Raw genomic sequence first — 576,716 nt, forward strand, 5'->3', positions numbered from 1 at the left:
AATGTTTTAAAAAAATGTTTTCACGTGCAACTGGGAAATAATACAGGAAATGGGGTACAGAGATCTATCCTACCGTACAGGAAAGCAGAAGGGGAAAGGGATAAAGAGAAGGGGGAAGAGATAGAAGGGTGGGCAGACTAGGAGAAGCAATATTCAGAATGCATACCATCTTGGGATGGGGGGAGGGGCGAGACGAAAATTTGCAACTCAAAATCTTATGGAAGTAAATGTTGAACACTAAAAATAAATACATAAATAAATAAAAAGATAATACCATAAGAGATTCTATTTGGGGAACTAATAATTTATCTCCTAGAGAAAAACTGCAGATTCCTAGAAGAGGCTTGACTTTACTTACTTGTCCCAAAAAACAGAACCAAAAATAACGAAAATGGAAAGAGGGAAATGTGAATGCTCTGTTTATCTGTGCTCATAAACAGATTTGGGTGGATTGGACATTTACTCCATTTGCTTTGTTTTATAATCTTTTAAGGTTCATTTCCTTAATTGACTTAACCCAGGTCACACAAGAAACGTTAAAGATTTGTACCCAGGTCTCCTGATTCCTGGAGTTAAACCTCCTAATAATTACAGCAAGTCAAAATCACAGTGGACTACATCAAGCTGATAGGATCCTCCCTCATAAAAGGTTTTCAAAACAAAATCTGGAGAGATGTTTAAAGATTTTCATTAAGTTATGGGTTGGACTTAACAAGCCAGGTCTCTCCTGAGATTCTGCTAATTCAACAGCTAATAGCCATCTTTCTTCCATTTAACATTTCATGTAGATTGCTAGGCCAATTGCTTTTTAATAATCATGGCCCTCTCTTGTTGAGGGCTTGAATTCAGCACAAAATCCTCCAAGAAAACTATGTTGGAGCATCACTACATAGAGGCTCCTTCCACGTAGACCCTATGTGGAGCATTCTCCATGACTGACACCTGTGGAAAAGACCCATTTTTGTGGTTCCCATGTCATCTCACAGCTCACTGCTTGAAGTGTCCCTCTTACTGTGCTTACGGGGGTATTCTGCATTATTTTAGCACATGCAGAAACACCCTGCTACAGGAAAGGTAAGGCCTTACTTCATTTTGCTCAATCAAATTCACTTCACTTCTCTGGGCTTCAGTTTCCTCATCTATAAAATGAGGAGTTGGACTACATGACTTTCAGAGTCCTTTCTACCTCTCAACCTAAACTCCTTATGTAAAACTTCACCATTTTCTTTGAAGGAGCCTTTATTTCTCTCATCTGTGAATAGGTTTTAATGTAGCCCTTGAGAATGAAGTTTTGTTCCTTCACCTGAAATGTAACATAAAACTTATAATTCTATAATAGGTTGTTCCATTCAAACATTTTTTATCAATGACCAACTTTGACTCACACATACACACACATCTCTAAATAAAAATGGTCATCTCTTCTCAAAAATTTGAAAAACACATAACCACTACTTTTATCCTGGTTAAATAGAAATGTCTTTTAAATGCACTGAAGAGAAATGGATAACAACTTCATTCTGTATTTCTGAAATGCACGTTTTCCCCCTCACAATAACCAAAACACAAGACCGTTGTAGAGGCATTTTATTTAGACAACTGAAAACAATTAGATGTCCAGAAGCAGTGTACAATGAAAGAGAAATCAAACCGAATACTTTATCATGTACTCCCTTCTTTACAACTAAAACAAAGGTCTTTCTGCCTTCAGAAAAAAAAAGTAAAATAGGCCATTACATTTTTTTTCCCTCCATAATAAAGTAAAATGGCTACAAGAAATCTAACTGAAATAGGAGAAAGTGGACGTTGGCTTGCATATGTTCATTCAAAAAGGCAGTAGGATAGTGGACTAAATGAGCACAATTCTATCCGCCATTTTTTGATGTTCTCATAGTTTTCACTTAGAGACAACACCAAGCTAGTTCCAACAATGGAGCTATTACATTCCCCATCATTTACTGCCCATGTCTGCCTTATGTAGAGGGTAACTCTGTAAGGCTTCTGCTAATTGCTGCTTGTTTTAGTCCACACGTGGCATAACATCGGTGGCACATGCCAGGTGTTCAGGCCTTCACTTCAGGAGTTGAACTATAGATGGAATCTGAGTTTTCTGAGCCAAGATCTTCTGCAAAAAGAAATAACAACTCATGTACAAAAGTTCTTAATATTATGTACACAATAAAAGTCATTTTAAGGATTTAAATTCACTTAGGATCTTAAGAATTTTAGAATTGAAGAGAGGCCTTAAAACGCATCCAGTCCAACATACTTGGTACACAAATCAAAACAAGGTACTTCAGGTTTGTTGCTATTAAATTTCATCTTATTAAGATTCAGCTCATTATTCCAGTTTGTCAAGATCTTTGTGAATCCCAACTCAGTCATGCAACATTTTAATTATCCCACCAAGCTTAGTATCATTTGCAAATTTGATAAGCATGTTCTCTATGCCTTCATCCAAGTTAATAACAAAGATGTTGAACAGGACTGATGACACAGCACATTTAGATATCTCAATAAATATTTCTGTCCAGCATGACACCTATCCTAACTCTAAGTCAATTATAAATCCACTTAGCTAATCATCCAGTTGACAATGGTCATACACTCATTTTATGCAACAAAAACTAACAGCAATTATGTACAAGCAAAGAATGATGCTCTAAGACATTTAAGTTTTAGGTTTAATGTAAATTTAAATGTTCAATCCTCAGGATTCTACACTAATTATGAACTTCAATCACATAGCTTCAGTGATGTTCAATATCTTACTGACACTAATAAAACATCTGATTCAATTAAAATAAATTAAAATGATACCTAGCTCCTCTTCTGTTGTCTCTGGAAAACTGATCTTCGGTTTTGCTAGCTCTCCACCCTCTTCTTCTACGGAAACAAAGTTTTCAGTATTAAACAATCCTAAAATTGATTACTGATCACCAGAATTTTCTATTATCTCTTGAAAAAACATTAGACAAACATTGTGCCCTAGAAAGCTTTGTGATAAAATGTTACAAACATGACAGATGAGCAGTTCTTGTTACTGAAGAATTAAAAAGAATACATGATGCCTTCCCCTCCAGATAACTATTTTTGTTGTACAGTTGTTTATCAGTTGTGTCCAACTCTTTGTGACCCCATTTGGGGTTTTCTTGGCAAAGGTATTAGAGTGGTTTGCCATTCCTTCTCCAGCTCATTTTACAGATAAGGAAACTGAGGCAAACAGGGTTAAGTGACTTGCCCTGGGTCACATAGCTAGTCAACATCTGAAGCCAGATTTGAACTCAGGAAGATGAGTCTTCCTGACTCCAGGTCTGGTGCTTTATCCACTATACTACCTAGCTGTCCACAGACATCTACGTGGAGATCAATAATTAAGCATCTTGACACCGTCAGTTTTTCTCAGTCCAAAAGAATCTTAAGTATTCCCAATATTCAATCAAAATAGCTCTGAATAGTATCATACTAAAATAGCACTGGTAAATTTTACACAGAGATGTTTATATATATGCATAACTAAATATGTTTATATGATCCTAGAGTAAAACAATTTAAAAAATCTCGTTAAGTGACCAATTTTTAATTCTCTATCCTACTTTACACCATTATGCAGTTAATTTATAGAAAAGTACACAAAAATAGGTTAGAACAAGTGGGAGATTGCTTATCCCCATTTACTTTTTAAAAATAATTAAGCTGTATTAGTTCTATTCTAATAACCTATTTTACTGCAAAAAGCTGGGACATTTAATGTCAAAAATTTCAAATAAAATTCTTACCAGGAAGCACACATTTCCAAAGGCCATATGTTTTCCCTACCACAGTTTGCCATAATCTCAACGTCCCATCCTCAGAACCACTAGCATATAGTTCTCCGTCAGCACTAAACCTCACACAGTGAATAGGACCGAAGTGCCCTTTGTAGGATTCTGAAGAGGAAACATTTGGTGAGATAACGTAATCGTTAAATCAATAGGCAGTAACTGATGATCTAGGGAGAGAAGCCTATGTAAGTATACAACAAGGGAGAGGAACACTACACCAATTTCAAAATCTACAAATACTATTATACTTTGCAAACAAAACTGCTGACAGCTGCACATCGTTTCTTTCTAAAGTTCCCCTTTTTGAATACTTATAAATCTTTCGGACTAGAGACAGCTTGGACATCTTGCTTCTGACTAACCCTAACAAAAAGGAAACATGTCGTTCCACCTCCCTTAGGAAGTGGGTAACAATACTTGATAGGTATAAATGTCGATCTAAGTGTTAACAGTTCCAGTTCTAGGACCTCTTCATTCCTGATCTTTCAGATCACTGTCTAGGCACAAAGAAACAAATTCTAACTATGACCCAAAAAGGAAAGCCTTGAATCTTCTCATTTCAAGACTACCAATTCTGGGTGTCTTTTAACAAATATCAGGATTGGTCCTCTATTTTAATCTCCAAGTCTAGTGAGGGGCTAACAGGAAATAAAGCCAGCATATAATCTAGTAATGTTGCCAGTTTCAGTCATTACTTAAGCACAAAGAAGTTCTATTTACTTCCTACTATAGGCCCTTTCCTAACTTTTCATGTTTACAATGATGTTCCTGTCCTTGGTTTGCTCAATTTCAAAGACTTAAGAACCCTCTTCTACCCCTACTGATCTCACCAACCCAACAGTAAGTACACGACCCATACCAGTTTATATATTATTTTAGGACTGAGAGTCCTTTTAAATTTTAATCTGGCAAAGTACTTTGTACACAACAGGCACTCAAATGATTGCTGAATGAATTTCTATATTCACGAAATGCTGCCCCAGCCACATAAATACTCAGAACCAAATGGGTTCCCTGAAATCTTTAATTATAATACAGCAGTAAATAGCAAAGTCAGTGGGAACACTGGAAATACAGGCTCAGAGCTGAGATCTACTTGGACAAGTCAAAACCTTTCAGTGACTTCATTTCTTAACCTATACCCTGAGATAACATGAAAAATAAGTAAAAACCATTATGTAAATTCAAGAAAATAAAAATTAATGGTAAAACAACGAATGCTATATGAACTTTTCCCATAGCAATCATAATATAATACAGGAAAGGAAAAATGGGAGTCAAGTTATAACTCTTTTAATCTGTATTTTTCCCTGTTCTATGTCCACCCTTAAAATGTTAGTACAAAAGTGTCAAAGGCAGACATGCAAGATAATAAGCAAATGATACAAAATCAGTCCATACTGAATGAAATTCCTAAGTGAAGAAAAACACAAAAAAAGTTAACAGTTATGACTTCTTAGCCTCATTACTTCAATTCTCTGGGAACTATGTGGGATTCAAAACTGGATAAATCTGCCTTAACTAAATTTTTAAAAATACATGAAATATTTAAACTCAATCTGAGATAGAAACTTTCAATAGTGAAGTCACATCCAATTTGATTTGAAATTTGAGAAAATTTCTACATTTGGGAAACCCTACTACCTCCACTTTTAATTAATGTGCTGTCCAGAAAATAAAAGTAACATCAGCATCCAAAACACATATTTTAAAGGTTCCTAAATCACAAACTGACACTAACTAAAAACCTCTGTGATAACATGTTAATACTTTATGGCCATAAAGGTCTCTATCTGAATACCCTGAACTATCTGAAATTAAGAAGCACAATGATTCTGAGCAACCAAAAAGGTTGCTAATATCCACTCACTAAAACTCCTAAACCATATTCATAGAAAAGTTCTTAGAATCAATTTACTCTTATTTAATATGCAATTGTAACAAGTTTGGCAAGGTGAATGGAGTACTAGAAAAAGATGTGCTAAAAGCAGCAAGAAGCTATAGCTCAACAGAAAAAAAGAAAAAAAAAGCACCAAAATTTAAATAGCTGAAAAAAGCCTTATGATTTAGAGTCCTCTAGTACTGGTATAAACCTACTGCCTGTCCCTGTGCCCTGTCCTCAAAGGCCATCCCCACCCACATGGTGGAATAGATCATAAAGGCACAGCACTGCATAACACCGTACAATGTTCATAATGATGGTCACAGGATAGAACTGGGACCTTATAGGTCACAAGCACAACCTGATTCTGCCCCCATTTTAAATGTGAGAGAACTGGGCTCAGCCAGGTTAAAGGACTTATACAAGGTCACATAGCTATTATTAGAGGGATTCAATCTACTAAATTCTGACTCCAAGTCTACAGCTCTCCCCACTATAATATGCTGCCTCATTAAATGAGTTTAAAAAAAAAGTGAAATTATGTTTGGCATATTCTATTTAAGAAAGCAGCACTATTAACATGACAAAATGTCATCTATTTCATAAAGTTTTCAAAATAGCAAAAAATAAAAATGCACTTGCATTTTAAAAAGTAAGTTTCAGTTACCTGGCAATATCATCTCTGTGTGTGTTTTCAACTAATTACAACTCTGGATAAATTAGACAGTTGTATATGTGTGTGTGTATGTATGTCCATATACACAGCTTTGCTGTTTTTCAGTCATTTCAGCTGTGTCCAACTTCTTATGAACCTATTTGGGGTTTTCTTGGCAAAGATACTGGAGTGGTTTGCCACTTCCTTCTCCAGCTCATTTTACAGATGAGGAAACCAAGGCAAACAGGATTAAGTGACTTGCCCAGGGTCACAAAATTAAGTGTCTAAAGACTTAGTTCTTCCTGACTCCAGGTCTGGCACTTTATCTACATATATATTTTTAAAAAAACAAGACAACCCCAACATCTAAAAAAAGATTACTCACCTAGCTCTTCTCCACTATTATAATCATATTTATAAAGCTTAAAATCTTCACCACCTGCAACAAGAAATTCTTTCTCAGGATGAAGAGATGCAGAATTGATGGGAGCAGGAGCTTCAAAGGATTTAATTGGCTCCAGACTAAAAGTGAGAGAAAAATGTTCAAATCAACATATAGAAAGAAAAAACTATATGTGCTGAACAAAATTTTTTGTAGCTAATCAGATTTTTTTCCTTAAATGCAAGTTGTCAATGTAATTGTTCTTGATTTAACAAAAACAAAAACAAACAAAAAACGCTAAAAGTATTACCCACATCAAAGTGTAAGGCCAAGAAAAGATTATACTGACATATGAGAACCAAAACTGTAAAACAGAAACTTGAGTTCTGTGGTCTAAAAAGCAAAACCAAATGGAAATCTCCATAAAGTGTGACTATATAGTTTTGACATGGATTTTCCTGGGTGAACTGTGGAAGCAGCAGAGGAATAATCACAGTATGAATATTGAAACAACTTTGCTGTATCAAAACTTTCAAACTTGGCTAGTCCAGCCTTGGCTTGGCAGTTGTGGTAAGTACATGCATATTGTTTCATTGTTAATAGAAAAATATGGAATATCCAAATAAATTTGCTAGTGAGATACTTGGCATGTTAAAAGAAGTTTATGTAAATGAAATAAAACAAAAACTAAGCCTTTTAAAATCACAAAAGATTTAAAGTAGAACATGTTCATAATGAAGTAATCTTTCATTACTCAAAGAGTAACTATCCAATGGTAACTAAGTAACATAGTATCTATCAAACAGTAACTAAGAATGACAGCTAAAAATTGAAGTTAAATAAAAAAAAAATCATTAAAAAAAAGAGGAACATGAGCCATGTTTCTATAAGAAATGTGCCCCAAAGATTGTATGTGGAGCCAAAAAAGGTGCAAAATGAAACCAACTTGCTCACTTTGAAAATATATTATTTAATTTTATATAAAAATTACAATTCCAAATCATCCAAATTCTTTAAAGGAAAATACAAAATACAAAAAAGCATTACTAATGTGACATACCTTGCTGCACTATGGAAAGCAATAGATCTCCCATAGGTTATTACCAGAATCTCTCCTTCAGGAATATATTCCATACTGCTAACTGACATACTAAAATTTAGAGACTTTACTTCTGTCATTGTTGCTCTGTCCCAGAGGCTATAAAGAGGGAGTAAAAGGGGAGAGAGGTAAGAGAAAACTTAAGTAAGGTTACAGAACCAGACCAAAGTTATTAGTAAGGTACAATCAAAACCCCTAGTTTAACAACTATATGTTTAAGATCGAAACTTTTATTTTAACATTCTAGGTTCCTTACAATACCAAATCAGCATTATCATGTCATATAATTTATTACTCTTTTGGTAACCTTTTCAAATGACTAACCAAGAAACTAAAAAGCTAAGCTTTTACTATTATTCAGTTACTCAAAAGGTACATAAAAGCAACATTGTTTTCAAATCTGATGAGATACTTCTCCAACCAATTACTCAAACATAATGAGTAAAAAATTCTAAACAGATAGATTTCCTCATACATTTCTTTTCTTTATAGTCTACAAATCAGAGGTGGGGAACCTATAGCCTCCAGGCTACATTGGCCCTCTAGTGCAGCCCTTTGACTGAACCCAAACTTCACAGAATAAATCCCTTTAATAAAAAGAGTTGCTCTGTAAAATTTGGACTCAGTCAAAAGGCCTCACGCAAGGACCTAGAAGGCCACATGTATCGTAGAGGCTGCAGATTTCCTACCCGTGGCTCTACATAGTACAGCTAAAGACATAAAAGTCACGCAAAAGTATTCAAAAGAATATGATGTCTGTATGAATTTAAACACAAAAGAAATCAAACCATGAAAAACACGTAATTCTTTACAGGAAGGGTTTCTTAACTTTTTTTATGTCATGGACTCACAGATCCCTCTGACACTCTGGTGAAGGTATAGACTTCATTGTTAGAATGTTTTTAAATGCACAAAATAGAACAAAAGATTACAAAGTAAACCAACTATTTTGAAGTAGTTACATATATTTTTTTTACTGATGGACTCTGCCTTTCAACAGATTACTTACCGGACAGTTTTGTCATCAGCTGAAAGAATCTGTGTATCATCCCTACACCATAAAGCCTTTTTAATACCAGAGGTGTGACCACTGATTTCCTTAGGTTCTTAAAATAAGAAAAGAAATATTAAGCAGGAGGAGTTGATATTTCTGTGAATACACATTTACACAGCACTTACTATTTATAAAATACTTCTCAAAAAAAACCCTACGAGGTAGCTAGCATAAGTATCATACCTTCAGGCTTACAGAAAAGTTAAGCAACTTCTCTAGAGTTACAATGCTAGTATTCACATTGATTATACAGCCTATGCTTGTTCTACTTCTAAAGTAGAACAACAGCTAATAACTCATATGTATTTGTCTTTACTATACTACATAAAGCCTGTTTAATACTAGACATATGATGACTATTTGAGGAAGAGTGCTATAATAAAGAGAGTATTGGTCTTGGAGTCAGGAAAAACCACTGGATTCAAGTCTCACCTGAGGCAATTAATAACCATGACTGTGGGGGAACTCACTTCGTCTAGGCGTGTTTCCCTATCTGTAAAATGAGGGGGTTGTATTTGATGACTTCCAAGGTCCCTTCTGCCTTTAAATCTACAATCCTTTAATTTCACTAGTTCTCAAAAACAGTAAATTTTAAAAAGCACGCATACACACACAACAGCAAACAGCTAGTCTCAATGGATGAGTCCTGCCACTAATGCATAATGGTTAAGACTCTAAATCACAGAACAGATGTCTTCAACACCAATGAAATCTCAGGTGCATACATATTCGTGCATGTATGCATGTCCAGAGAGACAAACTACATAGAGTTTTGTGGGCTATGTTTTATTCATTCTTTTGACAAGTTCTGGCTACTACTAAGGAGATCACAGAATTACAAAGTTAGAAGGGAAAATAGAGGTTGATTAGTTACTTAATTGAAGCATGATTTCCACTTACAACAATTTTGCCAACCAGTAAATTAAGCCTTGGCCTAAAGAATTTTAGTGCCACCACACCTGCACATTCTATCATCAGAAAACTTTTCCCTTATCTTAACAGGGACTTAATTCCAAGTAGAGTCAAAATATATTTTCCTTTAACTCATATCACTGGTTCTAGTTCTATGAGCTGAAGTCAAGCAGAAGAGGGATTTTTTAAAAACAGCCATTCAAGTATCTGAAGACCACAGACCATCCCATCCCCCATCATCTCTGGTTGATTCAATAAACATTTATTAAGTGCTTATTATTTAACAATGTTAATTGCTGGGAATGGATTAGGTTCCTCAGCTAGAAGAACATAAAAATTTCCAATTTAAAGAGATCCATTGTTCCTGAATGAATAATGCACACAATTAGACCAAATTCTTCCTGGTTTCAGTTGCTATGAAGTTCACATCAAAAGTAGACTTACCTGCTTCAGATTTGTTCAAATCATATATGCGTAAGAGTTTATCCTGTCCACCTGTCAACAGATAGTTGCTATCCTGGAAAAAAAATACAAGTAAAATATTAATAGATTTTTAAAAGATTCACCATGTAAATAACACTAAGCTTCTCAAAATAAAAAGTCACAAAAGTCACAGGTAGTTGCAACTTATGCCCAGGTCAAGAGGAATAACATCAACAGTGCTGCTCTTTTAACTTTCTCCTATGTATTCCAGTTATGTTCCCTTTCCGAAAGTACCATATGAAGCCTTTATTGCTTGCAATCCCCTTTTGCTCTGGCCCCAAATCTCTGTCACTTTAACTTTGAAAAACACTCACGCCAGTTCCTCTAAGCATTATGGTCTTGTAGAGATTTGATGTTCAAGGGCACCTCAAGAAAATCACCAGGGTTTCTAATTGGCCAGGTTTGGGGGAATGGAGATGTGGGAAAGAAAAGGGAGTTACAGGGGAAGAATTGATGACGTGTGATAGTGATAAAACACAAAAAATAAAAGAGCAAAGAAAAAAACTAAACAGTGAAGAAAACAAAATTATGACAACAATAGGTACATAAGGCAGTTTTGGTATATCATGTTAAATTTAATATACCCCCTTCCTTTTTTTAAAGTTTCAGATTAAAAGCATATTATTTAACCATTTATGCAGAAAAACAGGGCAGCTAGGTAGTTCAATGTACAGAGTATCAGATCTGGAGGCAGGAGGACCCCAATTCAAATCTGACCTCAGATACTTAACTAATTGTGGGGCCCTAAGCTAGTCACTTAAGCCCAATTGCCTCCAAAAAACCCCCAACTCATTAGTTTTATTCATTTTTTATTTTATTCATTTTTAAAATGTCTTATATTAAAGACAAATCAATGATCTACTCTCTAATAGTGGTTATCTAAGTCCTTATAATAAAACTAAATTAACATACCTGAGTGAAATCCACACTCTTGACAATGTGTTTATGAGCCAAGGTCATCAGTTCATCTCCTGAAACAGCATCCCACACTTTGCTTTAAAAATAAATAGATAAATTATATGATAGAATAAATTTGATGACTAACTATAAACTGAAATGAAGACATTGAGCTAATATATGATATAAATGTTCAACACAACCATAATAACACTTCATTAGCGCTATGGATTTTTACTGGCCTCCCAAAGAAACCACAGACTCTCTTAATCTCAGATATGGATTGGAGTAAGATGAAAAACATTTATTTTAATTTCTCTGTGAACTTTATCACTTTTTCTATAGGTTCTCATAGCCAGTGGAGGCTTCAATGAAGCATGCTAAACCTTAAAACTAGTGACTTGCTATATGTAAGCACTTAAATGGTGAATTGAGTAGACTGCTTAACTTACCTTTTCAACTGTGAGATATAGAGGCCTAAAATTAAGATTATTGTACATAAAAGCCTCAAAGTCCATTAAGAAAAAGATGTATTCATCTAAAAAAGTATTATGCAATGAATACTTGCTATGATCTGTGCCAGACATTGGGAGAAATACAAAGATAAATAAGGTATAGGCTCTATCCTTAAGAAACTTAGAATCCATTGGCTTAAGGAAGGAATAACATACACACTCAATTGGGTATGGAAATCTATCTTACCCTACAGGAAAATGGGGGGGAGGGGAGTGAGAATGATAGAAAGGAGGGCAGATTGAAGGAGAGAGTAATCAGAAGCAAACACTTTTGAGGAGGGACTGGATCAAAGGCGAGAACAGAATAAACAGGGGGGCTGGACAGGATTGATGGAATATAGTTAAAGTCTTTCACAACATGACTATTATGGAAGTGCTTTGCATGACTACACATGAATAACCTATATAGAACTGCTTGCCTTCTCAGTGAAGGTGGACAGGAAGGGAAGAAGGGAGACAATTTGCAACTCAAAGTTTTAAAAACAAATGTTAAAAATTGTTTGCATACGCAATTGGGAAATAAGATATACAAGCAATGAGGTATAGAAATCTAACCTTCCCTACAGGAAAATAGAAGGGGAAGGAGATAAAAGAAGGGAAGGCAGACTGGGGGAAGGGGCATTCAAAATGCCCACTGTCTTGGGGGGGGGAGATGGGGAGAAAATCTGGAACTCAAAATCTTCTGGAAGTGAATATGGAAAACTAAAAATAAATTAATTAATTTTAAAAAATTTAAAATTTAGTAGGATAACATGAGAAGGATCATAGGATTGTTGATTTAGAAAAGAAGGGAGAGACCTAACAGGTCATCTAGTCCAATCTCTCAATTTTACAGAGGACAGAAATGAGGCCCAGAGATGTGCTTTTCTGAAAGTCATACAAGCTGTAAATGGCAGAGGAGGAATAAAAACTCATCACACCCTAAATTCAGCACTTTTACTATTGGGATTGCAAATGATTTTGTTCAAACCAACAATTTCATTAAAAAAAAAACTTAACGGATCATGCATTACAACTTGTTATAAGAAAGTAGTTCTTATAAGAAAGAATGTTCTCTCTTCTAACAAATTAACTTCAGTTGGGAAGTCTAAGGAAATGTGTTCCCTTAGTTTTTCACTCACTGAAAACTACTCCACAACTTCATCACTCCATTTTAACAATCCTAGTGCAAAAGTTACAAATTAAACAAGTGGTATACATTGTAGTTATTCTGTATGTTCAAGGAGAATACCACTAGCCTTTGATATCTATCATCTTCTAATTAATACTCTCTCCTCTCTAGATTTTTCATGACTACTCTCTTCTGATTCTCCTTCCACCTGACTGACTACTCCCTCAATCTGCTTTGCTGAAGCTTTGTCCAGGTCATGCCTGGATCAGTATAGGTCTTTCCATGCCTAGAAAGAGATCAGTATAGATCTCTTTATTATTTTACTTAGTGATCTCACCAGCTCCCATGGATTCAATTATCACATATGTGCTAATGATTCTTAGATACATTTATCTAGTCCTACCAGATTAGCATCTCCGATGATCTACTGAATATCTTGAACTGGATGTTCTATAGACATCTTAAATTCACTATGTCCAACACTAAATTCATCATCTTTCTCCCTAAATCTTCCCCTCTTCCTAATTTCCTTATTACTCTTGAGGGTAGACAACACTCCCAGTTGCCCAGGCTTACAACCTAAGTGTCATCCTCAATTCATAACTCTCCTATCCATCCCCCATTTCCAATCTGTTGCCAAGTCTTGCCAATTTTACCTTTATATATCTCTCCTATATGGCATTGCTTCTTCTCTGCTATGGCACTACCACCCTTCTCATCACTTCACACCTGAACTAGTGCAATAACCTAGGAGTTGGTGGCCCAGGCTCAAGACTCTCCCCATTCCAGTCCATCCTCCAGTCAGCCGTCAGATTGATCTTCCTTACTAAAGCACAAGTCTGACCATGTCTTACATACACACATATAAATTACACACACAGAGAAACCCACACCCATTCAATACTCTGAGAGTAGAGACTGTCTTTTACTTTTCATTTTAACCCCAGCACTTAGCAAAGCGCTTAGCACACAGTAAGTGCTCAGAAAATGCCTAGTGACTAAATGACAACCAGACTTAGTTGCAATTTGGCACAACTCAAGGTTACATTTTAACTTTGTCCTGAAAAACTGATTTGCCAAATAAACTTTCTCAACAACAACAAAAGCCAGAAATTATTCTTTAAAATACTCAACCATTAATTGCTTTTTGTGATGAATATGGTGAAAATGGCAGACCTTGGCTAGTTTCCTTGAAAAGTTGCCACACCAGCAGAGCCAAGATGGCTGAGTGAAAACAGTGACTTGCTTGCGCTCTCCCCCCAAACCCCTCCAAATACCTACAAAAATGGCTTTAAACAAATTCTAAAGCAGCAGAACCCACAAAAAGACAGTGAAGCAAATTTCCAGCCCAAGACAACCTGGATGGTCGATCAGAAAGGTGTATCTCGCCAGGCTGGGAGAGGAGCATGGGAGAGGCATGGGCACACAGACCACAACGAAACCTGGAACAGGCCTCAGAGGACTGAATCGTGGGCAGCTGTGGTGGTTTCCAGACCTCTCAACCTACAAATGCCAAAGACAACTTAGAAGGTCAGTGGAAAAAGTCTACTTTTGCGGTGAGAGAGAAGCTAGATCTCAGAGCCACTTCCAGAGCGCATAGCACTCAGAGCAGGCCCCTGGGCAGTGGTTGCATCCTGAGCTTCCGGCCCACAGAGAATCAAGTGGCTGATCAGAGAGGGGGACTGCAGGGATTTCTTTGCCAGTGCTGAGGCAGGAATATCTTGCTTTGCCTGTGCTTGGATCTGGGTCACAGTTATGAGGGGTGGTTCTGGGGCGAGGAGGAGCAATGGCGTGGTGGAGCTTGTAGTGGCTGTGGAGAAGAAACCGTCCTCAGTTCCAGGACAGAAAGGAGTGCTTGTGGTCACTTATAGACTAGAGCACAGGCCAGGAAAGGAGTAAACACCTCATCCCTTATCATATCACCTTGCAAGAACTGAAAATTTACAGGTCCCTACAAGAATCTCTTAAAACAGCTGTACAAACCCCTGAAGCTTGGGATAGTACATTCTCCACATTGGAAGCAGACTCATACCTTAACAAAGAGTTTAAAACTCAAGTAATTGACCAGGATCATGAGCAAGCAGTACAAGAAGAGTCAGACTATATTATCTTACTTTGGTAGCAAAGAAGATCAAAACATACAACCAGAAGAAGACAACAAAGTCAAAGCTCCTACATCTAAAGCCTCCAAGAAAAATATGAATCCATTCCAGGCCTTGGAAGAGTTCAAAAGGCATTTTGAGAAGCAAGTAAGAGAAGTAGAGGAAAAACTGGGAAGAGAAATGAAAGTGATGCAAGAAAATCATGAAAAACAAGTCAAGAGCTGGCTAAAGGATACCCAAAAAAATAGTGAAGAAAATAGCACCTTAAAAAATAGCCTAACCCAAATGGCAAAAGAGGTCCAAAAAGCCAATGAGGAGAAGAATGCCCTAAAAAGCAAAATTGGCCAAATGGAAAAGGAAGTCCAAAAGCTTACTGAAGAAAATACTTCCTTAAAAATTAGAATAGAGCAATTGGAAGCTAGTGACTTTATGAGAAATCAAGACACAGTAGAACAAATCCAAAAGAATGAAAAATTAGAAAACAATGTGAAATATCTCATTGGAAAAACAACTGACCTGGAAATAGATCCAGGAGAGAGAATTTAAAAATTATTGGACTATCTGAAAGCCATGATCAAAAAAAGAGCCTAGACATCATCTTTCAAGAAATTATCAAGGAAAACTGCCCTGATATTTTAGAACCAGAGGCAAAATAGAAAAAGAATCACCAATCTCCTCCTGAAAGAGATCCCAAAGGAAAACTCCTAGGAATATTGTAGCCAAATTCCAGAGTTCCCAGGTCAAGGAGAAAATATTACAAGCAGCCAGAAAGAAACAATTCAAGTATTGTGGAAACACAATCAGGATAACACAAGATTTAGCAGCTTCCACATTAAGGGACCAGAGGGCTTGGAATATCATATTCTGGAGGGCAAAGGAGATAGGATTACAACCAAGAATCACCTACCCAGCAAAACTGAGAGTAATCCTTCAGAGGCAAAAATAGAAATTCAATGAAATAGAAGACTTTCAAGCATTCTTGATGAAAAGACCAGAGCTGAATAGAAAATTTGACTTTCAAATACAAGACTCAAGAACATGAAGAGGTAACAGGAAAGAGAAATCATAAGAGACTTATTAAGGTTGAACTGTCTACATTCCTGCATGGAAAGATGATATTTATAATTCATGAGACCTTTGTCAGTATTAGGGTAGTTGGGGGGAGAAATTATATGTTTGTAGATAGATAGATAGATAGATAGATAGATAGATAGATAGATAGATAGATAGACAGGGGAACAGGGTGAGTTGAAGATTACGGGGTCATATCTGGAGAATAAAATTAAGGGATGAGAAAGGATTATACTAGGAGAAGAAGAAAGGGAGAGGTAGAATGGGGCAAATTATCTCACAAAAAAAAACAGAAAAGAAAAGGCTCTTATGGGGGGAGAAGATGAGAGGGAATGAGCGAATCTTATTCTCACAGGATTTGGCTTAAGGAGGGAATAACATACACATTCAATTGGGTATGGAAATCTGTCTTACCCTACAGGAAAATAGGGGAGAAGGGGACAAGAGAGCAGGGGGATGATAGAGAGGAGGGCAGATTGGGAAAGGGGGTAATCAGAAGCAAATACTTCTGAGGAGGGACAAGGTCAAAAGAAAGAATAGATTAAATTGAGCGGCAGGATAGGATTAAGGGTAATAGAGTTAGTTTTTCACAACATGTCTACTATGGAAGTGTTTTGTATAACTGCACATGTATAACCTATTTCGAGTTACTGCCTTTTCAATGAGGGTGGGTGGAGAGGGAGGAAGGGAGAAAATTTGGAACCCAAAGTTTTAAAAACACATTTTTAAAAAAAATGTTTTCACATGCAACTGGGAAATAAGAAATACAGGAAATGGGGATACAGAAGTCTATCCCGCCCTACAGGAAAATAGAAGGGGAAAGGGATAAGAGAAGGGGGAAGAGGTAGAAGGGAGGGCAGACTAGGGGAAGGGATATTCAGAATGCATGCCATCTTGGGGTGGGGGGAGGGGCAAGATGAAAATTTGAAACTCAAAATCTTATGGAAGTAAATCCTGAAAACTAAAAATAAATAAATTTATTAAAAAAAAAGTTGCCATACCAACATCAACAGGCAAAGCAATCTGATTCCTCAAGAGTTAAGTGAGCTTGAATTTATTCCCTGCCCCCAATATCCACACCCAACTGTTGACCCTAGAAAAATTAGTCTAACTTTGAAAATCAGATAAATTTAGAGACACAACAGACTATATTGGACCACTCTCCTAGACCAGTTTCACATAGATTTCCTGAAATATACACATCTAGCTTCTAAATTTGGCTCAAGTGTCTCACAGATCCTAAAACTGTAGGGGCAGTCAGGGCAAAACTCAAAAAGAGAACACAGATGACAACAATAAGTAACTCAATAAATGTGCACCAAATGCTACAAGAATAAATACAACAGTTTTTTACTACCCAAATCCAGCTGAATTTCTGTTGTCAAACTGATATCTTGGGATTTAAAGGCTAGATTTTTTTGTTAAGGACCAAGCCTTAAATCCAAATCATTCAGGATCTCACAGACTGGCCAACTATAGGTCCCAGGACTAACCCCACTTGGGTCATTGTTCCAGCCCTGACTGACCTCAAGTGTATGTAAATAGGAATTGTTTCTGTTTGGCCAGAAACCCAGAGGGTCTTTTCCTCCCAGTCTGATTTTTTTTTTTAGACTAGGTTAAAGAGGCCATTCTTGAGTACCTCATTTCTTTACCTAGCCTTTTAATCACAGAATGGGTTTTGCCTCAGTCGAACTGAGACCTGCTAAAAGATCTTAGCTTTAGAAGACCAAGGTTTTCCACTGCATCTGGAGCCACCTCCAGTTGGCCTGATGTGTATCTGGCCACTGGACCCACATGGCTCTGGTGGAGACAGTAAGGCTGGTGACTTTGCACAGCCCTCCCTCACTTAAATCCAATTCACTTGCATGTCATGGTTATATTACCTCCCTCATGCCAGATCTCCTTGAAGAACGAAGGACAAACAAGTTTCAAAACATACATATTTGTTCTCTCATTTTAGATGAAACAGAAAAACTACATAATAATAATTTAACCAAAAAAGGATACGTGAGTCAACACTGACTGGCATTTGTAATGCTTTTTATTAGGATATGCCCCATATTCTTCTTTTACACCTCCACTTCAAATTAATCCCATACTGACACTACCATCTCTTACAGTACACCTCTCAAGAGCTGATAACAAAATCAAATTTATACACCTAAATCCTCCTATGGATTTAACAGCTGAAATAGGCTTCCTTCACGACCAGAATAAAATTTGGATCTCTACATCATCTGAATTTGACTTGCAGCAGGCAAGGACATCACAATGTGTAGAGATAGATTAATATAATCTAGCCAAAAAGGAGGTATACACAGCTCCAGACAAGTTGTTCTCAAACTTTTGTCTAGCTATCCTCGCCAGACAGCAACAAATGAATGCCTATAATATGCCAGTGTCTCTACTTCTGTTTCAGGCATTAACAAACGTACTGATAACTTGTTAAAAAGACAATACCTTATTGATCATACATATTTAGGTTGCTGAAAAACAATTCTTTACCAAATGAGCTCTTCTACCAAAACTAGATGTAAAATGAACTGTTGTCCTCATTCCTTTATAAAACCAAAGCATCACTGCCAATGAGAAAGGGGAAACAATAAGGATCAAGGAGAGAAATATATACAGTAAAAGAATCAGGAGAGTACAGTAATAGTGAACCCTACAGAGGAGAAAATATTAAAGCTCAAGAGACATTAACAGTATCAAATGATAAAAACAGAGTCAATGTAAGTAATGTGGGGGTCAATAAGACTTAGGTTCAGATACTATCTCTGACATTTATGCTTAGCTACACAAGCCTCAGCCTCCTCTCTTAAATGAGAATAATGATACTTCAACAGAGTTGCTGTGAAATTCAAATGAGTATGTAAAGCACTATGTCAATTAATACTATGAAATTAAGGATTTCAAATTACATAAATTTAATCAGCTCCCTATTTCAATGAGTATATATATCACCTCCACTACACTAGAGGCAGTGTGTCATAGTGGATATCCTGGAGGACTTGAATTCAAATTCTGTCCCTGACAACAGCTATATGACCATGGGACAAGTTACTTAACCTCAGTCTCAAGTAACGACATCTACTAAGTCAGAGATAAATTGTATTCTCCAACAGCAAAACTAGATTCTAGACATAAGGGTATGCGTGCTCTTGTGTATATATACATACCTAAAATCCCTAGTAAAAAGACTATGAATTTCATGAGTTAAAAATTCTTTATGTTGAATTAAACAGTACCAACATATCTCATGTCTTCTTCAAAACAAAGGGCAGCAATATCTCACACGTGTGTTTGGTACTCACATTCTCTCTAGCCTCAGTTTCTCACTGCCTCATTATCTCACCTGGATTACTGAGACAGCCTCTTAATTGGTCTCTCTGCCTCCAGTCTCTGCCCTTTCCAATCTATTTTTCTCACAGCCCGTCAAGTTGATTCAGTGACCTGATCAAATCCCTGCCCTACTCAAAAATCTTCTATGGCTCCCTGCTGTCTTTATAAACTCCCCAGGCTGGAATTTAAAGGGCTACAGAATCTGGCTCCTTCTACCTTTCCAGATTCATTTCCTATTACTGTCCTTCTAACACCCTCCATTCTGATCATACTAGCTCATTAGCCAATACCCATACATGCTATTCCATCTCCCCCTTCTGAAGCTTTGCACATACGCTTTCCTCTGATGTCTGAACTACACTCCTTCACTTACAAAATCTCTTTCTGCTAAACACAGCTCAGGTTCTACCTCCTCCTTAAGTCCTTTTCTGATACCTGGCCCCTCCCACCTCCAGATCCAAGTTATAAACACTTTTTACTTCTGCAAATTACTTCCAGCTTATTTATGTACATGTTTTAACATTCCAATAGAACAGAAGCTCCGTGAAGGCAGGGACTTTGATTCTGTCCCTCCATATAGTAGGCACTTAATAAATGTTTCTTGCATTGAGTTATACTTATCTTCATATATATTTAACTTATTCAGTAAAATTTAAGCTAATTGTAGTCAAGGGCCTTTCCATTTTTGTCTTTAACATTTTAAACACATTGATATTTCATTGACACTATAATAAGCAGTCTTGCTACTCTAAAAGAGTAAAAGCCAGAGCCAATCACTTTCCTTACAAATAATTGTTTTAAACCAATGAATTCTACGTTAAACATAAGAAGTTTCAATAATTATTTACTGAATGATTAAAAAGTATGGCTTGTTAATGTTCCAGGATATTTCAAAATATAATTCACAAGTATACAGATAAAAGAGAGAAAACATGCCTTTACTTACGCTGTAAAATCTGCAGCTGCTGTAGCTGCTTTTGTAGCATCTTTATTCAAAGTGGCACCCCATACAGCACCCTTATGACCCAAAAATGTTCCAATCCAGTCTCCTGTATCTCCTTGGCGTAGCATAGGTTTACCATCTAAACAAATTTTTAAAAAGGTGATTAATAAGTGTTTCAGTAATCAGTGTCAAACTCCTAAAAATTCTGAAGTTAAAAGTTCTCAAACACCCTTCATTCTTCTGAAGTAAAGCCGTAAATACTTTTTTTTTTCTGTGTGAACATATTATTTCATTGGCCTAATGAACTCCCAGAGAAGAAAAAATCGTTCTGTAACTTAATTTTAGAGCTGTGTGAGGAACTGGGGAGTTAAATGACTTGGGGCAAGTCACTTCAATCTCAACAACTTTCTAAGGCAAAGAAGCTACCAAATCTGCCCTGGTAAACAAGTTCTTCACCTGGGAACCTTCTATTCTGGAAAAATAGGTCTCATAAGGAAAAAAAATGTAACTGTGGAAATAATTTACCAATCTCACAATTAAACATAAGCTAGCTAAGGTCATATGGGAAGCCCAACAAATCTTCAAAAGGTGTTCTCAAAGTAAAAGCTTGGAAAAAGGAAATCACAAGATTTTTTATCATCAGGTAGGTGTAAATGTTATGATAAACCTAACTATTAATTTGTTATACCTAATTAAAATGTAAAATTTAAGCCAATAAATTAAAATTACAACATAGCAAACAACCAAAAGTCACAAGGTATTTGCATTTATATATGGAAGTAGAGTATTTTAAAACAAAAAATGATTATAAAAAGAATTACCACTATAAAGAAAACCTGAAAACTGGATATTTTAAGTTGAAAAACATTCAAGAGAAAATTGATAATGATACTCCAAACATAATTAAAAACAGAATTTCCAGAAGCTTCATGCTACATATTTTAAATTGAGGCGACTTTTTATATGCCCTCCTCCCCTAATGCCTCATACTGATGTGGAGATAACCTTTCATGCTCTAAGACTATGACAACAGAGAAAGAATGGATCCATCTACACTAGACCTAACTCGGCCTTTAATACGCCATTAAAGAGACCAGGTTGGCCAGACCAGGTGGTGAATTTCTTGGAGCGAAAACTCATGAGGCTATAGAGAGAGGCTCACTATTGCCAGTTGTGATGAAGCATTCCCCCATGATAAAACTATGGCTCTTCTTTAGTACTAAATATATGATCCTAAGTTTCAATATACATCTTAGAAGGAAAATTCATTAAGTGGACTCCGTGGTTCTGTGTCTTGGAGTTCATGAATTGTGTATGTGATAGCATTTCCTTAGCAGTCTGCGAATGCACTAACATAGGGAAAAAAGGGGGTGGGCTTTGAGTTTTGAGAAGAGTATCGTAAAGTTCGGCCAAGAGACACTTTGTAATCTTTAAGTGAGGGCAAAATCATAAAAGACAAAATAAAAATCCAAACTGTGAAGTTATTCCAAGTAAAAGCGAGAAAGTGGAGGTAGTTTGCCTTGCCGGTTCTTAGCCATGTGCCCAGATCAAACGGGGCTCTCTCCAAACCCCCCTCCAGGCTTCTTCCGTTCCCCACCGGGGGACACAGACCCTACTCCCTCGGGCCTTCCTGGAATGGTCCCTCACGACCTCCCCTCCCCCTAACCTCGGGATCTATTTCCAGCCTTTCCAAGCCGGAGCATCCGGACCAGCGGGCAGCTGGGCCCGCCTCCCAAGATGGGGCCACGGCTGAGCCCGGGGTCCCCCGGAAGCGGACAACGGCACGGGGAGGCCCAGGGCCTCCGGAGCCGAAGCCCGGCGAGCACGGCCCGTCTCCTTCCTTTCCGGCTCCCGATCCAAGGAGCGCCAACCCCGGGCCCGGAACCTGCCTCACCTTTGCAGGCGCTGATCAGGAAATAGCCGTAGGGGGTGATGCCGCTGAAGGCCAGATCCACCACAGGCCGCGTGTGCCCGGAGCAGGTAAGCGGGGTCTGCCTCATCGCCATGGCGGTGGCGGCGAGGGCGGGGGTGGCGGCTCCTCCTCAGCGAGCTGCTGCACCGAGGCGCCGTGGGGTCGCTGATGTCCTCCGGGGGCTGCTCTCGCAGGGCGGGGGAGGCTCCGCTCTAGTTGGGCCCTGGTGCCGACACCGGGGGCTGGGCGGAGGGGAAGGGCAGGAAGCTGGCCCTGCGGGCAGAGATTGGGAGCGGTGGGTGGGTGGGGAGGGTCAGCGCGGGGTGGGCTCTAGAGGCTGAGGGAGGGAGGGGAGGAGGAGGAGGAAGGGAGGGAGAAAAGGAGAGGGGAGCGCCGAGCTCGGCGCCGCCGGCACCGTCCACTCCAGCGCTGGCAGGAAGTGACGACGGCGGATGACGTGAAGGGGTCTCGGGAAATGACGACATAGGGAGGGCGTGGCCTTGGCTCCGCCGAAGGAGCCCCTCACTCTAGGCCCCGCCTCTGGCCGCACTTCCTGGCCCTCCGTTTCTCTACCTTCCCGAGACTAGCCAGTTGGGCCGTTTGTCTCGAGCCTTTGAGCCTTAGGAGAAGGAGTCTCCTGCCGTGCGGTTTGGTTCAAGGCTAGGCTGGGGCCATGTTGTCTTCAAACACTGGATCTCGACCTGACCTGTCATAGGGACACACGTGTATCCAAGAATAGAAAACGCACCTGCTCCCTGTTCCCTCCCAGTCCTAACTTTGGACTAAGTCCCTTTTATTTTCTTATATTTTCAATATATACAGTAGAGCAAAAGTTGCTATAAAGTGGGTGGGATCATATTGTTAAGATTCTTCATCTTCATAAAGTTCTAGATTTAGAATGGAAAAGGACTTGAAATTCACAGTATCCTAGATTTGGAGAGGAAACAGGTCTAAAGAAGGGGAAGGGATATGCCCAAGGCCACACAGGTAGAAAGCAGCAGAAATGGGCTTCCAAGTCATCCCCTCTCGGGCCAAATCCAGCACTTTGCTGCTGCCCTACCCACTCATGGGCAAATCAACAACCATTTTAAGTTTTTAAATTTATTAAGTTTTTCTTCTGTGCCAGGCATTGTGTTGAGAACCTGAAGACAAAAATAAGACAGCCCCAGTCTTCAAGGAACTTACTTTGCTGGGTCCTCTTGTCCTACTCTCTCATTTTAAAGATGAGGAAACAGAGAAGCAGAGATTAAGTGATGTGTTCAGTCACGTCCAACTCTTCGTGACCCCATTTGGGATTTTCTTGGCAAAGATACTGAAGTGGTTTAGCCATTTCCTTCTCCAGCTCATTTTGTAGCTGAGGAGCTGAGGCAAATAGGATTAAGTGACTTGCTCACACAGGTAGTAAATATCTGAGGCCAGATTTGAACTAAAGAAGATTCCAGGCCCAGCACTCTATCAGCTTGGCTACCTAGCTGCCCTATTAAATGATTTGCCTAAGGTGCAATTAGTAGTTGCAGAAACAGAATAAATCCTATGCTCCATATGCAGCACTCTCCACTGCATTTCACTACCTTCAACCTTTTATCAAATTACTCACCTCTCCAAGAATGCAATGGACATGGGATTTCATCTCTGTAGTTACTTCCTCAATGATACAGATTACAACTCAGCCAAACCTGTCCAACCTCTATGACTCTGTTTGACTTTAAATCTTCCATAACTGGTCTACTGCCCAACCTGCCAGAGATAAATCTCATGGACTGTATGCATACCAGTGTAGCATTCCAGTTGTTCATTGGTTATCCCTTGCCCTTATTTCATGAATGGCCCATCTTTTTCAGCCATAAGTTTCTCTGATAAATGGATGAATCAAAAAACATTTATTAAGCAATTGCTATGTGATAAACACTCAGCAAAGTGCTGGGGATATGAATAGAACAAACACCATCCCTATCTAGGCTCAGGACAGCTAGGTTCTAATAGTGGAAACAACATACATAAAGGTAGTGGCCAAAGAAGGCAGTTATAGTCTAGGAAGTCACAGAACATATGTCTATTATAGGAACCCCATTTTATCATCACATTTCCTGAGTTTTCTATCTTCTATTCCACCCTGGAACAGCTTCTATCATGGAGTGCTGAAGTGGACTTTTAAAAAAAAATTTTTTCAGTTTCAAATTTTTTCCCTCTCCACCCCTCCCTCATCCATTGAGAAGGCAAGAAATATAATACCCATTATACATATAAAGTCATGCAAAACATATTTCCACATTAGCCATGTTAAAATAAAAAGGAAAAAAATATGTTTCAAATCAGAATTCATCAGTTCTCTCTCTGGAGGTGGATAGCATTTTTCATCAGGAGTCCTTTGGACTTGTCTAGGATCATTCTGTTGATCATAGTAGCTAAGTCTTTCACAGTTGATTACTGTTATAATGTTGCTGTTACTGTGTACAATGTTGTCCTAGTTCTACTCACTTCACTTAGCATCAATTCATATGTTTTCCCAGGTTTTTCTGAACTTATTCCGCTTATCATTTCTCAAAGCACAATAGTATTCCATCACAACCACATACCATAGCTTTTTCAGCCATTCCCCAGTTGATGGGCATCCCCTCCGTTTCCCTTTTGGTTTTTTTTTTTTTGCCACCACAAAAAGAGCTGCTATAAGTATTTTTGTACATATGGGTGCTTGAAATGGAGTTTTAATACAGCAGTTTCATCACCGCATTCCCTGATTATCAGGGTTGTTTATCCTTTCTTCCAGAGGCTGTGTCTCTGATAAATCAGCAGAATCCCAAGAGGAAAGAGGGATCTCTAGTCCAACAGTTTCTTGGATCTAGGCTTCAGGTGAACTTACCTGATCAGGCCAGACTACTTTTTCACATAGTACCAGTTGACCCTCTCCAGTCCATTCTTATTCCATCTTCTGTGTGGGTCAGCTGGGCCTTAAGGTTTGTGACACCTCAGAAGATTCTCTACAACTTGAAGAAATGGTTCAGGTCTCCCTTAATTGACAGATTTCCTTTCCCCTGAGATGTTTTGGAACACCCCCTCCTAGAAAAGATTTAGGGAATCAAATGGTAGAACTGTTGAGAAGGGTTTTTTTCTTTTTCTTTTTCTTAAATTTGGAGGAAAAACTCTCTTCATAATCACAGTAAGCTTAGAGGTGTTCCCAGACTCTAGACCTATTTCCACTACCCATATAGATGTGAATGCATCTAATATAAAACAATTATTCCACATGTGGTATAGATAGATATCTGATATGAGATCTAGAAAGCCCCATCCCATGTCTCCAAATGGAGACTATGATTTCACCTTTAAGTTGGAGGAAGTCTGTGGCTACACTGCCAAAAGCCTTTTGAAGGTGATGCAGGAAGAATCTAGCCAAGGTATGGCAAGGCAATCACCCTTTGGCTTTCCTATCCCCAAGAGGGATTTGAAGCTACAATTATATCTGTTGTTGTTTTTCAGTCACTCTTCATGACCTCATTTAGGGTTTTCGTGGCAAAGAGTGGTTTGCCATTTCCTTTTCCAGTTCATTTTACAGAGGAGGAAACTGAGGCAAGCAAGGTTAAGTGACTTGCCCAGGGTCACATAGCTAGTAAGTGTCTGAGGCTGGATTTGATATCAGGAAGATAAGTCTTCCTGACTCTAGGCTGAACACTCTTATCCATCATGCCACCTAGGTGTCCACAAGTAAATCTAATACACCTCAAATATTTGTAGTCTGAGTCAGTGCTCTCTCTTTTAAACATTCAAAATAAAAGGCAATTTTCCCCTTGTCTCTCTTAAGGGGAGAATAATACTTAGCTCACTCTCACCAGCTAAGCACCCTCTCACCAAATATTGGTTATAAAAAATACAAATACAGATAGCTATTAGACCTCTTTATCAAAGTAATCAGTAAACAGAAATCAGAGAACTCATTTAGATTAGAGTAGTATAGTAGAATAAAGGAGCTCTTTCTCAACTGAGACATGATCTCAGTTCAACCAAGGGAAGAGAAAGATGGGGAGTGACGATTAGGAGGGGTGACTCCACTCTTAGCAGTCTCTAGGGCTACAGGTGCTAGAAGTCAAGGGGCATGTTGAAAGCTGGCTTTCCCACCAGTCTGTATCTTTAGGGAGATCTCCTGTCTACCATTCAAAAATTTATGTTCTTTCTGGAACTCTCCATTTCTCTCAGCAATTTCTTTTAAAAAAAGAAAATCCCTTCTCCATTTTGTGCTCAGCCCAATGAGTCATGACTTCCTGCTGCTGCCCCTACACACACACACACACACACACACACACACACACACACACACACACACACACATACCCCCATACTTGTCTCACAAGACTGCCCCATAGAAAACTACCCAAGATTTGGAGCAAAAGTGGGGTTACAGAGGAAGAGGGACTCTTTGGCTCCCTTGGTGGTGATTTTAAGTCCCTGGATGACAGTCATCATAAAGGAAGGGGGCATCCTGTTATTAAAGGCACCATCTAATACCGTGTATATACATGTAATATTGTCTGTTCTGGACTGGATCTGATTCAGGCCAAGTCCCTGGACATTTATTTTCATAATGAAAGAAAATGAAAAACTAGATCAATCAGCAATTAACAGAAGGAGATTTGCTTAGCCATAGTAGAAGGATATACAATAAGGACTACATTGAGAACCCCTTGAGTTGATTCAGCTGAGCAAAGCTCCCTTGCCTGAATCATCCATTAAAAGCTTCCCCACAGGTCAAGCATTGCAGAGCATCTGAAGCTAGCTTTTCACAGCTGTTTTATATTTAGGCAGCCAAGAAGTGATGTCAACAACCTCATCCTTTAGTCTTCTGAGCCAACCAAGTTTCAAGGATAGTCTCGATACCTTTTAGAAAAAACCAGCCTAACTTTCATGAGGGCAGGGTTAGTTAGGACATTCCTTTTACCCTATCATCATCCTAATGGGGCTCCTAGGGAGGAGAAGTTTTGGCTGGTAGACCTGGAAACACTGAATGGGTGGGTAGCAGGCAAGTATCAACTTGGGCCTCAGTACAGGTTGCATGCAAGTGACCTATAACCTCTTAGCTATTTTAATTCAGATAATCCAGACCTATGATGGGGTATTTTGGCTTCAGAGGTTTCTCATCTGTTTGGTGGACCTGGATGTTCTGGTGCTGCTACTGGCCAACACAACTGTTTTGTCCCAGAAAAACTTCTATGAATTTCACCTGATTTCACTTCCTCACTGTTTTAAAGACTTTTTACATTATTTTATGTTTTTTTAAATAATATTTTATATATTGTGCTTCTCTTCCACTGCTGTTTATATTAAGGTTGTTTTAATATTATTTTTGTGGTAGAAGGTTCCATTGAAAATTTTAGGGGCCTTGGTTCTAAGGGGTAGGAGGTGGTAAGAGTAACACCTTGGGCTGGTCTGTAAGGGCAGAAAGGTCATTTTGTTTACTTGCTGCCTAACTATGTAAATGGGCCAGCACAAGAGAGTTAGTGTTAGAAATTTCAGCTTGCCTCCTGCTGCTTTCTGGAGAATGTTTTCCTACCAGTGCCAGTTCTTCAGGAGGATCTCAGTATTGTTTTTAACATATCCTTTAAAACTATTTAGTAAAGTGGTATTTAATTATAGTTTTTGTGTTCCTTATTGCATCTTTAAACCTTGAATATGATTTAGGGTTGGCCTATGTTAAGCGTTGGAAGAGAAGTTACTAATGGTTGGGGGATTAGGAAAGACTTCACATAGAAAGTGGTACTTGAGCTGTGTCTTGAAGGAAGAAAGGGATTGCGTGAGGGCAGGGTCATACTGAATCATATAATCTCAAAGTTGGAAGGGAGGAACCTCACAGGTCACAGAATCATAGATTTTGGTCTGTCAAGGGGCCTTAGAGGTCATCTAAGTACAACTCCATTTTGCAGATGAGATCAGCAAGGTTAAATGACTTGCTTAAGGCCACATAGATAGACAGTAGGAAAGACAAGATTTGAACCCAGGTCCTCTAACTCCAAATGCAGAACTTTTTCCACTGTACTACTCACACTCATGAACACTTTACCATCATGGCTTAAGGTCAATTGCTCCAATCTGTAAATGAATAGGAAATATATCTATAATGTCCCTAATAACCTTGATTATACAAGCTTGGCTTAAAACCTCTAGTATCGCATAATTCACTCTAAGTCAGCCTGTTCTACATTGGAGTGGCTTTCACTGATGGAAAATACAAACTTAAATCCAGCCAAAACCTGTTCTCTGCAACTTCCACATATTGCTCCAATAGCTGCCTTTTATGGTAAAAAGCCTATACCTTCTTCCATAAAACAGTCCTTCTTATGGAAGACATGTAAAAACAGCTAGCATGTTTCCCTTAAATCTTGTCTTCTCCAAATTGTATATTTTCTATTTATCCCATCACAGTTAATTTTTAAAGATTCTACTCACTAGTCTTGCCTGTCAAAATCTTTTTAGAACATAATTCTATCCTCTAATGTGCTAACTATTCTTTCTAGCTTTGTGTCATCTGCAGTCAATAAACATACCACCTGAGTCCTTGATAAACAAATGTTTATCATTTTGTTGTATAACAAACTTGGGAAGGTAATCAAAATTATTTTATTGTTACACTTTTTAATACAATGAGTTTATCACCAGAAATCACATTCCTGACCATAGGTAAAATAGAAGTGATATTCATTGTATTAACCTGATGACCATCCTATTGGTGCTACAGTAACAAAATGCCAGAAATGACTATTTATGAACCACCAAGCTAGAGTTATTTATTGAAAGATACACAGGATTTATTAGAAATTTCCAGCCCTGTGATCCAGTTCTTGCTCACCTTTAAGTGGCAGCCCCTTTCAGCAATAGTCATCCCTGGGCTTTAGCTTTTTCCACTCTCAGAGGAATACTCTGTGGTCCACTAATCCTGAATGGGCATAGCAACATGGAGGTACTGCTCTAGGCCAAGTCTACCCACTTTCCTTTGCTGTACCCCCTATAGGCTTTCTGAGGGAAGAAGTGTTCATCAGGACAATATTAGATAGTTCTCATCCCTTGCCGTATTGTTGATTGGTTGGTCTCCAAGAAGGCCCTATTATGTGATGGGTGCCCCAGTGGTAACTCTCCATGAAACCTATGCCTGGCACATTCAGTTCTACTCTGTTCTGGGCAGCCAGACAGGCACATAAATCAACATATTCTTCTGTTATCAATTAATAGGATGGAAATTCTATCTAATAAATAGAAGGAATATGTATCATATCATACACCATCCCAAATAGGCTCATCAACTACTTCCAAGACAGGAATGGGTTCCAATCAATCTGTCCTCTGCTTCATTAAGTGATTTGTTCCTCCTGAGACTTGTAAAGCATCTATAAGGGAAAGCAACAAGATAATAGCTGGGGAAAGGAGTACCTGGCTGCCTAATCTTACAAGCAGCTGCGGTTAGGAACTAAGAGAGACTGTATTCTTAAAAAATACAAGCATACACTCAAGAGCTAAACTTAAGACCTACAGTGTCTACTACATTACTGGGTCAGTACCCATTTGGGACCTTTTAAGCCAAGTCAAAAGCCCAAAATATAACTAATGTCTTTTTTTACGCAATCACAGAATTTTAGAGTTGGAAGGAATGTTCGAGGCCATGTAGTCCGACCCATATGACCCATACACAAAAGGATTCTCCAATATAATATTATTGAGAAGTGGCCATCCAGTCTCTGTTTAAACACTTCTAAGAAGGGGAAACCCATTCCCTCTTGAGACAATAATTCTACTTTTGGATAGCTGTAATTGTTAGGATGTCTTTCTTGACAGCAAGCCTATATTTACCTGTTTGCAACTTTTACTCATTTATTGCCCCTTCTTCTGACTTCTAGAGCTAAAGAGAGCAAGTCTAATCTCTCTTTCACATAACAGCCCTTCAAATACTTATAGATGGCTATTGTATGAGCCCGAGTCTTCTCTTCTCCAGCTAAACATCCCCTGTTCTTTGAGCAGATTCTTATGTGATGGATTTATGAAGCTTCTCTGATGTCAGGTTAAAATATAAAAGAAATATTTACATGCAAGGAAAAAAGAGGAAGGTAACATTTATACCACCACTATTCCCCTTCCAAATCATTCTCCCCCATGAGCTTCTGGACCTTTTTTGTGTTGCATTGTTTGATTTTGGTGGGTGGTTGGGGAAATTGAATTTCTCAGGATGTTTGAGGTAGGTAGCTATGACGTGCTCATGAATGAAATGATAAAAGACATTTGCTGCATGATAGCTGAATGAGAGATTTGTATTTTTTTTTCCTCATTGAGTTTATGTAAGCAAATGAAAAAATATTTATCCTGAAATATATATTATTATACACAAATACAGTGATAAATCACATAATACGGTATTTTTCTTTTGTTGACCTGAGAGGAAAAGACTTTAGAGGGAAATGATAGATGTCTATAAACATTACCTTAAGCTGTTGGTAGTCTAACTAAGAGAATCTTTTCCAATATGTATAGGAATTGTATAATATTGTTTAACAACTAGCTCTTTGGGGAAAACATGAATATTCATGTGATAGACTTTTGCATTTAATCTTCATTATTATTTTCTCTCACTTTCTTAATTCTGGAAATCAACAAAACAATAAACTAACCCTTGATTTTTAGCAGTTCCAAGGTGCAAATATTCACACTGAAAATTTAACAATAGCTTCTCCCAAGCTGGTGTAGGCTGGCTCCCGCACACCTCTGAGTGATATAATACTGGAGAAGTTGAATCACGTCAATTTTGACATTGTTAATATAATTGTAAGAGGACTTGACTTGCATGTGCCCAGATCTCCTAACATGGAGACACTCCTCATCCTGCCTTTCCTTCAATTATTTGTGATAGAGAAGCTATCTTTGGCCACATTGATTAACAGCCTGAATTCTAGAGCTATCAGAGGGCTGCCAGCTCTTGAGGTAGTCAAGTACACCCTTGAGTGTATGATTCCATATGTAGCAAGCAGGAATATAATTGGATTATCTCTGGATTAACTTCTCTTCTTTGACAAGTTGGCAGTTTCCTAAAGGTTAAAGCATGATACTCCTCATTCCCTAGGGATGTATTTAGATTCAGCTTCACTTTTATCAGTCTCCTGGCCCAGGCCATTTGCATATTGATTGCTTTCTAGAGAAGGGGTTCTGTAAGGACTAACCTATTGCTATGTCCTAGCTGACATGTGTGACAACTGATTGGCTTTCCTATATAGCAGAAAGTTCCTATGGACCCAACAAATGCCTCGATCATCTACATTTAAGGCTAGGAAAACAAGGTTAGCAAACTATCTGCTCAGCAAATTTCATCTAATATATGTATGTGAGGTTAGCAAACTTTTTTAATCATAGTGCCCCTGTAGCAAATGAAGAGGGGGAATGAGAGGAGGCATTCACAATCCAGATCACCCCAATGATTGACTGCCCTTAAGGTCTCCCTCCAACTTAATTCCTACGAATCTTCATAATGATAATCAGATATGAGGGCAGAGACCCAGAAGATCTGGCCTTTGGATAAATGTATACATCCTCATGTATACCTGAGCCTCTGTCCTGTGCCTGTGGGCAAAGGAGGCAAATCTATATAGGGATGTGAACAGTTTAACGTTATTGAATAACTCATATTTTTTTTGTTTCCTGTTTACCTTTTTATGCTTCTCTTGAGTCTTGTATTTGAGAATGAAATTTTCTGTTTAGCTCTGGTCTTTTCATCAGGAATGTTTGAAAGTCCCCTATTTCGTTGAAAATCCATTTTTTTTTCTCCTGAAAGATTATGCTCAGTTTTACTAGGTAATTGATTCTTGGTTGTAATCCAAGTTCCTTTGCCTTCTGGAATATCATATTCCAAGCCCTCTCATCCTTTAATGAGAAGCTGCTATAACCTGTCTAATCCTGCCTATGACTCCTTAATATTTGAATTATTTTTTTCTGGCTGCTTGCAGTATTTTCTCCTTGACCTGAGAGTTCTGGAATTTTGCTGTAATATTCCTTGGAGTTTTCATTTTGGGATCTCTTTCAGGAGGTGATTGGTGGATTCTCTCAATTACTATTTTACCCTGTGGTTCTAAGATACCAGGGTGGTTTTCCTTGATGATTTCTTAAAAGATACTGTCCAAGCTCTTTTTTTTTTTTATCATGGCTTTCAGGTACTCCAATAAATTTTTTTATTCTTTTTTTTTTTGGTGAGATAATTGGGCTTCAGTAGCTTTTGTACCTCCCTTTCCATTTGGCCAATTCTACTTTTTAAGGAGTTGTTTTCTTCAGTGAACTTTTATACATCTATTTCTGTTTTTGTGGTTCTTTTATCAAGCTATTAATTCTTTTTTTCTTGATTCTCTTGCATAGCTCTCATTTCTTTTCCCAATTTTCCTTCTACCTCTTTTATTTGATTTTTAAAATCCTTTTTTTAGCTCTTCCAGGGGGACTTTTTGGGCCTGAGACCAATTTATATTTCTTTTTAAGGCTTTGCATATAGCCATTTTGATACTGTTATCCTTTTCTGAATTTGTGTTTTGATCTTCCCTGTCATCATGGTAGCTTTCTATGGTCAGGGCTTTTTTGTTTGTTTGTTTTTTGCTCATTTTCCAGCCTATTTCATGATTTTTAAAGTTGAGCTCTGCTCCTAGAGTGTAGGGGTCACTGTCCCAAGCTTCTTATGCAGAGTGGTTGGGAGCCAGGGGCCTGGTCACCGGCTTGCTGCTCTGGGGCCTCTGGTGCTGGCAGTTCACATGTTATGCTGGGGGTTGGCAACTTGCCCGCTGTGGCTGGAGTTGTCTGGCTTAGTTGTGCCTTCTACACTGGAGCCTCCAGGCCTGCCAGGCTTGGCCACTAACCTGCTGCACCAGGGCTGGAGGCCTCACAGCTGGTCTGCTATGCCACTAACCTGATGAGCCAAGGCCTCAGGGGCTCAGGGCCTAGGTTGCTGATCTATTCTGAGACCAGGGGCCTCTGGAAAATTGTTTCACCCCATCATTTTGTGGGTTCTGTCACTTCAGAATTCATTTTGAGTTATGAATTAAAGTTGTTTTGAGGGAAATTGCGGAAATCTCAGGAAACTTCCTGCCTTTTTTGTATCTGCAACCTTGACTCAGCCAAATCTACAGTTTCAATACAACTGCAAAATGAAAAACAATGATCCAACACTTGAAACAGAGGACTTGTGGAACTGGAGAACACAGAACCACAGCATGCTGCTCCTGAGTGTTTTATAAAAGAAATAAGAATGATGTAAACAGAATCTATGGCCTGTACAGCAAAAATAAGGGGCCGAATAAAAACACGCCATGGTAATTCTTATCAAAGGAACAAAAGAGAGCACAACAGATAAGGGGTGTAAATACACAGAAGCGAAGCACAATCTAGAAGAGGAGAACCAAAAAACAATTACATCAAAGGAATATATGCTCACTATGCAAGCAAAACATATGGATCTTGAAGACAGGATGCTTACAGGCAACCCAAGGATTGTACATAGGTCCACCAGAAGAATATGACAAGACAAAACATCTGAATGCCATATTTTGATAAATAATACAAGAAAATTACCTGGAACTTCTGAACACAGAAAATGAAACACCAATTGAAAGAATTCATAGATCACCTTCAGAAAAAAGCCAAGGATACAATCCAAGACAGGTAAAGGTTAAATTTAACAATTCAGTTCAGAAGCGGCAAATGCTGCAAGTCATTAGGGGAAAGAGCTTCAAATACAAAATGAAAGAAATCTGAATAACTTAAAACTATTTTGCATCCACCAGAAAATTCAGGAGGGAATGGAATAGTGTGTCCCAAAGAGTAATAGAACTGAGGATGCAGCCCAGAGTGATCTACACTGCAAATTTGAGCTTAATCATAAATGAAAAAAAGATGAACATTCAATAATAAAGAGGTGTTTGAAACACTCATAGAAAGAATAGATTTGTTTTTCAAACACCCCAGACAACAGAAATGTAGGAAGGGATGAATGACTATTGCCGCCAAGAACAGTAACAGCAACAGAGTGACAGAAGAGAGACTGGTGGCAGACTTCTTTCTAAATGTACAGCAGGAGACAAGAGTGAAGAGAGAAGGCAGTTGAAGGTTAACAGTAAAGAGTACGGGTCTGCAGCGTTATGCACAGAACCTGGAGACACTCCACCTACAAATTGAATCAACTTTAGGGGAGGCAGGGGGGCTACATTATAAAATAGGAGGGTGCATTAAAAGGGAGAAAGGAGTAGGGAGATAGACAGGAGTGTGTGGTGAGCTTGATTAAATTGAAATCTAGCAATAAGGGTTAGGTAGCATCTGTGGGCTTTCAAGAAGGGAACAGCCTACAGAGGAATGGCTGTGGAGGAAAGGGGAAGAATTAGAAGAAGGAAATGGAAAGGAGGGAGGCCTTACTTTGGCAGTGGTGCCATTGAAGAAGGCTCCTATGGGTGAAGAGAGATGTTCTGTGAAGGGAAATGGAGACCTTTTGCTACATGTGGTCTGGAAGATTTGGTGCTTGAAAAGACTATTCATCCTACCTTAGGCAGGGGAGTTAGAACTCCTGGAAGCAACTGGCACCTGGGGGAGTAGGAAGACGTTGAACCAGGGAAAGATTTTGAGGCAGAAAAGAAAATAAGAGAAAATAAAATAACCAGGGGGAAGGGCAGAGATTAGCGGTGGGTCACATAATCTAGAATGTTGTGTAAAGGTCCTACAATGGGACTGTGTCCTCTCTGTTAACTGCAGGAATTTGCATTCTTTTATTAATGAGGCACAAAGGAAAAGGGGCATCTATGAGGCAAGCTCAACGAGGTAGTGGCAGAAACTGCCTAAAGAGAGAGTCTAGAATGGATACCTCAGAAGTTTTGATTCCATGAGGAATATAGAGAATAGAAAGAGACTTGATAATTATAGGAGAATCATGAATTAGAGAATTAGGGTCTAAAGTAGATAGAAAGAGGATGAAATTTAAAAAATTAATGCATAAGACTAGTTGAAGGAGAGGAAAAGAAGGAGAAATCTACTTAACTGAAATGAAAAAATTGGGAGGGAGGGAATTAAATAACCAGATAAAAGCAGGGGAAAAAAAGAAAATGATAAGCAAAATCTCAAAGGGAAAATGGATAATAAACAGGAGGAAGTCTAGAGGATGAGAGGAAAAGATCAGTGGGAATAGCACTACCTTAAAACAGATTATGCTAAAGTAATTGAAGGAGCATAATACTGTGTTTGCAGCAGGAGAGGAAAAAAATTATAACTTAAAAAAGTATAAGAAACAAATGGAGGAAAACATAAAACTAAATTTCATGTCTTTAAATATGAATGGATTAAACAATTAAATTAAAAAGAGTGACAGATTAGATAAGAAAACAAAACCTCTATAATCTGTTGCTTATGAGAAACACATTTAAAAACAAAGACATGTGCAAAATAAAGCTGAGGGGATGGGGAAAAAATTGTACTATATATCAAGTTAACCCAAAAAAGCTGGAGTTGCAATCAGGCTATTTGACAAAGCAAAAACAAAATTTCAGAAAAATAAAGTGATAAACAAGGAATCTACATTTTGCTGAAAGGAGTCCTAGAAAACAAATGAATATCAATAACAAACTTATATGCTCTAAATACCTTAGCATTCAAATTCTTAAAGGAAATGTTAGCTGTACTCTAAGAAGACATAGACAATAATACAATAGTGACAGAAGACTTCAATATTCCTCTCTCAATTTTGGATAAATCTAACAGAGACAGAAACAAGAGAACATATGGAACTGAACAAATTGCAAGAGAAACTAGAGTGAAAAGACTTATGGCAACTTTTAAATGGCATTGCAAAAGAATATATATATTTCTCAGCACAACATGGAGCTTTAATAAAAATTGACCATGTACTGTAACAAAAAGATATTGCAGACAAATGTGAAAAGGAAGAAATACTTAATACATCCTTTACAGACCATAACACACAAAAAATAATCATGGACCAAGCAAAAGATCAGACCCAAATGGAGACTTAACAATGAAAGCCCAAATAAGGAATGAATCAAAGAACAAATCCTAGAAATAATAATTATGTGAAAGAAACAAGAATGATAAAAAATAACCTACCAGAATTTCTGGGAGGCAGCTAAAGTAGCCCTCAAGGGAAAATCATGTTCCTAGAAATATGCACTAACAAAAGATAAAAAGAGAAGATTAATGAACTGAATGTGCATTTTTAAAAATCAGGAAGCCAGGGGCAGCTAGTTGGCAGCAATGGATAGAGCACTGGCCCTGAAGGCAGGAGGACCTGAGTTCAAATCCAGTCTCAGACTAAACATTTGACACTTACTAGCTGTGTGACCCTGGGCAAGTCACTTAACTCCAGTTGCCTAAAAAAAAAATTAGGAAGCCAAACAAATAAATCTCAAATAAGCACAAAAGAGGATATGTTAAAAATTAGAAGAGAAATTAAAAATTGGAAATAAAAGCCCAATGAAATGATAAAACTAAAAGTGGATTCTTTGAAAAGACTAATAAAATTTATACATTTTTAGCTAGTCTGATTAGTAAGAAGAGGCCAGAAAATCAAATCAATAAATTAGCAAATAAGCAAGATGAAATCACAACCAAACCAGAAAAAAATAAAAAGAATAATCAAAACATAGTTATATACTAATAAATCTGAGAATACACAAGAAAATAGAGGGATAGCTTTTAAAAAATAAAATACTTAAAATATCAAAACATATAGAGATCTTAAATAACCTAATCACAGAGGAAGGAATTTTTATTGTTGTTCAGTTGTGTCTGATTCTTTGTGACCTCGTTTGAGATTTTCTTGACAAAGATACTGGAGTAATTTGCCATTTCCCTCTCTGGCTCATTTTTCAGATGAGGAACTGAGTCAAACAAGATTAAGTGACTTGCCCAGGGTCACATGGCTAGTGAGTGTCCGAAGCCAAATCTGAGTCTTTCTGACTTCACGTCCAGCGCTCTATCCATTAGATGGCAACCTAGCTGCCTAGGTAGTTCTACCTAAAAAGAAATTACCAATGAAAAAACTCATAGTCCTAATGGATTCACATGAGAATTCTCTTAAACCTTTAAAGAACAACTTTTTTCCATATTTCACAAATCATCAACAAAAATTAAAAAAGAAAACACATTGCCAGAACCATTTTAAGAGAAAAATAAAGTCCTAATAACCATATAAGGAAAAGATAGAACAGAAAGAAAACTATAGACTGTTATTGATAAATATTAACTCAAAAATGTTAAACAAAATCCTGTCAAGCAGGTTATAATAACTTATCCAAGAATTTATTTATTATGAACAAGTGGGTTTTGTACCAGGGATGCAAAGATGGCTCAACATGAGGGAAATAATCAACATAATAGTATTAAAAACCAAAATAAGAGAAATGTGCATCAAAATAACCCTAATATTTCAATTCATCACCCTGGCAGAGATGAGGGAAAAAATTGACAAAGATGATTTTAAAATGGCAATAGTCAGTGTTAGAAAGTTGAGAATGATAGGTGTACTAATTTGGTGGAACTGTGAAGTGGTACAATCATTTTGGAAAGCAACTTGGAATTATGCAAATAAAGTGACTAAAATGCCCATATCCTTTGAACCAGAGATTCCATTACCAGGCTTTTACTTCAGAAGCCATCAATAAACAAGAAATGTAAATGTGTAAGTGTAAATAAATTACATACACCAAAATATTTCTAGCAGTACTTTTTGTGATAACAAAGAATTAGAAACAAAGTAGATGCCCATCAATTGGAGAATGATTACAAAAATTAAAGTACATGAATGTAATGGGATATTACTGTGCTTTAAGAAACCATATATTTGATTAATAAAGAGAAGCATGAAAAGATGTATACAGAGTGATGTAAGAGAAGACCAAAAAATAATATACACAATAAATAAACAATGTAAATGGAAAGAACAATCACTCACCAAATTTTTTTTTCAAAATTGAATGTAACAAAATTATAAACATAAATTAATGAAGAGGTATAAAATACCCCCAGTCTACCCTTTGTAGAGATTGGAGGTCCACAGGTATTGCACATTGCATGTGTTTTCTGAGTTTTTCAATGTACAGGATCGATCAGTTGTACTGATTTTTTTTCTTTTAAAAAATACTGTATGTTATATGGGATGACTCTCTAGGAGGGGGGAGGAGAGGGATACTGGAGACAGCTATGATAATGTAAAAAAAAAAAGAGAAATAAAAACTTTTTATCCATTAATGAGGGCCTGGCTTAAGCTGTTCTCTTCTAAATTTCAGCAGTAGAATGAAATGAGACACTCTTAGGTTATTCGACAATTCAGAAAAGGAGATTTACTTACCCATAGCAAAGAAAGGATATTCAACAAAGATACTCCAAAACTTAGATTTGAGTAGGATAACTACCCTACAGAAGAGAGAAGAAGCATTACAGTCTAATTCTTCCCCTCCACCTCTTCAACATAGATCTAGAGAATGCACCACACTGAATTCTGATCAGAGAAGCCAAGAAGTCTGAATGACTCATTTTTCCATCCAAAGGCAGCTTAGGGAGAACAGTAGAAAGGGCAGTAGACTCTGGGGAGAAGTCCAGCCAGGAGCAGCTGTGAGTGCAATGTCAGTGGGGTCCAAAACAGGAGGTCCCAGGAATGGGTGGCATTTTGCAGTTCTGTCTCTCATGGCCTTATGTCAGGTCATGGATGCAGGGTGGAGAGGAGTGGTTGTGAACTTTGGTGCTAGCTGTAACTGAACATGCACCAAGTTCTGGGAAGGACATGATTACTGTAGTTTTTGTCCCAAGAACAGAGCACAGCATCTCAAACAGTTCAGATGCTCTGAACCTGCAGAGCCTCCCAGTGGCCAATAGTGGTTGAGTCCAGGAGCAGTTTAGTGAAACTTCTAACCAAAAACTAGCCATACATCAAAACATGAGTCAGGAGCTTGTGGAACTCAAGAGTAGGAGGACAGTGAACAGACCTCCTCCAATTTGCACCTCTTTGAAAAGAGCACTGAAAGCTTGCAGTCCCCCAACAAGAGATTTGAAAGGAGTAAAAGATGTAATAGGACAGAAGCTCAGGGCAGATATCCCCTCTTTAGAAGTGTGCAGAGTATATTGTTTAAAAAAAATCTTAGTTACTGCTTTGCCCTAATAAATTAGACAAGCTCATGAAAATGAGGCCAAGAAAGGGGGGAGTTTATTATAACAGGACATACGTGGTGTATGGGCTAGACCCTAAGAAATTAAATAATCTAATAATAAAGAATGAGTGGGTCAAAGAACAAATCATAGAAACAATCAATAATTTCACCAAAGAAAATATCAACAATGAGACAATATACCAAAATTTATTGGATGTGGCCAAAGTCGTACTTAGGGGAAAATTTTTATCTCTAAATGCTTACATCAATAAAATAGAAAAGTAATAGATCAATGAATTGGGTGTGCAATTAAAAAAAGCTAGAAAAAGAATAAATTAAAAATCCTCAATTAACTACCAAGTTGGAAATCCCTGAAAATCATGAGAGAGATTAATAAAATTGAATGTAAGAAAACCATTGAACTAATAAATAAAACTGAGCTGGTTTTAAGAAAAAACCAATAACATGGATAAACTGTTGGTTAATTTGATTTTTTTTAAAAAGAAAGAAAATGAAATTAACAGTATCAGGAAGGAAAAGCATGAATTCACCACCAATGAAGAGGAAATTAAAGAAATTATTAGGAGCTATTTTGTCCAATTATATGCCAATATATCTGACAATCTAAGTGAAATAAATGAGTATTTACTGAATATAAACTGCTCAGATTAACAAAAGAAGAAATAGAATACTTAAATAACTCCATCTTAGGGGAAAAAATTAACAAGCCATTAATGAACTCACTAAGAAAAAATCCTCAAGACCAGATGGATTCACAAGTGAATTCTACCAAACATTCAAAGAACATTAATTCCAATCCTATATGAAATTATTTGGAGAAAAAGTAGGCAAAGAAAGAGTCCTAGCATATTTCTCTTATGACACAAACATGGTGCTGATACCTAAACCAGCAAGAACCAAAACAGAGGAACAAAATTATTGATCAATTTCCCTAATGAATATTGATGCAAAAATTTAAATAAAATATAGCAAGGAGATTTCAGCGATATGTCACCAGGATCATATAATAAGACCAGGTAGGATTTATACCAGGCATGCAGGTTGGTTCAGTATTGGGAAAGCTATCAGCATAGTTGACCATATCAGTAACAAAGCCAACATAAAACATATGATTATCTCAATAGATGTAGAAAAAAAACTTTTGACAAAATACCACACCTATTCCTATTAAATAACACCAGAGAGCATAGTGATAAATGGAACTTTCCTTAAAATGGTAAGTAGTATCTATTAAAAACCATCAGCAAGCATTATCTGTAATGGGGATAAGCTAGATGCCTTCCCAGTAAGATCAGGGGTGAAATAAGGATGCCTGTTATCATCACTGTTACTCAATATTGTACTAGAACTTCTAGCTATAGAAATAAGCAAAGAAAAATAAAGGAATTAAAATAGGCAATAAGGAAATTAAACTATCACTCTTTGCAGATGATATGATGATATACTTAAAGAATCCTAGAGAATCAATTAAAAAACTACTTGAAATAATTAACAACTTCAGCAAAGTTGCAGGATATAAAATAAACCCACATAAATCATCAGCATTTCTATATACCACCAACAAAGTCCAGCAGCAAGAGATGGAAAGATAAATTCCATTTAAAATAATAGAAAATATAAAATATTTGGTAGTCAAGACAAACCCAAGAACTATGTGAACACAATTACAAAACACTTTTCACACAAGTAAAGTCAGATCTGAACAATTGGGAAAATATTAATTGCTCATGGGTAGGCCAAGCCAGTGTAATAAAAATTACAATTCTATATAAATTAATTTACTTACTCAGTGGCATACCAATCAAACTACTAAAAACTTATTTTATAGAACTAGAAAAAATAATAAAATTTATCTGGAAGAACAAATGATCAAGAATATAAAGGGAATTAATGAAAAAAAGATGCAAAAGGAGGTTCCCTAGTCATATCAGATATCAAACTGTATTATAAAGTGGTAATTATCAAAACTATCTGGTACTGGCTAAGAAATAGAGTGGTGGATCAGTGTAATTGATTAGGCGCACAAGACAGTAGTAAATGACCATGGTAAACTAGTGTTTGATAAACCCAGAGATCCAAGCTTTTGGGACAAAAACTCACTTTTTGACAAAAACTGCTAGGAAAACTAGAAAACGGTTTGGCAGAAGCTAGGTACAAGCCAAGATTTCACACTGTATTCCAAGATAAGGTCAAAATGGGTACATGATTTAGATATGAAGGATGATACCGTGGTCAAATTAGGGGAGCAAAGAATAGTTTACCTGTCAGATCTATGGAGAAGGGAACAATTTACAACCGAACAAGAGATAGCATTATGAGTTATGTATGATTTTGATTGTATTAAATTAAAAAGTTTTTACACAGACAAAACCAATACAACCAAGATTAGAAGGAAAGCAGAAAGCTGGGGGGGAAATTTACAGTAAGTGTCTCTGATAAAGGCTTTATTTCTTAAATTTATAGAGAACTAAGTCAAATTTATAAGAACACAAGTCATTCCCCAACTGATAAATAGTCAAAGGATATGAACAGGCAGTTTTTAGATGAAGAAATCAAAGCTGTCTATACTTATGTGAAAAAAATGCTCTAAATCACTATTGATTAGAGAAATGTAATTTTAAACAACTCTGAGGTACCACCTCACACCTATTAGATTGATGAATATGACAGAAAAGGAAAATGACAAGTATTGGAGGAGATATGGAAAAATTGGGACACTAATGCAGTGTCAGGAGAGTTGTGAACTGACTCAACCATTCTGGAGAGCAATTTGGAACTATGCCCAAAGGACTATAAAATTGTACATACCCTTTGACCCAGCAATACCACTACTGGGTCTATATCCCAAAGAGATTTTTTTAAAAGGAGAATGTGGAGGACATATTTGCACAAAAATATTTATAGCAGTTCTTTTTGCAGTAGCAAAGAATTGGAAATTGAGGGGATGCCCCTCAATTGCGGAATGCCTGAACAGGTTGTAGTAATATGATTGTAATGGAACATTATTTTGCTATAAGAAATGAAGAAGAGGATGATTTCCAAAAAAAGACTTGCAAAGCTTACGTGAACCAATGCAGAGTTAAGTGAGTAGAATCAGGAGAATATTGTACGCATTAACAGCAATATTGTATTATCAACTGTGAATAACTTAGCTATTCTCAGCAATACAATTATCCAAGACAGTTCTAAAGGACTCATGATGAAAATGTTATCCATCTCCAGAGAAAGAACTGGTGGAGTCTGAATGCAGATCAAAGCATACTATTTTTCACTTTTTTATTTTTTGTGGGGTTTATTTTGGTCTATGTTTTCTTTCAAACCTGTTGGAAATAAGTTTTGCATGCTTGCACATGCATAACCTATATCCAATCTCTTGCCATCTGAAGGAGGAGGGATGAAGAAAATTTAGAACTCAAAATTTTTAAAAACAAATGTTTAAAATTGTTTTTACATGCAATTGGGAAAAATAAAATATTATTATTTAAAAAGAAAGAAAAAATATTCTTTAGGGAAATTGATCTATCATTTTCCTTTTCTGTTTTAACTCTCCCTGGGATCAAGGTGTCGAGACCATATCTGTATCATAGAAGGAATTTGGTAGGATTCTTTCTTTACTTATGCTTTCAAACAGTTTATATAGTATTGGAATAAACTGTTCTTTAAGTGTTTGCTAAAACCCACTTGTAAATCCCTCTGGTCCTGAGGTGTTTTTTTTTAGTGTATTGACCACACTCCTGAGTTGCAATATGACCAACTGGCATTTTGATTTTTTTCCTCAATGCCAATGAGCACATTAGTATGTGAATCACCCAAGAAAATAATTTTTGCTTCAATTTCCTTATCTGCAAAATGGGAATAATAGAGGCACTTACCTCCCAGGACTGTTGTGAGTGTTAAAAAAAGGTAACATATAGGTACTTGGCAAACATTCCAGGACTATCTAAATGCTATTTATCATTCCACAGGTTTACAAAGTTCTCATCCAGCTGCTTTGACAATATTTATAATGTAAAGCTTAGAAATATTTTTTCCTGCTATAGCCTAGGATTTGGGTTGGGGTCATAACAGTCAAGAATGAACCTCAGTTTTGTCAGAACCACATAGGACTAATTATTGCCCAAAGAAGTTAAGTCAAGTTAATTTCTTAGAGATGGAAAATTTTATCAATAAAATTTTTATCAATCCCCAGGTAATCAAGGTTTGTGGAACCTCTTACAAGTTTTCTGAGAAAGAGGGTGTTATATAAAGGCATTGAGCAGGAGGAGACTTCCCCTATGTTGAAGAAAATTTTAGTGGTGGTGTTATTACCTATAACATCCAAACCTAGATTGCCCAGTCTTTGCAGACATAAATGTCATCATCATCGTTACTATTATTATCATTATTATCTCATCTCTAGCTGTATTGAATATTGGAACTATATATATATCACAGATATGTTAAACTCAACAGGTCCAAAACAAAACTCCTTTTCTTTTCCCCAAAACCTTTTCCTCTTCATAGCTTCTTTATTACTGTGAAGGGTACCACCATCCATCTCGCCAGTCACCGAGGCATGCAATCCCATGTGTCACCTTCAGTTCTTCACTCTCTTATCCCCCACTGCCAATCTGTTGCCAAGTCATGTCATTTTTACCTTTACAACATCTGTCTGTCTTCTCTGACACTGCCATCCCCCGGGTGCAGGCCTTTTTCACCTCATGGCCAAATTATTGCAATGACCTTAAACTTGGTCTTCTTGTCTCAAGTCTCCCCACTCCAGTCCTTCCTCCATTCTGCTATCAAACTGACCTTCCTAAAATGCAAGTCTGATCATATCACCTCTCTCCAATAAAATCCAATGACTCTCTATTACCCTCAGGATCAAATACAAAGTTATTTGTTTAGCTTTTAAAGCCCTTTCTTAACATGGTTCTTTCTTACCTTTCCAATCTTTTTATACTTTACTACCTGCCATAGATCCTGCAGTGCAGTGACACTGGCCTCCATGCTATTCCTCAAACAAGACATTCTATCTCTTGATTCCAGGCGTTTTCATTTGTTGACCCCATGCTTGGAATGCTCTGCCTCATCTCTGCCTCCTGACTTCCTTGGCTTCCTTCGTGTTTTAGCTAAAACCCCACTTTCTACATAGCTCTTCCTGGTCCCCCTTAATGTCAATGCCTTCTCTCCAATTTATCTTGTATATAGTTTGTACGTAGTTGTTTGCATGTTTTCTCCCCCATTAGACTGTTAGTCCTTGAGAGAAAGGACAATTTTTGCCTTTCTTTGTATCCCTGATGCACTGCCTGGTGCATAGTAAAAGCTTAGTAAATGCTTGTAACTTGACTTGATTTTATTATTAGGCTACTTAATTTTTTTAAAAAAAAACTCAAAATCTATTTTAAAAGGGAATACAGTTAAGAAAGACTGAAGTTGTATACCTTCCAGTTGTATAATACTCTCTTCAATCGACTTTGGAAGAATCATGCCATTACAGCACTTGATAACAAACGTGTCTCGGAGACATGGTGGCACCACCTAATGGGAGCAAGGCACCCCTTCACAGTCCTAACAGATCACAAGCATTTTGATTACTTCAAGGTGGCCCAGATTTTATCACTTTGCAATTCCTGAAGAACATTGTTTTCATGTTTGTTTGTTTTTTTACGTGACTCATATTCCTGTAATGAAAACTAGCCTCACTGTACCTTGTCATGAAGTTTAGAACCTGAAAAAGAAGCCAGATGTTATTCAAGCCTGGGATTATGCACAGTGACAGTAAGGCTATGGGAATGACCCTGTCTTTGATTCTTTCCGAGATTAAATCATAGTGCCACTGCACTACAGAGATGACATCTTGTAGGCTTATAATGGCATTCTTTAAGTAGACCCTCCAGGGAAGTAAGAATTTAATCCTTCAGCACAATCACTCACCTGACTAGACATAGGATGATCATCACTTTGTACAGGACTATGACTGGTCCAAGGCCACCATAAGACTTTAGCAGAAGCCATAGAGGTTTAAACATTTATTAATAGTGGCCATGCTATTGGGTGTGGCATGAATTTAAGTTTTACTCCTTTGCAGATAATCACTATCATCCTTGTAGCTATCACACCATTTTAAAAGAATGTGCTGTCAGATCTCATACTCAAAACTGCTGTCCAGATTACATAGTATTTTAAAAAGGAAATCATCTCCTGGCATGGGCTTTCCATGCATATTATTTACAGTAGTTCTCTACAGGTCAGCAACAAGGTGTGACAAAGGCAGCAAAGTGAGGGGCTTCCAGAATGAGACCTCAAAGGCCACCAAGGCCAACCCAGACCTTAACAAGAAGGCTCTCTACAACTTGTACAATGAGTTGTCATCCAGGCTTTGATTGAAAACCTAATCTAGGGAACTCCACCACCTCCTGAAAGAGCCTATTCCACTTTTGAACAGCTCTCATTATTAGGAGCATTTCCCATACATCCAACTAATATTATCTCTTTATTCATCAACCCATTATTTCTCCTTCTGCCTTCTGGGGCGATGGAAAGGTCTAATCTTTTTCCTATATGAAAGGCCTTCAAATACTTAAAGATAACATGGTTCTTGAGTCATATCCTTTCCAGACTAAATAACCCCAGCTCTTTGAACTGATTCTCATGGGAGGATCTTGAGGCTTTTCATCATCCTACTTGCTTCCTGTGGATGTAATCCTGCCTGCCCATCCCTTCCAAGATTTATTTCAGATAGTCAATTGTAATTCCCCTTTCCAAGAACTGTTGTTTTCTTTCCATTTTTTTCTAGGATGCTGTAGCATCTATTCATTGGAGGCAACAAGGTGCAGTATTAGGTGTTCTGTAACTCTGCTCCAGAAAGTCTGGTTCTAGTTTCATCGATGACCTTCCTTCATCTTTGACCCTTTTTAATGTCAAACCACTCTCCATTTGAACCTATAAACTCCTTTTCTAATTTCTCAGAGCCATGACTTCTCTGATATCCTTACTGGGATTTAGTGCCTAATAATCCCGTACTAGGAGTTAATATTAAGATAAATGGCCCCATTTTGTAAATGTTGATTCCAATTGAGGCAGCTGGTGGGCTGTGAATAGGGTACCCAGCCTGGAGTCACAAAACCTGACACTTACTTATGTGTGTGTGACCTGGGGCAGGTCACTTAACTTCTGTTTACCTCAGTTTCCTCAACTATAAAAATGGGCATAATAATATCACCTTCCCTGCAGGGTTATTGTGAGGATCAAATGAGAAAATATTTGTAAGAAAATACTTAGCACAGTGCCTGACACATACTAGGCACTATATAAATAATTATTCCCTTCCTTCTTCATCTCTCTCTTTCTGCTAACTATGCCCAACTTTCATTACTTGTTCTATGTAATCTGTTTTCTAATGTTTACTATTTCACTGTAGTGAAGCCGGGAGAGAAATTTAGTATCTTCAGTTCAGCAGGCATGCCTGCCATCCCTATGTATGCACAGAGCTTCTCTAAGACTCACTGGTTTCTTGGGTTTGATTTTTTTGTTTTGCTATTTCCCATCCGCTTCCCTTCTGGAGGTATGGTTTCCTTTCTAATCCAGCCATGCATGGGTATTATCTTGGTACCTAACTTGAGGCAGCAGGGTTTTTTTGGGGAAACTAAACAGATCTTTTTCTTATCACAAATTTATCCCTGAAACAAAGGATCATCTTTTTCCTCAGCTAGGTGGTGCAGTGGATAGTGTGCTGGGCCTGGAGTCAGAAAGAGCTGAGTTCAAATTTGACCTCAGACACGAGCTGTGTGACCTTGGGCAAGTCACTTAACTTTTGTCTGCTTCAGTTTCCTCAACTGTAAAATGGGGATAATAAAAACAACTTCATTTAATACCATCATCTAACCCATTCCCCTTCCTCCAACCCCCATGCTGAATCCAAGCACTGGTATTCACAGCTTAAAAATTAACCACAGGGGCAGCTAGGTCGCTCAGAGGATAGTGCTCTGGTCTTGGAATCAAGAGGACCTGAGTTCAAATCCAACCTCAGACATTTGATACTTACTAGCTGTGTGACCGTGGGCAAGTCATATAACCCCGACTGCTTCAACAAAAGGCAAAAAAAAAAATTAATCATAGTTTTAATAGCATAGGAATTAGGATAAAACTTATACATAAAGCTTTCAAATACCTATAACTTAGTCAGCCATTACAGAAACAGTGGGATTTCTCATTATTCCAGGAGCTACAGAGCCAGGCAGTTGTTGAACAAATAAGCAAATGGGTATGATCTTTGGATTGTCTGGGTTTTGAGGTTGAAAGTAAAAATTAAAAGGAGGGGTATATGTAACTTTCAAAACTGTCCTGCTCTTCTCAGATTCTTTCTAACCGTCTTTTTTCTTCTCATAAAAAAATCCTATCCCTTCATCCCTGTATCCCTACATTACCCTCTCCCCGTTGAAAAGAAAAGAAAAACAATTTTTTTGTAGCAAAGCAAAACAAATTTCCTCATTGGCCATGTATAAAAAAGTATGTGACCATTACACATCTTGAGGTGATCTCCTCTATCAGGAGTTGGACATCATGTTTCAGCATTATATTCATCAATACTCTGAAATCTGGAATGGTCACTACTTTTATTAGAATTCTTAAATCTTTCAGAGTTGGTCCTGTTGTTACATAAATTGTTCTTGTTCTGTGGCTCATTGCATTTAAAAATTTTTGTTTCCCACTACTATTTATTTTTCCTTTACCACTAGATGGCAACCTATTCACATACATTGCTCTACTTCAAATAGGTTTGTGGAATTCAGAATGGTATAATTAAGTGCATTGCCTTTATTCAATGGATTGGAGCAAATTCATTTTAATTAAGATTTAAATTTCCATCAAGCAAATTGCCCTTTATAATTATGTAAAATCTGTTATCTTGACTGTCTTTTGAATGGTATCTCAATTATTCCATTTTTGAACAGGAAGGTAGGAATGCTTCTGCCAGTAATTATGTTTCTGCACTTCCTTACTGCCTGAGTCTCATAAACTCTAGCATAAGTGTGCCTAATAGATTGGGGAAGGGCTCACAAGGTATTATCAAGGGCATGGTTGTTGGCCTTGCGACAGTGTCATTACTGCCTAAGACTTTTAGTGTGTGTTTTACCTTAAGAATTTAAGCATCTTGGAGAACATTCCAGTTCATGAGGCACTGCCCAAGGATACATACAAGATAAGGGACCACAGACACAAAGGAAAACCTCCCCCAGGTAACCAGTCTTCCCAGAGTTACACAGAAATGTCATACATAGTGCCCCTCCTTCCCAATAATATGGTCAGTTCCATAGTAAAAAGGCTGATATAGAACCACTAGCCCAGAAACCTGAGCTAGTTGCTTTATTTAGACTTGCTAAAGGCAGCCACAGAGGGGAAGAAAAACTAATGTCAAGGCAATAGCTGTCTTTATGCCCCACAGATCAGTTATCCTTTGGTGATTGTGATGCAATAATTACTCCACTCCCAGGAGGGAAGCAGGGATCCCTGCATCCACTGTGAAAGTAACTGCATTTTTACTGAGTTAACCCAGGCTTTTATACCAAGCCTTTTTCTTTATTCCCTTATTCCTTATGTCTATTTTCATTTCCCCTTTTCTTCCTTCTCCTCCTTAACCTTATTACAATTTAACTTATTAGATTAAATCAGTCAATAAGAATTTATTAATCACATCTTATGTGCCAGGCACCGTGCTAACTGCTGAGAATACAAAAAAGGCAAAAAACCAGTCCCTGATGTCAAGGAGCTCACAATTTAATGACCAAAACAACATGCAAACAACTACAAATGAGATATATACAAAATAAATTGGGGATAACCTCAGAGGAGAAGTATAATGACAGAGAAAGATTTCTTACAGAGGGTAGAGCTTTATCTGAGAACTGAAGGAAACCAGCGAAGCCAGAAAGCAGAAATGGGGAGGGAGAGAGTTTTAGTCATGGGAGACAGCCACCCAGTGAAAATGTTCTGATTCAGGAGATAGAATGTCATATATAAGGAACAGCCAGTGTCACTGGATCAGAGAGTACATGGAGAAGAGTAAGGTATAAGACTGAAAAGATATGAAGGGACCAGGTTATGAACTACTTAAAAGTCAAACATAAGTTTATATTTGATCATGGAGGTAATAGGAAGCCACAGGAGGTTATTGAGGAGGGGTAGGGAAATGGGAATGGTGTGTGACATAGACCTGTGTTTTAGGAAGATCACTTTGATAGCTGAGTGGAGGGTGAGTCAGACTGGAGAGAGACTTGAGGCAAGGAGGCCAACCAGTAGACTGTTGCATTAGTCTGAGTATAAAGTGATAACGGCCTGCACCAGGGTGGTGGCAGTGTCAGAGGAAAGAAGAGGGTGTGTAAGAAAAATGTCATAAAGGTAGAAATAACAGGAAATTGGATATTGGGGGTAAGAGAGAAAGAGAAGTTGAAGATGACACCTAGGGTATAAGTTTAAGTGACTGGTAAGATGGTGGCACCTTCAAATGGTAATAGTGAAATTGGGAAGAGAGGGAGTTTGGGGAAAAGATAATAAATTTGGTTTTGTTCATTTGAATTTTAAAATGTTTATAGTACATCCAGTTCAAAATGTCATTTAGACAATTAGAAATGAGAGACTAGATGTCAAAAAACAGGTTGTGGCCTGACAAACAGATCTGGGAATTATCAGCATAGATATCAAAATTGAATTCATGGGAACAGATGTGATCACCAAGTGAAATAGTACAGAGGTAGAAGAGAAAAGGACCCAGGACAGGGTCCATGGCAAGTGGGCAGAGCATGCATGAAGATGCAGCAGAGGAGACTGAGAAGGAAAGGTCTGACAAGCAGGAAGAGAACCAGGAGAAAGCAATGTCAAGAAAACTTGGAGAGAAGAGAGCATTGAGGAAAAGAGAGTATTGAGGAGAAGAGAGTGATCAACAGTACCAGAGACTGCAGAAAGATCTACAAGAATGAGGAATAAGAAAAATCCATTAGATTTGGCAATGAAGAAATCTTTGGTAACTTAAATAGAACACATGTTCTATTCTGTCAAGACCTCTGTATCCTCACTATCTTATCCACTGCATTAATGATCTTTCAAAGTTTTGTATCATCAGAAAAATGTGATACGCATGATATAAAATGCCTTTATTCAAATCATAGGTAAAAATGTTAAATAACATAAGACCAAGCACAGATCCCTGGGAAACTTCTTTTCAAATTCTCATCAAACTATTAATGACTAGGAGAAATTGGTGAAAGCTACAAAGACACAAATTTAGGCTTGATATAAAACTAAATTTTCTAATAATTTTTTTTTGTTCAATTGTTGCATGTCTGATTCTTTGTGACCCCATTTGGGGTTTTCTTGGCAAAGATACCGGAGTGGTTTGCCATTTCCTTCTCCAGATCATTTTACAGATGAGGAAACTGAGGCAAAGAAGGTTAAGTGACTTGCCTAGGGTTACACATCTAGTAAGTGTCCAAGGCCAGATTTGAACTCAGGAAGATGACACAACTAAAAGACTGAATAACAACAAACAGAATCCAAAAATGGAATGGGCTATCTTTAGGAGGTCTTCAAAGAAACTCTTTCGTGTGGTACTCCACTCTCCATTTGTATTTGCCTCAGTTGCCTCTGTCCAGACTTCTCTGCACCAGCTACCATTTTGCCATACCTAGAAACCAAGCCCTGTTGATTTAGCCCTCTCGTGCCTGGAACTGTGCTCTGGATACTTGTTCTCTTGACTGGTGTTTGCCAATAATCTATTAAACCTAGTCTCAGGATCACTTCCCCACTCCACCCACCCCCAGATTTCTTCTCATCAGCCACCATGCACCTCTGCATACCCCTGGTAATCCCATCTCACTCAAGTTCTGGAACCATAATCAAATCAACTCTGTCATTGCCCCTGGAAAGGATATATCAATCTATTCCTTTCTGGCTCCACTCACCATCTCTATAACTTTTCAAACTTATCTCTTCCTATTAGAATATAAACTCCTAGGGGTCAGGGATTGTCTCTGCTTTTGTATCTGTATCCTCGGCCTTTAGTATAGTGCTTTGCAAATAGAAAAGACTTTTTTATTCATTCATTAGTGAGTGGGTATACTATAGGTTGTCATTCAGCTATGGGCTAGATTAGATATTTTGTGACATCTTTTCTACCTATTTGGTTCTTTCATTCTCTAACTCCAATTTGGTTCTGCCATATAACATCTTAGAACACACCAAATTCTTCTATTATATTATCCAAGTCTGTCAGTTTTATCCACAAGAATGATTTGAGCTACTTCATCAAACACTTTCCTAAAATCTAGTTAAATTATATCTACAGCATTCCTCTATGCTATCAATTTTCTTCCCCTGTCACAAAGTAAATTGTGGATGGCCTGGAATATAACCTATTCTCATTAAAGTTGTGTTATAGACATTTACTACCATGCTGGTGAATATCCCTAATATAATATTCTTTTAATACTATGTTCTAGAATTTTACAAGGGATTAGTTCACACTCATTGGCCTACAGTCTGTGACTCCATTCTCTTCCTTTTTTAAAAACTGAGACAAATTCACACTTCTCTAGTCCTGCTCTCGTAAGTACGTCTCTTGATAGTGGCCAGCACTCATACGTGCTATTGCTTTCAGTTCTCTAAAATAAAATGTGTAATAATAAATAAAGTAGTTTTATAAACTTTAAAGCACTATATAAATATGATCTATTTTTATTGTAGAGTATGTTGCCCATGTACTTTATGTACATCTGTATGAGTTGTCTTGGTGTGGGCTCTCAGGGAGCTCTTTATGGGTATCTTTGGAATCTTGCCCACCTCTCTTGAAGAGAGAAATTATCATCTATCTGGAGGGGCATAAGGGAAGAGACTGTGAGGTTGACTGCTTTGTTCTCATGAGAGATAGGGGCATAGGATTAAAATTCTGTATCTCTCTCCTCCTAAATATTGATCATCTATAAGCTTGGCTCTTTTAGATTCAAAAGCTATGAAACTTCTAGTTTCTCTGGTCACTATTCTTTAGAGGGGAAAGGTACCCAAACTTATGCCTGAAGGCGTGATTGCTTCCTATCAAATGTTAAATACACAAAAGGCCATTACAGATTGTAAATAGCAAGCAAGCAAATAGTGAACAGAAATTCAAGAAATTCTACAGATAAAAATATCCCAGAATATATGTGAGAGTGAAAGAGCTTGTCACCTGGGAACTAAGGGTCTCAGTTCAACCAAAAGAGAAGCCTCATCTTATTCATGGAGAAATTTCCTGGAGTCCCCAGGGAGGCAAGCTGGTAATGACAGCATTTTGAGAACTGGCTTTCCCTACATGTCTGCTGATTCCCAGAGTTTTTTCTCTCTCTCCACAGTTCTTTCCCTGATGGAGTCTATTTTGAAGAAATAGAAATGAAGAATCTCTTTCCTCTTCAAACTTTCGTGCCAATTCCACACTTCACACACAGTGTTAAATTATTATTCTCTCTATCAATGACGACAAACTTATACAAATGTTCCAGGCTTGAAACTGAGGTTTAATTATTACTGTGACTGACTCTGAGATATGATTCATCTGGGCCTGGTGACCTGAACTCATCAAGTATTATTTAGTGACCTTTTACTATCTCTATTTACCTAACCTATCACTGCCTCATTATTGTTCTGTCCTTTCTATTTCAAAAATCGTTCTCCTTGGCAGAGGGTACAGAAGTAAATTCAGAGTGAGGACCACTGCCAACTCTGTTATGTTTTCATTGTGTCCTACCCACCCACAGCACTGGTATTATCCTTTTTCAATCTTCCTCTTTTCCCCAACATTGTTAAAAACAGAACCTCCCCCTCTTTTTGTTATCTTTAGGTTCCTTTGGTAGCTGTGGGTAATTCTAATGTTTAGGATCAAATGAAATAAATGAAATATAAATGCTAGCTATCATTATCATTATTATAGCATCCTTGACACTATTTTTTTAAAAAAACAGTGCTACACTTTTGCAGCCTTCTTTCATTATTTGCTCTTTATTCTGTCTTCCGATGTCTTTTAGAAGTCTAAATTGGTTGTTGAGCTCCCTGTGCATCTGCATAGGTTTCTTTAGACAAAGCCCCCTCCTTTATCTTCGTTGTAATAAATTATTTTTGTTTTTTCAAAAATATTCTTGAGTTTCCTAAACCTTTTGGATTAACTTCACCAGTAGAATTTTAGCCCATGTAATACTATCTATTTTTCTCTCTGAACCGTTCAAAATCTTCCCTTAAAAATCTAGGGTTGATGTCACAAAGTGTCTACTTTTCTTTTCTCAATTGCAAATTTTGAGATGGACTGGTCACTTTGTCCCTAAGATTCCTATCATGCAGTCCATTTCAAGAAAATATGACTTCTTTTCTTTCTTCCTTCCTATCCCTTCCTTTCCCTTCCTTCTTCATCTTTCTCTTCTTTTTTCCTTCCTTTCTTTCCTTCTTGGTGGTGTGTGGAATAGTGTGAGCACAATATTGTTTCTTTTCTGCCTTTGTTGATCTTTATTTAGCTAATTCTTCCCCACTCCTCACTGATACCTAGAATTCCTCACGTGAATATATATTCTTAAGATATAATGCTACCTGTCCCACCTTTCTCCTAGCCCATTTTATTTTATTTTATTATATTATTTTTTTGGCTGGGAAATGGGGTTAAGTGACTTGCCCAGGATCACACAGCTAGTAAGTGTTATGTGTCTGAGGCTGGATTTGAACTCAGGTCCTCCTGACTCCAGGGCCGGTGCTCTATCCACTGTGCCACCTAGCTGCCCCTCTCCTAGCCTATTTTTTAAAAAACTTCTTCTAGAGCCATCTTCTAGTGAGAGACCTTTTAAAGTGAGCTACCTCTTCTCCCCTACTCTACATGTCAAAAATCCTTTATATTATTTCTCATTCTTTCCTCCTTTTCATAAATTTTTGACAAAGAAATGACCCTTCTCACCATGGTCAGTTCTGTTTTTTGTACTCCTAATCCCATTTTCTTTAGTACATGACTCCCCAAATCCTTCCCCCTCTCTTTATAATCTTCAAACTCTCCCTACCTAGTATCATTTTGTACTACTTATAAATACACCAAGGTCTTCCCCACTCTAAACAAACAACAACAACAACAACAACAACAAAACCCCAAAATAAAAAAGGTCCTCCCACCTCTCTTGACCCTTCCCTTTCTTCAAGCTATTATCCCATCTCTTTCCTCCTCTACTCAGCTAAGTTCCTTGAAAAAGGCATCCACATTTGCAATCTAGTTTGTAACATCATCATTCAACCAGAACTGCCCTCTCCAACATTATTAATGATCTCTTTTTTTGTTTTTAATATGTTTTTATTTATTTTTTAAAATCTTTCACAATTATATATAAAAATGTTTTAACATTCATTTTTTAAAACCTTGAGTTCCAATTCTCTTACTCCCTTCCCCCTCCTTGAGAAGTCAAGCAATTTGACAACAATTATACATGTGAAGTCATGCAAAATATATTTCCGTATCAGCCATGTTGCAAAAGAAAACACAAAGGAAAAAAACAAGAGAAATAAGGAAAGTTTAAAAAAATATGCTCCAATCTGCAGTCAGAGTTCATCAGTTCTCTCTCTCACTGGAAGTGTATAGCATTTTTAATGTGGGTCTTTTGTAATTGTCTAGGATCATTGTCTTAATCAGAGTAGCTAAGACTTTCACAGTTTGTCATCCTTACGTTATTGCTGTTACTGCACACAATGTTCTCCTGGTTCTGCCCACTTTATTTTTTGTGAACTCATATATGTCTTCCCAGGTTTTTTTCTGTAATCTTAAATCACACTCATATACCACAACTTGTTCATCCATTCCATAATTGATAGGCATCCCCTTGATTTCTAATTCTTTGCCACCAAAAAAAGCGCTTTTATATATATATATATATATATATATACACACACACACACACACATATATATATACACACACACATTTATACATATATACGCACATATATGCATGCATGTATGTTATATATGTATATATATATATGTATATATATATAATGTAAATAGATCCTTTTCCCTTTTCTTTGATCTCTTTGGGATACAGATTTAGCAGTGGGACTGCTGGGTCAAAGAGTAGGCACAGTTTTATAGCCTTTTGGGCCTTATTCCAAATTGTTCTCCAGAATGGTTGGACCAGTTCACAACTCTACCAAGTACATTACCATCCCAATTTTTCCACATCCCTTCCAGAATTTGTCATTTTCCTTTTCTGTCCTGTTAACCAATCTGACAGAGTTCTTTTAATTTGCATTTCTCCAATCAATAGTGATTTAGAGTACTTTTTCATATGACTATTGATAGATTTCATTTCTCCTGAAAACTGCTTGTTCATATCCTTTGACCATTTATCAACTGGGGAAGGGGCTCTTATTTTTATAAATTTTAGCTTAGTTCCCTATGTATTTGAGAAATGAGGACTTTATTAGAAAAACTTACTACAAATTTTTCCCTAGTTCCCTGTTTTCCTTCTAATTATGGCTATATTAGTTTTGTTTGTGCAAAAGCTTTTTAGTTGCATAAAATCAGAATTATCCATTTTATTTTTTGTGATAATTTCTATCTCTTCTTTGGTCATAAACTCATCATTTATCCATAGAGCTGACACTTACATTTTTTCATGTTTCCTTAATTTACTTTTGGTATCACCCTTTATTTATAAATCATTTATCCATTTTAAAAAACTTTACCTTAGTATATGGTGTGAATGTTTGTCTATTAATAGTTCTTTCTAAACTATTTTCTAGTTTTCCCAGAAATTTTTGTCAAATGGTGAATTTTTATCCCCAAAACTTAGATTCTTTGAGCTTTCAAACACTAGATTACTATGGTCATTTATATATTGTGTACGTAATCTATTCCAATGATCCACCACTCTATTACTTAAGCAGTACTAGATTGTTTTGATGATTACCACTTTGCAATATAGTTCAAAATTTGGTACTGCTAGGCTGCCTTCTTTCATATTTTTTCCAGTGATTTTCTTGATATTCTTGATTTTTTGTTCTTCTAGATGAATTCTGTTATTTTTTTCTATGCCTATAAAATAATTCTTTGGTAGTTTCATTGGCATGGCACTGAATAAGTAAAGTAACTTACATAGAATTTTCATTTTTATTATATTGGCTTGGTCTACACATGAGCAATTAATATTTCTCCAATTATTTAGATGTCTTTATTCATGTGAAAGTTGTTCAACGATCTCTTAATTGCCAAATCTAATACTCTTTACTCAGTTCTGATCCTTCTTACCTCTCTACAGAATTTGATGATGTTGCTCAACTTTTCCAGCCTATACTTTTTTCTCTGGGTTTTCATGACACTACAATCTCTCTCTCTCTCTCTCTCTCTCTGTCTCTTTCTCTCTCTCTCTGTCTCTGTCTCTGTCTCTGTCTCTGTCTCTGTATCTCTGTCTATCTTTCTCTCTGTCTGTCTCCCTCCCCTTCCCCCTTTTCCTCTTCCTCCTCCTCCCCTCCTACCATCTGACACCTCTTTTACCTTCTTTGTTGGATTTCTATCCATAACATGCCCACTAACTGTGGGTGTCACCCAAGCCTATGTCCTGGGCCTGCTTCTCTCTTTGAATTTTTTTTCTCTTAATAAATCCATTAGGTCTCATGGTTTTAATTATTATTTTCCTGCAGATGATTTACAGATCCATACATCCATTGCTAGTTTCTCTCACCAGATTTCCATTCCTGAATCAACAACTGCCTATTGAGGATTTCAAAATAGGTATCCCATAGGCATCTCAAAATTCAATACATCCAAAATGGAATTCATCGTATTCCCCCCAACCCACTCTTCTCCCGCACTTCCATATTTCTCATGAGGACACTATTATCCTTCCAGTCACTCAAGTCCAGAACTTTGAAGTCAAATTCAACTTGTCACCTAATCAGCTCCTAAAAGGGTTGCTTCCATGTTCACCTCACCTCTTGAAATTTAGAAAGTGTTTTATATATTATTACATATTTTATCAAAGAGTGCTAAAAGAAATGGTTGGTGTGAATCCTGAATCCCTATTAAGAAAATGGAAGAGGTAATGCAGGACTATAGAAGGGCAAATTGGCCTAATTTTCAGGAAGAGAATGGAGTCTACAGAACTATACCAATGAGCTTTACTTAATTCTTTGCAGAATTCTGGAACATATTATTAAAGGAATATCTTACATTGAGTATCTTTTTACTACCTAATTTCTGGGAAAAACTTAGTCATGAAGTCATAACCTATAAGTAAAATTATCCCTGGGGCACTAGGGGTTGGGTTTTAAAAGTTTCTTCTGAGAACAGCGTGAGAGAGCATGAGAACAGGAAGCCTTAACCCCCTCTGATTAGATGCCAAGATTTTCAGGGCTGAACTTGGTTCAAACCATATACCTGGGTAAAGAACAGAGAGCAGGTAGCACTCTGGGCTCTGTGGTCCCAGCTGAGTGCTATCCTTTATACTGCTTTTTTAAAAAAAATTTCTTATTAGTGTGTTACATCGTGCTCATACTCACCACTCATTCCACAAATGTCCTTTGGAAAGGCCTTGATTTCTTCAGAGACTACATGATTTTGTGACTTGTAGCCATATAGCATCACTAGAAGAATATTGTTCTTTTAAAAGATAGGCTTTTGTTTCAGAGAATGGCTGGAATAATTTAAAAGAACTATCCGATTTTCTAAAGACAATCCCAGCTGCTCTCTACTTCCCACTCAGTTCTGGGCCCAACTCATTGTCCATTCTTACTGTCCATTCAAGTATATGTGTATTGGGTGTGGTACTACACAGCTGGCTATGCACACACCCAGAATTGTCCTGGACAAATGAGCTTTTTTTTTTTCAAGATGTGGAGGAGAAACACTGGCAATAGAGTGAGCACACAGCAGTTTATTCCCCTTTATGCTGGTAGCAGACAACACAGACTTTCCTGTGGAGTCACCCATTAGATTGTTTTGGGTTTGAAGGAACACAGAAACAAAGCAAAGGATTTGTGATCTCCAATAGGGCTGGGGAACCTTGAAGGGTTCTGTAGCCCATTGAATCAGTCCATCCATCAGTCAGTCAGTCAAAAAACACTTACTAAGTGTCTACTATGAACCAAGTACTGGGATAAGCATTGGAGATAAATCGGACAAGATAGTCCTTGCTCTCAAGAAGATCACAGTCTGGTACAGAAGACAACAATGAAACAGCTAGATACAAACAAGGTATGCAGAGAATAAATTGGAAATAATCGACAGAGGGAAGGCTTTAGAATGAAAGGAGAGATTGGCAAAGGCTTCTTGTAAAAGGCAAGATTTTAGCTAGGACTTGGAGGAAACCAGGGAAGCCGGGAGACAGAGAAGAAGAGGGAGAGCATTTCAGGCATGGGGTACAGCCAGTGAGAATGCCTGGAATGATTTATAGCATTTGCTGATTTCCAAAGCATACATGCTTACAATGAAAATTTAACAAATGGCCCTATTAAGTTGGTTCAAGCTGGCTCCAATACATCCCTGGTTTACAGTATAAGAAGATTGGAAAGGTAATGGGGTAGGAGGAGTGGCAGATTATGAATGGTTTTAAAAGCCAAACAGAGGAGTTTCTATTTGATCCTAGTCACTAGAGTTTATTGGGAGGGGGAGGGGAAGTGACATAGTTAGACCTGCACTGCCATGGAGAGACCCTTGTGGTAGAGAGACCAGCCAGCAGTCTACTGAAATAGTTGAGATGTGAGATGATGAGGACCTCTACAAGAGAGGTGGTGGCAGTGTTAGAAGAGAGAAAGGGGCATATGTGAGAGAGGTTACAAAGGTAAAATTAACAGGACTTGAGAACAAATTGGATGGAGGATGGTGGGAGAGAATGGATGACCCACAGGTTTCAAGCTCAGGTGATTGGGAGGATAGTGGTACCCCTGACACTAGTAAGGAAGTTAAGAAGAGGAGAGGGTTTTGGCAGAAAGATGAGTTTAAGACAGGACATCTATTTTGAGATATCTGATATGCAGTTAGTTATGTAAGATTGGAGGTCAATAGATAAGTCAGGGTCAAATAAGTAAATTTCAGAATCATTGACATAAAGATTATAATTGAGTCCATTGGAACTGGTGAGATCACCAAGTGAAACAGTGTAGAGGGAAAAGAGAAGAGGGTCTAGCACAGAAACCTGTGGGACCTTGGACAGGTAGCAAATCCTTTGCCCCATTGTCCTATCATGGCTCATCCCTTTCTAAACTCTAACCTTGGATTGCTCCCACAATCTACCTTCTCTACTCCTGTTCCCATGCTACAGAAAAATGCTAGAGGAAGTTACATAACATCATCCAGTCAATGACAATATGGTATCAGCATATCAATACTTTTACTCTTTTCAGATTTATTCTCTATAGATGCCCATGTATTTGTAACAATGATTCTACAGGGCAAGTTCACTGTTCTAATTTGGCATGCCAGGGACATGTCTTCTTCTACCATAGTTCACAATAACCAGAAAGACCAAGACCCCACCTGTCCTCAATTTCCAAACTTCTAGACAGTGGGAATAAAGGCATCTAGCTCCAAATCATTGATTAAGTTCCTATGGCCTAGGTTAGGGACCTTACTGACAGGGTAGGTGGTAGGGAAGGGGTGAGGGCAAGAAAGAACACTTCTGGGATTTAGAGAATAAGGAACTATGAAAGGTTACATTCATCATCCTCTACTCCCTACTTTTGCTCCAGTCTCAGAGAATGGGAGGCTTTCTCTTTGCCAAGGCCAACCCCATGACCTGTATTCTTCATCCCGTTCCCTGTACTCTCTTTGAGAAGCCTGCTCTTTTGGTAATCTCAGTTTTTATAATTGCCAGTCTCGATACCCACAGCTTCCATCCCTATTGCCTATAAACATGTCCAGATCTCCCCCATCTTTAAAAAGCAAACGAAAATGCCTTCACTTGGACCTACCATTGCCCAAAGCTATCATCCTGTATCTATCCTCCATCATAGTAAAATTCCTAGAAAAAAAACTGCCTCTATTTGTTGCTTCTATTTTCTTCTCTCCCACTTCTTAACCCCTCAAGTTCTTCTGTTACCCCCACTTGAATGAACCTGCTTTTACCAAGATCATTAATTCTTTCTTTACTGTTTGTTTTCTTGTCCTTCTTAGCCTCTCTGAGGCATTTGACACTCCTTCTCCTAGGACGTTCTCTTCTCATTGGCCTTTCATGATATGTTCTCTCTTGGTTTTTCTCCTGCCTGATTAATTATTCTCAATCTCCTTTGTTAGATTATCATCCACACCCCATTGTCTCTGGGTGAGCACACTTCAGGGCTCTCTACATTAACTTCTTCTCTTCCCTCTCAATACTTTATTGGTGATCATATTAGCTACCATAGGTTCAATTATCATCCCTATGTAGACAACTCCCAAATCTACATATCTAATCTCCATTTCATGCCATATCTTCAACTACCTGATGACCCTAGATGTCCCAAATGCATATCAAACCCAACACATCTAAATGTGAATCCATATTCTTTCACCCAAAACCCAACCATCCTCTTAACTTGCCAATTTCTATCAAATGAACCACCATTCTTCTAGTTATCCAGGTTCACAAATTAGGAATCATCCTCCAACCTCCTCTCATCATTTCCCCCATCATATCTAATCAGTTACTAAGTTTTTTTAAATGAATATTTTATTCATTTTAAACTTAACTACAAAACAAGGGGGGGGGGAAGAACACTTCCATGTACACAGAAGAACATAAGACAGGGTTCAATATAAAACAATGAATTTCCATTTCAAGAAAACCTATGTAATACATACTACACATTGTTTCAAAGATACCCAAGCTTTTCTTTGCTTCTTTGTAGGTTTTCTTTTGTTCTCTGCTGGGCACTTTTTACTTTATTTTTTCTCCACCCTAAAGAAGGCTAAAATTAAATGTTTACACATACACACACACATAGATGTCTATAAATATACACATATATATTCATACACATATATGTAAGACCATACTATGCATATTTCCACTTGCCATCTCTTTCTCTAGAGGTAGACATCATGTTTCTTCATAGATCCAAATCTTTCCATGTTTTTCTAAATTAACCAGCTCATCATTTCCTACACCAAAGCAGTATTCCAACACAATTACATCCTGTCTAAGAGATCCTTTATGAAATTTCCCTCCCAATTTTTTTGCATTCTTTCTGTTCTTGGCTATATTGGTTTTACTTATACAATAAATTTTTAACTTAAAAATCAAAATTATCCATTTTACACTTCAACAATGCTCTTACCTTGTAATATAGTTTAAGGTCTGATAATGCTGAATCTCCTTCCTCTACATCTTTTTCCCCCTAGTTTCTTTGAAATTCCTGACTCTTTGTTCTTCTAAATAAACTGTTATTATTTTTCTAACTCAGCAAAATAATTTTTAGTAACTTAATTGGAATGACAATGAATAAATAGATTAGTTAGGTAAGATTGTCATTTTTTATGATATTGGCTTCTATCCATGAATAATAAATATCACTCTGATTATTTAAATCTGACTTTATTTGTATAAAAAGTGTTTTATCAGTTATTATGTCTTAATGACTCTATCTCCTCAACATCTTTTGCATCCATTGCTTTCTATCCCTCACACCACAACCACCCTAATTCAGTCACTTCTCACCTAGATTTGAAATAGCCTCCTAATTGGGCTCTCTGTATTTAGCTTCTCGTATCTCCAATCTATCCTACAGATAGCTGACAAACTGATATTCTTTTGTTTCTTCTTCTAAGGTAGAGTGGCCATTCACAGGTTGGATCCTACTGCTATTAATATGCTCTGTTTCTAATGTGGGCCATTTTATTCTTCCTTAGACACCCAGTGTCCTCCCCACACCCCATCCCCAGTCCTGAGGTTCAGTACGGGTGCCACCTTAACAGCGTTAGCTCTATTACAGCTCAGAACTCCTGAGCTAAAGCAATCTACCAGTCTCAGTCTTCCCCAGTAGCAGTTATTACAAAATGTGTGCACACCATGCCCAGCTCCAAATTGATATTTCTAAAGCACAGGTATGTTCTTCCTCTATTTCATGTGATTCTTTTATTTAAGAAGCTTCAGTGGATACCTATAGCTAGTATGAAAAAATTGAAACTTCTTGTATGGCATTTTGAGCCCTTTAAAATCTGACTCCACCTTATTTTTCGAGACTGATTTCAGATTACTTTTTTATACTTGGCAGTTTCTAGTGTATAGCTTTCTGTCTCCCATCTCCACACCTTAGCATAGGCTATCCCACAGAACCCAGAATGTTCTCCCTCTGCACCTCCAACTCTGGGAATTGATTCCCTTCAAGTCTCAGCTCAACTATCATCTCTTTAGAGAGTCTTTGCCTGATTCCTTCTTACTCTTCCAATCACTTGATATTGATTTTGTGTGTGTCTTATGTTTACTTTGCTGTGTGTTTATTATTTCCACCCTATAGAATGCAAGCCTCTTGAAGGCAAGGTTTTTTTTTGTTTTTTTGGCTTTTAGGCAATTGGGGTTAAGTGACTTGCCCAAGGTCACACAGCTAGTAAGTGTCAAGTGTTGGGTCTGAGGCCGGATTTGAACTCAGGTCCTCCTGACTTCAGGGCCGGTGCTCTATCCACTGCGCCACCTAGCTGCCCCAGGCAGGGTTTTCTTACCTTTGTATTTGTATCCTAACATCTAGCCAAGATCCTAGCACACAGATAGATACAGCACTGGATTTGGAGTCAGAAGACCTGAGTTCAGATCTGGCCCCATACTTACTGTGTAACTTTGGGCAAATCACTTAATCCCCGTTTGCCTCAATTTCCTCATCGGTAAAATGGAAATAACAGCACCTGCCCCAGGGTTATTATGAGGATCAAATGGAATAATATTTGTAAAGACCTTATGTCTGGCAAATAGCAGGCACTATATGAATGCTAGTTGTTTGTTGTTGTTATAATGGGGCTTTACTAAATGCTTATTGATTAATTGATTGAAAGAAGGTTCAGTTAAATGGAAAAATCCCTAATAGATTCTCCTTTGAGAGAATGATAAAGGAATTGGCCAATTCTACTTGGTTAAACCCATGAAGGATACAAGAACAGTCATTCCATTCATTTAAGAAGCACTCACTAAGCATCTACTATGTGTCAGACACCCTGCTGGGCACTGGGGCTACAAAGACAAAACGAAACAAACAAACAAACAAAAAACCATAGTCTCTGCCTGCAAAGACAAAGATTCTATTGGTGAGAAACACGTACAAGGAGTGATAGGAGCCAGATCCTAATCCTTCCTCCCCCCACATAAGTTCAGCTCTTTCTGTCTTAAAAGATATTAAGACCTTCCTTCAGACTTAGTTGGCTCTGGAAAATAAGGAGAATAATGGCTAAGATCCTTAACAGTCTGACCTCCCAGATGCTTGGCTGATGGATCGAAATGGGAATTTTGCTTAGCTGAATCAACTCAAGTGGTTCTTAATGCCTTGTCCTTGTCGTACATCTTTCTCTTGCTATGGCTAAGTAATTTCTTTTTGTTAATTGTTGAATAACCTAGGAGTGTCTCATTTTATACCAATATTGAACCTTAAAAAAAAAGCCCTAAAACTCCTCTATGTGGTGGATGGGCCTTACAGAGGAAGGTGAGCCTGGATTGGACTTCCTGCTTCTGGTGGAGCTTTCCGTGATGCCATTAGAGTAGTAGTTGTTTAATTTGAAGCTCCCTCAGCTCCAGGGAGATTAGAAAGTAAACTGCCTATGGACATTCAGTAAGAGAATGGAATGAGTACCTTAAAGATAAATGCCACTGAATTGTTCTAGTCCCTACAGCTTTGATGGAACTTCAAGCAAGGAAATTAAGCCTTCTTTCAGTTTTACTGGGGAATCTCTTCCGACCTCACTTATCTTTTAAGCAGCCTAGAGGGGATGGAACTTTTTCAGATGCAGAAAGAGATTTCCTTCATTAGAAAAGGAAAAATTCAGAATTTAGGCTCTGCCTCATTAGGCCTGGATTCTTTTGTATTGCTAATGTTCATCAACATCATTTGACTGCCTGAGGTAGGAGGAAGGACTCCAAAAAAGGCCCTCCTAGCTTTAAGGGAGTCATATTTGGGTAAACGGGTTTTGAATGACTTTTTAGAAATGACTAGGCAGCTGAACCAACAGTCCTCAGTTTTATAATTGTATGTGGACATAGCCAGTCACTGAGGTGGAAGCTAGAGGGCCCCCAACTGTAGGAGAATGCAAATCAAGTGAACAATAGAGAATTGAATTCCTTTCCATTTAGGTATTTTGTAAAGAGAATCTTGCATACTATTACTGATGCTAGGATTGCATCTTGCTAAACTATAGAACTTCTAGTTTCCTTGATATCTTTATGTCTAAGTGTTCAAAGTTCTTTTATGTTGTCTACCCAAATTAAGGTTATATATGGGTTGAAGGTGAGTATGTTTCACATTGTGTGTGTGTGTGTGTGTGTGTGTGTGTGTGTGAGAGAGAGAGAGAGAGAGAGAGAGAGAGAGAGAGAGAGAGAGAGAGAGAGAGAGAGAGAGAGAGAGATTTCTCTGGAAACTGGTATTTGACAGAGCTATGAATAGTTATTTTAGTGTAATTAGCATGTGTTGCTGAGGAGGGCTTCCCCCCACCTACCGAAAAGAGGTAGAGTTGATCCCTTCCAGATCACTACAGTCTCTAAAAGTAGCCAAATTCAGACTACAAAGAGCTTCTGGTTTTTAGCCTAAGGAGAACTGACCTGAATCCACATAGGTTCCTTTCCCTGCTATTTGGGGAACTTTTTAATACAAATGTAACTGGGCTTTGTTAGGCCCTCTGCCCCAAATCTGTTTCAATTGTCCTTTTCGGTTCTAAGTGCAGGCAACAGGAAAGCCCTAAGTATCTGGAGTGCTGGACAGGAGACAAGCCCATGGGGTAGATTTAGAATGTACCTTGGGTACTTATGCTTTGTAAAATGGATTATTCCTTTGTAAACACTAAGTGGATTGCTAAGTGATCAAATGGAACTCTGGTTCTGAAAACACCTAAAATTGGGAGAACGCATCCCAGTTGGGTGGATGTTTGAGCCAATGGCAGAGATTAAACAACCCCTGGGGTAAGGGGTGCTGGGGAACCCCATCATGAAATGTAACATCTCTTAGGGAAACAACAGAAACATAGCCATAATTGGCTGTGTATACATTTATATGTTACTATTACTCAGCAACAACAACAACAATTACATGGCTTTCAGGCAGTGGGAGCCAAAGTTGCACAGCTTATTAATAAAATCATCACAGCTTGTCAAGGCCTAAGGAAAAGTCCTTCACATTCAGCCACAGGTTCTCCAAACTGTTTAATGAGGAGTATTCAAGTTAGCTGCTGCCCTCTCCCCATTAGCACTCTCTGTACTCAATTAAAGAATACATAGCTAAAAACAAAAAAGATGGATCTTATCTTCATCTAGAAAAAGTTAGCTTTAAAGCATAGCAAAAGTAAGGGGGGAAAAAAGCAAAAGAATGGCTTAAAAGGAACAGAAAATGCCTAGTCTTTCAGATGGAAAGGGAGCAGAGAGAAAGAGAAAAGAACTTTAATAGCCTGGAATTCTTGATGGAGAACCAACTCTCCCACACTAATCACAGCTACAAAGATGTTGGTCACATTGGTGAAACCCAGGCACTCTCACTTAACACCATTCATTCTCCTCTGCCTCTTCCATCTTCTTATCTATACATCTGTGTCTGTCTTTCTATCACCTCTCCAAAGCAGTTCAAAAGTGTTCTTCAGTGGAAATTTTGTCCTCCAGCCCAGAGACCATAAACTGTGAAGACTACAATTATCAGAACTCCAAGAAACTATTCTGAAATCTTTCCTTGTATTAGGAATTGATCCCAATACAGGGCTATAGCAGGATGGGAATCAACTGAGAGAGGAATTGGACATACAAACAACAAACTGAAGCAGAAATGTGATTTAGATTAAAAAATGATCTGGAAATGGACAGTCATGATAGCCAACTGTATCTGTTTCAGTGCAAAATAACTATTGCCTAAAAGGAAAGACTAAGCCTAAGTATGTTGTTTTCAATTTCATGAGATATTTGGTTACCTCATATTGCAGTAACCATGATGAAGTTTTTGCAAAAAGATCATCATGAAAATAATTGTACCATCTCTTACAGAGAATGCAGGTATTGAAATTAAAGAGTTCTCTAAGACCTTACAAATCAGATTAACATCTATTTTGATATTCTGTGACTTCAGAGAGTAGGTGGCAATGTTGTCTCAGTTTCTTCATCTGTAGAACTAGGGAGTTGAATTAAGGTGTCTTCTAACTCTAAATCTATAATCCTGTGTATAGATGTTGGAAAATATGGACCAGGAATAAGGAATGAGAAAGGCCAAACACTTGTAGACTACACTTAATCCTCATGCCTATACACCATGAATATTTTCTTTGAGAAAATATCTAGGAATACCAATTACTGTAATGTCTAAGAATGACTTCAGAGAACTGGTGGTGAATATGTCTCCTGTAGCTTGGCTAATGAATAGAGGACTTGCTGGAGAACAAGGTATATATTTTTAGACATAGTTAATGTGTCAATTTGTTTTGCTTGACTGTTCTAATTTATTGCATTGGAAGGTCCCATGGGGAGGGAGAATTATTGAGAAGTGAATAGGGTTGTAAGAAAATAAAGCACATCAATAAAACCTTTCATATCCCCAAAACAATAGACACTAGACAAAGTAAGCACTGAATTACTTCACAAAAATGAAATTGGTTCTATGTTATCAGACTAGAAACAACACATTACTATTGTGAGTATTATTCTGGAATCAGCTGTAAATATATAGTCTGCCCACTGACCTCTTAGAACAAAAGTCAATGTTAATACAAAGCTAGAATAAAGAACAAGAATGAGAAAAAGAATGTGACGTACAAGCAAAACTCTATCCTGACTGATTTGAGAAAGTTATGATGGTTTAAAAAAATGGAATGCAGATGGAAGACACAAACTACAATAATTTTATACAGAAGTTTGATCAATGTAAATCAAGAACTGTACCAAAGAGATAAAAGGAGCCTAAAAAGTGCTTTAGTCCTTTTATGATTTACTTGCCAAATGGACAGAAAGAGAGAATAGCCAAGGGAAACACCAAGTTTAAAATATAAACTCACGTGTAAAATCTTACAGAGAAGGATGGTAGAAGATTATCAGCAGTATTGCCTCACAAGGTAATGTAGTAGATAGAGTACAAGAGACAAGAAAGCCTGAGTCAAAAATCCTATCTCACTTCCTAGCTGTGTGACTCTAGGCAAACAACTTACATTCACTGCCTTATTTTTCTCATCTGTAGAATGGGCATAACAATAAAACTTACCTCACAGGGTTGTTGTTAGGAACAATTCAAACAACATATGCTCAATATGAATCAACAATGTGATATGACAACTAGGAAAGTTAATGCTGTCTTAGGATGGATTAAGAGAATCATAGCTTCCATCTTACTGAGTCATGTCCCCATCAGACTGTATCTGGGGTGTAGTGGTCAGTTCTAGACATTACATTTTAGGAGGAACGGATCCAAAGGAAAGCAACAGGGATGGTAGAGAGATCCAAATTTATGTCATATAGAGAAGAGAAGATTTATGCAGGCGATGTGTTAACAGTCTTCAAGTATTTGAAGTGCCAATACTTGGAAGTGGTTAGATTTTTTTGCTCTTGAGAGTAACTAGCTGATTCATGGACTTTGCAAATGTAAAAGGCCATTTGGAGTTAAAGAAAACATGTCCTAAAAGTTAGAAATATACAAAATTGGAATGGGCTGCCTTTGGGAGGAGTTGGGGTAGGGTGCCTTTCATTGGAAGCTTCCAAACAGAGGCTGGAGTACATTGTAGAAGGAATCCTTTCTAGATATTTGTTAGATAAGATGGTCACTAAGGTAAACTTTTTTTTTTAGCAGTCTAAAAGAAGACTGGCAAACAGGTCACCAGTGTTATAAGTTTCCAATTCTATTAAAAATAGAGGCAGCTAGGTGGCACAGTGGATAGAGCACCGGCCCTGAAGTCAGGAGGACCTGAGTTCGAATGCGGCCTCAGACCAAATATTTGACACTTACTAGCTGTGTGACCCTGGCCAAGTCTCTTAACCCCAATTGCCAAAAAAAAAAAAAAGTAGCTCCAGGCTAGCTGCCTGGAATGGAGGCAGTAGCTGATTAAGAATAGTTCCAGTCGTGCTTCCTTCATGCCTGCTCTTACTCCACCATGTGCATTTGTCTTCAAATTCTCTTTATAGAATCTTTCACTTACTTAGGGGTACATTTTAATCTGTTTTCATTGTGTTTTTGACTTGCACAAGGAATTGCTGTCAGTCCTCCTCTATGCCACCAATATGCTGAGCAGAGATGGTTTCTCCCTCTGCAGAGATCTACACCATTCTCCAAATATTATTGTCATTGTTCAGTCATTTCAGTGATGTCCGACTCTTCATGACCCCATTTCGGGTTTTCTTGGCAAAGATATTGGAGTGCTTTGCTATTTCCTTCTCCAAATAAGTGTCTGAGGCTGGATTTGAACTCAAGAAGATGAGTCTTCCTGACTCCAGGCCCAGCATCCTATCCACTGCACCACTTAGATGCCCAAATCTCTTCTTGTATTCATATTAATCATACAGTCTAGGGCAGGGGGTGGGGAACTTGCAGTTTTGAGGCTACATGTGGCCTTCTAGGTCCTTGAGTGTGGCCTTTTGACTGATTCCAAGTTTTACAGAACAAATCCTTTATTAAGAGGACTTGTTCTGTGAAGTTTGGATTCGGTCAAAGGGTAGCACCTGAGGTCCTAGGGGGCCACATATGGCCTCAAGGCCACAGGTAGCCCAACCCTAGAGGGGCTGCCAGATGTCTTTCATAAGCAGCTAGGTGGTACACTAGCCTTGGAATCAGAATGACCTGAACTCAAATTTGACCTCCAATGCTTGCTAGCAGTGTGACCTTGAGCAAGTCACTTAACCTCCATCTGTTTCAGTTTCCTAAACTGTAAAATAGGGATAATAATCACACTTCCTTCCAGGGTTTTTTGTGAGGATCAAATGGGATATTTTTAAAAGTAGCGCCTGACACACAGTAGGTGCTTAATTACTTCTTGCTTCCTTCCTTTTATGTAAATGGAAGAATAAAACAATAGCAATAAAAGGACAGTGATTGAGCCACAGTGGTGGGGAGACAGTTTAATAAAAAAAAGTCTATGGCTTTCATTGTTGTACATAGCAGTAGAATTACCTTTTCCTCCTGAACTCAGATATCTCCCATGGAGAGAAGAAATCATCTACAAGCTTAATCTAGATACAAACTTTGGCCCAGTCCCTCTTTAATAGACAAATAAGGTAAATTCACAGTTCCCTCTGGCCACTTTATGTTCTCACAAATGCACACTCACCAGTTCTAGGCAGGGGTAGGGTAATAGCAACCATCAGGGAAACAGCAACCCTTGCTTCTTGGCATCAGATCCCCATTGTATGCTTCTTGGGCCTTAGAAGAAAGAGGCTTGAAAACTGGCACTCAGAGTTTGGACACTCTATTTGACTGTCTGCCTTCTTATCTGTGAATGGCTAACAGGAAGAATGACTTCATGTTCTGGCTTCTCTCTACCAGAAACCTTCAAAAATTATAGGCTCAGGGAGACTAGCCAAGATGGCGGAGTAGGAGGAAGCGGTGTAGCCAAGCTCCTCTCCTCATCTACTCCACAATGATCTAGAAAATGCACCAGACTGATTCCTGATCAGTAAATCTAAGTTAAAATCACAATCATTTTCCCCCAGCCCAACTGTTGTTTGACCTTCAGTTCTTGAAGAGGACCATGATATCTGGAAGGTGATGCCATGATTTGCAAGTGAATTGGATTTAAGTGAGGGAGGGCTGTGCAAAGTCACCGCCTCACTTTCTCTTCTAGAGCCATCTGGGTCCAGTGGCAAGATATAAATCAGGCCACTGGGTCCTGCCCAGCTAGACATAGGAAGAGAGAGTTGTGCAGACACAGGATAAATCTAGCCAAGAGTGAACTAACCGGCTGGATCCTTCCAGCACAGAGACTTGAGGCTTGAGGATAGCCACTAAGACAAGAAAAGTTCCCAGATGCATAGTTAGGGGCAAAAATACATTTCACTCAATAGGGAAATGAGTAAAGGTGAAAAGCGAAAGAGAAAATAAAAGAGGTAGAAGATTCAAGGAAAGACAGGGAAAACAAAATAACTATTGGAGGGTGGTAAGAAGAAAGAAAGGGTAAGAATGTGTGATTGGGCTCTGGGTAAAGGAAAGAGAAGAGGGGCAGAGGAGTAGAAAGAGATTAAAACCAACCAAGAATGTTGGTGTTGAGCACACTCTTTGCTCACCACCATCATTTTGTAAATAAGGAACAGGAAACAAAAAAAGGAAAAACTGTAAGAGAATAGGATAAAGGGAAACACTTAATTAACTATCACAACTGTGAATATGATTGGGATGAATTCATAACATGGAAAAGAATAACAGACTGGATTAGAAAGCAGAATCCAGCAATATGTTGTTTACGAAAAACCATGCTTGTAACAAAAATTCACATGGTGGAACAAAATCTATTATGCTTTAGCTGAAGTAAAAAGGCAGGAATAATAATCATGGTCTCAAAGCAATAGCAAAAACAAACTTGATTAATAGATTAAACAAGAAATCTATATTTTGCTTAAAGATACTCTAGACAATAAATTAATATCAATACTGACTATGTATACACTAAATGGCGTAGCACCTAAATAATTAAAAGAAAAGTTAAATGAGTTATAGGGAGAAATAGTCAACTATAATACTGGGGAATCTCAATCTATTCATTTCAAATATAGACAAACCTAGCCCCCCCCCAAAGAAATAAAATAAAAAAGAAGTTTAAGTACCTGAATAGAAATTTAGAATAGTTAGATATAATAGGCCTTTGACAGTTATTGAATGACAATAGAAAGGAGTATGCATATTTCATGCAGCTGTGCCTGGAACCTTTACAAAAATTGACCATAGATTAGGGCATTAAAAATCTCAGAAACAAATGCAGAAAAGCAGAAATGTTAAACACATTTTAATGGATCACAGTATAATAAAAATTATGTTCAATAAAGGGTTGATGAAGAGATAATTAAAATTAATTGGAGAGTAAATAACTTAATCTTAAATAATAAGTGAGTTAAATAGCAAATCATAGAGCTAACAAAACAGAAACCAGTGATTTCATTAAAGATCACAAGAACAATGAGATGACATCCCAACATATTGGTGATGTAGACAAAGCAGTCTTTGGAGGGAAAGCTCATACATCTAACCTCTTTCATCAACAAAAGAGAAAGAACAGATCAACAGATTGGGTATGCAAGTAAAAAAAAAAACAAACTAGAAAACTAAAAAATTACCCCCTACCCCATTTAAATACCAAAATAGAGAGTATGAAAACCAAATAAGAGATTAATAAAATTATGTGTGTGCGTGCGTGTGTGTGTGTGTGTGTGTGTGTCTGTGTGTCTGTGTGTTTGGGGAGGAAGGAGAGAAATAAGAGAGAGAGAGGGAGAGAGACAGATAGAGAGACCGAGACAGTCAGACAGCAGGAGAGACAGAGAGAAATCAACAAAAACCATTCCCTAATAGACAAGTAGTCAATAGATATCAAAAAACAGTTCTCAAAAGATGAATTACAAGCTATTACTAACCACATGAATGTTTTATACAATTGAAAATAAGAGAAATTCAAAACAACTCTGAAATTTTACCTCACACCTAGCAAATGGACAAAAATAACAAAAGATGAGAATGGTTAGTGTTGTAGGATTGTAGTGAATGTTGTAGAAAGAAGGGAATAGTAATCTACTACTTGTGGAGCTGTGCATTGGTCCACACATTCTGGAAACTCATTTGGAATTATGCTAAAAAGATGACAAATATGTCCATGCCCTTTAACCCAGAGGCTAATACCCCAAGCAGGCCAATTATAAAAAATCCAGGCCCTGTATATTCCCCCATTCCTTTAATTTGCTAAATACTGTTTCTAAATGCCAGGAGTGATCTCATAATCTTTAAGTTTAGCTCAGGACTGGGCTTAGTTCCTAGGATTTAGCTCAAGTCAAAAAATCTCTAAATTTACTGGCTGCTTTGAAAAAAAAAACAAGGTTTTTCCATTTAAAAGAATTTGTTAGCCCCTTGAGTTCCAAAAGCTAGTCAACCCATGGAAATATGAACACACGATAGCTTTCTAAATATTTCTACCTAATGCAAAAAACAAAAGCAAACAATTCTAAAGAACATGGAGAACCACTTGGTCTTTAAAAGCAGGCTTATTCATATGTAAAGGAGAAGTCCTGAATCAATCTGTTGGAATTCCCAAATCAACTTGATGAGATTATAGGGTGTGGGCCTTTGTTTGGAAGCATCTTAGGGGCACCTCCCCATGTAGTATAGGCATGCCTAATAATATTTTGCTGATAGGAAACAAGGAACTATTTATGATTTTCTCACTGAAAGTAAGAATGCAGACTCTTGTTGGAACAGCTGCTCCTCTATGAAATCGATCTAACATAGCAGCTTTCTCCACTCTGTGCCTGTTTCTGTCTGTCTCTCCATGTCTCTCTGTCTCTGTCTTTCTCTCATTGACGCCCCCTGATTGTCAAGTAACAGATGGATAATCTTTGCAAGGTATGTTGTATAGGGGATTCATTTTTATTTATTTACTTTTGGTTAGGCAATGAGGTTAAGTGACTTGCCCAGGGTCACACAGCTAGGAAGTGTTATGTGTCTGAGGCCACATTTGAACTCAGGTCCTCCTGAAACCAGAGCCAGTGCTCTATCCACTGCGCCACCTAGCTTCCCTGAGATTCATTTTTAAACATGGGTTGGACTAGATCTTCTCTGAAGTTCCTTCTGATCTGAAAGTCTGTGATTCTGTCAACAGATAAAGAAGTCCTCCCAAGTCCCATTGAACCCCATATTGAGTATTCCCTACTGTCATGTATGGTATTATTATGTTACCTTATGGGTTTCCCACTGTTTCTAAGGACATGCCATCTTACTTTCTCTGTTAAGCTCTCCAATAAGCTCTACTGGGTTATGCACTCATTGTAACAAAGTCAAATCAAGGGAACAAGCATTTATTAAGTGCTCACTGGAGACAACATGCAAACAATTGTGTACCTACCAGATGTATACAGTATAAATTGGAGGTAATTTCAGAGGGAAAAAACTAGCAATGGGGATAGGTGGAGAAGCAAGAAGTGCCTCCGGCACAAGGAAGAATTTGAGGCCTCTCCTTCCTAGTATCTGCTTTCAATTTTTCTCTGTTGTCAGATATTGCTATACTATCCTCCATACCATCTCTCTTGGTCCTGTGTTTCAGGCTACAGCACAGGGTCCAATTCACACAGCAATGTCAGCCATGATTTTCGCTGTCTTAGAAATTTCTCTCCTCTCTCTTTAATTCATAAATCTCTCTCTCTCTCTCTCTCTCTCTCTCTCTCTCTCTCTCTCTCTCTCTCTCTCTTTCTCTCCCTTTCTCTCTATCAGCTCCCTGCACATGCTCACTAAGGAGCATTTAAACTCTTAATCTGGTCCTGCCTGCTTTTCCAAACATTGTTTGCTTTTAAATCAGATGTTTGCTCATGCAACTCAGATCCGTTTGCCTCAGGTCCTTAATCTATCTTTCCAGGACTGGTCTCCTAATTGTGCTTTTGTAAACTTTTGCTTTGTTCACCCCATTTCCCTAAACAGGTATGAGAAAACTTTATTATGGTAGAAGACAGACAGCTTACAACTTTAATGGAAAGAGCTCTGGACTAGATAGGTATCTAGTAGACCTGGTTCTGCCACTCATTTGCTTTGTGACGTATGTTAATATTTCCCATATTTACATGTTGGAAAAGGATGAAATTAGAGCATATGATGTACATATGAGGTCCTTCTCAATCGTCATTTTATTAGTACTATGGATATACATCTGCTTCTAGCACAAATCTCCTGACTTAATCTCTCCTTTTGTGCCTTTCCTCACACAAATTAAACAAATTTCTGTGCTCAGTTTCCCTTCTTTTTCTCCCTCCTACCTTCCTCCTAGTTACAACCAATTCCCCTTTCTTTTTCATATTATCTCCACCCAGCTTTCTTCCTTCTTAGGAAGACACCGCAAGTGTGGGGCCTGTTTGCTCTTCATGATGACTAACATTCTACACTTTCAGACAATCATCTCATCAGCTCTAGGGTCATATGACAATGGCATCTGAAATTCCCAAAACTAGGATTTAACTCTGGTTAAAAAGCCATTACTCCATTCTGAAGAACAACAGCAATTATGACTTGGAATAAACTCTGTCAGAGCGCACACATAATGATATTTAATAAAACAATTTTGAATAATTAGCTAATATTTTACATTTTAAAATGTTTTATGTGCATAAGGTTAAATTTATTATCCTTTAACAGAGTTAGGAGGGACCTCACAAGTCTTCTGGCCCAACTCATACCTGAGCCTTTATAACCGCCTTCAACAAATGGCCATTCAGCCACTGCTTGAAGGCCTCCAGAGCTTGAATCCCTTCATAGTTTGTGATACCATTCTGTCCATCAAAGTTGCTCATTTAGTCAACCAATAGCTCTCTATGTGTACAACATCTGTTAAAGAGACCTTCTGGGGACCCGAGAAGCTATTCTAAGCTATGGCATCTTGATAAATTGTTCTTCTGCAGAGCACTCAGGTGCAGGGCATAGTCAAAGAAACAGAGAAGGATCTTCAGTCATTCCACTTGGCCTATACATGAGAAGACAGAGTAATATCTCTGTTTTTGATTCATTGTCAGCATACAGTGTCCATTTGGACATTCCAACACCCATAAAGGGCAACTTTGTATTTTATGTAGCAAACTTTAAATAAAGCCATCCTGTATGTATAATCTCAACTTTTTGTTTTATTAGAACCTTACTTACAACTTCTCAAGTACAGTACTTAGTAAGATTTTTAGCTCCCAGGAGACACCATCCTCCTCACGAAAAAATCTAACCCAACCTTGTTATCTTACAGAACGAACATTTCATTATTCCCAAGGGCAGAACTAGATATCTGGGTATCAAACAAAGTTGGCGTCTGAAAGACAGAAGGATAGAGAACATCCTTGTTAAGCTAAGTACTTAAAAACCTTCTCTATATAAACAGTAGATACAGCATGCCTACTAGAAATGAAACCTCTCTAATATGAAAAGCTTATAACTAGATGAAAACATCTCAGTGCTCTAAACAGATAGTTTTCTTTTTTGCTCCAGTACTTGCAGCAAAACATATCATAATTTTGGTAATATAGATACTCCTTCCAGGGACACAGATAACTTGTGCTTTGCTGGCATAGTCCCTGAGAATCCAGGGTCACCTCTTCCCCCCACTCCAACAATAAGACCTTTGAGTAGGACTGTAGAGGAAAGTAGCTTTATGATATGCTGGCAAATTTACCATGAAAGTTGGAATATCAACAGTGGTACAAGTTTAAATTCTGGAACCCCAAGGGGAAAAAATGCAAAAAGCTCCCTGAACCCTTTGCTAATTGTGTAACAAATAAGAAGATTCCTCAGCTTTAATGGCTCCCCATGTAACTCAAAGACTTTTGGAATAGCACTTATATCTGTGGTTAATCATATTTTATTTTTTAAAAAATTGTTATATGTTGAGTATCTGAGTACAAATCTGGCCTCAGAACACTTACTAGCTATTTTACTCTGGGCAAGTCATTTAATCTTTCTCAGACTTAGTTTGTCCATTTGTAAAACCAGGGTGAAAATAGCACCTACCTTCCAGGATTGTTGTGAAGATATAAGAAGACAGTATTTATAAAGCACTTTGCAAACCTCAAAGTGTTATATAAATGCTAGCTATTATTATTAGTAGTAGTAGTTATAAGCTTTCATTGATAATGAGAGAAACCTATTTTTCAAAGCCCAATTAAGTATGACCTGTTCCAAGAGGTCTTGAGCATAACATTTTATAAAGGATAAGCTGAGAAAAAAAAAAACCCAGAGAAGAGCAACCAGAATAATGAAGGATCTGAGTTTATTCCATAAAAGGATCAGTTGAATGGCCTGGAGCTGTTTAGCCTAGAAAAACTTTAGGCTTAAAGTAGACATGATTAGCATCTTCAAATGCTCCAAAAACTATCCTCTAGAAGAGGGATTAGACTTCTGTATGGTCCCAGAGGGCAGAACTAGAAACTACAGATAGAAATTGCAAAGCGGCAGAGTTAGTGCTTAATGAAAAGAGAAATTTTCTCGTAATTAGTACAATTGCAAAATGGAATGGGCTGCCTTGGGAGGTTGTTAAGCAAAGGTTGGATAACTTAGTTGAGGGTCAGGGCACAAGCAGAGCCGTGCAGTATCAGTTAACTTGGGCTCCAAGCAGGCAATCTCAGACCCAAATGTGGGCCCCTTGGGGAAAAAGAGCATATGAAAACAGCTTTAGGACTAGGAGAGAAACTTTGGAAACCTCAGAATCTCCTTGCTGACTGCTTTTATCTCCTTGGAGGCTGTTTGCTTTTCTTTTTGTGGACTTCTATTACTGGATTGCGAAATGCTTTTTACTGAGGAGTTATTGAAAAGGTTTTCTTAAAGAAATTGCATATCTAAGGCTGTGAGTGGTCCATTATGCCACACATGGAATTTAATGTAATGACTTCTTTTTGAAAAAACTGGAGAGACTGAGGGAGAATTGGTGCTCTGATCCTCTATTAGCAGCTTGCTCAGTGATGAAGGCAGGATGTTATTGCCAACATCACTATCTCACTGCTGAGAGCTCACTGTCAGTGCTACGAGACCCCTAAAGGTGAGAGTACCACTGCTTTCCCCATAACCTTAATGCTGCCAAATGTCATTGCCTGACAGCAAGTAACATAGCAGAAATGATGGTGGCACCTGATTTGCAGGACCCGGCCCTACCAGCTGTGTGGGTGGGCTAGAAGCAGTGTGAGCTGGCCGTAGCTAGCTGGGCATAGCAGTGTGGGCAGCCTCATGCTAACACTTTGTTGATATTTGTGCTTTGCTGCAAAGATGAAAAAATTGAAGCCCTTGTGCTGTGCTGTGCTGTGAGCATTTGTGAGGGTAGAGTGTGGAGCCCTTGGGGCAAAGACTATAAAGGCATCTCTAGCACTCTGGAGGGGAGAAATCCTTTAGGCAACAGACACCTGGGCTGCTTTAAATTCCTCTTAGGCTTCTTTTATCTTTTATCTTTTCATGGACTGCTTTTATCACCTTATGACACTCTTTTACCTTGGGTTATTGAATATTTTTATTAAGGAAACTGCAAATCTTAACCTTCTGGTTCTGAGTAGCCCCTTGCATCAGAGGTAGACCTATGAACGGTGGAGATCTTTAGATAGGTGTTGTGGGGATTTGGGCGGGGGAGGGGAGGCAGTAGAGGGTAGGAGTGGAGAAGAGTTAGACTAGATAGCCACTGAGACCTCTTCCAACTCTGAAATTCTGTGTCTCAGTAAACTAAACCTCTAAACCTCCTCAATTTTCCTTAGGGGAATTTGTTTTGATCTCTTGTTTTCCGCTATCACATTCTATCTTGTGTTACACTTATTTGTATACATGTCAGATCAAGGGGTCATAAGCTCCTTGAAGCTTCACATCTTTGTATTTGTAGCATTTTAATAAAGATTTGTTGGATCTTTCTTCAGCGTGGTTTAGATCCTGAAATATACAAGAAGAGCTCACTTACTAATTTTAAAATGAAGAGTCATTTACAATTGATTTGTAGTAATGTATGTATGAATCATTAAATCATAACTACTGCTGGGGTCATTCCAATTGAGCTTTAATAGAAGTAATTAGATGCATAATTGCTTTAGGGTAGAGAGTGGGGAAAATGATATATCTCTTTAATACTACAGGAGATTGTCTAAATTTAAAATAACATTCCATTACTCATTCTGGAATATATCCCAAACACTTGTAGTTGATCAAATTATCTCTAATACAAGGGCCAGAATTTAAGCATCTGAAATCTCATTTTAAATATATGACAAATTCACAGCTGCCAAGTTTTATGATACAGATATGAAGCAATTCTATTGAAAAACTCTCCCATGATCTCAGTGTCATGAGAGCTTAGTAATTGCAAAAGCTTGAAACCTGGAAGAATAACATCTTTATTTCATAGTTTTGATTATGTATAGCATCTAAAACACCCTCCACCCCCATACACATATACATCTATACACACACATATGGGGCCCCCAGAATAGATATATTTTGTCCAAGGCCCTCTATGGGTCCATGTCTGCCAAAACCATAGTTCATGAGCCCCTACTGATGTATTTACTTTTTTATCTACACAGTCAGAGGACACACTAGTTCAAAGCAAAGGTATTTAATGGAATAACATAGTGAGACAAGTTGCAATAGAATACTTCCTCCATAAACCTAGAGCAGACTCAGCCATAAATGTATATACCATCATGGGGCAGCTAGGTGGCCCAGTGGATAGAGCACTTGCCCTGAAGTCAGGAGGACCTGAGTTCAAATCTGGCCTCAGACCAACCACTTGACACTTACTAGCTGTGTGACCCTGGCAAGTCACTTAATCCCAATTGCCTTAAAAATTTTTTTTAAAAAAAACATATGTACCATCAGCAAGGAGGGTAAGAATGAACGAGTGTCACATATGAAGGAATAGACCAGGGCACTCATGCAAAGTAACAAGTGGTGAAGTCATCATGCTGCCTGCACTGGGCTGCTTCCCAGGGTGTGCCATCTTCTCTAGGTACATTGCTCCACTGCATCCTGCAAGTGATGATTGTCATTGTTTGGCTAAATGGGTAACCACCTCTTTCATTTCTTCTACAGTAACATAGACACTGGCCTAATGGACCAGGATATTCTACTGAGAATTCTTCAGCTTGTAGATATGGCCAAGGGTGCCTGTCAGTATCCTTAGACATACTGATCTGCAGCCTCAGTCCTAAACGTGTGGTCGGCTTATGCTGGCTAGAGAGTCATAGGATCATAAAACTAAAGCTGGAAGTCTAACACTTCCCATTTAATAGATGAGGCAAGGAAGACCCAGGGAGATTAAATGATTTTCCCCACACAGTTATTGAGTGACAGAGGTTGGATTTAAACCCAAGTCCTCCATCTCCAGTACCAATGTTCTTTCTTAGAGGCAACTGGTGATACAGTGGACAGAGCACTGGGCCTGGAGTCAGGAAGATCTGAATTCAAATCAAGCCTTAGACACTTACTAGCTGTGTGACCTTTAGCAAGCCACTTAACTTGTATTTGCCTCGGTTTCATCAGCTGTAAAATGGTAAATGACGATAGCATTCCCTTGTAATGTTATTTTGAGGCTCAAATGAGATAATATTTGTAAAAGGTACTTAGCACAGATCCGGTACATAGTGGGTACCATATAAATGCATATTCTCTCTCTTACCCCTCCCTTTTTGCTATACCATGATGCTCACTCTTGCCAGGCTCTCTGGGTACCCTCTGTTACCTAGGTATCTCTGTAACTTGAGTATTAGATGAGAAAGGGGCTGACTGCAGATCTTTTCCATCTGAACACTGTTTCTGCCCTTTCTACTATCTTGCCAGGGCCTACACCAGACCCTGGTAGCAGGGTGCCACTACCTTTTCTACTAGTACTGTGCTGCCTGCAGGCTGAATGTCTTTGCCAACATCATTATCTGTTCCGTTGGAATTGCTTTCCCTTTAACCCAACTGCTACAGCAACTAAACAATTATGTGCAAGTTAAATGTTAAATGTCATTACCTCATCTTGGCTGCCAGCCAAGAACCAGGGCACCATTGCTCCCTTAGCCTCTAGTTCTTTCTTTCTTTCTTTCTTTCTTTCTTTCTTTCTTTCTTTCTTTCTTTCTTTCTTTCTTTCTTTCTTTCTTTCTTTCTTTCTTTCTTTCTTTCTTTCTTTCTTTCTTTCTTTCTTTCCTTCCTTCCTTCCTTCCTTCCTTCCTTCCTTCCTTCCTTCCTTCCTTCTTTCTTTCTTTCTTTCTTTCTTAGAGGGTGTGTCTTTGCATCAGATCCCTCCCTTGTAGCCACTTGTCCAAATCAGGATTCCACATCTGGTACAATGGATCATTCAGAAGCTGGGGTTAAGATATGCAATTTCTTTCAGAACATATTCAAAAACTATTTCACATGGCAATAAAAACAGTCCACAAAAAGAGGAAAGCAGATAAGCAGCCTGAAAAGGAGATAAAAGGAGTTGATTTTCCTGATTTTCTAGGAGGCACCACACCCAGATTCTTCCTCATCTGAGTGAACATAGTTTGAACTTTGATCCAGCTCTGACAGTCTTTGCAATGGTTGAGATGTTCTAAGAATCCGCTTTTATGATTCTCCATCAGTTCTTTTCTTCTGTCCATCCAGGACTTTTTTTTGTTTTGTTTTGTTTCTGGTTTGGCAATCTGGGTTAAGTGACTTGACCAGGGTCACATAGCTAGTAAGTGTCACATGTCTGAGGCTGAATTTGAACTCAGGTCCTCCTGACCCGAAGGCCAGAGCTCTATTCACTATCCACTATTTATCTACCTAGCTGTGCCTTTTTCTTTTTCTTTTTCTTTTTTCTATAAGGGCTCTGACTAATGGGGTGGATTACTCTTGTAAGGCCATGACTGCTCTCTGGGGCTATCTTGTACACAGACAAGTGGCCTAATCTTTTATCCACTTGTTATGGACTTCCATTGGTCTGTTAGCTTGTGCGCTCCCAGCACACTGAGATCTCTTAGCAGAAGGCTTATCTACTTCTTTACAACAAACTGATCCTCATATTGACACTTGTTTCCATCAGAGATTTTCTGAGGCAAGCTACAACTAGTCAGTAGCCTCTTTTCAGTACATCTCTCAGCTAAGAGATATACTACTTGTGTCTCCATCTCCTGAAAATTCAAAGAACAAGTCAACAGGTGAATGTAACTTTCCCAAATATCAGCACATATGGAGTAAAGTCTATATGGTTACATTTAGTGCTTGCACTAAAATGCCATGTGCTAACTCCACAGAGCCTTCAACTTCGGCACTAAGGTCCCTGGTACGTTTAACAGTGTGGAATACAAACCCTCTGAGCTGTGAGTCTCCCCGATGGTGGATAAGGTACAGTTCTGGATTTCTTTGTTCCTGACAAAGCTAATTTGCTTTCAAAGTCTCTACCTTGGTGAGAGTGAATTCTGCAAGGGGCCGTACTGCAAGGAAGTTGAATACAAACAAAAATTTGCCCCACAGCACTCTCTGGTACTTGGTTGGATATGCTTGTGCATAGCAAGTGAAATGACCAGGCACTGCTAGGATATTGCTTATATCTTTCCTATCTACTTTCAGAATAAAAAATCTATACAAGCCTGTACAAGTCTAAACAAGTCTGTCTATATAAGCTACAACAGCTCTCTGGGATGCAATATGACTTAGCAATAACACATCAGGTTTTCAACACATATTCACTTATTATGGCCATCTGCTGCTATTTGGGGCCAGTAAAATCTATTTCTTACTAGCATTAAAGCCTTTTCCTGACCCGCGTCCAAAATCATCACGTAGTGCTATCATGTTCACAAGTAAGAACTTCTTCCTAGCACCTTAGGTGGGCTCAGTTATATATTGATAACAATGCTCCATTGTATAACTTCCACTTCTGTCATTATCTCAGCTGCAAGATACTGTCTGTAGAATGAAGCTTGAATCCCAAAAAATTCACCTACTCACTTTGTGGCTTATATCAGTTGCTCCTGCCACCAGCCATCCAAACAACTGAATTGACTCAGTGCGACAGAGTTCATATACATTGTTCACACCCTCTGATATGAAATTGCACTTTCATTTGACTTTGGCCCAGGGTAATCTCTAGGTAATACATATAGCTTTCATCTCTTCTGGGATATCACCCTACCTTTGGATTCACCTGGCCTGCAGGATTGGGCATCCACATTCACATTATTCTTCTTCAATACAGTAAGATATACTGAACTCATAGTTGGCACTGGTGAAAAGATAGGTCTGTGGATTCCTATCCATCCATACCTCAACTTTAGCTTCATATTCAAAATAAAAGCAGGAACATAGGCTAAATGGGTGGAGAACAACCTCTATTAAAGATAACTGTCTAAGTTAAGGTTAGACATTCCCAAGATCCCCTCTAGCTTCTCATGAAAATGGAAATGATCCAGAAGAAAATGTAACCAAAGAGGAGGTCATTGTTCTGACCACTTGGCTTGTATTCCAGACTTTATTGTGGATACTCATCCATAAGGGGGAAAAAAAACTTTGTGACCAGTAAAAAAAAAATGTTTTTTCTCTCCTTTCATATGAAGTACCCTTTAAAAAGCAATATAGTAGCTTGTACTCTTTCTATACTAACTTTGAGGAAAAAAATAAAGTTCATTGATCTTTTTTCTACTTTGTCTAGATTCCTTGATAATGAAGAGATGCAAAAGATAGTTGGTTTTGTGAGGGTTGCCTGTGTAATGTTTCATATGGTTGTAACACTGTATTCTTCACTTCTTGTTCCGAACAGGTGTGCAGTTATTCTGCATGCCTTTATAAAGCCTCTTTACAGCTCTGCAGGAGGCTGTACTCAAAGGCTAGGTAAAGTGATTCAAATCAATTTCTCATTCTTTTTTTACATCCCTTCCCAGTGAGAAAACTCTATACTTAGACCAGCTGTAGAGGAAGATCAGAACCCGACTAACCACTGCAAAAGAAGTTTTCAATTCTTTGGAGTTCATTGTACTAAGACATTTGCCTAAGGGGTTATGGGAGAACTAACAATGTATGAAATTCCTCATTGAGTCAGACCAGTTATCCATTCCATCCAATATTCTGTCTCTTATGTATGCAGTGAATATTTTGTTTGAAAGTATGGTTATTGCCTACCAAGAAATCAACTTTAAAAGGTTAAAAGATATGTAATGAATATCCTTAACTTTTTCTTTAAGGCAGCTAACTGGCATAATGGTCAGAGTGCCAGGCCTGGAGTCAGGAAGACATCTTTCTGAGTTCAAATTTGGCTTCTGATGCTGCCTAACTGTGTGACCCTGGGCAAGTCACCTAATCCCATTTGTCTCAGTTTCCTTATCTGTAAAATGAGCTGGAGAAGGAAATGGCAAACCACTCCAGTAGCTCTGCCAAGAAAACCCCAAATGGGGTAAGAAAGAGCCAGATATAACTAAAAACAACTGAATAACAACAACAGCAGCAACAACGTTTCACTTGGCAATCTTATGAATCTGTCATCTATGAATTAATTGACTAAATTGAACAAATCTATAATAAAATCTATTCCACTCAAGATAAAGTACCAGTGGGATATATGGTCCCTGACTTAATGGAACTTACAGTCAAGCAAGCAGTATGAGACATATATAAGTTTATCTGTGATAACGTGGAAAGAAAATAATAGAGACACATAGTGCTATGGATTAGAGCAAGAAGGCGCTGGAAGAAGGGAAATGTTTGAAGGAAAGTGCCATACAATACCTACTAGGCCACAAATGTCTTGATCTCTCTAGGCTTTCACCTGGGTGTAGGACTTCTGGGAGTCTTTCAAAGTTGCTCTCAGGAATCTCCTGGGGATTGTATGCCAAGGTAGGCTGGGACTGCCTGAAGACAGAAAGCTCAATAGCAGGGAAAAAATCTGAATTATTGAAGTATTCAGAAGCAGAAAAACTGTTTGACAAATAGCAAGTGAAATCAATTATCATCTCTCAGATACAGAGACCTGGAAGAGCCAGGCTCAGAGACATGCCAATAATGAGCCATAGTCACCACTAACTTTCCTAATGAAGGTGGTGTATGGGAGAGGAGAGGATGCTATGACCAATATCTCTAGGGAGCCCCTGGTCTATCTGGAAGCTGAATAAAGCATTGTGATGAAAGCAATTGAATTCAGCAAGCTTCCCCCACCTCTTTTATCTGGTCTGTCTATCTTCCTGTTATTGAACCATGACTGTGTCTAAATCCAAATTTAGCATAAGCTCTTCTCAACTATTGTGTTGCTACCCTTGTAAATGTCTTCTCAGCTGGCCTAATGGATACATCTATCACTTTCTCCTAAGGACAATGATTTATCCCTGGAAGCTCTTGACCCTCAGTTCCATATATTGACACGTACCTGAGCCTTTACAGTCAGGAAAGGATATGAGATTCAACTCACAACCACAGTGACACATCAGCGTAGAGCAGGAGCTGGGAAATCTCCATAAGAGGTGTCAGTTTGGGGGACTCAGTTGCAACATATCAATTATCACTTCCCCAGACTCATAGCCTCCTTCCCAGTTTGAAATCCTCACTTTTCCACCAAACTACCCTGCCTACTCCATCTGAGTACTTTGGATTCTAGCTCTCTATTTGAAAACATAAATAAAAACAAGTTTTTATCCTAGCATATTGTCTTGGTTATATCCTAATTTTGACTCTACCTCTCTTTTCCCAGAAAAGAATTATTACTAATTGTTACTAAGAATTCTCCAAAGTGATCTCTGCACCCACCACATCTGAGGTGAGGGTAGGTGAAGCCATACCAGAGAAGAGGTGTGTCAAGGTCATGGAATTTGGGGGATTAGGGTCATCAAGGGAAAGGGAGAGGTGGTCACACAAGCCAGTGGAGGACCATAAGTGAATGGTGCTGGTCCTTTAACCGCTGATACATAGGATCATAGATTTGTAGTGCTGAAAGGGATCTCGGTGGTGATCTAAACATTTTATATGTAACTATCTTCTTCACTCTAAAGGAAGGGGAAAGAAAGGGAAGTATAAGAATGTATTTATTGTTCAGTCATTTTTCAGTTGTGTCCAACTTTCATGACTCCATTTGGGGTTTTCCTGGCAAAGATACTGGAGTGGCTTACATTTCCTTTTCCAGCTCATTTTACAGATGGGGAACTGAGGCAAAAAGGGTTAAGTGACATGCCCAAGGTTACATAGCTGGTAAGTATCTGAGGCCAGATTTGAACTCAGGTCTTCCTGACTCCAGGCCCTGTTCTCTATTCACTGTGTCCCCTACCTTAGAAGAAGCAATAATGGAGGGGTAAAGACAATTAACAATCAAAGCTATAAATGTGAGTGGGATGAACTTACCTGTAAAATGGAGGAAGATAGCAAAATGGATTAGTAAGCAGAATCCAACAATATTTTCTTTAGAAGAGGCACCTTGGAAACATAAAAGATTCATGTGGAGATAAAAGGATTCATCTACATTAGCCTGCTCAGGGTTTCGTGAATGACATTCTATTTCCCATCTTCATGCCTTTTTACTAGCTGTACCCAAGGCCTAGAATACTCTGCCCTCTCATTTCTATCACTTACTTTCTCAAACCTACTTCAAGGCCTTGCTGAAACCTGACCTTCTTCAGCAGTCCTTTCTGGGTCACCTCAGCCTTCTCCTTTCAGATTATTATTATCTACTCTGTATCTACCATCTACCTCCCTAGTTATTTCCATGTTGTCTCTTCACTAGAATTTAATCTCCTTGAGGACAGGGACTATATTTTACCATTCTTTGTATCCCTAGCACTGATGGAGCACAGTGCCTTAAGTAATAAATGCTTTTTGCTTAAATTAAAATGAAAAGGAAAGAACAGAATTTGTTAAGCCTGAAGAAAGTTTTAAAGAGCAGAAGTGGCAATCTTGATGCCAGAAAAGATAGTAGAAATATGCTATGCTTAAAGGCACCAGAGATAATGAATTAATGTCTGTACTTATTATATATGCATCAAAAGGCATAGCATCTATTACTTAAAGGTAAAGCTGATTACGACAGTAAAACTATAATAGTTGAGGATGTCATTGTATCTTTTTCAGAACTAAAGAAATATAATAAAAACAAAAAACAAAAAAGAAGTTAAGAACCTGAATGGAACTTTAGAAAATTTAGATATGGAAGATTTCTAGCAATTACTGAATTTCTAGCAATTTCTAGCAGGATATTCATTGTCATCACTATTATTCGATATAGCATTAGAAATGTTAGCTACAACAAAAACATAAAAAAGACATTAAGGAATAAGCACAGGCAAAGAAGAAACAAAAATGATAGTTTACTTTGAGAATCCTAGATATTCAACTAAAAATTAATTTTTAAAAACTGACAACTTCCATAAAGTTGAAGGATATAAAATAAACCCACAAAATCATCAACTTTTCCATATATTACCAACAAAATCCAGCATAGACATAAAAAGAAATTCCATTCATAATAACTATAAAATGCATAAAATACATGGAAAACTACCTGCTGAGACACTTATAGGAATTATATTTATACAACTACAGAACTGCTAGTTGCAGAAATAAAGGACAACAAATAATTAGAGAAGAATTAATTGTTCATGGTTCAACTATGGCAATATAATAAAAATCACAATGGCAGCTAAAACAATTTTCTTATTCAGTGCCATACCAACCACATTGGGATTACTTGGTACAACTAGACAAGATAATAACAAAATTCATTTGGAGGAATAAAAGGTCAAGATTCTTATAAGAAATAACGAAAAGAAAAAAAAGCAACAAAGAAAGGAGCCTAACAGTATCAGATTTCAAACTATATTAAAGATCATTAATCACCAAAATAATTTGGCCTTGAATAAAAGATTGAAAAGTTGATGAATGGAACACATTAGGAACCCAGGATTCAGAAGTAAGTGAATACAATAGAACAGTGTTCAACAAATCCAAGGACATAAACTACTGGGATAGTGAGTCACTATTTGAAAATAAACTGCTGGGAAAATCAGAAAGCAGCCTAGGAGAAATGAGTCATAAACCAACATTTCATACCTTGTACCACAATAAATTCCAAATAGTTATTTGATCTAGATGATGTTCTCCAATAGATAAATGATTGAAGAATTTGAACAGGCAGTTCTCAAAGGAAGAAAGAAAAGTTATAAACAACCATATTTTTTAAAAAGGCTATACATCACGTAATAAGAGAAATGAAAACTAAAACCATTCTGAGGGTTCACTTCACATCAAACAGATTGGCAAAGATGCCAAAAGACAGAAAAATCACAATTGTTGGAAAGGCTATTGGAGGACAGGTACACTGGTGCCCTATTGTTTGATCTATGGAATGGTTCAACTATGCTGGAAAGAATTTTGGAATTATATCCCCAAAGTCACTAAATTTTACATACCATTTAACCCAGTGATGCCACTACTAGACATATATCCCAAAGAGGTCAAACAGAAGGAAAGGATCAGGGGTATTCTGGAGCCAGCTTGAACTAGCATAGGAGAGCCAAGTGTTTGTTTTTTTCAGTGTGAGCAGTTACACCTTGGAAATTAGCAAACACTGCAAATCAGGGCTTGGTTTATTGTTTTGTTGATTGTCCAGACTTAAGAAAGTGATGGAGAAAACATGATAATTAAGATTAAACTTTTTTTCCCATATTAAACTTAAAAGTGTATTGTGTATACTTTTTTTTTCTTTCAGAGAGCCATTTGTTAAACATTTGCCAGCACACTGACGCACAATGGAAAGGACTCATATATATATAATGTGAGCTGTACAGAGTATGTGCATATAATCTCTGCCTGGTTCCTGTTGACCGAGTAGGAGCTTTGGGGACCTGCTTCTAGCCGTGAATGACTCAGAGGCTTGCAATGGGAGATAACTCTGTGGAGATACAAAAGAAGCTGTTGGCATCTGTGCCCCTCTCACTTCTGTTCAAACGTGATAGTATTTGTAAAGCACTTAGCACAGTGCCTAACAAATAGTAGATGTTCAATAAATACTTGTTCCCTTCACCCCACTTCCACCCCTCCTGTTCTGTGCTCATGCTATGATATATGTGGAGTATTTCCAGTTGTGTCCCAAGAATTGAATGGAGGAAGGTGACTGCCCTGTGTAATAGGCCAGTGCTGGCTCAGGTGAGGCTGTTAACCCAAATATATTATTGGAGTGAAAGGAAGTACTTGTAAAAGTTTTAAAAAGGAGATTTATTTAGCCATAGCAGGGAAAAGTTATTCCTTGAACACATATTCTTGATTCAACAGCTTCCTGGTATTAGTCAGGCTACTGGTCTGAAATCTGAAGCCTTTGGAATGAGTTCCTAATTCATCATGCACTAACTTTTCTACTTATGTGAACAAGAAGCTTTATCACCCTTGCAAGCCTTAGCTCCATGAAGGCAACAAAATCTTGAGGACATTTTCAATGACTTTTCAGGAAAAATTAGCCTAAGCTTCATGGAGTAGGCCTTAGGAAAAGTTAGCCTAGGCCACCGTGACAGGGAACTCTGGTACACATGCTCCAACCATACCGTGTCTCCAACTTAGTCTCTATGTAGCCATGACTGCCTGACTACCTAGGTCTCTTTTGTATTGTTCTTTCCTATCTTAGTGGAGAAAATATTCCATGGAGGATGTGTCCAATACTGTCAGTGACCCAGTTCTGAAAGGTCTAAAGGTCCTAGGAGATTGGAGATGGCTACCATGGGAAAGAAGATTAGCTGAAGCTTGGCACATTTTACCCATAAATAGGTATCTGCAGCAGTTGGATAGCTTAGTGCCAAAGTGAAATACAAACTGACTAACAGTCATGCAAAATTATTTATGTACTAATAAGTCTCAAATATTACCTTTCCTGATAATTCTGTTCTTTTAATGCACATCTTTATATTTATGTTTTATATTTCTTTTTGTATAGGAATAAATTACTTGTCCCATACCAGATTCATTTTACATACTATGAGCTTTTTTCGTTTTTTTATCTAATCACCTTATTTAATCACTATACTTATAGCCATAACTTTAACTCCAATTAACATAGTCTCTAGGGCTTTGGGATTGAAGTTTATCTGTTATTGGTTTTTTTTTCTTTTTTTTTTTATGAACCAGTAGTTAAGATGGAAATGGAAATGGAAAGCTTAATTCCTGCAATGAGAGGTTAAGCTTAAGCTTCCTTTCCTAGTATACAAACCACAATGGCTAGATAGGATATAGGAAGGGACAAGCACCCTCAGCTCCCATGTGCTCTCTCAATTTCATAAGACTACATGTCCAAAAATATTTGTAACAACACTTTTTATAGTAGTAAAAGTGGCCACAAAGTAGGTTTTTGGTGACTGGAGAATTATGGCATAAGTTTGAAATAGAATATTATTGTCCTATAAGAAATGATGAAAGGAGTGGACTCAGAGAAACCTGGGAAAACTTGTTTCAACTGATGCAGAGTGAAGCAAGCAGAACCAAAGGAATTGTTTATACAATTCATACAACATCGTTAAGGGAAATGACTTTGAAAGACTTAAGAACTCTGACCAATATGGGGACCAATCATGCCTCCACAAGACATCTGGTTCTTGGTTGAGAGATGATGCTACCAATACAATACAAATTTATTTTGCTTGACTCTACTCATCTGTTATAAGAAAAAAGCTTTAATTTTGGGAGAGGTGAGGAGAGGGAATGATAGGGAGTAGTAATATTTATACAAAAGAAAAGAAAGAAAATAGCACCAATGAAACACTGACATAGCAATTAAAATTAAGTTTCCAAGGTCCCTGCCCCTCGTTTCTTATTAGACAATTTAGAAAATACCCTGATTTTGGGGGTCCATATTACCCTGCTGCCTCCCCTTATAGACAACAAGGGAGTTTCTAATACTACCTGCTCGTTATCTAAAACTCTACAAGCTTGAGCCCTGAGGGGTTTCATTGCATTTCTGATCTATTAGGCTGCCTGTGGAGCTGTAAGACGTGTGTGTCTGTGTATGTGTGTGTGCATATGTGTGTGTGTGTGTGTGTGTGTGTGTGTGTCTGTGTGTATGTATGTGAGAGCCCCCATGGGTATTTATCACCTTCCATAGCTGCCAGCCCTGTGTGGCAGCATTACTCTATGAAAACAGTTCCCTTTCCTTTGGCTCTATAACTACATTTTTGGGTACTAAAAGAGCTGCCAAGTGTGATTAGTGAGCTATTATAATTAATATGTGAAAGATTGCTGAAAGCAGGAGAGGTATCACAAGACTGAAGAAGAAAGTGAATAGAGTACTCTGCTAACTATAGAGCAGTGAGCTTGACTTCAATTCCTGGGAAAATTCCAAAATGGATCATTAAAGAAATAGTTACTGAACATCTAGAATGGGAAGCAGTAAGTAAAAAATAGCTAGCATGCCTTCACCGAAAATGGGATCATGCCAATTTAATCTTATTTCCTTATTTGACAGGATTATTAAATTGGCAGAATAAATTTTAGCAAAACTTTTGATAAGGTATCTCATGGTATTTTTGAGGAGATGTAGAGATGTAGACTCAGAACTGGATAGATGACTGAACTCAAAGCATAATTGCTAAAGATTCAATGTCAGCATGAAAGGTCTTCAGAGGAATGCCCTAGAAGTCTCTGCTTAGTTTCATGCTCTCTACCATTTTAGTCACTGACATAGATAAAGGCACCAATGGTATGCTCATTAAAACTGCAGATGACCCTAAGCTAGAAAGGCTAGCTAATGCACTGGATAACAGCTAGGATCGAGAAAAAAGAGAAGCTAAACATTGGGACAAATCTAGTGAGATGACAAACCATAGGGACAAATACGTTCTTATACTTAGATACAAAAATTTAATTTCACAAGCACAAGATGAGGGGACACACAGTTAAACAGTACTTTGAAGAAGATAGAGGTAGCCTATGGACGGCAAGTTCCACATGAATCAGCAGTGATTGTCCTCCTGTACTTTGCACTCATCAGACAGCATCTGGAGCACTGTGTTCAGTTTTGGGTACCAAAGCTTTAGAAGGACATTGCTAAGGTGGCGAGTGTTCCAAAAGAGGGCAACCAGGATGGTGAAGGGTTTTGAGTCAGTGTCATATGAGGATCTGTTCAAAAGATTAAGGGTGATTCTCCTAAAGAAGAGAAGACTGAGGAGTGGCAGTGATGGTAGGGATAGGGGAGAACACAGGATAGCTCTGTTAATTCATCTGAAGGGCTGTCCTGTGGAGTAGAGATTAGACATGTTTGATCCCAGAGGGCAAAAAGAGGAGCAAGGAGTGGAAGAAACGAAGAGGTAAATTTAGGCTTGATGTCAGGAAAGAAGCTTACTGTCCATTAGAGCTATCCCAAAGTAGAATGGATTGCATTGAAAGATGATGGGTTCTCCCTTCTTGGAGGTCATCAAGCAGAGTCTGCATGACCAGTCATCAGCTATGTTGTAGTGAGGATCCTTTTCTGTTAGGAGTTGGAAGAGATGGCCACTGAGGTTTCTTCTAGCTTTCAAATTCTGTGATTCTATGATTGAAAACTGGGTGTCTCATCAGGCATCTCACACTCAATTATATCCAAAGGAGAATTTGTGACCTTTTCCCTCAAGCCCACTTTCTGCTGAAATTTCCTTTTTTAAAAAAGGATGCTACTTAATCTGCATTGCCTCCAAACATTTTTTTAAATTAAAAGAGATACTACTGTCCTTTTAGTCACCCAAGTTTGCAGCCTCCCATTCACCTTTGACCCTTTACTCTGCTATCTCACATATCCTATCAGTTGCCAGTTCTGTCAATTTTACTTCAACAGCGTTTCATATTTCCTTGCTTTATGCCTCATTGGCTTTGGATAATCAGAGAATCATCAAACAGTTATACCTCTTTAAACTCTTCTCCTAAGGGAGGAGGTGGACCCTCCATACCTTTCTCCAAAGGAGGCTTTCATTCCTGCCAGGAGAGAAAGTAGGAGGTTGATGCCTGAGGTCACCACTCTGATCTCCTCAGAGAGGGGGAGATCAGGCCAGGAGTATATCTACCTGCTCTTTTAAATATTATTTGCCTAGGACAGGGGTGGGGAACCTGCAGCCTTGAGGCCACAAGTGGCTTTGTAGGTCCTCAAGTGCATTCCTTTGACTGAATCCAAATTTCACTGAACAAACCCCCTTAACAAAGGGATTTGTTTTGTAAACTTGGACTCAGTCAAAAGGCCGTACCCAACGACCTAGAAGGCCACATGTGGCCTCAAGGATCCATGTTCTCCACCCCTGGTCTAGGAGATATGATTGGATCAGATCTAACTTTTGATCACTTTCTCATTTCTGGGGGAAGGAGGACCCTAAGCTCTCTGTCCAAGGCTTTACCCATTTTCCACCTAATACCAGTTCCATAGTGAATGCACATAGCAAGCTGGGGAGAGGGACATGAAGATTCCCTGCTCCTCTCATGTCTTCCCAGAATCTTTTCCTTCAGTAACCTGAAATAGGGGGCTCTTCCAACTTCTTTCTCAAAGCTAGAAGCTGACTTAACACTATACTCAAAGAAGACTCTTGCTTAAAGGGTTCCAAAGGGGGTCTCCTGGATGAAGAGTCCCCAGAAGCAGGACTGGCTGAGAACTAAAGTTTTTGCTTCTTGCCCTTGCCTTCATCTCCACTAATAAGGAGGAATATCCATGCCAATGGCCTTGGGACAGGGTTACATATGATTTTGACATATAGAAAGGAAATGCCTTGTTGGAAGATAGTTTTTAAGATGACATTTTGCTCAACCAAGTAAAATGGTTTTTTTGTGTGTATACATATACATATGTGTGTACATGTATATGTGTATATGCCACATGTAGATTTATATGTGCATATAATCCACAAAGAATAAGTGAAGTAATATCTTGTATTTTCTAATGGTAAAAATATACTCTGCTGCTTATTATCACTTGTGAAGTTTGCCTAGTTCCTTTTAAAACCTTCATTAAGGATGCTCTCAATGCAAGCACAGGTTATTATAATAAAATTTTTATGTAGATGGGGAAGCTGAAATATGGGTCAATACATATTGATTTTTCCCTTATTTGAGGTGGTAATAATGTACAAGATTTTTTCCACACCTTTTGTATCTTCCCCTCCATCAGATACATTGGGAAGCAATCCTTCATCCTCACAAATGTGTCTCCTACTCAAAATACTTCCTTTATTCTAGTAAATGTATGCATCCTTCTGATACCTGTGGTACATAAACTAAGATACAGACTGACACCTGTGGTATATAAACTAACATACAGCTAGGCTTCTTTCTTTCTTTTAATTTTTTTATTCTGAACTTAAATACTGAAGAAGTGTTTCCATATATAGAACACAGAAAGAGGATTGCATTTGAAACTGTGAATCTCTATTTCATACTACTTGGGCTTTTTGAAAAAGGTATATATTAAACTCTATACATTTCTTTCAAAACTCTCCTGCTTGTTTTGTTTCTTTTTGAACTTCTTTCTGTTCTCTTCTGTGCATTTGAAAAAAATGCTTCAATGGCTTCTTTTTTGGGGCATCACTATTACAACAATACTTCTCAGTTATTCCAGCTTCTATCCCAAGTCCTTTTTTCATTCTACACTGGAGAAAGAACTGTGTTTATTAACTTCTCCCTGAACATCTAAAGACAAGTTTAACTACTTTTAATATGTAATCTCCCTCACTAGGAACATGCCTTTTTATTCCTTGTGCTTGACTTTGACACTATCTCAATGGGTTGGATCCTCCCTTTTCATCTTAAGAAGCTGCAAGGAAAGTCTCCCCTCCTAACACCAGGGAAGGAAGGCTTCTCTTGGCTTCCCTCTTACATTTCTGGTACTTTGGTAGATCTGTAATTTCATTACTGAGAGTATTACCATCACCAAATCAGATGTCAAAACCGTTCAGATGTCAGAATAATTTCACAGTCATTTCCCCTTTCCAGTAATTGTTATCTTAGGAACTTATACCTCTGACACCTTACTCCTCCATTGTTGGAGTTGCATGTACTGGTGCCAGAAGAAGCCTAACACAGTTATTGTTTCTTTCCAGCCTCCCATCCTCCATTGGATCCTATAAATTCCTTCCTTTTTCCATCCTTGAAAGTAAAACTTGTATAAAATGGGTATGATCTCTGTGCCACACTGGTAGGCTAGTAGAAAATGAGAAAAAGTAGATGTTTTCAGAAAACCTCTGGGTTCAGAAGTGGAGGGAAAAATGAGGTTGTGAAAATAAAAAAAATATCTTAGGAAAACTGCCCTTAGAGTAGACTGACTAATTGGCAGGCCCTCAACACCAAATATTTTCCCACACACTGGGCTGAAAATCTTTAGGTAATTTGATTAATCTGTTGAAATTACTTATTTGTTTTAGTTAACTGGATCTGCTTTGAAAGTACAAATATTTGGGGTGAGAGGGAACAAGGAATGATCATCAGCCTTTAATTGATAAGATAATTTCTATAATGCTTTAAGCAAAATATATTGCTCAAAAAGCTAGTGAGGTAGGTGATACAAACACCATCTCTGTTTTGCAAAAGGAAACTGAGTCTCAGAGACAGGAAGTAAATAGCCTAGTCACAGAACTCATAAGTGTTGAAGCTTGGACTTGAATTCAAGTCTTCTTATTCCAAGAACTGCTGTTTCTGTCACACTGAACTGTCTTTTTCCTTCCTTCTGATGCTCATTTTAAGACATATGGACTGGGAGAGTGGGAGTTTGAATCTAAGCTTAGGGGTGCTAGGAAATATAGGTAATTTTGAAATATGAAAGGAATGCTTTCATGGGAAGGGCAGATCTGGGTGGGGTGCCTTAGGGTAGAGTTTAGTACAACATGGAACACTCGGGTCTGGAGAAAGTTACAGAAAGTTACAGAAAAAGAAAGTGGGAAAATGCCAAAGAAAACTTTATCTGTCAGCATTTTGTCAGACCCTAGGCATAAACCAGAAACTCCCTCTCTCCCCCTCAGACTGTTTCCCTTTTGCTCTTCCTCCCTCCTCCATAGCTTCCTGACCTCAGGACCCAAAATTGAGGTCCTATTGGATACATTCGTTGTGGCCTATATATGACTGAATCAAGAACCCAAATACCATGTATAAGATTATTTCTATGGGAAAATATATTCTGAGCTTTGAACAACACATTTCCAAAACTGTTAATGAATGGATATCATGATTCTACAACAGTCAATAAGCATTTCTTAATTGTGATGATGATTACTTCTCCTCCCTAGCATCTCTTCGAAGTATTCATTAAGCTCTGCTAAGTGGGTACTTAATAAATATTATTGACAGACACTCAATTTTCCTTTTGGCAAAATAGGAAAAATATTCTTTATTTACCTTCGCAGAGGCTGACCCCATGTCTAGAACATGCTCCCTCCTCATTTCCATCTCTAGCTTCTTTTAGGCCTCAGCTCAGGAGCCATCTTGTAATTGATCAGGTCTTTCCTGATTTCCTCAGTTGTTAATGTTCCTCCTTTCCTGAAATTACTATGTATTTACTTACCTGTTCATATGTTGCACCTTTCCAGTTGAGTGTAAGCCCTTTGAGGTCAGGGTTCATTTTCCTTCTACCTTCCTATTCCTGGAGCTAGCAAAGTACCACATTGTGGTAGTAAGTTTTTGTCAAATTAAATTTTAACTTTTATTGTGTGTACTTTCTCCACTGGTACAGGTCACAACCAGAATCACAGAATTTGAGAACTGGAATGGACCTCAGCAGCCATCTGGTCTAATCCTTACACAAGAGGAATACCCATTATTATGTACCTCACAAGTGGTCATCAAACCTTTACTTGATGCTACTATGCCAAAAAAAAAATCACAGGTCCCTATAAAAGTCATTATCTTGTTAGCATAATACATAACGCAGATATATAATACTATTCTTCACAACAACCCTGTGAGATAGGTACTATGTATGAGTATTATTATCCCAGTTTACTGATAAGGAAATGAGTTTATAGAACTGAAATGTTTCCCAGAGTCACACTGATGGGAAACGTTGGGTCTTAGATTTGAATAAAAGACCTTCCTTGAGATAAAACCTAATTTTTTCCTCTAATTCATAGATCCTTTCATAAGTTATATAATGGTATTTGTTTATTTTTTTAGGATTCTCACCCAAACCCAAAGAGTAATATTATTTTGGGGAGGTGATTGAAAAATTGCTATGCTTATATATATATATATGTGTGTGTGTGTGTGTGTGTGTGTGTGTGTGTGTGTGTGTGTGTATATATGTACGTATATCTATCACATATATATATATAGAGAGAGAAAATTGTATTTTCTTTGTAGTTCCTCTCTTAATAGACTATCATCATTCTTTGTTATATTGGAACTAAGAGAAATTTATTCCCCTTTATTCTTCTGATTTGCTTTATCATTGCCTGATGAAATTGTATTATTTACACTTAAATTTTATTTATTTGCTGTATGTGATTTCATAATGGGTTTTGTCTCCAGATAAAGATAAGCTGGTTTTCATTGCGTCTGACTAAGTGAGTGGACCAACTATGGGGGAGGCCAAAGGAAACCTCTGGAGAAATAGCTGTAGTCTTAACATGAACCTAATTAGAAACTCTCTCTCTCTCACTCTCTCTCTCTCTCTCTCTCTCTCTCTCTCTCTCTCTCTCTCTCTGCCTCTGTCTCTGTCTCTCTCCGTCCTTTTTGTCTGGAGACCCAGATAAAGGCTTCAGGGTCATTGAAGCATTTGAAAGAATATATTCAAAAGTAAACAGAAGGAAGTCCAGAAGGAGGCACAGACAGTTTTAAAAGAAACACATTGAATTTATTAAATACTTGTTTTTTTAAAAAGCAAACTGTTCATAGAGATTCCTGCTTTCATACACAGTAATTTTTTCGACTTTACTTGTACATGCAATATACATACATACATACATACACATATATATATACATATATATATATATATATATATATATATATATATATATATATATATATATATACACATATATACACACACACATATGTGTTTGTCTTTTTTGGTAAGGCAATTGGGGTTAAGTGCCTTGCCCAGGGTCACACAGCTACTAAGTGTCAAGTATCTGAGACCCGACTTGAACTCAGGTCCTTCTGACTCCAAGGCTGGAGTCTATCTGCTGCACCACCTAGCTGCCCGCAAAAACATATTTTTGGGAGATGTTAGTTAAGTGCAGAATTTTAAAAAATTGAAAACTGTATGTGTAAAAGGAAATTAAACATGTAACTATAGTGTTAAAAAAAGGTCAATGGTGCCTTAACTTCTTTATCATTGACAGAACATATAACTGATTCTTTGTCTTCTCAAATATTTTGCAAATTTTTGCATGTGAGCTCAATGCATCTTTCAAATTCTTAGCAATTTGTGGGAGAGGCACACTACTTTCTGGGAGAAAAGATGCTGAATTTGCATAATCTGAACAGGAGAGAGTCATTTCCATTCAAATAATGTGGAATTGCAAAGTATCAGCACCAAGAGCAGCGTCAGAACAAAAAGGAGTATTGAAGTTTGATAACAATCTCAAGGTGTTGTCACTTTTCCAAATGTCTCTGGTATAAAAGCTGATGAAAAAGCCCTAAAATATTTTGAAAAAATTATAGGAACCTATTAAGAGACAACTACAAGAAACTGAAAGTAATTTGAAAACGGTAGGAGTCAGACTGTAATTCTTGCTACTGAGGTTGTGAATTCTGAGCTGCCTTAAGGTTAAAGTCCATCAGGAGTCCACACTAAGTCTTGCACCAATATGGTGGAGGGGAGGGGGAAAGTGAGGGAAGAAGAGTCAGCTGGACCAATTCACAACTCCCTCAACAATGCATTAGTATGAATGCTTTCCTACAGCCCTTGCCAAAATTGTCACTGCCTTTTCATGGGTCATTTTTTAGTGAATTGGGATATGTTTTCATTAGGCCTTTGATACATTGAATTACTTCCTTTGAGAACCAAGATAGATAGGTGATGTAGTACTTAGAGTGCTGTGCTTGGAGTCAGGAAGACCTGTGTTCAAACCAGCCCCAGGCACTTGCTAGCTGTGTGATCCTGGGCAAGTCACTCAACCTCTGCCTGCCTCAGTTTCCTCAGTTGTAAAATAAAGATAATAATGGCACCTACCTCCCAAGACTGTTGTGAGGATCAAAAGAGATAATATTTGTAAATTCATGCCTGTCATACAATAAATACTCGTTCCCGTCCTCCCTTATTCATCTCTTTGGTCATTTGTTGGGGGGTGGCTCTTTTTTCTATGTATTTGTGTCAGTTCCTTAAATATTTTGGATGTCAGACTTTTGTTCAGAGAAACTTGCTGTAGAGATTTTTTACCCATTTAACTATTTTCTTTCAATATAATTGGTTATATTGGTTTTGATTGTACAAGCCTCATCTGTAAAAGAGAGCAATAATAATAACTATAGTATGTAGTTTACAGGTTATTGTGAGAATTGAATGACATAATGTATGTTAAGTGTTTTTAAACCTTAAAAAGATGATTCTCCAATATATTCATCCCTAATCCCTTTCCTGAATTCTAGTCATGCTTCATCAACTGCTTTTAGGACATCTCAAACTGGATGTCCTGTATTTCAGAGTCAACACGTCTAAAAAAGAACTCTCTCCCCCCAAATACTCCTTTCTTCCAAATTTCCCAATTATTGTTGAAGTCACTACTATCTTAACAATCACACAAGTTCATAACCTTATTATCATCCTTCACTTCTCTCTGGCACACTCCCTATTCAATCACATTAGTCATAGATCTCCTTCTCTCAACTCCTACAACCACCACCCTGGTTCAGGTCTTCATCACCTCACCACCTTATTGTAATAACCTCCTGGTTGATCTCCCTCCCACTCCAATCCATTGTCTATTCTGCTAAAGTGCATTAAATTCAAAATCCTCTCTTTGGAATTTAAAGACCTTTATAACTTTGCCCCTTTCTTTTCTTTCTAATATGTTTACACTTTATTCTCCACCCTTCCATCTCCTTCCTCTGTTCCATGTTCTCTATCATCTAGTCACACCCACCTTCTTGCTGTTTCTGGCACATTAGTCTTTTCTCCCTACTAGTCTGGTGCCTTTTCACTAGTTGTGCACACCTGAAATGCTCTCCCTTTTCGCTTCTACCTATTGGCTTCCCTGGTTTTCTTCAAGGTAGTCAAATCCAACCTTCTCCAAGAGGCTTTTCCTAGTTTTCCAGGAATACCTTCCCTCTAAGATTACCTTTCATCAACTCTGTATGTAATTTAGGAGTACATAATTGTTTTCTTGTTATATTCCCATTAGAACATGAACTTCCTGGGGGCAGAATTTTTGCTTTTGCCTTTCCTTGTATCCTCAGTACTTAATGTGGTCCCTGGCACATATTAAGCAATAAATGCATATTGAGTTGCTGATTGACTGAGGAAGAGCAAAAGGCCATTTTGGATCATAGTATGCATGAAGGGAAGTAATTTTATTGTACAATAGAAACAGAACCCTTATTAATTCACTACCTAATAGCTCTTTTTTCATTACAGATTGTTGTACAAATCCAGCTCAAAGTGGCATAAGTGGCATTATTAAGAATAAATATGACTAGTAAAAAAATGGGATGGTCATGTAGTGATCCTAGGATGGGCAATGTAAGTGGTATATTGGCACCCCTGTGATATAAAAAGATGAATGAGCAAGATGTCACGTGTAAGCCCATCTCCCGCTCACAACCTAAAAATGGCTAGAAATGTGATAAACTACCAAAACCTGCCAATAAAAGCGTGAAAAGTAATAATTTTTTTTCTAATTTTATTTATTCACTTTTTTATTAATTTATTTTGATTTATCAACAATCACTTCTATATGCTTTTGAGTTTAAAATTTTTCTCCCTCTTCCTCCCCACCACCCTCCCAAAGATGGTGTACAATCTGATATAGGCTATACATATACATTCCTATTAAACATATTTTCACATTAGTGATGTTGTAAGTAAGAATTAGAACCAATAGGAGGAACCCCCAGAAACAGGAAACAAAACTCAACAGAAGAAAAAAAAATAGCAAATAGTATGCTTCGATCTTCATTCATACTCCATAGTTATTTCTCTAGATGTGGATAGCATTTTCCATCATGAGTCTTTAGGAACTGTCTTAAGTTCTTACATTGCTGAAAAAAGCTAAGTGTATCATTACATAATGTTGCTGTTACTGTGCACAGTGTTCTCTTGGTTCTGCTCACTTCACTCAGCATCAGCTCATGTAAGTCTTTCCAGGTTTTTCTGAAATCTGCCCATTCATCATTTCTTATAGCACAATAGTATTCCATTATGTTCATATACCACAACTTGTTCAGCCATTCCCCAATTGATGGGTATCCTCTCAATTTCCAATTCTTTGCCACCACAAAAAGAACTGCTATAAATATTTTTGTACACATGGGTCCTTTTCCCATTTGTATGATATCTTTTGGATATAGCTCTAGAAGTGCTATTGCTGGGTCAAAGGGTATGTACATTTTTGTAGCCCTTTAGGCATGGTTCCAAATTGCTCTCCAAAATGGTTGTATCATTTCACAATTCCACCAACAATGCATTAGTGTTCCAGTTTTCCCACATCTTCTTCAACATTTATCATTTTCTTGTTTTGTCATCTTGGTCAATCTGGTAGGTGTAATGTGGTACCTCAGAGTTGTTTTGATTTGCATTTCTCCAATCAATAGTGATTTCAAGAGCATTTTTTTCATATGAAAATAGATGGCTTTAATTTCTTTATCTGAGAACTGCCTGTTCATATCCTCTGACCATTTATCAATTGGGGAATGACTTGTATTCTTATAAATTTGATTTAATTCTCTATTTATTTTAGAAATGAGGCCCTTATCAGAGAGACTGGTTGTAAAAATTCTTTCCCAGTTTTCTACCTTCCTTCTAATCTTAGTTGCATTGGCTTTGTGCAAAAATTTTTCAATTTAATGTAATCAAAGCTATCCATTTTGCTTTTTGTAATGTTCTCTATCTCCTGTTTTGTCATGAATTCTTCTATTCTCCATAAATCTGATAGGTAAACTATTCCTTGCTCTCCCAGTTTGCTTACAGTATCAGCCTTTATATCTAAATCATGAACCTTATTTTAGTATATGGTGTGAGATTTTGATCAATGCCTAGTTTCTGCTGTACTCTTTAAAAGGAAATAATTCTGCATGAGGGGAAAAGTAGCAGAAACTAAGGAAATCAACAACAAAGACAACTTATAATCTTAGGATGAAACTTTTATGGTAGGAATGCAATTGCATCAATTTGGTAACGCTAAAGAATTGCTCTAAAATAACCCAAATGAAATAGAGTTAGACTGCTCTAAACTTGTATGTTTTCTGCATTATCCAGATATTAGGGACCAAAGATATAGTGTGAAGGGGAAGGCTACAGAAATATTAAGATAAATGGCAATTGCCAGTGGGCATGTGGGAAGGGCCAGACATGGTTCTCTGCACTATTCATTGTTAATTGGTGGTTATGTGTACTGGCTGTTCTTTAGGAATAAATGAGGAAGGAGTTGTGCTCCTATATCTTCTCAAAGGGCTTTCCTGAGGCTAACCTATTGAACTATTGCACAGCCAGATTCACCTGACTCTTGGACAAGAACCATAAACAACTTTTTGCTCAAGCAGCAAGACAGTGTGAATCAATTGAGGTGACTTAAAGTATCACTCCCCTTTGATCTTTGAGACAAAAAAAAAGAAATCACTTTTCTTGATCTCACCCTTCTACAAACTGACTTTTGGTGCATCTGTTCCCATGATGAAAATAAGGGATGGGATGTAGAAGATGAGGTGAATGGAATTATAAATGCAACTCTATTGGGAGTGGTTGTGCTCAGTCAATTTTAAATTTACTGTTTCTTTTCACTATAGTAAGTGCATTGAGATCAATCAGTTACAAATTCACAGAACTTCTGAGTTGGAAGGCACCTGAGAAGCCATTTAGCCAAACTCATACCTAAAAACAGATCTTCACTCTACATATCTGACAAATGGTGATGCAACCTCCACTAGAGCACTTTCTGTGAGGGGGAAAAAAACTCTCTAAATCCTGAAGTAGCTCATTTCAATTTTAAACAGCTACATTCATTAGCATGTTTTCAATGTTATCAAGCCTAAATTTGACTATGTCAAATTTCCATTCACTACTTCTGGTTCTTCCCTCTGCAACCAAATGTTGGAAAGTTTTCATCACTCTTCCATAGGTCAGTCCTTCAAATATTTGAAGATAACTATCATGTCACCCTGGGTCTTGTCTTTTTTAGGATACACATCCCTAGTTATTTCAACTTATTCTCATACGACACTGTCCTCATTGCCTCCAAATAAACAGTGCCTATCTTAAACTATGGAACCCAGGATTAAATACAATACTCCTTTTCTCCCTTCACCCTCCCTCCCCCCAAAAAAACAGGGCCTCATTCTCTTCTTCTCATTTCATATCCCTCTAACATTAATCCCACCTATCTCCTCCTTCACTCAGGTTCTGATGAAGTGGCCTAAGTCATTGCCAAGGCCAACCCTGTACAAATACCATTGATTTCATCCCCTCTTGCATCCTCTAGCAAATTGCTCAGCTATCACCCCACTCTAATCTAAATCTATTCATATCTTCAGGTTCATTATCTGTTACCTACAAATATGCCCATGTCTCCCCCAACCTTAAGATAATTTCACTAGATTCTCCTATCCCTTCTAGCTTTGTGTCTCCTTCTGTTCTCATCCAAAATCTTTGAAAATCTCTCTACACTTAGTGCTTCCACTTCCTTCTCTCTCTTTATTCAAAACCCTTTGCAATTTGTTTTCTAATCTCATTCAACTGAAATTGCTCTTTATAAAGTTACCATTAATCTCTTAATTGCCAAATTTAATGACCTTTTTCCTCAATCCTCATTCTTCTTGAACTTTCTGCAACATCTGACACTGTTGACCACCTTCTTTCTGGGTGTTAATGACACTGCTTCCTCTTGGTTCTCCTCCCACCCATATGACTATTATCTTTTAGTCTCCCTTGCTGGATCTTTATCCATATCATACCCACTAATTGTGGGTATCCTCCAAGTCCTGTCCAGGTCCTTTTCTCTTTTCTCACTATACTTTTTAACTTTGTGATCTCCTCTACTCTCATAGGTACAAATATCATCCCTATGCAGATGACTTCCACATCTATATATCCATTTTCAGTCTCTCTCCAGAGCTCAAATTCCAAATCACCCACTGCCTGTGACATTTTGAAATGAATATTCCATAGCTATCTCAAACTCAATATGTCCAAAACAAAACTATCTTCCCCATCCCTAACCCTTTCATTTTTTTAGAACTTCCTTGTTCCTTTAGAGGGTACTACCATCCTGCCAGTCATCCAGGCTGGCAACTTTCCTCCTCATTTTCATTCATTTGATTTGTCCAATCAGTTGACAAATCTTGTCATTTCTGTCTCTACAACATCTCTCATTGCTTGCAAAGCCACCACCTTAGTTAAGACATTCTTAACATTTCACCTGGACAATTGTAATAGCCTCCTAATTCATCTTTCTGCCTGATCTCTCCACTCCAGTCTATTTTATACAATCCTGACAAAATATTTTTCCTAAAGCTTAGGTTTGACTAGGTTAACCCCAACACCCTCCCCACACACCACATGCACAAACATATTAAATTAGCAAATTCCAGTGGCTTCTTATTACCTCTAGGACCAAATATAAACTCCCTGTTTGGCCTTTAAACTTCTCTACCATCTCCTCTATTTCTATCTTTCCAGTCTCCTTTCACACGAATCCCCTCTATGTACTTTACAGTCCAGCCATGCTAACCGATCTACTGTTCCTCACACATAGCAATTTAGTTAAAAAGAGAAAAAGAAAAAAAGAAAAAAAGAAAAAAGAAAAAAGAAAAAAAAACAAACAAGGACTCATAACAAATAAGGTTAATCTTGTATTATGGGTTCTGGGGAATTTATGTTGACTTTTTGTAATTAACATTTCCTGTTCTAAATGTTCACTAACAATATTTTTTTAATGATCCATTCTACAATTTTGTCAGTGATCAAAGTCACTGGTTTCTAGCTAGCAAAGCATTCTCTTCTCTCTCTCTCTCTCTCTCTCTCTCTCTCTCTCTCTCTCTCTCTCTCTCTCTCTCTCTCTCTTTTAAAAAAATGGGAAGAACATTCCCTTTTCCCCAGTATTTTAGACTCCATGATCTTCCAGTTGTCACTGATAATGCTTCAGCAATCACACCCACCAACCAGTTCTTTCAGTACTTGATGACCTTGCAGTTTATCTCAGCCAGGTAACTTCAATTAACAAAAGCAGCTAAGTGCTCTATCATCTTTTCCACATATTTCTAAGATATTGACTTCCCCCCTTAGCCGTTTTTGTTCTGCCATTTTCAGGCTATAAGTCATTCATTCTTCATGGAAAAGAAAGCAGAAGTAAAATAATTAAATAGCATTGTTGCCTCTCTGGTGTTAGTTATCATAATCCCTTCCACTCCAAGCTATGTGGTCCTATTACTTTATTTATTTATTTTTAAATTATTATTATTATTATTATTATTATTATTATTATTATTATTTTTGGTGAGGACAATTGGGGTTAAATGACTTGCCCAGAGTCACACAGCTAGTGAATGTTATGCGTCTGAGGTTGGATTTGAACTCTGGTCCTCCTGAACCTAGGGCCAGTGTTCTATCCACTCTTTCACCTCGCTGCCCCTGGTCCTATTATTTTTTTAAAAAAAATCTTTTCCCTCATATAGAAAAAAAGAAAGAGAAAATGAAAGGAAAAAAGGAGAGGACAAAAAAGAAAGAAAAACAAAACCCCCCAAACCTTGATGTCCTTAGCTTTCTTCACTGACCTCAGTTCATTATGGCCTTTAGCATTCCTGACAATCAATCAAGAAGCATTTAGTTAAGTGTGAGGCAGTGAGGATACAAGACAAAAATGAGACTCCTTGCTATCAAGGAGTTTACACTGTTATTAGACAGAAACTTCAGGGCTATGGCTAAATAAATACAAACTACCTACAAAGTAAATCGAGGGATTTATATCCACAGTTGTGGATACAAAGAAATGCCTCAGATGAGAGATGGTTGATTGAAGTTTACTTTGAAGGGGAGGAGGAGGTGCATTCTAGGCATGGGGACAGCCTATGTCAAAGTAGTGGAATGTCATATGTGAGGAACGGCAAGTAGATTAATTTTGCAGAACTATAATGCACAATAAATGTGAAAAGGTGGGCTAAAGACAGATTATAGAGGCTTTAAATGCCAAACAGAGTGATATATGTATATTTCGTGAGTATCACATTGGCAGGTGAGTGAACATTGTTTTGGAGAGGAGAAAGGGTTAAGGAAAGGAGGCCAATTAGGAGGCTATTGTTGTTTGTCCTTCATTTTCGAAATTGATCAATGTCATCACTGAGTGACATCTTGATCATGACTTGCTCGTGAATTGGATTTAAGTAAGGCAGTTACACAGAGTCATCAGGCTCACTCTCTCTACCTGAGTTATCAAACTCCAGTGGCAGGAAAAAGTCAAGAAGACTGGTGATGACCTAGGATGCAGTGGATGATGTTGGCATCTTCGATGTCTGACCAAGCTCTAAGCTCCATAACACCTGCTTTAGCCACCTTCATGGCCATTGGAAACATTTGTTCTCATCTGCCTATTCTGCTAGAGGAAATCTTTAGATGATTGGGGCAGACATCCCCCTTACTCACTGAGGGGTCTGAGGCCTGTTGATTAGCCTCAGCCTGGTTTAGCCCATCTGCTGAGACAGTTTTATAGGGTGTGACCTCTACTCATGCTATAGCTTCTTGGAGCCACAGGTGAGATTTGGGTGAATCAGGTGGACACTAAATGATGAACAGCCCTGAAAGGTGCTTCACAAGCCCTCACACCAGAGGTGCTAGTCCTCTTCAACACCCCACATACTCCAGCAAAATGTTACTGCCTTGTTTTCCCTCCTATCCTCAACTCTGTTATCTAATGATGAAGCTGGGAGGTATTAAGTGGCCAGGCTGGAGACCATCAGTGTAGAGGCATAGAAAAAAACAGATTCAGAGTCAGAGGATCTGACTCCTCTGTCACAGCTTTGTACTTACTACCTATGTGATTTGGGAAAAAATCATTTAGCAGGAGGCTATAGCAATAGTCCAAGCAAGACAAGTCCAAATAGTGAGAATCTGAATCAGGGGGTGGCTGTGTGAATGGAGAAAAGAGATAAAATGTAAGAGATATAGAGATAGAAACACAAGATATGGCAACTGACTGGATAGGTCAGGTGATATAGAGTTGGATTCCAGGATAACTCAGGAGTTTCAGAAAAGGATAGTGGTGGCATCGATGATAATAGGGAAGTTCAGAAAAAGAGTTGGGATTTGGAGGAAATGACAATGAGTTCTATTTTGAATGCTGAATTTGAGATGGCTATGGGACATCCAGTTTAAAATATCATATAGGCAGTTGGTGGCTTGGAACTCAAGCTCAGGAGGGAAACTAGGACTGGATATGTAAATCTGGGAATCATCTGGATATACTGTACCCCTGGGAGCTGAGAAAAGAGAACAGGGCCCAGAACAAGGACTTGAGTTAATGGGCACATATGGATTTCATTTAAAATATTTGAGTTAATATTCATTAATGATATTGGTCTATAACTCTCTTACTTTAGTCAATAGGACAAGATTTATCTCATAAAAGGAATGTGATGGAGTGCTTGTTTTCACATTTAATGAATAGTTTTCTAGTACAGTTATTAATTGCCCTTTAAAAGATTAGAGGCAGTGTAGTACAGAAGAAATTGTGTTTGATTTAGAGTCTGAGGACTAGGGCTCAAATCAGAGCTCTGCCATTCTACCACTCAAATAACCTTTTGGTTAGTGTTTTTTAAAACCTTGCAAAATTTTGTCAATATTTGTCAATTCTTTATATGGTCTTTCTGGTTACAGTGTCCTTAGTTCTCATAGGAATCATCAGAATTAGGCAATGGTGACCTGTTCTGGTGGGCTTTAGGAGATTTTCTGGCCCATTTTAAATATACGTGCTGAAAAGAGAGCAGAATTCTCTTTTTCATCCAATTGACAAATAGCTACCTCTCTACCCTTAATAAGGAATCACCTACCATCTTATTTTATTCCTCTGATACTTAATGAATGACCTCCTACCTAACAGTACCTATGGATCTACACGATTCCTTGGGAAAAAGCAGCTGCTTCCTTCTCAAAGGATCCAGATCTCTTCTCTTTGGGAAGAGTCTCAAATTTGTTACTGAGCTCCAGGGTTCAGAAGTCCTAATTCAGTTCACATCCTTCTCCTATTTGTTCTCCTCAGATGATTCACTTTCTTTTGCTGTTCTTTCTCTCCTTTTATGCTAAATCCTCCTCATTTTTTAAATCTCTAGCCTTTCTCTTATTATAATATTTCAGCTCATTTTCTCTAGCTTCAACTTTTCCTTAAATTGCTCTGATTTCTATGTTTCAAATTCAATTTCTGTTCTTCTTTTGTGTAACCCCTGTCCCAAAACCCATTGGTATAATACTCTTTTCTTATTCATGGAGATGAATACCCTGTCCTGCATGAGGGTCAGGGCACAATAGGTGAGAGGGGAGATGAGTGCTCCTGGCTTCTAGCTTTCTGAGAGAAGATGAAAGAGGCCGACCCTACTTCAGATTGCTGAAGGAAAAGATTATGGGAGGACTTAAGAAGAATGCATAATCTCATTTATGTCCTTATTCCCAGCTTGCTACTTTAGAAATTTTGGGAAGTTTCCCCTTGGGTGAAGCTCAGCACCCTCTTTCTTGTTTGAGCTGAGTTACCTCACTCCTAATGGGAGACTTCTTTCACTCGGTATGATCTGGTATATATTTTCATACGTATACCTTCTCTGATGTCTGCTTTGCTATGATTTGGATAAATGGGCTTCTTTGCTATTATGGAACTGGTATTAGGTAGGAAAGGGGTCAAACCTTGGAGAGAGAACTTAGGGCTCTCCTTCCTCCCAGAAATGACAAAAGTGGTGGAACCCAATCATATCCCTTATGAACAGTATTCAAGGCAGCAAATAAATATACTTTTAGCCTGGAACCGTCTCTCCCTCTGAGGAGAGTAAGGTGGTGGCCTCTGATCCCAGCCTCCTGCTTCCTCTCCTTTCAGTTATAGAAGTCTCCCTTGGAAAAAGGTTGGGGGGAAAGATGCTAACAAGCCCTCTTCTGCCTTCCTTGAAGCCACACAACAACATAAACACAGATAGGCCTCCCTACACATGTGGAACTCATTCTTTTTCTTTTTTTAAAAATTTATTTATTTATTTTTAGTTTTCAACATTTACTTCCACAAGATTTTGAGTTCCAAATTTTCTCCCCATTTGTCCCTCCCCCCACCCCAAAATGGCATGTATACTGAATACCCCTAATCTGCCCTCCCTTCTATCTCTCCCCCACCTTCTTTTATCCCCTTCCCCTTCAATATTCCTGTAGGGCAGGATAGATTTCTATACCCCATTTCCTGTATATCTTATTTCCCAGTTGCATGTGAAAACAATTTTTTTTATCTTTCATTTTTAAAATTTTGGGTTCCAAATTTTCTCCCTTCCTCCCTCCCCACCCACCCTCATTGAGAAGGCAAGCAACTCAATATAGGTTATACATGCGTAGTCATGTAAAACACTTCCCTAGTAGTCAGGTTGTGAAAAACTAAATATATTTCCCTTCATCCTATTCCATCTCCCATTTATTCTATTCTCTCTTTTGACCCTGTCCCTCTCTAGAAGTGTTTGCTTCTGATTATCCCCTCCCCCAACCTGCCCTCCCCTCTATCATCCTCCTGCTCTCTTGTCCCCTTCCCCCCCTCAATTTTATGTAGGGTAAGATAGATTTCCATACCCAATTGAGTGTGTGTTATTCTTTCCTTCAGCCAAATCCGATGAAAATAAGATTCACTCTTTCCCTCTCACCTTGCCCCCATTTCCCCTCCACTGTAAAAGCCTTTTCTTGTCTGTTTTATGTGAGATAATTTACCCCATTCTACCTCTTCCTTTCTCTTTCTCCCAGTATAATCCTTTCACCCCTTAACTTTATTCTCCAGATATCACCCCTTCATCTTCAACTCACCCTGTTTATCTATCTATCTATCTATCTATCTATCTATCTATCTATCTATCTACAAACATATAATTTTCCCCCTCCAACTACACTAATACTGATAAAGGACTCATGAGTTACAAATATCATCTTTTCATGTAGAATGTAAATAGTTCAACTTTAATAAGTCTGTTATGATTTCTCTTTCCTGCTTACCTCGTCATGTTTTTCTTGAGTCTTGTATCTGAAAGTCAAATTTTCTGTTCAGCTCTGGTCTTTTCATCAAGAATGCTTGAAAGTCTTCTATTTCATTGAATCTCTATTTTTGCCTGAAGGATTACTCTCAGTTTTGCTGGGTAGGTGATTCTTGGTTGTAATCCTATCTCCTTTGCCCTCCAGAATATGATATTCCAAGCCCTCTGGTCCCTTAATGGGGAAGCTGCTAAATCTTGTGTTATCCTGATTGTGTTTCCACAATACTTGAATTGTTTCTTTCTGGCTGCTTGTAATATTTTCTCCTTGACCTGGGGACTCTGGAATTTGGCTACAATATTCCTAAGAGTTTTCCTTCGGGTATCTCCTTCAGGAGGTGATTGGTGAATTCTTTCGATTTCTATCTTGCCTTCTGGTTCTAAAATATCAGGGCAATTTTCCTTGATAATTTCTTGAAAGATGATGTCTAGGCTCTTTTTTTGATCATGGCTTTCAGATAGTCCAATAATTTTTAAATTCTCTCTCCTGGATCTTATGTCCAGGTCAGTTGTTTTTCCAATGAGATATTTCACACTGTTTTCTATTTTTTCATTCTTTTGAATTTGTTTTATAGTGTCTTGATTTCTCATAAAGTCACTATCTTCCAGTTGCTCTATTCTAATTTTTAAGGAAGTATTTTCTTCAGTAAGTTTTTTGACTTCCCTTTCCATTTGGCCAATTTTGCTTTTTAAAGAATTCTTCTCCCCTTTGGCTTTTTGGATCTCTTTTGCCATTTGAGTTAGGCTATTTTTTAAGGTGTTGTTTTCTTCAGTATTTTTTTGAGTCTCCTTTAGCAAGCTGTTGACTTGTTTTTCATGATATTCTTGCATCACTCACTCACAGTTTTTCCTCTACTTCTCTTACTTGCTTCTCAAAATCCTTTTTGAGCTCTTCCATGGCCTGGGACCAATTCATATTTTTCTTGGAGGCTTTGGATGTAGGAGGTTTGACTTGTTGTCTTCTTATGTTTTGCTCTTCTTTGTTACCAAAGAAAGATTCTATGATCTGATTCTTTTTGCACTGCTTGCTCATGATCCCAGCCAATTACTTGAGTTATAAACTCTTTGTTAAGGCAGGAGTCTGCTTACGATGTGGAGAATGTACTGTCCCAAGCTTCAGGGGTTTGTACACCTGTTTTCAGAGATACTTCTAGGGACCTGAAAATTTCCAGTTCTTCCAATGTGCTATGATCAAGGGCAAGGTGTTTACTCCTTTCCTGGCCTGTGCTCTGGTCTATAAGTGACCACGAGCACTCTTTTCTGTCTTGGAACTGTGAGGAGGATTCCTCCTCACTGCTACTACAAGCTTTACCATGCCAACACTCCTTCTTGCCCCAGGACCACCACCTAGAACCGTGACCCAGATCCAAGCACTGCAAAGAAGAGAATCCTGCACCAGCAGAGAGATCCCTGCAATCCCCCTCTAATCAGCCACTGGATTCCCTCTCAGTTTGTGGGCCGGAAGCTCTTCAGGCAGCCGCTGCCCCAGGGCCACACTTGGGGAATAGGGCTGGGACCCCACTCTTCTCTCTCACCGCAGACACAGACTTTTCCTACTGACCTTCTAATTTATCTTTAGCGTTCATGAGTTGAGAAATCTGGAAACCACCACAACTGCCCGTGATTCAGTCCTCTGAGGCCTGCTCCAGGTTTGCTGTGGCCTGCGCACCCATGCCAAACTGAGTTCCTCTCCCAGCCTGGCACAATATACCTTTCTGATCAACTATCCAGGTTGTCTTGGGCTGGAAATTTGTTTCACTCTGTATTTTTGTGGGTTCTGCTGCTTTAGAATTTGTTTAGAGCCATTTTATACAGGTATTTGGAGGGGTTTGAGGGAGAGCTCAAGCAAGTCACTGCTTTTACTCCTCCATCTTGGCTCTACCCCCCCACCCCATCCATTTTCAATCCTTGCATTTGGAGTTCTAAGGCTTCCAAATCACCTTCACAGTTACTTATGATATCAAGTCCTATCCTCCCACCCTTTCTCCCATGTAACCTTTGCCTTCAGAAGTTAGAAAAAGAATAATAAGTAATAATGTCAAGCAAATTTCATTGTCCTGTCGAACTAATATAGCAAGAATAACATTATTATCTAAATTACTTAACATGTTGCCAAAATTCATATTTCCAAAAGGATACTTTATGCAGATTGTCCCAAAAGTCTTAGTGCAGTTTTAAGCAAAGTTTAAAGCTGGTAAATCTTAAGACAGAATGATAAGTGAATGAATGAATGAGTTTGATATATTTTTAAAATTTTGAAATTGAACAATTAATAAATAAAATTGTATAATCATAACAATGGCACAGTGTAGTATGAAGTAGGCAGGCTGATAATTTACTCCCTATTCCCCCCACCCCACTCCCACTTTTTCAGGAAAAGGGAGAGGGTCCAAATCTTCACAAACTACCCCCCATTTCCTCCTAATGCACAGGCTTAGAGGTGAAACATTATCCTCTAATCCTTCTTCCATTCCCTTCTTCTTTCTTCCCCTGGGTCCAGGTATGTAGTAAATATTGTCCACAAGAGAATGGCATTCAGCAAAGTTGAATGCATATGTACACAGAAAAATATAACAAATGACATATAAAGTAATAGCATATCAACTAAACCAACCCAATCAATCAGCAAACATTTATTTGTGTGTGGAGGTGGGGTGGAGGGTGTCATATATCCTTTTGGCAGCCTGATGAAGCCAATGGATCTCTTCTTCAAATAATGTTTCTAAATCCATAAAATAAGATATATAGGATTATAAAGGAGACTAATTATATTGAAATAGTTATCAAACTGTTACAAAACAAGTTCACTGACCCCAGGTTAAGAAGGCTTGTATTAAGTGCTTACTATGTTCCAGGCTCTATGATAAGTGTTGGGTATACAAATGCCAAGTGAAAGAGTCCTTGACCTCTGTGAGCATATATTTTAATTGAGAGACATGTACCTATAGATATTGGGGACAGCTGAAGCCATGTGAGACATGCTGACATCAGGCTATTGTGAGAGTTGGAAAGAGGTGGAAGGAAGCCAATCATCTGAAGCCACTGAGGAAAGCAGTACTAGCAACAAGAATGTCAGTTCTGAGCTTTAGGAACTGGGCTGTGCATGTAAATCATTGGAATGGATACTGTGTCTTTGAAGACCCCCTTGATTACTGACTTGAGACAGTGATTTCTACCCCTTACTCCCTGTGTGGATTAAGCAACTCCTTCCTGGCACTCCCTCAGCCTCTCCTTTCTAGAATAGTGGTCTTCCCTTCAAACTGGGAAGTTAGAGACAATGGAAAAGAATGTGGTGAAGATTCCACCTTCAATGCCACTTAGTCAAAGACCAACTGTTTCTCTGCTCTAGGGAGCTGTAAATAATGAATCAGTAATTTTCTTTTCTTTAAGTCCCCTCCCCTGGCAAAATACCACGGTTGTAAATCTATTTCCCTCTTCCCTAGGGAGCTTCCTTATGGTTTCTCTTTGCTACATTTAAGCAGACACACATGTTAGCAATACAACAGTTAACCATGTTTATCATAACTATTGACTTTAAAAACAAAATAAAAATGGAAAGGCAATCAAAGTTTTTAACAAATAAAAGCTTCAGGAAATGGGCAGTGGGTGCTTGACTTGAAACAGATAAATGGTCTCTTGGGAGAGAGTGAGGGGTAGAAATCACTGTTTCAAGTCAGCAATCATAGGCACAGTATCCATTCCCATGATTTACATGCACAGCCCAGTTCTAAAGCCCAGCACTGACATTCTTGTTGCTAGTACTGCTTTCCTTTGTGGCTTCTGATGATGGGCTTCCTTCTACCTCTCTCCAACTCTTACAGTAGTCTGATGCCAGCACGTCTCACATGGCTTCAGCTGAGCCCAATATCTAAATATGAGAAGATTAGTTTTTCAGTCAGCATTTAATCTACCAGTCACAGGGTCAAGACAAACTCCCTGGGATGGAGGAGGAGGGTCACTGGAGTGTTCTGCTGAAGCATGAGGAATCTATCTCCAGCGTCCCAATAACCTTGGCAACAGTAAGATAATACAACATATACAAAATAAATACAAAGCGGTTTTGGGAGGCAGTGCATGAGCAACTCAAGTTGCCAGGAAAAGCTTCATGTAGAATGTGATGTTTGAGCTTCCGCTCAACGAACCTGGGGATTCCAAGTGATGGAGCGAATGTGGGAGTTCATTCCTGACGATAGGGCTCAGCCAATGCAAAGGCAAAGAGATGAGAGACAGAACAACAATTAGGTCAGTATGGCCACATTACTGTGTGGGTAGGGAGCTCGTATGTAAATAGATTGTAAAATCAGGAAAGGGCCAGGTTATGGAGAGATTTAAATACCACACAGAAGAGTTTATATTTGATCCTAGAGGTACTAGGGAACCACTAGAGTTTATTAAGTAGGTTGGTGACATAATTATATCTTTGTTTTAGGGAAATCACTTTGGTGGCTGTGTGCCAGATATATTAGAATGGGAAGTTGAGGTAAAGAGAGATCGGAGAGGTGGCAAATATATAACAAAATGGAAGAGACTTCTTATAACCCTGAACATTTATGTTCTAGCATTTTACAAAGAATAAAAGTCAAGCTTACTGGTCTATAGCTTACAGTTTCTTCTCTTTTTTATTTTATTTTATTTTTTGGCTGGGCAATGAGGTTAAGTGACTTGCCCAAGGTCACACAGCTAGTAAGTGTTAAGGGTCTGAGGCCATATTTGAACTCAGGTCCTCCTGACTCCAAGGCCAGTGCTCTATCCACTGCACCACCTAGCTGCCCCTCTTCTCTTTTTTTAAAAAAATAAAGTCACTACACATTTGTCCTCCTCTAATACTACTGCATGTCTCCTATTTTCCTATATGATCTTTCAAAAGCCATTGACAGTGGCTGATCATTCAATCAATCTTTCAGTACAATGAGAGGTAATTTTACTTTGACTGGAGACTATTATTATCAGATATTGGATATCTTAGAAATCATTCATCAACAAATATCAAAATGTGTCCATTACAGATCTCTTATAAGTATACTGCCCTTCCCATCTTAGTTTTTTTAAATATCATTTCTGCTTCCACCTAGAGAACATTGGGGATCATACTGTAATTCCACTATTGTCAATAAAGAAAAGAATTTATTATAGAGATATTGAAAGATCTTTTCCATTTTTTCTCTGTTTTTCTCCTTTTGGCTTTATTCATTCTTGGGATGGTTGGCTTAACTGTGCTTTATGTTGATATGAGTTAATGTCAACCTATATGAAGGACTCTAGTGTTGTATTTGAAGGTTTTATACTTCATCTTGTCCCATTCACCATTAATACCAGTGCATAGCAGCTTTTCTTAAACATAGGTATGTATTAAATATTTTTTGAATTAAAATCAATTGGATGAACACTTAGATATTGCCTTACCAAATATGTAAATAACCCAAAGCTATGAGAAATAGCTAATATGTTTGAAGGCAGAATAAAAAAAATTCAAAAAGTTGGAACAGTGTGCCAAAACAAGATAAATTTAATAAAAAATGTGTGTTTGTATATACATACATGCATACATATATACTGTATATACATAATTTTTCAGTTATAATTCATTCATTCATATATATATTGTATATATAAAGTTTTTCATTTAAGTCAAGAAAGTCAACTGCACAAATACAATATGGAGTATTTGTCACTTTATAATAGTTTATGTGAAAAAGACATGAGACAAATATGTGACATGGCTACAAGAAAAAAATAATTCATTCACAGACCTATATTATCTAGATATACCAGAGACGCAAAGTTATAGAGTGACATAATGGCTAGAGAGTCAGGCTCAAAGTATGGAAGATCCAGGTTTCAAGTCCTGTCTCTGACATATACTAGCTATGTGACCCTGGGCAAGTCACTTGACATCTCAGTGTCCTAGACAACTCTCTAAAACTCAAAACTGCAGAGTACATACTGATCTGCATTGATAAAGAGAATTTTCTGTACTAATGAAATCACAATTCCAGATTAAGGATTATAATTGTCCCATTCCACTCCATATAAGTCAAGACTACATCTAAACATTGGTGTTCTTAACCTGGGGTCTCTAAACATGTTTTTAAAAAATAGTTTGGTAACAATTCCAATATAATTGATTTCCTCTATAAACTATGTATTTTATTTTAGTATTTAAGATATTATTCTGAGAAGTCCATTAGTTCAACAGATATTCCTAAAAGGTATGTGAAATACCAAAAAGGTTTAGAACTCCTGTTCAAGAGTATGGTGATTAGCTCTATCATTACATTTTTTTTCTGCAAAGAATACCTTTATACTATAAAGCCATAGATTACTTTGTAGATTTTCTTATTAGCCACACATTAAAAAAAAAGATGCTGACAATTCGTGGGGGTATTTGAATCAAGGTTACACAAAGGTTGTATCATATATATGTATTTATTATATAATCATAATCATATATAATCACACACATATCTAGAGAAAGCATAGAATTGTAAATTTCACTTAAACTTTCATTTTTTTTCTCACAAAGATTGGGGCAGGTTATACCTTTGAACATTTACTCTCTTCCTACAAACAGTGTTTCTTGACAAAAGAGGTTAACAAATCCCACTGGCTCTGTAATTTCTATTGACTGGGTAGTGGGTCCTTTCTGTTCCTCATGACTCCTATGTTTGCATTTCAGGGTTTTTATTCTTTTGTTCTCTTCATTAAGAATGCTTGAAAATCCTCTATTCTATTAAGAGCACATTTTTTCCCTGTGGGATTATTCTTAGTTTTGCAGTTAGTTATTTTTTATTGTAAGCCTTTATCTTTTCCTTTTCACAATATTGTATTCCAGTATTTCCTCTTCTGCATTATGTTATCTTCCAAGTTTTGTATAATCATGACTTTGCTCCTTGAAATCTTTCTATTTGGCTATGTACAATATTTTCTTTGACCTGGAAACTCTGGATTTTGATGATGACAGTCCAGGGAGTTTTCATTTTGCAGTTTCTTTCAGGAAGTAAATATTTTTTTTTCTATTTTTGCTTTACTCTTACAGTATCCATAGATTTTTTTTTTATTTCAAGGAATCTGATGATTCCTAAATTATCTTTTTCTTGTTTTCCAGGTTAGTTATTTTTGAGAGTTGATAACTTACATTTTCTTCTATTTTTCAGTCTTCTGATTTTAAGCTAATATTTCTTATCTCATGGAGCGATTAATTTTTGTTTGGTCCACTTTAATTTTCAAGGGCTATCTTTCCTGGGTAAGGTTTTCCATTCTCTGTTCTAGGTCATTTACTCTCTTTCCAATTCTTTACTGCAGAGCTCTTTTTTCACTTTAATTTCACTATTAATATCTTGCTTCATTTCTTCAGCTACTCAAATAGTCATAGTCAAGCCACTACGTGTTTATATGTGTGATTCTCCTTATAGTTGTTGAGATACTCTCTGTAGCTTTTGGTGCCATCTCCTGTACACTCATAACTTCAGCCTCAATATCTGATTTGGGACTATATGCCAGGGCCAGTCCCTGTCCCTTCCTCCATTCTATTTGGACTCTATTTGGTTCTGAACTTCACATCCTGGATTTTTGTTGTTAATTTCTGCTTCCTCTGGTGTGCTTGTGCTCAGCGCTAGTAGGTTTCAGGTCTCCCCAGATCACTGGCTTCATAGTACTGTGGCCTTCAGGGTCCTCTGGAAGGGCTCAGGTCAGAATTCTGTGAAATTCTAGTGCCCCTGAGGCCTCCTGGTGCTACCAAGTTCACAAGTGGATTGGCCAGAGCACTTCAAACTTCCTTCCACCCTTGAGGTATTTCATTTGAGTGCTTTGGTTCTCTTGCCTTAGAATATGAGCAATGAGGATTACAAGTGCTTCTGGAGTGTCTTTGGTCCGCACTGACATGCCTCTGGATTGTTAACCTTCACTCAGGCTGGCTTTTCTCATACCCCCTTTCTAATCCCTACAGGTTTCTGGCTGTCTTTTTGTACAGATATGGGCTGGACAAAGGATAAAAATGCTATAGTTTCTCTTCAGATTTTTGGTCATTATTCAGTCTGGTGGTCTTTTTGGATTTTTACCATAGTACATGAGTGATTTTTTGGTTCCTCTGAGACCAGCCATCTTAAATCTCTAGCATCACATTTTAAGAGGGATTTTTAACAGACTGGAGTACATTCAGAAAAGCATGACTAGCATGGTAAATAAATGAAGCATCTATTAAGCTTTTACTGTGGGCAAAGTGATATGTGAAGTGCTGGGGATATAAATACAAAAGTAAGACAATCCCCACTCTCAAGGAGTTAACATTATAATAAGGGAAGGCATGGCAAATGAAAGATTTCAGCTGCAAATCAGAATGAAGGGTCTCATGGAGCTTAGGGTGAAGTGGCAAAATGGATGGTAATACTTCTTTTTTAATGTCATTTCCACTGATAAAATCATGTCATTTATTGATTTAAAACCATTTGATAGTGCCAAGGATTTTGGTGGTAAAAACATTCTTTTCTGAGTCTTCAGTAGCTATGCCTGGAGCACCTGCAGGAGCAGTTGCCAGGTTTCATCTCCACAGGAACTGTTTCCTAGGATGATGGCTATGGACACTGTGCTCTTCTCAAGGCCCTTGGTTCGGGGTCCTGAGCTGATTTCCTCAGAGTCTGAGGGGAGATGGTGCTCAAGGTGGTGATGGTTCTGCTTGCCTAAAAAGTGATATTTCCTGTCTTTCCCTCAGAAATGCCTTGCTACTTCATCTAGGCTGGTGTTCCTGTCCTTTGTGTGTGGTTGTTGATTGGCGTTGGTGGTGATGACTAACCCTTTCTACACAGGAGTTGCTTCCCTGGAAGATGGTTTTCAGGGCTGGAGTAGAAACAGGACTGCTGGTCTAGGGATTGGTGCCATTCCCAGTGGAACAGCTGAAGGAAATAGGGATGTTTAGGATAGAGAAGACTTAGGGACATGAAAGTTAGCTTCAAATATATGAAGGCCAGTCTTGTAGTGGAGGGGTCAGATTTAATGTGTGTACTTTCATAAGGCAGAACTTGAATCAATAGGTGCAAGTTATAAGAAGATCAATTTTAAATCAGGAGGGCAATTATAAAAGTAAAAAAAAACCTGAATATGCTACTTCACAAAGCAGGGGTGAGGTGGGGAGTACTGTGGAGTGTTTAAGCAGGTCCTTGGATGACCATCTGGTAGGTATGTATTTGGAAAGATTCCTGCATAGATTGGAAGGCTGGATTCGATTAGTTCCAAGGTCTCTTCCTGACTCTATAAATTCTTTCTTCCCCTGACTCTCACTCATCCTAATTCCAAATGTCTTATTTTTTTTCCTGTGGATTTCCAGGACACACCTGCCCTAAACTAACAATTTTCAAGCACAATCACTCCCTGCCAGTGCTTATCATAGTGACTGGCACGTAGTAGGCACTTAATGAATAATTAGTGAATTGACTTCCAAAAACTCAAGAAACTGGGGCTTTCCTTCTTGCCTCTGTTTTCACTCTCATCTTTCTCAACTTCTCAAGCAGAATCAAACAAATAAATAATTAGCAAATTTTCTATAGGAAGCTTGTCTTCATTGTTCTGGCCTTCTATTGATTTTCAACAGGTTATAAATAGATCTAGACAAAAATCCAATATGGACAGACACATAAGTACTAGGGTATTGGCTTAGAAAAGAGAAAATAAAATGTGTATGAGACAATGAAAATACCTTTTAATGACTTCTTGATGGAAGCAGCGGTGGTGGTGGTGTACTGGCCACTGGAATAAAAAGTTTATGAAAAGTAGTAATGGAAAAATCACAGTTTCAGAACTGCAAATTTTTTTTGGAGTTGGAAAGGACTTTTTTTGTCATCTAGTTAGTCAATAAGCATTTATGCAACACTTACTGTTGTGTCAAGCACTGTGCTAAGTCCTAGGGATGCAAAGAAAGGCAAAAGACATTTCCTGCTCTGGAGGTTCTCAGTCTCATGGGCAAGACAACATGAAAACTAGGTCAAAGCAAACCATGTATGGGACAATCTGGAGATAATCAACAAAAAGGAAGACATTAAAATTAAGAGGAATCAGGAAAGACTTCTTGTAGAAGGTGGGATTTTACTTAGGACTTGAAGGGAACCAGTGAATCGAGGAGGCTTATATGATGAGACAGAGCATCCCAGGAATGGGGGACGTTAAGTGAAAATGTCCAGTACTGGGGGATGGAGTGTCTGGTTTGAGGAATAACAAGGAAGCCAGTGTCATCACGGGTATTAGAAGAATGGAAAGGTAAGGAGAGAGGAGGTTCAAAGTCAAAGAAGGACTCAACACCCAAAAGAGAAATTTTTATTTGATCCTGGAGGTGATAGGGACCCATTGGAGTTTATTGAGTGTGGGGAGTAGATAAGGTCAGACTTGTACTGCAGGAAGATCATATTGGTGTGTGAGTGGAGAATAGCCTACAGTGGGGAGTGACACATGGCAAAGAGATGAGACAGCAGTCTATTTCGATAGTCCAAGTATGAGGTGATGAGGGCTTGCAGTAGGGTGGTGGCAGGGTCACAAGATGGAAGATGGCTTATAGAACAGATGTTTTTAAAAAGGGTAAAACTGATAATCTATCCATGCTGAGGATTCATTTCCTTCTTCTAAATAGAACAGGCTCCAGTCAAGGTCTGTCTGTTTTGGTTTGCTAATTTGAGCTAAAGTTTCCACTTCAGGGCACCTGACTGTTTAGGGACATTGTGAATAGAATTTATTTTCAGGGAATCTCATGCTGAGGGGATCATAAATTCATAGGATCATAGATCTAGAGGTGATCTAGTCCCATCCTCTCATATTACAAATGAGAAAACCAAGGTCCAGGGATACTTAGTGATTTGCCTAAGGTCACATAGATAAATAATCATCAGAGGTGGCCTTTGAACCCAGATCCTCGGACTCCAGGGCTAGCTAGCCATTGAACCTTGTTACCTCAGTCCCTCCCTCATTCAATTAGTTTTTCCGACCACCCTTTGTAGCTTTCACAGGTGTAGAGCTAAGAGGGATCTTAGAAGCCATCTCTTCCAACTCCATCATGTACAGATGAGGAAACTGAGGACCCCAAAGGGTTAGTGATTTGCTCAAAGTCATGCAATAAGCGTCAGAGGTTGGATTTGAATCCAGGTTCTCCCACTCAACTCCAAATCCAGGGCTTTTTAGCGAGTGTCCTCAGCAGAAATAACCCAGGGAAGTAGAAACACACCGGGAAGAAATAAAACAGGAGAGGAGGAGAGAAAAGGAAAGGGGAAAGAAGAAAAGATAAAGGGAAAAAAAGAAAGGAGAACCAAGGAGATGGAAAAGCATGCAATCTATCAATTACCTTTCACTGGCCTCGTCAATGCCAGAGAATGAGTATTCCTGTATGAAAGATTTTCCCCCCAAACAGTTGTAAGGTTTACGGGGCGCACGTCACTATTTCCTCCTCCTCCCCTCCTCTCTGGGATGTATTTGTTTCCCCAACAGAGCTTTGTCACGGGCGTCCGGGGTTGGACCCCTTCCTCCCAACCCAAGCCCTGCCAATATTTGCCCTTTTGGCATTTCTGCGTTATCTGCCTAGCAGCACTAATGATCTCGAAAAGGGACATGGATCCGTTAGGAAGCAGTGGTTTCAAACTCCGATCAATACCATGATAACTTTCGCGTTCCTCCCCTTTTTCTCCCCAGCCTTTTTTCACGTTCAATGCTGGTGTCAGCCAGATGGTTCACCATTACCCAAGCTCGAGCCGCCTTCTTCTCTGAGCTGCAGGCAAAACCCGGACAAGTGGAATATGAAGCTTGCTGCAAGCCCTTAGGGTGGCGTTCGCGGCCGAACTGGGCATGCTCAGCACGAAGGGCTAGTCTAAGTAGCGAGTAAGAAGCTTTGGGATTACTCTGGCAGCGGAGAGAGCGCGCAGCGGGTCTGGCTGGGGAGAGTTAGGCTCGCTGGGAAGGTCCTTTTCTCGTCCCGCCTCTCTCAAGCATCGGTGCGGGAGGCAGCTGGCTTTCCCGGCCGGGGACACTCGGGAGGCGCTGCCTCGGGTCGGGGAGTGGCGGGGCTTCTGCTAGTTCACCTCAAACCCAAGTCCATTTCTTCGGTCCTTGACCAAGGAGGAGAGCTTGCTGAGCTCCAAGAAAAGCTTTTGTGCACCGCTCGCTGCTGGCTCTGAGCAAGGAAAAAACAGCCTACCAAGGTAAGAGAGCCACTTGACCAAAACATTTCCAACAAAGGGGTCATGTAGGTTTCCCAAATGCTTGACTATTTAACTCTTTCTCTTGATTAAAAAAAAATCTCTTTGGCTTTTTCTGTTGTTTAACTGGACTGAAGGCAGTAATCGGCTTTTCACTTTTGCGTCTTTCAACTGGTGTTTGGAGTAAGGTGCAGGCAGCCAACTCCTGCCCTCTGGGTATATTTAAGGTTGGTTTGTGTCTTCTACCTTCAGGGGCTTGGATTTATTCTGCTTTCTGACGTTCGTATCTGCAAACAGAGCACTGCCAGCTTTATAGCTACAATTTTGCGAGAATTTCACCTTTTTTTTTTCGCCCTGGGAAGATGGGGAGAGAGAAACACAAAATGTCCATATAGTGTTTCCTTGTAACTTGAGCTTTTAGCTACTACACCGGGTCTTATCTTGTCAGCTGGGCTTTCATAGACCTAGTATTCGTCTCACATCTTACGGTCGTAGACTTCAGGTTTTCATAGCCTTCCTCTTTACCTCCCCCCCCAAAAAAAAGTATGGTTGGTGCTAACGATTCCTTTGAAAGTGTCTTTTTTTGGGGGGGGAAGAGAGGGATAAGATGCCATTTATAGTTCTCTCTCCAAATTAAAGCAGAACTCTGTTGAATTAAAAAAAATCCCCCGAGTTATTATGGTTTTCTTTTCTTACGTTGTGTTACTACCTTTTATTGATTTTTTTTTTTTGCAAATGATTCGTTACTTTGGAGAAGACTGCCTTTCTTTCTCGCAATGTTCACTACATTTGGGTTTGATGTATTTCATATTCCCCTAAGCTTTCTCTTTTCCTTTTGTTCTATAGCCTCCCAGTACCGTTTACACTTGTATTCTTAATGCTTTTGCAATTTTTTGAAATCTTTGGGTTTGGAGTCCAAGAGCCTTGATTCAAAATCCCAGCTCTGCTACTAACTACCTGTATCACCTTGGGTAAGTCACTTCATCTCTCTAAGCCTCAAATTTAGGAGATACCCTTTCCGGCTCTAAATCTACAACCCTAATGCTTCTGCCTTTAGAACCATTGTAATTGATGCAAGTTGATTGAACTAGTCTCTTTTTGCCCTAAAACCGGAGTGACATGCAATGACTAATGAAAATCAGTGAATGCAACCCCTGACTCCAAAAAATTTCTGCCAGCCACTGTGCTTAGCCCAAACTACTACTTACCATAAGATTGGGGCATTTATAAAAGGACCTGATTCTTCCCCAGTATAAGAACCGTAGAGGTCCTGATATTAAGCCATACAGAACCAGTTGGCGGTCTGGACTGAGCTGTTTACCTACCTAGGCATATGACTGCTTTCCTGAACCAAACCAAAACAGGGGCTTGTAGGGTTGGCAGTGAGGTGGAGAACATACGTGTCATTCATTTTGCTTGTATTTGTATTCTCAGTGCCTGGCACATAGTAAGAGCTTAATATATGCTTGCTGGCCAACTGACTTATGGATCTTTTTTATGTGAGTGTTATATTGGTAGTATGTGTTATCCAATAAACCTTGCATTGAACTTAAGGTGACTATGGTTGTGTCTCTGTTACTTGAATTTTGAAACATTAACTAATGTACACAAGAATGGTAATGATAGCAGGTGTTTATTTGTGGCTTTAACGTTTGTACAACATTTTACAAATGTAAACTCTTTTGAGATTCACAGTAATCTTGTGAGGTAGGTAGTAGAGTTATTATCTCCATAATACAGATGAGGGAAATGAGGCTCAGAGACTTGAGATATCAAGGTGGATAGAGTTCTGGGTCTAGAGGCAGGAAGAGTTCATATTTAGCTGCAGACATTAGCTGTGTGACCCTGGACAAGTCACTATTTGCCTCAGTTTCCTTAACTGTAAAATAAGGACACCACCTCCCAGGATTGTTGTTAGGATCAAATGAGATATTTTTAAAGCATTAACACAGTGCCTAGTTCTATGCTAGTAAGTGCTATTTAAATGTTCCCTATTGTTTTTGGTGTGTTGCGGTGAGTTTAAAACCTTCTCTTCTTAACTTGAATTCCAGCACTCCATGTACCGTGACATTATTTCATAGAGGCAGAGGATGCTCACCTCATAAGTACTATTAAGGATATGTGTTCTAAATTGTTGTCTCAAACAAAAGCTAGGTAAAATTAACTACTGTTAACTATGGAAATAAAAATCTTAGAGAAGTTGAGCATTTGGAGTTGTATATGGAAATTCTATTTTTACCAATCATTTAAATGAGTGTATTGTTGGCTTTCTGGGCAAAGTTAAATGCTTGCACTAAAGTATCATCAGTTAAAAATGTGAAATAGCTAATGTCTTGGTCATATAGTTTTTGAAACCTAGATTCAGACGTGCTTTAATGTTTGAGATATCATTTGATTTTAGTTTTGTTGCAACTTGGAGATAGGAGATTTAGGATTTGGGGAAGACTTCTTTGAAATGAAATCACAGGGATTATACTTATTCTGCTGTTAACTTAGTTTTTCTGTTGGAAAAACACAATCCTTCTATACCTTCCTGGCTTGTGGAAGTAGTATATGCCAGTTATTCAGATTTAGTGATATCTATCTGAGATTACTTGAGGTTAGATTTTGTTATGTATTGCATTGCTCTGGACAGTTAGCTACAGATTTTGGAAACTTATAGGCTGCACTGACATGTTTGTCTCTTTTGCATGATAGTTTTAAAGTTTTCTTTTTTTTTTTTAAGAAGTTAGAATCGAAAGTGTGGGATCTTTGTCAAGTTGTTAAATAATTAGACAATGGATTTGCTGGAAGATCATGCTCTTTTAAAATCATTTATTTGTAGCAAACAATACTTTAAAACAAAATGAGATGCAGAAGTTGGTGTGTGTGTTGGCTGGTCCCCTTTTCTTCTGGCCAGGAGACAGTCCTATCCTAGTTTGTTAATTACATTTCATGACTCTTTTGGGTTTTCTATCTAAGTGTCTCCTCTTGATTTTGTTCATTGTTTATTTTGATGACCTTTAGGTCTTTGCTCTTTTCCTCTCTAAACTCTAACTTCATTTTCCTCTTTCTCCGTATTTTCCACTTGTGAATTATTAAACCTTAAAAAAAGAACAGGATAAATGCTAGAGGAAAGTGGTAGCCAAAGTGTCAAGTTAACCTGTTTCATGACAAGTTTAATGCAAAGTTAGCATTTTATCATTTATTCAAATGGTGTAAATTTTAGGTTAATTTAATTAATTAGGTTAGTTTAATTAGGTTAATCAACATACACTATGAAACTTGTTAATATCTATAGTGATGTATAAGAAAAAAAGTTTTTTATATTGCTTTTAGAAGGTGGTTAATGCAGGAAACTATTTGTAGTTGGTGATGGTTATTAATTCTTCCTTATGAGAAGTTCCGTAATAACATAGCTGAAACACTTGTTTTTTTTTTCAAGTTGAAAGGACAAAATAGCAACTTCAGGTTTTTGATTTCAATTCACTAGGTGATTATCTCAGTCTTTTCAAGACATCTGTAATTGTGACTTTAGGTTAGATTAGCATTTCAAAATAGCATTCAAGCACAGTTTATTCATTTGTGATGTATTTTGCAAAAATCACTAGCAAGCCATTTGTCTGGAGAGGTTTGTTGACTAAGGTGTCATGTCTGCCTTCTATCAAGAATTTGGTTCCTAGAGATTAGGTGAGACGTTAATGGTTCCCTTCCACATCTGTAAATGTCAACAAAGATATTTTCAGCTGGACAGTGTTAATAATTCTATTTTTCACAAAGAAAATCTGAGATATGGGAAGGTGGTGGTGAACCTCAAATGGCATATATGCCCATTATCTAAGAGTCAGAGTCCTGATAAATGGCTGTAAAACAGGCATAGCCACTCTACCTATCAACCAAACCTGCTCTTATAAAGTGTCTATTTTTTGAAACTATTTTAACATTTCTTGGTAGGTGTTTTGTATTAATGTTATTGATATTAGTTGATAATGTCTTCATTGTTGCATAGGTAGCTAGGTGGCGCAACAGATGATGTTAGGCTTGTAGTTAAGAAGACTTGAATTCACCTCAGACACTAAATAGCTGTGTGTCCTTGGACAAACCATTCCACATCTATAAAATGGGCTAATAATAGCACCTATCTCACAAGGCTATGGGAGATCAAATGAGATAACATATAAAGTACTTTTCAGAGTTTGAAGTTTCATATACATGCTTGCTAGTATTATTCATAGCTTATGAAAACAGCTAATAATATAATACTTTAAGGTTTGCAAAAAGTTTTACAAATATCCTTTTATCCTCACAGCATCTGTGGTAGATACTATTGTTATCTCTAGTTTACAGATGAAGAAACTGAGGCATGCAGCAGTTAAGTGATGACCAGGCTCATATAGCTAGTCTTCCTGACTCCAGGTCCCACTGTTTATCCACTGTACCACCCAGTTGCCAATAACATAGCAGTTAAAAGTTACAAAATGTACATTTTTACATATGCTATTTCCTACCAAGAACCCTATAAAGGAGGTAGTACAAATATTATTGTCCTGTAAGGAGATAGTACGGATATTATTACCCCCATTTTACATATATGAAAATCAAGGGCCAGAAAGGTAATGTGATGGTGGGCTGAAGTGTTCAAAACTGTAAAAATGAAAAGAAAATAGATATACAGCTAGCTTTGAAGTCAGGAATACCTGAGTTTAAAATCCTATCTTTGATACAAAATTGCGACATAACCTTGACTAAAGTATCTCTTAATGACTCAGGCATCTCTCTAAAACTGAGCCACAAGAAAGTTGTGCTCCTGTATTGATGTGGAGAGTTTCCACACAGAAAGTTTCCTGCATTTCTAAAGTGACAGACCAGACTCCCCCTCAAACAAACAAACGTAGCAAACAAATTGTTTTGAGTTATACTTGATTGTTTGGTCTCGTAGACACTTTGAAGCAAGTTGCATTGTGCTCTTTGCTGGTCATAGCACATGTGGAGTATTGTGTTGAGTTCTGGTCAATACATTTTAGGAAAAGACATAAACAAATTGGAGTGTGTTTAGAGGAAGATGACCAACGTAGGAAGAGGACTGTTCCAAAATATCATTGGAAGGAATGAGGATGTTTAACTGGGAGAAGAGATGATTTGGAGATGAAACTGTGAAAGATAGCCACATGGAAGAAATTAGTCTTATTATGGTAGAAGCAGTGGGTGGTAGCTGTAGAAAGGCAGATTTAAGCTCCATGTCAGGATAACTTGCATTACGTTTAGAGCTGTCCAAAAGTGAATTGGACTGCCTCCCAGGGTTTTGGGTTACCTCCACTGAAGTGGAGGCTGTAATGACCACCCTTTAGGGATGTAGCAGAAGAGATTCCATTTCAGGTACCAGTTGGAGTAGATGGCCTCTTGAGAGCCTGTGATTGTGTGACTAGGTGACCGCCAAAGTCCATTTCAACTCTACAGTTCTATGACATTTTGCCTTGACTAAGGTCATTGAGTTGGTAAGTGGTCAAATCAGGATTTGAATCCATGTTTTCTTAGGTGAGTTCTTTGTATTACCAAGTCACCTCTCAAAGTGATTGGGTAATATAGTTTAAGTGCATAGGTGGGTAAAATGATCAGCTGAAAATAGCTGTGTCCCAATGAATGAAGCAGTCAAGAGTGTCAGGATGGCAGTCTGTTCTTTTTTTGTAACCTCATATTCATACCAATTAAATGGCAACCTGGCTAAATGACCATGGCTCAAAAGAACTAAAATTAACTAAAGTACAGCTGTTTTCTTGCATGCTGGGATATAATGTCTTACTTTTACTTTTTTTTTACCTCTCTAGTCATTAGGGGGTATACTCATAAAGAGGGAGGTTTTTTCAAAGAAGAAGAGACCAGAATAGGATGGAACAAATAACAACAACCACCACAAGTATTACTACATGTCAGACACTGTGTGAGGTGCTTTACAATTCTTATGTCATTTAATCTTCACAACAACTCTGGGAGGTAGGTGCTACTATTACCCCATTTTACGGATGAGGAAACTGAAGCAAACTGGGGTTAAGTGACTTGTCTGGAGTCATACACGGCAATATTGTAACATGTTATTCTATTGAGCCCCGAGAGAAGCAAGGAGTTTTCTTACAGGGTAAATAAAGGTCATCTACCTTTTCACTTACTTTAAAGCTAGAATTCCATAAATGGAATATAATATTCCATGCTCAGTATAATTTCTGTACATTTTCTCCTTTTCTTGTCTACTTTTTCCTCTTCCTCCTCCCCCTCCTCTTCCCTTTCCCCTTCTTCCTCCTTTCTCACCTTTCTTTTCCTCCCCAAATCTTAATTTACATGTTGAATGATTGGCTGAGCATCTTGGACATTTTGAAACTTACTTAAAGAAAGGTGAAAGGGGGGCAGCTAGGTGCTGCAGTGGATAGAGCACTGGCCCTGAAGTCAGGAGGACCTGAGTTCAAATCGGGCCTCAGACCAAACACCTGACACTTACTAGCTGTGTGATCCTGGGCAAGTCACTTAACCCCAATTGCCTAAAAATAAAAATATTTAAAAAAAGAAAGGTGAAAGAATAAAGATGGGAAATAAGAAAAAGAAACCAGGATTCATACTCCTTATCTCCTAAGGAGTTATTATACTGCCTATAGCCTTTGACATTCCTTTCACATTGTAAGCATAATTGGCATCCCTTAGTGTGAAAAATAGTACATGTTAAGGTAATTAAAAGGAATTGGCCCATTATTTTTCATCTTCACAAAAGGAGCACAAGGGGAAATTTAAATTAGTGCTTAGGAAGAAGTACTTATTTAGAAGTAGCAAGTACTAGACTATGTAAATCATTAAAACTCGAGGTTGTAGAATGTGCTAGGACTAGTACTGTTGGTCCCTACCTTATTGGGAGTGGTTCTTTAAGTAGTCCTGTATGGAATTACAATATTTTGTTGTTTGTTGTTGTTCAGTCGTTTCAATTACGTCGACTCTTCATGACTCCATTTGGAATTTTCTTGGCAAAGATATTGGAGTGGTTTGCCATTTCTTTCTCCATCTCATTTTATAGTTGGGGAAACTGAGGCAAACAGGGTCATGTGACTTGCTCAGGGTCACACAGCTAGAATGCCTCAGGCCCAATCCTCTAATAGCTGGGGCAGCTGGGTGGCATAGTGGATACAGTGCCAGGCCTGGATTCAGGAAGACTCATTTTCCTGAGTTTAAATCTGGCCTCAGATGTGTCCTAGCTGTATGACCTTGGACAAGTCACTTAACCCTGTTTGTCTCAGTTTCCCCATCTGTAAAATGAACTAGAGAAGGCCATGGCAAACCACTTTAGTATCTTTGCCAAGAAAACCCCAAATGGAGTCATGAAGAACCCGACAGGACTGAACAACAACAAAGATATTTGTAGTAGCTTAACCTGTTGAACCTAACTTTTTCTAGCCCATTGATTCTCAAGAAGTGTGGGGGAGGGAAGAAGAGAAGAGGAAAGAGTTGTATGTTTCATTTGGGTGAAGTGGGCAGTTCGTTCTCATTTTGCTCAAAGCAATTTTGTATTTAGTTGCGTGGCAACATAAATATCCCATAGGAAGCTATGTTTAATCCTGCTCTTGCTTTTGCAGATATTATGCTTTCAATTTTAGGGTAAAGAAAAAATACATGAAGGACTTCAGAGATGGCTCTTAATGGAAGAAATATAAGTATATAGACAGGGCCCACACTGTTCCAAATTGGTCTATTACTGGAGGCAGCATGACATAGTGGACAGAGAGTTGGTTTCGCAGTCTGAAAGATTTGGATTCAAGTCCTGTCTCTGACACAACCTTTGTGACCAAGTCACTTAATCTCTCAGTGCCTCTGACAACTCCCTAAGACAATGAATTGTCACATTGGTGGAGAGTTTTTCCCCACATTGAAGAAATTATAGGTGCAAATTTACCTCCCCTAATGGAAGATTACTAATTTGAAGTGACTTGTGTTTTTTTCCTTTTTAAACACTGAACTAGTTTATAGGACTCACTGAAATATTCTAGTCCTTCCTCATTTGGGAAATGAAAGTACAACATTGGTAAGTGTTTCTTCCACTGTAGGTGTAGCTAAATTGTCTCAATAGATTCCCTCTTTCCCCCCGTCAGTGTCTTAAATATATATGTGAAATATATGATCGTGGACATCAGCTGTCTAAATGGATTTTTCTAGGAGATTCTCTTATTATACCAATTCTTGTTAATTTGTTATATTTTCCATTAGAACAACATAAAAATAGGTAATGAAGGCAGTTAGTTCTTTTTAAAAAGACACTGGATACTGACTCAGCATGCTTTATGTTGATTTTCTCAGAGATACTTGTGGCTAATGGTTGCTTCAGACATAAAGGTGGTCAATAGAATGATTTTATTAAAGCATCCTGTGGCTTTATATAAAACCTTAAGGGAAAAAAAAGGAGAAATGAAAATGGATAAAATGCACACTTAAACTTTCCTATCTGGCTAATAAAAGCATGGCACATTTAAAATCTTGCTGGGTTTTACCCTGTTCTGTGGAAATTCAAGTTTGTGAATTATTTACTTTGTTTAATGAGTGATCTGTCTTCTGCCAGACATTTTGCTCAATAATTTCTTTTTTTTCCATGTATGGAAGGAGGTAACATTATTGCAGTTCTTGAGGAATATTTTTTCACAGATGATTGTTGTGTTTTTGTCAGGGTGTTTTTGTTTGTTTGGGAGGGGATGAGGCCAGTCCCTCTGATTTCCCCATTCCATCAATTTTTAGCCTATGTCTTGTTATGGTGAACCTAAACACATTTAAGGAATTTTTAAAAATCCTATTTACCTAGGAATGCTTTCTCTAGGACACTAATCCTTAAGCTGATATGACTTTACAACCGTAGGCTTTGTGTTTGGAGTATATGAAATTACATTTTCAAGATTTGTATGCAGTTTACTCCTGGTATCGTGTGTAAAGAAGGAAGCTGTGTTTTTCCATGCCTCAGAATCCTTTAAAAAAAACCCATATATATATGTATATATATATATATATATATATATATATATATATATATATATATATACACACACACACATAATTATATATATACACACACACATATATACACATATATAAAGGACAATACAGATTTTCTTGGTGGGGCTTTTATTTATTTCTTCAATTCTTCAGTTGGATTATTAATAATTTAAAAGCAACATAATTTTTTCTGTGATAAAAATCTAGTCACTGGGTCAAATCTTGTAGCATTATGCACACGATACTCATGCATGTAAAGGAGTAGAATCAGAATATATGACAGTAAATGAGTATTAAGTGAGAGTATTAAGCAAACAACATTTATAGGATCAGAAGATTTAGAGCTTAGAAGGGACATTGTAAGAAATCTAGTCTTTTACTTATGAGGAAATTGAGACTGACAGAAGTTAAATAACTTCTCCAAGGTCATGTAGGTAACAAATAGTAGAGCCAAGGGTCAAACCATGTTATCTGACTTTACATCTAGTGTTCTTTTTAGTATACCAAACTGTTTCCTCTCAATGTCTGGTAATAACTATATTTGTTAAAATTACGTGTGTGTGTGTGTGTGTATGTGTGTTTTGTATATATGCATATATGTTAATAGCTTGAAACTGCACTAAGACTTTTTGGGACACCATGTATAAAGCTAATATATGTTGGTGGGGGTGTGTGTAGGACCTGGATTTGTGATTTCATTAGTGTCAGTCAGCCATCACACCAGGCACAGAGCTAAACTAGGAATACAAAGAAAGGTAAGGGATAGTCCTTCCATTCAAGAAACTCACAGTATACAGATGAAGAAGCATGTGAACAATTATGTATAATGTCATCTTGAGTGTAGAAACTCCCTCAGTTGATACTAATTAGCAATTTATCTGCAATTTAGAATTTGAAAAGTATCCAGGGGCTTTGTGAGGTTATGGCTTGCTCAGGGTCACAGATGTATGTATAGGAGGTGAGCCTTGAATTTAGGTGATCCTGATTGAAGCCTGCCCTCTATCCACTTTGCCATCCTGTCTCTGCGTTTGAGAATATTTTTATTGCATATGAATAAGTGTGTAAATGTTACGATCTCTGTGTAATACACACATGCATATAAATAAGTAAATGTATAAGTTCTTTGAATAATCAAGATGAAACAATAGGTGTTTTAGAGGGAATAAAAATTTAGCATAGATTGTAATTGAAACATTTTGAATGTTAAGCACTGTGCTTTTCTTTGATGTGGAAAATATTAGCTGTCCTCATTGACTTAAAAGAATGGTAAGTATTAGAAGCACATCTTTTTTTTTCTATACATTTAGTTCAATTTAGTTTTCCATTCGGTTATTAGTATAATCTGTATCCCAGCTGTCAAAAGAAAACTTTCACTACTGATTGCCATGATATCTGTGTTCTAGAACTTGGCAGGATTTCATGGTTTTAAGTTTTATCTTAAGAATTGTTATTTTCCATAGTCTCTTATAGGAAACAGTCCAATAAAAATAGTGAAGCAGATATACTTATCCTGCTTCTGGCTGTTGTTTTTGTTTTGTTTTGTTTTTTCTTTTCTGATTGCTTTTGATAGTTTCCTTCAAATAACCTTAGTTACTAAGTGTATTTTTTTGTAACCTTGATTTCCTCCCAGTTGCTATTCTATCTCTTTGTCATCAATTGGTGAAGTCGAAATCAGAGACAAAGTAGACAGAATAAAGAAGACATTCATGGTCCTTGTGACAGTGAAGGTTAAGTTTAGGTTGTTAAATTGTTGGAAATAAAAGAGGTTATCAAAGTCATCTCTTTCAAGTGGAAAGGTGGCATGGACTAGTGGATAGAGTGCCAGACCTGGAGTCAGGAAACCCTGAGTTCAAACTCCACCTCTGACACAAGGTGTATGAATGTGGGTAAGTTGCTTCACCTCTCTGAGTGTTTCCTTCTCAGTGAAAGGGTATACTATTTGTAGCCCTTGAACCACAGAATTCTCATGGGCCTTGGATGAAATGGTGTTTGATAAATGCATTGTAAGCTGTAAACCATTATATAAATGTCATTATTATTATTAATTTGTCTAGTTAAGTCATACATTATTTTGTAAATAATTAGACCACAATAGGAAGATGATTAAACCTCTACAGAGTAAAATACTGGCAGGTAAAGTATGCAATATGAATTGCAAAAAAAAAAAAAGATCCAATTGTGATATCTTTGTGAAATTAGACAAAGAGAGCTCAGATGTTTTTATTTTGTTCAGCCTTACTGTAATAGAGTTTGTATGTACAGGCATAACCACTATCAAATCATCTCACCTAAAGAATAACTATATACAGGAAGTCTGATATAAAACTATAAAACTAATTTGACCTGCCTTCCAGCATCAGCATTTTAAAGAGGCTCCAGAGAGCAGTAAAGATTGTTCTCCATCCTTGCCTCCAAATGTAATCCCCTCATGTATTCCACCCCCCAACCCACACATACATACATTCTAAGAAAAAAAAAGAAACATGTAGCCTTGGGGAAGAATCAATCTCCCTTAGGTGGTGACCTGCATAGAGTAGTTTTGTGTGGGATGCAGATGTTCTCCTGGGAGCATATTAAGGAGTCAACATGATTAAGGACATGTGGAAAAAGCAAATCTGAGCGTAGGACTTTTTTCTTTCTATTTGAGAAGGAGGCATTCTCTCATGGTGTGAACGTGCAGGAATCAGTTGTCTGTAGGCTGAGTGAGACTCATGTATATCTCTAAGGCTGTAGATAATTCATATATGTTATTTTGAAACAAGGCTCATTAAATATTAGATCTTCATTTTCATTAATGTATTCATTGAGGTATTATTTGACTTAAATATTCTAAAAGCACCTTGCTTAATAAAGTCATAAAAAAAGATTGATTAGAAGTTCAAATTAGATTTTTATCAAACTGAAACTCCCACATTTCTCTTTGAATTATAGATTTTTCTTACTGATTTGTATTATTTGCTAAAGTTTTCAGAAGCTATTATAATTATCTCTTAATGGAAGATGGTAGTAGTTGAATTATGGACCTTTGATTACTATCTGAGCTATATAGCATAGGAAGTCATGAAAAAGTAGAATAATTTAGGGTGGTGGTTGCCAGTTCCCTCTACGTGTAAAAATTTCTGTAATTCAGTTAACATTGTTAAATGGAACGAGCATGTATTTTTCTTTTTTAAACATTCAAGGATAGAGTGGTAAGGTGTTGGGAGAAGGCAGTGGTGATGTTAGCTTTTGGTTATGTTCACAGACAAGAAAGTGTGATGAAAATACTCACTTTCTTTTTTTTGAAAGTCTAAAAGCCTTCCTGATCATGTTCGCTAACACTCATGCTGCTTATGAGCTACGAGAAGAAAACTCTTAAGTTGTAAAGCAGTTAACAAAATTTATTAGTATGAATGTCTTAGGAAATTTGTTAATGGTACAGATTTAGTCAAGGTACAATATAGGAATTGTCCTAATCAATATCTCACTCAGTGATGACTATTTGCATGCTGTATCATGAATTGTCAAAGTGGGAAGTCTGCAGTTCTTAGTCTCTTGCACAAGGTTTAACCTAGTTAAGCAGAGAGCCCATCCCAAAGGCTGGCCACTGCTTGATGAATTTCTTGGCAGTTAAGTATTTCATGGCAACCATCTATTGAGGTCTGGTGTGGTTGCAGCGTGTGTTGGTAGGAGGAGTACTCACATGAAAGAAATTATAAATCTTTTAAAGGATAAAGTAAGCTTGGCCAAGAGTTGAGTATAGGCTTTTATTCATTCACATAGTGGCACTTTTGTTTTTAAGCAAGCAAGTGAAACCAAGAAAATAAGCACCATAGGATTTATGACAGCTTGAGTTTATGGACAAGGTAAGCAAGAACCTCCTTTGTGTTTGTGATAGTGATTGGCACCTATATTATTGAATACCATCCAGGGTATAACCACTAGAAAGAAACTGCCATTGGTGTAAGTTATTTTAGCAACTCCATCCTAATAATCCGTATTTTAGTATTGCTTATTATTTAGGCATCTCAAAATGATAGTGCAAACCACTTTGGACCTTACCTAGACATACTTAATGTCAAGACAAATTAACTAATGGATAGTTTGGTTTTTTTGTTCCAGAGCTGTGAATTATGAGTGGAGGAGACTCTTCCATGATGAAATTCTCCTTACTAATGCACACCAGTGACCATTTTGCAACATAGAGTTTTAAAGTTGGGTTTCTTAACCTTTTGGGGAGTCATAAACCCCTTTGGTGAAGACTAGGGTCCTCTTCTTTAAATTAACATTTTAAATGTATTAAGTAAAATGCATAGGATTACAAAGGAAACAAATTATATTTGAAATAATTTTCAAAATATTAAAAAAACACAAGTTCATAGGTTTCTTAACCTTTGTTTTGAAGAGTTGCTTGGGGCATTGAGAAGTTAAATGACTTGCTGAGGTTATATAGTTGGTATATGTCGAAGATGGAACTTGAATCCAGGTCATCTTGACCATGAAGTATATTTCACTATGCTATTCTGTCTTACAGTATTAGTTTGCTAATAAGATTAGGGATAAGAATTAGGTAAGCCCTTTTGACCAGGAGGTCTGAACTAACCCGGCCAGCTAGTGTTCTTCCCAATCTAAAGAACTCCAGGAAGCTGTTTCCAGGTCATTCTGGAAATTTAGGTATGTTTTAGGGTTTGGTTAGAAGTATCATGTTAGATCCCACCCTAGGTGATGGGAATCATTCGTTCATCAGCAAACATTTAGGTGCTTTCTCTGTTCAGGACATTATGTTAGAGTGACGGTAGGAAAGATAACGAAGTTTCAATGAGCCTTAAATCTTGTTGTTACAGAGCTTATATGACTAATGGGGACAAGTACAAATATATATAGTTTTCATACAAAATAATGCTTGATAAGCAGTGAAGCCAGCAATATGTTGTATGAGTTCTGAAAGGAAAAGGTTTATCTCTTTAGAGAAGGCATCATGGGAAAGATTGCCTTTAGATTGGGCTTTAAATGATTCAACAACAAAATGCTATAAGCATTTTGTTAAGTGTTTATTATGTGCTAGGCACTGTGCTAAATGCTGGGGATATAAATACAAGCAAAAATAAAGAGAATCCCTGTCCTCAAGAAGACACATGAAAGACAGCCAAATAGCAGAGGTAAAGGAGGTACTTATATTGAAAAGGGGGGAGGGTCACATCAAGGTGAATAAAAGTTGGCAGGGCTGGGCCCCCTCCTCAAAATAGAGAATCCAGGAGGAACTAACCAATGAGAAAAGGAGGCTGGCATAGTAGAAGGATGGGAAAGCCACAAAGGTGGTTGGGTGTTTCAGGGTGAGGAGACTCCAAGTGCTGAGGGAAGTTCTGGGGTGAGGTGGCAATTGAGGCTTGTTGGAAGAGTTTGTAAAAGGCAGAAACAGAGGTAAGAGGGCAATGAAGAGTACGGGAGAAGACATTTCAGGCATAGGGAATTATATGAGCAAAGTATGAGAGTGGAAAAGCAATGTCATGTTTGGGGTGACAGAATTTAGTTGGATTATAGAGAAATGAAGAAGATTAATAGAAGTCTGACTAGGCAGGGCAGTTCCAGGCAGTAATGCCAGGTCAAGGAATGACATGACTAGATCAGACCATAAGTGAGATGAATCTAATAGCAATATGAGAGAAGAGATGGTAGAAAAGGCTATTATATCAGGGGATGAGGCTGGAGATAAAAGCCTGTATTGTGGTGATTGCAGTATTAGTGGAGAAAAGTTACAAAAGTGAAATCCATAGGATCATAGATCTAGTTCTGGAAGGGACCTCAGTCTTACCGTCTTCATTTTACAGGAGAAACTGAAGCTCTTAGGCGTTAAGTAGTTTGTCTGAGGTCACACAGTAGCATAGGTGATCTCTCTTAGTCTTCCACAAAATGATGATAGCAGACTATATGGTCTTTCAGATCCCTTCTATGTCTAGATCTGTTTCTGTGAATCAGGATGACTTGAAACCATGCTTGTACAACTCACTCAAGCAAGTATTTATTCAGCTTTCACTGTGTTCCAGGTTCTGTGCTAGACACTGTGCATACAATTTACAATGAATGAAACAACACCCATCCACAAGGAGTTTACAGTCTAATGGGAGAGATAAAGTATATACTGAATAAATAGAAAGATAATAAGTATAAAGTAGTTAAATACAAGGTAATTAGAGAGGGAACAACTGACCTAGAAGTCAGAAGGATGAGGAAAGGCTTCAGGCAGAAGATGGTGCTTGGGCTGCATCGGAAGGAAGAGAGGGATTCTCTGAGGTAGAGGCAGTGTATGTGTGCATTAGATACATTCTTTGAGTCTGATTCACCCTATATCATTAAAGAGAGAAGAATGATTCCAAAATGTATATTTGTGTGTGTATTTTGTCTTTGTGTTATGGAATTTGAACAAATGTCAGCGAATAACTGATTATCACAAATATTATTTTAGTGATACATGTTTAAAGTCGTCTTGCTGGAATCAGCTGTAGAGATTGGGACATAAGAAAAGGAACTCAAATATTCTTCTCAGTCCTAAAGTTTTTTTTTCTGAAGATATAGAATTTAGGATGTCATTGAAGTCCTGTTTTAATGCCTTTTTGTGGCATGGACATGGCCCTAGATCCTTAAGGATTGTGCCAATAGAGGACAAGCTCTGATAAGTTCTGCCAAATTGGACCAGCTTTTAATAATGGCATGTGAACAGATATCCATGTCAAGACAACCTAGCAAACATGGAGAGACTCATTTATCTGTTGAACACCCAAGAAACACACGTATACACACAGAGGATCAGGATATCAACTTCTGTGTGACAACTATATACATACATATGTTTTATTACTAATTACCAATATATGTATATGCGCACACATACAAGTACACATATATGCATACACATGTGTATATGTATGTGTGCCTACCCACAAACATATAGATATCTTGAGCACACTTGTACAATACATGTATATTGTATAGTTGTCATACAGAAATTGAAATTGTGTGTGTGTGTGTGTGTGTGCGCGGCGTGCACACGTGCATTTCCAGAGCAATTCATTAAGTTGCCTTTTGAGGTATGCAGTTTGCATCAGTGGAAGGAGTACTTATACTGATGAAGTTATAGATCTTTTGAAGTATTGAAGAAAATAAGAAACAGAAAGGAAGGCCATTTCCCCTTACTCTGTAAATATTTTTTAAATGTACAAGACATAGGACTTGCTTAATAGGCAATTTTCTTCACTGAGTCTTGTTCATTGTTTCACTCATATATTCATATATATTTGTATATATATGATTGCCATACATTTAATTTTGAAATGATGTAGGTAGAATTTGCCTCAGCTTGGATAGACCTTGTGCACTTTCAGGAATTCAAACAGATACTTTTGGGGCTGCTGCTGCTTTTTCCTCAGGCCTGTGAAGCCAAATTGTGGTTGTGGTTGTGGCAGTGGTAGGGGGCAGGGGTTGCCAGGTTTGGCAATCATGGACAGGCAGAAGTCAGTCTGTGTGAACTGAAAGTTCTGCTTATATACTTCTGTTTCAAATGGTTGTTTAACTATAAACCAAAGTCTCAAGCTTGTTATGGCATACAGTGAATTTTTTTCCCCATCGAGTGTGTGTGTGTGTGTGTGTGTGTGTGTGTGTGTGTGTGTGTGTGTGTATTTTCCTCTGTGCTTTGGTACAAACCTTCACTATTAGGGCAACTGCATCTAAGACAAATCTTCCAGAGTCAACATTTTATACTCCTACGTGCCAAGTAGCTACTACTCATTCATGATGTTCAAAACTTGAACATATTGAAACCAGGAACTTACATTGTGAATTTTTAGAATCTCCAGCGAGTAGTAACTTTTTGTAATTGAGAAAGCACAGAATGAAAGGATCCTCATACAAAAGATGACATCATGTGCCTAGTGGATGCCAGCCATTTTGCCACCCTATTATTTTTTTGTGCATAGATATGAGTCCTCCCAGTCAGTGTGAGAAAGGCACTAAGAGAGTATAACTATGAAGCTGGGCTTCATGGTTTATGGAGAACACATTGTTTCACCATGCCCTTTTGTGGGTGGTCTGCTGGGAATAGATAAGTGGAAGCAAATTGTGTATTTGTGATATTTGAAATTTCAAATCAACAATGCCCATTAAGTACATCACACCAGAGTTGCTAGTTGACCCTGAACATCCCCTAACCCTGAGGGCTTGCCGAGCCCTTTTCAGGGCTACTTACTCACCTTTGGTGTCTACCTTAACTCAATTCTTACCTCTGACTCCAAGAAACTATAGCATGAACAGCAGCCACATCCTGGTAAAACAATTTCCAGTGGTCATGAAGGTGGCTGGAGCAGGCTTCATGGAGCTCTTAGGGCTTGGTCAGACATTGAAGATGCTGAGGTCATCCACAGCATCCTGGGCCATCACCAGTCTTCTTGACTTTTGTCCTGCCACTGGACTTCAATGATTCTGGAAGAGAGAGTGAAGCTGAGGACTTTGTGCAACTCTGCCTCACTTAAATCCAATTCATGTGCAAGTCAAGACATCCTGTGAAGTCATTAGTCCTCTTTGAAAATGAAGGATGAACAACAACAATATCATGTCGTTTTAACATAATAATTTTGTGAAATGTACAATATCCCCATTTTGTAGCTGAAGAGGAGATTAAAACAGTTGAATGTTCACATAGAATGTATCGGAGGCAGGATTTGAACCCATGTTCCTGACTGACTATCCAACATGCTATCCGTTATGCCCCACTGGCTCTCAGCTAGCAGAAGTGAAACTACAGCCTACATCTTTTGTCTTCTAGTCTACCTATTTGTACTACCTCTTATTATCTCTCACTCTAACCTATCACCTCTTATTGAGTTTTATTTCTAGCTGTAGGGATTGATATATTAGGTCATAAATCTAGAACTAGATTAGATGAGATTATTATTGGTAGAGAACTCAGTACAATGCTTAATAAATGCTTGTTCCATTTCCTACCTCCCATCCCCCAGAAGGGTCTTTAGAGGCCATTATATTATGGTCTAACCCCCTTATTTTACAGATGACAAAACTAAAGCCCATTAAAATTAAGTGACCTTCCTTTACACAGGTAATAAAATGTCAGAGTCATGATTTGAACTCATATTCTCTGATTTCAGAGCCAGTACTTATCCCACTATATATGCTGCTTCCCTACACTAATCTATTCATAGTTTCTTGCTTCTTCCCTAATCTGGAACCCATTTGTGAGACATCTGGATAATACTGGAGTTCAGGAAAGAAGCATTGATACCCATACATACATTATTTTAAACCCATAAACAACATTATATAACACCATCATGTAAACAGTGAGCTAATCTCCCAATGGATATATGTAATATCTTTAATTGAAAATAATTTTACTTGAGTTAAATAAAATAATGTCAACAAATATATATTAAACTTGTGTTTAAGTGATTAAATAAACCAACAGCAAGCTAGCCTAGTAAAACTGCAAAAAAAAATCTTTTTCTTGCTTTTATTTTTTTAAAAAATTTCTTCTTGTTGGTTTCTAAGCAAACTACCTAATCCATGAAGTTTTCTGTATTATATTTTTCTACATTATTTTTTCCTCATGTGCTGATGCTTCAATATTTTAGTGCTCAGTAAATGCTTTATTCACTGATGTGACTTTCCCCTTCAGTGGTATAGATTACAGCCTATGTGTACCTTCTCATCTTGTGTAGCTCCTGCTCATGTTCTCTCTCAAATTACCAAGAAGGTGTTCTGCTCCCCTCTGTGTCTCTTGACATTACATGAAAATCAAAGCAACATTTGAGCTAACTCTCTTCTTATTCTGGCATACATCTTTTTGATATCTTTAAAGCTGCTTTTTACATATTATTGTAACCTGTTTACCTCTACCTTGACTTTCTGCATTGCTCTTTGAATCACTCACAATTATGATTTCTTGAAGATGGTAATTTTTCATGTTTCCTAGTCATAGAACATCACCCAAAGAATACTGGTACTAAAAAGATTTTTTTTGTTTATTTTATTCATTGAGAAACTTGAGGTTAAAGGAGACACTGTACAACTTCCCAAGTTCAGTCTAACTTATTCATTTCTTTCTTATCAGTTCTTGGTCTGGTTCATTGTTCATGTATTGTATCTGTCCAAGATATGTATGATGATAGATGAGTTGTATAAATTGTTCAATTGTATATCATAGTCTGGACCAGTGGTGGGGAACTTGTGGCCTGGAGGCCGTATGTGGCCCTTTGAATCCAAACTTCACAGAACAAATCCCCTTAATAAAAGGATTTGTTGTGTAAAATTTGGACTCAGTCAAAAGGCCGCACCTCAGGCCCTCAAAGCTACAGGTTCCCTACCCCTGGTCTAGAACATAGGCATTCTTCATCTACTTGTTTATTACTATGTGGATAACTAGGTTGAATTTTTTTTGAATGATTTTAGCTCTCATTTAGGAGGAACTTTAGCATTCTGGGGCTTAATGCAACCAGCAAAGTGTGATCTGCAAGCCAGAACATGTGGAGGACCCCATTAACATATGGATTAGGTTTCAGAAATCTTCTATGACAGTGGCAAATACCTCTCTGTTTTATGTTTAGCATAATTATTATTTGTGTTAATAAATAACCAAAGGGTTGTTGAACAAAGTTTGCCAGTATTAATAACAATGAACATTTATGTAATGCTTTAAAGTTTGCAAAATATTTTTAATACACCATCTCATTTGATTCCTACCATCATCCTCTGAGTTTGGTGCTATTATTCCCATTTTATAAAGAAGTAACTAAGACTTAGAGAAATCAAGTGATTTACCCAGGATCACACAGCTAATAAATGTCTGAGGCTAAGTTTAAAATCATGTTTTCCTGACTTGAAGTCTAACCCTCTGTCCATTGTGCCACCTTTGTGATACATTTCAAAGATCTATAATTTTGACAGATGTATGGGTTACACCTAGTTGGAAGAGAGCCTTTAAGGTTTAAAAAGTCAGTAAACACAATTGAATCAGTCAGTTGTGTGACTATAAAGAATTGGCCTGCCATTGAATATGCCCATATGTCAAAGACCTCTGATTACAACAGGTCAAGGACCTACTATAGAATGTCTTTTGTAAAAGCCCTGAGTACTAATCAGATAGTTAGGAGGAGAAGAATGAGAGTGGGAGGGAGAAAGAAATTTAGAACCACTCATAGGTGGTAAAAAAAAAACCCAAAACAACAAAAACAAAACTTGTGTTTATCTTATCACTATGTTAGAATGTGATTTCTTCTACAGGTGATAGGAGGTGAGTGGCATTTCCATTCCTAAGAAGCAGAGAAGTTGCAAGAGAAGTTTACACAGGGAAGTTGGGGAAGTCTTACAGTTTACAGAGGCAATTAAATCAAGCAAACTTTCCGGTTGGAGTTTGTCCTTTGTCCTTTTTTCAGATGGTTGAGATAGAAATCTCAACAGTAAGCATTCTTCTTTTACTTGTTTTTTCTTACCTGAATAGGCAGGCCAAACTTTGTTGAGTGTTTATTTAGGACTCTCTTCAGTGTTCCACTGGGTGCAATCAAGTTGTCATCTACAGAGGAGAGTTTTTAAAGTCCTCATCATCTTTAGAGAATCCCTCTTTCATGAGGAATGTGCTGGGTCTCATCCACCATAGGGGCAAACACTTTTGGTGAGCATAGGTCACATTTTATACCCTTGTTGATATTAATAATCAAAGAATTATTAGAAAAAAGTTCACTCTGTTGCTCTGTCTTTGATGGTATGATGTATTTTTGACATATGCGTCCAGGATATCTTTTTGGAGAGCTTTTAAAGCTGTATTTTGTTCTACCAAATCAAGCACTTTCTTACAGTCACCATATAAGCACAGTGGGTTTTTTATATTGGTTTGCCGACACTTTTCAAATTATTGTGTGATCATCAAGATTGGTAATACTGTTGAATATCATTTGCAAAAGACTCCAGGTTTCCTTCTTATCCATTGATGAAGATGCTTTCAGTACAAGTCTAGATTATTTATTCGTATACACACACACACACACACACACACACACACACACACACATATATACATTTAATGGATGGGAAAAAGTAGGCAGCAGCCAACCAATGAGCATTTATTAAGTACCTATACATTAGTCACTGCTAAGAGCTAGTGATATATTTGTATCAGGAGTCATTGATTTTCTCTCTCATCTTTTGGGGGTAATTATTATTAGGGGTATTTTTTAATATTTTGGTATTCTTTCACTTATTCAGACATCTTGAATATCAGTTGCTCAATGCCCCACAATTGTCACCTGCTGCACAGACCATCTCAGTATTTTTCTATCCTATTTGTGCTTCCTCACTAACATTGTTTTCTTCAGAGCCAATTCTACTTCCTCATGTAGCACACCTGGGATTTGGATGTTAGAGTACAAATGGGGTGGTTCCCTGTCCTTGATGGGGTAACTTTTGTTTAAAAAAATCATTAATTTCTTTGGCCTCCTTCTTGTCTGTTTATTGTCCTGCTTTCAGTTTTATTCTTCAGTTTTCTCAGGACGGTGCTTACTTAATTGGATCTTTTTCCTAGTCTGTCTTACTCTCCTAGTGCTTTTCATCTGAGACTATCTCCAATTTATCCTGTCCATATCTTGTTTGTACATAGTCTTCCTTCTTTCTTTCCTCCCTTCCTCCCTCCCTTCCTCCTTCCCTTCCTCCTTCCTTTCCTCTTTCCCTTCCTCCTTCCTTCCTTCCTTCCTTCTTTCCTCCCTTCCTAAACAAGTTAATTTCAACCAGAACAAAGCTTAGGAGGCCAACACATTGTCTTCTCCCTTGGCAGGACCGACATTCCTGTCTTTATTATGTATATCTGCGAGTGGTATATAAAGCCTTGGCTTTATATTGCATTTTGGCCAGTAGAAAAACTTGCTGTCTCCCTACATTCTAATTTTATTCTATTCTTCTTTGGTATTGATTTTGATCTTTGCTTTACTAAACTGGTGGTCTGACTATATACGTATTTGAAAATAACTCCCACATCAGTAATTAATTTTATGGTACTTTTCATTTGAAAAAAAAAGTTAAGCAGAAAAACCAAACACAGCATTTGTGACTGAAAATACATTTAAATGTAATGTGTTGTAGTGTTACTTCCCCTCATTTTTTTTCTTAGAACAAGGAAAAATGTGTGCTTTTGTTTTAGTAATTTGAAATCAACATGGTATTTGACCTAAATTGTGCCTTTTAAGTGTTTTAATTGCAGTATTATTTTCACTGTGTTTATTATTCTTTTGGTTCTTCATCAGTGTATATAAGATTTCTTATGTTTCTCTTAATTCTTTACATTTGGTGTTCTTCATGTACAATAATTTTTTTATTATTCATATGCTACAATTTGTTCAGCCATTCTCCAGTTGCTGGGCACATAATTTGTTATCAGCTTTAAGTTGCTATAAGAACTTTATGTAGGGCAGCCTTTTTGCTACAGTGGAAAGAATTATGACTATTCACAGGACCCAGGTTAAAATTCTCTGATACCATATCTGTGTGATCCTGGGCAACCTCTGTGGGCCTCGGTTTCCTCATCTGTACAATGAAGTTGAACTAAATGGCTACTAGCTCTGTTATCCTATTATACGTGGCCTTTCTTTGTGTCATTGGTTATTGTGAGCCATAAACCCAGTAGTCAGTCAAGCAATAGACATTTATTAAATGCTTACTATGTTCGAGGCACATTGCTAAGTGCTGAGGAGACACAGAAACAGCTCCTGCCTTCAGTGAGCTCCATTCTAATGGGGGAGATTGACATTCAGACAACTGCACATGTACAAGATAAATTGGAGGTAGTCTCACAGGGAAGGGATTGAAGGGTGAATGGAGGAAGGGGGAAACCAGGCAAGGCCTGTTGAAGAAAATGAGGTTTCAGCTGAGGCTTGAAGAATACCAGGAAAGTCAGGTGACAGAGATGAGGAGAGGGAACATCCATGCAAGAGAGACAGCCAGTGAAAAGATTTGTATTCGGGAGGGGGATGGAGTACACAGTGTGTGAGAAACAGCAAGGAGGCCAGTGTTGCTGTTAGATTACAGAGTGTGTGGAGGTGAGAGATCACTAGGCCAAAGCATATAAATAAATAATATATTTTCTTTTATAACTCCAAATTCTTTTTGAGAATGACTGGACCAATTCATAGTGCCATCAACAGTGAACTAATGTGCCAATTTTTCTTATAGTTATTTGAATATATTATATACATACACATGTATATATACACCCCCCATATATACATGTACACATACATATATATGTATGTGTGTATTTTCCCATCATTTATTCTCTCTGTCAGTTTGATGAGTGTGATATAGTTGAGAGTTTTGTCATTTATAAACATTACAAAATTATTTTCTTGGAAATTTTAAAATATTTAAAAAAAACCAACAGTGAAATCAGACAAAAATTTCAGACTTTATAAAATGCTATACTAGTGAGAAAAAAATATCAATTAGATCACAATGCCAGTTCTGTAGAAGTATGTAGAACATACCTTGTTCATTTCACATAGTGACAATTAAAAAAAAGTTAGCTCAGACATTCTTACCCTGGGATCTGTGGACCCTCAAGGGATCTATGGATAGATTTTAGGGAGTCTGTGAATTTGAATGGGAAAAATATACTTCTTGGTTTTCACTAACCTCTAAGTGAAACTTAGCATTCCCTTCAATTATTTAAAAAGAATGATTCTGAGCAGGGGTCCCTAGGCTTCACCAGACTGCCAAAGGGAACCATGACAAAAAAAAAAGGTTAAGAACCCCTTGGTTAACTTGTCCTTGTGATTAGTGAAACCAGGCACTTTCAAAAGTGCCTCTCAGATTACACACTCTTGGAGTTATCCTTAGAGCATGTCTGGCTCATGTGTGTCTAGTTAGCTGCTATGAATGAAAGATTCATAACTATCTATTTCAGAACCATCTGCTTTGGCTATATGTTGCAAGGAAGTTAGCCCTTTTGGTAGCTATGATTCCAGACATTTTGTTATAATAAATTAAATAATTGGGTTGAGATCAGCACTTAATTTTTTCTTTACACATTTTATGGACATAGCTGGCATTCAGCACTTATTGATTGAATATTATTTTGTTGGTTGTAGCAGAAAGAGATTGTAGCAGGAATAGCATCCAGCTTGTGCCCAAGGTGACTTCTCCATTTTTAGGCCATTGCTGTACCACATTTTCCCAGACTGGGGCATAATTCTGTAGTGATACCAGCTAATGCTATCATGTTAAAAAAATTTGTTTTATTATGAACCTAATAACCATCAATGAACATGGAAATTTTAATGTATGAAGAAGAAAAAAGAATATTTCATATGAAATTGTGAATGTGTTACGTAGTTTTAAAAACTTTTAAATATTCAGTAATAAAACTGCCCTTCTTATCTGCAGGGGCTTATCTGAACTTCCTACTGCTCACTTCTGTGTGTTCAATTGTTAAAGTTTCATTAATGTTCTTTTCCTTGTTTTATTTCCTTCTTTTTTGTATTCCTGTCATTATCCACATACTTCTCTCCCCACCCCCTAAAAAAAGACCCTCTCGTAACAAATAAGTATAGACAAGCAAACAAATCGGCATATTAGTTATGTTTGAAAATATGTCTCATTCTGAATGTCTGGTCCAGCACCTCTCTGCAAAGAAATGGGAAGCATGCTTGGTAGGATACCTAAAGTTATGGTTGGTTACCACATTGATGAAATTTTATTATTTTTTTCCTTTGAACAAAGTATAACAATATTATGGGAAGAAAAAGCAATACATTTGTAAAATGGTCAGATGTTGAGGTTGTGGGGTGGAGGGAGTCAGATAACTTCAAAATACTCTTTCAGCTCTAAATTTTATCATTGCTACTGTGATTTTCAAGGTATGTGATGAGTATGCTTAGAGGGAGAAAATTTTCCCAATATTTTTAGGATGCTCTTGTGGATGTCTAGATCTCAGGTTATAAGATACCCTGTGGAAAAGAAGTGAGTTTGGAAGCATGGGTAGCAAGCCGCTGGAGGCAGAGGAATGGGGTGAGTTTGGGGCAATAATGGATAAAATATAGGTGTGGTTGTGTTGGAAACAAGTCCTACAATGGTCTGCTGACATGTAGGGTGGGATGTGACCCTCTTTCTACCTTCCCATTGGTTGGGTCATTGTACCCATGTTGAATACCACTCACTGTCTTAGACCATTCTTGAATTCCTGCTGTACTATGCTTTATTGCCCCCAGCACAACACAAGCTCCTTTTCATATATTTCTCTCATCTAGCCCTTCCAGAAGGGCTAGAAGTGACATCTCAAACTCAGCATGTACAACATAGAATTCATTATATTTTCTTCCAAATCCATTTCTCTTGCATTACAGTTTTCCAGTCTCCCAGATTTGTATTCTTAATGTTATTTTCAACTTTCCCATCCAATTAGTTGCCAAATCTTACCATTTCTACTTCCACAACATCTCTTGCTTCTGACCCCTTATCTTTACTCACACAGCTACCACCTTAGTTTATATCTTCATCTCCTCTTGCCTGGATTATTGAAATATCCTCTTAATTAATTTACCTGCTCAACTCTCATTCCACTCCAGTCTAATATCTACACTGTAGCCAGAATGCTTTTTCCTTAAGTGCAGATCTAGCTATTTCACTCCCCTACTCAGTAAACTAGTCATTCTCTATTGACTCTAGGATAAAATAGGAACTTCTTGAGTTACCTTTGAAAGCCCTTTCACAACCTGGCCCCAGCCAATCTTTCCAGCCTCATTGTACATTACTACCCCTTAACACTCCTAAACACTCTGCCTTCTCTCTGTTCCTCATGCAACAATCCATTTCCCATCTCTGTGTCTTTGTATTGGTTTTTCCCTCATGCCTGGAATGTACTTCCTCCTCACTTTTACATCATAGAATCCCTTTCTTCAAGGCATAGCTCAAGCCTTTCTTGATCCTTTCCTGATCTACCCAACTTCTAGTGCCCCCCCACTACCTTTTATTTATATGTATTTCTTTTCTTCTATTTTTCTTTTGCATTTGTAGCCTTTTGGTTTAGAATGTAAACTCCTTGAGCATGAGAATTCTTTCATTCTTTGTGTTTGTTTCCCCAATGAAAGCATAATGTCTGACACATAGTAGATGCTTTATAAATTATTCAATTGATTGATTCTGTATCTAAAATGTATTAGGCATGTTCCTTTAGTCTACAGTTTACAGTCTATATATCCTCCTTAAGCTACAACATGTGTTCTGACACACCTTCAACAAAGGAGGGTTGAAACAGGAAGACAACATAATTAACTTCTAATAGTGAAAGTGATTTCAGCTAAATCAAAACAAGATACATATTGGATTTTATTTTAGTGATATTCAACTGGAACTTGGATAACACATACCTGTTCTGCAAAATGTTTTATGAAGTTAATAGCATAGTAGGACCAGAGGGAGGAAGAACTGACATATTTTCAAAATGTGTGTGTGTGTGTGTGTATGTGTGTGTGTGTGTGTGTGTGTGTGTGTGTGTGTGTGTGTGTGAGAAAGAGAGAGAGAGAGAGAGAGAGAGAGAGAGAGAGAGAGAGAGAGAGGGAGGGAGAGAGGGAGAGGAAAAGAATAAATAAATGAATGAATGTATGTATGTTTGGATATGGCCCTCTTTAAGGTTCTGTCCAGATGTAAAATTCTCCATTACTCTGACTTGTCAATAGTCAACCTTCTGTAGAATAGGAATAATGAAAGGACTAAGGGCTAATTTCCTGTGCTCAGAAGTATGCCAGGCATTATGAAGAATGGAAAACTATGCATAATCCTGTTCCTTTCCTTAAGGAGTATGCAGTAGAGCTGGGGTGATGAAAAAATGAAGTAATCCAATTATCCAAACATATGTGGAAATTAAGAGCTATAAAAGTGTGGCATGCATTGCATAAATAATGTATACAGAATCACAAAATCTCAGAGTTAGAAAGGACCTTAGCAGCCATGTAGTCCAACTTATCTGGAAATCACCAATGCACTGACACATGATCCTCCAACCTTTTCTTGAAGACCTCCATTGACGGGGAACACACAACTTCCCAAGGTAACCTGATCCACTTTGGGAGACCAATGTGAGTATACAAGGAATTTGTTAATCAACTTCAGTTTAAAAAACACGTACAACAGTAAGAGCAACACTGTGTGATGACTAACTATGATAGACTGACAATTCCAAAATTCTCATGATGAAAAATGCTATCCACATCCAGAAAAAGAACTATGAAGTCTGAATGCAAATCATAGCATACTATTTGCTCTCTCTCTCTCTCTCTCTCTCTCTCTCTCTCTCTCGGTTCCTCCCATTGGTTCTAATTCTTCTTTACATGACTAATATGAAAATATGTTTAATATAAATGTAAAAAAATACAAAAGAGATGTGAAAGAATGAATACAAAATACAAAAAGTGGCAAGACTACTAAGAATAAATGAAAGCTGGTAATGAATGAGAGCAACAAAAGGTTTTTTTCTTTTCTTTTCTTTTCTTTTTTAGGTTATATTGGGATGGGGGTGGGGTGGAGGAAGAAGATCCACAATAGGACTGCAGCTTTAGCTGAATGGGATGCTAAAGGTTAAAGGAGGAAAAGTTTTAAAAGTTTTAAAAAAAATAATCTTATTTTTCATCTGATTTCTCTGCCAGGGAGAGTGATTCTTAGACTGGGAAGGACAGAATAAAAAGAATGGAAGCTTCTTTCCTTCAAGTCACTAGCCCTGGACATAGGGTCCTGAAAGAACTGGTAGATGTGATTACTGAACCACTTCATCATCTTTGAAAAATGAGAGGAGATGGGAAAAGTACAGAAGGACTAACTAGAGAAGGGCAAATGCACCAGTTTTTAAAAAGCTGTGCACCATAGGTTAGAGAGATTGAGCTATTGAATAGATAGATGGGGACAGATAGGAGAAACATTGTGGAGGTAAACTGACAAGACTGCATGACTGATTGGATACAGAGGGATGCTGAAAGAATGAAAAGTTGAGTGTGATTGAAATTGTAAACTTGAGTGACTGAGAGGATAGTGGTGCCAAGAACAAAAACAGAGAAATCTGGAGTAGGGGCAAATATCACGCGTTCTGTTTTGGATATGTTGAGTTCGACGTTTCTATGATGTGTATTTCCAGTTGGAAATGTAGGCTAGACGTGGATTGTGAATCATCTGTCAGAAGATGATCAGTGAAGCTGATACCAAGAAAGAAGATAAGAGTGTAGAAAGAATTGAGGGATCAGGATAGAGCCTTGGAGGACACCTTGGTTTAATGTGTGTGCAATTTTTAAAAAGATATATTTGGATATATTTAAGATGATTCAATAAAAAGATAATGGGGTTTTAGTAGAGAGCTGGCTTAGGATTTGGAAGATCTGGATTGATGTGCCTCCTCCAAGGGAGGCTTTTGTGTGACCCAAGACAAATCACTTAATCTCTGTGTTCCAGGCAACTCTCTAAGATTTACCAGACCTTTGGCAATCTGCATTTATAAAGAGTTCTTTTCCACCAAGAATTCCCTGTGCTGATAAAATCCTGAGTCCTATAACAAAAGAAATGTCTTTTTTTAAAATTAGTCTTTAGTTTTGTTTCTCTTTTTTGTCTTTATCAGCTTTGTAGATCAAATTGATATTTTTCTTGTGTCAAGTATTAGCTAACTCACAGCTTCTTTCTCTTTTTCCAAATCAGTTCATTTAGTTTAAAGATAATTTGTTCTTTTAATATTTGATATTTATTTGTGAATTGATCTGATCCTTTTCATTTTGCAACTCAGATGCCCTGTTTAATTTCCCCTCCTGAGATTGATGTATTTGTCACATATTTTCGGTTTTATAATGTGTCCCTCTAGTATTTTTATAAACATTCACTTAAAAGTATTCTTAGTTCTCTCAGGCATATAACTGAGAATTTTCCTCATTTCTTTTGCATTCGTTATGTCAGTCCTCATTTTGATTTTGGTCATTTTGATTTCCCTCTTCTTTCTGATTAATTTTGCTAATTGTTTATCAGTGTTATTGGTCTTTTAAGCAAATCAGCTCTTTGTTTTAATTCACTTTGGAGAATCATAGATCTTGAGCGAGAAGGAACTGCAGGGCCACCTAGTTCAATGCTCTCATTTTACAGATTTGGTTCTTGTATCCTCTGTTTTTATCAACATAGCCCCAGTGCCAGAAGTCCCCTCCATGTTTTTGGCACCTCTAGCTTGGCTCAGTGCTTTTGCTCATGTGGAAGCTAGGAACTTAGGTATTTGCTACACCTCTTGATTTTCCTTACCAGTACTCAGCTTTTAAAAACATAGATCAATTTTATTTACACAAGAAAGGAAACAGAGAAGGGATCACCTTTTAATAGGCAACCCTCATAGCAACTAACAGTGATTTAGTTACTTAGCACTAACCTGGTTGGGTCTCTTTGAGGGGCTAGGCTGGCTCCTACACATTAAGACCTTCTACCTCTTTACATCGTGGCTTTTCCTGGCAATTCTCTTCCCACTGGGGCCCTCTTTCTCTGTTGCTGCTGCTTTGGGTTCCTGGCTGTCTTATGGGACCTCACTACTGTTTTTCTCACTGCCTCACAAACCTTTTGAGTTTTCTTTACTGATATCATTATCCTCAGCTTGGCTTCATTGTGTCCTGCTCTGACACCTCAAACATATTCATACTTCCTCTCCAGGTACTAGCTTTTGAGCAGCTGGACCAAAGAAGTCTTACCCTGGAGTCTCAGCTGACAGCAATTCTGCCATGTTTAAGCTTCTGCTTTTTATCCCCCTCTGCTTTATGTGTCCTTTTCGCTTTCTGTAGGGAATGGTTCTTGGACCATTGAAATGATTCTGTTTTACGTTCTGAGTTAGGATGTCAAGTCCATAGCCATTTACCTATTCTCTCTCTTATTTATTGGAAAGAATGCCTCCTCCTTTAAGCAGCATCTCCCATTGAATCTTTTGAAATTAAGATGCTTTCTAGCTTTTTCCATTTTTCTATTCTTCTTCTACCCAGGACAGTTAACTTGGATTAAAGAAAAAGTTAATCTATTGAATCCATTTTGAATTGAATTAGTCTCTATGAGCCTTAGTTCCTTATTGGTTAAATGAAGGGATTATTGGACTAGATGGCTACAGTTTAGTTCCTTCCAGCTGTAGAGCTATGATCCTATGAAATGTCCCTCAGTATTTGCCAGAAATCTCTTAAAAGGCCTGTAGGGCCTTTGATTGAGAGGGTGACACACCAACCCATTACTATATAGATGTATTCTTTTATTTTCAGTTTCCATTTTTGTATTTGCTTTCTCTACTTTCTGTTTTTGAATCATATATTTTCCTGGTTTTATTTTTTTGTAACAATAGCTGGTTGATGTTATAGTAGCTCTGTCACAACTGATTAGCCTTTCCTATGTCTTCATGTTGAATTTGACCCTTGCTCTAATTAGTTATGTTCTCATTGAACCCTAGCAGATAATTTTCATTGGATTCGCACACCAGTCATTTTTCTGATGATTAAGATATAATCCATTTCAAATTTTATGATATCATTTGATTCTAACCACATCCTGCATCTTCTGGGGGGAAAGCATTAGTGTTATATAGGAATGGGGCTTCTAATTAGACCACAGAACCACATTTTTGTCAATCCCCCTCCCCCCCCTTTTTTTTTTGGTAGTTACCAACTATCATGGCATATGTTGGCTTGTTTTGGAGAATCTTACTCACTTCTCTGTAGAATTTCTATAATATTCTATAGCATAGGTTAGTGCATGAGCTTCAGTTATCTTCATGGTAATCTTTTTGATCATAAACACTGCACAAAGAAAATGACCATATTTTAAGCAGTATTCATGAAGATATGCTTAAGCATATTTGTTAATACAATTTTTGAGCCAAATACAAAGAACTAACCAGAATTGCTTCCTTGCATTTTGTCATGCAAACACAAAATGTGTGTCATTAGCATTTATAGAACTGTTTAGGATTATTTTTGAAGAAATCAAGTAGAGTTTTAAATTGAGAATCTTGATATGTAGCTCTGAGATTCAAGCTACAGATCATTGTGTAGATCCAGAATTTAAGGCTAATTCTATTGATTCAATGTGTTATGATGACTGATTTTTTTGTAGTTTTATGAAATTTCACAAATTGAGGACATATGGGACATACTAGTATTGCCTTAGAATATTTGTCTAAATTTGTGCAGGAAATTATTTTATGATCATTTATCTTTTGGCTGGTTGAACAGAAGTTGGGTTTGGTTGTCATCATTCTGTTCCTTGGACTTATTTCATTAACATTAGATGAATATTTGCATACCAAACCATTTAAAAAAACTTTTAGGTAAAATAAAGGCTTTTTAAAGAGCAAGACTTGCTATTTCCTTAGTTTTCTTGGAAAATAACATTTCCTTAGTCACATTAATTGCTCATTTAAATTTTCTTGAATATCCTCAAGAAATAAGTTTCAGTTTTTGGTAGCTTTCCTTGTTTTGCTTTTTGAAATTCACTATCAGTATCTCAGGATTTTTGTTTTAAAACAGTCTTATCCTGTCACCTGCAAGAGGGCACACTTCTAGTCCTTTCTTGCCCACAATAAAGATAGAAGTTTCTTCATTTGGATCTTCTACCTAAAGTTGTGTGAAATCTTGCTCGATGTAAGAGCTATTTAAATTGCATTTAAAGAACCTCAGTTTACAAAGGATGCATAAAAGTTGTAGAGCCAGGAGAATGTTACTTTATAGTAAATATTTACACTCACTACTTCTAATTTTTCTAGTTTGTGGCTCATTGTAGCCTATACTATCACTTTTAAAAGTAAAACAACTTGTTACTGGGTACTAATTTTATTTTATTTATTTATTTGTTTGTTTGTTTATTTTTAGGCAATTGGGGTTAAGTGACTTTCCGAGGGTCACACAGCTAGTGAGTGTCAAGTGTTTGGTTTGAGGCCAGATTTGAACTCAGGTCCTCCTGACTTCAGGGCCGGTACTCTATCCACTGAGCTTCCTAGCTGCCCCTGGGTACTAATTTTAAATAAAAAAACCCTAAAAATATGCAGTTGTTTTACATAGTGAATCTTTCTGATAAAAGGCAGGATAAGTTTTTGTTAAAACTTAACTGAAGTTTTATTTACAAGTTTAAAAACTTTTAAAAGCCTGTAAGTCTAAGAAACAGGGCAAAGTGGTGAAATATGGAATTCTTGACATTTGGCTACCCAATCTGCATCTAAGAGGTGAAACAGAATGCAGTAGTGGATTGAGGGCTATCCTTGACCTAACTTCAAGCCTTGCTCTAGTCACATGCCATGAGTAACTCTCTAAGATTTTGTTGCTTAACTTGGCAGTACATTGGTAGGTCAAATTTTTTCACTGGGAGTTTCTACACCAGTGACATCATAGGCCAATCCTTTCTCCCTCTCAAATATACGTAGTACAATGTTAAGTGCTCTGTGATTAAAAAAAAGAATTATAGGGTACAATCTGTACTCAGAAGGAACTGAGAGTCTAGCTCAGGAGATTGTGCATATACACGTTAAATACTTTGGAAACATGGTGTAAGGATGAGCTCAAAGCCTTTTTGGGTTGTTGCTGGCCACATCTCTACAGTAAAAGCAAGGAATCTGGCTAGGTGGGTCCAAGAAACAATGACCTGGCCCCCCTGAGTGTAGCTCTGTGCCATTTCCCCTCCCATTTGTCTACGTTGGAAAATGAAGAGAATTAGAAATGAAAAAAAATAGAGGACCCCAAGCATTGTTTGATAGTTGCTTATCTCTTATTAGACTTTAGAGATTAAAATCAAGAAAACCTTACCATGAACTATACATACATACATACATATATATTTTATATATAATATATATACAGAGAGAGAGAGAGAAAAAGAGAGAGAGAGAGAGAGAGAGAGAGAGAGAGAGAGAGAGAGATTGATCTTCTATGCCCAGTGAGCAGAAAGTTTAGTCAAAAGGAAAACAAAACAAAACAAAAAACAGGCTAGCCTGAGAGGACTAGCTACTGAGCTGGAGAGGGAGAGGGCTTACTCTGCTCTAAATTACTTGGGTCCTTGGAACTTGAGATGACAAGCCTTATAGGCAAGAGTCTGAAGGGAAGACAACAGATCATTCCATAAAGGACAAAAAGGCAAGAGTCTCTAGGGTGACTGTTTTTCTAACAACTATTAAAAAAAACACTCGGTTTTTGAGCAAAAAAAGAATGCTTTCTTCTTGCCATGCTATTTATCTCCTAACATGGAAGTGATGGAACCAAGATGCAGAGTGAGACATATGTTTTTGGAAATAGCCAATGTGGGTTTTGCTTAGCTATGCATACTTGTTGCAAGGATTTCTCTCAGGGGAAGAAAATGGGAGAGAGAAAAAAATAATTTTTTTAAAATGAAAAAAATAACATTAAATTTAAAAATAAAAGGAAAGAGCACAGACTCTGGAGGATCTGAGTTCAGATCCCATTTCTGAAGCTGTGTGCCTTTGGACAAGTAACAATTTCTGTAGGCCTTAGTGTCCTCATCTGTAAAATTAGAGTATTGGATTAGATGACTTCTGAAGTCTCTTTCAGCTCCACATCTATGATCCTATGAGAAGCTTTGTACGTATATCAGGGTTGTACCTGGCACCACTATCCTGTATGCATGTGGCAGAGCAGTTTCCAACAGAGCCATATTTATCCAGTAAGGTATTGTCTAGCAGTGAGGAGCAGGACGGGTGAGTGTGTGATGATATCACCTGCAGGTGTCATTAGCTCTTCAGCAGTGGAAGTGTGAATTGCCTCTTTTCATCTAGGTCTTGACTGTGTATTCTCTGCATGTGTACATCGGACAGAAATGTTCCCTGTGTTAGCTCCTTAGCTTAAAACTACACTAAGATTTTTTGGGACACCCTGGTTGTAATTTCCCACTCATTCATTATATGTACCCACCCTTTCTACTGGTGGCATATACTTTTGGGGCACACCCCAAGTTTTTGAGGGAAATGTTGGAATTGCATTTTCTTATAATGCCATTTCATTAAATGACTTTGCTTTGAACTAATCTCTATTCTTTGGTTAATGCTTAAAAGTAAACACGTCAGTAGAGGCTAGTGGTCTATGATTTTTAGCGTCTATGAATCCATAGGGTACCTTGAACCTAGAAAAGGTCATCTCTGTGTAGACCTGACCCTACCAATTAGACGGTGTGCCCTCAGGTGCTATATGATATTATATGATAAAGTTCTAAGTTGTATAGAACCAAAAAAACTATGGAGTTAGGAAAAAATTAATTTTTTGGAGAGGTTTGATATAGATTCATGCTTCTTTGAATTAGCATTCTATTTTATGCTATTGCTTAGATTTTATTGCACACCTAATGCAAAAATTAGAAGGGACCTTACAGATTGTCTGACCAACATCATCATTTTGAACATGGGGAAATTGAAGCCCAATAAGATTAAAATAGGTATACATATAAATAGGTATGCAAGTTACTTTTGCTAATAGCTATTGTTTCCCCTGATAGTAAAATGTGGAACATTATGTAAATGGTAGAACCTTTGCTGCTGGCTTCCTATAAATTCTCTTTTATAGGGTGGTCCAAAAGTCTTAGGGAATTTCAAGGTACCAAAGCATGGAACTGCCCTAAGAATTTTGGGACACCCTGTACACAGTGAAGAAAAGGGAATTTGTAAGAGCTTTAAAATCATACATAAATTATGATTTTTGTTGTCTTGTGAACAACAAATAGCCTTCTAGTGGATATAGTCGGGAATACATCAATTGAAACATTCTGACAACTCAGGCTTTATGACCATGGACTTAATCTCTCCTCACTTCAATTTCCTCTTTTTTTTTTAGGCAATTGGGGTTAAGTGACTTGCCCAGGGTCACACAGCTAGTAAATGTATCAAGTGTTTGGTCTGAGGCCGGATTTGAACTCAGGTACTCCTGACTTCAGGGCCAGTGCTCTATCTACTGCGCCACCTAGTTGCCCCTAATTTCCTCATTTGTAAAATGAATGTAGTTATGCTTGGATCCGCCTCATAAGATGGTTGAGGATAAATGAAATGATGAATATAAAAATACCTTGCAAGTCTTAAAGCTCTCTATAAATTAATATTATTATTTATCATTAGTGTAACTAACTTAAAAATTTAAGTCATAAACAGCTGTCACATGCCAGCCATTACAGAATTTTAAAAAGTAAAAAAAGATTATGGACTACTATCTTAAATCATGAAAGAGTCATTACCATTTAAAGCTGTTAGAGTATTGTGTTGGTCTGAAAAAAATTTCTGATTTGGGGGCCTTTCCTTTTTTTTGTGACAAACTACCTCTGCTCTAAATGATGCTTTCTTCTTCTACCTGTTTTTCTACCCTGAATTTTTTTAAAAAAATTCTCCATATCTGCCATCTTTTCTCTGGGAAATTCCTAGCTTTTTAAGCCAATTAACACTTACTTTCCTATGACATCAGAGGTAGACTATCAGTCAGTTGGAGCAAGAACCATCTCTCTTTATAAAATAACTAGTCCCACCACATGTGATTGAACAACCAATTTGTGAGGGAACAAATTGGGAACAGGAGTGAAAGCTCGGCACAACCTTGATACTCTCTAGGTCACATGATCACCCCCCTCCAGACAACTCTTCATGATCATCTTGCTCAAGGTCCACATTACACTCCTGGCTACATGGGAGATGTTTCTTGGCCTTGTAGAGATTCATTTGTATATACTTGTAAAATTTGAGGGTCTTTTTTCAATCCTTACTTTTCTTGATTTATCTGAAACATTTGATAGTGTTCACCATCCTCTCCTTCTAGATATTCTATCCTTTCTAGGTTTAAATGACACTACTGTCTTCTATTTCTCCTTCTACCTGGCTGACTGCTTGGTCTTCATCCATTTTGCTGGCTTATCCTCTATATCTTGCCCCCTAACTGTGGATGCTCCTGGCACTTGGCCTCCTCTCCTGTTCTCCCCTCTTTTCCCCTTCCCTCCCCTCCCCCTATACTCTCAATAATACCATCAGATCCCATGGATTTGGCTATTGACTCTAAGCAAATGACATCTATATCTATAATTCTATATATATATCGATATCAGTTATCTTGAAGATGCAGCTCAAACACCATCTTCTACATGAAGCCTCCCCTGATCCTCCCAGTTGCTTCTGCCCTTCCCTCCAAACTACTTTTTATTTAACTGCTTCACATATATTTATATTTATTAATTTTATATTTATGCTATTGTTGTTATATGTACTTATTTTCTTCCTCATTAGAATACAAGCTCTTTGGTAGTAGAGTATTTTGGTAGTAGTGTATCTGCTCCCTAATACTTAGGAACATAGTTGAATTGTTTAGTTATTCAGTCATGTCCAATTCTTTGTGACCCAGTAGAGCATACTTGTCAAGGGGTTTTCTAGGCAAAGATACTGGAATGGTTTGCCATTTCCTTCTCCAGAGGTTTAAGGCAAACAGAGGTTAAGTGACTTGTCCAGGATCACACAAGTAGTAAGTGTCTGAGACCATCTTTGAACTTGGGTCTTCCTGATTTTAGGCACAGCACTCTATCCACTGAGCCATTCAGATGCCTGAACATATTAAGGCTTAGGGCAGACTAGTTAATTGATTATATGCTGGTCTTTTAGCTGACTGTAATCCTGACCTATCCTTGCTACATCTTCCCTTCTTCATGCTCAGGTTAAGCCTCTAGGGCTCCTTTTGTGTGAGTTTAAAATGTGCCATCAAAAGACCAATTGTTTTTTACTATCAGTAGTTAAGTTTGCTTCTTCTGTGGAAATTTCTAAGCTCCCCACTCCCCAGCAGCTGCAATTGACTGGGGTAAGTATTAAGTTGACAATCAAGCTATTGTAGAGTGCTGATTCATAAAAGCAGTGTTAAAACACCTGAAAACAATGACTTTTTCTCAGACTATAGGTTTTGGTAATCCAAAGGTCATGTTGCAGTACCTACATTTTAGATAAATAATTTATGGAGACATTGTGTTATAGGGAAAAGCCCACTGGAGTGGGAGTCAAGAGATCTGGTGTCTAACTCTGCTAAGTAATTGTATGACCTTGGGGAAGTTAGTTCCTCTCTCATTTTCCTCTCTGTGAGTCTGAGGTTGGACTAGATAGTGGCTAAAGTCTTTGTTACTGTAACATTCTGTGAAATGATTACTATTATACTGAGTAACAAAATTCGCATTGTGAATCCATTATATACAGCTAGTTAGTTTATTCTCTTTCCACTAGATTTTCTTTTGGCATTTGCTGCTGCATACCTACTTTCCCACTCCCCCCCCACCCCAAATAATCCTACCCAAGTTTGACCTGAATGACATTCTCTGTATGTTGGTTGGGTCAAAATGCTGCTGAAGGTCATGGATGTGTTCTTTTTTTTTTTTTGTGGGGCTATCAGTTTCATTCTGTTCTACATTTATAGATTGAATCTTGGATGTCAGTCAGATTCCTGAAATACCTACCTTAGTTCACAGGTAAACTGTGCAAACCCATCATCACAACTGCAAAGAAACAGAAACAAAACAAACCAAACCCCAACTTAGAGCACGATTCTAATGATATTGGATAGTGTTCATCTTCATATACTATCGGATAGCTATAGCATAACCATATCTCCTCAGAATAATATTTGGTTTTGAGAGCATCTCTATTCTACAGGGGACTGGGAAAGGCTTCCTGTATAAGGTGAGATTTTAGCTGGGGCTTGAAAGAAGCCGAGGAGGCCGGGAGGTAGAGATAAGGAGGGAGAGCATTGTAAGAGAAAGCTGTTAGGAAGAAACTAGATAATGCATGTTATCAAGTAAACTGAATCAAGGCTATGACAGACAGTCTTTTGGGAGGGCTTGACAGCTGCTGAGTAAGTGAGAAAGCATTATTGTTCAAGGTTGCCTGAGGAGTGAGAAGCTTCTAGATGGAGGTGCGACATGGGTCTGAATGCAATTTGGAACTGGAGCTGAGTGGTGGACCTTGGGGGTCTGCCAAGGTCAGTCTAGGAAGTCCAGGGAGCAGAGTTAAAGGTATAGATTTACTTTGTTGGCAGTGGAATCTGGAGCAGCAGCTTGCTAAGAATCTGAATGAGTACATGACTTCCATCCCTTTTAAGTAATAAGATTCTGTGTTTAGGTAATTTGCATTATCTGTATATTAGAAAGTTGAGGATAAAATGGACCCTAGATATTATCTAGTCGGTCTCTCTCATTTTGCAAGTGATGAAGTCTTGAGATCTTTATATCTTGTAGTAGTTTTGTACTTTGTTTGGCTAGCTATTTGTGTCCTGTACTGAACAGGTCCTATGGGAAAATTATACTTTAGAAGCTAAGGGGAAGGGAAATGGTTCCAAAGGTTCTGTCTTTGAGAGAGATGCACCTCCTCTCCCTTAGTTGCCTCAGGATGGCAGAAGTGGAGAGTTAACAGGGAGCTTTCTGTTTGTCTTGTTTCATCACAATACTATGTTACATATTTTTTAGGCAGACTGAATCCTCATTTTGTAAATGTATAATTCCAGAAAGGCTTAAATGTTAAGGTACTTTTCAATTAATTCTTATGTTTCAAATTCTACTACAGGTGTGAAAGAAGAGTTTTTGATTTAAATGGATACTAAACCCCAGAGAAAATTTGGTTGGGGGCCAAGAAGCTGGATTCTTAAGAATGGAAGTTCTGTTCAGGAAGCTTTGGGGGTTCTTTTAGTACTTAAGCAAAAGTTATTATTTAATTTTTCAATGATCTATGACTATTACTCTAACTTATTCCTGGTTGCTGGCAAACCATACTGACTTTACACCATTATTAGTTCACTTAATGACAAAACAATGGACACACTATTTACCCACCTCCACCCATTTTTCTCATGACATCTTTACAGTGTCCTGGTACGAAAAGATAGAATCTTGTCCTTAACTCTCTCCTTTTATACACTTTCCTCCAATTTGGATTTTGGTTTCTGGCTCATTGGGACATTAATGAATGGTAGTCATCGTTAGCATTTCCTACCATCTGGGAATTGAGATTCAGGCCAACACCACCTGTCACAGGACCTTCACCCCACATTCTTGGCACAAAGAAAGCACTCGTAGAGTGGAGGAATGGTGTGAGACTGTTTGACAAAACTGTAATCCATTGAAGTGTAGCTGATGCTCAATTGGATAGACACAACACAGTGACCACCCTACTGAGCTATGTTGACTTGTCTGATCAGAAGCCAGATGGCAAGCTTGGTAGGGGGAATGGCACACTGATTCTCTGACACCTTGGGGCTGGGATAAAGTGTCCAACTGTCCCTTCTCTTGTTAGCAACCTTGCTAACCAGATAATTTTTTAAATTACTATTTAATGTTTACATGATTATACTTAATGTCTTAGTTGTAGTTATTTGATTTTATCAGTGCTGAAAAAACTTCCATTAGCTTAGGATTGGTCAAGTCCTGAATCTATTTAAACAGAACTATAAAGGTACTAAAAGTTATTTAACACATTGTAAGCATGTAATGTAATGAAAGAAATATTGAATTAGGATATGGCCTCAGATCTAAGCTTGGCTACTGTCTGCAATCGACAAGTTGCCTGAATTTTCTGAGCCTCAATTTTTTCATTTCTAAAATGAGGGCATTGGATGGGATGATCTCTGAGGTCTCTTCTACCACTAAATCATGTTGACATCAGTGCATATCAGAAGAATAAGAATGATATTTTGAATTAGGTTAAACCTGTATGTATCATATACTGATATAGATTTTTAAATTACTGTAAAGTTTCATTTTTTAATTTTCACACATAGTTTAATTTTAGCCTTATTTGAAATTTTCTTCCTTGCCCAAGTGCCAGCTTAACACTTAAATGAACAGGAGTCAGAGGTTTCCCCTGAGAGGAAATGTAGATTTCTTTCTGTTGAGTGAGTGGTCATGCAATTGTTGTTGTTTGTCCTTTGATTTTGTTTTTTGTTCCCCCATCTCCAACCTGAAGAGGACCAATGATTGATGTCTTGACTGGAGTATGAATTGGATTGAAGTGAGGCAGAGATGCACAAAGTCATTAGCCTCATCTTCTCTTCTGGAGTCATCAAAGTCCAGTGACAAGACAAAAGTCAAGATGATGATACCTGGGATGCAGTGGATGACCACCTTGGCAACTTCAATGTCTGATCAACCCATAAGCATTCCACAGAGCCTGCTTCAGCCTCCTTCCTGGCCTTTGGAACAAATTGTTCTCATCCACCCATTCTATTGGGGGAAGTTTTCGAATGCTTTGGGTAGATATTCCCCTAACTCAGTGAGAGGTTTGAGGCCTGTCAGTTACCTTCAACCTGGTTTAACCCATCTGTCCAGATGGTTTTGCTGGGGTGTGGCCATTGTGCATACTGCCATTTCTTGGAGCCACGGGTAAGAGTTACGTGACAAATGGACACTAAAGGTGGTTCAGCAGCTCTGAAAAGGGCTTGGCAAACCCTCACACCAGAGGTACTAGTCCTCCTGAACACCTCATACACTCTGGTCATGAAATTATTATACTTTAATATCAGTCTTGACTTGTTTGGTAATGCAATAATATTTAAAGGTGGTGTGATTCTCCATCTGTCTCTCCTCTATGCAGTGTGAAATGTAATATGGTATAGTGGGAAGAATATTAGTTTTGAAGTCAAGAGAAATGAGTTTGAATCCTGGCTTTGAACAATTTAATTACCCTCTTTGACCCTCAGTTTCTTCATATGTGTAATGGGGATGATATTATTGGTACTATCTACTCACAGTTATATGGAGAAAGTACTTTACAAATCTTAAAGTACTATATAAATGATACTTGTGATTTATAATTTTTTTTTACATTTGAAAAACTTAAGGGGGGAATTTTGAAAAGAAAACAAAGTGCTGACAGTTGCCCTGAGAAACTCCTGTGTAGCATTCACTTCATAAGAGCTGAAGGTTATTTGCTTCCTTGTATAGGAAGATGTATTATGGGCAGCAATCTATGATGTATGAGATTGTTAGTACTATCAAACTAGTTGTAGTTGCTTATGGAGCCCTTTGGAGATATCAGTTTTATAATTTTAAATCATTAATATTTTAGAATGATAAAAGTGGAAAGGAAGAGAATTTAGGGGTCATCTGGCCAAGTTGCCATTTAGACTTCATTTGCATACCTTTAGTCAAATAGTCTTGGTTATGTAAAGCAGTCAAATTACTTATTTTATTGGATAGCTCTGATTGTTATGAAGTTCTTCCCTTTACCCAGAGCCCAAAATATCCTTGTCGTCTGAGCCTTCAGTGAATCATAATCTTTTTGCTGGTGGTGGGTCTTGCCTCAATGTTGATGGCTGCTGACTGATCAGGATGGTGGTTGCTGAAGGTTGAGGTGGCTTGTGGCAATTTCTTAAAAATAAGACAGCAATTTGTTAAAAAAAAATGCAATATTTGCAAAGCACAATAAAGCAAAATGTGATAAAAATTAGGTATGCCTGCATATTTACATATCTGTATGTATGGATGTATATATTTGAAAATCACTGAGCATCACCCCAAGAGCCTCATATTTAAGACTTATATCTGCGAGATATGAATGTTCCTTTAAGGACCTAAAATTGTTTCAGCTGTATTGAAGAGTGATTTCTGATACTTAAACAGAAAAAGCAAGATATAATAAATGAATTTACTTTTTAGTCTTTGAATACATATATCATTTTCTTAGATGAATAAAATATACATCAAAGCCAGAAGATAGTATTTATATGCTTTTTTTGTTTTACTTTGCAAAACTAGGCTAGGAGGAAGCTAGAAGTGAGATTGGCGTGTTAAAAAGGAGAACAGAGTTATCTGGTATTCCTGTCACAATATTGCTTTTATGGCTTGTTTTCTTTGGTTCAGCAGAAATCGGGGAGAAAGTCCTAGTCATTTGTAGGTTTCACATAAAAAATATAACATTGTGTATGCTTGTGTGTGTGTGTGAATGCACACATGCATATGTGTATGGTTGACATGTAAAGAGAAGAGAATTTTATCTCATATTTTAGAGTAACTCTATCCTGTGCCACTGTGGTTATGGGAATGGGGAATGGGAAAAAAGTCTCTGCTTATAGTCCTGAAAGGGAAGATATGTCATTGGTGCACCAAGTTCCCAGACTGGAACTTGGATTGCATTCATTATCTCCAGAAACAATGTTATAAATGGTGGCTCCGTTCCCAGGCCAGTCACAAAAGCCTATTTAATCCATAATCTTGCTGAAATAGCAGTTTATATTGTAACAGTTGACAGTATCATTGGTGAAACAAGACATGGACACATGAAACACAGAACTAATGGTACTATTTTAGCCATAGGACTTTGGCTAGTAAGTTAACCTTCCCTCTCCCTGCTTCCAAATTCACCAGAAAGTGGAAAGGAGGGTAAAGTGTATTTGTAAAACTTGGAGCCCATTTTCTCAAGGGAAACAATATTAAATGTGAGCTAGCCTAGGAATGTAACTAAAGCCTATTTCATTAACACCATAGCAGAATCATAGATAGGATTTAGACAGAGACAAATATAGAAGGTGGGATATTTCAACTGAGGAGGTGTTTGGGAATGGCGTGGGTAAAGCCCAGCGTGTATTTGGACAAAGATGAAAGTTACTTTGGTTGGAGCAGGGGATACATGCAGAGAGGCAGTGGGACATATGTAGAATGCAAAGGCAAATCACTTTATGCAGTGTAGTACCTTGAATGCCAGGCTAAGAAATTACAAGGGTTTTTTTGGTTTGTTTTCGTTTTTCTGTTGGTAGTAGCGGAGAAAGGTAGATTAGGAGGGATTTAGTCTTCCATAATGCTCTAATAGTACTTTCAGTGTTTATTCTAATGGGGTTTCAGTTTTGTATGAATTGTACTTGAGTTGAAGGTTTCTTGCAGGAGACTTGGGACTGGGAAAGAGATGGGAGGTTTTCATCAAGGTCACTCTGTTCTGACATCGGAACAATGTGTTCTTCAGTGTTTCTAGGTGCTGCTTTGTGTACGTACTGCCACCACAAGCAACAACTAAGGCAAAAATAAATAGCAACAAACTTATAACAAACATGATTCACTGCAACAATTTCTAAACACAGCTTTTAAATAATAGCTGTGGTTTTAAGGGATCGAGATAAATTCCACGAATTGTCCTTATTCCTTTTATATCTCTCTTTATTACCTCTAATAATTTTTAACAGTCATTCAGTCTGCAACAGTGTGACAAAAATTCATCATTTTCAGGTATCTGAATTTCCTTAGAGTCTAATCTCAGACCTAATCCATCCAACCACAAGCATGCATACCTCCTCCTTCCATGAGGAAGGAATTGTATTGCTAGATAACGATGGGAAAGTTTGGGGACCTAGAGGAGAAGTGAATCTGTCTGGGAAACAAACCAGCCAGCCATATTAAAGGAAAAGGGGCAATACCGTCACGTGTAATGCAAGTGATTTCCCCTTTTGGATATTGTCTGCCAAGGGCTGCTTATGTAACATCAAAGATTAAGTCAGTCCTGACTGTGATAACAATGGTTTTGTGATTAATATGACAGGGCATTAAACCAATTCTGTTAATTGAGGTAGGGCTCCTGCAGCCTCTGAGCTAACAGCAGGGTAGATATTAGGTCTGAACTCTGGCAAAGCTGCACGGAGCATAGCCAAGTGTTACAGGAAGGGCAGGTGTACTCTACAGGGTAGGTAAACATTCTCACCCTGAGTCCTGGCTTTCTTCTGTCCAGCCTCTAGCACCACCAAGCTCAGAGAGACTTTTAAGATAACCTTCCTCAACAGGACAGGAATCAGAGAGAAAGGTTAGAATCTATAATCCCAGAGATAGGGGTCCAAAGGGTGGAGGCAAACCATTCCCTTCCCCCTAAGCTTCTGAATGGAGGTGACAGTTCCATTTCTCTTATGGTGAGGTGACAAGTTTATGATTTGGATCCATGAACACTTCTCTGGTCAACTAGTTTTTATTTGTTTAAAAAATTCCAAACCTAGTCCTTTTTGTGGTATTGGATAACAACCATTTTCATGTTGTTGAGTTCTGTTAGAAACCTACAAAAAATACAAACCTGCATTATCTTATGGTTATTTTTTTTTCAAGAACTCTCTAACATGTCTGTGGTTTTTTTTAACCTTCTTGTAGAATCTGCTTTATTTTATGCATTTTTTTATTTTTATAAGGATGGTTTATCATCAATGGTATCCATTTTTAAGTATTTATACTTATGTAACATATTACTATAGGCTCAGTGGATGAGATAAATACATGATATTCGTTCTCAGGCAGTTTATAACCTCATTCAACAAATAGAATGTACTATTAAGAAAAAATAATAATACAAGATTGATTCAATTCAGCCCATGTTATTAAGCAACCTTTGTGTACTACATGCTAGGGATACAAAGCTTAAAAGAAAGAATGGATGGATGGATGAAAATGAAAAGGTGTCTAGTAAGCACTTTTGGGGGCAGCTAGGTGGTACAGTGGATAGAATGCTTGCACTGGAGTCAGGAGGACCTGAATTCAAATCCAGCTTTTGACCCTTACTAGCTGTGTGACTTTGGGCAAGTCACTTAACCTTGTTTGCCTCAGTTCCTTATGCATAAAATGAGCTAGAGAAGGAAATGGTAAACCACTCCAGTATCTTTGCCAAGAAAACCCCTAATGGGGTCGTGAAGAGTCTGACATGACTAATCGACTAAACAACAACAAAAAGTTCTTTTTTATGTCAAGTTAAGAAGTATTTACTAAGCACCTACTTTTTCTGTGACACTGTTCTAAGTACTGAGACTACAAAAAAAAAAAGACAAAAAATAGGCCCTTACCCTCCAGAAGCTTTCATTCAAGTGGAAGCAACAACCTACAACATGCAAACAACTATGTAAATATGAACTAGATACTGGATAAATGGGAGCTAATACTAGAGGGAAGACAGATGGATGGGTTAGGGATATGAGGCAGACGGGGATAAAGGAAGACCTTTTGCAGAAGGTGAGATTTGAGCTGACTCTTAAATGAAGCCAGCAGGTGGAGGTGATGAGGAAGAGCATTCCATGCAAGGGAGACAGCCAATGAAAAGATATGGACTCCAGAAATCAAGTGTCACATGTGTAGAATAGCAAGAAAACTAGCGTTGCTAGTCTGCTGCCTATGTAGAGAGGAATAAATTATGAGACTGGAAAACTAGGATGGGGTCAAGTTGTCAAGGGCTTTAAAAGCCAAACGAGATTTCACATTTGATTGGAAAGGTAATAGGGAGCCACTAACGTTTATTGAGTGTCAGTTCTGTGATAAGAGCTGAATAAAAGCTTACATTCTTTTTTTTTAAAAGGCATTTGGGGTTAAGTGACTTGCCCAGGGTCACACAGCTAGTGAGTGTCTGAAGTCACATTTGAACTCAGGTCCTTCTGACTCCAGGGCTGGTACTCTGTCCATTGAGCCATCTAGCTGCCCCCTAAGCTTACATTCTAATAAGGCAAGATTATATATGGAGGAGGGAGCCCAAAAAGGCTGTTTGGGACTGAAAAGTCACTGTTCCCAAAATTAGAGGCAGAAACTAGGGGAGAGGGGAACGGACATGAAATGGGCATGGAATGGCAATGGAGACAGGAGTAAGCAAGGCACCAAGGTAAGAGGTAGAGAAGTGTCTTGGAGGCCAGAAGTCCCTGCCTTCTAGGAGTATATGTCTAAGTCATCCTATGATATGTTGAAAAGTAAGTAAATAAAAGATCATTTGAGCACATAGGGAACACTAACAAGGGGAAGGGGAGGATCATTAAATCCATTGTATTCATGGAAGACTTGGCACTTGAGCTGAGCCTTGAAGGAAGATAAGGATTCTGACAGGTAAAAACAAGAGTGGATTTTAGGCATGTCTGAGCAAATATCAGGAGAAAGAAGATAGAATGTCAAGTTTGGGGAGTAACTAGATAATAACTTTTTAGATAGAATGTGATACAATGAAGAAAACTAATGTGAAATGAGGTGGAGGTAGGAAACATAAAATCTCGGTTTTAAGGAACACTCAGAGGCTACCTAGAATTCAACTTGGACCTGAACAAGAGTCCCTTCTAATATATACTTGCCAAGTATTTTTTTTAAAGCCTTCTCTTGAAGACTTGTAGTGAAGAGGATCCCATCATTCCACTTCTGGATTGCTCAAATTGATAGGAAGCTTTTTGTTGCATCAAGCTTCAATCTGCTTCTCTGAATGCAATTTCTTGCCCTCAATTAGTTCAGGTTGTTTCCATCTAGTCCTTGACATATCCAGAGCAAACATGACTCCCACATCCTTGTTCACATGATTTTTTGGTACTCCACGAATGAGTGCTGAAACAGGGTGCAGCCAGACTGTGGAGGGCTCTAAATGATCAGTTGAAGAGTCCAGTTCTCTGTTGCCTCTGAGATAAAATAACCTGAAGATTTTTGAATAGGAGAGTGACATGGTCAGCTTCAGAAGATGTTTTAACACCTTTGTTGAGGATTAATCAATGCTCTGCATTGGGAAAAAAGGAAGAAGGCCAATTCAGAGATGGTTACAGTTTAGGCTAAAGGTGATTAGGGCTTGAACTCATTTTGTAGTAGAAGGATCAGTTTCATAGAATTGAGGACTTAATAAATTAAGAGACTTATGCAAGAGTATACAGGTAAGTAAATACTAGTGATGGGATTCAAACTAGCACTTTTTGCATTGCACCACACTAGGTTGTGGAAATAGAATTGATAGGACTTGGCTGCAGATGAAATGTGGAAGGTAAGGGAAAAGCAAGAGTATACCTTCACCCCAACATAGTGATATCATTTTGATCCTCTTCGAGTATGAAGAACAGGGGCAGCTGGGTGGTGCAGTGGCTAAAGCTCCGGCCTTGGAGTCAGGAGGACATGAGTTCAAATCCAGCCCCAGACACTTGACACTTACTAGCTGTGTGACCCTGGGCAAGTCACTTAACCCCAATTGCCTGACCAAAATAAAACAAAACAAAACAAAACAAGAATGAAGGACAACAATCAGAAGTCAACACCATCTTCCCCATCCCTCAGGCTTACAATCCAGGAGTTTCCCTTGAGTCATCTTTCTTTCACCTTCCCCTTCCCCTCATCCAATCTGTTGCTAAGGCCTATAGATTTCACCTCTGCAACATCTCCTATGCACCCCATTTTCTTCTCTGATACTGCCAGGCCCTCATCATCTCACACTTGGACTATTGCAATAGGCTATTGCTCAGTCTGCCTATTTCAAGTCTGTACCCACTCCAGCACTTCCTCCATTCAGCCACTTACACATCTGGATTAGTAGCCGCCTCTGCCAGCTTTTTGTAATTACCATCAGCCACCCCATTTGCTCCTCTGATCAACTGAGTACCCTGATTAACTGGCATTTCTCTAGTCCTGTAGCAAGCAAACTCTCACCTCCTATTCCATCACCCAGCGACCTCCCTTTAGTAGTTAGAAAGTACTTGTGGAAGAGGCCACTAACTTAAGCATGTAGGTGGCTGGGGATCTATATCACTTTTTGGCTTTATCCATCACAGCCTTCCAAGGGGGTGGTACTGGTGCTTTGTCAATTCGTGATGACATAGGCTTGAGGAATAGTTTATTTATATTATTGTAATTCATAATGAGACAGGGATGATAGAACATTATTTCTCCTTGTTCCTCTGGAACGACTTTCCTCACTTACCTGGGCCCTTGGTACAGACATAGGGCTGAACCATTCTTTTCTCAAATAGCAATAGGGAACAGCACACAGTAATAGAAAGTTAGCTATTAGCATGGAGGCATCTGAGTCAGTGGACCTCCTCCTTTAGACCATATCTATGGCCTTGATAAGTGCCAAAAAATTGTTCAAATAAAAATTCATATTCAGAGGCAGGCATTATGGTTCTCATACTGACAGGTTTTATTGTTAGCCTTGAGCTTGAATGAAAGGTGGTCTTTTTCAGAGATTAAGGAAAGAACATTTCAGATGAAGTGAACAGTATAGATTTTGCTTTGTTCTTTCATTTGGACCAGTGATTTTATTGTTGTGCCTTGTGGAAACTCCTTCCAGGGATAAAGATCTGAAATTCCTCTGCACTTTATAGTCTTTATAGAGTTTTATGGAGAACTTCAAAGTGAAATGAGTTGTCCAAGGGTCTCATAGCCAGATTGTGTCACAAGGCAGGATTGGAATCCAAGACTTCCTGACTGAAAATGCTGGTCTTATATGTACTGTGACATACTGCTTCTTCAGCATGCAAAGTAGAAATGAACATGGCTCCTTAAAGAAACAGTAGTTGCCATTTTGATTGGTAAGTGAAGGTTGCTGGCGTTGTCTAATAGTTAATCAGTAAGCATTTATTAAGCACTCACTTTGTGCCAGACATTATGCTACTTGCTGGAGATACAAAGAAAGGTATAAGACAGCTTTCACCTTTGTGAAGCTTATAATCTAATGGAGGAGACAATATGTAAACAAATATATACAAACAAGCTATATACAGGATAAATAGGCAATAATCAACAGGGGGAAGGCAGTAGAATTAAGAGAGATTGGAGACAAATGTTGGAGGGGATGCGGAAAAATTGGGACACTAATTCCTTATTGGTGGAATTGTGAAATGATCCAATCATTTTAAAAAGCAATCTGGAATTATACCCAAAGAGCGTTATTAAACTACTTATACCCTTTGACCCAGCAATATCACTATTTGGTCTATTTCCATGGATAATTAGAGAAAAAGGAAAAGAACCCGTATGTTCTAAAATGTTTATAGCAACTCTCTTTGTGGTGACAAAGAACTGGAAATTGCAGGGATGCCCATCATTTGGGGAATGGCTGAGTAGTTGTGGTATATGATTGTGATGGGATACTAATGTGCTATAAGAAATGATGAGCTCAGTGATTGTAGAAAAACATGGAAAGACTTGCATGAAATAATAAAGAACAAAATGAGCAGAACCAAGAGAACATTGTGTCTAGTAACAGCAATATTGTTTTAAGAACTATATGGGATTATAAAGATCATATGATGAAAGATGCTATTTGCATCCAGAGAAAGAACTGATAAATAAAAGCATATATAGAATAATTTTACATACATACATACATACATAAATATGTATGTATATATGTATTTGGGTCTAATGGTAGCCATCTCTGGAGTGGGGAGGAGGGAGGAAAAAAAAAAGAAATTTTCATGATGATTTTGTTGTATATTTGAAAGGAATAGCAATCAGTACATAGTAGATTTGCAGTTTCATGTGCAATCATCTTTTTTATTGTAATATGTTATAGAAATGCTTGTTTATTCCAAAATTTGAAAATACATTTTTTTTAAAAAGAGAAGTTGGAAAAGCCTTTCTGTAGAAGGTAGGATTTTAGCTGGGACTTGAAGGAAGCCAGGGAATCCAGGAGGTAGAGATACAGAGAGATCATTCTAGTCATGGGGGACAGCCAGAGAAGATTCCCAGAGTGTTTTAATTGAGGAATATAGGAAGTCAGTGTTACTGGATTGTAGAGTATGTTGGGGGAAGCAGAATATAATGTGTAAGAAGAAAGTTAGGGGTGGGATTAGGTTATAAAAGGCTTTGAATGCCAGAGGATTTTGTATTTGATCATGAAGGTCACAGGGAACCACTGGAGTTTATTGGGGAGCAGAGAGGGGTGGTGGGGTGACATAGACCTAAGCTTTAGAAAAATCACTTTGGCCACTGAATGGAGAATGGACTTCAAAGGGGAGAGACTTGAGGCAGGCAGATCTACTAGCAGGCTATTATAATAAACTAAGTGTGAGGTAATGGTAGCATATACCAGGGTGATGGCAATGTTAGACGAGAAAAGGGGGCTTATATGAGAGATGGTCCATAGGCAAAATTGACAGGCCTTGGCAACAGATTGGATTGGGGGTGGAAGAGGATATGGAGTCAGGATGACACCTAGATCGTAAGCCTGAATGACTGGAGGATAGTGGCATTCATGACAACAATAGGGAAGTTTGGAAGGGGGAATGGTTTGGGGGAGGATAAAATAATGAGATCAGTTTTGGACATGTTGAGTTTAAAATGTCTATAGGACATGCAATTTGAAATGTTCAATAGGTGGTTGAAGAAGTGAGACTAGAAATCAGCAGAGAGGTTATAACTGGATAAGCAGATTTGAGAATAATCAGCAAAGGTGATAATTAATTCCATGGAGCTGACAAGTGAAATAGTATAGAGGGGGAAGATAAGAGGGCCCAGGGACAGAGCCCTGTGGAACACCAGTGGTTAGCAAGTGTGGCCTGAATGAAGACCCAGCAACAGAGTCTGAGAACACTCAAATAGAAGAAAAAATGGGATCCCAAAAAACCTTGAGAGGAGAGTATTGAGTGGAAGAGGGTGATTGACAGTGTCAAAGGCTTCAGAGAGGTCAGGGAGGATTGCCCTGTACCACCACCCACTTATTGTTCCTGGACAACTAGCCAGGATTTTGCCCTCACTGGGAGCCCCATGAGATTAGAATAGAATATAAAATCTTTGTCCTATGAGACACTTCTGTGGGACTACCCGCCCTTCTTTGGTGAGGGGCTATTCACCCCCTTTCGCCTCCTTCCCTTATTAACATAAAGCAAGCTCCTTCCCAGCAATGACACCTCCTGATCCTCCTATAGAATCAAGAGAGAAGAGAAGGGGGCCCAGAACAAAGCCCTGTTGGACACGTAGGGTTAGGGGGCGTAACCTACTTATACTAGCCCTGTTAAATGGATTGGAGCAAAAGAATCTAGAGGCTATTACAGTATCCTAGTTACATTACAAAAGTCTATACTAAAGTGGTAATGGTGAAACTTGAGAGGAAGGGTGAATCTGAGTCCTACTGTGTTGTGAGTTTTACTTGATATTCACCCACATTCCTTCCCCGACCTCTAGTCTTCTCCATTACCCAGTCCCCTCTCCCAACTGAGGTCTGCTGCTTCCCAGCGTGGTGTCTGGAAGGTCACAGCAGCAATTACATCTAAGGAGGCTCAAAGCCGCTCACCTACTTTGAGTCTTGAAGAAGTAAAGAAGGATGATAATAAGAGGGTAGAGAGGGTGAGGAGAGACAGAGGAATCTCAAGGTGTAGATAATGGGCCTGGAATCCCAAATGCAGAAAATACTTATTGCTAACTTCAACATGTCCCAATTCCTAATGGTAAAGAATACTGTGCTGTGAGGCAAACAAAAAAGTTTAAGAAACACTATGATATCATTAGATCATTATTTTTAGAGATGGAAGGAAAATTAGAAGTCATCTAGTCCAACTCTTTCATTTTATAGTTGTAGAAACTGACTCCCCAGAAAAAAATCTTACCTAAGATCGTAGGTGGTGTTGATTGTTCAGTCATTTTAGTCATGGCCAATTCTTCTTGACCTCATTTGAGGTTTTCTTGGCAGACACTAGAGTGGCTTGCTATTTCCTTCTCCAGCACATTTTACAGATGAAGAAACTGAGGCAAACAGGGTTAAATGACTTGCCCAGGGTCTCATAGCTAGTAAGTGTCTGAGATCATATTTGAACTCAGGAAGATTGGTCTTCCTTACTTCAGGTTGGCCACTCTATCCATCACACCACCTAGCTGCTGTCAAAAAAGGTGGAAAATGGCATAATTGGTATTTGAACCAAGAGCCTCAGACCTAAGCCAACATTCTTTCCATGGCTCCATACTGTGCTCTTAGTTGAGAGCAAGCTGGATCCATCTTCTCATTCACTGAGTCATACCTGATTATAACCCGTCCATACCTTTTCATTCTGTGTATGTTCTCCCACAGATCCTCCATAGAGGATGAATTCACCATGCTTTCATTTGACCATTCCACTTTCTTTTTTGTATTGCATTTCCTTGATGATATCCCTTATGCCACTTCATATTTGCAGGTTGTTGTTGGAAATATACTTCAGCCTATTTGAGCGCACCATAAATTTCTCTAAGCACAATTCAGGAACCATGACACCACAATTTTCAACCACAACCAAATAAAATTTAAATCTGTACTTTTTTTTTGCAAGATTTTGCTTTTTAATGCAGTAAGGAAACTAAAGTACAGGGAAAAAACCCTCAGCCTATGTTTTGATATAAGAAGATATAATGTAATGAAAAGCCATCTCTAAACCCCAAATAGGATTTGGGTTCTGTACCTTTATAATTACCAGAAGAATTTTCCTAAATGCAAGAAACATTATATAGGGAGGACTTGATTATTGGCTAGCGGTGGGGAAGAGAGAGGAAGGAGGTAAGCATGAGCTTACCTCAATTTAGGAGCCTGGGTGTTTTGGAGAATGATGACAATGTAGGGAAATCTTCATCATTCTAACAGGGATCTGTTAACTGAAAGAGACAAATGGTTACATGATTCTTTTGGGGGTAGAAATCTCTCGAGCTATCATGAGATCACAAATATCACAAGATCTATTTTGGTCATAATTTAGACCTTATACACTGACTTTATTTAAATATAGGGCCTTTAATATCAAGCTCTATTAAAATACATGTATTAGATATGTATTTTTGAACAGGTAGTAAAAATGAGATTACTCTATGATGTTAAATACTATTGTAAAATGCTAAAAGAAAGTTATAGGAGTTTCTTCCTAGAGATTATTTTTAAACAACGTGTGTAGATACTGGAGAATATTTACTTGTTTAGAGGTATATAGGTGTGCTGTACCTTAAGAAAAACTAGTATATAAAAACCAAACTTGGAAAATGTATATTTAGAAGTGATTCATTTTATAGACTTATACACTGCTAGCCAGGGTTCCTTTAATGAATTACTCTAGTGTGGATATTACCCAGTTTGTGAACCTCTGACTTATAAATGTCATATATATACAAGTATTTAGATCTGTGCTAGTGCTGAGAGTGAGATCCTCTTAGCAAATCAGGAAAGCAAAAATTGGTTCTGGAAACAAAATGGGTATTCATCAGCTGGGGAATGGCTAAACTTGTGGTATGTGAATGTAATGGAATATTATTCCACCATAAGAAATGATGAAAGGGAAGGATTCAGAGAAACGTGGTAGAACTTGTATGAACAGGTACAGAGTAATATGAGCAAAACCAGGAGGACGGTTTTATATGAAAAGGACAATAATGTAAAGAAAAACTATGGAAGGCTTGAAAACTCCAGTTAATATCCAATCATGACTCCAAAAGACTGATGATGAATCATGCTTCCCACCTTTTGTCAGAGGTGTTTATTATCTTTCTTCTATAATCACTCTCTTCACAGCTTCCCTATCTATTGTGGACATCTTATCTTTCCCAGGTTTGTATTATTGTCATACTTGACTCTTCTGAATGATTTCAGCGACTAAATCCCATGATTTTTCTTTTCAGTCTTCATCCTTCTTGATTTTTTTTTTCAGCATTTGATATAATTGACTATCCCGCCCTTCTACACCAGGAGTTTCTTAACCTTTTTGGAATCATAAATCTCTTTGGCAGTCTGGTAAAGCCTCTGGACTCCTCAGAATAATGTTTTTAAATAGTTAACAAAAGAAACCAATTCTAAGGAAATGGTTATTACAATATTTTAAAAAGTTGATGGCTCTCAGGCTAAAAACTCTACCCTAGATACTTTCTCCTTCCTGTGTTTTCATGACCCTTTCATAGTTCTTGTCTTATTTCTCCTCATTTTTTGTTGCTGAATTATCAACTATGTTCTAGTTACTATGCCTAAATTTACCCTAGGACTCTATAGTGGCCTTTTTTTTCTCTTCTCCCTGAACACTTTCCATATATATATATATATCTATATGTAGATATAGATATATAGATAGATATAGATATAGATATATAGATATATATAGATATATGTATGTATATATGTATATATATGTATATATGTGTATATATGTATATATATATAATATATATGTATGTATGTATATATATGTTTCTTAATTCTCTCTCCTGAATTCCAGTTCCTCATCATCAATTGTCATTAGACATTTCCACCTGCTTTTCCTATAGGTATCTCAAATTCATTATGTCCAAAATGGAAATCATTATCTCCCTCCCCATTCCCATACGTCCTCCCATCTTCTTTGCCAAACTTATTTATTTTGAAAGCATTGTCTTCTTTGAAGTTACCCGAATTCACTGTCTCATAGACATCCTTGATTTTTACCTGTCTGCTCATCCCTGGAACGACAACAAAAACAACAACAGCTAGCATTTACATAGTACTTTATGGTTTCCAAATTGCTTTACAAATATTTTCTCACTTGATCCTCATAACAACCCTGACATGTAGGTGCTATTATTATCTCCATTTATAGACAAGGAAACTGAGACAGATAGCGTTTAAGTGATTTGCCTAGGGTCGTACAACTAGTGTTTGAGGAGAAGGTATCCAGTCAGTTGCCAGTTTTATTTCATATGTCCCATTTTCTCTACTCTCATAGCCACCATCCTGATTTAGATCTGACATCTCATGTTGAATATTACAATATCGTAATAATTACCTAAGTGATTCCTAATTAATATTCTTCCTTTACCTCAGTCTTTCCCTTTTCTTATCTTTTGTCCACCTAACTGCCGAATCAATATTCCCAAAGCAGATGTCTCTACATGTCACTTGCCAACTCAAAAAACTTCAGTAACTCCTTGTTGGCTGTAGGATAAAATGCAAATGGCTATGGGTGGCTTTTAAAACCCTACCTTTTCCTGCTTATTACACAGCACTCTCTTTTTTACTTACCCCACATCACAGCCAAATGAGCCTACTTACTGTCCTTCATACAGAACATTCCACCTTAAGTTACTCTGTCTTTACACAGGTTATCCTTTATGCCTAATGCACTGTCCCTCTTCACTTCTTCCTCTTAGAATCACTAGTTTTAATCAAGGCTTGACTTAAATTCCACCTCCTAAAGAAGGCCTTCCCTGATCCCCCTGAATTATATTGTGTTTACTTATCTGTAAACATCTTTCACTCCTTTAGAACAGAAGCTCCTTGAAGGTGGGCACTGTTATTGTTTTTATTGTCATATCCTTAGTTCAGTGCTGGAAACATAGTAGGTGCTAAATAAATACTTTCTAAATGAGAGCACCAACTTTGGGATGATAATGATATGTATCAGTCACTGTGAGGAGTATAGCTAAATTGGAAAAAGGGATTTCTATTAGGAATTAAAGTGATATAAAATTATATGGGACCAAATGATAGAGGGCTTTGATTGCTAGAGGGAGAGGTTTAATGACTAGACACTGAGCAAGATAATAGGATGAGGACTGAAAAAAGACATGACGTTGAGCATGGTAACAAAGAGATCTTTGTTAACCAATTGAGTAATGAGATTAGGAGTCAGGGCATAAGGGGCTAATTTTTCTTTCCTCTCTTTTTTTTGGCAGGGGAAACAAATTATCTGATTATTAATGTTTTTTAAAGTCATCTCTTCATGTAGTTAATTAGTTCTGCAATTATTTTATTTCTAGCCTTATTTCTCTAATTTTCAAGATTTCTTTTTTCAGTTTGGAGGGGTGGCTAAAGTTTTGATTTTCTATTTAAATCATATTCTTAATTCTTTTCTGTGTATTTGGGAGTTTGGAAGTGTGTGGAATGCTGTACTCTATGATATGTTTAGTATTTTGTTCATGCTTTTACTAATCTAATTAAACTGATTAACTGTGGCTCCCAAAGAATGTAAACAGCCTGGATATACTAGAGGGACTTACCAGTAGGTGGGAGTGGGTAGTCAGTGGTTGAGTAACTGAGAATTTAGAGCCTGGGATGTAACAGTACAATCTGTGAAGTGCTTTGAGCTACAAATAGTCTTCTGGAGCCCCACATGTCAACAGTTGTGCTGTTTTATTACCTGTAGATTAGCCCTATTATAGGTGAGAGCAAGAATATATTTTAACATTCTGCTCAGTTCCAGTATGATTTTTTTTTTACAGGAGGGGAGGGTATGCATATTTGATTATTGGGAGAGAGTGAGGATCTTTCTTTTTGACTGATTTTATTTTTTTTTCCCCTTACAAGCTATAGTATAATTGACAGTTCTGAATCTTCTTTCCCACTGGCATCTTCGCCTAAGCAGATGAAATTTTACTTCATTGTTTCTTTCATGTTGATAAAGTGTTAATTTGATGTGCATTGTGTTAATGGAGGGGTTTTTTTATTTTGTGGAAATGTTAACAGAATCGCATAACAGTGCAACATTTACTTATAATTGTGATGAATATTTGCATGCATTGCAGTGTCCATTATGATTGTGATTGGGATCGAAATTACACCATGGATTTTCAGTTGGAAGTTGGAATGTTTGTAGAAAGCAGTGGGATTGTGGAAAATGGGACATCTAGTCTTCATTGACTGTAGGGGGAAAATATAACAAAAATACCTTATGTGACATTATGGATTATTTGGGAGACATTTGATATTTTAAAAAATTATATAGAAGACAGGAAAAGCACTGTGTGATATGTTATCTATACCAGCAATACATTAAAGTTGTACCTGAGAAGATAAAAGTCAAAGTGAGTGTTGGGACACTAGTTATTAGACTTGGCCCTGAGAAGTAGGAATTAGTGAGAAGGCTTAACGTGGCCAAGGTGGAAAAAAGTCTGGACCATGGAAAGGCTGAGGTATCTGACATTAGGAAAGACAACATAAGGCTTAATAACATTGCAGATGGACATCAGACTCTGAGTTTCTTGAAACAAATTCAAGCAACCCTCTATGCAAAAATGATTTTGAGGGGAAGGCATCTTTCTCAATCTGGGGAGGAGCCATTCAGGTGGTAGGTAGTATATGCCAATGACATACTGTAACAGTGGGAGAAGACAAATATGCAGAAATATTTTTCCAGAGCAGGCTAATGGAAATCTCCAGGGTTGCATTTGATGTCGTTTTTGCTGTTCTTCAGTCATTTCAGTTGTGTATGACTCTTCATGACCCTATTTGAGGTTTTCTTGGCAAAGATACTAGAGTGGTTTGCTATTTCCTTCTCCAGTTCATTTTACAGATGAAGAAACTGAGGCAAACGGGGTTAAGTGACTTGCACAGGGTCACACAGCTAGTAAGTGTCTGAGGCCAGATTTGAACTCAGAAAAATGAGTCTTTCTGACTCTAGGTCCAGCACTTTCTCTACTGGTCCACCTAGCTGCCCGCATTTGAATTCGTATTTACCTTGAAAATGCAGGGCTTGATATCATAGTGTTAGAATGCTTGCAAAATTCAGGCAGTTTGGGGAAGCAGAGTTCTTGCAGCCAATCTAAGTTCAATTTTTCAATATCTTCTAGTAGTGGAAGAAAAGTTTTTTAAATTTTTATTGTACATGAAGTAGCTTCTCCAGTGGCTAGACTTCAAAAGTTCAGTGAAGGTAGAAGACATGAAAGCATTAAACTGTTTAAATGTGCCTATGGATTGCTATATAGAACAAGCCAGATAGTAGGTTGCTATAAGAATGAAGGTTTTTAAGCATAGGTCCAAGTTTGCACAGATAAAGAAGTCTTTGATGAGGAAAGATGGTTTTGACTGCCTTTAAGATATTCCATAGAGGTGAAACAAAAGGCCTAGTTGTTCAACTTTATGGGCAATAGCTCATGGAAATCTGCTGAGAAATAGAACGGTGCATTATGGTTTTGTTTGTGCTAGTGATCAGTATATCCTATTTATTTATTTTTACTCTTTCTGAAGTTTTTATTTCATTTTTCTCTATTACATATAAACAAAAATTTTAACATTTAAATAAAGTTGAGCTCCATATTTTCTCCCCTCCTTGAGAAAGCAAACAATTTGATATAAATTATACATGTGCAGTTATGCAAAATATTTTCATATTAGGCATATTGCAAAAGAAAATGTAGACCAAAAAAAAAAAAACCACCCAAGGGTAATAAAAAAAAAGTTTAAAAAAATTATGCTTCAATCTGCATTCAGACTCTCATTGGTTCTTTCCCTGGAGGTGGATAGCATTTTTCATCAGGATTGTCTTGGATGACTGTATTGCTGAGAACAGTTAAATCATTCACAGTTGATTATAACACAATATTGCTGTTGCTGTGTACCATGTTCTCCTGGTTCTGCTCACTTCACTTTACATCAGTTCATGTAAGTCTTCCCAGATTTTTCTGAAATCATCTTGCTCATCATTTCTTATAGCACAGGTGTATTCAATTACAATCATATACAACTTATTCAGTCAGTCCCCAATTGATGGGCATTCCCCCAATTTCCAATGCTTTGCCACCACAAAAAGAGCGGCTGTAAATATTTTTGTACGCGTAGGTCCTTTTATTTTATTTTTATCTCTTTGATAGGATACAGACCTAGTCATGGTATTGCTAGGTCAAAGGGTATGCACAGTTTTATAGCCCTTTGGGCGTAGTTCCAAATTGATCTCCAGAATAGTTGGATCAGCACAACTGGTGGCATCCGACTTAAAGTGGATGACGTACTAGTTACTGGCAAGTAAAATACATAGTCAGGATAGTTACATGTGACTATTCTATCTGCCAATTTATTATGCTTGTGGTGGATGTTTACAGATAGTATGGTATACTACATACAATTTTCAGGGACTACAAATTTTTGCTTGGGAGAAGAGGTGGTGATGGAAGGTGGAGGAAATGTATCTGTGAGAGTACTAATCCCAGCATCTCAAAGACAGTGATTCCTTAGGGATTGACAACGCAATATCTTCTGGTTGACTTCAAATCCAGCACAACATGAACTGATTTGACTTGATCTGACAAAAGATTTGTGGAGGTTGAAGGAGAAAAAGGAAAAAGAAATAATGGCTAAACCTCTTGGCTCCTTCTTTTCAACCTAAAAGATTCTTCCCTGTGCAATGTTAGCCTTTAGGGTTTATAAGAGTTTCAGGAAAATATAGATGATGTTGAAACAATATGTGTGTGTGTGTATGTATACATATACATATGTATGTATTTTTTAAAGCTTTCTCCAAAGAGTTTAGTAAATTAATTTCTAATTAACAGGATGTGGAAATATGTTTTTTAATTCAATGCAGAAATGATTGAGTCATTAACAACTTGGATTACATATTCAATATCATAAAGAATAAAGACAGAAATACTATTACTATGTCTCTTAAATCCCCTTAGGAACTCTTTCCATCTGAGTGCATTAGGAGCAGGAAAGCATCAGTAAGTATCTTAGGAGCCAATATTTATGGCCTTTCAATTCTGTTTCTTCAAAACATTCAACTGTTCCTATGTAGATTTAACTTCTGTAATGAAACAATGAACTCGATTGTACAGCAGTAATTCGATCCTGGTGAGTTAAGGAGCTGTGAGGAAGGACTGGCCTCCCACTTACCTTCTTTCTCCTCCTCCAGTTCTGGCTTATGAAGACTCTGGTCTTGGCCAAGAAGGGAGAATCAAGATGGAGGAGAGTGTGGCTACTGGTCATCTGCCAGTTAGTTGCCAGCTGTTTTCATTGCTAAGGTTGTCAGGCATTTTAAAAACACAAGCCAGATCAAAAATGAGTTATGTAGTTTTCAGTGCCCTGGATCCTCTGGACCCTGGAGATTGTGATCCTACTATCCTATTTATATATGGGCAATGTTTTCCATCTCTGGGTGGCATCTTGTTAGGAATTAAATTACTTGTGTTCTGCTCCCTCTGAACTGGCACATGGGAAGTTTATGATAAGATACTTAACTTGTAGGTTGCTTTCTCCCATACCTTGGGTGGCAAAAGAGAAAGGAAATGGTTTTGCTTTAGGAGTTGGAGCAGAGAAGTAAGTGGGATACTGCACTCTAATATATGTCTAATATATTTGTCACACTTCATTAATTGAATTAAATTGATTATCAGTGAACTTGAGGTCTGAGTGAATATTAACAGCTTGAATCTGCCAGATTCAGTGGGAGAAGGGAGACAAAACAAACCAGTGATAGGTAAACTGCCTTTGATTTATAGCCTGGAATATAGCAGTTTTAAATGTAAAGCCTGGGAAATAGTAGTATACCTTATAGATCTTTGAGACAGGGATGTTCTTCAGTGGCCCCATGTATGCAGGGGAGCACAGGCCAATTAGCTGTGGCATTCTCATGCGTGAGGGATGGGAGGACACTTGTAACATTTATATGTTTTGAGAAACATTTTATATCTATCTATCTATCTATCTATCTGGCTTTGTGGATAAAGTCTTTGGTTCAGTCAGGAAGATCTGGGTTCAAATCATACATCAATCTGGGGCAGCTAGGTAGTGCAGTGGATAGAGCACTGGCCCTGGGGTCAGGAGGACCTGAGTTTGAATCTAGCCTCAGACACATAACACTAGCTGTGTGACCCTGGGCAAGTCACTTAACCCCATTGCCTAGCCAAAAAAAAATTCATTCATCAATCACTTACTAGCTATATGATCTTGGGCAATTTACTTAACCTCTAGGTGTCTCACATGATGGCATCATGCTAAACTACAAAGTCCTATATGAATCATGATCTTCCTTGGTGGTGGGAGTTCTTATACCTAGAGTTTTGTCCACATGGAATCACAGATCTGTTGCACACTTGCATAATTTTTCCTTTCAAGTTTGCCTGAGCTATATCCTCAAATTTATGGTATGTTGTTCATTGTTATCATTGTCTCTAACATGCTTGTTTATTACTTCTGTAATTTCTTTTTAGAATTACCAAATCATTAATCAAGATGTCATCTTTTTAATTTCTAATGACAAAACAATATTCCATTATATTTGCATTCTACATTTGATCAGCTATTCCCCAGTTGATGGACTTCCTGTAATAATCCAACTCTTTCCCTTTCCTTTTTTTTTTTTCCTTTGAATCTCCCATTCAATATCAGTCCCCAGGGGCTTAACTGTTGAACTTCCCATTTATGAGGGGAAACTGGGGTTGAATTATTCATGAGGGCAGTCTCTAATAATGTTGGTTGGTGAGGGCCCTTAGAACTTGTCTACCCCATTCTGAAGTTAGTTTCAAACTGTCTACCTAATTCTGTACTCATTAATCTGAACATCCCACAACTTAGATCTTATGTTGGTGCTAAGTATCAGGGTGGCTATAACTTTTAAGGACTGCTGGGTGGCTGATAAGGCCCTTCATGATTGCCAACCTCACCAGCAGTTAGCTTTAAACTTTTGTGATTTAGTTAGTAGTTGAGGTAGCCGTCCCACTGTTAAGAACCAATTGTGTGGTTGCGTTGGCGGTAGCAGTATAAAGAGCATGAAGCAAATAGTACAGTTTTTAAAATTTGCTGGTATATGTTGTGACAATTTCTTTTATTTTCACTTTTTTGAATATTCTTTTACTCTCTTTGATGAATCAGTTCATCAAAGTATGCTTTGTTAAAAGAAAAATTTTCTCTATCACTTGTTAAGGGGTCTATTCCTATTCCATGCTCTTAAATTCACCACTTACCTCTTCTACATTTAGACCTATGTTCCTCCATCTGTCTGCTGACCATGCTGGACACCTCAGAGGGCCCAGATAACTCATTCCCTGTGTTGGGAAGCAGTCCTAGGAAGCATGACCCCTGCTTAGAGAAGGTCTCTTGAAATGCCCATTGTCCTCTGAGTGAACCCATTGCAAATCCCCTTTTTCAGCCCTGGGATTTCAGAGCATTACTTCTCCCAAGATGGAACCAAATTCTTACTTTCTCTCTACCCTATTTATTTCCTCATCCATCATGATTTTCTCCTCCTTCCTCACCCCCAGTTCCCTAGGCTGGGTATTATGATGAAAAACTGACAGACTCATGTCCTCTTAATCTCAGGATCTCCTTCTGTCTCTCTGTACAAGCAGCTTCTCTCCCATGATAAGAAGGAAACTTCCTCCAAACCTTGATTTACTTACAAGTATTATTCTAAGAAATATGAATTTTAACTCTTTCTTGTTCCTTCATTTTGACTCTTTTAGCCTTACTACATCTTTGGTCCCTTAAATTCCTTTGTTCCTACATGTTCTCTTGTTCCTTCATTGGTGCTAGACAATTCTTTTTAAAAGTTCTTTTAAAAAGTTTTATTAAATAGTAGCCTTGTGTAGCTCCAGAAAAATGAAAGTATTAATTTCTTTCGTTAGGTTTTGTTGTTATTGTTGCTATCTGTCTTGTGTTTCTTTTGTTTGAAATGTTTAAGTACCCTGCTCACCTCTATTTTTTTCATTGAAGGAATGTCTTAAATATTCCCCCTCTTACTGAAAGCCCATTTTTAAAAAATGGATTCATCTCCATTTCTGTAGGTTATGTTATATGACACAATGATCTCCTTTGGTTTTTGGAAGATTATGTTCCAATTTCTTCTTTTGTTTCTTGTAAATGGTTTTAAATGGTTTGTTTTTTCCCCATTGGTAGGTAAATGACTTTCTCCTGTCTGCAGTATTTTTGTTTGATGATGAAGGTCTGAAGTTTGATGACTATGTTTCTTGATGAGTTAAACTTCAGATTTTTCTCTGGATTTTGCTAAGCTGTACTTTTCCATTTTCTATACTTCTGGGTGAAGTGGGTGCAGTGGAAAGAATGCTGGGCCTAGAGTCAGGAAGACCTAAGCTCAGATCCATCTTGAGACATTTACTAGCTGTAGGACCCTGGGCAAGTCACTTAACCTGTTTGCCTCAGTTTTGTCAACTGTAAGATGGAGATAATAATATATCTACCTCCCAGAGTTGTTGTGAGGATCAAATGAGATAATATTAAAAAGTGCTTAGCACAGTTCCTGGCATTTAGTAGGCATTTAACAAATGTTTCCTTCCTCCCTCCCTTCCTTCCTCTCTTCCTTCCTCCTTTAATTCCTTCCTTCCTTTCTTCTTCCCTCCCTTCCTTCTTCTCTCCTTTACTTCCTTTCTTCCTGCCTTCCTTCTACCACTTCATTTTAATATATATTCTGGGAGATCTATCCTTTGATTATCTCTCTACATTTTTTCTTCAAGGTAATTTTTTTAATCTGCCCTTTCAATTCTAACTCTCCCTCCTCTACTTTTTAGGAATTCTTCATAAGTTCTCAATTGTCTTCTCTCTTGTTTGCCTTTTTAATTTCTTCTTAGAGATCTTTAATTTCCTAATTTGCATTCTTCCCTCTCATTTTAATATATCTCTCAATTGTTTTATTTCTTTTCTAAAAATGAGTCAGGGGTTTCTTGCTCTTGTTCCATGATCATTTCTGGAGGTCCCATAGAATTTATTCCTTTGCTTCCCTTTCATTGAGTGTTTTTCAAGTTGCTATTCTTGATTTTATACTTTTTATAAATTATTTCCCCCCCCTTCTTCCTTTCTGGGTACCACTGCTTTTTTATCTGAGTAGGGGATTAGACTTGTACCCAACATTACTGCAGATTTGTATCAACACCCCAGTGATGTCTGGACCCCTTTCTCATCCCATCTGTCTACTTTTTCCTATCTAGGTTCTAGGTAATTTCAGTGATTTCCTCCATTTTAAAGTTAGGAGCAGAGGTCTGATGGATCACTGCTGAAGTGAAACTTTTAGGGGAGACAACTAACATACACTAATTCAGCCCATGCTTCTTGTTTTGTTGTTATTTTTTAAATAAGTTTTTATTTATGTCTTTGTTATATTATCATAGCTTTTTTCACTGTGCCTCAACCACTCTCTCCCAGAGAGCCGTCTCATATAACAAATTCTATTTTTTAGAGGCAGTAAAAATGGAGGACGGTGGAAAGAGGAAAAAAAAATCAGTGTCAATGGGCTTTTTTAATGGATAGCTTTCCCATTTCTGTATGAGATGGTACCATGATAGTCTATATTACTGGGCAACTCTCCCATCCACAGCTCCTCGCCTGTGACAGCCCTTGTTTCTACTTGTAATTTGCTGTATCTAATCGAATACTGTGTGTAAAAGCGTATCACCAACATGGTGTGGCTTTTGTATAAATGAAGTACTGAATGAGGATCTAAAGGGCTCCACTACAATTAAAGTGCCTGAAATTTAGTGCATGGATTTTGTAATGTCCGTTTTTGCAGCTCGTGGATTGTTTTTGTGTGTTTTCTAGTTCTTCAGCTATAGTTCGGATACTTGAGGTTGTTGAATAAATGAACTCTACGCATATAACTTGTTCTTGTATTAGGCTTTGAACCAAGAGTCAATGCACAGGTGTTGACATTTCCAAAGTTTACCTTGAGCATAACCAGTACCATATACAAGAAATTATTCCAGAGACCGAGATTATCTGAGACCTTTACATTACTGTATCATGAAGGGAATTGACTTAGGAAAAAGTTGATATTGTTAATTCTTTAAACAGACTTGTGGAGAAAATTTGGGTTATTTGGAGCATCATATATCATCCTTACTTTCCATGGATAATTCCATACCTGTTTTTCCCCATCTTTATATATACTCCACTCTGCCTTTAAAACAAGTTGATATTTATTGAAAATGTTATTTTTCAATGTATGTCATACCAACATATAAAATTATTTTGATGAATACATAATGAAGCTCATTGATTACTGGCTATTGAAACAGTATGTAAAGTAGGTCTCATTTAGTGACATATGACTTAAAAGGAAGTAACATCATAAAATACTCTAGGCCCTGTATTTGTTACTGATATACAACTGAATATAGGGAGCCAAAATGCTATCTACTTTTAAATTTTAAAGTATTCTTTAAAGGTAATTTCATTTTTTTAAAAGTAATTTCTTTAAAGCAGTTTCTTGTACTTTAAAATGAAGCAAAAGCAAATGATTTAGTCGAAGTTATTTTGTGGTCTGTATGACTTTTCAAATGTATAGTATGTTAGAGAGTTTGCTGTCCAAGGCAGAGTCAACCTACTTTTCAGACTATAATAAAAGAATAAAAATGTTTAAAAGGATAATCGATCTGTACTTTTTAGTCCTGAAATTTAGGAATTTTCGCATTTTTTTTTTCTGCAGGCCATCTATTAAGGGTAACATCGTTGAACTTAAGGGGTGAATTTTGTGGACTAAAAATAGAAGCCATATTTTCATTTTTAAGGTAAGTATTTTTATGGATGAGATGTGAAAATCTTCAGTATAAGATCATAGAAAACTGAGTTAGGAGACCATTTACCAAGTAATTTTAGGAAAGTCACTCAAACTCTACCCAGGTTTCCCTATCTCTAAAATGGAGATAATAATACCTGTTTATCCTGTTTTACAAGATTATTGTGAGGTTGAAATTATATAATGGATATGAAAATGCTTTGAAAAGTATAGAGAAGAATCCAAATATAAGCTATTATCATTTACTTTTTTGGAGTTTAGGATTGATAAAAGCATTTTAAAGTTTCCCTATTACTAAGCCCAGCTTGTTTATCTATCTGTAGGCTCTATCACAAAGATTAACTAATCTTAATATTCATTAACTTAATGGACTTGGCTGTCCAGCGTTAGGTCCCCCTTTTTACACTCACTTAGCCATTGTCCCAATTCATTCACTTAAACTGCCTTAGTGGCCTCCTAATTGATCTTCTTGCTTTTAGTTTCTTCTATCTCTAATCTACCCTCCCCATGGCTGCTAAAATAATCTTACCAAGGAGCAAGTGTGACCATGTTATTCCCCTCCTCAGAAACCATCAATGGCTCTCATTGCCTATGGGATAAACTAAAACCCTTTAGACTGGCATTTCAGACTTTTCCTTTTTGTCTTCCTTCAGCTCAGGTGCTGCTACTTCCATGAAGCCTTCTATAATTTCTTCCCTCCATGACCCATCTCCTATTAATGTTCACTCTTACTCCAGTTTTCCTTGTAATACACTTATTTGTGTATCTGCTGTATCACACGCTAAAATACAAATTTCTTAATGGCTGCAACAGTTTCTTTTTTCTTTTCATTTTTCTCGTCTCTCTTTTCCTTTTCTTTCCTTCCTTCCTTCCTTCCTTCCTTCCTTCCTTCCTTCCTTCCTTCCTTCCTTCCTTCCTTCCTTCCTTCCTTCCTTCCTCCCTCTCTCTCTCTCTCTCTCTCTCTCTCCTCTCTCTCTCTCTCTCTCCTCTCTCTCTCTCTCTCTATCATCTGTCATAATGCCTTGTACCCAGCAGGCCAAATACTTGTTTTTTCAAAACTAATTGAATATTATGTTATGGAAAATAGACATTGTTTTTACGCTTTTTGTTTTTCTTGTATGTCAATCTTTTCTTTTTTGAATAATCATAGATCTCATTGAGATGGCTCTTTAATATTCTGAAGCTAGATGCAGTTTAGCACAGATTCACACCAAGCTGTGCCCCAGAACCAATACCATCTTTTCAACAAAAAGTGTTCTTTGTGACCCTCTTGGTTGTGAATCTTAGAACATTTCAGTTTCTGAGGAGTCAAAGTTGTGGGTGACTCAAAGAACATTGGACAGATAATTGGCATGATTGGCACAATTGAACAGAAGCATTATTTACAATGGTCTTGTGACTTATACTCAAGAAGTGGTGTAAGGCCTTTTATTAAAGAGATGTATTGTCAGAGAAAGGGGTAGACCAGTCATAGGATGAGAGTGAACAATAACAGAGCCTGAGTGTTCCAGTGTATCTCATGAAATGGAAAAAGACCTAGAAGATCTCCAGTCATTGAGTAGAACTTCTTTCCATGGATAAGACCTACATGGGATAAGAAGGGATGGTTGCGTGGCCTTCACTGGTGCACTGATGGAGTGAATACCCCAATTGATGCACTCACAGATTCATTGATGTGTTGAAGTATTATGCAGCAATAAAAGGGTAGTGAGGAATTATATGCAACATCCTTTCAAGAATGACATTTTGAAAGTCTTCAACTCTGAGAACTCAGCAGAATATTAGCAGAAGGTAATATGTAGATATTTGTTTAAGAATGAAATGGCAATTTGAAGGGGGGAAAAAAGAACAGCAAAATATCTGGGGAAGCCCTAAGGTCAAATCCAGCCTCACACACTTACTAACTGTTTGACTCTGTTCTGAGTTCACATCTCACAAATCACTTAACATCTGTTCGGCCTGCCTCTGTTAACTCAGTTGTAAAATGGGGATAATAATAGCACCTACCTCCCAGGGTTGTTGTGAAGATAAAATTAGATAATATTTCTAAAGCATTTTGCACATCTTTAAACACTATATAAATACCAACTACTATTATCATTATTATTATTTTTTCTTACTTAGAAAAAGATCTCAAGAATTGGTTTAGTTTAGAACCTTATTTGTGCAAATAAATATAGTAATCTTCACTTCTGTTAATTTTTAGTTTTTTCTTCATTGTTAAAAAATCATGTAATATTTTTTACTCTTATTTCTTCTAGTGTTTTAGCTCTTCATCTCATTCTTCTAGATAATTGACAAATGGCTATTTTTAGTAAAACTTTAATGTGTTTTTTTTTGGTTCGTCTTTGACTGAATTATGTTAGTTTTTTTTACTCCTGTTGAATTTTTTTCTTCTCTTATGCTGTTCTTCCTGTGTATATCCTTTTGTTGTATTTCCTACCAACATTTTTCCATGTGACCTTTCATTCTTGTTCCCACCCCAAATGCCCACTGATATAGCTGTTACTTCCAGTGGGCAAATAGCAATGCTAAGTTGGAAAGAAAGCAATCCCAGCCAGATGGCACTGGCAGACTTTTCTTCCTACAACCTGTACCCTGAGAATAGTCAGTCCTGAGTGGTCATTACTGTTTGTATAGAAATGTTGGTTGATTGTCTTTCGTATGCTAAGGTTGCTACTGACAGTTTCTTTTCCCCTGACTACCTTATGTGAAAAAGCTGGATATATGACCTTCAATGTCTACTGAATTACCCATGTATTTAGTTTCTTGTTCAATGACTAGCAGGCCTGTTTGCAAAAGCCTTTTTCCTGTTAGTGAATTGACCTTTAAACTTCATAGAAATGACTAGAACTTCAATTCACATTGACATGCTCCCATTTAAATTATTGTATGGCTAAGTGGTCAACTTTCCATTTATCAATAGCCTTATTATACTTCCTCAAATTATGTGTCATTATGCCCTTAAAGAAATTTGATGTCCTCATGTAGTGTAACGTTGCTTGCTTCTATTGAATATGTGAGTCAGATTCTTTGTTACCTTAGTGACAAGTAAATGGGTAGATGACTAAACTAAAGGAAGCTGAGGTGTGATGAGCATTGCTTATGAATGGACCATATTCTAGGCCTTTGTGATTAAATAGTTTTGCCCCACAGTCAGATATAAATATAAATAATATAAAGTCTAAGTATAAAGCCTATAGAGATGATTGGCAAGGGTTATCTACAACTTGAATGTGACATTGATATATTTTTCTCTTTATTTCAGTAAGCCACCTTGAAAATTTCTGTGTTGTAATGTCAAGGATGAAAAGAATGTGGGCAATTATTAAGCTTCAGCATGATATAAGAGAGAGATCAGTATACTTCTTTATTTACACAACAGATTGATGGAAATTAGTTAATTGGTCACGGAGGCATTAAATTTCTACAAATGATTAGGTACCTCAGTTTTGCAAAGCATAAAACTTGTGTTTTTCTGCCTAAACTCTCAGTGTTGGACTGTTGTTTAGATTTAAAAGAAAGGCAGAAAAATAACTTATATAATTAGTTCTGGAAGGAAAAATTGCTTGGATTTTTCTGTTAATCCTAGGAAATTCTAAATTAGTGTGTGTATGTATGTACGTGAGATGAATAAATTACCATGTGAAGCCTAGTTTCAAAGACCAGATTATTCTACAATTATTAGAAATTTAATGAATTTTCTAAACTCTCCTTCTGTTACTGCTGTCTGTTACCCACCATTTTGTAAACTATAGCGTGCAAAAGATAAGCTGCACTGGTTAGATAACAGAAGCATTCACTGCCTGCTTCCTGACAACTTGAACATAACTAAAATTGCTGTCTGTAAATGTGAAACCAAACTTGTTAAAGCCTTTTATTAGAAAGATACTAGAAAAATATTTTCTGCTCCATTTATTCCTAGCTCTTTGAATTTTTGGTGTGCCTTTTTTTGTTTTTAAAATGTTTTACTGATGTTCTTTGAAAAGGAAATCTTTGTTACTTTCCATTGACTCTCCCCTCCCCGCCACCCAATCCTCACCAAGAGAACCCTCCTCTTTAACAACAACAACAAAAAAACCCCAAAGAAAACAAATAAACTTTTCATGCCTAAAAATGTCATTGCACTTTAGAGTTCCTTATCTCTCTGAGTCTACCTCAGTCCTCTGAAATCATGATTGAATATTGCATTGATCAGAGTTCTGAAGTCTATCAGTTGTTTTCCTTTCCACTGTAGCACTATAAAATTTTTCTCTGGTTCTGTTTATTGCTGTTTGCATCAGTTCATACAAGTCTTCCCAAGTTTCTCAGAATTCTGCATATTTGTTATTTTTATAGTGTAAACCAAATTTGTAAAGAAATTCCCCAATCCATGGTGCCCACTTTCTTTCTAGTTCTTTGCTACTACAAAAAGCACTGGTATATATCTTTTGGTTCTTTTTTTTTTTCTTTTTAGGCAGTTGGGGTTAAGTGACTTGCCCAGGGTCACACAGCTAGTAAGTGTCTTCTGAGGCCAGATTTGAACTCAGGTCTTCCTGACTTGAGGCCCAGTATTCTGTCCACTGAGCCACCTAGCTACCTCCACCTGGCACATGGCAGGTGCTTAATAAATGTTTATTGATTGAGTAGATTGATATGGTATTTTCTTTTTTAATCTGTTTTTTACCTTCTTGGGAAATATGCCTAGCAGTGGGATCACTGACTCAAAGGGAATTCATCATAAATTTTAAATAAATAAGCAAAGGCCTTGAGTGAGTAAAATACTTAGAGATTTGAAAAATACAAACCTTTGTACACTCTGTGTGGGTAAGACATATTCTTGGTGTAGCCCTACCAATGAAAAGGATCCTTCGTTGCAAATAAGGTAGGCTTTCCCCCCACTAAGATAGGAAGGTACCATTTAGGGGGTTTTAGTCCATGTTTGCCCAGAAAAGTTTATTATTTAAAAAAAAATCATCAGTTGATTTTAAAGTACAGGTATGCTTTATTTTTTATATTTTGTTTTCTTGATATGTTTAGTTTTCACATAGCAAGCATGTTATATGCATTATAATCCCTCACCCCATGATATTCTCTGAAAAGTTAATCAGAATTATGTAGTAGAATGAATATGACTGATGGTACATATCACTTTCCACATTTGTTGTTTATTATTTTTTAACAGAATGGAAGGATGCCCTTCAACATGAATAATTTTGTACCAACATTGTTCCTTGAATTTAAAGTGAATTATGTTATCTTTTTGTGTTACCTTAATTTATATGGTTTTAATCATCATGTATATTATTCTTTTGATTCTCCTTGTTTCATTTAGTATTACTATATACATTTCCCTATGTTTTTCTGATATCTTTTTATTCATCATTTGTTACAGTATAATGATATTTCATTATGTCCATACACCACAATTTGTTTCCCAGTGGTTGAGCGCATACTTTCGTTTCCAGTTTTCGCTATTGCAAATAGTATTGCTGTGAGTATTTTTGTACGTGCAGAAGATTTGTTTCTTATTGCCTGGGGAATAAGCTCAGTGGTGGATTTCTGAGTCAAAGGTTATGAAGAATTTAATAACTTTTCATGCATAATTCTGGATTATTTTCCAGATAGAATCAATGCACAGCCCCACCAGTAATGAAACAGTACACATTACTCTCTTTCCTATTAAGTTTTTCCAAATTTTACTGTCTTCAGTAACTGGTTGGATTTGAGCTGTTTCATATGCATTTTAATATTCATTTTTTCTGATTATAAGTGATTTTGAAGTTTTTCATTTCTCTATTGAGATGTTCTGTTTCTTCTTATGAAAACTATTCATATGTTTGGACTTTTTTGTCTATGGAGAAATGACTCTGTCTTGAAGATGAGTACATGAAATACAGTGGCAAAAAAGCATTGGCCCTCGATTCAAAAGTCCTAAGTTCAAATTTTACCTATAATACAACCCCTGTGACTCTGGGCAACTCCCCAAACTTCCCTCAGCCTCAATTTCTTTCATCTACAAAAAGATGAGTTTGGACTAGATTAGGGATTCTGAACCTTTTTTTGTGTCATAGGCCCTTTTGGCAGCCTGAAACCTATGGATCCCTTTTCAGAATCATGTTTTTAAATGGATAAAATAAGATATAGAAGATTATGAAAGAAACCAGTTATATTGGACTATACATAATCTTTTTGCCTGTTCAAGTTCACAGACCTCCTAAAATTTAACGTCAGGGGGTCCTTAGGCTCCAGTTAAGTATCCTTGAAGTAGATGGTCTCTGAAGTCCATTCTCTTTGTACGATATAAATCCTATGATCCTTATGAAGTTTGGATTTAAGACTTTCTTTGTTCTCCTCTTTTCAAGTTACTGATCCTCTATTGGCTTTTCATTTTTTTGAAAGTCTTTTCTGCATCTAAAGATGCAATCATGCATTTTTGGGTTGCTTTCATAATAAGGATTCTAGTTCTATTCTAGTTCTTTGGATTCTGATTTCACTAATATGTGTACACACATGCACATATTATATACACACATATATGCATGTCTACATACATACACACACATGCACACATAGGATGTGTAACTTAAATTCTTAGAAAGTTGCCTAAGGCACTGAAGATTTGAGTGACTCTCTCAGAGTCACATTCTCTATTGGTCAGATACAAGACTTGAACTTAATTGTTCCTAGCTGATTCCAAGGGGAATTGGTACTATATTTGAGATCACAGGATTTTTTTTTCTTTAGATGGTACAGGGAACCAATCAATCTTCCTGTTATACATTAATTGCTACAATGCCTTTCCAAACAAGTAAATTTGTGGTATATCAGCATCCTCCCTAGGACAGGAAAGAGAATCTTTGTACAAAACTTGTATATTCAGATAAGCTTTATTGAAGAGTATTTTTCAGCTAATTTCCTAAGTGTAGATTATAATGTGATTGTATAATCTTTAAGCAGACTGTGCATCTGTTGTAACCATTTTGTCAAAGGACATTGTGCTTAAATTATGCACGTGTATATGTGCGTCCCAGATCACACTCAGCCTGAAAAATGGGATCTGTGAGTTGGCTTTCGTATTTGTTTTTTGATGTTACTATGGTGATGAATAGTGTGCTTAATTCCGTCGTTGGAATAATTCTTACATGTAAGGTCACATGTGTTTCTCACTCTAACAGTTGCTCACATTTGGTGCAACAATTATAACACTGTCACTAACAAGCCATTAGTTAGAATATAGAACAAGCAATTTAGGAGAATTTGTGACATAAATAAATTTAATCTGTTGAATTGCCTTTCCTTGCTAGCTAGTGGAGCCTGTTTCATTCAAGCAAGCTTTCAGCCTTTCCATTGCCTTCAGAACTGTACTACCCTTGTATGCTTTAAGTTAGTAGTTGAGGAAGTGAGGGGGAGGGTACAGAAAACTGAGAAAATCTTTCTGCTGAGGAAGACTAGAGTTACTCATCATTTTAAGTTTTAGAGAGTCATTTCAAAGCTTTATTGTATTCACAGAATTTTGAGTGAGGTTGTTTTTTTTAAGTTCATCTCCCATTAAAAATTAAAAACAATTTTGAAATAGTATAAAATATTATGAGTGACACAAAACCAAAATAATTTCTGAATTTTTTTTATCAGTGCTGCCTTGTCACGTCTGCCAAATTGAAGTTTGAGAGTTTCCCATGTAGAGTCAGTGTCCCTAAAAACAATCCCAGATGTCCAAAACCATAGAAAGCTAAATAGGATCTTAAATTAGCCAGGAAAATAAGAACTTGACCCAGGCACAGTAGGTCCTCATGGGAAATTTAAATAATGAAACTTTGTTAACTTGAAATTTAGAACAGGGGCTATACATATTGCTTCTGTAAAGAAGAAGGGGCTTAATATGATAACTTTATTATATATTTAGAAAGAAGAGCAAATTGTTTGTAATAGATTTGCAGTTTCAAATGCAATCATCTTTCTTATTATACTGTTATGGAAATGTTTGTTTTATTCCATAAATTAAAAAAATAAAATTAAAATAAAAGAAGCGATTTGCTAAGCAAAATGATACAAATGAGATCGGGTGAAATATTTAGATCAGTGATTTTAGAGCAGCTTTAATTGCTCTGTTCATTTAGGCAAAATAGATTAATATGCTAAAAGGCAAAATATATTTACCTAGTAATGAAGATAAATTCCTTAAGGATTCCTACAAGGCAAGATTTTGGTCACCTTCCCTAAAGCTAACCCTTCCTCTTATATTTTTCCTCCAGTGAGAGATGATAAGGAAACATGGTTTGGGATTTAGAGCACTTGGGTTCGAATTCTTCATCTGATGTTTACTGCTTTATGACTTCAATCTGAAAAATGATCTGGTTGGCTAGTCAGGAGCCAGTGGTAGAGGAATGATGACAAGCAGTGAATGGAAGCATGAGCATTGGACTCCAGAAGCCCATGATTGTGGTACAGATGCATGTGCCAGAATGACCAGGAGCTGCTTCTCAGTTTACCGGAGGACCAACCCTCATTGTTGTTGTATATTGATTCTTTTTCTTAACTGAGTGAAGACTTTATCTCAGAGCAGGGATACCACTGGAGGAGCATTGATGTTGACTTTACCATTCTGGATGTAGCTGTTGATGATAAAAGGAAGGACACCTTCTTCTAGGGGATATGGGTCTAGGCATCCTGATCCTTCAGGTCAGGGTCATTCAATAGTTGTATTAGCATTATTATGTATTGGCAATGTATTAGCTTTTTTGCTGGGCGGTATGCTGACAAGGAGAACACTATCCTGCCAAACACCTCTATTGCATTTTCTTCCCTTTGTTCTAATTTGGCCCAAGGAGCTCTTCCAGTCCTTGTGGTTACATCCTGAGAATGCTGAACAGTTGGAACTGATTGTACCTCAAGCAAGGAAGTTTTACTGGAAGTATGGTGGTAGACTATTCCAATAGAGGTAGTGCTGAGAAGTTCTTTGTTCCTTTTGAAGTTTTACAGGCTCATTGCCCAAGAATCCTGGGCAATGATTATCAGGATGGACAAGAGGTGAAGGTGTCCAGGTTGTCAAAAGAAATTGTTTTTTTGACAGCAAAGGGAAAATTGGTGAAAAAGAGCAAAGACTAGGTACTAAGAAGGAAGACACAGAGGAGGCAGAAGGACAAAAAGGGCAAGGAGATTTGAACTGATAAATATTACATTGGATATAACTGGAGGCCTCACTTTTGAGCAAGAATATGCATCATTTGGATTTAGCCCAAAGTTCATTCATTCCCTTTGCTAGTAGTATCATCAACAGCTACATTCAGAATGGTAAAGTCAACATCAATGTTCCTCCAGTGGTATCCCTGCTCTGAGATGAAGTCTTCACTCAGTTCAGAAAAAGAATCAGTTAATCCAGTGCTTAGCACACAGCAGACATTCATTAAAGGCTTTTTGACTGACTGCTGGTTATTCATTTCTCTATAGAGCAGGTCAGAACCTTTGATGAGCCATAAAGGATAAGTGCAAAGACTTGGAGATGGAATATGAAGTATGGTGTGAGGCACAGCAAGTAGTTCAGTGTAGCTGGATTGTAGAGGGCCTTGAAGAGAAATGTGTAAGAGGAGTGTATAACGTAGGAAAGGAACGCACCGTGAAGAGCTTTAAAAGCCAAATAAGAGTTTCTGTTTTATCCTACAAGTAATAAGGAGCCCGTAGGGGTATAGAGGAGTTAGTCAGACCCATATTTTAGGAAAATCATTTTGGCAGCTGAATGAAGATGAGATATGAGTGGGAAGAAGCAAGGCAGGGAGACCAATTAGGAGGTTACTGCAGTAATTCAGGTGAAAAGTGATGAGGTCTGAATGAGGGTAGTGGCTATGTGAATGGAGAGACAGGGAAACACTTGTGTGATGTCATAGCAATAGAAATGACAATATTTGGCAACTGATTGAATATCTGAGATAAGTGAGAATGAGAAGTCCAGGAGGACACCGAGGTTGTGATGCAGGGTGATTGAAAGGATAGTGGTGCCCTCAACAGTAATAGGGAAGTTGGGAAGGGGAGTGGGTTTGGGGAAAGGGTAATGAGTTCTCATTTAGACATATTGAATTTGAGATGTCTATGGAACATCCAGTTCTAGATGTCCAATAGTCAGTTGAGGAATAGAGGATTGTAACTCAGTAGAGAGACTAGGGTTAGATATATAGATCTTATAGACATATGCCTAAAAATCATAATTGTACCAGTGAGAGCTGATGAGATCACCAAATAGAGAAAAGAGTGGAGGATGTAAGGCAGTACCTTGGGCTGTACTCAGTGGAAGCTCCAGCAGCATAGCCTAAGAAGGAATTGTCACCTAGTAGGAGGAGAAAAAAGGCAGAGCAGTGTTGTGAAAAACCTGAGAAGAGAATGTATCAAGGTGGTCAGTCAGCTGTATGATCCTTGGCAAGCCACTGAACCTCTTTGAGTTTTAGTTTCCTTATCTATACCATGAGGATAAGAATACCTCTGCCTTTTAGATCCCAGGCTTCCTTCAAGACAGTTCAGATACCACATTCTATAGGAGACTTTTCCCAGTTTTCCCCGGGTGCTAGACTCTTACCCTTTATAACTATCTTCTATGTGTTTTGAAAATATTTTCTTATTCCAATTTATTCACATGTTCTCTCTCCCATTAGAATGTAAGCTCCTTGAGGGCAAGGAATGTGTTTGCCTTTCCTTATACCCCCAGTGTTTAGCTTAGTGCTTGGCATATAGTAAGTACTTAATAAGTGTTTGTTAATTGGCTGATAAGAAAATGTTTAATACCTTCATCATAACTTTGTTGGGATGTTTAAATTAGATAATATATGTAAAATACTTTCTAACCTTTAAAATGCTACATAAAAATGTTATTATTTTATAAAAGTCTTCATATTCATCATTCCATGCAATACAATAATATTCCATTGCAACATAATTTATTCTGATTTTTTCCAATCAGTGGGCACATAATTTGTTTCTTTTTTCATTTACAAATGATTTTCCTGTGAATATTTTTATACAGATGGGCTTTTCTTGATTCAGTAAGTTCCTGAGGGTATAAACTCAGTAGTGTTATCACTGGGTCCAAGATATGTATAATTTTGTAACTCTTTTTTTTCACACAATTCCAGATTGATATCAAAAACAGTTGGACAAATTCACAGCTCCACAAGCCGTGATGAACATTTCTATTTTCCCATAGTTCTTGCGGTATTGAAAATATTCAACTTTTACCATCTTTTCCAATTTGATGGGAATAAAGTGATAATTCAGAGTTGTTTAAATTTGCATTTTTCTGTTAATTAGCACTTTTAAAGTTTTCACATGGCTGTTGAAAATTTGCATTTACTTCTTGCAGACTTTTTTTTTTAAGGACCACTTATCTGTTGAGGAATGCTTGGATCGTAGCATTGTAAATGTAGAGTTGGACAGGACCTTACAACCATCTAATGCAAACCCCTCATTTTACAGACGAGTAACCAAGACATAGAGAGGTTAAGTGACTGCCCTCAGATCATAGAGACAAGAAGTAGTATAGCCAGTATGCAAATCCAAGATCCTCTGACTTGAAATCTAGCACTGTATCTAATGTATTACATTGACACTGAATCATATAAATTTGTATCATTTCCTTGTAGATTTTGGATGTCAGGCTTTTAGGTGATTAATGCAAAAATTTTCCTTCTGTCCATATCTTTTCTTATTCTAACTGCATGGACTTTATTTGTGCATAATTTTGATATAATCAAAGTAGTCTATTATGCCTTTTATAATTGTAACTGGGGACTCACTATCCTAAGGGTGGTTATAAATTCTTCTCCTCCCCTAAGCAGTGAAAGAGAAATAGATTTTTAGTAATGTCTTTAATTTTGACATCACCTACATTTTCTGCTGTATGTCTTCCCTTTCCTCCTTCCCAGAGACTCACCCTTTATAACAAAGAATTTTAAAAAAGATGAACAAGAGAAAAAAATTCAGCAAAACCAATACATAAGGGGAAAAAATCTGGAATTTTGTGCAGTGTTCCATACTTTTTTATCCCAATTCCTGCAAAGGAGCCAGAGGGAAAAGTACTGTTTCATATCTATTTTGGGACCAAATTTGGCCTTTATAATTTTTGCAGTGTTCAACTTCACATGTTTTTTGGTAGTGTTCTTTCCATTTATACTAGTATAGTCATTGTGTATATAATTTTCCTGATTCTACTTAATTCCCTTTGCATCAGTTCATGTAAGTCTTTCTATGCTTCTATATTTTTATCTTATCTTTTTATATTCTATATATTATCTTTCTATATTCATCATGTTCATTATTTCTTACAGTACAGTAACATTCCATTACAATTCATGTGCCACAGTTTGTTTAGCCATTATGTAACTGAAGGGTATCTACTTTTTAAGTTCTTTGCTAAAAGTACTTAAAATGCAGCTATAAACATATATACCAAGTATACCAAGCACTTCTTATGGGCTTTTATTTAGATTGTTTGTCCCTTTGGCATTTATTATATAGACCTAATTTTTATTTAGTTTTTTTTTCCCAGAGTTCATATTGAATAGTTCTTTCACCAGTAGTTGTTCTATTGGGTTTCTCCAAGACTAAACAGAATCAGCATTTGTTCCTAAGTTTTAATTGTCTATTCTATTATGCGGATTTGTTTTGGAATATTTTCATCCAGTACCAGTTAGTACTGATAATCACTACTTTACAATATGATTTGAGTTTTGATAACACTAAGCCCCTTCTTTATTAATTTTTTTGTTTCCCTCTTTTTTATTCCATATGAATTTTGTTCTTTTATTTAATTCAGTGAATAAGTATTTGTTATTCCTTTAGTAATTTGATATAATATTAAATCCATAGATTAATTTGGTTAATGTCATTTTTTTTATTATATTGCCTTAGCCTAGTCATGAAAATTGAATGTTCTCTTGTTATTTTAGGCTTCTTTTAGTTCTTTACCTAAGGAAATTTGATCATAATAATGCTTAAATGTCTTTGGTGAATTTAAGCATCATGTGATTTCTCTGCTTATGTCTTTTGACATTGTGATTTTTTTTATTGTTGCTTTGTCTAAATCATGCTTGACAATTATTTTTAATAACCACTTGAAGCAGAGTTAATTTTGTTCTAGGCTTTCATTTTCTCTCTGTTCATGCCTTTATTTAAACATTTTTTAAATGTATTTATCAGCAGCAGGTTATTGGGTTTGGTTTAATTTCCCATTCTTAGCTCCATTATCTAACCTGTAGGAGTTTTATCATTTACATTTAAGGCTGTAATTGTTAGGTCTGTGTTTTCCTCCATCTAATTCCTTCATATTGATTTTTCCCTTCCTCTTTGGTCCATCTGGTTGTACTAATTTTAATACTTGTACTAATTTTATCCCAGTCTTCTCCCACATGCTCTGCTGTGCCTCCTTCCTTGGTCATTTTATTTGGTTTACTAATTATTATCTTACTTTTTAAATTGTTTACTTTTTCTCTTTTTTTTCTCTCTCTCTCTGTCTCCTAACCCAGATAAGCATAAGGTACAAGATCTTCCTTGTCCTACTCTTCCCTTCACTCCCTGACAATTTACCCTTAAATTGAATATCATTCATTTATGGTCTTTTCTTCTGAGAATTATTTACTTTGACCTCCTCGTTTTTTGGTTTTCTAGTTAGTTTTGAAATCTAGTATCCCTTTCATGGGAAATGTGTTCTTTTAATTATTCTCTCTCTGTTACTCATAGAACTCATGGATTCTGGAAGAAAAAAGCTTTGTTCTCTCATTTGTCCATTCAACAATGAATTTAGCTACCTGTTTCTTTGTGTATGTTTTATATTTTGAGATTTCTGATGAGCCTTACTCTCAGAAATATTAATTCATGAAGAATAGTAGAAGTCATTCTCTATCCCAGGTGTCCTCCTATTCCATGCCTGTTCATTTATGTATGGTAAGGCCTATATATACTGCCTCTGGACCTATGTTGTCCTTGCTACTCTCACTACTAGGCACACCTGTTAGCCACTACCTCTCCTTTACTAGGGTGGGATGTGGTACTGGGAAGTATGCCTCTTGTTTGTGGGATACTTTCTTGTAGGGGAAGGACAAAGACAAGAATCATAGATAATGAAAAGTTGTAGAAGGGTTTGTGATCCATATTGGTGGAAAGCATACTTGGCCAAACTAGTAAAATTGCATCATCGTCAAAGTAATTCAGTTAAATTCAGAAATTATTTATTAAAGTATATTCTGTGTGTAAAACACTATACTAAACACTAAGGACATAAAGGAAAAAAATGAAACAGATTCTGTCCTCAAAGAACTGTCCTCATGGGGGATGCAACCTATATATAAATAAATATATAAATATTTAAAGAAATTATACACACACACACACACACACACTGTTTGAAGGAGAGGGAATACTAAAAATTATGGTGATCAAGAAAGGCTTTTCTTAGGAACTTAGTTAAACTTTGATGGAAGCTGGGGTTTCTAAGAGGCCTCCAGAGATAAGGAGGTTGCTAAGCAGAGACATAGAATTAGAAGACAGAAAATTGAGTTCAGAGACTGGTTAGAGACTGTAACATAGAATATGTTCATAAAAAATGTGAAATAATTTTGGAAAGGCAGATGAGAGCCAGGTTGGAGAGTTCTTGGGACGTAAAGCTGAGGATTAAAAAAAATCTTTCCTAGAGGTAAGAGTACACCACTTTTCTGTATTGTAAAGAAGGTAGGACTATTAGGTAATGAGGCTGATCACAACAGCCACACACAAAATCCTCCTCATTGCTTTTGAGCCATATCTCATAGATTCTTTCTCTTTGCATGACTACAAACCCCCGGAAGACAACAGTTGTCTCATATATCTTTGTATCTTCAACATAATATCAACATACTATTCAACATTTTAGGTATAATGTTGGAAATAAATATGGAAGATCCTGTGCTTTCCTTGTTCTCCTTCCAGTCTTGGTTTTATTCTGAAAGTAGGAAGCTCTGACTCATTGTGAATTTTCTGCCAAGTAGATAATCAACTCAGGATACTAAGAAATACCTCCCTATGTCTTAAAATTGAGGATGTTGTGTTGCCAAACATTTACACATTCACACCAAACATGTGCCGAACAAACACAATAATAACAGCAGCCAATGTTTATATAGCCCTTTATGATTTGCAAAGCACTTTGCATAAGATACCTTATTTATTTCTCAAAATAACCCCGTGAAGTTGGCAGGACAGAAGTTATTGTCAAATGAGAGATTGGACTAAATGCTCCATATGGTTCAATCCAGCTCTAAGTCTTATTATGCTGTTATTCCCAGTGGACAAAGAGGTGGCCTTGGGGCCAGGAAGGCCTTGCTTGGTTCAAGTCATGCTTCTGGAACATACTCTCTATGTGACCCTGGGAAAATCACTTTTTTTCCTTTTTAATTTTTAAATTAACTAATCTATTTTTAGTTTTCAATATTCACTTCCATAAGCTTTTGAGTTTTAAATTTTTTCTTCCTCCCTCTCCTTTCCCCTCCCCAAGATGTTATGCAGTCTGATGTAGGCTCTACATATACTTTCTTATTAGACATATTTTCACATTAGTCATGTTGTAAAGAAGAATTAGAATGAATGGGAAGAGCCACGAGTAAGAAGAAACAAAACAAAACAAAAAAAATAGAGAGAGCAAAGAGTATGCTTCAATCTGCATTTAAACTCCATAGTTCTTTCTCTGGGTGTGGATAGCATTTTCCATCATGAGTTTTTTGGAGTTGTCTTAGATCTTGTATTGCGGAGAAGAGCTAAGTCTATCAAAGTTAGTCATCATACAATGTTCTCCTGGTTCTGCTCACTTCACTCAGCATCCATTCATATAAGTCCTTCCAGGTTTTTCTGAAGTCTGCCTGCTCACCATTTCTTGTATCACAGTAGTATTCCATTACATTTATATACCACAACTTGTTTAGCCATTCCCCAATTGATGGGCATCCCCTCAATTTCCAGTTCTTTGCCACCACAGAAAGAGTTACCATAAATATTTTTGTATATGTGGGTCTTTTCCCCTATTTTTATGACCTCTTTGGAATATAGCTTTAGAAGTGATATTGCTGGGTAAAAGGGTATACACATTTTTATAGACATTTGGGCATTGTTCAAATGTCATTTTTCTTATCCAGTATTTCCCTATATCAGTAAACTCACAGATTCAGTCCCCATCTATCCCTATCTCCATCCCCATGCCTGTCATCTTGCCCATGAACTTCCCTATTTCCAAGATCACACAATGGCAGGGCCAGGATTTCAATCCAAATCTTCTCTGAATCCAGGAATATATATCCAATAATATAATCCAGTACTATAACAAAGATGCAGTTACTCCACTACAAACAATGACATTATTTCCATATTTTCCATTTATTAAGGGCCTGCTGGGTAGAAAGCACTCTATGAATCGCTTGAAAACAAAAAAAAATAGATGAAACAAAGTCTCTGCACTTATGTGACTTGTAGTATGGTGGGGTAAGGGATAAGATGCAAAGATACTATAAAATATTTTGAGATTAGTGCATCAGATTGTTGCAAAATAGTTCCTTATGAGGTTTGAGAGGAAAAAACATATTATGCCTAAAACTGAACTCATTATCTTTCCCTTCAGACCCTCCCCCTCTTCCTGACTTCTCTATTACTTTTTTTAATATAAATTTATTTATTTTTAGTTTTCAACATTCACTTCCATAAGTTTTTGAGTTCCAAATTTTCACCCCATCTCACCCTTCCCCCCACCCCAAGATGGCATGCATTCTGAACATCCCTTCCCCTAGTCTGTCCTCTCTTCTATCTCTTCCCCCACCTTCTCTTATCCCCTTCCCCTTCTATTTTCCTGTAGGGCAGGATAGACTTCTGTGCCCCATTTCCTGTATTTCTTACTTCCCAGTAGCATGTGAAAACATTTTTTTAAACATGTTTTTAAAACTTTAAGTTTCAGATTTTCTTTTTTCCTCCCCTCCCCACCCACCTTCATTGAAAAGGACTTCTGAAAGAGCTTTTATTTATATGGCATAGCTATCAGTATTTATGATATTAGGAATTAAAACATTTTAGTATTTTTATGAAGCTAGTTTTGTCCTTGTGGACCCCCTCAAAGAGTCTTTGGGGCCCCTTAAGTTTCCCTGAACCACAGTTTGACAAACAGTAATCAGTGCATCAGCAAGCAATTATTCAGTGCTTACTATGTGCCAGGAATTGTTCTAAGGGCTGAGAAGACAAAGAAAAAGCAAACACAAGGCAATGCCTACAAGGAGCTCACATTCTAATGGGGAAAACAGCATGCAGATAATATGTGCGTACAATGTGAATGGAAGCAGATCTCCGAGGGAAGACTCTACATGTTTGAGTAAGGGAGGGGATGGACCAGGAAAGTTTTCTTGCCAAAGGTAGGATTTGAACTGCGACTTGAGGAATCTAGGGAGGCCAGGAGGTGGAGGTGAGAAAGGAAAGCATTCTAGGTATGGGATAGCCAGCAAAAAGGCACAGATCTGGGAGAAGGGGGATCTTTTGTGAGAAATAGGAAAAAGGTCGGTGCAGCTGGATCACAGAGCACATGAAGGGGAATAAAATGTACTAAGCCTGGAAAGGTAGGAAGGGGCCAGTTTATGAAGCATTTTAAAAGCCAACAGGATTTTATATTTGTTCCTAGAAATTGAAAGGAACCGTTGGAGTTTATTGCATAGGGGGGTAACATGGTCAGACCTGTACTTTTGGAAGACCACTTTGAGACCTGAGTGGAGGATGGATTGGATTAGGGAGACATTTGAGGCATGTAGTCCAACAGCTACACTATTGCAATAATTCCCTCGTGAAGCGAGGTCAAGTTTTGACAAGTGTTTTCATCATAATAATCTTGTGAGATAGGGCCATACTGGGCAAAAGAGTATGACCTATATCCTTGGGAGGCAATAATGATGATTGCTCATATTTTTCTAGAATTATGAGGCTTAATGAGCACTTTCCTTATATTCATTAGCAACTGCTGAAGATTGTTGTGCAGGAGTGACATCACTAAATCTGTGTATAAGAGGATAATTTTGGCAGTGATCTAGAGGGTTAGGTTGGAGCATCATCATTCCCTCAACCTACTAGACTGAAGGTCATAAATATAAAGATCTTATTTTTCTCCTGAATATGCTTTTACATAGACTTGCCTGAGTTTTAGAGGCCCTGGTCTTGGGAATGCCTTTGAAACCTTTTTTATCCAGGTCAGAATTGGAACATTGTGAAATGGAAATGAAAGAATGAATGCTGTGTGTGTACTGAATTTTTCGTGTATCCAGGCTCTGTCTAGTTAATACCAACCAACTTTATACATACATGGCTTTAATCTTCTAAATTCTTTGTGTTTTCTCATTTTGCCAAAGAATACTATAGGGAATGATTAGAAGCAGTGATATTGTTTACTTACAGAGCAAGAAGAGGAAGTCTTGGTTAACGCCTTAGAAAAAACAAGGGAGAAACTTTGTACAATGCTGAAATTGACACATAGGGTCCCACCCTTTCTTTTGATATGCAAAGGTCACTTGGCATCCAGAAATAAGCTGCAAAGAATGCTGTCCAATACAACTTAGTGGAGTATAACTAAATGTTATCCATGAGGCAGTTTGAATTTGCTTTGGGGATGGAGCTATAAGAGGCAGAATTCATTACAACAGCAGTACCTTGAGACTGCCTAAAGCACTTACATCTATAAACAATAAGTTATAGTGTTAAATTTACAAGATAAATAAATACAGATGATTCCAAATATCCAGGTAGGAATTTGGATTGAGAAGAAACAAGTTGTTGTATATTTGTTACAAAACCTGGTCATAAGAAGGCCTCATATAATGCCTATCTTTTCCAAAGAACTGAAATCAGAGTTATTTTCATGTGAATTCAACAAACATTTATCAAGGGCTTACTGTATTCAAGACACCATGGTAGGTTCAGGTGATACAAAGACAAAGCAAAAACTAATCCCTGACTTTCAACTTGGGATGTGATACAATGGTTGAAACAAATGTTTGCAACAAATAAATGTAAAGAAATTTCAGAAGACCAAACAACTGGGTTGGTGAAAGAATGGTGGTAGTGGTAGAGAAGACCAAGAAAAGCTTTGTCTAAGAGGTGGCCCCTGATATTAGTCTTCAAAAAAGGTTGGAGTTTTAGGAGGAAGAAGTAAGGAAGGAATTTGTTATGAGGATGTGAAAAGGCTTGCAGATGGAAGTTGCATGTTGAATTTGGACAATAGTTTGTAGTCCAGTTTGGCCAAAATGTGTAGTATTTGAAGGGGAGTAATATAAAATCTCTGAAAAGGTAATAAGAAGCCAGATTGTGGAGGATTTTAAATGCATTTAAATTAGAGGCAGTAGGAGGGCCTATGTATGTATGCATATATGTATGTACATATGCATTACTAGTGCCAGGAATTGTTCTAAGGGCTGGGCTCTCTGTCTCTGTCTCTGTCTCTCTCTGTCTCTCTCTCTCTCTCTCTCTCTCTCTCTCTCTCTCTCTCTCTCTCTCTCTCTCTCTGTCTCTCTCTCTCTCTCTCTGTCTCTCTCTCTCTCTCTGTCTGTCTCTCTTATAGGACAGTGACATGGTCAGGCTTGTGCTTTATAGTGAGATGCTTTTGGCTCCTGTGTACTGGATGACCTGGAGAGAAAGAGACCAATTTATTGCAAAGTAGAAGTGATGAGGACCAGAATTCTAGGGCAATGGATTGGTTAATGGAGAAAAAGGGATGGATATGAGAGATTGTTGAGGTAGAATCAAAAAAGACTTGAAACTGATTGGATATGAGGGAGAGAGTAGACACAGTGTTGGTTATGATGTTGTCAGCCTGGGCAGTTGGAAAGATATATAGCAGTTTGGAGCAGGGCAGCACTGGGATGGAGATGATGAGTTTTGTTTTGGACACAGTGAATTTGAAATGTGCCTGTTGGACATTCAAAGGGAAATGCCTCACTGGCGATTGATATGGAACTGCAGCTCAAGAGCAAGAATAGAGCTGAATATATAGATTCAGGGATCACATTTATATGTGCATAATGAATAATAGCTAATATTTATATAAGGCTTCAAGGTTTGAAAAACACTTTACATATAATATTTCATTTGATGTTCGTTTTAACCCTGTGTGGTAGGTGTTATCATTATTTCCATTTTACAGATGAGCAAAATGAGGTTGACTGAGTGACTTCTTGAGGGTCACACAGCTAATCAGTGCCTGAGGAAGAATTCAAACTCAGACTTTCTGATTCTAAATCCAGAATTCTATTGTGCCACTTAGCTGCCTCTAGAAATGATAATTAAATCCATGGGAACTGATGATATGCCTGATATGATATCACAGAGAGAGTAGAGACTGCACTTTATGCTGTTTTATAACATCAAACTGGCAGATCTAGTCAGTCCTTTTTTGCTCTTTTTGTCTTTTCCTTTCTATTTTCTTCTGGAATGTGCAGGAAACTTTAATTGCTACCCCAGAGCACTTGATAGCTTCATACTTGTTCACCGGGCCTAGAAGAGAGTTCTTGGACTTCTTTTGATTTTTATTTCTCTTTATGAGTATGATCAGAGATCAAAGAACAAAGGGTAGATTTTCTCTGACCAAAAGAGCATCTGGGAGAGGGGTGGAGTACCCTTGAGAAGTACATAGTAGTTACATGTGACCCAAGAGGACTGACTATTCATGCCCTTCCTGAACCCCTGACTCCTGGTCAGAGAAATTGTGGTGGGTAGTAGGGAGAGGATTTCCTAGGTAATCTATGATTCTGGCCATCATTCTGGAGAAGAGAGCTTGAGGGAAATTCAGTAATGTAGAGAAGAAAAGGATTGCTGAGCAACAGTGAGGATTCAATTGAGATTATGCTGTATAGTATACTACACACTGGACCCAATCAGCATTGTATCACAACTTAATCGCAGTAGTGTTTAGTATGATGTAAGCAAGAGCAGAGAAGGTAGATGGTAGAAGTGACTCAAGGATAGAGTTTGGTAAGATGTGACTGGCAATAGGACAAGGAGGATGATAGCATGTAGTTGAACTTTGATCAGTTATGTAGTCAGAACTATAAAGGAACAAAAATGAGAACAGAGTGACAGGAAGGAATGGAGGTTATGGTAAGGATAAAGAAAAGATTTAGAAGAACTAGGCAGAGGGAGAAATATAAGGATACAAAATTATGTTCCCAGATTTCTATATCATAGAGTGGAGAGCAGATAGATCAATCAGCCAATCAATCAATAAACATTTATTAAGCACCTGTTGTGTGTCAGGCACTGTGCTAAGATAGCTACATCAAGAGTATGATCACCCCTCAGTGTAGTCCAAAGAATCTTAATTTTTTTGTATCATTGACCCTTTGGCAGTCTGATGAAGCCTGTGGACCCCTTCTCAGAATAATGTTTTTAAGTGTATAAGATAAAATACAGTGGATTGCAAAGGAAATGAATTATATTGAAATATATTTTTAAAAAGTAAGCTCACAGACCCTAGGTTAAGAACTGCTGGGTAGACTGAAATTGAGTAAATATATAAGTCTTAAGGCAGTTGTTGAACTAAGAGGACAGAGTATTTCAAAGGACACAACCATGTAGGTTGAAGTTCATGAATATGAAGGCTACGGTTGGAGTAGAGAGGAAGAATGTGGGATAGGTGTTCATTTCCTTAAGAAAGGAAGAGGACTGTGGCAGGAAAGTGGTAGATGACTACACTGAAAATCTGGATTAGGTAATAAAGAAGATCAACAGTGAACCTCAAGAGAGGCGAAATAGCTGAAGAGACATAGTGAGTTTCAAGGAGTATTACTATTCCTTCTTATGGCTCAGTGTGTTGGAGGCATGAGACAAGGAGTACCCAGTAGTGGAGAGCATGACCAGAAAAGTATCTTCTAAAGGAGAAGGTTCAGTTTGATGGTGATGATGATGATGATGATAACTAGCATTTATATAATGCTTTAAAGTTTGGAAAGTGTTTATATTATTTTGCTTGATCCTCATAACAACCCATTGAGGTAGGTTCTTCTATTACCCCCATTTTACAGATGAGGACATTGAGGCAAACAGCAGTTTAAATGACTTGCCCAGCCAGGGTCACATAGCTAAGTAAGTGTCTGAGGTAGAATTTAAACTCAAGACTTCCTGACTTTAAGTACAGCACTTAATCCATTATGCCACATATCTGCCTATGATGGAAAAAGCATCAAGAGAAGACATCTAGGAAGAAGGAGAATTTGTTAGCAACAGAGTGGGGCTTCTAAAAGTTACAATGAAATGGGAGTCGATGAAAAGGGAGGGTATGAACTATGGAAAGATAGGGCTAGAATGGATAAGTATGAATAGGTGAAGAGAGAAGGGAAGGATCTTTTCCCTCTGCAGACATTAATTCTGAATCTTTCATTCAAAGAATGAAGAAAGTACCGGTTCACTGGGGCTCTAGGTGCTCAGATTTCTATGACGACTGAGCACCATTCAATGGAGCTGGGAGTGTAGTTATTGGTAGGAGACAGCAGGGCGTTCTATCCAAGCCCCTGGGTCAATAAAAAACTGGTATTCCTACATCCAGAAGAGGACCTTGTGCTGGAAGGCACACTGTGTTCCCATGCCAAGATAGTGGCACCTGTACACCTTGTTCAAGAGACATCTTGTATATTCCCTTCCTAGTCTTTGAGTCCACTCTACACTCTGTCTTTCATTCCTTTGCCTTTACAGGGGCCATACTTAGTGCCTTCCTTTTCCTTTGCCTCTTTTGAGATGCAGCTCAAGCATAATCTTTGTGAGCCTTTCTTAGGCCCTTTGAACAACTAGCAAAAGGGTACAAGCTACCTTTATTTAACTACTTCTTCAGGTTTTTTTTTGTTTTGTTTTGTTTTTTTGGTGAGGCAATCAGGGTTAAGTGACTTGCCCAGGGTCACACAGCTAGGAAGTGTCAAGTGTCTGAGGTTGGATTTGAACTGAGGTGCTCCTGACTCCAGAGCTGGTACTCTATACAGTGTGCCACCTAGCTGCCCTATATTTAACTACTTTGTATATATGTTATTTATTTTGTGCTGTGCGTGTGTGCATGTCTCCCAGTAGAATGTGAGTTCTTGGAGAGGAGAGATTGTTTCATTCTTTGTACTTGTATTCCCCCACCCCCATCCCGCTCCAGTGCCTGTCACAGTGTCTGGCACACAGTAGGTGCTTAATAGATGGTTGTCAAATTCAGTCATTTTGAAAATGTGCAGGGTAGGTTTTCTACTACCTTCTGTGCCCTGAGGCTAAGATCTGTTATGACTTTAAATACCTGCTTTTAGGAACAAGTCATCTACTGCCTCTGACTCTGAGAGACTGAAGATCTATGAAAGCTTTGAGTCAACTTTGGAGAAGACCTTACAGGACTTCTGGCCCCTTAAGGGTATTGATTTCTTATTTATTGTAGGGTAGTGATAATATAAAAAGAGGCTATTAGAGAGCTGTTTATAGCATTAATGGAGAGCTGTTTGTAGCATTCTGAAACCACTTGTATAATACGCAAACTTATTTTAAAACCGCACCTTGAAATTATTCTGATACATATAATATGATTACCCTTTAAATATTAGACGCTTTGGGTTATTTGTGCAATGTCAGTCACATTATGAATGCCTGCTTATTAACCAAGTACAGTTTGTTTCTGGTTAGTCTTGGCCTTGTGTCCACAGGTTTTAACCTGCCAAATTCCCTGTGTAAACATTTTAGTTTGTTTTGGTCCTCAAAAGTAAATGAATATGTTCTATCTTTTATACTGTTTATTTATAGCTGTCAATTGAGCATGCATGTTTTTTAAAAAGTCAGCCTATACACAGATTAAAGCAACCCATCACCTCCCGAGGCTGCATACTCCCCTTTTGGATGGCTTGATTAAAGCAGGTAATCTTCCTCTCTGAACCTTCTACCCACTGCCTACTTCGGTGGCCAAGCAAAACAAATCTAATTCCTCTTCCACTTACATGGCAGCCTTTCATATGCTTCATATGCTTGAGCACATCAATCTTTATCTACCCTTAAGTCTTATGTTCTCTAGGTTAATCAAGCCTTTTGTTTCAACTATTCCTCACTTAGCATGATCTTGAGACCCTTCACCATTTTGATTTTTCTCCCTTAGACGTGCTCTAATTCGTTAGTGCCCTTCCTAAAATACACTATAGGTGTCATTTGACCAAGGCAGAGTGAAATGGGATTATCACCATCCTTGTTCCACTCATCATGCTTTTATTAATGGGGCCTCAGATAATACTACCTTTTTTTTAAAAATTGCTCTATTACCATGGTGATTCATATAGATCTTGGAATTCTCTAAAATTTCCAGATCTTTTTTTACATTAAGTATTGCCTCACCATCCTTTCCCCTCTTTCTCTTTCTCTCCCTCCCCAACCTGTGATTGTTTTATTGACTAGAAATGTAGGAATTAACAATTGTTCAATTTGATGAACTTTTATAAAGTACCTGGAATTTGCAGGAGACCATGGTAGATATTAGGGATACAAAAACAGAAACTAAGTAGTCACTCAAGGGTCATATATTAATGATATTCATCCCTCTCAAATGACATTTGATTTAATTTGTCTCTAACCTGTTGAAATACTTTTTGGATTCTGAATCTTTCATCCCTCCAGTTGTGGCTCTCAGCTTTATGCACCTGTAGGTTTGATAATCATAATGACTGTGCCTTCAACCATGTCTTTTATAAAAATGTGGAAGAGTATAAGGCCTGCCTCAAGTTGACATTGACTCCGAAATGACTATTGTTTGGGTCATTCATCCAGTTAATCAATTTAAGTATCAACTCCCCCCTAGTCCATACCTCTAGCGTGTCCACAAAGTTATTATTGTATTATGTCTCCTCTTCCTCAGAAATAAACTACAAAAGTTGTGGTTCAGTAGAGGGTGTGATGGATCATTCAGAGTTGAGGTTTCCGATAAATAACCAATCCTTTAATAAAAAACATATGCAAATACCTACCAGGTAAAAGCAGTTCCTAACGTAGTTACAAAAGCAGTTCATGGAAGCGTGAGCCAGCAAAAGCTACATGGGCATGGAAGTTAAAAGCAGTCAGCCAGCAGGTTCCATGGAATCTCAGGAGTTCCCTGCCAAAAAAACACTTCTGTTTTCTTCTTGCCAACATCAGGGTCCCAGATCAATCCACCTGGGGTCAAAACTAACTTAGACTTCCCCATTTCTGCACAATAGCTTCTTTGCTTACAACAGTTTCAGCTGGAGTGAGGAAGGGAGGAAGTGAGTACAGTTAACTCATGCTCCCCCAGTTCCACCAGTGGTATCCTGGCCCACAGCAAGCCCAGATCAGTCCTTACATCTTGACATGAAAACTTCCCTTCCTACTCTATCTCACAATGAGTTATTCTCATCTCTCAGTTGACATAGTCTAGCATATAGACTATAGAGCCTATATCATGCAACCCAACATTTGGTAATAGACTGATTATTTTCTAATTATTTTCATGCATACGTATTGCCCCTCCTCTCCCAACTAGAGTGCATGGCCTTCCAAGGCAAAGATTATCTTGAGCTACCTGCAGCAGGTAGTACAAAGGCGAGCACACAGCTGCTACTAACAAATGAGAAATAACTCTGCTTTCAGGTTATTCTAACAACATTTGCATGAGAAAGGTGTAAACATTTCTTCGAAGCAAGCACTTAGTGCTATAGAATCAAAGGACCTGGGTTCATATCCTACCTCTGAAACTTACTAGCTGTGTTACTTTGTGCTTGTTTTGGGCTTGAGTTTTTCCTTATCACTATAATGAGGGCTTTGGACTCAGTGGCCTTTGAGGCACTTGCCACCTCTACAGCTATGATTCTATGGCTGAAGTACTGTTTATTAGTCCTTTTGCAATGAATATCAACTAATGACAATAGCGCATATTTATTAAATTTTACAGTCTGCAAAGAATTTTTCCTCACCAGGAACCTTACTCCAATCCATCTCCATTAAGCTTTAAAGTGATTTTCCTAAATCATATGTCCCATGATGTCAACTCTCCACCCTCTGGCCAATCCTTCCTCCCCCCTCTTGTTCCCACTAAACTCCAGTGGATTCCTATTGTTCCTAGGATCAAACATAAAATTGCCTGTTTAGCATTCAAAGCCCATCATAATCTCCCCCCAACCCCTTCCAGTCTTCTTACTTCCTGCTTCTGGCCTCTTTACTGTTCCACAAACAAGACATTGTATCTTTGGACTCTGAGCATTTTCTCTGACTGTCCTCCATGCCTGGAATGCTTGCCTGCCTCTTCTCTACCTATTAACTTCTCTGGCTTCCTTTAAGTCCCAACTGGGAATCAATGTGGCATATTGCATAGATTGCCAGTCTTATGTTCAGAAACACCTAAGTTCAAGTCTCACCTGTTACACATATAAGCTTTGGGACCCTGGGCAAGTCACTTAACTCAAGAGAAATACTATAAGTTGCAGAGCAGGTGTTGATCTCTGTTAAAATAGAGAGTTTCCTCACTGGGAGTGCCGTATGTTAATGAAACCATAGGTCTAATGTGTTTGTTTTACTTAAAACAAAGGGAGAACTAAAAATGTGCTTTAAAATATTTAGAAAAATAAGAACACTAAATAAGGGCAGAAATCACTCTTGACACCAAGCATTGATAATTGTACATATATTTAAACCAAGAATTATTACCTGTATTAGTTCACCTTGACCTCCTGTGATTCATTTCCTTTCAGTACAGTTTATTCCTGATGAAAGAAGGTATACCAGTTTGAACCACAAAAAAGCAGTGCCAATTTATACAGTGTAGATGCAGTATTTAGAACATTTCCAAACAAATGTAACATTAGATACCCTGAATTAAAAAGTAGGTGTAAGTGTTTATGGGTTGGTTTGTTCACACCCTGCAATAAAATATTGTCAACGAACAGGTCAAATTCCAAGGTAAACTATAATCATATTGGAACTAAATTTAACACATGCTTTCAGTATGGTATGTAAAATATTTAGTACTTTGGCCCACCAGTTCTCATCTATTGATAGTCAGGGAAGGTCTCCTGTAGCTGAGATTTGAAGACAGAGGTTTCTTTCTTCACTCAGTTAAACTTGGAAAGGGCCTCTTCAGTATCGTGTAAGTAAATGGCATAGGAGAGGAAATGACTGTGGTGAGGATAAGCTGTTTAGTCTCATTTTCTGTGTAAAGAGTTCTGAAGTAAATTGTGAAGAGAAGCTTGTTCTCCCTCCTTTTTAGTGGCATTGCGTGTCATTGCTAATCCACCAAGGTAAGTGTAAAATGTAAATCCTGGAGCTGTCTTAGATTTTAAAGGGCTGAAAAGACCTAGGCATTTGGATTTTAAATTAAAATGATTGAAATGTTTGAAGTTCCAGGGTAAAGACTATATAAAAATATGCTACTTTATAATTTGAAATTATTTATTTTATGGTATGTTGATATTTGTCTGAGACATTTAAGGATATTATTAAAAGGTCCATTTTATTCCAGAATCAGTTTATTTTCCCATTATGGTTTGGTATTAGAAACACTACATATTTTTTATTCTGAGATAATACACTAGATTGTCGGATGCAGTTGTATCGTCTTGATAATAGTATGCAAAACCCACAGAAAATGTATGTCTTTTGACTTCAGTTGCTGCTGAATTAGAAGACAATAGTGTTTTACGGATTTCTGTGCAGATGTTATTTTTCTAAATATTTTAAGTGAATTTTGGTTTTAGGAGCTCAGATACCTTTCAAAATAAGTTTGATTTGGACTGAATTAGTATAAGTAAGAAAGTACATATATTAAAAATGTAATCAACTGCAAACCAAATAACTTCTCTATCACATTCTCCTTATCACTAATGCATTTTCTTGTAACATCTCAAAGGATAGCATTGATAGCAAATATAGTCATTTCCCTTATAGATGAATATTTATGTTGTCTTTAAGATTTGCAAAATGTTTTATATACATTATCTAATTGATCTCAGGAACTCCAGTGAGTATTATTATCATATTCCTCAATGAGGAATCCAAATTGCAGAAAGATTAAGCAGCCTGTGCATGGTAGTGCTATTAGCGTCAGAGGTAGGTTTCAAACCTATATCTTTTCTGACTCTTAAATCCAGCATTTTTCCAGCACTTTGTAGCCTCTCACTTAATTTTGTGTGTGTATGTGTGTATATCTATCTATTTATTTATCTAAAATATACTTTATTTTCCATGAACCCACATGCTGTGCTCATCGTAGGCATTTAATAAATGTATGTTGAGTTTAATATTTGTCTCTATAACACTGGGTGCCACACTATGATACATTTTCTTGTACTGTATGCTGTCAAGTTGCATTCTACTTCTGTGGTCCACAGTATCTTGGGTACAGAAGTGACAAAAAATATGAAGATATTACTCTATACACCAAACAAGGAAAATATAAACACTATTGGAAAAAAGTCCACTTGTTTAATACGTTGAATTACTCAAAAAAAAGATATTTCACATAATATTACAGTTATGGAGGGGAGGGAACCCATACAACCATGTAAACTGGTAGACATTTATCATGCTTAAACCTGTAAACAAAAAAATAAATAAAATTTATGTTTTCAGATTCATTATGAAGAGTAAATCTAACAATTTTATGGAGACTGATTTTGTGGGGTTTTTTACATCAGTTTTTAATGAATATATAAATATAGGAAACCTTGGATTTTCTCTATTGAAAATCACTGATAAAAGTAAAATTGGTAAAGTTTGGGCTTTTTGTGCCCCTAGACCCTGAACATTAAAGAAAGTCTTATTGATACTTTCTATTTTTATACTGCTGTCACTTCCCAATACTTACCTGCTTTCCTTTCTCCCTCCACCCATAGAACCCTCTCTTACAACAAAGAAAAAAATTTAAGCAAATAAAGAGACATAGGAATTGAGTCTGACGTTTGTAATAACCCACACCCTAAATCAGTACTTTTCTACAAGAAGGACGAAAGTGTGCTACACTATCATTTCTCTATATCCCATAATACATCTTGTATAATCTGAATTCTGTCATCTTTTAGTGTAATTTTCATTTACATAATTTCTAATATGGTTCTTTTGGTTCTGCATTAATTCATACAAGTCTTCTCACATTTATCTAAATCCTTTAGTACTTTCCCAGGCCATATTATTTCACTGCACATAATATGTGTATTACCTTTTTACCTAGCACATAATAAACTCTTTAATAGATGCTTGTTGACTTGACTAAAACAATCTTCTTCAAAGTTACCAATGAACTCTTAATCGCCAGATCTGATGGCCTTTTCTCATTTGATCTTCTTGAATTTACACTGTTTACCACCTTTCTTCTATCCCAATACTTTCTTCTCTCTGTTTTTGTGATTGCTTTCTTCGTTCTTATCCTACCTGACAGCCCCTTCCCAGCCTCTTTCTCTGGATCATCATCAATGATCCTAACCATGGGTAGACCTCAAGGCTCTGTACTGGACCCTCTTCTCTCTCTGTGTTCTCACATTTGGTGACTTTATCCCTTCCATGGGTTTAATGATCATATTATGCAGATGATTGACACATTTATATATCTATTCCTAGTCTCACTCCTCAGTTATGATCCAATATCACCAACAGCCTATTTGATATTCAGAACTGATTGTCTCATAATAATCTCAAACTCATATCATCTAGAACTGAATTAATAATCTTTCCCCAAACCCACCCAAATGGAAAAAAAATTATATCTTTCTTTTCACTTACCTCTAACTGAAATTTTGTATTTCCTTCTATTACCTAAAAACATTATTCTGAGAAAGGGTCCATAGGCTTCATCAAAGTTCTTGAGGAGGTTATGGCACAAAAAAGGTTAAGTACCCCAGTATTATGCCATGCTGAATCAGGGAAAGCTTCATAGAAGAGGTAGAATTTTCACTGGTCTTTAAAAGATTGGTAGGATTTCAACAGAAGGGGGGCGGGAGAAGATGGATAGCATTCCAAACATAGCAAACATCATGAGTAAAGGGAAGGAGGTGGAAAATCACAGGATGGGAAATGGGAAATAGTTCAGTGTAACCATAACATAGGGGACTGAGTTAGGCTAGAAAAGTAAAGTGGTGTCAAATTAGAGAGGCTCTTGATCGAGAAGCCAAAGAGTTTGACCTTTTGTTAGACAGTGGCTCTGAGTAGGATTGAAATGGGAAAGTTCTTAGAATTTTTTTAGCTCTCATATGTCTTTTTTTACATGCATATTTTAAATCTTAATGCAGATGATCACATATGCAGAAAACCCAATGAAAGTGAACCAAGATAAAAATTCAGTGCACATCCCAGGGTAGCATGTCTTCAGGGTAGGCAGAAGCAAAGCATTCAAGGAAATGGCGTGATGCTGGGCAGGCGAGTGATGCCAGGTTGAGGAGTATCTTGAACATTAGGTTAGATTTTTAACTTTATTTAATAGGCAGTAAGGAGCATCAAAGAGTTTTGAGCAGAGGAGTGACATGACCATGTAGGCAGTGTTGTAGATAAGAGTGTTGCATTTGGAGTCAGGAGATATGTATTTGAATCCCACCTTACAGATTTACTACTGTATAATCATGATCATGGCTTTTAACCTTTCAAAGCGTGTTTCCTCTTATGTACAATGAGGACAATAATACTTGTGTTACCAGCCTCAGAAGATTGTTATGAGGAAACAAATTATAAAATCTGAAAGTTCTATACAAATGTGAGTTGGAGGTGGAGAAAGTAAAGAAGCAGGAAGATCTTTTAGGGCATTATTACTGTAGCCCAGGAAGGTTGTATTGAGAACTTTTATTAAGATGATAACAATGGGAATAGAGAGGAGGGGATAAATAAGATTTTAATTTTTTCTTTTTTATTGTAATCATCAGAAAATAATTATAAGCAAATGAAAAGTACACTATACAAAAAAGATTATATAAGAAACTGTAAACTTGTTAGATTTATGTATTCATTTAAAATATATTTTAAAGTTAACTAGTAATACAATTGCTTCTTTTTTTAGAGGGGGACATTTCCTTTGGCATATGTTGTTTTTTTGCTTTTGTTTTTACAAATTAAAGCAATTCTGAGGCTTTAACTCACAGCCATCAGACTGTCAGATTGTATCTTTGGGTATAAAGGGGTGAATATAGAATATATGAGACCTGCTCTAACCCTAACCCTCTGCCTCAGAGACCAAGTGAATGGTGGTACTTCCTTCAGTCTTCTGGTTTGTATGGTTCCAGATCTAAAGGTATAATTAAGCAGTATAAGAGTTGAGCCCTCCCCTTTTCTGTCTTTCTTTTGCAAAGCCAGGCAGTCTGGGAATCAGACTAACATTTTGTTCAGCATAAAGAGCTCTTTGTAGCAAATAAAAAAAATTTTTAAAATTCGCATGTAGTTATTACCCTCGGCAATTAGTAGCTTATTCATAGTATGCAAGAATAATTGGAACAAAATATTTCTTAGTTATATGAAGGACAAGAATATATGTTTTGGTAATTAACTAGATTCATGTATAACTAGTAGACTATGAAAATATTTCATTCTAACAGTCGTTTGCTGAAGACCATTTTGTTGTTTCAACAAATATGTTTTAGCAGATTCAAACAAACAAGCAAGTGTTGGGAGTTTCACTGCTAAGTATTCTGCAACCTTCATTGTATATGGTGTCATAGAAAGAGCTTTCAACTTGTCATTGGGAGAGTCCTGAGTTTGAAACATTGTTCTGACATTTGTTGACTGTGTGACCTTTGATAATTCTCTAAACCTTAGTTTTCTTATTTGTAAAATGAGGACAGTGTATTATGTTAGGTGATAATACATTTCCTACTTATGGATTAAACTTAGGGGATAAGATTGTTTTGAGGAAAGCATTTGGTAAAAACACTATGTAAATAAAAGTTGTTGTTGTTGAAATATTTGCTTATGGTATTGGATTGCTATTAGCAAAAGCTTGTGTTAATTCATGATTATTCAACTTGAAGATTATATGCAGACACCTTGGAGCTGCTGCCTATTTTCAGTGTGGAGCTATGTATTTAGTGGTTATGTTTCTGTCAGTCTGGCTGCTGTAGCAACCAGTAGAACTACTGAGTGGGGTGAGGTCAAAGTCTGAAATCAGAAGTGACATCATTATAGAGACATTGCATTTTATATTAACTATGTAAATATATAGGAATAATCTGGGACATGAGTCAGTCAGTCAACTAGAGAAATGTAATTGGAAGGGAGAATGGTGGCCAGGGAAGGAGGAAATAAAACCATTTTCCAGGAATCTTTTTGACTCAACAAATATTTGACTGCTTACTATGTGGAAGGCAGTGTGCTAAGGCACTACTCAGGTATATAAACATTTACATGGGAATAGTGTCTAGCACAGTGGTTGTTGAATGGAATCAAACATCAAAAGGCATTTGCCATGACTTTAGGGAATATTTTATGAGGATTGCTCCATGCTCTTGTGTGAGCATGTGACAAAGTCATAGAATCAAGAAGACCTGTAAAGCCTTTTGTAAAATAGTTGGAATGTACTCCTCTAAGTGACTTTTAAGACATCAGTTCAGTTGTTTTTCAGTTGTGTCTGACTCTTCGTGATCCCTTTTGGGGGTTTTCTTGGCAAAAATATTGGACTGGTTTGCCATTTCCTTCTCCAGCTCATTTGACAAATGAGGAACTGAGGCAAACAGGGTTAAGGGACAGGGTCACACAGTTACTAAATGTCTAAGGCCAGTTTTGAACTCAGGAAGATGAGTCTTCTTCACTCCAGGGCCAACACTCTATCCACTGCACCACACAGCTGCCCCTAACTTTAAGACTTAGACTTATCTTATATTCTTGTACAGTTCTGTCATCATAATCTACATTAGATAGAAGGCCTCTAGGGTCTTAGACAAGAGCCAATCCATCAGGATTGAAGGGGAGTCCACTGGGATGCAGCCCTGCTAGTTTAGACATGTACAAAGAATTGAGTCAGTTAGATACATAGACAACTATAGCATGGCAAGCTAGAATGGAGTATAGTTATCCCTTCGCAGGGGTGAGGGGCATGGCTCCCCTGCAATCTGGAAAATCTGAATAAATTTTTTTGACCCTCCCTTCATACCTGAGAAGAAGTCTGAATATTTTCTTTTATGGGGTATTTACAGTGTTACAATAAATGTTTACTTACTGGGTGAAGTATTTGGCCATAATAGTTTATACATTTCTACTTTTCTAAACTTTTTCTGTGTCATCTGCTGGCCTTCACATGTCATCTACAGCTTCCGCAAAACTTCCCCAAAAATCCCATTTAATTTCTTGTGCCCACCTGTGATATGTCAAAATTGTGAGGGGAAAAGTCATGATGCCAAAGGGATAACTGTAGAGATAAGTAGTGAGGGCAGAAGAGCTGGCAATAGGTCAAAGAACAGTTTCAGGCAGTATTTGTCACATAGTTGTAGACTCACAGAAAGACAACTGTGAAAATCAGGGGTTAGCAAAAGGGCAGCTCTTTTTGATCACCATCTTTCAGTGGACAGTGCTTTACAGAGCAACAGACTTTAAGAATAGCAAGTGAGGTTTTATGAATGAATTAATGGATGGATGAATGAAGAAAAGGCATTTACTAAGCACTATATGCAAAGTGCTGTGCCAAGACAGCATTGGAGATACAAGTAGAAAAGGAAGATAACCCCTGCTCTCAAGGAGTTTATATACTAATAGGGGGAGACAACACATATAGGAAATTTTAGCTTCGGGTCTTATGGAAAGGCCCTTTGCTCCTTAGGGTACTGTGGCAAAGCGGTAATACATTGATGAAACCATATCAGCTTCTGGTGTGGAACCATTTGACAGTGCCAAGAATTTTGGTGAAGTTCTTTCTTTCTTTCTTTCTTTCTTTCTTTCTTTCTTTCTTTCTTTCTTTCTTTCTTTCTTTCTTTCTTTCTTTCTTTCTTTGTTAGGCAATGGGGTTAAGTGACTTGCCCAGGGTCACACAGCTAGTAAGTGTTATGTGTCTGAGGCTGGATTTGAACTCAGGTCCTCCTGAATCCAGGGCCAGTGCTCTATCCACTGTGCCATCTAGCTGCCCTGAAGTACTTTCTTTACTAATTCTTCTGTAGCTGTGGCTGCTGAGGCAGTACTTGCAGAGAAAGTTGCTTGATTTGTCCCATGAGAATTGACTTCCTTGGACTATGGATGCAGAGCCCAAACTAGAAGCAAGGACATTGGCCTGGGACAAGTGCAAAGTGCTGACAGTAGTTGTGTTTTCAGGGTCTTTTAGCTTGTATCTGGCAGTCAGTCAGTCATTGGTATTGTCTGGAGTAAGGATGGTGGAGACCCCTTCTCCGCAAGGATTGTTTCTCTCAGTGACCACTGCGAGGTCCCAACCTGTAGCAGTGTGTTCACAGTTTGGGAGGAACAAGGGAATAAGTAGTACTCATTCCATAGTGGGGGGGGGGGAGACAGTGAACACAAACTTTCATGTATGGTGGCTCAAAGAATAATTGTACAGTACAGTGAGGTGATCCAGTGGATACAGTACCAGGCTTGAAGTCAGGAAGCCCTGAGTTCAGATGCAGCCTTCCACACTTATTATCTGTATGTTTCTGGGCAAATCGCTTAACCTCTGTCAGCCTCAGTTTCTATATGGGGGGGGCATGGGAAAATATGTTACATTTATATAAAATTTTATAATTTTCGCCTTCACTAAAGCACAATTACTATGCCATATTGTGAAGTGAAAGTGGCCCAGGAATCTCAAAGCTTAAGCCAAGCTTTGTCAGTTTCTCTCTCTTCTACCTCCCTTCCGCCCCCAACCATCAGAGTTGTGATTTCAATGATATAGGGAAACTTCCTTGACCTAATATGCATCAGCATCTCCTCAGCAACTTATATACTGTAGAACTATCCAGATTCCTGAGAGTAAGTGATTTGTCCAGGGTCATACTTCAGAGATGGAACTTGGACCTAAATCTTCTAGACTCCAAGGCAGACTCTAATTATTAGGCTCATGCTGACCTTTCCCACTCAGTAGAAGAGACTTCAGATAGAGACTCAGTGATGGACAATATTGCTGTCATCCAGGGATCATATAGCTAAATCATGAAGGCTTATCATCAGGTTGGATGTTGGGTGGTGGATTTTTTGGCTCTACAAATTCTCCAAGCCCACCTGCCAAGTATAGAAGAGTTCTTTTCAATTTCTTCCATCTCCTTCTATGTACTGACTCCATTACCACAGTTTACAAATGGGCTCATATCTCACCTATCTTTAAAAAAATATCTTTCACTTGACCCTGACATTTCTTTCAATCTGTTGCCATATATCTCCTTTTTACAGCTACAATCTCCTAGAAAGAGATGTATAAAATTTCCACACCCATTTCCTCACATTAATTAATTAAAAAAAACCACTTTTGTAATCCACCTTCTGTCTTCAACCTACTGAAGCACTTTTCAACACTACAACTTATCCCTTAAACTACTGATGACTTTTTCTCTTAGCTCTTCCTACCTAAATCCTCACTCCACAGTATTTGCCACCACTGATCTATTTCCTTTCTTGGATGTCTTGTTCTCTCTTCACCTTGGTGATATTGCTTCATTTTTGTTCTTCTCTTGCCTAAGTGTTCTTCCTTGGTTTACTTTGCTTGATCATACCTAGGAGGCATGAATGTCTCTCTGGCTGCCTCTTGCTTCTTCTATCTTGCTAATCTCAGCAGATCCTCTGGATTCACGTATCATGTTTATGTAGATGACCACTCTAATATCTCTCCTGTACTCCAGTCCTGCTTCTCCAATTGTTTTCTTGCTCTCTCTACTTGGATGGCTTATGAACATCTCAAACTTTAAATAAAACTCCAAGTGCCATATAATAGGAATACAATAGATTGAATTCTCCTTAAACTCATGTCTCTTTCAATTCCTCCTATTTCTGATGAGAATATCACCATCTTTTGAGTCACCCAGATTAATAATATATCTATGACTCTGGGGGTGGGGCAGGTAGAAATAGCCTGGGTCTTCTTTTTTCACCAGTGTTGGAAGTGCAGCAGCTCCTCATCAGCCTGATAACCCCATTAATCAACATGGAAACTTTGCACGGTTCTGTTTCTAACTGGGTGTAATTTTTTCTCCTTATGCAGCCTAGAAACCACCCACTTTTGGTGGCTCACCATTTTGGTGCCAAAATTAGTGTGGATACCTGACTGACTGACTTAGCACACTGCAATTCAGAACTCCTGAATTCAAGCAATCCATCTGTCCTAACCTCTAACGTAACTGAGTATAGGTATTTATGACTTACCACATTTTACAAACCTCCTTTTTCACTCTCTGACTCCAAAATATCCAGTTATTTGTAGTAGTTGTTGGTCAGTCATTTCAGACATGTCTAATTCTTTGTGACACCTCCTCCCTCCCAATTTGGAGTTTTCTTGGCAAAGATACTAGAGTGGTTTGCCATTTCCTTGTCTTTCTTCATCTCTGCCTCTGTCTCCCTGCCTCTCTGTATCTCTCTCTCTCTCTCTCTTTCTCTCTCCGTTATGTTGTTGTTGTTATTAGTCATTTTTCAGTCATCTTCAACTCCTTATGACCTCCCCCCCCCCAATTTGGGGTTTTTCTTGACAAAGATACTGGAATGGTTTGCCATTTCCTTCTCCAGTTCATTTTACAGATGAGGAAACTGAGGCAAACAAGGTTAAGTGACTTGCCCAGGGTTACACAGCTAGTTAGTGTCTGAGGCCAGATTTGAAATCAAGAAGATGAATCTTCTTGACTCCAGGCCCAGCACTCTATCCACTGTGCCACCTAGCTGCCCTATATGTACGTACGTATGTATATATAATAAACATATCAAATGTGTTTATGCACATATTTGTGTTTGTGTGTGTAGCCTCTGTGCATCAGTGATCATTCCCTGAAAACAGTTCCTGAGTACATTAGAGGTCTATGATTTTCCAGTTAAAAACTGACTAGTTAAAATTTTCTTGTTAAAAATTGACTTGCCATGTAATTGCAAGTTAATGACAACTTTCCCCTTAAAGAAGTTAAGAGATTTTGTCTTAAGACATTTTTAATGTAAATCTTGTCTTAAAATTCTTTGCTATTAATATTTCAATCTTTAGAGACATTTTGTTTTCTTTTATATTTAATTATTGGAAAGCTTTTAGAAGTTTTCTTTGATGCATTTTGAATTTGAATAATGGCTTTAAGGAAAAACATTTTTTACAAGTATAAGGTATGACCTTTGAAACCACTTTAGCAGATCACATAATTGCATTTTTTTCTTCTGGGTATTTTACAATGTCAGTACTGATATGTTGCTTTGTGCAATAATTTCTTTTAAGATGGTAAACATTTTGAATTTTTATTTCGATCTATATTTTATATTACTTATTTCGTTTTTTTATGGAACACTCATTTTCAACTATGTCACTTTTTTCCTTCTCTTTCTCCTTCAGTGATCTTTGTAACAAAGACTAAAAAGAAAAAAAATGCAGTTTAGTGAAACAAACTAACAAATTAGCCACAGCTGGTAGTATATGGAATATTTGAAACCTATAGTCCTTCACTGTTGCAGTAAAGGGAACCACTTTAGACCATGACTCGTTTCTATTCTACCAGTCCAAATTAGAATTCACATTAATTCAAAGCAAAAGATATTTTCTTGAACAGCAGCAGTATAAATAACAAGAAACTCTCCCAATCACATGACACTTTTTCTGACAGATTTCTGTTTCATGAGCAGAAGTGCCATGTTTTGCAGTACACATTTCCTGGTCCCTACAGCTTCTACTGGCTTCCCCTCTAAGATTGTCTTTAGTCTACTCTCTATTATTTGATATACACAGATTTATGTATAGGTTATGTATCAGTGTCTCCTTGAGGGCAGGAGGGACTATTTTTACTTTTACTTTGTCTACCCAGCCCTTAACACAATGGTCGAAAGATACTTATTGATGATTGATTGATTGATTAGTAGCAACTTAAATGGGAGCATATACAGGGAACATGTAAGTACTCACAGATCACTAAGTAATGTTATACAATGCTTTTTTTTTATATTTATTTACTTATTTTTAGTTTTCAGCATTCATTTCCTTAGGATTTTGAGTTAAAAATTTTCTCCTCTTCTCTCCCCTCTCCCAAGATGGTATACAATCTGATATAGACTATACATATGCATTCATATTAAACATATCTTCACATTGCTCATATTGTAAAGAACAATTAGAACCAATGGGAGAAACCCAAGAAAGAACAGAGAGAAAGAGAGAGAGAGAGAGAGAGAGAGAGAGAGAGAGAGAGAGAGAGAGAGAGATGAGAGAGAATAGTATGCTTTGATCTGTATTCAGACTCCATAGTTCTTTTTCTGGATGTGGATAGCATTTTCCATCATGAGTCTTTTGGAGTTGTCTTAGATCCTTGCAATGCTGAGAAGAGCTAAGTCCATTAAAGTTAGTCATCGCATATACAATGCTTTTAAAATAAGAAAAGGACACAGTGAATCTACTATTTGTATGACAAATTAAAACAGTACCTTTAGCAATCTGTAAATGAATGTGCAAATATAAATTTATTATTATGAAAGATTGGAAATCCAGCAGCAAAACCAGTTATAATAGCTGGCATTTATAGCAAACAAATTATAATACCTAGCATTTATGATGCTTTAAAGTTTTCAAAGTATTTTACAAATATCTTATTTTATTCTTTGAAGAACTCTGGGGAGCAGGTACAATGAGTGTCTTTTTTTTTTAACAGATAAGGAAATTGATGCAGATGGGTTAAGTGACTTGACCAGCATTACAAAACTAGTTAAGTGTCTGAGGCAGGATTAGAACACAGGTATCTGTATCCCTACTCCAGGTATGATGCTGTATTCACTGAGCCACCATTATTGTTTAAGTGGATATTATTTTTTTTAAAGCTTCCTCGATTTAGGAGGACTAAGCTTGTAACCAAATCCACTAAGAATAACTTTAAGGTGTCTTCCTTGTTACATCCAGACCTTTAAGACATTCTCAGCTATAGCAATCTATCATTTGAGGCATGTTTGTGCAAAACCATTCTTGGTAGCTGACTTTGATAGTTTTCCTATCAACAAGTTTGTATGACAATACAAGAAACATATAGGGAATACAAACAGTTGGGCAAACCCTTGTGAGAGAGGGAACACGTGTAGCCAGAATAACTCATGGATATGACTCTGTGCTGCCTGAAATCTTTTTCTGCTTCCAAAACTGCCACTGAAGTATACTATGTAGTGAATAGAATAAGTCCTTAATTGGGGGTTGGGAAGACCAAGGTTTGAATCCTGTCTCAGAAATTTACTATTTGTGTGACTTGGGGCAAGTCATTTAGTCTTTCTGAGCTTCTCTTTCCTCTTCTCTAAACTAAGGCTAATAATACCACTTACTTCAAAGGGCTGTTGGGGAGATCAGATGAGATAATGACTTTATAAGCCTTGAAGCACTCACTATTAACATGTTAGGTATTATTATTATTATTATTATTATTATTATTATTATTATATCATCTGCTGGTCTCATGGTGTCATTTTGTGGACTGCTTTCTTCTGGAGACTACGAGGTAGGAGCTATTTTATGGTCTCATAACTTTTTTTTCTTCACTGTCTAGCTACTGGTTCTCAATTGTTGATTCTCTGCTTCTACTGGCATCTCTTGGTTGTCCACTGAGTTTTAGCTCATGTGAAGTCTCTTCTCTGCAGTGGTAGAGGCATAGTTGTTTGTGTGTACTTTGTACAACTAGCCTGTAACCTCAGGGTTATTCCTTTTCTTCTGTGAGTCATATCCTTAGTCTCACCCATTCAGCTAGGAAAAAACCCTTAGGTCAAATCTGTTTTCCAAACTGCTTAGCTTTGCTCTCAGCTGTACCTCCCTAAGATGTGCCTGCTATTAGAGGTGGGGTAAGGAAAGTCCTTTCAGCTCTTGTACTCCACTAGTTACCCTGGAGCTTCACGTAAGACCATGCATAGGGTGGAGCTGCTAAACTTTGTCCTAAGTTACTACTGGCACCAAAGTCCCTGGTCTCCCTTATGTTTTAATAAGACTTAAAAATAATTCTTCTTCCCATTACTCCTTAGAATTAAATATTTGTTTAAATTGGGAATTATGTAACATTAAAATAAATTACACAGAAAACTCATTTTTTTCAGTATAGCTAGATTTTAATGTAATTAAAATAGATTTCTTTAGCAACCATTAGCACAAGGAAATGTGAAATCTGTTTGTCCTTGCTAAATGTGTTATTGGTCAGGGATAAAAGCTGGACTTGTCATTTGTAGGCAAACCTCTTATCCTCTGTTTATCTCAGTTTCACCATTTTTTTAAGGGATAATATAACAGCACCTACCTCTCAGAGCTGTTTTTGGTATAATATGAGATTATAGTACTTTGCAAACCTTAGAGAAGGCCAGTTCTCAGTTCTTTATGATCTGCTGTTTACCCATTTTAAGTCATATAAGGACTGTTTATATTTGACAGCGGAATTGTAATATCCACATTCTCTTTTGAGATAGAAAAGAATGAAGAATTATGGGAGTCTCATAGTTGAATCAGTCTTTTTGTAAAATGAGAGAGGAAGGAAAGGAATAAGCATTTATATGATCCCTACTGTGTGTCAGGCACTGTGCTAAGTCCTTTACAAATACTTCATTTGATCCTTACAGCAATCCTGAGAGGGAAGTGCCCAAAGAAGTGATTTGCCCAGGATCACAGAGCTATTAAGTATTTGAAACCTGTCAGGTCTTCCTGACCCCAGGCCCAGCACCCTTTCCACTCTTGCCACTAGCTGCAACTAGCTGCTTCAGGTAATTAAAAAGTGCCATTAACAAAGGAAAATTCCAAGGGAAGTGGGAAACAGTACAAACTTCATGAACTTTTATGCAGTACTAATATTAACTATTAAGCAGTTCTCAAATGTGACTTCTCCTTCACAGGCATTATTATAAAAATGCTACGCGGGAAAGGCATGGTTTGATCATCTCTGTACTATATAGGTGTTAATTTTAGATGGTATTATGGTATGGCAGAATGAGTACTGAACTAGGAATCAGAAGTTTTGGATTCAATCAGTCAATCAATAAACATTTATTCAGTGCCTAGTATGTGTCTGGCACTGTGCTAAGTGCTGGGGATACAGGAGGCAAAAGACAGTCCCTACCGTCAAGGAGCTGAAATCTGATGGGGGAGCCCACATACAAACAAATATATACAAACATATATAGCATGGTAAGTGGGAAATAATTAGATAAATAGGGAATAATTAACTGAGGGAAGGTACTAGAATATTAAAGGGGTTGGGGAAGGCTTCCAATGAAAGATGAGATTTTAGTTTGGACTTAAAGAAAACCAAGGAGGACAGTGGCCCTAGTGGGAGAGCATTCTAGAAATGGGGGAAAGCCAGAGAAAATGCGTGAGTTGAGAGATGGAGGGCCCTGTTCATGGAGCATCCGGGTTGACACTTATTAGTTTTGTAACCTTGGCCATACCAATTAACGTCTTGGAAACTTAGTTTCCTCATCTGAAAAGGAAATAAACATTGTTCCTGCTATCTCTCAGGGGTTTTGAGATGATCCCGTGAGAGTAGAGGATTGAAAAGGCTTTGAAAATTTTAAAGGATTCAGCTCATATCAATTAGCATTTTAAGTCAAGGAGTTTCTTTTCCCATCCCTACTCTCAATACCTTTCAATTGATTGTTATTTCCTTGGGAACAAACTTGGTCATTATAATTATACAGTGATCAGTTTCTTTTTTTTCCCCATGTACATTGTCATAGTCTTTGTTTATGATGTTTTCCTGATTATGTTTGATTTTGCTCTTCATGAGTTCTTATTCATTTTTCCTGCATTTCTCTGGATTCTTCATATTTATATTTGTGTGTGGGGGTACAGAAATATTCCATTAAATTCCTATACCACAATTCATTTGGCCTTTCCCCAACAGATGAGCACCTACTTTGTTTTCGATATTTTGCTGCTGCAAAAAAGTACTTCAATGAATATTTTATTGTATATGGGACCTTCTTTCACCTTGGAGAATGTGGCTCTCAGTGGAATCTCTGGATCAAAAGATACAGATATTTTAGTCATTTTTAAATTTCTTTTGGTATTCAAATTGCACTTTGTTTTGTCACAAAAGATAATGTGCAACAAATACGCAAGTAAATATCCTACCAGGATAAAATTGCTAAAAAAAAAGTTGTTGAACCATGTGATATTGTTATTTTTTCTGATGGTAAATATCATTTTCCATTCTAGTAGTCACTAGCAGAAACAAAGGATGTATGCTTTTACTTTCATTGGTTAGTATCAGTGTTGTAAATTTTAACCTGAGTTTTGTTTGTGTTTAATTTTGTCTTTATTTAGCTATTTTAGTTGCTGGATAGAATGTTCTTTTGGTTCTGCTCTCTCCATTCTGCATCATTTCATGGAAGTCTTCCCATGTTTCTATAAAATATTTGTATTTGTTATCCTAATGATACAATAATATTCCATTATATTAGCCTGCCACACATTGTTTAGCCATTTCCCAGTTTAGGATATGTATTTTGTTTCCAGATTTTTATCACAAATTTTTTAAAAAATGTATACATTTTTATATTATATAAAAGTTTTTGGATATGTCTTTTCTTGAATGACTAAATGACTCTGTGAAAAAAGTATTTATTAAATACTATATTCCAAGGTTAGATCAGCTTGCTCTTAAGAAGCTTACACTTAACTGGGGAAACACCACATATAAAAGAGTTCAGATGCTGGGCAGATGGCAAAATCTAAGGGTCCTTAGAGTGTACCAGTGGGTCAGATGGTAGTTTTGAAGGGGGTAGTGGCAGAGCAGATGGTAAGGCCTGCTGGTTCACCATTTCACTGGAAGGCTCATAGTTGATGACTCCTACCTTATCCAAGTGATATGAATAGCCACAGATTTTTCCACCTGGACCCAGCTTGAATCTAGGTGGCCTGAGTAAGGGGAGACACAAAGGAAAGAGGGTGTGGGGAAGAGTAGGGTCTTTTAAAACTTTTAATAACTTTCTTGGGGCACAGTTCTATTAATGGAATCTATGGTGACAATGGATAGAATACTGGATTTGGAGTCATAAAGAGTTCACTTTGCATCCTGCCTCAGTCATTTGTTAGTTGTTTGATCCTGGGCAAAGCAATTACTCTCTCTTGGCCTTAGTTTCCTCATCTATAAAATGGAGATAATAATAGCATTTACCTCATATGATTGTTGTAAGGGAAAATGAGATAAGATATGAAAAGCTTTTTACAAATCTTAAAATTTTATAGGTACTAATTATTATTACTATCTCTGGATCAAAGGGTATGAGCAATTTAGCATATGTTCTGACAAAATTCCAAATTGTTTCCCAGAATGTTTGGACTCTCACAGCTCAATAACAGCAAGGTTCCATTCCTGTCTTTCTATAGAATGGAATTTTCCTTCTATGTCAACATCTCTTTCAATTTGATTAATACAGAATGATATACCAGCGATGTGATTTTTGATGTTTTTTCAAAATTTCAAAATTTTAAATTCATATGTCAAACTCAAGTTCACATTTATTTTCTAAAAGGTATTTACTTATATCCTTTGATCAGTCTGTTAAGGAATTTTTACAAAAAATTATATACATTTATGCTTTTATAACTTACAGATTCAGATTTTTTAGGAGATGTTATAATAAAGATTTCCCTCAGCATATCTCTTTTCTTGTAAGTCTAGCTGCATTAATTTTATTGGTGCAAACTTTTAAATTTTATGTATTTCTTCTTTTGTAACTATCATAAAGTGTGTGGAAATGAATTTTTCTCTGATCCTTAGTTGTGAAACAAGTAACTTTTATTTTCTAACATGACTTTACTTGCATAATTTTCATTTTATTGTAGCATAAGACATGACACAATGAAGCATTAGAATGTGTTTCACGTAATGTTTTCCCAATAATAATAATGGTGGTAATAATGATATCTGACACATATCTTTAGGTATTACAACACACTTATCACATTTCAACCTATCTCAATAAAATTTTCTTTAGATGTGGAAAGATGTAGCATTCAATCTTTATAAGGTGATTATTTTACCTGAGGTCTTTACTTTTTTCCTTCTTACTTTCTTTGGTTTCAATCATATTCTTTGATCATTTTTCCTGATGGAATTTGCTGATTGAAATTCCTGTCAGGCAGTAGCAACTGAGTTAGATATGTTTGGTAGACAGGGGAAGCTTTTACCTCTAGAGAGGGATAAAGCTTCTTTCATTCTGTGTTTGACTTGGAATTCCTTTCACAATTTCAGAAGGTTTTTTTTTTTTACTAAAGAATTCTTGAATTGAAACACTGTGTTGTAAAAAAGATTGAGCAGTGTAGAAAGACTGGGTGTTGTAGTAGGAATACTTGGGTTCTAGCCCTGGTTCTGGCCCTCATTTCTTGTGTGTGCCTGGGGCAGTCACCTCATCTTCTTAGGCTTAATTTTCCTTATCTGGAACTGGAGGAAACTTGGATTACAGGATGGTTGTAATGATTTAACTCCTTTCTCTTTCCCAGGGGTATATATTAATATTAATTTGAGTATTTATAGTGTGAAGATTCTTAGAGATTTCAGTGATTAATTCAGAGGACTGCTTCTCTAATTCTGAACTGCAGTTCACTACTGGGTAGGGCCTAGGTAAAGAAAATATTTTGGAGAAGGTAGAGTTTTCCTAGTACTCTTCGAATCATGCCATATCTTATATACAATTTACTTATCAAGAGCTTTAGATATGAGCTATGTCCAGAGTGGTGGTAACTTTGGCTGAATGGGGAGGTAAGGACAATGAGATCCACGGCAACTGCAAGTATTTAATCTTTTAATGAAGGGATGGAAGCTGGGTTTGGCTAGTCTGGACCAGGCTAAACTGGAGGAAATAGTTTTTATTTGAATAATTGACCTAACCATTTATTTGCCCCAAGCTAAACTGTCAGATATAAGATAGTTATCTGCCATGTCAATTTTAAAAATCAAGAATGCATATAGTAATTATTCCACATGTTGACCTCTATGGTAAATTATTTACTGTAAGATGAATATAATTACTTGATCTCCAAGAGCTCTTCCTCATTCTCTATAATTACTTGCCATGTCTTCTTATTTCCACAGCAGACATGTCAAACATGCAGCCTGCAGGGATCCTTATGTATGGTTTAGGAGCTCTTGTTTCTATTTGAGTTTGATAACATTGTTCTACAGTACTTCCAAGACATCCATACCCTTCTCTCTACTAATACAAGCATGACTTTAATTCAGACCTTTATCACCTCTCACTAGGATTGTTGTAATGTCTTCTAGACTATAGTCAATCCCTTTTCCAATTCATCAACCACAGAATGCCAGATAGAAATTCTTAAATCTCAGATCTCACTATGCCACACCTCTGGTCAAGAGGCTACAGTAGCTCCCTATTGCCTTTTCAATGTAAGAACTTCTCTTTTTGACAAAGCCAAACTTGGAACCCAGGGCATCTGAATCCAAATCTAGCACTTTTCTACTCTATTACAATGCTTCTATTCCACCACCTTTTTTATCTAACATATTCCTCTTCAATAAGGAATGATCAACAGAATATATAAAATAAACTCTACTTGGATGAAGTTATTTGAACAACACTAATTAAAATATCTTACTAAAAGTCAATGAAATAAGTTCTTGATTATCAAAAACTGAATTATTTTCTCAGAGATAGGATACCATAAGCACCATCCAGTCATATCTTTGCCAGAGTCAATAGGACCAAGGTAAACAATAAATGGGGTAAATGTCTTTGTATTTTACTCAGTGCTTCCGATTGTACTCCAGTTTTGCCTACTTCATAAAATTTTGATTTAGAGAGAAGTAAAAGGTTATCTAGAGAAGATGAAAATGAAAAAGTTTAGAATAATAATACTGTATAGTAAGTCCATGGGACCTCTTTTAGAGACTAGTTGTTTTCTTTTTAGTTGTCATGAGATTGAGGTCTCACATACATGTATGCTTTTAAACTTATATATCTTTCATTCATTCAAAAACATCAAAAGCCTATTATGTGCCAGTCACTGTTAGGCACTGCAGATACAGAAATAAAAGTGAAAGTTTCTGTGTTCCAGGAGTACATTCTATTAGGAATAAACAACTTGTATACATATCAGTAAATATAAATTATATACAAAGCAAGTATATAGCAATATCAAAAGTTCACTTTTAAAAAGAATTTTAATATTATTTCATGTGAATAGAATAATTTTAGTTGATTTAATTGAGCTTCCAATCTTTTGATTGAGTGTATTAAGAAATCCTTTTTTCTATTTTTTTAAATTCTGGAAACTTCAGAAATACATATGACTGTAGGCCATCCTGGAATGGATTTTAGCCTGCTTTGATCAGTTTTCTAAAATAATGACACTTTCGTGATTTTTTTTCCTCTTTCTTTAAAAAAAATTATTGATGCCTTATTTTTTTCATCTTTGTCACTTCCCAATAACTTCCATTGTAAGTCTATGCTTTGGGTAAGATATAACAAAACAAAATATTGTCTATGTCTGATAACATCGCAACATATTGTACCTATAGTTATTAATACCTCTCTATTGAGAAGGTAGGTTTCAACATCCGTCTTCTGGAATCAGGATTGGTCAGTATATTAATCTGAATTTTGATGTCTTTACATTACTGTGGTCATTGAATATGTTGTTCTCTTGATTCTGTTTTCTTCACTTTCTCAGTTTGTGTAAATCTCCCCACATTTCTTTGAATTTCCCATGGTGTTGTTTTTTGGATTTTGTGGGGTTTTTTGTCTTTTTTGACTAGGCAATAATATTCCATTATGTTCCTACACTGTAATTAGTTCAGCTATTTCTCAATTGATGAGCATCCATTTTATTACCATAGAAAGTATTATAAAAGATATTTTGTTATGTTGGACTTTTCCTTCTGTCTTTGATACCCGTAAAATATATGGCCAGTAACTGGTCAAAGGTTATGTTACTTTTCTAGCATAGTTGTAAGTTGTTTTCTGGAATAGTTAGACCAATTCACAATCTTACCAACAGTAGAAATGTGTGTCCATATTTCTAATCAAACAACAAATACTTATTAAGTGCTTACTTTGCTCCAGACATGGTACTAGGCATAGGAGATAAAAAGATGGCAATGAAACAATTCCTACTCTCTATGAAGTTACTTTTCATTTATGGAGGCAAGTTGTATATATTTAAGAATATACAGAATAAAGGTAAGTCAGAGAGAGGGGGCACTAGCATTTGAAGGTGTCAGGAAGGATGTCATATAGGAATGTGCTTGAGCTGAGTCTTGAAGAAAGAAGTAAGAGTTTCTATGAGAGAGGTAAAGAGGTAGTGAATTTCAGGTAGAGGGAAGAGCTAATGCAAAGGCACAGAGATGAGAGATGAGGTGTCAAGGAATAGTAAGAATGCTAGTTTAGCTAGATAAAGCTTGGGAGGATCAATAATACATAATGAAGCTGGAAAGTTAGGTTGGAGTCAGGTTATGAATGTCTTTAAAAAACAAAGAGAGGAGTTTGTATTTGAAGCCAGAGCCACTAGAGTTGCAAATCTGGGGGAAAGAGTCTATAAATGGCAGTAGTTAACCGTGTTTGTGTTGACTCCATCTCTAGGACCAGTATGATGAGAGCATGTGAAAGAAGACACATCCTAGAAAAGATATAGGATTATCTTGGGGAATTCTGATCTCTGAATATTCAAAAATAGAAAGAAAATCCCTTTGAAAGAGTTTTAAAATAAAGGGGTGTTTTTTAGTTGTGAAATGGGAATTCATAATCTAACATATCCACTGTTTAACCACATTTGCTGATTTCATGAATGTTTGATGAAAACTTAGGGTTACTTTAGTTTGTATCTCTCTAATTTGTGAATTTGTACATTTCACAAAATACAACCCTCTTTTGTTTTAAAATAGCACCAAAAAGCATAGGAATAAAAAGATCAAAGCAGAAAAACAGCCTTATTTGAAGTGGTTAAACACTAAAAACTTTTCCAACAAGATCAGGGGTAAAGCAAAGGGCATATAGCTTATCTCTGTTATTACTTGACATAGGGCTAGAAATGCAATTAGACACAATAAGAAATTAGAATAATTGTAAACAAAAAAGAGCAAAGTGAATTTACAAAATTTGTAGATATTATGATGATTTAGAGAATTCCAGGGATTCAATAAAAAAAAATAGAAACAATTAATGATTTTGGTAAATAGATAAAAAAAAACCCTACAGAAATCATCAGCATTTTTTGGCCATTATTTTTAAAAAACTCAGGAAAAAGAGATAGGGAAATTCCATTCAAAGAAACTACAAAGTGAATGAAATTTGCTATGTTAAGTTATCAGGACACATATAGGCCACATAAAATTGTAAAACACTTAATAGAAATAAAGGAAGACAAATATTTGGGAAGATATAGTATATTCCCTAAATTAATTTGCAGATTTAGTGCTACTAAATCAAATTAACATTCATGTTAGAACTGGACAGAATAACTTCAAAATTCACTTAAAGGAGTAAAAGATTTAGAATCTGAAGGGAAATAATAAAAAAAATTTAAGGACAAAGGGGGTCCAGAACTACTAGATGTCAAGTAACATCATAAAACAGTAATCATAGAAACTATGTGGTCTTTCTTCCAAGAAAAACATAGGATGTTGCAGGAAGTGGCTTTAGTGAGTCAGAGGAGAACACTCTTTCCTCTGAGTCAGTTCTTAATCTCTGTGATATAAACAGTACAATCCTACTATATTATATTTTATTTTATGTTAAAATTGATGTGTACAGAGCAACACCAACAAAAGTAAATACACTATCATTACCAGTAAATAAATCTTTTCCATTGCCATATTGGTATTCTTACTTCCTTTCTGCCCAAATAAATTCTTCTTCTCATTTAAATTAAATTGAATACGTCAGAGTTATTTTTGGGTGTTTGATATTATTGGGTTTCACTTCAAAAAAGAATAGCATGTTGTGGTTGCTAAATAGTCCTGTATTGGGATGGATAGGAGGGAAGAGATGAAAGGAATTTGTGGAAAAGTTGGGTTTTTTTCCCCTTTCTCAATAAGTAGCCAAAAATAGTCAATTTTGTCATAGAAGTGGTATGTTTTATTCCAAAAACATATATGAAAACACCCCCATAGTACTGCTTTAATATAAGCAAAAATTGTTATTGTTTATTTACAGAGTAGGAAGCCTACATGACAGAGATGGCTCATTTCATATCATAACTAATCAGTGAAAGAATCAATTTGTTTGTTTTTTTTCCCCCTCCAGGCCATCCTGGCCTGCTTTGTATTTTCAGTGGCATTTTCAGTTGTCAATATTGCATAGGGGAACTTCATATAAATTCTGAAAATGTTGTGTCAATCTTGACAGCTCCAGAAATAATCAATCATATATTTTTCAAGGACCCACTATGTGCAAGGCAGTACACTAAATGCTTCTAGTGAGAATGAGCCTTGTGCATGGTTGTCTCTGAATATTTATTGGTTTAATTGAACAATTGTTTAATAAAATTGTCAATTATGAGAAGGTTGGCATCCTAAGAGATCATAATTTAGTTGAGAAAAGACATGGGTGCATGAAAAAATTAATAGTACAGGTTAGTATATATTAAGTACCAAATGAGTGATATGTATAGAAAGTATCCTTAGGGATCAGAGGAAAGAGACAACTGTATATTCACCTGGAATGGGCAGGGAAGGGTTTCCTTGGGGGGTGGAATGTGATCTGGAACAGAAAAGTAAATGAAATGTGGTTAGATATAGAGGAGGGAAGAGGATTTCTAGAGAGTGGCACCAATGTGTGCAATAGCTTGGAGGTGGAAAAGTGCAAAATGTGTGCATAGAATGGTGAATGGACCACTTCAGCAATAGTAAAGGTTCATGTCCTAATGGCTAACATTTCTTTAGTTACTTTAAGTACTTTTTCCTCACAACAGTCCCATGGGTTAGGGAGTTCAAGTTACTCTAGAAGAGAAGGACCAAGGAACTAGGAGAGCAGCATAGATTTAGAGCTGGACAGATCTTAGAAATCATCAAGTGTCACTCCCCCCTCCCCCACTCCCACCCTCATCATTTTATAAATGAAAAAACTAAGGTCCAGAGCAGTTCACTGATTTGCCCATCACTTACACAGCTAATAAATGTTGGAGTCTGATCTTGAACCTCTGTATTCCAATTCCAAGTTCACTGCTTTTCCCATTATACTATGCTGCCTTCCATATCATCAGTACATATTACACACTTTATATGCTACTAAATTTAAAAAAAAAACCTACATGGAACTGATGACTACTTGCTAAAATATACATAGCCAAAAGTAACAAAGGAGGAAGTAGATAATTTTCATTAAATTGTTAAAATAAAAGCTATAAAATCAGACAAAGAGAAACAGATTACATGTACCTCTTAACAGCTGATCTCTCAATAATTCATCTGTTCATTTGGAGATGACAACTATTAAGACTGATACTATCCACCACAACTGCCACATTGAGATAGATGGCAGTGTTTCATAGATTGTTTTTTTAGTGTTCCATTTGGCTTTCTAACGTAAGAATTGTAGTATGTTGCTAGCAGGGCCGTCTTTAGTAGTTGCATTGATGAATGTGTTATTCGTGAGATTTTCCTTTTAGACATTTAGTTCTTTGGCCTTATGGTTTTCCTCTACTCAAATGCAGTTCTCATTAACAGGCAAAAAACCACTTTAAGTCTTTTTTCAAATTACATTTTCATTTATTTTGGTAAAATTTCCTAGTTACATTTTTTTAACATTTATTTCTTAAAATTTTGAGTTCCAAATTCTCACCCTCCTCCCATGCCTCCTCCACCTATCACTTATACATGAAAACACATTATCTTATCAGTAAAAAATTGGTTCATACTAAGATGTTAATTAACTTCTTACCTGAAGGTGAGTTTTAAAAATGAGGTTAAAAAAAATCAGGTAGCTTTAAAGCACTGGGCTTGGGCTTCAGCTCTGAGAAATGGGAAGAAACTAAAACCAATCTTTGCTTCACCCTTTGGCTAATTATTGCCTCTCCTCTCATGAGTATAGTGTGATAACATAATAGAGCATTCTTCTATATACCTTACATATCTGAAGGCTTACCCTGCTTTGCATTCCTAGTGCTTGGTATAGTACTTGGTGCATAGTAAACACATAAATGTTTATTTACTGTCTTGGGCAAATTCTTTCACCAGTTTTTCTCTAGAAAGCCAAAAGTGGAGACTTGAAAGGAACAAACGAATTGTCCTTAAGTTTTTTGAAGGGCAATCTAGTGGAAAGATTAGGGTTTTGGTTTTTTTTTTGCTTTTTTTGCTTGGTTGACTATGGGAAGAACTTGCCTGAGAAACAGGTTCAGGAAAAATAAAGAAAAAAGCTTCCTAATGATTAAATACAAAAGTGGACTGGGCTGTTCTGGGAGGTTCCCCCTCCATTGAAGTCTTCAAGCAGAAAGCAAATGACCTCTTAGGTATATTGTAGGAGGAATTCATGTTCAGGTATGAGTTGGAATAAATGACTTCTGAGAACCATCCCAAGGCTGAAATTCTGTGATCTGCAAAATGAGGGTTAATAATACCTGTTCTATTTTATTCGTAGCTTATAAGAAAATAACGTTGTAACACATAAACTGCTTTGTAAACTATAAAATGCTATATAAATGATTTCATGTTATTTTATATCTTATTTTCCTATCCACCCAATTACTACTTCCTCCCCATTCTATATTTTCCATTTGATACTTTGTGATTCCTCTGCCTTTTTTCTTTTAAACATAAGACTCACTACTTCCTGCCTCCTCTTCACTACCCCCTTTCAATTAAGACAGTAGTCTAACTGTTACTACCTTCAGGGTTTTAGAAGTTTAGCATAACTGGAGTTTGTTTCTTAAATTCTGTTCTGGCACCTCCAGGCTAGTAATTCTCTCCACCCCAGATCCTTGAGTTTAAATAATTCCTAGCCAGTTGTCTTATCATAGAATAAGAAGTTGAGGAGGGCTTTGCCTTAGTAGCTCAGACCTGATGACTGAAGGGCAATTATGACTGTTGGCCTAGTGCTGGCTACAGCAGGGATTCCCAAATTTTTTTTTCAGTCCTGGTACTGCTGACTTTCAGTAAACTGCCTTTTATGCACTATTCAGTATGTCAAGAAATAAATTCTAGAGTTTCTCAGGCATATGCACATAAATAAAATAGAGATTAAGTAATTTAAGTAAGATAGTATCGTTATTTGCCAAATATTTCCCATGCGCCATGTATAGACTTTTTTGATCCTCTTTGGGGAAAGGACCGTACATAAAGTTAGAGCCTTTGCGTTAGAGCACAGAAGAAAGCTGAACACTTCAGAGGTACTTGTGTATTTTTCAGCATGCATGTCAGTATAACCTATGAATCTTAATATTATTCCATAGTATTTAAATGAACCTTATTAAGGCAAATTAGTCTCATTCTATGTGGATGCCCTGCTATAAGAGAATATATTATATAAAAATGTAAAGCATTTATTAGAGAATGATATTGACATTAGAGGTGATCATTTATAAACCAGTCATCTTCCCAGTAAAGGGAGAAGCATTTAAAAAGTTGAAATAGTAATGAATGCACTCTCATGATTCTCTTACATACCCTGATGACTCTTCTATCTCTTTCACTCACTCTTCTTCCCACTCCCTAAATGTAGGCCTTTTTCTAAGTTCTGTTCTTCTCTCCTTGGTGATTCATTCTCTCAGCTTCAACTGTTACCTAAATGCAATGACTCACTCATCTGTATATGTAGCTGCACTTTCTCTCCCAGGATTCAGATCCACATTTCCTGCTGTTTGATGGACATCTCTAGATTCATTATCTTCTTTTCCTAAATAAGCTCTTTATCTTGCCTTACTTCCTTCCACAAATTATTGTATTAGGCCATTTTGGCTAGAGTGTGAAGTTTCTTGTAGGGCGACATTTTCTAAGCTAATTTGAACACTACTATTTCCACTGTGGCTCAGTTCATGATTAAGTTGAGGAAGGTTCATAAGTGAGGAAGGGCAAGTGAATGAGAATCTAACAGTATGAAAAACCAAGTCATTTCAGGTTGAGTTACTGACCAATATCACATTGGGTTCAGGACTGGAGTTGGGGTAGTGACTGGAACTGAGACATTTAGAATGAAGGGGTTGGCAATGAGTCAGTCAAAACAAAGTCTGGAGGGGCCCTGAGCACAGTACTTGTCTGTATAATGTAGTACCTGGTTAGTCAAAATAGAGTACAAAATAGGGTAAAGTCCAAGGGTGGGTTCATAATGTGCTGAACCAGTCATCTGACAAGTGGTATCCAAGGGCAGAAAGAGAATTAGACAAAGGCCAAAGCCATCAAAACTGGAAACAAGTCAGATCAGAGTGTGTAAGGGGATGGCTAAGGTCAGGGGAGCTTCAGTCTAAGCAATGCAAAGAGCCTAAAACAATTTGTGGGGATCAGCTAGAAGTGTTTTCTGCCTTTAAAATATGTGTCTGTGTACAGTTTGGCAAGGTAGAGCAGGATGAAGGGGAAGGGCAGGAAAAGCTGCTGCCACTGAATTAGCCACTAGCTTACTTCTTTATTCTCCAGCATAGGAGGCAGCCGTGTTAAGATTAGCCACAGAAGCTTTGGACTTAAATATGTTAATAAATACATATTGCACAGTAGAATATAAATTACACTGTATTTGGAGTCCTGGGTTTGAATCCACTTACTACTTTGATGACCTTGGGCAAGTCACTTAAATCTTTTGAGTATTACTTTCCTCATCAATTAAAAATGAGGAAATTAGGCTAAATCATCTCTAAGGTTCTCTTTTGAACATTAAAAAAGTTACAGTGACCTCTTTTTGCATCACTTTTGCTAGCCCTTCTTTCTCCAACTTCCCCCTCCCTCAATTAATAACAGGTGAAAGAGAAGAAAAAAAATATAGGAATTGTTCTGTGAGTAGACCTTGCTAAGCCCATTTGCTTTATGCCATAGATATTATCATAGGCGGGCAGTTTCTTATGAAGGAAGCTCACCTGGGGTTTTCCTTTATATGAAATTCTATACTCTTACACTCTATACTTTCTACTTTGATGATGTCATTGTATTCCCATTGTCTAATTTATCACTGTATGGAGGTAGGTCCAATCTGACCTCCATCCCTCCAGTTCTTCCTAGAACTCTAATTCTGTATTTTCCAACCACTTGCTGAATACTTATCTACCTATTTATTCCACTGACATATCAAACTCAACATCTCTTAAACTGAACTTAGCATCTTCCCTCCAATTTGCACGGGCAGTATAGAGTTGGACTCTCATCCAAATCCTGCCTCGAGCCTATTAATTATATAACCATAAGCACATCATTTAACTTCTCAGCCTCAGTTTTCTCATCTGTAAAATGCCTGTAGTTTCTACCTTACAAGATAGTTGAGGCTTACACAACATGATTTTATGCAAAATGCTTTGTGAATATTATATAAATGGCATTTCTTATTATCATTATTATAATTAGCTTCTGTTTCTGACAAAGAAACCACTAGTATTCTATTCACTCTTAACTTTAGAATCTTCTTTGACTCTTCCTTCTCTCATCTTTCTCTCTCTCTCTCTCTCTCTCTCTCTCTCTCTCTCTCTCTCTCTCTCTCTCTCTACAGAGATAGACAGAGAACGCATGAGTTCTTAGCTGTCAGTTAGTTGTCATCACTCTCATATCTAGACCCTCTACTCCATTCCCACTGCAACTACTAGGAGTCAGGTCCTCATGCCTGCTCAACTAGAGTATTGCATTAATCACCTGATTAGTCTCCCTACCTCAAGTGCTCCTCCAAACTTTTCTCCTAATTGATTCCTAAGTCATCTTCCTAATATGCCAATACGAACAGGTGACTCCTTTACTGGAATCTTTCATCAGCTTGCCGAGGGAACAAAAGAATCCTGACATTCAAGATCCACTATTTTGGGGCTCTCAATTATACATACTTATTCCATACTATTGCATATTATCCTTTTTCGTACTCTGCATTCTCACTAAACGTTACTGCTTTCTATTCCCCATCCTCATTCTTGCCTTTCCTTATGCTACTTTCCCATACCTTTGGTGGGCTCTCTATGCTCCATGTACTGATATTCACCTCTTTCTTTAAGGACAAACTCAGGTGTCATCTCTTAATGAAACTTTCCCAGACAATTCCTGGTCCTCAGGCTTTCCTGATTTAAAAATAATTTTATTACTTAAAAGTTGAAAATTCTTCACTCTTGGGTGATCTCTCCTAAAACTAAAACATAACTGCTTCTAGACTTCAAAAGAGTACCTCCAATTGTTCAAGTTCAGAATGTCCCATTTTATAATATTGCAACACCTTGTTCCCATTTGTCCTTCTACAAACTTTCTTTAAAAAAAAAACTAAACTAAAAACCACTGAGACTCACCTCTAATATGTTCTTGACAGCTTCAATGCCGAAACCTTGAGATAGAATATTAGCATCTGTTTTTACTAAAAACAGAGTGCACTATGCTAAGCTGCTCCTGAAAAATAAGGAAATTTACTATAGATACAGTCAGGTGATTTTGGTGGTGTTTTGGAAGCTTACTTCTGGCTGCTGTTTATTATAGCAACTAACCATATTTTCAAGAGAAAATAAAAAAGAAAGAGCTCTATTGACCCCCAAGCATTAATTATCATGAGGACAGATCAAAGTATACCCTATTTTATTTTTTTTAAGAAAAAGGTCTTTTTCTTTTTTATCTGTTCAGATAAATTGAATTTTTAGAATTCCAATTAAATTTTAAAGGCATATGATACCTAGCCTTATAAAGTAAACTTTAGATTTTCCATATATTTCTCCTGTCTAACTAAATCAAAGGAAAGAAATATGAGCCAACATACTTGATTAAAGCTGAAATTATAAGATATTTAGAAAGATACAGTGCACAAAGTAAAGGTCACATGAAATAACATGGAAGATTTTAAATACCTAAAGCTCCCACTCATCCTACTTAGCCCCAGCCCACCATGAAAACTGGGCACAGGCAATCTAGTAGGTTCTTCTAATCTTCTCTCCCAGTTCCCACTCCCCCCCCTGCGCTCCCCATGTCAATGACTTAGTTTGAGCCCCACCCCTCCCAACTCCTAGTACAAGAGGCAGAAAATATTGATTCTGCCAAGTCATGTAAAATAAAGGAAGTGTAACTGTGTGGGTGAGAGAGAGGGAGGGGGAAGAGAGACAGGAATGCAAAGCTTGTTAGAAGGGAAGGAGCTTCTTAGGGAAACCTAACTGAAGTCTTCTAGGGAGTTTGAAGTCACTTTGCCTCTAGGGTTTGTCCAAGTGAATGGGTTCATGTTAGAGTTATGGAAATGGGAGGGGCTAGAGGGTAATAAGAAAAGCAAAAGATAAATTAATAATACAAGGAGAATGGAAGAAAAGAAATGTCCAAGAGGAAAAGTTTGAGTATAGCCTAGCTCACCAGAAAATAAACCAATCATGAGGCTCATACAGAAGGATAAAAGGAGTAGCATTTAAAAAAAAACAATTAACAAGCACTTATTAAATGCCTACTGTGTGCCAGACACGATACAAGATGGAAAAATGACTTAGAACACACTTCTGCCAAGATGGTTCCCTGAACAGGGGGCAGATTGTCCAGCTCCCCTATACCTACTCCAGCAAAAACCTTTGGTTAGCACCAGACCAAATAATGATCAAGAAGTCCAAAGAGAAATAACAGTGATTTCTTCGATACCATGCTTGCACAAAAGTCAACCAGAAATCCAGAGCAAGTGCCTGTAGACAGAGATTGCAAGAAGAGAGGGCTCCCCTGCAAAAGCTCCTAGGTGGTCAGAAAGTCCCAAGAAAGGGACCTAGAAGCTCCAGGAACAGCAGTGGCCTCGACAACCGGACCATTATGCTGCTACAGGACTTGGACCAAAGAACTCAAACCAGGACAGCCAGTGTCCCAGGGACACTGTTCCCCCAACAATCAGACTTGAGATCTAACAATTGAGATCTCCAATTGTTCCCCAACAATTAGACTTGAGATGTCAAAGAGGGCCTTGAAGACCCTTAAAAATGATTCTTTCTTAATTGGTGCATGCTTTAGAATGAATCAATTAGGCCTTGGCTCTGCAAGTTATTTCACTGTTCATTTTGCATGAGACCTGCAATTTGTTTCCAGTGCCAGCTGCAAGCGGACTTCCTCTTTGATAAAAGGAAGCTATAAGATAGTTTGCTCTTGAGTGGGCTGATTGTTTATTCTACTTTTAGTTAAAGAGAACCAAGAAAGAATTGGATTTACTAGTAATATTTGTTTTAAAATTTCAGCTAGGGTTATGTCTTGTGTTGCTTTTGCATTTTGTATCAGTAAATAGCTAAGGACAAGTTTTTATGTTGTAGAATTTTAAAAGTTATATGTTATAAAGACCTGGCTCTATCACATGGCATTTTAAAAATCTTGGACAAATTACTTAAACTCACTAAATCTTATTTGCCTCATCTGTAAAATGGGAGTAATAAGATACTTCTTACTTTAATAGGTTTTATATGGGAATCCAATGAGGTCATGCATATAAAGCATCTTGAAACCATAAAGAAATGGGAGCTATTTTATTCGTGTTATTATTATCTTGAAATTCCCCAATGCTTGATATAGCCCAGGTGAAATTCTGTTGAAATGATAGTATTACAGAGTTGGATATTGCAGAATTATTTATCCTGCCAGATGGTTCTGAAAAATAATTATTTGCTGATTTAGTTGCAATGAATTGAATGCAAAGAATGTTTGGGAAGTGGTTTCTTTGGGTCTAGAACTTATAATATTTTTCCTTTTCTCCCTTTTATTTGTTTTGTTATTCTGGACCTATAATTTTCTCTGTGTGGGGAACTCCTACTGGGAAAATTCCCTTTACCAAAATAGATTAGCAACTGCTTCACTATTTAAAATCTCACTTGCCAAGAGCACTGAGAGGTTAAGTAACTTGTTCAGGCTCACACAGCCGATGTTAATGACTTAGTAATTAATATCTTTGGTGATCTTGGAGGGAGCAGTTTCTGTAAAATGTTGGCATTTTAAGCCAAGTTGCCAAAAGTTAACAAGTTAGTACATGGGAAGGAAGAGAAGTGAGCACATGGGAAGGAAGAGAAGTGAGTAACAACTCTTTCTAGAAATTGTTAGAGAGATATGTCAATAGCTTGAGAAGGTAGTAGCCTCAATAGAAAAGTTTTTGTTTTGGGTAATGGGAATCTGAGCAAATTTATAGGCAAAGAGAAAGGAGCCAGTAGAGAGGGAAAGTTTAAAAATGAAATAATGAACAATGACTTTGAGAAGCTGAGATCAAGGGCACAAGTTGAATAATTTTCTTTGGCAGTGAGTCCCACCATATCCTCTGAGAAGAGGTAAGGAGGAAGATGAGTAAAGTTCAGTAAGCAGTGGAGGCAGTCTTATGATGGATAGCCTCAGTCTTCTTATGAAAGTAGGAGGCAAAGTCATGTGCACAGAGAGGAGGATAGGGTGGTGGATTGGGATCCTACTGGGGCCCTGAAAGAAGTGGTTAGGAATAGTGGCTGTGGGATATGGGTTGAGAAATTAGTTATCAATTAATAGAAGAACTGCCCATACCCCATTGAGGGCCCAGTAAAGGAACAATTTTAGCTTCATGCATGGGTGGCAATTTTCCTCTAGGACATTACCTAACCTTTTCAAAGGAGCACAGTGTAGGGCAGGGATGTTTAACCTGGGTATGTGAACTTTAAAAAAAAAATATTTTGATAACAGTATATTTAATTTCCTTCGTATTTTATTTTGTGCACTTAAAAGTATTCTGAGGAACACAAAAGCTTTACTGCCAAAGGGATCCATGACATAAAAATTTAAGAACCACTGATGTAATATAACTTAGAGACTATATGTGCTAATTTTAAAGGGTGGACAGGTCACCATTGATTTCTGTCCTCCTTGGTCCCACCCCTCTCCCCAGACCCCAACGTTCAATACTTAGTGGCTAATATTTGTGATGATGGGCATCTCCATGTAGTGTTATCTGCATATAATTGTCAGTTTGTTACTGGTATTGCTTTTAAAGCCTTTCCAATTTGGTAGACTGTCACAGAGGCATAGCCTTAGCATCAGAATAGAACTTTACTAGAGATTTTAAGTAGTGATAAGCATGGTATAATTTTTTTTTAAAGTACAGAGATTATTAGCCAGTCAGAAAGACCAGTTGCCATACCTTTCCTTACACTAATGAAATCCCAGGTTTAGAGAAAGAAAGAAAGAGAGAGAGAGAGAAAGAGAGAAAGAAGGAAAGAAGGAAAGAAGGAAAGAAGGAAAGAAAGAAGGAAAGAAAGAAAAATGATTTTTGCTGATTCTTTTATTTATAATAAAATCCTACTGTGTTCTTTGTAAATTAATTGACCCTCTTAAATGCCTTTTTTTTTAAGCTGAGGAGTAAATGAGCCAAAAGGCTTTGTTTACTTATTTCTGTCCTTTGCTCTAGATGATGCTGAGAGCCAACTCTGAATAAAAGGGTAGGTTTAATATTTAAACAAGATATCAGGTAATTTCTTTGTTAGGAATCATTCTATTCAGCTTCAAAGTTTTTGTGATTGGCTATTTTTAGAACCAGTTTCACTTGTCACTGAAATTCAAATTCAGAAACAATTATATCCACATTTAAGGTGGCTTTAGAACACAACCTTATGTTTCCATCAAACTGATTTTAAAGCCAGTGTATTTTCACCTTGCTTGAGTGGCTTTTTGGCAGAGTGAATGGAGTGAGTTCAAAAACATAGAATGTAATCTTAACTGGCAAAAGGCCATCTATCATAGAATGTTGGAATCGGGAGAACATAGAAATCATCTAATTGAACCCTTTATAATAGGGGTAAAAGAACTATGTCCAAGAAAAGTGATTTGTCCAAGATCACATGGTGCAGAGTGGGAATCAGCAACCAGCTCTTCAAAACTACAAATGTAATTGAAGAAAATGTCTTTGATGTTTTTTCCCCCGAGTAGCTGTTCTGCATTACCTAGGGATGTTTAAGGTATAATTTAGGAAGGAGCAAGTCTCCAGTGTATTTAGAACTTCCTGGTAAGAACAATTCTTATTTGAAAACCCTTAAATATAATTGGAACAAAACCAAGAGCAGATCACTATTTTAAAGTCTCCTAAGAGGAGAATCAGCATCAAAGAGTAGCTAGGTAGCATTGATAGAGCACTTAAGGTTTGCAAAGCACTTCACATATCTTCTTATTTGAACCTCATAACAACCTTAGGAGGTAGGAGCTATTGTTATCTCCATTTTACAGATTAGAAGGCTGAGGCACCAGGAGATCAAGTGACTTGCCTATGGTAAGTGTCAGGTAGAGTTCCAGCTTACATGGTCCTGACTCCAATCCCAGCACTTTTTGCACTGTATCACCTGGTTGCCTCAAGTAGTGAATAGTAAGCTCTTAGACTCCTCGAGTTATACCTCTACTTGTTACTGCCTACCCCATTAATCCTGGGGCTTCATAGGAGAAGATATCAACAGCCGTCAGGTATTGGACCTTGAGGGAGGATGTTCAACTATCTTCTCCCTTTATTGCCTTTGTTGGCCTTTCTCCAACCACTGATATTCTACTTGGACACCTTCTTCAATGGCTAGAATGCCCCAGCCTCTTGTGTACTCTCCCTAACTCAGTGATTCTGAATTCCTAGATGTCATTGTCTAAACTTTATAACCCCATTTTGCGTGTTCGCCTACTCTCATCCTCTGGATTGTGGCCAATGTACCACAACATATCTTCCTGTCCTTTCATCTGCACCCCCTGGAATCCCTCCTCCATAATTAACAAAATTCCTTTTATCTTCAACCTCTTCCTTTTTCATTCTTTCCATCTTCTGTCACTCACTGAGGTTTGGTTCCCTCCTGATGATACTGCTTAGCAGCATTAGTTATGCTTCCTTTCATGCCTCCTGACTCACTGTTCACTTTGAAGGAGCCAGAACACACCTTGCTCTCACCATTGCCACTTTAAGGCTCTCTTCCTATACTACCATCACTCATCATCTCCTCTTTTGAAGGTCATGATGTACAAATTAATTACCCAATGCAAAGCTTGGTGGATAATAACTCTGGACCCCCTGCCCAATGTCTTTCCCTCTACCTCAAATCCTATCTTCAGACATCAACTTACATGTTGATACTTCAAATATCCTAACTTTCTAGTTCTTCAGTCTACTAATACCTCCTGACTTATTCATCCACCTCATCAACTCTATGTAGAGATGATCATGCTCTCAGTTTTATGATCAACAGTTTTTCCACTTCTGCATTCATTAACTCTGAAATTCTTTATCTGATTATAATCTTCTTTCCCTATATCTTAGAATCACTAGCTCTGTTGTCTGTTCTCTCCTTGATTTCCATGCTCTCTTAACACTCAGTTCTTTCCAAAACCATCATCCTAGAACTGGTTACACTCTCTTCCCTTCCTGGTTTTAACCTCTCGGTGAATCAGTTTAACCTTCCACTGTGTTATTCTCTCAAATCCCATGAACCTTTGTCCTATCATTTATCATACCTTGCTAACTCCCTAACCTATGTTACTTTCACCATCCCTCTCCTTTGTTTCTATTTGTATACTGCTGAATAGTGCTTGAAAAAGCCATGAAACCATGCACTTCGGGTCCACTACAAATTTGTATTATCAAATCTTAACTCTGCCTTCACTGTGACAAGAAAATCCTTCTACTCCCTCTTCTCAGTTTGCTATCCCAAGCTCCACAACTTTCTTTGTCTCTCCTTAAACCTATCACAATAACTCTTTTCTCCACCCTCTCATCTCAGGACTTTAACCTTAACTGAAAAAATTGAGACCATCCAAAAAGAGTTCTTTCTCTTATTCTCACCTCACATCAGTAAGACATCTTCCCATCATTATCTTCTCTTTCACTTCTACCTTAGCAGAAAAGATAGCCTTTTTTCCATCCCAAGGCCCACCACTCTACATATATTCCTAATGTATCCCTTCCCATATTTTCCAATGTATTGTCCAGACTTTTATTGTCACTTTTCCTCTAATCTTCAATCTGTCATGTACTGGGTCCTTCTCTGCTGCCTACAACCATCACCAAATTCACCCCCCTCCTTAAAAGCCTTTACATGGCTCTAAATCACTATTGATTAGAGAAGTGCAAATTAAAACAACTCTGAGGTACCACATCACACCTATCAAATTGGCTAATATGACAAAACAGGAAAATGATAAATGTTGGAGAAGATGTGGGAAAATTGGAACACTAATGCATTGTTGTTGGAGTTCTGAACTGATCCAGCCATTCTGGAAAGCAATTTGAGACTATTCCCAAAGGGCTATAAAACTGTGCATACTCTTTGATCTAGCAATACCACTACTAGGTTTGTATCCCAAAGAGATCATAAAAAAGGGAAAAGGACCCATATGTACAAAAATGTTTATAGCAGTTCTTTTGTGGTAGCAAAGAATTGGAAATTGAGGGGATGCCTATCAATTGGGGAATGGCTGAACAAGTTGCAGTAGATGAATGTAATAGAATAATATTATTCCATAAAAATGATGAGCAGGCAGATTTCAGAAAAACTTGGAAAGACTTACATGAACTGATGCTGAGTGAAGTGAGCAGAACCAGGAGAACATTGTGCACAGTAACAGTAACATTATATAATGACCAATTTTGATAGACTTAGCTTTTTTCAGCAATGCAAGAATTTAAGACAGTTCCAAAAGACTCATAATGGAAAATGCTATCCATATCTAGAGAAAGAGCTATGGAGTCTGAATGAAGATCAAAGCATACTATTTTCTCTTTGTTTCTTTTTTCTTTCTTGTAGTTTTCCCCCTTTGTTCTGGTTCTTCTTTCATAACATGATTAATATGGAAATATGTTTAATATGATTGTACGTGTATAGCCTATATCAGATTACATTCTGTCTTATGGAGGGAGAAAAATTTAGAACTCAAAATCCTATAAAAGTGAATGTTAAAAACTAAAAATAAATAAAAAACTTTTTTAAAAAACCCCTTTATTTGATCTTACCATACCCACTAACTAGTGTTCTGGATCTCTAGTTCCCTTTTGAGCTAAACTCCTTGAAATGCTGTCTACATTTAGGCCTCTATTTCATCTCTACTCACTTTCTTCAAATCTAAACCCACTGAAATCTGGCCTCTGACATCATCATAATTATTTCTTTCCAGGGATAGTTCACACTCTTTTGCCTGATATTATCCTAACAAGGTTCTTTGAGTAAAACACTTGAACTCCTTGGCCTTCATTATTTATGCTGGATTCAGTTACTAAAATAATCTTCTTAGAAGGCAGGTCCAAGCATGCTACTTTCCCTTTAAAAAACCTTCAGTAGTTCCTAAAACATCTAAGACAGGAGTTTTAATTTTTCTTTTGTTTTTGATTCATGGACCCCTTTGGTTGTGTGAAGCCTATGGATATCTCAGAAAAATAATTTTATGTATAAAATAAAATAGTTTTGCAAAGAAAACCATTTACATTGAAATATTAGTATCAAAATATTAAAAAAAACCCCTAAATTTAGTTTGTGGGCCCCAGTTTAAGGACCCTTGATCCAGGATAAACAATAAATGCTTTTGGCATTTAGAACCCTTTACGATCTGGTCCCAACCTACCCTTCCTTATTCATTTTACATTCACTTACTCAGAGGTGTCCAACCTGCAGCCCACAACACTCCTAAGTATTGCAGAACCAGATTAAAGTGTAACTTGTAAATATTTCACAAAATAAAATAAAAAGATAATAAAAGATAATATTAATATGTGGTTTTCTAAGTCTGCATGTGGCCCACAGGAATCCTTACATATGAATCAGTGGCCCTTATTTCTACTTGAGTTTGACCCCATTGCTCTAAATTTGTTCTAGCCAAACTGGACTATTTACTAGTCATTCTGCGTGAGCTTTCCTCCATGCCTTCTTACCTGAATCTTTCATAAGCCTTAAGTTCTTTAAGGACTGAACTCAGTTTCTACCTTCCTTGAGAAACCTTTCCTGATCTCCCCAGTTCTTTATACACTCTTCTTTCTCAAATTATCCTATATTTACTTATATAGATATACATCATATCTTTCCAAAGAATGTAAGCTCCATGAGGGCAAGGACTGTTTCATTTTCATCCTTGAATCCTTGGTTCCCAACATAGGGCGTTGCTACAAGTAGACAGTTGATAAATACTTGAATTGAGCTGAGATCATAGTCCTCCATACCTTAGTAGATGATTTCATGTATTGCTGTGATCAAAGAAATCATTAGCTGATGGCCAGGTTCTTGATCATGAACCTCTCTGAATTTGGCTGGGCTATTTTTTGGAAACAGACATAAATAAGACTGCCTACCAGGCTCATGCTCCAAAGCTTCCACATCACTGTAGTCATTGTTATCATCATCCAGCATCACAATAGCAGTAGCAGAAGCGGTAGTACTACTAACAACTCAAATTTACAGAGAACTTTAAGGTTGCAAATAACTATCATTACAATAAACCGATGAGGTAAATAGCACAAGTATTATTCTCATTTTGCAGATCAATCTTTAGCTCAGAGAAGTGATATTAAGATAATATCACTAATAAACTCCTTGAGGTAAGACACTTTCATTTTTGTTTCTCTATCCCTAGTACCTAGGAGAGTTGTTAGCTCATACTAGATAATTAATAAATGCTTGTTGAAAGAATGAATGAATTTTGATTACCTAAAATTTAAGAGCACTGCAGTTGATAAGAAGGGAACGCATTAATGGGGGGAGATGAAGTGGGAAAATATATCACATATCTCTGTTATATGTCAAGATGTACAGAAAGTGAGGGTAGAGTCAAGATGACAGCTTTTTTGCCTAATTCTCCTTCAAAATTTCTCCATAATAACTTAAAAGATGAGCCAAACTGAATTATGATTTGGAAAGCCAAAAAAGAGTCACAGTGAGTCATTTTTCCAGCCCAAGGCAGCTTAGGAAGACATAGAAAGATGTCTGTGGACACTAGGGTAGGGGCTGGCTAGAAGTTTAATGCAGTGGCAGCTGCAGTAGGACTGGGAGCATTTTAATACCCAGGAATAGAAAAGAAACTGAGATAGAACATCAGAACAAGAAACACTAGGAAGAAAGAGATCCCAGGGGCTCCTGAACTAATATTAGTAACTCTGTCACTTATTATCCAGTTCTAAGTCACAAGTCCAGGGATAGAGAGGAGTGACTGTGACCAAATGTAGGGCTGTAGCTGTGAATGTGAATGAGAAGAACTCGCCCATAAAATAGAAGCTGATAACAGAATGAATTAGAAGCCAGAATTTAATATGTTGTTTACAAGAAACACACTTATAACATAAAGTTACATATAGAGTTAAACTAAGAGGCTAGAACAGAATCTAACAGAAGTTACATATAGAGTTAAAATAAGAGGCTAGAATAAAATTTTTTATGCTTCAGCTGAAGTAGAAAAGACAGAGGTTGCAATCATGATCTCAGACAAAGCAAAACAAAAATAGACTTAATTAAAAGAGGACACTAATCAATAGGGAAACTACATTTTACTAAAAGGTACAAGAGACAATGAATTAATATCAGTACTGATCTTATATAAACCAAATGGCATAGCATCTAAATTCTTAAAGGAAAAGTTAAATGATTTAGAGGAGAAAATAATCAGTAAAACTCTAATAGTGGAGGAAAGTCAAAGGAGAGTACCAGTATCAAAAACGAAAAAAATTTTTTAAAAATGTGAATTCACAACAAATGAAGAAGGCAGAAAAGCAATTAATAGAAGCTCTTTCACCCATCTATATGCCAATAAAACTGACAAGCTAAATAAAATGGATGAATTGTTTATAAAATATAAATTGCCCAGATTAATAGAACAGGAAAAAGAATACTTAAATAGCCCTATCTTAAAAATTGAACAAACCAGAAATGAACTAAGGGGGAAAAAAAGGAAAACTAGTACCAGGCAAATTTTCAAGCAAATTCTACTAAATGTTTAAAGAACAATCAGTTCCAATACTACATAAGTTTTTAGAAAAATAGGTAAAGAAAGAATCTTACCAAATTCCTTTTATGACACAGATGTAGTTATGATACCTAAACCCAGGAGAGTCAAAACAGAAAAATAAAACTATAGACAAATCTCTAATGAAAATTTATGCAACAAACTTAAATAAAATTCTAGAATGTAGATTAAAGTAATATGTGACAAAAAGCATACACTCCAAACAGGCTGGATTTATGCCAGGAATGCAAGGCTAGTTCAATATTAGGAAAAATATAAGCATAATTGACCATATTAGCAAGAAACATAACAAAAGTCAATTTTTTTTTCTGTAGATGCAGAAGAGGCTTTTAGCAAAATATAATACACATTCCTATTAAAAGCATTAGAAGGATAGGAAAAAATGAAGCTTTTCTTAAGATGATAAATAGTGTCTATCTAAAACCAAGAATGAGCATTATTTGTAAAAGGGATAAACTAGAAACCTTGCAGAGAAGATCAGGTTGAAACAAGAATGTCTACTATTACCATTACTATTCAGTATTGTACCAGAAATGCTAGCTAAGACAAGAAAAAATATTGAAGGAATAAGAAGACAACAAGGAAAATAAGCTGACGTTCTTTGCAGATGATATGATAGTCTTTTTAGAGAATCCTAGAGAGTCAACAACAAAAAAACTAAATCAAAACAATTAACAACTTTAGCAAAGTCGTAAGATATATAAAGTGTTCAGTTGTTTCAGTCACGTCCAACTCTTTGTGACTTCCTATGGGATTTTCTTGACAAAGATATTGGAGTGTTTGCCATTTTCTTTTCCAGCTCGTTCTACAGATCAGGAACTGAGGCAAACAAGGTTAAATGACTTGCCCAGGGTCACACAGCTACTAAGTGTAAGCCAGATTTGAACTCAGGAAGATGAGTCTTCCTGACATTAGTCTCAGCACTCTACATAAAATAAATCCATACAAATCATCAAGATTTCTATGTGTTACTAACAAAATCTAGCAGGAGGAGATAGAAAGAAATATTCCACTTAAAACAATGATAGATGGTATAAAATATTGGGGAATCTACTTGCCAAGACACAGGTTGTCTAGCTGGAACAATAGATAAGAGTGCCAGCCCTGGAGTCAGAAAGACCTGAGTGCAAATGTGACCTCAGACACTTATTAGCTGTATGACTGTAGTCAAGTCATGTAGCTAGTTTGACTCAGTTTTCTCATCTGCAAAATGAGGATAATAATAGCACTTACCTCTTAGGGTTGTTGTGAGGATCAAATGAGATGATAATTGTAGAGCACTTAGTGCAGTAATTGGCAAATAGTAAATGCTAAATACATATTAGCTATTATATTAATTATATGAGCACTGTTACAAAACACTATTCAAACAAATAAACAGATCTAAATAACTAGAGAAATATTAATTGCTAGTGGGTAGGCTGAGCCAATATAATAAAAATGACAACACTGTCAATGTTAATTTACTTATTCAATGCCTTATCAATCAAATTACCAAAGATTTACTTCTCAAAACTAGAAAAAATCATAACAAAATACAGCTAGTGGAATTTAATCAAGAAAATCAAGGGAATTAATGGGAAAAGATGTGAAGGTACCAAACAGCACCAGATCTCAAACTATATTACCAAGCTGTAATGATCAAAACAAGTTTGGAACTGAATAAGAAATAGAAAGTTTGGTCAATAGAGCAAATGAGGCACACAATGTGCAAAAGCAAATGAGCCCAGTAATGTAGTGTTTGGTAAACCCAAAGATCTCAGTTGTTTGAACAATATCTCACTATTTGGAAAAACAAAAAGAGAAAAAGCTGTTGGAAAAACTGGGAAGTAGTTTGGCAGAAACTAGGCATAAACCTGCACATAACACCATGTACCAGGATACACTCTCTTTCTTTTCCAATTGTTGTTTTTGTTGTTGTTGTTTTGTTACCACAAAGCATTTGGTATTTTTTAAAAAAATTATACATTGGATGTTTCTTTCTGCCATTGATTTCTTTCTAGTAAATACTCCGTAGCTGAATAGTTGATTCAAAAGATAGTGACTTTTCTCAAATAATTCCAAATGTTTTCCAGAACAGTTGGACTAATTCAGTTCCACCAAGAGTGTACTGTGGTGCCTGAATTCTCTCAGCTCTTTTGTACATCAACTGGTTCTATATTTTAGCATATTTGTCAATTTTCTAGGTGAGATGAAACCAGAGTTGTTCTAATTTCCAATGTCTTATTATTTGGGGAAGTCTTTCATGTGATTATAGATCACTTTCCTTCCTTCAGAAATTTTAAATATACTTTGACCATTTATCTGTTGGAAATGAGGGTTTTAGTGTAGATATATTTTAGTAAAAATGTATAGTATTTTGAATTGTGCATAGAGTATGTCCACAAAAAAACTGCAATATGGCAAATGTTGGGCAACTAGGTGGTGTAGTGGATGGAACACTCAGCCTGGAGTCAAGAAGACCTAAATTCAAATCTGACCTCAGATACTTTCTAGCTGTGTGACCCTGGGCAAATCACTTAACCCTGTTTGCCTCAGTCTCCTCATCTGTAAAGTGAGCTAGAGAAGGAAATGGCAACTACTTTAATATCTTTACCAAGAAAACCCCAAATGGGGTCACAAAAAGTCAGACACAACTGAAACAGCTGAACAAGGGCAGATGTCTCTCTTAAAAAAGAAATGAGAGGGGAGTTGACATTTTGTTCACATAATATGCTCAGATTTTGGCATTTGCCAAAGTCTGTCATGCCATCCCTATGGACAAGATAGCACATGGGTTGATGGTACATAGTAGAGTTTCACTGAAATTGGAATAGAGTCAATGACTAAACCCTAAAGTGTAATTATTAGTAAGTGAATGTCCATTTAGAAAATGTAGGAATACCCCTATTCTTGGACCTATGCTCCTCCACATTTTTTTCAGTTATTAGGGTAAAATTATAGAAGGCCAATTTGTCAAGTTTGTTGATGTCAATGATTAAGTGAGTGTATAATAAGTAATGTTCTGGATGTGGAGTCAGGAGGAGTTAGTGAGGTTAAATCCTGACTTGGACATTACCAATTTGATGCTAATCAAGCCATGCAGCTTCTCTTAGATTGTTTCCTCATGGGTAAAATAAGGGGGTTGGATTCAGCTTCTAAGGTTCCTTCCAGTTCTCAGTCTTTGATCCTAAAGCTGAAGATCATAGCTAATATGGGAGATGGAAGAGTTAGTATCCAAAAAGATCTCCACAGGTCAAGTCAGATAATGATAAGTTTAATAGGGCTTAAAATTTTAGATTTAGGTTCAAGAATTCAAGAAATCATAAGTATAGATTAAGTCTGTTGTGATTAAGTCCCGAGTTCTTTAGTGGATTGTAGAGTCAATGTGTTAACAGAGTAACATTACAACAACAAAAAAGCAAATGATGTTCCAGGCAACATTTAAAACAAGATGGTGTTTGGCTAGATGCCATTTGAATACTGTAGTCAGTACTGTGTACCAAGTTTTAGAAATGAAATAGATAAGCTAGATTATGTCCAAAAGAGGAGTCAGGGACCTTGAAAGACTTCCAAAGGGATATTGGTAGAAGGAACTGGGACTGTTTAATGTGAAGGAAAAAAAAGATTGCGTTTGTTCTTCTTAGCTTTATAGAGAGAATAAGGTGGAAGATATAGAAAGGAAGATTTAGGCTTAATGATATGTGTGTGTATATATGTGTGTGTGTATATATATATACATATATATATAATATATAGTGTGTGTGTGTGTGTGTAATATATGTGTATATATGTGTGTGTATATATATATGTAATGATATAGGCACAATGAGTAGAATACCAGCCCTAGAGTCAAGAAGACATGAGTTCAAATATGGTCTCAGATACTTGCTACCTGTGTGACTTTGGGCAAATCACTTGACCCTGTTTGCCTCAGTTTTTTCATCTGGAAAATGAGCTAAAGACGGAAATGGTAAACGACTTCAGTAACTTTGCCAAGAAAATCCCAAAAGGGGTCATAAGGAGTTGGACATGACTGAAACAAATAAATAACAACAAAAAAAAAAGGAAATATTTCCTAAAAATTAGAGATATCCCAGAGTGGACTGGAGTACCGTAGAAGGTACTGGGTTCTGTTTACTGGAGGTGTTTAAGTACAGGCTGCATTACCACTTCCAATTCTCTGATTCAGTGATATCTGTGAGGTAGACTTACATAACACCTTACAATTTTTAAATATCTGCCTATTATTCTATGTGATTCCCAGAAGAATATGAGAAGTGTTTTATAAACTTTAAAGACATTTAAACATGAGCTTTTATCATCAGCATTATTAACATCATTTTACAGATTAGGAAATTGATGGATGGAGAGTAAGTGATTTGCTCAGGGTTACATGATTTATTAATGGCAAAGACAGCTATAATAGCATCCTTCTGACTTTTAAATCCCATTTTTTGGTGCAGTACCACTTTTCCTAGAAACCAGAAATAGTAGCGCCAGTGCTTAAGTATGCCTTAAGGAAAAAGATGGAAGAAATAAGGCAAAATCTAGTATTTATAAACACTCATCTAGAACATAGGTTAATTTTCATTTGTTAATTTATTAAGTGTAGTGTAATTTTGCATTTGTATATTTATTTTAAAAGTATGGTAGTGGGTAGCTAGGTGGCGCAGTGGATAGAGCACCGGCCCTGAAGTCAGCAGTACCTGAGTTCAAATCCGGCCTCAGACCAAACACTTGACACACTTACTAGCTGTGTGACCCTAGGCAAGTCACTTAACCCCAATTGCCTAAAAAAAAAGTATGGTAAGATCATTTAGAAGGATTAGATCATAATTATGACGCCAGGAGTATCCTTTCCTTTCTTCACAAATCTTTGAAATTTGACCCCATAGTATTTCTTATTCATTTCTTCATTTCTTCTACTAGTTTTTCTCATGTGGATTTCATGCCCTTCCACTCTTTGTTTTTACTTTATTTCTTGTCATTTTGAGGTGATGAAGGAGAATTAAGTTTAGATGCAGCCAATTATTCAGGCATCTGCTTAATATCCATGCAGTTCTTCTAACTTTTTGTGATATAACATAGTTTTAAGTTCCCTTACCATCCGTGTTTGTTTCTTCTGGAAGCATTCTAGCTTGTCAGTGTCTTTTCTGAAATGTGGCACCCAGATGGACTGTCTTGTAATAACTAGGGGTCTTGTGAGGAAAAATAATGAACAGAGTACTCTAAAACTTCCTAATAAGGTAGTGTTGTATAGCATGAAGAGAAGTGGTTTTAAAATCAGTATTAATTTAGAGTAAATTGCAAGTACGGTTATCCCTTCCACATCATGACTTTCCCCATCATGACTTCGATATATCATGGCTTGGTATAAGAAATTAAATGGGAATTTTGGGGCAGTCTTGCAGAAGCCACATATGATACTCAAAGGCCAGCAGATGACACAGAAAAAGTTTAGAGACTCAGAAATGCATAAAATATATGTATAGTATTGTATAAAATCTACATATTTTATCTTTTAATACCATAATAATTCAGACTTCTTCTGTGGTCTGAAGGGAGGGCCACAAAATTTTACGCAGATTTTTTCAGATCACGTATCCCTAACCCCCATGATGTGGAAGGGATAACTGTATACTTCTGTACCCAGATAGATTCTGGAATTCAAGAGGGAGATTGATTGTAGGATTTTAGAAGTAGAAGGGAACCTCTGTGTTCATCCAGCGTTAAGTGAGGAAACTGTAACTTGTCCAGTATCCATGCAAATACTAAGTAACAAAGCAGGGACTCATAAGTGAGGTCTTTTCACTCCAAGTCCAGTCATTCCATTTCAGTATTAAAGAAATTTTTTTGGAAGAGTTAAGATTCAAGCTTGTCCTCAAAGGATGGATAGCAGTTTTAATAGGGTAAGGAGTATTTTAGGTGAGGGATACCCCATGAAGAAAAGTCCTGAACTAAGCAGTTCAGCATAACCAGAGCATTGGGGTTATTGTGATATTTTTTAGATGTGGTAGGACCATGTAGTATTGAGGGTGTAGTGCTCAGTCAGACATAGGAGTTTAGATTTGGTGCTGTAGTTAATGTGGAGCTATTGAAGATTTTTCAAACAATCAAAAACATTGCAAAAAGAGACAAAAGAAGTCCCTGCTCTCAAGGAGCTTACAATCTAATGGGAGAGACAACATGCAAATAAACATATACAAAGGAAACTATATGGAATAAACAGGAAATAATTAACAGAAGGAAGGCATTAGAATTAAGAGGGGTTGTAGAAGGTAGGATTTTAATTTGGACTCGAATAAAATTGGAGAGGTCAGTAGTCAGAGCAGAGGAGGGAAAGTGTTCCAGACATGGGGGACAGCAGAGAAAATTCCCAGAGCTGAGAGATGATTTTTTTTTTCATGGAATAGCCAGAAGTTCAGTGTCTCTGGATGAAAAAGTACCTGTTGGGGAGTAAGGTATAAAATGACTAGAAAGGTAGGAGGGGGCTAGTTTATGAAGGATTTTGAATGACAAACAGCATTTTGTATTTGATCCAAGAGACGATAGGAATCCTCTGGAATTTATTGAGGAAGGGAGTGATATGATTGAACCTGTACTTTAGGAAAATCACTTTAATGGCTGAATGGAAGATGTGTTGGAGGAGAGAGAGACATGAGGCAGGCAGACCCATCAGCAGGCTAGGTAGTAGTGTCAGAAGAGAGAAGGAAGCTTATGCTAAAGATTTTGTAAAGATGGAATTGACAGACCTTGGCAACAGATTGGATATGAGAGGTGAGAGATAGTGAGGAGTCAAGGGTGATTCCTAGATTGTAAGCCTGAAGAACTGTGAGGAATAGTGATGCCTTTACAGTTATTGGGAAGGTAGGAGGAGGGGAGGGAGAGTTCAGAGGGAAAGAGTAGGAGGAAAGTTAGTTTTACAACAATTTGAGGGATAGGCTAGATGTGGAAGAAAGAAGGTCAACTAAGGGACCTTGGAGTAACCTAGACATGAAGCAATTACAGTGTGATAAATAATTATGACAGCATGTTCATGAGGAAGAGTCTTATTGTAATAAGGACTATCCTCAATCGATAAATGGTCAAAGGCAGTTTTGAAGGGAAGAAATCCAAGCTGTCTATAGCCATACTTAAAAAAAAGCTTCAAATCAGTAATATGCAAATTATATAAACTAAAGCAACACTGTGGTTCTAACTCATACCCATTAGACTGGCAAAGTTGACAAGGAAAATGACAAATTTTGGATGGTCTGTGGGAAAACTAACATCAACTAACTGTTGCTGAGGCTATGAATTGTTCTAGCCATTTTGGAAATCAATTTGGAATTATATCCCAAAAAATTATTAAACTGTGTATTCTAGCAATGTTATTATTATGCCTAGTCACCAAAGAGATTTTTTTAAAAGAGGAAAATATCCTATATGTACAAAAATATATTTAGTGCCAGTTTTTGTAGTGACAGAGAGCTGTAAGCTTAGGAGTTGTTTATCAGTTGGCAAATGGCTGAACAGATTATGGCAATTGAATATAATGGAATGCTGTTGCACTGGAAGAAATTAAGAGACACTTTTAGAGAAACCTAGGAAAACTTATATGAACTGATGAAGAGTGAAATGAGCAGAATCAAGAAAATAATTTACAGTATTAACACCAACACCATTAAAATGAGCAATTGTAAAAGACTTAAAAATTCTGATTTACATAATGATTAACCATGATTCCACAAAGGACTGATGATGAGAAATTCTACCCGCCTTCTGATATAGAGGTGATGGATTAAATGTGCAGAATGAGACACATATTTTTGGACATGACCTTTGTTTTGTTTGACTATGCATATTTATTACAAGGAATTTTTTTCTGTAGTGGGGGGGAGCAGATTTATCGGGAGGAGGGGAGTAAAAAATGCTAGAGAATTGAAAAAATAAAAAGAGCTAAAAGTAATTCTTGAAATTAAATAGACCCCTTTGATTTTTTAAATGAATATTTTTGAGACCATAAAAAAATAACATTCTGTCCAGGATAAAGTATGCTTATGTACTTTCACATTCAAGACTAGTTTATTTCTTATTGGTTTAATAGATTTTGTTATTTTAGGTATTTCCTTTTGAAATTCAAAATGGTTATGGCAACTTGCTTTGAATTAAAATGTGCCGACCTCTCATTTTTGTCTCTGTCTACCTCTGTTAAATATATTAAATTCATATCTTTCTTTTTTATACAGAATATAGCTGTGAGGGAGTGACGGCCAGGATGAATGGACATATTTCCAACCATCCCAGTGGCTTTGGAAGTTACCCTTCTCAAGTGAAGTAAGTTGGAAGGATAAATTAATTTTTGGAAAAGGGGATTGTCATGCATATCATTTCGTATTTTCAAATGCAAAGTTAATTTATTTTCCTTGTCGATATCTCAGCAATATACATTCCTATTCATTTTTAGTACATATTGCCTTTAAAACTTTGCAGCATCTAGTCAGAGTGAGATGCCCGAGTAAATCAATGATAACAGTTAATCAATAAGTACTTACTAAGCACCTCCTACTTTGTGCTAGCCATTGGAGATACAAATAGAACCCTCGCTTGCAAGGCATTTATATTCCAACAAGGTAAGTATGAAGTACATATATAACTATAAACAGAATAAGTATAAAGACAATAGATATGATGTAGTTTGAGAGGGAAGGCACTGCAGTTATGAGAATGAGGAAAGGTGATATTGGAGCCACATCTTGAAGGAAGAGTGGGATTCTGTGAAGCAGGCGGGAGGTACTGCTAGTGCAAAGAAAAGGAGGCAGGAGATAAAATATCAGGTATCAGGAAAAGAGAGGAGGCCAGTTTGGCTAGATCACAGAGTGTGGGAGTGTGTGTGTGTTGTGTGTGTGTGTGTGTGTGTGTGTGTGTGTGTGTGCATGTGTGTAGGTATGTATCAGCTAGGTGGCACAGTGGATAGAGGAATAGGCCTGGAGTCAGGAATACTCATCTTCCTGAGTTCAAATCTGACTTTAGACACTTACCAGCAGTCCATTATACTTCCAGACAACTTAACCCTTTAGAAAATTTTTCCTCTTGTCAAACTAAAATCTGACTCTCTCATCTTCTCTAGTGCTGCATTTCTTGGGGACCAGAGAGAATGTCTGTCTTCCATGTAATGATTCTTCTAATACTTGGAGATAGCAACCTTATACCCAGTAAATCTTCTTTTCCCAAAGCTAAACATCCCTATTTCTTTCAACTGATCTTCACATTAGAGTCCCCACACTACTCTGACCAACCACCTTTGGACATACATATCAGTGGCTTTAGTGAAATAAATTAACCAGAACTAATCATAGTAGTTTAGATATGGTGTCAGCAGTACAGAGTATAGTAAGACTATATAGCCTTCCTATTCTAGATACTGTGCTTGTTTTAATGTAGCCTACGAGCTAGCATTTTTTTTTTTACCACCGTGACAATCGCTTGAAACTTTTGAGTCTGTGGTCTAGTGAAACCCTTTTTCATGTAAACTGTTTTTTTGTTTATTTTTTTATATCTCCCTCATTCAATACTTATGAAGTAGATTTTTTAAAACCCCTAATTTATATTGAAATACAATTCTCAAAATATTTTTTTAAAAACCAAGTTTATAAACTCTAGCATCATTATGATATGAGTGTGACCCTGTTCCTTGAAGACTATATCAGCAGTCACCAAGCTCTAGGAATGTGTTTTGATGCTGGAAAGACTTATGATATGGGCCAGTGATGGTCTGTGAATAGCCTAAGTTAAAAAAAAAGCTCATCACCAGTAGATTGTCCACCAATTGATACATTTTCTAGCCAAATAAAATCATATGAAGACAGACTACTCAGTGAAAGAATTTAGGCTGCCTTGGGGTTATCCATACTGAAAAAAAAATTGAAATTGAAATTGAAAAAAAAATATTTTACTAGATTTGTCTTTCTTGATATTTTGGATCCCAATTCTGCTATCCAACATGCTTCCAATCTCTTCCAGGTTTGTTTTACATGTGCAAATTTAATAAACAAGTCTTCTGTATGTCTTTGTCCTAATCAATAGGTTTTTTTAACTGAGGCCAAATTTCCATTGACATTCTATTAGTGTGACATATAAAAAGTTTGAAAGACATAATTTCAGGGTAATTAGTAATCAATTTTATTAATTATGGCTAGCAGATAATTAATAAAATGATGGTCATTTGGCTTTCTCTCATAAACGAAATCATGGAGGCCACTCATACTTATAAACCCTTGGAAGAGTAGGTGTTCTGGATAGGTAAAAATCAACTCTGATTGGTTAACATTTAACCAATTACAAATCCACATAACTAGACTAGTAAACACGTACATATGCACACATACACAATGCACACACATGCACACACACACACATATGCATATTCAGCCCACAACTCTATCCTGTCCACAAAATTTTTGTAAGAAAACATCAGATGTCTTGTTGAATCCCATTTTTGTTATTTCTATAACATTCTCAAGATCTACCAGTCTAATAAACTTGTTTGTTTGTTTTTTACAGACAAGTCCAAACTTCATTTAAAACTACATTTTAGGTTTAAAGTTACTAAACAAATCTCAAATAAAAAATAAAAATATATATATTTTATTTTAATATACTTTTATTTCATTTGGCATTATTTCTTCTTGAGAAACCCATTTAATCTCATAGCAATCATTTCCATACTCTCTAAGTGCTTAAAACTAATCTCTTTATTAATGCTTTGTAAAATTTTCCCAGGAATCGATCAAGCTCACTGGATTATATTATGAAATACACCCTATACCCACTTTTGTAAATTAGGATCTGATAGCTTTTCTCCTATTCACATGATTTTTCAAAGACTACTACCAGTTGACCTCTCAGTTCTTTCAGGTCCTGTAATCCATTTCAATCAGGCCTAGGTGATTTTTGTTATGTTAGGGTTTTTTATTACCTTTCTATGAAACATTTTGTATTAGCTAATATTTGGCACTATGTCTTCATCATTCTCTAGTTTCAAGTAACTCATATTGTATTTAAGTTATACTTTGCTTCTTTTCTCTGTAGCTAGAAAATATCATTAACATCTGTAAGAAAAGAAGTAATAGGAGAATAAAGAAAAAGCGAAATTCAAATAAGTCAAATTTTGATGTTTGATGTTATAGTAGAAAAATGGTTGTAGGAAAAAGTATTTGAATTAGTGAATAAAATTATCTTTTAACTTTCACATACCTGAAAATATTTATCCATTCAATAAAACATATATAATTGACAGCTTGTAACTGGATCAATAGCTTATATCACTGACTGTGGAAAACTTCTGTATAACTAAAATTATAGCAAAAATTTTCCACACTTTTGACTGGAACTTGGGAACTGCATTTAGTTCATAATTAAGATCAGTTTTAATATATATTACGTTTCTTTGACTATGTAAATGATCAGGGTTTGGAGAAGAAAAAAAATATATATATATGTATTGCTCATCCTACTTAGCCTAGCACATGGCTTCTGTTTTCTATTGAAAATATAAATAATTATGGAATTGTAGTTTGTAGGATTCTAGAATTTTATAACTGGCTCTGGACTTTAACCTAACATGATGTCTTTGTTTTATTACAGTGGTTATGGGTCACCCACATTTCCTCAGATGGACAGAGATCCTAACTCTAAAACAAGTGCAAAAGCTCTATATGGTATGGCTCATTTATTTGATATAGTATTTCTATTCTTGGATGATTTTTAAGAAATGAATTTTTAATTCTTGATTAGATACTTATTTTGTGTGTAATACTCAATTATATTTTGGGGACCAACCTTTTGCTATTTGATCTGAATTTTTCATAGTACTATATACTTTTGAAGGCTGTATTAAACACTGTTCTTCAAGAAAACTAAGCAATAGCTTCTTTGTTACTAGCGTACATTTTGAAGTATAGAAGATACTTCCTGTGACACTACCCATGGAATTTGCTTCCTTGGAACTGCCTTACAGACTGAGGTCTAATCAAGTTGATTGCAATTCGGCAGTTAACAAGTCTCTTAATCATGACTCTTGAGTATTTTTAATGTTGGTGGCTCTGGACAGCCGCCACAAAAAATGTCAAGGTCTTCCCTGTGGTATTTAGAAGCACGCTTCCCACTTGGCATCGTATACTGTCAGTGCTCCAGTTCTGCCAGCTCTTTTTTTGTTGTTGTTGTTGCTTTTGAGAATTGAGGAATAACACACTGGTCCAAATACAGACTCTGCCTCTGAAATAAGATATCTTTGAAAAAGTATATATAAAATTATAGATTCAAAAATTAACATTGTTTGTAAGTCACACTCGAGTTTTTTTAAGCCTCGTATTCAGACAAATATAATGGGATCATTTGCAGAGCAATCTTAGGCATCTCTGAAAAGTGTATTGTGTCAAAAGGGATCAAGATTTCTAGGCTTCAAATTGCCTTTCTGATTTTATTGTCTTACAGTAAAGCAATAGTTTTAAAATTCCTAGAATTCCTAGAGTAGTGTTCTACATTACATTAAAACTCTTGGCCTCTGTTCTTACTTATGTAGTTACTGTATGGCCTTTGTGACCTATTGTATATTTCAATAAACTGGACATAATACCTTCCATGAACAAATTTTAGCATTGACTTGTCTTTCTAATTTAACATTTAATGTCTATACTTTTTACAGGTATATATTGATTGGTTATGAAAGCTTTAGTTTTACAATTCCCAACAATGTAATAGAATGAGTAACTTAAAAAAATTGTAAGTATATTGATATAGCCCCCAACTATCTTAATGACATACTACAAAAAAAAATACTAAGTACACTGTACTCTCTGCCCTGGCCAGATCCCCTTTAGAGAACTGTGTTTAGTTCATGGCATCATAGTATAAGAAAGATGCTTAATAAGATGGAAAGTGTCCAGAGCAGAGAAACCAGGATGCTAAAGGGCCTTCAGTCCACATCATATGAGGGTAAGCTGAAAAATTGGTAGTTTTCCCTGGGGAGGAAGGGGATTAGGGTGGATGGAGGGACATTATAGCTTTGTGTAGGAATCTGAAGGGCTGTCATATAAAAAAGAAAGATCAGATGTGTTCTGTTTGGACCCAGAAGGCAGTCAGGAATAATAGGATAAAGTTGTAAAAAGGCAAATTTAGATTGGATATCCTAAAATTAGGGGCCTCCAAAAGTGGAACTGGTTGTGATGAAAAGGAATTGGTTCCTCCTTTAAGAAAAGATTCATTTGTTGGATGTGGTATAATGGGGAATTCCCCGCAAGTGGCACTTGATTGACTAATTATTCTGTAAACTAATTTTGTTTTGAGGAGAGAATTCAAGTATTATTTCCTGAATAATTCTATTTAAAAGTTGCTTTGTAGTCTGCCTATTTGGTAATAGAATAGGTTATTAGTCAGATAAAAATAGGGTAATACTTTATCCCTTTAAAATTCTATGCTTCAATCATAGATTCCTCTGAGACTTTATTTTTTGTATTTAAAACTGAGGAAACTTTGTGTTTTCTTAATTGAAAACACACTGGTGTGTGTATATACTCACGTATTAACCATGTCTATGTGGAATATCCATGGCTAATTTTTTATTCCATGTTGACCACTCACATTACCCGTGAACCTCTTTCAATACCACTGACATTATATGTATATAAATATGCGTGTATATACATGGAATGAATATAAACCCAGAACATAACTCAGAAAATAAACATGCTTTAAAACAGCATGTAATAAGGCATTCTGGCAAGATAGCTTAGTGTTTATGACTAAGTCAATTTGCTCATCTCCACATCATCTCTTCAGAACAGTAACAGATGTGCCATAGTGAGTAAATGAACAATAAACAGGAGAGGGGATATATACCAGAAAAACTGGCATAAAAACTGAAGAAATGATTGAGGAAAAAAAGAGACCCTGATAGCAATAAATAAATAAATATGAGAGTAAAAAATGAGTAAAATCTTGGGAAGGAAAGTAACAAAACTCAAAAATAATGATATCAGCTATATGTTCAGAATAGAGAATGAGCTTATCATAAGAACCTCACAGTGATTGGGAAACATAGTATGAGATAGAAAGTTTGTTGTGACATATATAAATATGGACCTAAAAGTACTGAAAGTAAAAAAAGAAAGAAAGAAAGAAAGAAAGAAGACAAGAACAAGAGTCTCAAAAGCATGGGATAGTTGGCTAAAATGCCTAATAAAACTGGGTATTCTACATGGAATAGAATGACCCAAATGAAATACACAAATTTTGAAATGGGAGAGCAAAGAACAGAATAAAATTTTAAAATTGTAGACCTGGAAAAAGACTTGCTTTCTATAAATCAATGCAATTAACCTAGAGGACAGAGTCTGGCAAGACAATTGAACAATTTTTATCTCCCAGGAGAAAAAAACTTTTGAAAAAGAATTTGAATATTGATCCAGGAATTTATGTAGAAAAATTACCTTGAAATATTAGAAATGAAGGGCAAAATGCAGATTAACATATAACCCCAACAAAGAAGAACTATAAATTTCACTCAACCAGAAACAGGGTTGCCAAATTCCAGAGCTTTGGCATCAAAGAGAAACTCTTGCACAATACAATTCAAACATCAAAAATATCTATTTGAATCATATAATATTAATAAATGAGGATGAGAAATGAAAGGGAAACTGCCTTATTCTTCTCCATTTTCTATCCTGTAAAACTGAGTATATTTCTTCGTAAGAAAATATGTCTCTAAAGTAATATCAGACCCATTTTTCCTGCATGGGCCTGTGAGGCTGGACAACCAGGCAGTGCTTTTTGACTAGCAAATTGCTCTCTTGTAGGTCATTGACAAAGTAAACAGACAAATGTTAAAAAATTAAAAAGATGGAAGTTAAGGTACAGAATGAGTGAAAGCAAGGATGTTTTGATACTTACATGCTGTAAGGGTGAATTGTTGTTTAGTTATTTTCAGTTATGTCTGACTCTGTGACCCCTTTTGGGGTTTTCTTAGCAAAGATAACTAGAGTGGCTTGCCATTCCTTCTCCAACTCATTTTCCAGATGAGGAAACTGAGGCAAACAGGGATAAGTGACTTGCCCAGCTAGTCAGTGTCTGAGGCCAGATTTGAACTCAAGTATTACCGACTCCAGGCCTGGCACTTTATCTGCTGCACCACACTATTATTTAACTAAATGGTGCATCAAGCAATCAAGCAAATTCATAGACAGGACTGGGAAAGAAAGGGTGATTTCAAACTACACTATTTGCATTAGGCTCAGAAGTGTAAAAAAATGCAATAAACTGATAAAGTAAAACTTGGATCTTTTTCTAGACATTCATTAACTGTTTATATATCCTAAAATGTTTCTAGTAATCAGAGTAAAACTCATGGGCCTGCAGTTTATAGATTCAGTTTCCTTCCCTTCTTTGAAAATAGAGACAGTATTTATCCATTTCCAGTTCTTTAGTGTGCCTATTTTTTATAAGCTTTCAAAAGATTTGTGACCATGGCTCAGCAGTCACATCTGCTTTTTATTTTAATATCCAATGGCAGAAGTGTAGAACATGAGGCCTACAGACCACGTACAGCTCACAACACTCTCAAGCGTGGCTGGAATCAGATAAAAGTACAATTGAGAATAGTTAACAATTTTTAAAAATACAATAAAACATAGATAATATTAATATGTGGTTTTCTAAGTCAATACGTGGCCCACAGGGATCTTTATGTACAGATTAGCGGCCCCTGTTTCTATTTGAGTTTGACACCACTGCCTTAGGACATTGTTCATCTGGGTCATCTGACCTGCCAATGCCCCCTAAAGATATCCTTAGGCCTGTCTTCTATTCTGTCCCTGCACCATAAGGACCACCAGGCTTTCTCCTTGTCCTGCAGCTGAATCCTTATTTGTGCTTATTCCTTCACTTTGCATGTGAGGTCTTTGAGTGCAACAACTATCTTGTTTTTCTATTTGTATTCCTGCCACTTTGTACTGTGCCAGACTTTCTCTTCAATATGATATCTTATTCTGTTTACATACTTGTGCAAAAATACCCCAACCTATTCACTTTTACCAAGCCCAAATTCGAACTGGATCTCAAAAGACATTAGGCACCTACTCTGCATATTACCGATACTGACTTTCATGCAAAAACAAAACAAATGGTGTAAAATTTATCCAGGAAATATCATTAGAAAAGGATGTAGATTTAGAAAACCACATATTAATATTGTCTATGTTTCATTGTATTTTTAAAAAATTGTTAATTATTTCCCAGTAACACTTTAATCCGGTTCCAGCCACACCTGAGAGTATTGTGGGCTGCATGTGGCCTATCAGACTCATGCTTCACATTTCTTCCATGACTCCTGAGCCGCGGTCAGAAATCTTTTGAAAGCTTGTAGAAAATGGGCATCCCCAAGAATTGAAAAAGGATAAATATTGTCTCTGTTTTCAAAAAAGAGAAGAAAATTGAATCTATAAACTACAGGAAAAAAAGGAAATTAGATGCTCTCTTATAGTCTGCTTACTTGTTGTGGGCAGCAGTTCCCTCTTAGATATTTATTTTGTTCTATCATTTCCACTGCAAAGATTATTCTCCTTGGCAGAGCAAAGTAAAATAATAATTGAAGGGATTTGTCTTTTTCCTCTATCATTTGTGGTCATTATTCTTTGGTCTTCTTTTGTTAATCCTCTTCTTTCCCCCCAATATAGCTTAATATTTTTTAAACTTCACTCTTGTTTCTCTTCAATTTTTTATTTTGTATCTTCATTAATTTAATTATTAAAAGTTTCTTATCCCTCTTGGGCTGACTTCCCCAGTAGAATTTCAGTTTTCAATAGCCTTTCTCCAAACTCTTTGGAATGTGCTATCCCCAAATCTTTGGTACCTGTCAACCTATTCCTGGCTTTCTTCTCTTTCTCTATCATAAACTCTTTTTTTCTTTTTTTTTTTTTCCAGCAATTGGGGTTAAGTGACTTGCCCAGGCTCACACAGCTAGTAAGTGTCAAGTGTTTGGTCTGAGGCTGGATTTGAACTCAGGTCCTCCTGACTTTAGGGCTGGTGATCTATCCACCATGCCACCTAGCTGCCCCTCTGTCACAAATTCTAAGATCAAGTGATGAACCTTCATCTAAGGTTCCCATCATTTGTACACCAGCAACCAAGTCCTCCTTGTTAGTGAATGTCAGATCCAGAACAACATTTTACCTTTTTGGTTCCTTCGCCTTTTGAAATATGATATTTTTTGCAAACTCAAGTAAAGAAATGATTAGCTGCTTGGAGAACACCAGTAGATCTACGGAGAATTGAAATCACCCACACTATATTAGGAAGCCACAAGTGTTGTGTAATATACTCAGCTGACAATATCTATTTTGTTCTGCTTCCATTGATCTTCACTTGAATGTTTTCCACTATATGCTTTCTCATCTGGTGCCTGGATTTTCTCATATGCATATATTCTTTCACATATCTTGCTTCTTTTGCATAAGATCCATCCTAGCATGGTTATTTTCTAGTCATGGGTCCCCTTCCACCAAATGTCAGTCATACGTATAAAGCCAAATTTTTCTTTTGTTAAAATCTCTAGTTCATCTTGTTTTTTAATAATACCTTGCACATTTGTGTAAATTCTTGTGAGACCATGGGTTAAATTCTGCATACTTTCTTAACTTTTGTTAACTTTTGTGCTTCTCTGCTATGATTCCTTTTCCAATGCATGCTGTTTGTGGAATCTGATAATGTGGATAGATGTACAGATAGTTTTCTCCTTCCCTCTTAGTTTTTCATTTTAAAGCTCTTTTGATTTGATTTGTAAGACTCAAAGCAAGTGCATTCTTACCTGCTCTCATTAGGCATATTCCATTTCTGGCTGAAAGCTTGCAATTCAAATTTTTAAGCAGTGGTCCTGAAATACAAATCTCATTCTCAGGCTCTATCTTATTAAATGGCTATTCACTTCTCAAATCTGTGTTTCCCTATTGAAACCCTACACTTACTTCAATGAGTAGCAAGCATGAAAATAATGACCTTTTCCCTGATGTCTTCAGTTTCTTCTACTAGTCTTCCTTATCTTTAGCAGGACTCTCTAGTTTCTTTCTGAAAGAGTATCATTTGTCCCCACACAAATCATGAGAAGTGAATAATCATATCTTCCTGACAAATCTTGAGAGGTTTTCTGTCTTGTGCTGGGTACGTATTCCTATAAAGCAGTAGATCTCTCCTTTGTTGTTATTGGGGTAATGAAGTGGTGTCGGGACCAACCACCACTTCCTCTTCTCCTTCTGACCCTTGCCAGGTGATCTCACCTTCCAGCACCTTTTGATCCACATCAGCATTCCTTGGGGTATTGACAGCTGTTCCCTCTTGGGGAATGAAATACTCCTCTTCAGGAAGAGCCTCCTTCTTGTTTCTTAAGAGTGTCCTGGTCATTTTTTTTCTCCTCTGTGTGAGGTTCTTTCACCTCAAGTCCACTCACTATTCAAGACATTCTTCTCCCTCTTTAAATACTTTTCCCCTTTATTTTCACAGTGCAGCATTTCTCAGAGGTGGGGGAGAAGGGATTGTTTTATTTCATTTTTTTTTTGCTTGAGAGAAAGTTAGCACTTTATTGGCCCTAATAACTAGAGAGTGGAGACACAGTCCTCAGTCAATGAAAAAATATTCATTAAATGCCTAGTGTGTGCCAGACACTCTTATTCTTGAAATAATAACATGGTGAAACTGAGGTGAGGAGTGAATGCATTCTAGGCTCATGGAAAGGCCAATGCAAAGGCATACATATGGGAGATATCAGAGAGTGTTGTGCGTGAGGAAGGAGAGAAAGCCAGTTTGACTGGACTTTTAGGAGGGAGAGTAATGTCTAGTGAATCTAGAAAGATAGATTGGGGCCAGGTTGTAAAGGATTTTAAATAATAACAGTGCTTTAAAGTTTGTAAAGCACTTTCCATATATTTATCTCAACTGATAACATTTTAAAAGCTGAAGAAAGGTGTTTGTATTTTATCCTGTATACAATAGGGAGCCAGTAGAGTTCATTGAGAAGGGGAGTGACATGGTCAGATATGTGCCTAAGAAAAAATCAATTTGGCATCTGTGTCAGGAGATTGGAATGTGGAACAGGTAGGTCAGTTGGGACATTTTAGTGTAGGTGACGGTCAATAGGGGTTTCAGCTAGGGTGGTGACCAAAGTCATAACAGAAGAGAGCATATGGAGCAATTCCGTATCATTCTCTTTAGATGATTTTCATTTAGCTCTTTAGCTAAATGCTGGTGTCTGACTTCTAGTATTGCTTCTAAAGAACTTTTTTTTCTTTCAGATTGATAGAATGTTCTGCAAATTTACAACCAGATTAAAATTCAAATAAATTCTTAGTCAAGCTATGAATCCTATTCTTCATATTACTTATCATCAGATTTCCCACATCTACTATACTTTTTCCTTGTGAGCATAGCTGTAGTAAAGTGAAGTTGTAATGTAATTTATATCTTTGTAATTTTTGCCTCTTTTTTTTTATAACAATTTTTTGGTCATTACAGCAGAGCCTCCAAAGAAATAGACTATTCCGTAGATGTTACACTAATTCCTTTTTCCCAATGGTACTTTCTAGTCACATAGCATCTGAGTCTGAAATAGTCAGTTTCATATTTAGCCTAAGTATAATTTAATGTGTTGGACATAACTTGTCTTAATGTAGTAATACCTCATTTATCTAGCATCATTGGGAAATTGTCACATAAATGAACTTTCAATATAATTGGAAAAAGCAAAACTTTTAAAATATTAACCAACTCTAGTGGAAATCCTTCTAAAATCCATTGAACAGCTCTCTACCTTCTTAGATAGAACATAACCTTCTCTTGATGACTTAAGGCTATCTTGATGAATAGAATTTAATTAAATATATGGTAAGCATATATTAAATGAAATGTACTTTGTTATAGGTTCCCCAGGGTATATAAAGATGAAAACAGTCACAGCTCCTGCCCTTAAAGAATTTATGATTTAATAGAGGAAGTGATGAGTGCACACATGACTTATATGACAGGATGTGATACATCATGAAAAAGGTACAAAGTACCATGAAGATATTTGAATGTACCTTCCTAGAATATAATCCTGATAATACTGTGAAGGCTCAGGAGACACTGAGGGACTAGTGGCCCCAAAATGCTATGTTTTTTTACTGTGTCTATTTATTATTATAGTCATTGTGCTTTCTCCCTTCAAAGTCAACTTACTTATCTTTAAAATCAATGTGTCTGCTTTTATTAGCACCACTTCAGAAATTCCCTAGCTTTTAAAATTGTTCTGCTGTTGGCAGAAAACCAAATAATGAATTTTGCATAAAATTGTATATAAAACAAAAGTGAATATTATGTCTGAGTTAGTGATTGAGGAGATATCCTACGATTGAAGCACATGAGCCTAGTGGCATCTATTTTAATTACAAATCTTTATTTTTTTTAGACTCTCAGTTATGTTGTACATAGCTGAAGCAGCTGGAGAATTGACTTTCAGAAAAATGATATAGTTAGTATTTACAACATGACCATTTATAATTAGGAAATTTGAAGTCAGTAACTATATCCTGAAAAATCCAAATTATAAGAAATTCTTCTTTAACAGTCATTATTCTTGATTTTATTACCAATTCTTCTCACTGTGAATAATCTATGTTGTTAGAACAACTGAAAACATAGAAATGAGATCCACAGATTCCCCAGTTATCATTTTAGCCATTGTTCTATCCTCTTCATAAATCATTTTTGTGGCCATTTTTAAAGTTAGGAAAATCAATTTGAATATGTCCCTAGGACCCATGCATGGTATGTACCTGTGGAAGGAATATGTATGAACAGGGAGTGTACATCAGAGCAACCTTCAGAGGGGACATATGAGATCATGGCATTTTTTTTAAAGAAATCTTGAATGTGAAACAAATTAGAAAAGCAAGCTCCAGAAAAATAACTGCCTGGAGTAACCCAATGTTCAGTCGTCCCAAAAAGACAAACATTAGAGAAAGTAATCCTCATTTTATAAGTTCTGGGGCAGAAAGCACTCTCTGTGAGAAGTTAGGGGTGGTGCCCTTAGATGGGCAGGTTCATTTTTCACCACAACCAGCTTCTGGCTCCACTGGATGACACTGACCCAGTGGAGGGCAGCCATATGGAAAGCTTTATGATATTTGTTCTTTTTATTTGTTTTAAATTATCAATGCTTTTTTCTTTTACAGCATTTACCTAATACATGTATCTCTGTCCCCCCCCAACAAAAAAGTTAAGCAAATGAAACTGACAGACTATTGACACACTATTCTACACTCAATACCCTTCAACTTTTTACTGAGAGAAAAAAAAGCATTTCATCAATATTCTAAATCAAGATTAATTATTTATCTTAATCTGAATTTTTATTGCCTTTATTACCATATCGCACAGCATAATTGCCACAGATTTTATGTCAAATTTTGCAGAAAGGGGTGAGGTGCTACCATTATGTGAAGCTTTAAAAATTATGCTGGTATTCCTTAAAAATCATTTATTACAAAACTGTCTTTGGTACAAGATTTGGATGCACAGAATACTCATGAATATATGCTAAAATTGGGAAGATGCAAGCCTTACCATGTCACGTGACTTACTCATGGCAGCTTCACCTGCCCGCCTGCTCCCCTTGTGCCTACGGCTCTTCATTGGATTTAGTTAGGACTGCAGCACTCTAAAGAAACCAAGTCGGCTTTTGGAAATATACTAACAATGAGCATGCCCTGAGAACCTAGGCTCGTAATGTACAAGAGATAAGTGTATATCCATAAGCCACTGGTAAATACATTGCTGTTCTGTTTGTTTACCTTTTCAGTGGTGTGATGAATAGAATTATACCATGTGACAATTATGCAATGAAAGGTTATAAACCGATTTTTGGACTGGAAAAAATATCAGGATGCGACAATTATGTGGTGGTGATGATCATGCAATAGAATATGGTATTTCCCTTCTAAACATGTTTTTTAATTCTGCTTTCTTTACTTTATATAACTTCGTACAAGTGTTCTCTGGTTTCTTTGAATCCTTCAAATTTGTTGTTTCTACCACAGAACGTGCTATTAGTAACATGGGGTTTTCTCCCCAACCCATTTTTGTCCTTATTTTGCTATATGCTTGGTAGTAGATGAATGGCTAGGTTCAAGGGTTCAAATAATTTAGTGACTTTTCTTGAAAATTACATGTTGGAATGGTTGGACCAGTACAAAGATTCACCAGCCAATGTATCGATGTTCCTGTCTTCCCATAGCTCATTCACTGTTGCTGGTTTGTGTTTTATCGTATTTGCCAATTTCATGTGAAATGAAGCCAGTGTTGCTAACATTTTCATTTCCCCTTGTGCTTGTTTTATTCCATAAATATGTCTAAATGTCTCATCAAAAATGATATTTTTTATTTGTTAATTGCATTTCTCAATTCTGAAGATTATTCATATCTTTTGATAACTTAGCTTTTAGGAAATGGCCCTTAGTCTCATATTTTTACATCAGTTCCCTATAGCAAATTTTATTCTCAGTTATTTTATTGAACTTCCCAATCTAGTTTCTTTCATTTTTGTTTGTGCAAATATTTTTTAATTTTATGTATTTCAAACAATCTATTTTATCTTTTGTGAACACCTCTATCCTTTGGTTTAGAATACTCTATAAATGTGAAAGGTATCTCCTTCCATTCTCCTGATTGCCTGTGTTATTTTTTTTGAGCAATGTAACTTTTATATTTAGGTTGAGTATCCATTTAGAACTTATGGAAATGTGTAAGTGTTGATCCAAAGCTTTTCTGCCTGATGCATAACCAGTTTTCCTAGTAGTGTTTGTCAAATAAAGAGGGCATAGTTTTACAGTAGGTACTGAATGGATTTTTAATATCAACTTTAAAAAGTTAATAATTTATTGTTGTTAAGTCATTTTTCAGTCTCATCCAACTCTTTGTGGCCCCATTTGGAGTTTTCTTGGCAAAGATACTGAAGTGTTTTGACATTTCCTTCTCTAGCTCATTGTACAGATGAGGCAACTGAGGCAAACAGGGCTCATTGACTTGCCTGCTGTCACAACTAGTAAGTGTCTGAGGCAGGATTTGAACTTAGGAAGAGAAGTCTTGTTGACTCCAGGCCCCATACTCTATTCACTGCACTACCTAGCTGCCTTGTAAAAAGTTAATAATAGAGTGAGTGGTGTTAAAAGATTTATAAGGTGGGATTAAAGCAACTCATTTGGCAAGTAAGGAAAGAAGTAGAGCTGTGAGGGAATGTTTGAGTCATCAATGACATATATTAGGCAGAGCTGGTGTTTTTTTATGAGGAGAGAAAGATTCGTTCTGGTATTGGAAGTTTGGACTTAAAAATGAGATGTCCATTTTTAAGCAGCACATTTCCATGTCAAGCCTGTGTTCTCAACATAGGGCTGGCATTTTTTCATATGACCATAAATCATTATTGATTAAAGAAATGCAAATTAAAACAACCTTGAGGTATCATTTTATACCTACCAGATTGGCTAAAATGATAGAAGGGGAAAGTAACAAATGTTGGAAAAATTGGGACACATTCATTGTTGGTTGTGAACTGATCCAATCATTTTGGAGAACAATCTGGAATTATGCTCAAAGAGATATTAAACCTGTGCCCTTTGACTCAGCAATACCACTAGGTCTATTTCCAAAGATAATTAGGGGAAAAGGAAAAGAACCTATATGTTCTAAAATGTTTGGGGCAGCTGTCCTTGTAGTGGCAAAGGACTAGAGGTTGCAGGAATGCCCATCAATTGGGGAATAGGTGAATAGATTGTGATGTATGGTTGTCATGGAATTCTACTGTGCTATAAGAAATGATGAGCTCAGTGATTTTAGAAAAACATGGAAAGATCTGCACAAAATAATGAAGAGCAAAGTAAGCAGAACAATGAGAACATTATATACAGTAATAGCAATATTGTTTTAAGACTGACTTCAAGCAAATAAGTTATTTTCACTATTATAAATATCCAAATTAACTTTTTAAGAACATATGAAGAAAGGTACTATCTGCATCCAGAGAAAGAACTGATAAATGAAAGTATGTAGTTTTACATATATATATCTATTTGTGTTTAATTGGTAGCCATTTCTAGGGCAGGGGGTGGGAGGGAGGGAAGAAAAAAAAGAAATTTACTTGATAATTTTGTTGTATATTTGAGAGAAATAGCAAGTTGTGCATAGTAGATTTGCAGGCTCATGTGCAATCATCTTTTTTTGTACTATGTTATAGAAATGCTTTATTCCATAAATATGTCTAAATGTCTCATCAAAAAAAAAAAACCATAGGACTGGTACAACCTCATAGATAAGTAGCTTAGGATAAGATCCTGGTTCATAACATAGGTGAGCTCTTCAACAATGGAGTATTTCCATCTTATACATTTCTTTGAGAAACTTCACCGAAGTAGATTGTAGGCATGTATGGAAAAGGAGTGTTTGATAATTTCCATTTCCATGATGGTAATTTTCTAAGTTTTAAATTTCATTGGTGGTTGATGTTAGCTTTTCCATTGTCACCTGTACCTTAGTCAAGTTTTCTGAAGTGTCATGAAATTTCTTGTACAACATCTCCAGCTCCTGATTATATTTTGGATGTACTTTTTGAGAATTAAGGTAATGCTGTTGCATTCTAATTTCACCTTGTCTTCAGTCAGTGGACTGATTTTGATGTTTGCTATTTTGTTTGCAATAGAAAACCCCATATTGTTGAGAGTCTCCCATTTCAATAATAAATTATGCCAATCTGCAGCGTTGTCTTTAATTTTTCTTGTGTTGACAGATAAGACAGTTCTTTTAGAAGTAACCATGCTAGAGTTCTTCACGTCCATGACATTAGCACATTAGACCCAGCCTAGAATGGGCCAAGCTCATTCTTGCAGATGATGTACCAGATACTATTGAGTGGGACTCAAGCATTTTTGTTGATCTCCTCTTATAGGAGATGGCATGTTTCCTCTAACTTTCCCTTCATTTCAATACCACCATCATGCCCTTGCTGTGGGCTCCATTCCTACCATCTTCTGGTGGATCAGCCCATCCTAGTGAAATGAGTTGCAGGCCTTGAGATTTTTGGGCTCAGTGCTCAGCTGTCTGTCATGTTTGGTGAGGAAACTGGAGCAATTATGTGAGATCATCCAATACAGATTTACCAACATGGCAGCAGAGGCTTACATAGAAAGGGCCCAGAGATCTTTTGGATGCATCATTTTGCTTAACAATTTTAACTCTTCTTTGAAGTTGCAATGGAGTTTTATTGGGAAATGGTTAAAGAAAACCCATCAGCCTAGCACTAGTTAAACACTATAGAAAGAATCTGACCTTTTTCTTCTTTTCTTTTCCCTCTGATGTAAAATGGTCAGTAGCCAAAGTGAGGACAAAAAGAAGGCATGAGTAATGTGTGCCAAACTCCCAAAGTGAAATTTGATAGACATCTTCACCACTTCACATCTATACACACAAGTACTGTGTATATTTTATATGTACGTGATATATAATGTAAATTCATAATATACATGTATTTACAATATATGTATATTATACATAATATTATGTATTAAATACACTTTTCTTATGTGTGTTTCCTTAAATATATGGCTTTCTTTAATAGATAACTTCTTCCAAATAAATGTCTTACCTTTCTACCTTCTTCTACTTCTTTTTTTTTCTTCCTCACTATATCTTATTCTTAATTTTGGCTTTCTACTGTCACTATAGCAGGTACCTATACTCATCACTCATTAAGGTCTACCCCACCTTCAATATTTAGTTATTACAGTGTCTAACATTTTTCTCATGTGTGCAAGACTCCTTTATGTTTTAAAAACCAAGACCACATCCTCCACTCTTTTTTGCACCACAGTTTCATTAGAGACACATTTTATATGTTTGATTCTTTTTTTAAACTTGTACTTTTCTTTTTTTATTTATTTTTATTGATCAGTTCATTTTGATTTATCAGCAATCATTTCCATAAGCTTTTGAGTTTTAAATTTTTCTCCCCTTCCCTCCCTCCCTTCCTCCCCAAGATGGCATGCAATCTGATATAGGCTATACATACACATTCCTATTAAACATCTTCACATTAATCGTATTGTAAGGTAGAATTAGAACCAATAGAAAGAACCACAGGAAAGAGGAAACAAAACAGATGGAAAAAAAAGAGCAAACAGTATACTTTGATCTGCATCCAAACTCCATAGTTCTTTCTTTGGATGTGGATAGTATTTTCCATCATGAGACCTTTGGAGATGTCTTAGATTTTTGCATTGCTGAGAAGGGCTGAGTCTATCAACATTAGCCATCACACAACATGGCTGTTATTGTGTACAACATTCTCCTGGTTCTGCTCACTTCACTCAGCATCAGTCCATACAAGTCTTTCCAGGTTTTTCTGAAGTCTGCCTGCTTATATGTTTGATTCTTAAATGCTTAAATATTTGAGCTTTCATTTTAACAGAAATATATATGCACATATATATTTCTGTGAAGTACTTGAGAAGTAATGATGTATGATTTTAGCATTAGAAAGCAGTCAAATGTTTAGTTTACCATCTGAAGTTTTCAACCATAGTAACTGGAAGAATAGTGGTACCCTTGATAGTCATAGGGAAATTTGGAAGAGGAATGGGCATGGGGGGAAATGATGGGTTTCAGTTTTGGACAGGTTGAGTTGATGTCTCTAGAGCATTCAGTCTGAAATATCCAATAGGTAACTGGTAATGATGACATTACTATCAATTCCTCTAAGCAGGCAGCTTTGGAGTGTTTGGGGCTTAATATAGTTAGTATAATGTCATCTCTATTTGGAAAAACAAATGAATGTCAACCAATACTATGAATTAGTTTTTTTTTTTAAAGAACACTTGAGTTCTTATTTCTGAATGGTGTGTTTGAAAATAATTTCAAATTTGCATAAGAGAATCTTCTTTTCCAACTTTGTAAATTAGTTCATTTACATTTCAAAAGCATTTTACGTATGTATACATTGGTAATTTCTCATAACTGTTTTCTTCCTTAGGTTCATTCAATGTCTTCTTCATGTTCTTAAATCCTGCTACATTTCATAGAATTTGCATAATCTCAGAAAATAATGTTGGGTAAATGTATCCATTTATGCACTGTACTATATAACCTAAAAGTTCAAAAAAGAGACCACAATTTGAGCCTATTGGCACCTATAAGATCTCCTGATTCTGCTTCACCACTGTTTTTATTAATTTATTTTGATTTACAAACAATCGCTTCCATAAGCTTTTGAGTTTAAAAATTTTTCTTCCCTTCCCTTCCCTCCTCCCTCCCCAAGATGGCATGCAATCTGATATAGGCTGTACATATACATTCCTATTAAATGTATTTTCGCATTAGTGATGTTGTGAGGAAGAATTAGAACCAATAGGAGGAACCATCAGAAAGAGGAAACAAAACAAAACAGAAGAAAAAAAAAGCAAATAATATGCCTCGATCTGCATTCAAACTCCATAGTTCTTTCTTTGGATGTGGATAGCATTTTTCATCATAAGACCTTTTCATCATGTCTTAGATCCTTGCACTGCTGAGAAGAGCTAAGTCTACCAATGTTAGTCATCGCACAACGTGGATGTTCCTGTATACGATGTTCTGCTCACTTCACTCAGCATCAGTCCATACAAGTCTTTCCAGGTTTTTCTGAAGTCCACCTGCTCATCTATCTTATAGCACAAAGCCATTCCCTGGTTCATGAGCAGTCCCTCAATTTCCAATTCTTTGCCACCACAAAAAGAGCTGCTATAAATATTTTTGTACTTGTGGGTCCTTTTCCCATTTTTATAATCTCTTTGGGATACAGCCCTAGAAATGCTATCGCTGGGTCAAAGAGTATGCACATTTTTATAGCCCTTTTGCTCCGTCAGTTTTACAGACATGTTATTTCACCCAATGCTAACCTGATTATAAGTCAAGGAATCTGGAAATTCTATACTGTATTGTCTTTTAGTAAGTCATTTAACCTTGATCTCTTCACTCTTAAAGTTTGGAAGAGGTTTATCAGCTCAAACAAGTGTTTTATGAATCAGTTAAGATTAACATATCAGAGAAAATAAGAGCAGTCTTCAAGGATTGGAGTCTTATTTGTGTCAAGAGGATTTGTTTAAGCTTTAGTATTGTACTGATCCTTTTGGTGGAGATTCTCAGAACAGGTGCATCATTGATACTTATAACTTTGCCCATGCGTATTTGCATAGTTCTTCTGAAAGAGAAATACCCTTCTTTTTTTTTCTTTTTGCAAGAGCCTGTCAGGAGCTCAGATTACCTCCTTAAATATTACTTTGTGTATTAAAGTTAAATTGCATTTGTTTCTAGAATCAGAAAAATGGAAAAATACCTCATATTTTTAAAGGTTATTAATGTGATAGAATAAACTTTTTTTGACCACTTTTTAAAACTTTGTCATTGTATCCTGCATTCCTAGGCCTTCCTATTTCATGTGTAGATAAATCACAGAAATAATAACAATAACAGTAACAAGGATTTCAATGATGATAACAATAACTGGCATTTTATAGCATTTTAAAATTTGCAAATCACTTTTTATAGGTTTTCATTTGACTCTGGTGCAACCTTATGTGTTAAGTACTATAGATATTTTTATCCTTATTTTACAAATGTGGAACCTGATGTACCCAGGGGTTAAGTGATTTGTCCCTGTTCACACCTGTCGTAGTTAAGTGTTAGAGGCAGAATTCAAACCAGGACTTCCTGACTTAAATCTAGCATTTTATGTAGACTAAGAAAGTAAGTTTGAGCAAAGCCCATATTAAATTTTAATTTAGGATATTAGGCAGTGAATCATCACTTTGTTATATAGTAAATCTTTCATTTTTTTCTATGTAACATATTTCACTGAATTATGAATCTTGTATGCATGTTAGTATAGCTTGTTTTTCACGTAGAAACAGTAAGAAAGAATAATTTTTTTTCTTCTTCAGAATTACTGTTGCAATATGATGGGAATGATGAAAACAAAATGTGCTCCTATCCATGACCTTCTCTTTGTTGTATTTGGTGATCACATGTATAAGGCATATTTGATGAGCTGAAAACGCTGAGGTTGCCACATCATGACAACATTGTGGTCAAATATTTTGTGGTGACATTGCTGAGGGTGCTAGCTAAAGTGGGCTTATACATCATCAGGGTAGTAGTCCCAGACTGCTCAGTTGATCCTGAGATAGTTGTTGTGGTCAGAAGAATTCCTGGATAACGACATAATATTTCAAACAGAGGATGATAACATTTCTCCCTCATAATGTAATTTTAGCGAGTGATGTTTTGTAATGGAACTAAGTTAAAATCAGAACACATCTAAGTTATCCTTTATTCAATATGTGGGACCTAACTGTACAATGTACTGTGACATTTTGGAATGAAAATAACAAATTTTAGAAGTTGAACAGGCATTTCTTTTTAATTACCTTGTTTCATCAGGGCAAGATGGATTATACTTCTTCAGATCATCATCCAAACAAAAAAAGAAAGGTAGCAAACGATAAACTTTGTGGTGTGGCTGATCTTACAAGCATTTGATATGCTGCAAAAGCAAAAATAGAATAAATAGTTTGTTTTCAAAGCAATTATTAGTGTGTCTGTGTACAGAGCCTCAGATTTGTGGAATTTAAATTATAAGCACTGTTTCATCCTAAGTGTACCTTACGGTTTGCAAAGATTGCAGGGATTTTTTTCAGTTTTTTAAAAAAGCAATTATAAAACCCAAGTTAATTGCTAATAGTTATTTGGAGCTGGAGTTGGAGTCAGAAGGTCTGAATTCAAATCCTGCCCCTACCACTCTGATAACTGTGACCTTGGGCAAATTTGACGCTTCATTGCCCTAGGCCTCAGTTCCTCATCTGTGGAAAGACTGGATTGATCCCAATGACCTCTGAGGTCTAACCGTTCTAAAACTATGATACTTTCATCTCCTCTTAATAATGAAGTAAAATCTTAGGTTTATTTTTCATTCTAAATACCACTACTCTGAATATGTATCACTTTTATCATTTTATACTGGTTTACTTTTATTTTCAACACACTTTTTCATCTTCTTTTTACTACTACTATTGCTAATTATCATAGCTAGCATTTATATAGCACTTCAGGGTTTAAAAGACACTTTGCAAATATCTCATTTTACCTAAAAATGAAAAGATAGAAAGAAGGTCTCTTGTCTCATATTTTAGGGGCAGCTAGGTGGCACATAGTGCACAGAGCACTGGGGCCTGCAGGCAGAAAGACCTGAGTTTAAATGCAGCATCAGATACTTAGCTATTTGACCCTGGGCAAGTCACTTAACATCTCTTTGCCTCAGTTTCCTCATCTGTAAAATGGGGTTAATAACTGTACCTACCTCACAGGGTTGTTGTGAGGATCACACGAAATAAAATTTGTAAAGCATTTAGTACTTGGCACAAAGTAGGCGCTATATAAATGTTAGCCATCATCATCTTCATCATCACTTTCATCATCATCATCATTATCAACTGAGAAAAGGATATGATATTCTTCCTATATTCTTGATTATAATCATGTTGTAGTTTATATTTGGAAAAAATATTTTGAAGATTTAGGAAGAATATGATCAATTAATCAATTTAAACATGGGTAATATGGCCATTGAATATATTTACCAGTACTTAGATCATTTGTTCTTAACAAATAACTAGTACTAAATATCCCTGTACTACTTTTATATTTATTTAATGATATTTTTGATTTTGCAGCATTATGTAACAGAGAACGAAAGATGCCTATTTGCTTTTTTAAGTAGCTTAGAACAATTATTTCCACTTCTCTTATTTTCTGGATTTTCTTAAGTGAGCTTATTTTTACTACCCTTCAATAGCTTACTTTTGAATAGTCTGTGTGTATGTTGAATATTTAATGAGATGCAACAATTTAAACACATTTTAAACCTCTCTAACCCAATCCATATTTTGCGTTGTAGGAAGCGATGTTTTGCAGTGTTTTTTTAAATAGCGATAATTTTGCTTAATTCATGTAGCATAGTATATATGACACATTTTTTTCAGTTTTCTCTACCTCACTGATGATTTTAACATAAAAATAGAAGAAATGACAAACCAGCCTATATCCCTTTATGAAATTATAGCTCTGTCTATCTAAACTAAATGATTTTGGTACCTTTAAAAATATCATTAACCTGTTAAATTCTGAACAGTTGTGATGGGTCCCTTAGTCTTATGTTGTACTATTAATTACTCTTTTTGTGGCTTCAAGATTTTGTGTAAATGACACATATCTTCAGCTACACAAATACAATGGTGACTTGTCATCAATTGTATTTATATGTGAAGCAGACTTGTTTTAGAGATGATCTTGTGATATGAACCATAGACTAAGAATGAATAAATAATGTCTTTTTCATTTCTTTCAGAACAACGAAAGAATTATGCCAGAGATAGCATCAACATCATGTCAGATACAACTCAGTATCGTGTCGAAGTAAGATGTTTTCCTTCCTTCACTCTATATAATCCTTTTTCTTGATATATGAAAATAATTGGTCAGTTCAACATATTTCAATGAAGAATGAATGCAAATTGTAGATCCACTATCACTATCAGCCACTTTCTGTATATTGCTTTCTTTATATTTTTGTATTATGGAATATTTTTTGAAATTGTAGTAATTTCTTCAGGTGTAGTTGTATTATTTTTAGATGTACCCTCAAGCCATCTCTGCTTGCTTTATTTAGTCAAATGCTTTTACTTTGTAATTTGGTGATTTAACTGGTCTCTTTCAAATCTTTTTTTGAAGGGATGGGGTTATTAATTAAATTCTATTTAGATTCCATTTGTTTATAATAGAACATGCTTAAAAAAGAAGATATGGCTTATTTACTTTTTTCTACGTAAACTCAAATGTTAGCATCTTTAGGTTCAGACTCAACTTAAATGCTGGAAGAATTTCCTTTCCCAGCAAGTAACTTCTATTGATTGTTCAAAAACTAGAAGTGTGCTTTTATCACAGACACTAGCTGGAGCTGATACTTGTTTTCTCTTATATCCCAGATGACAGTAATTCATAATGTTGAAGCTATCAAATGGAACTCTTATTTTCATTGAATTGAACTGTAGTGAAGGTATTTAAATAATTGTAGGGAGGCAGCCCTGGTGTGACAGAAAAAGATTGAGGTTCAAGTAGTGATTTTAACACCTAATGGTTGTATCAATATGGGCACGTGACTCTCCTCTGTGCCCCATGACAACTCTTTAAAACTGTAAGTTAAAAAAGTTTGCTGATCTGTAGGAAGGTTCCATAGCAGCTAGTGACCAAATCAATGGAATCATAAGTCTAGTCCTCCAAAAAGGTATGTTTAAAAGAAGACAAGGTATTAATTCTTCAAAAAAGGAAGTTGGAACTGACATTTTGCTCAAATGTGATAGTAATAGAATAAATCCTTGTTATGGTGTGGTATATTATTGCATAGCATTAGAAATATAGTGGGGTGAATTATTTCCCTTAATTAAAACACTAATGTAACATACTTATCCAACAAATATGTACCTTGTTTGCCCTTTGATGAACAGCATTATAAAAGATTCTAGATTAGTAAGAATTAAAATATTAGAGCCAGAACCATACTATTATTTTTATATATTTCTCTACTGTATTTAACTTATCGATTTGTTTTAGAAAATGACAATGTTATGTTGTATTTGATATCTTTTTAATTTGTATTCTAATCATCAGCACCTGACTACTTTTGTTCTGGATCGGAAAGAGGCTATGATAACAGTAGAAGATGGAATAAGAAAGCTAAAATTGCTTGATGCCAAGGGCAAAGTATGGACTCAGGATATGATTCTCCAAGTTGACGACAGAGCCGTGAGTCTGATTGATTTGGAGACAAAGGTAAGTTTTGTAAATTACATACTTGTCATTATCTTAAATCCTCTGGAAATTCAATCAAGCCAAGTTTATTATGGAATGGAAGATAATTGAATAAACGGAAAATTTAATAATTGAAACAATGAAAGAAAACTCATAAAAATGGAATGTTTTTAGCCAAATGAAATGATTTAAAATGTTCTCTTTGTTTTTAAAGTAAATTATTACTGAGAATAAATTCTTTTTTGTCCCTCATACATAGAATGCCCTCCTTCCTCATCTTTGCCTCTTAACTTCTCTAACTTCCTCCAAATTTCACCTAACATGCCTTTCCTAATCCCTCTTATTTCTAGTACTTTCACTCTTTTTTTATGTCCTATTTGCCCTGTATATAGCTTGATTATAGGTCATTGTTTGCATCTTCTATTTCCCATTAGATTGTGAGCTGTTTGAGAACATGGACTCTCTTTTGCCTTTCTTTTTATTTCTAGCACTTAGTACAGTGCCTGGCATTTTGTGGGTTTATTTAAATGTTTATTGATTGACTGACTGGCTAGCATAGGGGTAGAGCTTTTTTTTTCCTGCTCTTTGAAATAAGAAAGAAATCTTGTGTACTAAAAGAGTATGCTTTAATATTGGAGTTTTTTATTTTGCTTTAACAATATTATGGACTTTAAAAATATCAGTAAATGTAAACATTTTAATTTACAAAGAAAAACAGAAAAGGAGAGGCTATACAAACCTCAAGTTCTCTATGTACATTGGGTTTTGACTCCATTATATAAATCTTGAGTCTTTTTTTTACATAACTTAAATTTAACGTGGCATTTTCATCACTATCCTGCATGTCTGTGTCCCTTCTGAAGTTCTTTCTACTGTCTTTGTTTATTTTTTAATTGTCCATTGGTCCTCTTTTCTTTCATTTAACAAGAGTATTCTTCCTGTCAGACTTTTTATTTTATCATGGGCAAAATTATGTCCCAGAGTTTGAATCAGAAAAATTTATGAGTTAAATTAGTTTTATATATTGTACCATACAATTATAGCGTTATAATTGTCAGTGTTGCTTATTATTAAATCTTTAAGTGATACTTGAAAATGAGTTTTCATCTATTTAAACAAAATCTCAAGTTCCTGTGTAGGTCTTTAACACATAATTGCATATGTCTGTACTGGACGCCAATATAAATAGAATAAAGCATCTTATTTGTTTCTTGGTAAATAAAATATTCTACTTGTTAACAGAATGATGAAAAGCTTTAAGAAACAGCTAACTTATTTGTTCAGCTTTTTAAAGTTTTTGTGTACTTCCCTCTTTTGAATATTATCAAGAACTCCTATAATTTCCAGCTTTTTAACCTTGTCTTTGAAGAGGAATTCATTCTCATTGTATTTTTTGCAAAGTATACATTCGTCTTAATGACAGTATTATTTGATTTCATTAGTAGACTAACATTGTGGGAGTGTGTATTTATAGTTCTTCCCCAAATTGGCACAGTTCCATCTTTAATCTCAAAATAGTACAAATAATTGAGTATTATGAGAACAAGATGTCACATTTGGTATATGCTCATTAAAAGGAGAATGGTCTATGGAGGGAGAGAGGGGAGGAGAGAGAGAGAGAGAGAGAGAGAGAGAGAGAGAGAGAGAGAGAGAGAGAGAGAGAGAGAGAGAGAGAGAGAGAGAGAGAGAGAGACAATATTGTGCAGTCAGAGAGAAACAGTGCAACCAGAGGAAATATTCTGTTATAGCTGGCCTTTCCCTGTATTATCAACAGTTCCATATCCTCAGGAAATAGGCATTTCCAAATTCATTATTTTCTCGGTTAATTAAAACTATAATCTATTGCTTCCATGTACATGCCTTTCCCTGTCTCTTCATTTCCCTGAATCCCTCTGCCTCTTTTCTTTCTGTGCTGTTTCTATAGTACCAGTCAATTTTTAGCATTGTTATTTGCCAGAGTTCATAGTAAAAAATGATTTGCACAATTTAAAATGACTAATAAAATTGTTTGGGGCAGCTAGGTGGTGCAGTATATAGAGTGTTAGCCCTGAAGTTAGGAAGATTCATCTTTCTGAGTTCAAATAAGCCTAGACACTAATTAGCTATGTGGCCCTGGGCAAGTCACTTAACACCATTTGCCTCAGTTTCCTCATCTGTAAAAATGAACTAGAGAAGGAAATGGCAAATCATTCTAGCATTTTTGCCAAGAAAACCCCAAGTGGGGTCATGAAGAGTCAGAGATAATTGAAAGGACTGAACAATAGCAACAACAATGAAGTTGTGTATTTCTAGAGTAGACATGTTTCAGAGAGCTACAGCCAGCTTAGAAATCCATGGTGGATGGAAAGAGTGGAAGGATGATAGACTTGGAGTTGTAGGACTGGGTTTGAATCCTTGCTCTGCAACTTGCTATCTCTGTGACCTTACCTTGGGCCAGTCACTTAAATTCTCAGGGCTTCTGTTAGATCATTTTCAAAATGAGGGGGTTGAATTAGGCGACTGGGTTGCTTTCAAGTTCTAGTTATATTATCCTTTGCTCTCTTGAGGGCAAGGAATGTGTTACTTTTGTGTTTGTTATCACCAGCACTTAGAACAGTGCCTAGTACTTAGAAGGTGCTTAATAAATACTTAATTGATTATAGAAATATAATGCCTAGCAAAAAGCTAATTTATGTTTTCATTTAATCTATAGAATGAACTGGAGAATTTCCCCTTAAACACAATTCAACACTGCCAATCCATGATGAATGCATGCAACTATGATTCAATTCTTGCTTTAATATGCAAAGAACCAGTTCAGAGCAAACCAGATCTTCATCTTTTCCAGTGTGATGAGATTAAGGTAAAAAAGTATTGAAGAATTGATGAGTTTTCTCTAAAGGCGTAGAATTGAACAGATTTTCTGCTCTTTCTATAGGAAAAAATAATCTTATCTTTTTTTTATCATTTTCTTAACATACACTGGATTTTCATATCTCTGAACTTTCTAAGAAAATAAACATCCCCAGCATGTTCATGAAGAGAAATGTCAGCATATAAATATGTGTGTGTGTGGGGGGTAGGTTTATTATATTTAAGAAAACAAAATCTGAGGGGGAAAATAAGTATATGGGATATAGATCCATTGGAATATATTAGGTGACAAGATGTTAAGTATTTTTCCAAGTATCCTAAATTTGTAATAAATAGGTTCTTTTTTTTTTAGTCCTGCTTTATAAATTAGTCATGAAGTTCAGTTCTGTTAAGCACTAATCAAATAGCATAGTCTATTGCAATGAAACGCTTGGAACGTTTCCCAGGATATCAATGAAGAGTTGACTGGTTAATTACATGACATGACTAAATTGCTTAGAATTTGTAATCCTCAAGTTATATATGAGCATAACTACCTACTCTAATAGACTGTCATCAGAGGGATCATATTCTCATATATACTATAATTTCCAAATGACAATAAAAATTTTTGATGCCTCTTAGAAAGTTAGAAGGTGTCTTTCACCTTGAGCATCTTTGTCTTATGAGTTGAGTTCTCTAAATAAGTTCTTTCTGATATCTTCATTGCACCATTCTGTACAGATTGTTGTTTGGTTAAAACACTAATTTATTTTTCACAGTCTTCCAGAAATTCATTTACCTTTTCTCCTACTGATGTTCTCTAAAGTTAGAGACCCCACAGATTCAATTTGACCACATGAGCATAATTTCCTTTAGACATTCAAATGAATGAAGTAATAGTTTATTACAAAGTCAATTTGAAGAGACCTATGATGTTCAACTAATTTGCACATTTTCTTTGTTGTTGTGCATTGACTGGTATGTCTTTTGAGATTGGTAGTACATATTTAAGTTCTGCAATAATTGAATATGTTAAAGTAATGAGCATTACCATTATGTTGAACTATAACTGCCTCACGGGAATGGCACCACAGGTCAAATCAGATGTATATGAAAGATGTTCAGTTTACTGCATACTACAGGTTATTGAGCAGAATTGCCAGATTTTAGTACTGATGATAAAGGGTGTGATGCTGTTTGTAACAGTCAAACTAGCTGATTCACTGCACACTGACTCCATAGACAATTTATCATATAAATCATGCAGATGTTCTACTTCCTTATTCCACTGTACATGTTTAGCAGTGAACCATAATTGCATAATTAGAGTGGGACAGCTTGAGGATATCAAAATTTAGAGGGCCTGATACAATTTGAACTCCCTTAGCAGGTAGAAAGAAATGACCTTGGCACCTAGTTAACCATAACAGCTGAATTATAAAGGTAATACCTTCTTTCCTTGGGCTGTGCCTGGTCTCTGCTTGTTGCCTCCCTTGGTTTCTGACTCCTGCCTACAGGACCTTATGTCACAAGGTCTCCCTCCACCCAACTGAATTGGTCATACTGCTTGTCCTGAGTACATTTTTATGGTGCTTACATTAGGTGCTAAAATTGTTAGTTTACAAATCTGCCAGCAACCCTTGTCATTATGGATCTTAAAGGCTCTAGGGATTATAATAGGAAGGAAGGAATTATATTAGATCTCACATGGAATTCTAAAAAACCTCAGTAGCAGCTCTTCTGTTAGGTATATGTAACACCACAGTAAGTTCTTATTGCCCTCCTCCCCCAATTCTAGGGAATCAAGTGGTGTTTTAACATGCTTTGTCACTTTTAGGATTTAACTGGAGCCCCCTTTCAGGTCCAAAACATATAGAAAACTCCATTAGTGCTGCTGTAGCTTCTGTTATATCTGCAGAAACCTCTCAGATGATCAGTGTTTCTAGACACTTCTGGTAGAGATAAACTGGCACAGTGGATAGAGTATTAGACCTAGAATTAGGAAGACCTGAGTTCAAATTGATCTACAAATAGTTTCTTGCTCTGTGGCTCTGGGAAACTTGCCTCTCTCTCCAAGCTGAGAAATTACAGTCTCTTCCCCTAAATTTGTTGATATGGTTTTTGTTTATAGGATCATGACATCTTAGAGATGGAAGGGACCTTTAAAATCACTGAGTCCAATCTCCTGCTCTTTGTAGGAATCCCCTAAATAGGGCTAAAAATGAGATAATATTTGTAAAGTACTTTGAAAACTTAAAGAACTATATAAATGCTAGTTACTATTACTACTATTATTGTTATTATTAATTATTATATTCTATCTGTCTGCTTGGGAATCATATTATATGGCAGGGGATGGACAAGATGAGCTATAATACCTCTGGCTCCAATATTCTATGATTCCAGGATTTCACTGCGATTTATTTTTAAATATAGTTATATAAAATAAATATTGTAAAAGAATGCATTCTATTCTTTGGTGGGATTTTGATAATGGAAACTGGCCAAAAAAACAAGCTGTCATTATGCAAGTGAGAGAGAAACATTTTAATAGCAATTCTACTCAAGAACAGTAAGTTGAAACAACAAAAATGTATATTTGGAAAGCTCATCATGTGGAAGAAAGATCACATTATTCAAATGTCTAAGGACAGTAGTTTTGATGTGATTCCAGAATATAGTTCATGTTTGTGGAAGGGACATTTTGTACTGGAAGAGACTATTTAGTAACTTAGTAGAGTGGTAATGACTCTTCGTGCACATAGTTATTAAGTACCTGACCTGGTTCAGCATTCTATTCATTATACCAAACGACCTAATTTTAAGCTTTAAAACCACCAGTTAACATCATTCACAACAGCAAAAAGTCTTCCAGGTAACTTGTACTTTTACCATTTTAGGCGAATCTAATTGGTGAAGACATTGAAAGTGCAATTAGTGACAGTAAAGGAGGAAAGCAGAAGAGGCGGTCTGAAGTACTAAGGTAAATATATGAAGCAATATCAAGTAATAGTAGAGATTGAAAGATATCTCCTTAAAACTTTCAGACTTCACTAAAATTAGAAGATAAGGAAGAAACTGGGGGAAATCTTTGTAGAAAGGGAACTGAGCCAAAATTACTAGAATAAGAGCTATCCCCCAATTGATAAATGGTCAGAGGATATGAATAGGTGTTTTTCAGAAGAAGAAAACAGTATCAGTAGCTATCAGTAGCCATATGGAAAAAAAATACTTTAATCACTGAGGATGAGAAAAATACAAATTGAAACAACTTTAAAGTACTACCTCACACTTATCAGGTTGGCTGAGTGGTTGTGAGAAAATAGGCACACTAATGCACATTGTTGATGAAGCTATGAACTAGTTTAACCATCCTGGAAAGCATTTTGGAACTAGGTGCCCAAATTCCTATTAAACTGTATATATCTTTTGATATATGTACTGCTACTAGCTATATACCCGAAGGAGATCAAAGAAAGAGGAAAGGGCCAATACATACAAAAATATTTATAGCAGATCTTTTTGTAGTAACAAAGAATTGGAAACTGGGGGATGGGGACAGCCATCATTTGGGGAATGGCTAAAAAATTATAGTTTATAAGTATGTTGGAATACCATTATGCTGTGAGAAATGATGAAGGAGGTGGTTTTAGAAAAATCTGGGAAGATTTGTATGAGCAAATGGAAAGTGAAGTGATCAGAACTAGGAGAACAATTTTTGCAGTAACTGTAATGTTGTGAAGTTTATCTTGGTAACTGATCAACATAATGACAAACACAATTTCAAAAGACTTATAATGGAACATGCAGGAAGAGAGCTGATGAACTCAGAGTACAGATTGAAGCATATTCTCTTCTATTTCTTTTTCTTGCTTTTTTTCCCCCCTTGGAACATGGCTAATCTGGAAATTTATTTTGCATTTCTATACATATTGAATTTAAAAAAAACTTTCAAATTTGAAGATTTATTTCCATGTTAAAGCATGTTATGTTTCACAACTTCCCACCCTTTGTAGGAATTCCTTTTACTAATACCCTTAGTATTCATGACCGATGGTCTTCCTATTTCTATCTGAATATTATTAATGACAAGGAATTTACTGCCTCACAAAGTTGGTCAGTTGATAAATTCTACCCAACAAATCTAATTCATCTTCCAAGTGATAGCCCTTCAAATAATCAATGACAGTTAGCTACACAGTAAATAGTTAATAAGTGCTCGCTGATTGAGACTACCTTGCCTCCTCCCCTCCATCAAGTTTTCTTGTCTACAAATCATTCAGTTTTCTTATATGACATAGTTTCAGAACTTTTACCATCTAGTTGGCTTTTTCTAGGCAAGCTTCTATCCATGATTGAATATGATATTCTAGATATCATCTGGAATATTGTAGATCATACAGTCATAGAATCTTAGAATAAAAAGGGACTTTAAAACTCCTGACCCAATCCTTGGCCCAATTCATAATTCTTCCTATGATATCCCTAAGAGATAGTCCTTCTGCTCTCTACTTAAAAACTTCTAATACTAGGGAATTCCTTACCTCACATGTATAGAGGACCTTGAGAGGAAGGCATGGTAACCTTAGATAAGATGGCATGGGTATACATGCATTTGAGTATTGAGGCAAGAGAAATGGACATATGGTATTTTGCAAACCACATACAAACCATATGTGTGAGTGTAAATGTATATCCATCCATCCATCCATCCATCCATCCATCCATCCATCATACATATGATTATCAAGTGAAGAACTGACTTGTTCCTGGCCTAAATAAAGTTTTTGATGGTGCATGTGGTTGTATCAAATATGTCAAGAATACTTAACCTTTGTGTCATGGACCCCTTGGTCAGTCTGGAGAAACCTATGGATACCTTCTCAGAATAATATTTTAAATGTATAAAATAACATATGGAAGATTACAAAGAAAACCAATTATATTGAAATAGTTATCAAAATATTTTTAAAAATTCATGGACCCACGATTAAGAACACTTGCATTAAGTTGAAACAAAAGGAGATCTATTTTGACCTTGATAAAGTTAATTTTCTCTTTTCTTCTTTTTTTAGCTTCATTGACACATTTTATTTTTTATACCATAGTCATTTCCTGATATACTTAAATCCTACCACCCCTTCCTCCCCTTAATCTTTCCTTGTAACAAAGAAAAATAGTTAAGCAAAACTGCAACTGCCTGACAAAAGTGATTTTCAAGTTGAGGAAATGATACTCTCTGTTCAGAGAATTGCTGTGTCCTCTAAACGGATGATAAAGGTTTATTTGTTCTTCTTTTTAGGATGATTGCAAAATCTGACAACAGTATTCCTCCTCCACCAAGAGCTCCTGCTCCTGTTCCCCCAGGGACCATTACACAAGTGGATGTTAGAAGTCGTGTGGCTGCCTGGTCAGCCTGGGCAGCTGATCAAGGAGACTGTAAGTATTTCTGTAAACTGCTTTTACTGAATACTGACTCTAGAGGTGTAAATGGTTGGTGCTTAACTAATAGAACTCTGTTAATGTTCTAGTTAATAGATAATCCTCAACTTTCAAATGCTGAGACCGGTTCCATTTTGGGATTTTCTTGGCAAAGATACTGGAGTGGTTTGCATTTCCTTTTCCAGCTCATTTTGTGAGGAAACTGGGGCAAGCAGGGTTAAGTAACGTAGCCAGGGTCACACAATTAGTAAGTGTCTGAAGCTGAATTTGAACTCAGGTAGAGGAGTCTTCTTGACTCCAAGCCCAATGTTCTATCCACTGTGCCTTATTCTCTATAAATTGTTTGCCATTATGTTTTCATACAAGCAGCATTTTATATTTATCAGTTACAGTGAACAAAATGACATATTTGATGGTGCAATGAAAAGAAGGATTTTGACTTCACTAGGAAAAAAAAAACACCATTAGAGGGCTCTCCACAGGCAAACTTTAGAATACAAAAGTATCTTGAGAGGAATTGCTTCACGCTCTATTCCATTTATCATTATCGTAGCTTCTATGCTAACTTTAGAATAAATAAAGCAGTCCTGACTACACTGAACATTTCCTTTGATGGCAAATTAAAGTTTTGAACTAGATGACTTCCAAGTTTCTTCCAGTTCTAAATTTATAATACCATGATTCGATGAAAGATGTGGGGATGGTAGTAGAGTTAGGGGCGGGTAACTAACCATTTGGTCCCACTAGTTTATGTTAGGTCTCTTTACATATCTTTTCATTTTAGTACCTTCCATTAATTATTAAAAGGAAATTATAGTATTCAGTATTTACTGTAGCATTTGGAATCACTAGAATTCATTAGAGCTGGAAAGGACCTTAGAAAGAAAACAACCCCCTCATTTGACAGATGAGGCAGTTAAGATCCAAAGGGATGGAGGAACTTTCCAAAACTAGCAAATGGTAGAGCTGGGACTAAACTGAGGTCTTCTGACTTCCTTTTTCCACTGTTCCATTTTGCTTAGTAATTATATTATTCAATTTGCAATACAATAAAACAACATGACATGTTTGTCAAATTGAGGAACAGTGCTATGTAGGATGATTTGATGTGTTATCATGTATTATAAAACTGAAGTTTTATTCAATTGTGCTTCACTTTTGGGGGTTTTCTTTATGACACCTAAATATTTTAAGAGGTTGCTTATTTAAACCCTACAACTAAATAGATGAAGATAGTAGCTGTTTAGTGTAACTGCTTTTAAAAATAAAATAAGACATGAAAATTACTCTTCTTAATTTTTTGACAGTTTCTATTTTCAGCAGTTGTGAACATTTCTGGCAAGCATGCTTGATGTTCCTTTAAACTTGGCAATTTTCTAAAAAATCTGTTTAAATAGTTGCTTGGAATATTTTTGTGTGTGTGCATGTTTTCCGGAGGGCTTTTGTGGTCTTGTTTTTCTTAAAGGAAGAATAGCCCTTTTACATTTTTTAGAAATTTAAAATAAACTTGTTAAAGATATATGAAAAATTCATGTAAGTGCATATAATGAAGGACAGAAAAATTAATATCCAAGGAATGCTCAACCATTACAATTTTCAAGCCATCTTAGAAGGCATATATATATATATATATGTGTGTGTGTGTGTGTATGCATGTATGTATGTATGTGTGTGTGTGTGTATATATATGTATGTATATATGTATGTGTGTGTACATATATATATCCTCTTTCAGTGATGATATCAGTTTATAGGTGTTCAACGATTGTCTGTGGGTAGATGACTCTCAGATCTAGATATCCAGTCCTTGGCTGGCTCCTGAGCTCCATTTTTTTTTTCACCATCTGTCTATTGAATATCTTCAAGAGGGTACTTCATTGACTTCTCAAACTAAACTTTTAAGAACAAAACTCATGTCCTCTTAACTCCACCCCTCCAAACTTTTCTCTTTTGAAGAGTACCATAATGCTTTACATCACAATTTTAGTGTCATCCTCAATTAATCAGGTTCTGAATTTCATTGATTCTGTCCCCACAACGTATCTTTTATCTGCTCTCTTCTCTCCACTTATTCTCACTATCCTTGTTCACTCCCTCATCACCTTGCACCTGGACCATTGTAACTATTTTCTACTTGGAATCCCTATTTCCAGTCCCTTCCCTCTCTAATCCATTCTCCACATAGATACCAAAATGATCTTACTAAAGCACAATTCTGACCAGGTCACTCTTCTTTGCAAGAAATTCAGGAGTACACTATTGCTTTTAGGTGAAGTTGAAACTTTTTAGTTGCAATTTAAAACCATTCACAATATGGCTTCACGTTATCTTTCCAGATTTATTTCGCATAAATCCCCTTCCCCTACCCACATTTAAGCCAAAATGGCTGAAAGTCATATGAAAGTTCCCCAAACTTTCATATCTATCCTTCATATCTTTGCATAGGCTATCTCTACCATGCCTAGTGTGGACTTCCTTTTCAGCTCTCTCAGAATGCCTCTCAGAATTCTGAACTTCTTTCAAGGTTCAGCTCATATGCGTCCTTCTACAGAAGTCTTTGATGACCTCCTTCCCTTTAGTGTTAGTGGTCGGCAGTGCCCATCTAGCCAATGAATATAAACATTTTACATATAGTATTTCATTTGATCCTTACAGTAATCCTGTGAAGTAGGTAAATTATTATTCCCATTTTGCATATGAGGAAACTGAGGCAGAGATTAAGTAATTCTCCAAGGTCACACAGCTAGTGAATATCTGGAGCAGGATTTAAACTCAATTTTTCCTGATTCCAGGTCTAGAACTTTACCAACCCTAACACCTAGTTGTCTAGCTGCAGATTAAGCAGCTAGTGAGTGGGGAGACAAAGAATGGGGGCTGATCCTTGAATTAGAACACATCTAGTGATTGATGACTATATGTGTCTAGGGGAAGTTCTGCAATTTACAAATAAATGCCTCCTTCTCCTCACCTGTTTTCATTTTTATTTACATAGATTGGTACCTGTTAAGACTCTTGACTGAGGATTTTTACCTTTTTTTTCTCCCAATAGTTGAAAAACCGAGGCATTATCATGAACACGAAGAAACAGCTGAGATGACGGCAGCCAGGATTGACAGAGACGTTGTAAGTAGAAATAGTAAATTTTGGGTCACTGGTTTTGAAGATGATTTAGAAGAAAAAATATGTTTTTTTAAAGAATAATTTTATGAGTAGAAGTGCATTCCTCTTTTAGGCAGTTATTCTATGTTGATATTGTTCTTTATTCCTGTTGTTCTGGCCTTGTGATTTCATTGGTATAGGTAATTCCTTGTGTGGAACCTTTCTCCACCAATACAGATTAATAATTCACCTGTAACTATTAGTGTTAGAGATATGCTTGGTGCACTGAGAGATTAATGGATTTGCCTAGTCACCAATCGAATATGTTTTAGAGTCAATTTGTGCAAAGCCAGCCTCTTATCTATTATTTTATACTTCTCCTTTATCTTTATGACCAGATCTTGCTACAGTGAATGAGCATTAAATATTAATTAGTTGACATGATAGGAATTTCTGAGAAATTTTAGATGGATGGTATTGGTATCTGGCTTCTCTTTACCTTTGTAAATTATAATTTTGTTCAGAATCAAGTATCAAAAGAGTTTGGAATTGCTTTAATGTGACTCCTTATTGAAAAGGAATTGTAAAATGCCTGAAAAATGAAAGTATAGTTTCTAATGTACAGTTTGGTATTAGAAAATCTTTTACCACGATCCAAATATGTGAAGTGACAACACTGTGTGATATTAATGCAGTACATTCTCTGTGTTTTACATGTGTAGAAAATATCCCCAAACCTAGTTAAAAAGAGAGAAACTATAATCTTCCAATTAAATGTTATAGCCTATTACATATACCTGGAAGAAAAGCAAAATAGTGGACTTTATCTGACATCCAAATTGATTTATGATAACCTTCAACCCTTTGAAATATTAATGTGTCATTAAATCATTTTTTCCACATATAAACTCTGTAATGACTATTATTGTGTTCAAATAGCATATTTGTCAATTTATCATAATATTGTACATATCTCCCATTCCAAGAAATAAAACTATACACACTTTTCATAGTAATACTGGGAAAACAGGTCAGTGTTAAAACAAGTGATTTTATGTTGTATATATGTGGAATATGTAGATTAATTAGAATTAATTGGATGGAAGTATGATAATTTTAATAGTTATTGTAAAAGCTTTCATGATAGCATTTGGAAACAGAAGAAAAAAACTTGAGAAATATAAGTTCAGCCACTGGCATATTTATTTAGTTCTCTTTCCTAGAATTCATGGTAATCTTGAATTTCTGCAAATAAAATTTTATGAACTTCTTAATTTTTCTTTAATACCTAATAATATGTATGGTAATCATAATATTATTTTAAAATTTCATTTCTCATATTTTAGCAAATCTTAAATCATATTTTGGATGATATTGAATTTTTTATCACCAAACTTCAAAAAGCAGCTGAAGCATTTTCTGAGCTTTCTAAAAGGAAAAGGACTAAGAAAAGTAAAAAGAAAGGCCCAGGGGGTAAGTCAGATTTTACTCAGTTTTAAAAATTCATTAAGAATTCTAGATTGGGGGCAGCGAGATGGCACAGTGGATAGAGCTCCAGCCTTCGAGTCAGGAGGAACTGAGTTCAAATCTGGCCTCAGACACATTACACTCACTAGCTGTGTGACTTTGGGCAAGTCACTTAACCCTGATTGCCTCACCAAAAAGCAAAAAACAAAAACAAGAATTCTAGACTGGAACAAGTTCTGAGGTACTGTCATAACTTAGGAAAAGCCATTCAGGTAAATGTTGGTTGATTTCTTTGAGACCCCTAAATAGAATAGGAATGGATTGGGATGGATTCTACAAAGAGTGCATGTTTATATTTGCATACTTTCTAATTAGGAGAGTAGCTAGGGTGCTATGTCCAAATCAGCATCAGGACTTTTTGTTTGAAATGTAAGCACTGTGGCATATATGTCATTGTGTGCATGTTAAAATTAGGATTGGATTTTAATAAAATAAGGTCAAATATATGGTAAATAAACAAATGATATAACAGAGGAAAATTAGTTTAATAATTATAGATTTTATAACTTGAATACAAACAGACTGATTCTTGCCTAAAAAGAAAAACCAGACAAAATAGATTTGAAAATGCTATCCAGTAGTATGTTGCCTAAAAGAAACATGTGTGAGATAGAAAGAAAACTGCGATTTTAAAATAGAAGTTGAATAAAATTTAGTATGCTTCAACCTCCTCCAGAAAATTAGGAGTTAGGATCATGATAATCAACAGGAATAAATTCAAGGTATATGGCAATTAGAGACAAAAAGGGAACTATCTCATATTTAAAGATGCCATCAGATATGAAGAAATATTAGGTTTACTCATCCTCAACCTGTGATTTTATGTTGAACATAACCAACAGTGTAGCAACTAATTTTTAAAGGAAATATCAATTGAATTGCAAAGGAACTTGGACAGAAAAACAATATCTGGAGGTTACACCCTACCAGTTACTTATGACAAATGAAACAAAGTTTTAGACTTGGATTAAATATAGAAAAAACTGGATTCAATACACATGTTGACAGTGTTTTTAAGAATAATTGAGAATTTTCTTTTTGTTCAGAAAAACATAGAGCTTTTACAAATGGTAACCACACCCTAGAGTGTAAAGAAATTAAAAGTTTAGCTGTGTGATCTGGGGCAAGTCACTTAACCCCAATTGCCTCAATAAAAAGCAAAAAAAAAAATTAAAAGAAAACTTAGAATGGCAAAAAATATAAACTATTTTTACAAGTTTTGATGTAATAAAGAATCCTCATGCACACCCAGATTCCATGCATACTCTACACCAATACTGAAACCAAAGCTCTATGAGGAGGAGGAGAAGGGAGAAGGTTATTCCTTCTGGTAAAGCCACAGTGCTCAAATGCCAGAAGTTGCACCAGATAATGACAGAAGGATATTGTGGAGAGATTCCTAACAACATGAGCAAGGGACAGGCCATGGTCATGAAACCAAGACCCCAGGGAGAAGCAACTGAGACTTGTCTTGGTGGGTAAAACAGGACCTGAGAAAAATGCAGTAAGGAACAGCATGCTTGGAAAATGAGTATTTGAGTCGGGACTGAGCAGCAAAGTAGATGATCAAGACCTATTTGAAAACAGTCAGGTTGTGGATTGAGAAATAAATTGCAGTTATGGGTCTTCTTGGGATTTTTGTGCCTGATGTGAATACTCTGAACAGAGATCAACTCCTGTCTCATCATGTCCTCCCCTGGGCCTCATGCCATTATCTTGGTCCTACTTGTTGTTCCTCCTTTGTTTTTGAAGAGGACCAATGACATCACAGAGTCACAGAGAATTGGATTTGTGAGGCAGAGTTGCATAAAGTCATCAGCCTCACCCTTTCCTCTAGAGTCATTGATGTCCAATGGCAAGACAAAAGTCAAGACAACTGGTGATAGTCTGGGATGCAGTGGATAGCCTTGGTGTCTTTGATGCTTGACCAAGCCCTAAGTGTCCCACAGCACCTGCTTTAGCTGTCTTCATGGCCATTGGAACGCATTGTTCGCATCTACCCATTCCACAGGATGTCTTCATATGCTTGGGGTAGACATTGCCCTAACTCACTGATGGGTTTGAGGCCTGTCAGTTACCCTCCTGATTATTATACCAAGGAGGAGCAAGATACAGTAAAGAACATCCTGGAAATTTTTGATTCCAAAGCCATGGAGTACATGATCCTTTTATTCACCTGGAAGGATCATTTGGAAGGTATTAATTTAAACCAATACTTAAGTGAAAGTAGGGATGAAGACTTGAAAGACTACTAGTGCAGTTTGGCAGAAGATACTGTGGGTTCAACTGGGCAAATGAAAGTGAGTAGGAGGCTCAGCTAACAGCTTCTGACCTTAGTTGAGCAATTGGTGCAGAAGAATAAAGCCTCTTGCTATACAAACTACAGGCCAAGAATAAGATTCAGGAGCAAATTTAAGCACTGAAAAAAGCCTGCATGCAAGACCTGAGATGAGTGAAAGAGGAAATAAGACAAGAATATAAAAAGGGAATATAAAATTTATAATATAATATAAAAATATAAAAAAAAGGAAATCAGAAGATTAAAGCTGAGCTGAGCTGAAGCAGAGAGAAAGAAAAGAACATAGTACATAGGAATCTTACAGAAAGTTTCTGTACAAATAAAGAAATGCCAGAGCTGAGGTTGTAAGCCATAATGTGTTCTTTGAAAACTTCCTGAAATTTTTAGGAGCCTCCTGTCATCATTAAAAATATATTTAAGAATTAAGGAACTTGGTAAAATTATCTTACGCTTTCTGTTACTTTTCCAAGCTTCTTCTTTCTCTGTTGTTTATCTGATGAATATTCAGTCATCCCAGATCCATACTACCACTCATGTCTTAAAAAATAAAGACAGCTGCAAACCTTTCATCTTCAGAAATACTCTAATATTTTAATACGAAAATAAAGGGAGAGATTCTTTTCCTGTGAAAATCCAGAAGAGGAAATTCTAACTCTTCTGAACTCGAAAATTTCTCTCCAAGATTCACAGTAAGAAAAAGGGAATCCAGAGTAAAGCTTGTTAAAATAGAAATTTTGTATTTCTCCATTCCCTCCTCTCTAAAAAGGAAATATGTTCATTGGGATGGTGGATCTTACCTGCATTTTAATTGTTATCATTATCAAGCGATGTATAATAGCTAATAGCTCACATTTGTGTAGGGCATTAAGGATTGCAGAGCATTTTAAATAGTGTTGAATATCTCATTTGATTTGATCCTCATAACAGCCCTGAGGAAAGATACTATTGTCATCCACATTTTACCTGAGGAACCTAAGCCTGAAAGAAATTTACATGCTCAAGATCACTGAGCTAATAAGTGTCTGAGGCAAGATTTGAATTCAAGTTTTCCTGTCTCTAAGTCTGACCTCTACTCACTACACCACCTAGTTGCCAATTTCACATTGGCCATTATGTCTTTGTTATTCATTTTAACCAAATGGTATTTGGGGAGGAAGGAGATGAAATCCTATTATATTCATATTTATTAATCCTAAGGCTAGAATTGTTTATAGGTCTTCTGATTCATAATGACCTATTTTCTCTCATTACCTGTTATTGAAATTGTCAGAATTCTTTATCACTGACTGTCATGTTACTAGTAATGACAATGACAGTTTATTTCTATAGTCCTTTAAGATTTACAAAGCCTTTCCCCACAGCAACCTTTTGAAATAATACTGCCAGGTATTACTTCTCTTTTACAGATGAGAAAACTGTTCAGAAAGAACTGGTTTTCTATTGTTGCGAAAGTAATTAGTGTCAGGGTTAGGATATGAGCCTGGATCTCTCCTTTATACGACATCACCTCTTCCACTAAATGACTGTTTATTCAAAGTCTCAGAATTCAATCTGCTTTGAACAGATCACACTGAGAGTATAATAATGGTGTAAACGGAATACCAAATTCCTGTCAAGCCATTGACAGTGAAAAACTCTAACCCAGAGGGGCGGAGCCAAGATGGCAGAGTAAAAGCAGTGACTTGCTTGAGCTCTCTCCCAAACCCCTCCAAATACCTCTAAAAAATGGCTCTAAACAAATTCTAGAGCAGCAGAACCCATAAAAAGAAAGAGTAAAACAAATTTCCAGCCCAAGACAGCCTGGATGATTGATTGGAAAGGTCTATTACACCTGGCTGGGAGAGGAGCACAGTTTAGCATGGGCACTCAGGCAAAGACCAGGCCTCAGTGAACCTGGAGCAGGCCTCAGAGGACTGAATCATGGGCAGCTGTAGTGGTTTCCAGTCTTCTCAAACCACAAATGCCAAAGACAACCTAGAAGGTCAGTAGGAAAGCTCTGTCAGACCACTGTGAGAAAGAAGCTTGGTCCCAACCCCAATCCTGGTGCAGCTCCAGGGCACAGGCTGCTTCCAGAGTGCTTGGCCCACAGATGAAGGAGGAATCGAGTGGCTTATCAGAGGGGGATTGCAGGAATCTCTTTGCTGGTGCTGAGGCAAGATTCTTTTGCTTTGTCTGTGCTTGGATCTGGGTCACAGTTCTGGGTGGTTGTCCTGGGGCGAGGAGGAGTGCTGGTGTGGTGGAGCTTGTGGCAGTGATGCAGAGAGAATCCTCCTCGCAGTTCAAGGCAGAAAAGAGTGCTTGTAGTCACTCATACACCAGAGCACTGGCCAGAAAAGGAGTAAATACCTTACCCTTGATCATACTACCTTGGAAGAACTGAAAATTTACTGGTCCCTAGAAGTATCTCTGAGAACAGTTACACAACACCCCCAAAATTTGGGACAGCACATTCTCCACCCTGGAAGCAGACCCTTACCTTAACAAAGAGTTTAAAAGTTAAGTAATTGGCTGGGATCATGAGCAAACTGTGCAAAAAAAAAAAAGTCAGACCATAGAATCTTTCTTTGGTAACAAAGAAGATCAAAATATACAACCAGAAGAAGACAACAAAGTCAAAGCTCCTACATCCAAAGCCTTCAAGAAAAATATGAATCAGTCCCAGGTCATGGAAGAGCTCAAAGAGGATTTTAAGAGGCAAGTAAGAGAAGTAGAGGAAAAACTGGGAAGAGAAATGAGAGTGATGCAAGAAAATAATGAAAAAATAGTCAACAGCACTAAAGGAGATCCAAAAAAATACTGAAGAAAATAACACCTTAAAAAATGGCCTAACCCAAATGGCAAAAGAGGTCCAAAAAGCCAATGAGGAGAAGAATGCCTACAAAAGCAAAATTGGCCAAATGGAAAAGGAAGTCCAAAAGCTTGCTGAAGAAAATACTTCCTTAAAAATTACAATGGAGCAAATGGAAGCTAGTGACTTTATGAGAAATCAAGACATTGTAAAATCAAACCAAAAGAATGAAAACATAGAAAACAATGTGAAATATCTCATTGGAAAAACAACTGACCTGGAAAACAGGAAAGAGAAATCATAAGGGACTTATTAAAGATGAACTGTTTACATTGCTACACGGAAAGATGATATTTGTAACTCATGAGACCTTTGTCAGTATTAGGGTAGTTGGAGGGAAAAAGATACATACACACACACACACACACACACACACACACACACACACACACACACATATATATACACACACACACATATATATGTATGTATGTATGTTTGTATAGATAGAGGGCACAGGGTGAGTTGAAGATGAAGGGATGATAGCTAAAAAAATAAAATTAAAGGGTAAGAGAGGATTATACTGGGAGAAGAAGAAAGGGAGAGGTAGAATGGGGTAAATTATCTCACATAAAACAGATAAGAAAAAGCTTTTACAGTGAAAAGGAAGTAGGGGAAGGTGAGAGGGAATGAGTGAATCTTATTCTCATCAGATTTGGCTTAAGGAGGGAATAGCATACACACTCAATTGGGTATGGAAATCTATCTTACCCTACAGGAAAATAGAGGGAAGGGGATAAGAGAGTGGGGGAGGGGAGTATAGGGTTTGAGAGGGGGAATGATAGAAGGGAAGGCAGTAATGGAATTTTGTAGGGATGAGAGTAATCAGAAACAAAGACTTCTGAGGAGGGACAGGGTCAAAAGACAGAACAGAATAAACAGGGGCAGGGATAGGATGAAGGAAAATTTAGTCGGTTTTTCACAGCATGACTACTATGGAAGTGTTTTGCATGACTGCACATGTATAACCTGTATTGAGTTGCTTGCCTTCTCAATGAGGGTGAGTGGGGAGGGAGGATGGGAGAAAATTTGGAAAACAAAGTTTTAAAAACAAATGTTAAAAATTGTTTTAATATGCAGCTGGGAAATAAGATATACAGGCAATGGGGTATAGAAAACTATCCTGTCCTACAGGAAAATAGAAGGGGAAGGGGATAAGAGAAGGAAGGGAGATAGAAGGGAGGATAGATCAGGGAAAGGGGTATTCAGAATGCACACCATCTTGGGGTGGAGAAGGGGCGTGATGGGGAGAAAATTTGGAACTCAAAATCGTGTGGAAGTGAATGTTGAAAATTAAAAATAAATAAATTAATAATAAAAAATTTCTGACCCAGTAGATGAGACAATATGGTTTAACATGTTCATTTCATTCTGCTAGGTCAACTGCATGATCTGAGTAAAATTTGACATTTCTTGTTATAAATATATGAATAAATAAATGAAAATAGTCCACAATAAGGGTAAATATGATAAATAAACAAAAGCCCAATTGGAGACTAAAAAATAAATGGCCAAATATGCTTGGGTCAAATACAAATTATTAAAATAATAAAATTATATTGAAAATTACAGTGTTAATTGAACATATAAATATGTAGCTAAAGCAATTATCCGTAATAAATAAAAGACAACAGAATTCCACATTGCTGATACCATGGAAAGGAAACAAATTGTTTACGTAAAAGAAACATCTTTTGCACAATAGCATTACATCTATTACACTATGTTGCAAGTATGAGAACTTCTGTTTCATGGACTTTTGACAAACTTACACTTGGTTACACCATGAGAGAAGCTGTAACAACTACCTTTAGATGAAATATGTGTAGGGAAAAGCCTTTCTGGATTGTATTTCCAATTAATTCTGAAGTTTATCTCCATATTTATTTCACTAGAGGGTGTGTTAACACTCAGAGCAAAACCACCACCTCCTGATGAATTTTTTGACTGCTTCCAAAAATTTAAGCATGGATTTAACCTCCTGGTAAGTGGGAAGACATTTATGTATACAGTACAAATAAGAGAAAGAAGGAACATTGTACATTCATTAACTTGGTGAAGAAAATTGAAAAAAAAAAGTCCTAAGAAACTTGTGTGTATTTATAGTCTTGTTTTGCATATTTGATCAAAATATAGAGAAGATGAAGTCTGATCTCTCTAACTTGGCTAAAAAAATGTAATACATGTTCTTTTTTATTTTGCTGATCTTCTTACATAAGATTATACTCAATTTAAGAAATGGAATTAGCCATCAAGAACTATTTCTTGGGGCAGTTAGGTGGCACAGTATATAGAGCACTGGACCTGGAGTCAGGAGGACCTGAGTTCAAATCCAGCCTCAGACACATAACACTCACTAGCTGTGTGACTCTGGGCAAGTCACTTAACCCCAATTGCCTCACTAAAAAAAAAAAACAAAAAAAACCCCAAAACCAAACCACTCTTTCTCCCAATCCAATTAGATCCAGTCTAACAAATATTTATTAGATACAGGGGACTATAATAGGTACTTGGGATTCAAAGACAGAATGCAAAACAATTCCTGTCCTCAAAGAGCTTGGGGGGAGAGGGAGGGGCAAAACATGCAAACAAATCAGGGAATGGCACATGAGCTGAATTGTAAAGGAAATTGCAGCTTGTAGAAGGTAGGAGGGAGAAGAGAATGCATTCCAGGTATTGGGAGAGCCTTTAAAGACACAGAAGCAGGGGACTGGATTTTGAATTTGGAGAACAAGTGCTCCAGTTTGTCTGGAACATGGAATGCATGAAGGTGCATAATATAAAATAAGCCCAAAAGTTCATATGGAGCCATATTATGAGAAATTTAAATGCTTTTGAAAGTAACCTTGGGGAAAGTAGTTTCAGTTAAGTAGTGAGGTCAGAAACCAAATTACAAGGGCTTGGTTGAGAAGTTAATAACAGGATAGAAAATAGAAGCAATGGAAAAAAAAGAGTTGGGTTTTTTTTAGGACTTTGTGAAGTGGAGACTAATTAGATTATAGACTCAAGAGGAGAGGGGAGAAGGAGAGAAAGGAGGAAAAGGAGGAGGAGAAGAAGAGAGATAGAAAGAAATGAAGAGGGTTAGTTCCTATTGGTAAAGGGCATAAATACTGAAGGGATTAACTTTGACAAAAAGAAGTTTCAACTCTTCATCAGAAACTACAGCAAAGAAGAGAATTGGGATGGGAAATAATGTTGAGGTGTGGGATAGAGAGAAGAGGAAGCTCATAAGAGATAGCTTGTATTTTCTCTGTAAAACTAAACAGGTCCAAAACAGAATTCATTGTCTTTCCCCCTAAGGCCTCCCCAACTCCTACCTTCCCCATTACTGTAGAGGGCAACACTATGCCCCCAAACCCAGAGGAGTCATCCCTAACTCCTCACTTTTTCTCACCCCTGCACTTCTCTCCCCTACCTTGCCCCCCAACATCCAATCAATTACCAAGGCCTGCTGGTTTCAGCTTTGCAACTTCCCTCAAATATGCCCCCTTCTGTCCTCTAACACTTCCTTCACTTTAATACAGGCCCTCTTCACCTTGAGCACCAGAGCCTGGTATCCAAGTGTCTTGTCTTGGGTAGGGTTCTTCCTTCATGCCAGCTTCATGGTCATAGAAGGCTATAGTCAAAGCAGAGTAGCAATAGACTCCAACTTGTGGGAATCGTATAGGTAGAAGACCCAGTGACTGAACAGGGCCAAGCTTGCAGCATCTGCTTATGTTGGTCATTGAAGAAGGTAAAACTTTGACTACTGTGATGTCAGCCAAAGTGGTGATTGACTCTGCTCCTCAGGGTAATGTTTGCTTTGTCAAATTGACAGGGCAATATACTCCTCTTAATGCTGACCCACATCTTTCTTTATTGAGTATCTCTCCTCTGCTTTATGGCATGGAATTTGAAAAAAAATTTTTTTGTTGTCTTATTGTTTCAGGCAAAACTGAAGTCTCACATCCAGAATCCTAGTGCTGCAGATTTGGTTCATTTTCTATATACTCCATTAAATATGGTAAGTGACTTGCCCCAGATCACCCAAATAGTTGTGTCATCTTGATGCTTAATCTGTTTCCCACTACTTTGTCTCGTATCCCACTTCATTTTACTATTCTTCCAAAATATTTTAGGACCTAATTTAAATATAATTTTTTTCTATACAAGCTAATATTGGATAGTGTGTTGGGAATTTTCCTTAGAGGAGAGAAGTTTGAAGATTCTATGTGTTAGCTTATCTATTAAGATGTGTAATCAACTAATTTAAGTGGGGAGGCTTAATATCTGCTGTGCTACTTCACAATAAGAATTAAATTAGTCAATTTATATTAAAACAGAAAAAAATATTATAACTATTGTTAAATATATTTTAATGAATGTGTAAGGATAGTAAAAATAAGGATAATTCATTTTAGCCTATTAAAATGTGCTAATGATTGCTAGAAACTTTTCTAGCTCTGAAATCCTATCATTTGGTAAATTCAACAAGCGTTTATAAATGCCTACTAGATATGAGAGACACTGAGACTAAATCTTGCTCCCTAGATCATTTTTAAAGGAAACTGAAAAAAATTGGGGAGAGAGGGCAGACATGGAGTGTCAGTGAAAAACTTCATGGATTAATGGAAAAGGGATGTAGTACCCAAGGTGGGTCCAGAAAGAAGGGAGGGACTTCAGCAGATTAGAGATGGGGACATAGCAGAGAGTCAGTAACAGAGACAGAATGAGAATGGAGAATAGAAAGTTGTCCTTTTTTGGCTAGAAAGTTGAGCATGTGAAGTATGAGTTTTTTTGCTTTTTGTTTTTACTAAACCTCTGATTTAATGGGTATAGTGAATACTTGGTGAGGACCATCCTTCTTCCTACATAGATTGGCACTTAACCTAAATGCAAGTTATGCGTCAGAGAGTTGCCTCTCTATATATGAGATAAGGCTTTAAAAAATTTGAGGACTAAAATATGGAAAACCTTGCAGATAACGATCAGGAATTTATACTTAATAGCTTTAATATAGGAAGCCACCAAAGTTTGTTGAGTAGAAGAGTTATAGACAAAAGAGGATTATTTGAGCATCTGTATAGAAGACAGAGTACAAAGAGGATAGACAAGAGAAAAGAAAACTGATAAGATAGTAATATTAGTCTAAGTGAGAGGAAATGGGAACCTTAACAGCACTCATGGTTACAGTAAGAGAAGAAAGAGGGGAATAGATCTAAGAGATACTGTAAAGAAAAGGAATATCAAACACTCATTTCTCAGAATTAAATCAAGTTCAATATCATGTCTTTTACAGTTTGTAATCATTTTACCTGAATAATAAAAAGAATCAACAGATAAAATTTCATCTACTTTCATAAGTGAGAAAAAAATCAAATTTCATCTACTTTCACAAGATGTGAAATAAAATATGAAATATATTTTATTAGTTTCCAAACACTGGAAACTAATTAACCCAATCAGTTAATGACAAAAGCTAGGCAATGTCAGGTTAGACAAGGAAACATTCTTTATTACATTAGTTTATAAGTAACTCCAGCATCAAAATCTCAGTGATCATTGTTATTGTTAAAAATAATTCTTACCAAAGTAAGTACTACTGTCAGAGTAGAATCAAATGTTCTATCACATAGTAAGAAAGAGTTATTATTCAAATAATTTTTAATATAGAATTATTTTTATACATTTGAAAGTATCTTCCTCTTCCTTTCTTTATCATCTCTCCTCTGCTCTATGGCATGGAATTTGTGAAAAATGATGTAATATGGAATACTATTGTACTATGAGACATTTATTATGTATTTCCCCAATGTTTTTTCTACACCCTCTACAAAGAACTGGAATATGGATTTATTCATATGTATGTAGAATGATACCACTTTATAAACTACATGTAAAAACCTTAACTGTGTTACTTTCTAGCCAAAGCTCATGTACTAAAACAAATGCAAAATATCTTCATCTTTGCTCTTTCTCAAGAAAATGACCCCTTAAGAGCTTCTTTTTTGGGGGCAGCTAAGTGGCGCAGTGGATAGAGCACCAGCCCTGAAGTCAGGAGGACCTGAGTTCAAATCCAGCCTCAGACCAAACACTTGACACTTACTAGCTGTGTGACCGTGGGCAAGTCACTTAACCCCAATTGCCTAAAAGAAAAAAAAAGCTTTTTAAAAAAAAACTACTATAAGTAGTTTAATTAACTATTGATTACACTATCTTAACTTTTTATACTATATTAACAATATATTGTTATTTTATATGCTTTTAATTGTTGATCCGTTTTGTATTTTGTACCACAGCAATTTCCTAGTTTACCCTCTACTCCTACCCCATTGAGTCCTCCTTTATAATAAGGAAAAATAGTTAGAAATAACCAGTTGACAGAGTTCCTATGTTTAACAATATGTTCAGCATTCCAGCCCCATTCCAGGATATTCCAAGGGAAGTATATTTTCTTATCTCTTCTCTGGGACCAAGATTGCTCATTATATTTAACAAAGAAGTTCGGGTGCCTTTTCATGTTGTTTTCATTTACATTGTAATCATTTGTGTGTGGTGTTTTCCTGCTTATCTTTATACCACTAGGCATCAATTTCTGCAAGTCATTCCATGTTTCTATGACTTCCTGCTATTTTGTATTTCTCGTAGTATAAAAGTATTTCATATAAAACAGTTTATTGAATGATTCACTCGGTGATGGGCTTCTCCTTTGTTTTCGGTTTTCCATTGCCACCAGAAATGCTACTATGAATTTTTGATAGTCAGTCAATCAACAAACATATGTACTAAATGCTGGGAATACAAAAAAAGGCAGGAACAAGGTCCCTTGAGAACAGGGAGCTCACATTCTGATGAGGAAGGCATCATGCAAATAACAATATACATTCACACTATATAATCTTGTAATCTCAGAGGGAAGTATTACTGCTATAGAAGGAGATCAAGAAAAGCCTCTTGCAGAAAGTAAGATTTGAACTGAATATTGAAGGGAACCAGGGAAGCCAGAAGGTAGAGGAAAGGAAAATCATTCTAGGCCTGGGGAACAACCAGTGAAAAAGTACGTGGGCTGTAGGCAAGACAAGGGAGCATGCATTTGCATTTTCTAAGCACTTAATTGGTGCCAGGGACTGTGCTAAATGCTGGAGATACAGATACAGGCAGAAATTGTCCTTGCCTTCAAGGAGCTTACATTCTAAGGGAGAAAGTTAACAAACAGAAGGGAAATGAAAAGAGGGACAGGGCTGGGGCAGGGGACGTGGAGGAAGGGGAGATAGCTGTGCAAGGGCATGGTAACGAAGTCCTGATTTTGAGTAGCAGAGCAAGCAAGAAGATGGAGTATTGTGTGCCAAGAGTGGCAAGGACAGAGTTGCTAGATCATAAAGTATGTGGGAGGGAGTAAAGTTGTAAGATTGTTGGAAAAGTAGGAAAGGGGTGGGTTGTGAAAGGCTTTAACAGCTGGCAGAGTAATTTATATTTGGTCCTAGAAGTAATATGGACCCACTGGAGTTACTGAATAGTGGGGGGCCAGGGAAGGGAGTTGACATGATCAGACCTATGCTTGAAGCATAGATCATATTGGGAAATAAGTGGAGGATGGACTGAAGAGGGGAAAGAGTTGAGGCTAAGGGAAAACTAGGAGGCTATTATAATAAAGCAAGAAACTAATTAGTGCAATGAAGAATCCTACAAAGTAGTCTTGTATATTCTAATTTGAAGTATTTGAAGTTATAATTATGTAAAATGTAGTATTGGTTCCAGACCAATAGGAATACATAGCGTGAAACTGGTGGGAAAATATGACCACACTTCATCATTTGCAGTAATCGGGATCTACCCTCAGACATGAGATGATGAGCACTGAACTAGATTGGTGACCATGTGGGTGGAGAGGAGGACAAATATACAAGAGATATTGTTACAGGTTGAAATGATGAGATTTAGCAACAGATTGGATATGTGAAATGAGTGCAAGAGGCAAGGATGACACTGATGGTTAGATGGTGGTGTCCTAAACAGTGATAGGGAAGGTGGGAAGAGGGGAAGGTTTTTGGGAAGAGATAACGGATACTGTTTTAGACATGTTGAGTTTGAGAAGCATATGAGACAGAAGCTTCTGGGACTTCACATTTTTGCCAACCCTATTTATCTTCATCTCGCTATGTGCACTAATAGAATCTGTGAGAGAAAATGTACTTCCCATCCTACATGTGCTAGGAATATAGGCATGGCCTCTCTGTATTTTCTTCCAGTTTCAGCTCCTTTTGTTGAACCTGAGATTTCAGCTTTCTCCCAACTCTCATATGCAGCAAGATAGTGCAAGGAATAGAGTGTGAAATTTGAATTCAAGAAGAACTGACTAATACACTTATTGGCTATCTTAGTCATCGACTTACGTGGACAAATCACTTACCTCTCTCAGCTTCAGTTTTCTCATCTGTAAAAATTGCTAATAATAATAATATCTATCATAGGATTATTGTGAGGACCAAATGGAATATCATGTAAAGCACCTTGCACATTTTAATTTGCTTATATAAATGCTTGATCTAATGTCTTGTCTTGGTCACCACTGAAACCATGGGTGACCTTATTCCATCAGCCAGACAGGTTTAAAACCTAAGTCAGTTACATTGGTGTGCCAATTAACTGGAACAAAGTAAAAGAAGATATAATAAGCACAACAAATAAATAATAAATATAAACCTTACAACTTTTTATATGCAATGTATGCTCCATTGGTTAAATTAATTTGGGAGGAGGGGCTAGGCAATGGGGTTAAGTGACTTTCCTGGGGTCACACACCTAGTAAGTGTTATGTGTCTGAGGCCAGATTTGAACTCAGGTCCTCCTGACTGCAGGGCCAGTGCTGAATCCACTGTGCCACCTAGCTGCCCCTAAAATAAATTGTTTTTTTTACAAGTTTTACCATGCAGTTCATGAGATTTTGACACATATTCTTTAAATCTTTACCATCAGAGCACAATTATCACATTCAAATTTATTGTACCTTTGATGACTAATCTATCCTTTCAAGTCTAGCATTAATTACAGCCCATAGATTTTTGAATGAAGTTTTAATCAGGCAAGTTCCCAGATCACTGAAGCACATTGATCTGTAGATCTTGGCTAAATATGTTTTCATTTCATGATGGGTGGCATAATGCAAGCCATGTTGTAATAGTCCATTTTCATTTGGGCATTTCTATAATTCTGGAACAATTCTGATTCTTCTTATATCAGTCTATCAGAGTTCATCTTTCTCTTAATGGGGATAAGAATTCTAAGCCCAGTAGAGGTGAAAAATCCATAGAATATTTTTGGGAGTGGATGTTTTTCAGTCCAGTGAAAATGCCCATATATGACAGACTCACCCAAAGTTCCTTTGACAATGATTTTGATACAGCCTGAATAAAAAAGAGAATTTTGTCAGTAAAAATTACCTTTTTCCATATTCAGTGTTTTACTTCTTGCCTTACCCGTGACAAGCATTTTTTCTATAGTATCAATACTGCTTTTAAATTGCATTTTTTACAGTATTCTCACTGTTCTTTTAAGTTCAGGAAGCCTGCAATGTATTGTAGAAAAATCAATTATAGGGGCAGCTAGGTGTCACGGTGGATAGAGCACCAGCCCTGGAGTTAGGAGGATCTGCATTCAAATCCGCCCTCAGACATATAACACTTACTAGCTATGTGACCCTGGGCAAGTCACTTAACCCCATTGCCTAGCCAAAAAAAAACCCAACAAAAACAACCCAAAAATCAATTACAATCCTGCCAGCTTTCAGGTCCCTCTGAAGATCTTAGCTTGATTTCTGAGGATTAATTAGACTATTCTGTGTTAATACATTCTCAGTTCTTGACACAATTTTTCATTTTTGACCCAAACTTCCCTTTGCATTTTCAAGTGACTGATTGTTTCATTGTATACTTGAAATACTTGACTTTTCCATAGAGATGCTGAAATATTTCTAATAGTAATTGAATTATTCTCTTTAAGAGCATACTTTTGTTCATAGTAATAACGATTTTTTAAAATTACAGAATTTTATTAAACAAGAGAGCAATAAAATGCATGTGTTTGGCTTGAAATTCAACATTCAACAGAGAAAATTAGCTGAAGTTGGGGAAATCAGATCAATCCAGATTTTTCTGATCAAGATCAGATTCTGAGTCAGCCTAGTGTCAGCAGAAACACACATGACCAAAGATGAATGCTTGTCTCAAATAATTTGCATGTGCTTTATTACCATTAAAATTTATTTTCTATCTGAAAGCTTTCCAGAATACATCTTTCCTTTTTAATTCATTGTCCAATACATGATAAAAGTCCCTGAAGTCTTTTTTTTTGGGGGGGGGGTTTGGGGCAACAGGGGTTAAATGACTTCCCAGGGTTACACAGCTAGCAAGTGTCTGAGGCCAGATTTGAACTGAGATTCTCCTGACTTCAGGGACGGTACTCTATCCACTGCACCACCTAGTTGCCCCCAAATCCCTGAAGTCTTAAGAAATAATTGTCAAAAAGTATTGTTGTTTCTATCTTAAGAGAAAACTGATAATTTTTTTTTAGGAATTATCATGATGCTTATCAAGGAAACCTGCCTATAGAGGTTTTCCCTCATTTCTTATACTGTTGCTCATATTAAATCAGAATTGGTGGGGAATGGGGGGGGCAGTTTCAAGATAATTCCAGACAGTCTGTTAAAACATAAGCTCTACTTCTGTGATTTTGCACTTTCTACCTTGTTTATTTGTGTGTGTGTGTGTGGCAAAGAAATATATCCAGCTACTCTAATCATGACCTTTATTTCTCTCTCTAGCATTAATTTTAAGACTATATTTTTCAAGTCTGACTTAATTGGATTTGTCATTTGAGATCTCTGCAATAAAATTATTATAGCTTAGAACCATCAGGCAATATAACTAAGGTTTTCAAAGGAAATATAGTTATATAAAATCAATATGCAGATTCCTCCAATGCTTTTAAGAAAAGTTAATTTTTCATTTTATTTTCTTAGGCCAAGGTGAACTAGATTAGGACATTTGATAATTGTTTCAGTGTTACATCTAAATAAGATCAGTTTGGAGAGTATAGGGAGGAAATTGTGTTGATTTTTGTGTGGATTTTTCTGTGCTTCTACAATGAACACTTTTAACCTGAAAAACAAATTCTTGTTCTTTTAGGTGGTACAAGCAACTGGAGGGCCTGAACTTGCCAGTACAGTACTCAGCCCTCTGTTGACCAAGGATGCAATTGATTTCTTAAATCAGACTGTCCATGCTGAGGAAAGACAACTATGGATGTCACTGGGAGAAACATGGGTGAAACCCAGGTAAAGAACTATATAAATCAAGCATTTTAAATAACTAAGGTTTTAAAACACCATTGCAGTGGAGCCAAGTCAACAAAATAATTATATCACACTTCAGTGGATCTGTGCTGTCATCTGTATGGAACTTTGTGATCCTAAAAATCCTTCACAGAGATTCTCTTTTTTAAAATTTTTTTAGGCATTTGGGGTTAAATGACTTCCCCAGAGTCACACAGCTAATAAGTGTCAAGTGTTTGGTCTGAGGCCGGATTTGGACTCAGATGCTCTATCCACTGCACAACCTAGCTGCCTTATTCACAGAGATTTTCTAATGTTATGGCAGCTCTCTAGGTTATTTTTCACATTTCACAGGTGCAATTGTAGCCCTCAGATTGTGCATCTGTTTTCCTTTATTTTTAATAGATGACTGACTGAGCTCCATTTCCCATCATACATTTCCTAGTTGGTAATCTTTTCTGCCACTTTTTGTTCAGTTATCATTAGCAATATGCTATAGCCCACTCATGTCCACCATGCATCACTCTATTTCCCTGACTGTCAGGTATAATTCATATTCTTTAGAAGTTTATGAATTGTGGCCATGTCGTCTCGTGGAAAGAATATTGCTGTTTAAATGATGGACTTTTGTGTCGGGAATCAGGTTGGAATTATTGAAAACTCTGCAATTTTACAACCACCACAGAAAAGTACAGCTGATGCTCTTCTTAACTAATCAATCAGTTCTGGATTCAGATAGAAACAAGAATCCAACATATTCCAAAATATTCATAACAGAACTTTATGATAGATGAGAACTAGTAACAAAATCAGAAACATATTGGTTGGGGAATAGTTGAAAAAAATGAACTGTGGTTTGTGGATGTAATAGAATATTATTATGCAGAAAGAAATAATCAATATAAAGAATTCAGTGAAACATGGGAAGATTTATATGAAATAATGTAGGGTGAATGAAATAAGCAGAGCCAAAAGAACAATATACATAATAACTACAAGAATGTGAGCAAAGAGATCACTAAAGGAAAGCTGACCTCTCAGTGGTTGGGGTTGAAACATAGCTTCTTCTTTAAGCTGTAAAAATAAAGGATTTACTTTCTACTCAGAGTGTTGTGTTTCTTATCAGATGTAGTTTTTGTATTAGGTGTTTATGCTTAATTTTTTTCTTGGTTACATGAAAGGGTTTAGTCTAGAGAGTCAGAGGAAGGTAGTATTTCCAAAAAATGATTGAAGACGTAAAAACAAAAAGAACTTAGATTTGTTTTCCAAAAAATTATCAATTACCTTCTTTTGTTTTTTCTCTCAGATTCCCTCAATGCATGTATAGCTCATGTTCATAAAGATTTCACAGAGATGAGAAAAAAGTCGTACATATATGTGTGGGTGTGTGTTGGTGTATAGGTAGTTGTTTATAATAACCTTTTAGAAGCAACGCTATTCACTGTCTTTCCTAACATCCAATACAATTGCCTCTTTAAAATATCGTAAGAATATCCAACATATTTTCTCCTGGTTGTATTTGATCTTATCAGATTGTTCTTAACAACTTAATTTACTTAAGTGCCATATTTATTCCTCAAAAATCCGGACCAGTAAGTGACATTTTTGCAGTTCAAATGTAGTAGTTCCACTGTCTGAAAGGATTAAAATAGATTTCGTAGAAATACTGACAGATCCTCTCCAGTGACATTTTATGGTTCAAATATGGTAGTTCCATTGCCTTAGAGGATTAAAATAGATTTCACAGAAATTCTGACAGGTCTTTTCCATTTTTCATCCATTTTGTAGTCAACCTTCCAGTTTTATCTGTTAATCCACTTGAGATACTGGAGTATTTGGATCTCTTAATGGGCTTTATTTCTGTCCTTTCTTTCTCTTCCACTCCTGTTTGTAGTTTTCTGAGTAATACTACTTGTTATTTTCCGTTGTCCTCCTCCATAAAATTTTAGAGATGAGTTTTATTCTGAACAAATGTTGGCTTTGGCTGCCATATCTCTCCATCTGGCAAAGAAATCAAATATTTTTGGCTTAAAGTGCTTTCCAGGCTCTTCTGGCTTCCCTAAGTCTGTTCATGGCATTAGTTAAACTTCTGTAGGAAATGAAGGCAATCATACTTAAGGTTTTTATCCATTTCTTCTTTTTAATGCCAATTGCCTTTTTGAAGGGATAAGGCGGAACTAGTATAATTTGCCTATAGTATTGTCTTGTAGTCACTGTCCTTTCTTCTAGTTTAGTGTTGATTTTGAGTTTTGCTGTAACTAATCAGTCTAAAGGGTGTTTCAAAAATTACTTTTATGGTAATAACCAGTCATTTCCTATCTTTTAAGGTAGACTCATTTTCATTTTTGTGATATTCTTTTGTGATACTCTATTCTTTACCTTGTGATATTATTCAAGGGAGAGAAGATCTGTGAGATTTAGTAAATTATTATTATTTTTTTTACAATTTAAGATACATTTATTAAGCAATAGTTATGTCCCAGACACTATGGAAGTCACAGAAGTCACTATGGTTTCAGAACAAAGGAATGAAGGTTGGCCCTGTCCTCAAGATGTTTGTATTCTACTTGCTACTTTCCTTCTATGATTTATAGAAAAGGCTCCAGATAAAAGTATCAGGAAAATGACTTTTCCATGGTAATTCTTATTTACTCTTTGAACTACTTGCTTCTCAGAATTATACTCAGAAGTCTAGCTAGGATTTAGTAAATTATTGAAACCCACAATGTGCAATTAGAAACAACAACAACAAAATTAATATGATCTTAGGCTTCTTTAAAAGAGACATTGTTTCCAGGAAAAGGAAGTTGAGAGCCCCGCTGTACTCTGTAGTAATCCAGCCAAGATGAGTATCTGATTTGGGATGGTAGTCTTTCAAGTTGAAAGAAATAAATGAACAGGAGAAAGCCTGTAGAGATAAAATCTGTAAGAGCTGGCAGATTATCAGATGTGGATCATAAGATAGAGCAGATATTTGATCATGATTATTCTGAGATGGAAAATTGTTGCTGTTCGTTGTTTAGTTGATTAGTCATGTTTGACTCTTCCTGACCCCATTTGGGATTTTCTTGGCAAAGATACCAGAGTCGTTTACCATTTCCTTCTCCAGCTCATTTTATAGGTGAGGAAACTGAGGCAAACAGGGTCAAGTGACTTACCCCGGGCACACAGCTAATAAATATCTGAGGCCAGATTTGAACTCAGGTCCTCCCAACTCAAGGTTAATACTCTATCCATTGCACCACTTAGCTGCCCCTGAGGTGGAAAATGGATTAGATTTATTTTATTTAGCCCAAAGGGCAGAAGTAGAAGCAGAGGATGAGCATTTCAAAGAGGCAAACTTACACTTAATGTAAGGAAAAACTGCTAAACAATTAAAGTATCCAAAATTGGAATGGACTGTCTCATAGGTTCTCCCTCAGCCCTGATAAAGGCTGTAGGACTAGTTTGTAGACACATAGAACAGAGGATTCATTTTCAAATGTTGGTTGGCAAAGCAGCTACTGAAATATATTCCATGAAATTCCATGATTCTGAAAACATGAAGATCTTAGGGGCACAAGTGGAGGTTGAGGCATGAGCTGTGGAAGAGAAAGGCAGGGTTGATGACTTATTACTGAAGAATGAAAATGGTGCCAGAAAATAAGGAGAAGATTCTGGACCAGAGCTTAAAATATATGAATAAGGAGCTCTTATCCAGGAATGAAACATACCTAACAAGGGCTGGTAATAATACATTTGCCTAGAGTCTTAGAAATCTAATCAAAAGCACTTTAGGCTAAAAATGGAATGGGAGAAAACTGTATGCGCATCTGCCAAGATACCTGCCATAGAGACATGGAGAGTAGCTACAGTATAAGGAGAATAATAGCAGTACAGACATTTGGAAATTCACAATAGATAAAAGCAAAAAATCCAAGAAAAGAGCCAGCAATAGAAAAAAAAATGACCTCAAATATTTCTACAAAAATGCACATTGTAGGTGTGACAAGCAGGATGAAGTAAAGATCCTAATGCAAAGAGAAGATTTTGGCTTCAAATGCAACACTGGGATTTGATAGGATTAGATAAAACTTGTGACTAGAATATAACTTTGAAGGCTATGCATTGCTCAAAAGGAATAGGATATTGAAGTATATGTATGTATGTTGGAGAATTTAGGGTAATGAGTAGCATTATATATTAGAAAAATAGTTTTCATATGTGTGTGTATACACACTGTATACATATATGCACATGTGTATATATAGACATATACATACATGTTATACATACATATTATATATAGGATACCATCACCTAGAACACAGTAGGCCCTTAACAAATCCTTAATGACTGATTGACTGATGGATCTAGAACTGGTAGAGGCCATCTAGTACAACCCCTTCATTTTACAGATAAGGAAACTGAGGCCCAAAGAGTAAAAACAAGACACAGGGCAGGAAGCCACAGGATCACAGAACCCAGTAGTAGTAATAGAAAGAACCTTAAAGGTCACCTAATCCAACTTCATTTCATAGAAATACAGGAGGAAACATAAGAGAATTCATTTTGGGTGATGATCAAAGGAGATAGAAACAAAAGTGATATTGTCTTCAGAATTTTCTACAGATATTGGACAGAAAAAAAAGGAAGTAGATAAGTACTTCAAGAAATAGGTCAATAGCCCAGACCTAATATAGACCTAATATAATAGTCATGGGAAACTTCAATTATTTGGACATCTGCAGGAGTTCACTCTGTGCAGAGAGAAGAGTATATAGAAGTTTTTTGATTTACCTTAATAACAACTTCATTGTTCAAAAGACAGGAGAGCTAACATCTGAATCTGATTGCCATCAAAAATTAGGTGTAGATTGCTGAAGTAGAAATGATGAGAAGTTTGGGAGGAGGAGACCATTTCCTCTTAAAATTTGTGACTGAAAAGGACAGAAAAACCAAGAAGGGTCTGACATATATGCTAGATGTTGGGAAAGCAGATATCAAAGGACATGACCTAAAATTCTTAGGAAAAGTCAGTCTAGGAGATATGGGATGTTCCTGAGAATGAAATTACGATGAAATTACTAAGAAAAACAATTCTAAAGAAGAAGAAAGGGGACAATTTCCTTAAGAGATAGATATGTACACACAGATTTTGATCAGTCAAACTTGATTTTAAAAGACATGTGCAGAAGAGTGAAGCAAAGGTGGACATCAGAGGACAAATACCAAAGTAATGCAAGGTAATATCTATACATCTAAATAACATAGTTAAGTGAATCTGCCAAAAATTCCAAGGGCAACAAAAAGTTTGTTGTTGTTGTTAATGGTGACTTTTGTCTAAGTGGAGGAGAAGAGTGTCAAAGAAGGGATAGGAACATAGTTTGAGGTGGATGCCATGGTAACAATTGAAGGGAGAGAGAAAGTAGAGCTGCTCCCCTCATTTTTTACTTCTCTTTTCTTTATGAGAAGTATGACCTTTAGACTGACAAGGGGCCAATCAAAAATGATAAATAGGGAGTTGACACCTAAGCTAAATAGGGAGAGATAGTGTACAGGAGCCCTTAGCTGTCTTTGATGAGTTCAAGTCACCAGCCTCAGACAAACTACTTTTCAGACTATTGAACAAAGTGGCAAAAGTGATTGCTGTCAGGAGTCTTTGAAGGATTAATGGAGAGCTGTTCAGGTTTGAAAAAGAATGAAAGAATTCTTATACCACTGGAGAAGGGTGAATGTCCTTTTTGAAAAAGGAAAGTGAATTGAATTGGCAATCTATGAATCAATGAACTTGAGTTTGATTCCTGATAAATTGGAAAGTTATTGGTGAATCTTTGAAAGAAGAATTGATGATCATAAAAGGCCTGCCTGTCTTTATCAAAAAGAGTGTACCAGACTAAACCACATTTCCTGTTTGGATAAGGTTACTTGATTGATAGATCAGGGGAATATTGAAAAGACTTAATTTTCCTAGATTTTCACAAAAGATGCTCTTGCAAGTAAGAAGGAAAAAAATAGGTTTTCCTTTTTTGCCTTTGTCATCATGCTGAAGTCAAAGACTGCACAGGACTCAGTTGTTTTGTATTCTTTGTTTAAAGGTTTGTCAAAGAATTCATCACTTATTGGCCAAGTATCAGGAAAACATCTCGTTACTTAATTATAATATCTGACATTTCTACAGCCACTTTAAGGTTCCCAAACTTTATTGGAAAAATAAATAATTTTAAATGCATTTTTGAAAATTATTCTCATTTGATTGCAAAAACCCTGAGTTAAGTGCTATAGGTATTATTATCTTCATTTTTTAATGAAGAAAGTATGACTTTCAGTGCTTGCGATCATACAGCCAGTAAGCATTGGCAGTGGTACTCAAACGCAGGTTCATACTCCCCGTCCAACGTTTTTTCTCTATATCATGTTATGTCTTAGCCAGACTATTCCTCAAAGAACGGATGTAGAGCATCACTGAGTCCATATTTCAAAGCTTTCTAGGTTAGTGGATCTGTGCAGAGTTTATAGAAATGCACTTGGCATTGCAGCAGGATAGAGTAGTTAAAGGACCAGTCTCAAAGCCAGGAAGATCTGGGTTCAGGTCTTACCTCTGATACGTCCTGGTTGTGTGACCCCTAGGAAAGATACTTTCAGAGTTCTAGACAACTCTCTAAAGCTATAAGTTTCAGAAAAGGTGCCAACCTGCCTTGATAGAGGGATTTCCTTCCCTCAGGAGTTCCCTATGCTAATGAAATCATAGATCTAGTTTCTTTATGTATTGCTTCATACAGATCCTTTTTACAAGAAGATTGTTATGTCGGTGAACTAGCCTTCACTATGTGCCAGGCTTGGTGCTAGAAATAAAAAGAAAAGTAGTAAGAGGCAGTCTCTTCTCAAGGAGCTCCTGGTTTAATGGGAAGAGAATGTGCAAACAACTATAGATAAACAAATTATATATGGATAATCAACAAAGGGTTGGCACTAGCATTATGAGGGATTAAGAAACACTTCTTACAGAAGGCAGGGCTTTAGTTGAGACTTGAAGGAATCCAGGGAAGCCAGGAGTCAAGATGTGGACAGAGAGTTCCAGGTGTAAGGGGCAGCAAATTTAAATCTTTCTTAAATAACTGAGTTATGATAGATTTAATAGGCCTAGGGAGCAATGCTTAATAAATCTTTTTTTCCAAATTAACTTTATTAAATATATTAGACCTAAAGTTAATAAAACTATTTCAGTCTGTGTCACTCTTTGATTTGAGTTTGATACAAAATGAGAAATTCCATAACTTCAGTCACACAAAAAGGATATATTATATATGCCTAACAAAAGCAGTTGGTTATTTCAGATCATAACTGCATGAAGTATTTTGGGAAGTGGAAGATACACCTCTGAGGTATCAGTACTGAGCCTTGGCTCAGTGCCACACTCGTGACCAACAGATGATATGAGCTTGGGTGAATGATAAATACTAGAATGTGCTACCTCTCCTATGTAGTCATGCCTGGGGCTCAGAATCCTCAGATTCTGAGATATGCAGTTGATAATTGTTGTTAGAGCTTTAACCAACCCATAGATGCCTACATACCTTTTAAGACTAATAGCCTTTGACTAAAGTGACCCAAGGGCTGAAATCTAGGGACAGGACTTTTAGGCGACATGAGTCAACATAAATATGTCAGTTGGTTTACAGCACCAGGGCCTTGTGCAATAAGGATTAAGCCTTATAGCTAGGTAAATATTAAGGCTCAATGAAGCTGGACAGGAAAATCAAGTAGCATAGCATCTGGATTGTGTAAACACAGGAAAAGGCAAAGCAGCACAAGATACACAAACACTTCAAAGCCTCAAAACAGTCATAAGCAAATTGGCCTATACAGACTACCTCCCCTGGACTGCCTTAGGCAATGGATGGTCAACATGAGAAAACTATTCGGATATTTAGGAATCATGAAGAAACTCATAGAAATATTATAGAGTAATTAGAACATAATTTAAAATGGTAATCCAAGGTAAAAGTTTAAATCATATATGAGAAGAGAGAGAGAGAGAGAGAGAGAGAGAGAGAGAGAGAGAGAGAGAGAGAGAGAAAGAAATGACAGTAGAAAACTAGAAATACTGTTACTGACATGTTTATTTCTGTGCTTCATGAGTGAGTAATTCCTACATGGCTAAAGAAGTGGTCATTCTTTTTCTGAATTGCTTAGAAATCATGGGACAGATTATAATTACAAATGCATTCTGTGACTTTTTCCTGATTAAAATTTGTCTGGTTTATATGTTGACTTATAATCACCTTGACTCATTCTAGCAGTCTGCATAATTTAAAAGATGTAAACCTTATGAGTATTTTGGGATATGTGTCCTTTCATGGAAGATAATTCAAATGTTAGAACATGATTACCCTTTATATTAGCATGAAACTATATCAGATATTGAAATTTTGTTCAGTACTCTAAAAATATATCAAATTGTAAACCTTAATATTGATTTTTTAAGAACCCCTAAAGTTGTCATCAGAAGGTGGAGTTGATAAATGAAATTCATTATTTAAGGCAATGTAATAAAAACTCATATTATACCATTTACTTATGTTTCTTCCCATGTACATCATTATGTAGTTATTTAATATACTATGAACATATTTTATGGCATTAATTTTGGGAGGATGGATAAGGGAGAAATAATTGTAAACTATTTGTGTATTGGAGATAGTTTGTATACATATGATAAAAATTATCTTAAATGTAATTGGTTACATGTCTTATATCTTTCATTTAGAGCAGAGTGGCCCAAAGAACAGTTTATTCCCCCCTATGTGCCACGGTTCCGAAATGGTTGGGAGCCTCCTATGCTGAACTTCATGGGAGCACCAGTGGACCAAGACCTTTATCAGTTGGCTGAATCCGTGGCAAATGTAGCAGAGCATCAGCGTAAACAAGAAATGAAAAGATTATCTACAGAGGTGAGAGTACTCCATATGAGTTAGGACCAGGGTGTAAAGGGCTTTACAAACCAAATAAAAGAATTTCTGTTTGATAGTAGAAGCAACATGGGGCTACTGAATTTGTTGAGAAGGGAAATGACATGATCATACCTGTGCTGTAGGAAAATCATTGGAGCAGTGGTGTGAGAATGGACTGAAGGAAAGAGATTTGAAGTAGGGAGACGAATTTGGAGGTTATTATCATAATCCAAGCAAAAGCTAATAAGAGCCTGAAGGAAGGTGGTGGGTGAGTGAGTATAGAGGGGACACATGTGAGGGACGTTGGGGAGATAGAAACAAGAAGATGTGACAACTGATTGAATGTGTGTAGTGAGAAAAGGAGTGAAGAGTCAGGGGTAATGCTGAAGTTATGAACTTGGGTGATAGGAAGGATGGAAATAGGGAATAGCAAAGAAATAGGAAAGCTCAGATACAGGGTGTGTTTTGGAAGGAAGAAAATGAGTCATTTTGCATATATTGAGTTGAAAGACAGGGCCAGTAGGGCTGTTGACAGAGTCTTTAGGTACACCCAAGGTTAAGAAAGCATGCTGTGGATGACTAACCAGTGAAGTAGACTGGGAAGGAACAGTCAGACAGGGAGGAGGAACATCCAGAGAGATTGGTGTTAACAAAAACCCAGAAAGGGGAGACTGTTCAGAAAAAGAAGTCAATTGACAGTTTCATGTGTTGCAAACATATCTAGAATTTTGAGGCCTTGAGAAAAGACCATCATGTTTTATAGTTAGGAGCTCCCTAGTAACACCTAATAACATTTAGTAACAATTTCAGTGAAGCGAGGAGGTTAGAGGCCAGATTACGAAGAGCTGAGGAAGGGAGAGAAGTGGAAGTATAGGCAAGGAACATGTGTAACTTTTTCTAGTTTTTATCTATGAAACGGAGGCTAGATGTAGTATGATAGCTTAAGGAGATTATTTAAGGTAGGTAGATGGTGCAATTGATAGAGCACCAGGCCCCACAGTCAGGAAGATCTGAGTTCAAATGTGACCTGAGACACTTGCTAGCTGTGTGACCCTTGGCAACTCATTTAACCCCTATTTGCCTCAGTTTTTCATCTGTAAAATGGAAATATATTGGAGAAGGAAATGGTAAACCACTCCAGTCTCTTTGCCAAGAAAATCCCATAGATGAAGTTGTTGAGGGCACGTTGAGTTGACTTGTACTGAACAACTGAACGGCAGCAATAAAAAAGTTATTTAAGGATAGGGGAGACTCAAGAGTATTTATAGGCATCAGAGAATGAGTCAGTATAGAGAGAGAGCTTGAAGAAAGTGAGGAGGTGATTCTACTGGAGAAAATGGGAGGGGATAGGAACAAGAGTTCATGTAAAAGAGTTGCTCTTGGTAAAGAGAAGGGTCACCTCTTGATTACAGATTGGAGTAAAGGAGGAATGAATGATGGATGATGTCAAGGAGTTTAGAGATGTGGAGACCTGAGTTATGAGTTAAATGAAACAGGAAGCCATAAAGTGAGATGGGAAATACTTTATCATACTTGGAAGCATCTATCAATTCATTTCCTGCTTTTTCTGTTCCTACTGAATATGGCAGCTATGGAAATTGGCAAAGTAGAGATGAATAGAGAGAAAGTATGACTGAGCAGCAAGGGGAGTACATAAATGTGTAGAAGCATGTATGTAAGTGTGAAAAAACAAAGGGCACAGTGAATCTTGCAGTTTTTTAGGTACATATATGGCTTGTCCCAGTCCTATAGAGATTCTGTGATGTCTAGAATAGAAGTTATTTTTTTTTTTGCCATTTTTGGTATCATGGCCCTCTGGTAGTCTGGTGAAGCCTATTAACCCCTTCTTAGAATAATATTTTAAAATGTGTAAAATAAATGTATAGGATTCCAAAAGAAAACAATAAACACTAAAATTTGAAAAGCTGTTAAAAACATATTAAAAAACAAACATCTTTCTGGACCCTGGGATAAGAACTCTGGCCTAGAAGAAGTCTAAGCTAAAGGTTGAAATGTGTGACTGAGGGAATGTAAGAAAAAAGAGAAAGAGCAGGAGTGTTAGAATAAAGAATGTAGAAGCACATTGCATGACCAGTAGCAGGGGAAGAAAATCTTTGGTAGCAATAGTTACAAGCTTATAAGCTACATAGAAATTCCTAAATATGGTACCTGTAGCACTTAATTTGCTTCAGTGACTCTTAATTGATGATATTAGTAAAATATTTATTCAGAAATATTTACTTTGTGAGATAAAGAAGAAATTACTTGATGTCTTTTGCAGAGCACATAAGGTTCCATCATTTTAAATATATTTTGTATTAATATTTTAGATTTGATGACTTTAGAACCCTTGTATCACCATGAGGCATTAAACCTTCCTTCAGTTCTGTTATGCGCTTACTTCCAAAACTAATAGTAACACTAATAATAGCACTTGTTTCAGGAAGAGTTCAAAGGGATGGCACTACCTAGTGTGATGTTTCCCCTTGTTCCTATATTTTCCGGAAAGATTATTTTTCCATGACCTCCTCTGACTTGTTAGAATAATAAAAGTGACCACTAGTTTGAACTGATTCAAATCCATTTTGTTGAGTGACAAGCCTGAAGATCAAGATATGATGAATAAGGTCAAACTGGAGCAGAAGGCATGCCTCACATTCTTTCCTTTTATTTCCCTACTACCTCAAGAACAAAAGGCAGATAATTAGTAGTCAATTTGAGTTTTACTCAATTCTTTCAATAAATGTCCCAATATAATTGTTTTTTGTCCTGTGGACATATGCTCTAAAATACTCAGAAGAATGAGTTAGGAGTAGATAGTAATTCACATCTGATTGCATTATCTTTAAATAGGAACATATGTCTAAATTAAGTTTCTGCTATCTGTTGTCTTGTAGACCAGTTCTGTAGCCATCAACAAAATGGAATGGGTTGCAGCAGAGTCAAGTGGCTTAAAAAAAAACTATTATACTTTCTTTAGAAGAAAATAAATTAAAAATGTGACTTTCAGTAGTCTATCTGTTCCATTCTTTTCATTTCTATTGACACTCAGCAAACACCAACACATTTCTAAACTCCTGCCATTGGCGTCTAGTGAAGAGGTATATATAATCAGATGTCTTTTTTTCCCTTTATTAAGTAATAGTAAGATTACAGTAGTAGGGGATCAGTTAGCAAACATATATCTTTTCTTATTTCTATACTATGGCTTAAATACCATTCCTATGAAATTCCTCTCTCTTGGAAAACAGTTTTTCTACAAAGAAATATGATCAAGCATGGATCTTCAGTCATACCATGCTTACTAATTGTGGATATCCCCCAAGGCTCTGTAATGGGTCCTCTTTTCTTCCCTTACAATCTCAATTCTCATCTTATCAGGTCCCATGGATTCTGTTACCATCTCCTTGATGGTAATCCTCTGGTCAATGAATCCTATTCTAATCTCTCTCCTGAGCTCCAGTCCTTTATCACCAATTGTCTATTGGACATTTTGAAGTAGATGTCCTGTAGACATTTCAATCTTAAAATCTCCAAAACAGAACTCATTTTGCCCTTAATCCTCTCCTTGTCCAAACTTCCCCATTATTGCTGAGGGCAGCACTATCCTCCCAGTTACCCGTGTTTATAATCTTTGTCATCCTTAAATCCACACATATATCCATTCAGTTGCCAAATTCTTGGGATTTCTACATGCACAACATCTACTGCATATATCCACTTTTCTCCTTGCTTACAGTTACCACCCTATTTAAGGCCTCTCATCATCTCATCTGAACTAATACAGTAGCTTTTTAATTGGGTTCACTTCATTCCAAAGTACAGGTTTGACCATGTCACCACCTCTATTTAATAAACTCCGGTGGCTCCCTATTACCTTCAGGATATAATATACACTTCATTGTTTGGCAATCAAAGCTTTTTATCATCTAGCCCCTTCCTACCACTCTAATCTTCTTACACAGTGTCTGACCCTAAGCAAGTCACTTAACTTCTGACTGCCTTAGTTTCTTCAACTGTAAAATGGGGATTATAGTGTCTACCTCACAGGATTATTGTGAGGATCAGATGAGATAATATTTGTAGAGTGCTTAACACAGTACCCGGCACACAGTAGGCACTTAATAAATGCTTATTCGGGGCAGCTAGATGGCACAATGAATAGTGCACCCGACCTTGGGTGGAGGACCTGAGTTCAAATCCAACTTTAGACACATGATACTTACTAGCTATGTTACCCTGGGCAAGTCACTTAATCCCAATTGCCTAGCTAAATAAATAAATAAATAAATGTTTGTTCCCTTCTCCACACCCCTTCTATATACTTTACAATCTCTCCATGCTGGCCCACTTGCTGTTCATTACACGCCACACTTCATCTTCTGTCTTCATGCCATTGTACTAGGCTTCACCCATTTCTAAAACTCTCTTATTCCTCATCATCTCCTCCTAGGATCTCTGGCTCTCTTCAGTATTCAGCTGCAATGCCACCTTCTGTAGAAGACGTTATCCAGTCTTCCTATTTGCTAGTGCCCCATATGCTCTGTGTGTATCTTGTATGTTTTTATTTATATTCATTTTGAATATTTAGAATGTAAGCTCCTTGAGGAGAGGACTATGTTTTTTTTCTGTTGTTCATTGTCTTAGTACCTAGTACAGTGCTTGGCACATAGAAAATCCTTAATAAATGCTTGTTCATTGATTACTGCTTTCAACAGTCAAACACTTTCTTCCTTATAGGTCTCTAAATTTTAATTTTTGTGTAAGTTTTTTCAAATCCTAAATTTTAAAACAGTATCATATTTGATGATTCTGGTGAATAAATTAAGTGTTCCCACCGAATGATAATAATTTTAAATGAGGAATTATCAGAGTCACAGATTTGGAAGAGTTAGAAGAAACCATGGTCTAATTTAACTCCTTCATTTCACAGATGAGGAAACTGTGATCCAAAGAAGTAATAATTTTCCTAATGTCATGCAGACAAATTCTAGGTCTTCTGATTTCAAAAGCATGTTTCCTCATACAATAAAATTCATACTGTAGTGACTTATCTTAAAATGTTTTTGATCATGTAAACTATTTTTCATGTCAGGCATAAAACGGATTACCTCTACCCCAATAATTACTATAGTTGTGATCCCAATTGTTTAATATAAACTCCCTAAAGTAGCAGAGAAGGCAGATGTGAATCTGAGGAACCATTAACCTGCTGCTGGACTAAAACATGAGCTAATTATATGTGGCAGGGTGTGGTTTATTACATCTCCAGAGACAAAGAGAGTGGGGAAGAAAGGGCAGTGATGATTATCTATAGCTGGTCACCTTCACCCTCAGGAAGGATGCCGGGCATCCACTAGTGTTACTATGGTAACAAGTGCTTCTTCAAAATTATAATTGGTTGAAAAATAATGAAAAAAGAAAACACTGCTAAGCACATTTTTAGGAGATTCCAGGCCTTGAAATTTTGTTAGAAAAGTAGGTCAAGTAAAAGTGATTTCAAATATTTAATGAAACTGTTAATTCCATGATAAGACCTCAGGCCTTTGCTATAGTAACTGAATTCAGGACCACCTTTTTTACTGTAGGTCCTAACACATCCCTGTGACCTCCTATTTTGGCATTGTAAGTAATGAGCACAGGAGAGTGGCCAATTTGCATGTTACTGCTACTACTTTTGTACTCTTTTGGCCAGGGATAGCATAATTTTTAATCATTAAAGTTTGTTCTTAGTATCACTGTGTTCCCGTTCCTCCTCCTGATACCCTTCACCCACCTGTCATTTCCATTGCTCTTGTAATACCCCCCCCAAGTTGTCTTCAAAAGGAGGTCCCTATTATATGTTACATGGCATCATCTCAGTCTTACACAATAAAATTTTAACTGTAATGTGTCCCGTACTGTCAGTACCTTCACCTTCTTCTCTTATATGTAATGATGAATTAATTTGAGTTAAAATATTAATGCCATATTGTGAATAATAGCTTCATTTTAGTATCTGTAACTCAATGAATTGTCCACAGGAATGAGTAATTTGAGAACTTCCAGCATTAAGGCCAAGTCATTATGTTAGATATCTTTGATTACTGTTGGAGAGGTCTTTTCATAAACTCCTGAACTTTCACTAAATAGTTTTAGCATCTTTCATCTTCCAATAAAGTAAGGCCAGCCCTTATTCTAACCCCTCCCCATTCCCATTATAGCTAGATTAACTAGGGACAGTAGAACTAATTCCTTCATAGAACTGGCTTTGCTCATGAAAAGATGGCTTATATGTCATAATTCTCACTTAGTATAAACATCTTTGCCTGAGTTTGCCCTTTTTATAACTGTAGGAATTCAAAGGGAAGGTTTATAATTTTGCTAACTCACCTTATTCTATACAAATTGTCTATGTAATACTAAACTGGCATACTGTTCTGAAACCCTGATGGGAAAATTTGTTCTTCATCTTGTAGAGCAGGTTTTCTTAACCTAGGGTCCCAGGCCATTTGAGGAGGTCCATGAGCTTGGATGAGGAAAAAATTACATCTCTATTTTCACTAACATCTAGCTAAAATTTAGCATTTCCTTCAATCCTTAATGTAGGCAACAGACTACAGTAATCCATAGGCTTCACCAGACTGTCATAGAGATCTGTGACACAAAAGTTACGAATCTCCAGTTTAGAGTGAAGGCTTTGCATTTATATTGATTGCATATTTGAAGCCACACTTGCGATAAAAATGTAATATCAATGTTTCATAATTAGCTAAAATAACAATCAGTGACCTGAAAAGTGAAAATGATACCATAATTATGAATACCGTTCTAGGCAGGAGTGTGTTACAGTCAAATCAAACCAGTTCCAGCTTATGGCTAAATGTTCAGTGTGAGCATTTATACCTTGAGCATTAGCAAATGATACATAGATCAGAGTTTGATTTATTATTTTATGTATTGTCTAGTCTTAAGAAAATGATGCAGATGAAATTTAATTTAATTATTAGTTAATAATTAATAATGCAGATTGAGCTTAAAAGTGTTTTGCGCATACATTTCTCCCCCTGGAGAGCTGGTTGTTAAATGTTTAGCAATACACCTGTGCTTATGGGTACTTGTTGAATAACTAGCCTTACTATATTGACATTGCACTTATATGAAAGAATAATTTTCTAATCATTTCTCATTTTTTAACCTCTTTGTCTTTCAGCATTCTAGTGTTCCAGAGCAAACTCCACCTGATGGATATGCATTCAATAATACATCTTTCAAAAGAGGGCCTGTACCAGACCAAGGGGAAGCTGCCTTTGCTTTTAAGCAGACTTATAACCACCATGTAGATAGGTAACATTCAGTGACCACCACTGAGAATTTGTGCCTGTCTTTTTTTTTCCACACCAACTGAGGTGATATAATCTTCTTTGCTTCTATAAATGTCAATCTATCAAGAATTTAACAACAACATCTATAATGTTGCTGTTAGTGGAGATAGAGATCTGGGTTCAAGTGCTACTTCTGGCATATACTGGCTTTGTGATCCTGGGCACATCACATGACCTCTCAGTGCTTCTGTGTTATACTTCTCACTATGTATAAACATCTTTGCTTGGGTTTGTTCTTATAACTGTGGGAATTCAAAGAAAAGGTTTGTGTGGTAGAGGTACGATTGTGATGGTTGATGAGGAAGAAAGAGCTACCTATATACCTTTGCTTTCTCTCCTCTCATTCACTTCTTAATACATTGCAGTCAGGCTTCTGACTTCATCAGGTAACTAAACCTTCTCTCTCCAAAGTAACCAACGATTTCTTAATCACCGTATCTGATGGTCTTTTCTTAGTCTTCATTCTTGGCCGATCTGTGGTATTTGACACCATGGACCACCCTCTTTTCTTGGAAACACTATCTGTTTTAAGTTTTCATAACAGTCTCCTTTCTTGGTTCTCTTCCACATATCTGACCATTTGTTCTCAGATACCTTTGCTGATTCATCATCCATATTGTGTCCTGCTAAGCATGCTGTACCCAAAGTCTTCGTCCTGGATTGACTTCTTTTCCTTATATGTTTTCTTGGTGGCCATATCATCTGCCATGAAGTAAAATTATCATTGCTATGCCGATACCTTCCAGATCTATATGCCCTTCCTGTTTGTCTCCTGAGCATTAATCTCACATCTCCAAATACCTGTTGAACCTTTCAAACTGCATTCTCTATGTGCCTATAAAAATAAGCATGTCCAAAACAAAACCTCTACTATAAAATCTTAACCCCTTTATTTGGCATTTAAAGCCCTTCATCAATTGGTCCCAATTTGACTTTCCAACCTTATTAAATTCTAGTCTCCTTTATGTACGCTCTAGTCTAACATAACTGCCTTTCTCACTTTTCTCATACACGGAACATGTCTCCCATCTCTGTGCTTTTTCACTGGCTTTTCTCCAAAGACTGGAATATGCTTGTCCTCCTGTCTGCCTCTTGGGGTCTATATTTTTCCTTAAGGCTCATCTCAAGCACCAGCTTCTACATGAAACCTTTCCTGATTTGGTGCCTTTCCCTTTTATCTATTTTGAATTTATTTTTTTATTTTCCTTTTATATGAACATGTTGACTTACCTGGATAAGTTCCTCAAGGGTAGAGAATTTAATTTCTCTCTTTGTATTCCCAGTGCCTAACACATAATAGGTATTTAATCAATGAGTCACTAAAATGTAAGTGCATCAATAGCATATTAAAATAATCAAGGAATTAATGCAAGAATTCACAATGTAGGATTGCGTGAAGTATATATGTGTGATATACATACACATGTTACTTAAAGTGGTAAAAACATTTTTTAAATATGATCTATGAATATCTCTGTGTATTTTGAGGTTTTTAAAAAATCATTACTTCAGTTTAAGAGACAATTTTTTTTCTCTTTCTTCAGTAAAGTGAAACAGTTATCCAAATGTGGTAACAATAACAATAACAACTGATTTCATGTAGCACTTTAAGGTTTGTAAAGCACTTTCCTTATGTTATCTCTTTGAGCCTCTGTACTGTAAGTATTATTATTCCCATTTTATAAATGTGGAGAAATTGTTTTTTGCCCATTGTCACACACCTAATAAGCAATGGAAGAAGCATTTGAACTTAAGTTTTCTGGACTCCAAGTCCAATTGCTATGCTATACTCCTCTCTACTAGCAAATAGCTAGGTCAATAGCTAGGCTTTGGGAATGCTAGAGATCAATGATGCAGTTCAACTCCTTGGAATCTTTCAATTACTCTTATTAGCTATAGTCAGCATTTCAGTGTCACTGTTTCCATAATAATTTTGCATATTTTTTAAATTCAGCATTAGTGATTAATTACCTTCATAGCATTTGTATTTGGTAGCTCAGTAGGAAAATTTTGGAGAGGTTTTCCATGATATTTGTATAATAACAGAGAAAATTGTGAATTTAATCTATAGCCTAGCATCATGGGCTTTGGCTCATATAACCTGGGCTCTAGGCCCAAGGGTGCCTACTCTTTCTTTTTTCTTGTCCCATTCAGACTTGCCTCTGGGAAGAATCGATTTTATAGCTGAAGTATAGCTTATATATGTACATCTCCTTAGATCAATCAATCAAAAAGCATTCATTAAGCTTACTTGCTAGGTACCAGGCACCATACTAGTCTCTGGGAATACAAAGATGAAAATAAAGCTAGTCCTCAAGAGCTTGCATTCCATGAGAAGAGACAGTATGTGCATCAGTAAGCATATAGAGTCTATGTGCAAAATAAAACAAGGTAGTTTAGGGAAGTGGGGTAATAGGAGCTGGAGGCACAGGGTAGGATTCAGGATTCAGGTAGAAGTGTTGCATAAGTCTTGATGTAAACAGGGCCTTCTAAGAGGCAGAGATAGGGAAGGAGCACATTAGAGGCAGGAAGGACTGGCACTGCAAAACACAGAGATAAAGAGGCCAGTAAACAGGTTTCCAGATCCAGTACAGCCACTCAGAGTGACAATACAATTTATAAGGTACAGTGCTGCCTTTATTGAATCCCATGAAAAATGTAGCCAATACATAAATGACTCAAAATAGCTCACAAATAGTGCTACACTTCTCTCTGATGAATTCTACCTTCCCTGAAGTGTGCTCCATACTTATAACACCCCCTAGAAGTGAAGACTCTGCTGGGAAAGGAAACAAACTTAAGCTTGTTATAAAAGTAATCTTTTAACATTTTAGTGAGTTCCACTTGACCTTCCCCTTCCCCCAAAAAGAAAACCCAAATAGGCATCTAGCTTTATGGCACTACCTCCTCCTAAAGGGAAACAAACTTTGGACTTATAGACAAGCAACCTTTGAAATTCCCACTTTCTCCTCCAGGAACCCATATAGGAAGTCAGCCTGTATGCCTTCTTTAGGATAGTACCCTAATTGATGTCCTCATCACAAAGGAAATGAACTTACATGTGGCTAGAGAGGTAACTCCCTCCACCATTTGAGCTATACTGTTCAAATAAATTATAGTAATGATGGATGACAAAATTCAAGTCTCCTCTCTCCACCACCCACCTCCTCATATTATTGTTTAAACATCATTTTAGTTCTTCTAGATCTGGGGGCCATGTGCTCAGTCTTCTCTCTCTAAGAGGCTGTCATTGCCCAAGAACCCTTCTTCTCTCAGTAAAAACCTGGAACCCCTAACTTTCTCCTTTTGACAAAGAAGTGATTTCTCCTTCCTCATACCCACTACCCAGGAAATGGGTCTTTTCTTACTAGAAAATTGATTTGGGGGATTAAATTGCCCAGGAACCCTTTTGTCTCCAGAAGATTAGGTTTCAGGAACATCAGAGACTTCCAGAAATCTGGATTTCAGTTACTACTTACAGGAGAGGGCTTCCTTTCCTACAGCTACTATCTCTTGGCAGAGAAAATATACCACTGCCACTCTGAGGCTACACTAGGGTCAGAAACAGGTTCTAGGAATTCTCCTCTTTGCCCAGGTGGTCAAGAGCACATACGACTTCCATTTATGTCTGTGCCAAGGCAGCCATTAACAGTAACTCATGGGAAGAACAGACTCCCTACCTCTAAGCTCCCAAACCATTCCTAGCTCTGTTTTGCTCTTAGTGTGTCTTTCAGAAAAAAAAAATTCCCAAAGGACAAAAAAACCTCAATCAGGTAACAAAGAGTCACTCGTAGATTCAATCTACAAGGAAGAATTAGCCCCTTCCACAATGATCTGTTCTACAGATCTTGGAGTCCAAGCCAATCATGTCATTCATTATCCTTGAGTTCTGTCCTCCAGGAAGCGCTAAGAGAACATATTTATACCTTCCATAGGAAGATAGAATCAGAAGTTCCAAACAAAGCCTCACTACTTTAAGGAAGCTTCTGGATCAACCCCACAGCTTCCCAGGTGTTTTAGGCTTCCCAATAGGTATCAACTAGCATAATCTCACCCTGTATTGGGGAAATTCTCTCAAAGCTCCAAATATAGAATTATCACCTTATACATATATACCCCATTGAGTTGATCAAGGAACTCTCATAGTCATGTCCCAGCATTAGTATGGTAGAAATTCAAAGATTTCTGAAAGATATCTTGTTTAAAGTTCAAAGAGACAGTTAGCATCTTGATGACAATTATTGTAATGCCATAGAATTTTAATTATGTGCTGAGAATGAAGTGCAGATACCGTATGAAATCTACTTATTGCTCAGTGAATTTACTGTTGCAAGTTTGCACCTTGACATTTGAATAATTATTTAGAATCTGGGGAATAATTTTGGAGTTGTTTTTAAACTGCTGATTCAATTTCCTTGACTTTCACATTTAACATAAATATCAAGCTCATTATTCCTGTTCCAAATGAGAAATGGAAATTGCATGTTCTGATACATTATAGATTTTTATATGAAGTCCTGGATAGAACTAAACATATTTCTAATTGTTATTTTCTAGTTGACAAATGCAGTCAGTGTTAATGCAGCTGGCGATGTGGCCCTGCAGAACATTTAATTATTTCTCTGGGGCAGGTTGGAGGCTTCACCTAGCCTTGAAGAATGCTGCCATGGAAGTTTTTGCTTTCCCAATCACAGTGAGAAGACTTCCATGAGAATGTCTAACATTTATCTCACCCTTTGTTTACACCGTGATACATATTTAGTTAACTATAATAATTAGACTCCAGGGTAGGAGAAGGGTGGCATAAAGGAGGAGAGATAAGCAATAGAGAGACTAGACTAGAAGGAAGCACGTATAAATGGGCAATAATGCTATTTTATTTAACCCATCTTCTCACCCAACTTTCATCAAAATAGTCAACTATGTAGCTGTGTAGCCTGTGTTACCTAACTTCTCTGGGATTCTAATAATAGTAATAGCTTGCATTTACATAGCATTTTTTTTTTGGCTAGGCAATGAGGTTAAGTGACTTGCCCAGGGGCACACAGCTAGTAAGTGTTCATTTACATAGCATTTTAAGATTTGCAAAATGCTTTAGTAATAATACCTCATTTGATCCTAACAATCCTGAGAGATAGATGCTATTGTTAATTCCATTTTTACAGATGAGGAAACTGAGGCAGAGAGAGCTTAAATGACTTGCCCACAATCATGCAACTAGTATCTGAGGTGGGATTTGAACTCAGATCTTCCTGATTTCAGGCCCAATGTTCTGTATACTGTGCCACTTTAACCTGTTTAAACTGCTAGAACTGGTAGACTACTAAAACCCCCAGATCTTTTTCAGATAAGCTGCTATCTGGCCATGTCTGCTCCATCTTGCATTTTCGAAGTGAAGTTTTTCTAGAAATACCCACAAGTGTAAGATTTTCTATTTACTCTATTATGTGTCATCTTTCTGAGTTTGGCCCAGTGTCCTTGTCTGTCAAGAACTTTTTGGATCTTGACTGTCATCCATCATTTCAGTTTTGTGTCTCCTGCATGTTTGATGAGTGTTCCATCTCTGCCATTCTCTGCATTTATCTCTGTCACTCATAATGATGTTTAAACAACAAATAACCCAGAACACATGCCTGGGATACTCCATCAGAAACCTCTCTCCAAGTGAACATAAAACTACTAAAATTTGGTTCCATCCATTCAACCTACTTTAACTCATCCTAACTCAGTTATCATTTATTCTATTTCTAAACATCTTTTCACAATGATGGCCTAAGAGACTTTGTCAAATGCTTTGCTGGAATCTGGGAAAATGGTGTCTACAGCATTTTCTTGATCAACCAATCTAAAACTTAAATGTAGCTAAATGTCAGCTGTTATTAATAACAATATCTCTAATTTGCCAAAATGTTTTATTACTTTGATCTTTTATTGAATTAAATGAATTTTTGTTATTATTTTTCAAAAACCTCTTAAAATGTAAAGTTCATTTAAAGTGTCTCTTTGGTAACTTAATGGATAGGGAAAGGTCTATGATTTCATAGATATGAACTTTCCAATCAGAAAATTCCCAATCAGGAAATTCCCTCAACCAATGGAGATTGGTTCCATCTTTATAATCTATAGTTTTAGAGAGCAGGCTGATTCTTAGATTGTCTCTCTGAAACCCATATTCAAAATCTAATATTTTTAATTACAGACTTCTCATATGTTTGTCACATCTTATTGTCTTTTAGTTTTGCTTTAATATTTCCTGTATTATGGAATTTTTGAATTTTATTTCCTCTAGGCTTTTCCCCCCATTGTGTCCAAATTCTGTTCTGCCTTAGCATCTGCTCTTTAAATTTTTCATTTACATTTTCTCTTTATGTCATCATTATTTTTTGTTAGGCCTTCCAAGCACTCTTCAAGATTTTTTGGAAGTCCAATTCTGTTCTCTTGAGTTCTAGTTGTAGTTTCTTTTTCTTTTGGAGTTTTCTTCTGCCAACATCTTACCCTTACAGTATTTTCTTCATTGTATTAGACAATGCCTTTGATTTCCTCTGCTATCTCGGCTTTTTTTCCCCATCCATGATGTAATTTCTTTCCTTTCCCCTCTTTTAGTTCCTATGGGATTAGGAGGGGAGGGGATATTTGGCACATTTCTGGCTGCTTTGAAGTGATGAAAAGCAATCTTATTAAAAGATCTCACTCAGCTAAGTTGAGTGCTAGAAGTCCTTGCTTTAAAAAAATCAATACTTTCCCTATTTCAAGATATTTACCTGCTCACTGTCATATTCATGACACAGCAAGTTGAGTTGGCCTCTTGTTTACCTTATATATAACTCTTTTTCACAGACCTTGTATATACCTTGGTGGCATAGCTTCTTGAATAAGTGGAATCCACAGACGGTTTAAAACAATCCATTAGAAATTAGCTTTAACATCTTTCAACTGATAGCTAGTGTTAAGCAGAAAATTTGATTGTTTTGATTTTTAGTTTCTTTTGTGTTATCGTTCTGTGTTAAGGATGCTAATGAACATTTATCCATCACTAAAGAACCAGAGCTAAATAAAGAAGGTAGGGAAAGATATGAATGGGTTGCAAACTAGATTAGTTGCAACATTTAGCCCTAAGAAATCTTGTATTCAATTGGGAACTCCCTAGATATTTTTTTTGATAGACTTTTATTTTAATATCCAGCAGTAATTTTTTCCTTTGTTTCAGAAATTATGACCTATTCAAAGCCCCTCCCAAGAAATATGCCAAATCCAAGTATGACTTTGTGGCCAGGAATAGCAGTGAGCTTTCTGTGATGAAGGACGACATATTAGAGGTAAAGATATCTTCAGCTCCTTCTACTGTAAATGATAATTATAATAATGCTAACAATGATAGCTGACATTTACATAGCACTTTGAAGATTGAAAGTCACTTTTACAATCTTGTCTGAACCTTGCAACAACCTCGTGAAAGTACTTATGGGTATTTTTTAAAAAATCATCTTGTCATACCGAGAATACAAGAGTAAGTTCAAAGGTGGCTTGCCACTGTAAGTATATGGTTAATTAAACTCTTTATCTTATTTCTTGAAGTCTAGTTAGATAAAACTGTCGATACATGTTGTGCCTTCTCCAGTCTTTTATTGATTTGGGGAGTCAGTTATCTTTGTTCTGCTGTTGAGTGTGAACATATAGGATGAACATATCTGACAAGATCTCCCATGAGCTATTTGAAATTCAGCTTTAATAAAAAGTTAACTCTGGTATTTCTCTTTTTCCTCCACTTTTTGTGTCTATCCAATTCAACAAGCATTTATTAACTGCCTGTTCTCCAGAAGGCACTGTGCTAGGTGCTAGGACTGAAAAGGCAGAAACAAAATAGCCTCTACTGTCAAGGAATTTATATTCTACTGGGAGAAATAAAACACATCTATAACAGAGAAATAAATACAAAGTATATACAAAGCATGAATACAGAGTAATTTCAAGAGGAAACCAAGCCAGTACTAGGTGTCATGTAAGTGGTTGGACCTGAGCTATATTTTGAAGGAAGTTAGTGCTTCTGCGAAGTCAAGGTGAGGAGTGACTTCATTCCAGACATGAAGAAACACCTCATAGCAAATAAACAGAAACAAGAGGTAGAATAAAATGTACAAGGAACAGCTAGCAGGTCATTTCGATCGTAACAGAAATTGTGAAAGGGAATGTTCTGAAATAAGACTAGAAAAGTAGGTTGGAGCTGTGTCGTGAGAGGGCTTTGAACACCAGACTGAGGATTCTGTGTGTTATCTTAGAAGGCAATAAGGAACCTCTGGTATTTGAGCAGTGACGTGACCTGGATCTATTTTAGGAATATCAATTTGGCAGTGGTATGGAGGAGTGATGGGAAAGAGGAGATAATGGAAGCCCAGACCAATCAAGATTCTTTTACTGTAGTCTGGGTGAGAGATAATGATGAGTTGAACAAAGGTTGAGTAAAATGAAAGAAGGGGGAGGGAGGCTCAAGATGTTGTTGAAGTCAGATCTGTAAGACTTGGATACTGAGTAAGTATGGGGGGATGAGAGAGGAAGAATCAATGGAGACTCCAAGTTCATGAATATGGATGATTGGAAGATTGGTGATATCCTGAATAGACATAAAGAAGTTGGGAGGAGTGTGATTTTTGAGGGAGGATATAATGGCTTTTATTTTGTATATATTGAATTTAAGGTGGCCATGGCCCATTTAAAGGGCAGTCCTGTCCAGGAGATAGTTAGGCAGTTGTTTGGGCTAGACATATGGACTTGGAAGTCAGCTGTATAAAAGTAATATATGTACCCATGGGAAATGAAGAGATGACCAAGTATATGGAGGGGGAAAAAAGGGCCTTGAATAAAGTCCTGACATAGTTGGAGGAATGACAGGGGATAAATAGGAAAAGGTTGGTAATCTAGCAAAAGAGATTTAGAAGGAGAAGCAAGGTGGTGCTGTGCTACAGAAACCAGGAGGAGAACATACAGGCGGAAGAGGTATTCACAGCAGTGTGCGTTTCTCTCCCTCTTTATATGTATGTGTCTCATCATATATCCTTCTCATCTAAGCATAAGTAATCTTCAAAACAAAGCATTTTGTTGCTGTTACTAGTATTTGCATATTTGTAATTAGCACATTTTGTTTCTACGATTCTAATTTCTTTATTCTGCCTCACTCTATATAAATCTTCCCACTCAATATAGTTTTCTATACATTAGCAACATTGTCAGAGAAAGTATCCTGGTCTGTTTGGATGTCTGTTCAGACCCAACGTGGAATTTCTTATGCTTTCACATGAATGTCCCAAAAGTCTTAGTGAAGTTGTAAGATTTAATAGTTTTTAAACCTTTAATAGCCTAAAAATGCTCTAAGACTTTTGGACATCCTATATATACAAAAATATTCTAGTAAGCAAATGTGCTTTGCAAAGTATTAATTAAATCATGTCACTTCCTACCAGTCTCTATATTCTTAATATTTCTCATTTCTGGTAGTAGAATGCTATTTCATTGTATTCATATTGTACAGCAGAGGTGTCAAGCACACAGTTTACAACAACACTTCCTCGAATGAGGCTGAGAACTTGATTGACAGACCATAGCTTGTTTCCAGCTGCTGAAAAGGTTTCTGTTTATATCACTCCCATTTGGTCATATTTCCTTTTCTAATTAATGCAGACAGCAAGCAGCTTTGTAAACACTATAGAATATAAATTATTTTTTCTGACACACAAATCCAAGTAATTCCACTCTTTTTCCTTACCCTCCCCCACCATAGGATCAAGATGCATTCTGATTTTATTTATTCCAAGGCACTATTTTAATTTTCTAAATGCTGATTCTCCAAGACTATGGCTTTGTTTCTTTAATGCTGGATTTCAAGATAAGATATATCTATGTAGGAGTTTTATTTAACTGTTATTTATTTTAAAACATAAATGTAAAAAAACGTTATTTATTTTTTATTATTTATTTAAGTATGTAGCAAAGGTTATACCTAAGGCATAGCAAAACTATGCTGTGCTTGGTCAATTAAGCCAAATAACTGATCAGTTCAATGAGGAAATAGGACAAAATATTTATTTAGTGTCATGTAGGAAAAAAACTCAATAAAGGAGCAATTTTAACTGAGATAATGAGATGAGATAATATTAGTAAAACACTTAGCACAGTGCACGGCTAGCAGTAGGCACTGTATAAAAGTTTATTCCTTTTTCTTCCCCTTAATTGAATTATTTTCTTTGTAATGGCAAGCCAGCCAACCAGAGAAAGAGGAAATAAAATGACTTGACAAAGACCATTCAGCTGATCACTGCAATAGTCTTTGCAGTAGAGAGATTTATTCAGACTTTGACTTAGTTCAAATTAGCTTTATATTTTGATGTTCAAATTTCTGACCAATATAAATCTTTTTTTTTTTTGGTTGTTTACCATCCTGAACTGATTCATAAGATCATAGATTTAGTGCTGGAAGGGACTTTAAAGGCCCTGTAGTCCATCTCCTGAATCAGATACTCTGACAGGGCAGTTTCTCATGTGGAGAATTCTTCCCCATCACCTCATCTAGTACATTCTTTCCTTTTCATTAACTCATTAAAATGCCACCTTTCTATAAGCCCTTCATTTCATCTGCCACAACCCTTAATTCAAATATGAAATATATTTTAGGCCTCTTATATTATTACATTATATCACCTTTGCATAGTTGTCTAATCTCTTACATATCTTTATTTGATAGTTTTGGAGTTAATCGCTATTAATGTTACATTATTAAGCTCTGAAAAGAATAGTTTATATGTGTTTAATGCCTTTGACAAATTTGCAATAAGGAATATTAAAAAGTGATTGCTTAATAAAAATGAGATAAATATGATGGAAATTTTTATCAGAGATTCTACCATATAACACTCTTAAAGGAATTTTCTGTTTCACCAGTATCCTTAATTGTAATTTCTGGGTTTTTGCTAGCTTGAGAGAGAGAGAGAGAGAGAGAGAGAGAGAGAGAGAGAGAGAGAGAGAGAGAGAGAGAGAGAGAGAGAGAGAGAGAGAGAGAAGAAAGGGAACAGAAAGGAAAGGAAAAAAGAGAAAGGAATGATTACCTTTTTCAGGAAGCTAATTTGGGAATGTACTCCTATATCTCTTAAGTTTCAAGGTGATTTCTAGGTTCTTATGTCATTCTGCATTTTTGTAGAAAAATCTTGTTTAATTTGAATTGATATGTGAGGAAATACAGTGCAAAGGACACTAGATTTAGAGTCGGGGAACCTAGGTTTGATTTCTGGTTCTGCCACATACTATACAACCCTGGATAATTCACTTGACCTCCCTTAGGCCCCACTTACCTTAAAATGGGGGAGAAAGTAGACTAAATGCTTCCAAGTTTTCTTCAGTGCTATATCTATGATCCTATGACCCTTTCTTCTTGGCTGCTTGTAAACTGTTTTCTTGTTGGCATAGTCTTAAAACTTGTTAGTCTTAAAATATGTTCGAGTGAGTTGAATTTCAGATTCATCTGTGTTAGCTGCCTGTGAAATCTGTCAATTTGTAATCAGTCTCCTTGGATATTTCTTGGAAATATGTGATTTCTAGAAATATAATGTTTAAATTCTTTTCTTACAAATAAGGCTTTTGGGAAGGCAGATAATTCTTAAATTTTCCAATCACTTTCTGTCCTCCAGATTCTTGTCATTGCATAGCCTTCAAATAATTTGTTTCAGTTGAATAATTTTCTGGCCTGGTTCTTCAGCTTCCTGTTCTTTCTGTTATTATTCTTCAGTAAAACAATTATGTTTTCATTGAAATTATTCCTTTATTTATATTTTCAGGAACACTTCTAAGGTGTGGAATTTCATCATTGTCTTTTCTTTAGATTCTTAAGTCTTAGATTTTTATTTTATCTTATGTTAGTATTCCTTTAATTATTCATTGCATTTTGTCCTGAGAAAATGATAGCATTTATGAGCCTACTATTGGGGGTATTTCATTTTATTTTTCTTTTAGAATTTTGTTTTAATTTTCTCTTACCCATAATATTTTTCATTACATTTTAACTTTTTGGGGGTGAGAGGGGAGACTTTGAGTATGTTTTTCTACAAATAACTTTTAAGGTTTCTGATAATTTTTTTAAAACTCTTTTGATTATGAATTTAAAGGGAACATTGAGGAGATAAGCCTGAACTCTCATTCTTCCATCTTCCTAGAAGTTTGGTGCTTTATATTTGTATAGCACTTTCAAATTAGTAAAGCACTTGCATAACTTATATCATGTTTAACCTTCACAGCAATGGTATGAGCTGCTTGGGGAAAATAATATTATCCCCATTTTATTGCTAAGGAAACCTCCTCCTTTCATAGAGAGAAGTTATGGTTGTTGTGAGGATCAAATGAGATGATAGTTGTAAAGTACTTAAAACAGTGCCTGGCACATAGTTAGTGCTATGTAAATATTAGTTATAATAATAATATACAATACATGCTTATTAGTAGTGTTAATATTGAGTTCCATAAAATCGTCACTTGCTAAATAAATATTTTATTCCTCTTAACTTCATCTCTTTAATGATGATAGAATACACATCCCCTTATTTTTTATGTCCTAGGATTTGATTTGCCTTTGCCATGTGTACTTGACTTTTGTCTTTCTAAACTGAAAAGTTCTCATCCTTTAGGCTTTCTTTTCTTACAATAATAGCTCCTCCATCTCTTTGACAAGTTTAGTTATCTTTTATGGAATTTTTCCTACTATATTTCATTTGAGATTAGGTGTGCTATCTGAGCCACTGGGAACATTTCAGGTTCAAGTACACTGTGGTTATATTTGGATTCAGGAAGATCTGGATTGAAATACCACCTTGAATATTTACTAATCATAAACCGTGGACAAATCACTTAACATTTCTAAACTTCAGTTTCTATATATGTACAATGGGGTTCATAAGTGTCTATCTTACAGGGTTTGGAAGGTCCGATGAGATTTTGTTGTTTTTGTTTAGTCGTTTTTCTGTCTTGTCTGACCATTCATGACCACCTCTTGGCAAAGACATTTAAGTGGTTTGCCATTTTCTTCTCTAGCTCATTTTACAGATGAGGAAATTGAAGCAAACTGGGTTTAGTGACTTACTTAGGGCCATACAGCTAGTAAGTATCTGAGGCTGGACTTGAACTCACGTCTTTCTGACTCCAGGCCTAGCACCCTATCCATTATGCCACCTAGCTGTCTCTCAAATGAGATAATATATGTAAAGTGCTTTGCAAATCTCTTAGCACAGTGTAAATATGAGTCAGTTGCAATATATAATCAATGAGAAACTTTTAAAAATAGGAGTAAAATAAGTGTCACCAGAAAAGTGTATGATTAGATGAGAAGATAGGGGGCAATTAGGTGGCACAGTGGATAGAGCACTGGCCATGGAGTCAGGAGGACCTGACTTCAAATCTGGCCTCAGACGCTTGACACTTACTAGCTGTGTGACCCCCTGGGCAAGTCATTTACCCCCGTTGCCTAGCCAAAAGAAAAAACAGAGAGAGAGAAGATGACCTGTTCATGAAGTCAGAGATGACAGATAGATGACTTGGTTGAAGCAATGATATCCTCGTAATGTGAGGAGAAAACTAGGAAGTCCTCCAGCATGTTGGGTGGACTACCTGTAGCAAGCAAATGAGAGGATACAAAGAGTTGCTCAGCCTGTGCAGTCAGCCAACAAGCATTTACTATTTGCCAGGCATTGTACTACAGGTGCTGGCAATGCAAAGAAAGGCAAAAATGTAGTCACTGCTTGTAAGACACTCAGTCTCCGGGGGGAAGCAACATACATGTCTTTATGTATGTAAAAGATAGACACACAAATATTAGGTATACGTTATGTGTGTATGTAAATATAAGTTTGTATCTTATACATACACAATTATTTCCATTTTTTTCTCTCCTATTAGAATAATGTATGAGTTCCTTGTAGGCAAAAACTGTATTTTTGCCTTTTTTTTTTATTGCCAGTACATGTGTGTGGATGTATGTATGTAAGTATGCTGAAACAACTAAATGAATTTGAGGTTCTGGCCAATTTGTCTCCTTAAAAGTGTGTCAATTTACAACCTGCCTCATCTTTACATATAGATTTATGTATAGATATATAAATCGATGTACATAATATATAGTAACATTTTTTATTTTTTGCTTTTACCTTTTAAAATATTGTTCACTTAGGGAGTTCTAGCTATTTTCTTCATAGTCAAGCTTATGTGCGATTGCAAAAGTAAACAGGAAACTTGTTTGGAGGAGGAAGACTTAGATGGTTAGAATCACAATGGTTTTTACCTTCTTCCCTTCTAGCCTCAAATAATGATCATAGACATCATTTAACAGTACCAGAAAATACACGGACAATATCAGTCTCTAGATGCAATAGTATTATATAGATTGACTGTATTAACACTTACCTATACTGAACTAGTAATGGAAATTCTCATTTTGAAACTGAGAATGATAGAAAGATGAAATTGTAAGATAAATAATGAAAAATAAATCTTTTTTTTAACATTTTTAATTAATGTCTTCTATTTTTTATATCATCACAGTTATCCCCTGTATATCTTCCTTTTTCTCCTACAACTCATTCCCTATAACAAATAGTATTTTTAAAGATGAAAAGAAAAAAGACAAGGAAAAATTAGCACAACGGATCAATACATTGAAAAAGTCCAAAAATATGTATCACATGTAACACTATGGACCTCCCATGCCCACAAAGTGATGGGTTGGAGTGTCCTCTCCTATCTCTTCATCTGAGTACAGCTTGACCTTTATAATTGTGTTGTATTCACTTCATTTTTTGTGTGTGGTTATTCTTTCCATTTACATTGTTGTTGTAGTTATTCTATATACTGTTTTCTTGGCTCTGCTCACTTTACTGTGCATCAGTTCATGTAGATCTTTCCATCCTTCTCTGTATTCACACCGTACGTCATTTTTTTATAGCACAGTTATATTCCATTACATATATACACCATAGTTTTAGTTATTTCCCTATTGATGGGCATCTACTTAGTTACTAGTTCTTTGGCATCACAAAATTTGCCATTAGAAATATTTTAATGTATATGGCAACTTTCTTATCAATGGCTTCCTTGGAATATATGCACAATAATGGAGTCTCTGATTCAAAGGTTGTGGACACTTCAGTTACTTTGTTTGCATAATTCCAAATTGCTTTCCAAAGCAATCATTCCATTTCAAAGCTCCATCAGCTATGTATTAGTGTACCTATCATTCCACAACTCTTCCACCATTTAACTACTGTCATTTTTTGCCAGCTTTGCCAATTTGCAGGTTAGAGAATGGCTTCTATTATGTTTTAAGAAATGAAAAGTCCTTGATTAATATTCTGATATGCCAATAAAAGTGGAATTGTAGTCATAGATTAATGTTAATATTAAAGTGATTTCTTAATTTTCTTTACAGATTCTTGATGATAGAAAACAATGGTGGAAAGTTCGCGGTGCAAGTGGAGACTCTGGATTTGTGCCAAATAACATTTTAGATATTGTGAGACCCCAAGAGCCTGGATTAGGGCGTGCTGATCCACCTTATACTCATACTATACAGGTACCATTAATTTCTTAATGTAATTTTGACTATTCTAAATATGGGCAATCTACAAATTGATCATTATAGTGTAGTAGGTATAGAGACAGGGAAACATATTTAATTCTCTTCTCTGCCACTTCTTGGCTATGTGATGCTGGGAAAGTTGTTTACTCTCTCAGTTTCCCTAACAGCTCTCTAAGACTGCAAGTGGCAGAGAAGGTACCATTCTGCATTGGAAGAGAAAGGTCCTCACCATGAGCAACATACAACAATGAAATCACAAATCCAGTCAAAAAAGAAAGGCAAGGCTTAATCACATTTTGACTCTTAATCACTGAAATTTATTCTAGAACATCTCTTATAGCAGGAAGAAGTAACAGATTTATGTGTAGCACATAAGTATACACACAGCTACATACATATTTCAATTAAGAAAAATAGTCATTGCTCCAAGCTTTGCCATAATGCTCCCACCCCTAATCTCAAGCTTGCCCTTACCATATTCCTTCCTGTTTGGGTTTAGGAGGTAAGGCTAAGAGAAGCCTACCAAAACTTTATAAGAAGATGGGAACATCTATTCAGAGCTGAGAGGCATTATTGAGATCACCTAATCAAACCTCATTTTACAGATAAGGAACCTGAGGCCTAGAAAGATTCATAGTCAAAGAAATCTAATACTCAGATCCTATATGCCCTATGACTGGTTTTCCTATAACCTCTGCTTAGCTGCAACCTGCACTGACTACCAAAGATATGTGGCCAGTCTGATTCAGAAGCTTCCTTGCTTTCTATTTTAAAAATGAAAATGCAACATATACATAAAACTAATATAGATAGAAGGTATATGTATCTGTCTTATCAAATCACACCAGAGACCTTTCTGCAGCTACTGCAGACTCTTCCTATAGCTTCAACCCATATTCCTCACTCCTGGGATTTTTGAACTATGGTGCTTTTGATTTAGTTATGCCGGGGGTATAATGGCACTCCACATGTGCTCCTTAACACTAATATGACTCTCTTGCTAAATTGCCTGGAAAAAATGGTTTTTTTTTAACTCCCTGAAACTTGACAACTGATTTACATTAGGCCCAAGGATAATGGCATGAACATGTGTAGAAAGTATATTGGATGTGTCATGATGTAGTTTTGTCTTATTTACAATTTCAGACTTGAAAGTAGTATCTTTCCCAACCCAAAATTGTGGTGAATTTCTTAGCACCTTAGGTTACCTACATACTTCTGGCTAATTTGTTGATGATATTAAGCTTAGAACAGTGATACACCTTTCCATTTGTTTGGACTGACTCGAGATTTCACCATGATTCATGGAATTGGCCATATACAATATATAAAATGGAATTCCATATAAGATTAAATTAGCATATAGAATATATATATTTTGGTGGGTAGGTCAAATACACTTTCAGTCAAGGAAAACTGATACTGAAATGTATTTATCATTTGTCCAAAATGTGTGCATGATATATTAAGTATTTAATTTTATGTTCATCATTTGTTATTAGCTATTAATGCCAAAGAAGGAGTTTGAATTATTTAAGGTATGGGATTACTTACCTTACCTAAAAAATATTTCATTTCTTGTAGGACTTTGAATTTAAATTTCTATCTTAGATTTAAACATATTTTTCTTTTTAAAAAAAAGACAGCAATAATTAACAAAACAAGTTTCCAATTGTTTGCCTTTAGGATGTTATTGCTGTCATGTACATTTTATTTCACCTTCTGGATGCCTTAGCTTCTTGGCTTATCTATGAGATCATGTTTACTTATTGCCTAACCAGTAACTGAGTATTTCTACTTCAACTGAACTTATGTCTGTACTTTTGACTTAATTGGATTATTTTTTATTTGTTTGACCTTGTGGTTTATAACAAGAAGCACTGCATGAAAAAAACCTCTCCTAGTGGATCCTTGTGTTTGTATTTGTGCATGTGTGTGCGCGCATGCATATAGGCATGCACAGGCCAAGGGCTTCCATTTGTAGTGATAAATATATCTATCTACGTGTAACTAGATAGATATAGTCATAGCTATCTATTAGAGGGTTTTTTTCCTTTTTTGTTGTGTGACAGCTAGGGGTGGGCAAACTCTGGCAAAATAACCCCCTCCAATAAACATGTCAAAAAATATTTAAAGTATCTATATGCCAAGTACACATAAGTCAGACTGATTGGCAGTCAGAGATCCTAAGTTCATATTCTAAATCTTCTTCTTTCCACTAGATTTTTTTTCACATGAATATTAGATGAGAATTTTTTTATGTCCCTTCTGCCTTTAAATCCAGATTTCTGCTTTCAAAATCCAGAAATCTCCTTGTTTTGCTTTTCAATCTGGTTTGAGCCTATACTTCTGGGTTCTTGCTAGTGTCATAAGATAACTTTTCAATAGAAAAGGTATTTCTGCTTACAGTTAGTCAAGAAATATTCATACAAAGGCCTGGAAGACATTTGCTAGACAACAAATACATTTCCTTCCTCTAAACAGAACCGTAACTCAAACTACAGCCTTTATCTGTATGTAATTCCTGTAAATAACTTCTCACATTCACAAGCAATTTTGATATAGCTAAGAGAGTTTTTAAAATTTGAAACCTTTGTCTTTCTTCTCTGAAGAAGTGTATGTTTCCTTTGAGAATTGCCCATTCCTAGCTTTTTTTTTTAAACTTTTCAACAGGATTTGACTTAGTTATGTACATTTATGGTTGCAGTTGTGCATGTAAGTGATGGATAAAAAAAAGTGTGTTGAAGCTCTGTGTGCTTGTGTATGTGTGTGTGTGTAGGGGGTAGGAGTTTTGTTTTTTATTTGTTTTAGGATTAGGCCTTACTTTTTAAAGTAATTGGTTTGTTGTAAGATTAGGTTCATTCATTCTTTCTCTGTTTCTGTCTTTCTCTCTGTGTGTCTTTCTCACTTTCTTCTGTAATATATTTTGAAGCTTAAGGGGTCTTTATTTATGTTGGAAACTTGTGTGATCATGCTGGTTTTACTCTGCATAGCCTATGTTTTGGAACGGTTTTCTTGCAATTGAGGTAGTACTGAAATTGTTATTCTGTGAATTTCACAGACTGATTTAATTACAATAATATAAGCAGCAATGTATGGTAGTAAGCAGTTACATAAATCACTCTTGCAACCCTCATTTCCCTTAGAAGTGATAACATAACGTAAATCTATAACTGAAAGGAAACTCAGCAAGTCCTCTCTCTGCGCCCCCCATTTTACAGATGAGAAAACTGGGACTCAGGAAGGGCAAATGACCTGCCCAAAGTCACACAGGTGACAGGAGTAAGCATCAGAGATGAACTCAGGCCCACCTCAATGCAGTCCGTGTCCTTTCTGTCATTCTGTACTACCCTACTGTGAAACTAAATAAAATCATTATTTTCTACACACTTCAGCATAAATTATTCATTTTAACTGATTAAAAAAAGGTTTTTCAAAAAGATAGACTCATTGCTCTCAGCGAGCTTAAATCATAAATAAAAGTTGAAAATGAATAGAATAGTTCCAAATATTAAGGTACTACCATACTATTTTGGGAAACGGATTATAATAGTCAGTATCTGTCAGTACTATCATATGCGTTGGCCTAAATCATGACTCTTAATCTGGGGTCCATGAACTTGGTTGTTGGGTTTTTTTGTACTTTTTGACAAATTTATTTAAATAAAATTGCTTTTCTTTGTAACCCTATATAATTTTATGCATTTAAAAATATTAATCTGAGGAGTCCATAGGCTTCACCACACAGTCAAAGGTATACCTGACATAAATGAAAAGGTCTCAATTGATGAAACAAAATACCTGCAGTTCATTGTAGCACAGTGACAAAATTTTAGCCATATCATGGATAAACCACTGAAGCTAGATTCCTCAACCAGTGGATCTGATTTACTGGTACATAGAGAAGCTTTTAGGGTAGCTAGGTGGTGCAGTGTATAGAGTTCTGGGCCTAGAGTCAGAAAGACTTGTCTCCATGAGTTCAAATCTAGCCTCAAACTAATATGACCCTGAGCAAGTCACTTAACCCTATTTGCCTCAGTTTCCTTATCTGTAAAAAAAATAAGCTACAGAAGGATATGGCAAACCAGTCTAGTATCTTTGCCAAGAAAACCCCAAATGGGGTCATGAAGAGTTGAATGCGACTGAAATGACTGAACAACAATAACAAAAAGAGAAGCTTTAATCTAGTAAACCTCCATGTTGGATGCTGCCATTTGGCTTCTAATCTATTGAGTGCTAACATTCCTATCAAGCAAGCATGGAGATATATTTTGGCAAGTCACCTTCCTCTCTGGTCCTCAGTTTTCTCCTCTATAAAATAAGAGATTGGTGTAAACCATTTATAAGGACCTTTTCACCTCTGAAATTCTGGGAATCCATGATCTCAAAGCTCCAAGGAAGCATAATGGCTTTCCAGAGAAAGACTTGGGGAACCTGTACTGAAAAATGTGTAGCTAAAAAGCAAAACAAAACAAATAGTACTTTATTGATAGTATTAATTTATATACATCAAAAATAATTCTAGTATATTTAAGTATTTAAGAGGATCTAATATGGGAGAGGGATTATATCATTCAGCTTGGCTGCAGAAACCAAAACTAGAAATATGGATAAAGTTAAAAGAGAATTAGATTTAGACTTGATATAAGAAACAACAATTTGAGTTGTCCATACTTCAAATGAGTTTCTTGGGAAGTTTGCTGGATATTTTCCAAGCAGAAGCTGAACGATCACTTGACAACCGGAAGGTTTGGATTAGCTAGTTCTTCTGAGTCCCTTCCATTTCTTAGTTTCTGTGAAACACATCATGTGATCACCTGCTCTGTTGGGATGTAAGGCTGGCCTTGGGTTCATTCCTGGTACCTCCAAAAAATTTAGAGAAGGGGGTCAAAAAAAAAAGACTCATACAGTGAAAGGCAGTGACAGTTTGAAGGAGAAAGGTGATCACCACAGAGCTTTGTCTAACAGAATGATATCACTGGAAAAGGTAGTAGAATTGGAGATGGAAGTGACTTTGCCATAAGCTATTTCTCCAACTGTGGACAATTCACTTCATTACTCAGTAATGCAATTTCTCATTTCAAACTGCTTTTCAAACTCTCATTTCACCTTTCAAAGTTCAGTTTCAAACTCCTGTCACATGAGTTGGCATGACCACATCTAGAATTCTTTGAATATAGGCCTTAACTTTTCAAGAATAGAAATTTAATTAGACAGGAATACAGACTTAATTAAAAGGCTTAATTAGAGCTTAATATGAAATTAGTTAAGTAAGGTGATTTTTCACCTTTGAAAATGGCTTAGATGAGTTCTACCTATTCAACCCATGCATTTCCTATCAAGAAAAAATAGTACACGAACTAATTCTTTACAACTCTATAAGAAATTACTGGTTAATAAAGGAGGTCTTGTCTTTAGCAAACTTTACTCAAAGAAGCAGCTTATGCTCACTCATGGTTTTGCTCCAGAAAAAAATTGTGTATTAGTTCCTTTTCTTTGCCTCTCTCTATGACACCTTTACATTAAGTATTACTCTTAGACTGTTTTATCCTCCTGCCTCATATAAGCTTTTCCTCAGAGAAAGATCTGATGTCACATTCTGTTACATTTTAGCATGGATTGGTATGTTGTTGTGGTTCTGTTTGCCGTGTCTTTTACATTTTAAGCTTTTCCTTTAATTGTAGAAAAAAAAGACTTCTCTTTATATTGTTTTTCTCCCTAGAAATTTTAAGGTTTTGTGACAGGTATTTGAAGGTGTGAATGGGGTGGGGACAGAGGAAGGAAGATGGCCTTTCCTTCTTATAATCATGAATTATAGACTGGGTATCCTCTGTTCTCATGGCACTGGGTAAATGTTCAATTTATTGAAAGTGATTTAAATGACTGCTATGTGCGAAGCACCATAAATAAAGAGGCAAACATCAAGACAGCCCTTGGTCCAAAGGAGCTTTTGTTCTATTGAGAAGTACCACTGTAAACAGACAAATAAATACAAAATAATTTGAGGGAGAAGGCACTAACAATTAGTTGCAACATTCATAGGTTGCTAGTTGTCCAAGATACCTGGTGATATCAGTACTCCTTTACTTGCTGGTAACTACTTTCCCTCTTTCAGTATGCATCATTCTTTTTTTTCTGACCCATTCTATAATTTTATAGCCTTCTATCTATGGAGGGATCTTTGAATATTAGTTGTTCTTTCCTGAACAATTTTCATACTACACATGTTAAGTTGCAGTAACATTTTAGTTTCAGACATGGAAATGGTGTCCATATAATTTTTTTGATAGTTGGGTAGTTGTAATTTAGAGGGTTGGCAGTTTTCAAATTCCGTCACCAGTATACAATCCCATGTAGTCAAGTTTTCTGTTTGGAATTCATTGCCCTTGGCTTTTCTACAATGAAGGTACAAGCTGTTGGCTATACCAATGAGCTTTACAGGTTCTGAAAAATGTAACTAATTGTAATCCTTAAAGACAGAAGAAAAAAATCTAAGATAAGGAGGTCTTATCTAACAAAGTATGCATTTTCTTACTCCTAAGTTATAGGAGAGGAAGAATAAGATGGAAGCCTATTTTATTTTATTATTCAAAAGTTTAAACCTAAAACTTAAACTAATAGTACTTTCAAAATACAACAAAACGCAACCTATCTTCATGTTTGTTTTCAATTTGCCATGGTAGATAATAGTAATGAGGACCAATCAGAAAAGCTTCCAGCATTAATTCCTTTGGTTATAAGACAAGGAACACATAATTTCATTAACAACAACGACAGCAACAAAACAACCAAAAACTTTACAAACTAATGCTTTTTGTTTTCACATATAACATGTAATGATAGTATTATTTTATTTTCCCAATTGCCTCAATTTTCTCATCTGATTTGCTTCATTTTCCTAATAGCAATTACTTGGAGAGCTGTCTGAGGTAATACACATTCCCTTCATGATAATTTGTTTTTAAGCTACATGGTTGGATTCATCCTCTGGCTTTTCATCTCTTGATATGTGCCAATGATGGTTAGTTTTTATAGCAGTGTATTCAACTCTTCCAGGTTTTTAAGACAAGAGCTTATAATTCATAGTAGCTTTAAATTCTACAAAGTAGTCTTATTTTATGTCTTTATTGTTTTTATTTATGCAATTCACTCTCATCATGCAGTTTTTCTTCTTAATCAAAATTCTTTATACATCTCTCTGAGCCTTAGTTTGCATTCTTAGCAAGCTTCACTAGAATTTGAGAATCCCGTTTTGACTTATTACAAGATACCTAAAATTACACCATAATCATGATAAAATCAATTAGATTCTATTCAGTTCTTAAGCAGTATAAGTACAGAGTACTTTGCTAGCAGTTGGGTGGACTACAAATGGAGCAATCTTTACAGCAGACTTTCCTCATTTTCCTAAAAATTCTTCCCCTTAGAATGAAAGATTACTGTAACAACCTAGAACATTTTTATGGATAGTATGTTTGGAAAGAGGGGCATCTAGGTGGCACAGAGGGTAGAGCACAGTCAAACGACCTGAATTCAAATCTGGCTTCAGATAGACAACTGTGTGACCCTGGGCAAGTCACTTAACCCTGTTTGTCTCAATTTCCTCATCTGTATAATGACCTGGAGAAGGAATGACAAAATACTCTAGTATCTTTGCCAAGAAAACCCCAAATGGGGTCACTGAGTCAGACATGATTAAAATGACTCAATAATAACAGTAAGTGTTTGGAGAGAAATGATGGAAAAGTTGTATTCTTAAGGAGGATTTATTTTCTTCCCAGCTTTAAGTACCCTTGACCCACGAGAAAAAAAACAATCTAGGCACCCGATATATTTTACAGCAGAGGTGTCAAAACATGCAAGTGATCCTGAACCAGATTAAATTGTCAGTGGTAAATATTGAACAAAATAAATAAAATGTAATAAGAGATACTACATTTTAAATATTTAAAATATTACATTTTAAAACTAAGACATTATATGGCCGAGTATAGATTACTGAGCCCAATTTCCATTTGAGTTTGACATGCTGCTTTACAGAACTGGAATTCATTGGGGCTAAGAGCTCTTTACATCTGTAACAAGGGGAGAATAAGAGAAAGGGAGGTGAATATAAAGGGAGAGGGAAAGAGAAAGAAAAGGGAGAGAAAAAAGGGTAAAGAGTAGTTAAAGAAAAGTAAATGCTGACTCACTTTTGTCTCCTAGCTCAAAACTCCTAGCTAATGTCAAACAACCTTAATTTATTTTTCATAATAAGCAGCCTTGGCTGTTGTTCTAAATAGGAAAAGATGATGAGTTGGGGGGAAATGGGGAAGGGCAACAGTTTTTCATGATTTTTGTTTCTTGCCACTTGATGTGGAAAATTGGTATACATAAAAAAGTATGTAGTCATTTTTTAAAATAGTTTTTTTGAAAGTGAGTTTTTTCTTTAGAATTAAAAAAACATTTAAAAAATAGCTGGTTTCTTTACTTGCGGAAGGTGCTGTTTAATGCATAACTACATATACCTCTTTGTTCTCCTACATACCCCATAACCGCCCCCCCACCCCTCCCCAGTCCTCTCCCTTCCCCTTCATTTCAACCTAGCAGTTTCATTATGTAACAAGGCCAGATGCTTGGGACAAAAAGATTTTAGAATACCTGCCTTCATACTTGGCTCTGACAGTAACACACAATATGTTCAGGTTGTTTTGGTTTTTTGTTTGTTTTGTTTTTATGAAATCACTTACAGGACAGAGAAATACTAGAGATTCTTACTTTTGTGATAGGAGAAAATTCAAATGCATTATAGCATTCATATCAATGAGCATTTCTGAGTTTGAATTCTAAAAAGAATTTACTCTTTGCCACTTCTTAAAGTGATTAGATGGCACAGTGAATAGAGCAGAGTACCTAAAATCCACAAGACCAGAGTTCAAATCAGATACTTATTAGCTGTGTGACTACAGGCATCTGTAAAATAGGTATAATAATAATACCTGCTTCCCAGGTTTTGTGAGGATAAAAAAGAGATATTTCTAAAGACCTTTTAACACCTTGGAGCACTATATAAATGCTAGCTGTTATTATTTTTGCCTCAGAAATATTTATGAGCATGACATCTCATAATTATGTGCATTAGAGTTTTATGTTAAAGGAATATCTTATATCCCTTGGATTTTTTTGTTTATAAACAATTGATTTTGGTAGTATTTGCCATTTACAATTCTGTATTTTAATGGCTTTACCTATTGGCACAAATATAGAAATACTTTTTGTTTTTAGTAGAGCTGTGATGTTCTCCTTTATTACACATTTAGCATTTCTTGAGGTTGAATGACTTTGCTTCTAAAGAACAATGTAAACATGGATAATGTACATATTGTTTCCCCTTTTGATTTCCATTCTCTCATTCTTCTATCTTTCCTCACCTTTTCTTTACCCATTGGCTGAGGAGTGGCAACTTTTAGAATAATGCCATAAAATTAAAAGATTCACTCCTAAATCAGGATTCCAAAGTGCAGATGTGAAGAAAATGTTACCGAGAGTTAATATGGTAATTTTCTGGATCAAATTTAAATGAAACAGTGGTTTATGTGCATTTTCAATTCTCTTATCCCCTGTTAAAATATTTAACTTTGTGTTATATTTGTGCCAATACAGAATTGAAAACAAATGTTCTTCTGCTAGAATTGTCAAATTTTTAAAGGGTATCAAGTGGAATTTTCTTTTACTTCTCATGGTACTTATACTTACCTTGAAGTTTGTCTCTGATTGATGTTTCAGTAATGTGAGGTATCTTAGAATATTGAGAAAAGGTAGCTTTTTAAAATTTGAAGTGCATTTGTCAATTAAATGATTTCTGTTTTGATACAGCATTTTGACTGCATTTTTTCAGTCACTGTAACAGTTTTAAATTGGTATTTTAGGCTTAATTAAACTAATCTAATCATCACACTTATATCAAATCCATCTAAATTTTCATACACAATTTTCCACATTAATATTTCTATTTATAAGTTACAATCACAAGAATGAAGATAAAGACTACATTATAAATTTAAGCTGACTTTCCAAAATATTGCCTTTTTAATAAAGAGAATGCCTTATTTGGGATAGTGGTATAAAATAATCATAGAAAGGGAGATCATTTGAGAAATAGTAGCCTGCCATAAGTAGCATTATATTTTATTTTATTTTTAAAGAATATTCCACTGATCTCCTGAAAGCAATACCACTGTCTTATGGAATAGGGGAAAGGGTATGAAGTCACTCAAATATCTGAATTTATTTCTTCATCTATAGCACATCATTGTTTAAAATGAAGAAATGTACTATAATGATGTTTTACTGCTACCATAGTATTAACTTTTGAATGACTATTAGGATAACTAATACATTGACCAGTTTATATTTGATCTAGGTTGGATCAATGTGAGTAAACTAATGTGTGAGGACTTTCTGATATTCTTGAAATTTTTGTTATTTATTGGAAACTTAATATTGTGATACTAATTTGAGCTGTAACATTGTGCTATAGGCAAAGTCCTCAAAGGCTGAACCTTTATCAAGATATAACCTGTGGCATTTTGGAAACTGTCTGTAGTTGCAAAGATATTAAAAATAATGTATCCAATGATTTGTTATCGAAGAATTCTATGGGACAGCTAATTGCTACAGAGGAGAGAATGCTAAACTTGGAGTCAGAATGACCCGAGTTCAAATTTGACTTCAGACACTGGCTGTGTTACCCTGGACAAGTCACTTAACCTCTGCCTCGGTTTCCTCAGCTGTAAATGGGGATAATAATAGCATCTACCTCCTAGGGTTGTTGTGAGGATCACGTGACATAGAATTGTAAAATGCTTGGCACAGTGCCTAGCACATAATAAGTGCCGTATAAACGTCAGCTATACATAGCTACAAAAACATTTATAGTTTTTTTTTCTTTTTTAAAGCTTGCTTTTACTTTAATATTTGGTGGTAAACTATAATCATTTGCCTCTATTTAGAAACAAAGGATGGACTATGGTCCCAGACCCACCGATACTCCTTCAGCTCCCTCTCCGCCTCCTCCAGTACCCGCATCAGCCCCTGTCCCTCTTCCGCCATCTGCACCAGCTCCTATTAATGTGTCAAAGGTACCAGCGAATGTTACTCGCCAGAACAGCAACTCCAGTGACAGTGGAGGCAGTATCGTCCGAGACAGCCAGAGACATAAACAACTTCCTGTAGATCGTAAGTTTCTGAAGGTGGCGGGAAAATATCTGCTGTTTATTTAGTGAAATAATGCATTCCCAATTTTATTACAAGTGAAGCATTTTTACCCTAAATATGTTTAATAGTTAATTATATATAACATAATAGTTAATAACATATTAACATAATTTTCAAATAATTTGAAAAAACATGTTTAAGAATCACAGTGTCTCAGTGTTGGAAGCAATCTCTGCCCTCGTATTTGAGGACTTCAGAATGCATGTTTAGATTCCCGCAAACACTCTGCAACCCTGGTCATCATCCTCTTTAACTGCCAAAATCGACACTTTTGTTCTGCTTCAAATGCATGTAGTGACAACCGTAAACTATATTGTATTCTTCATTCATGATCAAGAACTCTGAAATGTCCATGTTTTACCATCACTTGCTATTCTTTCTTTTGTCCTTAGGTTTTGTTTACCTTAAAGTATTCTTTCTCTTCACCTTTGCCTCCTGTTCATCTATCCTTCAGTGTCTATCTGTCCATCACCCCTACTCAGGCTTCATTTTCCTCCCTTCCCAATGTTGACCTTATAGTTAAATCGTCAACTATACTCTGTTCTTTAAGCTATCGTCAGTCATGCTTTCCTCAACCCCTGGATTACCCGCATCCTCCACCTTCTCCACTCTTACTCACATACTGCTGAATAATACTAGAGGAAGTTACATAAATATATTGACTAGGTCCTCTTCAAATTTGTTATCTAATTTTAACTAATCTCTTAATACAGCAAGCCAATGCTTTTAAACTTCCACAATTGACTTTATTATACTTTCCACATTCTTCCAAACCTTTTCTTCTCCCTTCAGTCTTTCCATTTCCCTCTCTGAAGAAGACTTTGACATCCATATATTTTACACAGAAATTAGCAGGAATGAGAACTGGGAGAGAACAATCATTTATTAAGTGCCTACTATGTGTTAGACACTGTGCTAAGCACTTAACAAATATTAGCTCATTTGATCCTCACAGCAACCTTGTGATATTGCTAGAGGAAATTCACAATGACTTTCTTCTTTTTCATCTGGAAATCCGTTGATATTATGTCCCACCTTCTCCAGTCTCTGATGACAAAGCAGCCTTTCTCCTTACCAAGACTGACTCTTCTGTTTGTAACCTTGAAAACCGTTGATCCCTTCCCATCTCCTCTGGCAGCTGGAACCTACAATCATTCCCCTCTCCTTAATTTTCAGTTTCTTCCTATCTATAGCTTTCCTGCTGCCTACAAGTCTCCCTAATCTCCCTATCCTAACAAACCTTCAGTTGACCCTACTATCCCCTCAAGCTATTCTTAGATTTCTTCTCCCTTTCAAAAAATCTCATGGGGAAGAAGTGGGGGACTCTGGGTAGGGAATTTTGCATATACTGGCCGACTGTTTGATATTATTTTTGATGCACTGCTTTTTCCCCTTCTTTCCTTTCCATTTAAAAATATTTTACTATTTTTATTTCAGCTAAAAAGTTTTTTTAAATTATTCTGTATTTTCTATTCCCCAAGCAAATTTTATTTTAAAGGAAAAAAAATCCCTCAATACATAACTGCAGAATTCTGAAAATGGGTGTCTTTCTTTAATTTTTCATTAAGCACTGCTCTGTCACTAAATGAGTGGTGTGTTTTATCTTCATCCTTTTGAACTCCTATTTTCCACTGCTTGGTATCCTAAAGTCTTTCAAAATGTTTTTTTTTTTCTCAATAAGGTTATCATTTTATACATTGTTCCCTTAGTTTTGCTCACTTTGCTTCAGTTCTTTCTATCCTTTGTAGCAAGAGATGGCCCTCTGGGTAGGGGTAGTGACAGTCATACACTTGGAAATGAATGTGACATAAAAACAAAAGATATCAATTACTTTTTTTTGACTTATGGGAAAATAATGATGAAAGCATTATGCCTCATAAAATAGGGAGAGCCAGTGAGGAGGAAAGCCAATTTAAAGAAAGATTGGTGACAAACCCAACTAAATAAAGATATCATGGCATCATTTAAGTATGAAATTGAAAGGAAACCAAGCAAATGAAAGACAGAAAGGACTTGGAGAGATTTACATTGCAATCTCTTCAATATCAAGGACAGTAGAACTACCTCATTTGGAGTCTAACATCACAGTCTTGGATATGCTTATACAGGAGGTGTTAATGACAGAGAACAAAAAGGGAAAACCAGCTGGACTAGACCAAGTATACACAGAAATGGCAGTGATGATATATGTTTTTAAATTAAATTTTTAAAATTTTAAATTCAGGAAACTGAATCTCAGAGAGATTAAATGACTTGTCCATATTCACATAAATGTTCCTTTTGTAGACACCTTTTTTTCCTTTCTTCCCCCTCCTGTGCTGTCTACACTTTCTTTCAGGAGCTTCCCCACTGCCAATTTCAGACCGTCACTCAGTAACATCTCCCAGTTTTGAAATTCATTCCATTTGACTATGTTAGCCTGATCCTAGTTGCTGTCATTTGTCAATCTCTAGTTAATGCTTCCTTATTCCACAATGAGTTCATAATTTTGCTCTATACTTCAACTCCTGCTGCCATCCTTGTACACTACAATATGTTGATAATTTTTTGGATACCTTAGCATCCTATTTCATCAGCCTAATAGCCTGTGACCACAGTTTTTCTCCTGCCTTAGCCACTCCCAAGAGTAATGACACCTTAAACCCTCTATCACAACAACCAAAAAAAAATTTAACTGAAATTTTGCCCTCAGAACACAACCTCGTATCCTACAATTTCTCCCACTCCCACATTCCATTTGCTTTATGCCCTCACTGTGACCTCTGGTCCCTAAGTACTTCCTCATTCTTCTAGTATTTCTCATCTGTTCAGTTCTCACTTTTTTCCCTTTACATCTTAATCCTAGAGCTAACCAGTTCAATAAGGCACCATTGTTGAATCTCTTGCCTCTTTGTTTCCCTGCTGTTCATAGCCTACTAGTCCTCAACGTGGGTCATCGCCACCATCTGTGTTCCCTATTCTACTCTCAAACCACTGGATGCTACTAGAAGAAGTCAACAAGATCATTCAATTTGGGTCCAGTACAAATTAGTCACCTAATGCCACTACATCACAGCAATTACTTAATTAATCTTCATTTGGCTGCTGCCACACTCCACACAGAAACTGTACCAACTGTCTTCCAAGAGCCTTAGAAACAGCAATTCCCAACAAACCATTAGACCCGTTTCCAACTTTGTCCCCACAAGCATTATTGAGGAAAGAAATCATTGTGGAGAGGGGGCCCACCTTCCCCATCACTACCAGCAATAACTTCTATGAACAAGCAGATGGGCACAGGTGCCCTGGGAGTGGCATCCCCTTTAGACCACTGGTCCTGCTTTTAGTCAAGCTATCATATAGGGAAGCAACTCCTATGGAAAAAGGGATGGCCATTCCCACCAATGGTCGACCAAAAGCCACACACAGAGTAAGCAAGCCAGCCTAGCTGTAGCAGCAAGGTACTTTGAGGGAGAGACAGAAGACAGCATGTACTGTGCAAGTCAAACCACCACCACCTTCCCTCAGACCCTGATGGACACAGCCCAGAACCCAGAACCCAAGAACCCAAGGAACCTTTGGCATAGCATTGTTTCCAGCCTAATACCCCTCAGACAACATCCTAGGAAGCAACCTCTATGGAAATGCAATATGTTCTGGTAGGGGGTATAGACAACATGGTTCACTGAAGCCTGAGAAAGCAAAGTTTCTGTCACCACAGTCCTTGGCACTGTCAAAGAGTTCAACATAGAAACTGGTAGGATTTTAATCAGTGGAAATGGCATTAATATCTGTTTTGATACTCCATCTTAAAGACCATGGGACTTTTCCAACTGATTTTCAGTTGAAACCTTCCAGAGCAATGTCTTGTTTCTGTGCTTTATCTACTTTACTGAAAATAATGAGTACATTCATGATAAACTTCCTCATCTCCTCTTTTCCACATTAGAGGCAGCTAGTTGGTGCAGTGGATGGAAGGCTGACCCCAGAGTCAGAAAGACCTGAGTTCAAATCCATCCTCAGACACTTACTAACTGTGGAACTTGGGCAAGATATCTGTTTGCCTCAGTTTCTTTAACTATAAAATAATAATAGTACCTACCTTGCAGAATTGCTGTGAGGATTCAGTGAGATTGTATTTCTAAAGCACAGTATCTGGTACGTAGTAGGTGCTATATAAATGTGCTACATAAATAAATTTCCTCCTTCATGCCACTCACATCTATAAACTCCTACATTGTCACTCATCCTCTGCCCCCTTACCTGAGTCTCGGAGGATGCCTTGGCCTCCATCGTTGTCCCCATTGTTGCTAAGTCTACCCCTTGGGCCTTTCCCTTCTTCTATAAAAACTTGCCATGTTGACCATCATTTGTTCTTATCTTCAGTCTCCAGTGTTACCAGCAAGGATCATATAACTTTTTCTTCTGATTTACACATGAAACCTTCCATCTGTATTAGAATTATAAAAATGAGCTCCTTGAGAGTAGAGTCTTGCTTTTCTATTTGTATCTGCAGCACTTAACAAAATACTTTGCACATAATAAGCACTTAATACGTGTTTGTTCATTCATTCATTCATTCCTCATTTAAGACCTCAGTTCACCTTCCTCTAGTAGCATCCAGTGGTTTGAGAGTAGAAAAATATTGAGAGTTCTCATCATAAACTTCTTTATCTCTTCTCCACATTAGAGGAAGCTGGTTGGTACAATGATGGAGCACATTATCTGTTAACTGATAAATCCATGCACTTTTTTTTTCTTATTCCTCAATGTTCTTAACCTCCCAACAGCTTTTGACATTGTGGATCACCTCCTCTTCTGGTTACTCTCTCCTTCCTTGGATTTAGCATTGCTCTTATCTCATTCTCCTGGTCATTCTCTGAATGCTTCTCAGTCATCCATCTCCCTCCTATTAAATATGGGTATTCCCCAAAGTTAGATCCTATGCCTCTCCTCTCCTTTCCTCCCTATATAATCTCTCATAAGCTGAGGAAGCCTTTTGAGAATAATAGTAATAATAGTTCATATTTAATTAATTGTTCAAAGTTTATAAAACACTTCTTACAGGTGTGGAGGAAACAGGCTTAATGGTGTCACACAGTAGCAAGTCGCATAGCTGGCTGTTGAACTCAGGTTTCCTGCCTCCAATGCCTGCCTATGTTCTTTCCTCTGTGCCAATCTGCCTCCTTTAGGCTCATCCTAATTTATTTTGAATAAAAAATATAAAACAGTTGATCAATGTTTATATATTTACTTGCTTACAAACTATCCTATTCAAGAACCTCAGGTCTTAATTCTTGTAAATTACTGTTTTGTGTAGTAGGAAGCTTATGGCAGAGTGTCTTTTCATAAACAAGGAGTAATATTCACTAGAATTAAAAGAGGCCCTGAAAGCTGGATTTAAGGAGATTTTTTTATGTATGTGTGTGTGTGTGTGTGTGCTGCATGTGTTTTCAATTTTTGTTATTTAAAGAAACAAATAAAAACCAACATGTTTTTAAATGAGAAATTCCAAAAGAATATTTCTGCTAGTATACCCTAAGGAAAGTTTTCCTCTTAGAAAGTCACAATCCCATGATTTTTTTTTCTAATTAAGTCCATAGAGTTTCATTTATTTTCTCTCAACATGGTGATCTTTGACATTGTAGAGCTCTAGCTCTGTTTAGATCAGAGTTCGCCAGAACCCAGTCTCCATTTAGAACAGTTAATAGGTTGGAACAGTATGTACTATGTTCAGTTATGCAGAAATGGAGAATAATCCAATTGGGAAAAAAGCATGGTCGGAATATTATGATGAACTAGGAAACCTCCTGACACCAAATGACTCACCATGTTTGTCTGCTTTTCATTAAGTGGAAGGATGATATTTCCTTATTGGCATATAAAATATAAACAAACCTGCTGAAAATTACCCATATGCTTAGTTTCATTTACAAATACTGTAACAGCATCTTAAATTTACATAATGGTTTTCTTTTGTAGTACTTTAAGAAGTTTAGATTTACTACACTGATGAAGTCATATAAGCAGATGGGCTTTAAGTATGCACTGCGATTTTCTTTTTGTAAACCAAGCATGTTTATAATTATTTCCTCTTTCAAGATGTTTTTATGTAGTTTCCTTGAATCAACTTTTGGATTTCATCTACATTTTAGAAACAGATTTTGCTATCAAGGTGGACACAGATCACTGTATATTTTCAGTGATAGCTCATCAGGGTCAAGACTTTCCCCATTGTCACCCACTGATCATACTGCTCTGCTTATGTCAAAATGAAGCAGGAAGAAATTAGGAAAGGATCTACCAACCCTTGTATGAGCTTTATCATATAGATGAAAACAAGGTAGACATATTGAGCAATTGACTATAATGTCCTTCCCTAATCTCAAGTTAGTGGAGAGAAATATTAGCATCTAATAATTAATAAGAGTATTTAATGTGTTCCCAGTGTGTAGAACAAGAGTCCAATGTGTGGAAGTTTTAGGGTGGGAGATTTAGCTTAAATAAGGAAAAGCTGCATTGTGATTAGATCTGCCTAAAAATGGAATATGCTGCTTTCCTTATCCCTTGTAAAATTCATATTTTAGGTAAATTTTAAACAAGATCTGATTCAACAAAATGTAGACATTTGGGAGGGGTACAGCAATTCAAGTTGATTTATCTTAGTAACTATTAAAAAGAATCCTAACTGGCTTATCATCTTTGAAGATGTAAATGTTTTAGTTGTTTTGAGATTATTTTGAGGGGAGGCTGAAGGAGGAGGAATCCAACTGTGTCAGTGAACATTTTGTCTGTTTTTTCTTATCCTCCCTCTGTTCTCATCCAATTCCCTTTGCAACAAAAAGTAGGAAAAACAGTTTATAAATTACTCAAAGCTGTCTTTGAAAGGATACTAAAATAAGAAATCAGGAGACCAGTCCTGATTTCATCACTACTGACTCTGTAATCTTGGGCAAGATACAACCTCTGCAAAATGAAGAGTAGACAGGGTGGTACAGTGGAAAGGAGTTAGTAGACTTGGATTAAAATTTCACCTCTGATCCTTGCCAAGTGTGACCTTGGGTAAGTCGGAATGTCCTTAGCAACCTCCATGGGCTTCAATTTCCTTGTCTATAAAATGAAGGGGTTAGACTAAATAACCTTTTAGGTCCCTTCCAGGCCTCAATCTGTAATGATAGGATCCTCATCCTATTATAATATGATCTCCATGGTCTCTTCCATTTCTAAAAATCTGAACTCTGTAATCTAAAAGATTAAAAGTACAAAATTTTAATTTGTAGGAAGGAAATCTCAGATGGAAGAGGTGCAAGATGAGCTTTTTCATATATTGACAATCGGCCGGAGTGCTGCCCAGAAAAAATTCCATGTGCCACGACAGAATGTGCCCGTTGTCAATATCACTTATGATTCTACACCAGAGGATGTGAAGATGTGGTTGCAATCAAAGGGATTCAACCCAGTGTAAGTCTGACTTTGTAAACATTCCCTTTTAAAAGTTTAAAATGTGATACTCCTCTGTGTCCCCAAAACATTAAGATGTTGTAACCGATGTTAAATAAAGGTTCTAGAAGGTAAACTATATTCTTTTTCCCCAAAACACCAGCATGATGCTAAATAATGGTTTTAGAAGGTAGACTATATTCTCTCCATAGTAAAGAACTTTTTTTTTTTTAGCAATTTGTAACTATGAAAATATTTGAAAGAAGCAAAAATAGTCAATGCCCTTGGCTGGCTGGGTGGGGGGGTGGAATATGTAGCCTTCTGGGTCCTTGGGTGCAGCCTTTTGACTGAGTCCAAGTTTTACAGAATAAATCCTTTTATTAAAGGGATTTGTTCTGTGAAGTTTGGATTCAGTCAAAGGGCCACACTTAAGGACCTAGAGGGTCACATGTGGCCTCAAGGCTACAGGTTCCCCACCCCTGCCCTTGGCCCAATCTTTATATTTGTGGAATAACTGTTCATTTCTGTGTGCCTTAGAACAAACTGAGAGTAACACTGGGGCCCCTACATCATTCCTTCTCCTTGTATAGAGACAGCTGAGTCAGCAGAACAATCCTATAAGAATACACATACAAGTGTCCTACACTGACTGGTGCCATTGCTTAGACAGAATCAAGGTCTCTCCAAAGGTTATTTGACACAACATTAAATCACATCTGCTTTAGTAACCCTGTGGTCCCACAATCTCATCTATGAGCTAAAAGCTCTAAAAAAAACACCTTTGATTTATTTTTGGTTTATTTCCTTGTTGTACAGCAAACCCCAGAATCCCAGTAGATTTTTGAGGAAAAACATATCCCCTCAGTCACTGAGACAAACTATAAATTTCCTGCTATATAGTTCTGGGTAATAGAACATTAGTTTATACACAGTACACCGATTACCAGATTTCAAGGATTTAGAATATAATAGCACTCAATGGGATGGAAAGAAGGAGGGAAACGATTTCTGCTGTGGGATTGACAGTTAACAGAGATTTCTAGTTAGTGAAATGTACCCCCTCCCCCCAAAAATGTCCTCTATTAAAAAGATAAATTTCTCACACACACCCTTTTTCTGGGTTTGATGATTTTTGCTTCTCATGGATATTTTAACATTGAATTTTGTCTTTTTTAGGACTGTCAATAGTCTTGGTGTGCTGACTGGTGCACAACTTTTCTCTCTCAATAAAGATGAGCTGAGGAGTGTTTGCCCTGAAGGGGCTAGAGTCTTTAGCCAAATTACTGTGCAGAAAGCTGCATTAGAGGTAAGACTCTGTCACCATAAACTAGTATGTTTCAGTAGTAATGAATAATATTGTCTTCAGATTGATAGTTCTGGAGACAGAAAATCACTGCTACACTCATGAATAATTTCCTTGCCCTGCACAACTTAATTGTGTCTCTGCTTTTGCGAAATTGATGCTTTTGATTAAAACCCTCAAATCCTTGATAGCCATTGCATTTCACAAGGAGCCACTACAAAGTGGTGGCCTCTCAATAGAGTAATCTCTTGTGTAGCTTGGAGCCTCTTTGCCTTTTAGTGGACCTTTTCTCATTGTCAATCCATGAAATGATTTTTTGCATTACTTATAGTTTAAATACTCAAATGCATACTTTAGACAGTAAAGACCATTCAATACTAAATTACATATAACCTTATTTAGATTTAGATGTGATAATTACCTGCCCTGATTTCTTTCCATTCTCTCTGAATTTTAGTCCATTGCTCCTAATAGGTTATAGATTTGAAAGATAAGGACAACTGGTTTTACAGGCCAAGATTTCTGTGTTGTACCTAAGTGAAGAAAAAGAGGCAAAAGCATTGGGTCTTTTAGACACTCATTGTCTGGCTAGGACCCCCAAAGCCATGGGTGAGCTTTTCAGTAATCTCCTGTATCTTCCAGCTGTAAACTCCTTAAGATGCATGAAACCATATCTGACTCCTCAAACCTCCTTCCCTAAGCATCAAGTGGTATTTGCAGCCTAACCCTTATCTCCAGGGCGTTAGGGACAAGGATTAAGGATCCATACTTTGGCTTAGGCTTTAAAATTTTCCTATGTTTCTGTCTGCGTATTCCATATCTGGGAACTAAGATACTTACATAATTATACTGTGTTTTACTATAATATCAAAAGGCTAGGAAGGACCATAAAAGGTCATTTAGACCATTTTAGCAATCAGCCTTTAAATCCCATCCTGCTAAGTGCATCATTGATGTCTTAAAGAGAAACTTTCTTTCCCTCCTTCCTTCCTTCCCTCCTTTCTTCCTTCTTTCTTTTTTCTTCTTTCTCCTTTCCTTTCCTTTCCTGTCCTGTCTGTCCTTTCCTTTCCTTTCCTTTCCTTTCCTTTCCTTTCCTTTCCTTTCCTTTCCTTTCCTTTCCTTTCCTTTCCTTTCCTTTCCTTTCCTTTCCTTTCCTTTCCTTTCCTTTCCTTTCCTTTCCTTTCCTTTCCTTTCCTTTCCTTTCCTGTCCTGTCCTGTCCTGTCCTGTCCTGTCCTGTCCTGTCCTGTCCTTCCTCTCTTCTTTTTGCATGTTTTGATATCAAGGGTAGTTTAAAAAAAACTTTATAAAATCCTTTGCAAAGGGCAAAATTCTAAAAGAATAGGCATTTAAAAAGGAACACTAAAATAATGTTATTCACTTCTGACCAAGCATGCTTTAGGCTAGTTTATGGATCTAAAATAAGCCAGGAAAGGATGCATCAAGTGTGTGTGTGGGGGGGGGTAGCCCTAAGGAAATATGTGTAGTGATTTTGAAGTTTTCTCTTTTCATGGCACCATGAAAGCCAGAGAGTAAAGTTTCCTAGGCCAGGAGCACCCTTAGCTAGGAGGGTACAATGAGAAGAGTGCTAGATTTGGAGATAAAGAGCTCAGATTTGAAGATGGACTCTGCTTGCTTACTCCTTGTGTTATCTTTGAGTAAATCAGTTAACCTTTGGGGACCTAATTTTCATTTGTAAAATGAAAAGGTCGGCCTAGAAGATCCATTCTAGTTAGAATATATGATTGCCCAATAAGAGGCTTTCCTAAAATTTGGTGTTTTTGTGTGCATGTGTATGTGGGTGTGTGTGTACATGTGTGTATGTGTACCAGACCTGTGATTTCCTTGATATAGGGACCTGCTGAGGACAAAACTCCTACCAATGTAGGTTTCAAACCTGTTCTATAAAGTGGTCCTAGAGGCCCAGTCCTGGAGGTGCTTAGAGGCCAGATAACTTGCTTTGGGTCACGTAGCTACTTTATTGCATCTTTATGAATCTGAAGCCTGCTTTCTATCTTCCATACCAAACTGCTTCTCACATTTAATGGTTACAAGACCTTCTATCAACCTGGTTCTTCAAAATGGGCTAATCAAGTAGTGCATTTTCTATTGGTAGATTTCAGAGTTCCTGCAGCTTTGTCCAAGAATAATACATCAGAAAGGATGGATTCTTTGGAATTGTTTTGGAATGGTTTGAAATTGAAATTGTCACTAGGTTATCCCTAAATGCATGTTACATAAATTGAGAAGTTAGCCAGCCCAAAGCAGAATAGTTCGATGCATACAACTTTAAAACCATTCTTAATCAAGAGAAATTTTATTTTCCAAAGTTCAATTAAGAATCAGTTTAGGATTTGTTCTTTAACTTGGATCCTCAGATGCTTTATTGGTTTCATAAGGACCAACTTCCATTCACTAATCACAAAAACTGATTAGAACCTTTCTCAATTAGTTTTGTTTCAAAGCTGTGTGAATATTAAAGTATCATCCGGTATTCAGGTTTTGTTGTGGATGTATAGGTTATTTATTCGAGGGGCAGTAAGAATTTCAAAATGCACACCCTAAGATCTGTAAATATCACCTACACACTTCTTCACACCTACACCTTGACCTACTGATGCAACTAAAGTATACTCGGCTCTCCCCCCCTTTCTTCTTTTCCTCCTTATCTCTGTACTCTTCACAAACAGTTAAAGCAATAAACTAATGTTGCCTCAGTAAACCTACCTTCCAGAGAGGCAAAAATGACTACAGTAGAGAGAAGTGCACAGGAATAAAGGGACTGGAAGTCAGTCATTTTCTGGCAGTGACCCGTGCTTCTGGCAGAAAATTCCCCTGAATGAAAATGTTTATTCTCTGATCCCAACAGGTATATTTGATATTCTGCTATGATATATTGATATTTATAATTTCATTACCTCTTTCTTACAGGGTGCTTATTGCACTTCATATTTACACATAGCCTCATTTATCTTCACTAAATTCTGTTGTGGTATGTAGTGCAGGATACAGCATATTTTGCAGATGAGGGAAATAATCAGATACCTGTTTTTTAAAAAGCTCCTATAGCCATACCCAAGGAATAGAGCTAATAGGTAGGCCAATCTTCAGTTCACCCCAAAAGGGGATGTTCATAGGCAATAACAATAAAATTTTAAAAGTCCGAAGGTAGCATAGAAACCATCTAGTCCAATCCCCCTTCAGTTTACAGATGAGGAAACTGAACCCAGAGAAGTGACAACCCACGAGTCAAAACTCAAGATCAAAGTCAAAACTCAAACCCAGGTCTTCAGACTCAAAATCTAGTTCGCTTTCCACAATGCCTTGTTATTAGATGAAAATCACATAGGAGTACTTATCAGGGTTATTGTATTACAGACTTTCACCCCACACAATCCGGTAACCATAGTTTGTGAACTTGTTTTGTTTTATAGGATAAAAGCGGGAGCTCCGAGCTTCAAGAAATTATGAGAAGACGGCAAGAAAAAATTAGTGCAGCTGCCAGTGATTCAGGAGTGGAATCTTTTGATGAAGGAAACAGTCACTAATCATTTTTAACTCCAATGTTCTTGGCATTATTCCAAAATGCTTTGTCTTAGGAGGCCATGAAGGGAATGTCATGTTAATGTTTTTTTGGAACACGCCATTTATTTTGCCATAGAGGAGCAATGAAAACCTGAGTCAGCATCTAGATGTGCCATTGGGCCTGTGTGTTTTATAAATACATATATAACACTAAAGAGCTTGAAACTGATTTTTTTAAGCTGCAAAAATACTGCATCCAGCGACATAAGAGTTATGTTGTTCGATTAATTATTTCATTCCCTCTACACAATGAAGCAGCTTTTCATATTTCGTAGCTTTGGATTTGTAACAACAAAGCAGGGATGGTAGTGAATTGTACATGGCTCTTAATTCAAATCGTTTAACTTTGGTCTGTCATGGTGGTGTCTGTGATTCGGAGTGTTTGCTTGCTTTGATTTGGGCCTAAGCTCCCTCACGTCTCTAATCTCACATGTTCAGTTAAAGTTCTTAATGCCAATCTCGGAAAAGAAGAAACATTTGAACCAACTGAAAAGTATAAGAAGGCCTCTGATAAATAGATAGGTTTTGTGAGGCACTCTGTTTGTCATGACTCTGTTGAGAACACAATCTGTATAGCCTATTTTTTATTTAGTTCCTGTTTCACTGATTGTAAATCATGCTATATGAAAAAGCACAAGGGGAAAACGTAGAGACATATACACTATATACACAAACACACAAATATATACATGCAACAAAAACTACACTGTTAAAGAAATACCCAGAAAATGTTTTGATGTACATCACAGCATTTTTCCTAAAGTGAAAACCTCCATTTTTTTATTTGAGGGAAAATAGTAAAATGAAATTTGGGCCATCTTAGGTGTTGATCTGTGTCAAGTTTTCTTTCTGAAAGAAAGTATTTAATTTATATGTTTTAATTTTAGATAAAGAAAGAAGGGGGGGGAAAACCCAGTCCCCAGTAAATGTTATTTTTGGAAACAATGATTTTTTGTCACTAAATGTTCTATTGTTCCACATATATAAACAGAGGCTATGTAAGAATGTTGTATATTTTAACATAATTCCATTTAGAGAGATTATCTAGTTTCATTAATTCGTAGTGCCTTCTTCACATGTCAGCTGAAAGTCTGCAATAAACAATATCTGTTGTATGTTAATTACTTGTGTCTTTGTTACTGGAGAGTGGGGTAGTGGTGATGATCTTTTATTCCCTTTCTTCCTTCATGTACTACACTCAGGTGCTACACTGCCCTTAAAGCCTTTCTTCTCTGTTCCTCCTACCTCTTAGGGGTTAAAGTAGTATTTGTCCTAAAATTTCCCGGAGCCCTTTGGACCTCTTCTTTGCACTTATTTCATCCTTTTTTTCTTTTTAACATAGTTATTTGTACACGTGTCTTTGCCCTCCATTAGACTGCAAGTGTTTCAAGGGAAATGTCATTTTTTCCCTTTGTATCCCTAGTTCTTACTATAGTGTATTGCTCTCAGAAGGTTCTTAATGATTATTGAATAACAAATAACATTTTAAAGTACTTCTTGTGTACAAGGTATTGGGGGAATAAAAATGACTAAAATACAATCCTTCCCCTCAAGCAGCTTATAATTTATAACCTACGAATAAATGTTATACTATTCATGAGAGTAAGGTAGAATAGAATGACTTGGAGTAGAGTGCTTTTTTTATTTTAGAAAGTTCATTTCATTTTAGTTCTGATAAATAAACATGGCTCCAGAATCCTCTATAACTACCATGGAGCTCTGATTTAAGTACTTCTTCCAGTGGTGCCAATAGCAATCCATCTACAACTCTCCTGTGCCACCATTGTCCATGTCCTTCCATCATCCACGAAGGATTCAACCAACATTCTGGGGGCCTTCTTCTCAATCTGAGACATTGCAGACATACCAGTGAAGCCAGCCACTTCTTATCCTATACTCTCATTACCTGCTGGACCTCCTTTTTTTTCTGGTCATCATCCTTTTAATATCACTTTATGTGAAAAATTGATCATTTCTATTATCTGCAGCCTAATTATGTCCGCCACATGTACCTTCGTTGCTGTTTGTCCACAGTTTTAACTTCTCAGGGACTGGAATATTCCACTTTTTGTAAGCATATGATATCAATCATTAGAGAAACATTGATGTCAAAATGAGTTATTTCAAGAATTATCTTGGGGTCACTGAAAGCACTGCACATTATTGCAAATGCAATTCAATCAGCTCTCTTCCTTCTATCAATTTTAGGGCCCATCTCTTGTATCTGTCTAAAAATATATGTACTGTTGGACAGCTTCTGTAGCAGGAGTTCTTAACCTTTTTTGTGTTATAGAAACTTTGGCTGTCTGCTGAAGTCTATTGAATTTTTCTACAGTAATGTTTCTAAATGCATAAACTAAATATTCTTACAAAGGAAACTATTTATATTGAAATATAGTTATCAAGACATACCCAAAAGAGCAAGTTTACAAATCCCGTAAGGATCTCTTCTCCATAGGCTGTCCATATAACTGGATATGGTAGTAAAACAAGAGATAGAGTTCACTCAAGCACCTATTGTGTGCCACCCACTATATTTTTCTTATTTACTTGATTACCTTCTGAATATTAACATCAAGAAAGGCGTAAAAGAGTCATGTGTACGATTGTCATGGAGGATTTCTATCACAGAGATCAAATGGAAGATGAGTTCTTTACAGATTTTAAGGTGCGTTTGTGAATTAAATTATGCTGACTGCATCAACCCTAGCAATTGAAAAGCCTCCTACATAAGATCCAAAATCACAAAGAAAAGTTTGCCCTAACTCCAGAATACTTTTCATCATTGGTAAGAATGTCATTCTTACCTCTTTTATAGTTGTCTTCTCTCCTTATTCTGAGGGGACAGAGAGTGGTGAGAAAGGTTAGGATAACATAGCTGGTTTGATATATGGTGGAAAGATTCAAGATGAACCATATTAGTTCCTTTTTCCCCCAACCTTATTTTAAATGAGTTCTTGTTTGAAAATCATTGGAAACTTGCATACAAAAAAAAATTATGTGTAAGGACCAAAAATACCCTATGTGTTTAGCAGCATATGTAGTACAAAAGAATAGGAAGAGAACAATTGGCTGAGGTGTTTTGCAAGAACAGGATTTAGATTTCTATATCACAGCTTAAAATATAGTAACACTGCTTCCTGGCCAAGGGTGGCATGCGTCTAACAAGGGCTGGCAAGATGTTTCTCTATGAACTCAGAAATCTTATCAAATGAAGGAGAGAAATAAATGTCTCCGTATAAATACAGAAGTAGAGATGCCCAGAAATTCTCAGGAGCCAAATTCTGATAAAGGAAATCGATAATGAAACACATGGTCTCAGAGTACATATACAAATAAAATAATTATTGTAATGATAATAATAAGCTAACATTTTTATATAGCACCTACTATATGCCAGGCACTGTACCAAGCACTTTACAATTATTATCTCACTTAATCCTCACCACACTGGGAGATAGATGCTGTGATTAGACCCATTGTGCCGATGAGAAAACCAAAGGAAATAGGTTAAGTGACTTGCCCAGGGGTCATGCAGCTAGCAAGTGTCCAAAGGCAGATTTCAACTCAGGTCTTGCTGACTCCAGGCCCAGAACTCTATCTACTGCATCAAACACCAAATCAATTATTAAATGAACGTGTATTTTAACACTTAACAATGTGCTAAGCACTGGAGACATAAAGAAAAAATGAGCAGTCCCTGACCTAAAGTAATTTTTTTTCTAATAGGAGAGAAGTCATGTATATCAATAGGTATATACGAAATGCATGGAATGGATACAAGGCAGCTGGAGAGATCAGGAAGGACTATGGGCAGAAGATGGCATTTGAGCTGAATCTTGAAGGAAAACAGATTCAAAGAGGAGGTTGTGAAGGTAGAATGCTCCAGACATAGGAAGACAGTACAAAGGGACAGAGATGAGAGCTGGCATGTCATATGTGAGGAATATCAACCAGGCCAGTATGCCAGGATCATGAAGTGCATAGAGGAGAGTAATTTTGTATACACTCACACACATGCGCGTGTGGGTATGTATACATGTGTATATATGTATACACACATGTGTGTACATACATATACACACATATATATGCATGCATATATATGTGTATACACACACACACACACACACACACACACACACACATATATATCCAAATTCGAAAGAAGCAAATTTAGTCTATAGGTATCATTAAGACCTGGTGGCATGAGAACTATGATTGGTATGGTATATATCATACCAATACATATACCATGCCATAATATATTTGCTGGAATGGTATATGCATCTTATTGAAAAGGAATAGAATGGGTAAGATAAGGTGGAGTAAACAGCGTTGTATATTAAGATGATCCTCACTCAGATGTGTGCAGATCGACAAAAGCAGAAGCAGAAGCAATATAAAGTAAGGAGGTGGCTCTTGGGGCTTGGGATATCACAAAGTATGAACTGCAGTTGAACAAGAGAGCAAGGAATTTCAGAATAGTGGAGATCATAGAGTTGAATTGGTTCACTAATAGGCTGGGAATGGAAAAGGAGGAAAGTATGAACAGAACAGGGCTAATGGTGTGGGACAGTATTAAGGGGTGGAATGATTGGAGATCATGGTAAGGATAAAGAATATTTTAAGAGGTGTAAGGCACAGATAGAGGTAGAATGATAGGAAATTATAATCAGATATAGGAATATTAGAGTTCGTGAACATGGAAGGGCAATATTTGTGAGTAATAAGATAAAGGGTATATCTATCCCTGTGTATAGGGTGAAGTGAAATGGAGGCTTTGATTATGGGAGTTTAGTGGATTAAGAGATCAGGGTATTGGAGAAAATAGCAACAATATACTGTGAAGTTCCCAAGTATGAATAGAATAGGGAGGCTGTGAACCAGGCCCAGAACTCACTGAGAATGGATGGAGGATGTCCTGGGGATTAATAGATAAGAACCACCAGGATGTGGATTGGGTGACAAATTTGTAGGCTGAATCTCAAAGGAGTAAAGACTAATGGTGGTGAAGAGAGAGTATGGAAGTGGTGATGTAGAACAAAGATCGTTGTTGTTGTTTTCCCTTCCTTTTCAAAGAGGACCAATGACATCATGAGGGTGATGTCTTAACTCCAGGGATTGATAGAATAAAAAGAGGTACTTTGCTCACAACTGCGGAATGAGTCCTGGTAGAGAATCAGTAAATAGAGGAGCTATGTTGATGAATAAAGGTGAGTAGAATGTTCACGTCTCACTTCCAAGTCTCATATCACAGTTTCAACATGATTTTGTTTTCTTGGCATTAACACAAGGGCCTGGTGCTCTGGACCTTGGAAACTGTACCTGTGGCAATAAGTGTAGCAAGCTAAGTTAATCTGTCAACAAGAATTTATTAAGTGCCTCCTATGCATCAGGCACTATGTCAAATACTGGAAATGCAAATACAAGTAAAAAGATAGTTACTGCCTTCAATAAGCTTACATTGTAATGGAGAAACAAAATGGAGAAAAGTGGTAGAGGCAGAGAAGAGGGAAGGGAAGTAGAGAAAATCCTATGGAGATGAGTCAGCAGTGAAACCTGGAGAGGAATGAAGATATTTTTGTCCTGGTTGGTTGCCTCCTCCTCCAATGGAAGGTTCTGGAAGGAAACACGAAGCAGAAGGTAAGGCCTGAGAGGCAGAAGGTACTTCCAATGTGAGAAGTAGTCCAGGGGTGAAAGAAACTCCCAGGGTGAATGGGTATCCATGGCTTGGTAGACAAAGTCCTGTGGAGATGAGTCAGCAGTGCAGGCTAGAGAGGAATGAAGGAACAGGTGACAGTTTAATGGCTAAAAATGGTCTAATAAGAATAATATTAGTGATTCTCCTTTCATTCAGTATTCTCTTCAAGTGTTTGGAAGGCAGACCATTATTTTTAACTGGTGAGAAAGGACAGGGGTTCAGTTCAACAAACTGTACAAACTTTTAATAAGCACCAAAAATGCAGATCACTAAGCTAGGTACTGGCAGCTACAGACACATAACATTTTGAATTTTACCTAGGATCATGGTGATTTGAGCACAATGGTATGCAAGTCCGTGGGTCATGGGTGGAGCTTAAATCTTGGCATTCCTTTCCTTTGAAACAGACTGCACTTATTTTCTAGTCAAAGTTAAAATTTCATCAGCCCTCTGGCCATGATAAATAAATTTTAAAAGTTTCATTTATATCTTTACAGTGTCACTTATGAAGTAGTACCAATTCAAATTCAATTTGATTTGGTCTGCATAATTAAATGTATAACATGTGTCAGCTATTCCCTATCCTGGGGATTCCAAGGCAGAACATAAAAGCTATCCCTGCCCTCAAGGAGATTATATTCCACTTATAGATAACAGATGTGAAAATGCTTTCAAAAGGTAAAATACTGGACAAATACAGATGATGTCATTCTTATTCAATATCATTTTTTCCCCCCAAAGATGGCAGAAATGCAACTAAGTTTAGAAACAAAATCGAGGAAATTTATTCAAAATGCAGCCATCAGCATTCAAACTCAACTGGCTTGGTTTGGGCTGTCTCTGGGGCTGAAATATAACACCAAACAATGATTACTATGGGTTACTTTCTAAAAATGTGACTCCCTTAATCCTCCGTGAATATAAACTAGTGAATATCACTTTGTTCAAATGAAATGAGAGTTGACAAATTATCTTTATGAACTTAGTTTTAGTCATTTAGAAGATTGATAATATGGTAGACTGATAGGAGGTGATGTAAGTTAAAAGTAAGGTCCAGGTCCATTGATATATTAATTATCTTTATTATTCAGTATTTACGCTGATAGTTTAATTTTTTAAAAACATAGCCCTTAGCTTTATTTGTAATTTCAATAATTTTCTTTTCAATTTTGTTTATCTCTTCATTGTTAATGTTTCTATTTTTATATATATTTGGAAGTTATTAGTTAATTTTCTAGGCTTTTTTTTAAAGTGAAATACCCAGTTTATTTAGCTCTAATTTTCCTCTGTGGTTATTTTAATTGTTTAGACTTGTTTTCAGGGCAGCTAGTGGGGCATGGATAGAGCACTGCCCCTGGAGTCAGGAGGACCTGAGTTCAAAGCTGACCTCAGACATATAACATTTGTTAGCTGTGTGACTCTGGGAAAGTCATTTAACCCCAATTGCCTCTCCAAAAAAAAAAATTCTTTAAAGACTGCTTTGGCCTCATTTTGAGTTTTGGGATTCTATATCATTATTATCATGCTCCTTGATATAAATTATTTCCATAATCTCATCATCCTACAAGATCACAATGATTGGAACAACAACAACTTTTCCCCTTACATTGTGAGCTTCTTGAGGCCAGGACTGTCTTTTGTCTTTCTTTGTATTCCCAGCCCTTAGCACAGTGCCTGGTGTATTTGTTCAGCTGTTTCAGTCATGTCTCTTTGTGTCCCCGTTGGGCATTTGCTTGGCAAAGATACTGAAGTGGTTCACCATCTCCTTCTCCAGCTCATTTTATAGATGAGAAAACTGAGGCAAACAGGGTCAACTGACTTGCCCAGGGTCACACAGCTAGTAAGTGTTGGAGGCCAGATTTGAACTCATCAAGATTCCTGATTCCAGGAATCCACTCTATCCACTGAGCCAGTATAGTAAGCACTTAATAAATGTTTATTGACTGACTGACTGATTTGTTGTTTCTATGATTTGTTCTTTGGTTCACCCACTCTTGGATTATATTTTTAAATTTATTTAATTTTGAATTATTTCTTTAAATTTCCCTTATTGTTTATAGTTCTTATTGTGGTACGGTATGTAAAGGATGTATTCATTATTTCTTCATTTTCTCTGAGTTCTTTATGCCCTCATAAATTGCCATTTTTTAAAAGATGCCATGCAGCACCAGCCTTGAAGTCAGGAGGACCTGAGTTCAAATGTGGCCTCAAACCAAACACTTGACACTTACTAGCTGTGTGACCCTGGGCAAATCACTTAATCCCAATTGCCTAAAAATAAAAAAAAAAGATGCCATGCAAAGCTAGAAATTATATAAACTTATTGTTCTAATTTTGTAATTCCTAATTTTGCCAATATTCTGTTCTGATCCATGACTTTATTTGTTCTGCTGCAATTTGTTTATGTCTAAAAGGGTTACATTAAAGTTGCCAAAGAGTTTGGTTTTTCTGTCTAGTTCTCCTTGTATTTTATTTAGCTTTTCCTTTAAATACATAGTACCATACCATTTAGTACAGATATATTTAATGTTATTATTTCTTTATTTATAGTGCCTTTGAATAAAATATTAGTTTCCCTCAGTATAATTCTTATTCATGTGTATTTTTACTGTTACCTTTTCCAAGATCATAACTGACATCCCAATTTTTTAGATTCATCTGAGGTATAATAGATTCTACTCCAGACCTTTATTTTCAGTCTGTATGAATTTTTATGAGTTGGGTCTCTTTGTAAACAACAAGTTGTTGGCTTTTGCATTCTGATCAATTCCGCCATACTCCACAATTTTGTGGATAAGTTCATCCCATTCATATTCTCAATTATAATTGTAAAATATAGTTTTACTTCATTATAACCTATTAAAATGTTTCCTCTCCATCCAAATCTCACTTTAAAAGGAAAATTTTGGTGAATGGAAGAGATTGAAATCCATAGTTTGAACCCAAAATCACTTGATCTTACTCTTGCTTTATTTCTTTTCTCCCTTTCCATAATTGGTCCTCTGTAGTTGAAGTTTGTTTTGCTTGTGATATTTTTTCTTACCAATTCTGTTATCCTTCTTAAAGACCCCTCCTCCCTCTCCCAATCATAGCCCAGTCACTGTGCCCTCAACCTTTTCTCTCCTAACTTAAAGTAAGGTTTATGAAATTCCCCACTTTTCCTACCCATGCTTCCACGCTCATAAGTTCTTCTCTTATGGTACTCACGTTATAAGAACAGTGAATTTTTCCCTCTTCTTTCCAATTTTGTGCATTGAGTATTACTTTAAAGAAGAAACACAATTTCTCTTTCTTTTTAAACATGAAGGCCTCATGTTTCTCTCTTTCCTCCCTGATTGACCCTTAGAAATGGTGTGTTTCTGAAGAAGCAATAATCTATTTACTAATTCTCTGGATGTAAGCATTGACTATCATTTAGCCTTTTCAAGCTGCTTGTTACCTTTCTAGGTTTCACTCACCAACCCTGACTTTACATTTCAAATATTCTATTCACCTCTCATTCTATTAACAAGAATGCATGGAAGTCATCAGTTCTATTAAAGATCTATTTTTTTTCTCAGTAGTTTTTTTTAAACAAAACAAAGGTCAGGTTTGTAGGATAAGCTATTCATGGGTGTAGGCCTTTTTCTTTTACCTTTTGGTACGTTGTTTTTTACTCTTCTTTCTTTTCTCATATTTGTTATATAATAAGATGTTACTTGGACTATGATTCCTTAGTACATTATTAGGTACTTCCTGGATGCTCACAGTACTTTTCTTTTCATTTACCTGGAAACTGGAGTTTGGTAATCTCACTTCCGGGAATATTAAATTTGGAGGTTCTTTTTTATATATTTTCAATTTACCAGTAGTTCTTTGGCAGTTTTATCCTAAGACTTCTTGAAATATAGCATCCAGGTTTTTGTTGTGGTTGTTGTTTATTATACTCTCTATAAACTCAATAATGCATAAATTTTTTTGTATTATTGTTTTCCAGATCAGTAGGTTTTGACTGCAGATAGCTCATTTCTCTCAATTGTGTTTGTCTTATGACTTTGCTCTAGTATTTATTATTACACTGAATTTTAAAATTATGTTGAGGAATTAAGTTTAGCTTAGAAACTTTTGTGTCATTATCTTTACTGGACATCTCCCCACTCTTTCCATTTTCCATCTTTATCATCTGTACCATTTATGTTATTCACTGTCTTCTCATTCCATTTCTGAGGTTCAATATTTTGACAGAGACCCAAAACAAAAAATGTGTTATTTCCAACTAAATGGAAGATTTATGAGGATTTTTTTCCTACTCAACATTAATTCTACTTCCATGACAGCATCTCTTCATCTTGCAAAAAGAAGACTTCCTAGAAAAGTACATGAATGTCATAGTAGCTGTTCTCCAAACCATTCATGGTTATTGAAATCAGAGGAGGCAAGGAAAAATCGGAATCAACAACTGAAGAATGCTAAGGATTTGCTGCAATTCTATTTATAGTAAAAATGATTAATATTAAATCAGGGCAAACCTAGGTTTTCAGAAGTTAGGTTTTTTTTTTTAATTTAAAGATTCCCTTCAGATTAACCAAGCTATAGCCTTTCCTATGAAATTGCTATACTTTGTTTTCTTTTGAAAGACTAGATGAGTATATGAACCAAAAGTAGATGAGCCACATTTGTTACTTCTGTACATGAATTATGGATAGCTAGGGGCACAAGGAGACTTAGGTTCAAATATAGCCTCAGACACTTACAGATCTGTGACCCTGGGCAAGTAATTTAACCTCTGTTTGCCTCAGTTTCCTTAGTTGTAAAATGAGCTAGGGAAAGAAATGGCAAACTATCAGTATTTCTGCCAAGAAAACTCCTAATGGGGTCACAAAGAGTCAGACAAGACTGAAAATGACTGAACAACAGTCATACATACATAAATTAGTCCCCTCTCATCACTTCCCTTGAGGCAGCTAAATGGTGCAATAGATAAAACACCAGGTTTGGAGTCAGGAGATCTGAGTTCAAATGTGATTTCAGACACTTACCGTCTGTGTGAGCCTGGGCAAGTCACTTAACTTAAAGTGACTGGATTTCCTAGTCCAGGAACTGGCATGGTGGTCTGGTTTAGGACAACATAATGGTCAAAGTTTCTCTAACATAGTTCATCTCAGTTATGGTGAAAGGAGGAGGAGGATGACCAGAGTAAAAGCACGTACGGTTTGGAAATGACCCGGAAGTGGTATAGTGTGGCCTGGCCACCTATCTGAATCCAGGATCCTGGACCAGGGCAGATTAAACAAGGATGAAATATTTAATAATGAGGGGTCATTACAAAAATTTGTTTTTCCCATTAAGGTGACCAGGAATAGAGTCCAGAAAATACTCCTTTCAGTTGGATTCTACTTAGAATATGGACAAGTAGCAGTCAGCTATGAAGTGGCATTACGGGCCAGCAAACACTAATGTTGAACCAGACAGCCTATTTTGTAGGCCTGAAGTCATGGTGAAATCTATCACTGGACCCCATGTGAAGAGCACTATGAATTAGATCTATTTATTTGGGCTATAGTATATACTATCTTTGAGACCTGGAGTCTCCTGGGTATAATTGCTGGGAAAATTACTAACCTCTATTAATGTCTGTGAAGTATTATTAAAGGAATGGTTGTGAGCATTTAGAAAGGGGAGTAATGATCACTAAAAGCCTGGGTTTGATTCATTAAGAACAGGTTACTTTTGGCAGCTTACTAGAAGGGTAGGTCAGGGGAATATGTCATTACTTTATGTGCCATATATTATATTTCTGCCTGCATTCGATGTTTGCTACATGCCACGTAATGATGAGTATATAACTGCATTCAGGATAATTGCGTGTGACAGTGCTATATGCCAAGTGATTCATGCTTATGATATATGTAGCTAGTATAATTTCCAGGGATTATAAATATTTTGGAGAGGATGTATTTTTCTTTAGAAAAAGAAACTTGTGTGCACATAGTGATGTTAGCCTAGAATGGAATGTGGTTGAGGAAAGCATTTTCAGTATGCCTGGCGGGAGGTTTGCCTTGAATTGTTGCAAGAGACATGAGATGCAGAAAGATCAGAGTAGGGGTAATGGAAGAAGGAAGAGAAAAAAGGCCTTGAGCCAAGACGGTGTTTGGCAGCTGCCGCCACCAATAGGGAGTTTTCCTTCTTCTGTACTAGAAGCAACAACTGCGGGCATCCTTCCAGTGGCAGTTTCTGTCCTGAGAAGCCATAGTTACAAGATGTCAATGCTTCACAAATCTACTGCTGAGAATCAAGGCCTTTTGTTTCCCAAGGCTGTTGAATTCAATTGCTGAGCAAATGGCTGTAATTCCTTTACTCTTCCCTATTTTGCTGATATAGCAGCTCAAGGAAGGCCAGGAGAGTAAACTCACAAATCTGTTTTTTTTTCTTTGCCTTTTTTTCTTGTTCTACTCATTTATAATGCCAACCTTATAAAAGCCAGTGGGAAAGTAGTCTGAAGTTTGGAAGACTACAGTTTGGAAAATGGATGCTTTTTTAATTTTTTTTAACATTTGACCCTTATCTCATGTTACATATATTGCATTCTATTTTAAATAAATGTTCTTTTACATTAATATGATGCCATGTGATTACTTTGGTTGGTTGGGAAAAAGGTTCAGATGAAACAACTGGGGTATATAAGCTGTGGCTGAATAGATGATGTATCTAAATGGGATCTAGGAACCTGAATGTAGCAGTGGGGTGCTACAGTTAAAAGCCTCAGAGTTAAATGTAAGTGCTCTCCCTGTGTGTCTCTATCTTTGTTTCTGCATCTGTCTCTCTCTCTCCCTCCCTCTTTCTCCTCTCCCTCCTCCTCCTCTCCCCTTCTTTTCTCTGTCTCTCGGTCTCTCAGTGTCTTTCTCTGTATCTCTCTTTGTCTCTTCTCTCACTCTGTCACTGTTTCTCTTTGTTTCTCTCTGTTTCTGTCTGGGTCTGTCTCTCTGTGTCTCTGCTTTTGGATCTCTGTCTCTGTGTGTGTATCTGTCTCTCTACCTATACCATCAAAGACGGGAGGGAGGGGAGGAACGGCAACAAATAAGACTTCCACTTCAGAGTTTCATGTCTTATACCAGGTAGAAAAAAAAGATCAAAATCAGTCATGGCAGAAGTTATCTTTTGCTCTACTGTTCGAATAGGCCACACTCTGGGACCGGAAATACCTTCCAATAAATAAACAGCTTGGCTGGAATCGGGAGTTGATGGATATTATCATGACTTCATACCTGGTACTGGTACATATGTATATGGCAGCCTGAGCTTTTTCTGATTCTTCCTTCATTGTAGGGTGGTACATGGTGGGGATAATCAATTTGCTATATTTCTGCAACTGAGTGAAAAACATAGTCAAGGTCAAGGCAGGATACCTTGAACAAGTGATTTTCAAGTGAATGAAATATGGGGGGGGGGTGGAATTCTATAGCCCTACAGCAACACAATACAGTAGTTAAACTAGAAAATGAGGAAAAATTTTATTTCTCCTTTAGATAGCATGGGTAATTTTACTACCTTGTCTCCAAATGTATTTCATTATTTCAGCAGAATTCTGGGGGACATTTGGCTCCTTTATCATTTATCAACAGAAAAATATATATATTGGAAAATAACTTCTGTAATTTTATGTCTAGACAACAGTGTGCCAGGTCTTAAAATGAAATTAAAAGGCTTAAAATGTTTATCTGGAATTACACGGGCATTTCTCACTTCACTGTAACATCTGCCCAATTGTGGGCCAATACTAGTTAGCTATATTCTTATTAGACATGAATATAGTTACTGACAGTAAGTTTGGCACCTTTAGGACTTATGTGTTACTACCACATTGCAGCACATGTCTGAAAGTGGTTTGCTCATTTTGAAGGGCTTTATGTGAGTGCTTAGGGATCTTATGGGTGGTCTCATAATCTCTTATACAAGTACTAAGGCTTGGGAATGGGAACCTGGAAGTGCTGAGAAGAAAAACAGACATTGATATAACTCTTTCCATATCTAAGGGGGCAAGGGGAGAGACAAACATAAAGACACAGACACAGACACAGAGACACATAAAGAGACAGAGATACACAAGTGGAGAGGAGACAGAGACAGGCAGAGGCAAAGAAACAGAGACAGAGATACAGAGAGCTTCTGCATGCAACATTGCTTTTCAGTCTGATTGCTCACCATTGCAAGATCAATTTCTCCAGCTTATTCTCCAGAGGGAAGATAGTATAGTGCATGAAGAGTGATGAACTTGGAGTGTGGAAGACCTGGGTTCAAACATTGCTTCTGACACTAGTGATCTGACCCTGGGTAAGTCACATAACCCTTTTGAGACTCAGTTTCTTCATCTGTAAAATAAAAGGGTTGGAGTAGATGACTCCTAAGTTTCCTTCCAACTTTAAATCTATAATCCCATCATCCAGCAAAACAGCAACTTTTGTTGCAAAACAAAAAAAAATTTGCACACAGTGATTTGTATATCTCTTGAGTTGTGAGCCTCAAGAAAGGGAAGCTGTGATTATTATGAGCCAGCAAAGACCCATAAATAGGTCATGAAAGACTAGCATCATTTCCTTTTTTTGATAGCATTACTAAACCAATAATTTAGGGGAATGCCACATATATAGTATTTCTTTATTTCAGCAAGGAGTTTGACAAAATTCAGAAATTCTTCCAGAAAAAGATGGAGTACAATAAGCTGGATGACAACACACAGGTGGATTTGTAACTGACTGAATGACCAAACTCTGTAATGTGGATACACGTATAGATGTCAACCTGGAAGAGGGTATCCGTTGGAGTGCCACAACACTCCATGCTCTTGACCCTGTTTTTTGATTTTGGTTTTTCTTTTACTCATTGGAAATCACTCAGTATTGAACAATGAGTCATAAGTCTTGGAATCAGAAAAACCAGGTTTGAGTTGCAGTTCTGCCACTTACTGGGTGATCATTTTACCTCTCTGGGACTCAGTTTCCTCATCTATAAAATGGATATAATAATATTAGTGCTGCTTACCTCTCAAGATCATTATGAAGAAAGATGTTTGTAAGCCTAAATATTCATTGTTTTATTGTAGAGATGAGAGCTACAATCCTGTAACTGTTATAAATATAGCCTGGTATAGTGGAAAAGAACTTTGGATTTAAAGTCTAGGTTTCTGAAATCAAATAGCTCTAACGCTTGCCAGCTGTGCAAACTTAGGAAATCACTAAAACTTTCTGAGGCTCAATAAACTCATCTATATAAGGGGAATAATAATGCTCACACTACCTCATAGGGTTGTTATGGGAAAGCAATCTGGAAATTATATAGACAGGAGGTATTGGTATCTTACTAATGATTAAGAAAGACATGACTGGCATACATTTAAAATTTGTGGATGACACAAATCTGAGAGAGATAACCTATATGTTGAATGACAGAATCAGAATGACCGAAATCTCAACAGATTAACAAATTAACAATGGGCCAAAGCTAATTCAATGACATTTAAAATGGGAAAATGTAGATTCTTCTATTGGGTAAAAAAAAAATTACCCATATGGGCTCAGGATGTCTGACATGTGACTATGAAAGAAAAAACCACAGTTTATTGGGTCAACAAAGTGATCACCCAGTATTAGAGTGTGGAAAAAAAATCACAGGCTATCTGCCAACTATGTGACAGTGTCAGAAACACTATAGTGATGTTTACTTGTATTCTTTGTAGTGTCCAGAACAAAAGCTGTAATAATCTTTTTGTATGCTACCCTCATTAAGTCACAGCTTGAGTCTTCTATTCTAGGCAGAGCATTTGAGGAATGACATTGACAAGTTGGAAAACATCTAGAGAAAGGTGACCATGATTATGACGGGGGGGGGGTGTAACATAATAACTCTCTTTAAACCCAATGGCCTTTCCTCAGTCCCCATCCTTTGCGATCTTTCTGAATCATTTGAAACTATTAATTACCTTTTCCTGCCAGGGATTTCAGAACACTATTTTTGCTTAGTTTTCTTCCTTCTTCCTCTAGAGGCAACTAGATGGCATACTGGAGAGAAAGTAGAGTAAGAAAGACCTGAGTTCAAGTTCTACCTCAGACATTTACTAGCTTTGTAACCGTGGGCAAGTTATTCTCTCTGTCTCAGTTTTCTCATATGTAAGATGGGCATAGTAATAACAACTATCTTGCAAGGTTGTTGTGACTTTCAAAAGAGAAAATATCTATAAAGTGCTTTGTAAATTGTAAAGTGTTATATAAATGCTAGCTACCATTATTATTACCAGTTTGCCTGCTCCTTTTCTGTTACTTTTACTGGACTCTTACACTCTATAGTGGATTCTTTTCTTTATCCTCTTGATAACAACTCCCTCATGATCTCACTAGCTCCCATGAATTCAAATATAATCTCTAAGGAAACAACTCCTACCTCTACATGTCCAGACATCATTTCTCTCTTGACTTCCTTTCTCATACCATCAACTACCAATTGTACATTTCCAAATGGAAAATGGTTTATAGGCACCCCAAACTCAATATTCAAAGCTCATTATCTTTTCCCCAAGCTCTCTTCCCTTCCTAACATCCTTATTTCTCTTTTCCTTCTTTTTTAAACTCCCTATTTCTATCAACGATCTCCCTATCTTTCCAGTCACTCAAGTTTGGCACCCCGGAGTCATCCTTAACTTCTCACTTTTGCTCTCCTCTCCATGCACTCAATCAGTTTCCAATTCTTATTGATTCTGTCTCCTATCATCCCCTTTCTCTCCACTCTAATATCTGCCAGATTAGTTCAAGCCCCTATAACTTCTCACCAATACCCTATTAATTTGTTGCCTGCCTCAACTAATGTTTCTTCCAGTTAGATCAGTCCATTAGTCACATTAGTCTAAAGCACTGATATGATCATGTTACTCCTTTGCTCAAAGAAGCTTCATTGTCTCCCTATTTCCTCTACATATACTGGCTGATCACTCTGGGCAAATTATTTCATTTCTCAGTGCTCTTATATCTAAGGCTATGTGTTGCAGAGAAGGTGCTGACCTGCATAGATAGAGGGAATTTCCTTACTCAGAATTCCCTATACCAATGAAGTTGCAAGCTCATTCTCTATGGATCTCCTTTAGAGATTCCTTCATTTGATATTTAAATCACTTCGTTGCCTGGCTCTAATCTATGTTTATAGATTTACACATCTTGTACTCTAAGGTCCAACCAAATTGACTTACATGCTGTTCCTCATACAAAACAAAGCATCTCTTATCTCTGTTCCTTTGTACAGGCTGTTCCCTCCACACAGAATGCATTCCCCCCTCCCCTCAGCTTTTTAGAATCCCCAGCGTCCTACAAAGTTTGATTCAAATGCCATGTTTTTTTTCCTGATCTCCACAGCTATGAGTGCCCTCATTCCACCAAAATTGCCTTGTATTTAGTTTGTCTATATCTGCAAATGTGTATGTGTGTATATAGTTCTCAAATTCTCCTCACCTCAATCCCTAATAGAAATGTAAATTCCTTGAAGACAAGAGCTATTTTTGTATTTGTCTTTATATGCTGAGCATCTACAATGGTGCCTGGTACATAGCAAATAAGAAATAAATGCTTGTTGAGTGACTGGTTGATTCCTGTATGTGAAAGACTATTTTATGGAAGAATGATTCAATGTCTCTTTGGCCCCAGGGGACATAATTAAGCAGAAATTGCAGTTTTGCCTCGACATATGGGAAAACTCCTTAGCATTTGAGTTGTCCAAAAGTAAAATGAGTTGCCAAAGGTAGTGAGTGCATTATTACTCAAAGTCTTCAAGGAGAGACTGGGTGGCCAATAATCAGGAATGTTGTAGAGGAAATGCCTTCTGTGATAAGTATTGGACTAGATGTTCTCTGATGTGCTTGTAGATTCTTGATTTTTATGACTTCATTCTCTTGGAACAACGTGCTGGCCATGACTTTTTATAGTACCACCCTGATGTCTTTTTCAAGTGCGGGAAACAAAATACCTGACAATACTAATGTGTTTGGCTGCAGAGTAACTAAATGAAAAACAGACCCCAGACTAGACTACAAACTCACAATTTGTCATAAGAACATACCAAGTATCTGGTAATGGATTATCCCTCACAAGTTCACATCCTAGGATAACGCTAGAAGGCTATGACACCCCACAGAGACCAAGCCATCTAAAAATAACCCACTGAGTAGTCCAGTCTGGCCAAAATCAACCTGAGAACTTCAGGACAGGGCCATACCTTGAAAATACTGAAAAGCTTAGTTCTAGAGAACTCTGGATGTTCTGGTGGGACTAATAAACTCCCTCGTGAAAATCTTTATCCTTAACAGATAGGGTTTGGGGAATGAAACTAACAATTCTGAAGCCAACAACTTGACCAGTAGTACCTTTATTATCTGATCATCTCCACTAACGGCTCCAGGCCTCCCTCACTCATATTATGAAATGGAGTCACCTGAAGAATCAGCAGGTTTCTTATTGATCTGTGAGCCAAGTCATGTGGTAACCCTTTAATATGGGCCATATCTAAGGTAGGCTATTATGAAAACTACTGTCAACGGGATTAAAGAAACCACATGAGAAAGGATGTGTTTACAGCCTTCTTTTGAATTTTCTTCATGAGAACTTTTGATGGCATATTACCTAGATTGAAGGAATCAATCAATCAACAAGCATTTATTTATTAAGCACCTACTATGTGCCAGGAACTATGTAAGAAGATAGCGACACAAAGACAAAAAATCAAACATTCCTTGCCATCAAAGAACTTACATTTTATGGGGAAAAGCAACTGGACACAAGTGAGCTTATATGAAATAAACAATAGGTAAATTATTTTTATGCACAAGAGGTACTAGTAACTCAGGAGAGGATGAAGATGAGTCTCTATTTTAAGATTCCTAACTGTGCCAAATGGCATGGGGCTGACCTCAACTGCATGCCAATCTCTGAAGGTTGTACCAGCCCCAGGAGACTTCAGGGTTGTCCCTTTCTCCAAAAAGAGGTAACACCTCTTCTCTTCTCTCCCAAACTCTTTCCATACATCATGGCCCTCAGATCTATGCAGAATTTGGAATGCATAAGATAAAAGTTTGACTTTAAACCTTAGGGGCTCTAAGAAGCAGACCACAGAGCAATAAGAAAGATAATGTCACATGACCTGACTAGACCAAAAGTGAAAAGGAAGGCCATAAGGATGCACAGTACTTCCACTCAGTTGAATTGGCTTCACTCTCTTCCTGGCAGTCAGGGGAGCAGCAGGTGAGAGCAGAGCTGTTCCACTCTCCCCTTAAGCTCTTCTCAGGCAACCACAGGGGAGGCCCTTCTGCACAACACACACATAAATCAGTTATCTTATTTCATTCCATTTGCAAGAACTCTTGGGTGTCTGCATCTTATAGCATGATTGTTGGAAATCATATCTTTGATTTATAGAAGTTGGGCTTTATTTTTTTTTTTTTGGATTTGGCAGCACAGTGTTGAAAGAACTGAGCATCTGGGGCAATTGAATTTTATTCAGAATCTTTCAGTCATTTGGAATCTGAGAGCAATCCTCCATGCTAGAGGCAAACACTGCTGATAAATATACATCCCTAGCTGTATGCCTCATTTGATATTGAAAGTCAGAGGCTGACTGAATTGAATCACATCTATAAATGCTTTTATTAAGGTACTTTGTGATGTTAACATATACTTGAGAGACACAGTGTAGAAAGAACGCCTTTCAAATTACCTTTGGCTCTGACAGATTTTTTTAAACTTTTCAGTCAATTGTGCCACTGTGAAGATGTGATCTGCTATAGAAAATTATTTGTGAAAGCCCACCTGTTTCCTTCTCTTATTTTCTTTAAGGATATATGAGATCCTCAAAGTATACAATCATTCTCTAAAACATTTTGTTTAGAGAGATGAGAAAGTAGTTATAGGTCACCATAGGTAATTATTGTTGTCCTCTTGATTTCCTTTCTATTTCTGCCCATAAGATAATCATTATGTTTTTCCCATTCATCTGGTATCTTTCCCTCTCTCCAATATCTTGAAATAGATGTCTTTGTGCTACCATATTTTCTTTGGATATAACTGAGTCTAAGCTACATTCACAATTGAAGAGGGTACTCACTCAGGAAATGAAATGGATTCCATTGAATTAAGAGTCTTGACTATAAGGTAAATATTTACCAACCCTCCCCTCCCCAAATCCTTCCACAGAGGTTAGGTTGTTTCTTTCCCTTAAAAAAACAAGGAAGCTGTCCCTAAGACTTGGTTGGCCTAAAGGCTAAGGCTCAAGTCACTTCAGGGTTAATGCAGCTCCCTGATGATGCCCTGGTCATCTAAGAGCATAAAAAGCCCTATCCATATAAAGTCTGGGTCCTTTCCCCTTGGTGGATGCATCAGGGTGGGGAGAAGCTCTCCCTACCTTCCCCTTCAGTATGGAAGCTTGAGAAGCTGTATCTAACTGAGGGAAGTGTTTCTTGTATCCTTGTTGAGTATCCTTTCTATGTTGTGGCTAAGTAAACCTCTTTTTGTTAACTGTTCAATAATCTATGAGTGTCATTTCATTCAAATATTGTACCTAAATTGCCACAGGACCAGTCTTGACCAGTCCCAGATGACAATAACTTACTCTGCCATTAATTAGCACTAAGTGTGTACAAGTCACTTAACCTCTGAGACTATTTCCCCAACCATAACATTAGGGATTAAACAAGGCAGAATTTAATGTTTCAATTTATAGGCATTACCTTGAGTGGGGTGTTTAGAGGGCACTCTTCTCTCCAGACTCACTATAGAATGATCATCAATAGGATTTCATTGGTTTAAAATATAGTATTGCTAGTTTCCCTAAGATTAGCTATTTGGCCTCACTTGTACAATTTTTTTAAAAAAAGCACTTCCCTTTAGTTAGGATGACTTGAATTCAAATTCTGCATCTGAGGATGACTCCCTTTATGAGCCTGTATGAGTCACAGCCTCCTCAGGCCTCACTTTTGATCTATGAGGTCCCAGTTCCAACTCTAGAGATCTAAAATCCTAGAATCCAGTGTTAAGGTTCCTTGCTATAGCCTAAAATCTTGCTCCATAAAACAGATCACATTTTTAAAAATGGTTTTTATTAAATTTTTATTTTATTTTATTAAAACCTTTTCTTTTTACATTGTCTATATTTCTCCCCGGATCCCATCCTACTCCCTTCCCTTATATAACAAATTTTTTTTTCTAAGAAAGGGAAGAAAAGCGGGAACCTCCCCTCTCCAGCAAAAACTATCAACACGTTGAAAAAACCAGACATTATGCAATGTTCCATGATCATAGATCACCAACTCCTCCTGCCTCCAACCTCTATAAAGGAGCAGGTGACAGCATCTTCCCAGGTCTCCTTTTTGGAATTATTTTTTATTATTTTGTGGTGGTTCTTTTCATTCACATTGATGCAGTCATTGTGTATACCATTTTCCTGGCTCTGCTTCCTTCACTTTGCGTCAGTTTAAAAAAAAACTTCTTATCATATTGGTATGGTAAATGCAATCCATGATCAGCACCAATATAACTGCCATGGAAAAACCCATTTTTCTAGCACCTGGTCTTTCCAAAGCATGGGTGTTCAATTGCACGGGGGAACCTAGTCCAAGAATTTTGAGCCTGCAAAGCTTCACTGAAGACTTATCCCCATTTTCTGGGTCCCTGTGGAGAACTGAAACCATTGTACATTTCACTATAGACATTACAACACAGCTACGCAGTATTCTGAAATGATGTGCATAATCTTATGATTATCACAGCCTACTCAGTCTCCTGGGACAAATTCATGAATTTGGATTCTGCGTTACTCTTTTGTAAAGCTAAAAGGGGAATATGATTCATGTCTCATATTTCTTGTACCAGTTTCATATCCATCATAGTCATAGGATCATAGAATACTAGTGCTGGAAAGGATCTTGGGTTTCATCTCAACGGAAGGAAATGTTAAACCGTGAGTTTGTCAAATATTTATGACCATCAATCAGGAATGCGGGTGATAGACATTTGGACAAAGTGACTTGTATTGTGCCTTTCAATATTAACAATTGTTGGGGCAGCTAGGTAGCCCAGTGGATAGAGCACCAGCCCTGGAGTCAGGAGGACTTGAGTTCAAATGTGGCCTCAGACAAAACACTTGACACTTACTAGCTGTGTGACCCTGGGCAAGGTTACTTAATCCCAATTGCCTAAAAAGAAAAAATAAAAATAATAATTTAAAAAGGAACAATTGTTAAGGTCATCTAGGCTAACTTCACATTGATTTTCTTCTATTGCTTTTAAGCTCAAAAAACCTACTTGCTAAACTAGAGGTATCTGGCAAGAAAGTCTGCCTCATGTGACAGTGAACCATCACACGAGGTCTATCAAATGTGACAGTGAATTTATCGTCACTGCAAGTATCCAAGGAAAGGGTAAGCTATGGAAGATTTCTGACATGCCCCTGGAAGGTCCATTCCAACCCTGTGATACTTATAAAATATTTTGAAGACAGATTTCTTATCTCCAGGCTAAATATCCACAACCCTTTCAAACCATTTCTCTTTTCTCCAGACATTTTCTCAACAGCAGCCTGCTTAAATCAGAGACCATCCCCTAGAAGTTTCAACATTTTCATCTCTGGAACTCCTGCTTTGAGGTTATTGATGAAGAGTGCCTCTTCTGGTCCACTATTTTAGGAAGCAGCCCACCTTCATTTCACTTCCTATTCTCAACAATGGCCTTGCTCCTTTGTAGGTAACATTTCTAATTTACTCCCCACTTTTCCCCTCCAGTTTTGGAACCATAGCAGGCAGCTTGGGGGCATGGTGGATAGAGCACTGAGCCTGAAGTCAGGAAGACTCATCTTTGTGAGTTCAAATCTGGCCTCTGACACTTACTGGCTATGTAACCCTGGGCAAGTCTCTTAACCCTGTTTTCCTCAGTTTCCTCATCTGTAAAAATAAAATGGAGAAGGGAATGGCAAACCACTCCAGTATCTTTGCCAAGAAAACCCCAAATGGGGTCATGAAGAATTGGATATGACTGAAAATGACTAAACAATAACAATTTTGGAACCATAATCAAATCAACTCTGCCATTGTTCCTGGAAGAGATGTGTTAACACACTTTCCCATGACTCAGCTTACCTTTCAGGATCCAAGTGTACCTCACTGGCCAAACTCTCCATGTGTGTATCCCCACCATCTCCTCCCCACAAATATAAGTTTCTTGAGGGAAGGAATTATCTTTGATTTTATTATTTGTATCTCTACCCCTTAGCATAGTGCTTGCTACATAGTAAATATTTAGTGAATGTTTTTTTATTTCTAATTAATTCGTATTTACAGACCTTTCATTACACTGGTGGCTCTTCTCTAGATAGTAGTTTGTTCATTCCCCCTTAAAAAGGAGTGCTACAATTGAATTCATTATTCCAAGTACGGTTAAATAGTCCCTCAGGATAACATCTTGTGATAAGCCTGAGCAGAAAGGAAAACCATATGAGGTAGGCAGACAAACCAAACATAACTTCTATGAGTAGATAGTTGTGTCTTAAAGCTATATTTAAATACATCAAATAATGGCATTTCAAATAAGGGGTGTGGGTTTCAGTTTCTGCGTGCCGCTTTCTGTGTGTTTTTAAAAAGTGGGTTTTGGCTCACATGGTAGTTCTTTTTTTGTGTGCCAATATAACCTGTTGACTCTAATGCTGAGTGAGGCACCAGGCAGTGTCTCTGTGGATTAGAATAGCCAGTTCATTTTATAGCAGATTGCATTGGGCTTGTTCCAGCATGAATAGTGAGTACTTCCTGCTACGCAGCGTCAGGCATTTTGGTTACTGAAAGACAACTTAGAAAGTTCTGACTTTCGGACCAAAGCCAACATCTCTAGCACCCAGCTAGCTGGAATCAGCACCCACTAAAGACAATGAGAAATGAAGATTCCTGGAAATGAAGTAGTTTTTTAAAGTACTTCTTTCTCGGTAAAGGGACCTGCTTTGAATGAAAATTGAAAGCTCTCATGGGAAGGCACATTGTCCCCTTCTAGTACATTTAGTAAAGGATAGGTTATATTTGTAAAATTTTAGGCAAAAACTAGATTTTTAAATTTTTTTCCTAATTTCAATTCATGTTACTCTTACATATGGAAAATGTGGAAACTTTGTCTGTAAACAAAGAAAAGCGGTATTGAAAAAGACAGCATTAGGGCCTAATGTAAGGATGCATACACTACACTAGAATCACAAATTAGATAGAATGATTTTCACAGTTAGTAGTTAAGAGAGATGATTTGAGAATCTGTGTCCTATGGTACCTGACCTTAAATAATGTAGAGTTCCAGACACTCACTTCTTCTAGGCATAGAATTTTCAGGTCATAAATTGGATATATTGGTATTTAGGGTGGATTAGCTCACAATAGAAAAGCTTCTTTAACACACAGGCCATGGTGCTCTCATTTGTCTACTAATTCTAACATTAGAATGTTTACATTAGGGTCTTTAGACTGAGTGGGAGCTGATTAGTTTGGAAGCACGGCTTTGTCAAAGACAGAAGGGAAAAAATTATTTTACTCAGTAAAGTATTCATCTCATCTCCAAGGTCCTTGGTTGATGGTCAAAGGCTAAGGTGGCAGAAGAAGGAAATCCCACACTTAATTCTTCTCGTATCCAGACCCGGCAAACGAAGACTTCCTAAAAGCCAGAAATCCAAACATCTCCTATAATTACTGCATTTTTCAGGAGAGATTCGATGAGCTGTCTGCAGTTACTAATTATAATTATAGGTCTAGCCTAGTAATAATAATAATAATAATAATAATAATAATAATAATAATAATAATGATAATATTACATTTGGATGGTACTTTTCTTCTTTTTGTTTTATTGATGCCTTTTGTTTTTACATCACAGTCATTTTCAAATATGCCCCTCCCCTTTGCCCTCCCCTGTGAACCTTCCCTTGTAACAAATTTTTAAAAAGCATTAAGCAAAACCAACTGACACATTGACCATATCTGACAGTGTAGGTAACATTCATCCTCATATTCTCCCAACTCTCCAAGGAAAGGAGGGAGGTGTGTTTTCTTATTTTTCCCCCACCAGGGCCAAGGCTGGCCTTTATAATTACACAGTGTTCATTTTTATGTTATTGTTCTTTTTTTTTTTTACATCATTGTAGTCATTGTGTATATTGCTTTCCTGGTTCTGCTTACTTCACTGTAGGAGTTCATACAAATCTTCCCATGTTTCTTTGAATTCCTCACATTCATCATGTTTTATGGTATAATCATATTCCATCCTATTCATAGAATAAAATATAATTTAGCCATTCTCAATTGATGGGTTCTTTGTTTCCAGGTCTTTTTCAAAAGAAAAAGTTCTGCTGTTAATATTTTGGTGCACATGGGACCTTTCTTTCTTATCTTTGACTACCTTGGAGTATAGGAGTAGGGGCAAGATCTGTGATTTTACTGGTATGGGGAACTCCTAGATAAGGAAGCCCCCCTTTACCAATGCAAATTGGCACCTTCTCTGCAACTTATGGTCTTAGAAAGTTGCCTAGAGCATGGAGAATTTAAATGACTTGTCCAGGGTCACACAGCTAATATGTCAGAGGCAGGACTTGTGTCCAGGTCTTGGCAGCTCTGAAGCTGATTCTCTACCCTCTGTCCCTTGAAGTATATGCTCAGAAATAGATCTCTGGCTCAAAGGATAAGAATAGAGTAGTCACTTTTTTCCCTACAAAGTTTTCATATAATTTTTCAAAGCACTTTCACATTTTTATTATTTAATCCTCACAATGACTCTGTGAGGTAGGTAGAAAAGGCATTAATATTCCCATGTAAAAAATTAGGGCTCTGAGACCCGGAGAAGTTTAGTGACTTGCCAAAGGTCACAAGTTTCTTTGCCAGCGTTAGGATTCAAGTTTCCTAAAACATGCTCCAGTGTTCTTTCCATTACATGATATGATGATGACTAGGTAATCTACAAGCTAACAGAATGACTTTTGGTCCTAAATCACAACCATTACATACAGTATTTCCAGAACCCTTCCCAAAATAAGCTGGTATGAAGTGCTGGATGTCTGGAGCTCTTTGAGTCATCTTTTCCAAGGTTGTCAAAATTGTCTTAGGGAATATAGTTCTCAGAAGGAATTCCTTCTGAGTATTGAATTCTCTAGTATTTGGTTCTTAGAAGGAATATTAAAACAGATGATTTCTATCTTTATGTATTCATTCCAAGAGTTGAGAATTGAGTATCTTGGTTTGGCTCAATGTCCTGGCTCCTATTCCTCCTCCTCTGAAGCTCAAATTCTGTTTCTCTTTCTGCTCCTCCTTTTCTCTTCCCTCCCCACCTCCTCCTTTCGTTCTTTACACTAGGGTACAGTAAATCAATTTCCCAAAACACAACAAGGGAAGTATAGCTGGATTGCAGATGTTCTGAATAAAAGATCTGGGGGCTTTAGTGGGCTACAAGCTTAACAGCATGATACAGCAACCAAATGTGATGGTGTCCAGGGAAGTGATATCTCTGCTGTATTCTCCCTTTGTCAAATCACATCTGGAGTACTGTGTTCAGTTCTGAGTATCACATTTTGGGGAGATGAGGATTATGAAAGGCTTTGATGTCATGCTATACAAGGATCTGGAGATGTTGTGCCTGGAGAAGAGAAGACTTAGATGGAATATATCTGTCTTCAAGATTTTGAAGTGCTGCCCTGTGTAAGAGGAAAGAGGTTTATTCAACTTGGCTTCCGAGACAAAACTCAGAGCTTAGTGGGTAGAGTAGTGAACTTGACATTAGACAGAATTGGATTTAAATTCTGCCTCTGACATTTACTAGCTGTGTGACTATGGGAAAGGTGTTTAACCTCTTTGAGCCTCAGGGTTTTTTTTATCTGTAAAATGTGGAGAATAATACCCGTAATATCTTCTTCATAGAGTTATTGGGAGGATAAAATGGAACATTTGCTAAGTGCTTAGGAATATTTAAAGTGCAATATAAATGTCAGCTACCATTATTATTGTTAATGTTCAGGGAAGCTATTTTTCTTCAGTTTGGGGAAAAATTTTCTAAAAATTGGAATTGTCCAGGGGGTAGAGTGGATTGGCTTGCTTTGGGAGGTAGTAGAACACACTAACTAGAGGTTTTTAGGCAGGGGCTGGATGAACACTTGCCAACCCGGTGTAGAATTAATTCTTGCTCAGGTAAATGGTGGACTACATGACCTTTTGGTTACTTCCTGCTTTGAGATTCCATGATTCTGTCATTTGCCTTGCTATGTTAACCAATTTTTTTGGGGGGAGACTAATCAAATTTCCATGTTCCTTACCCTGGCCATCTATCACAGAGTGATATTCAATGCTTTCCTTGTAAAGGTCTTGAAGAGATTAATGAGATATTTATGAAGTTCTTGATTTCCAGAGACTGTCCAGAGTAAAATGCTATCACATTTTTTTAAAACAGGTTGCTAGTTTCTGGGTGACATTTTTTTAAAAAAATTCTATTCTTAACCATAGAACTCCTCAGCTGCAGTTTTCATCAATGGTCTGACTCCTCTGTGAAAGCCTATGAATATCACACTATGGCTGATAGTTTTTTCCCCCTGTGCTGTGTTGATTTTTCGAAGTGATGAAGTTATTATACTAGTAAGCAGTGGTGTCAGATTTAACAAGAGTGAGAAATAGCAGTGGGAAAAAGAAAGGGGAGGGGATAAAGAGTATCCTCTCTTGAGTCATAACTCATGTCATATTGACCTGTCCAAGGAGAATGAGTCTTTGGCCATAGACTTGTCAAAGTAAGAACTGAAATACAAGGTCTATGCCTCATGGGAAACTTTCCTAAGTTTTCTGGCTAAACCCTCTTACTAGTGAGGCCTTGTTATCAATGCTATTTGCTTGACATCCTTCATAATTGCTAAGGTTGCCAAAAAATATCCATCCTTCCCATACACACTGACCCACAAGAAGCTGTAGGGATCTCCAAAGAAGCTTCTAGGGAAGATGCACTTAACCAAGAAACCAGGAAGTGCAAAGCATCTAGGGAGAAACCTTCCATTCTCTCGACAACAGCAATGTTGTTGCAATGAGCAGTTGATGAATGCTGACTTTCCATTCTAAATGTTTTTCCTTATACTCTCAATCACCTCTTAGACAAATGAGTATTGCAGCAACACAAAGAAACAGGCTTCTCAATGCCATCAGTACCCATTTTGACAGCATTCTTGTCACAATACACACTTACACAATGTCATTACACAATGCTCAAATCATAAAAGGGTACTAATTACAGCAATAATAAATGAAATTGACAACCCGAGAGTAAATGAAAACTCTTGCCGGGACCCATGCTGACTGCTTATCAGCATCCCCAAAACACAGCCAGGTAATTCTCCTAGCATACTGCAATTCCTTTTCATAGTTTCATGAATTCCCAGCCCTTCCTATGGGTGAAGGGGTGTCTGCTGTATGAGAGAGCTATGCCATTTAACAAAAAAGGAATGATAGATCTCCAAGCACCAAAAATTGCTTGGACAGCTAAATGGTATATCAACGGAGCCTAACGAGAATCAGACTGTAAACTTTTCTGAACCCAGACCAGATTCACTGAAAAGAAACCTAGATGGTGATATAAGTCCCAAAGGGTGAAGGATGAAACATCCAACTGTTAATTATAAAGAAAAAAACCATCAACAACTAGAACAATTAAGACAATATTTTCTTTTCTATTCTATATCAGAGCTGTATTACAGCTTTTATATTTGGAACAGGAAAAAAAATTCCACTGGTACAGAGTCCCTGCTTCTTTGCCCATTATCCTCTCCACCCTTAACCTGGTACAGTACCTTAATGCTAGGGTAAACAATAACAGCAGTATTCCTATTTCCTTGTGCAGAATTGCAATTACTTGATGTATGTTCATGCCTCTCTCTTTAATAATGAAGAGTTATTAGATGCTAATAATAGACTAGTGACACACAGTGAAAGCAACTTTTCTTTCTGAGATAGTCACCAAAAAAAAAATATATATATATATATATATATGTATATATTGTACTTGCTTTAAACTAAGTCCAACCAGCAAAAGATAAACCAAACTCTTCAGGAGTGGCATACTTTCTGTCCTCTGTAGAGCATCTCATCCTTTATCATGTTTGGTTGAATTTGGTCCAATATTTTAAATGTCCAGAAATAAGCAGTCCAAAAGACACTGTAGGCTCTTTAAGGCTAAGTCTTCCCAGTGTTTCTACAAGATAAAATATATCTTCTTTATTGGTCACAAACTGCAAAGCAGGGACCTTCCTTGGCAAAATGGCTAGTAGGTTCTTTCCATCCCTAATGATCCTGAAGCAAGGGAAGGTGGGTGTCCTTCATGTTCTCTCCTGTGAATGAAGGAAAAATACAATTAGCATTCTGCATTTGGAAAAAAGTCCTGTGCCCTCAGTGAATGGGTTTGGACAACAAAGCAGTACACCTAGAAGTTTCTAGTCTTCTAACCCTGTCACTAATTTACTTTATTTTTTCAACTAGAAGCAACACTCTCAAGTCTCCAGATTCTCTGTCTTTCTGAAAGACTCTTTCTGTCTTGCTATTTGTCCTTCCCTCTCACCTTCCTCTTTCTTTGTCCAAGTTCTTCACCTTTTCAGCCCTCCCCTTCCTTCCCATGTTGACCTTCTTCATTAAGCAGACATAATCTAGAACTGAAGTGTATTAAAGTGTTTAAAGAATGAAATTTTATCTATGCTCTTAGTTGTGTTTTTTTTTTAAAGTAAGAATTAACTGTATGGTATTTGCCTCTCTTAAAGGATCAGTGAAATCAAGTTTTCTTTTACTGTCTGGGGCAACTTCCAGTGATCCAGGTTTTCATATTCAGTGTTATGTTTAACTACTCACTCTCAGCCTACATAGCCAAGAAGCTGCTAAATCTTGTCATTTCTAACTGCACTTCATCTTTCATGCACTTCTTCTTTCCACATAGCCACAGAGGAAAATTACTGGAGGTAGTAGGGAGGAGAGGGGAGGATGGAAAGGATCTGCTGCAGAAGGTGGGATCTGAGCTGAGTCCTAAAGGAAACCAGAGAAGCCAGGAGGCAGACATGAAAAGGGAGAACTTTCAAGGCATGGAGGACAGCTAGTGAAAAGGTGCAGAACAGGGAGACGGAGAGCCATTTGTGAGGTATAACAAGTAGGCCAGTATAGCTGGAACAGAAGAGTACATGGAGAGAAGTAAAGTATGTAAGAAGACTGGAAAGGCAGGAAGCAGGCATATTAGGAAGGATTTTAAATGCCAAACAGAAGCTTTTTTTATTTGATTGCAGAGGTAGTAGGGAGCCATTGCAACATACTGAGTAGGAGTATGTATACATGTGTGCGTGTGTGTGTGTGTGCATATGTGTGCATGAGTGTGTGTGTGTATGTGTGTGTGTGAGAGAGACACACACACACACAGACAATGAGAGAGAGAGAAACACAGAGAGAGAGAGACAGAGAGAGAGACAGAGAGAGATGTGGTCAGCCCTGAACTTTAGGAAAATCATTTTGATAGCTGAATGGAGGATGGATTTGAATAGGGGAAAACTTGAGAGAGGAAGACCAATTAAAAGCCCATTGAATTGTTGGGTGAGAGGCAACTAGAACCTCAATCATGGCGGTTGGTTGTTTTGTGAGTAGAAAGAAGACAACAGGAGATAAATTATGAAGGCAAAAATGACAAGACTTGATAAAAGATTGACTCTGTGGTGTGAGTCTGAGTGAGAAGTCAAGGATAAAACCAAGGTTGTACACCTATGTGACTAGGAGGATGGAGGTGCCCTTGAAAGTGATATGAAATTCAGGAGAGGAGAGTTGTTTGTTTGGGGAAAGATAATGAGTTCTGGTTTCGGACATGGCTAGGTTTCAGATGAGATGCCCATACGGACCATGCCACCCTTTGACTCAATTAACTCCAATGGTTCTTTTTTTACTTCTAGGATCAAATAGGAGCTCCTCTGTTGTGCATTTTAAAGCTTTCCACAACTTGGCCCCTGCCAATCTTTTCAGTCTTCTTACACTTTGTCCTCTCCACACATTCTAATGTCAAGCCATACTTGTTACTCTTCACACATGACTGTGCATCTCATATATCCAGCCCTTTACCCTGGCTATTCCCCATTCATGCCATGCTCTTCTCTTTTTTACCTCCGCTTCTCAGAATTTCTGGCTTCCTTCAAGGTTCTAGCCAAGTGGCACCTTCTGGAGAAGATCTTTCCCACTTCCTCCGGTTACTAATGCCATCCCCTCTATAGTTATGTTGTATGTTATAACAGAAATTGTTCTTTTGTCTCTGCTCATTGACTCTGCATCAGTTCACACAACCTTTCCATATCTCTTTGAAATAATTTATTTCTTCATTTCTTACAGAGACTGCTTCATAGAGAGTTTGTGCGTGACTAAATCTCCTTGGATTGGGTCTATTTGTGTCATACCAAGTACCATGGCATTGATTAACAATCAAGCAGATTGATTAATTATTATCAATAATAATAATAAATTAATTAATTCTTAAATAATAAATTGATATTAATCAATATTATTAACTATATTTAGATATATTATTTATTAATTATTATTAATTTTATCCTCAATAATAATGATTATTGAGTACCAAGTACAATGATATTCTGTCACACATACTATTGGACCAAATGTGATACAGATACAGATACAGATACAGATACAGATACAGATACATAGATATAGATACAGATATAGATACAGATACAGATATAGATACAGATACAGATACAGATACAGATACAGATACAGATACAGATATAGATACAGATACAGATACAGATATAGATATAGATATAGATATAGATATAGATATAGATAGATATAGATACAGATACACACACAATCATTTTTAATCACCTATTTATATCTCAGGCACCATGAGAGGTGTAGGGGATACAAAGACAATTGAAAGAATCCCTACTCTCATGGAACTTTACAGTCTATACCCTAGATGGTTGCCCTGTACCCTAAGGAGTTTCACCATCTGTCTTACAACTGTACCTTCTCACTCAAAAGGCCTTATCATCTGCCCTGCTAAGCCACCCACCCTCTAGATCCTAGGCCATTGTCATCCGACCTGCCAGAGGACTTTAAAGTGCCTTGGCCTTGCCATTTGTTCTGTCACCATATCTTTGTATCTCTTAATCAGAATGTCAACTCTTTGAGAGCAAGGATTATTTTTCTCTTATTTGTATTACTAGCAAGTGGTTAGCATAGTTCTTGGCACACAGAAAGCATTTAATAAATGCTTTGCATTTATTTATTCATTCACTTATTCATTCATTCAAACCCCGTCTAGCCACTTCTCATCCATGTATTTTACACACTTCAATTCATTCTATCCTCTTTCTTATCATTATCTCATTATATCATTATCTCTCTGTTCTTTCCATTTCCATCATTCAATTTTGTCCTTATGCTTAAAAATTGGAAAAGGGAGTTGTGGTGGTGATGAAGAAATTAAGGGAGACTGAAATGCATTTAATGCATTTTCATGAAATACCAAAGTATTCCAACACATTGGGACACTATTATAAAAGCAGTTTATGTTATAGCAAGTATATTATTTGCTTTATTTGCTAGGATTGTCTATATCAGATACATTACCTGCTCTATGGTTAACTCTTTACTTCTGCCTAAAGGACTGGGGATAGAGCCTAGACCTGTGATTTCATTGGTATAGTGAATTCCTAGCTGAGGAAACTCATTCTACCAATACCAGTTGGCATCTTTTCTGCAATTTATAGTCTTAAAGAATTGCCTAGAGCACTAAGAGATATAAATGATATGCCCAGAGTCATACTGTCAGTATGAGTCAGTGGGAGGACTTGAACCCAAGGCTTAGCTCTAAGCTTGGCTCTCTATCCACTCTCATTCTTCACTTCTGGATTCTCAAATGAATTTGGTCTACTCTTAAAGATTTCAATTCAGTAATCTTCTCTCACATGAGTTTTTCTTATCTCTTGCTTCATTCTTCCACTGATCAGGTCCCTACCTAAGTCACCGCTCTTTCAGCTGATAATAAACCATTACTTTACTCACTGGTGAAAGCAACATGGCCCCTTCTAATACACAATAAAGCTATGTCTAGTTGTACCTGGGAAGTAGAAGGAGAAGCTTAAGATTACAGTAATAGATACACGTCACAAGCTTGAAGGATCAATATGCTTATATGGTTGAGAGCACAACTCAAAGATCATTCAGCAATATTATCCTGAGACAACTCCAGGAATGCTCAGTAAGGTCTGGTATACAACGTGCTACCTATCTCCCTTTATCACTCTACTACTTAGACCTTTTAAGTCCAGTTATTCTTGGTGGTCTGGGAAGAAATAGAAATATTACATGCATGAGGTCATAGCCAGTCTGTGTATTTCCTCCTTTTGTCCCCATGCCCTCTACCACCCAAGAGTGCTACTATATTCCTTTTCATCATTTTCTCATCACTGAGGCTAAGCGGTACAGTATATACAGTGTTGGACCTGAAGTGAGGAAGACAATTCTTCTTCTTTTTTTTTTTTTAAGGCAACTAGGGTTAAGTGACTTGCCCAGGGTCACACAGCTACTAAGTGTCAAGTGTTTGGTCTGAGGGTGGATTTGAACTCAGGTCCTCCTGACTTCAGGGCCGGTGCTCTATCCACTGCACCACCTAGCTGCCCCTAGGAAGACAATTCTACCTCAGACACTCACTAGCTGTATGACACTGAGCAAGTCACTAAATCTTTTTCAGGTTCAATTTCCTTATTTGTACAATGATAATAATAATAGCACCTACCTCACAGGGTTATTATAAGGATAAAATAAGGTAACATGTAAAGCACTTTGCAAAATGCTATATAAATAGCATATATAAAGTGCTGTATAAATACTAGGCAGCTAGACGGTGAAGTGCAGAGTGCTGGCCTGGAGACAGAAACACCTGAGTTCAAATCCGGCCTCAAATACTTACTAGATGTGTGATCCTGGCTAAATTACTGAACCCTGTTTGCCTTAATCTACTGGAGAAGGAAATGGCAAACTACTCCAGCATCTTTCCCAAAAAAACCCCCAAAAAACTCATGGACAATATGGTCCATGGGGTCATGAAGAGTCAGACATGGCTGAACAACAATATACAAATGCCATATCATTATTATTATTATTATTATTATTATTATTATTATTATTATTATCCCCAAACTTATTCTTACTGCCTTTCTCTTCCTTGTCTATACCATCCCCCTGCCCTGTAGTGCCCCATTACCCTGATCCAGACATTTCTTCCCATGTTCACAGCTGAAGGTAGTATGATGACTACTAGTATGATGTCTGGAAAGCAGAATTACCATCCCCTCCATTGACCAGAAATATTAAGCAGGTATTCACATGCTTGTTCTATGACATAGCATCTATAATATACTCTTCAATACTTACTGCTCAGTATCCTTAACTAGGACTTGCTAACATTCTCATATATCACATCACTGATGCAGAACTGTCTCTTTTTCTTCATCCACATCAATTGTACACACTGATGGATAAAAATGTACTGTTCCTGGAGCAAAAGAGAAGTATGAAATCTTCAGAACCACGTATTCCCTTTGTCTAAATCCTTAATATAAGGATTTGTTCTGTAAAACTTGGACTCAGTCAAAAGGGCGCACCCAAAGACCTACAAGGCTACCTGTGTCCTTGAGACTGCAGGTTCCCCACCCTGGTGCACCATCCTTATACAATGACATCAAAGTACATTTCATCATCAATATGCAATATGTCATGGACCTTATAACCTTTGGCAGATGGTTGCTCTGCTACTTTGCACAGGGGAGGAAGTCTAAGATCTCAAATTTTACCAAGCTTATACCTCAGAAAAATACATTTTTCAGTCCACTCATTTAGTAATTCATCAAAAAGTATTCAACATAGAATCTCATGATTGAAAGGGATCCTAAAAGTCTATTACTTTAATGAGTCAATGTGGTAAAACAGAAAGAGCACTTGATTGTTAGACAACCTAGGTTCAAATCTCTGCTACACTTACCACCTGTATAACATGGGGCAAGTCACTTAATAATGTCTCAGTTTCTCCATTTATAAAATGAGAGGATTGGCTTTCATCATAGTCTTAGTGCTGGAAAGGACCTAAGAGATCATCTAGTCCTACTCCTTTCTTTTACATATAAATAAACTGGAATTAGGGTGGGTGCGATTCTACTAAGATCACATTGGTAGCAAGCTGATGATTTCTGAGGTCTCTTCTAGCTCTAAACTCTATGGTCCTCTATAAAGTAGGAATACTCCCGATAAGACCAAAATGGATTTAATCTTAAATGTACATTTATGACAGCAACTTAGAGTTACAAGTCTATATTCTCATTTGATCCTCACAATAGCCCTGCTCTGACTTAGTAAAAACTGCGAAGTAGTACACTAAAATTCATATGGTGTTGATGAAATGTTTATTCCTTCAACAGAGAGAAAAACAAAGCAAAACTAAACTAACTTCAGTACTCATCAAGGGAAAAAAAATTGTTAAAATGGGAAGCTACCAAATGGTGAGCCCTTCTCTCTTCTCTTTTACCCACTGTCACAGCTGCACTCCAGGTGAGTAGTTCCAGCACCTATCTTGTTATTCCCTTCCTCAAGGTATCCCACAAGGCTTTGTTTCCCTTGGTCCTAAGCCTCTTTCTGGAGATCTCCTCTCCCATCGCCTACCACCCCCAGGGATGTCCCTCCATTTTCTTGTCCTGGGCACCAGAATTACTAGTCAAGGCTCTGCTCCAAGTCCACTGATTTCACAATACAGCAGTTGTTAAACAACATGTAGCAAGTTCTGAGTCAGGTGCAAGGGAATTCAAGGTGAACCATCTAAGGCCACTAAAAGTATGTTCGAAAGTTCTTTAAATACATCAAGGACAGGACACCTGCTAGAGAATTAGCTACTTAGCAATCACAGAACAAAAAAATGTACTCTGGAATAATGACGGTAACAAATATTCAATTTTTCATTTGGTTCTTGTTTCCTTTCAAAACAGAAATCGCAAGGCATGGTAGAATAGTGCTAAGTGAACACCATGTTCTAGGCATAAACTGGACAGAGAAATGAGTGATTAAGTAACTGGAAAATATGGCATGCACTCAAGAGTTTTGAAGTAAGTCAAGGACGAACACGTGGAATTGTTGGCTAAGATGAACATCCTTTGTCCAAGGTCACCTTCTTAATCATGATTTTTTTTTTGGTGGTGGTGAGGGCCAAGTGGGCTTTCTGCAGGTCAGTGAAAAGAGCATGGAAGTTGGAGTTAGGAAATCTGGGTCTACAGTCCTGCCTCTGCCACCAAGTATCTGTGTGACATTGAGCAAGTACAAACTTCTTTGGTCTCAGTTTCCTCACTTGTAAAATGAGGAAATTGGACTGAATTTTCTTTAATGTCCTTCCTAAGTCTAAGGTTCTGATCTTTGACTTCAAGTGCTTTTTCTGATATCTGTAAATTATAACAAAAGGTTTAGATATTAATTTACTTAAGGAGGGACAGGTAAGAAATTATGAATTGAATAACAATTTCAAAGGAGAGGAATGATATCTACTTAACATCTGGAGTTAAACCACATTCACATATGATCCCATTATTTCTCATATAGATTGTTGTGTCCAGCATGTATGAGTGTTTGTGTTGGGAATGAAGGGGAGAGGAAGAGAAAGAAAGAGAGACTGACGGGCAGACAGACAAAGGCATAAAGACAGACACAGAGACAGAGAGAACGAAGACGAAGAGGAGGGTTGGAGAATCTCGTAGGTAAAACAGCAATGGCTATTTTTCTAAATTATCCTGACATCTAGTGGCCTTGTCATGCAAAGCATAAGGAAGAAACCATTTTTGTTCATTTGAAATTTTAAAAGGATCAAGAAAAGGTTCAATTTAGAGTTCCTCCCACACACTACTTAGAAAACCCGGTCGTTGTCTACCTGAAGTTAAGATGTTCAGAACTTAAACTGATTGACTAGGATTACGGAAAAGGTGCCTGGGGTGTTTGTGCCTACACTGATTCATGCCTACTCCCACTTTTTGCAAACCAGCTCCTAAGCACTTTCAGTCTGCTGGCTGGCACCAGTTTGTGATCGCTGTCATCACACCCTGCACAGGGAGTAATGTATTCCAAAGCCACAAAGATGGGGGGTGGGGTGTGCAGTACAAGATGATGAGGAAGAATGTCATTGCACATTTATCTGAGACTTTTCCATGTTGTGAAAAATGAGAGATCCACTTAAATGAAAGGAGAGGTAGAAAATGAATGGGGGGAACAGATTTCCTCCTGAAATTATGTGCCAGATGTAGATTAGATGGCAATCCATCCCCATTTGCATAGAGAAAGACTAATGACAAATTCACTGAGTCAAACCCAATATTAACAATTTAAATGAAATTTGGTCATCACTTTTACATGTTTTATTTTGTCACTTTTTTTTTTACTTGTGGAAACATTCTTGTTTAGATACCTTAGTTTAGTCATAAAAATTTAATTTCTCTGGATCTAAGTTTCTTCTTCTTCTTCTTCTTTCTCTTCTTCTTCTTCTTCTTCTTCTTCTTCTTCTTCTTCTTCTTTTTGGTGAGGCAATGGGGGTTAAGTGACTTGCCCAGAGTCACACAGCTAGTGAGTGTTATGTATCAGAGGCCGAATTTGAACTCAGGTCCTCCTGACTCCAGGGTCCGTTCTCTATCCACTGCACCACCTAGCTGCCCCCCCTAAGTTTCTTCTTTTATCAAATGAGGGAGTTGGGCTAGATATCTTTGGGATGCCTTTCAGCTCTGAATTCTATGATTCCATGATACTGTTCTATCAAAAGAAGTAGGAGGCCAATAAAAATGTGATCATTGTAAAAATAAGCTTACTTCTAGAGACAGACAGCAGTGTGACATAGTAACTAACTAGAGTGCTGGACTTGGAGGAAGGAAGGGGATTCGGATCCTACTTTTGACATTTACTAGGTCTATGTCTCTGGGCAAATCACTTAATATCTGTGAACCTGTTTGCTCAACATAAAATAGTGATGATAATAATACCAATAGTGCCTGCAGGGCTTCTGTGAGGTAGAAATAAGGTAATATAAAATAGAAATAAAAATATAAAATGAAAGCATTTTTTGCTAATTTTAAGTCACTATATACATACCACTTATTAATTGCTCCTTTTATGGTAGGAGGACATCAAAATATATGAAAACACAGTTATAGATAAAACTAGGATATTTGTTGTTGTATTCATGTAAATGATGTTTCCCTTTTGAGAGCAAAATTTAAAGATGCATATTAATCAAGCTCTTACCTCTGTCTGCACCATGGACATTCTGTATGACCTCATGTCTGACACCAGACCCAATATATCAACATATTCATGATCACAAACATGCTGTAGTAGTCGATCGAGGGCTATGAATGTTCCTGTTCTTCCCACACCGGCACTGCAATGTTATTCAGACAATTTGATTTGTTGTTGAAAATTATCAGTTATTTTCCTAAAAAACAATACTTAGGTAGCACCACTGGGGAAGATATTAATCATGCTCCCCATAATATTTTCCACTTACTTCAATATGAAGAAAAAGCAATATTCTCCAGAGATGCACTTACTGTTTCTGGTGTTTTTTCCTACGGAAGATTATTTTTTTGCTGTTGATACTGCTTTTGCATGAACATACTAAAGAGATGATGATCACACACTCACAGTGGCTCTTTGTTCTCTAAACAAATCAATAATTTATGCCCAACACTACTAAAGTCCATTGGAAAATACCAGACAAGTGGAAGACATGGTCTGTGTCTTTGAGGGACCTTGAGCTTATATCTACTGCCAAATTCCCCACCTCTTATACACTGCCTCATAATCAAGTTCCCATTGAAAGATTCAGGCTTCCCCAGTTGGTTGTTATTGATATTTTTTGTACCTATGGGACCTTTCCCTCTGTCTTCAACCCCTTTGGGATATGTGGCCAGTGTGACACAAAGGAAGATCTGATTCTGAAACAGCCTAGAACTATAGTCCTGGGATGTTCTCAGTATGAAGTCTGTGTGACAGGCTGGAGCAGTAGTATAGCAGAAGGGGTGGGGAACCTGCGGCCTCATGGACACATGTGGCCTTCTAGGTCCTCAAGGCCCTTTGGCTGAATCCAAACTTTACAGAACAAATCCCCTTAATAAAAGGATTTGTTCTGTAAAACTTGGACTCAGTCAAAAGGCCACATCCAAGGAGCTGGAAGACGTCAAGGCTGCAGGTTCCCCACCCCTGGATAGCCTGAAAGATCAGCTTCCACTTGATAGCAGATAAAAGAATTCTATTGGAAGTAGGAGTCTTCATTTGGCCCTAGAATAGCTTCTTCTTCAAGGACTTCTTGGGCAATTGTCTCTAAATGGAATTGGATATCTGGATCAAGTGTCACCCACCAGACTCCAAACTCCAAACCCCAGGACTCTTAGAATCACGAGATTGGGGTAGAAATGGAAGAGTAGAAGAGACATGGACTGGAGAATTTCCCAGGATAATATCTGGTGTTAACTGTGTGAGTTAGCTCTCTCTTCTCTGCTACCAGACAATTGCCTCACATTTTTACTGAAGAATTCAGGCTAGAATGGAACTAATGTGTTCAATAGTTCTGCTATTTGATCTATGAGCATTATGGGCTGAGCTAAAGGATATTAGATTTCAAAGAAGGAAAAATCCTAGACTGAGAAATCTGGACTCAAATTATTTGTGTACAGTGGTCTTAAAAGTTAAAAGGCTTTGCTGACATATAACCATATGAAAGACCAAGTGTATGACTAAGCAGGAAATAGACAATGACCTTCCCCACTGGGCTTTATTAACTCTTCTGCTTGCTTAAATTCATCTACAGAGCAGACTCAAAGCATCTTGGGTCTCCCAAAATGCTACAACAGGTCGGACCGACAGAGCTTGATTGAATTTTTGTGGCAGAGTACCTTCGAAATGAATTTGCCGGTACAGTGGAAAAGAATGAAGAATTTGAAGTAGCCAGACCTGAGTTCAAAGTCTGCCTCTGCCAATTGTCTGTGTGACCTTGGGCAAAACACATAACTTGTCTGAGACAAGTTGTTTTTTTTTCATCAGTAGTAAAACGAGAGAGATGTACTAGATAACCTCTGAATACCCTTCTGTTTCTAAATCTATGATCTTATTATGAACCTTACAAAAATCTGTAAACGTGAACCTTTCTATATACAAAGAATAGAAAGAGGGGGTTGTATATGAGACCATAAATCTCCATTACATAGTTTTATAAAAGATACATATTATAGACTTAGCATGGCATTACTAACACTTTCTTTCCTGTGTCCCAATCTGAACTTTCTTTTATTTCCTTTCGTGTATTTTAAAATGTTTCTTTAACATTTTTCTTCACTTTTTTTGTATCACTCTCACACCATCCCACTTCCCCTACAACTCCCCTTCAAAAAAGCCTTCTCTTATAACAAAAAAAATTACTTAAAGAAAACAAAATCGCATATTGGTTGTGTCTGAAAATGTATGTCTCATTCTGTATGTGCAGTCTATCACTTCTCTGCCAACGAGTGAGAAGCATGCTTATCATTGGTTTTCTGGAGTAGTGGTTGATTGATCTTTTCACAGATAAAAGTTAAAAGTTTCAAAGATGTTTTCCTTTACAAAGCATATAATTGTTCTCATCAATTCATACAAGATTCCCCAGGATTCTTTAAATCTATTCTTTTTATTATTTCACATTTCACATTCATATATTATAATTTGCTTAGCCATTTCCCAATAAATGATTACCTACTTTGTTTCCAGTTCTTTGCTCCAACAAAAAGTGTGGCTATAAATATTTGTACACATGGGTCCTGTCCCTCATTTTTTGAGCTCTTTGGGATTATAGACCTAGTATTGGTGTTGCTGGATATGTAAAATAGTGACTTGGCATAATTCCAAATTACTTTCCAAAATAGAACAATTTCCATCTCCATCAACAGTCTTTGTCCTTCCAGAGTCTCTCAAAACATTACAATTTTCCAGGTTTTCTGGCCCTAAAGTAGAGAGTTTTCTGACATAGGTTCAGGCCTCAGTAACCAGGAAATATAGTTTAAAAAACAAAATTAAGTCAAAGGGCACTAGTTAGCTAGCTGAGACTCTGGCTCTGTTTTCCAAAGAGCTGTCTGTGGCTGTGGCAAAGAATCTCCTTAAGGAAAGCTCATTCTAGCCAAGGCTCTGAAAATAACATACAGATTATTCTTTAGGAGAAAAAAAAGGCAGGGAGACATTTTCTCCAATTTGATGACTATGTGCTTTATGAATTCGGTTTTCTAAAAGAGTTATAGGAGGGAAAGTTCAAGGACTGTAATCTAAACTAGCTATGGTGAAGCCTACTCCTCCTATCAGGAAGAGCTATCACTCTAGCTAAGTACTCCAACTGGAAACAAACAAGAGGCCCTCAGATAGGTGATCATTAGACATGCACTGAACAATGACCATTAGTAGCCACAACACCAATAGAATAGTTGACCAGCAGTCACACAAGACCAATAGGGAAGCAATGACCAATAGAAACTATTTCCAGCAAAGACTAGTGCAGAGACTGAATGCCATGTGAAACTTAGTGGGGAGCAGGCCTGGAGGGAATAGCAAGATGGCATCATTAGAAGATACCCCAAATCTTGCAGTGTTAGAGGTTTGAGTTGCCTCTCCTCATGCGTGCCATAGCCACATATGCCCCCTACTTGTGTGCCTCTCTACCCATGTCCCTAGATCTGTGCCCTTCCTTAAATGTACCCCTGCCACATATGTTTCTTATTGGTATATATTCCACTTGTGGCCCCTACATGTGTCTACTCTTCCTCTTGTGGGTGAATGTACCCCAGGTTGACAGGTGAAATATTTTATTGCCACTTTTCTCACTATGCTGTTTCATAAAATGCTTTTCTTTTGAATTGTGTTCCCTGGCTAATGAGAAAAGATAAGCGCATAGTTATGGTTTTGAGTGGATACAGACCCACAGAGTACCTTGAACCTGGGGAGATATACTTTATGAGTTGTGGGATGCTTCTAGGTGCTATACTTATTTTCTTTTCCTATTCTGTCTCTACCTTTTCTTCCCCTAAACCATTTTTATCAGGTTAAATCATGTCTTTTTAGGAGCAAAACCTGTCATATCACCTTTTCATATTACCAAAGGCACTAAAGAATTTGGCCCCATATTTGAGCAGCTTTGTTTTCTCTGCTTCAGCACATTAAAATGTCTTGGGGAGGAGCCATTTTGACATCTGTTGAAAACAGAAAATGCTGCAGAAAAATGTTTAACTTATGAGCAATGGAAATGGAATCATTTCCAAATGGAAAATTCAGCAGTTTGGCATACTTCTGGTATCCTTCACTTCAGGGAGACATCCATATCCTGTAACTCTCAAGGGCCATTCATTCAGATTCACGACATTTCAATGACTCCATGAACTCATCAAAGATCTCTCACCTACTCCTTCTACTGATACAGTCAGAGACCATCTATACTTTATCATCCTGTAGAATTCTTTCCAAGTTATTCCATAAATCCTCTATTTAGCATGTACCCTAAAATACTGGTGGCCTCTTCTGGATCTTGTAATGTCTCCTATACATACATGCAGTATAACACATTGTTTGGCCGTACTTTTGATACCTGACTAACCTATCTCATTTTCTAGGCATTCATATCCTTGGTGATATCTTTAATGTCACTTCTTGCTCACAAGAAATTGGTGGTAGCACACTCTAGCCTATTTATACAAACTATGGATTTTCCACTGTTCTTTGGGTTGCCTATAATTTTTATTCTTCTGAGATTATGGGGTTTCACAATTTGAAGTCCTTACTGTGACCGTATAAGGGCAAGAAGAATAAACATTTACATATTTCCTATTATGTGCCAGGAACTGTGCTAAGAACTTTACAAATATTTTATATTAGTGTTTAAAAAAAAAAAGATGGGCTTTGGTGGCAGAGAGCAGTTAGGAATCATTTAAAGCACTGTGAAGTTTCTCAAACATAATCCAGCCTGATTCCCTCCCCCAAGATTATTTTGAATCCTCAGGATTCTTCAGAATTATTATAAGTACTATTCAATTTTGCAAGTGTGATCTAGCCTCTCTTTTACTCCTATGAAACTTGCTTGCTGTGCAACTGCAGAGCTGCCATCCAACTGCATGTCATATGAGAAATATGTATTCTTTACCCACTTGTTTCTGAGTGCATTATTAGACCAATCTCTTTTGAGTTTCCATTAATCAGCAACAAAGTATTTTAATAAGGGCAATCGGGCATGTCTTCATCGAGAAAAAGAAAACCCCCAACTGTTCAAAGGAAACTAGAAATGAATCACTTACCTGCAGTGTATGATCATGGGGCCTCTGCTCTTTGTGGAATGCTGTCGGACCATCTGTACAAACTGCATGATGCTTTCTGCAGCATTTGTAGTGGGCACACCATGGTCAGGCCAGGCGGTATAGTTAAAATGCATGACATCTTGCATCTCATCAGCCTTTTGTGGGAATATGACAAAAAAAAATGTGTTTCAGTCAACTTTCTATATGATTCAACTTTCTATATTAATCAGTACGTGCCTACCATGTGACATGCACTGTGTTAGATGCTAAGGACCCAATGAAAAGAATGAAACAGTCCCTGTCCTCCAGTGGCTTACACTCCATTGGAGCCAACATGCATACATATAAGCATATACCGAATAAATACAGATTATTTGATGAGAGGCACCAAAGGGGTGGGGAGAAGGAACGATGGTTGTAGGAAAGACCTCCTATAGGGGAAGGGGTCATAGTTAAGTATCAGATACTGAGCTCATACATCTAGAGTTTTCAGTGGAAAGATAAAGGTACCTCAATTTTGCTTTATACCACTTACTATTTTTTAAAGAAAAATATTTTAATTTTCAGTTCCAAGTTCTTTCCTTCCCTCTCTCCTTCCCTCACTCATTGAGAAGGCAAGACATGTGATTCCCATCATACATATGAAGATACGCAAAACATTTCCTCAATAGATATGCTCCCATGGGGGGAGAAGCAAGAAAAATAGTGAGAAAAAATATACGTCAATCTGCATTCCAAATTCATCAGTTCTCTATCTAGAGGTGGTTAGTGTGTGTCACCAGGAGTCCTTAGCTATTGTGGTAGATCGCTGTATTGAACAGAGTTACTAAGTCTTTCACAATGGAATATCGTTACAATATTGCTATTACTATGTAGAGTGTTCTCCTGGTTCTGCTCACTTCACTTTGCTTCAGTTCATATAAGTCTTCCCAGGTTTTTCTGAAACTATCCCCTTCATCCTTTCTTATAGCACAGTAGTATTCCATCACATTCATATACCACAACTTTAGCCCTTTCCCAACTGATGAACATTCCCTCAGTTTCCAATTCTTTGCCACCATAAAAAGTGCTATTATAAATATTTTTGTACGTTCAGGTCTTTTTTCTTTGATTGAGTAACAGTATTACTAAGTCAAAGGGTATGCACAATTTTATAGACCTTTGGGGAGGGTTACAAATTGTTCTCTAGAATAGTTGGACTTGTTCATAACTCCAATCAACAGTGCATTAATGTACCTATTTTCTCATATTCCCTCCAGTATTTGTCATTTTCCTTTTCTGTCATCTTAGCCAATCTGATGACTGTGAGGTGGTACCTCGGAGTTGTTTTAATTTGCATTTCTCTACTTATTAGTGATTTAGAGCATTTTATATGAATATTGATAGTTTTCATTTCTACTTTTGAAAAGTTATTATTTATCATTTGGGGAATGGCTGCCATTTTTATAAAAATTCATCTCAGTTCCCTATATACTTGAACAATGAGAACTTTATCAGAGAAACTTGGAGTAATTTCCCCCCAGTTTTTGGTTTTTCTTCTAATTTCGGCTGCATTGATCCTGTTTATGCAAAAATTTTTCTAATTTTATGTAATCAAAATTATTCATTTTGCTCCTTCTGAACCTCTCTATCATTTGGTGATGAATTCTTCCCCTATCCATAGATCTGACAGGTAATTTTCTGCATGCTCCCCTAATTCACTTATATCACCCTTTATGTCTAAATCATGTACTTATTTTGAGCTTATCTTGTTATATACTGTGTGAAATGTTGGTCTATAACTAGTTTCTACCAGACACCTTTCCAGTTTTCTATGTGGTTTTTGTCAAATAGTGAATTCTTGCCTCAACATCTTGGATTTTTACTTTTATTAAACACTAGGTTACTACACTCATTTGCTTCTTATTCCTGCTTACATTGTGTAACTAATCTATTCTATTGATCAACCACTCTATTTTTTAATTTGCTACCAAATTGTTTGGGTGGTTACCACTTTTTTATATAGTTTGAGATTTGGTACTACTAGGCTTGCTTCCTTCACAATTTTTTTCCATTGCTTCCCTTGATAATCTTAACCTTTTGTTCCTCCAGATAAATTGTTATTTTTTTCTAGGTCTAGTTCTCCATTACTAGAGGTTCCAAGCAGAGAGCTGATTACTGCTATATCCCTAAAAGGGATTTTATAGAGGGAATTCACAGATCAAGCTAGGATTTAGGCTAGGTGATTTCTAAAGACCTTTATGATTTTGTATATAGTCTTTGTATATAGTTGGAGTTTTCATTGTCCTGATCACCTAAGAATCTAGAATACTCCTAGAAGATGAATGACTATGATCACACAGTGGGAAAACATAGCTAGTATAAAAACTGGTTGCTGAACTTTATTTGCAGATGGAGAGAGTTTACTGGGGAAAGTTCAGTGTCCAAAATAAACCCTCAGCAGGAGGATAAATGTCAGATATTATAATGTGACCTTGATCCTTATTTTTAAACAAAATGTTTTAATAGGAGTCATGAAAAGCAAAACAATCTTTAGGAATAATGGTAGTAACCATTAAAATATTGACACAGACTCTTCCTTAAACATATGATCTGCAAAGGTTTTGAGGAGGTGGTGAATATGAAAGATTTTGTGAAGGTAGGATCCGTAAGAACTGTCAACTGAATTGCTACAATGCATGCAACTGGAGAAAAGCAGGAAACAGTATCATGACTTCTACATGGTATTTATCAATCTTGTTTAGGCATTTGACTCCCTTGGAGAATTCAGATGTCATGAGCTGCTTAATAACATTATTTTTCTAGAGAAGTTCATGACGGGGGCAGTGTTACAGACTTGGGATAAGAATATTTATGTTCAAACTTTATTTCTGACACTTACTAACTGTGGAACCGTGCTATTTAAACTTTTGAAGTCTTCATTTCTTCATCTTCAATACGCGGATAGTAATATCAGCCATGCTCATCTCAGGGATTTTGGGGAGGATCAAACGAAATCATATATAAAAAGTGCCTTGCAAGCCTCAGAGAATTGTACAAAGGCTTATTGATATTAGTAATGAGAGTGAAATGTCTATCCCAGCATGTAGGATGGTGACTTGAATATGAAAGTCACTTAATAAATACATTTACACATTTAGCTGAGATAGGTCATATTATAAATCCAGCAAAGCAGAAGTGTTCCTCTGACCACACAAGACAGTAAAAAGGAATCAGCATACTTCAACAGGACAGAAGCTACTGGGATAAAAACCCTCCATCCATACTCTTTATCCCCCAGTTCTTACACTGTGGTTTCCCATGCGTTCAAGTGTTGGACATGTGAGTGTGATGATCGTTTGTTAGTGGACTTTGCCACATCAGCACCCATCATACAGAGAGTTGAAAGATTTAATTTATATTTGCTCTAGATCCTTCAGGGTACACTTCTGCACCAAATGAATTTCAAAAATTAGTGTTCAAGGATCACAGAAAAATAAAGTTATAGTTAAATATTTTATCCCCATTTTCAGGACTTCAATGTGTTTGTCATTAGAATTTTTGCCATCATTTGGTTCCAATCACCAAAATTACATCTTTGAAAAAAATTAGGAATCTTGTGATTCTCTTGAACAAATTTATCCATGTCATTCCCCTTTTCAAAAAATTCCAATGGCTTCCTGTCCAATGTTAAAATCAGAGAGGAGAATTCCTCTGTGACCTGGGGGAACATTGACTGTGTGACATGGGAAAAGAATCCATTCCATACTTCCCACGATATTCTTTCCCAGAGCCCAGGACGGATTGCAAAGGGGCAGGCTGTTGCTCTGGATCTAATGGCCTTTCTCCCAGAGACAGTGAAGAAGGGAACTGATGAGTTCTAAAGCTAAGATCAAAAGCACCAATTATATCGTTGATGGGATGTTTTTATACTAGCTAAGTGAATTACTTTTGGAAAGAAATATATCACCAAATGTAGTTCTTGCTATGCTGTTAGCTTGATATTTTACTAAATTACCAATGCATTAAAAATAATCATTACTGTCAACTTTTTAGAAGAGTCCTATTGATTTTTCTACTGTGGCTAGCAATCCATACTAAATCAACAAATATTCACTAAGTCCTTATATGAGTAATGTTTTTATTATGTAATTAGCTGAAAAGGGCTGTTTCAAGAGAGAGAGAGAAGGCATTAGAGTAACATAATGAATAATTTCCTTTTGTTATATTTTCCATCTTATTGACTCAATTCGATTCATTTCTACAAACATGTATTGAGCACCTTTGTAATGATATTAAAGTCTTTTGAACAGGTGAATGGCATAATTAGAGCTATGCATTACGAAAATTATTCTGGAATCCATGTGAGGGAGAAAGTGGAGTTGGGAAGAACCTAAGCACAAAAGGTGCAATTTATATGATCATAGATTTAGAATCTGAAAGGAACTTTAGAGACAAAGTCCAACTCTCTCATTTTACAGTTGAGGAAACTGAGGCACAGAGAGGTTAAATGATTTGTCTAGGGTCACACAGCTAGTAAGTATCAAAAGCGGAATTTGAACGCAAATCTTCCTCACTACAAGTCTACAGCTCTAATCACCATTCAAACACCTGCCTCCAGCACAGGAGATACAATATTCCAGAAGAGAGCTAGTAATCTGCTGAGCTAGAATGTATAAGGATAGTAGCAACAGGACTAGAAAAGAGAAAATGTCCCATAAAGGCCCTCTTCTCTTTTTGTTTTAAACTATCTCATTTGGTGATCTTATCAGCCCCCATGTTTTTCCTTGTTATGCAGATGATTTCCATATATATATATATGAGTGAATGAATGAATGATTAAAAACATTGTTAAGTGCTTACTATGTATAAATCACTATCCCTGGTGCTGGTGATACAAATAAAAACTATAACAGTCCCTACTTTTAAAGAGTTCACTTTCTATCTATTCAGCTTTCATTTTTCTCTTAAGCTTTAGGTCACACATCTCCTACGGTCTCGTTGGACGTCTCAAACTGGATGCCAGAGACATCTCCTACTAAACATACCAAAATAGATCTCATTTTATTATCTTCCATCTTCCCTGCCCCACAACTCCTGAAAAAAATCCTACCCTCTTCTGTACTATATGTACTTCTATTACTATTGAGGCACCACCATCTTCCCAGTCACCCAGGTTTATGGGTGTCACTGATGTCATTCTTGACTTCTCATTCTCATACTCAATCTGTTGCCAGATCTTCTTATTTCTATCTTCACAACATCTTTGATCTTTCCTTCCATTATACAGTCACAACCCTGGTTCAGGCCCTCATCACTTTTCATCTAGAACGCTGCAGCAGTCTTCTAACTGGGCTTCCTGACTCAGGTTTCTCCTTATTCCAATTAGCTACCAAGGTGATAGGTGATTTTTCCAAAGCATAGATCTGACCATATCACCTCTGCTCCATGAGCTACAGTGCCTCTCCATCATCTCCAGGATAACACAGAAAATCTTCTGTTTGGCATTTAATGCTCCTCATTACTTTACCCCTCCCTAGCTTTTCAGTCTTCTTACAATCTACTACTACAACTACACCGCCTGCCTTGCAGTTCCTTGAACGCAACATCTCTTGTTTCTGTGCCTTTGCATTGCTTGTCACCCATGCCTAGTATACTCTGCACACTCAACTGCTGCTTTTTAATTTGCCTCACTGCTTTTTCCCCAAGACTCAGCTCAAAGCCTTTCTTCAAGCAGAAAGCCTTTCCCAGCCCTTTATGCTGCTAATGCCTTCTCTTTCAGGTTACCTTCCATCTACCCTGTGTGTATATTCTGCATGTGCCTGCTTATTCACATGCTTTTAGGATGGATGCTTCCTCATTGGGAAATTAAGTCAAGGCAGAACAACAGTTGCTGTGAAGGCAGGTGATTAAAAGGGTGAAGGATGATATTTTGGAGACTGATCTGTAAAGGAATGAATATTGTATTTGGCTATGCTCCCTACTAGCTATGTTAGTGTGGGAAATTAATTTAATCTCTCTGGGTCTCAATTTACCCATCTGTAAAATGGGGATGATAATATCTGTACTACTACCTACTTCACAGGGTTATTTGAAAGGAAGTGCTTTATGAACTATAAATTCTATGTAAATGTGACTTGTTTTTGTTACTTAGCTTGTTGCTGTTATAGTCATTATCTTATCACAGATTTAGTTGAGGATTTAGCACACACAATAATCTCTGGGTTATTCGGAATTCTTGGGAAATAGACGGTTCACATTAATAGTATGTCCCCCTATCCAACACATTCAATTACCAGCTTTCAAGTAATTAGAAGGAGGGAGAGAAGGAATCAGCATTTTTTAAGAGTCTACCATGTTCCACGCACTGTGCTAATCACTTTACAAACATTGTTTCATTTAATCATATAATCAAAACTGTATGTTAGGAAAATGAATCTGGCATCTAGATGTAGGAGGAGTTGAAGGAGGAGGGATAAGATCTAAGGATAAAGAGCTCGCTCAATTCAAAGGATCATAAGATTTCAAGTTAGAAGGGGCAGGAAACTAGAAGATATACTTAGCATTAAAAAAGTAGAACTATGGTAAATATCATTACTTTCTGATGATTGAACATCAATTTTCATTGTCCTGTAGATGTGCAGAAAGCTGTTGGATAGGTTTTTTTCTTTTGAGATTTTGTTCTAACCTATACCTTTCTGTTCCTTCCTCCCTATTATAGTACCTCTTCCTCATTTTTGACCTTTAGTTTCTTGATCTTACTCTAGTGTCCAGATTCCCTCTCTTCCCCTTTCCTTTCTATACTTTATTACTTGGTGATCTCCTCTGATGAGTCTCTCTCTATTTTTTTACTAGCCCTAGTTTCCCTACTAAGTTATGGTCCCAAATCAACAAATACCAGTTACATATTTTAAATCGAATGTCTTATAGGCAACTCGAATGGGATGCCAAAATCTCTTACTCAATGTGTTCAAAACTCATTATCTTTCCCCAAGAAAAATCTACCTTCTCTCAAATTTCCCCATTACTATTGAGGGTACTACCAATCTTCCAGTTACAATAGGTTCAAAACCTCCCCAATTCTTCTCTCTTGCTCACCCCAGGTATCCAACCACTTACTAAATATTGTAATGTTTTTTTTCCATAACATGTCTCACATAGCCACCATCCTAGTTCAGACTCTAATAACCTCTTGCCTATACTACATCAATAATCTAATTTGTCTCCTTGCCTCAAGGTTTTACTCCTTCTTATCCATCCTCTGCACAGCTGACAAAGTGATTTTCTTAACACATAGGACTGATATGTCATACCTTCTACATATCCCTTGCCCCACCAAATTTCAGTGACTTTCTCATACCTCCAGGATCAAATAAAAAGTCTTTTTTTTTTAGCATTAAAACCTCTTTACCACCCAGTCCCTTTCTCTTTCCATTCTTCTTATGTTCTAAATATTGTATGGTGAAGCCATACTGGCTTGCCTACTATTGTTCACACAGGATCCTCATCCACCTCTTATCCCCTTGACCTTACATAAGTAGCTCTCCAGGCCTGGAACATTCTCCTTCTCAACTTCCAACACTTAGAATCCCTTATTATCTTAGAATCCCTATTTATCTTGTATGTTCTGATTTATAGTTCATCAGAAAGTAAGCCTCTTGAGGGTGGGGATTGTTTCAGATTCTTATTCATAGTTCCAGCATTTAGCATGGTTCTGGAACATAGGAAGCCCTTAGCAAAGGCTTGGTGGTTGACTGATGAATGGATCCATGCCATCCCGATCCATATCAAATGGAATGGAAACTGTGAAGCCAAGGTTCACTTATGAGATTATATCCTGGAAGAATTTCTATTTCAAACTCCATGGGCATCAATGTCTATCTTGATTGCTAATCTCTTCACCTGATAATTGCAGACAATTCCCACAATTTGTGGTAAGCAAAGTAATGTGGTCCCTGCCACTTACATAGCTGATTCGGAAACTTCTATAGGCCCAATCACTATGTTCCTCTTCAGAGGTCATCTCTACTGTAATGTCTCCATAAGCAATGGGTTCTTCGGTAAAGGGCCAGTAATGATCACATTTCACCTGGAACAAACAAAAAAGGATATTTGCTTTCAGAACAACTATGAGGAGGAGTGATAAGAAATCCATTACGTATTTTAAGAAAAGACTAAAAATTTATGATCTTATTTGATTCTCTCCCTCTTTGATATTCAAACTTCACCTTAATAAGGAACAAAGACTTAGGTCAAAATCCTACCTCTGACTCTTATGAAACCCCTTAATCTCTCTGCACCTCAGTTTCCTCCTCTGTATAATGAAGGCTTTGATTTAGGTGGCCTCTAAGAGCCCTTCTGGTTCTACATGTAGGATTGTACGATAAGAAGAGAAGGTACAGTTTAGAAAGGATGCAAACCAGACAGAAAAAGGTAAATTAGAGTAATATTCTATTTTATAATTAGTATTTGAAATATTTTTATCACAAAATTATAGATGTAGATCTGGAAGTTACTCTAAAAGTCATCTAGTCAAACCCCCCTCATTTTACAGATGAGGAAACTAAGCCTTAGAAAAGAGTCTTTATTCAGAAAGTCATTAGCAGATATTAATTAGCAGAGCCTAGGACTTGAACCAAGTTCTTCTGGCTTTCACTCTTTCCATAGGATCATGCTACATGACACTGATATATTACAATGCCCTTCCTTTATACAAGCTTCACTATTTCAATGTGTCATCATGGTACCGAGAGATGACTGGTCTTACAGTCAGTCAACGTATCAGCAAGCATTTATCAAGTACTTACTATGTGCCAGAAACTTTGCTAGGTGTTAGGCAAATAAAGATGAAAATTAAATAATTCCTGTCCTCAAGGAACTTAGATTCTATTGAAGGAAATAACATGTACAAACATAAATAGATACAAAATATGTAAAATGTGAGGTCATTTTTTGGGGGGGGAGGGAGACATTAGCAACTGGGGAGAATCAGGAAATATGTCACATAGAAGGTAATCCTGGGGCTGGGTTTTGAAGGAAACTTGGGATTCTAAAAGGCAGAAGTGAAGGGTGAGTGCACTCCAGGCATGTGGGACAGCTTGTTCAAAAGCACAGAGACATCAAGTGTGAAGGACAGTGAGTGGAGAACGGAATGCATGGCGAGGAGTTATGTGTAATAACTCCGGAACAGTGAAAGGTTTTAAAAATAAAACAGGAGAGCCTATATTTCATCATAGAGCCACAGAGAGCCCCTGGAGCTCCTTGAGTGGGGTAATCACTTGGTTCAACATGTGCTTTGGGAATATCACTGCCAGATATGTAGACCAGCATGCTTTGGAGAGGGGAGAGCCTAGAGGAAGGGAGAATCAATTAGGAGGTTACCAAAATAAAGTCAGACAAGAGTTGATGAGGGCCTGAACTTGAGTAGTAGCCACGTGAGTCGAAAGAAAAGAATGGCCCTGAGAGATGTTGTAGAAGTAGGATTGATAACTTGGCAACTGGTTAGATGTGGGAGGTAAGGGAGTATGAGGAGTAAAGGAGGACTCTAAAGTTGTGAGACTGGGTAACCAGAAGAATGGTGGTCCCCTTGATAGAAACAGGGAAATGATTGTTTCTGATTCTTACTATCTGTGTTACTGCGGGAGAGTCCCCAAACTCTCTGAGTTTCAGTTTCCTGATACGTAAACCGAGGATAATAAATCCATAGTGCCTTCTTCATAGATTAGCAAGGATCAAGCAGGAAAATGTACATAAAGTAGCTTTGCAAACCTTAAAGAACTATGTAAATACCAACTTTTATTATTCTAGAAGGCTCAGCCAGCAAACCACCAGCTACAGCAGGTCCTACAAAGCTGGAAAGATTTTGAGCAGGCTATAAGCAAAGGTCTGTACTTCTGGAATCTGAAGAACAGCTTAGCTAAGGTGAAGCTGAATTTGGCGAATGTGGTGGTGGATCAAGTCACGCAATTAGCACTTGGGTCAGAAACAAGGTGGGGACTAGAAAATAATGAAAGTGATCTACGTCAGTGGATGACTGGTGGCGTTTCTGAAGATAGAGTCTCTGTGCTGTGACCAATGGTAGCAGTGTTTGAATAAGTGAGTATCACTTCCCAGGCGATTGCTTTGCAAGCAACAAGGCTCATTTGGATGAAGAGGTTCTGGTATGTTTGATTAAAAAACAAAACAAAAAAACCTCAAAAACCAAACACCCTAATTTATGTTAAAGTTTTATCAATGGCATTTCACTGAAATTTCTTTCCCAAATTATCATGTTTACTGTCTAAATACTATAACATATGTAATATAATAAAATAAATACAATATAACAACTATAATAATATAATATAATATAATAACATATAATGTAATATAATGTAATGTAATTGATATAATATATGTATATATAATGCATACATATTATATATACATATACTATATGTATATATGTATATATAATATATAATAAATATACCTATAATGTAATATACAATTGTACATAAGGTGGATTTTGTTATTCTTTTTTAGATAATAGTTCCCAGGATCATAGATATTAGTTCCTAGCATCCATGGTCATACTACGCATGCTCATCATTTTATAATCTTGAAAAATATTAAACACTTATGCTTAAAGTGGTAAACACCTATTGTGCATGTGTTATGCTGTCATCATTACATTGTTAAAGTTAATGTAAACTTATGAAGCTGCTTCTTGGCAAAATGCCTTCTTTGCCTGTTACCCTATAAATCAACTGGGCACTGGCTAAGGAGTGTGAGTGTCTTTCCTCACTTCCTCCTTGCTGGCTGCCAGTTGGAGTAATAAACTGGTATGAATCTCCTGTCTGTTGCTCCACTGTTTTTCTGTGGTTTGGCTGAATCTAACATGAACCTGCCAGGAGCTGAGCTCCTGCATTCCAACAATATACATATATTTATATATGCATAAATAAAAACACATAAGCCCTGTTTTCAATATAAACTGAAGGATTCCAATTGACTTCCCCATGCTTAAAAGAGAACTTAAGTACTTACCCTCCTTTTCTCATTACACTGAGTGAGCATGACAATAATTTGTGACCTCTGCTGGAGAACCATCTTCCAAAAATCATTCCTGGTTTCTGGGAGGGGTCCCTGTGTGGCAATGTACTCCTGTGGTGAGTTATACCCCTGTTTAAAAAAAAAATTGGCAGAGGCATTACCCCTAGGCTCTTGCCAACACTAATGCCTGAATGGACAAATCATAAGCACCTGCAACATTAATTTAGGAGGCCTGATTTAAAAAAAATCTGACTCTGAGCATATAGTTGTTTTTAAGGTTAAATTTTGAAAATGTTTTTTTAACTAGCCATCTAGGCTAATTTAAATGACTGCACAGATGTATAGGATTTCCAGCATTGCTTCCAAGACTCTAGAACATATAGCAGCCTGACAATTCTGGTCTTTACTTTTGAGCAGTTGGGGTGACATCCCAGTGGCTCAGATGTAGCTATTTCAGATCCCCAGCTTTGAAAAATCACCAAAAGTAGAGATAACTATTGGCATCATCCCTGATTTCAGCTCATATTAAAAGTCTGTTAGAATAATATTTGGAAATGGAAAAAAAGAGAATAGGGTTGTATTCATTTGTTTTTACTCTATATTCTGAAAAAGAAAAATGGATATTGTCCACTAAATAATAGGGAAGAGAGAAGACATTAAATATTTCTTTCTTTTTTTACCCTGGAACTGTCTTCTCTCATCTGATCTCCCAGCACTTTATAATATTTCAACTTATTTTGTATTATCTGAACATATACCTTATACTTCTCAGACTGTAAGTTCCATTATGGAAACCTATGCCTTTAGATATATTTGTATACCACATTGCCCTATATCAGGTTCCCCATAGCAGGTGCTTAAAAATATTTACTGAAGAAATCTATTCAATTATTCACACCAGTCTACACACACACACACACACACACACACACACACACACACACACACACACACACACGAGTATGCATATCTATATATATAGAGATATGCATATACACATTCTAATATTTTTGATCAGTTATGCCTGCTGATTCTCTTTACTTACAGGAATATAATTGGCATTGATATAGTCGGCTCCTTCCTCTTCATTCATGGAGACTAGTCTGACACGGCTGAAGTCATCTATAAAGATGCCAAAAGGGGGGGAGTTATATTCACAATTCTCCATGTAAGATAGGTGCTTTATGAGCCCTCAACTGAAGCGTGGGTGAAGTCAGCAAAAGTGAATGAGACCTTCAGGACCACGAAGGGACATGAGCACCAGCTGGGCCAATGCATACGTGCCTCCAGGACAAAAAACCCTAAACTTCTAGGACATAGCTTGACTTTGGTCATAGCATCAACTTTGTGGTACTTGCTGTATTTTGGTTTCCCTAACTTTCCCACAATCCCCCTGTTTGACACTGGTTCTCCTGTTCCTCTCAGCCCTTATTATCATCACCCCACCTCCAGTCACTCTAGCAATGGAGGCATTAGAGCATGTCATTAATTGCTACTGCTGGTCCCACTTGACAATTATACACTTAAATATGGCAAGTAGTTGTCATCTTAAATCACTGACTACAAATGACAACTGTTTTCATTAGTTTTTTTAGATTGTAGCATAACTGATATAAAACTTGTAATTCATTAATGTCCTTTGGGGGTTCCCTACATGAGCTATCTACTAATATTTGACAGATTCTCTATTTGTACAGTAGGTATTCTGAACTCAAATGCAGAACTTAATATTTATCATTAATACATTAATGCAATTAAATCTCAACTTACAAACTTGTCATTGTTTCAGCCTTTTTGACTCTTGATTTCACCATCCAAATATATTAGGAATCCCTAACAGTTTCATGTCATCTGATAATTTCATAAACATATCATCCCTTGGACCATTTCCTGAGGAGAAATGATCATATGAAATGCCATCTAACTCTTAGGGTATGACAGGAGTTACAAATGTGCCTTTGTAAGAGTTGACTTGTGGGAAGACCGATCTGGTGACCCCAGAATTTTTTTTCTGATTCCACAAATCTTGGGGTGGTATTCATGGCATACTTTAGCACAAAGAAAAAATGGAGTCTAGTTAGAAAAGGGATCTTTAACTGTATGTTCTATTGTCTTTTCTTAAAATACAATTCTTATTGCAAAAATTCTCAGGTTGAGCAGAGCTTGTCAACTGTAAGAAGGCATCAGATAAACCATCCTTCACTTGTTCCTTCCTGAAATTTTAAATAAATATCAACTGTTATGGGGACTCTTATTTTAATCTCAGCCTGAAGCTTAATGTTTTCAACCAGGGTTAAATATTCATAATTTCCTTTAGTAAAATCCCACCCATTTGTAACCATTTCTTACCAAATCTACAGACACCTAGCAAAATTCTAAACATGGATTTGTGACATGATTTTGTCATAGTTAAGAAAAACTGATAAACTGCTAAAAAAAAAAAGACTTTGGCCCTTGAGATATACCAGTACAACTGGATCAATGTTCAGTACACTTACATGGTAGAATATTTGTGTAACGATTTTTACATCTATTCAGTGGAAGATCAGCAGCAAAATGTGGAATATCCAGTCCAATTAGCTTCAACTCCTATTAATGACAAAGAAGAGAATTCTGAGATTATAATCTAGAACTTTTTTTGCTTATCTACAAGAAGCTACATAGAGAAGACCTTTACATTGGAGGGGGTAGGATTACAATTAAGGAAATTTCACTAAATAACTGGGAAAGATGGCTAGTGTCCTTTGAAAATTAGAGAGTATAGAAACTGACGCTGTTCCACTGTTTTTCCAAGGGAAACATAAGAAGTTATATATCTAGATCCATGGTCTACTGTCTGAAGACCAACTTAACTGAGAACAGAGAAAAAGAAAAAAAAAGAAAGAAATTTTAAATGGCCCCTAGTACTATATAGCTCCTTTCTATTTCCATTGGGTCATGGTGGAAGGATGAAAAGAAGCTCAGAGAATGCTAATGATCTCACAGTTTTAAGAGTCTCTCTAAATGAGAGTTCTTTGTCTAATGACCAGCGAATTCGCACAATTAGAAGAACCGAACCACATCAATACGGATATTCTTATGATAAATGAAGCCAGAAAATAAAAAAAGCAACTGCAGCTAAACAAAGAATGATTTAGAGATTCTCCTTGGAAAGACAAAGAAGTTGTCAGAGTTGGTTTGAACATGTGACCAAAGGCAAGAAAAAACATCATGTCATATGATCTTGATCCTCTTGCCGTGTAGTGCTCATGATGAACATAAATAAGAAGACTGGCATGAAGATAACTGTAAGTTACACATCAGCATCTGTTTTTAAAAATAATTTTATTAATACCATTTTAACATCAACAAAATTTCTCCCTGTACATGCCTCCTGTCCTTCCCCAACAGCCATTTCATAAAGCAAAGAATATTTTCTTAAAAAGAGGAAGAAGAGAAAAAACAATTGAAAAAACCATTCAATACACTGTAACAATCTACAAACACTGAATGTTCTATAACCATGGCTTTCCCACCTCTGAGAAAAAGCGGGAGGAAGTATCTTTTCATATCTCTTCTTTGGGGCCACTCATGTTCTTTGCAATTTTGCAACATTCATTTTTTATTGCTTGTGGTTGTTCTTTCTTTTTATATTGTTTTAGTCATTGGATACATTGTTTTCTTTACTGCTTATTTCACTCTGCATCAATTCAAGTAAGTCTTTCCATGCTTCTCTTTACTCATCATATTTGTCATTTATTGCAGCACAGTAAGACATTCATATACCATAATTTGTCTAGCCATTCACCAACTGGTGGACGTTTACTTTGTTTCCAGTTCTTTGATAGCACAGAAGTGGTAGCACAGAAAGTAAGGATATTTTAGTCACTTTATTTGCAAAATTCTAAATTGCTTTTCAAAATGATTGTACTAATTTGTATCTCTGCTGCACCAACATCTCTTGCAGAAGGGAAAGAGGTAGAGAAATTTTACAACCTGAAGAACTAGACAAGATCCTCTAAGCCATATGAAAATATACTCAGTGATGATGATTGTCATCACATATATATGTACACAAAAATGAAATTATATCACAATAGGTAGGAAATGACTGGTTACTGACATGGAAGTCACATAATATTAGCTGTGTATGCAACAAGTCCAATAAGGCCAAAAGTCAAAATCAACATGGAATAAAGATAAAGATGAGAAGAGGACACTGTGAAGTTTTAATAGCTCTAAACTGACTTATCCAAAGAAACTATTAATGCTTCCAAAATGGAAAATGGAAAAAAAAACCCAGTGATATTGACCCTGATTATCACCATTTCTGGCAAAAGTTTACCTGACACAAAATTGTCAACAGAATGAATAAGTAAAAAGAGTCCCTAATTCCCCCTCACCAGCAAACACTTGATTTCCAAGTAGGGAGAGATGGCAGCTAAGGGAGATTTTTAAAAAAAAAACATGGAAGACAGTAGAAGAACTTTATGAGCAATAACACTTTGTAAAACAGCAAAAAAAACACTGGAAGCAAAGTCTACAAAAAACTTGGCATGAGATGTAACTATACTTCAACTTTCCAAGAACAGTCAGAGGAATCTGGTAGAAGGAAAACAAGTGAATGTAAAATGTAACAAAATTTCCCATTTTTCTATAACAATCTGTTTTCATCACCAGTTGTAGAGAAATCATCAAATCTCTACCTTAAAATTTCAGTCACTAGTACATTAAACTGAAGAAGACAAAATCAAGATAAATGGAAGGGCTGGACAAAGTATATGCTGAAGTAATCCATGTTGGTGAAGATACAATCCGATTGGGGAGAGAGGAGTTCCAGAGAGAGACCCTGAGTGTAGATTTGGATGGAAGTCAAAAAAGAGAGGAGCTCTAAGTAAGCATTTTGCAACTCAAGTCCAGAAAATGGAAAGCTGAATGTTGAAGTTGAGTAGCTGCCTCTACTTTCAGCAGCCAGAATTGCATAGTTGGAGTTAGTGGTGAATGAGTGTTTTGAGTTCCATCTAAAAGAACAGGTTTTCTGGCTGTGAAGCTGAATCTCCTCTTCCTCCTCCATCTCTGCCCAAAAGAGGCAGAAGCTGATTCCAAAGCTTATCCAATTCTATAAAATCATCTATTTTCTGTTTAAGAATGAATTTTTGCTCACTAAATAAAATCCGATTAAACCTGTGAAATACCAAGATGCAAACAAGAGGTTCAAACTTCAGTCCAAAGTGTAAAGCCTTTTGCTGATGGTGAGTCTAAGCCAAAGGAAAAAGAACCTTATGGCCTTAATTTATTAATTTAAAAAAAAATCGAAGTCCCCAAACAGGGGAAAGCCCCAAGATTTTTCTGCCTTTAAGCTAAAACAAGTCAAAGGCTACTGATAAAAGGGGATGGACTCTGTTGGATTATCCTCTGTTGGACTGTTTTCTCCCCAGGGATACTTAGCTGGTGTCTAGGCATTAGGCTGCATAGGAGGAGAATGGCTGGGAAAGTCTAGCCTGCCCACATTCCAAGGGTGGCAGTCATCAAACAGGGAATAAAAAGGTTTTCCTGTCTTTTTGTTATATACCACCAACATTGACAGATAATATAAAGACTACACCTATATATAAATATTTGTTTTATTGAAATGAATTGTATCACACTTACCTCAAATTGTAGAGAAAATTTGTAATCTGAATCTTTGGCCATCTCTTTGATGTAGGCATCAAAGTCATCCAGCTGAACAGGACTTTGTTAAGTACAAAGAAAATAATAGAATAGAATGTTGTTAAAGTATAGTATTATGTATTTAAAAGAGTATAACTAATTAACAAGGCATCTCATTCAATGGTACATTCCTGCTCTGGCCTCAGTTTTTCACATTTGACAAATATGGAACTTATAATATTGAACTTTCATGATTACTTTAAGACAACCCACACTCTCAAAAGTTTAATTCTCAACATTTTTCTTAGTTGATATTATTTATCTTTCAACAGCCTCTTTGAAGGTAGTGACCTATGTGCTGAACTGGCTAAGAAATTAAAGGATATCTTTTTATTACTCCTATTGTGTCAACACTCCTTGATGCAGTAAAATGAAATAATGTACACTTCTATCTTTTTCATTATTTGATCAAACCATTCCATCAGAACCCCAGCAATACCGTTGACTCAAATTATATAGAAACTTGGGCAAAATTGAACTAAGCATTTGAGTATTTGTGCTTACCACATATGTTGATATATAAATATATTCACATATATAATATTCATGTAATATTCATGTATGCATGTTCTCCCACTTCTTTATTGATTCATTTTGGGACAGAGTTAATTAACCTTATTTTCTTAAAGGCTTTTGCAACAGAGTACAAACTCTGATGAGTGTTTTACTGAGTTAGGAAGGTTTCTAATAAATGTCACATATTTATTGTCTCTTTGTATTATCACATATTTATTCTATGTTTGTATATATGTACTTACATAAATGTTTATACATATTGTACATAACAATAATAACAATAGCTAGCTAGCATTTATATAGCACTTTAAGGCTCACAAAGCATTTTACAAATTTTATCCTTATAAGAACACTGAACGGTAGGTGCTCTTATTATCTCCATTTTGAGGTACACAGAGTTTAAGTCACTTTTCCAGGGCTGCATAGCTAGCAGGCCATCTGGTCTTCCTGACTCTCTCAGTCTCACCATTGTGACTGGTCCATTTTTCTTTTTGTTTAAACACTTCTTTGATGGCATCCTCTATATTGCTTCATTTACATACTTTGTTTCTAATGTGTCATGACGCATTCATGTTCACCATGCCTCTCTCCATTGCTCTTTGGGTGAAGGTGATTTAGAATTCTTTGGAGACTACAGTGTTTCATCACTCTTAGTCATATAACACCAACAAAATAATGCTGATTTTTAAAAAGTAGACCTTTCTTTCCTGGAGAAGCTTAAGGCAATCAAAAGAACTTTGCAATTTCTAATAGTCAATGTAGCCCACTCTCTTCTTCTGTTCAAACCTGGGTTCCAGTCATTGTGTGCTTCCCATGTTTATCCCAGACCTACATATAGTGAAAGACATCTAAACATTTTCAACACTTGACTCTTTCTAAATAGAGGATTAGTCCAGGCCCTTTTGAGTCATTAAGAATGTCAGTTAGGATGCCCTGTAATGTTCTGGGCTACTCTTGGATCAGTATAATGCTATTAATAAATAGGTGTATCTGGAAGACCTTGCCATCTATGTGAATGCTTCAACTTGAACTTTGTATTGGATAATAGGGGCAATTATAATGTGCAAGCATAAATCTACATATTGCATGCCTCAACTGATATTAGCTGCATGGTACAATGGATAGAGCATTGGGCCCAGAGTGAGGAAGACATGAGTTCTAGTCAGACCTCAAACACTAGCTGTGTGGCCTTGGGCAAGTAACTTAACTTTATGAGGATAAAGTGAGACAGTGGGACATAAACAAAATAAATATAAAGGGGTGATTTGGGAGGGAGGGGATCTAACAGCTAAGGAAATCTGGAAAGACTTATTAAAGAAGGTTACACTGGAGCTAAGCTTTGAAGGGAGTTAGGGGTTTGGTCCAGACAAGGGGACAGTCTATGCAAAGGTACAGATGAAGGAAATGAAATGTCATGTATGAGTAATCCAAGTGGGTCAGGTTTTGCTGGAGCAATTTATAAGGAAAAGTAATGTGTAATTAGTCTCAAAGATTGGTGGGAAAAGAAGAAATGCAGGCTATAAATAGCCTTATGCAAATGCTCCAGATCACTCATAATAAGAGAAATGAAAATTAAAACAATTCTGAGATTCTGTTTTAAAACCATCAGATTGGCAAAGGTGATTAATAAAAAGAAAATGACACTATGATCTGAATAGCCAAGGATAGCAAAAAAGATGTTTAAAAATTTGGCTCAGAAATAAAAAAAAATTCTGAGAGATCAATGATTGCAAATTACATGAAAATTTCCTGTCTATAATTCATGGATGCTTTCCAGAGAATTGCTAGCCCATGATGACCACTGGATAATATTAAAAAATAAAACTGATTATATTTTAATGGATAGGAAAGACTCATTGATGAGGGAATCAATTTTGAATCAACTATCTGTGAATAGTCAGACCACAACTTGGTAAACATAAAAATTAGTAGAAAGATAGAAAAAAGAATGAAAATAAGAAATAAATGCCATACAATGAAAATTACTCCAACATAACCTATTTTTAAAAGCTATCCATATCAGGACTTGGAAAATGGATGGAGGAAAGAGCAACATCATTGACTATAATAATGTCATAGAGAAATTTAATTAAACTTAATTAATTACTACAATAAGATCAAAAGTTCCTCCAAACCACCTTTGTCAGCAAACATTTGACTCTCTGGCTGAATTGAGAGTCGTGTGTGCTATTAACATAGGCTACCTTTGATTTTCCTGAGTTAGGGGTAACTAATTATATAGTTATTAATCAGTAATTAGACTGGGTTAATATAGTGATCAGAAATATAGTTGGAACGGTCTACCTTATATTTTATTTCCTTAGACATATTTAAAAAGCTAAATAAAAAAGCAGTATTGCTTACAATCAGAAGTCATAGAGATGAAAGCCAATAAAAAAAAAAACCTTGGTGGGAGATCTAATTAATCATGTTGAGTACTGGCCAATAAGGTCTTAATCTCCACAGCATGTACAATATTTCTTTTTTTATTATTATTTTTTTTATTTTTAGGCAATTGAGGTTAAGTGACTTGCCCAGGGTCACACAGCTAGTAAGTGTGTTTGGTTTGAGGTCGGATTTGAACTCAGGTCCTCTTGACTTCAGGGCTGGTGCTCAATCTACTGTGCCACCTAGCTGCCCCTATGTACAATATTTCTTGCCTGGTTTCAATACAGTGTGCGAGCTTTATTCTGACCACATGTGGCTGAGGGATTGGTACAGTGGTGATGAGTTTCTAATTGGCTTCAAAGCCAGAAAGCCTGAAGACAGAACCACAACTCAGTTCTACAAAAGGATCAATATGTCCTGCTTTGACCCTTCTTATACTTATTTTCTGTCCTGGTGACTTTCAGGTAAGAAATAACTGCTACAGCTCCTTTTTTGTGGCGGCAAAGAATTGGAAATTGAGAGGATGCCCATCAACTTGGAAATGGCTGAACAAGTTGTGGCATATGAATGTAATGGAATACCTTTATGTTATAAGAAATGATGAGCAGGATGATCTCAGAAAAACCTGGAAAAGACTTACGTGAGTGATGCAAAGTGAAATATACTGTGTACAAAGTAACAGCAATATTGTAAGGTGATCAGCTGTGAATGACTTAGCTATTCTCAGAGATACAATTATCCAAGACAACTCTGAAGGAATTATCATGAAAAATGCTATCTATCCCCAGAGAAAGAACTGTTGGTGTCTGAATAAAGATTGAAACATAATTTTTTTAAACTTTATTTTTCTTAAGTTTTTGTTCTCATCTATGTTTTCTTTCACAACATGACTATTATGAATATGTTTTACATGAGTAGACATGCATAACCTAAAAAATAATGAGCAAGCAGATTTCAGAAAAAACTTAGAAAGACTCACATGGACTGATGCTGAGTGAAGTGAGCAAAACTAGGAGAACAATTGTACACTGTAACACCAACATTTTGTGATCAACTATGATAGACTTAGCTCTTCTTGGCAATACAATCCAAGACAATCTAAAAGACTCAAGATGGAAAATACTGTCTACATCCAGAGGAAGAACTGATAAGAATCTGAATGCAGATTCAAGCATACTGCTTTCACTTTCTTTTTTTCCTGTTTTTTCCCTTTTGTTCTGTTTCTTCTTTCATGACATGACTAATGTAGAAATGTTTTACATGGTTGCACACATATAACCTATACCAGATTGCTTGCTGTCTTGGGGAGGGTGGGGAGAGAAGGAGAAAAATTTGGAACTCAAAATCTTATTAAAAAAATGAATGTCGAAAATTGTCTTTACATGTAATTGGAAAAGATAAAATACTATTAAAAGGAAAGAAATAACTGCTATGAGCCTCTGAGAGGAGCAGCAGCAACTCCACATGCCAAGTATGAGCTCATTACGCCTAGCTCTGTTGTGTTTTATTCTTTCCTTATCTTAGGTGAGTGAGTATCCCCCGACAAAATGGATCAGCTTCCAGCTTTGTGAGCTTCAAAAGGTCAGAAGAGAGGTAGGAATGGTGGCACATACGTGTACTTGTACTGAGGGAGATGAGGTTGAGGGATCGCTTGAGGTCAGGAATTCTGAGCTGCAGTTGCCTAAGATGCTTGGTTGTCCACACCAAGTCTGGCACTGACATGGTGAGCCATTGGAAGCGGGTGGGGGTTACCAGGCTGCCTAAACCGGGGATATAGAAATGGATCAGGTCAAAGCTGTCAACAGTAACAGGATTAGGCCATGTATACTTGTAGCCTGGGTGAACCAGGGAGACCCAGTCTCAAAAGAAAAAGTCAGAAGAGCCATCAGGAAACTCCCAACTAACAAAATTGGGAGAAGAAACAAACAGAGCTTGTAAGAGCAGTAGCTGACTCTCATGAAGAACCAACCATGAGTAGAGATCTACCTGACCCAGGAGCAATCCCAGCTGATGCAGAAGGTGATTATGGCATTACACACAGAAGTGAATTTGGTGAGGACTCCACAAAAGGAAGAAAAGGACTCCCACAGAAAGGAGTTGTGAAGTACTCCATGTGTTCCTTACTTGTGTGCATCACTTTCATGTTTTCGATTTTAGTCCACTCTCCTCAGAGACTGGGTATGTGCAGAAGGGAGAAAGCGCCCTGTCTTAGGGATGCTTCTGTGACTTCCATTCTTGCTATACCATCTTAATAAATATTGTTTTGTAAAAGCTAACTGATAACACCTGGTTAATATATTGGAGGGGGAAATCACACTGAATGAAGACTTGTGATTGATGGTATTAGAAACCCTAATTGTTAAGGGTTACCACCACCCCCAGAACCCTGAGAGTAGAAACAATCACCTACCTACTAGAGATTCAGCCTGGCAATGTGAATAAAAGTTGATGCATTAGTTCAGAAAGGTGCTGTATTAACAAAATCATATCAAAGGCAGTTAAGGATGAAACTGGAAGAAAAATCCCCCCAAAAGATGAAAATCAAAAAAGTGTAAATATTTTTATAATGAACTATTTTCACCCTCAGGGTCAGTGAAGCCATCACATGTAGACTAATATCACAGGCTTTTGTGTGCTTATTATAGAGGACAAAGAGACAGCATTAAAGGGAACAAAGAACCAGACCAAGTTTTCAGAGAAAAGGTCTGCACTGGAGGTAACACAATTCTTAGGGTTTTGAGAGATCAATTCTCAAGGTCTCTGAAGGAGAAAGGAAGATATCAAAGAAACAGGGGCGGGGGAGAGTCTTAGCCTTTATCATTGTCCATAAAACTTCTACTGCCATATAGGCCTACTTTCCCATCTAAGTAATCATTTATTAACAGAGTCTGCACAAACATTGAGGGAAATTTTGATGAAGATATTGGAAGAGAACAGTTAGGTTTTTATATGTAAAAATTCTACAGAAGACCAAATCTCCAAATCTTTACCATTACAAATTGGCTGAAAGGTGCAGAGAATACAAGACTTCCCTATGCTTATTGTTTGTTGACTACAAAAGCATTTAATTTGACATTCTAATATTAACTTAGAGAAAAATTTAATTAAGGAGGAAAGTGTGATGTAAAAATAATATTAATTCTAAGAATTATAGTAATATTAATTTTCATCTATTCAATGAATAGTTTTTGTATTACCCACATTTATGTCATCTATTCCACAGATACCTCCAATGGGAGTGGATAATTCCTATATTCATTATTACTTAGCTTAATGGCCCTCTCACACTTTCTTTCTTTTTGCCTGCAATTAGTAATGATCCGATATTCTACCAGAAGCAAATATCAAGAGTGAATTGTTTGCATAAATGTCCCTTTTTTATTTAAAACAATTTTTATTTTTAATGAAGGAAAAACCTGAAGGGAATGGGTAATTAGATTACGGAAGCCCAGCAACTGCTAATCTTTAACAATTGCAATCCTGGTTTTGCTGACTTAACTGTTCCTAGATAACTGAAATACATTTTACTCAGAGAAATCATTTTTGCTCTTCATTTGTCGAGGTAATCTGAGATAGTACTTCCAGAAGCATTTACTATATACAAAACACAGGAAGAAATAAAAGGTCTTCCATAATACAATCATTGAATCAAAAATGCAAGCTGACAAAACATTCAGAGTACTGCTCATACCATATAACGTTTCTGTTTCCTAGTCTTGTCTTACATGGTCTATAGAATGAGAATTGTAGAAATCATTTTGCAAAATTTCTGTTATCTCAAGCAAAAAATTCTCATAGAATTTTCCTTATATTTCAGTTTGAATTTTCTCTTCCTGATTTTCCTATGTGTTATGGTTTATTCTATGATATTCTTTCTCTGTATTTTCATCAAGAACTAGTGATTCCTTAGGTGTAGAAAGTTTCTCCACTAACACAGGTCATAATCCACCTGTCTTAGAAAATACTTTTGTGTCAGAAAGGTTCAATGGCTTACCTTAGTATTAGAGGCAGGATTTAAACTCAGATCTTACCAACAATAGTGTAAGTCACATAGCTTCTTGGCTTAGTTTTATTCATTTTCAGTATATGGACTTATTATATATCATAGGATAGATTTGTCTCCCAAACACCATCCTGTTTCTATGCAAGCAGGTTTTTTTTTGTAAGTAAGCTAAGGCTTGTCAATATTCACACAGATATATTTAAGTAAGTTATCAAGAGAAAAAAAATCCAGAGAAACCTACTTGGTCAATTTCCTCTTCTTTAATCCATTTTTACTCCTGTAAATAATAATAATGATAATAACAAAAATATTAAAACAAATTTATCTGGATAAAATAACTGATTAATATAATGACTTGAATTGGAGGGGTTTTTCCTTAATTACACGAAGTTATTTAATGTTTATCAAAAACAACTTCAAATTTGACTACTTCCCTAAAAATGAAAAAGTGATGGTGGTAATCTGAGATGGCTAGTTAAAAAAAAAACTTTAAAATTTTGATCACTGGGAACATAATTGTATTTATGTTTCCTCATATTTCCAGGTTACATTTAATAAGAAGCTCCAAGTTGCATAAATATATAACTACAATTTCTAAGGAATAAGCAGAAGGTAATCAATACATTTGGGAAATACACCAGCTCTACCTGCTTCCAAAACCACCCTGGCACAGTAAAGGAAAACAAAAAGTTTGAAATCCTGTACTCTGCTAGAAATACAGAAGGTGTCCTAAAAGTCTTAGCGCAGTTTAAAGCTATTTGAGCTTATGGAAAGATAAATACTTAGCACATTTTAAAGCTATACTTTTGGGACACTCTGCGTTTATCTTGCCTTTAACAAAAGTTAAGACAATGTTTTCTAAAGTTTTGGTTAGGGCAATAATATCAATGAGTGTGTATATGTGTGTGTGATATGAAGAACACTGCAATGATGAGGCTAATATGTATATTACATATGTAGAAAAGTATATCCATATATGTATAGATACATGTACTTGCTGATATATGTAATATATAAAACATCATAATTACATATATAAATACACACACTTGACATGTGTTATATATGTGTGTGTGTATATGCATACATACATACATATATACATACATATGTAATAAGTTCATCTTGATACTGTCCTTACCCTACAGGGAGAATATTATTTTGAAAATTCAATTTATATGCTTTTTCTTTTTTGACATGTCTGTAGGCATAAGGATATATGTTATTTATGAATGCTACCTTTGATTTTCCTGGGTTGAGGATAAATAGTAACATTGCTATTAATCAGTAATTAAATTGGGTTAATTTAACTTTCAGAAATACAGTAGAATAATGCTTTAAACAAATTTTTAAGCATCTTGGTTCATAATCTGTTGGTATGAATTATTTGGGAAGCTGCGTGATACAGTGGAAAGCAGAACTGTTCTAGGCACTGAGGAATATGAAGACCAGAATGAGCTATTCCTTGTCGTCAGGGAACTTACATTCCATCACAGGTGATAACACATAATAAGTATTTAAAGAATATAGACACAATAACTACAAGGTAAATTTTTTGGAGGTGGTGCACTAGGATCTGGAGGGATCCGGAAATGTTTTATGTAGAATGTGGAGATTAAGCAGAATTTTGAAAGAATCAAAGGATTCAAAGAGGCAAAAGTGAGTATGGCAGTGCATGTACTTTAGGCATGGGAGACAGTCACCACAAAGGTGCAGAGATGGGAAATGGAGGATAAGGAAAAGCGAGAAGGCAAGTTTGGCTGAATTATAAAGGAAGAGAAGGGGAACAAAGGAATAGGAGTCAGGTGACCTGAGTTTAAGCCCCAGCTCTACTTCTAACTAAACGGGTGATGTTGGACAAATCACTTGCCCTATGTTACTGCTTCTTCATTTATAAAGTGAGGGTGTTGGAATAATTTACCTTTATGATCCCTTCAAGATCTAACAACCTACTTTAAAACAAAGTTTAAAATATATTAATATTGAATTGGCCTTTTTTATCTTTTTTAATGAAAGCATTCAGAATGAAAAGTGCCTTGGATGGGAAGCGGAAACATTTGGTGTCTAGTCCCAACTCTGCCACTAACTAGCTATGTGACCATGGGCATTTAACTTATAGGCATTTAACTCTGCTCTTGGATAGAATGAAAGGGTTGGATTAAATTATTTTTAAAGTCTTTTCTAGCTCATCAGTTTTATGATTCCACAAGAATATAGGAAAATAAATTATATTTGCTGTTGATATATGAAAATAATGTTCATCACCAGTTATATTAATGTTTTCAGAAACACCAGTTTAAATTCCAGTTGAAGGCATCAGATTGATGTACTGCTGAATGTTCAAACAAAAAATTAAAATATTCTTACTAAATGTATGTTTTCATTTTAGTTTTTCATCAAATGAAGTATTTGATACAACATCAAGCCTAGGGGGAGGAAAATATTGGTAAGAAGAGAGGGAAATAAAGAAAATAGAAGGGAAGGATGGCACACAGGAGGACTGGGGTTCTTGTGTTTTTGTTTCCTGCTCATTCCTAAGTAGGATGCAAATCATGCTTGTAGGACTTTTTCTCCTCTCACTCCCTTTTCCTCATCCAGGGTCATGGGCAGAAGGAAGTAGAACTATTCAGGTATCCTTCCCCTATGTTCCCACTTTACAACCTCTACATATTAAGACATCTCCTGACCCTCTTGAGTCTAGCATAGTTTCTAACCTAGGCATTAAGGGTCTGTTTTAAATACATTTAGAATTTTAACAAAATATTTGCCTGCAGGCAAGACTGGCTAGGCATGGGATTGGGTTGAACAAGAACTGACAAGAAGTGATTTATCCAAATTCTTTATTAGAGTATTTCTTTTCAACATTTCATTTTCATTTTATTCTAGGAAAAGTTTTTAAAACTGAAGGTAGACAGCGTTTCTGGAAAATACATGAAGCTGCCAACATATTTTATGACTTGGTATAAGAATCGCCAGATTTCCTACCTAAATCAGAACTCCTATTGATTCTTGGCAAAGGAACAGAAGATGGAGAAAAAAAAATCCATTTCTGAAATTGAGATGGCAACATGAATGCATTCAGCAATGAAACCCTAATCTGCAGCTACTACTCAAGACCTGGCTAGACACCTGAGTTATGAAGAAGGTAGAATTAGGTTTTGTTTTTGCATTGTAGATATGGCCTGAATTAACCTTCATCTCAATATACATTATATACCAGCATTTCAGTTGTCTCATCATCAGTGGGGTGTGTATTTCTATAATTTGAGCAAGTTAGTCCTAACTTGCAATGTTTTGTTTGGCTTAGCTTGAATTTATAGAAAAGCCAATTTTTACATGTTGGGTTATGACAGGCAAGATGGGGAAACTACACAGTATCATCATGTGAATTTCCCTACTTGCTCATGGCTTTTTAAATTGCAATGCTAATGCAAAACTAAAGTTGTAAATCGAATCCACTAAAAAGTTATTTCTAGTAATTTTAACTCGACTGTCTTGTAAGAAGGTATAATGTATATTAAAATGCTAAGAGGGATAGGGATTAGATCTCTTACATCATTGATATAGAAAATTCCCAGATACGGAAACAACCTCTATCAATCCAAGTCAGCACTTTCTCTGTAACTATAGTCATCAAGCTAAAGTCGTTCCTATTTAATGGTTCAGGAACCCCCAAGATGTTTGTGCTAATAATTCTTTAATGGTGCTTAAGCGATAAATAATCACAGGATATTATGAATAGCATATTAAATCATCGGGGGGGGGAAATTACAACATATTTTTGTTGTTGTTCCAAGGGGTTTTTTACAGAACAAAAAATGTTGGAAACTACTTACTGTATTAGAGAGTTACTTAAAGCATGAAAAGGTTACATAATTTGCCCAGGGTCGCATAGTCAGTATGCAGCAATATGTGCCCTTTCCTCTCACTTTCTTCTTTAAAAAATATTTATTTTATTTTTTTAATTTATGGAATAAAACAAGCATTTCTATAACAGTATCATAAAAAAGATAACTGCACATGCCACTTCAAATCTATTATGTACATAATAGATTTTTTCTTTTTAAATATATAATAAAGTTATCATGTAAATTTCTTTTTTCCTTCTTTCTTCCCTTCCTCACCCTATTGATAATTATCATTAGACACAAATATGTATGTGTATATGTATACATGTATGTAAAGTAACTCTATGTACACATCTATTTATCAGGTTTTTCTTTGGATGCAGACATCTTCCGTCATAGGTCTTTTGTAGTTAATTTGAGTATTTATGAGTAAAAATTACTTAGTTGTTCAAAGTTGTTCTACTCTGCTCAGTCTGATGTCTGATCTCATCATTCTCTCCAAAGTTACTAATGATCTCTTAATTGCTTTAGTAGCCTTTTCTCAATCCTCATCCGTCTGGACTTTTTCACAACATTTGACGCTATTTATCATCTTTTCCTTTAGGATACTTTTTTTTCCTTTTCTGAGTTTTCATGACACTTCTCTCTTGGTCATCCTTCTACCTAGATATCTGACCACTCCTCCTCAATCTCCTTTGCTAAATCTTCATCTAGGTCATATCCACTAACCATGGGTGTCCCCTAAGGCTCTGTTCTGGGTCTTTTCTTCTTTCTCTATACTATTTCACTTGGTGATCTTAGCACCTCTCATGGATTCAATAATCATCTCTATTTAGATGTGAACTCTTGGAGAAGAGGGTTTCTGACTTCTATGTATCCTTAGTGCTTAGTACAACATCTGGAACATAGTAGCACTTAATAAATGCTTGTTGACATGACTTGAGGCTAAACTTGAACCCAGGTCTTCCGAGCTCCAAGACTATTTCCTTATCTACTATTCCACACTGCAATAATAAAAAATGTCAATTTGGGATTATTTTCTAAACATAGTGAATTATTTTCTAAACAACCTGTCTTTAAAAGTGTTGTTATATAGCATAAATATGCAGAATGAAGAATTTCTTTGCAGTATTTCACTTTTCATTTGATACTAGGCAAAACTTTCCCTAATGCCAAATTGAATGAATTCAAGTAGTCAAAATGCATTTATAAATCTCAATGAAAATGGCAAATCAGGACAACCAACCAAACTGGAATTTATCTAGAAGGAAAATTATGAAGGTATGACAGCATATTGAAGTTTCAGTGAAATATTTTAATGGATTCCCAAAATAGGTGTTCATAGAATGCAATGAAATGAATGGGAAAAACTTTAAATAATCTCAAAAGAAATCAAGTGATGATTCCCAAAACAGAAATGGTGCACAAATTCATTTGAAGCGAAGATGAGCACTAGTAGTTGTGTTGTTTCATGCTGAAAATATCAAGTCCTGTGGACTCAAGATAACCAAATAAATAATTCACCACACTGTGGGTAGTAGATCCTAGACCCTATGAAATTGAGGTTTGCTTTAAATAGGAAATAAAATCTGAGATCACTGATGTAAGAAATTCTGGTGGAACATATTCCTGTGATTACCATAACTGGGCAATGGTACTCCACAACAATATCACTCCCCCCGCACCTGTCCTCTGGCCCCTAAGAAGAAAAGATTTAGCCAACACCAGGAGAGAGATTTTCTTGAGTTCAGTACAAAACAAGGAAGGTAGCACAGGGATTTACTTGAAAACCTATGGAGTACAAAGTCCTTTGCAGGAAGTGAATAATTTATACAGGAGGCTGGAGGGGATGTTAGAAAAATGAAGCTATGACAAATCTAAAATAGTGTGATGGGAGGTCAAACTGAAAGGATTAACAATAAGTATTCAATGGATGGAAATAACTAGAAAAAAAATAGAATCCTTAGAAGAATTTTTAAAAAAGAGGACTAAACCGAGGACATTTGAATGGCTTCCTAATCTTAAACAGGAATTTTAAGGCAAGGATTATGCCTTACTCCTCGGCATTCCCTGCAATAGCTAGGATGAGTCTGGGTTTATAGTAAATGATCAAGATATATGTAATGGTTGACTGACTGAAACATGTGAAGATCAAAAAGTTGCGTTTCCACACTTAGAAGGTACATTCTCAGTTGAAAAGTAGACATTTGTGTTATCTTTGGTGTTTACCCTGATTGTGGTTGCCAAAAATTCAATGAACCTTATATGAAGAAAGGACTATGGCAAAGGTATCTAGTAAAAAATAAAAACTATGAAAATGCACATTTCACATGTCTAGGATTTAAAAATAAATTGAATATGCTCTGATGAGAACTGGAAAGTGAGATAGAAAGAAATTTAATATTTGTAACTTGTTTTATTGGGATTTGTGGGGAGAAATGTGAGTATATTGTTTAATGATCAATAGCTGAAAATGATTAGGTGATAGCATCAACAAATATTAGGGTGGGGAAAATATTCAGAGTAGCTTTTTTTGTGGCACTGGAAAGAAAGTATATGCCTCTGAACAGGCATGTGACTGAATGACTAAACAAACTGTAGTATATAAATGCAATAGAATATTAATATGTCATAAAAACAATGAATATGAAAAATTCAGAGAAACATGTAAGACATACAGTGAAATAAGCAGAACTAGTAGTTATAATTCCCATTTAAATTTTGTGCTTCTCGGCCATTCTTGTTGTTCTTGACTAGTCATTGCATTCAACCCCTGCTTGCAGTCCTAGGACCATTGGCTACTATGTTTTAAAAAAAATTCCTGAAAGAAGATTCCCCAACATTCTTCCTTTACCCATTATGATAATTAGCAAACCATATTTCCAGGCAGTTTTTTATGTATTTCTTTTGTTGTAGCCCAATTTCTAAATTCTTCTTGCTGCACCCACTCTGTTTTCAGAGGAGCTAGAAATATCTAGTCATAATCCTCTGCATAATTAGTCCCTTCACCCTCCCTTCAACAAGTTAAAAATCTCAACTCTTTTTATCTCCCTCCCCCCACCCTTGATTCTCTTTCTTATTTTTTAAGTTATTTCTATTCCTTTTTTTTCTGTACCATTCCAAATTTCTTATACCCTTGGATTTCTGTGTCCATCACTATAGCTGCCAAAGAACACAGATTAATATTCAAGATCAAAAGTATTATAAACACTGCTTCTGGGAGATTGCTGTCTTTTCTTTTGATTCTCAAAGAATAGCCCAATTCTCAATACTTCAGTCCCAGCCTACCTAATTCCTTACTCAAAAGAAAAGAAAATGATACTTAGAACCCAAGGAATTACCCTTAGTGGGAAATAGTAATTATAAAAATTTGGAAATCTCAAATACTTATGTTCTCATTATGTTCAGTCCCTGACTCTGACATTCAGGGTTTTCCATAATTTGACTCCAATCTACAAAACTAGTTTTATTTCATACCAGTCCCTTGGATTCTCTCGTTTCCTTGGGCTTTTGAGTTTTCTCTGTTGTGATTCTCCTCCAATCTCACCAAGAGACTCCTCAGTTCCCTTTGCAAGATAATTCATCATTCAGGGTCCTTCTACTACGTGTGGGGTTGCCTCAGGGTTCTGTCCTGGACCCTCACCTCTTCTTTATACTTGCTGTACTCATTGGCTTCCTGCCTACTGCCTCTGAGATATATTATTAACTCCACTGTGTGGCATCGGAAGCCCTTCACAATACTACTTTACAATTATCTTTCTAGGTTGACTACACCTGGACTATCCCATCACCCACCCAAATTGTTCTGTTGACTGTTTCCCATAAGTGACATTCCATATTTTTTCTCCATGCCTTTGCATATACTGTCCCCCATTCTTGGAATATTGTCCCTCCTTACGGCCACCTCTTGGAATCCCTAGCTCCCTTCAAGTCTCAACTACTTCACTCTAGATGCCGTTCCTAATCACTCTGGTTGTTGGTGCCCCATCTGAAATTGTTCTGTCTTTATTTCGCGTGTTTTTTATCTACTTATCTACATAAGTGTTCCTCTAGTAGAACATAAGATCTTTGAGAGCACACTGGTGTGTGTGTGTGTGTGTGTGTGTGTGTGTGTGTGTGTGTGTGTGTGTATTTATGTTGCATCCACAGTGCTTGGCAAATACTAGGCATTTAATAACTGCTTGTTAAACCGAACATTTCAACCAAACCTGGCTCTTCTTCATCCTCTGTTCTCATTCTTTCCTTATGTATTTGCACACCCCACACTTGGAATAGCCTCCCCCATCTCCATTTTTGAAGTCCCTCTCTTCTGTCAAGGGCTCATTTAAATTTCATTTCCTTCTTTTCTCCTCCTCCTCTCAATAGCCACCCCAAGCCAGCAAAAGTGACCTTACTTTTCTCAGGTTGTTGTAGCACTCTGCTGCCTGGTTCCTTGAATAATAATCAGTCCTTTCACTCCACTAGATCATAAACTCCTGTAGGTCCTGAGAGCAGGCCCTATATTGTGTCAAACTTTGAATTCCCCAGATTTGACACAGTATTTTGAAAACAGTAAGTAATTAATAAATGTTTAATGAATTAAGCTGAATTAAGGAGAGTGTGTTTATAGTATTCTGATTTCACTAAAGTTTATGAGTGCATACTTGTCTTTTCTGGGATATGAAGCCTCCTGATGGACCAAAGAAATAGGAAAAATGGAAAACATATTTACAAAGATGAAAGGTGTATGGCAAGACATCAAATGGGTGGGTCAAAGATGAGGTAACTAATAGAAAAAGGAATCATAAAAGAAATTTGAGAAACAAATATAAATGATAAAAACGACAGTATTTTAGCCCCATCGACTGCCTTAATTCATTTTTAGTCCATAAAAAAGCATTTTAGATACTTTCAATAAGTTAAGTAAATTTTATAACCCCTTTTATTTATTAAGAAGCTAACATTATTCACACATTGCATAAGGAAAACAGTAAAAACATCACTTACCAGGGGTTAATATAAAATGCCAAAAGATAATCAGTCCAAAGACATGAGGGTAGCAGAGTTAGGAAAGCAAATATACTCCTACGCCTGTGAGCATTAATAGATAATAGATGTGGAGATGAAAAAGCAAGATGTTAGTAATGCAAACATAAAACAGAGATCTGTTACCTAATAGACATATTCAAATGACAGATAATTGCATTATTAAAATTAAATATCCTATAGAATTTCAGATATAAAGGCTTATATGTTAACTATGGTAAATAATCTATGCATGATCTTATGGTCACTAGGTAGACTTAGTTTGTGATAATTAGCTTGTTGCATGGTGATTACATGTTGTGTTTAAATAATGCTCATATTTTTCATTAGGGCTTGAAAATTGTCCCTCTAAAAATACTGACATAAGAATGAAATTGTGTGTTGGAAGGAACTGTCTTAGCTAAATTTTATCCTTCACTCAGGAAAGTATAGTATACTTTGTTTAGTAAATGTTTGTTAAATGAATGATTGAATAATGGGATGCACAATCTTATTTTAAGATATAGGCAGACCACCCAGGTTGCCTCTTTGGCAGCCACTCTGAGCAAAGATCAGAGATTATGTTGCTAAGAGGGATGCACAGTAAAGGCAGAGACTGAGAGCTCTTCCAGTTTCACCTAGCTCTTTTATCCTTACTCTGAGGTTTATTTGCATGCCATCCAGGGAACCAAAGAGAATTTCAATTGTCCCATACCCACATTGCTTCTTTGTGGTTTGGGGGGTAAGGTCCCTGAAATGTTTTTTAGGATCACGGATTTACAGGGATTTGGCAGTAATTAAAGGGAATTTTCTAAGTTGGCAGGATAAACAGCCTTGGCCTAGGATTTCTGTTGGCTTTTTCCAGCTGCTTGGATTGGTGTAGCTGTCATGGCCTTAGGCTACATGAGCTAAAAAAGATCTTGTCCCTTCCTTGTAAGGGGAGAGGCTTCCTGGCAACTGCATCCCAGAAGATGGGGGCGGAGGAGCAGATGACATTGAAGAGACTGTGTAGCTGAAGACCAGCAGATGGTAGCAGAGAGCAGCACGGTGAACACTGCAGTTATGGAACACTAGAGATGTCCAGCAGAGACATGATGTGACATGCAGTAGAGAGCAGCAAAGACACTGTGACATCCAGCAAGGAGCAGCAGAGAGAATGAGATATATCAAGGGCACGCCAGCTTCAACTGGCTCAGATTGTTAAGTTTTCAGTGTGAGCATGCACACCTCGGGAATCAGCAAACACTACAAATCAGGGCTTGATCTATTGACTCTATTCTTAAGAGAGTGATGGAGAAAATGTTAATAATGCAAACTGAGCTTAACACTGTGTCATGCATACTTTTTTTTTCAGATAGCCAGTTATTAAAATATTCACGATCTCCAGAAACTTGTCATTCTACAAGGTAAAATCAACTCGGTAATTCGTGTCTCCTTAGATCATTTCTCAATCCCACTGCAGGACTTTATCCTGCGCCATGCTGGGTACACACTCCCTCTTTTCAACTTCTGTGTGTGTGTGTGTGTGTGTGTGTGTGTGTGTGTGTGTGTGTGTGTGTGTGCGCGTGCGCATGCGTGTATCTTCTCTTTAGCTTCTTAAGGGCAGGGATCGTCTTATGCCTTCTTTGCATTCCCAGAACTTAGCACAGTGCCTAGAACACAGTACTTAATAAATGTTTATTGATTCTGATTTACCAGCACACCTCTGTGCCAGTGAATTCACAATGAGCAGCTGAGAGTGTCATGATGACACCATTGGAGGTTATCAGTGGCTCTGCAAGGTAAGAAGTATGAGTTTCCCCAGCAATGTATGTGCCCTGGGTACAAGTATTTTCCTTTGAGTATTCCATTTTGTGTGTGTGAATACACATTCTCCTTCAGGCCTATATATGAGTTACCTATGTATGCCATCCCCCTACCCACTGTGATAACCTATGAAGGAATGTACCCCCCTGAGTAGTAGAGGGAATCTTCTTATCAGTTATTTTTGCCACGCTGTTCGATAAAATGTCCTTTACTTTGAATGAATGTGTCTTTCCTAGTAAAGAAAATGTTTTAGGTCACATTTCTATAAAACTACACTATTTCAAGTCCAACTAAGTGGAAGGAGTTTGGTTTCAAATTCTTTCTGAAATTGCAAGTAGTTTGAAATCAATAAGTATAATAATTCATGCAGAATTCTGGGTTTAAATTAATCTTTGATTTAGTCCCAAAAGCAAGTATGATATGGATCAGGTTATCAGTGCTTCATGACAGGCAGCTCATCTTTAGTCTAATTTTTTTCCCTACTCAAGTTCACACACCCATTGAAATCTGTTTGTGTACACTCAGATGAAAATGTTCTCACCTAATGTGTGATATCCAGCAGTGTAGAAGTAAAAGGCTTCTCTTTTATTGTTCTAAGTTAACAGCTGATTCTAAATGCTTGGTTGGAGTCCAAAATAAAATTCCAAAATTACTAACAAAAACATTTTTTAGCATCAGCTTAAAAACGTATTATGGTTATTTCTATGCTAAGCAGTACATTGGGAAACAACTATTGACACTTTAAAGCCTCAGTAAAAACAATTCATATTTATGTAGCACTTGAATGTTACAGAAAGTGCTGGCTGTATTACAATCCAGTAAGGAGCAAGCATTATTGCTCCTATTTTGCAAATGGAGAAACCAAAGCCCAAAGAGGTTAACAGACTAGTACATGGTCATAGAGCTGTTAGGTTGAATCTGTCTTATAGTTCAATGCTTTTTAAATCATGCCACTGTGCCTTTCAAAATTCAAATTCAAAGTTCAATTTAATAATCATATTTATCACTTTCTATGTATAAGGCATTGAGTTTGGTGCTAGGGACCGAAAGACAAAAGTGCATTCACTTGGCAGGATTTGTTATAACAAATCTTCACTGAGATGATTATTCCTTCTTAGTAAAAAAGCTACCTGGTCACTTATTTATTATTATAATTATATAATAGATCCATGATTATTTTCTTTAATCCTCCTACCCTTGCAAAACCATAGAACTGAATTGTATAGAAAGGTCTTGGGAGCTGAGTGGTGGGGAGGGTAAATTCTATGTTGCTTGGGTATCCCCTGTGACCCTGTGAGCATTCTGTAACATACGTAGACCATGTTCAGTCCATACACAGGTCTGGAGAACACAATTTATGAAGATCATTTAAGGAAATGAAAAAAAGACACATGTAAAAGGCAGAATAACTTGGCTAGAACCTGATGGTTTGGCTAATTGACATTATATGACATGACATCCTTGTAAAAACTTATTAAATGGGGGAAGGTCCTTCCAGTAAAGTAAATTTAACATAATTTTTACCTTGATGGTCTTGAAATTTTTATTGGGGGGAGGGAGGAATATGAAAACCTGTATACTGATACTAGTAGGTTTTTAAGCTGGTTGCCCCCTCAAATAGTTGTTTATTAGTTACTAGGAAATTTGTGTGAATAGATCAAGTATTTGGCTACACTTGCACTTGTGACTGCTTAGTTAAATCACAGTAAGGTGTGAATGTGGCCCTAGATCATGGGCTTTGCCTTGGAATGGACCAGTTTAACTTTGCTCTTAATAGCTGCACACTATCTACCTTGATCAGTCCCTGGTCATAAGAGGGATAAAGAAAAAGAAGGTGGGAGAAACCACAAAATTCCAAAGCTTACGCCCTCCATGTCCATTATCACTGTCTTCTGGGTATGTGAATTAAAAATTGTTGTGAGATTCTACACTGTTTTACTTGCAAGGATTTCCAGCCTTCCATTTCAGCACAGTAGAATAATCAATGATGGCAGCAAAATTTGATAAGGCCACATGGCAACTCAGTGCAACTCATTGTCTTACTCAAAAGAGTAAGTTGTTTCTGTATTAACGTTTTTACATATAAAAAGGATCCTTTTTATTTTAAGAAAGACTTCTATTTAATACAACAAATTTTCAATTAATTTAGCTATTTAGTATAGGATTCTGACCTATCTGAGCTTAGGGCCAATTTTTAAATATATACTTTGCATCACCAATTGCTTAAAAACTCAGAATAATATCAAATACGTGAAATCTGTTTAATATTTTGTAATAAATTAGCAGTTCTGCCAACTTAGTCAATTAGCTTGGCCTCTGTGCATCTTCATCATTAGCGTGAGACTGGTTTTAATATACTTGTTCTAATGCACTTTCAGTCCATTCAAACCCTTATCATAGTCTCCTTAATCCAGCTCCCTTTCCCACCTTACTATAATGAGAAAAGCAAGACAATGGGGAATGGGAGGGGTGTAGCTGCTGCCAAAAGCCTTAATGATGGCAAAAGTTTTTTCTAATATTGCCTGTAAATGGAAGGATAACCAAAACTTCAGAACAAGGTTTCCTAAATTTACCCTATACAGTGGTTTCAGAGATGGAGTTATGAAGTCCTGAGTTCAAATCTTCAAACACTTATTAGCCATCTGACTGTGGGTGGGCAAAATCACTTACATCTTTCAGCTTCCATTTCCTTATCTGTAAAGTGGGGATAATAACTACACCTACTTCAGAAAGTTGTTGGATTGATCAAATAAGAGTATAAGAGAAACAGTGAATTTAAGAAAAAAATGAGTTTTAATCAATCAGCAAAGATTTATTAAGCATTTACTATGTGCCAGGCATTGTACTAAAACACTGGAGATAAAAAGAAAGGCAAAGATAGTCCCTGCCTTCAGGGAACTTACATCCTAGACAATGTATACATAAAGTAAACAATTAATCTCAGAGACGGAGACATTGGCATCTGGTGGGGCAGTACAGAAGTGGGGAAAAGGTGGGATAAGACCATGGAAGAGCTTATAAAGAAGGTGTAATTAGACCTGAGTCTTAAAGGAAGCCAGGGAATTATGAAGCAGATGTGGGAAAGGAGAACATTCCAAGCATGGAGAGCAGCCAGTGAATAGATACAAGGTGGGAAATACGTTTGTGCACAAGAAGCAGCAAATAGGCCATTATCACTGCAGTATAAGGTATGTGGAAGGAAGTATAAAAAGACTTTAAGCATAGGAAGAGCAAGGTCATAAAGGGTTTTAAAAGTCAAACAGAGGATTTTATGGTTTTTCTTTCCCTAGAGATAATAGAGAAATGATTCGCAGATATATAGATTAAGGCACATTTACTTGTGATGCCCAAAAAGAAATTTTGCCTGAAACCGTGGAAGAAGAGACAAATTCAAGGAAATTGTATGACCAGAAGCTTCATGATTGGATAGTGGAAGGCAGGCCACTCTGGAGGAAAATTTGCATGAAACGGGTCCTTGGGAGAAGGGTTGGGGTGCTCTGATAGATTGGAGAACTCAAACAATCTTGGCTTTTTTGGAAACCAATCAATTTTGCCTCCTCAGGGGCAGTGTTCACCCTTCAATTTCTCCAACAGTAAAATCTCTGCCTGGATTGGTCTTCAATTATCTTGGATTAGAGATAAGTCTTCCACCCCTTCCAAGGCCCAAACACAGAAGCTGCAGTTTTACTTGAATCAAGAAAGTTGGCAGAAGACATTGAATACCATCTTCTTCCTTGCCATGAATATGGCAGGCCAAAAGACTCTTCTGTCGTGGGTAAAGAGATGCTTTTCGAGAATATGACTTTCAGATGCAAGTCTCTATTGTGGAAAGAGAAGCCTTCATAGAGAAGAAGGTTCAAGAACTAGCAGTTCACCCCTTGAGACAGAATCATGAAAGAGTTGCATAAAGGTAGAACCCTGAAGGACTTCAGTGTAAAGGCAAGAGTAGGGATGATTGGAATGACTGACTAGCCCTTCATCTGAGGTACAGGAAAGAAGAATAATTAAAATCAAGGACAAAGAGTGCCATATATATTGTGTTGAGGTGAACCATAAAGGTCTTTTCTGATATACAAGGACTGATTAAGGAGAAGGCAGTGGAACAGCTGTGGCCCAGTGTAGTATGCAATGAGAGGCCTTTGCTGGTACTAGCTGTCATCCCCCAAAGGAAAAGAGAATAGGTAAAATCATCTTTCCTCTTTCAGGGAGGGATGATACAGTTAAAACAGAGAATAGGTAAAATCATCTTTCCTCTTTCTGGGAGGCATGATACAGTTAAAACAATCAGAGAGACAAAGCAGTTGACTTTGTGGGGACAGCAAGGTGGGAGCTATTGCCAAGGGATGAGAACCCTAGATTCTCTCCCACCCTGAGGCTTCTTGCTGGCAATGCATAAAAGCCAGGAAAATCAGAACCTCTTAGCTGTTTTTCCTAAACTGGCCCCTGTACTCCGGTTGCAATGATTGAGTATCCTAAAGGAAGAGGGAGAAAGAAAAGAGGGAAAGAGAAAGCCATAGTTTTTCTCTGTAGAATAGCAGTGCAGCTCTGAGATTCTGGGCACCTTCATGGTTTTCCCTGAGAGTTTGCTGTCTTTTTCCTGCTGAAGCTCTGGGTGTTGGTCTGTTTAGTGGGGTCTTAGATAGAGAGCACAGCAAAGGTTTGGAGATTATGACTTTGTGTAACAAGGAACATGAAAGCTACATCCTTTGAAATACGTCTGAGGCTTTTTCTATTCTTTTGGATGTGCCTGTACTAGAGGTTGGGGGGACCCAGACAACAAAAAGAAAAAAGTCCACGAGTTGCCATGGGAATTTTCTTGTTTGGCTACAATAACAACAACAACAATAATAATAACTAGTATTTATGTCATGCTTTAAGGTTTGCAAACTGCTTTTTACAAATATTATCTCCTTTTATCCTCTTTTTTATTTTAACCCTGGGAGGTAGATGTTATTATGATCACTATTTTACAGATGAAGAAACTGAGGCAGACAGAGGTTAAGCAATTCGCCTATGGTCACACAGTTAGTAAGTGTCTGAGGCCAGATTTGAACTCGGGTGTTCCTAACTCCTGGTCCAGTATGTTGCCTGGCCAGTTTGCCAAGGACAGAACTATGGACCAGGGGTACTGAACTTATATTTAATATTGTAACAGGAGTAGCAGCTCACACTCAGAGGGCAGTGAAAGCTGGGCTTTGAATAGAAGTATTGCTGTGCCACGCACAGCTACCTGGGATTGGAGTTTACATTCCTTCCTTCCCAACCTTCTTTGAGAATGAAGCCCCTCAAACCTCCATTCATTTGTTCACCATTTGTCTGGGGCCTTTATTTAAACCCATGTGGCAGCTAGGTGATCTGTTATTTGGGTGACTGTTTTATCCATTTGGCTGGTTTGATGCTAAATGTCTACATATATATCATCGTAAAGCTGCTCTACTTAATGTGTTTCTCATAGACAAGGATCCTAACTAATGCAAGTTTGTGTGTGTCATAACATGTATCAGAGTGCCTGATACAGTGATAAAGAGTCAGAGGACCTCAGTTCGAATCCTACCTCTGATAACCTTGGGCATGCCACTTATTCTTCCTGGGCCTCAGTTTCCTTATCTGTAAAAGAACTTGGACTAGGTAGCCTCTGGGCTTCCATCTTATATTTGCAAAAGTGAATTGAAACAATTTCAATTAGGAAGTCATAGCAATAATAAGAGGTCATTATCATCTGCAATTTTATAATCAAAATCAAGTACAATGCTTCAAAGTGAAATAGGGCTCTTGGAACATTTTCCTAAAGTGTGGTTCCAAATTCATACTCACCAGTTGTAGGGAAGCTTTCCATCTCTTTCTAAGGAAGCAAAATTGACAAACGTTCCAGCTCCACATTCTCTGTTTGAAAAGAACCAAATAGTTAAAGTTACTGCTTGCCAGTGCTTGGCACAATACTGCTCTAATACAGATTCTTTATTTGAACAACATTGGAGGTGGGCATCTGGGAACAACAAAAATCAGCTAATGTGAGTTGTAATGGAAAAGCAAAACATCAACCATTTCACAGAATAACAAAATCAAATTGGATAGAATCGTAGCCATCTGTTTTGAGTTCCTTCTGCAGGGCTTTCATATGATCCTGAAAAATAAAATCCCTAAAACTAACTGCAGTAAATATTCCTCAAAATTTCCATGAGAAGTGCTATGCAAAGCCCCAGTAAACTCTGGAGTGTTTGATCTGCCAAAGAGATTTAAAGGAATATAAACAAACTTCCTTTGTTGTGCCTTGAGACCTTTGCTTCTTGACTCATGGGGTCATAGGACTTCTAGCTGGAGTTCTACCTTGGAGCACATCTAGTTACAAAAGCTCAGAGTGGAAAGGGAACATGGGGGACACTAAGTCCAAGTCAAGCTCCAATGAGAATCCCTTCCAGAGCATCCCTACCAAGTGGTCACGCAAGCCTTTCTTTGCTTGAAGAGGAAACCCAATAATGGAGTAATTTCAGATGTTAGAATGTTTCTTTTCATATCAAGTCTAATTGCCCCTTTTTTTAATGACTTCCTTTCATTTCTCTTGACTCTTTGGAGTCAAGAAGAACAAGCCTAATCCTTCTTTCATCTGATAGTCCTTCAAATACCTAAAATGATTATCATGGAGATGTATCTTTTCTTCTCCAAAAATCCCTAGTTCCTTAAACAATCTTCATATGGCCTGATTTCCAGGCCCTTCTTCATTCTAGTCACACTCCTCTGGATGCTTTCCAGTTTAACATTATCTAGGTGGAACAGTGGATACAGTGCTGGGCCAAAAGTCAGGAAGACCTGAGTTCAAATTCAGCCTCACCACCTACTAGCTGTGTGACTTTGAACAAGTCTCTGTTTTTGTAAAATTGGGATAATACTTGTAACACTGACTTTACAGAGCTGTTTTGAGTCGCAAAAGAGATAATGTATGCAAAATGTTTTTGCAAATTTTAAAGAGCTATATACATATTATTTTTAAAGAAAAGAGAGCCAATCAAAGTTCTTATGGAATATATGAGGAAGAAAAAAATTACTTTCAATGGGGAATGTCAGGAAAGGCACAAAAGAGGAAGGGTGTACCTGGAAGAAAGATAAAGGTTCTGAAATCTAAAAATGAGGATGGAATGCATCACAGGGTGATTCTCAACTTTAAGCTTTTGGAGACTGCAATATTCCATGAAGCACATTCACACAACATCACTACAGGAATATTGTTGTTAAAAACTTGGGGCTTTGTTTCAGAAGAAAGCTCAGGATCATTTAAAACCACTGAATAATATCCTTAAGGGAGTGTAGCACATGCTCCTTTCAGCTCGATTCCAAGCCCGTGTCAAATGTCTGACCAAGATATATGTACTAATGGATGAGCAATATGGGTTGTCTGTTCAAGTGCAGCCTGAACAATAACAGGCATTCTTCAACCATTTGGTTTTTCCTGGGTGGATAGTTGAGCCTGTATGAAAAGCGTGAAAAGGGAAGTGTTCCCACTTTTGAGTGATTACGTATCTAAATTAGGCATGTGCGCAATATTCCAGAATTACGGTACTAAGCACAAAGTTGTCTGTACACAGGAACAGATGAACAACATCACCATCTTTAGACAATTCCTTCTTAAAGCAAGCTTTGCAATGGAGATGCAAATAGAAGATGGTGAAGTCCTCCTAATAGTTCTTTTTGTGGCTCATATTTTACTGATTTTATATGTATGCTACATTGTTATTTTGTGTTGTTTCATTTGCAACCTGTTAAATTCCCCCCAAAAGATTTTCCATTGTGTTATGATCTAGCCTGTTACCTGCTTTGTATTTGTAAGGTTTATTGTACCAGCTAACAGCTGGTTGAATGAAACAAGACCAGTACATGGAAAATCAAAAATGAAAGAGGGAGGAGGGGACTGGGCCACTGAACTGTAACCAAACAGATGCATCTGAACTAACACATGTACTATATTGTACAGGAGTTTCTTAAGGAAAATGATGGGTCACTCGAATAATGTAAAACTGGATCAGAAAAAAACTCTTGAGAGTATACTCTGATAAACAGTACATCACTGACAGAAAGAAACATGAAATAACAAAAACTGAAAATCAAAAGGATTCCCCATTTGAGTGAAAATTTAAATCACACCTTCACATGATACATACAAAGCCAAGAGAAAGTAACTCTAATGACTTAAATCTTAAACCATAAAAGCATTTTACGATACCACAGTTTTAGTAAAAAAAAAAAAGATTTTTTTCCCCCTCATTCTTTTATGGTGTCTATTTTCTTCATTTCCTTCAGAGAGAGACCATTCTTCAAAATCTTTCTCACTCCCTGGTGTTCCAAATGTACTCAATACCCAAGCTAAGGTATGTAAAGTGACAAGAAGCAAACTACTCTCTGCTTTTCTATTACAATAGCAATCTACTCAATAATGAAAAAGTCCTATTTGCCAAGCTGTGCAATAAAAGAAAGCCACAAAATAGAAAAAGTGTTCTAAAAATGATTCTGGAAGTATACAATCTAGATCATTACTAGCCAAAGAATCATGATAACACCCCATAGGAGGGCTTGTACCATAAATCTCAAAGGCAATTGTGAATCTCCTCCCAAAATCTGGGAAATGTAATTTGCAGGATCCTTTTCCTACCCACTCTGGGGGAAATTAGAGAAAACATCACCTGGGATTGAGGACTGGGAAATGAGTTCATGAAATACAAGAAGCTGGAGCAGGCACAGAGCTTTGGGGAGAGATAGGCTAAGAGTAATTTAACAGGGATACACTGAGAGCAGTGGTGGAGATGGTGTTTTCCTTCCCAGGCCCACAAGAAGAAGGGAAAACAATGAGTGTAGACTACTCTGATCAATCTTGGCAGCTCACTCAGATGGCTAACGTTTCAGGGAATAGGAGGAATTGGACTCATCTACTTCTCCCTTTCTCTCTTTAGCTAGGTGCAAACGGCCCCTATTTCTAAAGCATGCTCCTTTACTCTGCTTTAAGTTGTTTCTTGTTTTTGACTTGACCTAGTTTTACTTCTCACAAACAACTGAGGTCAACTCAGATAGGTACTTCTTTGGGTTTATTTGTGGTATGTGTGTGGTAGGAAGTTCTGGTAGTTCAGGAAATTTACTAGGAAGAAAGCTTCTAGTTAAAACACAGGGTCCCAGTTCCTGTCTAGTATGAGAGAATCTCTCTCATGGGGACATGCTTATGAACCATTTATCTGATATTTTTATTTTAACATTTTAAGCTCTTAAAAGCAGAATTTTATAAAGGAAATTGAGACCACTTACTTCCCTATGACTGGAGAGCCTAAACTTCCATTATTATAACTGTTGGTGGCGCTCATTAAGGGAAGCAGGCCCTCCCTTGATCCCCTGAAGTTAGACGAGGGTGGGGGAAAAGAAGAAGACTGGGGACTGAACAGAGAGTCCTACCACTGTACTGGCCCAGTAGGCATTTTCTGTGAGGATTCTGTCTGTTCATTTTCAGTTGAGAAGGAGAGGTGAGGAGAGCACAGCCGCCTCTACTGATTCACGGCAATATTTAGTATCACAAATAAAAAATGCATTTAAAAGGTATGTGTTCTTTTTTCTGCTATTCTGATATAGGTAGGGATAAATAATTTGTGCCTCTAACCAAATTCTCAGAAGGTGATATAAAATTGCTAGAATTTTCTTCTTTTTAAAAATCAACTATAGTTGCAAGAATAGAGCTAGAACTTATACAAAGTAAATTCTTGCTTGTTGATTGAGTGAATAATAACTTTGCTGTCAGATCTAATTGTCAGGTTTTCTTGAGATGAATGTAAAATGCTTTCCAAATTTTACTATATAAATATAAGTTGTTATTTATTCTATGGGTTATCTGCCCTGCATTCTAGCATAGCTTCCCCCAAAGTCCCCAGGCTGATGACTCCTAGAGAAAAAGAATTATGTTACCACCTTGTTGAATAGTGTGGCAAGGTATGCAGACTATTGTCATGACTTCCAAAATGCCAGTTTTCTGCTTCTAAAATTATAGGCTCAAAGAGCATTTCTATAAATTCTCATTCTTTGTTATGGTTATATTTCTGACAGTTCTGATGAACAGGACAAAGTTCCTCTGCCAGCAGCCAGCAGGCAGACAGACTCCAGGGCTGGAGGTGGAAGTGGGGAAAGAGATGGGGTATTGGAGAAATATCCTTGCCTGGCTCAGGAGGATTAATTGATGAAAAGATGGTCAACATGATATCAAATAATAAAAATCTGCCTTCCTATGTATCATCTAGAACATTGACTCTGAAAAGTTGATCCTCACATTGGAAAGATTATATGACATCAGTTAGAAAACTTCACAAATTTTTTATTTTAGAACAATTCTACTTATCCTCTAAAGTTTGCACTGATCTTCACAACAGTTATCAGGACCTAAACTATCCATTGTTATTCTTCCATTACTCCTCAGTTCATCAGACTAAGAACACATAAATAGAATCAGTTATTTAATGGTCATTAACACAATAAAATATTACAATGATGGTAAGTCTTAGCAATAATATCAGTGGAATAATGTTTGAGGAAAAGAAATTCGGTTTCTGTGAAGTGCAGAAGTTAAATGACTGAAATTTTTGGAGATGGAATGTTTGCCCAGATCTCATTTCCAATGCAGTATGGTTTATGAAGCACTACTCTAGGAAAATTAAACTGAAAAACAAAACTAAACTAATAAACTAAAAAAGCGGCTATTTTTGCTTGGTGGGAAATGGGACTCACCTGGCCATCTGGAGATGCTTTTTCCTGAGAATGATGAGTGTAACAAGAAGCAGCCCAATCAGGAGTGTGCTCAGGATTGCCAGCACTGAGATCACTACCACATTGGGATTCATCTCAGTAACTACAAAGAAAAGTTGAATATGTTGGTCACTGGCTTCAGCACATAGAAACTAACAGTTCTGTTGTTGTTTTTTTTAATCTGATTTTATTATTAACTATCCTCAAGAATAAAGGGGCTCAACTAAGCAAAAAATGAATTTTTCTAGGGTATGGTGTCATAGAGTAAATTTCATCAGTTCTGGCTGATAGATATTATTCTGGAAGAACAGATTAATGTCCCTTTTTCAAAAGTCCAAAGCTGTCTTTTTTTAAATTTTTTTTCTTTCACGACTAAGATCACTTTGGGATTTGAAAAGCATGGGTGTCATTATATCTGTGGACAACCAAGAAGTCACAAAATATTGGCATTGAAAAGAACCTCGGAGGCTAACGAATCCAACCCATATCTGACTAAATAATCCCTCTATAACAAGTGGCTTTCCAGCCTTAATTTAGTGACCTAATCCTCTGCCTCCTGAGCTAACTGTTTTTGAACAGTTCTAACCATTACAGTTTTTTTCCCTTAATTTTGGGCCTTGTGCAACTTCCAAAACCAAGAAACCAAGTCTAATTGTCCTTCAAATAGTTGAAGGCATCTCTTTCTCCAACACAAACATCTTTAGTTCCTTCATAGATCTTCATATAGCATGAACAAAGTCTTCCATCTTTCTGGTTGCTTTCCCTGGGACTCTTTGGACTTTTGAGGTTGTAGAATAGTTTTCTGAAAATATGATGCCCAGAACTTAACATAGTCCTCCAAATGTGGTCTGACCATGGCAAAATACAAAGGAACTATCATCTCCACAAACAAGGATACTATGTCTTTCTTAATTTAGGCTACAAGATCATTGGCTTTTTTTGGTTGCCATATTGTACTGTTGACTCTTCTTGGATTTGCAGTCCATTAAGGCACTCAGATCTTTTTCACATATATTGTTGGTGGTATTCAAATACCTCTTCAAGCTTGTACTTAGAAAGTTACTTGTTAGAAATGCCCCTACTATAAGACTTTATATTTGATACTATTAAATTTTATTTTAACATATTTGTCCCAGTGTTCTATCTTGTCAGGATCATTTTTTATACTATTTTTGTCAAATGCATTTTGTCAGTGTATTAGCTATCCTTCCCAGCTTTGTATCATGGGTAAAATTAGTACAAATTCCATCAATGCCTTTATCTCTTACTGATTTTTTTTAATGTAAAACAGCAGAGGCCAGAAAAGAAACTAGAGCACTTCATTAGAGACCTAATTTGTTGGCAGGTAGAGACCTAATAATATCTAAGTTGAAATTAACCCATTAATGACTGTTTTTGTCTTGAACCAGTTCTGAGTCCACTACCCTTCTGTTTAGCCTATATCTTTCCATACGTCTACAAGAATGACATGAGAAATGTTGTCAAATGCTTTGCTGAAATCAAAGTAAACTATATAGCATTATTCTCCTTTCAGTCTGGCAATTTCATTTAAAAAAGGGATGAAATCATGTTGAATTTTCAATCATTTTTTCATTTTCTAGATGTTTACTCACCAACTTTATAATAATACCTAGATTTTTGTGATGGATCAAAGTCTATAGAACCTATAGTTTACAAACCCCACTTTTTTCCTTTTTTTGAAGATAGGGAAAACATTTACACATCTCTAGTCTTATAGTACCCTTTCTATTCTTCGTGAGTTTTCCAACATCACTACCAGTGGGTCAGCAATCACTTCTGCCAATTCTTTTAATATCTTGGAATGTAATTCTTTTTGACCTTGTTACACCTAATCATTACTTCTATTGTCAACTATTATTATTTCTTCTAGTTTCTTTCTCCTTTATTTCATAATGTAGCTTTAAGAAAACACCATTTTTTCATTATCTTTATCACATTCATTGTTAGCCCCAGTTCATCATAAGCTTTAATGTTCCTAATTCTATTTTAGAAGATAGCTCTACATTTTTATATTCATCCTTAGATATCTGTCCTTTGCTTGTGTCTTCTTTACCATTTTAAAGTACTCAATGCATTTTCCCCTTTGCAACAGCATGCTTGTCTTTCTAAAATCTAAATTTATCGATGAGTCAATGGACTCAAAAATGTATGACTTCATTATTTGTTTCAGAGAATTCCTTCTTCCCTCCTCATCAAAAATATTTCTTTTGAGCCTCAGAGAGGAATAGAGAATAGAGAGTAAACTTCAGGACCAGGAAATCCTGGGTTCTGGTTCCACCTCTGGCACTCACTAGATCCCCAGCAAGTCATTTCAACCTCTCTGTTAAGTGACTTGCCAGGATCACAAAATTAGTAACTCTCTGAGGCTGGATTTGAACTCATGGAAATGAGTCTTCCTGACTTCAGGCATGGCACTCTATCCGCTGTGCCATCTAGCCGCCCTCATCATAATAAAGTATATGAAAAATCCATAAGCAGGCTGCCAGTAGAGTTCATTCTGTTGATCTACAGGCTTAGACGTTGTCCATATGCCCAGCTTAAGAGATTAAATGAATCCGTCAATGCCAAAATACTTTATGCAAGGACTATGTATTTCTAAATGTTCTGTCTGATATCGAACTACTGTAGGCACTTAATGATCCTGGTTCTTTTATCCCTGCAAAAGGCCTCTTTTGTTGCTCACCACAAGAGAATCATCTCCTCCTCCTGCATTAAAAATGAGATCACTGAATTTGCTGGCACACAAGATCCCTAAAGCGGTTGGTTGTATTTCACTTTTTTTTTGTTTTTGTTTTTGTTTTTTAAGGCAATTGGGGTTAAATGGCTTGCCCAAGGTCACACAGCTAGTAAGTGTCAAGTGTTTGGTCTCAGACTGGATTTGAACTCAGGTCCTCCTGACTTCAGGGCTGGTGCTGCCCCCTCACTGTGCCACCTAGCTGCCCCCACTATTCCACTTCTTTCTTAGAGGATCCTAAGAAAGGGAAAAGCTTTGCCCTAGTTGGGATATCCAGCAGTATGACAGAAAGCAGCAGAATAGAAGTTAGGAGACTAAAATTAAAATTCCTGCACTGTCACTGATTTGCCATTTGTCAAATCATTTAAAATCCATAGATTTGAGTGTCCTTATCTGTAGAATGGGGATAACAACATAATACATTAGCTACCTTATAGTCTTGTGAGGAAAAAAGAAGAAACGTTTCATTTATAACAATATGCAATAGATCCTTGTTGTACAATTTTCTATTTATTGTTGTAGATCATAAGTTTATACACAATTTACATACATACAGCAAATAGGAGGTGGTATGGAAGGATTACCTATTCCCCCTCTCTGAGGAAAAACAAAATTCTCTTCTAATTATATTATTAAATAAATTTAAAAATCTATTAAAATGATAGATGTTATAATTATTAATAAAAAGAACCAATTTATATTATTTAATGGATAAACTCTATTACATAATATGCATCATTATAGTTTATATTCTTATATTTATACTTTAATGCTTTGATTAAACTGTGATGTCCTTGATAGGAATATTCCTTCAGTCATATCCTGTTGTTCTCTTGTCTATGTCCTGCAATAACCATGGAGCATCCATGCAAGGGTCCTTTCCTCAGATCGCTTATCATTATATGGGTTCCAATGAAATACAGTACTAACTGTTTATCTCTTGCTATATCCCTGTTATAATTTTTGAGTTGGACCTGTGAATTCATTGGTCTGGAGAACTCCAGGTGAGGTAATCCTCTCTACCAGTACAGATCAGCACCTGCCATGGAATTATTGTCTTAAAGAGTTGTCTAGGACACCAAGAGATTAAATGAATTGCCTAGGGTCACACAGCTAATATGTGTCAGAGGTATGATTTGAACCCAAGTCTTTTTGGCTCTGAGACCAATTTTCTATCCACTACTCTATGCTGCTTCATATGTATTTCAAATATTTCAAACATTTCAAATTATTCATCAGATTACATTACATGAATCTACTTTTTATATGAATCTATGCTTTTATAGATCAGTGGTGTCTAACTCAAATAGAAACAGGGACCACTAAAACATACACAAAAATCCCTGCCGACATCATATTGATTTAGTTTTAAAATATAATTTTATCTTTTTTACTGGTTTTTTTTAAAATTCATTTTGGTAATTGTATTTTAATCTGGTTTAGGGGTACTGGAAGTGTTGTAGGCCACATGTGGCCCATATGCTCCATATTTGACACCTCTGAGAAAATATAGAAGTGATATTACATAAAAAATGGTAATTATGAAACCAACAAAAAAGTGATAATCATGATCTTAAAAGTTTTAATGACAGGTGTCTTTACATTGGGTTGTGCATAAGATAAACAGTGATTTGAAAGCTAGAAATGATTGTTCTGACTCAGACATTTTGAAATCTGAATATAAAATAAAACTATGAAATTAAGAAACAAGGAAAAAAAATAAGCCAAGAAGATGAAAATGAAAAAAAAAGTATTAGTTTAGGTGTTCCTTTTCTATCCAATTCTGCTCATGATTTCGGAAAATTTCTCTGGCTTTAACAATGGTATATTGCTGTAGTTTGATAATGGCTGGGTAATTCCAAACCCAAAGCAGACACAGTGTTTACCTAAATTTTACCTAAATACATTTTGGACTATAGGCTTGTGAACATCAAGGAAAGCACTTTGGATCCAAGTATATGAAAAAAGACATAACATACAATTAGAAAGACAAGGGGAAAACAAAGCTAGAAATAGTTTACAAAGAAAACGTATGTTATAAATGTATCTACCCATTGTGGAGATGGCTATGAATGTAGGAACACTGGGACTGTTGTGACTGAAGCTGGTTACACTACAGTTGTAAGCAGTGGCAGGCAGGAGGCTGGAGATCGTCACGACATGTGAAGAAACAAAAACTGGCTCCTAGAGTTGCAGGAGGAAAAAAAGAGAGAGAGAGAGAGAGAGAGAGAGAGAGAGAGAGAGAGAGAGAGAGAGAGAGGAGAGAGAGAGAGAGAGAGAGAGATAATGTGCTTCATTGTCTTCTTTAAGAAGTTCTTTCTTTTTTTTATTTTTTATTTTTAGGGAGTTGGGGTTAAGTGACTTGCCCAGGGTCACACAGCTAGTAGGTGTCAAGTGTTTGGTCTGAGGCCGAATTTGAACTCAGGTCCTCTTGACTTCAGGGCCAGTGCTCTATTCACTGTGCCACCTAGCTGCTCCAAGAAGTTCTTTCCAAAGCAGTGATGCTGGAAGCACTGAGCACCACCTCATATCCATTTCACTTAGCCTGAACCAAATTTTTTAGCAATGCATCTCTCTATAACCCCAGTTACTGGGTGAACTGAGTAACTGCATTCCTAGAAATAGCAGGGAATCAGAACATTCTTCGATACCAAGCAAAAATCTGCAGTCACACAAGCCAAGGAAAGTCAAAGCCATCAGAAATATTTTCAGGGTCATTCTCTCTTCTCCATCACTTTTGTCTGAAAGGATGGTGCTAAGGAAGGTCAATGGGGTGAAGGACGTGATCCATTGGATTTCCCTGGATGCCTCCCACTCCTGGAACTTCCTCATCTCTACCTCTTTGCTTCCCAGGTCTCCTTCAAGTCCTAGCTAAAAACTCACCTTTATGAGAAGCCTTTCCCATTAATACTAGTGCCTTCTCTTTGTCAATTATTTTCTATTAAATACATACATATGTGTGTGCATCTATATCTATATTTCTCTGTGTATCCATCCATCTAATTATCTATCTATCTATCTATCTATCGATCTATCTATCTATTATCTATCTATCTATCTATCTATCTATCTATCTATCTATCTGTCTGTCTGTCTATCTGTCTGTCTCTGTCTATCTATCTATCATCCATCTATCTATCTATCTGTCTATCTATCTATCTATCTATCTATCTATCTATCTATCTATCTATCTATCTCTTGTTTCCTCAGTTATTTTCATGTTGTCTACCCCTGACTGTGAACTCCTTGAAAGTGGGGACTGTTATTTGCCTTTCTTTGTGTCTCCAGTGCTTAAGCCCAGTGCCAGACACATAGTAGGTGCTTAATAAATGCTTGTTAACTCACTGCTTATTTGGTGAGCAGACTTGAATAACAAATGTTAGGTAAGAAATAAGATTTGGCTAATCAGTATATAGCAAAAAAAGCTTATTTTAGTACAGGGAGGGGAAGGAGAAATAAGGAAGTAAGGAAGGGGAAAAGGAACAAATAGAAATGGGGGCCACTAATCTGTACAGTGATTCCCCGTGAGCCATACTGACTTAGTTTTAAGATGCAATGTTTTCAATATTTTATTTATTGTTAAATGTTTACTAATTCATTTTAATCTGGCTTGGGCAGCACTCAGGGTTGTTGTGGGGCAAAAGGGGGAGTGTTTGACACCTCTACTTGAGGGCTCACTTGAATTTCTCTTTGTGTGGAAGATTCTCTTGACTGTGGAGTTAGTTTCTATTTTAGAAGTCCTTGTCCTAGCTATTGGCCTGAAAGTGATGGCCCCAAAGACTAATGAAAGGTAAAATCAAGGACCTTCCTCGTTCAACCTTGTCATGAGGCTAGTAGACAAGGTCCCAGAAATGACATTTATCATAAAAAAAAAATTAAACCATGAGAATTAACATGCTGGGTCCAGTCACAATCTATTTAGCCCTGGATTCTGTCTTTAACAATGGCATTAAGAGATCACTCTGCAATTGTATTTTTTTTTCCGCAGCAACTTCAAAAAAATGTATTTTGAAACATATTGAATCTCTGAGGTTCTTTTTAGCTCCAAATTCATTAACTCTGTGATAATCTTTCTGTATGTTCCAGTATGGAACTATTGCCTACAAATTTGTCTACAGCTTAAAAAAGTTACTCACATTTTCAATCACTACTTTGGTTTATTAATTGGTGTGTAGAGTGGTACATCCTTTTATTTGACCCAAATTTGCCACCTTAATCCTCAAGAAGTAACCCCTGTTTGTAGGTATACTAACGGAGTAGGTAAACAGCATTGGTGAACAGCCTCTTATCCCTACCCTTCCTGTTTTAAAAGACTAATCCTATCCTTAGTCTCCTCTCTCCAGACTGAGGTATTTAAAGCATTTAATTTGTCTTTATTCCACAATATCGTCATATCAATATGCTCCTTTACTCTTCCAATTCCCTTCCCTCCTTCCCCATAACATGAAGGAGAAATTGTGGGATAAGAATAAAGAGTAAAATAGTCTCCAGGCCTAGCTTTTTGTCCTCATATTTTAAAAACTTCTTCATATATTCTATTTATCTATATTATACAGACCAAAAGAACAATCATTGCATGTGGTTTTAAATTCTGGTTGATTGAAAATATATAGAGGAGATTCTTCTTGTTCAAGTAACATACCTGAGGTAATGAAAATAAGTGCAGAAAAGAGATTGAAATGCACAGTACCTGGAGCTTTATTTCCTGGTTAGAACCAACTTGTTGACAGAAGACTTTGTAGAAGTCAACAACTCCGTCTTCCACCCATAGCAGAGTCACTGAAGTCTGAGTCTTATTCACTGCAAAAAGTGATTTTGGAGGAGCTGGTTCTGTAGGCAAAGAAAAGTAAAACCTTTGATTTCCCTATCCCTTCACCAGTTGTATCATTTTGTCTTTGGACTATCAAGAAGAAGAAGTAAACAAAAGGAGTCTAAGGAGCAGTCTTTCATAAAGCTTTTCCATTATTTTTAAAAATAATTTACATCTAGAAAGTCAGGAGCAAAATGTCTTGCCTTTCCTTCTCTGTGTCCCATATTTCTCTATTCAGAAAACTTCCTGTTTCAAGTAGAACTTAGTTATAAGCATCATCTAATAATAGATTGTGTGCTAACATGTGAAACAAGCATAGGGAGTTGTCACTTCCTTGCATTAGAAGAACTGGTCTGTAGCAGAAATTCAAAGTTGCTACTTGGGAATGCTGGGTAAAATAACCCAGAGGCAACTAATCTGAGTATATGCTGTCCAGTAACACTTGTCACCTTCAAGTTGAGTCAATTCAGTTTTGTCCTCAAAAAATCACTTGTCCTCACCAATTTAGGAAAGTAGACTTTTTCACTACTTTTAGTTGGCAAGGTGAATGAACCAGCTTAGTGAATCTAATGGGAAACGTGTGTCTTTTCAAAAAAAGTTATGAGAGTGGTTCTCATCATTAAAAGTATAGACCAAGGGTTCTTAACCTTATTTGTGTCAAGGACCTCTTGGTAATCTGGGAAAGTGTGTGACTCCTTTTTAGAATAATGTTCTCATATGCATATAACACACAGGAAATTCAAAGGAAACTTATTATATTGAATTATAATTATCATATACATATATTAATATATCTATATGTAGGTGTGTATGTATATACATATACACACACTCATACACCAAGTTTACGGTTTCCAGTAGATTGATGTAATTCATGTGTCAAATCCTTTACATCCTTCTCTGACTGACAGATCTGGTCCAGTCTTGTGGGCTTCACTCTAACAATAGCATCTGTGGCTCTCTTTCCCCTTGAGAATGTGAGGATCTGACACTGTCTCGTGAAGAGTTCCCCAGCTTCTTGTAGACATTATGCTTCCAAAACAATAAACATAGAATAGAATTTACTAATGGCACAAAGAACACAGTCAGGGACAACTTGATAGAATGAAAAGAGGGTGGGCCTTGGAATTAGGAAGACTTTCAAAAATATATAATAAAAACAGAGAAGGCACTTACATCTGAGCTTCTTTAGCAAAACACTAGTTAGAATCTCCCATCTTGTGAGCCCAGTTTATTTTCCCATCCAAAGGGTCAGTTACAGTGCCTACAAATTCCAAGTACTATACTTAGAAAGGTCCCAGCAATGTGAGAGGACCATGGCATGGCTCCTGATTCAGCTGTAGCATCTCTGAATTCTACTGCCTCCTTAGGCTTGGGTATTTATACAGGGATCTAGTGACTTGGCATGGCTCCCTTGCTCTTCCAATGCCCCTGTCTCTTAGGATGCCACAGTGCCATTGCTCTGGTCCATACACTTCTCTTAGTGTCTTCAGCTTGGGGCTAAAATTTCAGGGTATTTACTTAGTAGCTGCTATCTCTATTGCTGCCAGCTCTAGTTCCTTATTCTTTACTGCACAGTTTTCCAATTGAATAGTAGCTATTACCTCTGAGAACTGTTTCTCCCAACCTGGAAGTCCCTACCTGTGACCTCTTTCTTACGGTTTCTCTTTCCTAGACATCCTGGCTAGAACTTCTTATACACATGCAAATGTACTCCAATCTCCTTCCAGCTAGAAAAATAGAAAGGGAGTGACTGGGGTGATAGTTTGGGTCCCTTCAGCATAAAAGGGTGTATGTCTACTATAGGAAATACAGTAACCTAGTGGACCCTTTTCTAGTAAATCTTGACCAATGAAAAGAATTCATTCATCTTGTGTTCTACGGAATGATGTGTTTGGTTCCCTGCACCTGCAATCTTTTTACCTTCACAGTTTAAGGCCACTTTTTCCAGTCTGTATTGGCCTCTACTTGAGACCCTGGGACTAATCTACCTTTTACTTCAATACTGCAAAAGGTCCATGATGTTGTCAGTGTGAGTTTTCAGATCTTTCAAGAATTACGAGGCAAAAAAAAAAATCATGTCCTGATGACTAAGACATCAACATTCCCAGATGTATATATGAGTGTGTGAGCACTGTGAAGTCCCTCACACTGTATATAATCAAAGATGATAGCTAATCCTTATAGAAGAGTACTATCTTTTGTCAATGATCACAATATGGTCATACAAGTAGTCAAGGGGCTTTGTAAATCTCACAGTTGGAAAAAAAAAGTAGTTTCTTCGTCAATTTGTTTTTTGTTCACTGAACTTGAAAAGAATCAATTGGTTCTTTAGTGCCATCTGGAATATTGTGACTGAGTACAAGCCTAATGCTATGAAGTGAAGTATCTGATAGATACTGTGGTTTGTGTTCACAATGAAGTCCTAGCATAGACTCAGAAATTAACATCTTTATAACAATCTGAAGTGTATTTTCATGTTGTTAATCTCCTTGCCATGGAATACCATTTTTTACCAGTAGACTCAATGGTGGTAGAAAAAAGTCTTTGTGAAAACTGAATAGCCCCAGAAATCTTGAAGCTCTTTTTTTTTTGTTGTTTTTGTTTTTGTAATAAACATATACTATCTTGCAGGTAGGTTCTCTCGGTTGGAATAAACAGCAGCAGTATGGGATCAATAATCTAAGAAGCTGTTGTCCAGTGATTAGTCATGTCTAAGTCTTCATAACCCCATTTGGGGTTTTCTTGGCAGAGATACTGGACTGGTTTGCCATCTCCCTCTCTAGCTCATCTTACAGATGAGGAAACTGAGGCAAACAGGGTTGTGATTTGCCCAGGGTCATGCAGCTAGTAAGCCACCAAATTTGAACTCAGTTCCTCCTGACTCAAGGGCCAGCACACTGCCCCTAATCTAAGAAGATCACAGTACAAATTTCACTTGACACATCTTTTTCAGGAGTCTGAAAATTTTAAATGTTGAAACAAGGCACTTAATACATGTTTTTCTACTGTCTGAAATCTTTACATGAATTCATCCTCTAACAGAAAAAAGAACACTGGTCCATATATAAAGTATACTTTCTCACGTAGATCTGGCCTGTATAAAAATTGGGTGTAGACTACAATCAAAGATACTTTTCAATTTATCACCTTCTATATATTGTTTTCCATTGTAAGAGACATATTTTAAGTCTTTTCTCTTCACCTTTAATACTAGTGCCATCTTTCTGATGATTATTTCCAATTTATCCTGTATATACATTATTTGTACGTAGTTGTTTGCGTGTTGTTTCCTCTGTTAGACTGTAAGGCCCTTGAGAGCAGGGACTGCCATTCATCTTGCAATGAAAAGGGTCTTTCTTTGCATCTCTAGTACCTAGCTGGTGCCTAGTATATAGCAGACACTTAAGAAATGGTTATTGACCAACTGATGATCTCTATTAGTAGATGGTCTATATTAAGATGCATGCAGTAATAGCTATTTATATTTATTAGCATGTCATGGTTGCAAAACACTCTCACATACTTTAGTATTCTGTACTCAACGTCCCTGTGTGGTTGGTAGTACAAATATGCCCGTTATAAAATGGTGAAATACCCTTGGTTAAATAGAGTTGGTTAGTGATTTGTCCAATGTCACACAGCTAGAAAGTTGTAAAACCAAACCTTGAATTGTATCTTCTTTACTCAAAGATGAGTTCTCTTTCTGCATAACACACACATACACACACACACACACACACACACACACACACACACACACACAGAGTAGGCTCACCCAGCTTTACAACATGGGGCATAGAAGTGTTGCTTCCTCTCTCAGTACAAGCAGTTACTGAGAGATTGTAAATATCACCTGGAGGTAGGTTTAGCACTGCAGTCATTACATTGCGTGTTACCTGCAAAAATAATCAAAAATCAAGTATAAAACCTCAAACAAGCCACAAAATACATCATTTCCCAAAATTCTCTTTTAAGCTTTATTAACTTTAGAAACCATAAATGCTATAAACTTAGAAAAGAAATTAGGAAGGTAAATTATTTAAAATTTTAAAATATTGGTATGTTTCTTATTAAAATTCAACACAACTGTCTTGTGCTATATATTGCTCTAGTCAATTTTCTAACAGTAAAACTTTCATCAGCTGCTGCTCAAGGACTGAACAGATTGCATTTGTAATCTCACCCTCGAGACACCCAAAAGAGGAAGTTTTGATGCATATATATGAAAGTTTTGATGTGACCTCACAAGAAGAAGCCAGGTCTGGTGTCTGAATTGGCCAGGCCAAAAAACCTCCACTGATGATTGTTCTGGTTATATAGATGAGGCAGCTGAGACTCAGGGAGATTATGTGACTCACCTATAGTCACACACCTTGGCATAGTAAATGGAGAGGTGGGATTAACCAAAAGGTTTATAAAATTTGAAGTGAAAAAAATTCCCTCTTCTTAGGGCACAGCACATCAATAGTATCTGCTGCTGAGCTGTATAACTCATTTTGATAATGATGTGAATTCCATGCACAGAGCAGGTTCAAGGCTACACAATGTGGTACATGGCATGTCAGAGCACGTTCTTAAACCAGCCTAGAGAGGCAATTGTTAAATTTTTCATGTGAGCATTTACACCTTAGAAATCAGCAGACACTATAAGTCAAGTCATGATTTATTATTTTGTTGATTGTTTAGACTCAAGAAAGTGATGGAGAAAATGTTAAGAATATGTCATGGGCATATTTTTCCCCCAGAGAACTAGCTGTTAAACATTTACCAACACACCCCTGCTTATAACAGAAAGGATTACCATAGAGCTTTCTACCACATATGTCCAGTTGCTACTGATAAGTATATCAGGCAAATCACATAATCCCCCTGGATCTGTTTCCTCATTTTTAAAATGAAAAGGGTGGATTAGAGGGCTTCTGGGGACCCTCAGAGCTCTAGCTCTTTGATCCAATGATCCCAAATATATTGTTTAGTCTGGTTATTATGCACTGGAGTTAGACAGTTGAACCCCAAGCACCTATTTCTCTGATGAGACCAGTGAACAACATTGAGTTCCTTATTTCCGTTACCCCATTCCTTCCAAAGATATCAGGGAGTTAGAACCCAGTATTCACTGATACACATGCCAGGTTGTACATTAATGAGGATACAGGATGAGATAGGATGGGATGAGAATGTCTAACTTCACTGCACCCTCTGTGTTCTTGTAAGAGTTGATACAGAGGAAAAAGAAAATGCTCATTATGTCAATATGTACAGTTAGTGAAAGAAGATAGAAAAGAAAGAAAAGAACATGAACAAAATACTAAAAATACATAGAAGAGAGAAGAAGGAAGGTCAAAGGGAGCACAGACAAACAAGATTGCATTTAATATATACTTAGAAGAAGAATTTTAAAAGCTCCATGTAATAAGAGATTCACAATTTCATATATCAATCCTCTTTTCTGTCCTCTATTTCTAGAAATGTTCATAGTTATTAAGTATATAATAAAAAATAAAATGAAATGCAAACAAAAAAATCAAACCAGAAGTTAACATTCAATGTAGATGACCATTCAGAATTTGAAATACGTGTGCAGTGGGTTTGCTTTCAAGCATTTGCACAAATATATGTTCTATTACTTCTGTCTTAGGATTCTATGGACACATACACTCTTTTTGATCTTTTTCTTTCCTTCAGCAACAACCATCCAATGCAGCATTCTGGAATGGGAGAGGTTAGTTGTGTCATCCCCATACATCCAACTTATATACAACAAGTTGTTGAAATATTCAACAGAAGTGATTTCTGGAGCCACTGGGGCTGGAAAAAAAAAAGACACATTTCAATATGATGGAGCAATGGTTATTAACATCATAGTCATTTCAACATATGTTTAACTTAGGTAATATAAAATCCTAATGGCTCTTCCCTCTCCATGGTCCTAAGAACCTGTAGCATCTATTTGAGAATTGGGTAGGTAGGGAGAATTACATAGGCCTTGGTTTCTTGGAGACTACTCCCTCCTGAACTACTCAGTATTTCCAGGTCTAATATATGGTGAATGAAACAAGTGACATGTTGACCACATCTGATAGCATATGCAACAATCTGTACCTATACATATTCCTTTCCCCACCTCCAAAATAAAAAAAAAAAGGAGGTAGGTTTATCTCTTCATGTTTATGTCAGGACATTAAGGCCCCTTATAGTATTCCAAAATGCCATGGAATCTCTAAGAAGCTTGTATATGCAGGTACACCTACTATAACCACTGATGTCAATATGCATCAATGGAATTATTATATAAGTAAACCCTACTTGAAGGTCCAGAAAAAAAAATCAAAGAATCCTCATTACATTTCATAGTGAAGTATTTCTTGCATAGCTGAAGTCCGTATGTGATGTTTTCCTCGGGATCTCAAACATTAACTTTAAACAACTAGAAGTAGGAATAGTAGGCAAAGATTATTTCCAAAAAATGAGGCAAAGTTTTTAAAAATAGCATTTTTCATCATGTCATGAGGTTAAATTGGATCTAGAACTAACCACTAGAAAGAGATAATTCCATTTACTGACTATTGCTGTACATTTGAGGTTTAGGGTTTCTGTTGTTGTTTTGTTTAGGGAATGAGTGTTATCATAGGATGATAGGGTTATCCATTCAGAGCTGGTAGGGGTGTAAAAGGTCATGTTGTCCAATTTCTTCATCTTACAGATGTGACCAAGTGACAGAAATACTAAATGATTTGTCCAAGGTCACACAAGCGGTATGGAGTAAAGACAGGATTCCAATCCTCATCCTGACTCCCAACACAATACTACTATTTCTACTACAATTTTTGAGGGAAAGTTACTGAATGTTAGCCACGTAAACATAGCTGAACTCTGAATTAACCAGAAAGACCAAGATCTCTTTTCTCCCAAACTCTCATTAACTCTGCCCCTCACTCAAGGGTAAAGTTGTGGTTGTGTGTTTGTTCTTTGTTCTTAAAGAGGACCATGATATCAGGGAGATGATGACATGACTTGCAATTGACTTTGATTTGAGTGAGAGACAGAGCTATGCAAAGTCACCAGCCTCACTTCCTCCTCCATAGCCCTGTCCAGTGGCCAGATATTGATCAGGATGATTGGAGATGGCCCAGGATGAAGTGGAAGACCTTGGCCCTTTTCAACTAAGGTCTTTTCAGGTTCTCACTTTGAGTGAGGGCAATGCCTCTTTAAGAAATGAGTCAAGGGATGGCTCCTTTAATTAAAAAAAAAATCAAACTGGGAACGGAAGACCCTCAGGGTTGATGGCCAAAAGAGAAACAGTTACTACTTACATTCACTCTAGACTGGAGGGCCCAAAAAATAGCCATTAAGTGGTGCTTGGGCAGGGATCTATTGTTGTCCAAACCATGAGATCAAGAGCAAATTGGGTTTAAGGCTTGGTCTTTGAGAAAGAAATCTATCTAGTAAATTCCAAGTTAACCAGGCAGCTTTCCAGTAATCAATCACTATAAGTGAAGAATGTCTCACGCAAATAAGGAGGTTTAAACCTGGTTACATAATCTAAATTTAATAGCATAGTATCTGTCAATGATACAGAATTCCTCTTCTAATGTGCCTCCCACTTTCTTTGGCATAATATAGAATCAAGAATTATTAATGAAAAGGATTTGTAATACCCCAAACTAAGTAACATAGCCCTGACAAGTGTGAGATAGAGGAAGTTTCAATTTGTACTTAGCAAAGACATTTAAAATAAATTATACATTTACTGGGAAACAATGTGCATTGCCCACAGTAGGAACTTAAGAATTGCTTGTTGAATTTTAGAGTTGAAGATATGAAATCACAGAAAGTGCTAAATAAAGCAAAGTAACCTTTAGCTAATTATATTCACAATGGAAGCATGCATGTACTCAAACAAATATGACCACATACATTTCCTGAAATATTTTCTCTCCACATCTAATTCTAGTGAGGAGAAAAAGATTTTGCTTACAGTAATAAAAGCAGAAATAGCATCAAATTTAGATATCTAATTCATTTTAGATGAAGGCTTCAGATTATTACACCATTTTATCCCTTTCAAAAAGTCTACAATTTTTCTAAAAAGCCACAAGATGTCACCATTGGTTTGTTAACTGTCATTTGGGGCCCATTGACCAGTTTCTTTTGGATAAAATTATATAATTGCGGATAACTTCAATGTGAAGGTTTTAATAACCCTCCTCACTTCCTCCAAGAGGAAGAGATATTTCTCCCTGCCATTGAAACATAGGGTACTTTTCTTATCCTTCTCCACTATAACCACACACACACAAAAAAAAAAACCAACAAAAAAACCCCAGACCTGACATCCTGAGAGATTATACATAATGTAAGATCTTTGTTTTAGTATAATGTCATGCTATCCAAGTTACCATAGTTCTCTGGATGAAAACCCATATGTATGTATCTAAATTGTTTACAACTGGGGAAATTCTATCCTTCCACATTTCTTACAAGTTATTAAAAATTAGGGAGAAAGAAAAAAATCATCAGAAGTATGACCAGTTTGAAAAAGCATTTCAAGAAAGCACATTTTCAGAAAATTCTTATGTAATATGCATACCTCTAAATGTTACTGATATTTCATAGGAATCAGAGAGGTAAAGGGGTGTTATGAATGTGAGAGTCAGGAGACTTATATACAACCTCAGTTCTACTCCCAATGTGCTAAGTGACTTTGGGCATGACATTTCTATTAATCTGGAATTTAGTTTCTTCATCTGCAAAATGAGGGAATTACAGAGATCTCCTTGGGTATATACCCTAAGTATATCAAAGACAGGAAGCAACGGTTATTGTGGTAACAACAACAACAAAAAGATCATTTATAGATTTAGAAATGGAAGAGACTTTAGTTTAGGGGTTCTTGAACCTGGGGTCTGTGAACAGATTTCAATGATTCTGTGAATTTGGATGATAAAAGTTCCATATTTATTCTCACTAAATTTTAACTAATTTGCCATTTCCTTTAATTACACAAGTAGGCAAAAACAAAAATCAAAAAACAAACAAACAAACAAAACCCAATATTCTGAGAAGGGATTCACCAATTTGCCAAACTGACACAAAAAGAATAAGAGCCCCTGATTTAGACCAATTCTCTTATTTTACAGACAAGGAAACTGAAGCCCGGAGAGGTTAAAAATGATTTGCCCAAAGTCACATAGGAATGATAGAGTCGGTATTTGAATTCAAGACCTCTGTAACACACTGTCTCATAGATGTTCACTGATTGGGGAGTGATTGAACAAATTGTGGCATAAGAAGGGGATAGAATATTATTGCATTATTACAAAATGATAAACATATTCTTTTTGTCATCTTTGCCAATCTCATGGGTGCAGGGTGAAACCTCAGAGCTGCTAATTTAATTTTCATTTCTCTACTTATTTGCTATTTGGCACATTTTTTTGTCTAGCTGTTGACAACTTGGATGTCTTCCTTCGAGAGTTTCTTGTTCATATTGTTTGGCCATCTGTCAATCGGGGAATGGCTCTTATTCATATAAGTTTGAATAAATGGCTCTTATTCATATAAGTTTGAATAAGTTCCATATATAAGAAATTAAAACAAACAAAATGAATATAAAAAAGGAATGATGAACATGAACAATTCAGAGAAATGAGTGAGTATTTGTATGAATTGGTGCAGAGTATAGCAGAGCTAGGAAAGCACCATATACAATGACTACCTTAATGTGAACAGAATGAATGTGAAACAAAAAAGAACACAGGAATTGTAATGAACAATACTAGCTCTAGAGTAGAGATGAGAAAATGTACCTTCCTTTTGTTGGAGAGGTAGAAAACTAGGTTACATGTTCTAACAGTTGTATTCAGTTTTAGTTCATTTTACTTCACTGTTTGAGGGTAAGTTACTGATTACAGGCTGAGGGAAGGATCATTTGATGTGTGGAGAGGTGTGTGGTATACCTAGAAACGACTTACGAAAAACTAAAAGGCATAAACAAAACTTTATTTTTTTAAGGAGAGGGCTAGATTATATGATTTCAGACTTTTTTCTAGCTTCAAAGTTTTATCATTTTCTAAGTCTACAATAGCCAGCTTTCTAGATTTGATATCTAACAACTCTCCAGAAAAATTAAAATGTGACCAGATTGAAGAATAATATCCTGTAAGTTGTTCATGGTAGAAATGTATATATGATAAATTCCCTCCTCCAAGTCCCTCAAAAATAATTAATTTCATCTGATTAAAATTATTTTTCTAAAATAAATTTATTTTATATACCTCTTTATGAGCAATTACTTAGGCATCACTTCCTCACTCTTTTCTCTCTACTCCCACTCCCAACTTTAATACAATGCTATTCACCCCTAAAAATATTCTCTTTGAAGGGAGAGTCAAACACTCCAGTGGATTTGTGATATCATTTATGTGGACCTTCCCTCCAAAGATGCAGGTTACAGCCCATCCATGTTTGCCCAATTCTAGTCCTTCTTTGTAGTTTTTATTTATTGTATGTTCCAGCCTGCTAACCACCTGCCATGTGTCTTTTCATTGCCCTCTAAGTGACATTCATTCTTAATAATTTTGAGAATAGTGTTCCATGACTCACTTCCATAAAATAACATCAGTAGAAGTTTGAGCTTATTAAAACAGCCTTATAATTTCCCAAAGGGAATTGGACCCACCCCTTCTTCCTCTTCCTATTGAATTCTCAGCCTAATTTATTATACGTTTATTCTTTCTGTCCAAGAGAGAGACACAAATGATTGAGTTCTATAGGCTGTCCTATCTAACTGCATGCATATCCTAATCTGGATAGCAAGCATTATTAATCCATTCAGTTTTTCCTGTGTGGATGGTGTGTATATCTATATCTATATGTTTTATACATATATAGATACATAGATACATAGATACATAGATACATATAGACATAGATACATATAGACATAGATAGATAGATAGATAGATAGATAGATAGATAGATAGATAGACAGATACACACACACACACCCTTTTGACTAGTTCTGGATCTCTTCCAAAGGAGCTGTCTTTGAAAGGGCATGAAAAGTAGTCTATATACATACATATACTTACATGCCTATCTATCTATCTATCTATCTATCTATCTATCTATCTATCTATCTATCTATCAAAAAGCACACTTACCACTACAGTTACTATAACTATACAACATAAAGTCCTGTCCAGTGTACTAGGACTAAGAATTTTAACATAATTAAGTCTAATGCATTTGGCATCACTAGCTAGACCACGACCTTTAGATCGTTTACAAGTATATATAAAATGAAAAATTCACTCATCAAATAAGTAAAGCCAACTGGACATGAAGTGTAAACTAAAATGGTAGATCCCATTTTTAAAAAATCCATTACATTGCCCTTTTTCAAGTAATCAATCCTTAACATTGGCAGAAAGAGCCAAATGCAGTGAATCAAAAAGACATCTCCATTTTGATTTTTAAAGGCAACCATCTAAATAATGAACAATCAGGAAATAATGTGCTGCCACTGAGACTTGAGGGAGAGGTTTTGCCAAGCATTTCAAATTAATGCTTGTATAACCACTTCCCACACAAAACGCACCTGTTATGAAGCTTATAGTAGAACTGTCACAACAGCTCAGTTCTGGCTCTCCCCATGTCACCATGGTAACCCGAAAGTTGTAATACCATGCTGGTAATAGATTGGCTATTCTCTGAAACAGGAGACAAAGACAAGAAACTATTGAGAAAGGGGAGAAAAATGATGAATACTTTGAGAATACAGGGGCTTTTGGAGGGTTTTTTTGATGATTAAAAATAATCAGACTGTTTAGAGATTAATTTTGCCTTCAGTATTCCCCTATTTAACTTCATATTAAGAAATGCCATGAAGAGAATAAATAGAATAGTTAATAGTATAGATAAGGAAAGAGTTACAATATGCTCCTGTTCCATGCCTATTGAACATTGTCTGAAAAAAAAATGTTTCTTTACTTCCATTTCATTTCCTTATTCTCCACCTTGCTCCTTATCTATCCCATTTGCTACTCCCAAATTTCTGGCTGTCCCTATTTCAAGTTTCTTCTTTATTTCCTTTGCTTGTTCTCTTTCTTTTTTTTCTTCTTCTTAAGACTGTTTTCTACTCTCATTTGTCCTTCTTTGCTCTCTTGAGAGCATTCTTTTTTGCCTCTCTCTAGTTCATCAGCTACCTTCTACTATTGGTTCATCATAATATTTATTTATACTATACTTTTCCTGGTATTTTCTTTGGTTTTCTTCTTGTTGCTGTTTAGTGATTTCCAACTCTTAGTAATCCCCTAGCTCATAGCATGCAAATAGCGTTCATGGGTTTTCTTGGCAAAGATACTGGGACGGTTTGTTGTTTCCTTCTCCAGCTCATTTTACAGATGAGAAAACTAAGGCAAACAGGGATAAACAACTTGTTCTGGATCACACAGCTAATAAGTGTCTGAGGTTGGATCTGAACTCAGGTCTTCCTGACTCCAGGCCCAGCACTGTATCCATTAAGCCACCTAGTTACTTCCTGTAGAAGTCCTGGGTTCAGTTTCCTAGTTGAGTCTGTATTAATCTGCTTTAAAAGTCACCATGACCAAGGGAGTTATTGATCTATGCCTGGCCAATCTATTGCTAATGAGCCTTTCCATAGGAAGTGGCTAAGTTGGTCCTTGGACAGCAAACATAATTCAGTAGGGCCTGCCAGAGCTTAGACTTCATTGACATAGCCTTTGGGATTCAAGGGTCATCTTCATACTAGGATGAGTCAGCAGAGAGGAACTTATGCAAGTCTGTGTTTAGCAGCAGAAATATTTCAAAGTCTTCCCTGACACATTCTTTCTAAGACCAATGATTTCCACAGAGCCTTTCTCAAGGAAAACTTATATGTTTGTGAAAGAGTTGGTAGCACAAGAATTGGTTCTGTGATGATGATGGTAGCAATTCACATTTTATAAAACAATTATATACTCATTGAAGTTTTGCATAGGACTTTCCACTCTGGCCTTTTAATTCTTTTCAGACAATTTTCAAGTCAAATGGTTATTACTATTTTGTTCACAAATTCCGAGTACCACATTAACCATCAGTTTCTCACTCAGGTTATGTTTAGGTGCCAGGTACTTAGACCAGCTGGACAATGTCACGGTTATATTGCTGAACTGAAGACAGAAACCCAAAAGAAAAGCATAAACATCCTGCAATCATATATTTTACTAATAACTTGAAGGGCAACCTTGTCTTTTCCAATATCAGGGAAGAAATGACAATGGTATGCAATCTAAGACCTCGTGCCTTGAGAATTTGCTCAGCCCCCCTTTTTAGAGTCTAATTCTAGCAGACACTAGTGATAAAAAATGTCAACTATTCCCTGAATGATTCAAATAAATATCTTATGTCTTCCTCCAAAAGAGAGTAGTAAGTACTGTACAGTTTTACCTTGCTTTAAACAACCCAATATATGAAAATGTGTGTTGATACCTAAGATAATTTAGGGGTACAAGTCAGCCTTACAAAAAGAGAACTTTGATTAGCAAAAAAAAAAAATCACAGTAACAAACTACTTCAGTGAACTTATAATTTAATTTACAGATTTTTAAAGAACACATTAACTGTGTAAAATGAGACCCATTCACACACACACATATACATACACACATATATAAATATATATCTCTATACAGACATATATAAGCCTCAGACATACACACATTATATAATAGCAAGAATTTATTTATAGAGCACTGTAAGATATGTAAAACACTTTATAATGCTATCTTATTTGATTCTCATGACAACTCTGGGAGGTAGATGCTATCATTATCCCCATTTTACTGATGAGGAAACTGAGGCAGATAGTGGTTATTTACCCAACATCTTAGAGCTAATAAGTGTCTGAGGCTGGATCTGCACTTTGGTTTTGCTGACTTATAGTCCAGTGCTCTATCCACTGGGCCAATTAAAAGCTTTATTATTACGCATACTTGGACACACACATACATATACATGTACACGCAAGCAGAGTACATTGCACGGTAAGTGTACACTAAGTGTTTGTTAGATAAATGAATAAATCAACGAATCAAAATATGAGATACAGTGATAGTTTGTAAAGGGGCTATTACCACAGAAGCAGTTAAGGAGACAGTTGCGGCTATTTCATAGTAGGTTGTCCACTCTGATATCATTGTTGCAGGATTGAAATAAAACATTTCTACCACATACTTCCTGAATGCCCCTAAGTAAGGCCTGGTCCAGCTCAGAACAACAGCAGTGGGACCCAAAGGGTAGAGCATTAAATCCTTGATTCCAGTGGGAACTAAGGGTCAAAAAAGAGAGAGAGAGAGGGAGAAAAAAGGAAAAGACAAAACCCCAAGTGTATTAATATCCTCAGAATTTTGCTTCAAAGTCCTATCTACTTGATAACTGATTGTTTCCAAAAACAGAGCTACATATTTTAACTTTTTTGTTTCCTTATAGTCATAAGTGATCTTAATAATTAATGTGAATAATGTGATCTATATATGTGCAAACTTCAGTGAACTAGCATGCCTCTTCTATGGTAATGTTATATTTGTGTAAATCAGAGCCCCTTCAACTAGAATTTTGATCTAATAAAGATCAGTAGGGATTTTAAAGGTGTGCCCTAAACATTACCAATAGCAAATGTAACAGGATCTGAAGGTGGTCCAATCAAAGGGCCTTTTCTTAGGTAAATCACAACCTGGTACTGGGCACCGGGAACCAGATCTTCGATGATGCTTTTGCTTGAGTTAACCTAAAAAAATAATCCATTCAGAAGAATTTTAAACTAGTCACACCATATATGAAATAGAAGTATCAACAGTATGCAGAAAGTCTATGATGAATTACTGATACCTATAGAATTCAGTGCCCTGTAGCTGAGTTTTCAGAAATGAAATGATTCATAGTCCATAAGAATAATCTGGAGGAAAGTCTCAGCATTTGAATTACGTGACAGGATATAAACACTTGTGTTGCTATTAAAACTTTTAATGTCAACCATAGCTGTATGCTAGAGACACACCAACTGTAAAAATAATCAAATTTGTTAAGACCACAAGGATAATCTAACATCTTAAATTGAAGTGTCATAACGAGATCACTATGGTAACCTAAAGATCAGTGTATGGATTACTATGGCGTTTCTTCCTTTAGAGGCATGGAGTTACAGAATTGTAAGGGACCTTGGAGTTTAGTCCAACCTACTCATTTTGTAGATGAGAAAAGAGACCCATAGGGCAAAATGATTTACCTAAAGTCCCAATTAATTAATAACAGATCTAGGACTAGAACACAATCCTGTTGACTACTAGTCTAGTCAACTTTTCAATATAACATGTTGCCTCTTTGAAAAAATAATTCAGTATCTATATACAGCAATCCCATGTTCAGATGATCATCTTTCCTCTGGCCCTTATCTTTGGTGTTCTTTTAAAAATTAATTTTAAAATGATAAATAAAATAACTAGCTAAATTAATGAAATAAATGTAAATATATAAAATTTAAATTAAAAGTAAACAAATAAATTTTAAAATGATAATAAATGGTCTGAAGCTAAAAGTTCTGAGGTTTATTTAGAAGAGCAAATTTGTACTGAGATCTGATTATTTTTGACCCTTGCTTCTCCTCAGCTACCCCCTCTTCTCTAATCCTACTAGTACTACCAATACAAGCCAATTCAATCAATCCAACAAGTATTTATTAACTGCTCACTTTATACAAGGAATTAGACCAAACAAAAAAATAGTACCTGTTGTCAAGGAATTTACATTTTATTGACAGGGGATATACCATACAAACTAATATTTAAGGCTTGATAATTTGAGATATTGTATGGACTTTCATTACCAATTATATGAACATATGAACAACTGTAATAACTTTCTACCATATCTTCCTGTCTCCATCTTCTTCCCTTTCCAATCTGTTCTTTATACAGAATAGTACAGTGACAGAATAATCATTGTATGCATAGATTTGGTTATATTACAACCAAATCTGCTCAAAAGCTTTTAGTGGCTCTCTATTTCTTTCCAAATAAGATTTAGATTTCATTTTCTGGCATTCAAAGCCCTCCTCAGTATGGTACCACCTTACAGTTCTAGCTTTATCTCATGTTCCTACCCTCTGCTTTGTACACCAATCATAATAATAGCTAACATTTACATAGCGATTTTTATGTGCCAGGTACTTTTAGATACTTTGCAAATATTATCTTATTTGATTCTTACAACAACCTAGGGAAGGAAGTGCTACTATTATCCTTATTTTACAGATGAGGAAACTGAGGTAAACACAGTTCAAATGATTTGCCCAGAGTCACACAGCTAGGAAATATCTGAAACTAGATTTAATTTAGATTTTCCTGACTGCAGGCCCAGCACTCTATCCATTGCACCACCTAGCTTACTACTTTGGGAACGTGCCCTATTACTTTTTCCCTCTTCATGCTTTTATTTGTCATATTCCTATGTCTGGATTGTCCTTTCTCTTTTTCCCCTTAAAATACTACCCACTCTAACACTGGTAATTTGATCACATAACTCCTTCCATTTAACTCTAAAGATTAATATGATTTGTCTACAGATTCTATCATTTGATTCAGTGAGGCAGACCCTGTACATAAGGGAAGTCGGCATATCCTTCCCATCTGACTGCTCTGGTGTGGTCTTTTGCAGGGATCCTCATGTTCCTACATGCTTCTCTCATTATATCAATGTATACTATCAATGAAGAAATCAGCAATCATTTATTAGATGCTTACCACGTATACGTATAGGTGGTAGGAATATGAAGGGAAAAATTAAAAGGTCTCAACTCTCAAGGGACTTATGTTCTATCAGGTGAGATAAATAGTTAAGTATAGAAAAAAATATACACTGGCTGGCACAAGCAGGTGAGGGAATCAGCAAAGACCTCATGTAGAAGGTGGTCATTGATCTGGGCTTTGAAGGAAACTAGGGATTCTAAGAGGCAGAGTATGTGTTTCAGGCATGAGGGAGAATTGATGAAAAGGTATAGAAATGACAGCTGGATTATTGTATGTCAATAACATCTAGCAGGCCAGGTGGGTTGGATCATAGAGTACAGGAAAGGGAATGATGTATAAAGGCTGGAAAAGTGAGTTGTGTTATAAAGGTCTTTAAGTAGCAAACAGAGTAGTTTGTATTTGATCTGAAAGATAATAGAGAGCTACTACAATTTACTACGCAAGGAGAGTGACATGATCAGAGTTTTGCACGAAGATCACCCAGCGGGATGTGCAAGAGGATTAGGGAGGGGAGGCATTTGAGATAGGGATACCTATTAGGGGGCTATTGCAGTTGTCCAGAGCAGTGATGAAGGCCTGCACCAACAGGGTGGCCATGTTAACAGAAAGAAAGAGGCACATGTTGTAGAGATAGAATCAACAAGTATTGACAACTGATTGACATGGTATTGTAGAAATAACACTTGATCTGGCATCAGAGGACTTGGGTTCAAATCCCAGCTCTAATGAGGACTATCTGTGTGACCTGGGACAAATCACTTATATCCCTGGGCCTGAGTTTCCTTATTTGTAAAATGAACGAATTGCTCTTAGATGCCCTCTGATATCCCTTCCAGATCTAGAGCTGTGATTCTATTATTAGAAAGGCAGGGTGAATGAGAATGAGGAGCTGAGAATGCCTCCATGGTTCACTCTGCTGGGGACTCTTAAGGCAAAAGAATATAGCAAAAAAAGGTCTTGAGCAAAGATGGCTCTATGTCTCGGTCAGCAACAATTATATTCTTAATAACACCCTATTCTTTTGGTTAGGTGTATGAGGCACTCTCCCCAATCCCACTGAGGAATCCTGTCATTATCAACCTTAGATTTTTGAAATTTGTTTTAGTCCTTGCTTCCCAGGGTTATAGCCAGGTGAGTTTACATATTAAGATTCTTTTTTTCTTTTACCTGAGTACAATAATGTTTTTCAAGTCTTTGACTTTCCTTTTGTTTCTGGCAAGTTAGAGATACAACAGACACAATCGTGTTATTCCTGTCACTCTCTTGAGAAGATGTCCAGGACATTAAGGCAGTGGTTGAGCTTAAAACATTCACGCGGACATGCTGAGGCTTCTCTGTTAATTCTTCAATCCATTCTCCCATAGGACCTGCAAATACAAATGGGAGGAGGAAGCACGCTGAGTGGTTCACATCAGGAGAGGTTTTTTATTTTTCCTATCTTGCTTTCCTTTTCCCTTTCAAAGGTTATTTCAGAGAGGTGAAAGGAACTAGAGGGAGAGCCCTTTGGACTGACATTATCCATTCTACTCAACCTTACTCCTTCAACACCTGAACTCCAGCAATTTTTTCTTCAGTGGAAAAAGTGAGCTTCATTTCCATTGTTTATTGGGCCCTTGAACTTTCTCTCTAACTAAAAAGATGATGATTACTTGCATCTGTATTAATTTCTCTGTTAACCAGACAGCAGGCACTTCAGTCATTTCATCAATGCTTTAGAGCACCTTTGCCCTCAGGGTCTCCTGCAGATAGCAATCTGATTAACTTGAGATATATTCCAATTAGCTTCCATCTCAGAAGTACAAGAGAAGTTAGGAATTTGGGGATAAATAAGGTAAGCTGTGAATCTGTTTGATTTGAGGTGACCCAAAGGGCAACAGCAGGGACAGCCTCTACAATGGGAACTGCCTGAATGGTGTGTGGTCATTTGAAGGGAACTGGAATTCCCCACTATCCTCAAACTCTCTTTCTTCCTCTCTGCCTTCTGGCTTCCCTGATTTTAAGACTCAGTTTAAATCTCAACTTCTGATCCACAAGAAGCTTTTCCTGTTCCTAATCCTTAGTTCCTTCCCTCTAAGATAATGTCCAATTTGCCCTGTATCGCTTATTTATTCATAGCAGTCTGCTTGTCTCTCCTATTGGACTGTGCTCCTTGAGAGCATGTTGTGTTTTTTGTTTTCTTTTGTTTTGTTTTGCCTTTCTTTGGACCCCAGCACAGTGCTTGGCACATAGTAGACACTTAATAAATACTTGTTGATGTTACTTAAATTGCCCCTAAGCCTGGGATTTCACCATTAGCATCATTCTCTTGGATTAGACATTGCTTTGAGAAATCCACTGAAAAAATATAACTGTTTTGTTTTTGTTTGTTTTTTACAATTCCTAAGCATGTAACCACTCTGTACTAACAGCAGTGGGACATATAAGAAAAGTAGGATACATGGCCCTTGCCTTTGATGGGTTCATAATTTGGTTGAGGAGCCAAGACTTAGATACATAAAAGAATTAGAGAAAAATAGAAGCCAGTGACACACTGCATGCTACATAGTGCAAGGTGCAATAAGAATTCAGAGAAGGAGAACATTAATTTGACTGAAGAAGTCAGAGAAGAGCTCAAGGAGGAGATGCCATGTGAGCTGAGGGTCTGGTCACACTACAATCCTCAGCTGCAAGGGGATAATCTTACTGTGCTTGGAAAGGGATGCAAACCATCCTAAATATCTTCACTTAAAACAAACCTTAGAAAACTATGCAGAAATGTTCATTAAATACACATGTAAAGAGAAATTTTATCAAGTCTGACAATAAAGACTTGGAAGACTTAGGCCTCCAAGCAACCTAGAGAACCATTCATTATTTATTTGGGTTTTTTTTTTTTGCAAAATAAAAAAAATCTATAAATTTCTTTCAGCAGCTATTTGAGCGATATTTATACATCTAGAAAGTGACTGAATTGTTCTTCATCTCCTTTGGCTTTCTCTGTATAGATCAAAGTTCCATGGGGGCAGCTAGGTGGTATAGTGGATAGAGCACTGGTCCTGAAGTCAGGAGGACCTGAGTTCAAATACACTTCACACTTACTAGCTTTGTGACTCTGGGCAAGTCACTTAACCCCAATTGCCTAAAACAAACAAAAAAACCCCCTCCATGAATGGCTTTCTAAAAAAGCAGAGTAAATGACCCTGAACTTCTAAACATCCTACAAATTTGGGAGGCTTGGCTAAAATACTGTTTTTAAATACAACGTTTTATGGTAATCTAGAGAATCACTTTACTCTCTTTGAATCTCCTTTGGAAAATAAACCTTCCTTGGACTGATAATTAGATTGGATGAACATTTTTGTTTTAGGCTCCCCATATTTTCTCTTATATCAGAGACTCATTGTAGATCCTGTTTAATGGTATCTTCCAATTACTCTGTAATTATCTTGTATGCTGTTTCCCTCATTAGAAGGCAAATTCCTTTAAAGCAGGGATTTTTGCTTGTATCCCCAGTGTGTTGAACATAATAAGCACTTGTTAACCTTGGTTGTTGTTATAAAAGTTTTGTATAAATTTAAGGGAGTCTATAATGAAGAGTCAGTTTAACGGATGAGACAATAGGGATGGAGACTGGGCCAGTGATTTCTTGGGTCCTGGAACCTCCCAGATAAGAAAATTCCTTCTACCAATGAAGGTCAGCAATTTATATTTCTTAAGAGCTGCCTAGGATAGTAATGTCAAAATCAAATAGAAAGTTGGGGGTGTGGGGAGGGTGCCAATAACTGACACATAAGGATCCCTCAGAGCAGCTAGATACACAGTGGATAGAGCATCTGCCCTGGAATCAGGAGGACCTGAGTTCAAATCTGACCTCAGACACTTGGGCAAGTCACTTAACCCTGATTGCCTCCCATATATACATGAATGGATGAATGAATGAATAAGGATCCTTACACATTGCATATTGATTTAGTTTTAGTAATGTTATCTATCTTTTATTATATTTTTATTTTGTTAAATATTTCCCAATTATATTTTAATTTAGCTCCAGATGCCCTGGGAGTTTTGAAGCTCAGTGTTTGGCACCTCTGGCCTAGAGCACTGAAAAGCTAATTGACTTACCCAGGGTCACACAGTCACTCTTAAAGCTGTGAGGCCAGCTGTCTATCTATTGAACCAAGCTGCCTCTCAGTAACAATTGCTAGCATGTATATAGTGTTTAAAGGTTTGCAGAGCACTCTATATATGTTATCTCATTTGATCCTCATTACAGGCAACTAGGTGATGCTGTAAATAGAGCCTGGACCTGGAGTCAGGAAGACCTGGGTTCAAATCCAGCCTCAGACACATATTAGCTGTGTGACCCTGGGCAACTCACTTAACCTCAGTTTCCTCAACAGTCAACTGGGGATAATAATGGCACCTACCTCAAAAAGTAGTTGTGAGGATCAAATGAGATCATATTTGTAAAAACCACTTAGCACAATGCTTGGCCTTTTGTAGGTGCTGTATTAATGCTTATCCTCCTTTCCTCTTCCCTACAACTCATGAGGTTGGTGCTGTTATTATTCTCATTTAACGGATGACGAAATGAAGGCTGATAGACATTTGCCTGGGGCCATACAGCTAGTAATTGTTTGAGGCAGGATTTGAACTCAATTTTTCCTGACTCCAATGCCAATGCCATATTCACTACATCACCCAGCTGCTTCTACTAGATACGTTCTTACCCGCTAAACAGCTGATGAGATCCAGCACCTCCTGACCTCGAAGACTTCACAGGGTCCCCTAAGCTCAATAAATAATCTGAAGTATTATCAATCTTTTCACCTGCAATATTATCATCTTTAATTGGTACTTACTGATGTAAAAACTAATTGATTTGGCTGACTGACTTCCCCGCGTTTCACAAGATCCAGAGGAACTGAAAGTTGTCACAGATAATTTATATTTCCCAGGCTCATTCAGTTCAGTGACAAATTCATGCGCTTCCTCATCCACTGTCAAAAATTCAGTAGAGTTTTCTAAATCATAAAAAAGGAAAATAAGGACTTATTGGAATTTGCGATTAATATGGACCAATTAACTGGACAAAGAAATAAGTATCAGAAGGTACAGGAACTGTGGGGCTGCTAATTAAGTTTATCTGGTCAGAATATTAGCTTTATCCATCTTCTCTACTTAGCTAGATGTTTGATCATCCTAGTACAGATCTAACCATGTTATCACCCATTCCCCTTATTAAGAAAACCCAAAGAGCTCCCTATTCCTTCTATGATAAATTAAAATCCTCATTACGGCTTTTAAAGACTTTCACAACCAGATCTCTTCCTACCTTTCCAGTCTTATACTTTTCTCCCTTCCAAATACTCTATGATTCAGTGACACTGGCCTCCCACAGTTTCTTGCAAAAACATACCATCTCCATAACGCTAGTGACTTCCATCTGTTAATGACCCCCTGTATATATCTTGTTTGTACTTAGTTGTTTTCATGTTGTTTCCCCACTAAACTGTGAGCTCCTTGAGAGTGTGGATTATTTTGGGGTTTGGGTTTTTTTTTTTGCATTCCCAGAATTCAGCACAGTGCCCGTGCCTAATAAATACTTGTTGACTTGATTCTAAGCTAAGGCTGACATGAAGGAATAATGAAGCATAGAATTCAAATTTCATTTTTACAATATACTTAGACAAATAATATGGGGTGTTTGAACCTGTTAACCTAGGAACTGAGATTGCATATACTCCTTTTATCTTTATGGAAAACTTGTTCCAAATGGAAGAAGGCGAATGTTAAGGAAGGTCATCCACATAATCCTCAATGAGTAACAAATGAAAATTAACCACAGCAGAAGATCTTATTGCTGCTTTAGGATTCATTAAATATCCTGGACCGTCTCCAAGAATTTCTTTAGACATTTCAAGTTAGAAATAAAATATATTCCGTCATTTGTGACAAGGATGTTGGCAGTAAAACTGAGTCTCCATTACATCAAAGTTCATCTCCAGCTGCTTACTTTCTTATTTGAAGTCATGATCTGAAGTTCATGTCACAACCAACCTTCAAAAAAACCACATAGCAATAGGATAAAAGGCTGATTGAGTCTTCAAGGGAATAGGCAGCATGAAAGGAAATTCTGAGCTTTCTACAAAGGTCCTATTTTCAGTCAAATGTAGGCAACAGCAGAAAAAACAGAAGAGAGATGAGAGAAAATCTTGCATCAGTGATAACTGGCAAAATGTTGTCATTTAGGAGTGAATCTCTGTTCTTTTAATTTTACAAATTAAACTGATAACAACCAGTTTATATAGAACTTTACTGATACCAATCATTTTCAAATACATTCTCTCCTTTGTTATTTAAAACAATTTTATGAGGTAGGTAGAAGTGTAAGTAATATCTTCCCCATTTTATAAATGAAGAAACTGAGGTTCAAAGAAGTTAATCCGAGGTCACAAAGTTAAGAAGAGGTGGATTCAGGATCCAAAATCATGTGTTCTAACACAATTCCAGTACTTCTTCCATAATAATAATAATAATAGTTAACATTTATATAGCATTTACTATGTGCTAGGACTTTACTGGACACCAGACACTTTACAATTATCTCATTTGATCCTTACAACAACCCCTGTTATTATCCATGTTTTGCAGACAAGGAAACTGAGATAGACAGAGGTTAAGTGACTTGCCCAGGGTCACATAACTAGTAAGTGTCTGAGGATGGATTTGAACTCAGGCACTTTATCCACTGCACCACCTCATTCTCCCTATTCTATGTCAAAGGTGGTGACTATGGTTCATAGAATCATAGAGCTGGGAAGGATCTGTGGGTCACCTAGTACAACTCCCTCATTTTATAGATGAGTAAACTGAGGTCCAGAGAGGTTAAGAGGCTTGCCAAGATTACACAGATAGTAAATGGCAGAACCAAGATTCAGATCCAGATCCTCCAACTCTAAATACAGGGTTCTTTCCACTGTACCATGAGTCTAAGGGAGGGATGGTTTAAATGGTGGAATGGATGGAATATTCAGGAGATAAAGACAAAGCATGACACACCAGAAAGTGGACATCTAGTCTTAAGAACAGGGGTAGCTAAATGGTGTAGTGGATAGAATATTGGGCCTAAAGTTGGGAAGACTCAGCTTCCCGAGTTTAGATATAGCCTTAGACATTTACTGGCTATGTGACCCTAGACAAGTCACTTCACCTTGTTTGCCTCAGTTTTCTCATCTATAAAAGGAGCTGGAGAAGGAAATGGCAAACCACTCTAGTATCTTTGCCAAGAAAACCCTAAATGGGGTCACAAAGAGGCGGACATGAATAAAACATTCGACCAAAAAAAAAATCTTAAGACCAGTTGACAGAAACAAAAGAAAAGCAGTAACAAGGGAGTATGGGCATCATATAAAATTACAGAGGCAGTAAAATTTAAATTAAGAAGTTTACCTATCCAAAATGTCTACTGTCTATTGAACTATGTTAGATGTATAATAATACCTTATTTTCCTGGAATTCAGTTTGCCAGCCAACCTCACTTAAAAAAAGTTCAGCCAAGGGCTCAGAAGTGGCACCTCTCAAAAAAACCTCGTCTCTAAATAGCCAAAATAGTCATCAAAATCCATGCACTAAAGTTTATATCTTTATCTACTGAGCATCTCCTACATAAATAGCACAATGGGAATACAAAAGATTGATAAGATATGCTGTTGTTGCTCAGTCATGTCTGACTCTTATGACTCCATTTGGGGTTTTCTTGACATTTCCTTCTCCGGCTCATTTTACAGACAAGGAAACTGAGGCAAACAGGGTTAAGTGACTTGCCCAGAGTCACAAAACTAGTAAGTATCTGAGGCCAGACTTGACCTCTGGAAGATGAGTCTTCCTGCCTTCAGGCCCAGCACTCTATCCACTGTACCACTTAGCTGCTCATGGTAAGACATGATCCCTGACTTCAAATAACTTCAAGCTTTGGCACAGAAGATAAAGTGTAGTCTACTGTGCTAGTAGAAAAAATATATACAAGTACAGCCAAATCGTAAGAGATTGCTTAAGTAGCCTTGTGAGACAATTAAGTGATGTAATGGATAGAGAACTTAATCTGATAGCTGCCTCAGTTTCTTCAACTATAAAATGGAGATAATAATAGCATCTCCCTCCAAAGGTTTTTGTGAGGATCAAATGAGACAATATTTGTAAAGTACTTAGCACAGTGCCTGGCACATAGTAGGTGCTTAATAAATGCTTCTTTTCTTCCTTCTTTCCATTTGAAATCTTCAAAGGCTAAGTTGAATTAAACAGACAGAGCTAGAAAGAAGGGGTGCAAGGAAGAGCAGGAATAAAGACTTAACGGATAGAAAAATGCAGGGTAGACCAGTTTGGCTGAAATGGACCTTATGTGGAAGGGAATAATAGGCTGGAAAAGTAGGTTGAGTATTTTGAAGAGAACTTTGAATGCCGGTTCATAATAATAGTTCTCATTTATATAATGCTGATCAGAACTTTTTCCACAAGTCTGTAAGATAGATGGTACTAACATTTTCATTTTACAGAAGAGGGAATTGAGGTTCAGAGAAATTAATAGACTTCTCTACAATCACATGACTAGTAATGGGACTAGGCTTAAACCCCAGTCTTCTGACTCCAAGCCATTATAAATTCCGTTATACCAAGCTGCCTGGTTCCTATGAGAAGTCCTCACCCAGAGTCTATATTTTGCTTTAAAAAAATAGAATTTTCTATTGTCATTTTTGGACTGGCTCTGTCATGTCATTGGTATTGGGAATAATTGGGAAGGAAATTCCCTCAATCAATATAGGTCAGCTTGTGATCTGCACTTTGCAGCCTTAGAAGTTGTCTGAGGTACTGAGAAATTAAGTGACTTGACTAATGCAATAAGTTAAAAAGAATCAAATCTTCAAGGGATAGACAAGAAGAGAAATTTCTGAGCTCCAAAGAACCTATTTTCAGTCAAAAATATCCGATCATAGAAAAAGAAGAGACATATAAATTTTTTTGCTAGTCTCATGTGAATGTGGCACATCAGCCCACAGGTGCTGGATCATTTTTCTGAGGAACAGCCCTGTGAAGCTACAGGCTGTGTAGACAAGAAGGATGTGTAACTCCTGATTGACTGAGACAATGCTAAGCCAAAGTATCCAAGCACCTGCATGAATGCAGCAGGGATTTTATTAGATGGTTAGAGGACTTTGAAACAGGTGGCCATGAGAGGCAAGCTTTTGAATTGGGAGGCCTTGAGGCTGTAGGCATGTGGAGAACTGGCCCTCACCACTTCCCTTGACTTTCTAGTGCCTGTAATCCTAGAAATGAACTAAGCATGGACTTCTCTTAAATAAGTTTGAGCTGAGACCTTACCTCACTCAACTGAAAAGCCCTTTTACTCTTGTGTAACCTTTATTCTATTCCAATTCATATAATTCCCTCAATTACTTACTGTTTACTTTGATAAAGAGGTATACTGTGTATTTGTAGTGTCTTTTGTGTAACCAGTGTCTGGGACTTGGGGAAAGCTAAACTGGTGAGAGTAAGCTAGGTCTTGAGAGCGATCTAGAAAATGGTGTTTGCACTAGGCACCAAAGAACGGTGCCTCTAGACTACCAATATTTGAAGAACAGTGGATGGATATAATTCAGACCCAATATTCCTCTTGGAGATAGGTGTGAGAAGGAGCAAGCACCCGACCATGGCTCTCCTCCCACTCTTCGCAAAGCAGAAATTGAGTTCTCTCTTGGAGAGGGGTCAGCCAGATCCCAGATCAGATATCTATCCAAGCCACATGTGAGCCGAGCTGTCTTTATATATTTAGACAGCAACCATATGTATATACCTTACATAATATTTGGGCATTGTTTATTATATGGAACAGGAAAATCCACAAATGTTTTTCCCCTTTATTAAACAAAATAGGGTCAATTGTTTATTCTTTTATTAAATAAAACAGGGTCAAATCTTCTATGATTCAGTCACACTGCCTCTTTGCTGTTCTTTGCATATATGGCTACCTAACTCTAAGGAACTGCTCTGATGACAGAGGTGTCATTCATTCTCAACATATGACAAGTAGACATATGTATTAACAATTCCAAGAAGACTTCTAAGAACAAATGGTAGTATCAGTCAGCAAGATGTTAAAAAAAAATGCATGCAATTCATTCCTTAAATTACTTAAATGCAACAGCATTGCTGTAATAAATAAGTGTGCTAAAATGGAAAGACTAGGTACCAGGTGCTGGGTGAATGGACACAAGATAGAATTTTAGTAGCTACAGTGAAAGTGCCATCTGCTGTGTCTTTCCTGCTTTACTTCACAGCTGCTCTGAGGAAAAGTGCCAAAGATGGGTGGCAAGGAGGGTAACACACTTCAGGAAGAAAAGGGTAAGGAGCTGTGTATTCTGTAGACATGGCACAGAACTGATAATTATCATGAAGCTAGCCATCTTGCAAAGAGATCAGGTGCTGAGAAAGGACATAATAGGGACCTTAAATCTGGGTGCAAGAAAATAGATCTTCTGTCAAGGCACTTCTGCCCCTTTCTCTAAATTACAAAGGTCAGGCCTTAAAGTCCAGGTCTTCCCCAGTTGCCTGATGGGGTAGAATTGTTGAGAAGTGAAGCATATGTGCAGTTTCCAGCTTGACCCAGTGCAAACAATAACTGACTAGGAGTGAGAATGCCCAGGCTGTAGAACTGACTTTAAATAGCCATGTAAAAACTGTACCATTATCATCATCATTGTTGCTGCTGTTGTTATTATTATTAGGCAAATAGACAGAGAGCTAGGCTCCAAGTTGAGACAACCTAGGTTCAGATTCTACCTCTGACATGTTCGCTGAGTGTGTGTGACTCTGGACAAGTCACACAATCTCTCATTTAACCCAGTAAGACTTGCTGATCTGCATTGGTGGGAGGAGTTTCCTCATTGGAAAATTCCTTATATCAATGAAATCACAGGCTGTCTGTACCAAAACATATATGTATGTTATTGTCTTGCTTTTATACCACCAAGGCCATAAGGTTGATAAGACCATAAGTTTGCATTCTGCTGGCAAAGCCTTTGAAATTTCTTGGTTACCTCCATGCTCCAATGAGGAGTGAGAGTAGAACCTGAATGGAGTAATCCAAACCTTTATAATTTTTCTTCTTAGCCTATGTGCCTTCTCATCTGTAGTGATTTCCTGAACTTAATTCTTCCCTCCCCAGCTTGTTTCCTTCTGATATATCTCTGAAGAGTAACAAAGGATTATTACTTTACCTTCTCTCTCTATGCGAATATGGAACCCATCAAAGGCAGTAGGTGGTTTTGGGGGCAACCAGTTCAATATCATTTGCACAGGGAAAAAAGATAAAGGTGCTGATGTTGATTTCTCAATCGGACTAACTGTATTATTATTTTTATCTTCTCTGGGAAATACACTGACAAATTCATCTTCACTTTCTGATGTTACAGTTTCACTATCCCACCAATACGGCTGAAGTGTTGTTTCCTCATCACTGCTATTAAAATCTGGCCACCCAGAAGAAGTATTGGCTGAGGAAATTTCAGGAGGATCATCTGTAAAATGAAGCAGTTTCTCTTTTTCAACATCTTGTGGCTTCAGGAATGATTCCTCTGGGAAACTTCCACTCTCTTCTTCCCAATTATTCTTGTTCAGGTTTACAATTCGTACCGAGATGTTTTGAGGTGGGAAAGGAGCTGGACAGAGAGAAATTTCATTTTGTATATCTTGTCTCTTATTTCAGTGAAAGAAATTCCAATCAATTAACAAATTAAATGCACGAGAATTTGAGATAAATACAACACGGAGTGGTATCTTAATACACAGGTAAATCTATTGTAAAGTCCAGTTGGTTTTGAGCATATTTGAACTTTAATGTTTTTAAAGATCCTGAAGTTTATAATCTGGTAACCACAATAACTGTAATCCATTAACATATCATAATACTCATTCCTTTTCAAGGACATTAATTTGTGATAATATTTTTGTTCAAGTGGTAATTTGACCTTTTTCTTAAGTAATGTAATGTTAAAATGGACAAGTTAAAAGGAACTTGCCATGATCTTAATTTTAATATAGATGAATTTCTTAGCTCCATGCCTTTCTTAGAGAAAGTTTACACTATGCACCTTTTGGGGCAACAAACTGCAGAACAGACTTAAAATAAAGATAAAAAAGTAGGTAGGTGCCTAGAATGTAGCACCCTGAGGGCTCAAGGAGGGACCTTTAAATATTACTTGTTATAAATGCATACTTCTTAATGTCAGATAATTCTGTTTTCTATAGGTCATGGGTATTTGGGTAATAAATTGAATCCCATGTTCAGATTCAAAAGTTCTGGTGGACTAGTAACACAGGGACAGAGATTAAATTTCTAATCTGCTATAGTGTGGACAAATGCCTTTTCCCAGTTTTGTGACAACAACTATTGGTAGATATTTGACTTGGTGCTATACACCTATTTAAAATGGACTTCAAAAGATTTTGCAACTTGGCTAAATACAAAACTGACTTAGAAATTATGAGAAAAGCATACTTTTCTGGAGGCATACTGCACAAGGGGATACAAGTGAAAATCCAGATCATTATAGAAGCACAGGGTGAAAGGTTTGCAAGGGATCTTAAAAAACCACCTAATTCAACTCTTTCGCTTTATTGATGAAGAAACTTTAGCCCAGAGAGATGAATTTCCTAGTCTAAAGTCATGCAATTAGCTGGTCAAAGAGCCAGGACCAGAAGTCAGGTCTGCTCACTAGATGAAATGGAGATCCTAATACAAGGAGGTAAATTTCATTTCGCAGGTATAACAGATACATGAGGAGATCCATGAGACCCATGACTATGATCATTCTATTTCTTCAAAAAATGGAAGAACCTAAGAGGAAAGAAAGTCTATTCTGGCCTGGATTGTCATCAGCAAGGAGAAGCCAGATTCTTAGGAAACCTTGGGATAAGAGGAGTTATTACTTCATCCCAGAATTTATGATTGAAAAGTAGAGAAAAGAAGGGAATAGTCTTGCAAACAACACCTTAGGTTTTTGGGAATGCAGATTTTAAAGGGCTCATAGAGATATCCCCTAGCCTAAAATTTTATAGGGAAAGCCAGAAGGGATAGGAAAGTATCAAGAATAAAATTCTGAAAATACAGAAAAATGACAATTCTGATGAGGAAGAAAAGGTCTAGTTGCCTACACACACCTATATGGTTACACAGGAAACTCACTAATTGACTTAGATTTTTTAAAAAACATTCCTATATCAGGTTGAAGCAAGGGCACATAAGACAGGACAAGTATAGAAAGATTGTTAAAACTCAGAAGGAGCTGAGGCTAGTGGGAAAAAAATTTATGGATAACAAAATGAGTTTTTAAAACTACGTTGCAGAAAAGATGAGTATGGGTCGTGAGTTAGCTGAGCCAATGATAGTGAACAAAGCAAAGATATTTAAATTATTCTAATTTTGCTTCTGCTTTTTCTCCCAATCAGGATGCTATTTGTATTATAAAAGATAGAAAGATGGTGTATGAACAGTTGGTTCCCAAGACAAACAAAGAGATAAAAAGAGAACATCTTGCTGTCTGTAACAAGTTCAAATTACCTGGCCCAGATGAACTACATCTTCAGGCAGTGAAAGGAGTGGCAGATGTTACTGATGGTCATGGATTTGAAAGATCCAGGAGAACAAGACAGATGTTCCAGGATGGGAAATGGGAATTTATTTTTGTAAAATGGAAAGAGTCAAAAAACTACATGAGAGTAAACATGACTGAGAATTCTGGAAAACTGTTGAATGTATCATTAAAATATTGATTAAGACACATATAGAAAAGGAAGCAGTGATCACAAAGTCAGAATAACCCTATTTCCTTTTTTTCAAACAGGGTTGGTAGATTAGGGGAATACTGTAAGGAGAGATTACCTACATTTTAACAAAGCATTTGATAAAGTCATTCACGCGATTTTGTGGAAAAGTTGGATGTCAGCTAGACACAGGTAGATTTGAAACTAGGCTAATGGCTGGACTCAAAATGTAACCATTTTGGAAATACATCTCTAATAGTTTCTCCCCTAGCATCTCTCCTTAGCCTCATGCTATTTAAAATTTTTAGCAATGACTTGGATAAGGGATGAAGTACTTATGAAATTGGCAGATGTCAGAAAGCTAGAGAGGATACGTAACATACGAACACCAATCAAGAATCAAACACATCTCAACTTATAGAACACTGGGCCAAATCTGAAAGAATTAAATTTAATAAGAATAAACATGAAATATCTTATATTTAAGTTCCAGAAAATCAACTTCATAAATATGCAGTGGGGGCTGGGCACAGCTAGAGAGCAGTTTGTCTGAAAATGTGGAATTTTTTGTGGATTGCAAGCTCAGTGCGAGTCAGTAGTTTTATTTGGCAGTCAAGAAAATTGCTACCTTTGATTACATTATGGGAGACATGATCCAGAAATAGGGGGATGTTAGCCTTGTTGTACTTTGGCTTGGTTATGCCACACCTAGAATATTGGGTTTAGTTCTGAGTCCACCTGTTAGGAATGACTTTGATAAGTTGGAAAGAAAAAAAAGAGAAGGAAAACCAGGATGGTGAAGAACCTCATGTTTATTCTGTCTAAGGATCAGTTGAAAAAAAAACTAGGAATGTTTAATTTGGAGAAGAGAAGGCTGGAGTGGGAAGGGGGTAGCACACCTATGAAAGCTGTCGTGTAGCTGAAGGCCTATCACTTCGAAGATTTATTCTGCTTGGCAACACTAGAAAGAACTAAAATAACAGGGGGGAAATTGCAAGAGGGCAATTTAAGTGCCATAGTAGGGAAAATGTGCTAACAATTAGAGCTATCCAAAAGAGCACCTTGGAAAATAGGAAGTTCTTCTTGGAGGACTTTATGCAAAAATGAAATAACCACATGTCAGGCGTGAAATAGAAAGGATTCCTTATCAGGTACAGATTGGAATAAATGGTCAGTAAGGTCCCTTCCAACTTGGAAATTCTTTGATTTTGTGATTCTGTTTCTCCCAGTCTAGTGCTTATTCTCCTATATCAGACTGCTTCCCTTTTTGATGGAAACCATGAGTTAAAAATTACTTAGTTGAAATTACTTTGTATTGTCTATCTAGCCTATAATTGAGAAAGGAAAAGGCTGATGTATACAATAGTTAGCTAACACACAAATGTGTGACTTTGTCCATTTACTCATTACATATATGCATACATAGATGCATTTATGAAGTATAATTAGTACTAAACTATGTTAATGCTTTAATTGCACTTTTAGTCAAAGCCCAGTTTTCTATCTTGAAAAAGACCTGTACTAAATAAATGATTTTTGGGGGAAACAGTGTAATGAATAGCTTGTTTTTATGCCATTTCTAAAAAAAAAAGTAGATAATAGTTACTCTGTTTCACAGAATTTATTTTTAAATTTCCTAATAACATCTTATCATCTATTCCATTGTGTTCTTTATCCTTAGATACTAGTACAGTGGACATATGGTCATGTAAAGCCTCAGAACTGTCATATATTAGCTTGTTCTTGTTTAAAATTTACTTGGAATATACTACACTCCTTCATATTAACAGAAAATATTTATTAGATTGTTATAGAAATATTAGCACAATAGTTCACCTAGTATTGGGACAGAATTTATATAAAACAGAAGTAGAAACACTGTGATGAAAATGTCACACTGTGCATTCCTTGTAATTTAATCATTTTGTTCACATAATTTTGTTTTTCAGAAAACTCACCTGTTCTGTGCTGTTTGGGTTCATGACTTATACCACTGTATTCCACCAGGGTGCTTTTGTTGAATGTCGCCTCAGATACTAGCTGAAAGGTAATATTACTATAACATATCCCAGGTAGCCAATGATTAAACACTGTTTTACCTTTAAAAAAATCTGTAGAGACAAAAATACATCAATTTCTAAATTTGGCACTCAAAGCACACTTTCTAAATTTCAGCATAAGTGAACACCATTTAGGAAGGCACATGTAAGGGGGTTATCTAGCAGAGGAGTAGGCCCAGAAACAGATGGCCAAAAGGCTGCGTAGGGACAACAGAGTATTTCAAATCTCACTCAGAACTCCCCACCTAGAATTCCTATAAAGGCAGGAAAAAAAAGAAACATAAATCTTTAGACTACAAGAATTTGAATGAACAATTAATTAGCAGGATGAACTAAATAAAGCAGCTATACAAATTTTCTTCAAGTTAAGAACTCAAGGTTTCAGGTTTTTTTTTTAATTACTTCATGTCTTAGTGACTAGCAATTATGTAAGAGTTATACATATCAAAGCCCATGTTTTAAAATTAGCCTGATGGCAGGCAGTTTACCCAAGAAAAGGAGGAAAATAGATTCTGAATTTTTAAAACTAAGCTATTATTTATTATCATTGTTATTGCACCAATATGAATAATTACTATAAAATTCATTTCAAGTGACTACAATACAGATATGAAAGGGTGTACTCTCAGCACTTAGTACAATGCCTGGCATATAGTAGGTGCTTAATAAATGCTTATTGGTTTGACTTGAATTATACTTTGTTCAAAGGAACTGGATAAAGGGAGTAATAGAAAAGCATTGTGGATTTCTTTATCAGTATATCCTTTTAATGTACAAGGCTCCCCTATCATTGTCATTATCTACTCTGTTGCTTTTGAATAAACCATAATACCATTTCAAACACATTCTCCAGTCAAGAATACTAACCTACCAAACCTCAGTGATATCTATAAGTTCAAATTTATTTCTTTGCATTAAAATCTCCCATTGACTTTGTCTATCACTACTGTGGCTTTGTAGACAAATATCTGAGGCCATTTTTCTTCTTGGAGATTGTCTTCTGTGAATTGCTGCTCTTCTCTACTGACATACTTCTTAGGCTGTATCTACCATTTTCAGAGTTATCTAATTAGCAGTCTTCTCCTTCCCCATCTATCTTCAATTTAAAGCTCTCATGATCAATTTTAAACCATGGTTAAGAAATCCAAATCCCATTATAAGACAACCTGTTCTTAGCCTAAATATTCCTCAACTTATATTTTCTATTCATTTCTTCAATCTGTTCCATTTTTGAATTGGCAGTCTCTAACGATAAGAAATTCATTTATTTCCCACTAGAGCCTTACTCTCTGCCCAGGCTTTCAGAATCCCTAGGAACACTCTTTAGGTTCTTTGAAGGGGGTGCCTTTTGTCCCCAAATAGATCACCAAAGGTGAGTAGGGGTCAGTCAGATTTAAGAAGTTTCAGGAAGCTCTCCTTTATGCCCGTAGGGAAGACAGAAGAACCCTCTAGTCCACATCAGATTGACAAATGGCGATCTCTATCCCTCATCAGGAAAATAGCAACCTGATATTCTCTGGTCTTTTCTTCTTGTGAGCATTATTGTGTGACTTCTTTCTTGGTGGCACTTGTATACCCACTATACACACTCACACACACACACACACAATCTCTTGACACAGTTAAGTCTCTGACTTTTTTGATCATCTTGGCCAAACAACTCAAAGTCAGATCAGAAACATCAAATCAAATAAGAGTCAAATTGAATTATTTCACATACAGAGACACATATGTGAATAGAATACTGTGGTCTTAGGCATTTAAAAGATAATGCTGAAATTCAGTCATATAAATTTTGTTTCTTAGTATCTGAGCAAAATATTGAAAGGGAGCATTCTTGCAATCAGAAGCCATCTTTTCTGACATCAATTATACTGAGGTTTACTTGAGGACAATCTACTTAGAAAAGACTTTCATGTGTGCTAAACTTCTCCAGTGAGAAAAAAATAGTATTTCTTCATGATAGCAATAACCTGGACATTTCATCTATTGTATATGTGACATGTACATACAGATATCAGATAGACTCCATAACTTCCACAGGAAGTTCACTCTGATTACTTCATAGTGATACTCCATTTAGAATATCTTTTAACTATTTTTTTCCTAACTACAACCCCTTACTTCTGAAATAGTATTCTAACAGCATTTGACAATCTGAGGCAAAAAACATATTTTTCATATTTTTTTAGTCAAGCCTAAGTAACCCTGCACTATAGAATTCTCATTACATTAATGATGTAATTATGATGAAATTAATACCAACTCATGCTACTTTCATCCTGCATTTTTCTTCTTACCTTTGTATAACATTGTCCGGAAGTCTTTGCCTTCCCAATAACTTATGTTTACTCTTGTAAAAACATTGTACTTTTCTGGATAATGAATTTCAAATAGGACTCCTGTTTCGGGAGAAGGCTTATAATCATAAATAGAAACGCTGGTGACAGGAAGAGGCTCTACAAAAAAAGAAAATAAAAAAAAAGAAGAAAAAGATGGGGTAGGGATAAAAATGGGGAGACCATGGTAAAAATACTGGAGAAGGAGATGAACTACACTTATCAGAACCATCTCCAATATCATTATCTTCTACAAATACGGAAAACAATGATCATGAACCAAATTCTATTCTTAATTAGTGTCACTTTATCTTTCTTTTATTTTTGTATTTTACTCTTTTTATCTTTATATTTTATTCTTTTTATATTTCAAATTTTATCTTTGCATTTCATTTTTTTTCAAAGTGCTATTATATCTATTTTTTTAAAGACTGGATTTCCTTATCTCTTAATCTCAAAGTTGGTTTGTACTCTTCTATTAATTAAAAATGAGAGAACACTGCAAAGTGAGAAATGAATGAATTTATTTAGATTAAGTTTATTCTGTAACATTTATACAAAAAATTTCAAGTAATTTTAATGAACATTAAATGTTGGGGAATTATCTCATCATCTTTACAAACTGTGAGAGGCTAAGAATACTAATATACTACTGGTAGACTTGTAAATTGGTCCCACTCTTATTTGAAACAATTTATAACTGTACTTAAAAAATCACTAAAAGACATACCCTTTGACCTAGTACTCATACACCCCAAGGATGTTAAAATCAGAGGGAAAATCTTAACGTATACAAAAATATCCATAGCAGAACTTTTCACAGTAGCTAAGAACTCAAAAGTATATATCCATAGGAAGCAGATGGCTGAACAAATTGTGGCATATGAATATAATTAAATATTATTGGGCTGTGGAAATGATGAGTGCAAAGAATTCAGAGAAACTTGAGATGACTTCTCTGTACTGAACTGATATAGGGCAAAGTAAACAAGCCAGCTAGGTGGATTAAAGCACTGGGTTTGGAATCAGGAATCATGAGTTCAAATCCAGCCTCAGACATTTACTAACTGTGTGATCCTAGGCAAGTCACTTAACCCAATTTGCCTCTGTTCTTCATCTGTAAAATGAGCTGGAGAAGGAAATGGCAAATTACTCCACTATCTTTGCCAAGATACTTTGCCCTTTCACAAAAGAAAAACTAGCTGAATTGCAAAAAAGACATGGTAACACAACAGGTACTAAATAAAACTTTGTTGATTGAGTTAAATTAAATATAAGACCAAATCATAAATTAGTAAAGGGCAAAGAGGGCTTTGATCTGGGACGCTGACTGGAAGGTGGGAAGGTGCTTTTTTTCCCTCAATAGCCATCATCCCTATGCTTCATCTCAAGTTTCTCTTCTGGTCTATTTCACTGTGACAGCTATACCCCTGGCATCCTGTCCTTCACTTCTGGACCTACCTTCCCCCCAAGTTCTTAGAGGGCCAAAGGTTGGACCACCTCATCTCCTAGTGTGACTACATTTATGTTTAGATTGTTCCCTCTATTACCATATTCCCATCTTGGCCCTCATTTTTTGTCTCAGGTGAAATAATGATTCCACATAACATCCAAATTAAATTTTGGTTTGGGAGATTCACTTTAACTCTGGAAGTTCTGACCAAAGGCTGTATGATGAGCCACAATGTCTCTTTGTGTTCCAAATCATCTAGAGGTTCAGGCTAAATTTTAAATCAGTTGTTTCCACTAGGATTTTCTTAAGCCATGCCACCTGCATTGCAATAGTAAAGTCATTCATACATCTGATCTGAACATGCCTATATAGATCATGAGGAATATTTTCAAATTAAAATTTAGTATTATAAGCTTGATTTTAGCTCTGGCCTAACTGAAGCCAGTAGATGCCACATATGACTTGAACTCACATAGTTTCTAGCCCCAAACTCTTACCACTTTTTAAATTATTCCATAAGAACCCTTGAGCCATTTGAAATCCCTTCATGGAACCCAATATGATTTCTAACCAAGTCTGGCTGCGGACTCTTGATCTAAAAGCACCAAAATGAATGCCAACAGCAAAGGGATGTCACAAAAGAATAAGCTTTCTTTTCACACCTCCTTTGTCACCAGGGTTCTCTCTCTAAAAGAGAAAGGCTCCATTTCTCTTTTTATAGCTTAGGGCACAATGGTTTTAGATCAAAGCTACTGTCAAACATCTGAAATTTAATAAGCACTGTAACAAGAGTTCATATATTTAATTTTCTTCTATTGTTTATGCTACTCTAATCTGTTTAAATTTTGAAACTGAAAGACTTTTGAAATCTCCACTTGCTTGTTGGCTTTTTCTATTTCAGTCAACTTGGAATGAAATAACTCAGTTTCAAATCTTCAGATCTGTGTTGAGTCCAAATGCAAATACTATAGTACAATACTTAAAATTATAAATGAGCCTCATTAAATTTGCAGATTACATAAACCCAAGAGGGTTACCTGTCACAGTGGCTGCCAGCATCAGGATCAGAAAAGATAGAGGCAGGCTGAATCATTAGACTGAATCTAATAAGACGACTTTCAATAAGAATAAATGTGAAGTCTTACATTCAGTTTCAGAAAATGAACTTCACAAGTACAAGATGGAGGAAGCAGTTTGAAAAAGACAGGGGAGATTTTAATGGGCTGTGAGTTCTTTCAAGCCAACAGGGTAATACTGTAGACAAGAAAGCTAATTTGATCTTACACTGTATTAAGAATAACACAGTTTCCTGAAAATAGAAAATTAGAGTTCAGTTCAGCAACCCGTTAATAAATGTTTAACAACTGGCTCTCCCTCCAAAAATGTATACATGACACACTTTTAAGTGTAATCTGCATTAGTAACATTTTCTCCATTATTACTGGATCACCATTAGGCGTCCTTGCCAAGATGGGAAACAAAACACATATGACTAAAACTAAATCAACTTAATAACAGTAACAAAAGTTTTGCACAACATATACTTTGCAAAGTACCTTCCCTCAGCTCCTCAAAATGCTACAGGATAAGTAAGACAGGCATTATTTGACAGCTTCTTTTACCAAGACCACTGAGGCTTATTGGAAGAAAAAATGATTTGCCTTGGGGGCACACATCCATTTGGTGTTACATTGAGGACTAAGGTCAAATCTGTCTTCTTTTGCTTGTTTCTATTCATTATACTGCAAGAAGTGAACAGAGGATTAAGATTCGAAAGATCTAGGTTACGGGCTTAGCTCTGCCATTAACTACTTGTGGGATCAAGAGAAAGTCACTTGGACTTCAGTGTTCCCATCTGTAAAATTAGGTGGAATTCATTTCTAACTTCCCTCCAAGCTCTAATGTTCTATATTTAACAGGGACAGGTCCATGAAAGCTCAGTCCTAGGAGTATATACATTTGGTGAAACTACTTCTGGAAATGTCTAATGACAGGGAATGGAAGGTCTTGGGTCACTACTTCAGAGCATTCATAGGCATTTTGAAACTATTTTCTGCCTGCTTCTCAGGTGATAAAGATAAGGCTTTTTGGTTGCCTGAAAAGCCAGACCTGAGTGTGTAAACAAAAGGCAAAAACTAGCTAAATCAAAACAATATGACTGGAACATAGAGTATATAAACAGGAGGAGCATGAGATACGGCTGATGACAGGTAGTGGAAGGTCTTGAATGCCAAGCAGAAAAGTTGAACTTTATTTAATTAGCAATAGAGAGTCACTGCAGATTTTTCAGCAGAGGATCAACATAATCAGAATTATTATTCTGGAAGCAAAACATGGATTTGAACTAACTTAGATTAGCACAGTCTTATGATTTTTATTTGTGGTGCTTGGCCTAGTAGCAGGGGTGGGGAACCTGTGACCTGGAGGCCACACGTGGCCTTCTAGGTCATCAAGAACAGTCTGTGACATTTGGAACCAAAGAGCCACACTGAGGATCTAGAGGGCCACATGTGGTCTTGAGGTGACAGGTTCCCCACTCCTGGACACAGCCAGCTTCCTAGTTAGGAAGATTTGAGTTCAAGTCGGGTTTCTGACAATCTGTGTGACCCCAGGCAAGGCACAACCTCTTTATACACTAGTCAACTCTCTGATACTACAAGCTACAAACAGGTGCTGATCTTCATTGGTAGAGGGAGTTTCCATACAAGAAGGTCCCTACATTAAGAAAATCATAGGTCCCAACCCTTCCCCCCAACATTTAGTTTATATATTACATTATATATCTTGTCCACTTCCTTTAAAGCTTTACTTTTCTAAATGGGGAAGTTGTTGAGAAGGTAATTATGTATCATATGCACACACTAATTATTAAATTTCTTGTTTTACAATGTTTCATGAATGAAAAACCATTTACTAATAATATCTAGAACTTATATAGTACTTTAAGGATCATAAAGCACTTAGTGAATATTCTCATTTTATCCTTACAATAATTCTGAGAAGTAGGTGCTATTTTACAAATTAAGGAAAGCAGAGGGTATGTGACTTGCCCAGGGTCACACAACTGATAAAGGTCCAAAGCTGGATTTAAACTCATGTCTATCTTTACCCCAGGTCTAGTGTTTTACTTATTAAGCCGCAAGTGCTTGCTATGTGCCAAGCATCGTGCTAAAAATTCATGGTACAAATCAGAAATAGAAGATAGACCCTCTGCTCAAGAAGCTTATAGCATATGTAAGAAGAGTGGTGATCAGGAAGGAGTATTTTGGTTTGGAAAGTTGTAGAGATAGTGAGGAAGACCACAAGAAGAGCTGGAATGACACACCCTTTCCAGGAGCAAGGACGTAGTCAGTTTGACTATCATGAATGAAGTTAGCTTTTCACTTCCTTTCAATGTATTCTTTTATTGGTAATCAGTACCAATTAATAATTGGTAGTTCATCATTTACCTTTTTATGGTATTCACCATGCTGTGGGTGACAGCACTTTATTTAAGCTCCGGCTCTTTGATTCTATGACGTTTTGTGCCAGCAAGTTACATGGCACAACCATTCTTATGGATTTGCCATTTGACTCGAAACTGTCCCTTCTCTCTAAAATCTACCACCTTGATCTGAAACAGGCTTTTGTTCAACATATTGCTCAGACTAAAAAGTAATCAGGCTTTCAAGCAGTCAGCAAATTTTTATTATAAAATTAAAGGCAATTCAATTCAACTGAACAAGAATTTAAATGCCTACTAGGTGCAATATACTAGGTATAAAAAGGACAAATATAAGACCATCCTTGCTCTTGGGAGCTTGCATTCTACTTGGAGAATACCTAGATAAGTAAATACAAGATATCAAAAAATGAATATAAAGTCTTTTTGGGAGGCAGGGGACACTAATGACCAGGAGAATCAGGAAGGAGCTCATGAAGCATGTCGCTCTTGAATTGAGCCTTGAAGGGAGCTGGGTGTTCTGACAAAGTGAAGAGCAAGAGAAAATCCCAGGTATGGGAAATAACTAGTATGAGGCACATGCCATTTGGAGAGAACTGTAGATGTAAACATACATTAGGCTGGAGCCATTAGTGTTTGAGGGGGAGTAATATATAATCCCCATTGGTACCAGACTATGAAAGGCTTTAAGGGTCAATTTTTTCACAGAGGCAATGGAAGAGCCACTGAAGCTTCTTAAGCAGGAGAGGGTCATGGTAAGACCTGTGCTTTAGCAATTAAGTTTTGGAAGATACATCGGAAAGAGGAAAGGGTGGAGGTAATAAGACCAATTAAGGAATTACTGCAATAACTTAGGCAAAAGATGACGAAGGCCTGAACTAGGCTTGAGTCAAGGGAGAGAAGGGACACGTTAAAGAAGTAAAATCAATAACACTTGGCAACTGATTGCATATGTGGGTAAGTTATAGTGAGGAGTCAAGGGGCATATGTTCAGGTTAATGAGCTATTATGTTCAAATAAAGCAATTTTATTATAAAATATCCACGTAGACTTATATGGGTACCTATAGCTATTCCTTTCTGCAAAAATCCATCATTAAAATGCCAACATAGTCCCAGGAATGCCAAATGGCTGTGAATCATGGCACACAAGGACTCAGAAGACTCAGAGTTGCAGATGACCGAGGAAACAATAGAGAGACATATTGGATTTCAGGGTGAAACATATCTACCAATGATAGTTTCTACACAAGAAGTATTCCTTATACAAAAATATCATCAAGGACAAGCAATAATGGAAAAGGGAGTGGCCTAATAATGCCATGACTGGCTAATAGATGGGCAGTGTCACACTGGTAGAAATGAAATATCAAAAAGAATCATAGAAAAGCCTCCAGTGCATTGTGTAGATGCCTCATGGAGAATTTAGGGAATCCTATGGATAAATATTGCTCAAGCTGAAAATGGGCAATAATTACACAGGATGAGGATTGATAGTTCCCAGAGGAACAACTGGAGAGAGTGACCATATTAATGGAGCCACTAAAGATAGAATTACAGATGAAACATTATTGTGTTCTTTGCTATGTTGGCCTTTGACATCACCCAAACAATCTAACCCACTGACAAGGGTTAATTAGTCTATCAAGAACGATTTTCATGACATGATGATATACTTAGAGAATCCTAGAGAATCAAGTAAAAAACTACTTGAAATAATAAACAACTTCAGCAAAGTTGCAGGCTATAAAATAAACCCACATAAATCATCAGCATTTCTGTATATTACCAACAAAGCCCAACAGCAAGAGATAGAAAGAGAAATCCCATTTAAACTTACTGTAGACATTATAAAATATTTAGGAGTCTACCTCCCGAAACAAACCCAGGAACTCTTATGAACACAATTACAAAACACTTTTCACACAAATAAAATTAGATCTAAATAATAAGAAAAACATCAGTTGCTCATGGGTAGGCCGATCTAATATAATAAAAATGACAACCCTACCTAAGCTAATTTACTTATTCACTGGCATACCAATCAAACTACCAAAAAATTATTTCATAGAATTAGAAAAAATAATAACAAGATTCATTTGGAAAAACAAAAGGTCCAGAATATCAAAGGAATCTAATGAAAAGAAATGCAGGGGAAGGTTGCCTAGCAATTTTGGATCTTAAATTGTATTATAAAGCAGCAATCATCAAAACTACTTGGTACTGGCCAAGAAATAGGGAGGTGGATCAGTGGAATAGGTTAAATATGCAAGACACAGTAGTCAATGTTATAGTAATCTATTATTTGATAAACCCAAAGACCCCAGCTCCTGGGATAAGAACCCACTCTGAAAAAAACTGCCAGGAAAACTGGAAAAGAGTATGGCAGAAACTAGGCATTGATCAAAATCTCACAACATAATACCAAAATAAAGTCAAAATGGGTTCATGACTTAGATATAAAGGCTGATACCGTAAGTAAACTGGGAGAACAAGGAATAGTTTACTTATCAGATCTATGGAGAACAGAAGAATTCACGACCAAACAGGAGATAGAGAACATTATGAAAAGCAAAATGGATAATTTTGATTACATTAAATTGAAAAGTTCTTGCACAAACAAAGCCAATGCAACTAAGATTAGAAGGAAGGTAGAAAATTGGGAAAGAATTTTTACAACCAGTCTCTCTGATAAAGGCCTCATTTCTAAAATATATAGAGAATTAAGACAAATTTATAAGAACACAAGCCATTCCCCAATTGATAAATAGTCAAAGGATATGAACAGACAGTTCTCAGATGAAGAAATTAAAGTCATCTATAGTCATATGAAAAAATGCTCTAAATCATTATTGATTAGAGAAATGCAAATCAAAACAACTCTGAGGTACCACATCACACCTATCAGATTGGCCAACATGACAAAAGAGGAAAATGATAAATGTTGGAGAAAATGTGGGAAAGTTGGAACACTAATGCATTGTTGGTGAAGTTGTGAAATGATCCAACCATTCTGGAGAACAATTTGGAACTATGCCCAAAGGGCTATAAAAATGTGCATACCCTTTGATCCAGCAGTAGCACTTCCAGGGCTATATCCCAAAGAGATCAAACAAATGGGAAAAGGACCCACATGTACAAAAATATTCATAGCAGCTCTTTTTGTGGTGGCAAAGAATTGGAAATTGAGAGGATGCCCATCAATTGGGGAATGGCTGAGCAAGTTATATGGTATATGAATGTAATGGAATACTATTGTGCTATAAGAAATGATGAACAGGCTGACTTCAGAAAAACCTAGAAAGACTTATATGGTCTGATGCTGAGTGAAGTGAGCAGAACCAAGAGGACTTTGTACACAATAACAGTCATGTTACGTGATAACTAATATTGTTAAACTGAACCCTTCTCAGCATTACAAGGATCTAAGACATCTCCAGAGGCCTTGGAATGGAAAATGCTGTTCACATTCAAAGAAAGAACTATGGAAGTCAAATTGCTATCACTTATTTTTACCTCTGTTGAGTTTTGTTTCATCTTTCTGATGGTTCCTCCTATTGGTTTTAATTTTTACTTACAACTTCACTAATGTGAAAATATGTTTAATAGGAATGTAAATGTAAAGCCTATATCAGATTGTGCGCCATCTTGGGGTGGTGGGGAGGAAGGGGGACAAAAATTTTCAACTCAAAAGCATATGGAAGTGATTGTTGATAAATCAAAATATATTAATAAAATTTAAAAAAATAAAAAAATAAAAAAGTAGACAAAAAAAAAAAGTACTACCATAAAAAAAAAGAACAATTTTCAGCAGCAGCAAATACCCCCTAGCAACCTGATTAACTTATAGTGGATTTCTTGTTCCTAAAATAATCACTGTTTCATAGGAAGCCACAAATTATTGTGGCCCCTACCTGATAATCCCTAATTTCCTATGAACATGAAAGGATGTACACATGACATAAATTGGATGGGTAGATTGGAGCCAAAAGGTAGAAGGTCTTAACTGCCACTATCTGATGCTTATGATACATTGCATAGGGACTCATTAGATTTTATATAAAATAACTGCATGATCAGATGGAGATATGTGTAATATGTTACAACCAAAGTGCAGTGAATCCTAGGAAATTTGTGTCATCATCTTGCTGTTCCTCACATGTTCCTCTCTTTTCACTTTCTTTATCATCCTTCCTTCCTATTCTCCTAATCCTTTTGTTTTTCCTCTTCATGTTTTAATCATAGGTCATACTGGAGGTTGTATTAACTTAGAGATCATTTGATCTAATTTCTTTATCTTAAAAATATGGAAACTTGGGGCAGCTAGGTGGCACAGTGGATAGAGCACTGGCCCTGAACTCAGGAAGACCTGAGTTCAAATTTGGCCTCAGACCAAACACTTGACACCTACTAGCTGTGTGACTCTGGGCAAGTCACTTAACCCCAATTGCCTAAAAAAGAAAAACAAAAACAAAAAACAAAAAATATGGAAACTTATAGTTTCTGTCACCTAAGAACTTAGCTGCAGAATTAGAACTAAAATCTAGGTATCCTGACAAGGTCTGCTGCCTTTGCACTTCAAGCAAATTATTTTTGGTATGACTACGCATCCAAAGAAGGTACTTGGAGGATCATACTGAAGAGAGTACTTACTTGTTAACACAGTGATTGATCTGGCTGGTTTGATCATAACATTTGCATTCACTACCACCAAAGTTATTATGTAATAAAGACCATGATAGCTGGCATTGAAGACCACAGGGGCGGGCAGTGTGCTGTTAAATTCCTCAAATTGGAAGAAATAATTCTTAGATTCACCAGTTATCTTCACAACATATACAGATGATGAACTCACGACATCTGAAGCTTCCAGGGAGACAACTATGCTGTTATCATCTTGCACAGTAACATGGAAAGATGTAGCATTCTGTTGAGATATAAAAAGACAAAAGAAACAGAGATAAAATTCACACTATCATCCAGATTCATATAAAGGATATGCATCTAATAACTGAAAGTTGCAGAAATTAATTTTCCCAACTAGATTATGATTTTTTAAAAAAAAAACTAATGGAAACTGAATTGAGCCAGGAAGAAATACATGAACACTGAAGTAGCTGAACTTAATATCAATGACTCAGGATCTTTTCATGGTTTTGCATTTCCTTTTTTCCCTCATGACTTCAAATGATCTCTCCATTTAATGCACCACAGTGGTTCTTGGTTTTACTGTATGAGAGAATGTCTACTGTCATGGAAGGGTTTTTTTTTTTAAATTTCACTTTGGGAAAGGGGGAATATTAGGTGGATATTACGATAATCCAAAGTGGCAAACAGAATCAGCACATTGATGAAAATGCCCAGGAAAATGTTTTCTCTCATCCCTATTCTTCATTAGGAGGGACATATTCTCATTGAGAAACTTCCTTATGTAAGAATCAGCTCTCTCTGTATAAGAGAAGTTGAAAGGCTGAAGGAGAGATAGGAATTGGGAAAAAGGGTCAAAGATTTTGACCCAACTCCGGAGATAAAAGTTTAAGGTAAGTTAAATCACATGGATAATTGCCTTTTAATGATATACTGAAAGGTAGAATCATGACTGATTGCACCTAAATATTGCTTATGAGGTACTTCCTAGAATAGTCAGGAAACCTAGGTGGAAAAATGATTAAGCAGTCAGGGAACCTCGACTGAAGAATGACTAAGCTATTAAGCAGAAAATGACTTCAGATTAGTTTCTTTGCTGACAGGTACTTAACAATAACAATACCTTATAAGTGTTAAGGACTTTTTAGCTTACAAAGCACTTTCTAATATAGTATCTTATTTGATCATCAAAACAGCCTTATGGGATAAACAGGACAGATAATTGCAATTTCTATTTTACAAATGAGGAAACCAAGACCCAGAGAATGTAAACTTGAAATCACACAGAAAACGGCAGGAGCAGGTCTAAAATGCAGTTCTTCTACCTACCCATTTTCTGTTTAATATCATCAGTATTCTCTACACCAGGACCTCTTTTAATGGATCACCAGCCTTGAAGTCAGGAGAACTTGAATTCAAATCTGGCCTCAGACATTTGACACTAGCTGTGTGACTCTAGGCAAGTCACTTAACCCCAATTACCTCACCCAAAAAAAAATTAATCAATTAATTAATTAATTCCATTTCCCATTTTAGGAGCAGCTAGGTGGTACAGTGGATAGAGCACCAGCTCTGGAGTCAGGAGGATTTGAGTTCAAATCTGGCCTCAGACACTTGACACTTACTAGCTGTGTGACCCTGGGCAGGTCACTTAAGCCTTATTGCCATACACACACACACACACACACACACACACACACACACACAAACACACACAAACACATCCTTAATTGCAATTACAATTTCAGAAAAGGGAATCACGTATACAGACAATCACCAAGATAGACTAACAAAAAACCAATTATTTATTTATAATTAGAGTTACCTTAGAATATTAAATAATGTCACTATTAAACATACATTCCCTGAATAGCATAGCAATCCAGTGTTTGAAGGAAAAGCTAACCAAAATACAAAAAAGATTTCTGTGATCTATCATACTAATCATAGGTGACTTTAGCATTCCTCCATCAGAGCTTGAGAAAGCTAACAGAAAGATAAGCAATGAGAACATTAAAGACTTGAACAGAATGTTAGGAAAATTGGATTTGAGGCATATGGAGAACAATGAATGGCAATCTTAGTATATTTCTTAGACTTCCATAAGATTTTTACATGTATTGATGTTTTACTAAGACATAAACATTTATGAAAATATAGAAATCTTAAATACATAATTTTTCAAATAATGATATAACCAAAGCTATTTAATTAAGAAAATATGAAAAAGGATAAAGTTTTAAAAGGAGATTTTAAATGTGTTTGTGCATATATATATATGTATATATATATATATGTATACATATATATATATATACATACACACACATATATTCATGTATACATATATGAATATAAATATGTTTGGGTCAAGGACAAAACCATAGAAACCTTATTAAATTATTAAAGACAATAATGCTGGTAATAGAGCATACCATACATTATGGTACACAGCTAAAACAGTAATATGAGGAAAATTACAACTCAAGATGTATATTAGCAAAAGAAAAAGCAAAGATTATTCAATTGTGAATTGTAATATATTAAAAATTATAAAACCTGCAAATTAATAATGCCAAAAAAAAGGCAAAGGAGACATAAAAGGATCAGGAATTCAGAGTAGGAAGAAGGTAAGCTAGTTTACTTGCATAATTTTAAAGATAAGGAACCTGAAGCTGAAGACTTTAAGTACTTTGCCCAAGGTCACATTGCTGAAAGCAACAGAATTGGGATTAACAACCAGGTGCTTTGATTCCAAATTCAGTATTCTTTTCACTTTACTATAAAAAAATAATAAATTTAAAATATTTTAGAAATGAACTAGTAGATAAAACAAAGAGCTGTTTTCTGAAAAAGCTAATAAAATCTATATGCATATATAATGATTATTAGTTCATTTAATCTTTTTAAATAAACAGGTCAACAATTAAATCTCCTGTTATATGCCAAGCTGCTAAATGCTGAGCTCAGTGCTGGAGATACAAAGAAAGGCAAAAACAAAAAACAAAAGAACCCCTAAAAAACAAAAAAACAGTCCCTACTCTCAAGAGGTTCATGGACTGAGGGTTGAAACAACATCCAAACAGTAATGTTCAAGTAGGATATATACAGAATAAATTGGAGATAATCTCAGAGGAAGACACTAAGAAATAAAACTATAAAAGTAAACCATGAGAAGGAACACCTTATAACAAATGGAGAGGAATTTTTTTAAATAATCAGAAATAAGCACATCAAATAGAATGCCAGCAATATTAAAAACTTAAATGGATGCAGTTATGTGAAAAAATAAAATTCTAAAGTTAGCAAAATGAAAAATAGTTTAAATAAATCAATCCCAGAAAGGATTTGAGCAGTTCATAAATTAATTCACAAGAAGGAAAAAAAAGGGGGGGCAGCTAGGTGGCGCAGTGGATAGAGCAAGGGCCATGGATTCAGGAGGACCTGAGCTCAAATCCGGCCTCAGACACATAACACTTACTAACTGTGTGACTCTGGGCAAGTCACTTAACCCCATTGCCTAGCAAATTAGAAAAAAGAAGAAGGAAAAAAACTGTAGAAGTACACAGACTTACTACTGAATTCTATCAAACATTTACGAAACAAAGGGTTCTCATTCCACATCAATTGTTTTTAAAAAGAGAAATATTTTACATATTTTATTTATTCTGTATAGGATTTCCCTTTCTATTTTCTCCCTGGATTTAGTTATTGCTAAGCAGAAATGCTGACAACTTTGGGAGATTTTTTTTTATCCTATTAATGTACTGATACTACTTGTAAAATAGCAGAATACAAAAGAAATCCACAAAAATCACAGCATTTCTATACAATGGTAATAAAATCCAGAATGGAAATTCCATTCAGAATAATTACAGAATGCAAAATGCATGAAGTCCCTAGCAGTCATTCTAATAAGACACACAAATATAATTATAAAAGACTCTTTAAAGAAATAAAGATTGAGTTAAATAATTGGAAGGATATTCATTGCTCATAGCTAGCCTTCCCCCAATGTAATCAAAATGAGAATTCCATTTAAATTAATTTACAAATTTAATCCCATACCAATTAAACTTCCATGGGGTGTTTACAGAACTAGGCAAAATAATAACAAAATTGATTTGATCATCAAAATAGCCCTATGCGATATGCAGGGCAGATACTGTAATTTCTATTTTACAAATGAGGAAACTGAGGCCCAGAGATCATAAGCTTGAAATCACACAGAAAATGGAAGGCACAGGTCTAAAATGCAGTTCTTCTCCCTACCCATTTTCTGCTTAATATCATCAGTACCCTCTACCCAGGGGACCTCTTTTAATGAAGGGTGGAGAACCTCCTTTAAAGAGGTCCCCAGGCCGGCCATCTCTTAATTTCCCACCTGAATGTACTACTTTGGACTTCATCTTGCCCCAAGTACATTTCCCTCTTTTCCTTACCAACTGTCCCTCTTGAAGATAATACATCTTCCCTTTGGACCTATGCTCCCTGCTTTCCTATCCTTTGATTTGGATTCCAAATACTCCTTCCCCTAGAATTGGAAAACATGACCCCTGTTCAGAGAAATTCTCCTGGTCATAGCATCCCAACTTCCAGGAAAACACATTAGAGTGCTCCTCTTTTATGGGTAAAACTTAACTCCTATTTCCCTTTACAGTTTCAACTCACCAATACATTCTCCCTACCATCCGAAAGCCCAAAAGATACAGAAAGGGTTAAAAAAGTCACATGGACTTTTCCTCTCAATGCCTGGTCAGGTGGTAGTGTAACTCTGGATCCCTTCTTTCTTTGCTCTCCCTGACCAATGTCTTTCCCTCTCTACTATTCTCCCACCCTCACAAAAATATAATTTTTAATAATGCATTTTTCAATATCTGAAGGATTAACAGAGACAGAAGTAAAAATCTGGTCATCTGAGTCCAAGTCCTGAGTGCTTTCTGTGATACAGACACAACAATATCTTCTTAATACACTAAATAGAATGTTCTAACCTCTCCCTATAAACAAAGGCAAAGCAGTAATATTTGGAATAGTTATAATTAAGAAATAATTTCCCATGTTAGATTTTGGTTTAATTTATAATTTCCATCATCTCATTATACAAAAAAGATCACTGTCCTCATGCTATTTTGTTGTAGGAGATGGCAGGAATAACAATCTGACATTTATGTGTTATAAATGAAACTCAAAAACAGTGTTGTCTTCCACAACAGCTGTAAAAAGACATTATGTATTTTGCTTCATCAAGTGAAAAGATGCCATTCTTTCTGAAGGATGGGTATTTGTTTAAGTCCTGAATTGGTGTATGGCATTAAGGAAATATCATTAATTTTCCTTGTCAGAATATAGCAGTTAGTATTAGCTTCCCCATTAGACTTTCCTCTTGTAACATTTCTAATAATTATTAAAATAATAAAGAAATAGAAATGCACTTGTAACTTTTAGAGGGAGAGTATCAATTAGATTTTAGCCAAATGGCAAAATAAATTCCAATGGTAAGGGTGAAAATGTTAAAAATAAAATTCATCATAGAAAGGACTAAATCTCTTCTTTATACTTCTGGCCATTAGTTTAAAAACTCTGTAATTAAAGACAAGCTGTCTTTCTGAGAACTGACATACATAGTTTTGAGATGATCTATGCTTTATGTTTTGATCCAAATGCCTGTGTTCAATAAGCTTTAATTCAACTCAAAACAGTAGGAATAAAAGTGAATAAAGTAATTTAACTCATTCATTAGTGGCTGGAATGAACCAAGAAGAGAAAGAATGGGTGAAAATCACATATACTTTTTTTTAAAGTGAGATCACATTACAAATTTTTTTTAAAACTTGAAGCATTCTATGGAATGAGTGCCTCCAAAAATCCTATTTCTTTGGCCCCACATGGAATTGCCTCTGTGAAACCTCCACATAGGTCTCCATGTAGGCCTCCATAGATATGGGGGTAAGAAGGTCCCCTGTTCCCACATAAGCAGTCAAGACAACAATATATTTGGGGTATAGGACAACATCATATCCAATAGAAAATTTGAGAAACATATAAAGGACGTACTGAAACCCACAAACAGATGATATGATATGATATGATATGATATGATATGATATGATATGATATGATATATGATACAATATGATATGATATGATTCCCCTTTCCTTTTAAGTGAATCCCATACTCCTCCCCCAGGCCTAGGCACTAATTCAGCTTCATAGAGACAACCTTAGATTTGGATTGGGTCTCTCTGTGAAGCTGGATTAGTAACTAGGAAACAGAGTGGTAGAATGAAGGAAGATGTTAGGGACTCACGTAGAGTAAAGAGATTTAATTAATCCTGATCAGAGGTCCTTAATTTGGGTTAATAAACTTGCTTTTAAAATATTTTGATAACTATGTCATTATAATTTATTTCCTTCATAATTCTATTTTGCTTTATATATTTGAAAAACAGTTTTCTAAGAAGGGTTCCACAGGCTTTATCAGAATGACAAAGGTTCTGTGACATTTAAGAATTCCTAATCTAGGACAAATGCTTCATTTTATAGGTAAGAATATTAAATGCTAGGAATAAGAGGTCACATAGGTATTTGAAGAAAGGTAGATTACACCCTCTAGGGAGGAGAATTGTATTGCTTTTTTCGTCAATATATTGTTTATCCTTTTGCTACAGGTAGCTAGGGAGCATAGTGCATAGAGCATGGGTCCTGAAGTACGAAATGCCTGAGTTCAAATCTAGCATCAGATACTTATTAGCTCTGTGACCTTAGGCAAGTCCCTTAACCTCCTCTATTTTCCTTGACTATAAAATGGGAATAGTACCTCCCTCCCAGGGTTGTTGTGAGGAACAACTGAAATAATAATTGTAAAGCACTTAGCACAGTGCCCGCACATGGTAATCACTCTATAAATATTAGCTCTCATTATTATCATTATTATATTTGTAAATCATTGAACACAGTACCTGGCACACGGGCAACTAAATAAATATTTTTCCCTTCCTCTCTTCCTTTCACTAATTTCTACATTTTTTATGGACTCCTATGATTCCTTTTTATCTTCAACATTTTCTTTGGTATAAAATGAAGCCTGTTCCATACTTGACAAATTCATTCATTATATTCAGTACTTGTATAGTACTTGAGGGTCCCTTTACCCACATTTGTAGAAACCTAGACAGGAACACTACTTATATTTGGAAATATCTCAGAAGGATGTCTAAGTAGGTTCAATAATGACTCAAAAGCATAATCTTTTGGGTCACCTCCCAGGTTTGAACTTGTTTTGATTGAGGTCAGAGCTGGAAGAGGTTGTGCCAAGTGTTGATAAAATACTGATAAAATAATAACAAATAAGTGTACATTTAGGTAGCATTTTAGGGATCCAAAATGTTTTCACACATTATTTTATCTGCTCCTCACCATTGTGTAATGTAGGGAAGAGGGCATTATCCTATCAAGAAACTAGATCTCAGAGTAGTTAAGTGAGGATCAGACAACTGAGTGTCTTAGTTAACAACTGAACCTAAGCCTTCCCGCTCCAGGTACTCTTTCTACTTCATTATACTGCCTTTCATAGAAAGATTCTCCATGTGGCAAGGCTGTCCTCACATATTTGTGAAATTGACAGCTCTTCAAAGTGCGCTGATTTAAGAAGACATGGGATTTTGGAAAGTGAGTGGGAAGTGAGACAATGGTTAGCAATCCATTTGGGTCTTTTTCACTTGGCCTGGCCCCTGTGAGTTTCATGGACTTTAGAAGAATATTTAAGAGTCCCTTTACCATAGCTTCACCCTCCCCTTGTGCTAGATGAAGAGTCAGGGAATGACTTGTCCAGGTGAGAGGAATAAAAGGATTTTAAAGGAATTTTCTGAACTCACATAAGAGCTAGCCTGAGAGGCTAGACATGTCAGTCAGTCAACAAGCATTTATTAAACACTTACAATTTGCCAAATACTGTGCTAAGTGCTGGAGACACAAAGGAAAACAAAAACATAGTCCCTGTCTTGAAGAAGCTCATATTTTAATGTAGGAGACAGGGTAAATAATTATGCATATGCAAGATATATACAGTGCAAATGGGTGGTAATCTCAGGAAAGGCACTAGAAGTTGGGGTTGGGAAAGGAAGTAGAAAAGACCTTTTGCAAAAGGTGGGATTTAGATCCTTTTTTTTTTAACTGGGGCAGCTAGGTTGGGCAGCAGATGGGTCTGAAGTCAGGAAGATTATCTTCTTGAGTTCAAATTTGGCTTCAAATGCTTAATAGCTGTATGACCTAGGTAAGTGATTTAATCCTGTTTGCCTCACTTTCCTCATTTGTGAAATGAGCCAGAGAAGGAAATGGCAAACCATTCCAGTATCTCCATCAAGAAAACCCCAAATGGGTCACAGAGTTGGACATGACTGAACAAAATATTTTTTAACCAATACTAGATGTTGTTTTATAATATGGTTTGAGTAAAGTAAAATCCTTCTTCCTCTACTTCCCTTCAATTTGTTTTGTTCATTAGTTGGTTTTTTTAATTTAATTTTTGCTCCTTTTTCTAAAAATAATTTCTTTCCTTCATTCTTTCCATTTTTTTCCTTTTGCGTTTATTCCAGACTTTTACTTTTGATTCATGACCCTTATACTTACTTAGTCTTTCTTTAATCCCTGTACTCCTCGTGAATTAAAGCTTCTAAACTATCTTTTTTAGTTTCCCTTTTCTAATCAGTTTCTTTGTAACTGCTTTATAGATGTTGCCCCTGGCCTCATTTTTATGTTGTACCTCACTCTTTGAAATACCAATTCCAGCCCTCTGGTAGAGTAATGAATGCCCTCTGATAGAAACGTTCCTATGTCCCTGATTTTGCAGCCCATTATTAACCATTGCTCTCCTTATAAACATTTTTTCCTATTTGCCATAAAGTACCCTCCCTGGGTCCATTCCTTTTCACTCTTTCAAAAGTCTATTGCCCCAGGAGTTCTTATTCCCCTTCTTCAGATGCACGACTATGGTCTCTCTAAGCCCCAAACCCGTGTGGCTTAAACATATTGAAAGGTCCCTATCCGCCATTATAAATCATCTCTCTGCCTCACCCAAAAAATGAACAAATAAATAAATTGAAATAAATAAATACATTATCTCTCTTCTCCTATGGGAGTATAACACAGTGATACTTCCTCCTACCACAGAAACAAGATTTCTCCCTTTCTTTCTCCCTATTTAAATCCCACCCTTTGTCCTTCTTCTTCCCAAGACAGCAAAGTCGTTTTCATTTCGTTGTCAACCTTTTACATGATTAGGGAACATAACATCCTTCTATATCTTCTTCTTACCCTCTCCCCTTGTGTGCATCCTTCTTTTTGTAATTTAGTCCTATTAAAAACATTAATTTACCTGTAAGGCAAGGTGTTATGAGGTTTTGTACATCAAATTTCACGCCAGTTTCTCCATCATCAGCATTTCCATTTGACTTCTGCTTTCACTCTTGTTTCCTTGTGTACTTTTAGAAAAAAAAGCTCTTACGTTATGCAATGACTAAGAATGTTAAACTGAACCCTTCTCAGCATTACGAGGATCTAAGACATCTCCAGAGGCCTCAGGATGGAAAATGCTGTCCACATCCAAAGAAAGAACTATGGAAGTCGAATCGCTATCACTTATTTTTACCTTAAGTTGAGTTTTGTTTCATCTTTCTGATGGTTCCTCTTATTGGTTTTAATTTTTACTTACAACTTCACTAATGTGAAAATATGTTTAATGGGTATGTAAATGTAAAGCTTATGTCAGATTATGCGCCGTCTTGGGGGAGGGTGGGGGGAGGAGAAAAAGGGAGAAAAAAATTTCAACTCAAAAGCATATGGAAAAAAAATAAATTAAAAATAAATTAAAAAATAAAAAACAAAAAGTAATTTTAAAAAAGCTCTTAATAATCTCTTATTTTTTCCCTTTTTTGTGTGTGTGAGGCAATTGGGGTTAAGTGACTTGCCCAGGGTCACACAGCTAGTTAAGTGTCAAGTGTCTGAGGCCAGATTTGAACTCAGGTCCTCCTGACTCCAAGGCCAGAGCTTTATCCACTGCACCAAGTAGCTGCCCTGATAATCTGTTATTTTGTTGTTGTTCCTGGTATCTGTATTTGTTTATACGTTACATATGCATATATAAAATATATACATGTAATTTCTTATATTTCAGTTTGTGGGGTTTTTGAAAAGCAAATAATATATTCAGGTCTGATTCTTTTTTCTAGGATTGCTTTGAATGTCTCTTTTTTTATTGAACATCCATATATTTTCATTAATGATTAGGCTGAGGTTTGCAGAGTAGGTTACCTTGGAGCATTTTGAGCTCCGCTTTTGAAGTCCATGTCCTTCTGCATTTTCTAGTGGGTGCATAATTGTCTTGTGTTATTCAAATTTCTTTTCTTTTTCCTTTTATTTTATTTTTTATGTTTTGGCTAGGCAATGGGGTTAAGTGACTTGCCTAGGGTCACACAGCTGGTAAGTGTTATGTGTCTGAGGCCAGATTTGAACTCAGGTCCTCCTGAATCCAGGGCCGGTGCTCTATCCACTGTGCCACCTAGCTGCTCCTTATTTTATTTATTTTTTATTTTTCATTTCTTTCTTTTCCTTTTTACTTGAAGATCTTTCTTCTGGTCATTTGAGTAATTTATTATTTGTCATTGGAATTATTACATTTAACTACTTCCTTTAACCACCTTATACTAATTCCTGCAGTTGACAGAGTAATGACCTTTGGTAGGAACCTTGAAGTCTTGGAGTTTGCAGCATAGTCATATAGGATTGTTTTTGCTTTTGGTTTTGGTTTTTTTTGGGAGGGGGAGGAGGTTGGGGTTTTTGTCCCCCCTGGAAGCAATCTACAGAAATTTTTTGATTGGCAGTTAGTTTTCTATGTTTCAGAAATTCTGGTAAGTTTCATTATATTATTCCTTCCACTATGGTTTTCCAGTTTTTTTATGTGTTTTTCTGGGAGATCTATAATTCTTAAGTTATCTCTGAATGGGATGTCCCAGTGAAGACTTCGCAGTGTAATTAAGGTTTGGGATTAGACTATCCAAAATTTAGAAATAAGTTCAGGAGGCAGGATAGGGCTAAGTATAGATTTCTGTAAGTCCCCTTTTCTCCCAGTGCCACATTCGTAGGTAAAGTTTGCTCAGCCTGAAACCTTTGAAGCACCCCCTGTATCTTGTTGTATCTGTTGCTATATTTTGGTCACAATGACCTGACTACACAGCATAACGTCCAGCTTGACTGCACATTTTTAACTGCTTCTTCGACGTTATTTCAGCAAACTAAGAAATAGAGATATGTAGATTATTTCCTTTGTTCTATGGTAGAGTTTCTCGTTGCCAAGTAGTGGACAGTTGGTGGGAGGGGGAATTTGCCCGTTAGGGCTATTTAATCTGGTTCTTTTGTTTCTGTCTCTGTTTTCCCTCATCAGATCATCCTGGTGGAGGGACACCCTAGTCTCAAGAATAGCAAATAAATTAACTTTCTACTTCTCCTTGAAAAACTTCTAAGTGTGTGTGTTTTTTTTTTAATTTGAGTGGCATCCCACACATCTCTATGTATCCTGTCTTGTAGATGTGATGTCCTGATTGTACAGCAATCATGTTTCTGTTTCTGTTTTTAAACATTTACTTTTTGCTTCTCTTCTTCTAGATTGTTCTTTACTTTTGTGTATTCACATTCCCAATAAGTTATTCTCTCTATTTTTCTTTTTATGAGGCTTGCCATTGTGCATTCCAGTTTTTCTCTTCTGCCAATTATTTCTGCTATGTGGGACACAAATTCTGCTTTCATAATTCCCATTTCTCTTTTAAATCATTCAAGAAGATCCTTTTGTGGTTTCACGCTGTCTTAGGAATCCAAAGGCTCCTCTATATCATCAGATGTTGATTCATTTTTCTTTGTCTTTCAATAGTTGTTCATAAAAAAATCTGAAATTACGCCCAAAGAGTTATTAAACTGCCTTAACCCTTTGATCCAGTAATATCACTACTAGGTCTATTTCCAAAGATGATTAAGGAAAAGACCCTACATGTTCTAAAATATTTATAGAAGCTCTCTTTGTGGTGGCAAAAAATTGGAAATTGTGCAGCTGTTGGTCAACTGGTAAATGGCTGAACAAGTTGTGGTATATGATCATGATGGAATACTACTGTGCTATAAGAAATGATGAATTCAATGATCTTAAAAAAACATCGATAGACTTGTGCAAAACAATGAAGAGCAAAATGAATAGAACCAAGAGAATGTTGTATACAGTAACAGCAATATTGTTTTAAGAACAACTTTGAGCAACTAAATCATTTTGACTATCATAAATACCCAAATTAACTACAAAGGACCACTAAAGGAAGATACTGTCTGCATCCATAGAAAGAACTGATAAATAGAAGTATGTATAGACTGATTTTACGTGTGTGTGTGTGTGTGTGTGTGTGTGTGTGTGTATATATAAAATTTATGTTAGCCATCTCTAGGGTAGGGATGGGGTAGGGAAGTGAATTAAAGTTAGGTTTAACTTTCTCTGTTGTTAGTTCACTAGATTGTTATCTTATTACAGTTATTGGTATCTGGCCCTTGGAGACAACTGAATTACTTTTTTTCTTATATATAATTCCTATTTTGGAGAGGGTTTATAGATGATGAAAATATCTAGTTCTCCAACCTGTTCGTCACCGTGTTTCATGTTTTAAGTCTTTGTCAAGGCACACTTTTGTGTTTTTAACATTTTTTTGTGGGGCAGCTAGGTGGTGCAGTGGATAGAGCACCAGCCCTGGATTCAGGAGGACCTGAGTTCAAATTCGGCCTCAGACACATAACACTTACTAGTTGTGTGACTCTGGGCAAGTCACTTAACCCCATTGCCTAGCCAAATATTAAAAAAAACCAACAACACATTTTTTTGTGTGGGATAAATAGCTGTCCTATGTCTGATCTACACTGTGTATTAAGAACCTTTATATTCCATTTCTGGGAACAGTCTAGACATGACCAAACTTATGCTTTATGTGATTTTCCCTGAAGTTCTGGGGTGGACATAATGAGGCAGTGGGAAAAAAAAAAGGCTAACTCCTTTCTTTAAAATGCAAGGTCCCCCAGGAATTGTGTCTTAATTCTCTTTTGTATCCCTCGTATAGCATTAGCAGCTACTCAATAAATACTGATCAACAAATGATCTCTCCTACCGCATTGTCCAGTATCCACAAAAATTCATTTCTAAAAATAGATTTAAAAGAGAAGAGTTATTGTCCCTTTAATATGTCTGAAAAAATCACATCTTGGAATTTCAGACTACCTTCCTGCAAAATAAAAACTTATCCATAAAAAAAAATGCAAAGTCCCCCAGTACAGCTTGTACCAGGATCCCAGAGCTGGGATCCCTTAGTGTGAGTGGGTGCCCCCTCCCTCTGGGCAAATGGGATCTATTGTTACATATATGTGAATGTGTGTAAGTATATTGTTCAGATACTGTAAATAAAAAATTATTCAAATCAAGAATTTAACAGAAGTAGAATAGACTGGATTGCTTTTGGGAAACTAGAAAGTTCTTTTAATGATCCAAAGCTTCTCCTTAAAACAAATGCCCATCTATCTAATATCACTAATCTATCAGTGCTGTGTATGGCTTTTATTCATGGAACACTATGGTCTCCAAAGAATGAAAAATGAGCTTCATTCAAAGAGCAGTGGAGAGATGTATGATGAGTGTGAGCAGGCTGTGGCACATCACGAGCAAGGAACTATGAAGGAGAAATGGAGCAAAGTTTTTCAATACAGAATCGTATGGTTGAAAAGAGAAGGTTGGCTGATCATAAGGTGAGGAGAGAGAACAAAATGAACAGCTTCTGGACACCTCTGGAATCCTCATAATATCAAGAGAAAGCAAGGAAGGCCCCCAGGACACTGGGTGGACTCCCTGTAGTGAACATATGCAAGGACATGGACAATATGAGCACAGGATAGGGAGCCATGAGTTAATTGAAGTCAGCATCACTGAAGAAAACATTCAAATCAATGAGATGAGAAATCCATGTGAGCATTTTTGAGAATATTTGAGAATGGCTTGTAAAGGGGTATTATTAAAAGTATCTATTGTTAGAATTGCTTATTATAGTTTCTCATTATAAAAATACCTGCCAGCCCATTTGAATTAATTATTCTTGCCAACAAGCTGTTAAAATGAGTTATCTGTTTCTTTACTATCAAAGGATTATATGCCTTACATTTTTGCACCCTCTAAATTTTAGTACCCTGTAGCCAAACCCCTAATTTTCAGTGTACATCAGAATAGCCACTTATTGAAAATAAATGGCTTATTATTATTATCAGATATGATAATGATAATAATAACAATAGTTTGGTTACAAGGAAGATGATATTCAGAAAGGTTCATTAACTTACCAACAGTCACAAAGGTAATAAGTGATATAGCTGGGATTCGAACCCATGTGTTCTGACATAAAGACCAGAGCCTCTTTTCTTTACACTAGTGTGCATGGCATAGAAGAACGTACACACACTAGCTTTAGAAACAGAAGGACTAGATTCACATTCCAGATCTGATGTTTTCGAGCTGTGTGACTTGAGGCAAGTCACTGAAACTCTCTGAACTTATATCCTTAGCAGCAAAATGGGTACTTCCACTACTTATACCATAGGGCTTTAGGAGAGAAGCCCTTTGTAAACTTAAAAGTCAATAGAATATAACCTCATTTGAGTCTCACTGTGTTTTAAAGTATTATTCTCCCTATGTTACACTTTTAGGAAATCTAGGCACAGAGTCATTCAGTGAATTTCCCATAGTCTGAAGGCTGAATAATGGAATTGAGTCTCAATCTCATATCAACTGACTCCAAGCCCAGAGGGCTTTTCATTGCACTATAGTGACATAGCCAAATATCCCACAGCAGCTTCAAAATGATGCAAAATGAAAAAGGTGCTGGAGGCTCAGAGGACCTGGTTCAAATTTTCCCTTTTCCTATCTGGGTGATGTTGGATAAGTTACTATTTTAATAGCAATAACATTTGTTTGTTTATTTTTCAGTCATTTTAGTCATGTCCGACTCTTTGTGACCCCATTTGGGTTGGATTTCTTTTGCAAAGATATTAAAGTGGTTTCCCATTTCCTTCTCCCTCATGTTTTACAGATGAAGAAACCAAGGCAAGCAGGATTAAATGACTTGCCCAGGGTCACACAGCTAGTAAGTGTCTGAGTCCAGACAGGTTTTCCTGACTCCAGGCCCAGCACTCTATTCACTGCACCACCTAATAGCAATAATCATTAGCATTTATATTGTGCTTTAAGGTCTGCAAAGTGACTTTATAACTATTATCTTATTCTATCTTTACAACAACCCTGGGAGGTAGCTGCTATTATTATCTCCAGTTTACAGTTGAGGAAACTGTGGCAGAAAGTGTTTGCCTGGGATTACACAGGTGGTGTCTGAGGCTGGATCACAACTCAAGTTTTCCAGACCCCATGTCCAGCACTCTATCCATGGCATCACTTAGCTGCCTCAACTTATCCCTGACGACTCGCTTGGGGGAAGGGGGGAGGAGGACAGTATTCACTGGGGTCACTGTTTGAAGATCAAGTAGACAGAGTAACTTCGTCATCTGAAAAGGTGGAAAAGCTGTCCCTCGCCCTCTCAGTGTATCGGGCTGCTTACTTTTATTTGGGTTTGTGCTGCTGTCATAGCCCCCAGAGGTCTCTCCTCTCCGGGGTGACGAGGGATCATCCCCACTGCCGCCATCGTCACCTTGACAGTTGACGCTCTGTCATAGGGCTTCAGTTTACCCCTCTGTAAATGAGGAGGTGGGATTAGATGGTCTTTGAGGTACCTTCCACATCTAAATCTGTGATCCTGTGATTGCAGAGCAGTGGTAACTGCTAAATTCAGCAATGTTTAAAAGAGAGGTTGACAGCTCCTACTCTACTGAATATTGTACCACCTTAGAGGGCAGAAATGGCTCTAAGGTTCATGGCCCAAACATTACTTCTTTAGGACTACAGTATAAGTGCTGTTGTGGGGTACTCTATGCTGGACCATCTTCTCTCCTGTGAAGAGTGGAGAAGGCATAGAAATACATTTCATAGTAGAATTAATAGTAGAATCTAAGACGATGCTTTCTACTCTTTCCTCAACTTTGCTTCTTTCTTATTTAATTTTTATTTATTTTATTTTTAATTTATAGAATAAAACAAGAATTTCCTTAACATAGTAGAATAAAAAAGATGATCACATGTGAAACTGCAAATCTATTATGTAGAATATAATAAAGTTATCATGTAAATTTCTTTTTTTTTCCTTTTTTTTCTTCCTTCCCCCTACCCTAGAGACAGGTACCACAAGACACAAATATGTGTATGTACTTAAAATCATTCTATACGTACTTCTATTTATCAGTTATTTCTCTGGATGCAGATAACATCTTCCTTCATGTGTCCTTTATCCAGCTTCCTTTCCTTCTCTGACCCCCCATGCTTTTAAAGTATGAGCAGTTAATACTAACACCTGAAGAATATATAGTATTTTATAAGCCTTCAAGTGCTTTACTCACAATAACATAGCACAGGTATTGTTATACCTATTCTATAGATGTGTAAACTGAGGCTCAAAGCTTTTAAATGACTTGCTCCAGTTCTTACAGATACTAAGTGTCTCAGACAAGACTCAGTCTTTTGAATCCAAGACCAGTGTTTTTTCCTCCACTATGCTGTTTCTTCCTCATTTAAGGTGGGTCTAACAAATTACTATGAAACTTCAATAATATGAAGTGCAAGGGACCCAACCTTTTCCTTTTTCCTACCAAGCTTGTAATTAATTGACTTGGGGTGATCTAAAAAAATAGATAACCCAGTCGATTGAAAAATGCAGTTGGGCATTGTTCTGAATCAACTGAGGTAATTTTAATGAGGCTTTATTGCTTTATTGCATTGAAGGATACAACGTATGAAAACTCCTCTACATATTTGACTATATTTACTTCAATATTTTCCCCCTGATTTGGTCAATGCTATGAAACCCTGAAGGACCAAATTCATCTAACATGTATTTGAGTGTGATGTTTCACTTGAGTTATTTCTCTCACTCTTATTTTGGCATGTGGTGTTTTGTTCTAGATATGCCAGGAGCCTGGCCTGGGGAGATAAGGCTTAACTTATTGAAGATAAATTACAGCATACAATCCAAGTGTAAATTTGCAGCGGCAGGTCTGTGTCAGTTACAGGTTCATTATATTTCACTAAAATGAATTTTCTCTGAATTTAGCTACCAAAAGGTATTTTTCAAAATGTAGGAGGATCTCTTTCAAAAAAAAAAATCACAAGAGTACATGTGTGGTTTATTTCTTAGAAAAAAGGAAGTTGGAACCTCCCAGAAAAATAGGAGTTACGTGTCTCTCCTTAGTACAGTTCTTTGATCCTAGATGCTTTGAAATAGGATTTATTTTTATTTGACATAGAAAGTAAAAGCAACTTATGTGTTTTATTTGCAGCCACCCAAAATAAAATCCATACCGATAAAATTCTATCAATTAATCAATCACTTAACCTAATAGTGAGCATTTATCAAGCTTAGGAATTGTGCTGGGTTCTATGGATACAGAAAAGTGAAAACAGTGCCTACCCTTAAGGAGCTTACATGCCAAAGGGGAAGACAACATACATAAGTGAGCACAGTATGAGATTGTAGTTAGAAGGTAGCCATAGAGGAGAAGTCACTGCTAGCAGCAGTGGATAAGGATCAGGTAAAGCCTCCTTTAGGAAATGGTCTTTGAGTTTAATCTTAACGGAAGCCAGGGATTCTAAGAGTGGGAGATAAGTCACAAGAATCTTCCAGGCATGGAAGACAGACAATGCACAACAGGCTTAGAGGCAGTAGAGGGAGCATCATGTGGGAGGAAAAGCAAAGAGGCACGTACACTTGGATCATACAGTGTGTGAAAGGAATCAATGTGCTAAAAGTTAGGAAAGGGTCGTGTTGTAAAGAGCTTTGCAAGAGAGGAAATTATATTTGATCCTAGTAATAATAGGGACACTCTGGGATTTATTCAGTATCAGGGTGACATGGTTAGAACTGTGCTTTAGGAAAATAATTTTTGATTTTGTGGTGGACTGATTGGAGCGGGGAGAGGCTTGAGGCAGAAAGATCAATTAGAAAGCTATTTACAGTAGTCTAGGCGAGAAATGGTAAGGGTCTGAACTAGGGCGGTGACTATGTGACTGGAAAGATGCAGACATATGTCAGAAATTTTGCGGAGAAAGAGATTATAAGATTTGGGAACTGATGGAATATGTGAAGTAAGCAAGAGAAGAAGTTAAGGCTACCACTAAGATTTTGAACCAAAATGATTAGAAGAATGGTGGTGCATGGTAGCTAACAAATAATTGTTATAGGAAAGTTATAGAAGGATTGGTTTGGGGGAAAAGATAAGGAGTTCAATTTTGGACATGTTGAGCTTGGGAAGCCTCCTGGGCATCCAGTTTGAAATGTCAAAAAGACAGTGATATGGGACTGGAGCTCAGGGAAGAGACTAGAGCTGGATAAATATACCTGGAATTATCCATTAGAGTGATAATAATTGAACCTATGAGAGTTAATGGGATTGCCAAGTGAGAGCATATAAAGAGAAAAGAGAAGAGGGCTCAGGACAGATCCTTAGGGGACACCCATTGTTAGTGGGCATGGCATGAATGAAAAGCCAGCAAAAAAGACTGAGAAGGAAAAGTGAAGCAGGCACTATTGGAGGAGAACCAAGAGAGAGCAGAGACACAAAATTCCACAGAGGAGAAGGTATACTGGTAGAGACAGTGACTATTAATGTCCAATGCTGTAGAGATGTCAAGAAGGATGAGGTCTGAGAAGGATCCATTAGATCTGGCAATTGAATGATCAATGGTAACTTTGGAGGGAGCAATTTCAGTTGAATGACATTTTCAGCTATATTACAGAGTCTTTATAAGACAATGAAGGAGAAAGGTAGTGGAAGCAACAAGTATAAATGACTTTTTCAAGGAGTTTAGTTGAGACAGAGAGAAGAGATGTAGGATAGAAGCTGGAGGGCATGGTAGGATCTACTTACTAACAGTATTTAAGGAAGTCAGACACCAAGATGTATTTGTAGGCAATGGAGAAGGAACCAAAAAACAGAGAGAGATTGAAAACTAAAAAGTAGAGATGATGGGGGTGGCAAGTTGCTGGAGAAGAAAGGAAAAGTGGAGATCAAGGGTATGTGTAGAAGGTTGGCCTTAGTAAACACAAGGGCCACCTTGTTCTCAGAGATATCCTCTTAGATTTCAGTTGCTTGCTATTACAAAAATATATGCAAAAATATTCTTATAGACATGGGTCCTTTCCCTCTTTCTTTAATCTTATTGTGGTACAGACCTAGTAGTGGTATTTCTGGGTCAAAAAACACATCCAATTTGATGACTTTTTGGGCTTACTTCCAAATTGCTTATTGGAATGGCTACAGCAATTTGCACCCTAACCAGTCATACACTAATGTTCCTAGTTCTCTGCAGCCCGTCCCAAATTTGTTGTTTTCCTTTTTTGTCAACTTTGCTGTTCTGATGGGTATGATGCAGAGCCTCATAGTTGCCTTAATTTGCATCCACCTAATAGTAATTTGGAGCATTTTTTTTTCACATGGCAATTGATAACTTGGATTTTTTTTTCCTTTGAAAACTCTGTCTGTTCACATACTTTGACCAAAAGCATTATTAGGTCAGCACAAAAATAGGGCTAGGGATTTTATTGGCAAAAGAAATTTTTTCTACAAATGCAGGTCAACATCTTCTCTGTAACTTAGGTCCTAGAGAGTTGCTTAGAGCACTGAGAAGTTAAGTGACTTGCCCAGGGTCACACAGCAGGTATGTACAGTTTGGCAGTACAGTGACTTTTCTTTCTAATACTGCATGTTGGCCTGTTATGTTTTTTTAAAAGGCTAATGAATTTCTCTTTGTTGACTTCTGTGACTTTGAATTCTTAGCTAGAAAAATCATAAAAGGGGAAACATAATGGCACTACATTAAATATTATGCCTTCCATCATCTTGTATATTTTCAGCATTCATAGTATCCAATCTGAGTCATCTTAAATGGCTTAGAATAATAATTAGGGTCTTGACAGGCAATAGTTATGCATAGGGGTGAATTCATGATTATCCTATTAGCATTACTCAATATGATATTGAAGCAAAGTTTTTTTTAATACACCAAACCCCCAAATCTAATAAATCTTAAAAATTATTTCATCAACTTTAGTGAATTTCTTAAAGAAACAATGAAGCAAACAATTAGAGAGAAACCTAAGAAGACCATCACTGTGATGCAAAGTGAAGTGAATAGAATCAGGAGAGCAATTTTTATAATAATAACATCATTATAAAGGCAAGTAACTTTGAAAGATGTAAGAATTCTAACAACAATGACTAATTATGATTCCAGGAGCCCCATGATCAAATATGGTACCAACTTCCTGACAGAGAGGTGTGACTCAGAGTGAAAATTGATACATATATTTTTGGGCAAGGCCACTGTAGGAATTTACTGGGCTTCACTGTGTATGCTTGTTAAAGGGCTTTTAAAAAAAATTCCTTTCCTTTTTCAATGGGGGAAATAGATAGGAAGGAGAAAAAATAGATTTTTGTTAATTGAAAAAATTATTTTAAATAGTTTGATATAATTTAATAATTTAAATGGGTGGTCTTGTTAGAAGAATTGTGTTTATGTATGTATGTATGTATGTATGTATCTATGTGTGTGTGTATACACACACAGACACACACACACATACACAAAATACTGAATCTTCTACTAGAGTTTCATTGTGGTATATAGGTGACCCTGGGTTCCTGAAGGTTATGCCATCAGAGGGTAAATTCTGGCAGGTCCTATCAAGCTAGAAAAGTTTTAAGTGCAGGACTGAAGACCACTTTTCTCCTTGGAATACAGAGGCATTTTTTCTTTACTGCATACAATAATTCTTCTTTGATGTAGTTTTGAAATGTTGCTATAGTGCTTCTGTTGCTTGGACTTCTTTCTGTTGGTGTTCTATAGATTCTTTTGATTGCTTTCTTCTTACAATATTTCTGGATAATTTTTATTATCTGATTTCTCAGAGATGGAATTAGATTTGTATTTACACGATGTTTCTCTGGAATATCTATAATCTTTACATTATTTCTTTACAATCATATCTCATGCTTAGTGTTGTTTCATAAAATTCTCATGATCTCTCAATCCTGTAGTCTTTTGATTTTGTTCAATTAATTGTCCATTTGCTTTTCCTTTTTTATATTCTATTTTTGTAATTCTCTTTTCCAGAGAATCTACTGACTTGGAATGTATTTTAATCTTTTATTCTAATATTTGTTGTTAGGTTTATTTTTTTCTTAAGAGTTCTAATTTAGGTTCTCATTTTTTTTATATTTTTACCTAGTTCTTTGATTTGTCATCTAAACCATTCTGAGAGATGCTCTACTGTAGTTTCAAGGGGCCTTAAAATTATTGTAATACTTTTATCTTACTCAAGGTTTTTGAACTCAATTTCTTTGTTACAACAAAATATGAATTTAATAAGACATGTTTTTTTCCCTCAAATGTTTGTGTATTCTTCCTCCTTAGTTTCTATCCATCTTTTTTTACCTCTTTGCTGATTTTTCTATGATATCTTTGTTAAAAAATAGGCTTCTTAAAACCAATCCTTTGCTTTTTAGGGGCACAGAACTGTTGCACCATTCCCACTGCCTTTTCTGTCTATGCTTTGTTCTCTCAACCCACTAGGACTGGAAATCTGTGGCTTTCAAAGACCCAGGGTGATCTAATGAGACATTGCTTCAGTGAAACTCTAAAAGGCCACTGTAATTGAAATTCTTCTCCTTTCCCAGTTCCACTCTTCTGGGATCCACTATTTTCTCTCCAATTAGTTTCTTTAATTCCCTCTATTAACTCTGGAGAATTGGTTGGAAAGGGTCTAGGAAAGGATCCTACAATATCTTGCTGATGAGAAACTCCAAAAGGATTTTTCAGTTGGGTATCTTCTCCATCTTTCTCTTACCTCTACTAGTTGCCTGTTTCCTTGGGTACAATATTCAGTATCTATGGCCAGCACAGCATTCCCAATCACCTGTTCCCTTTATAATATTTTCCTCTAGGCTTTATACTATAGCCACTGCTTTTTGTCCTTTGGTGACTCAAAGTTGGTCTAATTCTTGGGTCTCAACCTGGCCACAAGGATTAACTCCAAAAGCCACTGATTAAAACTGTTGATTTCATGAGAGACATAGTAAGGCAATGGATTCTAGGGAAAAAAGGAAGATGGGCTGGTGAAATGATCTTTAGTTATTTTTTCATTCATAATTACATTTGATGATTCCAATTTTTCTCATCATTCTATTTGCTCCATTTGGATTTTTCTTCTCTTTTATATGTAGTAGGAGTGATAACATTAATAGCTAGCATTGATACAGTACTTTAATATTAAAAATAACTTTACCTATCTTAAATAATTTGAACCTCACAACAACTCTGGAAGGTAGGTGCATTATTTTCCCTATTTTGTGAATGAGGAAACTGAGACTGAAAAAAGTTGAGTGTTTTGTCTAGGGTCATACAGCTAATAAATGTCTGAGGCAGAATTTGAACTTAGGTCTTTCTGACTCCAATTCTAGCACTCTACTACGTATCCGACTCTCGGTTATTTCTTACTCCATTTTCCCAGGAGTGAATCTAATTTGTTAAGAGAAATTTATCACCAGGAAAGTAACAAAGTGGTTAATTTTATGTCCATAACTCATGAAGACTACATATTAAGGCGTATATGTGTTGCAATCTATGTCATGGAGGGATTACTTACATCTAGAAAACCTTTATTTCCAAATACCATAAGAAGAGTAATAGAACAAATATATAATCCAATGATATTATCCATTTTTATCTACTTGTTATGGATGTTGTAGAGGGGACTAGGTATCAGGCACAATTTTGACTAGATGAACTCTTAGTTCCTTCCTAACTCTCAAAAATTTTTAAATCTGTAAATATCTCTCAACTTTAGCCCTTTCTTTCTATTTCCCCATTTCATTTCACCTATCCTGTTTCAATAAGCTCCTCACTGGTCTTCTGACTCTTATCTCTTTCCATCTCCAATGTGCCCTATATACTGTTGACAGAATAATCTTTCTAATGCACATCTTTGATCATGTTAGTTTGCTGCTACTAAAAAAACAACTAATCTTTGATTGTTTCACATGCTTTAAATGAAGATCAAACTCTGAGAACTAGCCAGAGACAAAAAAGATCAGGTGTTTTAAAGAGTCCAGCATGGCTGTCTTGATATTTTAGAGTATCACTCCTGCATTAGCTCAATATTCTTTCATTTGGCTTTGTACATCTATAGGGAATTCAGTACAAATGTGATTATCTTGCAAAAAAAATTTCATCATTTGGGAATTAAACAGAGTGGTATAAAAATTTTCTGGACCTAAGTTACAGAAAGTTCTTTGGCATAGATGCAAGTTTTAGGGATTGGGAAATACAGTTCAAAATAGAATTAATCCTGAAAGTACTACTACATTGTGGATGGCTTTATTCTGTGTTCCAAAGCATCTCCTTCTGGAGACAAAAGCCCTTTCTAGCCAAACTCTGAAGGAAATAGCCTCATCAGTTCTTATAGGGAAAAAAACAAACAAAGAAATAGAAAGGATTTTTTTTTCTATAGGGAGCATTTCCCCATTTCCCCACCCCAAGACCCAGTCCAATGGCCAGGTCGAAGTGTATTGAAGGCTTCAGTCATCTGAAAGAGCCCAATCAAGAAAGCCTCAGGGCTCTAAATGAAAAATACGTAGTAGAGCTCATTCATTCTTCTAGGAAGAAAAGATATTCAGCTAGGAACCCCAGCTGAGGTTAGAAGCTAGAAACAGAAAGAAACTAAAAGCTGGTTCCTGGTGGAGTCATGCCTGGTCACAACCAGCAGAAACAACAGGACCAGAAAAGCACATGAAAAATGCTCTAAATCACTAGTGATTAGAGAAAGCAAATCAAAACAATCTGAGATATCCCTCATACCTATCAGATTGGCTAATATGACAGAAAAGGAAAATGATATGGTAGAGGGGATGGGGAAAAACTGGAACATTAATGCATTATTGGTGGAGTTGTGAACTGATCCAACCATTGTGGTAAACAATTGGGAACTTTGCTCAAAAGGCTATAAAACTGTGCAAACCCTTTGACCCAACAATACCAAGTACTAGGTATTCATCTCAAAGAGATCAAAGAAAAGGAAAAAGTACCTATATGTACCAAAATACTTATATTTTTGTGGTGGCAAAGAATTGGAGAATGCCATCAATTGTGGAAGGGCTAAATAAGTTGTAGAATATGATGGTGATGGAATACTATTAATGCCATAAGAAATGGCTTCAGGATGGTTTCATAAAAATTTGGAAAGAATTATATGAACTCATGCAAAGTGAAGTAAGCAGAACCAGAAGAACATTGTATACAATAACAGCAATATTGTGAGGATGATCAACTGTGAAAGATGTAGCTACTCTGACAAAGACAAATATGCAAGACAATTCCAAAGGACTCATGATGAAAAATGCTATCCACTTCTAGTGAACTGACAAACTCTGAATGGAGATTGAAGTATACTTTTTAAACATTTTTTTTAACTTTTTATTGTTTTATTTTTTGCATGTTTTCTTTTGCAACATGGCTATTATGGAAATGTTTTTCATGACCTCACATGTATAATCAAAATCAAATTGCTTGCCTTTTCGAGATGAGGGGAAGGATGGGAGGAAGAGAAAGAATTTAGAACTCATTTAAAAATTATTGTTGAATTATTTTTACATTTCATTAGAAATATTTAACAAAATAAGTTTTTAAAAAGAAAGCAAAGCTTAGTTCCTAAAGCGGCAAAATAAATCAAATGATCCTCAATTTAGTTTTGAGAACCTGAAAGGGAAATTTAAAATATGAGTGAAAACTCCCCTCTTTCCAATCTCCTAAGGAAAAAATAGAAAATTTATAAGACCTAGAGTGAAGGGACTAATATTTACCAGCATTTCTCTCACATACCTTCTTCCCTATCCCCCCACTCTCTTCCCCATCCACAACATGGGGAGGACTGAGCCCCTTCTCCTGCCCTCTTTCAACAAGGATTGTTGTTCAGTCACGTACAATTCTTTGTGACCCCATTTGGGATTTTCTTGGCAAATATACTGGAGTGGTTTGCCATTTCCTTCTCCAGCTCATTTTACAGATGAGGAAACTGAGGCAAACAGGTTAAGGGACTTGCCCGGGGTCACACAGTTTGTAAGCGTCAGTGTGAATTTGAGTCCAAGTTTTCCTGACTCTAGGACCAGCATTCTATCCACCTAGATGCCCCTTCAACAGGGATTATCTTTCCAAAAAAGGAGACAAAGCTCTCCCTGGGCCCTGATTGGCCTTGGCTTCCCTAACAGAACTTTATGAGCCTAAAGGCAGAATTAGCTCTGCTGTGAGCAGTCAAGGCCTCTCAGACTTGGTAGATTTTTGGAGACCATGCAAGTCATTATCTCCTTCATCATATGACGAACAGAAGTGTCTCTACATGAAGGTGAAGGGGGCTGTGCCCAGAGAAGTTGTGACATTAAATCCCTGTCACATATCATTGCTGTGTGAGGACAAACTAAATTTCCTTTTGTAAACGATTCAATGATTTCTGAATCCCTCAGTTCATCTGAACATCTGAACCTGAATGAAGAGACTGCTGACATCAGAGCTGCTTCCAACACCTCCCACAAACTCTGAACATGTTAGCTAACTATTCTGTGACCTTTATATGTATGCAAGAGTGTTGGAACAAATATTGGTTTTGGCCTAAGTATTTGTCTAGTTGTAAATGTGTTTAGCCCACCATTGAGAAGGGTAAGTAGCCTGTATTTCTGCAGTCAAACTGGAGTCAGAAAAGAATTAGGACCTTTTCAGTAAGAAACTGAAAAATAGATCTTTTATTTTGTCCTGATTTAAACAGAATTTTCATTTTTGTTGTGTCTACTCTGCTCCTTTTTCTTTCCAATCAGGCTAATCAGGAGAAAATAAAGTAAAAAACTAAAAAGATGATGAGTAGGAAAAAACCAGACAGGCTAACACTTGCTCCCAAGCTTTGATGAAAAAAAAAAACCTGAATTAATGAATCAGGATAAAAAATTCTTTATACGTAAGGAGTAAAGGAATTAATCATTACCTATTGTAATATGAATTTGGCAAAACTGGTACAAAATAGAAGAAGAACTAGGTTTTGCTATATGTACTCTGCATATTCAATTTCACGGTGAGATTTCTTGGAATATAGTAAAATATAAATTGTTAACTCAGATTTTTACTGAATGTGGACACAGATACCATCTTACTGTGTCTCTGTCTGTCTCTCTGTCTCTCCCTCTGCTTCTGTCTCCCTTCCCACCCCCACCCCTCTCTTTCTCTGTTAGGATGAATCAACCTCCTCCTTACTGAGTTCATGTAACAGCAGTTCTATAACAACAGGTAATCACCTGCCCTTCACCTTATCATGAGACCAAAACTATAGAACTGCAAAAAATTCTTATTATATTCAAGTTTAATTTCCCAAATGCTGAAATCCTACTGTGCATCTGGAAATCTTAGTGGATCAGAAAGCCCATCATGAAATCTTATTCTATGAGAACCTTCATAAAAGAACTCTAGAAAAGAAATGCTCACTTATTAACAGTTAATTTCATCCTAAATGGATTAGATCTTATAACAGGTTGTTTGGAAAAAATGACCATGCATTGTAACCTTTGAGGACATAAAGATAACAGTATTAAAAACAAAGAACCCCTCTTAAAAAGAGCCAACAGCAGAAGACTGCCTATATTTATATTATAATAAACCTGTGAAATAGGATAGTTATACACTGTTTAAAAGGAATTACTGGCACCACCAACAACATTAAATTATGATAACTTGTCACCATAGTATGAATTAAAGCTATCTCCAGAGGTCCATTTTCCATATAATAAATAAATAATAATAAATAGAACAACAGATATAATAAGAATAATAAATAATAAATAGAATAATAATAATAAATAGAAAAACAGCTAGCATTCATACAGAATGTTAAGGTTTGCAAAGTGCTTTACAATATTACTTTGTTTGATCCTGGGAGGTAGGTACTATTATTATCCTCCTTTTGCAGACAAGGAAACAAAGGCAGAGAGAAAGGTTAAATGACTTGCCCAGGATCATACAATCCTGGGCTCATGAAGACACTCTGCGCTACCCAGAGGCCCCATATTAGCATACAGATACATGCAAAATAAATACAAGGTAAGACAAGGATGAGACACTGGCAGCTAAGGCATCAGGAAAAGTCTCATATAAGACATAGCATTTGAACTGAATTTTGAAGGACATTATCACTCCAATAGATTTGCTCACACCATGGACTGAAAGATGAACTGTGACAAACTTGTATATTTGTTTGTGGGAATCCAAAGGCTGACTTGATAATATTTGAACCCCTTTGAAAATTGTGCTATATGAGGTAATGGGCATAAACAACTGAGAACCCTACTTATTGATTTAATAGCTATTTGTTTAAATTTTACCTAAGCTTTCCTATCTACACAACATCAGGCCATCAACTATTTCTTTTACTTCTGTTGTTAATTTGTTATGTGAATGTTTGGCTTGGAGTATATTGCAATGATTACATGGAATGTTATATATAAGTGAGATGTGAGACTGAAAGATGGAAAAGGAGGAAAAGTGCTGGAAGCTTTTGGAAAGTCTTAGCAGAAGTTTAATAGATACAAAGTATTGATACTCCAAAATATTATACATACTTCCCTACAGTGGTAAACCCATCCAACACACATGAATGTTAAATTGGAGATGCCTATTTTCTGTATAAATGGAAAGAAATATATGGTAAAAATTGTAAAAATTAGAATATTTGCGAGTGGACACCACCAAGACTATAAATTGTCTTTATTATTTTTCTGGGACCTTATTTGAATACTCAGTTAACCATTTCTGTTGCAAAAGTGTCCATACTGACAAATTGGCAACCCATCATGCAGGGGAAATATTGTTAGTGGGCTGTTTGCCAAGGCAATCAAAGTAGTACATCTGAGTGTCAAATCAGCCCAAGGGAATGAATTAGATCAGTGGAAAAAAAGGTGGAAACTCAGTCCTGTGAAGGTGACCAAAATTTTCCCAAATTATTTCCACACTGTTAGACCTACTTATATATAAGACCTACCTATGATACCTCTTGGATATTTTGAAATTATAATCAATTAATTGGATACTTTCAAACTTTACCATTTACCAAGGATCAAAGAAGGTTGGATAGAAGAAACTAGGCCCAGTATATCTGTGACAACTCAATCTATTAATTTTTAGAATTGTGACAGACAAGGCTCAACATTAATACAGGTAGGTCTCTCTTTCTTTCCCAGAATAAGTTCTTTTCTTCCCTTGAAGGAGATATCCAGCTGTTTATAATGAACTTTATTGCAACTACACATCCCTACATGTATAGGAAAAATCAAAGCCCTGTATGGATTCTAGAATACATTTTAAAAAAAATTTTAAATTTTGGGAGCAGCTAGGTGGTACGGTGAATAGAGCACTGGCCCTGGACTCAGAAGGACCTGAGTTCAAATCCAACCTCAGATACATAACACTTACTAGCTGTGTGACCCTGGGCAAGTCACTTAACTCCATTGCAAAACAAAACAAAAATTAATTAATTTTGTCCATTTGGATCTTGGAATTGCTTTGACTAACTCCATTTTAACTTGTATTTTGATAAAGGTGATGCAGTCCAAGACAGGTAGAGACTTATCCTTGTGAATTGAGGTTCAATAGGCTTATTGATCTTCCCAGTCATTTAGCAGCAAACACTCTCTAAATGGGTGACTTTTGTGCTAAGTCAACAATTACCTATATACACTCAAAATACATGTATCTAAAGCCAAATTCATCAGGATGAAATTTTGGGGGTATTGCTGCCATGGACTTGGCCTCAGAGAGGCAGGAACATAGATTTCAATGGGTTCTGGAGTGCTTACAGTTTAGGGCACATCCAGCCAGAACTGCAGAGTTCTCCAGCTTTGGTCCCATTGCTGATCACCATCAATTTAAGTGATAATAGTGTAAGTGATATAGGTCCTCAGATATTTCAGGTGCTTTGGTCTGTCTTTATATACAGAGAGGTTTCACTTTCAGATGTGGGCTATGAAATTTCTATCATGCTTCCAATATAAAAATAATTGCACGTATTGTGCTTTCGAGGTTTGTATGCCCTTTACAAATATTTGATTCAGAATAACCCTGGAAGATAGTTGCTATTATTATACCCATTTCACAGATGAGGAAATTAGAGGCAGTAGTCAGTGGCTAAAGCTGGATTTAAACTCAGATCTTCCTAATTCCTAATCTTCCTAATTCCAGCTCCAGTTCTCTATCTAATTGCACCAGTATACAACACTTCCTCAGTATTCTCTCTAGGGTTAATGGGACTTCCCAGAGGCTGCTCATTTTTTATTTTCTTCTTTCTTTTAGTTTATTTTATCAAGTCAATGGTTAGCAGTGGCATCTCTTGGTTGGATGAAGAAAGCCTTTCAAATTCCTCTGAATTCTAGTGCCTTCCTTTCATAATTATTTCCTTTTTATTGGATACATAGCTTATTTGTACATATTTGCTTGCTTGTTCTCTCCCCATTAGATAGTGAGGTCCTTGAGGGCAAGGACTGTCTTTTGTTTGCCTCTCTTTGTATCCTCAGCACAATGCCTGGCACAAAGTAGGCACTTAATAAATTTATTGACTGACCAAGACAATGATGATAATAATAACCCCATTAAAACCCTTCAAAGAATGAACTCATCATTCATGTTGGGATGGTGAAAGATTACATACAACAAGCGGAACCAGGAGGATGCACAGCAGGCTCTGAGATCACCACCATAGCCATAAAGGCCAGGCAAGAGTCCTGATAGCCAATTAGACTCTGGTAATTGCACTGGTTGGATTAGCATAGCAAGTGCTATCTAGGTACCTGTTCCAAGAATATAAAATATCAATGAAGTAGCACAGGGATACAGGTTGGTTCCATCTGGAATTGTCATGGTAACCAGCTTAACATAGAGGACAGAAAAATGAATAGAGATCCTTTGATTTCTAGATCCATAAGAACACATCAGAAATACCAATACCTTGGCTGATGGAAATGCTTCAGTGCAAATTGTGCTGGCATTCCATGAGTGGGCATGAAATGAACTGAAGCTTCACAAACTGAAGGTATAAATGCTTTTATTCTGTTACAGTACCACCTCATAACAAAATTGGAAATAGATGTTATAGTCAAGACAGAACAAGCACATCTCATTTCACAAATCAGTAATAAAGACTAACCAAAGGTATATTATGCCACTGAATTTGTCAAATGTAACTGAAAGAGGTTTATTTCCAAATGGAGTGGATGAAGTGACTAACATCCATGAGCGGGATCAAAAAGCCCTACATGGGTAACATCTATATTAACTCATCCAACAATATGTTCACAAAGAACCTTCAAAAAATGGCTAAGTATTTGTTTAAAGAAATGGAGAGATTTATGCTAGTGATTCAGGATCATGTCATAGCCATGAGAAACTATGGAAAGCTTATGCTTTAGGAGTCTGGGCTTATTGGTCGATGCAGGTTATGCAACAAGGGGTGGAAACTGCAACATAGCTCTACAAGTTGAAAAATTACAGTATCTACAAGATGCCCAGAATTTTATACTAGAAGTTCACTATCATTTACAAACTAATGTGACAAATCTCTATACCACATTTATAAACTCCAAAGTATCCTTGAAAATTTAGCAAATAAACTCTAATGAAACTGAAACGTCATCACATATGTTTCTAAATACAATCTGGATATAATATTGATTAATAAAAATTTAAGGACATTGTATTTATATCATTATACCAAATATCTGTAATCTCTAAACTACATTAGAATATTTTTTTTTAATATAGAGACCTAAGGGAGGTAATCACAGCCATGTGAGAACAAGTTGAGGTACCTGTCGTTCCTATTTTCCTGTCTACTACTACAGTTCTCCTGAAGTTACTTTCAGTGGGTCTACAGAAGATGAGCTTACAAACCCTGTATTCACATGAAATTCCAAAAAGCACAGCTTTTAACTACTTGTTTTATACTTCACAGACCATTACATATATGGCAATAATAACAAAATCACAACTGGTCCTCAAACTATTTCTATCTAAAATTCATCTAAAATGATGGAAAGAATAAGAAAATAGTGATGATGCTGTTGATGATAACAGTGAAGATAATAATATATCTTCAAGATGGAGATACTGAAAGTGAGATAGAACCTTATATCAATAATAATAACATTCATACATTTTAAGGTTTACAAAGCTCTTTTTGTATGCATTATAATGATAATTATCACCACCATTATCATCCTCAACTAGTTGGTGGTGATTTGACAATGAGAAAAGTTGAGAAGAGAGGGTGGTTGTGGAGGAAGACCATGAGTTCAGTCTTGTATGTTTCATTTGCGCTTGACATCCAATAAATGTCTAACCAACAATTTTAACTATGGTCCTAGAAAGAATAAGAATGGAGATAGAAATATGAGAAGGATAGAGGTAATAGGTAAAGCCATAAAAATAGAAGAGCTCTCCCAGGAAGAGAGAGACAGAGACAGAGAGACTGAGAGAATGCTGAGATAGAGACAAGACAGAGACTGAGAGATAGGGAGAGGGGGGAAGAGGAAGGGAAAGAGAGGAAACTAATTCCAATGTTAGAGATTAACTATTAGGGTCTCAATATGTAATTATGCTTTAGGGAGTATAGTTTGACTGAATCTGTTGAAAATAGCAATGTTTTAAAGAAGAGTGACTGTTTTGGGGGGATTGAAGTGGAAGGAAACTGTTAAAATAAATCTGGCCTTTAGGAACTATAAAATAATATTCCCTTTGTATGTTTATATCAGCTCTCTATTCATGACTTAGAAAGAGTGGTACAAAATGAAGCTGATGGTGTCTTAGAATGGCAGAACAGAAGAACGTACGACTAATTACAATTCCATTCAAGACTCTTTACAATATGAGGAAATGAGACATGAAAATATTTCATCTAGTGGTGGCAACAGTTTCTGAGCAATAATTTGTTTTAAGGAATTTTGCTGTTCAAACTTTGTGGTGTTTGCTGACAGAGGTTTTTCACTATGCAAATAAATCCAAGTATTCCTTAATGAGGAAAACAGAGCATTTTGTTTAGCTCACACAAAAGCTGCTGCTAAAGTTACCTTAAAATTAGAAATATAACTGTTCTCTAAGCTTCCAAAAATATAAGGCACACCTATCACAAATTTGGAACTAGAAAGGCTTTAATAGTTTATCTGTTCCAACCCCCTCATTTTACAGATGAGTAAACTGAGAGTTTGTTACTTGCCCCAGATCACGAGCACTCATGACTCAGCTCTGTACGTAGCTCTCACAGAGTGGGAAGCTATTCAGGAGAAAGTGGCAATAATCTAGGTGATTAGGCATGAGTACATACAGAAAAGGGCTGAGATGTGAGAGATATGGAGGTTGGAATGGCAACATCCGATGACTCATTGGATATTTGGGGTAAAGAAGAATGAGGGATTGAAGATAAGGCCCAGATCACAAACCTGGGAGACTAGAAAGATGGCAAAACCTTCAACAGAAAGAGGAAAGTTTGGAAGAGAAGAAGGTTTGGAGGAAAAAATAATGAGATCAGTTCTGGATATGTTGAGTTTGAAATGCTTTGAGCACATCCAGTCTGAAATGTCTAATAGGCAAGTGACATAGGACTGAAGTTAAGAGAAAATTTTCATATTATTTAAACTTCTTTTCCCTCTCTTCTTTCAAAATTTAAAACTTTGGTGGACAGTTCATTCACATGAACTTGCTGGAGAAAATTTAAATGACAGTAATTAGTCACACTATCTCTTTATTAGGTCTGAAAGCATGAATCTTGCTTCTTGAACTTAAAAGAAACATCTTGCTCTTAAAAAGAGGGAAAAACATTGCTCTCTCTTTTGTCGTTCCTCTGGGCTGCTTCACACTAGTGTGCCTTAAATTTGTCCTATAATGGGCATTGGTTAAAGCTAATTATGTCTTCTCTTGCCTTCCTGTATATCCTAATGTTCACATAGATCAAGCTGTGATATCAGAGGAATAATTAATTTTATAGATCGAGAGCTGTGGTTGATGTGGGTAGTAGACCAATCCCATTCGATTCTGGTGTGTCCAGACAGCACGGAACTGTACTAGAAATTTGTAAGATTTGGGTTTCTTGTTTTTATTTAAAACATTTTAAAGACTTAAAAAACCTTTTTTTCCCCTTATTTTAAAACTGATAGCATTGGGAAGATGCCTTGTTGAACAGAAGTATGATTGTTTGGGATTTTCCTGCTTTGGCGAGTGATGAAACATGCATATCCTAACATTGATTTGAGGCCCCAACCTTAAACAAGTCAGTGACAATAAAAACAAGAGTTACTACTTTAAAATTACAGAAGAAAGACTCTCAAAACATGTCCAAAACTAAACTCTTAACTGTATTTTCCTTTCTTTTTTAAAAAAATAGAAACAGAACTCTTAAATCTAATATTTCATATTTCTATATCACTTTATGGATATAAAACTACTTTTCTCATTAAAAAAAAAACCCATGTGAGGTAAATGCTGCAAATATTATTTCCATTTTACAGATGAAGAAACTGAGACTTAAAGAGGTCAAGTGACTTGTCCAGCTAAGCTACTATCTGAGACCAGGTTTTCTGACTCCAAACCTAGCACTCTTTTCTCTGTGTATCCTGTGATCTTATATTTGGAGTTAGAAAGGGCCTTGGAAGTCATCTAATACAATCCTCTCATTTTTCAGATGAGGAAACTAAATATAAAAGAGGTTAAATGGTTTGTCCAAAGTCACACGGCTAATAAAATTGCAGAGCCAAGACTTAAAAATAGGTCACTGAGTCCAATACTCTGTCATCTTTCCTCTGGTCTTACAGCCAGTAATAATCCTCATGGCCTCAGCTTCTGCGTACAAATATAAAAGCCACGTTATTGTACCATTTTTCCTCAGCCCAATATGGGTCCACTGCCGAAAGCCCCTTGCACTCCTACCAATTCATCACCACCTCTCTGAAGAGAAAAGCATGCCAGGAGTGCAACTGGGTAAGAATAAGATCTGCCATAGGCTGGACCTGATTGGTTGGTTCCCTTGGCCCAGACTGTGATTACATGAGCAGGAAAGACAGAAAAAGTGATAACTCGAAAGTTCTCTTGAAGAGAAGGGCCAAAGTACTGAGAAAATACTGTAGAACCACAAGTCAGTTATTCTAAATATGGGTTGCTATATGAAAATCAAGAACCTGATTCAGAAGCATTAGGTCAGCACCATTCCAACAAAGTTCAAGGAATTTTTTTTAACGTAAAGATGTGGTCTAAGAGTCAGGCAGAAGTGTCTAGTACTGGGAAGGAGGACAAAGAGTGTTTCCATAGCAACTCCACGAAAGCTCAACACAATTTGCAGCACTCAGCTTCCTGTGGGCATATGTGCATCTCTCCACCCCTCCCCTTTCACTTTTCCCCAAATTAGGTAAAGCTGGGAAGCTTTTGGCTACTGCTGACAGCCTTCCACTCTGAAGAAATAGCCATCTCTAAACAGTGCTGGCTACCTCCACAGTTCTCCCCTAAGCCTAGAGAATTATGGAATACCATAGTCTCTGAAGAATTAAAGTTCTAAAAAGAAAGAAACAAACATATTAATTACTGACTGTATGCCAGGAACTGCACTAAGCATTTAATAAATATTATCTCATTTGATTCTCAGGACAACCATGGGAGGCGAGTGCTATTACTATCTCCATCTTACAGCTGAAGAAATTGAGGCAAACAGAAGTTAAGTGGCAAGGTCACACAACTGTGAGTATCTTGGGTCACACTGGACTCCAGGTCCAGTGCTCCATACACTAGCTGCATCATTCAGAAGGCAACAGAAGGCTCATGGTGGATATGAGAAGGTTAAAACCTACTTCCAATGAAGAACTCAACAGGAGAAGCAATGTAAAAGATCTCATTGGGAATACACATGCCCCTGAAAAAGTAAGTAAGCAAGTCATATACAGAGGCACAAGAGATGGATGGCTGCAGGCTATATTGATATGCACATGAGGTAAAGAGAGCAAGGGGACAGTCTCCAGCATAACATAATTTGAGTAATGAGCTTCACAGTCTTTAAAGGGCTATACAGTTAGTTGCCCTAGTTAATACCACAGTACTGTCCTCAACTCATATTTTATAGCATATTTCCTTTCCAAGAAGTTTTAGAGCAGAGGAAAGTGAGTAGGAAGAAAACCATCTTCACAACGGAAGCATCTTTAGCTAAATAACATAAAGAGTCACTCAGATATTTGTATGGATGTCACAGAAAATATAAAATGGAACCTGGAAAACGTTGGAAATCTCTGTTTTCACTCTACTCTCTACCACACTCTCTGAAAGATCCCCAAACCTTAAACCATACTGGGGGGGTTGGGTTTTTTGTTGTTGTTGTTGTTGTTGTTGTCATCATTTTTTAATTAATTAATTTATTTATTTTTAGTTTTCAACATTCACTTCCACAAGATTTTGAGTTCCAAATTTTCTCCCCATCTCATCCCTCCCACCACCCCGAGATGTCACGAATTCTGTGTTTTATGTGTGTGTTGTTTGTTTCTTTGTTTGTTTTATTGGTGAGCCAACTGGGGTTAAGTGACTTGCCCAGGGTCACACAGCTAGTAAGTATCAAGTATCTGGTCTGAGACTGGATTTGAACTCAGGTCCTCCTGACTCCAGGGCCAGTACTGTATCCATTGTGCCACCTAGCTTGCCCAATGGCATGCATTCTGAATACCCCTTCTCCTAATCTGCCTTCCCTTCTATCTCTGGCCCCCTTCTCTTATCCCTTTCCCCTGCAATTTTCTGTACTACAGGATAGATTTCTCTACCCCATTTCCTGTATATCTTATTTCCCTGTTGCATGTGAAAACAATTTTTTTTAACTTTTGTTTTAAAACTTTGCGTTCCAAATTTTCTCCCTTCCTCTGTCCCCACCCACTCTCATTGAGAAGGCAAGCAACTTGATACAGGTTATACATGTGTAGTCATGCAAAACATTTCCATAGTAGTCATGTTGTGAAAAACTAAGTATGTTTCCCTTAATCCCATCCCACCCTTCATTTATTCTATTCTCTCTTTTGACCCTGTCCCTCCTTAGAAGTGTTTGCTTCTGATTCCCCCTCCCCCAATCTGCCCTCCCCTCTATCATACTCCTGCTCTCTTGTCCTCTTCCACCACCACACCCCCCATTTTCCTGTAGGGTAAGATAGATTTCCATACCAAATTGAGTGTGTATGTTATTCTCTCCTTAAGCCAAATCCAATGAGACTAAGATTCACTCATTCCTTCTCACCTTCCCCTGTTTCCCCTCCACTGTAAAAACCTTTTCTTGCCTGTTTTATGTGAAATAATTTACCCCATTGTACCTCTTTTTCCTTCTCTCCATGTAATCTCTCACCCATCGATTTTATTCTACAGATATCACCCCTACATCTTCAACTCACCCTGTGCCATCTATTTATCTATCTATCTATCCATCTATCTATATCTATATAAACATACATATATTTTTCCCTCCAAATATTCTAATACTAACAAAAGACTCATGAGTTATAAATAACATCTTTCCATGCAGAATGTAAACAGTTCAACCTTAATAAGTCTCTTATGATTTCTCTTTCCTGTTTACCTCTTCATGCTTCTCTTGAGTCTTGTATCTCAAAGTCAAATTTTCTATTCAGCTCTGGTCTTTTCATCAAGAATGTTTAAGAGTCGGGAGGCAGAGCCAAGATGGTGGAGTGAAAGCAGTGACTTGCTTGAGCTCTCCCCCAAACCCCTCCAAATACTCATAAAAAATGGCTCTAAGCAAATTCTGAAGCAGCAGAACCCACAAAAAACCAGAGTGAAACAAATTTCCAGCCCAAGACAACCTGAATGATTGATCAGTAAGGTGTATTGTGCCAGGCTGGGAGCCCAGCACAGCGTGGGCGCGCAGGCCAACCTGAACCTGGAGCAGGCCTCAGAGGACTGAATCTCGGGCAGCTGTGGAGGTTTCCAGACTCCTCAATCCACCAATGCCAAAGACAACTTAGAAGGTCAATGGGAAAAGTCTGTTTCTGTCGGTGCTGAGAGAGGAAGGTAGGGTCTCAGCTCCATTCCCCAAGAGCATGGCCTTGGGGGGGGGGCAGCTGCTTCCTGAGCTTCCAGCCCACAGACTCAGGGGGAATCCAGTGGCTGATCAGAGAGGGATTGCAGGGATCTCTTTGCCAGTACTGAGGCAGGAATCTCTTGCTTTGCCCATGTTTGGATCTGGGCCACAGTTCTGGGCAGCAGTGCTGGGGTGAGGAGGAGCACTGGTGTGGTGGAGCTTGTTGTGGCTGTGAAGAGCAACGCCTCCTCACAGTTCCAAGACGGAAAGGAATACTTGTGGTCACAGGCCAGAAAAGGAGTAAACACCTTGCCCCTTATCATACCACCTTGTAAGAGCTGAAAATTTACAGGTCCCTACAAGTATCTGAAAACAGCTGTACAAACCCCTGAAGCTTGGGACAGTACATTCTCCACATTGGAAGCAGACTTTACCTTAACAAAGAGTTTAAAACTCAAGTAATTGGCTGGGATCATGAGCAAGCAGCAAAAAGAGTCAGACCATAGATCTTACTTTGGTGAAAGAAGATCAAAATATACACAGAAGAAGAAACAAAGTCAAAGCTCCTACATCCAAAGCCTCCAAGAAAAATATGAATCAGTCCAGGCCTTGGAAGAGCTCAAAAGGGATTTTGAGAAGCAAGTAAGAAGTAGAGGAAAAACTGAGAGTGATGCAAGAAAATCATGAAAAACAAGTCAACAGCTTGCTAAAGGAGACCCAAAAAATACTGAAGAAAATAACACCTTAAAAAAAGCCTAACCCAAATGGCAAAAGAGGTCCAAAAAGCCAATGAGGAGAATGCCCTAAAAAAATTGGCCAAATGGAAAAGGAAGTCCAAAAGCTTACTGAAGAAAATTTCCTTAAAAATTAGAATAGAGCAATTGGAAGATAGTGACTTTATGAGAAATCAAACACAGTAGAACAAATCCAAAAGAATGAAAAATTAGAAAACAATGTGAAATATCTCATTGGAAAAACAACTGACCTGGAAAATAGATCCAGGAGAGAGAATTTAAAAATTATTGGACTATCTGAAAGCCATGATCAAAAAAAGAGCCTAGACATCATCTTTCAAGAAATTATCAAGGAAAACTGCCCTGATATTTAGAACCAGAGGGCAAAATAGAAATTGAAAGAATCCACAGATCTCCTCCTGAAAGAGATCCCCAAAGGAAAACTCCTAGGAATATAGCCAAATTCCAGAGTTCCCAGGTCAAGGAGAAAATATTACAAGCTGCCAGAAGGAAACAGTTCAAGTACTGTGGAAACACAATCAGGATAACACAAGATTTAGCAGCTTCTACATTAAAGGACTGCAGGGCATGGAATATAATATTCCAGAGGGCAAAGGAGATAGGATTACAACCAAGAATCACCTACCCAGCAAAACTGAATATAATCCTTCAGGGGGAAAAAATGGTCATTCAGTGAAATAGAGGACTTTCAAGCATTCTGATGAAAAGACCAGAGCTGAATAGAAAATTTGACTTTCAAATACAGGACTCAAGTGGAACATGAAGAGGTAAACAGGAAAGAGAAATCATAAGAGACTTATTAAGATTGAACTGTTTACATTCCTGCATGGAAAGATGATATTTATAACTCATGAGACCTTTGTCAGTATTAGGGTAGTTGGAGGAAAAAAATTATATGTATGTATATGTAGATAGATAGACAGAGGGCAAAGGGTGTGTTGAAGATTAAGGGGTCATATCTGGAGAACAAAATTAAGGGATGAGAAAGGATTATACTCAGAGAAGAAGAAAGGCAGAGGTAGAATGGGGTAAATTATCTCACACACACAAAAAAACCAAAAAACAAAAGAAAAGTCTCTTACAGTGGAGGGGAAAAGGGGGAAGGTGAGAGGGAATGAGTGAATCTTATTCTCTTAGGATTTGGCTTACGGAAGGAATAGCATACACATTCAATTGGGTATGGAAATCTGTCTTACCCTACAGGAAAATAGGGGGAGAAGGGGACAAGGGAGCAGGAGGATGACAGAGAGGAGAGCAGATTGGGAAAGGGGGTAATCAGAAGTAAATACTTCTGAGGAGGGACAGGTCAAAAGAAAGACTAGAATAAATGGGAAGGCAGGATAATAGAGTTAGTTTTTCACAACATGTCTACTATGGACGTGTTTTGCATAACTGTACATGTACAACCTATATTGAGTTGCTTGCTTTTCAATGAGGATGGGTGGGGATGGAGGAAGAGAGAAAAGTCAAAACCTAAAGTTTTAAAAACATATGTTTAAAAAAAATGTTTTCACATGCTACTGGGAAATAAGAAATGTAAGAAATGGGGTACAGAAGTCTATCCTTCCCTACAGGAAAATAGAAGGGGAAGGGGATAAGAGAAGGGGAGACAGAAGAGAGGACAGACTAGGGGAAGGGATATTCAGAATGCATGCCATCTTGGAGTGGGGGGAGGGGGGAGATGGGGTGAAAATTCGGAACTCAAAAATTTGTGGAAGTGTATGTTGAAAACTAAAAATAAATAAATTTATATTAAAAAAAAAGAATGTTTAAGAGTCCTCTATTTCATTGAATATCCATTTTTTTCCCCCTGAAGGATTATGCTCAGTTTTGCTGAGGAGGTGATTCTTGGTTGTAATCCTATCTCCTTTGCCCTCCAGAATGTTATATCCCAAGCCCTGTGGTCCTTTAATGTAGAGCCTGCTAAATCTTGTTTTATTCTGATTGTGTTTCCATAATACTTGAATTGTTTCTTTCTGGCTGCTTGCAATATTTTCTCCTTAACCTGGGAACTCTGGAATTTGGCTACAATATTCCAAGGAGTTTTCCTTTGGGAATCTCTTTCAGGAGGTGATCGGTAGATTCTTTCAGTTTCTATTTTTCCCTCTGGTTCTAAAATATCAGGGCAGTTTTCCTTGATAATTTCTTGAAAGATGATGTGTAGGCTCTTTTTTTTTGATCATGCTTTCATATAGCCCAATAATTTTTAAATTCTCTCTCCTGGATCTATTTTCCAGGTCAGTTGTTTTTCCAATGAGATATTTCACATTGTTTTCTAATTTTTCATTCTTTTGGATTTGTTCTACTGTGTTTTGATTTCTCACAAAGTCACTATCTTCCAATTGCTCTATTCTAATTTTTAAGGAAGTATTTTCTTCAGTAAGCTTTTGGACTTCCTTTTCCATTTGGCCAGTTTTGCTTTTTAAGGCATTCTTCTCCTCATTGGCTTTTTGGATCTCTTTTGCCATTTGGGTTAGGCTATTTTTTAAGCTGTTATTTCCTTCAGTATTTTGGGGGGTCTCCTTTAGCAAGCTGTTGACTTGTTTTTCATGATTTTCTTACATCACTCTCAGTTTTTCCTCTACTTTTCTACTTGCTTCTCAAAATCCTTTTTGAGCTCTTCCATGCCCTGGGATCAATTCATATTTTTCTTGGAGGCTTTGGATATAGGAACTTTGACTTTGTTGTCTTCTTCTGGTTATATGTTTTGATCTTCTTTGTCACCAAAGTAAGATTCTATGGTCTGACTCTTTTTGCACTGCTTGCTCATGATCCCAGCCAATTACTTGAGTTTTAAACTCTTTGTTAAGGTACAAATCTGCTTCCAATGTGGAGAATGTACTGTCCCAAGCTTCAGGGGTTTTGTGCAGCTGTTTTCAGAGGTGCTTCTAGGGACCTGAAAATTTTCAGTTCTTCCAAGGTGTTATGATCAAGGGCAAGGTGTTTACTCCTTTCCTGGCCTGTGCTCTGGTCTATGAGTGACCACAAGCACTCTTTTCTGTCTTGGAACTGTGAGGAGGCTTTACCCTGTACAGCCACTACAAACTCCACCACACAAGTGCTCCTCCTTGGCTCAGAACCGCCACCCAGAACTGTGACCCAGATCCAAGCATGGGAAAAGCAAAAGAGTCCCGCACCAGCAAAGAGATCCCTGCAATCCTCCTCTAATCAGCCACTCAATTCCCCCTCAGTCTGTGGGCCAGAAGCTCTGGAAGCAGCTGCTACCCGGGGCCATGCTCAGGACTGGGGCTGGGATTTGTGGGCTTCTCTCTTACCACACACACAGACTTTTCCTATTGACCTTCTAACTTGTCTTTTGGCGTTCACGGGTTGAGAAGTCTGGAAACTGCCACAGCTGCCCACGATTCAGTCCTCTGAGGCCTGTCCAGGTTCACTGAGGCCTGCATGCCCACACCAAACTGCACTCCTCTCCCAGCCTAGTGTGATACACCTTTTTAATCAACCATCCAGGTTGTCTTAGGCTGGGAATTTGTTTCATTCTGTCTTTTTGTGGGTTCTGCTGCTTCAGAATTTGCTTAGAGACATTTTTTAGAGGTATTTGGAGGAGTTTGGGGGAGAGCTCAAGTAAGTCACTGCTTTTACTCTGCCATCTTGGCTCCGCCCCAACTAAAGTAAACCACATATGTTAAGGCTTTGCTCTTAAAGGCTTTAATTAAGACACCAAAGTTGCACTTTCCCAAATGCTTTGTGCCTTACTCCTACTCTTTTCTTCTTGCAGAACAATTTATCAGTACTATGTTGAGTTGACCATGGACTATAGCAAAGCACAGATTCAGCACAGAGGCTTCACAGTTCCTAGCAAGCCCTGTTTGCCCACTCAACTTGGACTTTTAGCTATTAATTTGAATATTACAACAATTACATATCACTTTTATGTTAATTTTCCCCATGTATTTTCAACTATGTTTTGTACCAGACAGTTGGGGTTTTAATTATTGGCTGTCCTCTAAACTTAAGCTCCAATTTATCCTTGTGATGGATGTGTTATTAACTGACTCACTACAACTTCTAGTTAATTAGCTGACAAGAACAGAGATAGTCCACCTATTTGTACCAGCATCACTAGGCATCAACCACAGGGGAATGTATTATATAGCATTCCTGGGAAAAATCTGTGGGACAAGCAGATGGAGTTTCTTTTTTATTCCTCAGGCTAAATCACAAAGGGAAACCAAATGTTTTCTTTTAGTAGAAAAACAACTGCAAGCATTTCTTCAATCTGTGGATTCAATACATGAGTCATTGGAGTGTCCTGAGTAGTCTTACTATGCCCAATACAATACAATATGCTACTAACACAAGCAAGCTCTTCAGTGATGTAAGTATCAAAGGCTTAACTTCAGTGTCTTGGCTGCATTTCACTGTGTTAAATTACATCTTCCCCTTTCTGAACCCAGCTCCCCCTCCCACTATGGTGGTTTTAATTAAAGAAGGTGTTCTCTAATTCCTGCCTCAAGACAAACAAAAAGCCATCTAACTGTATTGTTACATGGCTGCTACATTGAGTCCAGTTGAAGCTAATTTTCAAAATAGGTATAGGTTCTTAATCAGTTTTATAACACATGTTACAGACCATTAGAGACATTAGAGAACCCTAAGGTAGTATATCACTATTTTGATGGTCCTGCAGAATAACAAATAAGTGGGAAGAACATATTCCTAGTTTATTCTCCCTAGGCCCAACATCAATTTATAAAATATTTCCAGATTTAAACTACATCTCAGTAAATAGCAACAAATTCCCTCTCCATAGTTTCCTAATGATAGATGTTTTTCCAAATTATTATGTGGCAAATGTCAGGAACACCAAGATAAATTATCTTAATTATAGGTGCAACCTCACTTAAGAGAAATAATTTACAAAAACGGAACTTGCAAAAAAAAAATCACCTCATTCACAAAGATGACTGACCTTCCAAAAGGATTTACTGTGCTATTCTTTTAAAAGTGAATTTCCATAGTACGTGATTCAATTTCTCAATTATGACTCATCTGATAAAAAAAAAATCAATCGGTATATCGTTTTAGAGGTAGATGAATCTATTATATTTAGCAAGGGATGTATCTGTATGACAAGCTTTATAATTTCTTAAGTCTTTTCTTGTCCATGGAATCCCTTGCCTGCAATGACCACCGTAAGTCTAAAGGTTTTTTGATATTTTAAAATAACCTTTTATTAAAGAGTAAATATAAAAAAAACATTTTTTTCATTAATTTTTTGATAAAGCCAGATTTCACTAGACCATTGGTTCTCTGAGATTATATCCTTCAAATTGTGGTAGGAGAAATAAAACACAACTGTTTCAGCCCTAACTTTGCAGTTGGAAAGGTATCACTAATAATCTGTCCATCTTCACCAGAGGCTTCCAAACTTTTTTGGCCTACCAGCCTCTTTTTAAAAAAATTACTCAGCGCCCCCCTGGAAATCTACTTTCTTTAACCCTTTTTTTTTTGAAATTTGTATCATTTCAAAAATATACAAAATATATTTTTCCAAATGTCACATCTTAAATTTAATAATTTATTGTAAATTTGTGGGGTTTTCCATGCATTGAAATTTTAATGATACAATATTGTGTCATGTAGCCAGATAATATTGTATTGTAAATGAGTCATTACACACACATATTCCTGCCGATACATGCTGGACTTCCCAACAGGTGAACTCCTACCAACATTTGCTTGTTAAGACCTGTTGATAGACTTGACCACTGAATGGTTATAACTTGCATTTTGTATTTTTATCTGGAAAATAATGTAATCACTATGACTTTAACTCTGTTATAAAACAGATGAAATGTACAAATGGTTTTTCAAAGTTTTCTTCTCTTCTTTTCTTATGCTTTCACTATCCCCTTATTTTTATTCAATGCCCCCTAATTGCATCTGAGGCCACTACCAACTCCCCATCATTCTAGCGCCCCCTCCCAGGGGGCAGTATTGCCCACTTTGGGAACCTCTGATACACCTTAGCCTAAGATGAGCGATATGCTTCTGTGTCTCTGTAACTCATTCCTTGATCTAAAGTTGCAGCGAGGATTTTCCAAGACTACATTCAGAGAGAATTGTGCAATTGAACCTGTAATTCATGTATATATTAAGATTATGAAAAGTCTAACAGACATAAATTTTGAGTAATTAACAATCATTTTTATTAATTATGGCTAGGAAATAGTTAACAAAACATGGTCAGTGGCTTTCTCTTATAAACCAAAGATGAATTCTAGGGGATACTGGACACTTATATACCCTTGGAAGAGTAGGTATTCCTGACAGGTGGAAATTATCTCTGATTGGTTAACAATTAATGAGCAAATGAATATTATAATGAGATGGGCCTATTCTAATGAGGGGCTGGAAGAAATGACTTTGATTATGTCACTCTTACTCATCTCCACTGAGGCTACTCCCACCTTGGGTAACCTAGACACACAAGCCACTTATTTCCCTGTTGAGTGGGATCTTGCCCAAGATTGAGGAGAAAGTTAACCCAATCTCATCTATCAGCAATGTCCTTCACAAGGACTGGACTTTGGATGAGGAAATAGAAAAGGAAAAAACTTTAGATCCCTTGATATTAATTGGTTATTAATATAAGAGAAAAAATAATCATTTATCTCAATTACAGTAATGTTTTAAAAAACTTAAGCTAAGAGAGGTGGAGCCAAGATGGCGGAGTGAAAGCAGTGACTTGCTTGTGCTCTCCCCCAAACCCCTCCAAATACTCATAAAAAATGGCTCTAAGCAAATTCTGAAGCAGCAGAACCCACAAAAAAGACAGAGTGAATCAAATTTCCAGCCCAAGACAACCTGGATGGTTGATCAGAAAGGTATATCTTGCCAGGCTGGGAGCACAGCACAGCATGGCATGGGAGCACAGGCCACAGCAAACCTGGAGCAGGCCTCAGAGGACTGAATCTTGGGCAGCTGTGGAGGCTTCCAGACTCCTCAATCCACAAACGTGAAAGACAACTTAGAAGGTCAGTGGGATAAGTCTGTTTCTGTCGGTGCTGAGAGAGGAAGGCAGGGTCTCAGCATGGCCCTGGTGGGAGGGGGGAAGGGGGGGTGCTTCCCGAGCTTCTGGCCCACAGACTCAGGGGAAATCCAATGGCTGATCAGAGAGGGATTGCAGGGATCTCTTTGCCAGTACTGAGGCAGGAATCTCTTGCTTTGCCCGTGTTTGGATCTGGGCCACAGTTCTGGGCAGCAGTGCTGGGGTGAGGAGGAGCACTGGTGTGGTGGAGCTTGTTGTGGCTGTGAAGAGCAAAGCCTCCTCACAGTTCCAAGACGGAAAGGAGTACTTGTGGTCACAGGCCAGAAAAGGAGTAAACACCTTGCCCCTTATCATACCACCTTGGAAGAACTGAAAATTTACAGGTCCCTACAAGTATCTCTGAAAACAGCTGTACAAACCCCTGAAGCTTGGGACAGTACATTCTCCACATTGGAAGCAGATTTGTACCTTAACAAAGAGTTTAAAACTCAAGTAATTGGCTGGGATCATGAGCAAGCAGTGCAAAAAGAGTCAGACTATATTATCTTACTTTGGTGACAAAGAAGATCAAAATATACAACCAGAAGAAGACAACAAAGTCAAAGCTCCTACATCCAAAGCCTCCAAGAAAAATATGAATCAGTCCCAGGCCTTGGAAGAGCTCAAAAGGGATCTTGAGAAGCAAGTAAGGGAAGTAGAGGAAAAACTGAGAGTGATGCAAGAAAATCATGAAAAAAGTCAACAGCTTGCTAAAGGAGACCCCCCAAAATACTGAAGAAAATAACACCTTAAAAAACAGCCTAACCCAAATGGCAAAAGAGGTCCAAAAAGCCAATGAGGAGAAAAATGCCCTAAAAAGAAAAATTGGCCAAATGGAAAAGGAAGTCCAAAAGCTTACTGAAGAAAATACTTCCTTAAAAATTAGAATGGAGAATTGGAAGATAGTGAGTTTGTGAGAAATCAATACACAGTAGAACAAATCCAAAAGAACGAAAAATTAGAAAACAATGTGAAATATCTCATTGGAAAAACAACTGACCTGGAAAATAGATCCAGGAGAGAGAATTTAAAAATTATTGGACTATCTGAAAGCCATGATCAAAAAAGAGCCTAGACATCATCTTTCAAGAAATTATCAAGGAAAACTGCCCTGATATTTAGAACCAGAGGGCAAAATAGAAATTGAAAGAATCCACAGATCTCCTCCTGAAAGAGATCCCCAAAGGAAAACTCCTAGGAATATTATAGCCAAATTCCAGAGTTCCCAGGTCAAGAAGAAAATATTACAAGCTGCCAGAAGGAAACAATTCAAGTACGGTGGAAATACAATCAGGATAACACAAGATTTAGCAGCTTCTACATTAAAGGACCGCAGGGCATGGAATATAATATTCCGGAGGGCAAAGGAGATAGGATTACAACCAAGAATCACCTACCCAGCAAAACTGAGTATAATTCTTCAGGGGAAAAAATGGTCATTCAGTGAAATAGAGGACTTTCAAGCATTCTGATGAAAAGACCAGAGCTGAATAGAAAATTTGACTTTCAAATACAGGACTCAGTGGAACATGAAGAGGTAAACAGGAAAGAGAAATCATAAGAGACTTATTAAGATTGAACTGTTTACATTCCTGCATGGAAAGATGATATTTAACTCATGAGACCTTTGTCAGTATTAGGGTAGTTGGAGGAAAAAATTATATGTATGTATAGATAGATAGATAGAGGGCAAGGGTGAGTTGAAGATTAAGGGGTCATATCTGGAGAATAAAATTAAGGGATGAGAAAGGATTATACTCGGAGAAGAAGAAAGGGAGAGGTAGAATGGGGTAAATTATCTCACAAAAAAAAACAGAAAAGAAAAGTCTCTTACAGTGGAGGGAAAAGGGGAAGGTGAGAGGAATGAGTGAATCTTATTCTCATAGGATTTGGCTTAAGGAGGGAATAACATACACATTCAATTGGGTATGGAAATCTGTCTTACCCTACAGGAAAATAGGGGGAGAAGGGGACAAGAGAGCAGGGGATGATAGAGAGGAGGGCAGATTGGGAAAGGGGTAATCAGAAGTAAATACTTCTGAGGAGGGACAGGGTCAAAAGAAAGACTAGAATAAATGGGAAGGCAGGATAGGATTAAGGGAAATAGAGTTAGTTTTTTGCAACACGTCTACTATGGAAGTGTTTTGCATAACTGCACATGTACAACCTATATTGAGTTGCTTGTCTTTTCAGTGAGGATGGGTGGGGATGGAGGAAGAGAGAAAAGTCAAAACCTAAAGTTTTAAAAACATATGTTTAAAAAAATGTTTTCACATGCTACTGGGAAATAAGAAATGTAAGAAATGGGGTACAGAAGTCTATCCTTCCCTACAGGAAAATAGAAGGGGAAGGGGATAAGAGAAGGGGAGAGAGATAGAAGGAAGGGCAGACTAGGGGAAGGGATATTCAGAATGCATGCCATCTTGGGGTGGAGGGAGGGGTGAAATGGGGTGAAAATTTGGAACTCAAAAACTTATGGAAGTGAATGTTGAAAACTAAAGATAAATAAATTTATACTGATTATTTTATAATTATTAATTAATCATTAATTATTAATGATAATTATATTATATTCCCATTTACAGTGGGGAAAAAAGAAAAACTAAAGCTAAATTATTTTGAATTAATGAAAAAAATCTCAATACTTGTCTCCTTGTGCTGAACAGCTATCTGCATTTGAGAACACGTTTTCTAATCAGATTTGCACTAATTCAGGGAACCTTTTTTTTCTTCTTCTAGAAGATGATATAACCACTTAAGTCTTGCCATTCTTGGATTTCTCAATTTAATTTTAGTTGAAGAAAGCTGCATTATTTTAAAATCCAATTAAAATTACTTTCAAATAGTACAGCAATCTCAATACAATGGTTAAGGAGTTCATGAACCAGCACATTTGCAAATAAGATCTATCTAACTGGATTCATTTGTGGGCTTACCAATTTACAATGTCAGTGGCTTTTTAGCCTGAAATTTTCACAGATCTCAAGGGAATGACTATAAAAGAGAATGTTAGCATGTTATCTGAATTTTTTTTTTTCTGAAGCAGATAAGCTTAGTTTTCAGCTACTAAGCTAAATGTCTTTATCATTTTAGGACTGAAACAGTCTACTCTCCATCTTTGAAAGCCTATTAAAGGGATACTATACTTGCAAGTACCAAAAAAAGCAAAAATTTCAACATTACTCTCAACAGATGCCTCAGGGGTCAACCTGGGAATGGCAGAAGATTTGGAGAAGTAGCTAGAGAGGAATAAGGTAAATTAATAAATTGTATAGTTGTTTTTTTAAGATACCATTTTATTTTCCCCCATTATGTGTAGAAACAATTTTTAACATTAGGTTTTTTTAAATTTTAGCTCCAAATTTTCTCCCTCCCCCTCCCCACTCCCTTAGACAGTAAGCAATCCAATATAGGTTATACATGTGCAATCATGTAAAACGTATTTCCCTATTAATCATTTTGTGACAGTTAATGGAAGGAAAGGAGGGAGGGAGGAAGGATGGATAGAAAGAAGGAAGGAAAAGAGGGAGAGAGGGAGGAAAGAAGGAAGGAAGGAAAGGAGTATGCTTCAGTCTGTATTCAGACTCCATCAGTTCTTTCTCTGAAGGTGGATAGCAGTTTTCATCATAAGTCTAAATTGTATCTTGTATACTTTTAATGATATAGATCCAAGATTTCACCAACCATCTTCATCTTTAGTTGTGAAATAGCTCACCAATCATTAACTGAGATGAGGCCTGTATATGGTCCTCATTTAATGAGTCACAGATTTAAATATTAACATTAGAATGAATCACTGAATGGCTGACTTCATCTGTTCTTAGCTCAGGGTACAGAACAATTGTACTCCCAAATGACTGAATCTATAAGCTTCATGGATTGGATGCTGTCTTATGATACATTCAACATGTAGTTTTATGATGAATTAATTAATATTCAGGGTTCTCTACAATCTGGTCCCAGCCTGGCTTTCTGGATTTATCTCAAAATATTCTAGAGTATCATTTTTGAACCTGTAAAACAGGAGGCTAAAACTTTTATCCTAATTTCCCAAAGTTGTTGTCATGATAATGAAATTCCCAGGACTGTGGTAAGTGTGTGATGAGTGAAAACTATGAAGAAAAGGAAGTGAACAGGTACAAGTGAGTCAAGAGATTTTTTTCATCTCTGTGTAAGGAGAAAGGGAAGAAGGACCCTGGAGCATCTGGAGCTAAATACGGCCTTTCCTGGAAAGGGAGGCAGATGTTCATACTTAAAGAAATGATAATTTAGATCCACAGTTGTAATTACATGAGAGATTAACTGATAAGTATCAGAGAAAGAAGAGACTAGCAGTGATGGTTGTTGATTGACTGCTGAGGAATAAGGAGTCAGTTTATTCCTTGTCCTGATAACAATAGAGAGATACACTATTCACTTTTGGTGATTTATTTCAATATTACAGGAATGAATAAATAAATAGCATGCATTTATTAAGCATTTAGTGTATGCAGAGCACTGTGCTAAGCAATATAAATAGAAAAGGAAGACAATTCGTGATTTCCAGGATGCAAACATGAATGCAAATGATTCTGCACGAAGGAAATTAAAAGGTATTGTCAGAGGTTGTGAAATTTGGGGCAAGAAATTGAAGACCTTTGTAGCACAACTGGTATTTTCATTACTGCTGCCCAGCAAATATACCAAATTCAGATGAGAAAAGCATATTTGGGAAGTAAAAAGCTGGTTAAAATTATGTCTACTAAGAGGATGTGTATTGCCAAGCATTACCATAAAAGAAAGATTTCTGACTGGGGATAAAGCCTAATGAAGGCAGGTAAGAATACATTGCCTTATTGTCTTGCAAATCTAATCAAAGGGGCTTTAAATTGAACAAGAAGAGGGAAAGAGACAACTGCCTACATATACCCACCAACAACAGTTAGGTGACGCTGCAGACTGAGTGCCAGTCCTGGAGTCAGGAAGGCTCATATTCCTGAATTTATTTGGCCTCAGGCACTTACTAACTGTATGACCTTGGTCAAGTCACTTAATTCTGTTTGCCTCCATTTCCTCATCTGTAAAATGAGCTGGAGAAGGAAATGGCAAAATACTCAGGTATCTTTGCCCAAGAAAACTCCAAATGAGGTCACAAAGAGTCGGATAAGACTGAAAACAACTGAACAACAATATCTAACAAACTATACCATAGAGAGTGGCTATATTATAGAAAGAATAGCAGTTGAGGCATCCAGATTTCCTAGCAGATCATATCCAAGAAAGGAGCCTGTAACAAATCCCATAGCCTCCGATGTCTACATACAAAAGCACCAAGTACAATTACTAAGGAATATGAAATAGTGGTCTTAGTGCAAGGAGGCAAATTTGGCCTGAAAGGTATAACTACTACTTGATGGGAAGAAACTCTGACTGTAATATAGCCAGAAGTATGTTGGTAAATGTTTAACAACTGGCTCTCAGAAAAGGAATGACATGTAACACTTTTTTCCATCACCTTCTTAAGTATAGACAAACAATAAAACAATAAATCAAGCCCTGACTTGTACTATTTGACAATTTCCATGGTAGAAATGCTTACGCTAAAAATTTAACAAGTATTGCATACAAGCTAGTGGGAGCTACCTCCAGCACACGCCTGACTAGTTCTGGAAGGATATGTTTTATTTTTTCAAAAAAATCACTATATATTGTATAGATGTACTCATATGAGAAAATCCAAGAACTAGGGAGAAAAACATGGTAAGGATCCAGGAAATAGAAATAGAAGCAATATTATCCAGAGAAGTTACTACAGACCATCTGGACAGAAAGAAGAAATAGATCAGGAGTCTAGGAAACACTGCAAGCAAGAGGAATTATACAGTACTAATAGGGAATTTCAACCTGGATATCTGCTGGAGCTCTCTGCCAAAAGCAAAGAAGATAATAATTATATTACTTGCCTTAATGATAATTTCATCTCTTAAAAAGTAGAGAAACCAATGACAGAAAATCCTATTGTGAAACTGATTGTCAACAACAAAGAGTTTGTTGTTGAATTAGAAATGATGGGAATTTTGGGTTAATGCTCTTTGAAAGTTAACGGAAAGGGGCAGCTAGGTGGCACAACAGATAAAGCACCAGCCCGGGATTCAGGAGGAACTGAGTTCAAATGTGACCTCAGACACATAACATGCACTAGCTGTGTGACCCTGGACAAGTCACTTAACCCCATTACCTAGCCAAAAAAAAAGAAAAAAGAAAAAAGAAAGAAAGATAATGAAAAAGAGGTATCACAGGACTAAAGAAGAGAAAATGTTGACTTGAATTTGAAAAAAAGGAGAGAACAAAGCAAGCCTGTAGATTTGGCTTTAAATTCTGGCAAAATTGTAGAACATATACTAAAGAGTTATATACCAAAAACCCAGATTAATGACAGCCATCATGACTTCATCAATACCATGTCATTACAGACAAACACACTAGTAAATGTGGTGAATTCTGTGGGAATATTCAATTCAACAAACATTTATTGAGCAGCTACTGTGTGCAAGGCATTGTGCTAGGTGCTGGGGGTACAAAGAAAAATGAAACAGGCATAGTCCCCCTAGATCTTAGCAAAACATTTGATAAATGGAATCGGGTTCTCAGAGTGACTTTCCCTTCAGGCAGAATAGCAGGGCAATAGTAACAGAAAGAAACCTGTGGAAGTGTTTTATGATTGAGGGTAGATAAGAATCAAATTGGTTTGGGTGTGGATCTAGCAGCTAAGTCCTCTGCTTATTTAGAGGAAATAAAAATCAAATTCTGATGTGTGTGGATGGAATATACTTAAGCTGCTCACTGTTTTTTTTCTCTTTGAGGTCAGCGAAAGAACAGTGAAGGTTTACCTGTGCTTCTCTTATCCCTAAGCCTACATTTGGCAAGCATACTGTGTGGGATTTCTCTGCTTCTTAAGCTGTTCTTACTTCTCAATGTTGTCAGATAAAACTCCATTCACTCAGAAACTGCTCTGCAATTCATGGGAGCCTGAACAAAATAAGGCACAGAGTTGACCCTTTGTGTCATTTGGACTGTAGGCAAAGTTCTCTTTCACTCTTTTTTGTTTTATTATTATTTTTTAAACTCATCTGTTTCTGGTCTTTGGTGATGAGAAAACAGGAGCTATTGATTAAGCATCCTCTATCCCCATCCCATTCTTCTACCTAGCTAGGTAAGAAGAAAGAATATATCCTGCCTATAAAATTCCAAAGATGGGGTTGAGAAAGTTTTTCTTCCTTTCATCATCATTTTTCCATCTATACTACCAACCTTGCCAGCCACCACCACCTGCTGGGTTTGTATCATAAGATACAAAAGAATATTGTGAATCCTTGTGAATAACAACAACAACATTTATATAGCCCTTTAACGTCTGCAAAATGTTTTGTAGATATCATCCCAATATCCAAATGAACTACGCAAAAGTAGTGACTTTACAAGATGCAAAGTGTAACATTCAAAGTCTCCGAGGGGCTTTGGTCCACAACCTTGTGTTTTGTGCACATTCCAGTCATGGCTCTTGCCCCCTCAAGCCTCAGTGGCACCTGTAAGGTATCATTTGCTCCATCAAATTAGCATCTTAAGTTCATCTTACTCATTACCTATACTTTGTACATTTTGTACATATCCATACAATAGCCCTGGGAAGTAGGCACTCTAATTATCTACATTTGAAAGATGAGGAAACTGATACATGGAGAGGTTAAGTGAGTTGTATGAGGTCATACAGCTAGTAAGTATTGGAGGCTGGATTTGAATTCAAATCTTTCCTGACTCTAAGTCCAGTGATCTCTCTACTGTGCCATTTATCTGCCTTAAGATAAAAAGATCATAGTATAATTAGATGAATTCAGAGCTGCTTGAATGGCCAGTAATGGTTTGATGTTAAATTGAAAGAAGTCTCCGGTAGAGTGTTTCAGGGATGTTCTTAGCCCATTGCTGTTTAACATTTTTATCAATTCCTTGGAGACAGGCATAGATAGCATGCTTTTCAAGTTTTCAAATGCCAGAGCTTGGAGAAATAGCTAGCCTACTAAAAGATAAGAGTCAGAATTCTAACAGTTCTAGCAATGTTCTAGCAGTCTAAAACACTGGTTTGAATGGAATAAAGTGAAATTATATAGGAATCGATATAAAGCCTAAAATATACTTAAAAATCAACTTCATAACTTTAAGATACTTGTATCCAGTATTTGAAAAACTGTTGCACGGCCGGGGGCCAGGGAAGTGAAAGGGGGAAGGGTTATAATGATTCTTTTTACACTCAGTGTGTTTGACACAAAGAAACATTTCCTACCAATTAGTTATCTGAAAGTAGAATGGGAGGTAGTGGGTCCACTCACACTAGAACAAAGGCTTGATGACCACTGCTAGGATATGTTGTAGATGTGGGATTCTTTTTCAAGAATCCATTGGACTAGGGGCAGCTAGCTAGCGCAGTGGATAGAGCATTGGCCCTGGATTCAGGAGGACCTGAGTTCAAATCCGGCCTCAGACACATAACACTTACTAGTTGTGTGGCCCTGGGCAAGTCACTGAACCCCACTGCCTATTCAAAACAAAACAAAACAACAACAAAAAACAAAAACAAACTAAACAAAAAAGAATGGGTTGGGACTAGAAGGTCTTATCCAACTCTGAGATTCTATGATTCTGTGAAATTCTTGATATATAAAAATCTGATAGAAAATGTACAAAGTATAGGTAATGAGTAAGATGAACTTAAGATTCTAATTTGATGGAGCAAATGAGACCTTACAGGTGCCACTGAGGCTTGAGGGGGCAAGAGCCATGACTGGAATGTGCACAAAACACAAGGTTGTGGACCAAAGCCCCTCAGAGACTTTGAATGTTACACTTTGCATCTTGTAAAGTCACTACTTTTGCGTAGTTCATTTGTATATGAAAAAGTCAAAAAACTGGCAAAGACAGTAAGTTAGTCCTTGTCTTTTCTCTGCCCACTAACTGATCTGGGTGAAAGGGGAAGAGTGAGGGCTTAAAAATAGAACTAAGGCTGCTGAGACAGCCCAAGTCCACTGAGTAGTCTGAGAGAAGATGAGAGTCCAGTGCCTGGAGCTGAGACATTGGTCCAGAGGTGGCAGACCCCAGAGAAGGGATTCCTCAATAGTTCTAGGATGGGGAAACTGAGCAAAAGAAGAAGGGATACTGTACCCACTCAGGAGCAAGTCCAATATTCCCATCAGAGCTACTCCTCCAGGAGGAGTGATGCCCTAATGGGAAGCAGTAGAGGACATCACAAGAAAAGAAATCCCTTTTTAGCATCAGAGGTATAAGCGTCCTTGGCTACAGATGTTCCCCATCTAGGTGTCTTTCCACTACACTCTCACTGGCACATTCTCACTGGCACTGTGTGTATTTTCAGCAGACAGCAACCTAGGTTTACGGGGACGGGAGGTTGTAACTGTGAGATGTTTTGTTCCTACTGTTCATGCTATGGCATCTTAGTAAATATCTTTGTTTTGGCAAATTAGAAGACTACTGCAACAGCCCAGGAAACCTGTGATAAGGGCCCAGATTAGTGTAGCTGTGTTGTGAAGTAGACAGATTCATGTGATGTGGTAGTAAATATACTTCACAACTAACTTCACGTGAGGGTTACAGGGGAAGTGAAGAATTGAAGGTGATTGAGTTTGGGAACCTGGGCCAATAATCTCCAATCATATCTTCCTTTATTTCTGTAAAGGGTATTTTGTAGTTGCATTTACTTTCATTAAGAAATTATTCTACTATCAGAGGAACTCTTCTGTTTCTTCCTCAAAGGTGTTATCTTACAGAGATCCTACTGCCTAAATAAAAACAGTTAAGTCTGAGTCATTTGGCAAACCCCAAGGTACCTAGGTATGCTTATTTTTACTTTAACAATTTGGATAATTGTCTCAATTCTTCACTAGCACTTGATTAAGAAAACAGTAATAGGAAAAAAGAAGTCATTTGTATGTCTCTTAGATAGAGCTGGTGTTTTGCCTCCTGGTGAGTGGGACTCGTGCTTAGAGTTTGATAAATCTGATTGGAATGCAGTGAAAACAACAACTAGCTGCTTTGGGAATTTGCCGAGTTGCTGAAGCTGTTTTGTTGGTTATACATCTCGTTTCGTTTAACATATTTCCAAGCCTCCTTCACTTTGTAATGCAAATGTCTCCTGAGAAAACACAATTGATAAATTTCCTCAGTCTACATTCAACTAATATATCAGAAAGGAAGACTAGCCAGAGAACCACACGGATCTACCATATTTTGTTGTATCTCACAGGGTCACAGGGTCATTATTGTAAAATCAGCTGTCCTGGTTTAAGGCAATATATGCAATATGGAAGATGGCCTTAATGTGGACTGATCCAAGGAAAAAGACCTGGATTTGTTCTGATGAAATCCCTATGCCCTCGCAGAAAGAGATGTACCCTCATTAGGGAATCCAAGCAGATCTATCAGATATCCCCAACCTCAGGCCTCCAAGAAGGTCTTTACTTCTGAGGGACTGAGATTAAGTTCTGATCCTGTTCCCTTTGTAAAGAGCCTTCCAGGTGTGCATCATCCCTGTGGTAGGTCTGCGGAACTGTCAAAGATAAGTGTGAGGTAAGTAGTTACCTCTGATTATTTATTACTTACTGACCCAGGCAGCCTCAAGTCCTCACTGCTTACAATGACAAGCCATGAAAGCTAATGTCTCTGCTCCTGCACTGAAACACTTCTCAGTCATCACAGAATGCAAAAGATTGGTACCATTATCAACTCACACTCTCCCTCATCTTATGGTTGGCAAAACCCACCTCCTGTTCTTTTTAATCCTTTAGTTCAGAATCTCTGTCTTCTGAAAAGATCACTCTTACTCCCTAGTACCACTCCTCATGCTTTCATACATAATATCATAGGATCATAAATTTAGAGCTGAAAGAGAATTTAAAGGTCATATAGTCCAACCACTAATTTCAGAGATGAGGAAACTGAGGACCAAAAGGATGAAGTGACTTGTCTAAGGTCACTCGGCTAAGGTGGCAAGGCTGGGATTGAAACTAAGGTCCTCTATTAGAAAAAAAATATGAATTTTATATATTCCAAGTAAACTATTTTATTTTTTATGATCTATTCTTTGTTTGATTAAGGATTCTTCTGCTAGCCATAATTATGAAAGGTACCTTCTATTCTCTGCTAGTTTCTTTTTGATGCAATTAATTCAGGTTGTATATCCACTGTGTGCATATTGTGGGACATGATGGAAAGATACTGGTCTCAACCTACTTTTTTTGCCAAATTGTTTTCCAGTTTTTCCAGCAATTCTTGTGAAATAGGGATTTCTTCAAGTCTGCACCCTTGGCTTTTTCAAACACCAGGCTACTGCATTCATTTACTTTTAGGTCCAGCTTGTCTATTTCATTCCAGCGATCTGATTTTCCAGTTTAAACTTTTACCAAGTTGTTTGGATGAATGTTGCTTTGTGGTATAATTTGCATTCTAGTAATGGCAGGAAACCTTTGTAACTACATTTTTTTTCCATTACTTCCTTTGAAATTCTTGACACTTTATTCTTCCAAATGAATTTAGTATTATTTTGACTGGGTCTACAACATGGTCCTTTGGAACTTTGATTAATGTAGCACAAAATTAATTTGGGTAGCTTTGTAATTTTATTAGTATTACTATCATTATTTATCATTTTTATTATACTGGCATGGTTTATCCATGATGTGATAGGATCAATATCTACTAAGATCTATTTCCACCCTACAACCCCATGTAAGTTAGGCAAGCTCTTTCCCTAAAAGGCAAAAAAGCTATTCCTAGGATTTTATCGATCCAGGAGGCTAAGGCAAGATGGATCTCTAATAAAGCCCCTTTCTATTGGGTTCTGGCCATAATGATCTGGCTTCCTGGTCACCTGAGGGCTTAAAAAAGACCAGCAACCTGGCCTTGATAGGCGCTATACCTTTCCCTGCTTACCATACTTGGAGGAAGGGAAGAAGAGCATAATCATTTCTATAGGACCTACTAAGTGCCAGATGCTAAGTGCTTCACAAATATTATCTCATTTGATCTTCCCACCTGTGAAATAGGTGCTATTATCTCCATTTTACAGTTAAGGAAACTGACTTAGATAGAGGTTAAGGACTTGCCCTGGGTCATAAAGCTAGTGTCTGAGACTGGATCACAACTCAGGTCTTCTTGACTCTCAGGCTCAACAGTACTCTATCCATTGAATGACCTAGTTGCCTCAACATGCAAAGGAGAGGTGGGGCACATCTAACTAAGGTAAGTACCTCAGTATCCTTGTTGAATATCCTTTGGCTAAGTAAACTTTCTTGTGTTAATTATTGAATGAGCTACAAATATCTCAGTTTGTTCCAATATTAAAACTATATTAACAATATACTGGCTCAAGTCAGGCATAGCGACTGCACATGAACAATGACTGTCTTCAATTATATAAATCTTCCTTTATTTCTATACAGAGACATTTTATGAATTTTGTAGTTCTTTGAATGGAATTTGTTGTTCTATCTCTGCCATTTGGCTTTTGCCAGCAATAAACAGAATTGCTTAGCCTTTCTGTGGATTTATTTTCTATGCTACTACTTTGCTGATGATTTTTAAAAATTGAACCACTGAAGTTTGATAAATAATATTATTGTGTGCAAATAGAGATAATTTTGTCTTCTTTTTACCTGTTTATTCTTTCAAATTTTTTTCTCTTTCATCATTATAGCTAGAATTTCTAGAACTATACAAAATAACAATAAAGACAACAGACAAACAGGTTTTATCCTTAATCTTACTGGGGAAGGTTTATGATTCAGTGATACTGGCCTATTTGCTTGTTCCTTTAAATTGGTATTCCATCTCTCATCTCTGTGCCTTGCACTGGTTGGCCTCCATGCCTAGAAAGTTGTCCTTCCTCATCTCTGCCTCATAGCTTCACTGGCTTCCTTCAAGACTGAGCTCAGTTCCCAACTTCTGAAAGTAGGCTCCTTTCCTGACCCCCGCTATTGGCTTTTCCAATATACATTTTATTTATATATATATATATATACACACACACACACATACACACATATGTAATATATTATATATTATAACATATATAATACATACAATACAACATATATACACATATATTTATATCATATATGTACTTAGTTATTTGCATGTTGCCTGACTAGATCAAAGAAATACAGAATCTAAACATCCCAATCTCATAAAGAGAAATTAAGCTAATTAGTTTTTCTATTTTTCTTTCTTTGTATCCTGAGTCCTTAACATAGTACCTGGCACATCATAAGTACACAATAAATATTTGCTGACTGAAAATGACTGAAAGGCTTTTTATTCCTATCCATGTTTGTGTTTCTTAAGCTTAGGAAGTTGATATATATTAAGGCTTTTTCTACATATATTACTATAATAATGGGATTATTATTATTATTGACACTAATATCATTTAATATATTTATATGTCTACTAAATTAAGACATTCTTGAATTTCTGGCATAAGTTCAATCTAAATAATTTTAAAAATATGTCTCTGCTAACATTTAATTTTTTTGTATCCACATGCATTAGGGATGTTAGTCTGTAATTTCCTTTTTCTCTTTTATTTTTCATTATTTGAGTTTAGAGACCATATGTGCCTCACAGAAGGAATTTTATAAAGACATTTCTTCTTTTATTTTTGCAAACAGGTAGTGTAGCATACACGTTAATTATTCCTTAAATGTGAGAGAATATGCTTTTCCATCCATCTCTACCCAGGGATTCTCACCATCCCCTTAGTGATTCTTTTTACAGCACGCTTAATTTCCCTTTACAAGACTGAGAGATGTTTGTTTAGATTCGGTATTTCTTGATCTACTAATCTCTTTATTTCATATTTCTGTAAACATTCATCCATCTCGTTTGAGTTTTCAGTTTTGTTTGCATATTACTGGATACAGCAGTTTCAAATAATTTTCCTTATTTCCATTCCATTTATTATTTCTGCCTTCTCATTTTTTGTATGGTAATTTGACTTTTCTGTCTCTTAGTTGGCTAGTGGTTTAGCTAACAGCTCTTTTTGTCCATAACTTAAGCTATGCATCACCACATTTGATAAGGAAGGGACATAGAACAAAAGACAGGCAGAGTATTCCCTTCCCCCACCTAGAATAAGCCTTCCTTCTAGAAGGAATTCTTATTCCAAGCTTGTATCTGACATAGGGTGAGAAAGTAACTGTAACTCTTGCTTAATCCCTTATGAAAATCCTACAAAATTCATTTTAGTGGGTTTTGCCAAATATACCCTACTGGAATTGCATTAGTCTAAGGCACTAGCTTTCTCTCAACTTCCAAGATGATCTGGACTTCACATTCAAATGAAGGAGTAGATTAAAAACAAGAATAAAAAAAACTACTGGATAAAGCTGCTAAGTGACTATCTCCATGCACCTCGGATACCAGTGCAAACACAGCGGTTTCTAATTCACCAATGAAATGAAGCCATGATACAATAATTATGAATGACATTTCACCAATTAGTGTGAGAAGCATGAAACAAAATTTGCTGAACTTGAGGGAAAAACTAGATTCTGCCAAGAGGAAAAAAAACTATCAAATGTTTTTTGAAATCAGGAAACTCGAAAGAAATGATCAGAATGTATCACACACACACACACACACCTCTCAAAAGAACTTAGCTGGGAAACGGACCTCAAAATAAATTTTGTGAATTAGATTTTGTGAAATAGAGTGAATGCTAACATGTTTTTAAAGGAACTCTAGCTATAGTTGTATACCTCAAGCTTCTTAATAAAGGTTCTAAGTATTTGTACTCCTTAAACAAATTTTGAACATAATCTCTCCATATGTAATTATAGGATGCACTATATGCATTTTATTAATCCACTTAGGGCATTTCTATGATTTCAAGCACAACTTTTCGGTTTTTTAAATTGTATCATGTTTAAAGCTTGGTAATGTGACAAAACACTGCTATTAAGTTTATCTTTTGTACAAATTTCATATTTTTTCAGTGTGGAATTTTTTTTTTAAATGACATGCCCATTTAACTGCTTCCAATTTTCTCCTGGTTCAAACTCAAGCCTACTTTGTACATTCCATAGACAGGCCACCCATGAAAAGGAGGCCTGCAATCTTCACTACGACTCAAAACACAAAAAAGTGCTAAGCCACATTTGCTGTCGGTGAATAAATAATAGATAAGAAAAGGCCTTCAAAATTAGGAAGTGCACTGCATATGTAAATTGCATGACTCCTAGGATAGCTGGGGAAAATGTCAATTCCCAACGAACAATGTTGAATCTATACTCTTTCTGACCTTTTAGGTTTTTTAGGGAACATCTGCATTTTCTTTAATGGGTTAAAATTAGCAAATCCAGAAAGATAGGAGATTCTTTAGAGACATTCTTTAATGTATCTCATTTAAGGGATAAGGACTGTTACTCTGATATCATTGGGATAGGAAACTTCTACCAATTCAGGCTGGTGCATTCTCTGCAATTTATAGTCTTAGAAAATTGCCCAAGGCATAGAGAAGTTAAATAATTGGCCCAGGACCACCCAATCAGACACCCAGATCTTCCGGGCCCCAAGTCTAGCTCACTATTCATTATGCCATCAACATAATAGCATTTCACAAAATCCACTTTATTTTCAATTCATTTGTGATGAATTAAGTCCTCTTGAAGTTTTAAAAATTTCTTTAGTCTGATCATTTTCAAATTTCTATATTTCGGTTTTTAAACAATTGATAGATTTCCATTTACTTAAGGTTAATTTTTAGGGGGCTGAATCAACATCTTTCTCTGCTGGAGTATAGTTTGAAGAAACATTTGAAGATTAAATAAATCTTGATGCATTATTTTCCCCATAGTTTTAGATGCCACAGGGACCCCTAACACTATCTAATCCAACCTCCTCATTTTATAGATGAGAAAATAAAGAACCAGAAAGGTTTTGCTGTTTGGCCAAAAGCATACATGCGGTAAATAAAGCATACATGCTTTATACTAGAACTATCAACTGTGATAGCATTAATATTATTTTACAAATGAGGTAACTATGGCAGGAAGAGGTTCTTATTCAAACCATAGTTATGCTGATAGTTCTTAAAATCAGAGAAAGCTTTGACGTAGACATAGATTACTGTTGTCAAGACAGTATGAGATCTTATCTGCCATTAACTAGCTACATGACCTTGCTGTGTTACCTTACTACTCTGGATCTCAGTTTTCTCAGCTACAAAATAAGTGTGTTAAAAGAATTTTCAAAAGTCTTTTCCAGCTCTCATATTCTTTGATTCTATGACTCTATTAAAGAGAAACCAGAATGTCATCTCATCCACTTCTCTTCCCACAAGGAGAACTCCCATTCATTTTAATTAAAGTGAAGAATCTAGATTGCTGAACACAGAATTCAGCACTCTCCTCCCACAGTATCTCTGCATCACAGCACTGCCCTGGCCTGTCCATTATATCAATATATAATGGAATTTTTAATTACACTAAAGAGACTGACATGACAATTTGAGCTAAAGCTTTACCAAACCACAAAAGTCAATTATAGTAAATATTTTCAGAAAATCCACCTACACTTTTCTCTGAGGATTTCAATAACAATAACATATTTGTGGAGAGATAAATAAAGAAAAGACTCTTTTTAACCTGTGTTAATCTTGATTCTCTGAATCTGAATATTAACTAGCTTCTTAGCCAGCAGGTACAATTTGACCTCTTGTTAATAAGTAATTTTAACATTTTATTTTATTATCTTATAAATATATCGTGGCATATTTATGCTAAAGACTGAAGTTAAAAGACTTTCTTATGAGTTACATTCCCAAAGCCACTGCTGATTTTTGCAAGCATATTATTCCTATACAGATTTTTCAAGAACTACATTTCTTTTTTTATACTGTCAATGATAAGCAATATGAGAACTACATAATCCACATTTAATGAGTGGGGCTCCATCCACCTTATACTAACTTAAAGCTTTGCATTTTAGTGTATAGTTTGCCATCAATTTTTTTTTATTTTGTTGGTATTATGATTGATAGAATCTTTATGTAACAATGTTATCCAGAGGCTCCACCTTAGAAGTTATGTCCTAATAGTAGTTCTTAGAATTTCAATAGCAGGAATAGTATGTGACTAGGGTATGTATTTTAACATGCAACTCTCTGTTAATATATTCCAGGAGTCAGCAGGTTATAGTATAGCCCTCAAGCTAAGAATGGTTTTTACATTTTAAAATATGACTGAGATAAAGCCACAAAAATAAAGATAAAAGTACTTGGTACAAAGTATCTTATTCTACCCCATATCTACAGGCCAAATTGTGGATGTTTTTTCTTGCTGAGAGATCAAAATCAATCAATCAATCATTTATTAAGTATTTTCTATGTTCCAGGAACTGTACTAAGTGTTGGGAACACAAAGAAAAGTCAAAATTAATTCCTGGCCTCAAGAAGCTTATATGTAAGTAGAGAAGCCAATGTGTGTGTGTGTGTGTGTGTGTGTGTGTGTGTGTGTGTGCGTGTGTGCGCATGTATGTATATCTGTATATATAAATATATATGTGTATATGCACACACATATATATACACATACATACACACATATGTATATGTATGTATATATTTATATATACACATGCATTTATACATATATATTAATGGATATAGAGATATAGAGATAGATAGATAGATAGATAGATAGATAGATAGATAGATAGATAGATAGATAGATAGATGGATGGATGGATGGATGGATGGATGGATGGATGGATGGATAGATAGATAGATAGATAGATAGATAGATAGATAGATAGATAGATAGATAGATAGATGGATGGATGGATGGATGGATGGATGGATGGATGGATGGATGGATGGATAGATAGATAGATAGATAGATAGATAGATAGATAGATAGATAGATAGATAGATAGATAGACAAGACACATACAAAATCAATACAAGATAACTTCAGAGGAGAAGGCATTCGCATCCAGGGAGACCAGCAAAGGTCTCTTGCAGTTGCAACTTGAATTGCATCTTGAAGGAAGTCAGGGATTCTAAAAAGCAGATGTTAGGAGGACAATCATTCCAGGCATAGGGGTAGCCAGTTTAAAATCAGAGACAGGAGATGGAGTCTAATGTCCTACTCAGCAAATAGGACAGTGTGATTGGTCTATAAAGTGCAAGGAGAGGAGTAATATATGAGAAAAATGGTAAGATAGGAAGGGGCCAAGTTATAAAGAGTTGTAAATGCCAAACACAGGCATTTATATTTGATCCTAGAGATAACCAGAAGTCGTTGAAGTTTATTGAGTAGGGGAAGGGGTGTGGCATATGAGGCCTTCACTTTAGGAAAATCAGCTTGGCAGCTATTTCAAGTAGGGAGTGCTAGGATTGGAAGAGACGACCCAAGAAAACCAAGTAGGAGGCTACTGTAATTATCCAGGCGTAGGATGGTGAGGACTTGAATGAGGATGGTGGCAGTGGAGTAGAGAGAAGGAGAAATTTTGAAGAGGTGTTGTGCGGCTAGAAATGACAAAATTTGGCAACTAATTGGCTATGTGGGATGAGTCAGTGAGAACATAAAGATGACACTGAAGTTGAAAACCTGAGTAGTAGGAAGGATGGTGATTCCCATGACAGTAATAAGGAAGTTTAGGAGATGAATGGGTTTAGGAAATAAGATAATGAGTTCTGTTTTGCATATATTGAGTTCTGGATGCTTACAGGATACCTAGCTTGAAAAGTCTAATAGGTAGTTTATGATGTAGGATTGGAGCTCAAGAGAGTAACTAGGGAGAGAGTCATCTTCATAGATATAGTAATTAAAGTCATGGAACTGATGATATAATACAATTTGGCCATGACATAAGTGTTAATATTATCTTCTATTATAAGCATTATACAAAAGGGTACAAAGAGGTTTGGAGACACCCAAAGTGAGTGGGCATGATGGGTGAAGATCCAGCCAAAGAGATTGAAAAGGAAAAGTCTCTTCTCCTATTAGAGAAAAACCTAGGGAGAGCAAAGTCACAAAATTCATAAAGAGGATATCTAGAAGGAGGTGGCTGTCAGATGTGGCTGAAAGTTCAAGAAAGATGATTGAGACAAGGCACTACATTTGGCAATTAAGACAAAACTGGTCATTTTAGAGAGGGCAGTTTGAATTGAATGATGAGGTTGGAAGCCAGACTGCAGAGAATTGAGGAATGAGGGAAAGAAGAGAAAGTGAAATGGAAACACCAAGTGCAGATGGGCTTTTCTAGGAAAGGGAGGAGCAATATAGGGCCTAACTAGTGGGGATAGTAGAATCCAGTGAAGGTGGGGAACAGTTTAAAGATGGGGGACAGTTGGGAATTTTTGTAAGCAGTTGCAAAGGAACCAGTAGACAGGGAGAGACTGAAGATTAGAAAGCTAGACAGCATGGTAGTAAAGTCCACCTGCTAAAAAAAAGAAAAGAAAGAAAGAAAGAAAGAAAGAAAGAAAGAAAGAAAAGAAAAGAAAAGAAAAAAGATAAGAGGGGATGAAATCAAGAGAACATGTAGAAGGATTGACCTTAATTTATCAGATCAATTCTTCCCTTGAGGCTCAGTAATGTGACCTTTTGTGTTCCCAAACTCTATGTCCTCTCTGCAGCCCAACTTATATTTGTTGGGCTTAGAGAATTGTTCAGTTGCCACCTGTAACCATTTTCTTCTGATTGACTTCAGGTACCATACAATTGCTCATCTAACTCTGTATACCTTTCAATTTAAAAATGATGGATATTTAGTATGCCTTAAATAATTTTCTTTCTCTTCCTTTTTTTCTTTCTCAGTAACACTATTATAAAAGCATGTTCCATTTTACTCAAAAATTAGAATTCTTGTTATGTCAATTAGCAGGATGTAAATGGCCATAAACATATTGGGGGACAGAAAACCCATCCAGTCGGGGTCCCATAAAACATAAGAACTTCATGCAGTAAAAAAAAGTGATCATAATCTAGTTAGTCCATGGTGTAGGTGCTAGCACTATCTTTTAATAAAGGTATGATAGTGAGTTCCTCTGAAAAGGAATACCTCACATAATATTGCCTTTATACATTTTAATGTCATTAACAAACATATCAAAACCAAATTCCATTGTAATAATGGGAAAGCCCAGTGTTTCTCTGGCCAACATTCACTTTCTTGTTCAAGATCAGAATTGAATGATTGAAACCTATCTAACCTAGTGCTTGAGTATAAGTGGCATTAACTCTCCTGAAGATTAATTGACTCAATTTATAATATTGTCTCTATGGAACTAATAATCCACTGTAATAATGCTTTTTTTTTTTTAGGCAATTGGGTTAAGTGGGGTCACACAGCTAGCAAGTGTCTAGTGTTTAGTCTGAGGCTGGATTTGAACTCAGCTCCTCCTGACTTCAGGGCCAATGCTCTATCCACTGCGCCACCTAGCTGCTCTGGAATAATGCTTTCTTAACTAATTAATGATCCTAAGATCAGAGATTCAAAGATGAAATGGAACTTGAAGATAATCTTGTCCAACGCCCTCCTTTTACAAATGAAAAAATTAAGGCACAGGAAGTGAAGTGGCTTCCTTAGGGTCTCAACTAGTAATCTCATTTGAGGGGTTGGATTTTAATCTAGATTTTTGTGACTCCAAATCCAGTGACCTATCTACTATGCTAATGTTGATAATAATAGCATTTACATAGCAATTTAGGATTTTCAAAGTGCCTTATATATATATGATATCATTTAATCTTCACAACAACCCTGGGAGATGGGTAATATAATTATCTCCATTTAACAGATGAGGAAACTGAGGCTAAGAGAGGTTATGTGACTTGCCCAGGATCATATGCCTCATAAGTATCTGAGGCAAGATTCAAATTCAGATCTTCCCTATTACCAAGTCCAGTGTTCAATCCACTGCACCAACTGTACATGTTATTAGAAAACATAAAAAATGACTTCATATGATACTATCCAGTCCTGCCAGTTGAATTCTGTTCTTATTCTCAAATTGTTCAAA

The 576,716-nt window shown here is 36.8% G+C and overlaps 3 protein-coding genes and 2 pseudogenes across 8 annotated transcripts in view; 2 read left to right on the top strand and 3 right to left on the bottom strand.

The window, feature by feature from the left end:
• Positions 1-1,570: 1,570 nt before the first annotated feature.
• Positions 1,571-22,635, bottom strand: STRAP (serine/threonine kinase receptor associated protein). Its single transcript, XM_020994340.2, has 10 exons — positions 22,167-22,635; positions 20,276-20,411; positions 11,204-11,285; positions 10,253-10,325; positions 8,852-8,948; positions 7,804-7,941; positions 6,747-6,883; positions 3,780-3,929; positions 2,821-2,886; positions 1,571-2,125 (listed from the first exon to the last, which is right to left on the bottom strand). The coding sequence occupies exons 1-10, from the start codon at positions 22,276-22,278 to the stop codon at positions 2,064-2,066; spliced, it is 1,053 nt and encodes a 350-aa protein (XP_020849999.1). The 5' UTR covers positions 22,279-22,635; the 3' UTR covers positions 1,571-2,063.
• A 98,319-nt stretch (positions 22,636-120,954) lies between these two features.
• EPS8 (EGFR pathway substrate 8, signaling adaptor) lies at positions 120,955-371,364 on the top strand. Of its 4 annotated transcripts, none has more exons than XM_078155350.1 (23): positions 120,955-121,583; positions 122,427-122,551; positions 186,368-186,449; positions 260,709-260,796; positions 264,106-264,179; positions 283,967-284,034; positions 285,286-285,447; positions 288,119-288,268; positions 291,162-291,244; positions 293,564-293,700; positions 296,753-296,826; positions 298,149-298,275; positions 305,372-305,460; positions 307,405-307,479; positions 314,639-314,787; positions 323,534-323,717; positions 330,910-331,043; positions 338,289-338,397; positions 346,533-346,676; positions 357,674-357,899; positions 365,198-365,378; positions 366,534-366,663; positions 370,093-371,364. In XM_078155350.1, the coding sequence occupies exons 4-23, from the start codon at positions 260,738-260,740 to the stop codon at positions 370,204-370,206; spliced, it is 2,469 nt and encodes an 822-aa protein (XP_078011476.1). In that variant the 5' UTR covers positions 120,955-121,583; positions 122,427-122,551; positions 186,368-186,449; positions 260,709-260,737; the 3' UTR covers positions 370,207-371,364. The 4 variants fall into 4 exon arrangements, with proteins under 4 accessions (XP_078011476.1, XP_020849932.1, XP_078011473.1 ...); XM_020994273.2 differs by lacking the exon at positions 122,427-122,551 and adding an exon at positions 227,093-227,233; XM_078155347.1 differs by lacking the exon at positions 122,427-122,551.
• Positions 276,780-277,370, bottom strand: LOC144456866 (cyclin-dependent kinase 2-interacting protein pseudogene; annotated as a pseudogene).
• On the top strand, positions 299,765-300,921 carry LOC144456875 (GTPase IMAP family member 4 pseudogene; annotated as a pseudogene).
• A 23,720-nt stretch (positions 371,365-395,084) lies between the features above and the next one.
• The window catches only part of PTPRO (protein tyrosine phosphatase receptor type O), a 216,784-nt gene continuing 35,152 nt past the window's right edge, over positions 395,085-576,716 (bottom strand). The window contains exons 2-27 of one of the 3 annotated variants that reach the window (XM_020994335.2): positions 510,504-510,777; positions 500,918-501,076; positions 498,516-498,668; positions 494,013-494,453; positions 487,602-487,763; positions 483,928-484,127; positions 480,623-480,743; positions 480,091-480,284; positions 477,555-477,666; positions 471,609-471,760; positions 469,728-469,848; positions 465,830-465,969; positions 463,191-463,323; positions 458,367-458,487; positions 453,435-453,503; positions 445,797-445,880; positions 437,204-437,239; positions 429,996-430,077; positions 426,863-426,953; positions 425,410-425,486; positions 424,359-424,493; positions 421,297-421,419; positions 413,352-413,506; positions 408,295-408,430; positions 404,407-404,527; positions 395,085-399,320 (exon numbers count right to left, since the gene is read on the bottom strand). In XM_020994335.2, coding sequence (XP_020849994.1) covers positions 404,423-404,527; positions 408,295-408,430; positions 413,352-413,506; positions 421,297-421,419; positions 424,359-424,493; positions 425,410-425,486; positions 426,863-426,953; positions 429,996-430,077; positions 437,204-437,239; positions 445,797-445,880; positions 453,435-453,503; positions 458,367-458,487; positions 463,191-463,323; positions 465,830-465,969; positions 469,728-469,848; positions 471,609-471,760; positions 477,555-477,666; positions 480,091-480,284; positions 480,623-480,743; positions 483,928-484,127; positions 487,602-487,763; positions 494,013-494,453; positions 498,516-498,668; positions 500,918-501,076; positions 510,504-510,777 — 3,576 coding nt within the window. In that variant the 3' untranslated portion in view covers positions 395,085-399,320; positions 404,407-404,422. The remainder of the gene's footprint in view (positions 399,321-404,406; positions 404,528-408,294; positions 408,431-413,351; positions 413,507-421,296; positions 421,420-424,358; positions 424,494-425,409; positions 425,487-426,862; positions 426,954-429,995; positions 430,078-437,203; positions 437,240-445,796; positions 445,881-453,434; positions 453,504-458,366; positions 458,488-463,190; positions 463,324-465,829; positions 465,970-469,727; positions 469,849-471,608; positions 471,761-477,554; positions 477,667-480,090; positions 480,285-480,622; positions 480,744-483,927; positions 484,128-487,601; positions 487,764-494,012; positions 494,454-498,515; positions 498,669-500,917; positions 501,077-510,503; positions 510,778-576,716) is intronic. The other 2 variants (XM_020994336.2, XM_020994337.2) reach the window with 2 other exon arrangements.

The sequence above is a fragment of the Phascolarctos cinereus genome, unplaced genomic scaffold (genome assembly GCF_003287225.1).
Source record: "Phascolarctos cinereus isolate Bilbo 61053 unplaced genomic scaffold, phaCin_HiC Scaffold_1;HRSCAF=81, whole genome shotgun sequence".
NCBI lineage: Eukaryota > Metazoa > Chordata > Mammalia > Diprotodontia > Phascolarctidae > Phascolarctos > Phascolarctos cinereus.

Excerpts from the sequence above, each read along its gene's own strand:
- STRAP (XM_020994340.2), bottom strand. The coding sequence starts at position 22,278 with ATGGCGATGAGGCAGACCCCGCTTACCTGCTCCGGGCACACGCGGCCT. Across the intron at positions 6,884-7,803 it reads GCTTTCCATAGTGCAGCAAG|TCTGGAGCCAATTAAATCCT; the intron begins GTATGTCACATT and ends TCTCACTTTTAG. Across the intron at positions 3,930-6,746 it reads TAATAGTGGAGAAGAGCTAG|AATCCTACAAAGGGCACTTC; the intron begins GTGAGTAATCTT and ends TTTCCTCTTCAG.
- EPS8 (XM_078155350.1), top strand. The coding sequence starts at position 260,738 with ATGAATGGACATATTTCCAACCATCCCAGTGGCTTTGGAAGTTACCCT. Across the intron at positions 307,480-314,638 it reads TATATACTCCATTAAATATG|GTGGTACAAGCAACTGGAGG; the intron begins GTAAGTGACTTG and ends TTGTTCTTTTAG. Across the intron at positions 323,718-330,909 it reads TGAAAAGATTATCTACAGAG|CATTCTAGTGTTCCAGAGCA; the intron begins GTGAGAGTACTC and ends TTTGTCTTTCAG.